At 41.5% G+C, this 492,500-nt stretch overlaps 26 protein-coding genes and 1 pseudogene across 49 annotated transcripts in view; 16 read left to right on the forward strand and 11 right to left on the reverse strand.

Annotated features, from left to right (window-relative positions):
* LOC133651933 (rho guanine nucleotide exchange factor 4-like) overlaps positions 1-51,609 on the forward strand; it is a 100,247-nt gene extending 48,638 nt beyond the window's left edge. For 2 of the 3 annotated variants that reach the window (XM_062050191.1, XM_062050209.1), the window contains 10 exons: positions 1,458-1,606; positions 18,645-18,824; positions 21,821-22,024; positions 24,197-24,376; positions 32,144-32,376; positions 34,030-34,159; positions 34,272-34,403; positions 43,154-43,397; positions 45,437-45,505; positions 48,744-51,609. In XM_062050191.1, coding sequence (XP_061906175.1) covers positions 1,458-1,606; positions 18,645-18,824; positions 21,821-22,024; positions 24,197-24,376; positions 32,144-32,376; positions 34,030-34,159; positions 34,272-34,403; positions 43,154-43,397; positions 45,437-45,505; positions 48,744-48,898 — 1,676 coding nt within the window. In that variant the 3' untranslated portion in view covers positions 48,899-51,609. Of the gene's footprint in view, positions 1-1,454; positions 1,607-18,644; positions 18,825-21,820; positions 22,025-24,196; positions 24,377-32,143; positions 32,377-34,029; positions 34,160-34,271; positions 34,404-43,153; positions 43,398-45,436; positions 45,506-48,743 lie in introns of all 3 variants that reach the window. The other variant, XM_062050199.1, reaches the window with a different exon arrangement.
* Positions 51,610-55,646: 4,037 nt separating this feature from the next.
* LOC133651945 (E3 ubiquitin-protein ligase makorin-2-like) lies at positions 55,647-75,627 on the reverse strand. The gene is made up of 10 exons (XM_062050222.1): positions 75,086-75,627; positions 66,537-66,665; positions 66,336-66,463; positions 66,091-66,267; positions 65,836-66,011; positions 62,055-62,120; positions 61,830-61,978; positions 61,638-61,748; positions 56,130-56,274; positions 55,647-56,050 (listed from the first exon to the last, which is right to left on the reverse strand). The coding sequence occupies exons 1-10, from the start codon at positions 75,109-75,111 to the stop codon at positions 55,883-55,885; spliced, it is 1,275 nt and encodes a 424-aa protein (XP_061906206.1). The 5' UTR covers positions 75,112-75,627; the 3' UTR covers positions 55,647-55,882.
* LOC133651951 (MKRN2 opposite strand protein-like) lies at positions 75,465-96,832 on the forward strand. Its single transcript, XM_062050231.1, has 5 exons — positions 75,465-75,752; positions 93,948-94,226; positions 96,187-96,236; positions 96,308-96,476; positions 96,557-96,832. Exons 2-5 carry the CDS (start codon positions 94,024-94,026, stop codon positions 96,777-96,779), a joined length of 645 nt encoding a protein of 214 aa, XP_061906215.1. The 5' UTR covers positions 75,465-75,752; positions 93,948-94,023; the 3' UTR covers positions 96,780-96,832.
* On the forward strand, positions 91,918-93,095 carry LOC133651958 (MKRN2 opposite strand protein-like). The gene is made up of 3 exons (XM_062050242.1): positions 91,918-92,271; positions 92,338-92,506; positions 92,579-93,095. Exons 1-3 carry the CDS (start codon positions 92,178-92,180, stop codon positions 92,823-92,825), a joined length of 510 nt encoding a protein of 169 aa, XP_061906226.1. The 5' UTR covers positions 91,918-92,177; the 3' UTR covers positions 92,826-93,095.
* A 3,278-nt stretch (positions 96,833-100,110) lies between the features above and the next one.
* Positions 100,111-113,394, forward strand: LOC133663954 (tRNA-splicing endonuclease subunit Sen2-like). The gene is made up of 12 exons (XM_062068708.1): positions 100,111-100,596; positions 100,698-100,764; positions 100,849-100,888; positions 109,773-110,009; positions 110,077-110,221; positions 110,295-110,369; positions 111,622-111,672; positions 111,741-111,885; positions 112,393-112,429; positions 112,489-112,600; positions 112,703-112,792; positions 112,925-113,394. The coding sequence occupies exons 1-12, from the start codon at positions 100,426-100,428 to the stop codon at positions 112,982-112,984; spliced, it is 1,230 nt and encodes a 409-aa protein (XP_061924692.1). The 5' UTR covers positions 100,111-100,425; the 3' UTR covers positions 112,985-113,394.
* An 8,107-nt stretch (positions 113,395-121,501) lies between these two features.
* Positions 121,502-146,536, forward strand: LOC133651975 (RNA-binding protein 39-like). Of its 5 annotated transcripts, none has more exons than XM_062050288.1 (16): positions 121,596-121,676; positions 122,128-122,188; positions 139,729-139,896; positions 139,998-140,044; positions 140,137-140,304; positions 140,396-140,455; positions 141,830-141,947; positions 142,027-142,179; positions 142,317-142,463; positions 142,544-142,609; positions 143,587-143,791; positions 143,852-143,938; positions 144,009-144,120; positions 145,906-146,011; positions 146,081-146,159; positions 146,228-146,535. In XM_062050288.1, exons 4-16 carry the CDS (start codon positions 140,007-140,009, stop codon positions 146,329-146,331), a joined length of 1,443 nt encoding a protein of 480 aa, XP_061906272.1. In that variant the 5' UTR covers positions 121,596-121,676; positions 122,128-122,188; positions 139,729-139,896; positions 139,998-140,006; the 3' UTR covers positions 146,332-146,535. The 5 variants fall into 5 exon arrangements, with proteins under 5 accessions (XP_061906247.1, XP_061906255.1, XP_061906272.1 ...); XM_062050296.1 differs by having other exon boundaries at positions 121,658-121,676; positions 122,131-122,188; XM_062050280.1 differs by lacking the exon at positions 121,596-121,676 and adding an exon at positions 138,993-139,057 and having other exon boundaries at positions 122,131-122,188.
* Positions 146,298-148,954, reverse strand: LOC133652001 (pyruvate dehydrogenase [acetyl-transferring]-phosphatase 1, mitochondrial-like; annotated as a pseudogene).
* Positions 148,955-150,673: 1,719 nt separating this feature from the next.
* Positions 150,674-157,621, forward strand: LOC133664101 (pre-mRNA-splicing factor ISY1 homolog). The gene is made up of 11 exons (XM_062068719.1): positions 150,674-150,847; positions 151,348-151,370; positions 154,362-154,413; positions 154,497-154,562; positions 154,650-154,692; positions 154,768-154,880; positions 154,938-155,055; positions 155,129-155,251; positions 156,959-157,062; positions 157,152-157,244; positions 157,463-157,621. Exons 1-11 carry the CDS (start codon positions 150,845-150,847, stop codon positions 157,568-157,570), a joined length of 846 nt encoding a protein of 281 aa, XP_061924703.1. The 5' UTR covers positions 150,674-150,844; the 3' UTR covers positions 157,571-157,621.
* A 5,678-nt stretch (positions 157,622-163,299) lies between these two features.
* Positions 163,300-182,619, forward strand: LOC133656970 (haloacid dehalogenase-like hydrolase domain-containing 5). Its single transcript, XM_062058235.1, has 11 exons — positions 163,300-163,483; positions 163,913-164,063; positions 164,145-164,250; positions 179,198-179,392; positions 179,493-179,605; positions 179,672-179,765; positions 181,400-181,433; positions 181,510-181,684; positions 181,773-181,949; positions 182,036-182,210; positions 182,274-182,619. The coding sequence occupies exons 1-11, from the start codon at positions 163,300-163,302 to the stop codon at positions 182,472-182,474; spliced, it is 1,605 nt and encodes a 534-aa protein (XP_061914219.1). The 3' UTR covers positions 182,475-182,619.
* Positions 182,620-182,920: 301 nt separating this feature from the next.
* On the forward strand, positions 182,921-218,159 carry LOC133652010 (mRNA (2'-O-methyladenosine-N(6)-)-methyltransferase-like). 4 transcript variants are annotated; one of them, XM_062050340.1, is made up of 16 exons: positions 182,921-183,048; positions 184,424-184,575; positions 184,651-184,775; positions 184,850-184,975; positions 185,057-185,190; positions 185,269-185,423; positions 200,483-200,630; positions 200,700-200,783; positions 200,855-200,954; positions 201,044-201,203; positions 209,845-210,014; positions 210,117-210,203; positions 210,267-210,451; positions 210,522-210,615; positions 215,642-215,817; positions 215,898-218,152. In XM_062050340.1, the coding sequence occupies exons 2-16, from the start codon at positions 184,452-184,454 to the stop codon at positions 216,214-216,216; spliced, it is 2,187 nt and encodes a 728-aa protein (XP_061906324.1). In that variant the 5' UTR covers positions 182,921-183,048; positions 184,424-184,451; the 3' UTR covers positions 216,217-218,152. The 4 variants fall into 4 exon arrangements, with proteins under 4 accessions (XP_061906324.1, XP_061906302.1, XP_061906317.1 ...); XM_062050318.1 differs by having other exon boundaries at positions 184,850-185,190; positions 215,898-218,158; XM_062050333.1 differs by having other exon boundaries at positions 182,959-183,048; positions 184,410-184,575; positions 184,850-185,190; positions 215,898-218,159.
* Positions 218,160-218,860: 701 nt separating this feature from the next.
* Positions 218,861-225,770, forward strand: LOC133652040 (deoxynucleotidyltransferase terminal-interacting protein 1-like). Of its 2 annotated transcripts, none has more exons than XM_062050364.1 (13): positions 218,861-219,150; positions 219,220-219,290; positions 221,114-221,210; positions 221,273-221,371; positions 221,483-221,542; positions 221,616-221,666; positions 221,724-221,782; positions 221,854-221,896; positions 221,965-222,023; positions 225,135-225,195; positions 225,311-225,382; positions 225,458-225,513; positions 225,573-225,770. In XM_062050364.1, the coding sequence occupies exons 1-13, from the start codon at positions 219,085-219,087 to the stop codon at positions 225,670-225,672; spliced, it is 894 nt and encodes a 297-aa protein (XP_061906348.1). In that variant the 5' UTR covers positions 218,861-219,084; the 3' UTR covers positions 225,673-225,770. The 2 variants fall into 2 exon arrangements, with proteins under 2 accessions (XP_061906348.1, XP_061906357.1); XM_062050373.1 differs by having other exon boundaries at positions 221,483-221,530.
* A 1,220-nt stretch (positions 225,771-226,990) lies between these two features.
* LOC133652031 (uncharacterized) lies at positions 226,991-231,672 on the reverse strand. The gene is made up of 2 exons (XM_062050352.1): positions 229,756-231,672; positions 226,991-227,785 (listed from the first exon to the last, which is right to left on the reverse strand). Exons 1-2 carry the CDS (start codon positions 231,613-231,615, stop codon positions 227,783-227,785), a joined length of 1,863 nt encoding a protein of 620 aa, XP_061906336.1. The 5' UTR covers positions 231,616-231,672; the 3' UTR covers positions 226,991-227,782.
* Positions 231,673-232,010: 338 nt separating this feature from the next.
* On the reverse strand, positions 232,011-234,761 carry LOC133652058 (DNA-directed RNA polymerase II subunit RPB11-a). The gene is made up of 3 exons (XM_062050397.1): positions 234,518-234,761; positions 232,228-232,336; positions 232,011-232,166 (listed from the first exon to the last, which is right to left on the reverse strand). The coding sequence occupies exons 1-3, from the start codon at positions 234,658-234,660 to the stop codon at positions 232,065-232,067; spliced, it is 354 nt and encodes a 117-aa protein (XP_061906381.1). The 5' UTR covers positions 234,661-234,761; the 3' UTR covers positions 232,011-232,064.
* A 275-nt stretch (positions 234,762-235,036) lies between these two features.
* LOC133652051 (ubiquitin-conjugating enzyme E2 C-like) lies at positions 235,037-239,615 on the forward strand. Its single transcript, XM_062050385.1, has 7 exons — positions 235,037-235,181; positions 235,941-236,058; positions 236,332-236,359; positions 238,892-238,978; positions 239,061-239,265; positions 239,339-239,398; positions 239,468-239,615. Exons 2-7 carry the CDS (start codon positions 235,958-235,960, stop codon positions 239,503-239,505), a joined length of 519 nt encoding a protein of 172 aa, XP_061906369.1. The 5' UTR covers positions 235,037-235,181; positions 235,941-235,957; the 3' UTR covers positions 239,506-239,615.
* A 3,812-nt stretch (positions 239,616-243,427) lies between these two features.
* On the reverse strand, positions 243,428-246,805 carry LOC133664248 (regulator of G-protein signaling 9-binding protein-like). The gene is made up of 4 exons (XM_062068784.1): positions 246,666-246,805; positions 246,309-246,528; positions 246,040-246,243; positions 243,428-245,908 (listed from the first exon to the last, which is right to left on the reverse strand). The coding sequence occupies exons 1-4, from the start codon at positions 246,708-246,710 to the stop codon at positions 245,589-245,591; spliced, it is 789 nt and encodes a 262-aa protein (XP_061924768.1). The 5' UTR covers positions 246,711-246,805; the 3' UTR covers positions 243,428-245,588.
* An 8,022-nt stretch (positions 246,806-254,827) lies between these two features.
* On the reverse strand, positions 254,828-257,246 carry LOC133664329 (E3 ubiquitin-protein ligase RNF182-like). Its single transcript, XM_062068885.1, has 7 exons — positions 256,967-257,246; positions 256,363-256,551; positions 256,142-256,295; positions 256,010-256,077; positions 255,818-255,926; positions 255,531-255,748; positions 254,828-255,460 (listed from the first exon to the last, which is right to left on the reverse strand). The coding sequence occupies exons 2-7, from the start codon at positions 256,408-256,410 to the stop codon at positions 255,278-255,280; spliced, it is 780 nt and encodes a 259-aa protein (XP_061924869.1). The 5' UTR covers positions 256,411-256,551; positions 256,967-257,246; the 3' UTR covers positions 254,828-255,277.
* Positions 257,247-257,591: 345 nt separating this feature from the next.
* On the forward strand, positions 257,592-259,477 carry LOC133664393 (small nuclear ribonucleoprotein-associated protein B'). The gene is made up of 7 exons (XM_062069018.1): positions 257,592-257,731; positions 258,247-258,398; positions 258,485-258,596; positions 258,676-258,828; positions 258,897-259,026; positions 259,106-259,231; positions 259,311-259,477. Exons 1-7 carry the CDS (start codon positions 257,729-257,731, stop codon positions 259,349-259,351), a joined length of 717 nt encoding a protein of 238 aa, XP_061925002.1. The 5' UTR covers positions 257,592-257,728; the 3' UTR covers positions 259,352-259,477.
* Positions 259,478-261,543: 2,066 nt separating this feature from the next.
* Positions 261,544-278,612, forward strand: LOC133652064 (lysosomal protective protein-like). 3 transcript variants are annotated; one of them, XM_062050421.1, is made up of 15 exons: positions 261,546-261,763; positions 261,901-262,088; positions 271,086-271,249; positions 271,317-271,428; positions 271,500-271,550; positions 271,617-271,703; positions 271,796-271,951; positions 276,564-276,740; positions 276,826-276,917; positions 277,543-277,621; positions 277,704-277,852; positions 277,938-278,013; positions 278,085-278,174; positions 278,231-278,332; positions 278,405-278,612. In XM_062050421.1, the coding sequence occupies exons 3-15, from the start codon at positions 271,086-271,088 to the stop codon at positions 278,486-278,488; spliced, it is 1,419 nt and encodes a 472-aa protein (XP_061906405.1). In that variant the 5' UTR covers positions 261,546-261,763; positions 261,901-262,088; the 3' UTR covers positions 278,489-278,612. The 3 variants fall into 3 exon arrangements, with proteins under 3 accessions (XP_061906412.1, XP_061906405.1, XP_061906396.1); XM_062050428.1 differs by lacking the exon at positions 261,901-262,088 and having other exon boundaries at positions 261,544-261,763; XM_062050412.1 differs by lacking the exons at positions 261,546-261,763; positions 261,901-262,088 and having other exon boundaries at positions 271,062-271,249.
* A 1,010-nt stretch (positions 278,613-279,622) lies between these two features.
* Positions 279,623-291,761, forward strand: LOC133652101 (ketohexokinase-like). 7 transcript variants are annotated; one of them, XM_062050485.1, is made up of 9 exons: positions 279,623-279,864; positions 289,460-289,576; positions 289,724-289,858; positions 290,038-290,172; positions 290,813-290,885; positions 290,964-291,110; positions 291,175-291,263; positions 291,327-291,484; positions 291,555-291,761. In XM_062050485.1, exons 1-9 carry the CDS (start codon positions 279,752-279,754, stop codon positions 291,653-291,655), a joined length of 1,068 nt encoding a protein of 355 aa, XP_061906469.1. In that variant the 5' UTR covers positions 279,623-279,751; the 3' UTR covers positions 291,656-291,761. The 7 variants fall into 7 exon arrangements, with proteins under 7 accessions (XP_061906469.1, XP_061906479.1, XP_061906501.1 ...); XM_062050510.1 differs by having other exon boundaries at positions 279,726-279,864; positions 289,746-289,858; XM_062050495.1 differs by lacking the exon at positions 290,038-290,172 and having other exon boundaries at positions 279,637-279,864; positions 291,555-291,760.
* On the reverse strand, positions 291,655-308,567 carry LOC133652094 (phospholipid transfer protein-like). The gene is made up of 15 exons (XM_062050473.1): positions 308,340-308,567; positions 306,052-306,184; positions 305,801-305,900; positions 305,604-305,732; positions 305,365-305,520; positions 293,606-293,669; positions 293,384-293,539; positions 293,135-293,311; positions 293,008-293,067; positions 292,776-292,940; positions 292,638-292,705; positions 292,531-292,573; positions 292,376-292,439; positions 292,230-292,306; positions 291,655-292,139 (listed from the first exon to the last, which is right to left on the reverse strand). Exons 2-15 carry the CDS (start codon positions 306,161-306,163, stop codon positions 292,065-292,067), a joined length of 1,446 nt encoding a protein of 481 aa, XP_061906457.1. The 5' UTR covers positions 306,164-306,184; positions 308,340-308,567; the 3' UTR covers positions 291,655-292,064.
* Positions 308,568-312,897: 4,330 nt separating this feature from the next.
* On the forward strand, positions 312,898-322,927 carry LOC133652085 (probable ATP-dependent RNA helicase DDX27). The gene is made up of 21 exons (XM_062050463.1): positions 312,898-313,113; positions 314,657-314,812; positions 314,891-314,950; positions 315,093-315,279; positions 315,354-315,412; positions 315,512-315,595; positions 315,779-315,884; positions 315,956-316,129; positions 316,196-316,346; positions 316,403-316,502; positions 316,589-316,730; positions 316,796-316,949; positions 318,007-318,088; positions 318,157-318,334; positions 318,411-318,517; positions 318,593-318,686; positions 321,848-321,939; positions 322,034-322,154; positions 322,240-322,333; positions 322,660-322,719; positions 322,801-322,927. Exons 1-21 carry the CDS (start codon positions 313,030-313,032, stop codon positions 322,814-322,816), a joined length of 2,301 nt encoding a protein of 766 aa, XP_061906447.1. The 5' UTR covers positions 312,898-313,029; the 3' UTR covers positions 322,817-322,927.
* On the reverse strand, positions 321,993-333,105 carry LOC133652076 (potassium voltage-gated channel subfamily KQT member 2-like). Of its 2 annotated transcripts, XM_062050441.1 has the most exons (19): positions 332,874-333,105; positions 331,722-331,869; positions 331,487-331,577; positions 331,291-331,417; positions 331,041-331,216; positions 330,190-330,315; positions 329,965-330,075; positions 329,793-329,888; positions 329,622-329,716; positions 329,483-329,551; positions 329,374-329,403; positions 329,230-329,309; positions 328,953-329,156; positions 328,707-328,754; positions 328,532-328,640; positions 326,900-327,031; positions 326,708-326,828; positions 326,467-326,642; positions 321,993-326,391 (listed from the first exon to the last, which is right to left on the reverse strand). In XM_062050441.1, the coding sequence occupies exons 1-19, from the start codon at positions 333,004-333,006 to the stop codon at positions 325,758-325,760; spliced, it is 2,706 nt and encodes a 901-aa protein (XP_061906425.1). In that variant the 5' UTR covers positions 333,007-333,105; the 3' UTR covers positions 321,993-325,757. The 2 variants fall into 2 exon arrangements, with proteins under 2 accessions (XP_061906425.1, XP_061906436.1); XM_062050452.1 differs by lacking the exons at positions 321,993-326,391; positions 326,467-326,642; positions 326,708-326,828; positions 326,900-327,031 and adding exons at positions 327,038-328,391; positions 328,843-328,869.
* A 316-nt stretch (positions 333,106-333,421) lies between these two features.
* LOC133657577 (ral GTPase-activating protein subunit beta-like) lies at positions 333,422-365,322 on the reverse strand. Its single transcript, XM_062059460.1, has 32 exons — positions 365,201-365,322; positions 364,809-364,970; positions 360,133-360,335; positions 359,902-360,068; positions 359,645-359,828; positions 359,444-359,575; positions 359,275-359,387; positions 359,172-359,213; positions 349,496-349,540; positions 349,377-349,424; positions 348,967-349,311; positions 348,796-348,895; positions 348,433-348,600; positions 348,230-348,344; positions 345,083-345,197; positions 344,953-345,014; positions 344,842-344,887; positions 344,633-344,754; positions 344,372-344,554; positions 344,168-344,316; positions 343,922-344,091; positions 338,193-338,302; positions 337,985-338,143; positions 337,738-337,920; positions 337,515-337,673; positions 336,157-336,256; positions 335,924-336,049; positions 335,805-335,845; positions 335,655-335,736; positions 335,528-335,582; positions 333,754-333,893; positions 333,422-333,677 (listed from the first exon to the last, which is right to left on the reverse strand). Exons 1-32 carry the CDS (start codon positions 365,216-365,218, stop codon positions 333,505-333,507), a joined length of 4,017 nt encoding a protein of 1,338 aa, XP_061915444.1. The 5' UTR covers positions 365,219-365,322; the 3' UTR covers positions 333,422-333,504.
* A 7,049-nt stretch (positions 365,323-372,371) lies between these two features.
* On the reverse strand, positions 372,372-403,258 carry LOC133652152 (recombining binding protein suppressor of hairless-like protein). Of its 2 annotated transcripts, none has more exons than XM_062050591.1 (12): positions 403,184-403,258; positions 399,063-399,147; positions 386,379-386,486; positions 386,202-386,272; positions 385,992-386,086; positions 382,474-382,651; positions 382,269-382,406; positions 379,950-380,062; positions 377,430-377,570; positions 377,126-377,281; positions 376,947-377,050; positions 372,372-373,125 (listed from the first exon to the last, which is right to left on the reverse strand). In XM_062050591.1, exons 1-12 carry the CDS (start codon positions 403,239-403,241, stop codon positions 372,828-372,830), a joined length of 1,545 nt encoding a protein of 514 aa, XP_061906575.1. In that variant the 5' UTR covers positions 403,242-403,258; the 3' UTR covers positions 372,372-372,827. The 2 variants fall into 2 exon arrangements, with proteins under 2 accessions (XP_061906575.1, XP_061906566.1); XM_062050582.1 differs by having other exon boundaries at positions 385,992-386,089.
* Positions 375,758-414,727, forward strand: LOC133652131 (matrilin-4-like). 4 transcript variants are annotated; one of them, XM_062050564.1, is made up of 22 exons: positions 375,758-375,863; positions 376,880-376,990; positions 377,132-377,192; positions 379,432-379,532; positions 399,040-399,167; positions 405,983-406,028; positions 406,131-406,226; positions 406,650-406,825; positions 406,897-407,055; positions 407,230-407,461; positions 407,624-407,746; positions 407,905-408,027; positions 408,948-409,070; positions 409,147-409,269; positions 411,951-412,073; positions 412,461-412,583; positions 412,662-412,759; positions 412,888-413,019; positions 413,106-413,289; positions 413,385-413,537; positions 413,611-413,713; positions 414,168-414,727. In XM_062050564.1, the coding sequence occupies exons 7-22, from the start codon at positions 406,145-406,147 to the stop codon at positions 414,226-414,228; spliced, it is 2,118 nt and encodes a 705-aa protein (XP_061906548.1). In that variant the 5' UTR covers positions 375,758-375,863; positions 376,880-376,990; positions 377,132-377,192; positions 379,432-379,532; positions 399,040-399,167; positions 405,983-406,028; positions 406,131-406,144; the 3' UTR covers positions 414,229-414,727. The 4 variants fall into 4 exon arrangements, with proteins under 4 accessions (XP_061906548.1, XP_061906538.1, XP_061906529.1 ...); XM_062050554.1 differs by lacking the exons at positions 375,758-375,863; positions 376,880-376,990; positions 377,132-377,192; positions 379,432-379,532 and adding an exon at positions 405,738-405,852 and having other exon boundaries at positions 398,915-399,091; XM_062050545.1 differs by lacking the exons at positions 375,758-375,863; positions 376,880-376,990; positions 377,132-377,192; positions 379,432-379,532 and having other exon boundaries at positions 398,915-399,091.
* A 40,563-nt stretch (positions 414,728-455,290) lies between these two features.
* LOC133658272 (odorant receptor 131-2-like) lies at positions 455,291-456,301 on the forward strand. The gene is made up of 2 exons (XM_062060545.1): positions 455,291-455,440; positions 455,540-456,301. Exons 1-2 carry the CDS (start codon positions 455,291-455,293, stop codon positions 456,299-456,301), a joined length of 912 nt encoding a protein of 303 aa, XP_061916529.1.
* A 22,109-nt stretch (positions 456,302-478,410) lies between these two features.
* LOC133664457 (uncharacterized) lies at positions 478,411-482,414 on the reverse strand. The gene is made up of 2 exons (XM_062069134.1): positions 479,657-482,414; positions 478,411-478,920 (listed from the first exon to the last, which is right to left on the reverse strand). Exon 1 carries the CDS (start codon positions 482,225-482,227, stop codon positions 480,086-480,088), a length of 2,142 nt encoding a protein of 713 aa, XP_061925118.1. The 5' UTR covers positions 482,228-482,414; the 3' UTR covers positions 478,411-478,920; positions 479,657-480,085.
* Positions 482,415-492,500: the final 10,086 nt, after the last annotated feature.

A 492,500-nucleotide genomic window follows, 5' to 3' on the forward strand; every position in this document is an offset into this window, starting at 1 on the left:
TTATTATTATAATCAAATGACAGCAGTCATTTCCATGAGATTATTTTCTAATATAAGTGTTTAGGCCCACTTACAATGACAATAACAAAAAATATTGTTTTTCATGAACTGTGTACTTGTATTGTTTGTCTGGGTGGAGGTCCTGCTTTGGAAATAATTTGTACCCCTTTCAGACATTGCATTTAGTTACCATTAAAACATTCACATGTTGCACAATGAGATGTAAGCAGGGGATCATGTGTACATTCCTGCAACTTCCTGTTTGTAAAAAATATATTTTTATTAGTATTTATTTAATATACTAACAGCATTTCATGATTAATATTTATCAATTAAGATTCCTAATAAATGACACTAGAATAAGCACACATTTGATTGGTAACTCATAGTGTAACGACCTGGAATTACACTTTATGTGTAGTGTTGGAGTTGTCCGACTTTTTGTGTGGCTGTAAACGCATCACTGGCTAAGTGCCATTTGTGCATGTGTTGGCGCAAGTGAGAAAGAGCGAGCGGCTGCAGTTGATATAACAAAGTTGCTTTTGGTCTGGTTTGTACTCCAGAAAATGACCAGTTTTGATAGATATCATTTTTTTTACTAATGTTTTGGTGATGTTTTTATGGCCGACAATAAAGAGTTTTGCTCAGTAAAGTGATGGATGGAATTCATGTCCTCAAAGCGTCTCAACAGACGTTACAATATTTGAACAATGATGACGAAAACTGTTTTCTCTGTCATGTCCGTGTCGTGTCGAAAATTGTTATGCGCTTGAGCAGTGCGCAATTGCACAGGCGCGCACCTTAGAGGGAACGTTGCTTACAATGATGCTTGTAGGATCTTCTGGGCTACCAGTGAGTACTGTAATCTACAGTAGAACACACTCAACGCTACTAGATTGGGTGATACAAGTGTAGAGGTGACTATATGGCTGTTATTTCATTTTCAGGCTTCTATAATTATGTAAAAAAAACTTGTTATGGTTGCATTATATTTATTCATATTAATTCTACTTTGCTGAAATTTGTTTACCACGGTGAGGCTCAGGCCTGTAAACCCGTTGAGGGACGACTCTATAAGGATTTGAAATTACATACACAGATTGGTGAAACAATTTATAGTTTAGTATTGTTTAGTGTTACATTAAGTAGATTTTCACCGAGTTCAAAAGCAATGCCCTGGTTAAACATTAGATACAAGACTGTGTTAGAACAAACAGCAGTATGTTGTACTGCTGTTTTCCGTAAGCATATCTTTGTGCGGCTTTGCAACTAGTCCACACGCGAACAAAGAAACTAAGGAAAATGTATTAATTATTATATTTTAGAACTCTGCTGACTGACAAAGAATCCAAACCTGCATTGTGTTCAAATACATTCTCAGACTGGAAATACAAAAAAACCTGATATGTCGCATGAACCTAAACGTTTTTCTTTTTTCTCTAATTTTGACTCAGCAGTGATTCTTCCGGATGGGCTCTCAAAGAAACTGGGCTCTGGACAAGATCTGGGCAGTGAGGAAGATTTGTTGTATGAAGAATTCTGCAGTTCTGTTCACTGTTTTGGACATCCAGGAGGAGGTGGAGGAGAACAGCTGGCTATCAATGAGGTATATTACAATAGATATTTTTCATTTTATTATTTGTTATTATTTGTACCTTTCTGTACGGACTGGGTTTAGCAGTATAGGGAGTTTTTAAGAGGGAGGACAGGTCGGACGGTCGATTTTTCCCACTCCCTCAATGCCCCCTGGCCGAGCCAGTCAGCAGGCGGACGAACAGCTGGACACGGTGCCACTAGGGGAAAGACAGCACGCACGGAAGGGGCAGTTTGTCATATTTATATGTGGGAAAACACATAACAGTGAAGCATGGCCGAAGGCTGTTGGGCTTCAGGACGGCAGCTTTTCAGGCGGTGCTCCTGGGCTATCACTGTGTCTATGATTTTCCTCCCGGCAATTGCGTGGTGGACCACGGCCTTTGGACTCAAAGAAGGAGTTCCACTGTGCCCACTGTGGTCAATCCCAGTCAGGCTGGACATGCTGTCGCAAGGTCAAGGGCAGCTCCGACACCAGAACCTGAGGATTTACAGGCTGCATGTCTGGCCCCTAGACAGGGCCCGCACTGCAGCTTGAATCCTGCTGTTATGGCTAACCAGCCGGCAGCCAGAGCTCCCTCTACCAGGGCGATTTTTGCTTGTAGATAGAAACGGTTTTGCCAGTAGTGTGCAGGAAAGGGCTGGGACACAGAGGGTCCTCTTTTTTCTTACAGACACTGCTGGAGTAAGGGTGGAGAGAATCCACCTTAAGGGCTGCATGACGGTCAAGCCTAACCATCACAACCCTACTGAGGGATGGATCATGGGCTCACAGCCTCTTGTTAGACAGTTTTTGAAAATATACGGCCACCAAGGTCTCACATGGTCCCATCATGGGATTTGCAATTGATGCTGTGAGCTCTGTCGGAGCCTCCTTTTTAGCCTTTGGCTAAATTGGGGCTAGAACCTTTCCTCAAAACAGCCTTTCTACTTGCCATGGCTTCAGCGAAGCGGGTCTCTGAACTGCATGCCCTGTCTGTGCATCTGTTTTGTCTAAGATTAGGGGGAGAACGATCTACCATTTTTTACAAAAGGTGTTCACTTTTGTGTTGGTGCACTTGGTTCTGGAGCCATTTCATCCTCCTCCTCATTAATCTGCTGAAGCAGTCCAGTTGCACTTAAGTCTGTCCAGTCAGGTCCCTGATGGTGTACATTTGACCGCGCACAGACCGATCAGCTCTTTGTGTGTTTTTGGGAAGCTAAGCTGGGCCAAGCCCTGTCAAAGTAGCTTTTGGCCCGCTTGGTGGTTGAGGCCATAGCGCTGGCCTATGATGGTGCTGGGGTCCTCTTGGGCGGTCTTCAAGAATGTTCCTTTGGGGGTCATTTGTCCAGCGGCCGGTTGGGCCTCTCCTAAAACCTTCGCAAGGTTTTACAGGAAATGTTTCTTCATCAAAAGGTCATTGCCATTCTTGAATCAGGCAAAGTGAATAGTGCTGTCCCTGCCATGCTGGATCATGGCTTCAGGCCAGAGAAGAATTTAGGTTGGTATTAACCCAGTGGTTGTATTTCATTGATTAAGGAGGTTCTGTTTACGGGGACCTTTCTTTCGGTATTTTCACATACTTTGCAGATTGTAAATACAATTGGATATGGTTTAATAGATACAGTGAAACACAATTAAGCAGATAATGTCAACTTGTTTTTTCACTAGGCTAGTCCTTTATTGCCACAACATAATATTAGAAAATAAGACAAATACTGCACTTTAATACATACAGTTTAAGTGATGAACAATTTTGGCCTTTACAATCCCAATCAGATTTCGAGTCCAGATTTGATACTTTGACAATATGTTATATAAGTGAAAATGTTTTATAACAAGTATAGTATAATAACACATTTGTATAAAGATTATCTTATTACATTTAGATTTTGTAAGGATAGCAGTTTAGCAACATAAAGTGACTAGTGAGTGAAGTGAATTATATAGCGCTTTTTCTCTAGTGACTCAAAGCGCTTTACATAGAGAAACCCAATTTCTAAGTTACATTTAAACCAGTGTGGGTGGCACTTGGAGCAGGTGGGTAAAGTGTCTTGCCCAAGGACACAACGGCAGTGACTAGGATGGCGGAAGCGGGGATCGAACCTGGAACCCTCAAGTTGCTGGCACGGCTGCTCTACCAACCGAGCTATACCACCCCACATAGTGCACATTAACAAAACAACATCTACTATTGGCTCCCATTTAAATCTATTGGGTTTTGACGTCAAAGTCTTCCTGTATCCAGAGACTTACTGACTTTGTAAACAATAACAAAAATCACCCAAAAAAAGGATTTTGTATAAATAAGAACACAGAAAATATTGATCGAATCAGTGTGATATTGTTAATATACACATACTGTATAGGGACGGCGTGGCGAAGTTGGTAGAGTGGCTCTGCCAGCAATCGGAGTGTTGCTGGTTACTGGGGTTCAATTCCCACCTTCTACCTTCCTAGTCACGTCCGTTGTGTCCTTGGGCAAGACACTTCACCCTTGCTCCTGATGGCTGCTGGTTAGCGCCTTGCATGGCAGCTCTCGCCATCAGTGTGTGAATGTGTGTGTGAATGGGTAAATGTGGAAATACTGTCAAAGCGCTTTGAGTATCTTGAAGGTAGAAAAGCGCTATACAAGTATAACCCATTTATCATTTATTTATCATTTACTGTACTTGGCATTGATAGTAGCAACATCTGAATCGATCACACCTACTTTACTTTACTTTGCTGTGTGAGTGTGTGTGTGTGTGTGTGTGTACCATGCTTAGCCATTCATTTTCCTCTAGTCCTCCAGTGATAATAATACTTGGGAAAAATGTGATTTATTTTCCACCATGGTAGTGAGGATTAGTATCTTAGAAGTGCTTTCGCTTTGTGGATTCATTGCAACATAGTCTCAAATTCGAGACTCACACCCACCTGGAATTCATACACACACCTTCTGCATGTTTGTCACAAGGAATACAGAAGTGCAATTGTGTTTCCCTGAGCATGCATCCCTTTGAAAGGATTCTTTCCCTTACAATATTTAGCTTGTAAACACTAGGACACAGCTGTATTGAAGATTGGCTGGGCTCTGCAGCTGATCAGCTGATCGCCGATCAGTTAAAAAAGGCAACAATCGCCCCCGATCCGATCACAGGATTGGGATCAGGACATGTCTAGACTAAGCTTACAAAAATACCTGCAATGTCGTCAAAGCGCACTATTTGAAGCGGAGTCCAGCGGTAATTTTACAACCAATAACAACGTGCGCATGCACACAAACGTACATTTCATTTTCCAGCTTCCTTTTCCTCTCCTCATATTTCTACGGCTCTCCGCCTAACAACCCACCCCCACTACTTCCTCGCCTGCTCAGGGTTGCTATGGCTCAGCCTCCATTGCTCTGGTATCCAGCGCACGCTGACATGCTCTGTAACCTGATTGGCTGCTGCATCTGCAAGGCAGGGCGCAGAACAAGAAAAGGACAGGAAGACATTAAAAAAAGGGGGGAACAGGCGATGGTGGAGCGCTGAGGCAGAGCATCTCCAGTAAGAGCAGGGGAACAGTGACTCAAGGATTGGCAGGACAGCAGGAAAACAAGTCTCGGATTGGTTTTTAGTTATTTATTTTTTTGGAATATGATTGTGAAAAATGATGGGAGGAGAAACACCACACGAGAAGGCAAGATGACATAATGATGGAAAATAGGAAGAGGTATCTAAATGCTGATATTTGGAGCCATCGAGTGAAAAGGAGCACACGGCAGAAAGAAGAAAGAAGAGCGAAGGAAGAGGAACACTTTGGTATGTAACGCCACAAAAATCCATAAATAACTCCACCGCGAGATTTTTCTCACAAAGCCTCCACGAGCAGGCCGGGGCTCCAGTCGACGTTGGCAAAGTGGCAGGAGAAGACGACCAGGCGTTGGCCACGACAGAGGGGCGGGAGAGATCCACAAGGAGAAGGACGAGGGAACACGACGCCGTGTGGAGGCTTGGCGCTGAAAGAAAGGAAAGCGGGGAGGTGGGCTGGACCGCGACGGGAGCGATGGCTCGGGGCAGCGGCTCCGGGAGGTGGAGCAGGCAGAAGATGGGTTTGGTCAACACCATGCTCCGCTGCAACCTCCCACCAGAGACACAGAAGGTGGTGGTGTTCATCATCATGATGCTGCTCATTGTCATTAACGTGGTGCTCATGTTCCTGCTGGCATTCCAGTAGGACGTCGACACGCTTTCACACACATGAAAAGCAGGAAAAAGAAAAAGAAAAGGACAGCCGCCTTGTTAAGAAGCTGAGCTCTTTTGGACAAAACAATTACTTGTCAAAAGAGAGGACAGACTCTTAGGTTTGTTATCATGTGTGAATGTCAGCACATGAACGGCAACCTGACCTACTTTCTGCTTCTGCATGTTTCATCCACATGGCTGCTAAATGCTAACAGCTAACACCTTCGAATGATGGACTTTAAAATACTTGCACAGTTGATATAGTATTTGCAATTGTACCAACTTCCTGTCCCAAATTTGAAAATGATTTCCACTCTCCCAAACACCTTTTGAATGTTTTGTCATTGATGTCCTTCTACTCTGCTTTTGTGACCAATGTGACCAATCATACTCGACGTATCTAACCTGGAATATATCACACTGAACTCAAGCCTCCAAGTTTTATGTTTTGCTAGATCTTGCATTACATTTTTTCATTGCAGAAAAAGAAAACCTGTATTTTTATGGTAAAAAAAAAAATGTCACTCAGTCACCAGAAATGTATCATCAAATTGACATTGTTTTTTACTGTAAATTTAAAAAAGATACCATTTAAAATTCTGCGACTGAGCTGCCAGTTTTTTGACAGGAAAAATCGACAGTCGTTCTTACAGTGCACTACTGTAATTGGAAAAATAGTACTATTGTTATTTCTACTGTAAAAATCTGACGATTGAGCTGACAGTTTTTACTGTAAAATCTATGATGATTTTTAAAGTGCATTATTATAAATGGAAAATTTGTACTGTTGTTATTTTTATAGTTAAATTATGGCAACTGAGCTGCCAGTTTTTTAACCATAAAATCTACAGTTATTGCTTTTACAATGCATTCTTTACTGTAAATGGAAAAAAAGGTACTATAGTTATTTTTACTGTAAAAATCTGGCGACTGAGCTGCCTGTTTTCTTTACCATATAACCTACTGCCTTTACAGTGCATTTCTGTAAATGGAAAAATGGTACCTCTTTTATCTTTACGTAAAATTCTGGCAACTGAGCCGACAAATTTAGGTTAATTTTTAGAGTGCATTACTATGACTGGAAAATGGTACCACTTTTTTGTGATTTTTTTTTTTGTCATTTTGACGACAGAGCTGAGTTTTTTAACTGTAAAATCTACAGTTGTTGTTTTTACAGTAAATGGAAAAACGGTACCAATGTTTTTTTTACAATAAAATTCTGGCAACTGAGCTGCCAGTTTTTTACTGTAAAATCTACTGACTTTTTTTTACAGTGAACGCAGTAAACACAGAACAATTACGACAAAGTAAACACAGCGTGCATTCACAGTTCTCGTTTTTGTCCGGTTCAAAGCAACTATTTTCTGTTTTGCTCTGATGGCACGGTTCATTTGGTCAAGTGGGAACGCAGTCCGCCAAGGATTGAACTTGAGGGTTGCAGGTTCGATCCCCGCTTCCGCCATCCTAGTCACTGCCGTTGTGTCTTTGGGCAAGACACTTTACCCACCTGCTCCCAGTGCCACCCACACTGGTTTAAATGTAGCTTAGATATTAGGTTTCACAATGTAAAGAGCTTTGAGTCACTTGAGAAAAAGCGCTATATAAATATAATTCACTTCACTTCACTGCATTGAGAGACGAGTCTCAGTCCTGAATCCTGATGGAGGCAAGTGTGATTGACCAAAGTAACCGGATATGATGTCAGCCAATGCATCAATGTTTTCCAGGCCAAGGACCCCCAAATTGATGGAAAGATGGACCTCTACTCATATATCCAGTAAAAATAGAGTTTTAAGTTCGACTGGTTCTAAAGGTACCTTGTTATTGTGCAATACTAAGATATTCAAAGAATACAGTATAGCGCCGCTAATTGCTAGCTGGTGTTGGCGGAGGACTACCAAAGACCTCGGCTCTGTCCCACTTCGCTGCATGTTTGTTATTTAATCAGAGGAAAATTAAAGTTACCAGACACGTATTTCAATGCTCTATCGTTACATTTATTTGCATCAACAATATAAATACACTTACAGAGGCACTCTGGACTGTTGGCAATACGATCACCAAGCTCGTTGGATTACGATAAGGCAAGAGTCCCGTTACTCAAAATCATTCTCTTTTCAAGCTCAAACGAGAGGAAGTCCCTTGGGGAGCAGAGCAGCCGTGTTCTTTCCTCTTGCACTTTGATAGAATAGAACAGGACTTGTTGTTCACACTTCTGCAAAAAACAGCAAGTCATGAGGTTCAGTGATGCACAGTACATTTCACTCTGATCTATGTGAAGCATTAGTGTTCAAATAAGCATCATCATACAAAAGGTGTTCTCACGATCTAATGTTAAGCATGAATATTAATAAGCATTATAAGCTCATCTTTATGTGTAAATAGTTTATGAGCTGCTCAAGAGGCACAAGCTATTTTAAGAGTATAGTGAATCAATAATGGGGTAAATTGTAACATCTAAAATGGTCCAAATTACAACACTGTTGTAATTTAAAATTATTATAATTACTGTCAACTTATCACTACCTTTCTTAAAGGGTCTGTTTTCAGGCTTTATGTGGATACCTCAAGGGTGCTAACTTTCACATTATATCCAGCCCTCTTACGGCATTTAGTACGTAATGACGTAAACTACGCCTGTATGTAACGCGTGCTTTAGCTTTTTGAGTTTGCCAATGATTGTGATGACAACAACAACATGACTGCAGATGTTAGTTGCTTCTCTTTGGCTGCTTTTGTATGTGCACGCGCTCCCTGCGTGTATGTGTGGAGGAGACAGCGGTGAGTGACATGCATGAATGCCAGACCACTGTGATTCTTCGGACCGATGAAAAATGTTTTTTAATTTAATTAGAAATTGGAAAAAAATATAGATGCTTAAAAAAAATACATGTTCTGCTAAACCACTAATGGTAACATAAGCTGGTCAGTGGTGTTATTGTTGTATTTGTGGTTAAAAAAAATGTATTCTGCGTATGTTGCAAACAGCCCCGTAAATGTGAACATTAATATAATAATATCAACATGTATGCATGTTCTACTTTTAAAGCGGCAAGGTACAATGAGTATGTTGGCCATGCCCTTGCTAGTTCTAAACTACACTACTGTGATTTGGTTCAATGTGCATTTCAAGATATTTAAATTTGTGGCACAATTATGGCGGGAATATGCAAAAAAATATATACAGTCTAATCAACCAAAATTGACCATGACTGCAGTACCACTGTGGACCCTCTGTTGAAGACCTGTGACCTAATGCGGGTAAAATCATTCAATGGTTAGCAAAACTCAACATAAATCTGGGTGAAAAGGCTAAAACAAAATAGGATTCAAATGTAAATCCTAGAGGTCAAACCGACTTAAATCTTTTCAACACAGATGTCATTCTGATTATGATCAAAAAATTCCACAATAGACAAAAGTGATACAATCGAAGGAAATGACCTGTTTGGTACATGCCTAAATGCATGTTATTGGTCCCTTTACAAAAATACATGAACTTATATGAATACAATATATGAACGCTAACTTAACCGCACTAAAGTGACCCCAAAGTATCTTTCTACAATGTTTGTTGTGGACCACAGTACCAAGTGTGGAGAAAGACTACAGAGATGTGCTGCTTACTGACTGGACTTGGGCTGTATGTGTTCATACACTGAACAAAAATATAAACACAACACTTTTGTTTTTGCTCCCATTTTTCATGAGTTGATCTAAAAGATCTAGAACTTTTATTGTATACACAAAATACCTATTCCTCTCAAATATTGTTCACAAATCGGTCTAAATCTGTGTTCGTGAGCATTTCTTCTTTGCCAAGATAATCCATCTCACCTCACAGCTGTAGCATATCAAGATGCTGATTAAACAGCATGATTATTGTACAGGTGTGCTGTGCAATAAAAGGCTGCCCTCAATAAAAGGCCTCTCTAAAATGTGCAGTTTTGCTTTATTGGGAGTCTGAGGGGGTCAGAAAAGCAGTCAGTATCTGGTGTGACCACCATTTGCTTCACGCAGTGCAAAATATCTTCGCATAGAGTTAATCAGGTTGTTGATTGTGTCCTGTGGAATGTTGGTCCACTCCTCTTCAATAGCTGTGCCAAGTTGCTGGATATTGGCAAGAACTGCAACACGCTGTCTTATACGCCGATCCATAGCATCCCAAACATGCTCAATGGGTGACATGTCCGATGAGTATGCTGGCCATGCAAGAACTGGGATGTTTTCAGCCTCTAGGAATTGTGTATAGATCATTGCAACATGGGGCCGTGCATTGTCATGCTACAACATGAGATGATGGTCTCGGGTGAATGATACAACAATGGACTCACGATCTCGTCACAGTATCTCAGTGCATTCAAAATTTGCTTTAATAAAATGCACTTGCGTTTGTTGTCCATAACATATACGCCTGCCCATACCATAACCCCACCCCCACCATGGGCCACTCGATTCACAACATTGACATCAGTAAACCGCTCTCCCACACAACGTCACACACGCTGTCTGCCATCTGCCCTGAACAGTGAAAATTGGGATTCATCCGTGAAGAGAACACCTCTACAACGTGCCAGATGCCATTAAATGTGAGCATTTGCCCACTCCGTAGCTTTAAAATTACTAGCACTAGCTGATTAGCCTGTAGCATTCTCTTCTTCTACTGTATTTACATCTAGCATAGCTAAACAAACTGATATGACCACAATCGCACCCTAGTGTACGAGAGGCGCATTGCGTATGGCCAGCAGTCACATTAGAGATAAGATCATAAACACAAGAACTTCACATGTAGGTGTGAAAATAGAAGCAACTGAACTATTTGACAAATCAGAACAAGTAATACATAGAAACACACTGACTGTAAAACGTGACACAACGTCAGACAAGGCAGCACAAATCTTCAATGATTACTTTCAAACTAGTAAAAAGAACATTCATATCATGTGCTGTCATCTGTGTCAGTAGAAATGTTCACATTTCAGCCTACTGGAATTTCACTTACAACTAGAGAAATCATTGTGCAATAAATTGGATATGATTTTTATATTTTACACACACACACATGCACGCACATACACACCAACTCCAATTGTTGTCAAATTACCATTAAAAAATAGCTCCTAAATAATTATAGCCATCTCTGACCACTCACAAGTCATCATGGAGGTTTGGCTCCAGAACAATGTAGCCAAAAGGCGCAAGTCAGTGTTGGTCAGCTTACCTTAAAAAAGTAATTAGTTATAGTTACAAATTACTTCTCCCAAAAAGTAATCAAGTTAGTAACTCTGTTACCTCATTGTAAGAGTAATTAGTTACTCAACAAAGTAACGGAGACGTTATTTTTAATTTCGTTATTTTATACGCTATTACGTTTGATAACATCTTAAATGTCAAAGCTGTTAATATTAACTGATTGAAGAATAAAAATATTTCATACAGTATTTTGGAACATTTGGCATTTATCTGAACTCAATAAATTGCAGTGTGCCATATGATACGCATAGCAATACAAATTTATAGAAAATATTCCGAAAAGTAACAGCATTAAATATTTAATGTAAACTTAAGTAAAAAGACACAAAAGAGCTTTTGACCTTTAAGTAGTGCAATAATCAATCAATCAATCAATCAATGTTTACTTATATAGCCCTAAATCACGGGTGTCTCAAAGGGCTGCACAAGCCACAACGACATCCTCGGCTCAGATCCCACATCAGGGCAAGAAAAAACTCAACCCAATGGGATAACAATGAGAAACCTTGGAGGGGACCGCAGATGTGGACACCCCCTGCTCTGGGCGACCGGTGCAATAGACGTCGAGTGGATCTAGTATAATATTGTGAGAGTCCAGTCCATAGTGGATCTAGCATAATATTTTGAGAGTCCAGTCCATAGTGGATCTAACATAATAGTGAGAGTCCAGTCCATAGTGGGACCAGCAGGAGATCATCTTGAGCGGAGACAGGTCAGCAGCGCAGAGATGTCCCCAACTGATGCACAGATGAGTGGTCCACCCTGGGTCCGGACTTTGGATAGCTAGCGCTTCATCTGTGGTCACCGATTCTGTGCCCCCCCTCCACGAAGGAGAGGGGGGCAGAGCAGAAAAGAAACGGCAGATCAACTGGTCTTAAAAGGGTGTCTATTTAAAGGCTAGAGTATACAAATTAGTTTTAAGATGGGAATTAAATGCTTCTACTGAGGTAGCATCTCTAACTGTTACCGGGAGGGCATTCCATAGTACTGGAGCCCGAATAGAAAACGCTCTATAGCCCGCAGACTTTTTTTGGGCTCTGTGAATCACTAATAAGCCGGAGTTCTTTGAACGCAGATTTCTTGTCGGGACATATGGTACAATACAATCAGCAAGATAGGGTGGAGTTAGACCGTGTAGTATTTTATACATAAGTAGTAAAACCTTAAAGTCACATCTTAAATGCACAGGAAGCCAGTGCAGGTGAGCCAGTATAGGCGTAATATGATCAAACTTTCTTGTTCTTGTCAAAAGTCTAGCAGCCGCATTTTGTATATAAAAAATACAAGTAAAATAAATAAGATAAAGTATTCTTCATCCACATTTTATCAACCATCACAACATTTATCTTAATTTGATGGCCTAAATCTTAAATTGAATTTAACCTTAAGTAGGACTTCACACACAATAGCCAGTTTTTACAAAACTGAAAAGTAGTAGTCTTATGAATAATACAAAAAAATAAATTCTCAAACTAGTTTATCAAGGATTATCATCAGGTCAGCTGCATCGTGTCTCAAAGTTTCTGTATCCTCCACTTATTCACACAAAGAAACTTAAAAACTATTTTTATGCTACGCTTTTTGCTAAGCAGGCATGCGGAGTTACGATGCATGCCTTCATCATTTGTTTATGAGTGCGGTAGAAGCAGCAAATAGCTCACATACAGTCTGTAGATGTCACCATGACTCGCCGGCTGATGGCTTCAAAATATAAAAGGTGCCCTCTTTACTCTTCACATTTTACGGAGTGGAAAAAATCCACACATTTTTGTGTGCGCTGCTGGAGAGAATTTCAACTTCCTAATCAAGGAAGGAAAAGTATCTGATTGGGTCTACATCGTTGCTAACCCCCAGTCCCCCAGTCCTCATATTTGACGCTATTAAGGAGCTCTGATTAGATATATTCTATATTTGTCCCACCCATCAACAAGATTAAATTAAATATGATTGGATTTCATGTATGTCAACATTTTCGTCGACACTGCTTTACTAAGGGCTTAGATTTTTACAACAATGTTCTGCAAGAAAAGTGATATTATATCAGATTGTAGGTGGGGTATTTTTACCCTTCGCATTCATATCGCTGTGTTTATTGCATTTTTGTTGCGTTTCGCTTGATTCGTAGGGGGCGTGACGTTCAGAAGTTGTCAATATTCAGTGTTTTATCGTTCATAGTTAATATTTTAAATCCCACATTCTTTATTTTCATGTACAGTACATTCAGTAAAAAAATAAAAATTCCATTCCGTTTTTTTAAGGCAGTCTGTCATAACGTTTTTAGCTTTCAATCAGACATTATTGTGAGGTTTTGTATTAGTGTTCCTAAAAATAGATATACCCCAGACACATTTTTTTTCTCTAAATTTGGCTCCTGAGTCAAAATAATTGCCCAGGCCTGGCTTAGGGGGAGGGTGGGGTCTCGTGTCACAGAGCCTGACACTGACAGCGGAGGGACAGAGATGAGGGAAGATGATACGAGTGTGTTTTTTTCAGCGGATTTCTCCCCCACTGCAGATCATTTTATCATCCCCGCCCTTGCTCTGTGTAAGTAGAGAATGTGTGCCGAAACCAGACACTTTGTACTTCATTCAACCAAACTGTTGTAAGGCGCCACTTCACATTCTCAGTAACGGCAATGGCGTTGCTACGATGCCAACAGTAATTAATTAGATTACTCGTTAGTGAAAGAAATAACACCGTTATACTCTAACGGCGTTATTACCAACACTGGGCGCAATTGGTGTTTCATCCTTTTAGAGCAGTGGTTCTTAACCTTGTTGGAGGTACCGAACCCCACCAGTTTCATATGCGCATTCACCGAACCCTTCTTTAGTGAAAAAAAAACTTCTTTTTTTTTTCAATTTCAAGACAAAGTTACTGGTGCACAAAATGAACCATGCATGAACATCACCTTGTTCAAAGAACAAAACCAACACAGAGCATGAACTCACAACAAATTACACACCTGCAAATCAGTGTGACTTCTGCGGTTGCCGTATACATAATACGCCGATAGGGAGAAGTTTTTATTTACACGATGAGTCGGATGTGTCTTGATCTCCGCGGCGGAGGCTCCGCCGAACCCCTGAGGCCAACTCAGTGAACCCCTAGGGTTCGATCGAACCCAGGTTAAGAACCACTGTTTTAGAGGGAAAGGACTTTGTGGACTTGACTTCGGCTCACACTGACTTTTTCCTAAAAACTAACCAGCTGCCAGATACCAATAAATTTACCACACGGGAAATACTAAAAGTATACTTAAGGGGTCTGATGATCGAATACACATCTCGACGGAACAAAAGCAGGTCGAAACGCTTTACAGAAATAACCACGCTTATTCATGACGTTGATCAGCAACTCTCTGACTCTCCATCGACAGACCTCTGCAAGAGTTTGATCTTCTTATTGCTTCTAAACAGGCTGAAGAGATTTAAAAAAAAAAATCAAGACAGAGCCACTACGAACATGAAGAACGTTTAAGTAGGCTGCTTTCTCATCAGTTATGTACATTTTCGGCTTCCAACTATATCACAGAAATACAAGCCACTGATGTCACCATCAAATCAGACCCAAAAGAAGTTTAACTTGTTTTACTCCTCCCTGTGTAGTTCAGATAGTTGTCCTGCTTAACATTTTGTAGAAAGTCTGGCGCTGCCTACACTAAGTGACAAGGGTACATAGGTACAGCCTATAAAAGCCAATGTCTGATGCTGAAATTGGCTAAGAAATTAAATGAATGAAAAATAGAAAAGCACCAGGCCTAGATGGTTACCCCGTTGAATTTTTTAAGACTTTTACTAGTAAATTGACACCATTCCTACACTGTGTCTACACAGAATCGCTTAAACAAAAAAAGCGTCCTGCATCTATGACCAAGGCTTCGATCTCTGTTCTACTAAAAAAGATAAAGACTCAATCAAATGAGGATCATACCAACCAATTAGCCTACTTACATGTGACTACAAAATAGTTACAAAAATCTTTGCCCTACAATTAGAATCGGTTTTACCAACTATTGTTCACCCTGACCAAACAGGTTTTATAAAGGGCAGGCAGTTATATCACATACCCTGCGCCGCCTCTTTAATATAGTATATTCTAAACACTCGAACCAATTTCCTGAAATTGTATTTTCATTGGACGCACACAAAGCTTTTGACCGAGTCGAATATGGACACCCTTTTAAATAATTAAGCAAATTTGGATTTGGCCCAACTTTTACTTCTTGGATTCAAACTCTGTACTCAAAGCCACAGGCATCTCTTAGGACAAATAATATTGATTCTGAGGTATTTCACCCTCCATAGGGGAGCAAAAAAAAAGCTGTCCGCTGTCCCCTCTCCTATTTAATCTTGCAATCGAGTTATTAGCTATAGCCCTGCGACAAAACAACGAAATATTGGGAATTTACAGGGGTGGGGGAAAGTCCATAAAGTATGCAAATTAACTTTTACTATTCATATCAGACATAACAAAACTATGGCCTCAGGCTATAAAATCAATATAACAAATAATGTATTATTCCCCATTAATAGAAAAGCATTGATTCATGCAAAGTCACAACTGGCCCCCTAACATACTTTTCAAGATCCAAGATTCAAGATGCTTTATTATTGTCCATTCTTTAACATGTACAAGACACTGAAATTTCATTTTCGGCACAGTCCCACTAAGAGCAGACATACGTTACAAGGGAACAAGACGGGACCGCCAACAGATCAGCCACTTACAGCGCTCCTTTAAAAAGGTGGGAAAAAGGTGACATTGGGAAAGGGGGAAGAGTAAAAAAAGTATCAGTCTAAGGCTGGACCCTCGGGAGGGGCCCAGACTGAGTCCAAGGAAAAAACCTCATATAGCATAGCACACATAAACATGATACATGTAATCACAACAACTCGCAACAGGGGGGGGATTTGGGGTCCTGGAAGCCGGCTGCCGCTATAAAGCGCTACTCAGCCGTCCACAACCCCGAAGAGGAATTAAGCAGTGGTGAAGGCGTTGATTGGGGGAGGGGCGGGTGCGTGTATGTATGCCCAATTAACTTGGGTGAGATGTTGAAATGTTTTTGTGGACTGGGGCCGATCTCAAAGTTCGACACCAGGTGTTATTCTTCTGAGTCAAGGTACTATGCCGCTATAAAGACTTTCTCAAACTGAACTTTAGACGACCTATAGATCAAGCTCGGAAGGATAGCAATCGCTGGTCAACCCTTCCATTATCTCTGGCCGGTCGCTTTAACTCAGTTAAGATGGTTATTCTATCAAACTGTCTATACTTATTCCAGGCGGTTCCCATTTTCTGGCCAAAATCATATTTTAAAGAACGAGATAAATGTATGAACACATTCATTTGAAATAAGATATGCCATGCGTACGCAAATCTGTCCTGGAGAAATGCTAAACAAATAGTGGCATAGCGCTGCCAAACTTTTTATGTTATTATTGGGCAGCCAGTATTTATAAAGTGACTATCTGGTACAATACTTTTGTAAGGGGGAAAGTCCAAACTGATCTATCATGGAACAACAGGTATGTTCACCAGTCTCCTTAGCATCTATGCTGTGTGGCCCATTACCATTAGCGGTGGGGGCGTGGCGAAGTTAGTAGAGTGGCTGTGCCAGCAATCGGAGTGTTGCTGGTTACTGGGGTTCAATTCCCACCTTCTACCTTCCTAGTCACGTCCGTTGTGTCCTTGGGCAAGACACTTCACCCTTTGCCTCTGATGGCTGCTGGTTTGCGCCTTGCATGGCAGCTCCCGCCATCAGTGTGTGAATGTGTGTGTGAATGGGTAAATGTGGAAATACTGTCAAAGCGCTTTGAGTACCTTGAAGGTAGAAAAGCGCTATACAAGTACAACCCATTTATCATTTATACGGATAATCCAATTGTGTGAGGCACTTTACGTATATGGACCCAATTCCGTAAACACTTTGGCTTTACGTAAGCTTTGGTGTCAATACTCTTTATCGCCAATCCCCTTTTTAGACCCTCTTTGTTAGGTGAAGCTTTTCAGACTGGTTTGGGAAGGGGCTTTATTGTGTAGGGGACCTATTCATTAATAGACTGTTTGGCTCTTTTGACCACTTTGTAAAGGAATACAACCTACCAAAGTCCCACTTCTTCAGGTACCTTGAAATACGCAATTTCACGTGTACGTATTTTCCATCATTCCCGCACAAACCCCCAGCCTGCCCACTTGATGAATGTCTGGAGCTTAAGCCACACATACCAGGTTGTTTCAGTTATATAGTATTTTACAGGACTTGGAAGGTAATTCTCTCCACCGTCTGAAGGAGTGTTGAGGTGAAGACTTGAGCATGGAGCTTTCTGAGAAAACCTGACAAGGAGCTTTCAAAAGAGTATATTCATCCTCAATTTGTGTTAGGCAAGGATTGGTTCAGTTTAAGAAACTGCCTGCAACTTTGCGGAGTCAGACTAGCTCAGATATATTGGCTTAGATCCAAACTGCAGCAGATGGCATCAGGCCCCTGCCACTCTGGGAGACATGTTTTCGGCATACATTGTCAGAAATGTTCAATACATTCTCTTATATTTATAAAAAAAAGAAAAAGAATTGAGCCAGATCCAGTTATTTCAATATTTAGGTTTACCCCTAGTAACTAGACCTGCTCAGTGGCCTTGTGGTTAGAGTGTTCGCCCTGAGACTGGAAGGTTGTGAGTTCAAACCCCGGCCGAGTCATACCAAAGACTATAAAATCTGGACCCATTGCCTCCCTGCTTGGCACTCAGCATCAAGGGTTGGAATTGGGGGTTAAATCACCAAAATGATTCCCGAGCACTGCTCCCCTCACCTCCCAGGGGGTGAACATGGGGCTGGGTCAAATGCAGAGGATAATTTCATCACACCTACTGTGTGTGTGTGACTATCGTTTGGACTTTAACTTTAACTTTTATCCAAACACCACTCAGACTTCATAGCGTTCTCAGTATTACTAGCTTGCCGACTTATCCTTTTTGGCTGGATATAGACCACACCACCATCCTATTCACGCTGAGTTTGTGATGTGATGGTGTTTCTTAAGCTAGAAAAAAACTCAGACGCACAATTAAGGGCTCTGTAAATAGATTTAAAAAATGGTGTGCCTTTTTGGAATATTTTACAAGTGAGTTTGAATCAACCACTTAGATCTTCTACCCATCCCCTCCCCACTCTTTCTTTTCCTTATTTCTCTTCTTGTTTTTTTTCTTGTTCTCTATTTTATATTATTTGTGTATGTATCTGTACATGGGTTGACTATTGAAAATGTAACAATTGGAAGCAAAAAAAAACTGTCTATGAAGTATGAATGTATGTGAATTATATAAGGCGCACACTGGAGTTGGGATCCATGTATGGCATCCATGCAACTGTGCATACTTGCTCCCTGTCAGTTTCAACTGTCTTATTTTGTTTTCTCTCACTATAGTTTTCTGAAAACTCCATAAAAACAATTTAAAATAAATAACCCTGCAGTGAATGGAGGTAGCTATTATGAACACAATTTGTATTAGTTGTTTCTCTGCATTGGAAATCTGAAACTAGAATGTTGGGTGAAATATGTGTTTCCAGTACCCTTCATAAAATGTTGTATTTCTTTCCTGCAGCTTATCAGCGACGGAAATGTTGTGTATGCTGAGGCGCTCTGGGATCACGTCACCATGGACGACCAAGAGCTCGCTTTCAAGGCTGCTGACGTCATCCAAGTGGTCGATGCCACCAACAAGGAGTGGTGGTGGGGTCGCAACGTGGACAGAGAAGGATGGTTTCCTTCCAGCTTTGTTCGGGTGAGGAACATGGCTGGAAAAAAATGTTTTATTATTGAACTTTTAAATATTGCACGAAAGTCAGTGCAACCTATCGAAGACGAGATTCTCAAATGTCTTACTTGTGTCCACAATACTGCTTTGTCAACAAAAATAATTTTCATTCAACAGGTTTTGTATTTTTATCGAGAAAGTGCTTTGTGTACTCAAGAAACAAATTCTTAATAGTCCCTCCAGGAATTACCGATTCACACAAATTCAACCATTTCTATTTGTCTCTAAGCGGCGCTCAAACACACACATCAACTGTCTAATCAAACGTGTAGACGAAGCAGTGACAACAACATGTAACAATGTATCAACTCTTTTTTGCTCAAACAGCACAATTGTCGTCCTCCGCATAGCTAAGCCTTCTGGGTAATGTAGTACATTAACATTTACTTCCTAGTTTACATGTATTTTTATATTTAAAATTTATTTATCCAGAGTAAGACAATAAAGGACATATTTTAATTTGCAATGCTGACCTAGCAAAGAGGCAGCATTTACATGTTAGAGATGTTGATGTGTAATGATAATCTCTCATCTGCTCTCATTTGTCAACAACAATTAGCGCTATAGCTTGATTTCAACAGTTCACAAATGCTCTTAACATGTGGGGGTAAATGTGTTGGAACATAACCGAATGTTTAAGATGGATAAACACTTTGCAGGCGTAAAATATACCCTGAGAATGTCTGCAACTTGTGGACAACAGCAGACAATAAGGAAACCTTTGGTTGAGTTTCTTTTGGTAAATATAATCAGTTATTACTATTATTAGCAGTGCTGGGACTAACGCGTTACAAGTAACGCGTTACTGTAACGCCGTTACTTTCGGCGGTAAATAGTAATCTAACGCGTTATTTTTTATATTTAGTAACTCAGTTACCGTTACTACATGATGCGTTACTGCGTTATTTTACGTTATTTGTTATGTAGTATCGGCTAGAAACTGAGAAGCTCTGAGTGTATTTTATTGGAGCGCTGCAGAGGAGGCGCGCTCTGTGTATGTGTGTGTGTGTATGTGTGTGTGTGTGTGTGTGGGAGGGGGCGTGTCTGTGTTTACTAACAAGAGGTCATGGCGAAGCCCGAAGCCGAGTTTCTTAACATGGAGATATTCTTACTACTTTTCTTTTGTCGACCACAAATAAAAGAACATTTTAGTTAAATGTAAGTTGTGTCTTGGATCAAAGATCCTATCCTAGCAATTCAAATCTGCTGAAACAGCTATAAACGCAACATGCTTCGACGAAGCCAGAGACACACACTTCACCTCACCTCCTAAGCAACAGCGGCTGGATTTTAACGAGGCACTGCTAGCCAGGACAACATTGATAGAGCCATTGCAGCGTATGTGCTAGAAGACATGCAGGGTATTTCTACAGTGGAGTCACCCGCTTTCAGGCAGCTAATTAGCATGATACCGGGCGTCAAATGGCACCTGGACAGTGAGTACATAAAAATGGAAAGCGAGCTAAAGAAGACACTCCAAACTCTGCCTCTGCTCATCATTCAGCACTGAAGGTACACACACTCTGTCAATTCTTTTATACAGTATACTTGTTTTTTGGGGGTTTTTTTGTTTTTTTTTCATAAAGAAATACAATCATGTGTGCTTACGGACTGTATCCCTGCAGACTGTATTGATCTATATTGATATATAATGTATATATTGTGTTTTTTATGTTGATTTAATTTTTTTTTTTAAATAATAATAATTTATTGTGCGGCCCGGTACCAATCGGTCCGCGAACCGGTACCGGGCCACGAACCGGTACCGGGCCACGGCCCGGTGGTTGGGGATCACTGGTCTACATAACATGTAATGGTGGTTATTTGGTCAAAATGTTGCATAGATTAATTATGTTTTACAGACCATTTTTAAAACCTATCAGTAGGAAAGGTTTGTTTTTAAAACATTGATAACAACTTAATCAAACCACAAAATTATTAAAAGTCCTTTAAAACAATTAAGCCTCAGACATTGCAACTATTGCCGCAACTTTTAGAAATTTCAATGAAATCACAAAAAAAGCCTATCAAATACTTAAGGAGATAGTAAAGTAAAGTAAAAACACTGGAATACGTGTAACAAGCTTTAGCTTCTGCCTATTCCATTTCAGACAACATGTATTAAACATGTCCTCTCTTTATCTGTCAAATGTTTAAATGTCTGAATAAATTAAACCTGGAACCTGTAAAGTACACTGTTGTCCTAACAGAAAGCAACATAAACAATACAATTTTGTTGTAGTGTCTTTTTCACAATAACAATAAACCTATACAATCTCTAATCTACTCCAATTACAATACATAATTGCTTCAATTAACTTCACCTCTATCTAATATCTATTTAACTTTCCTGAGGGAACTCTCTTGAAGGAATCAATAAATTACTATCTATTTACTATTCTACTGCTTTGATTTTATTATCAAGTAAACCCGTTATTTTTCTTCCACACAACCCTCTCATGTAAAGCAATCATTTAATTATACCTTGTCAAGGGACTATATTACACCAATTAAACTTTGATATTCAGCTCGTTTTGCATTATAGATAGTAGTATCCACTGAAAACGGGTCATCACGCTGCCTTTGTTGTTGACACAAGGGAATACACTTCATAGTAAACATGTTTAAATTGTGTTTGCTGTGAATATTTAGTGCGATCTTGACTGTCTTGATACTTGCATTGCCAGCTATTAGATCACAATATTGGCAGTGGAGAGTAAATCTGTACTGCTATACAAGCTGTGCACTGCCTACTTTAAAGTATATCCAAGTTTACTTTCTGTAGTGTTGTCCATTAAAAATGGTTGCTTAAATATGAGGGTTGTACTCACAGCAGCATGGAAGACTTGATCAAATATGTTAATTTGCACATAAACCTAAAACTGAGAAACTCCGACAATTACAATTTTTGTTAAATAAACATTGATGATTTGAAACAATGGACTTCTTTCCTTCTATGTCAGTTGCGTGTGAACCAAGATGAACCCTCAGAGGACTTTCCAACCCACCTGGAAGGTGACCAGTCTGCAGGACAACAACAACAACCGGGTTTTGGATTGATTTTGGGACCTGGATTACCCAGCAAGGAGCAGATGAGAGCTAACGTCATCAATGAGATTATGTGCACAGAGAGGGACTACATCAAGCACTTGGAAGACATCTGTGAGGTCTGATTCAGCTCTTGGGAAACTAAACAAAAAAAAACTGTTTACTATTTTTGAGAATGTATTTTGTTTCAACTTCTTAATACTTACAGCAGTGATCAGGGAAAATAGAAACCATCAGGGGATGGTTGTATCTTTCAGCACGAGCCTTATGCATTCCGCTTAAAATTCAACATAATCCTCAGGTAAAGAATCTTTCCGCGTCAACCCAGCGATTCGGTCGGGTCTAAGTTACGAGCCACTGCTTTATAGTTGGTATCGTGTGGAATTCCTCATCTTATTTCCACAGCCTTCCTCTATGCACGTGCGAGGCATGTTTGATAATCTAACATTAACTTTTCCTAACTCAAAGGTGATTCAGCAGTAGCTCCAACAGCTAGCATTAGCCTACCTCTTTTAATAGTGATATGAGACACAGTAAGTGTTAGTATGCCAGAAAAGTAGTTCCTCTGTGTTAGCTCCTACAATAGCAATGTCGCTATAGCTTGGTTAATATTCAAGTCACTGCATGTACACTACCGTTCAAAAGTTTGGGGTCACATTGAAATGTCCTTATTTTTTAAGGAAAAGCACTGTACTTTTCAATGAAGATAACTTTAAACTAGTCTTAACTTTAAAGAAATACACTCTATACATTGCTAATGTGGTAAATGACTATTCTAGCTGCAAATGTCTGGTTTTTGGTGCAATATCTACATAGGTGTATAGAGGCCCATTTCCAGCAACTATCGCTCCAGTGTTCTAATGGTACAATGTGTTTTCTCATTGGCTCAGAAGGCTAAGTGATGATTAGAAAACCCTTGTGCAATCATGTTCACACATCTGAAAACAGTTTAGCTCGTTACAGAAGCTACAAAACTGACCTTCCTTTGAGCAGATTGAGTTTCTGGAGCATCACATTTGTGGGGTCAATTAAACGCTCAAAATGGCCAGAAAAAGAGAACTTTCATCTGAAACTCGACAGTCTATTCTTGTTCTTAGAAATGAAGGCTATTCCACAAAATTGTTTGGGTGACCCCAAACTTTTGAACGGTAGTGTAAATGTAGCGTTGTTGTCGGTTTTTGGATTGTTTTTATGTTTTTACAGTGGAACCTTAATTTACAAACTTAATTGGTTGTTGAACAGGGTTGTTAAATATAAATGTTTGTATATTGAAGCAAATTTCTCCATAAGAACCAATGTAAACATGAATAATGGTTACCAGCCTTGCCAAAAGTCCAGATTTTTGTAAAAAGTTGTACACTTTATAAAGCACTACATACTATATGTCAAAACAAAGGAGGTGATGTATCAACAATAACAGTTTAACCGTTCCTCTTGCAGCCGCCCGACACACACACACACACATACACACACACATATTCCCACTCTATGTCACTAGCCCTGTAGTGCACTTACAGTTTGAAATCACAAAACTCCTCAACTTTAACAGCCAGGTCGCTACAATGATGAGGAATAAAAAATAAAATCCATGTCGGTTAACTTTTTTAATGTTCAGCCGAAGAAAGTGGGCGGTAGGAGGCAGTGCCGACTACACTGTGAATATTTCCTTATTGGTTCAAACCCCACATGGCTTGCCTATTGCTTTCCTTGGACTCATATTGAGCCACCAAAACTAGAAAAATGCTTAAAAAGAAAAACCTTAAAAAAGTAACGACAGCACTGCTCTGCTGGCAGAAATGGATAAGCCCGCCCACAATGGAAGTGATGCAGGCAAAAAATGGCTTCCCTGTTGGTATACATTGGGCGGATGAAACTGAGATAAGGTTCGTACAACAAAGCATATGTCTAGTCAGTCTGTGGTTCGAAAATCCAAAAGTTTATATAATGAGGAGTTTATAAATGGAGGTTCCACTATATAGGAAAAATAGTAGATCCCCAATAGTTGCATTGTTAGCCGCCTTCTGCTAGCAGTTTTTTACGATCTTGAATGAACAGAAAGGGAAAAACCAAAGTTGTCTCAAATAAGGATTGTGAATGATGGGCAAAATTCCTAACCTTATTTACTTTGACTAATTTACTTGTACAGTTGGGCTCTATAGCTTTATTCTTTACATAGTCTAATTTTAAAATGTGTCTTGAAAACTAAGCAAAATATGTAAGAGTTGGCACATTTCATCCCAGAGGTGGATAATTTAGTTATAAATCATCCCTGAATTGTTGCTTTTCCTTAGGGTTACATCAGACAATGCCGCAAGAGGACCGACATGTTCACAGAAGAGCAGCTTCAAACCATCTTTGGGAATGTTGAAGAGGTCTACAAGTTCCAGAAAACATTTCTAACTATCCTCGAGAAGAAGTTGAACAAGGAACAGCCACATTTGAGTGAACTTGGCTGCTGCTTCCTTGAACATGTAAGCGCACTATAGCAGTGTTTTTCAACCGAGTAGTGTGCCGTGAGATAGTCTAGTGTGCCTTGGGAAAGTATTTAATTTCACCTAATTGGGTTAAAAACATTTTTTGCAAACCAGTAATTATAATCCACAAATAATGTGCCGTTATTGAATGTCTGTGCTGTCTAGAGCTCGGCAGAGTAACTGTGTAATACTCTTCCATATCAGTAGGTGGCAGCAGGCAGCTAATTGGTTTGTCGTGATCACAATATGCAGACAACAGCGGGAGGCAGCGTGCAAGTAAAAAGGTATCTAACGCTTAAACCAAAAATAAACAAAAGGCGAGTGCCGCTAAGTAAAGGCATTGAAGCTTAGGGACGGCTATGCAAAACAAAACTAAAACTGAACTTGCTGCAAAATAAACAAAAACAGAATGCTGGATGACTGCAAAGACTTACAGTGTGTGGAGCAGCAGATGGCGTCCACAAAGTACATCCGTACATGACATGACAATCAACAATGTCCCCACAAAGAAAGATAGCGTCCGCACAACTTAAATATTCTTGATTGCAAAAACAAAGCAGGTGCAGGGAATAGCGTTCAAGGAAGACATGAAACTGCTACAGGAAAATACCAACAAAACAGGAAAAGCCACCGAAATAGGAGCGCAAGACAAGAAGTAAAACACTACACACAGGAAAACACCAAAAACCTCAAAATAAGTCACAGCGTGATGTGGCAGGCCGTGACAGTACACCTACTATAAGACAAGAGCTATAGTGGTGCATGGTTGGTTATGGTTTGAATTCATATCCAACAATTGCGAGAACGACTTTTTATTGTCAATATCGGCTGCTGAGTTAAAATGTTTTATGTTTTCTGCTGGTGGTGCGCCTCTGCATTTTTTCATTGAAAAAAATGTGCCTTGGCTCAGAAAAGGTTGAAAAACACTGCCCTATAGGGATGGAACGGTTTGTGTACAGAATCTGAATCGATTGTTTGACCTGACAAAGTTCAGAGTGCGAGTGTTGTTCGGATCATGTAAATTCTTTGTTATTTGGGTTACTTCTCAGTTTAGATGGTAGGGCCCTATTATTTCCGCATCAACAGAATCACGGAATTGGCCAATAAAAATGGAATCTACTATTAAACGCGGAAAGTTGTAGAAAACTTGTCCTAGGCCGATTATCAATAAGTCAAATAATCGAACGATAAAGTGAAAATTATCTAGATAACATTGCTGGGATCGATAAATTGCTATGTTCATTTGTTTGTTTTCTTCGTCCTGCTTTCAAACAGGGTGAAAAAGGGTTCACTCTGTGCAACGCTCACCCCTAAACGCACTCTTTCAATAGAAGAATCAAATGAACGGCGTGAACCTTCTTGTCACCTCATCCAGGGGCGCCGCTAGGGATTTTGGGCCCCATGAAAAGAATCTTTACAGGGCCCCCTGTATTATAATTTCATCATCATTAGGGGCCTCTCTGGGCCCCCTTCCATCATGGGCCCCTAGAATCCGTCTCCTTTACCCCCCCTTTTCGGCGCCCCTGACCTCATCCACAATCTGTGTCTCTAAAGGTGGAGGCGGAACTGCTAGCTTCCGAAAGCGACTTATCCTCGCGAGGCAGTAGTGTCCAGAATTTTTTTTCAGAGGGGGCAACTAGCTTGTTACTTCCTATCCAGATTCCAAACAGACCGCAACTCTCTAAAGTCCACATTTCCAATAGAATTTCGGCGGTTTATTTGTTGTCGAATCTCCTCGCAAAAACCGAACCGCTCCTGAAGTGGTCATGTTATACAGTCGGGCAGCGAGGCTTCTGACGTCATAATTTTCAGCTCCTCCCCTCCATGAAGCAAGCCTCGACACACGCGTCGCGGAAGCGCCCCCTCCATTACTGGACACACAACTAGAAGGCTCGACACATGTTGTGACATCACATCACCAGATTATGCACACAGGATATGTGTGCAGCTGTCCTACGACGTCGGTATATGCTTCAAATCGTTCCCCCTCTGAGTGGAGTGGCATCTATTGGATTCTTGAGATGGCACGTGCCAACCCAGGCCACCCAAAACGTTGAAAGAGCTGTATTGGACCAAAAATACAAAAAACAAATCTGTCTGGAGCCGCAAAAAATGAAAAGCCGTATATAAGTGTTATAATGAAGGCAACACATGATGTAAGTGTCTATATTAGTTACAATAGCCTACTATCAAAATGACTTTAAAAGTCTTATACAAGTGTTAAAATGAAGGCAACACATGACTTAAGTGTCTATATTAGCTATGATAGCCTACTATCTAAATGTGTCGCAGGCTGAAGCAAAATCTTTGTTGACAGAAATGTTGAAATTTAATATTTATTATTACACATTACACATTTTTACAACATTGGAAAACATTAGTAAATCAGAGGCTACTCAGAAGGTGAGATAACTCCTGGAAATTAGTGGCTTTTAATGGCCAAAGGTATAAATGCATGTGTCCAAGTTAAGGCTGTCTTCTTTAAATAGATTTATTACAATCTTTGGCAAGCTGGGTAATGTTTGCTGTGGTCTGGAACAACATGGCACACAAACAGCAGCCAATATTACATACAGATAATGTGTCATGAGACATGCGAAACTAAATTATATACAAAGAGAATAAAACTAAAGGATATTAAATTAGCTCAAATATACCTACAAATTAGGCATAATGATGCAATACGGTATGTACATACAGCTAGCCTAAATAGCATGTTAGCATTGATCAGCTTGCAGTCATGCACTGACCAAATATGCCTGATTAGCACTCCAACAAGTCAATAACATCAACAAAGCTCACCTTTGTGCATTCACGCACAGCATAAAACATTTGGTGGACAAAATGAGACAAAGAAGGAGTGGAGGATTCTACATGTAAACAAACCGTTACGTCACAGTCCACTTTATGGTGAGTTCAACAACCGCCGAAATTAGTAGGACAAAACGATGTTCACCAAATACTCTCATCAGTGAAGCATACACACAAACATATTAAACAGTGGGCTTTCCAACAATTGGGAAGGTTTGTGTCATGTTTGTCCTTAAACAAAAAACATACTAAAACAAAAAAAATGTTTTCCCCCCATCTTTTTCCATTTTCAATCCTTTTTTAAAAATGTTCCAGGGAGCCACTAGGCGGCACTAAAGAGCCGCATATGGCTCAAGAGCCGCGGGTTGCTGACCCCCACTCTAGACATACCTCTACTGTGAGGTAACATCATTTAGGATGAAAGAAGGTGATTGCAAATGGTGGAAATATTTGGGCTTTAAACCGAATGAGCAAGATTAACCTATCTTTTTTGCCAACAGGGGCAAAAAAGAAAATCACTCTACCCAGTTTTCCCAAATGGGTAAAAATCTGCACTGTAAAATGTTTATTTATTGAAATTAAATTTTTGCTAAAACAGATTGAGAGTCAATTTTATTTGTATTTATTTATTTTGGATAATCAAAAGTTATTTCAATTAAAATGGTAAAAAAAATACTAATGAGAAGTCAAAGTTTATTGCATCAGAATAGAATACTTGCATTATTGTTATTATTATATATTATGATTAAATTAGTGTTTATTGGTCTAAAAAATTATGCTGACAATAATATCATTTATCAGCAATAATTTGTGGGACAATAACATGTGTTATCGGCCCAGGCATACTTGACGTAATGTGAGTGAAATGCTGTCATCGTGAGAAGGAACAATTGTCTGCAGAAATCCTGTTTTGGGGGACATGTGCACTTCCTCACAAACACTCAGGCCCCGTTCACACTAAGCCGGATTAGGTCATCCAGGGTAAATCACACCTAACCTTATCCGTATCCACACACAACAATGTCACCGTTTAAGACCCCGCCCCCTCCGTCCACCAGCTAACTATTGGATTATTTAGCTGGAAGCTAACTAATCCGGGCTGTTAATAGAAATATTTATATTTCTAGCTATAAATAACATCCACGAGAAATTCCAATCTTGTTTCAAAACATCTCACAGCACTGAAACGGCACTCCTGAGAGTGCAAAACGATCTGCTTCTGGCCGCTGACTCTGGTAGTCCTGTGATCCTGATGCTCCTGGACCTCACAGCTGCCTTCGACACGGTGGATCACAGGATCCTACTGTCACGACTGAAGCAGTACGTGGGCATCTCAGGTGTGGCCCTAAGCTGGTTTCAGTCCTACCTAACTGACCGGAGTTTCTCCGTGCAGCTAGGAGACTTTCTCTCCTCGGTGGCCACCCTTACCTGTGGTGTTCCTCAAGGGTCAATCCTAGGTCCCATACTCTTCCTACTGTATATACTACCTTTAGGTGAAATCCTGGTCAAGCACAATGTCTCATTCCATTGTTATGCCGATGATGTTCAGATCTACTTACCTCTTAAGGCCACAGGACAGGCCGCACTTCAGCCACTGCTTGACTGTCTGACTGACATTAAAGCATGGATGAGTGCTAACTTCCTCAACCTTAATGAGAGCAAGACCGAGATCATCATCTTCGGCGAAACATCTCCAGTCTCGTTTGTCAGTGCTCTAGGTCCCTTGGGTGAAAACATCCGGTCCTCCGTGAGAAATCTCGGAGTGATCTTCGATAGTGCCTTCAAATTCACCAAACAGGTCAGCTCAGTGGTTAGTACCAGCTTTTACCATCTCAGAACCCTAGCAAAGACCAAGGCCTATCTCTCCCAGAGCGACCTGGAGACTGCTATCCACGCCTTCATCACACACCGGCTAGACAACAACAACAACTCACTGTACACTGGCATTGATCAGGCATCACTCCGCCGTTTGCAGCTTGTGCAAAACGCGGCTGTCCGTCTCCTCACCAGCACCAAAAAACGCGAGCACACCACCCCAGTCCTGGCCTCACTCCACTGGCTCCCTGTCCATCACCGCATTGATTTTAAATTACTTTTAATTGTTTTTAAATCCCTAAATGGTCTGGCCCCAAATACCTGACCGAGCTTCTGCATCATCATACCTCGTCTAGAGCCCTAAGGTCAGCTGACCAAATGCTGTTGGCGGTCCCCAGATCCAGGCTAAAGACCAGAGGGGACAGAGCCTTTTCCGTTGCCGCCCCTAAGCTCTGGAACAGCCTTCCCCTCCACATTAGGTCAGCCCAGAGCCTGGGGGTCTTCAAAACCCTTCTTAAGACCTACCTCTTCTCGCTGGCCTTTGACCTGAGCTGAGTCCGCCCATTAGGCCACCATTTCTAGTCCCCCCCAACCCCTTCGCTTTAGTTTTATTTTTCAATTTGTCGCACTTGTATTATTTTTATTTAGCAAATGTTTACTTTTTATTCGACCCCTTTTACCATATCTTATTCAGCTCATTCATTGTTTATGTTCGTTTGTTTTTTGTTTTTGTTTGTTTTTTTTTGCTCTATGCTTTTTTAACCTGTAAAGCACTTTGGTTCAATTTAAAAGTTGTCGTAAACGTGCTATATAAATAAAGTTGACTTGACTTGACTTGACTAGTACGCATGCGCGGAAAATGCGCAATCATAGTCACCTCCAGTGTTGCTTTGTGTGCAAGTTCTTAAATGTAACTTATCTGAACAATATCCAGTGTTGTGGTATTTCCATTAACTGGAATCCAGTGTGCTGTGGGGCCCTATTGTAGTGAATCACACCTGAGACATCATAAATTAATAACATTTTATTAGACACGTAAACAATGTGACAAAGAACATTTTACGTCAATCAAACTAGGGATCTAGATATCTGGTCAGGACACACCTCACTCTCTTGCCTCCACCTTCATTGTCCATTCGTTTTTGGTGACTTTATATACTCTGGACCTAGACGTTGAGTCCGCGACATACATGGCGGATAGTAACTGATACAGTCTGCTTTGCCAGTCCAAATGCATTCGCCGTTTTCCGTAGTTAGTCTTCCCTCGACGGCCAGGTAATACAAAGCACACTTTTTTTATCACATCCACGGGAGCTTGCATTCTCGTTGACTCTCCTTTGACAAATGGACAAAGTTTTTCGCTAAGTAGAAACACAGCTGACTTGGCCGGACATTGGAAAGTTCTCTTGTCGTCTGAGAAGTGTTGTATCCCAAATAGCTACAATAACTTTCTCTTAAGGTATTCATGTGTGATTTCCACAAGCGTCTGCACATGTAGAAGAAGGAGAAACACGGGCATGTCTGGATGACTCGCCTCCATATTTCCAGTGGTTAGCTCCGAGCTTTATTACGAAGCTGGCTATGGCACGTTCTTTCTGATGTCACTTTCTGTGTGGGGCGCGGTCTTTCTGGCGTCACTTCCTCTCCGAACTCACTTTGTAAACGATCAATGAGTCCATACAAAGCTTAGTGCCGGAGAATCAAGAATTACACGGCTGACTTACCCGTGTAAAAATTTGTCCGAGGAGGGGGACCTTAAACGCTGGTTTAGTGTGGCTGAAACGGGGCTTAGGCTAAATAATTATCCGTTTAAGGGGTTAAACTACTTAGTGTAGACATGGCGTAATGAAGATTTGTGAGGGATGTGAATCTTACAACTCACAATTCAATTAAATTCAAATTCTCGGGGTGACAATTCGGTTCAGAATCGATTCTTGATTCAACGAGATTTTCTATTCAAACCGATTGTTGCAATATATTATTTGGTGTATAAATGATAATGAAACATTTTCAAAACAGGTTACAAAAGCTCTTCTTGGCTGCTGACGTATATGCGCGGATAAAAATAGATTCTTAAAATTCAGAATCGAGATTCAGATGTGAATCTATATTTTCCAGCACCTCTACTAGTTGTCGTCCAAAAGCCACGTAAAAAGCACATAAAAAAAACTGTGCTAATGCCAATGTTAGCTAGCTGTTGATGTTGACGCTACCACCAAAGCCGGAGATTGTAGGGACCCCATGAGTTCATAAAAATGGGGTCCCACTTTTTTGTAACCGTTTTTAAAACAAATGATAAAAGTATGCATTATCCTGTTATATCTCACATTCTATATTGTGTTTTGAAAAAAGGTTGTCATAAAAGTTATTTAATTCATTAAAAAAAAACACAAAAAAAACACATTTTTATGCATGTGTAAATATATTCAATTATAAACATTCATTCACTTTCTTCTTTCCTTCATGGATCTAAACTTTACCACTGCCGGTATTTTTTTCTATATTTTTATTGTAATGTTTTCAGAATGTGTTTGTTCTGTTTTTGGCCAAAGTAAGACAAAGAAAACAACCTGAAGTTGTCTTTATTTTTTACTTTTAATGCCATGGTTTTAATAGTCCGGCCCGTGTGTACACCGATTTTCCTCCATGCGGCCTCTGAGCTAAAATTAGTTTGACACCCCTGGTATAGTTGGACGCCAGTGTTGGAATAATAACTGAAGCATCCTTGTTTGTGCTTTCAAGTATGTAAACTTAAAGCACATATTCTTACATTATTATTTTACTTTATTATTATAATTGGGCAAAATTGACCAATGATGCATCAACAGATGTAAGGATTTTTGCATTTCATTCAAGGGTCAGTACTTCCGGACCCATTTTTCAGTTCTGTTTTATTTTATAAGATACTTTCTTAAGAACCACAACAAAAATGGTATTGGTGGATTATTAAAATGTTTGGTATGCCGGGCTGTTAAAAACAACAATGTACACTGAACCGAACTGAAAATCTTAATAGAATCCGAACTGTGGATTCTGTGAACCGTTCCACCCCAAAGCACACACAATTCAGAGTAGTTGAAGTCTCCAAACACAGCATTGTGTTACTTCTAACTCCTCCTGCTTCTGTTTTGCATGCAGAAAACCCACTTCCAGATTTACTCGGAGTACTGCAACAATCATCCCAACGCCTGCATTCAGCTCTCTCTGCTCTTGAAGGCCAACAAGTATGTGTTCTTCTTTGAGGCCTGTCGACTTCTCCAGAAGATGATTGACATTTCTTTGGATGGATTTTTGCTGACACCTGTTCAGAAAATCTGCAAGTATCCTCTGCAGCTGGCTGAGCTGCTCAAATATACCAACCCGCAGCACAGGTACAGTAACTGTCCAAGTCTCCACATTCAGAACACCACATCATAGTTTGGATGGGACAGAAATTGCTTTAAACTCATAAAACTGGTTATACTTGTATAGCGCTTTTCTACCTTGAAGGTACTCAAAGCACTTTGACACTATTTCTACATTCACCCATTCACACACACATTCACACACTGATGGCGGGAGCTGCCATGCAAGGCCCTAACCACGACCCATCAGGAGCAAGAGTGAAGTGTCTTGCTCAAGGACACAACAGACGTGACTAGGTTGGCAGAAGATGGGGATCGAACCAGGAACCCTAAGGTTGCTGGCACGGCCACTCTACCGTTAAACTCATGCATGCACACTTGAACTACTCGATGATCTTCATTTTTTATTAAATTGAACAAAAATGTATATGATGTAATTCTCTTCTGGTAAATGCATGGAAGCACAGATTTAAGGAACACAGAGATTTTGTCGGTGCAGAGTGGAAAAATATTTTTGACCTTTCACGACTTCGGAAAATTTCATATCACTGTTTTTGTGATTAAAATTATTCTAGTTAATGCATTTTTAATATTTAGATCGTTTTATTTGCATTTGATGTCGACAATAAATGGTCAATCTAAATGTTAAATCAACATATTGAATCTAAATGTTCAATCTCAAAAAGTAAATGTTGAATCTGAATATAGATATTAAATGTGAATATAAATATTACATCTGAATATAAATGTTAAATCTAAATAACAAATCTAAATGTTAAATCTAAATCAAAATTTTAAATATTGTAAAATATAAATGTTGAATTAAATATAAATTGTTGAATCTAAATATTACATCTAAATGTTAATTGTAAATGTAAATGTTGCATCTATTGTTGAATCTAAATATTAAATCCAGCTGTTAAATATATATATAATTGTTAAAAATTACATCTAAATGTTAAATATAAATGTTAAACCTACATATAAAGTTAAAGTCACACACACTAGGTGTGGTGAAATTACCCTCTGCATTTGACCCATCCCCATGTTCACCCCCTGGGAGGTGAGGGGAGCAGTGAGCAGCAACGGTGGCCACGCTCGGGAATCATTTGGTGATTTAATTTCCAATTCCAACCCTTGATGCTGAGTGCCAAGCAGGGAGGTAATGTGTCCCATTTTTATAGTCTTTGGTATGACTCAGCCACGGTTTGAACTCACGACCTTCCAGTCTCGGGGCGGACACTCTAACCCCAAGGCCACTGAGCAGGTTGAGGCCATATATAAATGTTGAATCTAAATATTGAATCTATGGGATACATGTAAATGTTATTTATAAATGTTAAATCTAATTGTGAAATCTAAATGTTACATTTAGATTCAACATTCAGATTCACAAATTAAATTATATATGTGGGCTAAATAATAAAAATGTATCAGCTAGAAAATATGTTTTTGTCATCTACACTTATTTATACTTATGTGTATTTAAGCATCCCATTGCTTTGGATATGCTACCAAATATCCTTTTGCTCAGTTTCTTACTTTCCAAGTCACAATGAACATTACCTGATTTGTTTGATTACAATAATACGCACTGATTGTTTCATGAAATATTTCAGCTTCCAGTTAGATGTACGACAATCTACAGACACTAACTGTGTGCTGCTGTTTGATCATCAGGGAGTATAAAGATGTGGAGGCCGCCCTAAATGCCATGAAGAATGTGGCGAGTCTCATCAATGAGAGGAAACGGCGCCTTGAGAACATTGAGAAGATTGCCCAATGGCAGAGCTCCATAGAGGGTTGGCAGGTATGGACTTGAGGATGGCTTTCTTCAAATAGTATTAATATAGTATTAAATAGTATTATTTACAGTAATGAAGAGTAGCCCTTGTTTTATGTATTTGTGTGCATCTGTGCAGGGTGCAGATGTTCTAAGCAGGAGCTCTGATCTCATCTTCTCTGGAGAGTTGACTAAACTGTCTCATCCTCATGGCAGGAGCCAACAAAGGATTTTTTTCCTCTTTGACCATCAGATGGTGTATTGCAAAAAGGTTAGAGAAATTAACATTTAACACAAGTGTGTTTCATACGCTTGGACGGCGGGATGGCGTAATGTACTGTATTTTTCGGACTATAAGTCGCTCCGGAGTATAAGTCGCACCGGCCAAAAATGCACAATAATGAAGGAAAAAACATGATCGCACTGGAGTATAAGTCAAATTTTTTGGGGAAATTTATTTGATAAAACCCAACACCAAGAATAGACATTTGAAAGGCAATTTAAAATAAATAAAGAATAGTGAACAGGCTGAATAAGTGTACGTTATATGACGCATATATAACCAACTGAGAATGTGCCTGGTATGTTAAAGGCCTACTGAAATGATTTTTTTTAATTTAAACGGGGATAGCAGATCCATTCTATGTGTCATACTTGATAATTTCGCGATATTGCCATATTTTTGCTGAAAGGATTTAGTAGAGAACATCGACGATAAAGTTCGCAACTTTTGGTCGCTGATAAAAAAAAGCCTTGCCTGTACCGGAAGTAGCATGACGTCACAAGTTGAAAGGCTCCTCACATTTCCCCATTGTTTACACCAGCAGCTAGAGCGATTCGGACCGAGAAAGCGACGATTACCCCATTAATTTGAGCTAGGATGAAAGATTTGTGGATGAGGAACGTGAGAGTGAAGGACTAGAGTGCAATGCAGGACGCATCTTTTTTCACTCTGACCGTAACTTAGGTACAAGCTGGCTCATTGGATTCCACACTCTCTCCTTTTTCTATTGTGGATCACGGATTTGTATTTTAAACCACCTCGGATACTATATCCTCTTGAAAATGAGAGTCGAGAACGCGAAATGGACATTCACAGTGACTTTTATCTCCACGACAATACATTGGCAAAGCTCTTTAGCTACGGCGCTAACGTGATAGCATCGTGCTTAAATGCAGATAGAAACAGAAGATATAAACCCCTGACTGAAAGGATAGACAGAAAATCAACAATACTATTAAACCATGGACCTGTAAATACACGGTTAATGCTTTCCAGCTTGGCGAAGCTTAACAATGCTGTTGCTAACGACGCCATTGAAGCTAACTTAGCAACGGGACCTCACTGAGCTATGATAAAAACATTAGCTCTCCACCTACGCCAGCCAGCCCTCATCTGCTCATCAACACCCGTGCTCACCTGCGTTCCAGCGATCGATGGAAGGACGAAGGACTTCACCCGATCATCCGTGCGGTCGGCGGCTAGCGTCGGCGGCTAGCTTCGGATAGCGCGTCTGCTATCCAAGTCAAACTCCTCCTGGTTGGGTTGCTACAGCCAGCCGCTAATACACCGATCCCACCTACAACTTTCTTCTTTGCAGTCTTCATTGTTCATTAAACAAATTGCAAAAGATTCACCAACACAGATGTCCAGAATACTGTGGAATTTTGAGATGAAAACAGAGCTTTTTTGTATTGGATTTAATGGTGTCCGAATACTTCCGTTTAACTATTGACGTCACGCGCATACGTCATCATACATAGACGTTTTCAACCAGAAGTTTAGCAGGAAAATTAAAATTGCACTTTATAAGTTAACCCGCCGTATTGGCATGTGTTGCAATGTTAAGATTTCATCATTGATATATAAACTATCAGACTGCGTGGTCGGTAGTAGTGGGTTTCAGTAGGCCTTTAACGTAACATATTATGGTAAGAGTCATTCAAATAACTATAACATATAGAACATGCTATACGTTTACCAAACAATCTGTTACGTACGTGAGGGTTGGAAGGAGACAACACCACGAAGAGCTTAAGGTTACCAGGTTTATTGTAACCTTTGGTGATTGTGTGGGATGTGTATGCTACTCTAAGTGTTGGTTGCAGGATTAAGTGTAGAATTAACCATGTAAATAATGCAAGAGGATGTTGTACATGCGTGATGGATGAAAAGTTCGTCTGACCAAGAGGGTAGGCACAAGGGAGATCCAGGGACAGGCAGGTGGTCGAAGGCAGGCGGCAAGCAACAATGTCCAAGTCCAAAACGAGTGATCGAGGATTGAGGGAGGCAACTGCAAGGAGAACAAGGGACATCAGTCAACAAGACAAAAAGGGGCAAAAGACAAAAGCAAGGCGAGGACAACGAGAGGGAAGCCAGAGACGTAATGCTTACTACAAGAGTTAACGACGTTCCGGCGTAGGATCAGAGGAGTGACTGGATCTTATGCTGTCCTCTTGATTGCTGCCAGGTGCGCAGATGAAAGACAGCCTGCAGCTGCGGCGAAGTGTGGGCGCGGTGCATGCTGCCAGATAGAGTGTGGGAACCTGCTGCGGAAGAATCTTGGGTTCGCATCCGCGCCGTGACACAATCTGTCAATCCTAATCGCTAAATCCGATGAAATCTTATACGTCTAGTCTCTTACGTGAATGAGCTAAATAATATTATTTGATATTTTACGGTAATGTGTTAATAATTTCACACATAAGTCGCTTCTGAGTATAAATCATACCCCCGGCCAAACGATGAAAAAAACTGTGGTTTATAGTCTAAAAAATACGGTAGTTTGTTTTGACACCATTGAGCCATTATATTTCTCAGTCCCGCCAATTATCAATTCACAGATAAATTACTTTTTATAAGGAAATGTATGACATTGAAATTATATAATAATGTGGCAATAATGATTATTGGACCCCCAGCTGATGTTATGAGGTCACCCCTTACAAACAGTCCATATTTTTTGGTAGTTAAGGGTTTGTTTTAGTGAAAGAGACATTATGTCAGTTTAAGAATACAGTAAAAAAAAAAAAAAAGTCATAAATTAATGAGTATTTCATTCAGTGAAATAGTATCCATCCATCCATCCATTTCTACCGCTTATCCCTTTTCGGGATTTCAGGGGGTTCTGGAGCCTATCTCAGCTGCATTCGGGCGGACGGCGGGGTAAATAGTATGTCCACTGAAAAAGAAAGTTTATCCTGTAAAAACTAACAGTGCAACCATTTTCCTAATTTACAGTAAAGCCCTGTAAAAACAGCGACCATAGATTTAACGGGATAAAACAGCTCATTTTGGCCTATCAGTGTCATTTTCGCCAATGGTATTTGTCTCTAAGGAAGCTCAAACACAACAATAATGCAACTCTTTATTGCTTGAATGGCACGATCCTCCCACGCACCTTAGCGTCAGCCTTCTGGGTAATGTATATAAACATTTAATTTCTATGAGGTGGTTCGGGCATCTGGTCAGGATGCCACCCGAACTTCTCCCTAGGGAGGTGTTTCGGGCACGTCCGACCGGTAGGAGGCCACGGGGAAGACCCAGGACACGTTGGGAAGACTATGTCTCCCGGCTGGCCTGGGAACGCCTCGGGATCCCCTGGGAGGAGCTGGACAAAGTGGCTGGGGAGAGGGAAGTCTGGGCTTCACTGCTTAGGCTGCTGCCCCCGCGACCCGACCTCGGATAACCGGAAGAAGATGGATGGATGTATTTATTTATATATTTATTCAACATTTATTTATCCAGGCTAAGACAATTTAGAACAGATTTACATTTGCAATGTGCTGACCGAGCAAAAAGGCAGCATTTACATGTTAGAGATGTTGAAGTGTAATGATAATCTCTTCTCGGTCCTCATTTACCAACATAAATTAGCACTATAGATTGCTCTAAATCAGGGGTGTCGAACTCATTTTAGCTCAGGGGCCGCAGGGAAGAAAATCTGTGCACACTCGGGACAGAATATTAAAATCATGACACTTGTGATTTAGGACTATATAAGTAAACATTGATTGATTGATTGATTGATTGATTGATTGATGGCATTAAAACAAAAAAATAAAGACAACTTCAGATTTTTTTATTTGTCTTATTTTGGCCAAAAAGAGAACAAACACATTCTGAAAATATTACAATAAAAATATAGAAAAAAATACCGGCAGCGATGAAGTTTAGATCCATGAAGGAAGGAAGAAAGTGAATGAATGTTTACAACTGAATACATTTACATATGCATAACAATTAGTTTTCTTTTGTATTATTTTTTTAATGAAGTATGACAACCTTTTTCCAAAACACAATATAGGATACAGGATAATGCATACATTTATCATTTGTTTTCAAAACGCTCACAAAAAAGTGGGACTCCAAAAATTTACTGTGGGACCCCATTTTAATGACTTGATGGGGTCCCTGAGACCCCATTTTGAAAATTCCTAGCGCCAACACTGATGGAGTATTGGTGCGTGCAAAACAGCAGCAGGCGGCTGTGGCCCGCGGGCCCGTTCTAATACTGATCAAATATCCTCCCGTGGGCCTTGACTTTGACACATAGGCTCTAAACCAGGGGTCACCAGGTCGCCCGTAAGGACCAGATGAGTCGCCCGCGGGCCTGTTCTAAAAAAAAAAAAAAAAAATTTAATCTACATAGAAAAAACACAAGATACACTTTCAATCAGTGCATCAACCCAAACAACCTCCCCCATGCACACTCATCCACACCCACTCACACAAAAGGGGTTATTTCTTTCTGCTACCAATATTCTGGTTCCCACAACATAGACAACACATCTGCAAGGGACACAGTCCCTGAAGCACACATGATTGTATAGGCTGCTGGTCCACTAACATTTTCATTAATTACTATTTTTTATGTAATTATTTTTATATTGTTTTACTTTCTTTTTTGTCAAAGAAAATGTTTTTAATTTATTTATCTTATTTTATTTCATTTTTTACAAAAAGGGCCTTATCTTCAACAGACCAGGTTGTCAATGAAATTAGATTTGTTTAAAGGGTTTTTTAAACCAGGCCCAGTCCAGATAATGTCCAAGTCGGACTCAGCAACACACACCTTCATTCATGTACACAGAAAAAAATTAGGGAACACAACAGATTGCATATAATTTATGAACAAAATTACATTTTCAAAATAAGCATTTATGTACAGTCCAGATTATGTCCAGGTCACTCAAATTAGAGAACACAACAACAGATATCATATAATCTATAAACATAATTATACTTTCAAAACAAGCCTTTGAGGACTTCTCATCTTTTTTTTAATGTTTTTTGGCATCATTATCGTTTTCAACCATGTAACTTTCTAAAGTTAGAAAATACTGAATAAATGTTTTAAAGAAAGTAATACTAAGTGAATATCTGTTTTTGGCCTTAAAAATAAACATTTTACAGAGTACTATAATTAAATTGACTAAATCATGATTGTCAATGAACTCTCCTAAAATAACAGAAACCACATTAAGCTTCATAAACAAACCAATCCTTAAACACATTTTTTCAACTTCCACCCAAAACAAAGACACAATATGACAATACCAAAACAAATGCAGGGTGGATTCAGGCTCCTGACAACAAAATCGGCAATCATCTGACTCTGTCATATTCCATAATTTTAACATTTTCCCTGTGGGTAAGAAGTTATAAATAATTTTAATTTGAAAATAACGATTTTGCACATCGATAGTGGTTTTATAGATTAGTTTGAATATGGCATCCCATGGCAACGGGCAGTCAAAAAAGTCCTCCCATTTTCCATTTGTGTTGTATGAGGCAGCCTTCAAAGATTTATTTATTAAATAAAAATTATATATTTTTCTATTTATTTTACTTCCTTTTTGCCAACTAGAATTTCTTATTAGAGGTTTACAAACTAATAATTTAGTAGTTCCATAATTAATTATTTGTTTCCATCTTTTCCCAATTACTCCAGTTAGTTGATAAAATGAAAAGCTTGAGCAAGCATCACCATACATAGCTCTAAATTCATCATACTTCATAATTTTACCATTCTCATTGATAATATCATTGACAAAAATGATTCCTCTTTCAAACATATTTTTCCAAAAGAAAGGCTTTCCATCTATTACAATATTAGAGTTCATCCATATTAACTGCTGCAAAATATCGTCTCTTTTTTCTGGCACATAAAATTGAAAACACCACCATGAGTGGATTGTTTCCTTTATGAACCCCGCCATGTTTCCCAGCAGACTCTCTGGGAGGGGATCACTTGTAAAAAAGGATACAATTTCTTTTGATACAGTACATGTTTTTTGTCCAACAGGACATTTGTGTACCACTCAATGTTTAAATACATCTTTGGAACAATTGATGCTTTTAAAGACAGACACATAGCTTCAAGGTTGAGAAGTTTCAGGCCCCCATATTCATACTCTTTGTACAAAACCTTTCTTTTAATCTTTTCTGGTTTGCCGTTCCAGACAAAATCGAAGACCCTCCGCTCATAAATCTTAAAAAAGTTTTGTGATGGAGCTGGTAATGACAAAACAAATAAATAAATTGAGGAATAATTAACGAGTTGGCAATAGACATTTTACCATACAATGTTAGGGATTTCCCTTTCCATAATTGCATAATTTTGTCCAGCTTTCTTAGTCGATTATCATAATTTACTGAGCCTAGATCTTCCAGATTTTCTGGGACAACAACACCAAGTATGTTAACTGGTCCATCTGTCCACAAAACAGACACTTTGCATTCCATTCGAAAGGACGTTCCCTTTAGATTTCCGATCCTTAACATTTTACATTTATCATAATTAAGCTTAAGGCCAGATTGCTGTGAAAATATGTCCAAAAGATTAAGAAGGTTCCGCAAACAATGAGGAAAAATCTTATCTTTGTGAATCAGCCTTTTCTGACATGAACTTCATCAAGAACAAACACAGAACACGCCTCACTGATGCACATCTGCAAGACTCACTCAGAGTTGCAGTGTCAAGTTACACACCAGAGTACAACACACTAGTTAACAGCATGCAATGCCAGGCTTCCCACTAACTGACAAAGAAACAGATAACAGATTTGATGTCCAGTTCAAAGTGTGACATGATTTAAAAATTTGAGAGTTTACTTTTGTATTTTACATGAGTTATTATTTGTACAAACATGGTGCAAAGTAATTCATGATTTGTTAAAAAATGTTAGTGGCTAGCTAGTTAAAATGGGATATTGTGATTTCACAAGACGGTCTTAGAAGTGATAATTTGAAAATGTTCAATTTGAAAAATGTGCACTTAGAGAAAATATAAAAATAAAGTGTTGCATATTGATATTTATCTGTTTCTATATATATTTATTGTGAGAAATCATTAAAATGATCAGTGTTTCCACAAAGATAAATATCATTAATTATTAATAATAACAGAGTTAAAGGTAAATTGAGCAAATTGGCTACTTCTGGCAATTTATTTAAGTGTGTATCTAACTGGTAGCCCTTCGCATTAATCAGTACCCAAGAAGTAGCCCTTGGTTTCAAAAAGGTTGGTGACCCCTGCTCTAAACAGTTCACAAATGCTCTTAATGACTGGGGGTAAATGTGTTGGAACATGGATGAATGTTTAAGATGGACAAACACTTTTCAAGTGTAAAACATACAAAGAGAATGTCAGTAACTGTGGAAGACAGAGCAGACAGAGTAAGCACTTTTACTGCCATTTAGTGTTTACTTTTAAGTCTGTGCGGTATAAAATGAGTAAAACGTCAATACAGCATTTTCCTTTTTTTAAAATAAAATCTTGTACTTTTGAGGTTAAGGCTCCAAGGAACACAAATGTATAAAATCACAAGCTGATTCAATGTATTTTATAGAAAGCTGCGGAAAATTCAGGTGAGCAGTCAAACGTGAAACAGGCAGCTTGAGTGGTTGTTGTCCACTTAATGCGAGTGCTTGACTCGTCTCCATTAAAAGTAGCAAGGAAAATGTCCTCCTCCTGCCTCAAGTTATGTCCCTGCATACATCCTCTGATCCCTACTACTAGTGCATGAGCTACATATTATTTTCATAATCTTCAATGCTTTACTGAAGTGTGTTCTCCATTCGCAATTTAAACGGAATGTTATCACTAGAGATGTCCGATAATGGCTTTTTTGCCGATATCCGATATTCCGATATTGTCCAACTCTTAATTACCGATTCCGATATCAACCGATACCGATATATACAGTCGTTGAATTAACACATTATTATGCCTAATTTTGTTGTGATGCCCCGCTGGATGCATTAAACAATGTAACAAGGTTTTCCAAAATAAATCAACTTAAGTTATGGAAAAAAAATGCCAACATGGCACTGCCATATTTATTATTGAAGTCAGATAGTGCATTCTTTTTTTTAACATGCCTCAAAACAGCAGCTTGGAATTTGGGACATGCTCTCCCTGAGAGAGCATGAGGAGGAGGTTGAGGTGGGCGGGGTTGGGGGGGCGGGGTTGAGGTGGGGGGGTAGCGGGGGGTGTATATTGTAACGTCCCGGAAGAGTTAGTGCTGCAAGGGATTCTGGGTATTTGTTCTGTTGTGTTTATGTTGTGTTACGGTGCGGATGTTCTCCCGAAATGTGTTTGTCATTCTTGTTTGGTGTGGGTTCACAGAGTGGCGCATATTTGTAACAGTGTTAAAGTTGTTTATACGGCCACCCTCAGTGTGACCTGTATGGCTGTTGACCAAGTATGCCTTGCATTCACTTGTGTGTGTGAAAAGCCGTAGATATTATGTGATTGGGCCGGCACGCAAAGGCAGTGCCTCTAAGGTTTATTGGCGCTCTGTACTTCTCCCTACATCCGTGTACACAGCGGCGTTTTAAAAAGTCATACATTTTACTTTTTGAAACCGATACCGATAATTTTGAAACCGATACCGATAATTTCCGATATTACATTTTAAAGCACTTATCGGCCGATAATTTCGGCAGTCCGATATTATCGGACATCTCTAGTTATTACAATCAGTGGAAACTCCATCAGTCTTTTACTTTTCCAGGATCTCCTGCGCAGGGACATGTTATATTACAAAGGTCGGATGGACATGGACCACATGGAGGTCATAGATGTGGCGGATGGAAAAGAGAAGAACTTCAGCATCAACGTCAGGAACACCTTGAAGTTGCGCTCACTGGCCGGCGATGAGGTTCATCTCCTGACGGCCAAGAAAGCCGAACAGAAACAACGCTGGCTCCGAGCTTTTGCAGATGAGAGGAGGCAGGTCCAGTCTGACCGAGAGACAGGTCTGGTGTACTATTTGTCCTCTTTGGGATGTCTTCTCATTTTAGGATGCACTGTGTTCATGCTGAGAGGAAAGAAGTAGTAACAGAATCAAAGCAGCTGAGAACTTGAGTCGAGTAAATTACTCACCTTGCGTCAATTGTTGAACAAAAACAAATTAAACCCCAATTAAGCAAGCCCTTTGGTGAAGTAGAACTTATGTAACTGGTGGTGTTTTCCTCCGCGTTGTGTGGATTTTATGGAACACGACCGACACCATGTGTTGCTGCTCAGATGCACTTTACTGACAATACAGAGAATACAAATGTTGTCAAAATTGTTCTGCCATCGTCAAGCCTTTCTCCCGTTATCGTGGACGAAAGGGCGTTACATAGAGCAACACAGTAAAAATAAAAACATACTTGACAATACAGTGAATACAAATGTCAAAATTGTTCTGCCATCGTCAAGCCCCTACACAAATACAATACAGAACAAGAAAGTGCACTTAAGTTCTTAACGAGACAAATGCACTTTTTCTGTCGTCGCGTGGACGCCTACCCCTCCCGTTATCGTGGACGAAAGGGACGTAGGAAGGCGTGTCCAACGCATATATAAAGACAGGTGTCACAGCAGTTATTGCAGTAGTAGGGACAACGAGATAATGGTTCCACACTGACAAAACATCAAACAACCTTCAGGTATTTACATGTAACTTACACATTTTGTGTAATTATAACAATAATAAAATACATTATTTACATTACATAATTGACCCTGTTACACTTACGTATGTCATAACAGGGCGTTGTGCGTATGTGCTGTTGACGTACTGTACGTGCAGGCTTGTTTTGGCAGAGGGGTGAGTAGGGATGTTGTAAAGTTTGAAGATTGTTTTTGTCATTTAAGTATGTCAGATTAAAAAAACTACCCATAAATATAAAGATAAAATACATGTTGCTGTGAAAGTTCAATAATAAAGTCACCTGAATCATTAAAAATGTCTAAGACTACAACCAAAAAAAGCAGAAATGTTCATTCCACATTAAGAGCGGCAAACTGAGCATAGAACGAACACTCATTGCACATAAATGTGATGCATTCAAGGACCTTCGATTACACTTTGAAACAAAGGTGTCACTAGTTTTTAGAGACAGGCAGATGCTTAACACTCATTAAATGTACTAATAATAATATGATCATAATAATAATGATATATCGTGATTTAATACAATCATAATAATAATGCGGGCTATTGTGTGCTTAGCTGTTGTGTAGCTGCGAGGTCCATGTAGCGTATAGCCTACCATGTTTACCTTTTGTAATTGACTTGACTAAAATACAAGAAAAGACCAACCTTGTGTGCTTATTGGAGGACGTTTAGATGTTAACTGGTTGTCCAGCTTTGCACAATTCAACACGCTGCAGGACTGCTTGTGTCGGAGCTTATATCGGAAACTAGAGGTGGGGGAAATAATTTATTTTTAGATGCATCGCAATTCCGACGGGGACGATTATAAAATGGATTGGTAAAGGTCAATAATCATTAATTGACTTATATATTGTAAATTAAGTCATCCAGACAGTTCTAAAATGTGCCACCTTAGCGAGAGATCCAATCAGCTTCTTTGTTATATTCTTGGGCACTTATGTTCCAGGTATGCACACATTTGCATTCATTAAATACATGTGATGGGAAATAATTTAACTGTTTATTATAAATGCACTGTTTTCTAAAAGTTGCAAATGAAAAACGCTTATTTTGTCAAACGAAAATAAATGTAAAACTGCATTAATATACATTAATTAAAAATCATCAATAATCCATTTCTAATCAAATCGTAGCTCCTGAATCATAATTGAATCGTGAGGTGCCCAAAAGATTCCCACCTCTATTGGAGACTTTAGATGCAAGCTGGTATCATCCAATAATTGTTTTTTTTCTGGTACCGGACCAATATCCGATATCCCTTACTTACAACTTTGCATGTTTATGCAGATTAAGACTGTAGATGCCAGGTCTCTAGGTACTTGACTTGTTGGTATCTTTCTCTTTCCAAAGGTTTCTCCCTCACTGAGGTCCAAAAAAACCAGGCCATTCTGAAAGCCCGCCCATCCGGGAAACCCAAAGGTATTCACAAAGGTTTTCATTGACAGTATAGTATTGTAGCTGGTCTGCTATTGTGTGGTTTCTGATTTCATTTAACATCACAAGACTAAAGAGCAGCACATTAAAAGACCTGCTACAAAGCTACCGAAATGTAAAATTATTACTTATTAATTCTGCCAATGCTGATTGATAGCTTCCCATAATTCATTGTCTGTTGTTGGTAAACACATTTGCTTCATTTTTGTTCTAGTCATAAATGGTTCCACACCAACTTTTCTTCACTCTTTTTTTAATTTTGGTATTATAACCGCTAAAAAACAAAATAAATTGAGTCCTTGACAAATGGTTGGGTTACGGGTGCCGGGATGTTCAATCCATGAAGACCACACCATTCCTAGAGGTATGATAATTAGACTTAGACTTAGACAAACTTTATTGATCCACAAGGGAAATTGTTCCACGCAGTAGCTCAGTTACAAAGGATGGAAAGGATAAGGATGGAAAGGATAATGCACACAAGAGCCCAAAAAGAGGGCAAAAACCAAAGGTATTAAGTAGACTAAAAATGTACCGTAGTAGCAATATAAAGTATGACATATATGTAATATTTACATATATTATTATACAGTATATAATATATACTGATATATTATATTCTTATATAATATATAACAAATCCCAATTAGAATGTACAATATTACAGTATATGTAGCAGCTGCAGCAAAAAAAAAGACAACATAAAATAGAGAGTAGATCCAGCAGAAAATATACATTATAAAGAAAGTTTTTAATGTAATTATCGTATTCTTACGATCATTTCTCCCTCTGTCTGAAGTGGGGCTGGGCGATTATATGAATGTGATACATTTCGAGTCAACTCGGGTGATCAGCTGTTGGCATATAATTAACTCGATTCAACATGGCGGAAATGTCCCTGACAACAGCCAATCAGAATCAACGTTTTACCGCTCCACTTCCAAAAGAAGTAATAACAATCATAGCTTCAGCAGAATGACCGAACTTGGAGCTAAATGCATCTGAGGGCATCGGAATAAATGTTAGCCGTAACTTGGAGTTATCCAGGGCTCTCAGCATAAAACCCTCGGAACCTGTTAGGCGACTATCCACAGAAAAAAGCAAATATAGTCGCTGAACGGGGGTGAAAACCTTTTCTTGCCGGACGCGCTGGCTTGTCCAAAACTAATTGCCTAAATCGGGGGTGCCCATTACGTCGATCGCGAGCTACCTGTCGATCGCGAGCTACCTGTCGATCGCGAGCTACCTGTCGGTCGCGGAGGGTGTGTCAGTCGATCGCCAGCCACGTATTAAAAAAATAGACCTACAAATTTGCGCCCATCAATCTTCACTCTGACGTCACTTTCGTCACTTGATTGACAGACTATGCACCCGAGCATCATGTGAGATGACGCTGGCTGCTGCAAACTCAGTATTAAAGGCCTACTGAAACCCACTACTACCGACCACGCAGTCTGATAGTTTATATATCAATGATGAAATCTTAACATTGCAACACATGCCAATACGGCCGGGTTAACTTGTAAAGTGCAATTTTACATTTCCTGCTAAACTTCCGGTTGAAAACGTCTATGTATGATGACGTATGCGCGTGTCACGTCAATCATTGAAATGGAAGTATGCGGACACATTGAATCCAATACAAAAAGCTCTGTTTTCATCTCAAAATTCCACAGTATTCTGGACATCTGTGTTGGTAAATCTTTTGCAATTTGTTTAATGAACAATGAAGATTGCAAAGAAGAAATTTGTAGGTGGGATCGGTGTATTAGCGGCTGGCTGCAGCAACACAACCAGGAGGACTTTGACTTGGATAGCAGACGTGCTATCCGCCGACCTCACCTTGACTTCCTCCGTCTCCGGGCCGCCGACCGCATCTATGATCGGGTGAAGTCCTTCGTCGCGCCGTCGATCGCTGGAACACAGGTGAGCACGGGTGTTGATGAGCAGATGAGGGCTGGCTGGCGTAGGTGGAGCGCTAATGTTTTTAGCATAGCTCTGTGAGGTCCGGTTGCTAAGTTAGCTTCAATGGCGTCGTTAGCAACAGCATTGTTAAGCTTCGCCAAGCTGGAAAGCATTAACCGTGTATTTACATGTCCATGGTTTAATAGTATTGTTGATCTTCTGTCTATCCTTCCAGTCAGGGGCTTATTTATTTTGTTTCTATATGCAGTTAAGCGCGATGCTATCACGTTAGCTCCATAGCTAAAGTGTTTCGCCGATGTGTTGTCGTGGAGATAAAAGTCACTGTGAATGTCCATTTCGCGTTCTCGACTCTCATTTTCAAGAGGATATAGTATCCGAGGTGGTTTAAAATACAAATCCGTGATCCACAATAGAAAAAGGAGATAGTGTGGAATCCAATGAGCCAGCTTGTACCTAAGTTACGGTCAGAGCGAAAAAAGATACGTCCTGCACTGCACTCTAGTCCTTCACTCTCGCGTCCCTCATCCACGAATCTTTCATCCTGGCTCAAATTAATGGGGTAATCGTCGCTTTCTTGGTCCGAATCGCTCTCGCTGCTGGTGTAAACAATGGGGAAAAGTGAGGAGCCTTTCAACCTGCGACGTCACGCTACTTCCGGTACAGGCAAGGCTTTTTTTATCAGCGACCAAAAGTTGCGAACTTTATCGTCGATGTTCTCTACTAAATCCTTTCAGCAAAAATATGGCAATATAGCGAAATGATCAAGTATGACACAGAATGGATCTGCTATCCCCGTTTAAACAAAAAAATTCATTTCAGTAGGCCTTTAAGGAAAAAAGGCCGGCAGGAAGGGGACAAAGACTTTTTAGTTCGTATGCAGAGTGTGTGCATGTGGGGCATACGGCATCAGGTTTAGTGTGGAGTGTGGGTCTTTTAGGAGTCTAATAATAATGATAATAAATAAGTAATAGTAAAGACCGAAATGGGGCCATAAACAAAATCGTGGTTAGAATTACCGCAAGGTATTGACCTGAGCCTGAAGGAGTCTTCGCTTAGGAGTAATTCAAAACCCCTCTAAGAGAGACCCCACCAAGGACAAGAAAGGATTATTTAACTACTTTTCTTTGAGGAGAACTATAGAACATGTTGGGGTCAAATATTCCAGAAAGAGAATGAGGATTCCTCAAACACAAAGTAAAGACTTATGAAGGCCTGGCAAATATAGGACAAAAAAACAAGTCTGAGCATCATGATGCCAACTGTAAATAAATAAATATGTTCTTCTCTGGTTCCTCAGTGGTGAGCAGACCTTGCTACGACTTCCTGCTGCGACAGAAACATCCCGTGGCGACGTCTTTAGCTCCACAGCACGTGTTCATGTTGGCTGAGCCCAAACGCAAAGCTTCAACCTTCTGGCACAACATCGGCAGACTGACACCCTTCAAAAAGTAACACAAGCAAGCAAGCAAACTCCAAATATATTTTTTGGTTGTGATGAAGGACTTTGGTTTTGTAAAAAACCTTTTAGGTAAAGAACCTGACCTGTAAAATCTAATGGAGGACCTATTGAACAAGTGCAACTGTGCTATTAGCTCAAATATTTGTTGATAGTGCCGGAAATGTGCTATTATTTATTCTCTGTCAATTTACAGAAAAGAGGACTATTGTAAGCAGGAACATCCTAATATAGTCTTGAAAATGTTCTCTGCTCAAAAAAAAGCTACTGACCTCAAAATGTTATGTTTGTATTATAAAGTATATGCACACACTAAAAAATGTTGGGTTAAAAAATAACCCAATTTTAACCCAACTGCAGATTCAGAAAAGGACAAACTCCATTTTGGGTAAATTTTTTCAACCCAACTTTTGCGTTGAATTATTTAACCAAAAAGTTGAGTTATGCTAACTCGGTGTCGGGTGATTGTAAATAATATTAATTATATTAATCCATAATAAAATTTCATAAAAATAACACCAAAATGTAACCCAACACTAGCAACTCATAAATTTGGTTATCAAAATAACCCAGTATTTTTTAGTGTGCAAGGACCTAGCTTAATTTGGGCCCCTAAACAGAATTTAATTTGTTATTACGGTACTTGTTTTATTATGTAATATTTATATCTATATGTATATCTATATATACAAACTAAATAATTGTATTTATGATAATATAAATATAATAATGCTCACTTACTTAGCTGCTGACATTTATATTAGTGCTGTCAAATGACTTATTTTTTAACAGGTTAATTACACTAAATGAGAATAATAATGATTATTCACAGTTCAGTCTTTTACTTACAGAATTCAGATTAACTGTTGAAAGAGTTGTATTGAGTTTGTGGACCCCAGAAAGACTAGTGGGTTGTTGTGGCAACCAGCTAATGGGGATCCTTAATAAAAATAAAAAATAAAAATCAAAGACCCCGTATTTTGACACAAATTTAGTTGTATTTTCAGAGTGTTATATTCAAACATTTTCGAAATGTTTTAATTAACTGCGGGTGATTGACTTCCTCAAAACTTGATGACAGTTTAGTAAGAATTAAGTTAAAGTTAAAAGTTAAATTACCACTGATAGTCACACACACACTAGGTGTGGTGAAATTACTCTATGTTTGACCCATCCCCTTGTTTCACCCCCTGGGAGGTGAGGGGAGCAGTGAGCAGCGAGCAGCAGCGGTGGTCGCGCTCGGGAATCAATAGTGCACATTTTGAAAGTCTTTGCAATAAATGGTGTGCGTGTCGGTGGGGGCCTCCTCAGTCTTCATGACAGTCATGTGACTGTTTAGGGCGGCCCCTCGTATTCCACAATGGGTCGCAGCATTAAGGGTGTTGCCTCACATTTGGTCATTTCTGTGAAAAGTTTGATGGTTGAATTTACTTCATGTGAACTTTCCGGTGTGGTTTGCCTTTATTGGCAGGCAGCTAGATGCTGGCATTTAAGACCCGACATGCTCCGAGGATTACTCTGCTCACAGCGGCAGCGAATCCAGACAGTTTTGGGCTTGCTGGGAAATCCGAAATATTGTGGGGTTCTAACCTTGCCATTCAGCTTGCACTTTTATTTGTCCATTTCCGATCTGTGTTTGTTACGGCCTGTGACTGCAGTGCTGGTGCCTTTCAACACTACATTTAAAAAAAAAAAAACAGTGCCGTTCAAGCAAATTAGCATTAGCTTTTCAACTTTGACAGCCCTTTTTATAATGAGTTACCTCATGTGATTAATCACAAAAAAATGATCGAATGAATCATGTGTGTAAGCAGATTAGTCACGCAGAGAAACTACCTTTAAGCTACATTTATTTGAGCAAACAAGTATTAACCTGTGGTTAATCGCGATTAATCCAAACTCAATAGTGTGATTAATCTGATTTTTAAAAACCATCATTTGACAGCACTAAGAGATACATAACAATGATATAGTTTGGTCAAGTCAAAGCATGTTATTTTGTGTTATGGTGAAGACTATATTTTTGTGCTATGTGACTAAACTAGATTACGATTAGAGGTTGGAAATAGGAACAGAGTTTGGGTTAAGAGTTAGATTCAGAGTTAGGAAACTTCCTGCCGGACGACAAACTGGCATCATTTGCATACTGTGTCCTTTTTCTTTCTGCTCTTCTGCTCTTTGCTGTTCTACCTTCAAGTGAAGTTGCTGTGAAGACAAGTCTATGATGTCATATCGTTCGTGGTATAATGCTGCACGCTTCTGCCTTTCATGGAATCATTTCATGCATTTGACGCGCTGTGGCGACCCCTTACCCCTGACAGGGAAAATAGGAAAGTGTAATAAATGACATGTTGTGCATTGTTCTCATGCACTACAACAATGCTGAAAAATCTCCACTCCAGTTTATAAATGTATACTTTGAATAATGACGTACAATAGGCAGAATGTGCATCCTAAAATATGCTCCTGATATGTAAAAAAAATAGATTAGAACACGGCCTAGTGGTTTATAAATGTAACAACTTCCCGGGTTTTCTGCACAACAATGGAATATTGATGTAACTGTTTGTATTACGTCATTATTGCAGATAATGCTGTAAATATGTATAGTTAATGGCAACTATACACATTTTCATACATATTTATGTACTTGTGTGTACGTGTACATTCTATATTTTTTCTGTACAGAAAAACATCTTGAATAAATTGTACTACTATAGAAGTTGCAGTGGTTCTCTGGGTTGATCAAATATGGCAGCATTTACACTGTAAAAAAAGGAGACTTTTTTACAGCGGGCCCAAGCTCATCTAAGATGGACTGATGCAAAGTGAAAAAGTGTTCTGTGGTCTGACGAGTCCACATTTCAAATTGTTTTTGAAAACTGTGGACGTCGTGTCCTGCTGAAAGGTACATACAGGTTTTGGAGCAACATTCCAAGCATTGTAATCATGGACGCCCCTGCTTATTTCAGCAAGACAATGCCAAGTCACGTGTTACAACAGCGTGGCTTCATAGTAAAAGAGTGCGGGTACTAGACTGGCCTGCCTCTAGTCCGGACCTGTCTCCCATTGAAAATGTGTGGCGCAATATGAAGCCTAAAATACCACAACGGAGACCCCGGACTGTTGAACAACTTAAGCTGTACATCAAGCAAGAATGGGAAAGAATTCCACCTGAAAAGCTTAAAAAATTGGTCTCCTCAGTTCCAAACGTTTACTGAGTGTTGTTAAAAGGAAAGGCCATGTAACACAGTGGTAAAAATGTCCCTGTGCCAACTTTTTTGAAACATGTTGCTGCCATTAAATTCTAAATTAATGATTATTTGCAAAAAAAAATGTAGTTTCTCAGTTCGAACATTAAATATCTTGTCTTTGCAGTCTATTCAATTGAATATAAGTTGAAAAGGATTTAAAAATCATTGTATTCTGTTTTTATTTACCATTTACACAACGTGCCAACTTCACTGGTTTTGGGTTTTGCATATTGGCCAATAAGCAGCGATGATTTAATAACAGAGCAAAACGATATATCAGAAAAAATATGTTGATACTCATTAATAATAACAAATATTACTTTTTAAATGCTTATATAACATTTTTATATGCATCATTGCAGATTATGCAAACTACAGTATATGATGATGCCATATTGACCAAGCCCCCACCGCCACAGATATAGTGACAATCTGTGGGAAACCCTTCCATCCATCCATTTTCTTCCGCTTATCCAAATTCAGGTTGCGGGGGCAGCAGCCTAAGCAGAGAAGCCCAGACTTCCCTCTCCCCAGCCACTTAGTCCAACTCCTCCAGAGGGATCCCGAGTCGTTCCCAGGCCAGCCGGGAGACAAAGTCTCCCCAACATGTCCTGTGTCTTCCCCGTGGCCTCCTACTCATCGGACATGCCCTAAATACCCACCCAGAGAGGTGTCCGGGAAGCATCCTGACCAGATGCCCGAACCACCTCATCTGGCTTCTCCCGATGTGGAGGAGCAGCAGCTTTACTTTGAGATCCTACAGAATGATATAGCTTCTCATCCTATCTCTAAGGGAGAGAGCCCGGCCACCCAACGGAGGAAACTCATTTCGATCTTGTCGTTTCGGTCATAACCCAAAGTTCATGACCACAGGTGAGGATGGGAACGTAAATCGACCGGTAAATTGAGAGCTTTGCCTTCTGGCTCAGCTCCTTCTTCACCAAAACAGATCGATACAGGGTCCGCATCACTGCAGACCTGTACGCGAACATAGTTGTACACATCGACTCCAATGACACTAGGATGAGATTACAAAGAGGAACATAGCTCTGCATCAAGGACTGGTCTCGGGCCCCCTGCCTGCGAGAGGTATAGCAGATTAGTCTATCTAGTAACTTAGACTACTGGTTGAGTCACACTTGACTAAATACGCTAGAGCAAGCTCGGAACACAGGCAATTACAGTGTCCGTTAGTCCGGGTAAGGAGTCAGTTAGATAGAACTAACCAGCGCTAGGCTGGAAATTTCCTGCACACATGTGGCTTGTGCAGCCCTTTGAGACACTTGTGATTTAGGGCTACATAAATAAACATTGATTGATTGATTGATTGATAGCATTTCTCGTAGAATAATACATGACCTACATAATGATTTTTCTGTAGTGACTGTGCCAGAGGTGAACATACATTCTACTGAGGTGGCAAATTATGCAGCGTTATATCTATCGCAGCACCAAGCAAACAATCTCAACATCCCCACCATATCAATTCATAAATGTGATTAAAAAAAATTATTTAAGGCGCACCATGCAAAATAAGCGTAACTTTATTAATATCAGTACTACAGATACCATTACCAAAAATGCCTCAAAACAGCACACTACCTATAATATGGGCTTTTTAAACATCAGCTCATTGCCTCCCGCAGCACTATTAGTTAATGAGGTCATTAGTGACAACAATCTTAACATCATTGATCTCAGTGACACTTGGCTAAAACCAGATAATTGTTTCCACTTAAGGAGGCATCTCCTCTTAACTATATGAGTGCACATATTGCTCGTCCCCTTAAAAGGGGCGTAGGGGTCGCACTAATATCCAATGAAAACCTTAACCTTAGCCCTAACCTAAATAAAAGTATAAATCATTTAAGGTGCTTACGATGAGGTCTGTCACACCGCTGCCTCTCTACTTGGCTGTTATCTATCGCACTCCTGGGACCTATTCAGAATTTATCAGTGAATTTTCAGAGTTTGTCGCTGATCTTGTGACGCACGCTGATAATATAATTATAATGAGGGATTTTAATATCCATATGAATACCCCATCAGACCCTCCGTGCGTGAGGCTCCAGACTATAATTGATAGCTGTGGTCTGACACAAATAATAAATGAACCCACGCATTGCAACAGTAATACGATAGATCTAGTCCTTTTCCGGGGTGTCACCACCTCCAAAGTTATGGTACTCCCGTACAATAAAGTAATGTCCGATCACTACCTTATAAAATTTGAAGGTCTGACTCATTGTCAACAAACTACTAATAACCAATACTTTAGCAGCCGCTACATTATTGCTGTCACAACTACGACTCTTGCTGGCCTACTGCCTTCGATAATGGCACCATTCCCAATTTATGTGGGCTCTATCGATAACCTCATTAACAACTTTAACGATGCCCTGCACAATGCCATTGATAGTACAGCACCGCTAAAGCTTAAAAAGGCCCCTAAAAGGCGTACCCTCTGGTTCACAGAAGAAACCAGAGCTCTTAAACTCATGTAGAAAGCTGGAACGCAAATGGCGTGTGACTAAACTTGAGGTTTTCCATCAAGCATGGAGTAATAGTCTAATAACTTATAAACACGCTCTTACCACAGCTAAAACTAATTACTACTCCAATCTCATCCGCCTCAGTAAAAACAATCCTCAATATTTAATACAGCAGAGATGCTACCTCAGTAGAAGCATTTAAGTCCCATCTTAAAACTAATTTGTATACTCCAGCCTTTAAATAGACCCATTTTTAAACCAGTTGATCTGCTGTCTCTCTTTTCTGCTCTGCTCCCCTCTCCTGCGTGGAGAGGTTATCAGTTGACCACAGATCAGTTTCCACTGAGGAGGCACTAGCTGTTCAAAGTCGGGACCCGGGGTGGACAACTCCTCTTTGCATCCGTTGGTGACGTCTCTGCGCTTAGTTACTTTAACAAGCAACTCATTAATGGTGACTATGTTCCAGGGTGTACCCCGCCTTCTTAGGTCAGGCTGATTACACAAATAAATATTAATTAAATATACTGCAAAAGAAGAGACTCATAAAAACTGATGAAAAATAAAATTTACATACAATTAAGCAGTGCTTAAAATAAATTTTAACTACTGGTAATTTAAATATAATACAACATTTAACTAAACTGCCAATACAATTTAAATAGAAATGAAAATACAGCTTTACCATTAGCCATAATTTTTGTGCTTAAACTTCATTTTTTTCGTTGGAGATGAATAAAGTTTCTTCTCTATGACTTTGTTCCAGACTTCTGCTCTTTGATATTGTCCTTACGACAAGGAGTGGTGGAAAAGTGTATTACAACTGAGAACCAGATCTTTTTTGGCAACCCTGGAGGAAGCACTGGCCACCCAACAATTGGCCCCAGCCCTATAGTTGAGAAACACTGCTGTAGAGTACAATGGCGTGGCTGCTATCTGCCCCCTGGTGGCCTCAGTTGGACAATGCACTCGCCTGTCTGAGAACAAAGCAATGAATAGCGTACAGTTCTACACAACAGCTTTTATTAGCTTGATGACATCAAGAATAAAACACAGCTCAGAGTCATGTAAAGCAACCACTGGACTGTTGTGACCTCCTATAAATACATGAATTCATTTACAAGCTGGCAGGAAAGAAGTGTTGCTGTGTGGACGCCGACTTTACTTCTACACACAAGAAAACTCACTTTCTAACTCGTCACATTGTTTGCGCGGGAACGCTGTCTTTATCTGGTCGCTACTGCTCTGGATCGGGCGGAGCATCGGGTCCGTCCTGGCTCGGCGCCGACAGCTGCATGAAGAGCTCCCTCAGCTCTGTGATGTCATCGTCGAGGGAGGGCAAAGGTCGGCCAGGGTGCTGCTCGCGCTCTTCAATGAAGTCCCACAGCCGGACGTTGTTCATGAACTGACGTGAAGACACAGCAGAGGTCGTTAAGTCGCGAGCGCTACACCCGTCAATCGACATGGCGGTCGCAGGCACTGACCCGGATGTTTCCCTCGGCGCTCAGCTGTTTCCGCGGCTTTTCGGGTTCTGCTCGGGTTCCGTCCGGGTAGGCGTGGAGATACAAACACTTACCCCCAAAGGGGCACATGCCACGACCCTGGTCAAAGTACCTGCAGGCTTTCTTGCTGCAAACACACACACATGTACATATATACAACCACTGTAAATACTCTCGCAAATGAAATTATTCTTTGATAAACCTCAATTAGTATACTTTGCACTCTATTTACCACAGATGTCCAATAATGGCTTTTTTGCCGATATCCCGATATTGTCCAACTCTTAATTACAGATTCCGATATCAACCGATACCGATATATACAGCCGTGGAATTAACACATTAATATGCCTAATTTTGTTGTGATGCCCCGCTGGATGCATTAAACAATGTTTTCCAAAATAAATCAACTCAAGTTATGGAAAAAAATGCCAACATGGCACTGCCATATTTATTATTGAAGTCACAAAGTGCATTATTTTTTTTAACATGCCTCAAAACAGTAGCTTGGAATTTGGGACATGCTCTCCCTGAGAGGAGGTTGAGGTGGGCGGGGGTTGGGGGGGCGGGGTTGAGGTGAGGGGGGGGGGGTGTAGGGGGTAGCGGGGGGTGTATATTGTAGCGTCCCGGAAGAGTTAGTGCTGCAAGGGGTTCTGGGTATTTGTTCTGTGTTTATGTTGTGTTACGGTGCGGATGTTCTCCCGAAATGTGTTTGTCATTCTTGTTTGGTGTGGGTTCACAGAGTGGCGCATATTTGTAACAGTGTTAAAGTTGTTTATACGGTCACCCTCAGTGTGACCTGTATGGCTGTTGACCAAGTATTGCTTGCATTCACTTGTGTGTGTGAAAAGCCATAGATATTATGTGACTGGGCCGGCGCGCAAAGACAGTGCCTCTAAGGTTTATTGGCGCTCTGTACTTCTCCCTACGTCCGTGTACACAGCAGCGTTTTAGAAAGTAATACATTTTACTTTTTGAAACCGATACCGATAATTTTGAAACCGATACCGATAATTTCCCATATTACATTTTAAAGCATTTATCGGCCGATAATATCGGCAGTCCGATATTAACGGACATCCTTACTATTTACCGTTTACTACTAGTGTGTGAATTTTGAGTTTAGTGCAGGAGTGTCCAAATGTTTTCCACTGAGGACTGAACACTGACAAATTAAAGCATGCGGAGCCATTTTGATATTTTTCATTTTCAAAACTAATACAATATTTATTGTAACCTTTCGGGCTATCCTCAATTCTAGTAAATGTTAAAGGTCCCGGTGACTCAAAATGCGGGCCACCTCACCGAGAGATCCGCTTCTTTATTATAAGGCACTTATGTTCAAGTTTTTTTACACATTTCTATAAATAAAATAATGGGAATACATTTAACAGTTTCTTATTGAAAATGCAATGTTTTAAAAGTTGCAAGTGATAAACGCTTATTTAGCAGGCATGTGATTTGAAATTAATGAAAAAGACTGAAAATTAGCCTGGGGTCTGGGGGCCGCAGGTCCCCAGCCAAGTCCAGGGCGGTGCCCTGGTGGAGGGACAAGGGGGGAAATAATATTCCCTCTTCTCTTCTCCGACTCTCTCGTCGTCATTTGGGATGTGCGTGTCTGTTGTGATTTCCCTTCCTTGTTCGATGACCCGCCCTATCTGACCTCTGATTGGCCTGTCCCTAATGTTTTGGCCTAATCTTAACCAATCGTGACTCATCATAGTAAACCAACCAATCACGGACGTTCTAATACGTAACCCAACCAATCATCATTGATTATTCTCGTATATTTTGTCCCCTGCCCGTGGAGTTGCACTCGTCCCTTTATCTCTCCCTTGTATTTTGTAGCTTAGCTAACCGCTAAATAAATTAAAGGTGCATCAATAATCAATGTTTAATTGATTCGTAGCTCCTGAATCATAATCGTAATCGAATCGTGAGGTGCCCAAATATACCCACCTTTACTGAATCCTTTTTTTTTAGGTTAACATTTACTAAATGACACATTCAAATTTTATTTAGATTTTTTTTTATTCTTTAATTAGTTGCATACATCAGTGCTTCTCACCAGCGGTTTGGCAAAGGGAAAGCGGTGACCCCGATTTTGGAGTTTTTTTAAAACTCAAATTCTTATTTTTATAATTAATGAAAATACATTAAAGTGCAGTTTGAATTTGAGGTACAGTAGAATAATGTGTACCAACACACAAAACATGTTTAATGATTATTTCAAGAACAAAATTATTTTATCCACAAACTCAAAAATGATTTGAACAAATCTTGTCTGCAGAGTTTTTTAGTACATTTTATAACAATTGAATCAGAGAAAACACAGATACAAAAATTCTCATTCAAAAATATTTAGAGATAAAATGTATTTTTCCTGATTGAATTAGTAGGTGTGTTTGTTCTCCCAGTCAGAACCAATAGACGGAGACATTCTGTGCCTGCCTGCGAGACCGCATTCAGGGCAGGATCACACCACCACGACATGAGCTCAAGCAGTCAGTGAGAGTACAGTCTTCCACTGAAGCTGCTGCTCCTTTTAAAGGGGAACTGCACTTTTTGGGGAATTTTGCCCATCGTTTTCAAATATAATGAGAGACAATAACACATGTCTTTTTTTTTAGGATTCCGAAGATGATAAAAAACGTTGGCCAGATGTGGCCAATGGGAGTCACCATTGTAGCCTTCAAAGCCATCTGAAACAACTTCAAAACCCTCCATCAACATTTTAGATACAGACTGAAAGTATATATACACACACACACACACACACAGGTATGTAATGTAATAACAGACATGTTCATAACAATATATAATATGTAATATTTTTGTCATTTTATGCATTTCCAGAACTTATATTCTCAGTGCATTTATTTCCATTCCTATAGCAACGTTCTTCAGACTTCAGGCAACAAACGCTAGTGTTCTAATAATGGAAGACTTGGTAACAGACAACAAAGATGACTATTTTTGGACCGATGAGGATTCACAACCTTATTTTTTTTAACCTGAATATACGGAGGATGGACTGCTGCTTATAGGAGCCAGCACAAACAGTGGGTGAAACGTTGGAGCAGACAAGACGACGAGAGAGTGAGGTCGGCGTGGCTTACCCAAAATAAACCGGAAAAAAAACGTTCCCGGCCAGCTGGACCAAATGCACAATTTTCCATCAAGTGAGTCACTATAATATTGATTATGATACATGCAGCACATCATGCTTGTTATTACAACTACATACACTGTCGAGTTAGCTGTGTACATACAAAACATGAAATTGGGGCTAATACTTTACAGATACTGCAATATGATTGTTCATGTTTTTCAGTTAATACAGATTGGTGTCCTATCGTATTATGTTTTGAGTTACAAACTCAAAAGCTTACCTCGTGCCGGCGCTAGCTTACGGCTAATACCGTAACATGCCATCGCTAGACGATGTGTTACGACGTTAGAATAAGAGTTCCTCAGTGTTCGCTCTTACAATAACAATGTCGCTACAGCTTGTTTACTATACAGGTTACGGAACATAAATTAAGTATTGTTGGCGGTTTTTGGATGCATTTTTAAAGGGATTTAGAGGCAGAATGGAATGCTCCCATTAACTGTATTGCTAGCCACCTAGAACGGGCCAATTATAACAAATTAGAATGCAAAAAAAAAAAAAAAAAAAATTGTCTTCTTGTTCCTAATAAAGATTGTGACTGATCGGCAAAATTCCAACTAAAGTGCAGTTCCCCTTTAAATGTTGTGTTTGAACTTCTATGCCATGTTGGCCATATTTCTATATTTTGTTCTTCTGGGCTACACTTCCAGCTGTGTAAGGTGGAAGAGACACAACGCTGATTGAGCATTAATTACGTCGTGACAAGCCTGACGTTCGCGACGGTGAACAGGGATTGTTGCGCACACCCTCCGACACAATCACATTCACACAAACACATGCACACGTCCACAGACACGCACAGGACAACGGTCAATAAAGTCGGATTGTCCCGTGCAGGATTATTCCAAGCACCATTGCTTCCCTACCTTGGTAGATATTTCTGCCATGTTTGATCGAGGTAGTTATGGTAACAACTGATCACTGTGATCGAACTGAAACTAATCACGACAATCGATCACGATCATATAATCGCCCAGTCCTAGTTGTTAGTGTCGATATTGCAACATTTTCTCGTTACATTACACCCGATTGCTCTTTTATTCCACATTTTATGTTTTCATGACAGCAACACACACCCCAGAGCAGACCTGGGCATTCTGCGGCCCGCGGGCCGCATCCGGCCCTTTGTGCATCCCTGTCCGGCCCGCGTGAGGCCAATTATAAGTTACAAAATAAATTTTAAAAAGTATCTATGTCGAGTGTGCAATACAACGGTGCTGCTTTTGTTTTGAAAATCGTTATTTGTATTACTTCCGTGTGGACGTATGCGTGTGCGTGATTGTAAATGAATGTGAACAGCTGCAATCACAAATTACAAAATAAGGTTGAAAAAACATCTATGTCGTGCGCGCAATACAACTGTGCTGCTTTTATTTTGAAAAGTATTATTTACGGGCGTGTGGCCGTGTGTAACCTGCGAGTGAAGGTGCACATGCAGCGACAAGTGATGCACGGTTTACACCCGAGACGCTAAAAAGAGAAAAGTTGATGAGGAATGGCGTGTTTTCAACAAGACATGGACTGCCAAGCAACGTTCCCTCTAAGGTGCGTGCCTGCGCAATTGCGCACTGCTCAAGCGTCCGCTGTGCACAGCAAATATATGCCGCGCACCAAATCAAATCCCATCTGAATTCTAAACAAAATAAACATATTATTCTATGTAATTTTGCAATGCAACTTTGAGTGACCGTGACAACAAGCGGCCCTAACGGTGTTCGTCAACACCGCTCAATTGAACACCGTTCAATTATTGTAACGTCTATCGAGATGCTTCGAGGAAAAGAATTATATCGATCACTTTATTGAGCAAAACTGTTTATATTCGGACATAACCACACCAAAAACATGAGTAAAACACTTCTATCTCGAAAAACTAGTCATTTTCTGCCGTACAAACCAGGCCAAAACCAACTTGTCATCTGTCACCAACACGCATACCACTAAACCACTGGTGCGTTTATGGCCACACAAAAAGTCGGACAACTCAAACACCACACAAAGTTACACTATGACTCCTCAGTCATACGTGTGCTTATTTTACTGTCATTTATTATTAATGTTAATTTATTTATATTAGTCATGGAATGCTGTTACACACACTATGTTGAAGTATTACTATTATTAATTATTATTATTATTATTATTATTATTATTATTATTATTTATCTTACTGTATATATCAAAAATAATATTGAGCAAAATTTAATTGAAATATTGTCGATGTGGCCCTCCAGCAGTGCTCGGGTTGCTCATGCGGCCCCCGGTAAAAATTAATTGCCCACCCCTGCCCCAGAGGATGCTAAGGACAATTTACTCACCTCACTCCCGACTTGAACAGCTCTATCAGGTGGTCCTTGTCGTCCTGGTCTTCTACCCAGTACACTGAGGGTATGACGAACTCGGAAATGACGCGACACTCCGGACATGACCTGAGACAAGAGCGGACATTAACGTAGGCACGGACGTAGGCACGGACGTAGACATGCGGCGGCGTTATAAGACCCTCATACTTGATGATCTTGTTGCTGAAGTTGCGAGTGCAGCGCCACTGTCGGATGCAGGCCAGACAAAAGATATGCGAGCAGGAAGACAGAATCCCAAACCTGCGCTCCGAATGGTTCACCTTCTGCACCACCACCTCCATGCAGATGGAACACACCTGAACCAACAAGCGGTTTAGCTAGTAACAATATCATCATCATCATCATCATCATATGACTACTAAGTAATCCCACCTTGTCTTGGCTGAGCTGGGCAGCAAACGCCTTCTCCATGTCACTCTCGAAGGCCAGCAGGCACATCTGCGGACCACATGACCATCTAGTTTACAGGAAGTCATTGAAAGTAGGGATCTTTATATCAAGTTTTTATGCTGCCGATTCCGATACCGATCATCCGTGACAAAATGACACTATGGATGTTCCCGTGGAATATTCTATGAACATTTAATTCATTCTTAGCAACTATGACTGTCCCACTTACACATCTGATGTCATCTCTCACATCTGATTCAACTTTGACTGTCAGCAGTCTCACCACCCAGGAAGAGGCAATATCTGATCCACTAAAGACTGTAGGATGACAGAAAGCTAATGAGTTCATTCCAAATACTGTAAAACTTGGATCGTTTTACATTCTTGTAAAAACCATGGCAAGTCCATTAAACAAGTTGGTTATGTTTAGCCCATGTTTTGTGTTGTATCTTTCAATGTGGATTATACTTGTAAAGCTCTTTTCCAGGACCCATCAGGAGCAAGTGTGAAGTGTCTTGCCCAAGGATACAACAGACGTGACTAGAATGGCAGAAGCTGGAATCGAACTTGGAACCCTCAAGTTGCTGGCACGGCCGCTTTACCATCTGCGCCACGCTGCCTCCCAACATGGCCACTAAACAGAAATAGTCACCTGACTCTCTTGCCAACATGGCCAGCAAACAACTAGTGACATGGCACTCCTGCCAATTTGATGGCCAGTTGCATCAAATGTGAAAGATGACATTAGATGTGTAAGTGGGACAGTCAGAGTTGCCAAGAATTAAAGGTTCATAGAAGATTTCATAGGAACTGCTTAGTGTCGCTTTTGACCCTACTTGTGGAAGAGTGGGGTAGTGATACAAAAACTAAAAATACATGAACATGCAAATTACATCATGTCACAAACATATTTTCAGAGGAAAACCTGGAATATAAATATAGTATATATATATATTTTGAAGCTAAATATACGAAGGATGAACTAATGTTTCTAAAAGCCAGCACAAGGAAGGGTGAGACGGAGCAGACAGAAGCCGAGAGTGTGAGGTCGGCTTGACTCAAAGCTGCAAATGTGGAACTTGAAGCCAAGCTATTTCGAAATAAATGTAGTGCTTACCCACATAAACTGGAAAAAAGTCCCCTGCCGGCTGGACCAAACGCACAACTGTCCATTGTCACATTTTAAATATTGATCATGATACACGCAGCACATCATGTGTGTTATTACAACTACAGTACATACGCTGTCTAGCTAGCTGTGTACAAACAAAACATGAAATATGGGCTAATATTTTACAGATACTGTAATATGATTGTTCATGTTTTTAGAGTCAGTACAAATTGGGGTCCTATCGCGTTGTGTTGTGCATTACGAACTCAAACGTGTTTCGTGCTGATGTAGAAGCTATCTTGTCTTTTTCCGTAGCTACCTTTGACGGCGAATACTGAAGCATGCCGACGTGTTACGACAGTAAATAAATGATAAATGATAAATGGGTTATACTTGTATAGCGCTTTTCTACCTTTCAAGGTACTCAAAGCACTTTGACAGTATTTCCACATTCACCCATTCACACACACATTCACACACTGATGGCGGGAGCTGCCATGCAAGGCGCTAACCAGCAGCCATCAGGAGCAAAGGTGAAGTGTCTTGCCCAGGGACACAACGGACGTGACTAGGATGGTAGAAGGTGGGGATTGAACCCCAGTAACCAGCAACACTCCGATTGCTGGCACAGCCACTCTACCAACTTCGCCACGCCGTCCCACAGTAGAAAAGGAGTTCCTCAGTGTTCACTCTTAGAATAACAATGGTCCTACAGATAGATAGATACTACTTTATTGGTTGTTATACAGGTTACGGAATATAAATTAAGTATTGTTGACAGTTTTTGAATGTAATTTTAAAGCGATTTAGAGGTAGAATTGATGGCTCCAATTATGCATTGCTAGCCACTAAGAATGAGACGATTTTTCAAAGTTGGAATGCAAAAAAAAAACGAACTTTTGTTTTCTTGTCTCTCATGATTGCGAACGATGGGCAAAATTCCCCCAAAAAGTGCAGATCCTCTTTAAGAGCCATTTACTTTGACACACTTTCGTTTTTTCCCCCTGATATTACCTTTATGAACGACTTCTTTCAGGACTCCATGAAAGTTCTTCCCTATCTCTCTATTTGAACGATCGTACAAACCAAGAACAGAACAGCAATACAGCATTTTCTGCTCAAACTCCACCCACACCCTCACTTGTTTTAATGCTACGCTCAAGCTTGTTGACCATCATGTGAATTAAGGCCATGTCCACACGAACACAGATACTTAATAAACGCCCACTTATCTCTGCGTTTAGGCCCCTGGTCCACACGCAAACGCATACTTTTGTCTTTAAAAACGCAGACTTTTGCAAACACTGGCCAAAGTGTAGAGTTCCAAAACTCTCCGCTCAGTGTATGAGTGTACACGGCACAAACGGAGACTTGTACTACTCTAATGACGTCATGGTTGTGCGCTGTCATTTCCAAAGCTCAGCAACACTGCCTTGCTGCCTTTAAACACACTATAAGAGGATTTACTGTAAGTTTGAACGTAAATATGCTTCTATTTTCACTCGACATTGACAAAAAACCATGGGCTTTGCGACACTCCCGCCAGCGACAATGACAGTCAGCTGTTTTGGATACGATCGCTGTCGAACCTCCAGCTCATGGAACAACTTTGACAAGCAAGACGTTTTGCTTTGTGTCATAAGAAAGTTGCAACAATATCTCATGTTTTTAATTCTTTGTTTAACGACAGATCATGAAGTTAACTTATGTGTGTTGCTTCCATTTGTGTAGAAAGAGTCGGGCGCGCCCGTGCACGTGCATGTAACGCGCCCGAACGACTAAAGAAAACATGATGTATCCTTCCTTCTTGTTAATGTTAAAGACAATGTACACTTCATTGCACATGTATCTTTATATTGATCATTAAATGCGTTATAGTTCCATGAGAGTTTTGCAGTGGCATACGCACGTCCGTGCGCTTATAGGCACTTAAACATGCAAAAGGGCTTCCTTGGCTCGTTAGTGCGTGCTAACTTTAGAAATAATGTACACTTCACTCCACATGTAATACATCACCTTGTTGACTAAATGCTAATTAAACATGTAATAATTCCAGCTTTCAGCAGCACAGGCGTTCATGCGAGCTTTAAACACCAAAAAAAAGATGCATAAAGTTCCCAGGGCTCTGTGGAGGTGCAGGCTGGTTTTAAAAATAATGTACACGTCATTGTACGTCTAGTATATCAAAATAAACATTGTAACAGAGGTGTAATGCCACCAAGTCAGCTGTATCTACTTTTCCAGGCTTCTGATTGGACAACATGTGGAAGACAGCAAGTGTATGCGTTTGTGTGTAGACAGACAGCTTTGAAAATACACTTGTGTGGATGGAGATCATTTTAACCCTAAATATGCGTTTTTGAAACTCTCCGTGTTCATGTGGACATGGCCTAAGCCGCAAAGAAAAAAAACGGATGTGGCGTCATATGCAACCCAGCAATTAGCATGCCTGCTCCTGGCTTGCTCTCAATGTGTAACAGGTTAGTGATAATGCTACTTGAAAATGATACTTAAAATACTAAAAAATGCAGTTTATTTTCCGTAAAGGAAGTGCTTATTAGCTTACGAAAGAAGCTTCACACTGTATGCAGATACATAATTAGCTGCTAGCCGCTTGTCAGCCGGAGAATTGAAAATAAATAGTGTCAGTACCTTTTCGTGAGCTCTCCTTTGCTCAGGGTCATGTGGGTGTAGCACCTGTAGCCTGCACACCTCACACTGGTCACCATGGAGATAGGGGCAGTTGTCCTCATAGTAACAGCGACCGGCAGCGGCATAAGGACACAGCTGGGAAAAGTCTTGAAAGGCCCCGCCCATCGGAGAAGGCGCTATGGCAACAGAGACCACGTTCAATCGGGCAACGGATGCAAGATGTCGAGCAACAGCAACCAGTGTTTTGTGTCCCACCTTGTTCTGGAGCCGAAGCTTCCAAACCCGTTCTGATGGCGTCCACATATGACTGGGGTGCTGCAGCTGTGACCTCTGAGCCCAGGCCGCCTGCTTGACCCCCAAACATGCTGTCGACCTGGCCCACTGACAGACTTTTGTCCATCAAGTCTGTTTGTAGGCAGGAAGTGAAATCGGCTGAGGACAAAGTGACATGTTACTATGTTAACTGTGTCCTTTTCATCCTTATAAACGTGAGGAGTCACCTCTCTCTCTCAGGACCATCGTCTTCCTGGGTTCAGATCTGACTGAAGCTCCGCCTTCTGAGCCTCCTCCCGCCTTGTTGTCTGAAAGCCCGGCCCCTACTCTGTACGCCGGTTTTACGTGGTCATACCTGCAAACACACACATGAACCCTATAAAAAAGGTACAACTCACCTGCCAAGTATAATTTAGTTGACAACTTACCTGCATCGTTCTCCGTAGGCACACACTCCTCTCTGGTAGAACTTGCAGATGGTGGAGGGCTTACTGTTGGAGGGGTCATGAGAGAACATGCAGCGGCTGCCCTCCCTGCACACTCCATGCAGAAAGTACCTGCCGCAGACAACACAACACCATTCTGACATCTTTTTTCTAGCACTTATCCTAGAGGTCTCAAAGTCAGGGCCCGCAGGCTCATATTTTGTTGCCCTCTACTTACAGTCATGTGAGTACGGAAAATATTTAGATCCCTTTAAATGTTTCACGCTTTGTTTTATTGCAGCTATTTGCTAAAGGCAAAAAGTTAATTTTATTTATCATGAATGTACACTCAGCACTAAGGCTGAAACGACGCGTCGACGTAGTCGACGTCATCGGTTACGTAAATACGTCAACGCCGTTTTTGTGCGTCGACGCGTCGCATAATGACGTCACATTACCGTCATGGCGAAGCGCAAAGCAGACGATCAAAGAAGACGATGCGAGCGGTGCGAGCGAGGGGGGAAAAGCATGCCAAAAGTGGTCAAAAGTGTGGGAGTATTTCAATAAACGGACTAATAATGTTGTTGTATGCACACTGTGTCGAGCGGAAATGGCCTATCATAGCAGCACAACGGCTATGAACGAACATTTGAAAAGAAAACCATCAACTAGTCAATCGTCCGCGCGAGCATACGTTGTCATCATTACACAAAAACATGAATGTGTCATTTGTATCTGCTAGGGGTGTAACGGTACGTGTTTTGTATTGAACCGTTTCGGTACGGGGCTTTCGGTTCGGTACGGGGGTGTACCGAACGAGTTTCTAAGCTAAAGTCTTAACAAGCTGCTTTGCTCCGTCTGCCTCTGTCTCAGCACGCAGCATTGTCCCACCCACACAACCATCTGATTGGTACACACGCAGCATTGTCCCACCCACACAACCATCTGATTGGTACACATGAAGCATTATCAGCCAATCAGCAGTGCGTATTCAGAGCGCATGTAGTCAGCGCTTCAGGGTGGAGCAGATAGGTGTTTAGCAGGTGAGCATCAGGCAGCGGACTCTCCCCAAATGATAATAAACACCTCCCAGTCAACTACTAGTAACATCACTATGAGCCCGTTGACCTTCTAGAAACTTAAACTGCAGCTCAGCTCACTCGCAATCCTGGCTTGAGGTGAAGGCTAATTAGCTCTCAGTTCCAGCCACATCGACCCCTTCTGAGCGCCTATTTTCAGCTGCTGGGAATATTGTAAACAAGAAAAGAACCAAAGCATGTAGACATGCTAACCTTTCTTCATTACAACTGTTAGTCACTCACTGGAATGAGTAGAATTGGTTATTGTGTACTGTGTTGGACTGGATGTTTATTTTGCACATTTTAAAAGCAATACTTAATGTTTACAGTGCTCCAGAATATTTATATTGGCACTTTTTTGTATTGGATGTTTATCTTTATTTTTGCACATTTTAGCAAATAAGCAATACTTTCACTTTTGTTGAAATGTTTACACTGTTACAGAATATTCGTTTTGCACTTTTTTGTATTGGATGTTTATCTTTATTTTTGCACATTTTAAAGCAAAATAAGCAATACTTTTACTTTTGAAATGCTTATACTATTGCAGAATATTAAGATTTGCACTGGATGTTGACTTTTATATTTGCACATTAAAAAGCAAATAAGCTACTTTTAATTTTTTTAAATGTTAAAAGTTTTAAATGTTTACATTGTTACAGAATATTTAGTCATGTTGTTGTCAATGTTGACTGAGTGGCCATACTTCTTTTTTTTTGTAAATAAAAGCCATGCCTTTTGAAAAAACGGGCCTACATTTATTTTTTCATCATTTTGAATAAAAAAATAATCGGTAAAAGGAAAAATAATCTATAGATTAATCGAAAAAAATAATCTATAGATTAACCGATTAATCGAAAAAATAATCTATAGATTAATCGATAGAAAAATAATCGTTAGCTGCAGCCTTACTCAGCACCCCATCTTGACAGAAAAAAACAAAAATGTAGAAATGTTTGCAAATTTATTAAAAATAAAACTGAAATATCACATGGCCATAAGTATTCAGACCCTTTGCTCAGTATTAAGTAGAAGCACCCTTTTGAGCTAGTACAGCCATGAGTCTTCTTGGGAATGATGCAACCATTTTTCACACCTGGATTTTGGGATTCTCTGCCATTCTTCCTTGCAGATCCTCTCCAGTTCTGTCAGGTTGGATGGTGAACATTGGTGGACAGCAATTTCCGAGTCTCTCCAGAGATGCTCAAATGGGTTTAGGTCAGGGCTTTGGCTGGGCCAGTCAAGAAGGGTCACAGAGTTGTTCCGAAGCCACTCCATTGTTATTTTAGCTTTGACTTGTTGGAAGGTTAACCTTTGGCCTAGTCTGAGTTCTTGAGCACTCTGGAAGATGTTTTCTTCCAGGATATCTCTGCACTTGGCCGCATTCATATTTCCTTCAATTGCAAACAGTCCTGTCCCTGCAACTGAAAAACACCCCCATAGCATGATGCTGCCACTACCATGTTTTACTGTTAGGATTGTGTATTGGACAGCTGATGAACAGTGCTTGGTTTTCTCCACACATCGCTTAAAATTAACACTAAAATCTTGGTCTCATCATACCAAAGAATCTTATTTCTTATTGTCTATGAGTCCTTCATGTGTTTTTTGGCAAACCCTATGCAGGCTTTCATATGTCTTGCACTGAGGAGAGGTCCGTCTCTGTTTCACTCTGCCATAAAGCCCCGACTGGTGGATTGCTGCAGGGATAGTTGACTTTGTGGACTTTTCTCCCATCTACCTACTGCATCTCTGGAGCTCAGTCACATTAATCTTTGGGTTCTTCTACCACCATTGCTCAGTTTGGCTGGACGGCCAGGTCTAGGAAGAGTTGTGGTCGTCCCAAACTTCTTCCATTTTAAAGGGAACTGCACTTTTTTTGGAATTGTGTTTATCGTTCACAATCATTATGACATACATGACAGATTAATTTTTTTACTGCATCCTAACTCGTAAATAAACGTAAATAAAAGTCTGCTGGGACAATAGGAGGTCCTCTATTCCGCCCATAAAACCCAATAAAAAAACATCCGAAATGTGGCACCAATACTCCATTTATATTTTGTGACTTGAATATTAACCAAGTACTAGCGATATTGTTATTATAAGCGGTAACGCAGACAAAATATTTATAGCGACTCCGAGATCACGAGCTTGTGTGCCAATGTTGACATGATTGACTTATCAGCTGCTTCCTCGTTTCCTTGCTCGTCAAATTGGTACACTTTGACAGCCAATGGCAAGAATGAATCCACCCCCGCATTCTTTGAGAGGGTTATGAGTCATTCTTCATCTAAACGGGAATATATGAACATCCTAGCAGTCAGCAGACATTGTACGGTAAGTTTTGTTTTATTACCGTATTTGTGTTGGCTCTCAAAGTCTGCATTGAGTAGTGATCAGTGATGGAGTTGTAAAAAAAAAAAGCAAACGTGATCGGTTTTTTTTAAATTAATGCGCCGCGTATGACTTAAATGATCAAAATATGTAAATATTAAATGTTATAAATGTGCCTGTTACTACATTACATATATACTTACATCATGAATATAAAACCTTAATGGAGGTGTTTGGATGTTTTTAAGGGTGTTATAGGTAGAATAGAGTGGCTCCCTTAGGCTTCATTATAAGCAGACTTATGATTGCATTTATTTACAATTTAGAATAAATACAAAAATATACATCCGTCGTCTTTCATAATGAGTGTGATCGATAGAAAAAATTCCAAAAACAGTGCAGTGTCACCATTAAGGATTATGGAGGCCACTGTGCTCTTCGGAACCTTGAGTGCTTTTGTAACCAGATCTGTGCCTTGCCACAACTCTGTCTCGAAGTTCCTTGGGCAGTTCTTTCGACCTCATGATTTGCATTTGCTTTGACATGCACTGTGAGCTTTAAGGTCTAATATAGACAGGTGTGTGCCTTTCCAAAACAAGTCCAATCAGTTTAATTCCACAAAGCTGGACACCACTGAAGAAGCAGAACCATCTCAAGGTGGATCAGAAGAAATGAACAGCATGGGTGTGACACCAAAAGGTCTGAATACTTGTCACCGTGAGGTATTTCAGTTTTTCTTTTTTAATAAATTTGCAAAAATTTCTACATTTCTGTTTTTTTCTATCAAGATCGGGTGTGCTGAGTGCACATTAACGAGAAATAAAATAAACTTTTTAGATTTTAGCAAATGGCTGCAATGAAACAAAGAGTGAACATTTTAAAAGGGTCTAAATACTTTCCGTACCCACTGTAACTTCATAGCTTAGTCTAAATTTGGCTGGCACACCCTGGGCGGCTAATACTTAAATATATTTTGGCAAACTTAAAAACCATGCGTAAGAACACTGACTAGGGATGTCTTGATCAACATTTTTAGCCTCCAATATGATTTCGAGTCCTGATCCTATACTTCAACAATAGATTGTAGAACAATAACACATTTTTATAAAGCGTATCTCATTAAAAGACAGATACACTTTTTGGAATTTTGCTCAGGGTCGATAAAGCTGCTGAAAGAAGTAAATAACAAATTTGGTCACAATATATGCAGTGTTCTAGGTGCGAGGCGAGCCTCACTCAAAGACCAGGGGTGTCAAACGTACGGCCAGATCAGGCCTGCGAACAGGTTTTCTCCGGCCCGCGGGATGAGTTTGCTAACTATAAAAATGAGCCAAAATTTTTTGAATGAAAGAAACAGCTGTTTTAAATGTGTCCACTAGATTTCGCAATAGCAATTCTTTGTATCTTTGTAGATGATGCTACATATGTAAAAAAAATAAATAAACCACATGATGTTAGTGCACCAGTCGAGGACAATGATCAAACTACATAAATAACATCCTGTCATTTGATTTTGATATTATTTTTTTATCTCGATAGATTGAAAATGAACACCAATGAGTTGACTGATGAACATTATCACATAATTTATTCAGAAAGTATGAACAACGACAAATAAAGATAGAATACTATTAACCGCAACATGCAAGTGTAAAAAAAAAAAAAAACATTATGATTTGTACATTTTCAGAATGTGTTTGTTCTATTTTTAAACAAAGAAAACAATCTGAAGTTGTCTTTGTTTTTAAGTTATCGTGCCGTGACTTTACCGGTCCGGCCCACTTGGGAGTAGATTTTTCTCCATGTGGCCCCCTTTCTAAAATGAGTTTGACACCCCTGCTCAAGACTATAGAGTCCGCTGGCAAGGAGACTGAGACCCGTCTTTCAGACAGTCTGTTGGTTGGTCGGGTCCTGTTTGGACCTAGACTGTGTCCACTTTAGACCAAACGAACCGTACTAGCAGAGCAAACGCACTTGGATTTATTTTAACTTGACCAAATATGACAAAAGCGTGTATGCAAACCCCCAACGCTGGCTGCATGGAAGTCAGCCCAGTGAACCACTACTACACTATCAGTGACAGCCCAGTGAATTCATTGTTGAGTTTAGTTTAGTCTTTATTTGAAGGGACAATGCACAGAGACATTAAGCTCAAAGACAGATACACTATATTGTCAAAAGCATTTGGCCCCCCATCCAAATGATCAGAATCAGGTGTCCTTAGGTTTGCAAAATTCCGGGAAAATTCAAAGTTGGAAACTTTCCATGGGAATTAACGAGAATATATGGGAATTAACGGGAATTAATAGGAAATTAATGGGAATAAACGTTGTATGCAACATGCTAGATCTTGCAGCATGATTATTAGCTAAAACAACCTGATTTAATGCAAATTCAGTTGAATTTCAACCCTGCACTGTGCATTCCTCCATCACATGTGCAGTGCATTCTTCCATCACATACACAGATAATTCCCAGCATGCTACACACTACAGCAGGGCTATTGAGGCCACACTAGTATTTGAGCCCAAGGACTTCATCCAGTCAGGTAAGTTTTGATGATAGTACTGGGGTAAATATATTTGATCTATGGTATTTAAGTTTAATATAGGTGTAATTGCTTGTTACTGTATGACTGGAGGATACTCCAGCAGACTTCCACTCAAGCTAGCTAGCTGTTCCTGTACTTGTTAAATGATTTTGGGGCAAATATCTCTAGCTAGCTAGGTTTATGTACCACCACAGTCTCATAGTGAACCGAAAATATTTCTCTGTGAGCCGTGATGCTAATTTTCTATATGTTAAATCCCATTCATTTATGCTAACAATGTTAGCGATCCAAATGTACCTTTTTTGTGATCTGTAAAGTTCAACTAGCAAATACTAAATCAAAACGTGTAGTTTCCTCTGCCTTCTGTTTTGCTAGCCATTCTGTTGTCATACAAGAATGTAGGATCAGCATGCTAAATCAAACTATTTATAGTTTGATTTAGCATGCTGATTGAGTGTTCATTTATTCATCTAGCCTATTTATATTAATTTGTCCATCAGTAAAATATTTTTAAAGACTACTCCAATTGTTTAGCTGACTATTTATATCTGTGTGTGGCATTGCATTAGTGTTTTACAAGAATAAATACATACAAACAGAATAATGCCACGTACACCATCTGATGTGTGGAGACATTTCACCCCAACCAATGTAGGCGGAAAGGCTGTTTACATTTGCAAATACTGTGCAAAGAGCTACGTCAAAAATGCCACAAAGATGCAGCAGCATATAGACAAGTGCCCAATAATATATAATTATTGTAATTCCCCATTTATTCCCATATATTCCCATTAATTCCCATGGACGGTGTCCAACTTTGAATAATCAAAAAATTGTCAATATTTCCAAACTTCCTGAGCTTAACTTCCCGTGATAAATTTCCGGAATGTTTCCGGAAATTTACCGGAAACTTTCCACCGCTTTGCAACCCTAGGTTTCCTAATCACTTAGCCTAAATATTTGTGAAAAAATGGGCCGCTCTCAGGAGCTCAGTGATTTCCAGCTTGGAACTGTCATAGGATGCTACATGTGCAACAAATCCAGTCGTGAAATTTCCTCGCTCCTAAATATTCCAAAGTAGCTGTCTGCTTTATTATAAGAATATGGAAGAGTTTGGGAACAACAGCAACTCAGCCACGAAGTGGTAGGCCACGTAAGCTGACAGAGGGGGTCAGCGGATGCTGAAGCGCATAGTGCAAAGAGGTCGCCGACTTTCTGCACAGTCAGTTGCTAGAGAGCTCCAAATTTCATGTGACCTTCCAATTAGCCCACGTACAGTACGCAGAGAGCTTCATGGAATGGGTTTTTCATGGCCGATCAGCTGCATCTAAGCCATAAATCACCAAGTCCAATGCAAAGCGTGGGATGCAGTGGTGTAAAGCACGTCGCCACTGGACTCTAGAGCAGTGGAGACGCCTTCTCTGAATCACGCTTTTCCATCTGGCAATCTGATGGACGAGTCTGGGTTTGGAGGTTGCCAGGATAACGGTACATTTTGGACTACATTGTGCCGAGTGTGAAATTTGGTGGAGGAGGAATTATGGTGTGGGGTTGTTTTTCTGGAGTTGGGCTTGGCCCCTTAGTTCCAGTGAAAGGAACTTTGAATACTCCAGGATACCAAAACATTTTGGACAATTCCGAGCAAGGTCCATAAAAACATGGATGACAGAGTCTGGTGTGGATGAACTTGACTGGCCTGCACAGAGTCCTGACCTGAACCCAATAGAACACCTTTGGGATGAATTAGAACGGAGACCGAGAGCCATTCCTTCTCGACCAACATCAGTGTGTGACCTCACCAATGCGCTTTTGGAAGAATGGTCGAAAATTCCTATAAACACACTCCGCAACCTTGTGGACAGCCTTCCCAGAAGAGTTGAAGCTGTAATAGCTTCAAAATGTGGACGACATCATATTGAACCCTATGGGTTAGGAATGCGATGGCATTTCAAGTTCATATGTGAGTCGAGGCAGGTGGCCAAATACTTTTGGCAATATAGTGTATGTTCTGCACCAGATTATAGCTAATGCAATAAAATTATAACATTAAAATTATACTATGTAATCAAATTAAGAAAAGTCATACAATATTGTTAATCAGGTGGGACAAAAACGAGACAAAGGTCATGTTAGATCAACTTTCCTATGGATTAACGAGCACCGTAGACGTTAAACGGAGGCCAAAATAAGTAAATATAACGCCAAGCAGCCTAATGATATTGCTAAAATAACAACAGTGACACGCTGTGGGTATCACTACACTGGTGGTGTCAGGTCATCGGGACAGAATGGCTTAAGTGTTTCAAGTGCTACTACAAAAAAATTAAAACCCCAAAAGCGGTTTAGCCACGCAATAGCCTGATACGAAAATGAGCGGTTAAGTATAAGTGTGGATACAGTTTGCCTGTGTGGATGGTTTTGTCTGCACCAGACTAACTGCTCGGCTAATGTGAGGACGCGGACCGACTGGCAACAAACAGGCTGCGTGTATGCTAACAACAAGGGTCACGCAAGAAACAACCTAAAAACATTAGCCCGAGGTTAACATTCCCCGATATTATGAAGAGACGGACAGACTGACTCACCTGCAGGTCACCTGTTTGGTGCTCATCTTCCTAGCACCAAAATATTGTTAGCTTCCGAGTTGTGACCGTCTTGACAGCGGCGTCTCACACAAACACGTCCGGAAAGCAACGTCTGTCTTATCAAATACAGGTTCCGAACATCTCATAAACGTCTTTAAGTTAAAAAAAATAAAAATAAACTTCTCTGGTTAAAAAAAACAATGCACACAGTCGGTGTATTTCTACTTGAATTATTGTATTTCCTTTATGCAATCTTTAAAAGACGACGCTAAAGTGGGAACATATTTTGTCATCGTTGTCAAAAAAAAAAAGTATTTTGTATTACAAATATTTTTAAATATGTTCCATGGAGCAGTTTTTGAAATATATGTATCCAGGTGTTGTATTTCTAAAACGCGAACAAAGCGTTGGTCTCCGCCCCCACTTCCGGTCCAGTTGTCAGTCCACAGTCCTTCATGGAGCTCGGAGATCTGCTGCGATTCACACACTGCGGGAAGACTGTGTTCACACTGGCAGACGCAGCGGGTCTGTGGTGCCCTGTGTGTGGACAGAAAGTACGGTTCGCCCTGTCTGATGCCCCGGTCCGAATCCGAAGTCCAATTAGAGACGGGCACCACGCGAGCTGCTGCTTCCTTGTGACGTCACAGGGAGGTACAGCCAGCCTCAGGTAAATTGTTGGCAAACACGACTGAATGTTTTGTTGTTTTTATGTCATGTTGTCCCTATATAGCTGTACAGTGCATCCGGAAAGTATTTACAGCGCTTCACTTTTTCCACATTTTTGTAATGCCCTTCCACCCATTTTCTACCGCTTGTCCCTTTCGGGGTGGAGGGGGATGCTGGAGCCTATCCCAGCTGTTACAGCCTCATTCCATAAAGGAATACATACCTTTTTTGTCTTTACATTTCTACACAAAATACCCCATAATGACAATGTGAAAAAAAATGTTTAGTATTTTTTGCAAATGTATCAACATTTTAAACATTTAAAAACACTTGTGCATAGGTATTCACATAGCCTTTGCTCAATACTTTGTTGATTTATCTTTGTAAGCAATTACAGCATCAAATATATTTGAATACGATGCCACATGCTTGGCACACCTATCTTTGGGCAGTTTTGCCCTTTCCTCTTTGCAGCACCTCTCAAGCTCCATCAGATTGTGTGGGAAACATTGGTTTTCAGCCAGGATTTCTCTGTACATTGCTGCATTCATCTTAGTCTAAGTCAGGGAGGTGACCAAGTCTGATGGTCTCTCTGTCAGGCTACGGCATTTCTCTGTGAAGAGAAGAGAACCTTCCAGAAGGATGACCATCTGTGCAGCAATCCACTAATCAGGCCTGTATGTTAAGAGTGGCCGGACAGAAGTTATTTCTTAGTAAAACGTTTGCCAACATGGACCTGAAATGTACTCTCAGACCACAGTGTTTCCCATAAACTGCCAAGATACCTGTGGCGGTGGGGGCGTGGCTATGGGCGTGGTCACCATGACATCATCGAGTAATTTGCATAATTTACTACAATGATATGATTTTCTCTAAAAAGGCTCAAAAAATTTATACTTACTAATTAATAATAACAGTTTTGTTTTAAACATCCATTCATCCATTTTACAATATAATTACAACACTTTATGTATGTAACAGTCAGCGTTCTGCGTTGTGTATTTTCTTAGTGAGGCACACACACCGGAGTTGAATCACGGGGATTTATTCACCTTTTTTTGGAAAAAACAAAAACAGGGCGTCACACACAGTCCACGGCAAACGGAATCTCTCTCCACAGCTCCGAGCGTCAGTGCTCACTCAATTCAATTATACATGTTTAAATGTGGAAATGGAAATAATAATAATAAAGGTAAAAAAAAGCATAATAGTCTCAAATAAATTAATTAAATAAAACACAGTATATAAAATATATACTTCAGCAAATAACAATATATATTATTATTATTATGGCGGCGCATGGCGATGGCGATGCTGCGGCTCTGCTAACGCTCTTGGGAGTGTAGAGCGATTTGGCAAAAAACACCCGTCATTTCTGTCAATTTCATGGCTGGCTCAAAGCGTGAACACTCTGTGATCACATACGACCGACAGACAATTCTGGATGTGGATGGATCGGGTCGTTATAGACTGAAAGATGCATGTACGGTGGACCTCCTCGCTAGCATGGGAATACTTCGTGGGCTACATCGAGCGGCCTTTGTAGCAGCGGAGTCAAGTGCTAGCGGTGACCGCCAATGGAGACGACATAGGCGGTGCGAGCGGAAGCAGAAGCGGGGATGCCGAGCTGGGCTAACAACAAAGAGAAAAGCTAACCAAAGAAACGTGGAGTCTCCGGGTAAGAAGCCATTTAAACTAGAACTAGCCGGCGTCAGGCTGGATAATCCCTGCACACATAGCAATTCTCTTAGAATAAAACACAACTCACATAATGTTTTTTCTTTTGTGACCGTGTCAGAGGCAGACATACATTGTACTGAGGTAGCTAACTATGATGCGTTCAGTTTATCGCAACATCAAGCAAACAATCTGAATATCCCCGTCGTATCAATTCCTAGATATGGTCGAAACTATTTAAAGTGCAATACGCATAATAAACGCAACATTATTAATATTGCTACTTCGGATCATTTCAACAAACAATCCTCAAAACAGCCCACTACCTATAATATGGGCTTTTTAAACATAAGATCATTATCTTCCAAAACGTTATTAGTTAATGAAGTCATTAGAGACAACAAACTTGACGTCGTTGGTCTCGCCGAGACCTGGCTCAAGCCAGACGATTTTTTTGCGCTAAATGAAGCATCTCCTCCTGGCTATACCAATACACATGTTGCCAGACCTCTTAAAAGGGGAGGGGGTGTCACACTAATATACAATGAAAACTATAATCTTACACCTAACCTAAATAATAAATATAACTCGTTTGAGGTGCTCACTTTGAGGTTTGTCACACCGCTGCCTCTCCACCTGGCTGTTATCTACCGCCCCCCTGGGCCCTATTCGGACTTCATCAGTGAATTCTCAGAGTTTGTTGCCGATCTAGTGACGCACGCCGACAATATAATCATAATGGGGGACTTTAATATCCATATGAATACCCCATCGGACCCTCCATGCGTGGCGCTCCAGACTATAATTGATAGCTGTGGTCTTACACAAATAATAAATGAACCCACGCATCGCAACGGTAATACGATAGATCTAGTGCTTGTCAGGGGTGTCACCACCTCTAAAGTTACGATACTCCCGTACACTAAAGTAATGTCCGACCATTACCTTATAAAATTCGAAGTTCTGACTCATTGTCAACAAACTAATAATAATAATAATAACTACTATAGCACCCGCAACATTAATGCTGCCACAACGACGACTCTTACTGACCTACTGCCTTCGGTAATGGCACCATTCCCAAATTATGTGGGCTCTATTGATAACCTCACTAACAACTTTAATGACGCCCTGCGCGACACCATTGATATTGTAGCACCGCTAAAGCTAAAAAAGGCCCCTAAAAGGCGTACCCCATGGTTTACAGAAGAAACTAAAGCCCAGAAATTATCATGTAGAAAGCTGGAACGCAAATGGCGTGCGACTAAACTTGAGGTTTTCCATCAAGCATGGTGTGATAGTTTAATAACTTATAAACGCATGCTTACCTCAGCTAAAGCTAAATATTACTCAAATCTCATCCACCTCAACAAAAATGATCCTAAATTTCTGTTTAGTACGGTAGCATCGCTAACCCAACAAGGGACTTCTCCCAGTAGCTCCACCCACTCAGCAGATGACTTTATGAATTTCTTTACTAAGAAAATTGAAGTCATTAGAAAAGAGATTAAAGACAATGCATCTCAGCTACAACCGGGTTCTATTAACACAAATACGACTGTATATACGACAGACACTGCCCTCCAAAATAGTTTCTCTCTCTTTGATGAAATAACATTGGAGGAATTGTCAAAATGTGTAAATGGGACAAAACAAACAACATGTTTACTTGACCCAATTCCTGGGAAACTTATTAAGGAGCTTTTTGTATTATTAGGTCCATCAGTATTAAATATTATAAATTTATCACTTTCCTCTGGCACTGTTCCCCTAGCATTCAAAAAAGCGGTTATTCACCCTCTACTCAAAAGACCTAACCTCGATCCTGATCTCCTGGTAAACTACCGGCCGGTGTCCCACCTTCCGTTTATCTCGAAAATCCTCGAAAAAATTGTAGCACAGCAGCTAAATGAACACTTAGCGTCTAACAATCTCTGTGAACCTTTTCAATCCGGTTTCAGGGCAAATCACTCTACGGAGACAGCCCTCGCAAAAATGACTAATGATCTATTGCTAACGATGGATTCTGATGCTTCATCTATGTTGCTGCTTCTTGATCTTAGCGCCGCTTTCGATACTGTTGATCATAATATTTTATTAGAGCGTATCAAAACGTGTATTGGGATGACAGACTTAGCCTTGTCTTGGTTTAACTCTTATCTTACTGACAGGATGCAGTGTGTCTCCCATAACAATGTGACCTCGGACTATGTTAAGGTAACGTGCGGAGTTCCCCAGGGTTCGGTTCTTGGCCCTGCACTCTTTAGTATTTACATGCTGCCGCTAGGTGACATCATACGCAAATATGGTGTTAGCTTTCACTGTTATGCTGATGACACCCAACTCTACATGCCCCTAAAGCTGACCAACACGCCGGATTGTAGTCAGCTGGAGGCCTGTCTTAATGAAATTAAACAATGGATGTCCGCTAACTTTTTGCAACTCAACGCTAAGAAAACGGAAATGCTGATTATCGGTCCTGCTCAACACCGACACCTATTTAAAAATACCACCTTAACATTTGACAACCAAACAATTAAACAAGGTGACTCTGTAAAGAATCTGGGTATTATCTTCGACCCAACTCTCTCGTTTGAGTCGCACATTAAAAGTGTTACTAAAACGGCCTTCTTTCATCTCCGTAATATCGCTAAAATTCGTCCCATTTTGTCCACAAGCGATGCTGAGATCATTATCCATGCGTTCGTTACATCTCGTCTCGATTACTGTAACGTTTTATTTTCGGGCCTCCCTATGTCTAGCATTAAAAGATTACAGATGGTACAAAATGCGGCTGCTAGACTTTTGACAAAAACAAGAAAGTTTGATCATATTACGCCTATACTGGCTCACTTGCACTGGCTTCCTGTGCACCTAAGATGCGACTTTAAGGTTTTACTACTTACGTATAAAATACTACACGGTCAAGCTCCTGCCTATCTTGCCGATTGTATTGTACCATATGTACAAGAAATCTGCGTTCAAAGAACTCCGGCTTATTAGTGATTCCCAGAGCCCAAAAAAAGTCTGCGGGCTATAGAGCGTTTTCTATTCGGGCTCCAATACTATGGAATGCCCTCCCGGTAAAAGTTAGAGATGCTACCTCAGTAGAAGCATTTAAGTCTCATCTTAAAACTCATTTGTATACTCTAGCCTTTAAATAGACTCCCTGTTTAGACCAGTTGATCTGCCGTTTCTTTTCTTTTCTTTTCTACTCTGCTCCAAACCCGGGGTGGACCGCTAGCCTGTTCATCAGATGGGGACATCTCTACGCTGCTGACCCGTCTCCACTCGGGATGGTTCCTGCTTGCCCCACTATGGACCGGACTCTCGCTGATGTGTTAGACTTTCACAATATTATGTCAGACCCACTCGACATCCATTGCTTTCGGTCTCCCCTAGAGGGGGGGGGTTACCCACATATGCGGTCCTCTCCAAGGTTTCTCATAGTCATTCACATTGACGTCCCACTGGGGTGAGTTTTCCTTGCCCGTATGTGGGCTCTGTACCGAGGATGTCGTTGTGGCTTGTACAGCCCTTTGAGACACTTGTGATTTAGGGCTATATAAATAAACATTGATTGATTGATTGATTGATTGATTAAGAAAAAGGATCCTTAAATGTGCAGCAATACACCTCATTTTGCTACCCACATCAATTATTTTTATATTTTTTATACAATAAACTAAGCCAAAAAAACTCATAACAGACATACCTTTTTTTGGAAAAAACAAAAACAGGGCGTCACACAGTCCACGGCAAACGGAATCTCTCTCCACTAAAGAATAAAGAAAAAAATACACACTCATATAAATGCTACAGCGGCACACAAGATGTCCACACAGACACACAGCAGAGCCCCTGACCCGTGCACAAACTCATGAGACAGGAGACCCCACAACAACTGCAGCTAGCAGTAAGCTAACCAAGCTAATCCACACATCCTTTAGCATACAAAAGTTCGTTTTTTTTTCAACAATTCAACAGCCATTCGGGAATTCAACACACGTGCACACCAACAAGTCACAAAACAGTGTGCATTCCCACAAAACACTTTTAAAAACGACAACCAAAAAGTTTATAAAAAAACAAAAGGAGAGAGACATAAACGTGACTTACCAGCTCCGAGCGTCAGTGCTCACTGAAGCTGGTCACAAAGGTGCCATGCCAAATCACCCCCCAGGGAAACAAAAAGGTATGTAACGGAAAATAATAGAGTGGAACTTATTTACAATGAGAAACACTTTTGGGGAAGTTCACAACAAAAAATGTTGTGAATAATTGACCAAAATTAAAATAAAATAAAATAAAATTTAGCTCGGCTACATACTCCCCTCTGAACTTCACCAAAATACTTCAAGACTTAGCACAGTACTCCAATACATTCACGTTATGCAACTTATTAGTTACTCATATCATTGAGAAAATGACCAAGGAGGGCTGCGCAATCCTCCTGGATACACTTGCAAAAAGAGGTGCCTTTTACACCACCTTACACTTTACTTTACAAAGGTAATAAAAAAATATACCTTTAACAAGACAATGAGTACCTAATATTTATCATTGCTACTGTAATACAAGTTCAACCCAAACATTGGATTAAACAACTACTTGATGGTTTACAAAGGTTTGTAACTCAAACAGATATTTTCTTCTGGGTCATGTTCTGAATTAGCCTATCTACAGGTTTCACCAGCCTACCCACCCTCGTTCTTATACGGGAGACAACACTGATTGCTGTGCTTGGGGGGTCGTCGCTATGGCCTGTCCTATCAACCACATTTGACACACTCCTTGGCCTCTGGCTGGCACTTTCATCCAGATCAGGGTCTTCAAGCTCCTCATCAGCATCCAGACATTCTGATGGCGAATTGGCAGAAGCACTGTCCAGAATCCAACTGGCTGTTCGGTCTTCTGTGACATCTCCCGTCACCACATCCGAAACCCGACTTTGTGTCTCAACATGACTTGACTCAGATGATTCAGTGAATGATGATTCAACATACTCTTCATTCTCCAAATTAAGTGGAAGAAAGTTGACACACAGGAGGCGGTTGCGATGGACAACCCTTTCGTGACCACTGCAAGTGTTCCTTATCCGGTAGGTATGACACATTGGGTCTCTTGAGACAACCACATACGGTACAGCCTCCCATTTGTCCGACAACTTCTTGCGTGCCCTTTCACATTTGTTTGACAAGAGTACTTGGTCTCCCTCAGCGATATCATGACCTTTGGTCCTTTGGTTGTACAGTTCAGTTTGATGACGCTGACTGGTGACAGCATTGGCCTGGGCAGATGATAATGCTTCTTTTAGCTCCTCCCTCAGTTTGAGGACATATTTATCATAGTCAGCAATGTCACAGTCCCTCTCCACATTGTGGAACATTACATCAACTGGGAGTCTGGGAATTCTCCCGTACATTAGATAAAACGGGGCATAGCCCGTCGACTCATGGGCGGTGCAGTTGTAGGCGAAAGTCAATGTCTGCAACATTTGGGGCCATTTTTGTTTGGCTCTTGGAGGGAGAGCTCTGATCATGCTTCCCAATGTCCGGTTAAAGCGTTCGACCACACCGTTTCCCATGGGATGATAAGCTGTTGTCATCGACTTCTTTACCCCAGAGATCAGCAGCAACTCTCGGATCAACTGGCTCTCAAAGTTGGCTCCTTGGTCGGAGTGAATTCTCTCTGGAAAGCCGTAGACACAGAAGTATCGATCCCAGAGTTGACGAGCAACCTGCTTTGCTGACTGATCATGACATGGGAAGGCGTGAGCCATTTTTGTGAAATGGTCAGTGACGACCAGGACATCCACAGTATTTCCATTTGGGATTTCAGCTGACCAAAAGTCAATGCAGACCATCTCGAGAGGGCTTGTTGTTTTGATGCTCTCGAGAGGCGCTCTCCCTTCGGGTTCGGGTGTCTTGCTCACCACACAGCGCTTGCACGACTTGACATATTCACGGACTTCTCGTTCCATGTCAATCCAAAAGAACCTCTGCCTCGCCAGGTATAGAGTCCTATGCTGTCCTTGATGCCCAGCCTCGTCATGGACACCCTGCAGAGCCTGCTTGGCCAGTGATGCAGCCACAACATACTGGTACCGCCTTCTCCCAGTTAGTGAATCTTTGCTCACTCTATATAGGATGCCATCCAACATCTTGAGCTTCTCCCACTGCTTTAGAGTCTTCTGGACTTTGAGAGGCTCTTTAACTCTTTCTCTCCTCGATGGCCTCCTGCCACGTGCCACATAGTGAATGACTCTTGCCAGTATAGTGTCTTCCTGTTGCTTGTCTTGAAGCTCTTTAAGGGAGAAGACGGGTAAGGCACTTTCTCCTGGTGGAACAATCTTATGTACATCATTTACCAGCCAAGAGATCACTCTCCCTTTGGGTCCCTCACCCCACTCAATCTGACCATCCAGGACTGCCGTCAGTTCTTCACTGCTCATTGAACTGCATGCCATTTCAGATCCGCCCAGTTTTACCTCTTGGCTGTTGGTACTCAGCCGAAACACATCCTGTATCCTGCCATCCCGAATATGTTTCGCTTCCTCGAGCAGAGCCTCATATGGTTCTGCTATAAGTCTCTTGCTGACCCGTGGCTTGATGAAGGGTTGCCTGCTCAAGGCATCTGCAACGATGTTCTTACTGCCTGGGATATATTGGATACTGAAGTCATATGGAGCCAACTTCGACACCCACCGCTGTTCACAAGCGTCCAACTTTGGCTTTGTGAGGATGTAGGTTAGCGGGTTATTATCAGTCCAAACAGTGAAGGAGTGTCCCTTCAGCCAATGGCTGAATTTGTCGCACACTGACCACTTGAGAGCGAGGAACTCCAAATGATGGGCTGGATACTTGGTTTGTGAGCGACTCAGGGCTTTGCTTGCGAAGGCTATGGGACGTTCTTTGCTCCCTCCTTCAGGGACTTGAGAGAGGACAGCGCCCAATCCATCCAATGAAGCGTCGGTTGAGAGGATGAAAGGGCGACCAAAGTCCGGATGGGCCAACACAACTGAGTTCAACAGAGCAGCCTTTAGTTGGTTGAATGCGTCACTCTGTTCTTGAGCCCAATCCCCTGGGCTGAGCCTTTTAAAGTGAGAAGCCCGTTTTGCGTTGGCCTTTCCAGTCGCAGCAGCGGTCAGAGAGAACAGGGGCTTCGCCATACTGGAACAGTTTTGTATGAATCTCTGGTAATACATTACCATACCGAGAAAAGACTTAATCTTTTTTGCTGAAGGTGTGACTCCATCCTCCATCATCAAGTCCGCTTCACTTATGTCTGTAATGACTTGTATCTTTTCAGAATCAGTGGAAACCCCATTCTCATCAATGATGTGGCCCAAGAACTTGACACTTCGCCAGAGGAAATGACACTTCTTCGGAGCCAACTTAAGCCCATGTCCTTTCAACCGCTTAAAGACCATTTCGAGTCTTTTGAGGGCTTCCTCTTCATTTGAGGCAAAGACCAAAACATCGTCGAGGTAGCACAGCAGGGTCAAAAAGTTTTGGTCTCCGAAGACACTCATCATGAGGCGCATGAAACTTGCCGGGCTGTTGCACAGGCCTTGGGGTAGTCGGTTGAACTCATGGAGGCCTACTGGTGTAGTGAAGGCAGTAAACTTCTTGTCCTGTTCGTGCATGGGGACATTGTAGAACCCCGATGTCAAGTCCATGGCGCTAAATATGGCATTTCCCCCTAGCGCAGCCAAACAGTCAGCTTGGTGAGGTACTGGATGGGCATCCTTCACGGTGCGTGCATTAAGCCACCGGTAGTCCATACAAATGCGTAGTTCCCCACTCTTTTTCCAAACCAGTACTAATGGCGAGGCCCACTCACTTGACGACTTGCGTATGATGTTCTTCTCCTCCATCTCAGAAAGGACCTCTCTTAGTTTCTGGTATTGACTTGGTGGGACACGGCGGTATGCTAGTCGGAAGGGGCGCTCATCAGTCAGATGGATCCTGTGGACGAAGTCTTTGGCTAGGCCACAGTCCAGCTTGTCCTTGGAGAACACCTGATCATGCCTCTGTATGAGTTCCACAAGTTGACTCTTCCAATAAGGGGACACTTCACATGAGTGGATGTCTATGTCGTCCAATCCAAGATCAGCAAGCTTATCCTGAAGGGCGAGACTTACAGAGGTGTCAGGGACATGGTCAGTGTCTACTCTTACGCTTTGGCCTTGTGCTTTTAGCTCCGTGCTGGCGACATAGTCCACTCCAAGCTCAAAGTCTTCAAGTGCCACATATGGTGAAACATCAGCTAACTTCATGTTCCTCCTCAGTGTCACAGGCTTGTCACTCGGGTTCACAACCTTCACAGGAACCCACCTGTCTCCGCTCATTGACGCCACAGTTCTCCCTACCATGACGCTCTTCTGGTTGGAGTGTGATTTGGCTGGTTCCACCACTTCCCTCTGAGATAGGAGCCTTTCCAGGAAGCTTTCCCCACACTATGTGCTCCTGTTTTGGTACCAGTGTCACGGCATTAGTAAGCTTCACAGTTCCAATGATGTCTGGGATAATGTCACCTTTCCATCTTGTTATGCCCGAGAGCATGCTCAAGAACTGCTCGATGCCTGGTTCACCAGTAGAGTCAGCTTTACTCATCACGCGCCAATAGCTGGGATCTTGCTTGAATTGGCGTAGCAAGTGTTTCAGCAAATTGGTGCCTACTATCATTTGGTCACGCTGGCCTGGCACGACTAGTGTGGGCACGATTGCTTCTTGTCCGTAGATTTTCAACTTTAACTGGTGAATGCACTTGGGTCGCACATGCACACCACCACAACCCACCAGAAAAATGTCTTTGGTGGACTGGGCACCCTCTGTCAGCAACCCTGCCTCCTCTTCTGCTTCTTCACTCATCGTACAAGCCATTGAACCAGTGTCTAGCATAGCATACAGTGCAACTTGGTCATTCACCAGCACATCAGTGTAGAATAGATCATCTGCCTTCTCAAGTTTGTGTATATTCTGGAAAATCATGACACTACCATTCGGTGCAGTCTTACAGCTCTCTTCATATATTGCATGTATGTCTTCTTCAGTTTTGAGGGTCTGACATGACGCACTCACACTTTGCCCTCCACAATGTGAGCGACTCAGTTTCCCTGGTTGGGTGTGTGGTTCTCTGCTTGGGTTTGGCGTGGAGCGGCCCGTGGGCAATCTCTCCTTGTGTGGCCAGGTTCCAGACACCCAAAGCACCTCTTCTCTTTCATGCAGTGTTCACGTGTAATGTGAGTTTTGTCACCACATACACGGCAAGAAGTGGGGCGTGTCCACTGGGTTGGCTGTTGGACAGGGGAGGCTGCTCTGGCCAAAATGCCTTCTAGCATGCTTAAAGGCCTACTGAAATGAATTTTTTTTATTTAAACGGGGATAGCAGATCTATTCTATGTGTCATACTTGATCATTTCGCGATATTGCCATATTTTTGCTGAAAGGATTTAGTATAGAACAACAACGATAAAGATTGCAACTTTTGGTATCTGATAAAAAAAAGGCTTGCCCCTACCGGAAGTAGCGTGACGTAGTCAGTTGAACATATACGCAAAGTTCCCTATTGTTTACAATGATGGCCGCATGAAGTGAGAGAGATTCGGACCGAGAAAGCGACAATTTCCCCATTAATTTGAGCGAGGATGAAAGATTTGTGGATGAGTAAAGTGCAAGTGAAGGACTAGTGGGGAGTTGAAGCTATTCAGATAGGGAAGATGCTGTGAGACCCGGGGGTGACCTGATATTCAGCTGGGAATGACTACAACAGTAAATAAACACAAGACATATATATACTCTATTAGCCACAACACAACCAGGCTTATATTTAATATGCCACAAATTAATCCTGCATAAAAACACCTGCGTGTTTGTTATGCTAGCTCCTAGCTCCTCTGCTAGCTCCTAGCTCCATAGAACACGCCAATACAATTCAAACACCTGATCAACACACACAATCACTCAGCCCAAAAGACCGTTTACCTAACCCAAGGTTCATAAAGCTTATATATTTTTAAAAAGTTACGTACGTGACGCGCACATACGGTCAAGTTATCGAATGTTTAGCAGCCAAGGCTGCATACTCACGGTACCTGATATTCAGCTGGGAATGACTACAACAGTAAATAAACACAAGACATATATATACTCTATTAGCCACAACACAACCAGGCTTATATTTAATATGCCACAAATTAATCCTGCATAATAACACCTGCGTGTTTGTTATGCTAGCTCCTAGCTCCTCTGCTAGCTCCTAGCTCCATAGAACACGCCAATACAATTCAAACACTTGATCAACACACACAATCACTCAGCCCAAAAGACCGTTCACCTAACCCAAGGTTCATAAAGCTTATATATTTTTAAAAAGTTACGTACGTGACGCGCACTTACGGTACGGTACGTGTTATGCTAGCTCCTAGCTCCTCTGCTAGCTCCTAGCTCCATAGAACACGCCAATACAATTCAAACACATGATCAACACACACAATCACTCAGCCCAAAAGACCGTTCACCTAACCCAAGGTTCATAAAGCTTATATATTTTAAAAAAGTTACGTACATACGCAAAAAAAAGCCAAAGCTGCATACTCACAGTAGCACGTCTGCGTCTTTGTCATCCAAATCAAAGTAATCCTGGTAAGAGTCTGTGTTGTCCCAGTTCCCTACAGGCGTCTGTGTATCCAAATCAAAAGTCCTCCTGGTTAGAGTCTCTGTTATCCGAGTTCTTCCATCTTGACTGCATCTTTCGGGAATGTAAACAAAGAAGCGCCGGCTGTGTACTGTTGTGGCTGACTACGTTCGAAAAATACGTCCATTTCGCACCGACAACTTTCTTCTTTGCTTGCTTGGCTTCCTTCTCCATAATGCAATGAACATGATTGAAACAGATTCACGAACACAGATGTCCAGAATACTGTGGAATTATGAAATGAAAACAGAGCTTTTTCATATCGGCTTCAATGTGGAAGGCATACCCGTGTTCGCCGGGCTACGTCACACGCATACGTCATCCTCAGAGGCGTTTCGAACCGGAAGTTTAGCGGCAAATTTAAAATGTCACTTTATAAGTTAACCCGGCCGTATTGGCATGTGTTATAATGTTAAGATTTCATCATTGATATATAAACTATCAGACTGCGTGGTCGGTAGTAGTGGGTTTCAGTAGGCCTTTAGTACTCGTTCTAAAGCCCCTGCTTCTGAAGTGGTGACCGCTCTCACCTTTGTCTGTGTGGAAGGTTCTTGAACACCCGCTCTCGTTGCAGTCAGCTCCTCAACTACAGGTTGACAGGTAGTGGTAGCTGCTGTCACCATTTTGAACTTCTCTGTTCTATTGGCCCTCTTCCTTGCCTGATGCTCCCTCTGGTGCTCATCGATAGCTTCTTGAACCTCCACGGCTGACCATTTGCTGATAGGCTTGCATCGGAACACACTGGAGAGTTCGGGGTTGGGGCAGTTCCTGATGAACATCATAGCAATTTGCGCTGACATGTTCTCCATCTTCTCTCCACTTTTCAGCAGATGCTGGTCAGCGTGCTCAGCTGCTGTATTGAGCCGAACCCAGTAATCCACTGGGTTGTCATTTGCGTCAGGCTGTGTAGAATAGAAATCAGCCATCGGTAAGCCAGACATGGGAGAGTCACTGAAGTATCTTCTGAGTATGTCGTATACCACTTCAGGGTGTGTGTTGATATCAGCACTACTCTTCAGCCCCACTTTAACGATACTCTTAGCTCGTCCCAAAAGATGACTGAGGATTTCATCCGTCTGCGCTGTAGTCGGACAATTCTTTTTATGCAGGTAAGCGTCCATCATATCTATCCACTCCTGTACGGTGTATTTGTCTGAGCCATCCCCCCTAAACATCGATGGTTCCTTGACAGCTGCATTTACCGTGATGTTCAGTCGAGACAAATCAACTGGGGAGGGCATGGGCTCGAGCGGGGGTGGAGTCATGGGGTGTGGGCAACTTAGTGTGGGGAAAGGTGTTTGGTTGGCTAATATGCGGCTAACAACAGTGTCACCAATGTGGGTTCCCAACTCCCCTAAAATGTCACGCAATTGTGCCAGGGTGTCATTATTAGCAACGGTGGGAGTGGAAAACATTTGCCTTGCTACAGGGGTACCATCAGGGCTGCTACAGCCTGGCTGCCTAGCTTGCTCTGCATTCCCTGCTTGCATCCACCCTCTACCCCTCCCAAATGGTGTAAAGTCCATTATATTTCAAACACAATGAATATAACAATGGAAATATGACGTTAAAATAAAATGTAACTATACAGAGACACGTTGTATAGAGACACTGTACGTGAGGAAACGTAATGAGAAATTGTTGAAAAACACAGCCACAGTAAAACAAAATCACTTTTTATTAAAAGTCTCAACGATCAACGGATCCTTTCTGATTGCTGTATGATACGCTTACTTGCTCACAGCATAACCTCGGCGATCTGCAGCAGCTGATCTGAAGAATCCGGGTCACGGCACCATTTTGTAACAGTTAGCGTTCTGCGTTGTGTATTTTCTTAGTGAGGCACACACACCGGAGTTGAATCACGGGGATTTATTCACCTTTTTTTGGAAAAAACAAAAACAGGGCGTCACACACAGTCCACGGCAAACGGAATCTCTCTCCACAGCTCCGAGCGTCAGTGCTCACTCAATTCAATTATACATGTTTAAATGTGGAAATGGAAATAATAATAATAAAGGTAAAAAAAAGCATAATAGTCTCAAATAAATTAATTAAATAAAACACAGTATATAAAATATATACTTCAGCAAATAACAATATATATTAAGAAAAAGGATCCTTAAATGTGCAGCAATACACCTCATCTTTCCCACCCACATCAATTATTTTTATATTTTTTATACAATAAACTAAGCCAAAAAAACTCATAACAGACATACCTTTTTTTGGAAAAAACAAAAACAGGGCGTCACACACAGTCCACGGCAAACGGAATCTCTCTCCACTAAAGAATAAAGAAAAAAATACACACTCATATAAATGCTACAGCGGCACACAAGATGTCCACACAGACACACAGCAGAGCCCCTGACCCGTGCACAAACTCATGAGACAGGAGACCCCACAACAACGGCAGCTAGCAGTAAGCTAACCAAGCTAATCCACACATCCTTTAGCATACAAAAGTTCGTTTTTTTTTCAACAATTCAACAGCCATTCGGGAATTCAACACACATGCACACCAACAAGTCATAAAACAGTGTGCATTCCCACAAAACACTTTTAAAAACGACAACCAAAAAGTTTATAAAAAAACAAAAGGAGAGAGACATAAACGTGACTTACCAGCTCCGAGCGTCAGTGCTCACTGAAGCTGGTCACAAAGGTGCGACGCCAAATCACCCCCCAGGGAAACAAAAAGGTATGTAACGGAAAATAATAGAGTGGAACTTATTTACAATGAGAAACACTTTTGGGGAAGTTCACAACAAAAAATGTTGTGAATAATTGACCAAAATTAAAATAAAATAAAATAAAATTTAGCTCGGCTACATGTACATATTTATATACAGATTTGAACAATAAGTTCTTCACTAAAATATATTTATTAATTGTGGTTCTTACAAAAAATATATCTTATAAAATATAAAAGCTAAAATGTCTCATAAAGCTCTGCCCCTTTAATCAGTGCATACTAAATAATTTAACTTTAGCCTACTACTACAACCATATTATTTACCAGTAACATAAAGTCAAACAGAGGCAGAGGTGTCCTGCCACAGTCAGTAACAAATAAACAGAAAACAGTAGAGGTGGTAGATAGACACAGAGCTTCATCAAACATCTGATCCACTGAACAAGCTCCAAAAATCTTTAACTTTAGACTGCCATCAGTTTTACTCCCTACACTTAACCATGTGTTTCCTACTGCCTGCAGACTTTGCACCCTTTGTTATATACACATGTTGTGTTTCTAATATAAATACATTTAATAAAGTCAAATACAAATAAGGCAACAAGAGAAGTATCCTACACTTCTCTTTTGTAAAGTAAATCTGAACAGCCGATATCAACTATATGATTTGCCTGAGAAGTTGGAGAGGACAAAAATGAATAAAATTTAAAAATAAAAATAAATAAAAAATCTATTTGTGGCGGACGTAATTCTTTCGTGGCGGGCCGCCACAAATAAATGAATGTGTGGGAAACACTGGACCACGAGGAACAACATTCTCTGGTCTGATGAGACCAAGATTGAACTCTTTGGCGTGAATGCCAGGCATCATGTTTGGAGTAAGGCACCGCTCATCACCAGGCCAATACCATCACTACAGTGAAGCATGGTGGTGGCAGCATCATGCTGTGGGGATGGTTTTCAGCGACAGGAACTGGGAGACAAGTCAGGATAAAGGGAAAGATGAATGCAGCAATGTACAGAAATATCTTGAATGAAAAACTAAGGCTTCCCATCCAACCTGATGGAGCTTGAGAGGCGCTGCAAAGATGAATGGGCGAAACTGCCCAAAGATAAGTGTGTCAAGCTTGTGGCATTGTATTCAAAAATACTTGAGGCTGTAATTGCTGCCAAAGGTTAATTAACAAAGTATTGAACTAAGGATGTGAATACTTATGAACATGTGATTTATTTATTTTTAGTTTAAAAAAAATTAAATAACTATTTGCAAATTTAAAAAATCACATTGTCATTATTGCTTACTACCTGTAGAATTCTGAGGACAAAAATGAGTTTATTCCATTTTGCAATATGTCTGGATGCACTGTTGCTGTTTTTCTGACATGTTGTGTCTGCAGTGAAGAGAAAGATTCAGAGCTCCATGTTGGCATCTCCAGCTCTGATGGTAATGTCAGACTTGGTGCTCAGTAGTTCTTTGAAAGACACGTCCTCAGTAGAATTTCTGTCGCAGGACTGGTGTTCAGTTATACAGAGTTTGGCGTTCAGCGTCAGGTGCAGGGCTGGGAACAGAGCATCATCATCCCTCTGGTCGCCCCCGGCAACCACATCTCAGACTTTAAAAGAAAGTGGGACACACAACTAGGGGAGTTTGCCGCCCTGGACATCTGGACGCCAGACAGGTTCTTGCCCCAACTCGAACCGTCTCACCTGTGTTGCAGTCTGTGATCACATAACTCACTCTCCGCCCCCAGGTTTCAGGAGGAGAGGGAGTTTGGCTCGTGTTGCTATGGTTTCGCTCTGGGCTTCATTAACCGGGTGATGACGTTGCAGGGAAAGCAGTCAATCAGCAGAGAGTGTTTCACCTCTCACTACGTGCTCCCCAGGATTGAGAGCGCCTCTCGATACCTGTCAGTGTTCCATCACGTCCGTCGCCATGGATACTGTGGTGCTGAAGGGAACCTTGAACAACTTTCAGACTGGAACGCTTTTGTCTCCTAGGTTCTTTGAACTTACCGCCAGCTTGGACTAGACCAGAAGGTCTGTTTCCATGGCGACGGCTTCACACGTGACGTGCAAAGAGTGTCAGTTTGTGCTCGGCTCACACGTCGGTCAGGTCACGTTTTGACAGACGACATGGATTTACAAGCTGCATCCGTGGAAGATGATAATCCTACTGTCCAAACATTACAATAATTACAGTAATAACATTGATGTAACACTTTCCTGACTTATATTTTTTTTGACAACATTAAAAGTAGAACCAGAGGAAGGCAAAGTACTTGTCAGCTTTTTTCTTCAAATACAAAAAGGTGACGCTTAAACACATGACGTAAACAAACTTTAAATGGCAAAAAGCAAGCAAACAAAAAAATATGGTAAGTGTCAACATGTTTTAATTTTCAGTAATAGGAGAATCAGGGAATTATAGTGTCCCTCCCTACCCTATACGCATATGTGGGGGGGTCCGTTTTGTGTGAAGAAGAGCATGTAAATGTTCAGTGAATGACAGGGCACTTAATATGAAATGTATATTCGCTGATGAGAATATAATGGCAAATTTCCCTGAATATTTACACATTTTGCAAAAGAATAAAAAATGGGGTCAATTTCCCATCAATTTGTTTTAGTACAAAGCATGCATTAAATTTAATTTGAGTTTCATTAATAAAAAGTGTTTTGCATAATTAAAGAGGGCGGGCCACCATATAAAATTCTACTCGGGGCCCAATTTGAGAAGTGGTAGGATGTGATGTTCCTTAATGTAAAGCATATCTTAAAATAATTAAACTACACATTAAAAAAAAGTAGATTTTATGATGAAATACTGTTAGCTCAGTGGCCAGAATTTTACTGTAAAAATAAGTGGTACCATTTTTCCATTTACACTAATAGACTGTAAAAACAACACAAATGCTGGCAATTGAGCTGCTAATTTCTTACTGTAAAATCTACAGATTTGTTTACAGTGCACCATACCAAATAATGACCTTTGACCTGTGCATGTGGGACATGGTGTAAGCTTTTTTTTACTCTGGCAGACTAGGAATAAGAACAAAATTGAGTGAAATTTGAAGCGTTGCGTGTACCTGAACCATCTAAATGGGCCGTGCAACCCGATAGGCGGGAGGCTGACGTTGCGTGACGGCAGCTGCACTGTAAGCCGGCACTCCGGCGATTAAGAAGCGAAGCTGCGGCCATGGAGCGCAGCGTCATCCGTCTGAGCCACTGCCACAAGGACATCTTCTGCTTCTCACTACCGGAGGAGTGTCCTGCCTGTGGGGAACGACTGAAGGGAGGCAGGCTTCAGGAGGCGCCAGTCAGCCTGCCCTCCCCGCTGGCTGACGGACACAAGAGCTCCTGCTGCCTCCTCATCACACCCACTGATGACAACATGCGCAGGTAGACTGATGTCCCTCTCTTACTGCTAACTCCATTCCAGCAAAAATATCAGCTGTTCTCCAAAATACATCAATGGGTTCACTCTGAGCGTGTTTAGCTTTTTATATTGGTACACTTCTACCCAAACAAGGGTTGTTGAAAGGATAAGGTTGAAGTTACAGGAAACTTACTCAAATTCAAAGCAGTACGACTTAAGCGTCACCTTATGTATCATCCTCACTTTCCCTATACAAGAAATGCTTCACTTCTTTTTACACTTTTGTGACACTGAAGACACAGTTCATATTATACACTTAGAGGTGGGTAGAGTAGCCAAAACATTGTACTCAAGTACCAATACTTTAGAGCAGTGATTCTCAAACTGTGGTACATGTACCACTAGTGGTATAGGCTCCATCCAGTGATACACCAACGATTTGATTCATTATTTAAGTACAGTGTTTCTATTTTCATATAGTCAAACCCAGTTTTACTGTTCAAACTGGGTCTAATGTTACAGTGTCGAAAATATTAAATTTACTTGTTAAATAAAACCTCTGCCTTGTGTTTAATGAATACGTAGGCCTACTACGCTACTGTATTTGAATATTGGTCATTATGGTGGTAGTTGGAGAGCCAATTGTCTTCTGAGGTGGTACTTTGTGAAAAAAGTTCGACAACCACTGCTTTAGAATAATATAACTTAAGTAAAAAAATGGTCATCTAAATAGTTTATTATAAGTAGGTATTCAGTGAAAAAAACACCTAATACTGAACTTATGAGTAACTTCTGATTTATTTAGTAAATTGTTAAAATTATTTCAATTGCACAACCCTGTGTGTTTGTGTGTGTTTTCATGTGAGAGACTGAGAGACCCCAAAAGGCCACCCATGTCTAAATTGGGGCCCTAAATTTGTAATTTTATTTTGAGGCAAAAAAAAAATCACCCTTTTTTTATCCAGTGATTTATTTAAAATGTTTATGCTTCTTTATTCAAACTTGAATTTATCTTGATGCATGTTTTGTACTGAAACTAATTTGTGGTAAACAAATTGTTCTATAATATTTTTTTGTGTGTGCAAAATTAAAAATTTAACATGAAACAGCATATCTCCCTGATACATTACCTAGCTGGGATTTGATCTCCGTACAACTATTTACCATCCCATTACTAAAGCTTGACGACACTGGGGACAATAAGAAGCAATAAGGAAAATTGCCAATATATTAGCAGGAAGGTTGTAGGAACCATTTGCACAGCGTTTGATATAGGCAGGAGGGCGGGCCCAGGCAGAAAAAAATGTACTACAAAAGATGATGGAATTGTTCTTTTTCATAGTCCCATCCATCCATCCATTTTATACCGCTTGTCCCTTTGTGAGTAAACATTGAAGAGTTATGACGTCATGTCACTTTTTACAGTGTGTAGTTTGAGTGCAGTCATGTGGCTGCCAGGCTGTGTTTGATTGTTGAGATGGAGTCAAAGGGTCACTGGTGCTTACGTTGGATTGGTGAAACAGATCCATGTGACAGAAGTCTCTCTTATGAGCCAAGTGAATACGGCTTAGCAAGCAGTATTATGAATAAGCATAATGATGATATAAAGAAATGTAGCGAAGTAAAAATAGCATTTCTTCTTCACAAAAATACTCAAGTAAGAGTGAAAAGTATGTCACATTAAAACTACTCTGACAAGTACAATTTATCCAAAAAGTTACTTTAGTAAATGTATATAAATACATATAAACCGTTAATAACATACTTTTTCCAAGCACCAAGGGCCACATACTGAACACTCAAAGCCATTTTGGTAAGATTCATTTTGTAAAAAGACTCAAACCAACTCATGTATGTGCTGAGATGTTATATACTGTATACAATATACATACTGTATGTATGTATATTGTATACATACATGCATATTTATTTATGCTTAAAAAAATCCTGTTTTTGAAATTCACACACTGTTTCTTTCTACAGAGACTTTGAAGGAACATCAGATCTGCACACTGGCATCTCCAGCACTTCAGGTGAGGGCTGGGTTCAAAGGTCAGGAAGGGGAACGCCACTTGACTGTGTGTGTGTGTGTGCGTGCGTGTAGGAGTTGTGTACAACTACACTGAGAGAGGAGTAAGCAGAGATGTGAGTGGCTGGCAACACTGCGTCAGCATCCCTCTGGTCAGACCTGACAGGTTCCACCTCCTGGCTCAATGGGATCAGTACCTGGACCGCTTCTCAGACGTACCCTTGTGGGACCCTACCTGGCACAGGTATACCCACAGCAGGACACACACTTTCTTCACTCATTCTTTATTGTCTTTATTCATGTCTTCTTTCACTTGTGTGTCAGCTTCGACGAAGACAACCACAACTGCTTCAGTTTTTGTCTCCAGTTCATCAACAGCGTGTTGTCGGTGGAGGGACGACCTCCTCTGACCAGAGAAACGTTCACCCGCACTTTCATCCTGCCGAGAATGGCGAGGGTCTCCAAGTACATGATGCTGTGCAGACATATCGAGAAAGAATACTTCTATGTGGTGGACAGACAGGCCGAGGGCCAAGACGAAGCCTGAGTAGGATGCTAATGTACAAGACTTATATAATTTTTTTCAGTTTCAACTTTTTATCCGTGTTAATTGTTGTATGTTTTACCAATAAAGCAGTTGTCAGATGTGTCTATATATTTATAATTATAATCTGATTAAAACTGAGATAGGCTCCAGCACCCCCCCGCGACCCCGAAAGGAACACGTGGTAGAAAATGGATGTGATGGATGGATAAAACACAGGACGGATAAACAAAAAAATATTTGAATCTACAAAACCCAAAACCAATGAAGTTGGCACGTTGTGTAAATCGTAAATAAAAACAGAATACAATGATTTGCAAATCCTTTTCAACTTATATTCAATTGAATAGACTGCAAAGACAAGATATTTAATGTTTGAACTGAGAAACTTCCTTTTTTTTTTTGTGCAAATAATCATTAACTTAGAATTTAATGGCAGCAACACATTGCAAAAAAGTTGGCACAGGGGCATTTTTACCACTGTGTTAATAACACTCAGTAAACGTTTAGGAACTGAGGAGACCAATGTTTGGCGTTTCTTGGTGTTGTTGATAAATGGCTCTGGCTTTGCATAGTAGAGATTTAACTTGCACTTACAGATGTAGCGACAAACTGTAGTTACTGACAGTGGTTTTATGAAGTGTTCCTGAGCCCATGTGGTGATATCCTTTACACACTGATGTCGCTTTTTGATGCAGTACCGCCTGAGGGATCGAAGGTCACTGGCATTCATTGTTAATTTTCGGTCATGCCGTGTTTTTTCCAGATTCTCTGAACCTTTTGATGATATTACGGACCGTAGATGGTGAAATCCCTAAATTCCTTGCGATAGCTCGTTGAGAAATGTTGTTCTTAAACTGTTGGACCATTTGGTCACGCATTTGTTCACAAAGTGGTGGTCCTCGCCCCATCCTTGTTTGTGAATGACTGAGCATTTCATGGAAGCTGCTTTTAAACCCAATCATGGCACCCACCTGTTCTCAATTAGCCTGTTCACCTTTTGGATGTTTCAAATAAGTGTTTGATGAGCATTCCTGAACTTTCTCAGTCTTTTTTGCCACTTGTGCCAGCTTTTTTGAAACATGTTGCAGGCATCAAATTCCAAATTAGCTAGTATTTGCAAAAAATAACAAAGTTGACTAGTTCCAACGTTAAGTATCCTGTCTTTGCAGTCTATTCAATTGAATATAGGTTGAAAAGTATTTGCAAATCATTGTATTCTGTTTTTATTTACCATTTACACAACATGCCAACTTTATTGGTTTTGGGTTTTGTACACAGAACTTGAAAGTATAAAAACACACCAATATAATTCAATGTACAGTATTTTTTTTTTTTAAATACAAATATTCCCTTTTACTATATTCAAATTGTTTGAGCAAGATAAAATCAAAAGTGGACATTAATGAGTTTGTAAACACTATAACAAATGATATGACGTTATAGTAACTGCCGGGGCGGCATGGCGTAGTGGGTAGAGCGCCCGTGTCAGAAACCTGAGGGTTGCAGGTTTGCTCCCCGCCTCATACCATGCCGTTGGGTCCTTGGCCAGGACACTTCACCCTTGCCCCCGGTGCCGCTCACACCGGTGAATGAATGTTGAATGAATGATAGATGGTGGTCGGAGGGGCCGTAGGCGCAAAATTGGCAGCCACGCTTCCATCAGTCTACCCCAGGGCAGCTGTGGCTACGAAAGTAGCTTACCACCACCAAGTGTGAATGAATGATGGGTTTTTAACATGTAAAGCGACTTTGGGTACTTAGAAAAGCGCTATATAAATAAATAAATGATAAAAGGGTTATACTTGTATAGCGCTTTTCTACCTTCAAGGTACTCAAAGCGCTTTGACAATATTTCCACATTTACCCATTCACACACACATTCACACACTGATGGCGGGAGCTGCCATGCAAGGCGCTAACCAGCAGCCATCAGAGGCAAAGGGTGAAGTGTCTTGCCCAAGGACACAACGGACGTGACTAGGAAGGTAGAAGGTGGGAATTGAATCCCAGGTATTATTATTATTATTTTTATGACAGTAAATTTAACAATGTCAATAACACAACAAGAAAAAACTCATGTTTGAAACAAAGTTCATACAAGAGAACTGGACAAAATATGTGTCTAATCATGCTCGTATCGATCTGATAGAATTTGTGAATAATTTATCACTCTGTTGGATAAATAATTTAAAAACCCTCATAATGTGAGTCAACTATTACAGTTTTTTCCCATTGCTAAATGTTTCATTTTCACACAGTTAACAAAGTGTACACACAGTTAGCAAAACCACTGTGCAGATTTGCGTAATATTAGGCATAGACTCTACTTCACAGTTTTTGCGAACTATTACACACAATGCTTTACACACACTTTCTCATCTTGCACCTGTGATGTGGATGAGATACTATGGCCTGATCCAGCTAGACGGGCAGGTGATGATTAGAATCAGTAATTGAGGCTTTTGAGATACGTTCTTTCATAGAGTTGCTGTTGCCTAAGTCTGCACATGTAGCCTATACTCTATGCTGGGTTTTTTTATTTATCTCCAGATTTTTTTTCAAACCTTTTTATTTGTCTCAGATTTTAATTTGTACTGCATGTCATTGTTGACTACTGTGATATGTTACTTTATCTGTGTGGTCAAAATAAATATTTTCAGTTTGCAGCATCATTGTTGAGCAGTTCTTGAAAAGATTACAGGATTATTTTACTTTCTCTTTAGGTCCTTACGTATAGGCCCACTTCAAAGTAAACAATGACGATTGGTATGGATTTGCCAATATATTTTGTCAAGTTACAGTAATCATTCATCAAATATGCTAAAAAGGTCGGGCCAAATGTCCCAAAAATTTGATTTCTTATAATAAAATATTTGTTTTTTTTACAAATGTTTTTGGATTTATCACTGTTCTGGGTAACTCACTCCAATAGTGTCTTATCATGTGAAGTATGCGTGAGTGAGATGAAAATAAAACTGCATTTTTACAAATGCTTGCTTTATTTTGATGAATGGGCATATGTTTTGACCGAAGTGTGTCATTTTGCAAATAATCTAGGAATTAGGAAAATTGAATGTGGTGTTTGGAAAAGTGTGTACTGTATATCATTTGAAAAAAGACACACAGTTAGTAAAATTGTGTGTAAGCAAATGGAAAAAAACTATATTGGCAATAGGCTCCAGCACCCCCCGCGACCCCGAAAGGGACAAGCGGTAGAAAATGGATGGATGGATATTGGCAAACACAAACAGGATACATCCTGCACGACACTGGATGGTGTGTGTTGCCCTCCGTGCCAGCTGGGGACGCTGTGGCAGTTTTTTTTCTAACGGTTCTTAGTTGATTTAAACTTGTGAAACTGCAATAATAGCAATATATTATCTGATCCGTGGTAATGTTTACTTCAGAAAATATAAATATGTGCAACCAGTTTTACTTAAAATACGATCATTTTTAACTTCTGTTACAAAAATGTGTAATATCACATCTGGCAATGCTGATTTCCAGCCGGACACTAATTTGGTAACACTCACTTTCACGCTGCTTGTAAGATAGCAGGCTAAACATGCTAAAGCTAAACAACAATGAAGGAGTTTATTGGAAAAGTTAATGCAGCTCACCGTTTGGTCTGGGCATATTCGGGAGCATGCAGGCGGAATTTCGTGCTCCCCGGCGACGCTGCCGGGTTTATGAGGAGTACGAAGCTCCGTTCCCTGTGAGCCGCAGCCCGGAGGAGAGGAGCTCTTTCCGGGCGGAGCTCGTCAACCAACACGTTCTGGTTTGCGTACCAGACCACATCCACAAGATTTACAAACAGGTCTTTATCTTTTACGTCTTAATTATTCATTATGCAATTGACTTTCTTGTTTAATCTCAATCATGTAAACCACGCAAATGACACAAGTTGTGTTTTTTCAGGGGTACTTTGGTAAAGGTGTCCTCTCAAGAGCCAGACCGGACCACAGTGTTTCAGACCAGTGGGACAGTAAGTTTGCACAGCATAGTCCATATGATGTACATATATTGACTACAAGCACTGGAGTCAACTGTTTTTTTGGTTCTTTTGTAGAACATGAAGGTTTGCTACTTCCTGTCCTCACACAGTCCAGGTCAGTGACGTTTTGATTGATTGATTGATTGAAACTTTTATTAGTAGATTGCACAGTACAGTACATATTCCGTACAATTGACCACTAAATGGTAACACCCAAATAAGTTTTTCAACTTGTTTAAGTCGGGGTCCACGTTAATCAATTCATGGTAAATTAAATTCACGTCACTACATGTCTGTCAAAAATCACAGTAAACCGCACTGTGATGACTGATTCGACCAGGGGTCGGCAACTCAAAATGTTGAGAAAGCCATATTGGACCAAAAATACAAAAAACTAATCTGTCTGGAGATGCAAAAAATTAAACACCTTAAAGGCCTACTGAAACCCACTACTACCGACCACGCAGTCTGATAGTTTATATATCAATGATGAAATCTTAACATTATAACACATGCCAATACGGCCGGGTTAACTTATAAAGTGACATTTTAAATTTGCTGCTAAACTTCCGGTTCGAAACGCCTCTGAGGATGACGTATGCGCGTGACGTAGCCCGGCGAACCACGTTGAAGCCAATACGAAAAAGCTCTGTTTTCATTTCATAATTCCACAGTATTCTGGACATCTGTGTTCGTGAATCTGTTGCAATCATGTTCATTGCATTATGGAGAAGGAAGCTGAGCAAGCAAAGAAGAAAGTTGTCGGTGCGAAATGGACGTATTTTTCGAACGTAGTCAGCAACAACAGTACACAGCCGGCGCTTCTTTGTTTACATTCCCGAAAGATGCAGTCAAGATGGAAGAACTCGGATAACAGAGACTCTAACCAGGAGGACTTTTGACTTCGATACACAGACGCCTGTAGAGAACTGGGACAACAACTCTTACCAGGATTACTTTGATTTGGATGACAAAGACGCAGACGTGCTACTGTGAGTATGCAGCTTTGGCTTCTAAACATTTGATCGCTTGACCGTATGTGCGCAACTTTTTTTTGCGTATGTACGTAACTTTTTTAAAATATATAAGCTTTATGAACCTTGGGTTAGGTGAACGGTCTTTTGGGCTGAGTGATTGTGTGTGTTCATCAGGTGTTTGAATTGTATTGGTGTGTTCTATGGAGCTAGGACCTAGCATAGGAGCTAGCATAACAAACACGCAGGTGTTTTTATGCAGGATTAATTTGTGGCATATTAAATATAAGCCTGGTTGTGTTGTGGCTAATAGAGTATATATATGTCTTGTGTTTATTTACTGTTGTAGTCATTCCCAGCTGAATATCAGGTACCGTGAGTATGCAGCCTTGGCTGCTAAACATTTGATAGCTTGACCGTATGTGCGCGTCACGTACGTAACTTTTTAAAAATATATAAGCTTTATGAACCTTGGGTTAGGTGAACGGTCTTTTGGGCTGAGTGATTGTGTGTGTTGATCAGGTGTTTGAATTGTATTGGCGTGTTCTATGGAGCTAGGAGCTAGCAGAGGAGCTAGGAGCTAGCGTAACAAACACGCAGGTGTTTTTATGCAGGATTAATTTGTGGCATATTAAATATAAGCCTGGTTGTGTTTGTGGCTAATAGAGTATATATATGTCTTGTGTTTATTTACTGTTGTAGTCATTCCCAGCTGAATATCAGGTACCGTGAGTATGCAGCCTTGGCTGCTAAACATTTGATAGCTTGACCGTATGTGCGCGTCACGTACGTAACTTTTTAAAAATATATAAGCTTTATGAACCTTGGGTTAGGTGAACGGTCTTTTGGGCTGAGTGATTGTGTGTGTTGATCAGGTGTTTGAATTGTATTGGCGTGTTCTATGGAGCTAGGAGCTAGCAGAGGAGCTAGGAGCTAGCGTAACAAACACGCAGGTGTTTTTATGCAGGATTAATTTGTAGCATATTAAATATAAGCCTGGTTGTGTTGTGGCTAATAGAGTATATATATGTCTTGTGTTTATTTACTGTTGTAGTCATTCCCAGCTGAATATCAGGTCACCCCCGGCTCTCACAGCATCTTCCCTATCTGAATAGCTTCAACTCCCCACTAGTCCTTCACTTGCACTTTACTCATCCACAAATCTTTCATCCTCGCTCAAATTAATGGGGAAATTGTCGCTTTCTCGGTCCGAATCTCTCTCACTTCATGCGGCCATCATTGTAAACAATAGGGAACTTTGCGTATATGTTCAACTGACTACGTCACGCTACTTCCGGTAGGGGCAAGCCTTTTTTTTATCAGATACCAAAAGTTGCAATCTTTATCGTCGTTGTTCTATACTAAATCCTTTCAGCAAAAATATGGCAATATCGCGAAATGATCAAGTATGACACATAGAATAGATCTGCTATCCCCGTTTAAATAAAAAAAATTCATTTCAGTAGGCCTTTAAACACTTATATAAATAAGTCTTATAATGAAGGCAACACATGATGTAAATGTCTATATTAGCTATATAAGCCTATTATCAAAATGACTGTGTCGCAGGCTGGCGCAAATCTTCGTTGATAGAAATGTTGAATTGTAATATTTATTACACACGTTATTACAATATTGGAAAACATTAGTAAAACGGAGGTTTCTTAGCGGGTGAGATAACTCCTGGAAATTACTGGCTTAGTGGTCAAAGGTATGGATGTGTGTGTCCAAGTTAAAAGGAAAGGCTGTCTTCTTCTAAGGGATTTATTACAATCTTTGCAAGCTGTGTAATGTTTGCTGTGGCCTGGAACAACATGGCAACACAAAAAAACTGTCAAAAATGCAGTGGCCTGGAACAACATGGCAACACAAAAAACTATCAAAAATGCAGCCAATATTACATATAGATAATGTGTCTTGAGACATGCAAATATAAATTAAATACACAGAGGACATCCATCCATCCATCCATCCATTCTTTTTCTACCACGTATCCCTCTCGGGGTAGCAGGGGTGCTGGAGCCTATCCTAGCAGCACTCGGGCGGAAGGCGGGGTACACCCTTGACAAGTCGCCAATACAGATAGTAGTGATGGGTTGATGAGGCGTCATGAAGCGTTTCGACACATTGCAAAACTGTATTGATACTGTGTCGATACTGTGTCACTAAATACTGACATCTGCTGGAAATTAAAAATCCATACAGGCAACCTATGGACCGACTCAACTGACACTGATTTTATGACCTAGTATATATAATAATACAAACCAAGTCATTGTATTTCATTTAGGATTATTTCATATCTTCATTTAGATAAAAATATATTTTAATCTTTTTTAGATACAGTCAATAAAAAATGTGAACATGTATCATAACATGGAAATCTAAGAGAACGTGTTGTGAATGAGGATGCTTGTGGACTGGGAATATTTTTAATTAATTTTTTACACATTTTTATTTAAAAAAACAGTTTTTCCAACGTATTCAATTTTAGACGATTTCTTTCATTGATTGATTAATACTTTTATTAGTAGATTGCACAGTGAAGTACATATTCCGTACAATTGCCCACTAAATAGTAACACCCGAATAAGTTTTTCAACTTGTTTAAGTCGGGGTCCACTTAAATTGATTCATGATACAGATATATACTATCATCATAATACAGTCATCACACAAGTTAATCATCAGAGTATATACATTAAAATATTTACATTATTTACAATCCCGGGTGTGGGATATAGAGGGGGGGGGGGGGGTTTAGGTTTGGTTGTTATCAACACTTTAGTCGTCTCTTCTTAGTTATTATTTCTCCGGCTGTAGAAAAGACCCGCTCAAAGGGCACAGAGGAGGCGGGAGTGCGACACAGTTCGCGTATCGGTCACGTGACCAAAACAGCTCATGATCGGTCACGTGACTTTCTAAAAGCGGTACGCGCACCGACACAGTGTATTGCTCTATGAGCTCGACGCATGCGCCGATGCATCGGTGTTGCCGGACCCATCACTAACAGATAGACAATTAAAGGAAATTAAATGATCTCAAATATACCTACAAACGAGGCATAATGATGCAATATGTACATAACGGCTAGCCTAAATAGCATGTTAGCATCGATTAGCTTGCAGTTATGCACTTGATCAAACATGCCTGATTAACAAAGCTCACCTTTGTGCATACATGCACATCATAAAACATTTGTGGACAAAATGAAACAAAGAAGGAGTGTCTTTCTGTGGCAGCGTCAGAGAAAGTTGTACATGTAAACAAACTGTTGCATCACAGTTCACACAACTACGGTGAGTTCAAGGACCACCAAAATTAATAGGAGAAAACAAGAGAAACATCCTCTCATCAGTGAAGCATAAATACAAACATATTAAACAGTGGGATTTCTAACAATTAGGGAGGTTTATGTAATGTGTGTCCTCCTACAGAAACCATATTAAAACAAAAAATATATTTTTCCCCCATCTTTTTCCATTTTCATACATTTTTGAAAATGCTCCAGGGAGTCACTAGGGCGGCACTAAAGATTCTGCGGCTCCAGACCCGCGATTTGCCGATCGCTGGGTTAGACATTAGAACGCCAGATTGCTGAGCTCCACGCAAGGATCTGGGACTTCTCAATAGGATATGTATTTCAGAAGGCGGGGCCTTGTAAAAATAAAAAAAAATAATTGTATGTGATTGGATAAACCACTTGTCCGTTATTTTGAATGACGTGCTACTTCAACACATCGAAATCAACCCGTGACGCTGATGGGAGTGACGCTGGGAAATCCATAACAGAACAGCCGACATATCGGATAACGACAGAGCGAAAAGTTAGAGAACTTTTACTGAAACAACACAGGAATGTCACTAGACGATAGATGTCGCAAAACAGTTGCAATAGCAGAATCAATGTCAGCACACGACTCCTCGCTGCATGCCGCCATTGTTGTTTGAATCAAGCAGTCGCTTCGGCGCTACGTCACATCTATTAAATCCCGCCCGGCGATCCTGATTGGTTCATTATTTTTTGCTATCTTGAAGGAGTTTGCATTGCCGTCGAGCCCAGATCCTTGTGTGGAGCTCAGCGAACTACAAGGATCTGGCGAGAGTCAGGTTATTAGAATGTTGCTGCTGGTCCAGGAACATCTAAATCTGACCATTTTACTTAATGACCAAGTAGGATTGCCAACTGCCTGAAAAAAAATTAAGGGACACTTTGTGGGGCTGATTGACCTGATTTTTTACCCTTTTTTTATTTGTGTGAAATGAGTTTATTATTATCTGCACAAGCCGAATGGAGGCAACAGGACTCTTTTCAGAAGAGTCCATTTGTATCGATTAAACCTTTTTGGATTATATGACCTGATGACTGACAATCTCCACACACATATTTGTATACTATTTGACTTCAACCAGAATTTCAAGTAGATGTGCATGTTTTGGATTTATACAAATACGTTGAAGGGTAATTATATATATTGTAATGTTTTTGTGCAAACAACAAAATGAACAAAATACAATTATATTTTCTTCCTAAATATAATTATTTTCTGGTTAACCTAACAGAATAAAAATAAACATGTTTTTTGGACAGACATCTCACCTGCATAACAGCTTTATGATAGAGAAGGGGTCTTCATCTTTCATCGGTATTGGAATTACTTTGACATAAAGGAAGGAGAGGTGAGATATGTCTTTTATTTATATGGCAGGCTACATTTAAATTAAATCACCTGTGGCCATGGTCTTTACTCTATATTTTGATCATTTGTCATTAAATAAAAGCCTAATGTCACAATGTAACAATTATAAAACTACTATATACTATATTTGACCCTTTGGTAAATCACTGTATCCTCAGCTAATTGTTGGAGACCCCGGTAGTGTCACTATCACAAAGTATAGTGTGACTGTCATGAAGTGTAGTGTGACTATCATAAAGTGTAGTGTGACTATCATAAAGTGTAGTGTGACTATCATAAATTGTGGTGTGACTCATGAAGTGTAGTGTCACTTCCATAAAGTGTAGTGTGGCTGTCATGAAGTGTAGTGTGGCTGTCATAATGTGTAGTGTGACTATCATAATGTTTAGTGTGACTACCATAATGTGTAGTGTGACTACTATAAAGTGTAGTTTGGCTATTATAAAATGTAGTGTGACTATCATACATTGTAGTGTCGCTATCATAAAGTTTGGTGTGACTCTCATGAAGTGGCATTACTATCATGAAGTGGAGTGTGACTATCATGAAGTGGAGTGTGACTATCATGAAGTGGAAGGTGACTATCATAAAGTGGAGTGTGACTATCATAAATTGTGGTGTGACTCTCATGAAGTGTAGTGTCACTTCCATAAAGTGTAGGGTGGCTGTCATGAAGTGTAGTGTGGCTGTCATGAAGTGTAGTGTGGCTATCATGAAGTGTAGTGTGGCTATCATAATGTGTAGTGTGACTATCATAATGTGTAGTGTGACTACCATAAAGTGTAGTTTGGCTATTATAAAATGTAGTGTGACTATCATACATTGTAGTGTCGCTATCATAAAGTTTGGTGTGACTCTCATGAAGTGGCATTACTATCATGAAGTGTAGTGTGACTATCATGAAGTGTAGTGTGACTATCATGAGGTGTAGTGTGACTATCATGATGTGGAGTGTGACTATCATGAAGTGGAGTGTAACTATCATGAAGTGTAGTGTGACTATCATAAAGTTTAGTGTTCCTATCATAAAATGTAGAGTCAATATAATAAAGTGTAGTGTGACTATCATAAAGCTGGACACACTATGTTCAACAATTTAGATACACAACTAGTGTTTTTGGGGACAAGACATTATTTTAACGAGAGCAGAGTTGCTAAATGACACTTAGAAAAAATGAGCTAGCAATACTAATAAGTTAGCACCTAGATGTGATAGCCACATGTAGTGCAAAAAAAAAAGATCTCCGAATTTCCCAATTTGCTCCTTTTTTTTTACAGAAAAATGTAATTGCGGTAAAATGTCATATTTGTAGTCCGATTTCCAGACGCTCTGCAGATCATTCTAGCTAGCTGCCGTCACACTGAGGCTGCGTGAGAGCAAACAAGACAGGACAAACAAATGCCGAAAAACTAATCAACGGGTTTAACCTTAGCCAGCGGCAACCTGTTGTTAAAGCTCTATTTGTTGGAATCCATTGATATTTTACAGACTGTTTTGTATTCTTACGGTAATAAAAATACGGGACAAAGTGCGTCCCATGACAGTCAATACGGAACGAGTACTTTTGTCTAAAAAGAAAAAAGATTAGGTATCCAAAGAAATGTCGTCTCGATGCTGTTTTTTTTTTTTTCTTACACATTTTTTATTTACATTTTGTTGTGTTGTTTGTTTTGTTGGTTGTTTCACTGTAAAATGTGTTGGGGAGAAAAAGTCAAATTTAAAAATGTGAGAAGTTCAATAGTTACCGTATTTTTCGGAGTATAAGTCGCTCCGGAGTATAAGTCGCACCGGCCGAAAATCCATAATAAAGAAGGAAGAAAACATATATAAGTCGCACTAGAGTATAAGTCGCATTTTTTAAGGAAATTTATTTCATAAAACCCAACACCAAGAATAGACATTTGAAAGGCAATTTAAAATAAATAAAGAATAGTGAACAACAGGCTGAATAAGTGTATGTTACAGTGTTTCCCATAAACTGCCAAGATACCTGTGGCGGTGGGGGCGTGGCTATGGGCGTGGTCACCATGACATCATCGAGTCATTTGCATAATTTACTACAATGATATGATTTTCTCTAACAAGGCTCAAAAAATGTATACTTACTAATTAATAATAACAGTTTTGTTTTAAACGTCCATCCATCCATCCATCCATTTTACATTATGAATACACAAAAGATAACTACTACAGTATCAAATTAGTATTAGTATCTGAAGCACCTTCTCCACGTGTGTTTATTGACAACAGGTTTATAACCTGGACACGTTAGCTCGTCGGTATGGTAACAGGTGACTGTTACTGCGTGCGTCTGCCCCGGCCCCCGAGTCAAACAGCGGTTAATGAAGCAGCGTCAGGCTGCTCACCGTCAGTGAAACGCTCGGTGAAATTGCGGATTAACGTTAAATATATGACGAGCCGCGAGCGATGCAGCTATAACCTATCTCACCTGGTAGAGCACCCGCTGCGGCGACCCAGTTCGATCCCACCTGACAGTCGCTCTGCTCCGCATCAATCCCCCCTCTCACCCTCTCTCCCCCTTCCCCAGTCTCTCTCCAGCAGTCCTTTCAAGATAAATGCATTCAAATCCCGAAAATAAAAATTAAGAAAATCCGAGTCGTGGCGGACCTATTTCTTTCGTGGCGGGCCGCCACAAATAAATGAATGTGTGGGAAACACTGCATTATATGACGCATAAATAACCAACTGAGAACGTGTCTGGTATGTTAATGTAACATGTTATGGTAAGAGTCATTCAAATAACTATAACATATAGAACATGCTATACGTTTACCAAACAATCTGTCACTCCTAATCGCTAAATCCGATGAAATCTTATACGTCTAGTCTCTTACGTGAATGAGCTAAATAATATTATTAGATATTTTACGGTAATGTGTTAATAATTTCACACATAAGTCGCTCCTGAGTATAAGTCGCACAACTATGAAAAAAACTGCGAATTATAGTCCGAAAAATACGGTAAGTTTATTTTTCAATGTTATAACTATTTGTAGCAGCATGTAGAGTTAATAAAGGCACATTTATACAATATAGTATTCAGAAACATGCTTGTTATTTATATTCATAATTAATTTAGCTCATCATTTCACAATATTTTCGGTAATAAATTTGATTAAAGCAACAAAAAAAACAAAAGAGCGGTTTGTGAGCCCATAGAGTCCACTCCTTTTAGTGAGCCGAGCCAAAAAATCCGGCTCTCTAAAAAGAGACGAAGATCCCATCAATAAATGGTGTCTGTGATACTGCCCCATATTTACTTGGTATCGAATCTCAACCAAAATTTGCATTATCTTCCTGCAGGTATGACCAGCTGCTCGGATGGGCGGAGTCTGCACTCTTGGCTCAGGGGCTGATTAAAGAGGCTGTCAGTCAGATCCTGCAACCGCTGTCTCTGCCTGTAGGGATTGAGGATGTGAGGCGGGAAACAGGAAGCAGAGAGAATGGCGAGGGGTCAGGGGAAGACAGTCAAGCACCCCCCAATGCCAAGAGGCTGCGGCTGATGTCAGGAGTCACGTTGGAGGCAGGAACAAGCTGCTGGTACATGGCACAGGTCACCTGACTTCCACCAGTCCTGAATGCTCTTGACTCTGGTCTTGCATTTCAGGTCGGAAGACACACAAGACTCCAGTCTTAGTCCTGACCAGCTTTGTGAACGTAGCCCTGATCTGGACTCTGACCAGGACTCTGATTTAGATCCTGAATCACTTGTTCCAGGTCCAGGTTTTGTCCTTGTGGTCTCTGACGCTGATGTGAGTCACAGGAATGCGTTGTTTGCACACACAAACCTTTTTTCATTCTTGATGGCGGTGTTGTGTGTCTTAGGGCGATGCCGCGACCAGGCAGGTCCGACGTAATCCTTTCTGTCTAACAGAATATTTACAACTCAGCCTGGAGGAGGTAAGGGGTTTATTAAGTTTGTGCATGTACAGTCATGCTCATAAGTTTATATGCCCTGGGAAAATGTATGATTTCGTGGCCATTCTTCAGAGAATATGAATGACAACACAAAAACCTTTCTTCCACTCATGCTTAATGGTTGTGTGAAGCTATTTATTGGCAAACAACTGTGTTTACTATTTTTAAATCAAAATGACAACAGAAAGTACCCAAATGACCCTGATCAAAAGGTTACATACCCCATTGACTTTGATCTGATAACATGCACAAAAGTTGACACAAACAGGTTTGAATGGCTAATCAAGGTTCCAATCCTCACCTGTGACCTGTTTGTTTGTAATTATTAATTGTTTGCTGTTTCAAGATGCACAATACATTACGCCAAACAGCACAGAGACAAGCCTCAAAACTTCTCGAACAAAGTAATTTGGAGTGACTGCTTTCTTCTGGTGACTCGACCATGCAGCCCATTTTTCTTCAAGAGCCTCCTTATTATGCATCTTGAAACAGCCACACCACAATTTTTCAGAGAGTCCTGTATTTCAGCTGAAGTTATTTGTGGATTTTTCTTTGCATCTCGAACAATTTTCCTGGCAGTTGTGGCTGAAATCTTTGCCGGTCTACCTGAATCCCTCATTTTCCACTTCTTAATCAGCGTTTGAACACTGCTGATTGGCATTCTCAATTCCTTGGATAACTTTTTGTACCCCTGTCCTGTTTTATGCAGTTCAATTACCTTTTCTCGCAGATCCTTTGACAATTATTTTGCCTTCCCCACGACTCAGAATCCAGAAACATCTGTGCAGCACTGGATGAAAGATGCAATGGTCTGTCAGAAGTCCAGAAACTCACTGACCTTTTATACACACACATTAATTACAAACAAACAAACAGGTCACAGGTGAGGATTGGAACCTTGATTAGCAATTCAAACCTTTTTGTGTAAACTTTTGTGCATGTTATCAGATCAAAGTCACTGGGGTATATAAACTATTGATCAGGGTCATTTGGGTACTTTCTTTTGTCATTTTGACTTAAAAATAGTAAACACAGTTGTTTGCCAATAAATAGCTTCACACAACCATTAAGCATGAGTGGAAGAAAGGTTTTGGTGTTATCATTCATATTCTCTGAAGAATGGCCAAGAAATCATAAATTCTCCCAGGTTATGTAAACTTAGAGCACAACTGTATTTCTAGTCCAAACTGCAATGACCATGATGATTTGTTTGTGTGTGTGTGTGTGCCTTCAGGCTTTCTTCCTTGTGTACAGCCTGGGCTGTCTGTCTGTCCACATGCAAAAGGTAACTGTGCTATTGGACACACATGTCTTAGTATGATATCAACGTGTCCTCTTCCGTGATTTTGTCAGGAGCCCCTGTCAATCATCCAGCTGTGGAAGAAATTACGGTCGCTGCGACCTGATTTTATCAGCTCCTACGCAGCCTATCATCACTTTCGCAGCAGGGGGTGGGTCCCCAAAGAAGGAAGTGGCGCCAAGTATGGCGTTGATCTCTGTAAGAAACTCACCTTTGTCACCTTGTTTCCCATGCTGTCTCTCAAATGGAATTCTTCCGTTAGTACACTTTAATAAGTATTTTGTATACACTGTGTACTTAGTTTCGGAGTGTGTAAATAATGAAAGTGTGCTGTCTCAAATCAATTAGTATTGCAATACTTACTTTTTGATTGTAACCACTCAACGAAACCATGTTGCTGACATTGAGCTCAACCAACCTAGTGTCATCCAGCTTTTCCCTCCCATTTCTCAATTGTAGAGGTAAAAAAATAATATTATTAGTATAGGTATCAAATTGGCAATACTAGCCCTGTATTTATTTGGTATAAAATCAATACCAAAATTCTCTGTATCGTCCAACCTAACTGGGTAGTGTCAATGCATTGCATTTTGCTCTATATGTCTGTGTGAACATTTTTAAAAGGCAGTTAAAAAAAAAATGAAAACGTGGTTTTCAGTAATATTCCAATGTATTTATTTTATTGTATATATTTTGTTTTTTCAGTGTTGTACAGAAAAGGCCCCCCTTTCTACCACGCCAGGTAAGGCACTCCACGCCATAATGCCGAAATGAGAAAACCGATCCAAAATTGTCTTCCAGTTATTCCGTGGTGGTAGAAAAGGTGAATGATAGTTTCAGCGGCTCGGCACTACGGCCGTTTTCATGGCGGTCTCTGGCAGCTCTCGGCCGCATCACTGCTAACGTCTCCAAGGTAACAACCAAGCTTCACAGTTCCTCCAGTAGCGTGTGTTTCTAGTTTCCTTTTAAATATTTATCATTTGTGTAGTGTGTAAAAGACTTTCCCCACTCACAGGAGCTCATGTTGTGTTACATCGTCTACCCAGTTGACCTATCAGAGGCCGAGCTAGACTCACCTGCGTGTCTGGGCAAACTGAAGGTTCAGGTAAACACAAATCAACATGAAGTAGCACAGTGTTGGTAGTCCATTTATAGAATAGATTTATATTCTGAGCAGTTAATAGATACAAGTAATCTTTCTCTAATGTCAATGTGAAGTTTCCATTCGTCCTTGCAGGAGGTTATTGTCAGCAGGTGGGTTTCCTCCAAAGAACGAGCCGAGCAGGAAGACATCTGATTGGCTGAGGGCGCATGTCGTTATTGAAACTTTTATTACAGAAGTGCCTCGGTTTACAAGCTTCACAGATTTTGGAATACAATCTGTCCTATACCCTACGTTGTCCTCATACTGTTTCAATTCAATTGTTTTGCTTTAGTCCAGCCCCCCGCAATCCTCAGTGGGACACACGGTAGAAAATTAATGAATAGTTTGCAAGCAAGATTTCGGGTTACGGGCCTCCCCACTGCTAGTTAGCGTAGCAAATGTCACAGTTAACCCGAGCAATACTTTCGGCTTTTCACTTGTTAGCTTAATAGCTAGCAAGGTATACCTTTTGTTTTTCCAACCATGGCAGCAAAGAACATGAGTGTGATGAGAAGAAGAAGGGGATGATATTTGTTGAATTTAAATAAATAAATAATCTAAAAACATGACCAGGCGTACAATTGTTTTTTTTAGCGGCAAACATTTATTCATGAAAATATGTAGGAGCTTTTGATGGTGTGTTTGACAGAAGAGCAGCTTGCCAGAGATACCGTAGAAGTCCACTCTCCAAGATAAATGCTGTACATCAGAGGTCTTCAACAAGAGGTCTGCAAAACCTCTAGGGGATCTTTAGTAGTACTGCAGGGGGGTTGTGAGATTTTAGGTTTGTTACACTTCTTTTTGATATATATTTTCATATTCTCCCCACAATATTTGCAGAAATGTAACATTGATCCAACACATTGTAGTGTAGTTTATAATTGGCATTGGAAAGGCCAGCCTACTCACTGTACCTTGCAGGTTTAAAATAAAACATGAATAATTATATTCATACTAGCATTTATTTGGTTGATTTCAGTTTATTTCGAACATGACAATCTAAGCAACATATATTTCCAGTTGTTTCATTGCAGCACCTCCGAAAAAGAGTAGGAAGAAGCAGAGCTTGTTTAATCCTACTTCTTTTCATATCATAGCAGTTTTATCTTTTATCTAGTTTTTCTTTGTTCTCTGTTTCTAACAGTACAATGAATAAAAAAATTAGTACATAAATTAATATACAATAAGTAAGTAAACAAATATTAAATACATAAATATTAGACATATGATCTTGGTCGAATCTCTTTCATCTCCTCGTTCCAAGGAGATGAATGATCTTTTTTTTTTTTAAAGGTTCAAGATGTTTCTTACTTTCTTTCTTTCTTTCTTTCTTTAATTTATTTCGAACATGAACACACTTACAGTATAATACATCGCACAGTTTCATATCATTTCACTTTACATCTTGTCCGAAAAGGAGTAGGAAGAAGCAAAGCTTATTTAATCCTACCCCTTTCCCACTTCAGAGCGTTTACAAATATATATAATCATTTACTGACCTTTTTATAATAAAATAACATCTGTGAATTAGTATACACAACAGTTTTGTAATATGTAATTAATTAATTCAGTCATTAACATACTGATATGAAGAATATCTTATTTTCAATAAGGTTGAAAGTAGAGATGTCCGATATCGCCATAAATGCTTTAAAATGTAATATCGGAAATTATCGGTATCGTTTTTTATTTTTTTATTAAATCAACATAAAAAACACAAGATACACTTACAATTAGTGCACCAACCCAAAAAACCTCCCTCCCCCATCATTATTCTTCTTTGTAAGTTGTGAACACTTGTACAAACCCCGTTTCCATATGAGTTAGGAAATTGTGATAAATGTAAATATAAACGGAATACAATGATTTGCAAATCCTTTTCAACCCATATTCAATTGAAAGCACTACAGGGACAAGATATTTGATGTTCAAACTCATAAACTTTATTTTTATTTTGCAAATAATAATTAACTTAGAATTTCATGGCTGCAACACGTGCCAAAGTAGTTGGGAAAGGGCATGTTCCCCACTGTGTTACATGGCCTTTCCTTTTAACAACACTCAGTAAACGTTTGGGAATTGAAGAGACACATTTTTTAAGCTTCTCAGGTGGAATTCTTTCCCATTCTTGCTTGATGTACAGCTTAAGTTGTTCAACAGTCCGGGGGTCTCCGTTGTGGTATTTTAGGCTTCATAATGCGCCACACATTTCAATGGGAGACAGGTCTGGACTACAGGCGGGCCAGTCTAGTACCCGCACTCTTTTACTATGAAGCCACGTTGATGTAACACGTGGCTTGGCATTGTCTTGCTGAAATAAGCGGGGGCGTCTATGGTAACGTTGCTTGGATGGCAACATATGTTGCTCCAAAACCTGTATGTACCTTTCAGCATTAATGGAGCCTTCACAGATGTGTAAGTTACCCATGTCTTTGGCACTAATACACCCCCATACCATCACAGATGCTGGCTTTTCAACTTTGCGCCTATAACAATCCGGATGGTTCTTTTCCTCTTTGGTCCGGAGGACACGACGTCCACAGTTTCCAAAAACAATTTGAAATGTGGACTCGTCAGACCACAGAACACTTTTCCACTTTGTATCAGTCCATCTTAGATGAGCTCAGGCTCAGCGAAGCCGACGGCGTTTCTGGGTGTTGTTGATAAACGGGTTTCGCCTTGCATAGGAGAGTTTTAACTTGCACTTACAGATGTAGCGACCAACTGTAGTTACTGACAGTGGGTTTCTGAAGTGTTCCTGAGCCCATGTGGTGATATCCTTTACACCAGTGGTCCCCAACCTTTTTGTAGCTGGGGACCGGTCAACGCTTGAAAATTTGTCCCACGGACCGGGGGGGGGATTTTTTTTTTTTTTTTTTTTTTTCATAAAGAAATACAATTATGTGTGCTTACGGACTGTATACCTGCAGACTGTATTGATCTATATTGACATACACATACACAATATGTATATATAGTGTTTTTATGTTGATTTAATTAAAAAAAAAAAAAATAATTATTATTTTATTTTATTTTATTTATTTATTTATTTTAATTTCTTGCGCGGCCCGGTACCAATCGGTCCACGGGCCGGTACCGGGCTGCGGCCCAGTGGTTGGGGACCACTGCTTTACACACTGATGTCGCTTGTTGATGCAGTACAGCCTGAGGGATCGAAGGTCACAGGCTTAGCTGCTTACGTGCAGTGATTTCTCCAGATTCTCTGGACCATTTATTGATATTACGGACCGTAGATGGTGAAATCCCTAAATTCCTTGCAATAGCTGGTTGAGAAAGATTTTTCTTAAACTGTTCAACAATTTGCGCACGCATTTGTTGACAAAGTGGTGACCCTCGCCTCATCCTTGTTTGTGAATGACTGAGCATTTCATGGAATCTACTTTTATACCCAATCATGGCACCCACCTGTTCCCAATTTGCCTGTTCACCTGTGGGATGTTCCAAATAAGTGTTTGATGAGCATTCCTCAACTTTATCAGTCTTTATTGACACATTTCCCAACTTCTTTGTCACATGTTGCTGGCATGAAATTCTAAAGTTAATGATTATTTGCAAAAAAAAAAAAGTTTATCAGTTTGAACATCAAATATGTTGTCTTTGTAGCATATTCAACTGAATATGGGTTGAAAATGATTTGCAAATCATTGTATTCCGTTTATATTTACATCTAACACAATTTCCTAACTCATATGGAAACGGGGTTTGTAGTTTGAACTCGCTTTCCTTTCCTTGCTCAATCTATTTCATAATTTTAATCCACGTACTGATATTCTAAAGGTCTTAAGTGTTGTATGTGCATACAAATGTTTTACATTCGATTTTGCTTGGAGGTTATATTTCTTCTCTTTAGTTGAGAAGAATTGTTGTACATTCTTGAGTAGGAGGTTATAGTTTGCTTTGTACATAATTTTAGCTGTTTCCAAATAAATCAAGTTGTTGTATTTCAATGTGTTTGCTTCAATAAATTAAAGGCCTACTGAAATGACATTTTTTTATTTAAACGGGGATAGCAGATCTATTCTATGTGTCATACTTGATCATTTCGCGATATTGCCATATTTTTGCTGAAAGGATTTAGTATAGAACAACGACGATAAAGATCGCAACTTTTGGTATTTGATAAAAAAAAGGCTTGCCCCTACCGGAAGTAGCGTGACGTAGTCAATTGAACATATACGCAAAGTTCCCTATTGTTTACAATGATGGCCGCATGAAGTGAGAGAGATTCGGACCGAGAAAGCGATGATTTCCCCATTACTTTGAGCGAGGATGAAAGATTTGTGGATGAGTAAAGTGCAAGTGAAGGACTAGTGGGGAGTTGAAGCTATTCAGATAGGGAAGATGCTGTGAGAGCCGGGGGTGACCTGATATTCAGCTGGGAATGACTAAAACAGTAAATAAACAGAAGACATATATATACTCTATTAGCCACAACACAACCAGTCTTATATTTAATATGCCACAAATTAATCCCACATAAAAACACCTAGGTGTTTGTTATGCTAGCTCCTAGCTACTAGCTCGAGCTAGTTATAGCTCGAGCGGGTAATATGGACGGGATCCCGTATATATAACCCGCCAATACAATTCAAACACCTGATCAACACACACACTCACTCAGCCCAAAGAACCGTTCACCTAACCCAAGGTTCATAAAGCTTATATATTTAACCAAAGTTACGTACATGACACGCACGTACGGGCAAGCAATCAAATGTTTGGAAGCGCGCAGGTGAGACCTGATATTCAGCTGGGAATGACTACAACAGTAAATAAACACAAGACATATATATACTCTATTAGCCACAACACAACCAGGCTTATATTTTATATGCCACAAATTAATCCCGCATAACAAACACCTAGGTGTTTGTTATGCTATCTCCTAGCTACTAGCTCGAGCTAGTTATAGCAAGCGATCAAAGCGTACTCACGGTATCGCGTCTGCGTCTGTTAACGAAGTCAAAGTCCTCCTGGTAAGAGTTTCTGTTGTCCGAGTTCTTCGATCTTGACTGCATCTTTCGGGAATGTAAACAATGAAACACCGACTGTGTTGTGTTGCTGACTTCCCTCGCAAAATACTCCGCTTCGCACCGACTTTCTTCTTTGCTTGCTCAGCTTCTTTCTCCATAATGCAATGAACAAATTGCAACAGATTCACCAACACAGATGACCAGAATACTGTGGAATTATGAAATGAAAACAGAGCTATTTCGTATTGGCTTCAATGGGGAAGCCATACCTCTGTTAAATTGGCTATGTCACGCGCATACGTCATCCACCAAAGGCGTTTTGAACCGGAAGTTTAGCGGGAAATTTAAAATTGCACTTTATAAGTTAACCCGGCCGTATTGGCATGTGTTGCAATGTTAAGATTTCATCATTGATATATAAACTATCAGACTGCGTGGTCGGTAGTAGTGGGTTTCAGTAGGCTTTTAAGGGTTTGAGTGTTCTCTATATCCAACATTATGTATTATTTTAATTGCTCTTTTTTGGAACACCATTAGTGAATGAAGTGCACATTTGTAGTTGTTTCCCCATATTTCTTCACAGCAACTCAATTCGCGGCACAATAAAATAATATCTCAATATTGCACAACAATAACAAGTTACCTTTTGGACCAGTTTGATTTAACAATTTTATACAGGACATAGAAGTAGGGCTTTTATGAGTAGGGGTCCCCCACCTTTATCTTTTTATCAGTTTGGGGGTCTAAAAATATTTAAGACCCCTACTGCACAATATCACAAAACAATTTTTGGTTCTACGCTATTATATTGTTTTTGATACAATATTTGTTGGTAAAAGCATGTTAATTTTTAAATTGTGGTGTTTTGGGGGGCCAAGCACAGATTAAATTGATTACAATGGATAATAGTGATTTGGGATATAGTATTTTGGGCTATGAGCGCTGTCACAGAACGAATTATACTCATAAGTCATGGTACCACAAGGTGGCTTCTTCCATACATTATGTAAGTGTGAATGATTGTCAATCAGTGTTGGCCTTGCGATAAGGTGTCGACTTTTCCAGGTTGGACCCTGTAAAGCTGTAGGCTTCAGCCCCCCGCGATCCCGATAGGGACAAGTGTTAGGAAATCAATCAATCAATCAATCAATGTTTATCAATCAATGGATGGATGTTGCAATAAACAAAAAATGCAAACATCGACTTTCACACATTAAGAGTGTTACTAAAACGGCCTTCTTTCATCTCCGTAATATCGCTAAAATTTGTTCCATTTTGTCCACTAGCGACGCTGAGATCATTATTCATGCGTTCGTTACGTGTCGTCTCGATTACTGTAAAATATTATTTTCGGGTCTCCCTATGTCTAGCATTAAAAGATTACAGTTGGTACAAAATGCGGCTGCTAGACTTTTGACAAGAACAAGAAAGTTTGATCATATTACGCCTATACTGGCTCACCCGCACTGGCTTCCTGTGCACTTAAGATGGGACTTTAAGGTTTTACTACTTAAGTATAAAATACTACACAGTCTAGTTTCATTCTATCTTGCCGATTGTATTGTACCATATGTCTCGGCAAGAAATCTGCATTCAAAGAACTCCGGCTTATTAGTGATACCCAGAGCCCAAAAAAAGTCTGCGGGCTATAGAGCGTTTTCTATTCGGGCTCCAGTACTATGGAATGCCCTCCCGGTAACAGTCAGAGATGCTACCTCAGTAGAAGCATTGAAGTCCCATCTTAAAACTCATTCGTATACTGTAGCCTTTAAATAGACCCCCTATTTAGACCAGTTGATCTGCAGTTTCTTTTCTTTTCTCCTCTGCCCCCCTCTCCCTTGTGGAGGGGGGGGGGGGGGGACACAGGTCCGGTGGACTTGGATGAAGTGCTGACTGTCCAGAGTCGGGACCCGGGGTGGACCGCTTGCCTGTGCATCGGTTGGGGACATCTCTGCGCTGCTGACCCGTCTCCGCTCGGGATGGTCTCCTGCTGGCCCCACTATGGACTGGACTCTCACTATTATGTTAGATCTACTATGGACTGGACTTTCACAATATTATGTCAGACCCACTCGACGTCCATTGCATCCGGTCTCCCCTAGAGGGGGGGGGGGGGTTTACCCACATATGCGGTCCTCTCCAAGGTTTCTCATAGTCATTCACGTCTACATCCCATTGGGGTTGTGAGTTTTTCCTTGCCCTTATGTGGGCTCTGTACCGCGGATGTCGTTGTGGCTTGTGCAGCCCTTTGAGACACTTGGGATTTAGGGCTATATAAATAAACATTGATTGATTGATTGATTGAAGCACAGTTTTCCATCCATCCATCCATTTTCAGCCGCTTGTCCCTTTTGGGGTCACAGGGGGGTCGCTGGAGCCTATCTCAGCTACAATCGGGCAGAAGGCGGGGTTTTGTCCTACTAATTTCAGCGATCCTTGAATTCATCGTAGTTTGTTTACATGTACAACTTTCTCAGATGCTGCCACAGAAAGACGTGTTTTATGCCACTCCTTCTTTGTCTAATTTTGTCCACTAAACGCTTTATGCTGTGCTTGAATGCAGAAAGGTGAGCTTTGTTAATTTGCTGGAGTGCTTATCAGGCATATTTGGTCAATCCATGATTGCAAGCTAATCGATCCTAACATGCTATTTAGGCTAGCTGTATGTACATATTGCATCATCGTGCCTCGTTTGTAGGTAAATTTGAGCTCATTGAATTTCCTTTATTTTATGTCCTCTGTTTATTTAATTTATATTTGCTTGCCTCATGACACATTATCTGTATACTGGCTGCATTTCTCATAGTTGTTTGTGCACCATGTTGTTCCAGACCACAGCAAACGTTACCCAGCTTGCAAAAATTTTAATAAATCCATTAGATTAAACTTGAACACACACATCTATACCTTTGGCCATTCTGAGAGAGTTTTTTTCAGAAGTTATCTCATCCTGTGAGAAGCCTCCATTTTACTAATGATTTCCAGTATTGCAAAAATGTTTAGAATAAAAATAGAAAATACAACATTTCTGTCAACGAAGATTTGCATCAGCCTTTGAGAGTAGGCTAATATAGTTAATATAGACACTTACATCATCCATCCATCCATTTTCTACCGCTTGTCCAGTTCGGAGTTGCAGGGGGTGCTGGAGCCTATCTCGGCGGGGTACACCTTTGAACTCCAACCATTCTACATAAATGTCGATTTATGAAAGTAAGGCCTACATTTTCTAATTGGCTTAATGGTTTACAATTATCGATCAAATCTTGGAGAACGATTAAGAGTACAGAAGCCCTTAAATTGATATCTTTGTTAAAAACATTTAAAGTGATTTAGGTAGCCCTTTTTTTGTCATTTATTTTTTATTTTGTAATATTATTACTCTCTTTATTTGCTTTGGCTTTCTTTCCTTGACTTTTGTGTGAATTATAAATGTATGTTTGTTGTTCAATAAAAAAATACAAAATACAAAAAATACAAAAATAAACAAAATTAAAAACATTTTGGGTTGCCAACCCCTGCCGTAGCCTAAATCATGTTAAGTTGAATAATATTGGCATGAGCAATGGTGAAAATAGAATAAGCCATTCGGCACGATGAATATATAATACAAACGTATGTTCATAAATGTTTTTAACGTTGAAACGTCTTTGAAGCTGATCAACGCTGTCAATTTGCACGTGGGCCCGTTCTCGCGCTTGTGAGATGGTCTCGCGAGAGTTCCCCCTCTGTTTCCGCCATTCCAAGACGAAGTTACGTCGCGCGGACGGTCGAGGGAACGAAGTTAACCAGGGCGACACTTGTATCTTTTATTTGACTTGCTACCGACCAACGAGGAATTTGGCATCGAGGTAAACCTCTCGTCTGTTCACCAGTGTTGCGGCTTTAAAGGCAGGAATTGGCGGTTAAGGCGGCTGGCCTTGCTAGTAGCTAGCATCATGAGCTAACAGCTAGCAACGCGCCGAAGGAGGCCTCGTGCACCTTGAGCTTTGAGCAATACCTGAGCCGAGCCTGCTGAGCCGTCCTAGTACGTGGACCAGTACTCTAAACATAACCTCTTCCTCCCGAGAACCCCAAATGTTTGTCTCTACCCGAACTTTGCGTTAGTCTCAACTGTTATCTTCATACCTTTTAACTTCGTTTTCAGTAAAAGAAAAAAAGTCACGATTAGCACGGCAGTTGACGAGCTGCAACTTCTCTTCCAATAAAGTTCACGATGTCAATGTATTATTCTTATAATCAACCGTGTAAATAATTGATGTCCCAGTAATCCTTGTTAATACAATGTTTGTGTGTGCACAGCAGAAACAACATGGCCGATGATCTGGACATTGAGGCGATGCTGGAGGCTCCTTACAGAAAGGTGAGCGTCTCTTGCTGTTGCCGTGCCACACTCAGCCGGACCATACTGCTCCACTCACTAAAAAAATAAGTCATGACCAAGCAAATGTACACCTTACTGGCCACATGTTCAGTTACCCTGGACAGCCTGATGAGCTCCACAGCAATGGGTCTTTCAGGGGAACGTTACATTTTGAGATGTGTAATAGTGTGCCTACTACTTAGATATTCAAAGCATCAAAATCTATTTAATTTTATATTTAATCTATATTCCTAACTTATTAGGAAATTTACAGTAACTTTTTTCACAAGACGCTGTTACTTCCTATTATATCATTAAAAGTTTTGAAAATCAATGCATTTTATTTATCCAAACTCATTGACATTTTAACACTTGTAAATTCCAGCATTTAAAAAGTACTACAACCTTTATTTTATCTTGACTTTATAATATTCAACATAATTGATTACAGACCAGAATAGAAATATGAAAACAATTTTAAGTGAAAAATGATGTATCTCTGCCAGAAAGTTACATAATAATTTACAATGTATGTCAGTTAGCAACGTAACGCAAAGTAATGTGCGAATCTTCACAGAACTGTCAAGAAATGTCCGAAATGGAATAACAGGTTAGATTTTGGCCCTGATCAGTATCATTCCTACTGTTATGTGCCTATGTTTACAATAAGACCCTCAACTTCTGAGTGTGTGTGTGCGCGCGCTAGCAGTCCTGCCTCCACTCGTAGAGGCAAAGAGAGTGGATGACTGGCAAATGCTTCACTCCCATTTCTTTCTGCTATAGATTGCTCAAAAAAGTTAAGGGCGGAGTTTAGGGCTGGGCGATATGGCTTTTTATTAATATCTTGATATTTGTAGGCCATGTCACGATACACGATATATATCTTGATATTTTGCCTTAGCCTTGAATTAACACTTAATGCATATAATAACACCAGTATGATGATTCTATGATGTCTACATCAAAACATTCTTGTTCATACTGCATTAATATATGCTAATTTTAAACTTTCATGCAGAGAGGGAAATCACAACTAAGTCAATTTACCAAAACTGTATTTATTAAACAGTTATTAAGCAGTGGCACAAACTTTCATGTACAAACCCCGTTTCCATATGAGTTGGGAAATTGTGTTAGATGTAAATATAAACGGAATACAATTATTTGCAAATCCGTTTTCAAGATATTTGATGTTCAAACTCATAAACTTTTTTTTTTGCAAATAATAATTAACTAAGAATTTCATGGCTGCAACACGTGCCAAAGTACCGTAATTTCCGGACTATAAGCCGCACCTGACTATAAGCCGCACCAGATAAATTTAGGGGAAAATACAGATTGCTCCATATATAAGCCGCACCCGACTATAAGCCGCAGGGTTTTGATGTGTAATTAGCGTAGTATATAGGGGTTCCTGCTACCACGGAGGGGATTGTCGGGACAGAGATGACTGTTTGGGAACGCAAAGCGTCCCATTTATTAACAATAAATCTTTCAATCAGTCAATCAAACTTTCACATCTTTGACATGGCGAACAGCATTCGTGCAGAGTACAAATAATACAACGATGCAAAGTAATACAAAGTGCTCGCCTGTACGTTATCAAAATAACCAGCCTACCGGTATATGGAAAGTCAGTCTTTAATCATTGTGTCATCGTCTTCCTCCTGCGTACTAAAACCACCGGAATCCTCTTCGTCGGTGTCGGAGAAGAACAGGCCGTAAATAAGCCGCACCGTTGTATACGCCGCAGGGACCAGAACGAGGGGAAAAAGTAGCGGCTTATAGTCCGGAAATTACGGTAGTTGGGAAAGGGCATGTTCACCACTGTGTTACATCACCTTTTCTTTTAACAACACTCAATAAACGATTGGGAACTGAGGAAACTAATTGTTGAAGCTTTGAAAGTGGAATTGTTTCCCATTCTTGTTTTACGTAGCGCTTCAGTCGTTCAACAGTACGGGGTCTCCGCTGTCGTATTTTACGCTTCATAATGCGCCACACATTTTCGATGGGAGACAGGTCTGGACTGCAGGCGGGCCAGGAAAGTACCCGCATTTTTTTACGAAGCCACGCTATTGTAACACGTGCTGAATGTGGCTTGGCATTGTCTTGCTGAAATAAGCAGGGGCGTCCATGAAAAAGACGGCGCTTAGATGGCAGCATATGTTGTTCCAAAACCTGTATGTACCTTTCAGTATTAATGGTGCCTTCACAGATGTGTAAGTTACCATGCCTTGGGCACTAATACACCCCCATACCATCATAGATACTGGCTTTTGAACTTTGCGTCGATAACAGTCTGGAAGGTTCGCTTCCCCTTTGGTCCGGATGACACGATGTCGAATATTTCCAAAAACAATTTGAAATGTGGACTCGTCAGACCACAGAACACTTTTCCACTTTGCATGAGTCCATCTTAGATGATCTCGAGCCCAGAGAAGCCGGCTGTGTTTCTGGATGTTGTTGATAAATTGCTTTCGCTTTTCATAGTAGATCTTTAACTTGCACTTACAGTTGTAGCGACAAACTGTATTTAGTGACAGTGGTTTTCTGAAGTGTTCCTGAGCCCATGTGGTGATATCCTTTAGAGATTGATGTTGGTTTTTGATACAGTGCCGTCTGAGGGATCGAAGGTAACGGTCTTTCAATGTTGGTTTCCGGCCATGCCGCTTACGTGGAGTGATTTCTCCAGATTCTCTGAACCTTTTGATGATATTATGGACCGTAGATGTTGAAATCCCTAAATTTCTTGCAATTTCACTTTGAGAAACATTCTTAAACTGTTTGACTATTTGCTCACACAGTTGTGGACAAAGGGGTGTACCTCGCCCCATCCTTTCTTGTGAAAGACTGAGCATTTTTTGGGAAGCTGTTTTTATACCCAATCATGGCACCCACCTGTTCCCAATTAGCCTTCACACCTGTGGGATGTTGTAAATAGGTGTTTGATGAGCATTCCTCAACTTTATCAGTATTTATTGCCACCTTTCCCAACTTCTTTGTCACGTGTTGCTGGCATCAAATTCTAAAGTTAATGATTATTTGCAAAAAAAAAAAAAGTTTATCAGTTTGAACATCAAATATGTTGTCTTTGTAGCATATTCAACTGAATCTGGGTTGAAAATGATTTGCAAATCATTGTATTCCGTTTATATTTACATCTAACACAATTTCCCAACTCATATGGAAACGGGGTTTGTAAATTCCAAAACAGAACGTGCAAGATTGTCAGAGACATTTTAAAACAAGCTATTTGTGCACTTTTGTGCATGATGTCACCAAGATTACATATCAAAACACTAAATTAAAGTGCACTTTTTGTACAGAACGCCACTACAATAGTTTAAAACAAATAAAGTGCACTTTTGTGCATGATGTCACACAAAATATTTCAATAACTGTCACATAAAAATGAGCTGCATATCAAATAGTATATGTCCCACGGTGTTGATGTGGAAATAGTTGCTTTGGCATTTTGTGGGTGTGGCACCGAACGGAGATGTTGACATGCAAAATTTCAAGTACTCTTCATTCTCTTGCGGGTGACTTTTCAAATGATGCTACATATTAGCAGTGCTGCTACTTTTTGTAGCAACGCTTTTGCCTCATAAATGTTCAACATATTCCCGCTTGAAGCCAAACCACCGCCAGACGATGGATCCCGTGCTGTTTTTCTTGGGAATTATTTCTTCCTCCATTTGTTACCAGATTCGCACCTTCTCTCCCACCCGCACCACTCCGTTAGCATCACAGCTAACGTTACCATGTCGCTACCTCTCTGCACCCCGGGAGCGTGTGACGTTGCACACGTGATGTGTGTAAGAAGGTGCGCTTGTTTTGGTCTCTGTGAGAAGGAGAGACAAGGAAGAGTGGGAAACGCATGCAGTTTAATGCCCGCAGCTAAAAGCAACTGCATGAGAACGTATACTTGAATATCACGATATAGTCATTTTCTATATCGCACATAGACAAACCCGCGATATATCGAGTATATCGATATATCGCCCAGCCCTACTTCACTCCCATTTCTTTCTTTCTGTTATAGATTGCTCAAAAAAGTTAAGGGCGGAGTTTAACTCAGCTTTCAGAAAATGTCTGAATGTGACGAGGAACAAGTCATTAAATTTGGGGGCTGATTCGGATCATTTCTACCAGGTCACTTTACGTTTACTTTATGAGCCTCAACATCTGTGTGTTTGCGTGCACGTGTGTGCTGCGCCCACAAAAACGATTGTGGATGACTGGCAAGGGGCTTTACTCGGTTTCTTTCATTCTGCCATAGATAGCTGAAAATGTTAAGGGCAGATTTGGATTACATTTTCAGAAAATGTCAGAAATGGTGTGACGAACAAGTGATCTAGATTGAGGACTTTTTTACTAATGGGATGAAGGCCCTGGCAGAGGTGCTCTTTGAGGCATCTGAAAATGCGGAAATTAAAATTTTAAACAATTGTCGAGTCAAAATATAAATTCTTAGTTTTTTAATGCAATATTAATAAAAATACGATCTAAACAAAATTTGTTCAACCCCTTGCCTCAGCTACTCGCTGTTCCTCTTGACTTACTGTAATGCTGCACTGAGTTGCAGGAAAGGGGAGACGTCCGAAACACTGAAACAAGCTGGCTAGTTAGCTTAACCATCTAGCTAGCTTACTTGTTGTCGCCTCCGTTCGCTCTCCGAGCCACAACATTGACAGCTGTCTATTATACTGCTAATTATGTTTGGATGATTACAATCCAAACACTGGTAGTTCCAAACCAGTTGTAATTCTAGAGTATTTATTAGTAACCAGCAAGATTGTATATTTTTGAGGTGACGGATGTAAACAGAGAGAGGTCACAACATCAGAAGTCTATTACCCGAGGGGGCGTTGCTGAATTGAGAAATGTTTTCTGAGTTCTTTTCATGCATGGTGTAGAATTTAACATTTACATTTTCTATGATAATATTGTTAATTATCTATTGAAAAACAAAAACATGTGGTACATTAAGTGGTACATATGTCAAAAAGACAATTTAAAATAGGTTGGTAGATGAGAATAAATATAAAAGTAATATATAGTGTTGAAATGCACCCAATTGCAGGAAATTTAGTTTTGATTTTCAACATCTTATTTTGAGGTTTGTGTGGCAGCACTTTGTGCTTTTTTTTTTTCCTCAAAGGGTGCTCACATTCCTGAGTTATAAGAACCTGACCAGTGAACAAATACATTTTTGCATAATATAAAATAACATTAAACCCTTATTTAATTTGAACAGAAAAAATAAACATGATTAAATTGGTTCCTCAGATGATTAATTACTGTCCAGAATGGACATGGAAATGATTAAAAAAAAAATGTACTTATACATATTTCAATTAAAAGTTATCATAATCTATCATAATTACAACATATATTAAATTACGCAAATTTCGGTTCAAAAACCTATTTCGTATGGTCATATTCACGTAAGTAAACGTCCTGGGTACATTCACATCTGATGTTGCGATCCTTCAGTTTGAACTTGTGCTTCACTGTCTTTGTCCACTTAAATTTGCTATGACTTAAGTCTCCCTGTAAGTCGGATGCCAACTTGAACAGGACGGTTGAATAAAGATGATAATCCAATTAAAGAAAAAAATACAGCCAGCGATGAAACCTCATTTTCGGGGGAAATCCCCAGTGCTCTCGTGTACAGAAATGCACACAGAGTAACAGGTTTTTACCGCCATGCAATGCGGGGATTGTGAAGTACCTAGATCTAAGAGTGCTGATGTGACTCTTACCAAGCATCAACACAAGAAATACAGTTTTTTTGTATTTGGTGGTTGCAAAGCTAGTTAGCAGGATATTTGTAGCGGGTAAGAACAAGCTGTTGGGTGCAAATTAGGGTTACGCGTTATAAACTATATCAATTTGGACGATGGAGCTTTTAATACTATCGTCATATCGTGATGACGCATGTTGGTGACACATTCTAGCTGTGTCTTGCAAATTTGACCTGTTCCAAGCAAACAAAATGCGTCCAATGCAATCTGGCGTCCTCAACGCAATGTAGCGTCCTCAACGCAATGTAGCAGAGGTGTGGACTCGAGTCACATGACTTGGACTCGAGTCAGACTCGAGTCATGAATTTGATGACTTTAGACTCAACTTGACAAAATGTAAAGAGACTTGCAACTCGACTTAGACTTTAACATCAATGACTTGTGACTTCACTTGGACTTGAGGCTTTTGACTTGACATGACTTGCTACTTTCCCCAAAACCCAAAGATTAAAAAGTTATTTGGGAGCGCTCCGTATCTTTCATTTTCTACGTCTGTGTCTATAAGCGTGTGTGCTGCTAGTCAGCTGGTGTGCTGTCAGTACAATAGCCAATCAAATTAGATCTACGTTGTTTTCATCCCACAGCTCTCATCCAATCAAATTGCAGGACAACCACCGAACATGAGTTGTCAAACAACGCGGCAGTGAGAAACAATTATGCCAAAGTTGGTTTCGTTCGGGTATAAAAACTACGACTTGGTCAACAAAAAACGAATTGCCGTATGCAAATCACGCAGTTCGAATATTACAGACGGAGACGCAACAACTTCCAACTTCGTTCGACATTTGAAGTTCCACAAAGAAGGGTAAGTTTTGAATGTAAGTTTATTGGCTAAGTAACATGACTTTTATTTGCTGTGTAGTTAAATCAGTGAGGCTGTAAACTCACTGCTAACGTTATAACCATAGACATCTTATAAGGGTGCGCAGCATTGAGCGCTACTGCCTATTGGCACAGACGAGACGCGGCGCCGCCATCTTGGAGTGGTGATCCGCTCCACTCAGTGCAATTCATTTGGCAGGAGCAATGAACTGTCAGCGAATTTAATTCATCTTACCTCACTGAATACCACTGATTTTCACGCACTTTTTTTGTCAAACGTGTAGCTATGATAACGGACACATGCTTTGGCGTTTTTATTATTCATAGTTTGCTTAACAATAATATAATATTCTTATACGCTATAAATGGCCAGACGTCCGAGATCAAAACTGGGAATATAATCCCACAGAAGGGGGAAAAAAACGGTCAGCTATTTTTAAGTTGAAGAAACAATATGATTAGGTTATATATACATGCGTATATCCTACATAAACAATGTATGAATACATTAGATATCTATAAATCTTAGGGACCTATAGACTGCAGCAGCAGAGAGTTTATTCTGTCTTGACACTTTGTATTGATATTTTCTATTACATTCTTCCCTTAAATGATAATGTTTACAGTGATTGTTTTATATGTATTTTTTATGTATGTCGCTTTGAATAAAAGCGTCTGCCAAATACTTAAACATAAACATATATAAACACCTGAAAGTCTTTATATCAGCTAAAACCACCAATCTGTTTCACTGGATTCAGAATAAAACCAAATGCTGTCTTACCCAACAATGTTAGTATTTCAATATTGTTACTTGAAGACTTATTCCTGGTTACAATTACACTGTTAAGAAAGTATTGTCGTATATTTTGCCTAAAATGAGAATGCATCATAATCAGTGGCGGCTGGTGAATTTTGTTTTAGGTGGGGCTGAAAGTTTGTAAACCAAACCCCTGTAGGGGGGTCATCTCCCCCGGAAGATTTCTTTGTGATTTTCACATACAAATATTGAAGATCTTTGCTCCTTCTCAACTCTGTGGTTATATTATTTTCATAAAATACAACCAATAGTATGTTAATGTTTGTTTTTGCAAATGTGTTTATTCTGTAAAGGAATGAGTTAAATGTTTAAAATTGTTTAAACTATTAAAATTACTGGTTAATAGTGCTATTATGAATTGCAATATCAGCACTATTTTTTTCCCTGCAATTTCAAATGCACTTGTTTTAATAAATAAATACAGCGTTTTAAAAGCATACACAATCTGTGTAAAAATATTAGTCTGTGGTTAAAAGGACTTGAAAAGACTCAAAACTCAAAATGCAGGACTTGGGACTTGACTTGAGACTTTCTAGTCTTGACTTTGGACTTGACTCGGGACTTGCCTGTCTTGACTCGGGACTTGACTCGAGACTTGAGGGCAAAGACTTGAGACTTACTTGTGACTTGCAAAGCAATGACTTGGTCCCACCTCTGCAATGTAGCGTCCTTGCTCACGGCTAATGTCCCTCCACAGTGCAAGCCACTTCTAAATTAGCAATCCTCGCCTCCATTAGGGAAAATAAACTTTCTTGCAAGTAGCATTATTGGAGAACAGGGAATTGGTAAACATGCTACACTACACACCATAGGGCTTGAAACTGTAACGTAGTAAACGCAATGTATTGTGGGTCTAGCTGGCCTATGAATAGCTTATTTACATTGCTGAATGCAGGACTCTGCTAAAGTTGTTATCTTTTAAATCAGGGGTCACCAACGCGGTGCCCGCGGGCACCAGGTCGCCCGTAAGGACCAGATGAGTCGCCCGTGGGCCTGTTCTAAAAATAAAAAAAATAAAAATAAAAAAAATAAAAAAAGTATATATATATATATATATATATATATATATATATATATATATATATATATATATATATATATATATATATATATATATATATATATATATATTTTTTTTTTAAATTAAATCTACATAGAAAAAACACAAGATACACTTTCAATCAGTGCATCAACCCAAAAAACCTCCCCCATGCACACTCATCCACACCCACTCACACAAAAGGGGTTATTTCTTTCTGCTACCAATATTCTGGTTCCCACAACATAGACAACACATCTGCAAGGGACACAGTCCCTGAAGCACACATGATTGTATAGGCTGCTGGTCCACTAACATTTTCATTAATTACTATTTTTTTATGTAATTATTTTTATATTGTTTTACTTTCTTTTTTATCCAAGAAAATGTTTTTTATTTATTTATCTTATTTTATTTTATTTTTAAAAAAAGGGCCTTATCTTCAACAGACCAGGTTGTCAATGAAATTAGATTTGTTTAAAGGGTTTTTTAAACCAGGCCCAGTCCAGATAATGTCCAAGTCGGACTCAGCAACACACACCTTCATTCATGTACACAGAAAAAAATTAGGGAACACAACAGATTGCATATAATTTATAAACAAAATTTCATTTTCAAAATAAGCATTTATGTACAGTCCAGATTATGTCCAGGTCACTCAAATTAGGGAACACAACAAAAGATATCATATAATCTATAAACATAATTATACTTTCAAAATAAGCCTTTGAGGACTTGTCATTATTTTTTAAATGTTTTTTGGCATCATCATTTTCAACCATGTAACTTTCTAAAGTTAGAAAATACTGAATAAATGTTTTAAAGAAAGTAATACTAAGTGAATATCTGTTTTTGGCCTTAAAAATAAACATTTTACCGAGTACTATAATTAAATTGACTAAATCATGATTGTCAATGAACTCTCCTAAAATAACAGAAACCACATTAAGCTTCATAAACAAACCAATCCTTAAACACATTTTTTCAACTTCCACCCAAAACAAAGACACAATATGACAATACCAAAACAAATGCAGGGTGGATTCAGGCTCCTGACAACAAAATTGGCAATCATCTGACTCTGTCATATTCCATAATTTTAACATTTTCCCTGTGGGTAAGAAGTTATAAATAATTTTAATTTGAAAATAACGATTTTGCACATCGATAGTGGTTTTATAGATTAGTTTGAATATGGCATCCCATGGCAACGGGCAGTCAAAAAAGTCCTCCCATTTTCCATTTGTTGTATGAGGCAGCCTTCAAAGATTTCTTTATTAAATAAAAATTATACATTTTTCTATTTATTTTAGTTCCTTTTTGCCAACTAGAATTTCTTATTAGAGGTTTACAAACTAATAATTTAGTAGTTCCATAATTAATTATTTGTTTCCATCTTTTCCCAATTACTCCAGTTAGTTGATAAAATGAAAAGCTTGAGCAAGCATCACCATACATAGCTCTAAATTCATCATACTTCATAATTTTACCATTCTCATTGATATCATTGACAAAAATGATTCCTCTTTCAAACATATTTTTCCAAAAGAAAGGCTTTCCATCTATTACAATATTAGAGTTCATCCATATTAACTGCTGCAAAATATTGTCTCTTTTTTCTGGCACATAAAATTGAAAACACCACTATGAGTGGATTGTTTCCTTATGAACCCCGCCATGTTTCCCAGCAGACTCTCTGGGAGGGGATCACTTGTAAAAAAGGATACAATTTCTTTTGATACAGTACATGTTTTTTGTCCAACAGGACATTTGTGTACCACTCAATGTTTAAATACATCTTTGGAACAATTGATGCTTTTAAAGACAGACACATAGCTTCAAGGTTGAGAAGTTTCAGGCCCCCATATTCATACTCTTTGTACAAAACCTTTCTTTTAATCTTTTCTGGTTTGCCGTTCCAGACAAAATCGAAGACCCTCTGCTCATAAATCTTAAAAAAGTTTTGTGATGGAGCTGGTAATGACAAAAACAAATAAATAAATTGAGGAATAATTAACGAGTTGGCAATAGACATTTTACCATACAAGGTTAGGGATTTCCCTTTCCATAATTGCATAATTTTGTCCAGCTTTCTTAGTCGATTATCATAATTTACTGAGCCTAGATCTTCCAGATTTTCTGGGACAACAACACCAAGTATGTTAACTGGTCCATCTGTCCACAAAACAGGCACTTTGCATTCCATTCGAAAGGACGTTCCCTTTAGATTTCCGATCCTTAACATTTTACATTTATCATAATTAAGCTTAAGGCCAGATTGCTGTGAAAATATGTCCAAAAGATTAAGAAGGTTCCGCAAACAATGAGGAAAAATCTTATCTTTGTGAATCAGCCTTTTCTGACATGAACTTCATCAAGAACAAACACAGAACACGCCTCACTGATGGACATCTGCAAGACTCACTCAGAGTTGCAGTGTCAAGTTACACACCAGAGTACAACACACTAGTTAACAGCATGCAATGCCAGGCTTCCCACTAACTGACAAAGAAACAGATAACAGATTTGGTGTCCAGTTCAAAGTGTGACATTATTTAAAAATTTGAGAGTTTACTTTTGTATTTTACATGAGTTATTATTTGTACAAACATGGTGCAAAGTAATTCATGATTTGTTAAAAAATGTTAGTGGCTAGCTAGTTAAAATGGGATATTTTGATTTCACAAGACTGTCTTAGAAGTGATCATTTGAAAATGTTCAATTTGAAAAATGTGCACTTAGAGAAAATATAAAAATAAAGTGTTGCATATTGATATTTATCTGTTTCTATATATATTTATTGTGAGAAATCATTAAGATGATCAGTGTTTCCACAAAGATAAATATAATTAATTATTAATAATAACAGAGTTAAAGGTAAATTGAGCAAATTGGCTACTTCTGGCAATTTATTTAAGTGTGTATCTAACTGGTAGCCCTTCGCATTAATTAGTACCCAAGAAGTAGCCCTTGGTTTCAAAAAGGTTGGTGACCCCTGTTTTAAATAGTTCAAAACATAGCGCGAACGTGTGGCATCATTACCTGCCACAATCATTGTGGTCATCGCTTCAGGGGGCAAAAAAAAGATTGGGTTGATATTCTCATTTCCAGCATGAAAGCAAAGCCGAGAAATTCGGGTTACTGAGCTAATAAAGAGAAGACGAATAGCCTGGAGAGCAGCTCTGAGACAATCCAACATCCCTTCGCATGGCATAGTTACATGTTAGTGTGTTCAGAACATTTTCAGACTGGTAAGATTGAATCAATGCATGTTTTATTCTGTTTTACACGTACCATTTAGTAGGCTGTTGGCGTTAGCCAAGCTCGCTGCGGCCTACAAACCCCTTCCGTACACGTAAAAAGGCTTGTCTGTTTATTTTTAGTCACGGTTCCATCCATCCATTTTCTACCGCTTATTCCCTTCGGGGTCGCGGGGGGCGCTGGAGCCTATCTCCGCTACAATCGGGCGAAAGGCAGTGTACACCCTGGACAAGTCGCCACCTCATCGCAGGGCCAACACAGATAGACAGACAACATTCACACTCACATTCACACACTAGGGACCATTTAGTGTTGCCAATCAACCTATCCCCAGGTGCATGTCTTTGGAGGTGGGAGGAAGCCGGAGTACCCGGAGGGAACCCACGCAGTCACGGGGAGAACATGCAAACTCAACACAGAAAGATCCCGAGGCCTGGATTTAACTCACGACTACTCAGGACCTTCGTATTGTGAGGCAGACGCACTAACCCCTCTTCCACCGTGCTGCCTTAGTCACGGTTAAGCACAAAAATAAATTTGTATTATCTAAGTAGCGCAGTGATCAAAGTATTTAAAAGTAATAATGGGCTTGTGTTTATCAGGGAAACCTGCTTATGAAATGAGGCTGAGCCCCCTCACTCCATCGCGGACACTTAAGAGATAAAGACATAGGTTATGCGCACAATCTGACTCTAGTGAAAAAATATAGACAAGTCTGGCTAGACGAGGGCGGCGGCTTCCTAAAATCTCTTGTTTCTATTGGACGTGTTCATATGGATCAATTCCAGCAGTTTTACTTATTTTTTTCGAGTTAACAAGCCTTTTTCAGTTTGTCTAGGTACGGTGCCCTGATTTTTTATTTTGTACGATCCACTTTACAGCCATGGAAACAAAAGCTTTGGCCAACAAAAATGGCTACTGTGGCCCCACAATGCATTGCGAAATCACGTGCCTATTCGAGCCCTATAGGAGGATATGCTAACAACTAAGCTAGAGTGCTTGAATATTAAGAGCCGTTGGTGGATAGATACAAACCTCGACAGTAACGATGCCATGTACATCAGTATATGGTCGATACTACAGTAGTTAGAATTTTTATTTTTTCAAATAATATTTATTTATTTATTTATTGTTTACAAACTCCGGAAATAAGGGCCTGGAGACAGAGGGCTTTAAAGTACCAGTAAAGTGGAAAACCAGTTGACGTTATATACATAATTGTGTTTCATTGTGGTATGGTATCATTTTATTTTGAACATGCATACATTTACATGTGATACATCAATAACTTGCAGATTCTCATTTTTCTTTACATGTCCAAAAAGAAGTAGGAAGAAGCAAGGCTTATTTAACCTTACTCTTTTTCACTTCATATCAATTTCTAACATGTATGTTCACTTCCTGTTGTGTTATACATTCTATTGTGAATGTCCAATTCAGCAATTCTCTTTACATGTCTTCAAATCAATTCCGATTCTCGTAATGAGATGAATTATATACAATTTTCAATAAAGTTCAAGATATTAACATTTTGCTTCTTTGTACCTGGTAACCACTTGTAGTTTGGATATACGACCGACGGTTAGTTTGCATGTTTATTAGCACCTGACAATTCTGTTGATGTTTTAGTGTTACAGTAAAGCTGCATCCGTTAGGCACTCGGCTTCAAAAACTTACTCATCATCCTTCTTGTGTTCGGGCTCCAAAATATAAGGTTTTGGATCATAATTTTTCCCCAAAGTACTAGCTGCTGGCTCTCACAAAGTCTGCTTGATTGGCGTTGTTTATGATTGATAAGAGATTTGTGGTTGCTACTTCTACGTCATGGATCATGTGACTGCTTTCTCATTAAAGGCCTACTGAAATGAAATGTTTTTATTTAAACGGGGATAGCAGATTTATTCTATGTGTCATACTTGATCATTTCGCGATATTGCCATATTTTTGCTGAAAGGATTTAGTATAGAACGACGACGATAAAGTTCGCAACTTTTGGTCTCTGATGAAAAAAAAAGCTTTCCCCTACCGAAAGTAGCGTGACGACACCGGAGGAAGGACTGCTCATATTTTCCTATTGTTTACACCAGCAGCGAGAGAGATTCGGACCGAGAAAGCGACGATTACCCCATTAATTTGAGCGAGGATGAAAGATTCGTGGATGAGGAACACTAGAGTGAAGGACTAGAATGCAGTGCAAGACATATCTTTTTTCGCTCTGACCGCAACTTAGGTACAAGCTGGCTCATTGGATTCCACACTCTCCTTTTTCTATTGTGGATCACGGATTTGTATTTTAAACCACCTCAGATACTATATCCTCTTGAAAATGAGAGTCGAGAATGCGAAATGGACATTCACAGTGACTTATCTCCACGACAATACATCGACGAAACACTTTAGCTACGGAGCTAACGTGATAGCATCGTGCTTAACTGCATATAGAAACAAAATAAATAAATCCCTGACTGGAAGGATAGACAGAAGATCAACAATACTATTAAACCAGGGACATGTAAATACACGGTTAATGCTTTCCAGCTTGGCGAAGCTTAAAAATGCTGTTGCTAACGACGCCATTGAAGCTAACTTAGCTACGGAGCTAACGTGATAGCATCGTGCTTAACGGCATATAGAAACAAAATAAATAAATCCCTGACTGGAAAGAGACAGAAGATCAACAATACTATTAAACCAGGGACATGTAAATACACAGTTAATGCTTTCCAGCTTGGCGAAGCTTAAAAATTCTGTTGCTAATGAAGCCATTGAAGCTAACTTAGTAACGGGACCTCACAGAGCTATGATAAAAACATTAGCACTCCACCTACGCCAGCCAGCCCTCATCTGCTCATCAACACCCGTGTTCACCTGCGTTCCAGCGATCGACGGAAGGACGAAGGACTTCACCACGATCATCCGTGCGGTCGGTGGCTAGCGTCGGCTAGCGCGTCTGCTATCCGAGTCAAAGTCTTCCTGGTTGTGTTGCTGTAGTCCGCCGCTAATACACCGATCCCACCTACAACTTTCTTCTTTGCAATCTTCATTGTTCATTAAACAAATTGCAAAAGATTCACCAACACAGATGTCCAGAATACTGTGGAATTATGAGATGAAAACAGAGCTATTTTGTATTGTATTCAATGGGGTACCGATACTTCTGTTTCACTGGTTACGTCACGTGCATACGTCATCAGCGAAAGACTTTTTTTAACCGGAAGTTTAGCGGGAAATTTAAAATTGCACTTTACAAGTTAACCCGGCCGTATTGGCATGTGTTGCAATGTTAAGATTTCATCATTGATATATAAACTATCAGACTGCGTGGTCGGTAGTAGTGGGTTTCAGTAGGCCTTTAACTCTCAAAATAGCTTGGAAATCTCTTGAGATTGATACTATTTTGGTCATATGTAGAGGTGGGAATCTTTAGCCAACTCACGATTCAATTGCGATTCAGGAGCTACAATTCCATAAAAAAATCGATTATTGATGCATCTTTAATTTATGTACATTGATGCAGTTTTACATTTCTTTTCATTTCACTAAATAAGTGTTTATCACTTGGTACTTTTAAAAGTGGCCCATTTGTAAAAAGAAATCCCCATCATGTTTATTAAGTTCATGGAAATGTGTGCAAACCTTGAACAGAGGTCCCCTTTAATAAAGGAACTGGTCAGATCTCACAGGGAAGTGGCTCGCTGCAGACAGCCAAACTGTCTGCATTACATTACTTTATTTACAGTAAATAGATGATTATTGTTTATTTCCCCCATCTCTAGTCATGTCTATTTATTCACAAACTTTGGAAGTCTTTTGGTGTCATAAATCAGATCCGTCCATCCATTTTCTACTGCTTGTCCCTTTTGGGGTTGCAGGGGGTGCTGGAGCCTATCTCAGCTGCAAGATATATATGATAATAGATTTAATACAGAGGCAACTTGTTTTTCCATTCTACTGGTATATTAAGGACAAAAACAAAATGTTTAAATCAGAACCAGTTGTAGGAAATAATTTAAATATTTAATTGCTACAATTACACCGCCATCCTGTTTTTGTCTGATTATAATTGCGATCAAAAATTGAATCATTCACAGATCTTGAAATTTTGAAGCGTCAATACCAGCATTGATATGACCAATACTGACTGCCCCTGTAACTACATGGTATTGGGTTGATACAGAAATTTGTAGTATTGCCCAAAACTAATGTAAAGTATCCAAACAGAATCAGTGCTTATTACTTTTTAATAAAAGTGTAGATAGAACCAATGTCACAACGGAAAGTAACCAGATATTAATAGTAGAACTTTGTTTATAATGGTTTATAAAGTCCATTTGACACACCTGGGTGATCTCTGTGGATGACCTGAGATGTTGGATGTGTTACCGGGAGCGAAAGGTGCCATCCCGCATTTACGGGGAGAGTAAGCATAGCAAGCACACTCTCCATGGCCCCAAAGAAGGCAAGATCCAGGCAGGGCATGCTGTAAAACCTTCATCCCTAGTCTTTCTAAGCCACTCACAGCATATTGCCTTGAAGGAAATGCGCCAGGCAGGGGCCAGCCGCCACTACGTGTTGCAGTCACGGTTTCATCCACTACTGTCTTACCGCTGTCATCGTAGCTTACACTAAATCTATTTTCCGCTTGCAATGTATCCAACTTTCAAAACAAGCGCCTGCACAACTCTACTGCTACATGCTCCAAACCAATTTGTAACACAAAGAAAAAACATGATCAGAACTTGTTTTCGCTTGTTCAAATCTGTTTATAAACCTTTCCAGCCCTAGTTTGTGCCTAATATTGAGGCTGTTCATCCAATGTACTGTGCCAACAACAGATTACTTATAATTGGTGTGTATTTGTTTAGGCATAGTCAGTCAAAAATCTGTTTGTACTCACTTCTAATGTTGAAATATGATACGATCGAGATGTGTGTAAAGCAAAAGTGCTGACCTTCCTGCGACAAAGAGCAGTACAGTCCTTCTGAGCATGATGAAAGTGATATTATGATCAACTGTCTTGAATAAATGCACATCTATCTTTCTTTGTAGACTTGCCTAACGATTTCTCACCTCTACTCCCCTGAATGCCAGTGTGATCTATCACAGACATGAAGGTAGTAAAAAGCCCCATCATGCATTGCTCTACCATGGTCCCCATAGTAGACTGGCCCAAACCCCCTGATGATGAACAGTCGAGGATGGGACGAGATCTTCCTCATAGACATGATGGCACCCTCATCCCGAGAGCATCATGGGATGGCAAAGCATTGTATTTGTTAGCTTGGTGTTTGGTGCGAGCTTCTTCGTGTAAGGACAACCTTGTTAAAGCTTTAGCTTCTCGTCACTGAAGGCCAAAGGGATGACGCTGCTACAAGAAGTGTGGCCTTGTGTTTGTTGAAGTCGGAATGGCCTAAGAAGTTACTGTCCACCAAGAAGGCTGTGGAACGGAAGCAAGGTTGCCACGACCTTGTGTGTGTTTGTCGTTCAAAGCTGCCTGGCTTGTTTGTGCTGATTCAGAGTAAGAAAGAAAGCTTGTTAAAACTCTGACTGGGACTTGGTTAGGTTGTGAAGTAGTCAGAGCAGTGGTGTAGGACATGATTGGCTGGATACAGGTGTCCGTAGTTGCCAGTACTAGATCAGATGATATGTTTGCTATCTATCATAAGGTGTGGACGGTAGTGTCAAACTGGTGGTTCTGGTTCCGGGTAGTTGCGGCAATGAGGGCTAGTGTAGAGGGCTTGGTTCTGGTTCTTAGTTGAGTGACTGAGACTCCTGTCTGCTCCAGGGCCCTTCAGAGGAGTCCCATCAACCCAAAATCAGCCCAACATCCACTGAGGAAGAAGAGTCCGAGTTGGACTGTGGCGTGTCTGTCTGCTGCCGGATCTCCAGCCGGCTGCCCGACTGACCTGACCTCTGACCCCCTCCCCCAGCACACAAAGCAGTCTGTTTTAATGTAACTCATTCACCTGTTTATATTCTCTCTTGCCCCACCCCTCCCTGACCTCGATTGTTGCATCTGCCTCTTCATGCTGTTCTCTGTCGAACCCCGCTTAGGACGACAAGATGGGCAGCCCCGATGGCGGGGAGGAACATTCCAAGAGGTACCAACACCATTCTGTCTGCTCCAGCATGTTACCTGTCTTTATGCCTGTCTGATTTATGCTGTCGTGTTTGTGATTGGATGCTACTACAGCAGGAAGAAGCGCAGCCGCAGTCGTGACCGGAGGCGCAGCAAGAGTCGAGAACGAAAGAGAAGTCGCAGCCGCGAGCAAAAACGCAGCAAGGAAAGACGGCGGAGTCGTAGCAGAGAGCGCCGCCGCAGTCGCGAGAGGGGAGGGCGCTACAGAGATTATAACAAATCGTAAGTATGAGCTTGCAGTCGCTGACCACATAAACAAATTCAATACAAGCAGAAAGAGGACTTTGTGAAACGGGTTTGTGTCTGTGTCCAGGCAAGGGAGGAAGCGGTCAAAGAGCAGAAGTCCCATCAGGAGGGAAAGGAGTCCAAACAGGTGAGACTTTATTAAAATGTGTAAAATAAACAAACTTTTGTGAAGTTTTTGTTTTGTGAGCATGTTTAACCAACATGGAACAATACGTGAAGCTAGGCGAACACACATCTACTATGCTAAATGTGTCCTGTGTTGCACCCCAGGGATCAATACTAGAACCAGAATTGTTCAATCTTTATATTAAATGGCATTTGTTAAGTTGTAAAAGATTTAAAGTTAGTATTATTTGCGGATGATACAACAGCGTTTTGTTCAAAGAGAGAACACACAGAAAGCTAATACAAATAATAACCGAAGGAATTAACAAATTAAAAAGATGGAGTGACAAAAACAGACTATCCTTAAGCCTCAGTAAAATTAAAATAATGCTATTCGGTAACAGTAGAAGGGAAAGTCAAACACAAATAGACGGAATAGAAATTGAAGGAGTAAATGAAACCAAATTTCTAGGTATAATGATTGATGATAAAATTAACTGTAAATCTCATATAAAAAATATACAACATAAGGGGGCAAGAAACACATCAATAATGAATAGAGCTAAACATGCATTAGACCGAAAATCACTCCATATTCTCTACTGCTCGCTAGTGTTACCATATCTTAGTTATTGTGCAGAAATATGGGGAAATAACTACAAAAGTACACTTCATTCATTAACCGTGTTACAAGAAAGATCAGTTAGAATAATACATAATGTTAGATATAGAGAACATTGAAACCCTTTATTCATTGAATCGGAAATACTGAAATTCTACGACAGTAAATTTGCAAACCTCTAAAATTATGCACAAAGCAAACTATTATCTGCTACCCAAGAATATGCACCAGTTCTTAACAAAAGAGAATAAATATAATCTTACAGAAAAATGAAATTTGAAACATTTGTATGCACGTACAACACCTAAGACCTTTAGTACATCAATGTGTGGAATTAAATTTTGGAATATATTAAGCAAATAAATCAATGTACTATGATCCAATTCAAGAAACTCTTCAAACTTAAAGTGTTTACAAAGTACAAAGAAGAAGAACCATGATAAACGTGCTGAGTTTATCAGAATTTATCCATTCATTTTCTAGATAATTGTATTTATCTCACCATATGAAATATAACTTCACTAATTATTTATTTTAAATGTTTTAATGTTAATACTTGCTTATATTGTGAATACATTGAGAACAGGAAAAGAACAAAAGTGTTAGCAACTGCTATGTAGAGGAAAAAGGGCTAGGATTAAATAAGATCGGTTTCTTCCTACTCCTTTTTGAACATGTTGAATAGAGAAACTGGAAATTGTGATGTATCATGTTGTATGTGATGTATCATGTTGTATGCATGCATTTTTTAAATAAACCCAAACTCGAACTCAGGTTGCCAACCGACAACTTGACTCCAGAAGAGCGAGATGCCAGGACTGTGTTCTGCATGCAGCTGGCAGCCCGCATTCGACCTCGAGACCTGGAAGACTTTTTCTCTGCTGTAGGCAAGGTAAGAAGCTCACACCAACAGGAAGCAGGCGTTGCCTTTGGGTGTTACTCTGCAGGACATAACCTCCTATGTTCTGCAGGTCCGAGACGTCAGGATGATTTCAGACAGGAACTCGCGCAGGTCAAAGGGTATTGCTTACATCGAGTTTGTGGAAGCCAGTTCTGTTCCTCTGGCCATTGGTCTGACTGGGCAAAGGCTGCTGGGAGTTCCTATCATTGTGCAGGCCTCACAGGTGCGGAACAAGATATGTTTTTTAACTTCATCTGCTACTTTTAAACTATGTGCATACTATTAGTAAAGTAGCATAGCAATTTATTTTTGGTTACCAGCTGGCATTAGCTTTACAGCTTTAAAAACTTGTGTATCTAGGCTGAGAAGAACAGAGCGGCCGCTGCAGCCGCAGCAGCCAACAACCTGCAGAAAGGATCGTCAGGACCGATGAGGCTTTACATTGGTTCGCTGCACTTCAACATCACAGAGGAGATGCTGAGAGGAATCTTTGAGCCGTTTGGCAGGGTGAGCTAAACCTGGCTTGAACATGTAAAAGTCCAAAGTTCCCTTCAGAATAGTTACTAAGATGGTCATTGTGTTGGCAGATTGAAGGAATCCAGCTGATGATGGACACAGAGACGGGACGTTCCAAAGGATATGGCTTCATCACAGTGAGTTGTGTTTTGTCCTAGTTCTAAGCCTGGGCTGATAGCAAATTTTGTTTGACGATATATTGACTTTCAAATTATTGTCAATAAACAATATTATTGCCATTATATTTTTGAGACCAAATTAACCACTGATGTAATGACAATACATAAAAATAATGGTAAATAATATATTTTAACATTGCAATTGAATTGTAAACTTTTAAATACCAAGTTAAATAAAACTAAAATATATACTTTGTCTGTAAGCAAAATTTTGAACTTAAACAAAAAATCACAACCAAAATCAATAAAATAAGTTCTCTCTGTTTAAGAAGGCGCTAGGGTACCCTCAATTATACACAACCAAAACAATAAACAAAATGGCTAAATAAAGTAATGTTGACCAAAATGATCACGGTTATCCTTATCGTGGTATTGTTTAATGTGCTCAAAAAGAACTTATACACATACTAAAATATTTTTAACCGAGTTGTATTTTCCTTATAACTAAAGTAGACGCAAAGTGTATCAAAGTGCAGTTATGAATGACGGTTCTTGGATCATGTTAATTTAATACGGTAATATTAACCGTTGGGAGTTTTAAAAAGGTTATCATTACTAACTTTTATTTGTAGTACAATCGCCCGCAGCCGCAGAAACCAATGCAAAAGAGTGACCGCTCTTGCAGACCGTCTCGCTCGCCATACACGCACATTAATTAAACAAAACACAAACTTTGCATCACTAAGAGTCAAATCACTTGATGAAGGACAAGAGAATTCACCCCTTATTTTCATTCCGCTGGTGCACAAACGTGCGCAGCTACTTAAACCGATAAAAAGCGTCAATGCTCTGGAAACTTGCATATGTCGATTTATCGACGCTGGAAAACTTACCGACTTAATTTTCATTTATAGCTGGTTAATTGACTTATCGAAAATCGGCCTAGGCCAACCTAGTTTTGACAAACCCTGAGGCTGACCACTTGTCAAACTCAGTTTGCAGACGCAGAGTGCGCTAAGAAAGCGCTGGAGCAGCTCAATGGCTTCGAACTAGCAGGTCGACCCATGAAGTTGGGGCACGTGACAGAGAGGAGCGATGGCTCTAGCGCTGCCTCGTTTCTTGACAACGACGAGCTGGATCGCAGCGGCATCGACCTCGGAACAACCGGACGCTTGCAGCTCATGGCCCGCCTGGCAGAGGGTTAGCCTGCACAATTGCTACAGTTTTGTAGTTCTGGTTCTGACTGTTTGTTTGGTATAGGTACGGGCCTGCAGATCCCTCCTGCTGCCCAGCAGGCACTGCAGATGAGTGGAGCCATTGCTATAGGAGCAATGGCAGCCGTCTCAGGTACACCGACATTAATTAGTTTGCTTTTAGCTGGTCGAAGGTCATGTGAATAAAGATTTGTGTCTCCCAGCTGCCATGAATCCAGGTCTCAACCTCAACATGAACCCCCCGGCTCTGAGCCTTCCTTCTCAGCCTTTGGCCACACACTGCTTCCAGTTGTCCAACATGTTCAACCCCAACAGGTACGCACATTTACACACCTAATGGTGAAAATGGTCCATACCAAAGCCAACGTTTATGCTTCTGCATAGCCATCATTGGGTCTCTTCCAGCACTTTTATGAACATTTTTAAAGTTCAGCAATGGGGGTTGTGTGTTCTACACAATAGTTCACGCGAGTAAACTCACTGAACCGTGACTACTATTTTGCTTTTTAGCTTTCTCTTTTGCTTTCCCCTGTGTTAGTTAAAAATGGCAAATCTTTACAGCTGTAGAAGATATTTTGCTTGAAAAATACACTTAATGGTTTTAAAAAGAGACTTTGTTACACTCACATTGAAAGCTGAACCATTTTCAAAAACATTGACATGGAATTCTCATTACTGAATCTGATGAAAATTACAGACATTTTTAATTGTCTCCAGCTTCAAACTTACCGTACTTACAACCTTAATTTATTAACTTAATTGGATCTTGAACAGGGTTTATGAAATAAAGCTTGTATATTAAAGTACATGTTCTATCAGAAACAATGTAAAAATGAGTAATGGGTTCCAGGCTTAACAAGTTGAGAATTTAGTAAGTTTGTACACTTTACAGTGTAAAGCTCTATACAGTAGTGATGCTCAAAAAAATTATTCACATCCAAATCACAATTTATATTTCACTTTTAAATCGACCCTTAATGTTTGCGAATCTTTTTTTTTTTTTTTGCACTTTCAAGAACCAATTTTTGGATTAAAAACTATATTATTATTGATACTGTTGCATTAAGTTTTGATTTTCCTTTTTGTTGTATTGTATTTGTCTTTGTTGCTTTGTAAATGTATCCTAAGTATTGTAAAGCTGGGTTTGAGCTGGAGTTGGGGTAGCTCGATTTTTTTATTTAACATAATGTCAATTTAGCAAATTAAAATAAATTGTAAAAAAAAAAAAAAGTGTTTTTTATAGGCCAATACCGGGCGTATAAGTCGTATGTCAACAGCTTTTGTAATTTTTTTGGAAAGGTTTTGTTATGAGAATCTATTCTGAATTGATTCGTCACCCAAAGAATCGAAATCAAATCGTGAAGAATTCCACTTCCAATATACAGTACTGTACATCAAACATACCAAGGGGGTGATGGATTAACTTTCTTTTTACTAACAGCCAAAACAACTAGCTGAACTGTCCTCATTTGATAACACACACACAATCACTAGCCCTCTGGTGAACTCAGTTTAAAATCACCAAACTTTTTAACTTGTAACAGCCAGATCGTTACAATGATTGGAATAATCCATTTACCGTGTCGGTTAATTCCCTTGGCGTGCAGCGGAATGGACTGCGGCATCCTGGAGGGATGCAGTGCCGACAAGTGCGGTGGATACTTCCTGAATGTTTCAAATCGCACATCTCTTTGCCATTGCATTCTTTTGACTCATAATGAGCTAGCGTAACAAGAAAAAAGCTGTAAAAAGGCCAAAATAAAAACACTAAAAAGGTTCAAAAATTAGGACAATGAGAAGTTTGTAAATCAAGGTTGTACTGTACATAGCGGTGGAAAGTGTGTAATATTGTGGTTTCTGCCTTTTTGGCAATGGATTTTAGACAAACTGGGACATGCAGTCACCTGGGGAGAAAAAGCTATGAAAGCTCCTAGGGCAAAAGATGTGCTGTTGCAAGAGGAGAAACATAGATTTTTAAATCACCTACAACAACAAACAAAACATAAAAATATTTTGTAAGGAATGAGCTGGTGTCCTAAGTGGTGCCACCTTGACACCAAAGTATGAACCAAACTTAACACATTGTTCCATGTTTGTCAGTGAGGAACATCCTGGTTGGGAAGTTGACATCCAGCATGATGTCATAGAGGAGTGTAACAAACACGGTGGAGTCGTGCACATCTACGTCGACAGGAAATCATTGGAGGTACATTTCACCCCTGATCTTTAAAAGTACACATGGAGTTGTCCCTATTGACAATGATCTCGTCTCCAGGGAAACGTGTACGTAAAGTGTCCATCCCTCCCCGCCGCCATGGCGGCTGTCAGTGCTCTTCATGGACGATACTTTGCAGGTAGGTTTGTCACATAACAGCCATCTTCTTACAGTGATAGCACCTAATGACCTGCCTCTTTTTTCTAGGCAAGATGATCACTGCGGCGTATGTCCCTCTGCCAACCTACCACAACCTGTTTCCAGAGGCCGCCACGGCCACACAGTTGCTAGCCCCACCCCCACGCCGATGACTGGACATGTTTTAGTGTGTTCGGATACACAGTAAGCTACTTCCTGTTTGCGTTTGGTTCAAATGCTGTGGGTGTGGCCTCCATCGAGCTCCACCTGTACAGTCCAATGAGTGAGCTCTGTGAGCTGTGAGGAGGCAGTTTTCTAGTCATGTTGATTTTGTAAAACCCTTGATTAAACTTTATTTTCAAGTCACAAAGAGACATTCTTTTTTACGATCCTTAAATTTATCATTAAAATTTAGTTTCTAGTGTCTTCAAAGTCTCAACTGTGTAGGCCTCTTTTCAAAGCTACTGTGTGCTCCCCTAACAAACGCATGTATACAAAGACAATTTGCTATATGTAATGTCCCTTATTTGTCCACTGATGGTTCCAATCCGCTATAATGTACACTTGTTTTGTAAGAACAGTATATTGTCAAAGTTTAACATTGTTCCTTGTAGCTATTGACAGTTTTTTGTCACCATCTTGTTGGCTTAGGGTGTGGCTGCAGTTTTCAATGCTGTCTTAGGCCACTCGCCAATGCCACCCCTTAGAATCACACCTCCCCTTCAGTGTCCTTTTCTTTGTGTTGCTAGTAGTAACATGTCGTTCAAGTCAAAGGTCAGGCTCGTTCAGGTGGATGACCGTAATGGTGATGTCATCGCGGTACCTCCTAGCAAGCTCTACTGGGAGACTCAGCATCTTGGTGAGCCGGTTCGGCGCCACTGCTCCGTAGCCGTCATCACCCAGGGCATGGCGAAGCAAGTGGGTTGCGGCATTCTGGTCTTCCAGCACTGACTGGACTCGCCCCTTCCTCTCCAAAAGGAGGCGCTGCAGGTCAGCCAGGGTCATGCCCACAGTGGGAGTTATGGGTTTCTGCTGCTGAAGGCCTGAGTGATGACAAGGTTTAGCGACACAAAAATGTACCCACAAATCTCTACTGCGGTCTGACCTTTGATGTGTTGGCCAACCAGTTGGACCACTGTCTGTCGGTGCATCAACTCCCAGAGTCCATCGCTTGCCAACACTACAAATTTGTCCGAGGGTGTGATGAGGTGCTGGGTGACCTCCGGTTCGGCGCTCAGGTAAGGCGGGGTCAAGTAGTGTGGCGGCAGCGTTCGGGCTCCCTCGCCGACCACAGACAGGACATCTGCGCGAGTCTCGTACATCCGACTCAGCGTCTCAGCGCTCCATTTAAAGCGGATGTCGCCAAAAGCCCTGAAAGGCAGTAGCAATCCCAGCAGGCGCTCGTGGCGGACCACCGTCCTCCACTCTGACCCTGGGTGTTCCCCCTGAATTCTTTGGACCTCGTCCGGGTTCTGCGCGTTGTGGTCATTGGTGAGGCTGACTGCAGACCAGCATCCATCTGCTTCCTGGACACCCAACACAGCCCTGCTGTCCCCCAAGTTGGCCACGTGTAAGACGCCTTTGGACACGTGCGCGATGCAAGCTGTGCATCCCGACAGTGCCACCCGAAGGGGGGAGGAGAGAGACAGCCTTCTGAAGACAGAGGCGAAGTAGTGACTTACAGTAATGCATGACACAGTGATAGCAAGGCCAGAATGAGAACCTGTGAGAGCACGTGGACATGTGCACCTGAGCCTCCACCGTCAGGTCATAGTCTAGTCGACGGAAAGCATTGACCAGCGCTGAACTGACGTCCTGCAACTAATCAGATAGGACTCCTTTACATGAGGCTGCTTGGGGTGATGACTATGTGGCGCTTACCTCGTCGTCGTCCTCGTCCCCGTCCAGCCTCTCCTGCCAGTACGTGCGCAGGCTATGGAAGGAGGTGGCGCCTCCATCAGGGCAGCGGTGATCTCGGCGGTGTTTCAACCACTCCAGCAACGGCGGGACGGCCCGCTCCTCCTCCACCGCCCGTTCCAGCTCCGCCAGCGTCTTTAGCGGCAGCATTGCCACGGTGATGTAGTAGAAAAGCCTCTGACTGACAGCGTGGGCACAGGCCGGTCCTCCGTGGCCGTCGAATACCCCAAACAGCACACCCCCACCGTCCGACAGGCAGGTGGCGCTGCTGCGATAGTCTTCGCCCGGGTGATTGGATGGCAACATGTTGCTATGGAATCCAAGGACCCCGTGGGAGGCGGGGCCCCTGGGTAGGATGTGGCTGTATTCGTTGGCCTGACAACACAAGACAAAGATGACGCTGAAGAACATGAACTCATTCCTGTGTCTCACCTTTAGGATTTGTTGGATCTGAGCAGAGTTCATTTGCGACACTTCCTGGTGCGTCCTGGTCTTCCTGCTGCCTGCTGGGAAATGTAGTGTAAGGATTTCAGCTGGAGCAGAAGACCACTGCTGGAGGCCCAACCTGCAACATCGCCTGAACGTTCTTCTTCTTCCCAACATGACTGACTGATGCAGCAGCAGGAAGATAAACTATTCAGATAAAACGGAACACATTTTACTGTACATTTATATTACCTGTGTCACACTTACAAACATTTGCTGACAAAAAAAACTAAAAGCTTACAGTTGTCTGAACTTCCTGGTTGTGAACTCACCTAGTGTGTTGACGAGCGTCTCCCTTTGAACAATTTCACTTGTGGATCAATAAAGTTTGTCTAAGTCTAAGTCCCTGTTCTATTAGAGCTCGAGCTCAGTAGTGCACAGGTGTGTTGTCTGAGACCTTTGGCAGCTTTCAAAGGTTAATCAGTCAATGATAAACCCACCCACCAACATGTCACCTGCTCCAAACGAATCATCAACTTCCAGCAGAGCATACAATGAGGTTTCTTGAAGTGCAACTTTCAACCTAGAGGCTCACCTTTGGACCCAGGTACCCGGAAGCAAAAAATAAATACATATACAGTATATATATATATATATATATATATATATATACACACAGTCGTGGTCAAAAGTTTACATACACTTGTAAAGAACATAATGTCATGGCTGTCTTGAGTTTCCAAGAATTTCTACAACTCTTATTTTTTTGTGATAGAGTGATTGGAGCACATACTTGTTGGTCACAAAAAACATTCATGAAGTTTGGTTCTTTTATGAATTAATTATGGGTCTACTGAAAATGTGACCAAATCTGCTGGGTCAAAAGTATACATACAGCAATGTTAATATTTGGTTACATGCTCCTTGGCAAGTTTCACTGCAATAGGGTGCTTTTGGTAGCCACCCACAAGCTTCTGGCAAGCTTCTGTTTTAATTTTTGACCACTGCTCTTGACAAAATTGGTGCAGTTCAGCTGAATTTGTTGGTTTTCTGACATGGACTTGTTTTTTCAGCATTGTCCACACGTTTAAGTCAGATCTTTGGGAAGTCCATTCTAAAACCTTAATTCTAGCCTGATTTAGCCATTCCTTTACCACTTTTGATGTGTGTTTGGAGTCATTGTCCTGTTGGAACACCCAACTGTGCCCAAGACCCAACCTCCAGGCTGATGATTTTAGGTTGGAGGGGAAAAGGTGAGGCCTTTAATCCAGTACACCATTCCTACCGTCAAGCATGGTGGTAGTAGTATTATGCTCTGGGCCTGCCAATGGAACTGGTGCTTTTCAGAGAGTAAATGGGACAATGTAAAAGGAGGATTACCTCTAAATTCTTCAGGACAACCTAAAATCATGACAGCGGAGGTTGGGTCTTGGGCGCAGTTGGGTGTTCCAACAGGACAATGACCCCAAACACACGTCAAAAGTGGCAAAGGAATGGCTAAATCAGGCTAGAGTGAATGTTTTAGAATGGTCTTCCCAAAGTTCTGACTTATACATGTGGACAATGCTGAAGAAACAAGTCCATGTCAGAAAACCAACACATTTAGCTGAACTGCACCAATTTTGTCAAGAGGAGTGGTCAAAAACTCAACCAGAAGCTTGTGGATGGCTACCAAAAGCGCCTAATTGCAGTGAAACTTGCCAAGGGATATGTCACCAAATATTAACATTGCTGTATGTATACTTTTGACCCAGCAGATTTGGTCACATTTTATTTCCGGTCCTAGAACAAACAATCGGTATTTCTTCGAAATCTGCAAGAACTGTATCTATATCTTCACATATTACACAAATAGCTGAGTGTTTTTTACAACAATGCCTGGAACTGTGTTTGTTTGTGTCACGAAGGAAAAAAAAGAAAAACAAAACACTTTGGCTGCAAGCACCTGTCCCAGCATTTCTCTACGGTGGCCGAGATAGGCCAAAACGCAACAATTGTTTTCCACAATGTAATATGTCATAGCGGTAGAAAAATTGGTGGATAAATGGACATCATACGTCTTAAAGATATAGGATTACATAATAGAAAATAACAATTTTGTTTATGTTTTTTAATTAGTCGTATCATATTTAAAGCACGTCAAGTATAGGGTGCCCAAGCTACATACTCCGATACAGTAGGTGGCGGTATGTCCCTTTTCTTGTCAAAGCCTCAACCGGAAGTGAAGTTATTAGCACGGAAGTACCTCTGTTGTGGTCCGTGGCTTGTGTAGAACGTAGCACTGCCGCACAACATTCATTTTGTAGATCTTCTCTTGACAAGGTCTAAAAGTCCTCTGCAGCCATGGTGAGTGAAGACGTTTTTAGTTTGTTTTTTTTAAATTTTTGATTTATATCCCCTCTGCACACAGATAACCTAGCACACCTTTAGCTTCCGAAGAAAAACACTGATTGATTTGATTGATTGATTGAGACTTTTATTAGTAGATTGCACAGTGAAGTACATATTCCGTACATTTGACCACTAAATGGTAACACCTGAATACGTTTTTCGACTTGTTTAAGTCGGGGTCCACGTTAATCAATTCACGGTATATTGAGTGTGTGAATATCTCGTTAGAATCTTCATCAAATATGTAACCTTCTAGTGGAATCAAGCAATATTCGAGTCTGATTGTGTGAGGCAGTGGTTATAAGTTGTCTTAAGTAACACAAAAAAACATAGCTCATGAATAACATTTTAAAGCCTGTAGCTTTTGTACAAGATTGAAAGCAAATGATTGCTTAACTGAAAACTCAGACAGACTATGTCATGATGATTTAACAATTTATTGTGTGTTTCCACAGGCACGAAATGCTGAAAAGGCCATGTGAGTACTAAAACATGTCTTGTTCAGAATATTTTAAAACACACACACACACACAGGGGGTTATGTAGTCATTTAGGGGCTCAAGGCAAATCTAGTCACTTAATTGTAACTTGTAATTTGTTGTTAGAAACTACCTGTAGCGGTAAAGTCCTAAACTAGGCTGACCATATTCTGAAACCCCAAAAAGAGGACACATATATGCGTGCCAAGGCGGGCAGCACGCCAAGGCCGGGACTAGGTGAACATTTGCCAATGATACTCTAACTTGCTTCATAAATAATATATTTATTTAAATAAAGCATTTTTTCTCCTCTGTTGAAAGCAGTGTTGGCGCTATGAATTTTCAAAATGGGGTCCAAGGGACCCCATCAAGTTATAAAAATGGGGTGCCACAATACTTTTTTGGGGTACCACTTTTTTGTAAGCGTTTTGAAAATAAATGACAAATGTATGCATTATCCGGTTATATCTCACATTCTATATTGTGTTTTGGAAAAAGGTTGTCATAAACGTTACTTAATTTATTAAAAATAATAATACAAAAGAAAACAAATGTGTATACATATGTAAATGTATTCAGTTATAAACATTCATTCACTTTCTTCTTTCCTTCATGGATCTAAACTTAACCACTGCTGCTAGTTTTTTCTATGTTTTTATTGAATAAGTTGTAGGTGTATTTATTTCAGTATAAAAGTGTAAAAAGTGTTTTGCTTCCGTCATGAAATGATGATAATGGTGTGCCAGGGCATACATACATTTTATATTTAACACTTAAATCTCTGGAGTCTACATCAACTTCACATCTATTCCTCATTTCAAAATGTTTTAGTTTTTTTATGTTGTAATTTTTGTTTGTTTGTTTTCCGCCCTTTTTTGTCAAACAAAACTATGTTTTTTATGGCAAACACACAAAATATGCAAAATCTTCCACCAAAAATATTTTTCTTAGTGGAATATTTGATGTGAAGTAATCGGAACCTTTGATAGGTCAATAATTCATAATAACGTTGATTATGATTATTATTATTATGTTTTGAGCAACGACAGTTTGAAAGAAAAAAAAACTTTTTTGTTTCAACATTGCAACTTTTTCTAAATTACATTTCACCTGTAAGCTTTTTTATTTCACTTTTGTTATGTTTTTGTTTATTTTAATAGTATTTTTAGAATGTGCCGTGGGCCTTTAAAACATTATGCTGTGGGCCGCAAATGGTAAAATAAAAAAAATCTGCGTCCTTTCTGATTTCAATGCGTTAAAAAGACACAAAAAGTGTGTTAACGCCAACACTGCTACATTGAAAATACACGCAACCCTAACTCAAAATGCCGGACATTTGAGGCATTTCAGAAACCCCGCCCGGACACCCCCGCAAAAGAGGACATGTCCGGGGAAAAGAGGACGTATGGTCAGCCTACCTAAACTCTTACTGCCACTGGTTGCGGAATATAAATTGAAGCTAGTTTAGACGTGTGCAGCCGGCTAATAATCGATGTCTAGAATTGTGTCCATGTTTACACGTAAATAAAACTCACTTTGTAACAAAACGGAAAATAAACGGGCGCAAACAAATACTAGCCTGGCACAGTCAAAAACTGTTGCGCCTCCACTCATCAACACCTGAGCAAGAGCCCAGCCCCTCCCCAAGTAGACTGGCACTTGGCCTTGAGCCAACCCCTTAGTGACGTCATGAACTTGACAGACAGAAAGAGTATATGGCTCTCACACTACCATTAAAGCTTGCTGATCTCAACGTTGTTGCTGTAATTGATAGGAACCTTAATCAACATTTAATAAAGTGTAATACTCCAACAGGCTCCTTCAGCTTTGTTCCCACAGTGTTCGATTCAAGAACTCCTTCATTCCGCACTCCATCCAGCTGTATAATCACTCGCCATACAGCAATAGATTTTTGTCTCTTACCTGACCGCTTCTATATTAGCTACCTCTCTTTGTTTATAATGTATATTTTCTGCTGCATCTACTCTTTATTTTATGCTGCCCTTTTTTTTGCTGCAGCTGTTACATATACTGTAATATTTGTACATGGTAATTGGGATTTGCTATATATTTTATATATTATTTAAAAAATATAATATAATACAATAATATAACATATCAGTATATATTATATACTGTATATATAATATGTAAATGTCACATATATGTTATATTTTATATTGCTACTGCGGTACATTTTTAGTCTACTTTATACCTGCATTATCCTTTCCATCCTTTGTAACTGAGCTACTGTGTGGAACAATTCCCCTTGTGGATCAATAAAGTTTGTCTAAGTCTAAGTAAGCCATTTTCCGGAGACCCTTTTTTTGTACAGTACAGTTGGACTAAATGTAGCGCTATTATTGTTATAGTCAGAAATGGGTGACTGGTGGGAAAAAGACAGCTCTTGACGGTGGCCGTGTTGGGACGAGCAGAGACTGTTGACAATAATACTTTTCTCTCAAGTTTATTTTTCTTACCAGACCATCGATAACAATAGTTCACCATTTTGAGCGCTTTGATGCTCACATAATTAAGATGAAAAGTGTCACTCTTCTCTTCTGGTGTTGCACTTGCTGTTACTCAGAAACACTTTGACACCATAGGTCATTTTCAATTAAAAACGTTTTCTTTGCACCTTCTCTTCTTCTCCGTTCCAAACCGCGCCATTAAGTTTGCTTTGTAACATCTACCTGGATCAAGTGTGCACATGCGCAGCAACATGGAAAGGAGGGGGGAGCTGTCAAAATGATGATTTTTAAGCACACAAATTAAGACAAAAATGAATAAATACTTGTTTCAAAGAGAAGAAAACTTTATTAATTGTTTTTAATTAGATGTTTGGGGGGGGTCGGGCAACTGCCTGTGTTTGCCTAATGGTAGGGCCACCCCTGCACACACACATACACACACACGCACACACATCCGTCCAAGGTGATCAAGAGTGTGACGGTTGATCCACAAGTAATACTGTATCCCTGCTGCCTCAGGACCGCCCTGGCGCGCTTCAGACAGGCTCAGCTGGAGGAGGGAAAATTCAAGGTCGGATGTTATGTTTATGCTCTTAGGTTTGGCAGAGCACAGAAACTGTTCAACGTTGTCTCATGTTTGTTAATGACTCGCAGGAAAGGAGACCCTACCTGGCGTCTGAGTGCAACGATCTTCATAAAGCGGAGAAATGGAGGAGACAGGTTGGTTGTGTCACCGTGCAAACGCTACGCTGACTGGTGTGTGTTGATGTGCACTGAAATAAGTGTGTGTGTGTGTGTGTGTTTCAGATCATCAGCGAGATCTCCAAAAAAGTGTCTCAAATCCAAAATGGTGAGTACAAACCGTGCGGCCGTCTCCTACCCGTGTGCGAATCTGACCCCATCTGTCTTCCTGCCTGCCTTACAGCCGGTCTGGGCGAGTTCAAGATTCGGGATCTGAACGACGAAATTAACAAGCTGCTGAGAGAAAAAGGTCACTGGCAATATCGGATTCGAGAGCTCGGAGGATTCGACTATAAGGTAAGTTGCCATCAGGAACGTTAATGATCCGCATTGTAATGTGTGTCTGTTTCGCAGCACTACGGGCCCAGAATGTTGGACCAAGAGGGGAGGGAGGTTCCAGGGAATCGAGGCTATAAATACTTCGGGGCGGCCAGAGATTTACCGGGCGTCCGAGATCTGTTTGAGAAAGAGCGTACGTACTTTGTTTGCTTCCACTTTGTGTCCGCCGCCCACTCGTCACTTTGTGTCATCCATGTCACCCTCAGCCGCCCCGGATCTCCGCAAGACCAGAGGAGAGCTGATGAAGGAGGTGGACGCCGAGTATTACGGCTACAGAGATGAAGACGACGGCGTCCTGCTTCCTCTTGAGATGCAGTACGAGAAGCAAGGTTTGGTTTTTCTACTTTAAAATTAGAGTTGGAGGTACTAGGCCAGCTACTCAGTGGCCAAGTGGTTAGAGTGTCCACCCTGAGATTGGTAGGTTGTGAGTTCAAACCGCGGCCGAGTCATACCAAAGACTATAAAAATGGGACCCATTACCTCCCTGCTTGGCACTCAGCATCAAGGGTTGGAATTTGGGGTTAAATCACCAAAAATGATTCCCGGGCGCGGCACCGCTGCTGCCCAATGCTCCCCACTGCTCCCCTCACCTCCCAGGGGGTGAACAAGGGGATGGGTCAAATGCAGAGGACAAATTTCACCACACCTAGTGTGTGTGTGACAATCATTGGTACCTTAATTTTTAACTTTAATTTTAATTGAGCAACAGGCTTCCGTAGCTAGTCAATACAAAGCAGCAGACTGGCCAAGTCATACAAATTGAGCATCGATATTGGTTTCCATACAGTTTGGTAAATATACAGTCGTGGTCAAAAGTTTACATACACTTGTAAAGAACATAAGTAATGGCTGTCTTGAGTTTCCAATAATTCCTACAACTCTTATTTTTTTGTGATTAAACATTAAAGACAATGACCCCAAACACATATCAAAAGTGGTAAAGGAATGGCTAAATCAGGCTACAATTAAGGTTTTGGACTGGCCTTCCCCAAAGTCCTGACTTAAACGACGTGTGGACAATGCTGAAGAAACAAGTTCATGTCAGAAAACCAACAAATTTAGCTGAGCTGCACTAATTTTGTCAAGAGGAGTGGTCAAAAATTCAAGCAGAAGCTTGTGGGTGGCTACCAAAAGCGCCTTACTGCAGTGAAACTTGCCAAGGGACATGTAAGCATATATTAACATTGCTGTATGTATACTTTTGACCCAGCAGATTTGGTCACATTTTCAGTAGAGCCATAATAAATTCATAAAAGAACCAAACTTCATGAATGTTTTCTGTGACCAACAAGTATGTGCTCCAATCACTCTATCACAAAAAAATAAGAGTTGTAGAAATTATTGGAAACTCAAGACAGCCATGACATTACGTTCTTTACAAGTGTATGTAAACTTTTGACCACGACTGCATGTGTAAGTAGAAATTTATTTGTTGTTTAATGTCAATGTGTTCCAATGAAAGCTAATTTTTTAAATGTTTGTAGAATTTTAAAACGATTGGAATGCTAATTTTCTTTAGCCTGTCAATAGGGTTATCCTTTGTATGTTAGCATTCAGGTAGCGGCATTAGTGCTAACTGTTATCCTGTATATTGCATTTTTTAAATTTATATCAAACTGTATTGTCAATTTAACATGATTTCTACATGTATGTGGACTTCATGTGTAAATTAACATACTTTCCTGAAAGACTGTTCACCTATCTGCAAATAATGCAAGGGTGTACAAAGTGCAGTACATTGTCGTCATAAAATAAGCAATTGAAAAACACAGCAAAACTATATAATGTAACAAGAAAAAAATATATAAGATATTTATAAATAAAGTTGGTATAGTAAAAAATATATGTTGATACTAATAACTTTTAACATGGATTTGTCTTTAAATATACGTACACACTTTATTAGCCTTTAAAAAAAAAAAAAAAAAGTGTCCTAGCCAATAATGCAAATAAAATATTGATATAATTTTAACACTGCCCCCCCACGTCCTGGTCACGCCACAAATGGATTATTGTTTGTGTGTGTGTGTATGTAGCCGTGTCGGAGGCAGTACAGAAGTGGAGAACAGACTACAGTAATTCGGGAGACAACCATCAAGAGGAAGAAGAGGAGAGCATCTATCGTGTCCAAAACGACGAGGTGACGCCGCCCGACTCGTTTGGCCTTACTGTGTGGTCATGTGACCTTCAATTGACCGCTGCTCGTGGTGTGTGCGTGTGTTCTCACAGCCCGAGGAGGATGAGCGACAGCCGGAGGAGATGGACGACGAGGAAGGAGGCGTAGCCTTTTTTGCACACGTGCCTGTTCCATCGCAGAAAGAGGTCACACACACTTCTATTGTGAGTCTTGTCCATCTTGAGCAAGCTTTAACGGAAAGTGTGTGTGTGTGTGTGTGTGTGTGTGTGTGTGTGTGTGTGTGTGTGTGTGTGTGTGTGTGTGTGTGTGTGTGTGTGTGTGTGTGTGTGTGTGTGTGTGTGTGTGTGTGTGTGTGTGTGTGTGTGTGTGTGTGTGTGTGTGTGTGTGTGTGTGTGTGTGTCAGGTGGAGGAGGCTCTGGTGAGGAGGAAGAAGATGGAGTTGTTGCAGCGTTACGCCAGTGAAACTCTGCAAGCTCAGAGTCAAGAAGCGCGAACTCTGCTGGGACTCTAAACTGTGTCTGTTGTCTGTCTTGATGTTCTTTTTTTAAAGTTTTTCCAATAAAAGCGTCTGAAATCCTCATCGGGTCATGTGATTGGAAATGAAACGTAAAATGTCATTTATCCATGTGATAAGACGTAACAATAATATAGGGGCTGTTTTCACCGTTATACCCCAGTTATACTTCCAGTTTTTAAATGGTAAAATGGTAAATGGGTTGTACTTGTATAGCGCTTTTTCCACCTTTTTTTAAGGAACTCAAAGCGCTTTGACATTATTTCCACATTCACCCATTCACACACACATTCACACACTGATGGCGGGAGCTGCCATGCAAGGCGCTAACCAGGACCCATCAGGAGCAAGGGTGAAGTGTCTTGCTCAAGGACACAACGGACGTGACTAGGATGGTAGAAGGTGGGGATTGAACCAGTAACCTCAGATTGCTGGCACGTCCACTCTCCCAACTTCGCCACGCCGTCGTCCGCCGTTTAGCACGTAATGACAGAAATTACACCTGTACGTAACACATACGTTAGCTTTGTGTGTGGTCAGCTCATTGTGATTTAGCAAAGTTTAGCTGCTAATGTGATCTTTTATTGAATGTATATTTTAATCCTAACAACAACATGACTGTCAATTGTTAGTTGCTTCTCTTGGGCTGTTTTTGTGTTTGTGTACGCCTGACAAACTACTCAGCGACAAGCAATTTTTTCCATCCATCCATTTACTACCGTTTGTCCCTCTTGTGGTTGTGGGGAGGCTGCAGCCTATCCCATGTGGACTCAGGCGGAAGGCGGGGTACACCCTGGACAATGCGCCACCTCTTTGCAGGGCCAACACAAATAGATAGACAACATTCACACACTAGGGCCAATTTAGTGTTGCCAATCAACCTATCAATCAATCAATCAATGTTTATTTATATAGCCCTAAATCACAAGTGTCTCAAAGGGCTGTACAAGCCACAACGACATCCTCGGTACAGAGCCCACATACGGGCAAGGAAAAACTCACCCCAGTGGGACGTCGGTGAATGACTATGAGAAACCTTGGAGAGGACCGCATATGTGGGTAACCCCCCCCCCTCTAGGGGAGACCGAAAGCAACGGATGTCGAGTGGGTCTGACATAACATTGTGAAAGTCCAGTCCACAGTGGATCCAACACATCAGCGGGGGTCCAGTCCACAGCGGGGCCAACAGGAAACCATCCCGAGCGGAGACGGGTCAGCAGCGCAGAGATGTCCCCAACCGATGCACAGGCTAGTGGTCCACCCGGGGTCCCGGCTCTGGACAGCCAGCACTTCATCCATGGCCACCGGACCTATGCAACTCCCCCTCGCAAGGGACAGGGGAGAAGAGGAGAGAAGAAAAGAAACGGCAGATCAACTGGTCTAAAAAAGGGGGGGTCTATTTAAAGGCTAGATTATACAAATGAGTTTTAAGATGGGACTTAAATGCTTCTACTGAGGTAGCATCTCTAACTGTTACCGGGAGGGCATTCCAGAGTACTGGAGCCCGAATAGAAAACGCTCTATAGCCCGCAGACTTTTTTTTGGCTCTGGGAATCACTAATAAGCCGGAGTTCTTTGAACGCAGATTTCTTGTCGGGACATATGGTACAATACAATCGGCGAGATAGGCTGGAGCTAAACCGTGTAGTATTTTATACGTAAGTAGTAAAACCTTAAAGTCGCATCTTAAGTGCACAGGAAGCCAGTGCAAGTGAGCCAGTATAGGCGTAATATGATCAAACTTTCTTGTTTTTGTCAAAAGCCTTGCAGCCGCATTTTGTACCAACTGTAATCTTTTAATGCTAGACATAGGGAGGCCCGAAAATAATACGTTACAGTAATCGAGACGAGACGTAACGAACGCATGAATAATGATCTCAGCGTCGCTAGTGGACAAGATGGAACGAATTTTAGCGATATTACGGAGATGAAAGAAGGCCGTTTTAGTAACACTCTTAATGTGTGACACAAACGAGAGAGTTGGGTCGAAGATAATACCCAGATTCTTTACCGAGTCTCCTTGTTTAATTGTTTGGTTGTCAAATGTTAAGGTGGTATTATTAAATAGATGTTGGTGTCTAGCAGGACCGATAATCAGCATTTCCGTTTTCTTAGCGTTGAGTTGCAAAAAGTTAGCGGACATCCATTGTTTAATTTCATTAAGACACGCCTCCAGCTGACTACAGTCCGGCGTGTTGGTCAGCTTTAGGGGCATGTAGAGTTGGGTGTCATCAGCATAACAGTGAAAGCTAACACCGTACTTGCGTATGATGTCACCCAGCGGCAGCATGTAAATACTAAAGAGTGCAGGGCCAAGAACCGAACCCTGGGGAACTCCGCACGTTACCTTGGGTTCCCCAGGTGCATGTCTTTTTTGTTTAAGGTAATTGTGAAAAAAAAATAATATATAGTGTATATAAAATATATATGTATATGTTCTGTTAAACCATTAGTGCTAACAAAATCGGGCTATAAATCTTTGGACACCACACAATTCGATACGATTCTTGGGGGTAACAATTAGATCTCGATTTAAAAAATCTATACTTTTCAATAGCATTGTGCGCCAGTTCTATGATTAATCACATTTGTCCATAAAATAGACAAACAGCTCTGATAAATGTCTATATTACTTAAAAGAAAACTGGTTTTGTTTGACGCAATTCTACCCAAACATTCAATAAAGTCAAAGAGAAATAAGGCAACAAGAGAAGTATCCAACATTTCTTTTCTAAAGTAAATCTGTACAGCAAATATGGGCATCTACATCAACAATATGATTTGCCTGAGTGGCTGGACAGGACAGATAAAAAAAAAAGAAGATTTTTAGATTATTTTTTTTCACCGACAAAGAATTGTTAATAATAAGAATCGCGATTCATTTGAAAATAAAACATGTTGACACCCCTAGTATATACGTATACAGTGTATACGTATGTATGTATACACACTGTATACATACAGTGTGTGAGTGCTCGCGCACAGGGTGCGTGTGATGCGTCAGTGCGTTAGATTTGTGGCAGAAATGCTTGTAGTTAGTGCATGCTGCATGCTGCCCCTGCTTGCTACTCTCTGCTTACAGCTATCGCCGCCAGCTAGCCCCTGGGTGGGTGAAAAGAGGAGCCGAGTGCGTAAGTCTCCTCCTGCTGGTACAAAGCCTCTCCACCACCAAGACCCCTGGGGTGCCTCCTCGTGGCCACACACGGTAAACTGCGTCTTTGCGGACACAGGCTAAACTGTAGGGGATCTCGGAGCAGCAGTGGGCCCCAGAGGCGAGGCGTGCAGGCCCACCAGTGTGTGGACACGCCCTGGCGTCCGCCAACCACTGCCCCATCTATGGGTTAAATAGATATAAGACCTCAACGGTGGAAGTGGCGGAGGATGACACTGCATGTCACAACGGCACTGAAGGCGGATGAAGGCTGCAACAGAGAGTGGTCTCTAGTCGTCATGGATCCATGCCACTGGATCAAGGCCCCTCTCTGCCAAGGACCGTGTGGTGGCTGCAGGCGCATCAGTCTCCCCACGCTAAAAGACGTCACGCACAGGCGTCCTCCCGAATGGGAACCCATCCATTTTACATCCCGGATACTTCAAAGTCCTTTGGCGACCGGGAAGTGGTAACGGGGGCAGGACAGTGAAGTCTGGCAGTCCCTAGCCACAACCTGGCACACAGGCGGTGGGTGTTAGATTCAGTCGTTAAGCTCATGGACTGAGGCAGAAGAGCTTCTCGGCAGCTGCACCCATGACTGAGCAGCCCTACTCAGGATCCGCTCTGCTCACCCCAGTAGGGGAGAGGGTTAGAAAAGGTACCCTAAAAATAGCCTGCCTCGCAATATCCTGTCTGGAATACCGCATCCAGAGGGATCACCACCACGCGGTCAAAAACAAAGAAAACAAAAACTACACATTGGTGCCTGGAACGTGCGAACCCTCACGGACAACCAAGCCAGCGATCGACCTGAAAGGCGAACTGCCATCATCTCCAGAGAGCTAAGGAAGTTCCAGATCGACATCGCAGCATTCTCCGAGACCCGACTGGCCGACGAAGGGCAGCTGAAGGAAGAAAAAGGCGGATATACTTTCTTCTGGAAAGGAAAGCCTGCAAATGAGCCACGAATCCACGGTGTGGGTTTTGCTATTAAGAACTGCCTCATCAACCACCTCCATGAACTCCCTGTGGGCATCAACGAGCGCCTAATGACCTTACGCCTTATGCTTGCTAGCAGTCATATGGCCACGGTCGTTAGTGCCTATGCACCAACCCTTGATGCACAGGATGAAGTTAAGGAGGCCTTTTATGCTGACCTGGACAAAGTTCTATCTGAAGTCCCCAAGGAGGACAAGTTAATCCTGCTCGGAGACTTCAACGCCAGAGTGGGACGAAACCACCACCTATGGAGGGGTACGCTGGGGAGAGAAGGGGTCGGAAATACAAACTCTAATGGCACACTACTGCTAACTAAGTGCTCGGAGCACAACCTGGTCATCACCAACACACTTTTCCGTCAGAAAACCAAGTTCAAAACATCATGGATGCACCCTCGCTCCAAACTGTGGCATCTCATTGACTATGTCATTGTCCGCTCTAAAGACCGTTGCGACGTCCTAAACACCAGAGCAATGACCAGTGCAGACGACTGCTGGACCGACCACCGCCTCATTCGCTCCATCATGTCCATCCGCTTAATGCGGAAAAGACGGATGCAGAAAAGACAGTGCCAGCCAAGAATTAACATCGAGCTGTTGAGTGACACCACCTACCAACAACAGCTGCAGGAGGCCTTTAGCGCAGCGTTGCCCACACAGTACCCAGAGGATACGGAAACACACTGGAGCACACTTTCGACTGCTATAATGAAATCCTGCAAAAATATCCTTGGTCTCAAAAAGCGGAGACATCAAGACTGGTTTGATGAGAACGACACTGAGATCCAGCAACTAATTGACAACAAGCGGCAAGCTTTCATCACTTGGCAAAACGACATCCACTGCAAAGTGAAAAGAGTAGCCCACGCCAAAGCGAAGGCAGCTGTCCAAACACAGGTTAGGAAACTGAAGAACCAGTGGTGAACAAAGAAGGCTCTGGAGATCGAGCAGCTTGCTGACTCTGGAGACACGAGAGGCTTCTTCGATGCCACAAGAGTGGTGTATGGTCCCAGCCACCGCTGCCTAACCCCCCTTCGCTCAAAGGATGGTCTGCTGCTGCTGAAGGACAAGGACGCAATTTCAAACAGGTGGAAAGAACACTATGAGGACCTCTTAAACAGGGACACTATACCTGAGATGGAGGCTCTTGACCAACTCCCACAACAACCCACAGATGAAAGCATGGGAGAACCACCTACCTTGGATGAGCTGCAGGATGCCATTGGGAAGATGAGGAACAACAAGGCTGCTGGGCCCGACGGCATTCCAGCAGAGGTCCTGAAGAAAGGCGGACCCGATCTTACCAAGCACATCCATATCCTGCTTCTCAAAATATGGGAAGAAGAGGAAATCCCTGCACAGACAAGGCAGACTGTGGGAATTACCGTGGCATCTCTCTCCTGTCCACCATAGGGAAAGCCCTCGCTCGGGTTTTGGCCAACAGACTCACCCCCCTGTCAGAAAGCGTGCTTCCTGAGTCTCAGAGTGGATTTCGCCCAAGCAGAGGCACCACAGACATGATTTTCATCGCACGACAACTGCAAGAAAAATGCCGGGAACAAAACCAATCATTATACATGGCCTTCATAGACCTCACCAAAGCCTTCGACTCGGTTAACCGTCAGGCCCTTTGGCTGGATCTGTCCAAGATTGGCTGCCCAGACAAATACATCCGGGTAGTGAGACTACTGCATGATAACATGTCAGCCACAGTGCTCAGTGGCAGTGGAGATGAAACGGAACCCTTTAGGGTAGACACAGGTGTAAAACAGGGATGTGTCATCGCTCCAACACTATTTTCCATCTTTGTTGCTGCTATCCTCCATCTCACAAACATACATCTGCCCCAGGGAGTCAAAATAATGTACAGAACCGACGGTCAACTCCTCAACATCAACCGTTTCAGGGCTAAAGGTCAAACCACCACCATATCCATCATGGAGCTGCAGTATGCAGACGATAATGCCCTCGTAGCCCTCTCAGAAGAGGACCTACAGTGCACTCTGTCTGCTTTTGCGAAGGCATACAAACAGCTTGGTCTTGCCATCAATATAAAGAAAACCCAAATCCTCCACCAATCACCACCAAACAGTAGTGCGCCTGTCCTGCCCCCAAACCTCTCAATTGACAAAATCCGACTGGAAAATGTGGACCACTTCCAATATCTCGGGAGCCTCCTGTCATCTAAAGCTGTCATTGACGATGAAATTCACCACCGCCTCAGCTGTGCCAGTGGGGCCTTCTCAAGGCTGAGGAAGCGAGTCTTCGAGAACCGTGACCTCCAAGCAAAGACCAAAATCCTGGTCTACAAAGCAGTCGTGCTCCCCACCCGTCTGTATCGGTCAGAAGCCTGGACCACCTACAGCAGGCACTTAAAGGCACTCGAGACCTACCATCATAGATGTCTCAGAAAAATCCTCAGGATCAGCTGGGAGGACCGACGCACCAACACCAGCGTCCTGGAGGAGGCTGGCTTGCCCACCATCACTGCCACGATTGCCCAAAACCAACTTAGATGGACTGGCCATGTAGTCCGCATGCCTGACTCTCGCCTCCCAAAACAAGTTCTTTATTCACAGCTTGTTGAAGGGAAACGGGCCCCGGGAGGTCAAAAGAAGAGATTTAAGGATAACATCAAGGCAAACCTGACAAAGTGTCGCATAGACCTTAAGTCTTGGGAAATCAAGGCAACAGACAGAACGATGTGGAGAAACCTTGTCCGTGAGGGTGCCGCGCAATATAATGACGACCTCCGCCATGCTGCACAAGACAAGCGCAGACTAAAAAAGGAGAGAGCATCCATCAAGCAGGCCCAACCCAAACCCACCACCACTACATTCCCTTGTCCGCATTTCCCCAGAATAATCGGGTCCAGAATCGGCCTCCACGCCCACCTGAAGACCCACAAGGACCAGGAAGGAGGACAGTCATACTCGACCACGAGTGACCGCCGATGATGATACGTATACAGTACACACATACATTGACCTACATTCTGTTTATTTACTGTCATCTATTATCAATGATTCTATTACAGAAATCTTCTGGATATAACCTATGAATATGATTCCATCCATCCATCAGCTTATTCCCTTCGGGGTCGCGGGGGGCGCTGGAGCCTATCTCAGCTACAATCGGGATTCTAAATATGTTAAATAGATGTACATGTGCTGGTTTCAATTTTTTCCTTTATCCTTATGCCAAGCATATTTTCTATTTGTACATTCCCTTTAAAAGGGCCCTATTGTGAAAAATCCACTTTTCTTACCTATTAGTACTGTAGAAATCAGTGACACACACACGCGGCTGTCCACTTCAAGGCCTACTGAAATGAAATGTTTTTATTTAAACGGGGATAGCAGATCCATTCTATGTGTCATACTTGATCATTTCGCGATATTGCCATATTTTTGCTGAAAGGATTTAGTAGAGAACATCGACGATAAAGTTGCAACTTTTGGTTGCTGATAAAAAAAGCCTTGCCTGTACCGGAAGTAGCGTGATGTCAACAGTTGAAAGGCTCCTCACATTTCCCCATTGTTTTCAATGCAGCTAGAGCGATTCGGACCGAGAAAGCGACGATTACCCCATTAATTTGAGCAAGGATGAAAGATTTGTGGATGAGGAACGTTAGAGTGACGGACTAGAATGCAGTGCAAGACATATCTTTTTTCGCTCTGACCGTAACTTAGGTACAAGCTGGCTCATTGGATTCCACACTCTCTCCTTTTTCTATTGTGGATCACGGATTTGTATATATATATATATTTGTAAGAACCACAATTAATAAATATATTTCAGTGAATAACTTATTGTTCAAATCTGTATATAAATATGTACATAAAGTGTTGTAATTATATTGTAAAATGGATGGATGGATGGATGGACGTTTAAAACAAAACTGTTATTATTAATTAGTAAGTATACATTTTTTTAGCCTTTTTAGAGAAAATCAAATCATTGTAGTAAATTATGCAAATTACTCGATGATGCCACGGTTACCACGCCCATAGCCACGCCCCCACCGCCACAGGTATCTTGGCAGTTTATGGGAAACACTGTATACAGTATATATATATATATATATATATATATATATATATATATATATATATATATATATATATATATATATATATATATATATATATATATATATATATATATATATATATACACACATACATATATATATACATATATATATATATATATATATATATATATATATATATATATATATATATATATATATATATATATATATATATATACACACATACATATATATGTATATATATATGTATATATATATATATATATATATATATATATATATATATATATATATATATATATATATATATATATATATATATATATATATATATATATATATATATATATATACAATGGATATATAATTAATATAATTGGATATTAAGAGTATGTGAAAGTTCGACTCCTACCTTGTTTACTTCTGTGACAATTTTCTTAAAGTTTTGTAATCAATCAGAAATATCAAGCATCTTAAATGTGCCAAACTTGGATAAGTGTGGAGAGAGTGTTTCCCATTTTCCCCATTATGCACTCGAATGGATTTAAAAAGGTGTAGACCATTTTTTAATGGTTTTTCATAATATATACAAAGTTCAGTGATCAGGTTGTGTTATGTGTGACAGTGTGTATTGACCTTTATGTTAGTTGCATTTTTAATTTTTTTATTTTTGGTACCATGACTAGGGAAGGTTGTTTGGATTGTGTCATATAAATAAATGCTGTGCTATTGTTCCAAAATACGTTCAAGGGTCATTGATCTGATTTTCTCCCATTCTCTACAACAGGGGTCACCAACGCGGTGCCCGCGGGTCACCCGTAAGGACCAGATGAGTCGCCCGTGGGCCTGTTCTAAAAAAAAAATTTTTTTTTAAAAATTAAAAAAAAAAAAAAAAAAAAAAAAAAACATTTATTTTTTATTTTTAAAAAAAAATTAAATCTACATAGAAAAGACATAAGATACACTTTCAATCAGTGCATCAACCCAAACAACCTCCCCCATGCACACTCATCCACACCCACTCACACAAAAGGGGTTATTTCTTTCTGCTACCAATATTCTGGTTCCCACAACATAGACAACACATCTGCAAGGGACACAGTCCCTGAAGCACACATGATTGTATAGGCTGCTGGTCCACTAACATTTTCATTAATTACTATTTTTTATGTAATTATTTTTATATTGTTTTACTTTCTTTTTTATCCAAGAATTTTTTTTAAATTTATTTATCTTATTTTATTTTATTTTTTAAAAAAGGGCCTTATCTTCAACAGACCAGGTTGTCAATGAAATTAGATTTGTTTAAAGGGTTTTTTAAACCAGGCCCAGTCCAGATAATGTCCAAGTCGGACTCAGCAACACACACCTTCATTCATGTACACAGAAAAAAATTAGGGAACACAACAGATTGCATATAATTTATAAACAAAATTACATTTTCAAAATAAGCATTTATGTACATTCCAGATTATGTCCAGGTCACTCAAATTAGGGAACACAACAACAGATATCATATAATCTATAAACATAATTATACTTTCAAAATAAGCCTTTGAGGACTTCTCATCTTTTTTTAAATGTTTTTTGGCATCATTATCGTTTTCAACCATGTAACTTTCTAAAGTTAGAAAATACTGAATAAATGTTTTAAAGAAAGTAATACTAAGTGAATATCTGTTTTTGGCCTTAAAAATAAACATTTTACCGAGTACTATAATTAAATTGACTAAATCATGATTGTCAATTAACTCTCCTAAAATAACAGAAACCACATTAAGCTTCATAAACAAACCAATCCTTAAACACATTTTTTCAACTTCCACCCAAAACAAAGACACAATATGACAATACCAAAACAAATGCAGGGTGGATTCAGGCTCCTGACAACAAAATTGGCAATCATCTGACTCTGTCATATTTCATAATTTTAACATTTTCCCTGTGGGTAAGAAGTTATAAATAATTTTAATTTGAAAATAACGATTTTGCACATCGATAGTGGTTTTATAGATTAGTTTGAATATGGCATCCCATGGCAACGGGCAGTCAAAAAAGTCCTCCCATTTTCCATTTGTGTTGTATGAGGCAGCCTTCAAAGATTTCTTTATTAAATAAAAATTATATATTTTTCTATTTATTTTAGTTCCTTTTTGCCAACTAGAATTTCTTATTAGAGGTTTAGGGATTTCCCTTTCCATAATTGCATAATTTTGTCCAGCTTTCTTAGTCGATTATCATAATTTACTGAGCCTAGATCTTCCAGATTTTCTGGGACAACAACACCAAGTATGTTAACTGGTCCATCTGTCCACAAAACAGGCATTTTGCATTCCATTCGAAAGGACGTTCCCTTTAGATTTCCGATCCTTAACATTTTACATTTATCATAATTAAGCTTAAGGCCAGATTGCTGTGAAAATATGTCCAAAAGATTAAGAAGGTTCCGCAAAAAATGAGGAAAAATCTTATCTTTGTGAATCAGACTTTTCTGACATGAACTTCATCAAGAACAAACACAGAACACGCCTCACTGATGCACATCTGCAAAACTCACTCAGAGTTGCAGTGTCAAGTTACACACCAGAGTACAACACACTAGTTAACAGCATGCAATGCCAGGCTTCCCACTAACTGACAAAGAAACAGATAACAGATTTGGTGTCCAGTTCAAAGTGTGACATGATAAAAATTTGAGAGTTTACTTTTGTATTTTACATGAGTTATTATTTGTACAAACATGGTGCAAAGTAATTCATGATTTGTTAAAAAATGTTAGTGGCTAGCTAGTTAAAATGGGATATTGTGATTTCACAAGACTGTCTTAGAAGTGATCATTTGAAAATGTTCAATTTGAAAAATGAGGCACTTAGAGAAAATATAAAAATAAAGTGTTGCATATTGATATTTATCTGTTTCTATATATATTTATTGTGAGAAATCATTAAGATGATCAGTGTTTCCACAAAGATAAATATAATTAATTATTAATAATAACAGAGTTAAAGGTCAATTGAGCAAATTGGCTACTTCTGGCAATTTATTTAAGTGTGTATCTAACTGGTAGCCCTTCGCATTAATCAGTACCCAAGAAGTAGCCCTTGGTTTCAAAAAGGTTGGTGACCCCTGCTCTACAAGATGGCAACAAATCTGCAGCATTCAGAAACCGCCTCGTATTTAGGATTTGAAAGCACACCCATGCAATGCTTAATTGAACTCATGACGTCTCGTGGGTCAAATTGAAGACGCTGACGAGCCACACTTGGTCCGTGGGCCGTGGTTTGGACACCACTGATATATGCAATTAGAGTCTTTGTAATCTCCACACAGCTTTCTCACACACAAACACTTATGCCCTCTTAAACAGGGCCGCCCCTCCTTATCCGCAGATTATGCGCTGTGAGAAAGTGCATGTTCAATGTTTGACAGGGCGCTTTATGTAAAATCTTACAGCAAACGTAACCAGCGTGAGTGCTGGTCCTACTATGTTTGATTCCTGGTCGGAGACATGTCAGGAAGGTTTGCAAATTTATGTTTTAATTACGTTGCATCGGCTATTTTGCTCTAAACAAAAATTATAATTGATTGAACAATTTTCCACAAAAGTTTTAAAGCACAATTCATATATCAAATCAATTGCAAGTTAGATTTTAAAAAACGTGAAGCATTTTGTAATTTTATCATGAAAAATGTACTTAATGGAAAGTGGCGAGGTAAATTTGTATTTATTCAGTGGCTTATTACCATTTTTGCAAAATGTTACATCAGGTTTTCCATGGCAATTCCAGCGCTAAAAGCCAGGTACAGTCCTCCGTCGTTTATCCCTGTTAATTAATTCCAGGCCTGACCGATGTGACCACATTTCCCCAAAGTAGGAATCATTCATTAGAAATCAAATATTTTCAAAGCTATAGCTTAAAAACCTGTTTTTCTAAATACATTTCTAACATTGTGAGGGCCCTCTACACATTAAATAATACACTTTAGTCAACTTTACATGCCTTTAATCCAATATAGAAATGCTGCCTGCGGCTGAGCCAACCAATGGCCACGATACTGAACAGCACATTCTAATTGGTTTGATTTCATCTAGTTGCTAGTACTACTACTTTCCCATAACAATGTGACCTCGGAGTATGTTAAGGTAACGTGTGGAATTCCCCAGGGTTCGGTTCTTGGCCCTGCACTCTTCAGCATCTACATGCTGCCGCTAAGTGACATCATACACAAATATGGTGTTAGCTTTCACTGTTCTGCTGATGACAACCAACTCTACATGCCCCTAAAGCTGACCAACACGCCAGATTGTATCACCTGGAGGAGTGTCTAAATGAAATTAAACAAAGGATGTCCAGCAACTTTTTGCAACTCAACGCTAAGAAAACGTAAATGCTGATTATCAGTCCTGTTAGACACCAGCACCAATTTAATAAAACCACCTTAACATTTGACAACCAAACAATTACACCAAGCGACTCGGTAAAGAATCTGGGTATTATCTTCGACCCAGCTCTCTCATTTGAGTCACATTAAGATTAAGATTAAAGTACCAATGATTGTCACACACACACTAGATGTGGTGAAATTTGTCCTCTGCATTTGACCCATCCCCTTGGGGAGCAGTGGGCAGCAGCGGCGCCGCGCCCGGGATATTAAGAGTGTTACTAAAACGCCTTCTGTCATCTCCGTAATATCGCTAAAATGTGTTGCATTTTGTCCACCACCGACACTGAGATCATTATTCATGCATTCGTTACGTCTCGTCTCGATTACTGTCAAGTATTAATTTCGGGCCTCCCTATGTTTAGCATTAAAAGATTACAGTTGGTACAAAATGTGGCTGCTAGACTTTTGACAAGAACAAGAAAGTTTGATCATATTATGCCTATATTGGCTCACCTGCACTGGCTTCCTGTGCACTTAAGATGCGACTTTAAGGTTTTACTACTTACGTATAAAATTTTACACGGTCTAGCTCCATCCTATCTTGCTGATTGTATTGTACCATACCGGCTAGAAATCTGCGTTCAAAGAACTCCGGCTTATTAATGATTCCCAGAGCCCAAAAAAAGTCTGCAGGCTTTAGGGCGTTTTCTATTTAGGCACCAGTACTCTGGAATGCCCTCCCGGTAACAGTTAGAGATGCTACCTCAGTAGAAGCATTTAAAGGCCTACTGAAACCCACTACTACCGACCATGCAGTCGGATAGTTTATATATCAATGATGAAATCTTAACATTGCAACAAATGCCAATACGGCCGGGTTAACTTATAAAGTGCAATTTTAAATTTCCCGGGAAACTTCCGGTTGAAAACGTCTATGTATGATGACGTTTGCGCGTGACGTCGATGGTTGAAACGGAAGTATTCGGACACATTGTATCCCAATACAAACAGCTCTGTTTTCATCGCAAAATTCCACAGTATTCTGGACATCTGTGTTGGTGAATCTTTTGCAATTTGTTTAATGAACAATGGAGACTGCAAAGAAGAAAGCTGTAGGTGGGATCGGTGTATTAGCGGCTGGCTGCAGCAACACAACCAGGAGGACTTTGACTTGGATAGCAGACGCGCTATCCGACGCTAGCCACCGACCGCATCGATGATCGGGTGAAGTCCTTAGTCGCGCCGTCGATCGCTGGAAAGCAGGTGAGCATGGGTGTTGATGAGCAGATGAGGTCTGGCGTAGGTGGAGCGCTAATGTTTTTAGCATAGCTCTGATGAGGTCCCGTAGCTAAGTTAGCTTCAATGGCGTCGTTAGCAACAGCATTGCTAGGCTTCGACAGGCGGCACAGCATTAACCGTGTAGTTACAGGTCCAGTGTTTGGTTCGGTGTATCCTGATAGTAGTATTGTTGATCTTCTGTCTATCCTTCCAGTCAGGGGCTTATTTATTTTGTTACTATCTGCATTTAAGCACGATGCTATCCCGTTAGCTCCGTAGCTAAAGTGCTTCACCGATGTATTGTCGTGGAGATAAAAGTCACTGTGAATGTCCATTTCGCGTTCTCGACTCTCATTTTCAAGAGGATATAGTATCCGAGGTGGTTTAAAATACAAATACGTGATCCACAATAGAAAAAGGAGAAAGTGTGGAATCCAATGAGCCCTTTTACCTAAGTTACGGTCATAGCGAAAAAAGATACGTCCTGCACTGCACTCTAGTCCTTCACTCTCACGTTCCTCATCCACGAATCTTTCATCCTCGCTCAAATTAATGGGGTAATCGTCGCTTTCTCGGTCCGAATCGCTCTCGCTGCTGGTGTAAACAATGGGAAAATGTGAGGAGCCTTTCAACCTGCGACGTCACGCTACTTCCGGTACAGGCAAGGCTTTTTTTATCAGCGACCAAAAGTTGCGAACTTTATCGTCGATGTTCTCTACTAAATCCTTTCAGCAAAAATATGGCAATATCGCGAAATGATCAAGTATGACATATAGAATGGATCTGCTATCCCTGTTTAAATAAAAACATTTCATTTCAGTAGGCCTTTAAGTCCCATCTTAAAACTCATTTGTATACCCAGCCTTTAAATAGACCCACATTTTAGACCAGTTGATCTGCCGTCTCTTTTCTGCTCTGCCCCCCCGCCCCTCCCAATCCTGCGTGGAGAGGTTATTAGGTGACCATGAATTGATTAACGTGGACTTAAACAAGTTGAAAAACTTATTCGGGTGTTACCATTTAGTGGTCAATTGTACGGAATATGTACTGTACTGTGCAATCTACTAATAAAAGTTCCAATCAATCAAAAAAATAAATACACAGATGAGGCGAAACAAATACATCATAGAGTAATGCTGCAGTCTTCAGAGCGTGATGTAAAGTATACAAAATGTAGTCTCAATATACAAACATCATGGGGTTTGTATGAACATACAAACAATGAGCAACCTGTCATTATTCACTCAAATATGATTTTACACACGTCAAGTTTCCTTTTGATAGTTGATTTGTGTCAAATTAACTAAAAAGCTTTGAGATTTGACCGAAAGGAAAAGATGACGGGTAAAGGCGGCCCCTCCATCGGGCGGCGGGGCTCTCCCTTAGAGATAGGGTGGGAAGCTCTGTCATTCCACAGGAGCTCAGCTGCTCTTCCACATTGAGAGGAGCCAGGTGAGGTGGTTCGGGCATTTGATCAGGATGCCCACCGGACGCCTCACCGGAGAGGTGTTTGGGGCTTGTCCGGCCGGTAGGAGGCTATGGGGAAGACCCAGGACACGTTTGGTGGACTATGTGTTCCAGCTGGCCTGAGAACGCCTCAGGATCCCCCGGGAAGAGCTAAACGAGGTGGCTGGGGAGAGGGAAGTCTGGGCTTCAGTGCTTTGGCTTCTGCCCCCGTGAACCGACCTCAAATAAGCAGAAGAAGATGGATGGATGGAATTAACTAAACATCTAAACAAGTACTTACATTATTAGTATGTGCAAGGCTAATAAATAATAGTGCAGTGGTGAATAGAGCAAAGAGGAAAAGAACAAATCATCAGTGGATAATAATAATCATAATAACACATCAATATTCTAACTATTATGATTATTTTGTTTTAGTGCATCTACTGGCAGATAGGTCTCACAATCTTTAAAAACTAGTTACGCCTGTATTTTGAACTTTATCAAGGGTTCTTGAATACACCACAATTATTGTGCAATTAGACACAAAAGTGAAACTTAATGGGGAACTGCACTTTTTTGGAATTTTGCCAATTATTCACGATCTTTATGAAAGATGACGACGCATGGATTTTTAAAAAATGCATTTTTCTAATGCCTTCTAAATATTAAATAAACAAAACTAAGGGTCTGCTTACAGCGGAGCCAATGAGAGGTCCTCTATTCCGCTCATAAAATCTAATAAATAACCATTCAAAAAACGGCAACAAGACACTATTTACATTTCGTGACTTGTATGTTAATCAATTATTACTGATATTGTTATTATAAACGCTAATGCAGACGATCTATTTATAACAGCGACGTGATCACTACAGTGTGTGCCTATGTTTACATCATCGAGTGGGCTGCTGCTTCCTCGCTTCCCTGCTCCTTGGAAGTTTTTTGTAGATCATAAATCCTGCATCTCACCTGAAAAATAGATGGCTGAGGATATAACCTGACAAGTTGGTACACTTTGACAGCCGTTAAGGACATGGAACTGGCGAGAACGACACTAAAGAGACGCTTGGGTCACCCACCACACCCCGCCCTGTTTATTCACGAGGATTATGAGACATTTTTCATCTAAATGGGAATATATGAACATCCTAGCAGTCGGCGTCCTAATGACAGCAGACATTGTACATTAAGTGATGTTTTATCATGTTTGTTGGCTCTCATAAAGTCTGTAGTGAGTAGACATCAGTGATGAAGAAAAAAAAAAAGCAAAGGTTGTGATGCGTTTTTTAAATTAATGCACCCTGTATGCTTAAAATGATCAAAATACGTAAATATTAAATGTTATTATATATGTGCCCGTTACTACCTTACATATATACTTACATCATATATAAAACCCTAATGGAAGTGTTTGAATTTTTTTGGGGGGGCTTTATAGACAGAATTGAATGGTTCCCATAGGCTCTATTGTAAGTGGACTTTTGATCGCATTTAATTATTTTTGGAATACAGAAAAAAACCCATCAATTGTCATGTCTCTCAAAATGATTGTGAAAGATAGGCAAAATTCCAAAAAAGTGCAGTTTCCCTTTAAACATAACTTTCTCCGATGCTGCCACAAATAGATTTATCATATTTTTACCTTTCTGCTATCCCCTCATCCTGGTGCCCAAATGTTGGCGCTGTGTGTGAAAGCATCAATGTGAGCTTTGATGACCTTCTAACGTCTGTGTCGAGTGAACAGTGATGGGAGTTTCTTACCGAAGGAACCATTTTGCATTTTTGCAAAGGTGTGCATGTGCATTCCTAGTTTGATTCATAATTGATTTTATCTTAACTTTTATGACGTCATGTTTTGTAACTGATGAATTTAAATTGAAAAAAATAATCTTCAGGTGGTTTTGGCCTTAGAGTAATTATGCTACAGGCCGGCCCCGGGGAACCATCTTAGGACTTACACCATATGTTCTCCTTCACATATGATCTAGGCCGCCATATCCCATAATTCCTTGTGTGCTTCACTAATACACTCCATTGCTAAAAGTATTTGGCCACCCATCCAAATGATCAGAATCCGGTGTCCTAATCACTTGGCCTGTACAAAATCAAACACTTAGGCATGGAGACTGGTTCTACAAACATTTGTGAAAGAATGGGCTGCTCTCAGGCGCTCAGTGATTTTGTGCCGTGTATGAAATTTAGTGGAGGAGGAATTATGGTGTGGGGTTGTTTTTCAGGAGTTGGGCTTTGCCCCTTAGTTCCAGTAAAAGGAACTTTGAATGCTCCAGGACAGTGGTCCCCAACCACCGGGCTGCGGCCCGGTACCGGTCCGTGGATCGATTGGTACCGGGCCGCACAAGAAATAAAAAAAATTTAAAAATTAAAATATATATATATCCATCCATCCATTTTCTACCGCTTATTCCCTTCGGGGTCGCGGGGGGCGCTGGAGCCTATCTCAGCTACAATCGGGCGGAAGGCGGGGTACACCCTGGACAAGTCGCCACCTCATCGCAGGGCCAGCACAGATAGACAGACAACATTCACACTCACATTCACACACTAGGGCCAATTTAGTGTTGCCAATCAACCTATCCCCAGGTGCATGTCTTTGGAGGTGGGAGGAAGCCGGAGTACCCGGAGGGAACCCACGCAGTCACGGGGAGAACATGCAAACTCCACACAGAAAGATCCCGAGGCGATTGATAAATAAAAATTAAAAAATTTAAAAAATAAAAATAAAAAAATAAAAAAAATAATATATATATATATATATATATATTATTTATTTTTTTATTTAAAAAAAAAAATTAAATCAGCATAAAAAACACAAGATACACTTACAATTAGTGCACCAACCCAAAAAAACTCCCTCCCCCATTTACGCTCATTCACACTCATTCGCACAAAAGGGTTGTTTCTTTCTGTTATTAATATTTCTGGTTCCTACATTATATATCAATATAGATCAATACAGTCAGCAGGGATACAGTCCGTAAGCACACATGATTGTATTTTTTAATGACAAAAATAAATAAATAAATAAAAAGAGTCTGGTGTGGATGAACTTGATTGGCCTGCACAGAGTTCTGACCTGAACCTGATAGCAACACCTTTGGGATAAATTAGAACGGAGACTGAGAGCCAGGCCTTCTCGACCAACATCAGTGTGTGACCTCACTAATGCGCTTTTGGAAGAATGGTGGAAAATTCCTATAAACACACTCTGCAACCTTGTGGACAGCCTTCTCAGAAGAGTTGAAGCTGTAATAACTGCAAAAGGTGGACCGACATCATATTGAACCCTGTGGGTTAGGAATGGGATCGATCTTCAAGTACATATGTGAGTCAAGGCGGGTGGCCAAATACTTTTGGCAATATAGGGTATCACACATGCAAATGTGGTTACCACAGGGATGGGGAGACATGGCGTAGTTTCAGTGTTAGTAAGCACAGAGCAGCCAGGCATCGTTCTGTGTGGTTTTGGGTCCACGCTAAAGTTCTTTGCTGTGCATGTGCATCATGTGTCTTCAATGTGGGAGCTGATTGGTTGATTGTTTGCAGCAGTCTGCAGCATGTGACGAGTGGCCGAACGCCGCATGTGACCTCATGTGAGCGCAAAGTGCCCTCAGCCGTATTTAATCAGCACACAAGTGTGTGTCTGTGTGATGCGCCGCTAAGAATGTCAGGCAGCACACTTTGGAAACACGGTGGCCGCATTGTTAGTCCGGTTTGGACTTTACGTTGTGTTTCCGTTAGCTCGTGTTAGCCGATGGCCAGAATGAAAAACAGTTATTCATGACTGCAAGTTGTGTCTAAGTCGGGATAGCATGTTGCTAACTGGCATGGCCTCACTGACCTGCAGACGGAAACACACCTGTCATTGGGCAGGACCTATCCCTTGATAGTTTGCCAGTGGCTATTGCTCGCCACTCGCTAATTGGCCGGGAACGTCAACATACCAACGTCTTCCATGCGTCCGTGTACCGGTCAAGCGCTCAAAGCTCCGCCCACAAATGTTGTCACACTCCAGCTGTCATAAGAGCAGCACGCAGCCATTGTGACAGCCAGATGTCATGTGGTGTGCACGTCTGCAGCAGGGGCTCAGGTCCTCATCTCGCTGTGCCGCCAGCAGACAGGTCAGTGTTTGTCATGTTGGTTGTACTTTCATCTTTTTATCTCATGGATGTTAACGCACTAATTAGACTTAGACTTAGACTTAGACAAACTTTAATGATCCACAAGGGAAATGGTTCCACACAGTAGCTCAGTTACTAAGGATGGAAAGTGTAAGGATGGAAAGGATTATGCAGGTATAAAGTAGACTAAAAATGTACCGTAGTAGCAATATAAAATATAACATATATGTAATATTTACATATTATATATACAGTATACGATATATTGATATATTATATGATATTATATTTTTATATAATATATACATATATAATGAGTCCTGAAAGGTTGAATTTTAAGACAAGTGGTTCTGGATGTCTTGGGGCCCTAAGCAGCATTTAACCTGGGGGCCTCTTGGGGGCCCTCACATGTAAACAAATAGCTCATGTCAGTGTTTGAGGCGCCTTTAGTGGGATTTAAAGCCGCTGCTCGAGGTCGCGTATAGGGAGAAACACTTCTTACTAGATGGGTATGCTGAAAGCATCATTCCATGTGCATCATATTCTCCACTTAATTTTTCTAATTAAAAATGTTATTTAAAGACAAAAGACGGGTCTGCTGGCATTCTTGTGATTTTCATGTCGATCTTTTTCCTTCATGTTGTCATTAGTTGAGCATTTTTTTTTAGATAAAACGTTTGATTTGAAGACAGAAGCCGACTAGATGGGTCTGCTGCAAGTGACATCCATGCTCATCTTTTTCTACCCATCATGTTTTCAGGAGATGAGCTTTTTTAAATGAAAGGTATAATTTGGAGACCAAAGCAGAATAAACAGGTCTGCTATAAGGATGCATCTGACTTCAATGTTAATCCTCACCCTTCATGTTTCCAAGAGATGAGCATTTTCTTCAAATGAAAAGTTTGATTGGAAGACAGAAGCCAACTCTGACTAGACGGGTCTGCTGGGATGATTGTGACTTTCATGTCCATCCCTGTCCTTTATGTTATTAGTTGAGCATTTTTCAAATTACAAATTTGATTAAAAGACAGAAGCTGAGACGGAAAGGATGCTTGTAATTTTCATGTCCATCCTTTACTCCTCTTCATGTTTTTTATGAGATCAGCATTTATTTATTTTTTTATGAAAAGTTTGATTTGAAGACAGAAGCCAACTGGGCAGGTCTGCTGTAAGGCTGCTTGTAACTTCCAAGTGCATATTTTTGTACACTTCATGATTAATGAATAATGTTCACTGTCTGGTGCTCATCATGTCCTCACTCTACAACACATGTGTCAAACTCAAGGCCCGGGGGCCAGATCTGGCCCGCGACATAATTTTATCTGGCCCGCAAACACCTGGAAGTGTGTCAATAAAGTACTTAATATTTTCTCACTAAATGTAATGGATTGTTTTCATTTTGACAGACAAAATATATGTACTGCTTGAAAGTGCATACCTTTTAAACTTTAATAGTATCCAATATTGCAACAAATATTACAGTATATTATCATACTTTACAAACATGTTTTTGTCTAAATAAAAATACTTAACTTTACAGCAAACTACCCATCCAATTAATACAAATGACAATAAATTTTACGTTGTTCTTTAGAGCATATTACTGTAAATTGAAAACAACTACTACTGTTTTTTGCATAAAAATGTTGTTGACTGAGCTGCCAATTTTTGACTGTAAAATCTACGATTGTTGTTTTTAACGGTGTATTACCGTAAATGGGAAGACGGTACATTTGTTTTTACGGTAGAAAAACTGGCAGCTAAATTGCCAGAATAAAAAAAGAACTTGTACTGTTTTGCCATTAACAATATAATGTTGTAAAAACCAATGTAAATTTAACACAAAAATTCTGGCAACTAATCTGCCAGATTTTTCCGTGACACCCCCCCCAAAAAACAGTGGTACTATTTTTCCATTTACCGTAAAATGTTGTAAAAAATGGAGAAAAAAACCACTATATTTTACAGTAAAATTTTGTAAATGTAAAGTTTTTACTGTAAAATCGACAGTTTACTTAAAACAATTTAGATACAGTAGTTAAAAGCAAAATCCAGAGGCAAATTCGTACATTATTCGCTGTTACAAACGGCCCTCTGATGGCAGCCATAACTGCGATGTGGCCCTCAATGAAAACGAGTTTGACATCCCTGCTCTACAATGTCCAGCGGGCGGGACTCCTCTTTGATGTGGATGGCGTTTTGGTCCGTGGAGGTTCTCTCATCCCCGCAGCGAGACGGGCCTTCAGGAAACTTCTGGACCAGAACAACAACTTCCTGTTTCCCGTAGTGTTCGTCACCAATGCAGGAAGCTGTCAGAGACAACACAAGGCGCAGCAGCTGTCTCGCCTGCTGGACGTTCAGGTGGGACACTTAGACTAGGATTCATTGGATGACTGTTTTTTCTGGTTCGTGATTGGACAAAGAGTGACACCATGTGACCACTCTCTATGTCTCTCTTTAGATTGCCCCAGAACAGGTAGTTCTGTCCTACAGTCCCTTGGAAATGTTGAGGAGCTTCCATGATAAATGTGTCCTGGTCTCGGGACAAGGACCTGTTGTAGACATCGCCAGCACGTATCCTTAATGTTTGACTTGTTGAAGGTGTTATACGTTGGTGTTTTTGTCCTGACCTAAGCTCAGTTTGGGTTTCAAGAAGGTCATCAGCATTGAGCAGCTTAGAGAACATCACCCCCTGTTGGACATGGTGGACCACAACCGGAGACCCACACCCTCCGTATGTCTGCTCCATAGCTTTAACTGCATGTGCAACAAACTTTAAACTGTAATTAAATGTGAAAGAAAGGCACTGAGTACAAGCTATAAACATGGTCGCTGTAGATACAGTGGGGAACATATTAGTATTAGAATCTATAAGTATATAGTCCTTGATATGGTGGCCTTTTTGAAGCAGGGCAGGACCGGCCCCACAAACTTATTCCAAGCCCATTCCTGCGCGGTCACTGATAACCCCATTTTGGTATTGTCCACAGAGGCACCCTGGGTTACCAGTACTGGGCTTGTAATCAGTCGTACATACATTTTACAAAAAAAAATATGATTTGATTGTTACATTTGTTATTTTGCGCTAAAGTGTTGTATTAGTTCATTTTAGTACAAAACACGCATCTAATTCAAGTTGAATAAAGTACTAAACTCTCTATAAAGCCCGGATTTAGCCAGCACTATTTATTAATGTTACTTTGTATACACTCAGTCTCTCTCTGTTACAATGAAGCGGGGGTCAGTAACCCGCGGCTCTAGAGCCGCATCTTTAGCGCCGCCCTAGTGGCTCCCTGGACCTCTTCCAGAGATGTGTGAAAATGGAAAAAGATTAAAAGATATATATATTTTTTGTTTTAGTATATTTTCTGTAGGAAAACAAACAGGACACAAACATTCCTAATTGTTAGAAATCCCACTGTTTATATTAAACATGCTCACTGATGAGAGTATTTGGCAAGCACCGTTTTGTCCTACTAATTTCAGCGTTCCTTAAACTCATCGTAGTTTTTTTACATGTACAACTTTCTCCGATGCTGCGACAGAAAGACGTGTTTTATGCCACTCCTTCTTTGTCTCATTTTGTCCACCAAAAGTTTTATGCTGTGCGTGAATGCACAAAGGTGAGCTTTGTTGATTTTATTGATTTGCTGGAGTGCTAATCAGGCATATTTGGTCACTGCATGACTGCAAGCTAATCAATGCTAACATGCTATTAGGCTAGCTGTATGTACATATTGCGTCATTATGCCTCGTTTGTAGATATATTTGAGCTAATTCAATTTCCTTTACTTATGTCCACTGTGTATTTAATTTATATTTGCATGTCTCATGACACATCTGTATGTAATATTGCCTGCATTTCTGATAGTTGATAGTGTGCCATGTTGTTCCAGACCACAGCAAACGTTACCCAGCTTGCAAAGATTGTAATAAATCCATTAGAGGAAGACAGCCTGCCGTTTCCTTAAAAATGGACACACACATCTATACCTTTGGCCATTCTGAGCCAGTAATTTCCAGAAGTTATCATCTTGTGAGAAGCCTCCATTTTACTAATGATTTCAAATGTTGCAAAAATGTGTTGAATAAAAATGTAAATACATTTCTGTCAACGGAGAGTTGCGTCAGCCTTTGATAGTAGGCTAATACAGCTAATATAGACACTTACATCATGTGTTGCCTTTATTATAACACTTATTTAAGGCTTTTAATTTTTTGCGGCACCACAGATTTTATTTTTGTCTTTTTGGTCCAATTTGGCTCTTTCAACATTTTGGGTTGCAGACCCCTGCAATACAGAAAACATTAAGACTATGGACTGTTGTTTATATCTTTGCAAGAGAGTAAACTTGTTTTGCGTTTCAGGCCACTCCTCTGCAGAAGTTCCCTCAAATTGAAGGTAAAAAACACATTGATGATGTTTACATGTGGCCAATGAGGCGATAAATATGGAAACAAATCCTGTGGCTGTGCAGCCGTGGTCCTGTTTGGCGAGCCGGTCCGATGGGAGACCAACCTGCAGCTGCTAGTGGACGTCCTTCTGACCAATGGAAGTCCTGGTTTCGCTTACAAGACACAGCTGTCGACCCAGCTGCCGGTGCTTGCATGTAACATGGACCTGGTGTGGATGGCTGAGGCGCCATCTCCACGGTAATTAGTGTCATTGAGTAATACATGCCTGTCCAGTTCCAGCTAATGTTATCATAATGGACCGCTTTGACTTCTTGTCTTGCCACAGGTTCGGTCACGGAATGTTCATGCTGTGTCTGGAGTCTGTCTACAAAAAGCTGACGGGACGAGAGCTGCAGTACCAGGCGCTTCTGGGTAAACCCGGTCTGCTAACATATCAGTACGCCGAGCACGTACTGAGACTGCAAAACCAGAACCACAAACTGGCCACCATTTACGCCATTGGGTAGGGTGTCATGACGCGTTGACAAAACGGGAACTGCAGTGAAACACAAAGTCCAACACATGTAGACTTGTCTGGGTGTCTTGCAGTGACAACCTAATGACAGACGTTTATGGCGCCAACCTTTACAATCGGTGCCTTGCTCAGCAGCACGCGGCCATGATGCCCCCCGCCAGGATGTTTGCTCAGAGCACAGGAAGTCAGATGACGACGGCCGTGGAGGAGGACCTAGCGCTCGCGGCTGCTCAGTGTCGCTCCATACTAGTAAGTGGAGACACGACATGTCCTTGTGACGGAATCAAGTGCTGACGAGGTTCTTGTCCACAGGTGTGCACAGGTGTCTATAGCCCAGCTCGGTCGTCTGCGCCCGGCCAGGAAAGGTACGATAATGGCCAGTCCAACTTTTACGGTCACAGGGACACCGTTATGGAAGCGGACCTAATGGAGCCGAGCTTCGTGGTGGAAGATGTGGAAGCTGCCGTCGACCTGGTGCTCCAGCAGCAGAGCTCTGCAACGTTTCACCTATAATCATTCAACCTCCTGACCTCATATCCTATTTTGGACTTTTTATACTAATTTCACTTATTTTTGAGAAAACATTTTAGAAATTAACAGTGTCACTAATCAACTAGTTTGTGTTAATTAGTTGACTTATTTGAAGTCTTTATTTATGTCAGCTATAAAAACTTAACGTTTACAAGCCGAATAGCTTTCATTGTAATAAATTAATGAAAATATGTAAATGTACTCTACTATCTGTCTGGAAATGCAAATATAAATGAATCATGCAAAATACTTGGTGCATTTTATATTTCAGTATATCTCAATAAAATTGACGAAATATACTATAGAAATAAACGATATAATTGTGGGTGCTGTGATTCTTAACGTATTAATTCTAAAGTCATCATCAAGTCCAGACCTGCCCAATATGGCGACGCCAACGTGACATATTAGAACAGGAAGTGGGTCAGACTTTGCGCCTGCGCAGTCGCTCTTTGCTAGCCCTGTAAAGATGTCTGCGCAGGCGGGGAGGGAGCGGAGCGGAGGACCCGAAACGAACAGGCAGAGCTCGCTACTCTCTGCATTTCAAACAGTCCAGGTAAGGGAAGGCGGACCAGTAGAACAGCTCTAACAGAACAGAAACGCGGCGGAAGGTTCCAGCTTTAAACTGAACCACACATATGGCTCGTGGGATGCCTGAGTTTGTCGCAAGGACTTGAAATCGTACGCGGGACGCACAGCGCTGTGGCAGGGGCGTGTCCGCCATCTTGTCTATGAAGTGGCGCCTAAAAAGCAGCTCCGGCCGTACAAGATGGCAGTTAATGACTGCACTTAAACGTTGCACGACTCCCACTTAGTGCTTTAAAGTCACGTTTGTCTCTTTCGGCTCTGCTGGGGGCTGGTTTCGACTGCCAATGATTCCGTCTCTCCCGGCAGAAATCGGGAGCTCCAGTCGCAGCCTTTTGTTGTCCTCCCCCCTTTCCCTCCTTCGCCTCCTCCTCCGTGTTTGTTTAGGGCTTCTGCCCTGCGCATGCGTGTAACCATGGCGCTCATTTCTGGAGCCGAGAAGGAAAACAAGCAAGATTGATCGAATGTATTCACTCGGCGTTTGAAATGACCACCTCTGAGCTTTCACGGAGCCATTGTGAGTGTTTGTCCACTGTGGATAGCGCTTGGAGCCGCTGTCCGCCGCTTGTTGTGACTGGCTTAGCGCAGATCTCAGTTTTACTGCCTTGATGAAGCCAACACACATAGCATTTCAACGTACGGTTACAATGGTCTATTCAATACACTATTATTACTGGTCTCTGACTATTTTTAGTCAATCGAATGCTAATTCAATAACATTGTTTGAACGCAGGTCTTCATTTACACTATTTGCCTATTCCTTCCATGCTGACAAGTCTACACAAAATGCTATGTACGTTTTTTGGAATTTGTTGATCTCACACTACACTCAGCTCACGATAAGTGTTTATGATTACTGGGCTAGTAGTTCACATATAAGTAGGTACCATCAAATCTTTGAATCATTCAATTGTCATTTGAGAAAACAAACACTAAAACGACTGCCAAAAGAACTGTAGACACCTTAATATTTATTACGTCCTATACTGTATATACTGTGTATACTGTTATACTATTTGACATTGCACTGGCACTGTATGTGACTACTGTACTTTTACTTGTACTGATACTTCTACCATAACTACTGGGACTTATTGTGCAACTTATTCTCTTGTAATTAATGTACATCAGAGCTATTCAAATTTTTGTATTTAGTGTATTAGATTCAGCAACTAGTGTTTGGAACACACTGTACGCAATATCTGAAGAGCATGGAAAAAAGCATTTCACTGTGGTGTACTCTGGATGTGACGAATAAAACCTTGAACCTTGACTTATTTTACATCTATCAATTTCAATAAACCCCTCGTTGATACAATGTTTTTACTGAAGTGTCTTCCTGGCAGATCCATGTCATTCTGACAAGCAGTTGAGATGTCCAATGACAGCCAAGGAACGGTGAAGGGGGAGGCGGCCATAGTGCATTCTCCCACTGTCTCCGCCTCCTCGCAAGGACCGCCCCTTTCACCCACCACCTCAAAACCACCTGAGCTGCCAGGTACATCTGTCTATCATCTTCCACCTCTCTGTCTTTCACCTATTTGTCTGAGTGTCCCACTTGTCTCACCTACAGATGAGCTCATTCAAGCTGGCTGGTCCAAGTGCTGGTCACGGCGGGAAAACCGACCATATTATTTCAACAGGTTTACCAATCAGAGCTTGTGGGAGGTGCCAGTGCTGGGTCAGCATGATGTCATTGTAAGTTGGAGAGGGGAAACCCTCTATTATATTTAACTGAAGATTGTCGCTTCTTATGGCTCGTGTGCTTGCAGTCTGACCCCTTAGGCCTGAATGCGGCGTCTGCAGAGGGCGGAGACAGTAACTTAGGTAATGGCCAGAGGAAGAGGCGGAGCTCCGATGAGCAGGCTGGGGCACCTAACAGTGTGAAACGGGCCAAGGTGAAAGATAAAAGAGGGGATGGTAAATTGAAATGGCATTGTGGGAATATGAGTCCTCTACAAATATGTTTGTTTTTACAGGTTGAGCCTACCACACCCATTTCTCCCAGCACCCCGGGAGTCAAACCCTGGAGCACCGCCCCTGATGATAAACAAACCCCATCGGCCACGTCGGCAACACCGAGCCCCGCCCCTGCTCCTTACAAGCCAGCGATGTAAGACATGATGCTGTTTTTTTACTTATACAGGTATGGGATTAATCCTCCCATCCCGGATTTGTTTTTATTGGACAGTATCTACTGGGATCTGGACATCCAGACCAACGCTGTGATCCGTGAGCATCCTCCTGCCAACCACTTGCCCCCCCACCCTGAGGTGGAACTTCAGAGAGCTCAGCTGGTCACCAAACTGAGACAGCACTATCACGAGCTGTGCCACCAGAGAGAAGGTACACTCACACGCACATACACAAAGTGTGTGCACTCACGGTGTTCAAATTTTTCCTTACGGATATTGGCGTCTATAAGTATTTTGAAAAGTTATACTCCTAACTTTACAATATGTAAATGATATTAATGTAACAATATCAAACGCTCACAGTATGATATCATCACAGTATTAAGGCCACGGAACAATGTTGTTGTGCTATTGTCAAAAAAGGCTTGGTAAAAATACCTTATTGTGTAAAATGACGTGGCAGGAATATTAAAGGGGAACTGCACTTTTTTTGGAATTTTGCTTATTGTTCGCAATCATTATGAAAGACATGACGACGGATGGATTTTTTTTTTAACGCGTTATAAATACTAAATACATTCGATCAAAAGTCTGCTATGGGAGCTGTTCAATTCTGCCCATAGAGCCCCTAAAAACATCCAAACTCCTTCATTAGGGTTTTATATACCGTACATGATGTAAGTATATATGTAATGTAGTAACGGGCACATTTATAATAACATTTAATATTTACCTATTTTGATCATTTTAAGGTTTGTTATTGACGTGGCAGATTGTAAACAGAGGTTACAACACCGGAAGTATATTACCCGCGGGGTTGTGGCTAAAGGATAGAGTTGCCAAATGGAAATCGTTTTCTGAGTTTTACATGCATGTTATAGAATTTTACATTACATTTTCAATGATAATAAAGTTAGTCAATTATCTACTGAAAACATTAAAAAAAATTGTGGTACATTACATGAGACTTGTGTCAAGAAGACAGCTAAAAGAGGTTGGTAGATGAGAATAAATCTAAAGGTAAAATATAGTGTAAAAATGCACCCAATTGCAGGAAATGTAGTCCTGGGGCCGTACTTATCAAGCTTCTTAGAGTGCCATTTTACACTTAAGTCCTGAGAATTTGCGAAATTTAGTCCTACTCTCAAACTTAAGAATAAAAGCTTTTTATCAACGTTCTTAAGTCTAAGAATCACTCCTACTCTCCACGATATTTAAGAGACCTTCAGAGGTGTCTTAAGTGGTTAGAAGTTGCCAGCAGGGGATGGCACTGAGGCGAGAGAGACGTGCGCGAACGTTCAGGGAACGGAACAATGTTGTTTTTTTTTTATGACGAGCAGCTGATCAAACGGTATCGTTTAGACAGAGCGGATATTATTTTTGTCACAGATTTAATACTTTTCGATTCCTTGTTGATTTCTGCATGTGTCTGCAGTGGGCTAGTATATATAGAGCCACCCACACCAGTTTCAAATTAGTTGCCTAATTAATGAATTGGAAAGAAAATGTTATGACAGTAGCGTATGTGTGTGGCCGTGAGGTGAGTGACGTCAGTGAGTGTGTGGGCGATAGAAGAGAGGGAGCGGTAGCGTGAGTGCCGGTGGGGACTAGTTTGTTTTGTATTATTTTGTAGTTTATTGTCAAAATATACACTCCCATTGTCCACTTAAATATTTCCAAGATATTTCTTTATTCTTAGACAACGGATTCCCTTCCGTGATTGGTCATTTCTATGGACACAGAAATGACGTCACCTTAAATTCCGTTTACGGCACATAGTAATGTCGTAATTCAGCTCTGAGTGTGACACTTAAGATTCAGTCCTACACTTCGCTGAAAGTGTGAGTAAGACGCTTGATAACTAACTTTTAAGTGCAGCTTTCAGCGAAGAATTTATTTACTCTTAAGTCAACTCTTAGCATACTTCTTAGGAGTAATTCTAAGAAGCTTGATAAGTACGGCCCCAGATTTTCAAAATGTTCTTTTGGGGTTTGTGTGGCAGCGCATCACGCTGTTAAAAATGTTTCTCTTTTTTTTCTCAATGCGTGGTCACATCCCTGATAGTTACAATACCGTTACATCCCTAGTAAATTATTTCCTGCAGGACTGCAATCTTATCTGTGGCGGTGTCAGATAAAACTACTTTTGTCGATAAATTACATCAATCTGCATGATTGACAATGACACATGTGCATGTAATTTTTATGGACGCTGTGTGCTTGGGCTGTGCGATTTTGAGGAAAGAAATTCCAGATTCTCTAACCCCCTCTGAAAAAACTTAAATTTTTGGGCTAAAAAGTACGAAGAGACAACAAGGGTTTTATTGCTGATGTCATCATATAGTTTGTAATGTAATAGGCCAACATAAAGGCTAAAGAAGCATCATATTTACAGACGATACTTTGTGTCATTATTGGAGATTAGTTATGAGTAGGGATGTAACCATATGAAAATTTCATATCACAGTTATTGTGACTAAAATTACCATGGTTGTTATTATTATCAAAGTATTGCTTGTATTTTACTGACGTCACGTCCGGCTCAAGTCCAGCCAATTAAATATGAGTGGTGATCAAGGTAGCTCTGTTCTCAATAGGTACTAAGCGCCAGTTAGCCTTTCTGTAGGAAAAAATGCCCTATGCTTGTTTTGTTTTCGGCTGTACAAATCGTTCATATCCTCTTGAGGTAATCAAAAAGGGCGGAATACTGCAAGCATTTACCAAACAACGACCATAAAAGCAGAACACACTCCAGTCCAATGGAGCAGAGTTGAAGAATGCCTGAGTTTGCTGTGATTACTTCATTAAAGGTTTGTTTGATATACTTTTAACAGTTATTTCTCATTTAAGTATTATCTTGATATTATTTGTATTTCTTTAACACGTTCGCTACGAGTGTTTCGAAAAGCATCAACTCGGCAAGTCTAAATAAAAGAAATACAATTTGAGCAAATCCTAAAATAGTTAAGGTTTTACCAAAGGCAACAATCATAAATATAAGCTTTCAGCCCATACACAATGTTGACATTTAGTTATATTTTGATAAAGACGGGGGAAAAGACGCTACTCATTAACTGCGCCTGCAACAGCAGTAAACATGGCGAAGATCCGAAGTTAAATGCAACCTTGCCCGAGCAAAAACGATGCATATTTATCCAGAAAAGTCTTGATACCAATTTCCTTGACCCAGCCACACACAAAAAAGTTGTAGACGTCCATGAGTTTCCAAATTTCTATCTGTTTTGTCGTGTAGAATGACATCTGGAGCACAATAGTTCGATATTCTGGGAACACGACTGACGTCTAATCCTTTATCACCTGACAAATCGTTTTTTGATAAAAGTATAGAGATCTATTCAATTGCATAGTTTGATTTTTTGCTCGTATCTTCTTTTCGCAGGAAGATTTAAGCCTCTTGTACTGAGATCATTTGTGCTGCATCTTTGCTTGTTTGACCACCACTGGTTTTCACTTCCGGGAAGAATTCACGTGACAGAATACAAACAATTTTTGAATCTGCTCAAAAAGTACTTATCCACAAATTCTGAAATATTTGAACCATGTTTTATTTAAAACAAACTATAAAATAGATTGACACACAATATACGTTCATTGGCAGAATAAATAATAAATATTGCTGTGGCTTCTTAAGAGCCACTTATTTGATAATTTAAATATCTTAATCTTCTTCCATTTTAATTTGTAAAGGTTAGAGAGTGCTTTTTTAATGATAAACAGATTTTGTGTGCGTCCCCTCCGGTTTATTTAACTTCCCGCTAGTTAACTTCCTATTGTCATTATTCCTTAAAGTATAGTTGATCACTCTGTTCTAAGAGAGCACAGTTTGTATGTTCAATGTACACAACTAATATCCGACAGTAGGAGTGTAACAATTCATTTGAACAATTCAATATTTGTGATTGACAATACAATTCAGGGACAATCTTAATTTTTTTAGAACGATAATAATCCGAAACGATTCAGTAAAATCAACCAGTGTGACTGTTGGGAAAAAAATACTATACATTGGACACTATAGGTGAAGTTTCCCATATTCCTGTTATTTCTTGGAAGTACCGTATTTTTCGGACTGTAGAGTGCACCGGTATACAATCCACTACATTTTATAAGAAAAAATATTTTCCCAATATTAGCCGCACCGGATTATAAGACACAGATATATACGTTGTGAAATGAGTTATTTACACAGATTTACATACCGGTACCTTAATTGTTTCCAAAATGTGCCTGTAACACGGCAGCAAAACAGCTTATCAAACAAAACAGGAGTCATCCTCATGGACCTACTAGCTGCAGAAGCTAGCTCTCCAATCAGTTAAACAGACTCAACTCCACAGTGACATTATTGTAAGTTAATTATACTAACACAGACACTTGTAAATTTGTTAGTATATCAGCTAATGCTAACAACGTTAGCTTCATTAAATTAGGATAGCACGTAGAAATATGCATGAACACACTCCTACAGACATCACACATGGGACGGTTTAGTAAGGAAGAATTATTTTAGTTAAATTGTTCAACTTACAAACATTGATTGTAGTTATGAATGAAGAATCCTATTGAGCAGAAACGCTATGGACCGTTTTACGTCTGGTTCAAGGCATTAAAACAGGAAGTACATTTTCAAGCCAGACTACTTGTAGTGACCAAAATCCTCCAAAAGTTTTCGCGATAGTACAAACAATAACACATTTCAGTGTCTGCTTGGGTTTATTAAACACATAACATGGCCGTTAGCGAAGAAAAATCCATAAATTAGCCACATGGTTTTATAAGCCGCAGGGTTGAAAGCATAGGAAAAAGGTAGTGGTTTATAGTCTGGAATTTGTTATGTTAAATGAATTATGGATACAAACAAGCATGTATACAATTAATGGCCAATATATTTACCGTATTTTTGGGAGTATAAGTCGCACCTGCCGAAAATGCATAATAAAGAAGGAAAAAAACATATACGTCGTTGCATTTTTGGGGGTAATTTATTAGATAAAATCCAACAGCAAGAATACACATTTGAAAGGCAATTTAAAATAAATAAAGAATAGTGAACAACAGGCTGAATAAGTGTACGTTTATATGACACATAAATAACTAACTGAGAACATGCCTGGTATGTTAACATAACATATTATGGTAAGAGTCATTCAAATAACTATAACATATAGAACATGCTATACGTTTACCAAACAATCTGTCACTCCTGATCGCTAAATCTCATGAAATCTTCTTCCTCTGTGTCGCTTCTAAATAACTCTGCAAACTCCAAAGGTAGACAATGCGCCACTTTCTCTTTTATCGGTACGTCGCTCACGTCAGAGTCATCGTCAGTTGCAGTTCCAATTATTCCAGCCTTTTTGAATCTGGACAGAATGGTTTCGGTTGTCACTGAAGCCATGCTTTGTCGATCCATCCAATGACATCCAGAAAAGTTGCATGGCGCATTCTCCCGGTTGCCGTGAAGCTGTGCTTGTGAACTTGCGGAAACTGTCTACCTTGGTTTGGAAGTCTGCTGGCAGTTTTTGGCACATGGTTGTCCTTGCTCTGGTAGAGAGGCGATTGCGTTGCATGAAGCGGTAACACCAAGAAGGTCCTCCCGCAAAGTCATTTATATTAATCTCCTTGGCGTGGAGACGCAACTGTACGGTTGAACAAGCCTCTCCCGGCAGCACGTTGTTCAAGCACCCATTTGTGAATTTGTTCCTCGAGCTGTGGCCACCTAGCTTTTAGCCCGCGATTAGCTTTTTTAGTTTTCTTCATTTCAGTAATAGTAGCCTCCGCTTTTCGCCAGTCCCTTACAAGTTTCTCGTTTACTCCAAACTTTCTTTCTGCTGCTCGATTGCCGTTTCCTGCTGCATATTTCACTACTTCCAGCTTGTAACCTGCAGTATATGATTTCCTTTTCGGTGCCCTTTTTGTTCAGCCCTTTGTTTTTATAAGTTACCGGCTATGTTGAAATGGTGGAAGTAGTACCGTACCAGGTAGCATCTTCTTTTCCCACACTGCACTTCTGCCATGACCCGCCTGCGCCGAATTTTCATTGGTTGACGTGTGTGTGATGTGTGCTGATATCCGGCTATTCTCTTACGTGAATGAGATAAATAATATTATTGGATATTTTACGGTAATGTGTTAATAATTTCACACATAAGTCGCTCCGGAGTATACGTCGCACCCCAAACTATAAAAAAAACTGCAACTTATAGTCCGAAAAATACGGTACATCTTATTTGAATAAAGTGCAACCAACACTTTAGGTTGAATTAACAAGAGGAAACCTTTGCTGTTGTGTTGCATCTTTGTCATTGTGTTGTGTCGTTTGTATTTGTTGTAACATTTGTAATTGTGCTGTAGCTGAAAGTTATGATCTTGTAATGCCCCGCAATGGAGAAGGAGAGACACAGTAAGGCAATGTGTTACTACGCTAGCAAAACCGTTCCTCGGTGTTGATCTTAAAATAACAATGCTATAGCTATAACTTGGTTATAATACAGGTTATGGAACATAAATGAAGTCTTGCTGGCGGTTTTTGGAGGCATTTTCAAAGTGATTTAGAGGCAGAATGGATTAATCCCATTAGCTGCATTGCTAACCACCTGGAACAAGCCGATTATTACAAGTTAGAACACAAAAACAAATCAGTTTGTCTTCTTGATTCTCATAAGGATTGTAAAAGGCAAAATTCCCCCCAAAAAGTATAGTTGCCCTTTAAAGCTCGCTAATGAGCTAAGGCTGGCATGCTTCTCCAGCAAATTAGTAGTATCACCGGTCCGTGACTTAAAGTGTTATCAATCACGGTTTCGCGATAATTTGAATTTAAAAACGGTAATACTAACTTTCGGGAGTTGTACCACGGTTTAGCATTTTACTGTTTATCATTACATTCCTAGTTATGAATAAGATTTTATATTTTTCCTGTTACAGAAATAAATTCATATACGGGAAACACTGACGTCTGTGTGGAGCTCGCCATATGTAGGGTTGGGCGATATGGACGAAAAAGTACATACATCTCGATATATTTTTACTTAAACTCCATATTCGATATACATCTCAATATATTTTCCGGTGAAAGTATACATATAAAGATATTCATTTTTGAGCGAGATTCACTGAAATTGAAGTGAATGACAACTGTACTGTAAACCGTCTGTGGCACTTTTATTAACCCAGTTAGTCAAGATGGGTATTGACAGCACAGAAAATAAACTGTTTCAGTAGCACAGAATTACATAACCTAAATAAAATAGAAAAATATTATTTCTACGTAAAATAAATAACGTCGCTGTGCAAATAATACAAAATGTATTAAATTCAGATAAAAAATATATTTGCAGGCACTTTTTAATTCCCAGCCGACGATGTAATGGACTGTCACACACGTATGGTTCTGGTCAGCGCCAAGTAAGTGACTTGACTTAATTGTGCGGCTATGATCTTCTTCACTTCGCCATACATTTTTGGCAGCATTTTTCATGCGAAATATGCCCGGCTTGGTAACTCGAGAACGGTTTTGATTTGGGCTTACATGGAAAACAATTCAAATTAATGTTTTATCCAGACGCATACATTTATCCAAATGTGGCCAAGTATACGCATTGTGGGTTTCCTGGACGTCGTCTACATCGTTAAAAGAAAAATCTAAAGAAGAGAATCCCTCTGCCATCTTCCACTAGTTTTTTAAATATATAAATCGACCGCTTGAATATTCCCTCTTCTCTTCTACGGCTCTCTCGTCGTCATCTGGGATGTCTGTTGGGATTTCCCTTCCTGGTTCGATGACCTGCCCTATCTTGCCTCTGACTGGCCTGTCCCTAATGTTTTGCCGTGACTCATCATAGTAAACAACCAACCAACCATGGATGTTCTTATACGTGCAAGCACGTCTTGAAAGGAGGAAAGGGAGGGGTTAAGTAGCCTATGGAGTGTTGAAAGGGAGTGGGAAGCGGGGGAGAACCAAAGAACACAACAAATAAGCAGTGTTTGGTCATTTTAATGTGAAATAAATTATATCATATTAAGATATTTTCTTAATTCATATATTGTTTGAAAATATATCGATATATCTTACGAACTCAATATATCGCCCAGCACTAGTCATATGTCTATGGAGAATATTCTCGCAGGAATGAGGAGCCGAGCTTGAAGACGTGATACTTAAAGGCCTACTGAAACCCACTACTACCGACCACGCAGTCTGATAGTTTATATATCAATGATGAAATCTTAACATTATAACACATGCCAATACGGCCGGGTTAACTTATAAAGTGACATTTTAAATTTGCCGCTAAACTTCCGGTTCGAAACGCCTCTGAGGATGACGTATGCGCGTGACGTAGACCGGCGAACACGGGTATGCCTTCCACATTGAAGCCAATACGAAAAAGCTCTGTTTTCATTTCATAATTCCACAGTATTCTGGACATCTGTGTTCGTGAATCTGTTTCAATCATGTTCATTGCATTATGGAGAAGGAAGCTGAACAAGCAAAGAAGAAAGTTGTCGGTGCGAAATGGACGTATTTTTCGAACGTAGTCAGCCACAACAGTACACAGCCGGCGCTTCTTTGTTTACATTCCCGAAAGATGCACTCGGATAACAGAGACTCTAACCAGGAGGACTTTTGACTTCGATACACAGACGCCTGTAGAGAACTGGGACAACACAGACTCTTACCAGGATTACTTTGATTTGGATGACAAAGACGCAGACGTGCTACTGTGAGTATGCAGCTTTGGCTTCTAAACATTTGATCGCTTGACCGTATGTGCGCAACTTTTTTTTGCGTATGTACGTAACTTTTTTAAAATATATAAGCTTTATGAACCTTGGGTTAGGTGAACGGTCTTTTGGGCTGAGTGATTGTGTGTGTTGATCAGGTGTTTGAATTGTATTGGCGTGTTCTATGGAGCTAGGAGCCAGCATAGGAGCTAGGAGATAGCATAACACGTACCATACCGTACGTGCGCGTCACGTACGTAACTTTTTAAAAATATATAAGCTTTATGAACCTTGGGTTAGGTGAACGGTCTTTTGGGCTGAGTGATTGTGTGTGTTGATCAGGTGTTTGAATTGTATTGGCGTGTTCTATGGAGCTAGGAGCTAGCATAGGAGCTAGGAGCTAGCATAACACGTACCGTACCGTACGTGCGCGTCACGTACGTAACTTTTAAAAAATATATAAGCTTTATGAACCTTGGGTTAGGTGAACGGTCTTTTGGGCTGAGTGATTGTGTGTGTTGATCAGGTGTTTGAATTGTATTGGCGTGTTCTATGGAGCTAGGAGCTAGCATAAGAGCTAGGAGCTAGCATAACACGTACCGTACGTGCGCGTCACGTACGTAACTTTTTAAAAATATATAAGCTTTATGAACCTTGGGTTAGGTGAACGGTCTTTTGGGCTGAGTGATTGTGTGTGTTGATCAGGTGTTTGAATTGTATTGGCGTGTTCTATGGAGCTAGGAGCCAGCATAGGAGCTAGGAGATAGCATAACACGTACCGTACCGTACGTGCGCGTCACGTACGTAACTTTTTAAAAATATATAAGCTTTATGAACCTTGGGTTAGGTGAACGGTCTTTTGGGCTGAGTGATTGTGTGTGTTGATCAGGTGTTTGAATTGTATTGGCGTGTTCTATGGAGCTAGGAGCTAGCATAGGAGCTAGCATAACACGTACCGTACCGTACGTGCGCGTCACGTACGTAACTTTTTAAAAAATATATAAGCTTTATGAACCTTGGGTTAGGTGAACGGTCTTTTGGGCTGAGTGATTGTGTGTGTTGATCAGGTGTTTGAATTGTATTGGCGTGTTCTATGGAGCTAGGAGCTAGCATAGGAGCTAGGAGCTAGCATAACACGTACCGTACCGTACGTGCGCGTCACGTACGTAACTTTTTAAAAATATATACCGGTAAGCTTTATGAACCTTGGGTTAGGTGAACGGTCTTTTGGGCTGAGTGATTGTGTGTGTTGATCAGGTGTTTGAATTGTATTGGCGTGTTCTATGGAGCTAGGAGCTAGCAGAGGAGCTAGGAGCTAGCATAACAAACACGCAGGTGTTTTTATGCAGGATTAATTGGTGGCATATTAAATATAAGCCTGGTTGTGTTGTGGCTAATAGAGTATATATATGTCTTGTGTTTATTTACTGTTGTAGTCATTCCCAGCTGAATATCAGGTCACCCCCGGCTCTCACAGCATCTTCCCTATCTGAATAGCTTCAACTCCCCACTAGTCCTTCACTTGCACTTTACTCATCCACAAATCTTTCATCCTCGCTCAAATTAATGGGGAAATTGTCGCTTTCTCGGTCCGAATCTCTCTCACTTCATGCGGCCATCATTGTAAACAATAGGGAACTTTGCGTATATGTTCAACTGACTACGTCACGCTACTTCCGGTAGGGGCAAGCCTTTTTTTTATCAGATACCAAAAGTTGCAATCTTTATCGTCGTTGTTCTATACTAAATCCTTTCAGCAAAAATATGGCAATATCGCGAAATGATCAAGTATGACACATAGAATAGATCTGCTATCCCCGTTTAAATAAAAAAAAATCATTTCAGTAGGCCTTTAAGCAAAACTGGAGACAGAAAGTGACATTTTGTGTCACACAAGTCTTAAAAGACTTAAAAGATTTTTTGTCTAATTTTCCATACATGCAAAACCTAAAAATCAAGATACTGCATTGATGTGCATGAACATGGAGGATTCTTAACAGGTAGCACCAAAATGTATTCGTATTGGGGAGCCCCATTATATGTAAGTATGAGAAACACTGACTTAGTAAAATGTCTTCCTGTTGTGCCAACTTACTTTGCAATTAATTTAAACAGTCTTTTGTTTGGACACCTGTATAGCTTGCAAGCAAGTTTATACATGTAATAACTTTGCATAGTTAAACACTAGTTGTACCATCTGACATGAAAATTAGGGGTGTAACGATAAAGATTCAAGAATATTGATCTGTGCTCGGCTAGTTGCTGTGCCGTAAGATATTATCGATCTAACATAGTTTTAAAAGGTAATTAATCTATTTTATCGATACTAGAAAAGAAAACATTGGCTTTTCGAACGACAGGCTTTATATAAAGTTGTTTTTATCAGTTTTAAATAAATAAACATGTTAAACATTATGCAAAATATCCATGATGGCACTCCCCAGAGGGCGACGTTGCGGAGGTCCACGGGTCGACCTTGTGCTTTTACGTCTTTTCCTCAACGTCTTGTGCGGAGCTCGAAGGACATACTCTGAAAAGGTGATGATCGGGCGACCTCAATAAAGCTGAGAGAGCGCAGCAATTTCTGACTTTTTGACCCAGCTATGCTCGAGTCTATGTTAACCAGACGCTCGGACAGCTGCAGACCGGGGAAAACGGACAACGACAAGCTGAAACGAACGTGCGGCAGGGGTGGGGGGCTCACCATAGACTCTGGCACATGGTTGGCAAAGGAAGCCTAACTCTTTTGGTTATATTACTGGAACATTTTCAGTGTCTGGTAAATAAGATGGACAAACTTCAACTTCAGCGGCAAAACTTAAGGAGAAGGAACGACTGCCCTCATTAAACAAGCATTGTGCACCATCCGTAAGATGATTTTAAACTCCTGCTCTAAAAGTGTGAACAATCTGATTTTTAGAACTGCAATGCATTATTGCGCGTATCTTGTACATTCCCCCCTTCCGCTACGAAGCTGCACTGAAGGAAATACATGACATGACCACTGGGCATGAAAATATGTATCCAGATTCCACTGTAATTAACTTGGGTAATTTTAACAACTGTAATCTACTGTAATTCACTTACAAGAAATAACAGGAATGTACAAAACTTTACATACAGTATTCAGAATGTATTTCAGTGACACTGGTAGAATTTTGGTTAAAAAGTTACTAAATTGATATCAACTCACTGATTCATTTCGGATCGTATCGTTCTAAATCAACTAATATCATCCCTGAATCGTATTGGCAACCTTAAATTATGAATCAAAACATTGTTAAAATGAATCGTTACACCCCTAATGAAAAGTGTACAATGTGCATATAACATATAATATGCCCTTTTTATCCTTAGTTGAAAGAGATCTAAAAACATTGTCACTCTGTCATAAAAGCCAGTTATGGTCTTAAAGATCAGGGGTTCTTAATGTTTTTGACCTCAGGGCCCAACTTTTCCACTACAGAGGGGCCCTGGGCCCACTTAAATATTAACACTTAATTAATAATCGTACCCTAGATTTTAAACTTATTCAATAATTATATCTAACCTATATAGATTTGGTGCTACTTGGTAGATAATGGCAGACTTTTCCTCTAGGGTCCAAGATACCTGTGGCAGTGGGGGCGTGGTCAATATGACGTCACCACATTATATGCTATGCTGTAGGGCTGCAGCTATCGAATATTTTAGTAATCGAGTATTCTATCGAATATCTCGATCGATTGAGTAATCGAATAAATCATTTTTGCTTAATTTTTAATTTAATTTTTTGTCCTGTCCAGCTTCTCAGGCAAATCATATTGTTGATGTAGATGCCCATATCGGCTATGCAAATTTACTCTACAAAAGAGAAGTGTGGGATACTTCTCTTGTTGCCTTATTTGTATTTTGACTTTATTAAATGGATTTATATTATTATTTGGTGCAGCCGGGCCGGAGCAATATTTTTGCTTAATCAAGGTTTAATTATATATGCTAAGATGTGCCCTCAATTATTGCGTTTGGCCTAATTGTCTTATTTCCTAAACGCCTGTTTTCATTATTGAAGGCTGACACGCACAGCTGAAATGCGTCCGTGGTTGATTGTGCCAATTTGTGTGTGCTAATAAAAACAGGTGCGCTCACAGCCCTGTGTGGTGTGACCGCATAAACGAAGTTCTTGTCTGTCGTGCGTTTTTGATGATTATTGCATGGTGCCGTTTAAATGGTGGTCTCTCCACGCAAATCCGCTGAGCTGTTTTCAACCTGCCAACAATACATAAACAATATAAAAAGACAAACCACTTAATAATGACAACAACCGTTTTAAATTTTAAGAATGCATTACAATTCATTGCATTCTTTGCATGCAAAATAGTAATCAATGTTCATTTTGCCATCATAACATGTTTGAGATGAAAACACATATATATAAAATTAGTTCAAAATTAATAATCCCTGAGAAAGTTAAAATAAAACTATATTCTTAGTATCAAAAATAAAACAATAAGAACAGTTTTCATTATATCAAACATAAAAAGTGGATTATGTAGTGCCTTTAATACTGCATTTGAAATGTGCAACCAGTGGTGAGTCACCACCAAGCAAAAACCAAAAAAAATGTACTGCCCGTCCGAGCGCCCACTGGCAGAAATGTAGATTGGCGCCTATGCTATAGAGACTATAGTGTGTGCAAGCTATCCAAGTAGCATGTGGCTGCATGACTTGAATAACCCGAATAACTTTGCACGACTACTTTCGCGTGGTTACTAATGAAAGGCTAATTGAAGACGACAGCGCAGTTGTCAACACCTTTTGGCGGCATTTGATGACTTTGCGGGAGTGAAAGAACACATCATGGTTATCATAATGAATAACATTTATTTTACTAACACAACTTTTGCGTTTACATTTGATAATAGATGACTTACCTCGCCTCTAGACGTCCCTCAATCAGATACTTTCTCGACAGATGCTGCAGCATCGAACTTGTGCTATTGTGGTATGCGAGCTACACTTAGCAATGTTTGCATATGACTGCGATTTCCTTCGATTTTAGTGTGAAGTGTTCCCACACCTTAGACAACTTTTGTCGCTTCTTAATTCCCTCGTTTTGCTATGGCTCTTGTCCACTGCTTTCTGCGGCGTCTGCCATTGCGAGTTATGTCGGCGAAAAAGTTTACTAAACACAAGCATATTTAAAGGAGCGGTGTTGTGCAGTGCAGGGGGCGTATGATCTGACGTAAACACGCTGTGCAATACCTAAACAGTCCGTGCGAAACGTGAGTTTTGACTACTAAACGAGGCAAAATGCCGTAAAAAACAAACAAAAACTTGACGCCTCGAGGCAGCAAAAATTCCTCGAATATATTTTGTAATCGAATTACTCGAGTTACCCGAGGAATCGTTTCAGCTCTACTATGATGCATATATTTTCTTTAAAAAGGCAAACCAAATGTATATATATACATTTAAAACAATTACTGATTATAGTATTAACATATCTTTTCCTAAATATAATGTTGCTCTATTTTTCCATTGTTTCTGCTTATTTTAAAATGTATTTTTATTTAGAGATTTCTCCAATCTTTTTTTGTCACTCTTTCCATATTAAAATGACTGGAAACATATCTAGCATCTATTTCTAATGTTATTGTAGACTGTACTTATGTTTAGAGACTCTTTACTTCTGTCGCTTCATGTCTGCGACGAAAGCGAGCTGCAGAGAGCCTGACGTCACACTTACCTCACGCTGCTAAGAACATTCCTCTCCTTAAAAGCCGCCAGTGTCATCTCCGATCCAGACAACCCTGTGCGTATGGCTTACGTCATCTCAACAACCGGTTTCGGCAGCACTCTTATGGTGATAAATGTACGTCAATATAGTAGTGCGCAACCTGCCGGTGTTAATGTGTATGTTTGTGTGTCATGATGTTCATTTTCCCATGGTCTGTGAACACACAGTGTTGGCGAAGAATGAGAAAGTGTTAAGGGTCTAGGAGTGAAACACTGAGGCGGACATGTGTGCACAGAGGGAATACTTGTTGGAATTAAGCCTGTTGTTAGCACTAAATTGGCAATAAAAGCTAAAAATACCGTCAGACTGTTTGTTTGCTTCTGGATGCTAAAATACGTTGTATATCTTTATTTTGTTTTGACGTACAAAACCCTCATTTTTAAAGTGGGGCATCTAATATGTTGCAGTGGTGCACCGCCACAATCAAATACATAAATACATCAAGGGTAAACACTGGATGCATCTTTATTCTTAACACAGCTCATATGCAGCTAGTCTGTCAGAAAATAACAGTACATGGCAGGAGGGGTCAGTGTTTCCAATTCAGCAACACACAATTAGTTTTTAAATATGTGTTTTTATCCTTTTTACAAAAATTACATACACATGCGCCATGGACAATTATGCAGTTTAGACAATGACTGCATCCAAATCTCAAAATGTTGTTGACTCACTTGCTGCATACCTGACATTAATTGGTTTTCCAAATGTTGGTGAAAGGGAAAGTCACGTCTGTGTCTGTGACAGGTATTGATCCGCCCCGAGAGTCGTTTAACCGTTGGCTGCTGGAGAGAAAAGTAATTGATAAAGGTCTTGACCCCTTGTTGCCGAGTGACTGTGAACCCATCATATCTCCGTCCATGTTCAGAGAGGTCATGAACGACATTCCTATCAGGTATGTGTATCATAGTATGTGATTATGATAATAATGGTGATGATAGTGATGATTTCTTGTGTCTGGCAGGTTGTCTCGTATCAAGTACAAGGAAGAGGCAAGGAAGCTGTTGTTTAAATACGCTGAAGCTGCCAAGAAGATGATCGACTCCAGGTAGGCCGCTGTGAGTCAATCAGCCACTGGAGCTGACAGGAGGCTAACAATTTGATATTTGACCTTCATAGGAACGCCAGCCCAGAGAGCAGAAAGGTGGTGAAGTGGAACGCAGAAGACACCATGAGTTGGCTGCGCCGGGATCACTCTGCCAGCAAAGAGGACTACATGGTAAACTTTGACCCTCTACACTTTCTGCTAAGGTCCCTGTTGCTTTAGTGACTTCCACACCTGACTTGTGGTCATGTGACTGTGCACAGGACCGCCTGGAGCACCTGAGGCAACAGTGTGGTCCTCATGTAACCGCTGTCGCCAAAGACTCAGTGGAGGGTATCTGCTCCAAAATCTACCAGTTGTCCTCAGAGTACAGTCGTCGCCTGAGACACACACACCTGAGTCTGCTGCCGGACCCACCCACAGGTAGACACTCACACACATTAATAGAGTATACTTATGTAATGACTGAGGGCATACTTGCACTACTAGGCACATCAAATTATTTAAAAGCTGCACATAAAAATGATTAAAATCTTTGAAATTAATATAAAAATAGTAAAGGTATAATCTTTAATATTCCTTAAAACAAACCTTTAGCTATGCTCAAATCCTCAGCTAGTAACAATAACACAAAATATACAATCAAGTCCCTGGATTGCTAGTTTGCATCAAAACAGTTGTTTTTCTCACTACAATAGGGCACAACCATCCTTGCCCAGGCACACCCTCCTGGTTTTTGGAGTATAAATATTTGGGGTTTTGGCATCAGCCACCGGACTAGATCTGAACAATCTAAGTCAATGAGTACAAACTAATGAAGCCTACTCGTATGAGCAGCGAAACGTCTTCTAAAACAAAACAAACAGTCCAGTTGCAATTGATTGAATGCCCTGAGATGACAATGCCATGGATAAATGAGAACATTCATATACATCTTTCTAAACATTTTGGGTTGGATACCCTAAATAGTGCGGGAATACAAAAGTTTGGCGTGTAAGGTTGCAGACTACCGCAACCACCTCAGGTTTAACCTGAGATGTAGACAAAATGGCCTCATGCCCACAAGCCTACGCCTTTTTTCTACCATTAAAGGCCACAGGACAGACACAATCCTGTTGAAAGCGCAAAAACAACTCTTGAATGAGAGAGTAAGACAAGTCAATTTTACAATTGAAAGCCTCAGAGTAAAATCTGATGAATTCCTACTCAAATTGCAAAATATCTTGCCTGAAGAGGTCTGGGAAAAGGTGACACATTTCACAATCAAAGCCCAACTTGGACAACTCAACAGAACCAAAGCAAGACAAACAATTAATGTAAAAAATTACAACTTAGTAAGAACACCTCCACACTGCAAGCACTCATTTGTAGGCAAAACACTGGTAACTCAACTGATAATGAATCACACAATAGATGGGTAAAGAATTTCTCCAGCAGAAATCTTACCCAATCAGAAAAAGCTGTATTGGCGAAAGGGTTGAACTTTGCCATCACTCCACATCAGGTTCCAACAGTTGGTTTTCTCCATTCTCAACTGCATCCATTTCTCGCACGTTGTTAATTTAATAGAATCACGTAAATTGCAACTCGCCACGGTGCTGTCATGAACGTGTGTTGCGCCAAGTGATGCAGAGGCTTGAGTCAAACAGACCAGATTGCTGGCGACAATCCTCCTGACGCAAGACGCCGGGAAAGGAGGACAAAATTTGTGATTTCCCTGCAAAAACAGTAAGATTAACAGATATGCTTCACACACTCCTCGTGCTGGAATTTGTGTGAGCGCGGCTCCTACCCCTCCTCACTCTGTACGTAGAGGAGGAGGCAGGGAAGCACCAAGCGCAGACAGAATGAGCAGAGACTTCTGCGTCAACACATTAAGGATTACATACATCAATGTGTCAGTATTGTGTCAAATACAAACCTTTTTCTAGGCTTGGGAGATATGGCCTATAAATAAAATCTCAGATTTTTTTCACAAAAAATGTGATTTACGATATTTTTTTTCAATTTTTTTATTTTTTTTTCTCCCTGCCTTTTAAGGAAACCAATGAATACAATTTACAGAGGTAATTCGAAATATGTTTTGCTTTTAATAGATCAAAAAGTAGTCATTTGTAATGTCACTGCATCTTACTTGTAGCAAAATTCAAATTGGTAATATGTTATTTTTAGACCAGATATAAATGCAATACTTTTCAAATAACTACATTAAGAGCTTCAGGCAATGCTTCTGCTTGAGTAAAATACTTCTGTAAACAAAAATGCAGCATTTGTACATTGCAGGCAAATAAATAATATACAATATTGAAATTAATAGTGTAAACTTAAAGCTTCTTTACACATTGCATGCAAATAAAACAACTCCAGTAAATCAATAAAGATACCAATAATCATTAAATAGTAATGAAAATCAATCAGATCTATAAAGTGCAAACTGTTTTAAATAAAATACTACTGTAAATAAAAAAATAGTATTGTACATTGTATGCAAATAAATAATCAAGGAAAACATTGAGATGACGCTGTTGTTCTAGTAAGTAAAAACACTGAAGTATCATGGGTTCTTTGTTAGTGTGTATTGATGTTAGACAATGTTCACTTCATTGCACATGATATATATTGCTATACTGACGATTAAATGCGTTAGAATTCCACCAGAGTTTTGCAGCAGCACACACGTGTGCGTACAAGCTGTCTGGTTTGGATGTGCAGTGCGACTGCTCTAGTGATTGCTCTGTGCATGTTTCTCTTTAATCAAACTGTACATGGTACCCTGTGTAAATTATATCACCAAAGTGTGCTGCTGCTTAGGTTGAGTTGTTACTACGGTCTTGTTCGCCTTGTAAAGATTTGCATTTCCCCCACTCGGCTCGATGCTGTTTCAGACGCTGGAATAAGTTTGTTGTGCTGCTGCCTTTTTTAAAGAAACTCTGCAGCATGCAGTCATTTGTTCCACACCTGTTGCCGAAATTCTAAAGCAGTGAAAACACTTCTCGTTTCTTTGGAACAAGCGTCTCGCTCTCATTAGCATTAGCCATGTTTTGCTAGGCTTTTGGATTTCCGCTAAGGATGTAAGGGGCCTCATGGGGGGCCAAAAAAATATGCCGGCGCAAGAGGAGGAAAAACATAGATATTTTATTTTTTAAATTGTCTGTAACAAAAAACTTGAATTTATTGATAAAATCGATATAACGCCTACCTCTTCTAAAATATACTGCTATAATTTGCAAAACCGGTTTACCGCCCAGTCCTAATTATTATAGGCGTACACAAATTTAGTGGCTCTAATTTAGCCATGGACTTTCAAACTCAGCTTGAAATAATTTTAGGCATATACTTACTAACAAAAAGATGACTAATTAATTCATAAATAATTGTTTACACTGTAACTATGCCGCTCATTCGGCTGCTACAAAAATGAATGTAGCTATTAAACTTTTTTCTATTTAAAAGCAAGGACAGGCAAAGGGCTGTAAACAAATTATATTATTAATGTAAAAATCAGACAGTTAAAATAGCAGCAATAACAACAAACACCTAAACTATCTAACTTGTTAAAAAAAGAAACAATAATTTTAGGATAATGTGTTTAAAAAGCTGCCCATTGGTATATTATTGATTATTAACTATTGGCATTTTAGTAATCTAATAGACTCAATGTATAGAATTATGTAATTGATTAATTCTTATCAATTTAGCTATGTGATAGACAACGTTCCCTCTAAGGTGCGTGCCTGCGCAATTGCGCACTGCTCACGCGTCCTCTGCGCACAGCAAATTAATGCCGTGCAGAAAATCAAAAATCCCATCTGAACTCTAAACGAAATAAACACATCACAATTTATTCTGTATGATTTTGCAATGAGACTCTGTGAGTGACAGGTGACAAAAAGAGTGGCCTCAATGAATAAAACGATCTTTGTCAACACAGTTCAATTATCGTCTGTCGAGACACTTTACGGACAGGAATTCCATCAATCACTTTATTGAGCAAAAACCACACCAAAAACATGAGTAAAAAAACTTTTATCTAGAAAAACTGGTACTTTTCTGCCATACAAACCAGGCTTAAAGGCCTACTGAAACCCACTACTACCGACCACGCAGTCTGATAGTTTATATATCAATGATGAAATCTTAACATTGAAACACATGCCAATACGGCCGGGTTAACTTATAAAGTGCAATTTTAAAATTCCCGCCACACTTCCGGTTGAAAAACTCCTTTGGATATGATTTATGCGCGTGACGTCACAAAATCCACGGAAGTGGTTGGACCCCATCGAACCCGATACAGAAACCTCTTGTTTTCTTCGACAAATTTCCACAGTATTCTGGACATCTGTGTTGGTGAATCTTTTGCAATTTGTTTAATGAACAATAGAGGCTGCAAAGAAGAACGTTGTATTAGCGGCTAAGTACAATACTTACAGCAACACAACAAGGACTACTTACTACGCCTAGCCGATGCTTGCCGCCAAACCCACGGATGAAGTCCTTCGTCGCGCCGTCGATCGCTGGAACGCAGGTGAGCACGGCTGTTGATGGGAAGATGAGGGCTGGCTGGCGTAGGTGGAGCGCTAATGTTTTTATCATAGTTCTGTGAGGTCCGGTTGCTAAGTTGCTAAATTAGCCTTAGCGTCGTTAGCAACAGCATTGTTAAGCCTTACCAGGCTGAGAATTTTTAACCGTGTAGTTACATGTACGTGGTTTAATAGTATTGTTGATCTTCTGTCTATCCTTCCAGTCAGGGGTTTATTTCTTTTGTTTCTATCTTCATTTGAGAACGATGCTATCACGTTAGCTCATTAGCTAAGTGTGTCACCGATGTATTGTCGTGGAGATAAAAGTCACTTTAAATGTCCATTTCGCGTTCTCGACTCTCATTTTCAAGAGGATATAGTATCCGAGGTGGTTTAAAATACAAATCCGTGATCTACAATAGAAAAAGGTGAGAGTGTGGAATCCAATGAGCCAGCTTGTACCTAAGTTACGGTCAGAGCGAAAAAAGATACGTCCATCACTGCCTCTCCAGTCCTTCACTGTAACGTTCCTCATCTACGAATCTCTCATCCTCGCTCAAATTAATGGGGTAATCGTCGCTTTGTCGCTCCGAATCTCTCGCTCCATTGTAAACAACGGGGAATTGTGAGGAATACTAGCTCCTGTGACGCCACGCTACTTCCGGTACAGGCAAGGCTTTTTTTTATCAGTGAGCAAAAGTTGCGAACTTTATCGTCGATTTTCTCTACTAAATCCTTTCAGCAAAAATATGGCAATATCGCGAAATGATCAAGTATGACACATAGAATGGATCTGCTATTCCCGTTTAAATAAAAAAAATTCATTTCAGTAGGCCTTTAAACCAACTTAATTGGTTTAACTTAATCCGTCATATCAACAGAAGCCGCTTGCTCTGTCTCACCTGCACCAACACACACACTCATGGCACTTAGCCAGTGCTGCGTTTATGGCCACACAAAAAGTCGGACTACCCCAACGCAACACAATGTGTAAATGCCAGGTTGTAACACTCGGACTCCTCAATCAGATGTGTGCTTATTTTACTGCCATTTATTAAGGATGTTAATCTAAGGGTATTATTCATGAAATGTTGTCACTAGATTTCATAAATGCTAATAAAAAGATGTATTTTACAGACAGAAAGTTACAGGAACTAAATGTAATCTCTGAAAGGGGTAACATTTCTTTTAAAGGCAGGACCCACAGCCAGACATACAATACTAGCACATAGGTCATGAAAAACATGTTTTTTTTGTTATTGTCATTGTAAAGGGGCAAAATCACTTATATCAGAAAATAATTTTAATAAAACATTTAAATTGTTATGATGTCAGGTTTGGGACAGGTGTGAGGCTGGTGTGGCCACAGTGTGCAAGTCTGATGTTGCTCACATGTGCTCCACTGTATGCTCAGGGAGTTTGTGCGTTTGCTCACACACATGAAAAATTAGAGGGAACATTGGTGATAGATTGTATGTGTAATCTTAATTGGCGCATTGTTGCTCTGTGTTCGTGTGATTGATTGTTAGTGCCTTTTTCTATTGCACTGCAAATTAATATTGCTTAAAAACATACTTGAATTGATTTCAACAAAGTTTAGCTGGGGGACTTTGGCTAAAATGATAGTTAAAAAATGTTCTCACACAACTACGCCTGATATTCGTTAGCGAGCTAGCAAGGTAACAAGCTAAGTATCTTACCAAGTTGAGATCGCATCCTCCAGATGTCCGACATTCTTCTGCTTTAAATGCTCCCGTATCAAAGTTGTAGTGTTTTAAAAACAGGACCTGCTTTGCAAAATTAGCTAGGTATTCATATTTTTGACATAAGAGGAAATGTTCCCACGCTTAACATGTTTTCACCCGCAATTTTGTTTGATTAGCTGCTCTGACTCACGTCCTTCTGGATTAACACAAGTAATGATGTCACCGACTATTGTCAACAAATTAATTTATCAGCGACATATTTTATTCTGGACAATGTCGACGAATCGTTGCACCCCTATTCTACTTGTTATTTTACTCTTAATACAGTAGCTGATTTTCTGCTATAACATGTTTCTATCTACACTTCTAGTAAAAGGTTCTGTTGTTTGGATTACATTAGTCTTGGGTTATACTACAAATGTGGGTATAGATCCAATACCAAGTAGTTACAGGGTACTTATTTGTCATACCTATTCTGATACTGATGTTTCAAGTTTTCAACATCATTGAATGATTACACTTTTAATCACAATTATAATACGACAAAATCACTGGATGGCGTTGTAACATTATCAGGGTTTCCTGTTGATGTAACTCAATGTGGCGCACCACCACAGTAAATTCATAGCTGCCACACCATGAAAATATAATTTTTTTTTTAATGTGAAAACATCCATCCATCCATTTTATAACGCCTTTCCCTCTCGGGGTTGTGGGGGAGCCTTGGGCCTATCCCAGCTGCATTCGGGCAGAAGGCGGTGTATACCCTGGACCAGTCGCCACCTCATCGCAGGGCCAACACAGATAGACAGACAATATCCACACTCAAATTCACACACTAGGCCCATTTTAGTGTTGCCAAACAACCTATCCCCAGGTGCATGTCTTTGGAGGTAGGAGGAAGCCAACATGCCCGGAAGGAACCCACGCAGTCACGGGGAGAACATGCATACTCCACACAGAACGACCCTGAGCCTGGGCTTGAACCCAGGACCTTATGTGAAAACAAATTAAAGTAATATAATGTATTGTAGCCTCCAGAAGAAGTCACACAAAGTCTAACGCTATTTTTAACTTTTGACAATTTTATGAAAACAACCAGCCCATATCCGACAGGTTTTACCTCCCGTCCAAACACTTTCCCTCATTCTCCACCAATACACTTTTAAGCACGGATCAAATCAAAACCACACGAACATAAAATATTATCACCAGCAGGTCATTACAGTATAAGTGGCTATATATAGCCTACTATGTGTGCACTATTGACAGGTGATGCAATGAAAACTCGGCCACTGAATAAAGACTTTGACCACCGGAACAGTGCTGCCGAAACCGGATGTACGGTAAACAAGACGCATGCGATTAGAGCGTAGTCAAACTTCTCAACAATGTACATTATACAATAAGCAGCAACAATTGAAAATATAGCAAAATTATATAAAAATACAAGTTAATACTGATTAATAATTACATTTTGGTTTTTAGATGTATGTATACATTTTTTAGCGTTTTTAAAGAAAATCGTATCATCATAGCAAATGATGCGATTGTGTCATCGCCACAGGTATCTTGGCAAAGGGCAAAACTGCTCAAAGATTGTGTTTAGCTCGTGGCATCATATTTAAAAAGACTTGGGGCTGTAATTGCTGCCAAATATGCATCAACAAAGTATTGAGCAAAGGCTTTGAATACTTATGTACATGTGATTTCTTAGTTATTTATTTTTAATAAATTTGCAAACATTTCTAAAACAAAACAAAAAACTTTTTTTTGAGGACAAATTTATTTTTTCAATTTTGGAATAAGGCTGCAACGTAACATAACAAAATGTGGAAAAAGTGAACCTCTCCTTAATATTAAAAGCTCTATTGTTGGTTAAATGTATATAATATATCGTCAACATTGCGCAAACTTAGTCCACAATGAAGTATTGCAGGTTATTAATAATCCATCCATTTTCTACCGCCTGTCCCTTTCGGGATCGCGGGGGTGCTGGAGCCTATCCCAGCTGCATTTGGGCGGGAAACGGGATACACCCTGGACAAGTCGCCACATTCAAAATAGAAATAAAAAGCCAAAGACTCAAACTTAATCCAAGAATCAAACCCACAGCACGCTTGCTCACCCGCCTGACTAAATGTGTGTGTGTGTGTGTGTGTGTGTGTGTGTGTGTGTGTGTGTGTGTGTGTGTGTGTGTGTGTGTGTGTGTGTGTGTGTGTGTGTGTGTGTGTGTGTGTGTGTGTGTGTGTGTGTGTGTGTGTGTGTGTGTGTGTGTGTGTGTGTGTGTGTGTGTGTGTGTGTGTGTGTGTGTGTGTGTGTGTGTGTGTGTGTGTGTGTGTGTGTGTAATAAAGGCACGTCATTAAATTATTGCGATCTTAGCTCTTGGAAGTGTAATTAAAGACAGCAGCCACCTTGCCCAAAATAATTAAAATGACCTAAAATAAGGAAATCCACAGTTAGGGATCAGTAATAGAACAGACTACTTAGGTTTACACAAGCAAAACAGGCTGTAATATGAATGCTCAGGGTAAGAGCAAGCTAGCAGCGGCCATGAGAAGGAGGAATCGTGCCCATGGCCGAGTGAGAGTACGTCCTGAATCAACACCACCTTCTGCTGCTCTCTGCCAAGTACTCACTTTTGCCTCCATTGCTTCAGGTTGTCACCGACTACGCCACATACCCTTGTCCATATGTATTATATTTTGACTAACAACTAGCTAATTGGTATTGATCCTCATTAACACACACACACCTACCAGAGGCTGCTGCGAGATCCTCCCTCAAGTCCCAAAATAGCTTACACCCTTCTGTCATGTCATATGTGTATTCAGAAGCTTGCCCATCACCGCCACAGTCCCGCTTGGTCTACTGTTACCCGCTACGCCTGGCGCTGCCGTCTCCACCGCTGCCACGCGTGGAACTTCATTTCGAGAATGACGTGGCCTGCCTGCGCTTCAAAGGAGAGATGGTCAAAGTGAACCGGGGTCATTTTAGCAAACTGGTCAGTAGTGATGTCATGACTGTTCACATTAGATGCAGCACATGTTTAGATTTCAGGCTTGATAAGACATGTCTATGTTAACCACTACATTGCTTTGTTTAGGAGTTGTTGTACAGGTACAGCTGCATTGATGACTCTCGCTTTGAGAAGTTCCTGTCCAGAGTGTGGTGCCTCCTCAAGAGATACCAGGTCAGCTGACTCTTTGCCAGCCAAATCTGTGATATCTCATGACTTGTTTGTGTCCGTGTGTAGGTGATGTTTGGCAGCACCACTAATGAGGGCACAGGCCTGCAGGGGGCACTGCCAGTGCCTGTCTTTGAGGCCTTGAATAGACAGTTTGGGGTGTCCTTTGAGTGTTTCGCCTCGCCGCTCAACTGCTACTTTAAGCAGTTCTGCTCCGCCTTCTCCGACAGCGACTGCTACTTTGGATCACGAGGGTGAGGTGCACCCGCCTGTGTGTAGTGACGGTGTATTGTGTGTTTGTAATATCGAGGTGTTTGTTTGCAGGCCTTTCTTGTCTTTCTGTCCTGTCAGTGGCTCATTTGAAGCCAACCCGCCCTTCTGTGAAGAGATGATGGATGCCATGGTGACACACTTTGAGGTGAGGCTCAAAGACCTTCACCTTTAGATAGAAACATTAAAGCTCACAGTTGGGGGGTTGCCCAAAGGGAGCTCATGTTCGAATGAGCTCCAAAACCCGCTCTCGTTCAGATAAGCAATTAAAGGCCTACTGAAATGATTTTTTTTTATTTAAACGGGAATAGCAGATCCATTCTATGTGTCATACTTGATCATTTCGCGATATTGCCATATTTTTGCTGAAAGGATTTAGTAGAGAAAATCGACGATAAAGTTCGCAACTTTTGCTCGCTGATAAAAAAAAAGCCTTGCCTGTACCGGAAGTAGCGTGACGTCACAGGAGTTAGTATTCCTCACAATTCCCCATTGTTTACAATGGAGCAAGAGAGATTCGGACCGAGAGAGTGATGATTACCCCATTAATTTGAGCGAGGATGAAAGTTTTGTAGATGAGGAACGTTACAGTGAAGGACTTGAGAGACAGTGATGGATGTATCTTTTTTCGCTCTGACCGTAACTTAGGTACAAGCTGGCTCATTGGATTCCACACTCTCCTTTTTTTTTTGTGGATCACGGATTTGTATTTTAAACCACCTCGGATACTATATCCTCTTGAAAATGAGAGTCGAGAACGCGAAATGGACATTCAGTGCCTTTTATCTCCACGACAATACATCGGCGAAATGCTTTAGCTACGAGCTAACGTGATAGCATCGTGCTTTAACTGCATATAGAAACAAAAAAATAAACCCCTGACTGGAAGGATAGATAGAAAATCAACAATACTATTAAACCGTGGACATGTAAATACACGGTTAATGCTTTCCAGGCTGGCGAAGGTTAACAATGCTGTGCTAACGACGCCATTGAAGCTAACTTAGCAACGGGACCTCACAGAGCTATGCTAAAAACATTAGCTCTCCACCTACGCCAGCCAGCCCTCATCTACTCATCAACACCCGTGCTCACCTGCGTTCCAGCGATCGGCAGAAGGACGAAGGACTTCACCCGATGCGTTTGGCGGCCCGGAGACGTAGGAAGTCAAGGTGAGGTCGGCGGCTAGCGCGGCTAGCGCTCCAACAAAGTCCTCCTGGTTGTGTTGCTGTAGTCCGCTGCTAATACACGGATCCCACCTACAACTGTCTTCTTTGCAGCCTTCATTGTTCATTAAACAAATTGCAAAAGATGTCCAGAATAGTGTGGAATTATGAAATGAAAACAGCTTTTTGTATAGGATTCTACGGGTACCATAACTTCCGTTACTCTGACTTCGTCACGCGCATATGTCATACCGCGACGTTTCAGCCGGATATTTCCCGGGAAGTTTTAAATGTCACTTTATAAGTTAACCCGGCCGTATTGGCATGTGTTGCAATGTTAAGATTTCATCATTGATATATAAACTATCAGACTGCGTGGTCGGTAGTAGTGGGTTTCAGTAGGCCTTTAATCAAATGAAAATTTATTTGATAACTTAAATAAATTGCCATATTTGTGTCTGTTTTCTTTTTCTCGCTTTCAAACCGAGTGCAAGATGGGTCACTCAGCGTCGCTCTCAGCACCTGTGCGCCTTTATTCATTAGTAAAATGAAATTAACAGAGTGAACTAGAGCTGTACAATTATGGTTAAAAAATAATCACTATTATTTTGATTGATATTTAAATCACAATATTGGTCAATTTGAAAACACAATTATTTATTGTACCACCAAAACTCAACTTTAAATATAGTTTTAAAAGAACAACCGGATATAAATTACTAACAAATAAACAAGTAAAATGATAATAATAGTAACAACAATAAATTAAAATAACAATAGTAATATGACAAAACAATAAAATTCTGTTTTCCCGTTAAAAAGTTTTTTGAAGTTCTTTATTTACTTTTTTACCTTTTACACTCATTTTACCACCAAGTGTGTTTTTTGTGTCATAAGTATTTTTTATAAAATCTTCATTAAATACAGAAATCCTCACAATTATTGGTGCAATACATATTAGGGCAATTTTGACCAGTAATTTAGTTCAGAGCATAATAATTTTGTAAATGTATCAATAAGTGCTTAAAGTACATTACGCCTGGCATACAATCCCCGTCAAACAAAAAGTAGAAACCATTTGGTGAGATCACAAACTTCTAGTAGATGTGCTCTTTTTTTCACTAAAATGCTCACTCATCCATTTCACCGTTACAAGCCCAGGAATTGTATTCCATGTTGCGCTGCACATTAATAATTTTTGCAGTTATAATATTTTTGTGATCGTGATAAGCTGAAATCGAGATAAAAATTGGTTTAATTGTCCAGCCCAAGACTGAACCCGCTTGTCAGCCATTTACAATCTTTATCTCAGTGGACAGAGTATGGCGCTAAATTAGGGCCAAATTGTTGATGTTGAATTTTGAAAATCCGTAAGTGTATTCAAAATAAAATTAAGTGCACACATTTTTTTAGGTTGAAAATAATTATGATTAACTCTAGTAATTATTTCGATGAAAATCTTTATTTTATTTTTTCCACTTTCGTTTAGTTTGATATTTTAGTTTTTTTGTTTTTTTTTTCTAATTTTAGTTTGAATATTTTTTTAGATTAAGATCTTTCCTTTTCAGATTTAAATTTAAAAAATTCAGATTCAGATTTTTGGCCTGAGTCTCGCTTGTGTGTCATTGTGACTGACAGCTTAGAAAAAAGGATAGGGGTTCCCTTATCACGTTGCCTTCAGAGAGTGTAGGAAATAAATCAATGTAACTCCACACTTTATGTAGGCTACACCAGTGGTCCCCAACCACCGGACTACGGCCGCAATTCATTTATTGTAAAAAATAATATAGTGTTAGAGAGCACACAGTTTTTGCATGTTTGTCGTTTTGTTTTATTGTGATACGCCGACTGTTCCCTTTTCCACTTTATTTAGCTGTCCTTGAACGCACCATAGTTGTGTAGATGAGACTACACAACTATGGTGCTACTTTTTTAATGTGCCTACACCTCGACTCCTTTTTTACCCTTGGCCCGTTCTGTAGCGTAATGGTGTCCAATTACTGTGGAGCCACAAGCGGGGCAAATAGTGATCAGAAATGCACAAAGAAAGCGTGACATTATAGAAGTCTCATGTCCAAAGTTCTAAGGACAAGACAATTTTATCTTCAATCGCCATGAGACATCATTGGAACAAATGCTGCTGGCGAGCTTTGCTGCTTGCAAAGAGAACTTTACACATTACAGTTAATTGTAGATTCTTACTCGAACTGCTTTAGTACAATGGAATAAAAGCTCAGCAGAAAAAGACTTTAGAGAGGAAGTCTAAAGTGACTTTAATCAGAGACTTTCATCAAAATATATATTCTTATACCCATCACACACGTCCGGCTTCAAAATAATAGCGCTGCGCTACACATCTGGTCTAACCAACAAAACTACAAAAAAGTAGTTTATCATGCTTTGTCAAAGATATTTTGTAATGTTATTCTGTGATATTTCTGCCTAAATAATTTTTTTCTGGTAGATTGAAATAAAGTATATTGTAATAGCGGCGGCGATATGATGACGGTAGATTGTCTTTGATCAAGTCAGCCTTTTATTTATGTTCTCAAATAGCACTGTCAAACTCAATAAGCAGAAGCGTGACACGCGCACACGCACACGCACACGCACACGCTCCTGGAAAACGTTCTCTTCTTTTTCGCTCCCACTATGACAATGTCTAATACTGCAGACATACCTGCTACTGCCCTCTGCAGCCTACATCGGGTAATTACAGTTCACTACACAGTATAACCATAGCTATGTTATATTCTTTTATAACCTGTTCTAATTGATAGTCTGCAATTACAGAATGTTTAACAGGCTGAATATTAAATTCTATTGATAGTCTGCAATTACAGAATGTTTAACAGGCTGAATATTAAATTCTATTGATAGTCTGCAATTACAGAATGTTTAACAGGCTGAATATTAAATTCTATTAATAAATACAGAAGGTTAAATTGTCATGCAGCAAAACAAATATGATTATCTTGTACATGTAACATACAGAATATCAAAATTATTTATTCCATTAGAAATATCACATTTTACATTACCAAACATCTTTGACTATCAAAGCATGAGCGTAACAATCCACATTTTGTCTTACCAATGTGTAAAACTTCTATCTAATTAGAGTGTTGCTCCTCTTAATGCAGTGTTTCTAAGGAGGAATACAAATTATGTGTTTCTACAAAATACAAAATCTGGCAAGACACCAACGCACTGCAGGTATATTTTTTTAGTTCTCTTTGAAAGGGTGTTTGTCCTTTTTGTGCTGAGCTGTGTAAAAAAGCATAATGTTTAAAATTATAATTAAAGCAAATTAATTGTCCATTCATGGTATTAAAACTTGAAAGTGATCTGTCTAGGGTACACTTATTAATGCTGAAAAATTATATTTATCTGCGATTAATTATGGACAAACTGCGATTCATCACGATTAAACATTTGAATTGACAGTCCTAAATTAATAAGTACTGTATTTGTATGTTTTCTTAATTGCTTTGTACATTTCTATGTTTAGTATTGTAAAGCTGTGATTGGGTAAGAGTTGGAGTTGCTCTATTTTCTTTTATCAGATTGATTAACATTGGGTTTTTTTTGTAAATATAATTTTATAAATTTTTAAAAGTACTTAAGTGATAACTGATTTCATTATGGAAATGTTGACGTTGGACTACGAGCGATTTATCGTCGTTGAAGATACTGTCTTATGTGTCAGGACAAATCTACATACACTTTCTTACATTCACCTTAGTTTGACTCTTTCTTACCTCCAAGTGTGCATAAAACACTTCAATCTGCATTTAGAAAAATTATGCATATGAATAAGTTATTATTGGCATCAGTTTTGAGACGGAGGAAGTTATGGGAATTGGATTGAAAAAAAAGGGCATTCTTTAAATAGTATACCCACATGTCAGAAAGGCTATTCAAACTTTTGGTTTGCATGTGTAATGACATGCTCATCTATGTTTTTTTGCTGCTCTGTGAACGTCATATAAATCTTGTCATACTCAGGAGCTTTTGGACAAGTCCACTGAGCCTCTGTCCTTCATAGTCTTTGTTCCTGAATGGCGCGACCCTGTCACCCCGGCCCTGAGCCGCATGGAGGGAAGTCGATTCCTTCGTCATCAGATGAACGTCCCGGCCTATGAGCACGAGTATCGCTCTGGGAGTCAACACATCTGCAAGAGGTTCTAGCGACTGTTGTGCCACTACTGTACTATTGTATGCTACTATTTTTTGACAGTAATGTTCATCTGTGTTCTTGCAGGGAGGAGATGTACTACAGGGCGGTCCATGGTACTGCAGTTCTCTTCCTGCAGAACGATGCCGGCTTCACTAAGTGGGGTCCGACGCCAGAGCGTCTAGCCGAGCTGCTGGCCGCATACCGCCCCTCTTCCTTACGTACGTCCTCCTCTTTGTCCTCTCCTGGCCCCGCCCACACAGCTGCGGGCGATAGAGACTCTGCCCCCAAACCTGCTGACAGGATGCAGAGCACGGTGATCTCACCAGGTAGCCATGACAACAACAACAACAACAACAGCAGCAGCAGCAGCAGCAGTCCGCAAGACAAGATAGCCACTGTATAAAGGAGGTGTGACTTTCTTTGTGACTCCATCCTTTCACTTTTTCCCTCACCAGCATCTGTAGCACCCTCCGCCTTTGTCACTTACCCATATCATACCCTTGTGTTGTGATTGGTCGAAGCTCTGACATCAGCACGTTTGGACCGTTCTGTTGCAGCAATAATAAACATCCCACTTGTGACGTCACAGGAGGACCTCTCATTGGTCCCCTCACAGACGCCGCTTGGGGATTGGTCGACAAGGCAGCTATCTTCTTTGTTTGTCACCCTTTTGGACTCGCAGAAACGGTGGCTTCAGTTCCCGCCTCCTGTTCAATTAAGCGTTAGAAATCGGCATGAGGAGGAGTCAGAAACACGCTTTGACATCACAGACAACTGTTGGAGCAGCAGGAGCTGCTTCTCTGTGTGGACTTCATAAAATTGTTTGACATGGAATTTAGCTGAATACAGAACAGTTTGTGTTTTATATTCATATGTGATGTCACACAACAAGATCGATAATGTCTTTACCCCAGAAAGATCTTGTGACCTGTTTTCAATTAGTGGGACAGGCTCCTCCCAATCTACGCCTCTGGTGTTCTTTGCTGTGATTGGTCCAATCAGGCGCCTGCTGGCCGCTGTGTAGATAATGTACAGTGAAACTGATCTCAAGTCTGTTGATGTCCTTTCAACTTCCCATCCACGCTTTTTGTTTGATTTAAATTTAACATTTTTAAAGAGACATGTTTTCTGCATTGTACTGTTTACAATAGTTTCTTCTAAACTAAACCAAAGTGTTATTAAAAAAAAGTATATATATATGTATGTGCAAGTAGAAGTGTGTCTGCCTTTACACTAATGCTGAAGTCAATCCAGCACCTTTTTTTTTGTTTATTTCATACTACGTGTGTCATGTTTGCTTCTTAGTGCATGAAATGTTTTTCTTAAATATTTTCCTGCTTGAATCTTGAGCAGAAAACTCCATGTTTTCATTTCCGATGAGTAGAGCTGAACAATATGCAAAACACTATATTGCCATTATTTGAACAGATGGTTGATTGAGTGTCTGTTTTATTTTAGGTTGACTCCTGCTTCTGTGATTAGTTGGGTTGTTTTCTTTCTTTGGAGCTTTGCTGGCTTTCAATGTTTGTGTTAAGTTTAAGTTTTGCTAAAACAAAACAAATCAACTGACCGTTTCCAACCACATTTGTAAAAGTGTCTTTTTGATGAATGAAAACATGAGACTATTACCTTAACGTGTAAATGAAGTTTGGATTTGCAGGCTGTGTAAAGGGAAACATGACTCATAAAACATTTAAAATGCTTATCGTTTTGAGGAGATATCAGCTATTTAAATGTTATGGAATACAGATGATTGTTTTAAATTATAGTTCTGTAAGAGTCTGTTTATTGTGATTTTTAATACCAACACAAAAATTGCAGCTGCAATCAGCAGCTTTTTTTTCTTTCTTTGTTCAAATTATCCTTGCAATTGTGAATTCTAGCAAGCAGAACTTTTGTAAATATGAGCGAACGCAGGCTGGAGAATGTACATATGCTCTGTTTTACGTCTTGCCGACAGACAAAATGCAGTTTCACGCCCAGTAAAGATATATTCAACATTCATGCCTGTTATCTTTTGGCTGAATTTTGAAAGTTGTTTTGGAAGAACTTGCACCACATGCAGTATCAACACAAGAGTGCTTGCAAGGTACTCCAAACTCATGATAAATGGACTAAATATTGATTAAAAGAAGAAACATCAGAGTTGTTGACTTGTGTTGTCTCCAATGTAAGTGCTCTGTATAGACTCCAATACATATTTTTTTCAATTCACTGTACTAATTCATGGGTGTCCAAACTTTTTTACACTGCGTATTGAAAAATTAAAGGTTGCGGCACTTTGAATAATTGTTGAATATTTTTAAGCTATTCATTTACATTGTGCCTTTTTTCTTACATTTTCTTTTTCTTTTTTTTTACTTTTGATTCTACAATTGGCCATGGCTCAATAAAAAAAGCGAGCCACGGGCTGCAAATGGGTCAGTGTATGTTTTGGTCATTGAATTTTCTTTTCATCAACGGTATTTGAAAAAAAACCCAGTGGTTTAGTTCAATTAGACATTGAAAAACAAAAACATACATTGATTAATTTATTTGTATTTTATTTCATATAACAAACATTTTAATCACCATTCAGTAGAAACAAAACAATTGTACAAAATAATAATACAACTGTATCCTGGTTTTTTTTGTAAAAGGTTTTACATATAAACGCAGGATATAACAATAGGTCGTTTCGCGGTTTTGTCTATAAATACCAACTTCCGTTTCCGGTGTCAATATATGGAAAAACATCGTTTTATGTCAGGTTTTTTTGTTTCTGCTGACTGCTAATTTTAACGTTTGTTATATGAAATAAAAATGTAACTCCAGTATTTGCTCTTTAACACTGAAAATGAAGACATTTTTTGTCTTTCAATTTTATTTTTGTGTTTCAAAATAAAATTCAAATAAACCAATGGTTTTTGTTAGTCAATTCCCATCCTTAAAATTAAAATTCAATAACCAACGCATACACTGACTTAAATGGCACAATTCTATGTTATACCAAAATCTTTGTAAATGTGGATAGTCCGGAAGTCACTAGTTTCAAAACAATAGGCTTTTAATCTGAAGTGACCGGAAACCGGAATAATTCGACAAAATCTGAACCTGTCTCACGTAAAAAAGTGAGTCATTAAATGTTTTGTTTAGCTTTAGCTTCAACCTGACCGCCCTTATTTACACGATTAATACCGCGTTTCGGGTTCGTTGGACACGTTATATGGTGACATTTGAGACTACTTTAGCTTGTTGAGCTGTTGTTAGCTTAGCTGCGCTAGTTGGTTCGATGGGAGCCCACCGTGGAGAGGGAGACCGGGACTGGATGCAGCAGGACGGCCGGGAACACAACCCGGTAACGAATGGAGACGTAGTTTTTTTAAATCGTGTTAGCTGGTTTCTAGCTGTCTGTGTGTTTTCCTAGAACCCATGGAACCTGATGATCAAACACAGACACATTCACAGGAGGGGAAGACGATCACAAATGACAGTCAGGTGAGAACTGATTTGAGTTGACATTCTACTGCCTCCATTGGCTTCTCCTACACTTAGTGTGTTCTCTTGTATTCCTACCCTTCTTGACACATCAACAAGGAAAAGTACCTTCTATATGAGGACCGGTGAACAAGTTAGGACCGGAATCATGGTCCCTATACGGAAAACCATTGCATCTAATACAGAGCCAAATACTAGAGTCCGTGAACATTGCTCCAAAGGAAGGATTTGTTGTTGATTTAATGTTTAAAGATTAAAATACCAATGATTGTCACACACACACTAGATGTGGTGAAATTTGTCCTCTGCATTTGTCCCATCCCCTTGGGGAGCACGTGGGCAGCAGCGGCGCCGCGCCCGGGAATCATTTTGGTGATTTAACCCCCAACTCCAACCCTTTGTTACTGAGTGCCAAGCAGGGAGGTTATGGGTCCCATTTTTATAGTCTTTGGTATGACTCGGCGCATACAAAAGTAAGCATTGACAGGTGCAAAGGCAGCAATATATGATAAAACCAGGTGGCAGCTAAAGAAGGACTACCCTATTCATCCCCGAAAAAACCCGCCAGGTGAACAGTTGAGTTTACGACTTCTGGTGCTGACGTAAGACAACCCGTGTCCCATATGTGACCATAGGATGGACAAATACACTACGGTACTAAGACTATAGGCCATTAACAGTTAGCTTCTACAGCTGAGTTGCCCAAAGTGCGGCACAGGGGCCATCTGTGGTCCATGACTCGTTTCTCATTGGCCTTAAGTACATTACAAAAAATAGAGATCTCATTTGCACTCCTAGCTTCTCCTACACTTTGTGTGTTCTCTTGTATTCCTACCCTTCTTGAGACATCAACAAGGAAAAGTACCTTCCATATGAGGACCGGTGAACAAGTTAGGACCGGAATCATGGTCCCAATACGGAAAACCATTGCATCTAATAGAGAGCCAAATACTAGAGTCCGTGAACATTGCTCCAAAGTCAGGATTTTTTTTTGTTGATTTAATGTGCATACAAAAGTAAACATTGACAGGTGCAAAGGTAGCAATATATGATAAAACAAGACGGCAGCTAAAGAAGGACTTCCCTATTCATCCCCGAAAAAACCTGCCAGGTGAACAGCTGAGTTTACGACTTCCGGTGCTGACGTAAGACAACCCGCATCCCATATGTGACCGTAGGATGGACAAATACACTACGGCACTAAGACTATAACAGTTAGCTTCTACAGCTGGGTTGCCTAAAGTGAAGAACAGGGGGCATCTGTGGTCCGTGACTCGTTTGTCATCGGCCTTAAGCACATTACAAAAACAAAAAATACAGATCTCATTTGCACCCCTAGTGGTGAAATCTATCAAAATTAGGGTGGTCCCAAAAAGGAAGGATTTTTCAAATTGACCGTGGGTCGGTTTTAAAAGTGCTCCCCCTCTGGTCAACATATGAAATAACAAGTGTGTGTAAAAATTTGAAGTGCTCCCCCTCAGGCCAATATATGTAATAACAAGTGTGTGTAAGAAATTGAAATGCGCCCCCTTTGGCAAAAAATTATGAAAAAATAAAAAAATAAACATGTTTATAGAGACATACTGTAATAACTTGAGGTAAATAATGATTAAAAACCAATTACAAACAAAAAATTTACTAAAAGCTTCCTTTTTTTATATTTGCGTAGTATGTATATATTATTAATGTTGTAAAATAAATCTTTATATATCTAGAAAGGGTGGTCCTAAAGAGGGAGGCATTTTTCGGAGGTCTCAAGAAGGTAACAAATACAAGAATGTGTGTGTGTGTGTGTGTGTGTGTGTGTGTGTGTGTGTGTGTAGTTACACAGACCCTCAGGTGTCCATGGACCTTCTGAGGGCGGTCCTACAGCCCAGCTTCAATGATGACATCATGGCTGTGTTCAGGAAATACCAAAAGGTCAGCGGTTTTTGCATGTGTGCGCGTGTGCGTGGTTTTTACTAGGGTTCTACTGCTTCTAGTTCTTTGAGAAGGCTGCGGAAAACGTCAAGGAGAATGTTGGAGAGGAGGTCCAGACTGATCAGCTGATAAAGGAGGCCTGTAGGAACGTTCTGGAACACGTAGGAGCAATGCCGCGACACCGCCAAATATCCCAGAACGCTTTTGAACCTGTTCTTGTCGTTGTGTTGTTCTCTCTGGGGTTGCCATGGTGATCCGCAATGCCGTCGCAGGCCAAACTGTTGTTTCCGGAAAGTGACGTGAAGAAGTCCGGCTCAGAGGTGGGCATCAAGGTAGGACATCGCGTGCGCGCTCGTAGCTCTTCTGGACGCGTCTGACGTGCGATTGGTGTTCCCGCTCTGCCAGAGGTCCAGAGAAGACGCCTTCAGCCAGAGAGGAAGCCCCGTACCCAAAAAGGTAAGCGGCCCTTCATGTAGTCCGTGGACCACTCGGCTCAGCTTGTTGTCTCCTCAGAGGAAAAACCGAATCGGTGGTGCAGCCGCGTCAGATCGTTCTTTGACCGTTTCCAGTCAGTGAGTATCGCTGCTGAAGAGCTTTTGTCCCGTGGTGCTAGGAAGGACCTGACACTCTTTTATGTCCTCAGCAACAAGGTCAAGTCTGAAGCCATCAAGAAAGAAGGACCTAAGGTGAGTCTTCGACAAGGAGGAGGAGCTAATATGCTAGCGCACCTCGGCTTATTGATTGTTTCACTCAGTGGGACCCGTCCAGGCTGATTGAAGGCAGCACGTTCGTTCTGGGCTCCAGAGCCAACAAGTGAGTCACATCAACATCACATGGTGTCACATGACATGATTGACGGAAGGTAGGGAACGCTATCAAAAACTCACGTTTGTTTGCCCAGGCAAAAAATGTATACCCGTAGCAAATCAAGGAAATAGAAATGTTCGAGGGACAAGTCGCGGTCGTCATAAATGGTTTATTAAGTGTACATGTCATTTTAAAGTCACATTATAACATTCGGGTGGCACAGGGGTTAGTGCATGTGCCTCCTGAGTAGTCCTGAGTTCAATCCCGGGCTCGGGATCTTTCTGTGTGGAGTTTGCATGTTCTCCCCGTGACTGCGTGGGTTCCCTCCGGGTACTCCGGCTTCCTCCCACCTCCAAAGACATGCACCTGGGGATAGGTTGATTGACAACACTAAATTGGCCCTAGTGTGTGAATGTGAGTGTGAATGTTGTCTGTCTATCTGTGTTGGCCCTGCGATAAGGTGGTGACTTGTCCTGGGTGTACCCCGCCTTCCGCCCGAATGCAGCTGAGATAGGCTCCAGCAACCCCCGCGACCCCGAAAAGGGACAAACGGTAGAAAATGGATGGATGGATTTTAACATTCTTAGGTGTCATACAAGAGTAAAAAGAAATGAACCAATGTATAATCGTTAAACATAACATAAATGAATGGAAACAATGTGTTCCAGGGTCAAGCTGCGGTCATTTAAAACTTTAAGTCGACATCTCATTTCTGAGTCACGTTTTATGAGTCTTAACGTGTCATACAAATGTAAAAAGAAGTGGAGCCGTGTATAATAGTAAAACATAACAAAACTGATGAATACAAATAATCTGTTTCAGTGTCAAACTATGGTCATGTAAAGCTTTAAAATGGGAACTGCACTAATGGGGAATTTTATTTATTGTTCATAATTATAAAAGACAACAACACAAATATCTTTTAGTTTTTTAGGATCCTAAAGATGATTAAAAAATGCTTGCAAAATGCGGCTAATGGGAGTCACCTTGTAGCCTTTAAAGCCCTCTAAAACAACTTCAAAACCCTCCATCAACATTTTATACACACTGTAAGTATTTATATAATGTAGTAACAGACACGTTCATAACAATATGTAATGTGTTCAATATTTACCGTGTTTTCATCCTTCTATGCATTACTGGAACTTCTTTCCTCGGCGCATTTATTTCCGTTTCAATAGCAGCGCACTTCCAACTTCCGGCAACAAATGTGTGTCCCTACTTCTGGAAACCAACGCAAGTGTGTTCTAATCATGGCAGACTTGGTAACAGACAACAAAGACGACTATTTTGGACAAATGAGGATCCACAACCTTATCTTTTTGAAGCTGAATACCTGTATATGGAGGATGAACTGCTGCTTATAGAAGCGAGCACAAACAGGGTGAAACGTTGGAGCAGACGGAAGCTGAGAGAGTGAGATCGGCCTGACTTGCGGCTATAATTGTGGAACTTGGAGCTCAGCTATGCTGACATAAAGGGTGTGCTTACCCAAAGTCAACTTGAAAAAAACTTCCCTGGCCAGCTGGACCAAACTGTCCATTAAGTGAGTCACTATGATATTAATCATGACACATGCAGCACATCGTGTCTATTATTACAACTGCAGTACATACCTTGTCGACCTAACTGTGTACAAACAAAACATGAAATGTGAGCTAATACTTTACAGATTCTGTAATATGATTGTTCATGTTTTTCAGTTAGTACAGATATGGGGTCCTATCGCATTGTGTTGGGCATACAACCTCAAAAGCGATTCAGCTGCTGACGCAGAGGCTAGTTTACGGCTAATACCATGATTGATTGATTGAAACTTTTAATAGTAGATTACACAGTACAGTACATATTCCGTACAATTGACCACTAAATGGTAACACCTGAATAAGTTTTTCAACTTGTTTAAGTCGGGGTCCACGTTAATCAATTCATATAGCATGGCGATATGTTAATATGCTAGAAAAACAGTTCCTCAGTGTTTGCTCCTACAATAACAATGTAGCTACAGCTTGGTTTATATGGGTTACGGAATGTATATGAAGTATTGTTGGCGTTTTTTGGATGCATTTTTGAAAGTGATTTAAAGGCAGAATGGATTGCTGCCATTGGCTGCATTACTAGCCACCAAGAACAAGCCAATTTTTACATGTTAGACTGCAAAAACAAAAACCTTTTGTCTTATTGTCTCTCATGATTGTGAATAGGCAAAATTCCCCCAAAGAGTGCAGTTTTCCCTTAAGTGTACATGTAATTTTTGAGTCACATTCTATGATTCTTAATGTGTCACACAAGTGTGAAGAGAAGTGAAGCAGTGTATAATAGTTAAACATAACAACCAAACATAGTGTAAATAAAATAGTCTGTTCCATGGTCAAACTGTGACCATCATAAAAGCTAAGTGTACAGGTTGTCACATTTGAACATTTTCAAGTGTCACACAAGTGTAAAAAGAAGTGAAGCTGTCTACAGTAGTTAAACATAACTAAACATGGTTTGAATATAAATAGTCCGTTCCAGGGTCAAACTTTGCCCATCACAAAAGCTTTAAGCATACATGTGATTTTTAAGGTGTCACACAAATGTAAAAAGAAGTGAAGCAGTGTATAAAATGTAAACATAATAAACTAAATTTTTGTAAATACAAAATCATAAAAGCTTTAAGTGTACAGGTTGTCACATTTTAACATTTAAGTGTCACACAAGTGTAAAAAGAAGTTAAGCAGTGTATAATAGTTAAACATAAGAATAAAACATGTTAATAGAAATCCTTAAGTGTACATGTCGTTTTTAAGTCACATTTTAATATTGTCATACAAAAGTAAAAAGAAATGAACCGAAGTATAATCGTTAAACATAACAAAACATGTGAATGGAAATAATCAGTTCCATGGTCTACTGTGGCTATTGTAAAAGCTTTATCAAGTGTACATGTCCTTTTTTCAAGTCTTATTTTAACATTCTTAAGTGTCGTACAAGTGTAAAAAGAAGTGTAGTCTCAATAGTAAAGCATGACAACTAACCATATGAATAGAAATAGTCTGTTCCAGGGTCAAGTTGTGGCCATCATTAAAGCGTTATCAAGTGTGTAACTTTACATGTAGTGGTGTTACTGTGCAGGGCACTCGGGATGGGCGGGACCAGAGGACGGATTTATATCAAACACGCTGACCTGTTTAAGGTAAACACACACCGTGACCTCAGCTGCCACAATGGCTACATAGTTGTTTTCATGGTAACACGTGTTGAGAATGAGTAGTTCTTACGCATGACCATAGTGTGTGTGTGTGTGCCAGTATGCAGCGGACACAAAGGACAAGCAGTGGCTGGCCGAGCGTCACCATATGAGGGCGACAGGAGGGAAGATGGTGAGATTAAGCTCTTGTTACCATGACGACAGTCAGAATGGTTGAAGATCATACAATATGTGATTGATTGGTCAGGCCTACCTGCTGATTGAGGAGGACATCCAGGATCTGTCTCGCAGTGACGAGTACAAGTGAGTCTTGACGTCGCTATGGTAACCTGCATGCGCTGAGTGTGTGCGTGTGTTTGCAGGGACTGTCCAGACGTCAAGATGGACGAGATGAAGCCCTTCACCGTGCCTCCGTGGATGGTGGAGAAGATGCAGAGAGCTATGGAAGCTGACAGAGACTGACCTCTGCAACCGCCCCCCCCCCCTCCATAACTGATCATGTGACCAGCAGCAGGCTGTGATTGTAATTTTAATGTCGGTTTTAAAAGAAACAAAACGTTTGATCGATTGAGACTTTTATTAGTAGATTGCACAGTACAGTACATATTCCGTACAATTGACCACTAAATGGTAACACCTGAACAAGTTTTTCAACTTGTTTAAGTCAAGGTCCACTTAAATCAATTCATGGTAAGTGGTAAATGGTACGTGTCATGTGAAGATTTATTCGACTACATCAGGGGGATCTGAAGTGCGGCAAACTGAAATGATGGTTTAGTGCTAGTAGTGAAGAACTATTTTAAGAGGGTTCCATTGATAAAAAGATACATTGACTCTCAGCAGACTTCCAGCAAGGCCTGAAATGTTTTCCCTTCTATCCCTCAAGCAACATGTGGCGCGTTCAGACATTTTTCTTCTACCCAGTAGCGTTTGAACAGCCATTTAAAAAAAAAAAAAAAAACCTGTATAACATGATGGTAGAAACCATTTGTGTACATCAGTGGTTGTCAAACTTACCACCTCAGAAAATACTTGGCTCTCCAAGTACCACAATAACGACCAACATTAAAACCTAGTAGCATAGTAGACCTTAGTATTCATTAAAAACAAGGCAGAGGTTTTATTTAACAAGTACATTTAATATTTTAGGCCGCATTACACACAGTTTGAACAGTAACAATGTTGGAAAATAGAAAAATAAAACATTGTACTTCAATCAAGTGATTCTTTGGCGTACCACTAGATGGGTACCTCAGTTTGAGAATCACTGGATTATGACACAGCGATGCTTGTCACTACCCCGGAGACTTACATCACTGCCTTTCTAGCAATCTTTTGCGACGTCACATGTGATAGTTGAATGTTTTGATTTGAATAAAAATAACTTATCTTGTAACAAAGAACAAGAATAAAAAAACGAACAAGGGGAAGATTTAACAAAAATCGCTGCTCTTTCACTCTTCTATCGTTACAATGAATGGGTACGGACTCCCATCGAGTAATTTCTTTTTCAAATGATGGACTTAAATCTACACCTGCAGACCTACCAAAATGTACACTTATCAGTTTTAGAAATTATGTAGGTAATGAAAAAGACCAATTTCTTTGTAGTTTAACGCTGCTAAGCACATCGTTCGGGTTTCTGTACAGATCTGTATGGTTTCAAAATACTGTATTCTTAAAGAACGTTTATTTTGCACGTTATCTTTTACATGAACTTGGTGTTGATATAGACTTAGTAGACACAACGTATATTAAGTATATTGAGTTTTATTCAGACACTGAGGCAGCCAACATGTCAACATAGTTCCCTCCATTTTGTGCCATATCCCAGCAGCCCCCACTGCCCCGCCTCCAGCATGAATAGCCGTAAAGGGGAACATAAAACTGTCGTAAAGTGTTCATTGGAGAACAACACACGTTAACAATCTCCCTCTTCTTTCTTTAAAATAAGAAAAACAAAAGCCAAGTGCAACAAGGGAAAAGGCAATTGAAAAACATTCAAGAAAAATAACAAAATACAATCAGCATTCTCGCCTGTGTTTTTTTTTTTTTTTTTTTTTTTTTTTAAACAACAATTAGGGTGAATTCCAATTAGGGTGGATTCCACAGTCCTTCACATAGTGCTTTCAAGAGCACTAGGGATGATGCCCCCTTTTTCGTCAGACAGTCAGCTAGTTGGGCTTTTGTCACTGACCAGAGCACCTTTTTGATTGTTTTACTCTGAATGAGCTCCTTGATCCCGCTTATATCCAACCGAAGTCTCTTCTCTGTGACCTGTTTAGTGGACTTAAGGGCATCATAAAGAGAGTGATTGTCAGTCACACAGACCAACGTGGGAGCATTTAATTTGGTGGTCCCAGTAGTGAGCTCCGAAAAAAGAGTAGAAAGGAAAATAGCATTGTCTATTCCATCCGACATAGCGAGTGTCTCTCCCGCAAGGGTGCTCCGCACCACACGCCTGATCCTCTTAGATTGCCAACAGAGAGGAGAAAACTTCCCGTTTTCCCCCATGAGAGTGATCAATGTCCCTCCTTGAGTACCTCCATCAGGCAAGTTTCCCAGCGAGGCATCACTGAAAACAGTCAAGTTCAAAGCATCACTATTACCCAAATGTTGAAATTTCAGAGTAACCTTTCCTGCTTTAAGTTTACGAATCACCTTATTTGCATCATGAATGGACTGCACAGTAGCATTTTTCAGAATAGATGCCAAAATACAAGCGTCAAACATAACATCAGGTCTAGTTTGTTTTGCAACCCAAAGAATTTGTCCTATTTTTGATCTCAGCTGCTCTCTTTCCGTTTCACTAAGAGCTGAATCTCTCTGTATAGCACGTGCTGGCTGCATGTTTATGGGTTGCATGTTGTCAATATAGTCCTGCTGATTCATCTCAATTACACCATTTACAGTGGCAATGTCCATTCCTACATAGCAGAAATTATCATGTTCCTCACGTCCCACACGGAACGCACACTTCAGTCGAGGAATCACATCAGTTACAAAGTTTTGTGAACCTGCCCAGAGAAAATCATCCACATGACATGCAAGTACCCCTTTAACTTTGCATTGTTCATCCAACCAATAAAAGACTGCAGGATCCACTTGTGACACTTTACCACTTGTGCTCAGCATTATTTCTTTCACTCTATTATACCAATAAAGTGATGCATCAGCAAGACCATATACACATTTCTTAAGTTTCCATAGCACTCCTTTACTGTTTGCTTCTGGGGGGGGTTGAACATGAATGTCCCTTGATAACTCCATGCCTTGCAAAAAGGCAGATTTAATGTCCATAGAATGGACCTTCCACTGATTTTGGCTAATCACTGCTAGCAATAACCTCAGGGATTCAGAAGCACAGGTTGGTGAATCTTTTTGCAACTGTTGGATATTGAACTCTTCAAAACCCCTGGCTACAAGTCTAGCTTTAGGCACAATACCGTTCTCAGTTTCTTTTAGACTACAGACCCAACGGGTGGAAACACATCTTTGGCCTGTATCTTCAACTTCTTCAAAAACATTATTATTGTTCCAGTTTTCAATCTCTATTTGTTTAGCTTCATCAAATGATATGTCTTTTGTTATAAGTACATCAGCATCCATGACTTCTGAATCGGACTCAATGCTGAGACTATTCACACGTGACAGATCAACAGCTTCTTTTTGACCATGACTCCCATCATTTTCAATAAATTGCAGGTTATACCAATTTTTATACCCTCCTGTGGCTTTGCCTGCTCTACCTAGGACTTTTGCTTTACATAGAACACTTTCATCACTTTTCATAAAGGTTACAGTATGTCCCGCTTTTACCTTGACACTGGACACAGGAATAACAGGGTTATCATTATAGACATTGTGCTCCATTTGAGTTTGAATTACATCATTATGAGTCACTAACGAATGAGTTCCCTCTCCTGCATTGGACTCTCTGTCACTTTCCTGTTCGTTATCAGCATCTGTGTTTTGTGTACTGAATGAGCCACCTGTGGCTCTGTTCACTACATCTGTGTTTTCACTGTCTGCTGCTTGATTCTGTACAATTATCTCACTGTTTGTGTCATCGAGAACCTCACTTTGAGCAGTTGTGTGTAACTTATTAAGCCTCAAGTGATGTACTCTAACAAGGATACCACCATGTCTTACAAATACAACAGCCCCATCCTGACCAATAACTACCCCTGGTCCCTTCCACTCTGTACTGTCAGCTCGTTTGTAATAGACCTTGTCTCCTGTCTCATATTTTTCATCTGTGGATCTGAGCTGCTTACGTAACGCTCTCCTTATTCTCTCTGAACATTCAGCTTCAGTGAAAGCCTTCCTAGAAGCATGCAACACTGATATGTGTTGTCCTACCCTTGCACTAACAGTAGTGCCTTCGAGTGCAGGTAGTTTATCAATTAATACAGAGGGAAGGTTAGGGTTTTGACCAAATACCAGTTGATGTGGGCTATAACCATGAACACTGTGCATACAGTTCTTAGCCATAAGAGCCCAGTCTAGGGCAGTGTGCCAGTCACATCCATTTTCCCGTTTCACCTTCAGTAGGATGTCGGTGAGAGTCTGATTGTGTCTCTCCAACAGCCCGTTGCTCCAGGGACTGTATCCTGCTGTTGTCCTCGTCTCGATGTTGAAGTTTTCGGCCATGTCACGAAACTCTTCATTATTGAACTCTCCACCGTTGTCGCTGTACAAAATACGAGGAGGGCCGTGAACACTTATCCATGTGTGGATGAGGGCGTTGACCATTTCAGAGGCCTTCTTTGTCTTCACAATGCTTCCTGCACTGAACCGGGTGAATTGGTCGATCACATGTAGATACCACACTCCTGGCTCCAACTCATGCAGGTCCACCGCCACCGTCTCATTATATTCGGTAGCTAGAGGCAGACCAACAGCTGGCCTCGGCTTCGCTTTGCTGTATCTCTGACATATGTCACAATCATGCACTATTTGTTGCAAAATAGTGAGGCAGTCCTTGTCTTTATTACCCGAGCTTTGAATTAGCCTCTGCAGCCTGTCTGCAGATGCGTGGCCAAACTGTTTGTGTAGCTTGAGAAGGATTTTGCGCTTTTCGGCTGAAGACATGTTTTCTGTCACTGTCAGGACTTCATCTTCAGCTGTCGCTGCAAGTATCACGTCATCTTTCATTTGCTGTGTTGTGCTGTTTTTGTCTCTTATGTCCACACAGTAGTGTCCTGAGCTGGTGAACTCAAGAGGAATCTGCTGTTTAAACATCACTGCTCTGTCATTCTCCATATCTAAAACAGTTCCTGCCTTCTTCAGTGAGGACTTACTCAGCAGCAGTGGAATGTCAGCGTTGACCACTTCTGTCTCAATGTGACATTTTGTTTGTCCTATTTTGGCAGGTAGTTTCACTTTTCTGGTGGAATATACTAAGTTGCCATCTCCAAAACGAAATGGTCTTGAACTGGTGTTTTCTGTCCTCATCATTTTGTCTGTCTGCTCTTGACTGAGACAACTAACATAACTGTCAAGCCATTTCTCCCCACATACTGTACGAGTGCATGCCGTGTCTATGATGGCTGATCCCAGGGATTCAGTTATGAAAATCTCAGCGTCAGACATAGGGTCATTTGTCAACAACGTTATGTTAACTTCTTCTACATTTTCGTCTTCTGTTAGTCTTACTTGTTCGTTCTTCTTGTAAGGACAGTCCTTGGCCCAATGAAATGTGCTTTGACAAACGGCACATCTTGAACGCTTACCGAACTTATCCAATGGGTTGGTGCCCGGCAACGGTGTCCTTTCACTCTTCTGTTGAAACGTGTTCCGTCTTCCCTGTCCTTGTCGTTGTCGTTGTTCAGTGAAGAAAGCTGCATCTTGGTTTAGTTGAATCCCGTGCGACAAACCTGGCGCCGTTTTCGCTCCAAAAATCCGCTTGAGTGCCGACTTCATGGACGCAAACTTTAGGTCGGGGCACGCCGTTAGTGCAAGTTGTCTGTTTTTCTCATCGAGGCAGGCCGTGTCCAACAACTTGAAGGCTAACACAGCATCTGGAAGCGCCATGTCGTACTTTTTAATTCGGTTGTATCGCTGCTCAAAGTCAATTATGTAGTCTGCCATTGAAACGGAACTGTCTTTCATTAAACGATCAAACTGGTAATACGCTTCGTACGCGCGGTCCTTTTCTTCTTGCTGAAACACACCGTCCAGTTTTGCTAGTAATGTCGCCATACCAGTGTCTTTGTCCAAGTCGTCTGCTGGTATCTCCATAGCGATATCCTTGGCTCGTCCTTCCAGACCCAAAGCCACAGCAAGCGCCTGCTTCTTCTTGTCGAGTTCGGTAACTCGTGCCCATATGTTAACTTCATTTTTCCAACATTCATACGGCCTGGTTTCGTCAAACTTCGGCGGTACTCTGTAGTTCGCAGCCATCTTCAAACCATCCTCTGCTACCAATGTTGATATAGACTTAGTAGACACAACGTATATTAAGTATATTGAGTTTTATTCAGACACTGAGGCAGCCAACATGTCAACATAGTTCCCTCCATTTTGTGCCATATCCCAGCAGCCCCCACTGCCCCGCCTCCAGCATGAATAGCCGTAAAGGGGAACATAAAACTGTCGTAAAGTGTTCATTGGAGAACAACACACGTTAACACTTGGTACTGAAATAAAGATGACAAAAAAGAAAACCATGGTACGACCATAACTGCCGTAAAACAAGTAGACCGGAAGTGGCGTGGTCTTCCGGTACTGATCGGGTAGTGACAATGCTCAATGCTAAACAAAGTTGGCATCATACACATTTTGAAGGACATTAAAGACAATGTGAAAGTCTTTATTTACAATAAGAAAACATTGTAGGTGAAGGAGTGACGTCACTCAATGCCTTCTTGTTTGTCCTTGATGGCCACTCTGAAGCGCTCCTCCAGCAGGGACAACTCACTGATGAGGTCAGTGATGGCATTTGTGAAGGCTTCCTGTCAAAATAAAAAGTCTGATTGCAGCATGTTTGTGCGGGTGTGTGTGTTCCACTGTTACCTGTGGACTGTAGTCCGGTGTTGTCTGCACTCGGATGACAATCTTGTGTTCCAGAGGATGAGGAACTTTATAACCAGCAAAGAGAACCTGAGGATCTTTCAGCAGCTGTCTGTTCAAATCACACAGAAAATTATACAATTAGGGATGTAAACAATAGGAACAGTTCATATCAGTTATTAACGTGATAATGTGGAATGTGCTCAGAAAATACTTACACACACACTGAAATATTTTAACGAAGTGTTTTTTTTTTAAATACTAAAATAAACAATATACTTTCTTAGGAAAAGAAACATTTGCGCCGCGCGGTTTATGCAAGTTGGCTGGCATGCATGACGTTAGCGGTCTTAATCCCACCCGACGTCCCGACCCGCCATCAAAACGTTTGGGAAGATGGGAGCATGTGTAAGGAGGTTATGACACTTATCATTTTTCAACACAAGGGGTCTGGAAATTTTTGACCCTCGGTCCGTTCCGTAGTTTGGGGAAATGTGTAATGGCGTTCAGATACTGTTGAGCCACAGGCTCCAAAATGCTATCAGAACTGCACAAAGAAAGGGGGACCTGATGAAAATCTCAGATCCAAAGCCATGGCAAGTCGTTCTCTGGACAAGACAATTTTACCCTCAATCGCCGTGAGACAACATTATTGGAGCGAACGCTGCTGGTGCACATTGCTGCTTGGAGTGAGGAGAAGCTTCACGTCCGTGTTTAGATTACAGTTAAGTGCATTAATAACATGAACAAATGTATATTGATACTCAAACTGCTTTAGAAGGATGAAATACAAGCTGAGCAGAAACAAAGGCGGTAGAGAAGAAATCTAAAGTCACTTATGTGAGATTTTCTTCAAAACTTGTCAAGTCTTTTCTCATACCAATCACACACGCCCGGTTGGCGGCCTCACAATAATAGTGCTACGCTTCACACCCGGTCCAACCGACAAAACAACGAAAAATCGTCTTACAATACGATCATGCTGTTTATAAATGTCATACATTTTTGACTTTTGTCGAGGCTGGAACTAAATTATTCATGTTTAGATTGATTCTTATGGGAAACCCTGTTTCACTATACAAAGTCTTGGGTTGGCGAACCATGATGAAGAACCAATTAAGTTCGTAAATCGAGGTTACACTGTTGTATAACATTCATTGACCATCACACTAATAAAAAGTTCAAGTTAAATTACCACTGATAGTCACACACACACACACTAGGTGTGGTGGAATTACCCTCTGCATTTGACCCATCCCCGTGTTCCACCCCCTGGGAGGTGAGGGGAGCAGTGAGCAGCAGCGGTGGCCGCGCTCGAGAATCATTTTGGTGATTTAACCCCCAATTCCAACCCTTGAGGTTGAGTGCCAAGCAGTGAGGTAATGGGTCCCATTTTTAAAGTCTTTGGTATGACTCGGCCGGGTTTTGAACTCACGACCTACCGATCTCAGGGCGGACACTAACCACAAGGCCACTGAGCAGGCAATTAAGTTATAGCGTATTCATTTTTCCCAACACATTCCCTTCTTTCAAACAGCAAGTGAACTTAATGTAAACATGTACAAGTTATGGTGTGAATTAACTATCAGTAAAAGGCATGGATAAGAGGTAGTGTTAAATATAAGCTTTACTTCTGCCTACTGCTTTTCAGATATGTTGAAATGTGGCAATCAAACCACATAATGATAATGCTTCTTCATGTATATCGTTAAACAGCTGAGATAGGCTACCGCACCCCCAGCGACCCCGAAAGGGACAAGCGGTAGACAATGGATGGATTGATGTCTGAAGCCTCCTCAGTGTCGGTAGGTAGGTTGTGAGTTCAAACCCCGGCCGAGTCATACCAAAGACTATGAAAATGGGACCCATTACTTCCCTGCTTGGCACTCAGCATCAAGGGTTGGAATTGGGGGTTAAATCACCAAAATGATTCCCGAGCGCGGCCACCACTGCTTTTGCTCACTGCTCCCCTCACCTCCCAGGGGGTGGAACAAGGGGATGGGTCAAATGCAGAGGGTAACTTCACCACACCTAGTGTGTGTGTGACTATCAGTGGTACTTTTACTTTAAATCACCAAAATAATTCCAGAGCGCGGCCACCGCTGCTGCTCACTGCTTCCCTCACCTCCCGGGGGGGTTGAACAAGGCGGTGGGTCAAATGCAGATAGTAATTTCACCACACCTAGCGTGTGTGTGTGTGACTATCAGTGGTACTTTAAATTTAACTGAAACAAATGAATCATAACCCTGACGACCAGATGGTAGTTATCTTGTTAGGTTAGCCTCTACTTACGCGCGGATGATGTTGCCCAATGTGTGGTCCTCCTTGTTCAGCGTGAATAGACACGAGTTGGGGACTTTGGTGTCTTTTGTGATTGTGATCTTCTTCTCCCCCTCAAACAACAGAAATGACTCAAAAGCTGGAGGAGCATTCATCTTTGTGGAGCGTGCTGGACACAACAAACCGAAGAGGAAGCGCGCCGACTACTACCGGTCATCTTTATTTCCGCCTCGCGTCCTCGTCGTCATCGCATGCGTGATTAGCGCCGTGCTGCGGGTCGGGGCGGTAGTGCATCAAACATGATCTTCGCTAGAATGGAAATATTTAAACATGTTTGTCGTTTTTCTACGGGTTTCACTTTTTCAGTCCGAAACAATGGTCCATTTTGAAGAATTACGAATATATTGGTCCTGGACAGAAAAGTAATTACGTCATAACATCGAAGCGTTCGGGGTTTTGTTACCCTAGTTCCGGGATAATGCTCCAGTCCAATCACAACACACGGCCCTCGTTAAAGAGGCTTGTTATTGGCTATCAGCGAAGGTTTGTATTTAAAAGTCAGTCGCTGATTGGCTCAAATTTTGAGTATCGGTCCGTTTAAACTGGGGGCGGCAGTAGGCTGATTTCAAATCAAGGACATAACATATTTTTCTTGTCTTATCTTTTGTGTCAGAGGGTGAGTATAGCAACACATTTTATTCGGTCTAAACGTACATTGCGTCTACTTTACCCGACACCAGGAGCTTTTAATGTTTTTTTATGTATTGCGGCATTCTTGCCAGAACCAACACGCTAATACTTGTTAGCCGCCAGAGCTAAAGGAGTAACAACACGATGGAATGTCAAATTATTGAGGATTTGATCCTACAAATATCAGATTAAACTTTGAAGTAATGGTCTGTAAGTTATTAATGTGTGTAGAGTTGTTTAGTGTAACATTCACAGTCAGTAGTGATTGAATTTCCGCTACTAAAATGGCTCTTTTAGATTTTGTGTTGCATAAACTGATTGATTACCAAAATACGTGTAAAGTAATTTTATGAAGTACAAATATGACGTTTTTTATTGTTGTATTAATGTGCTCAACATAGAGCAGACTGCTACAAAATATATAAAATAAAACTAAAAAACATCAACAAAGACCCATCTCATGCAAAAGGATGTTATTGTGTGTGCTTGTACATTTCCCTCTATTTACAGGGAAACTGATTTTGTTTCCTGCAAATTTGTGTAGCAACCTGATCATGTGCGGCTTTAACAAAAAAAACAGACATGAAAAGAAGAAAAAAATGACCTATTCACTTTAAAGAGCGCGCTACTGTCTTTCACTTCAAAGAAATAACCATAACAACCCATCACTACCAGCCAGTATTAGTACAGTACAAGTACTGTAGTGAAACGGTCTCTAACGACACCGGTTTTCTTTATTACAAAGGCCTACTTGGAACAGTGATGGCATCCCAGAATGTGGACCCGGCCGCTGGAGCATCTGCGGCGGCGCTGAAGGGAAGCGAGGGCGGCATCACCCTCGCCAAAGGCTCGGTGACAAAACGGTGAGAAGCAAAACATGGACACAGTTGGTGGCCAAGTCTGTTTTAGTCATCGAAGATGCACCCTGTGATGTCAAGAGTCCCCTCATGTCCGTCCCTGCCAGTTCAGAGGTCGTAGGTCATGTGTCATTATTAACACTCTCCTGTTTGAGGGGGAGCCCATTTTATGTGTTTTTATTAGGGAAGGAACATATTGAGGTTAATAGTAATACTCTCTTTAACATCTGGACTGATTGTTGTGTATTTCATTTTAAAATGTGTTTTTGTTGTGTGCAGGCTGCAAAAGGAGCTGATGACTCTGATGGTGAGCGATTTTGATTGCATCTTTATCAAAAGGATATAATGTTCTTAAGCTAACCATTCCATTCTGTGTTTACTTATTGTGCTTGAAAGGATCCACACCAAAGTTTAGAACATGTAACAATATATATTGCGGTTTCAAAATCTTCTCAATAATGCTGCGACGCGTTACGATATCAAGCGAAAACTTGGTGAGTAGTCTGTTTCCTGGCACTTTTGGTTTGGCAAGTTTGAAAAAATCAATTTCATCGCCCAGAATACTCTGCACAGCATGGGACTGCAATGTGGGGGGGGTTGAGTGCCATAAAGGAGGGTGAAAGAAGAAGCAGGGGATGAATTGTATACCACTTTGTAGTACAGTACATAAGAAAGAATTGTTTCTTTTCAAAATCCTAATAATAACTGTTGCCAACAAACAAACCCTGGCAAAAACATAACCTCTCTGTCTCGAGCATTCCAATCCAAAACTGACTCGGTGAAGGTGCACCGTGCCAAGGGAAAGTATTTGCTGCACACCGAAGCTACTAGGAACGTAACAAAATCTCATATTATTATCACGGTATTAAGGCCACGGTACGATGTTATTGTGGCATATGTTTACGCCCCCACTTCCCCACTTAAATAAAAAAAAAACACTCACAAATAAATGACTTAAACATTCCATAATATGTAAAACGAAGTGGCAGGAATGTTTAGAGTAATTGAGCACAAACATAATGCTAAAATGTTCTAATCATTTAGTACTACAAACAAGTATTTTTAGTGCACAGTATTGTGCGGTACCATCCTCTGTGTCTCTCAATTTTTACTTTCCGAGAAGTTAGTCTCAATGGACTTTTTTTTTAAACGGTTTTGAAAATCAAGCAATCGATCAATCAAAGTTTATTTATATATCCCTTAATCACAAGTGTCTCAAAGGGCTGCACAAGCCACAACGACATCCTCAGCTCAGATCCCACATCAGGTCAAGAAGAAACTCAAACCCAGTGGGATACATTGAGAGACCTTGGAGGGTACCGCAGATGTGGGGACCCCGGCCCTGGTCGACCGGTGCAATGGACGTCAAGTGGATCTAGTTAAAAGTGTGAGAGTCCAGTCCATAGTGGGGCCAGCAGGGGATCGTCTTGAGTGGAGACAAGTCAGCAGCGCATAGACGTCCCCAACTGATGCACAGAGGAGTAGTCCATCCCGGGTCCCAACGTTGAAGAGCTAGCGCCTCATATGTGGTCACCTGATAACCTCTCCACGCAGAAGAGGAGGGCAGCTCAGAAAAGAGACGGCAGATCAACTGGTCTAAAAGGGGGTCTATTTAAAGGCTAGAGTATACAAATGTGTTTTAAGATGGGACTTAATTAAATGCTTCTACTGAGGTAGCATCTCTAACTGTTACCGGGAGGGCATTCCAGAGTACTGGAGCCCAAATAGAAAACGCTTTATAGCCCGCAGACTTTTTTGGGGGGCTCTGGGAATCACTAATAAGCCGGAGTTCTAAGAATGCAGATTTCTGGCCAGGACATATGGTACAATACAATCAGCAAGATAGGATGGAGCTAGACCGTTTAGTATTTTATACATAAGTAGTAAAACCTTAGTCACATCTTAAGTGCACAGGAGGCCAGTGCAGGTGAGCCAGTATAGGCGTAATATGATCAAACTTTCTTGTTCTTGTCAAAAGTCTAGCAGCCACATTTTGTACCAACTGCAATCTTTTAATGCTAGACATAGGGAGGCCCGAAAATACATAATGGAAAATACAGTTTCTCTGAAAAGTTAACTCACATTTGAACTTTTAATAATGTAAATGCCTCACAAATTGTCGTCTAATTTTGCTGGCTTCATCTTTTCTGGGTGATGGTAGCTTATTAAGTAGCTTCGGTGTGCAACAAGTGCTTTTGACTTGGAACACTTGACGAACACAGCGCGCTTTATTACCGCCGCCACAGAGGTTAGGTTTTCGCCAGGGTTTGTTTCTTTGTCAGCAACATAACTTAAAAAGTTATGAATGGATTTTGAAAAAAACAATTCCTCTTATCCACTATGAAGTAGAACACACTTCACTTCCTACTTTCTCCTTCGCCCTACGTCTCAGGCCCCCCCCCCCTCGTTGCGGACCGCTGTAGTGCACAATCTCTTGGATTCTGAGAGATGTATGTTATTTTCAGAACCGTCAAAGTAAAAGAGCCAGAAAAAAACTACACACCAAGTTTTGGTGTGATGCGTCACGGCATTAAAAATATTTTGAAATACCACAGTAAAATCGTCCCGTGGCCTTAATACCGTGATAATATCATACTGTGAGATTTTGATATCGTTACATCCCGAGTAACAAGCGTTATTACACAGACTGTAGTTACTAAGGGTGGACTGAGCTACAGTATTTGAATATTCATACCAAAGGTAGTAACATGTCCAAATACTGAATACAGTTGCCAAGTAAAGTTAAACAATTAGTTTTTGTTAGTGTATAGTGCAAGAAGACATTTTAATGACTATGTCGCTATTTGTAATTGTGAAGTCACCTGTGCTAATAATGCAGATGGCTGGTGATAAGGGGATCACGGCGTTTCCCGAATCGGAAAACCTCTTCAAATGGATCGCAACTATCAACGGCGCTGAGGGGACGGTACGAGACCTCTTTCTGGATTGCCTCTGTGTCCGTCAGGAGAAGCTGTCTACGCTCACGCTTGTGTGTGCGTGTGTCTCAGGTGTACGAGGGTCTGTGGTACAAGTTGTCTCTGGAGTTCCCAGCCGGCTATCCCTACCAGGCTCCTCAAGTCCGCTTCTTGTCTACGTGTTTTCACCCCAACGTAAACGAGCAGGGCTACATCTGCCTGGACATCCTTAAGGACAAATGGTCGGCGCTCCTGGACGTCCGCTCAGTCCTGCTGTCCATCCAGAGCTTGCTCGGAGGTACCCGCTCGCTGAACAAGTTCCCAACGCTTTGTTTGGTCGGCCTGATGCAAGTTTTGTTTGGTCCTTTCAGAACCCAACACAGAAAGTCCGTTGAACACGACTGCTGCTGAGCTTTGGTCAAATCAAGAAGGTGAGAATCTGTTAGAAGATGCTGATGGGAGTTGTGCCTCTTAACATCTTTTTCATATTTATTTTCCAGCCTACAAAGCTCATTTACGCTCAACCTTCCAGAAGTGAACTTGCCCCACTTTTTTTATTATTTGTATGTCTTCTGTTTGTACAATATATTTGTTTGTTTGTTTGCCTTTGCCGTTTCAATAAAGTTCCTAATTCAAAAACACACAAAATCACATGCCTTGTTGTACCATAAGAGTTCAAACACTGTCATTCAAGAGAACTAAAAGGGCACCTTCAGTTCAGTTTCAGTTTATTTCGAACTTGCATACAGTACAATGTAATTCATCACATATTTCCAGTTGTCTCATTACAGCACGTCCGAAAAGGAGTAGGAAGAAGCTGAGCTTACTTAATCCTACTCCTTTACATACCATAGCAATTTTATCCTATTTTCTTGTTCTCTGTAACATAAGAGTGAACAAATAAATAATATACCATAGTAAGTAAACAAATATTAAATGCATAAATTATCTTAGTCCAAATAATAAAAAAAAGGGTTCAAGATGTTCATAATTCTTGTTCTGTGTACTTTGTGAACACTTGTAGTTTGGACAGTCTCTTAAACTGAATCATATTGCTGCTTTGATTTCTTTGGTTAATCCATTCCATAATTCCACATACTGATATGCTAAAGGTTTTAAGTGTTGTACGTGCATACAAATATTTTAAATTAGATTTTCCTCTAAGATTATATTTCTCTTTTGTTGAGAAGAATTGTTGTACATTCTTGGGTAGCAGGTTATAGTTTGCTTTGTACATAATTTTAGCTGTTTGCAAATGCACCAAATCGTTGAGTTTCAATATTTGTGATTTAATAAATAAAGGGTTTGTATGTTCTATATCCAACATTATGTGTTATTCTCATTGATCTTTTTTGCAACACCGTTAGTGAATGAAGCGCACATTTGTAGTTATTTCCCCATATTTCTACACAAAAACTCTGATATGGTAACACTAGTGAGCACTAAAGAATATGAAAGGATTTTTGGTCCAGAACATGTTTTGCTTTGTTCATTATTGACGTGTGTCTTGCTACTTTATGTTGTATATTTTTTACATGAGATTTCCAATTGATTTTATCATCAACCTTGGAGTTTTACCAACAGCCTCTCATTTGCTTCAAGTGATTCCAGAGGTAATACAGTACTGACTGTTACTTTAGAGCGGGGGTCGGCAACCTGCGGTTCTAGCGCCGTCCTAGTGGCTCCCTGGAGCTTTTTCCAAAATTCATGAAAAAGGAAAAAGATGGGGTGGGATATATATCCATCCATTTTCTACCGCTTGTCCCTTTTGGGGTTGCGGGGTGTGCTATTTAAAAATAAAAAAAAGATTTCTGTAGAACAAACATGACACAAACCTTCCTAATTGCTAGAAAGCCCACTTTTTAATGTTTATGCTTCACTGATGAGAGTATTTGGCGAGGGCCGTTTTGTCCTATTTTCGGCGGCCTGTGAACGCACCATAGTTGAGTGGCCTGTGACGCTGCAGTTTGTTTACATCAGGGGTGTCCGTTAGAATGATGGCGAGCTACCGGGCGATTGGGGAGGAGTAGACTTAAAAATCACTGATCATTAATCTACACGACGTCACTCGGTTGACATTCAAGAGAGAATCTTATGAGGTGACGCTGGCTGCTGTGAGCTTAGTATGAAGAAGAAAAAAAACGACCGTCAGGAAGGAAAGAGGCACTCTTTATTTCAACAGACTCTCTCCGTACTGACCGCGCAGTCCCTGTTTTCACAATAAAAGTGCTGCTCCATCCTGCATGCGTTAAAAAAAAAAAAGGCTCAGTAAACTAGCTCATACAAGCTAGCGAGCTACGGAGTTAACCCCAATGTACCGCTGGTAAAGTGTATAAAAACGAGTATGGCAGTTGGACAGATAAAAAGCTAAAATCAATCACTTTCATGTGGTGTTGGAAATATGACTTTTTCCCCCCTCCACAATTCAAAGTTGTGTATCTTAACAACTACTGTGAATCCTGTCTGATTCCAATCAATGCAAGTCATCAGAATAAGGTAATACACCAATTTATATTCTTGTCTTCATGAAAGAAGGGAATATGCACGTGTTAAACATGTTTGTATTTTTATCAAACACCTTTAACATGTGAACAAAAACATCTATATATATACTGTATATATGTGTATATATATATATATTTTCTATATATATATATATATACATACATGTGTATACATACATATACAGTATATGTACATATATACACGTATATGTACATATATATACGTATACATATATGTACATACACATATATGTATGTATATGTATATTTACATATATATGTATGTATATACACATATACTGTATGTATGTATATATATATATATATATACTGTATATGTATATACATATACAGTATATACAGGTATCTCATTTTGTCCACCAAAAGTTTAATTTCTCAACGAGCTATTGCAAGGAATTTAGGGATTTCACCATCTAATATCATCAAAAGGTTCAGAGAATCTGGAGAAATCACTGAACGTAAGCAATGATATTACGGACCTTCAATCCCTCGGGCGGTACTGCATTAAAAAGTGACATCAGTGTGTAAAGGATATCACCACATGGGCTCAAGAACACTTCAGAAAACCACTGTCAGTAACTAAAGTTTGTCGCTAGATCTGTAAGTGCAAGTTATAACTCTTACTATGCAAAGCAAAAGCCATTTATCAACAACACCCAGAAACGCCGCCGGCTTCGCTGGGCCCGAGCTCATCTAAGATGGACTGATGCAAAGTGTAAAAAATGTTTTGTGGTCTGATGAGTCCATATTTCAAATTGTTTTTGGAAACTGTGGACATCGCGTCCTCCGGAACAAAGAGGAAAAGAACCATCCGGATTCTTATAGGCGCAAGGTTCAAAAGCCAGCATCTGTGATGGTATGGGGGTGTATTAGTGCCCAAGACATGGGTAACTTACACATCTGTGAAGGCACCATTAATGCTGAAAGGTACATACAGGTTTTGGAGCAACATATGTTGCCATCCAAGCAACGTTATCATGGACGCCCCTGCTTATTTCAGCCAGACAATGCAAAGCCATGTGTTACAACAGCGTGGCTTCATAGTAAAAAAGTGCGGGTACTAGACTGGCCTGCCTGTAGTCCAGACCTGTCTCCCATTGAAAATGTGTGGCGCTTTATGAAGCCTAAAATACCACAACTGTTGAACAACTTAAGCTGTAAATCAAGCAAGAATGGGAAAAATTCCACCTGAAAAGCTTCAAAAATTGGTCTCCTCAGTTCCCAAATTTTTTACTGAGTGTTGTTAAAAGGAAAGGCCATGTAACACAGTTGTAAAAATGCCCCTGTGCCAACTTTTTTGCAATGTGTTGCTGCCATTAAATTCAAAGTTAATGATTATTTGCAAAAAAAAATGTCGTTTCTCAGTTCGAACATTAAATATCTTGTCTTTGCAGTCTATTCAATTGAATATAAGTTGAACATTATTTGCAAATCATTGTGTTCTGTTTTCATATACCATTTACACAACGTGCCAACTTCACTGGTTTTGGGTTTTGTATTACTGTGTTTAAGTGTGGTCGTATGACTGCTAAGCTCTGTTTGGTTGGTTAGAAAGCAGTCGAAGGTCACTGATGCTTAAGTTAGATTGGTGAAACCAATTCGCGAATGTTTTTGCAAGCAGTGGTCATTAGGTTATAAATACATATGATGATATGAATAAGTAGCGATCAGGTTGAAACTCAGACCATGTCCACATGAACATGTATCATTTCAAAAACGCATATCCAGTGTTAAAACGATCTCCATCCACTCAGATGTATTTTTCAAAACTGTCTCTGTTTACATACGAACGCACACACCTGTTGTCATGCACATTTTGTCCAATCATAATCTGGAAAAGCAACCACAGCTGACTTGGCACTACAACCTCTGTTATGTTTATTTTGATATACTGTACCAGACATACAATATATCTTTACTGCACTTACACGTAGCCCTGGGAACATTATGAACACTTGTGGAATTACAACATGTTTTATCAGAAACATTGTGATAAATTAAATGTGATAAATTAATGTTGAGGGAGTGGAAATAGCAGCATGTTTGCATTCAAACACACAGTCAGTGTTGCCAACTCCTCATAAGGAAAGTAGTTATAGAGGGACTCTTTTTTTTTTTACATTTCCCACAATGCATCGCCGATATCCATATTGAAGGGCGGAAGTTAGTGAAACGCTAATTGTCGCCAATAATTTATCCAAAAATATTCATATTCATAAGGCCGACGACGTGTGCCATTGTCAACTGCCACAATCAAGGTTGGAGAGATATTCCTAGCTTGTATAGAATTTCTAAGCGTGTTTCTGGACACACGGCAAAAAAAAAAATAAGTTAACGGCGAAGGCGAGCATGGATTGTTACAATCAACCGAGATGTGACGTGCTGACGACCTCGTGTTTGTTCGGATCATTTCCGATAAAACATTTTTGAGGTAAAAAAGAATCTAAAATAAATAACAGCCCCACACAGACCACAACAAGGTACTTCGTCTTCCAGCCGACTTTGGAAAGTGAACGCTTTCTTTTCATCATCTTTTTTAATGCAGGACTTTACTGCAGGTAAAGACAAAGATGATGATGATGATTATTATTGTTATATGATATACAAACCCCAAAAGCAGTGAGGTTGGCACGTTGTGTAAACCTGAAATAAAAACAGAATACAATGATTTGCACATCCTTTTCAACCTATATTCAATTGAATAGATTGCAAAGACAAGATATTTAACTTTGGAACTGGAAAACTTTGTTATTTTTTGCAAATATTAGCTCATTTGGAATTTAATGCCTGCAACATGTTTCAAAAAAGCTGGCACAAGTGGCAGAAAAGACTGAGAAAGTTGAGGAATGCTCATCAAACACTTATTTGGAACATCACACAGGTGAACAGGCTAATTGGGAACAGGTGGGTGCCATGATTGGGTACAAAAGCAGCTTCCGTGATATGCTCAGTCATTCACAAACAAGGATGGGGCGAGGGTCACCACTTTGTGAACAAATGCGTGACCAAATTGTCAAACAGTTTAAGAACAACATTTCTCAACGAGTTATCATCAAAAGGTTCAGAGAATCTGGAGAAATCACTGCAGGTAAATGATGATATTACAGACCTTCGATCCCTCAGGCGGTACTGCATCAAAAAGCGACATCAGTGTGTAAAGGATATCACCACATGGGCTCAGGAACACTTCAGAAAACCACTGTTAGTAACTACAGTTGGTCTAGTTTATTCTTGCCATTTATCAACAACACCCAGAAACTTTGCTGGGCCCGAGCTCATCTAAGATGGACTGATGCAAAGTGGTCTGACGAGTCCACATTTCAAATTGTTTTTGGAAACTGTGGACGTCGTGTCCTCGTGACCAAAGAGGAAAAGAACCATCCCGATTGTTCTAGGCGCAAGGTTGAAAAGCCAGCATCTGTGATGGTATGGGGGTGTATTAGTGCCCAAGGCATGGTTAACTTACACATCTGTGAAGGCACCATTAATGCTGAAAGGTACATACAGGTTTTGGAGCAACATATGTTGCCATCCAAGCAACGTTATCATGGACGCCCCTGCTTATTTCAACAAGACAATGCCAAGCCACGTGTTACAACAGCGTGGCTTCATAGTAAAAGAGTGTGGGTACTAGACTGGCCTGCCTGTAGTCCAGACCTGTCTCCCGTTAAAAATGTGTGGCGCATTATGAAGCCTAAAATACCACAACGGAGACCCCCGGACTGTTGAACAACTTAAGCTGTACATCAAGCAAGAATGGGAAAAAATTCCACCTGAAAAGCTTCAAAAATTGGTCTCCTTAGTTCCCAAAAGTTTACTGAGTGTTGTTAAAAGGAAAGGCCATGTAACACAGTGGTAAAAATGCCCCTGTGCCAACTTTTTTGCAATGTGTTGCTGCCATTCAATTTTAAGTTAAAGATTATTTGCAAAAAAAAATGTTGTTTTTCAGTTGGAACATTAAATATCTTGTCCTTGCAGTCTATTCAATTGAATATAAGTTGAAAAGGATTGGCAAATCATTGTATTCTGTTTTCATTTATGAATTACAATACGTGCCAACTTCACTGGTTTTGGGTTTTGTATATTATTATGCCTCTTAGCCAACACAGCTCAGTCCAAAGCACGGCGGCTGACAGCAGCCAGCCATCTTGTCGCTGGGGACCACCTCAACCTTCATCAGGTCCTCCAAGCTGTCGTCGGGCTCAACGGGTTCCTCTCCACCTTCCACCCACGCCGGCTGGGTGGCCTCCACGGACCAGAACAGCACCGGCACCTTCAGCTGCATGTCGCTCAGCATCACCTCCAAGCCGTCAATGTGCTGATCCAAACCAGGACTTGGCTCCTCCTCCAAGCTGGGCCAGGGGGTCTGGACGGAGGCCGCCCGGGCCGCCACTCCCACCACGCCGTCAAAACATCCTGCAAGGTAAAGACACACACTAACACTCTTGTCACAACATGGACAGAACTTGAGTGAGGAGCTGGATAAGATTGTGGGCGGGGCAAGAGACACAGACTGCCAATCACAGCAGACATGGGTGAAAGCTTACCTGTTTTGACCAATGAGCGCCTGTCGTTGCGCTGTGTCAGCGGGAAGTGTCCAATCAAGAAGCTGGCCTTGCGTAGGTCGGACAGGAAGTTCTCTAGTGCGGACAGGAAGTGAACCCACAGCCGCTCCAATGCCTGCCTGTCCTCTGGCCCGGGGCGGGCAGAGTCATCTTCTGAAAGAAGCGCCGTGAGACGTCGGGAAAGCCCTGCAAAGAGCGAAGACATCAGTAGCTGTTGGTGAGCTCTTTGCTCGCTCATGTTTTGCTGTTACCTCTGCACATTCCGTGTGTGAGACACCTCGTCTCGCCCAGCTCCTCTCGCAGGAAGCTGCAGTCGGCCGAGCTGCCCAGCGACGCCACCAGTTGCTGGAAGCAGGAGGTCGCCTTGACCAGCGCATCCTGAGCGCGCTCGCACTCCCCGCGGTGACGCCGCCGCGCCGCCGCCATCTGGTCCAAGGAACGCCGCCACTGACTCATGACGTCTTCGGCCACCTGCTCGCAGGGTTATAAGGTCAGTCATCAGATGAACCTCGGTGGAGCCTGAACATCTTCTACACACCATCAGAATTTGGCGCGCCATGTCTCTTCTAACAAGCGAGCGTAGGAAGTATGAAATAAATAAGTTGTACCTGCGGGCGACGTCTCCAGGCAGCTTCTTGTTCTTCTGGTGTCATGGCGGATGTGCAGCATCAGGTTTCTGTCAACTTCTTTCGTCTCATCCCTGGGGGCCACCATTTCTTTTAATTAGCAGATGAGCCCAGCTGAGCTCCCCCCCGCCTCCCCCCCTTCACCTGACATGTTTACCCTGAGCTCCGCCTTGCAGGCTAAGCAGTCATTAACACATGCTATTTGAGTCAGTAGTGAGCATGTCGACGTATCAATAACAAAGTGAGTATTGGATCGATACTAGCGTGATGAGATTGGTACTTAAATGACTCCAATTTTCCTCACAGAGTTCATGCGAGGGCAACACACCTTTCTCTCTCTCTCTCTGCTCACTCAGGGACACCTACCCCTCCCTCAAATATTCAGCCAGTTGAAAAAAATCCCAAATGTTTTACTGGAACACAAAAATATCCACTTATACCTTTAACCTGAAATATGAATATGGCTGAATAAAATAACCTAACCTTTTTTGCACCAGGGACCGGTTTAGGCATTATATTTATGGACCAGCCTTCCACGTATGGCAGATAAATATAGTCATGTTAAGACAGAAAAAAAACTCACCAAAACGTTGACTTAGTGCAGGGGTGTCCAAAGTGCGGCCCGGGGGCCATTTGCGGCCCGCAGCTAATTGTTTACTGGCCCGCCACACATTCTGGAAATGCCATTGCAAAAAATAAAAATGAACATTAAAAAAAAGTGGAATGAGGTGAAATCTAACAAGAAAAAGTTGCAATGTTGACACAAAGCTGCCATGCAGGCTGTTTTTTTTTCTTTTGTCTTTCTTTCTTTTTCTTTTTTTGCCACTGCTCAAAAAAAATAATAATGACAAAAAATCCATGTTATAATTAATTATTTTCAAAGCTCCAATTAGTTCAAATATTTCACTTTAAAATGTTTTATGTGGTAAATATTGCATATATTGTGTAGTTGCCATATAAAAACAAAGTTTTCTTTGACAAAAGAGCATAAAACAAACAAAATAATAGTTATAACGTAAAATCGACAGATATAACTGAAGTTGATCTCGTAACTTAAGTGTTGAAAGTTAAAAAAAAAAGAAAAAAGTATCACTTTATGAGTGGGGCACCTTTTGGATCCCAAATATATTTAGTGGTATTTTATTTATGTTTTCACTGATTACTCAAAAATATTAAAGAATTAAAATCAATGGTGTCCTGCATTATTGATATTTTAGGGCTCTAATTACTAAATACTGCATATTTCAGTTTTACTATAAAAAAAACTAAGTTGTTTTTGACAGAAAAGCCATAAAACCTTTTTTTTTAAAAAAGTTGATATAGAGATTTACTGTAAGCGTTAAATAAAAAATAATAATACAAATTAGACTTATTTTTAACATTTTAATAACTGAGACACTTTATGGTCCCCGGGACCCCTAAAGGTAAAATAAAATAAAAAAAATCCATATATTTTGTTATGGTTTGAAAATGAAAAATATCAAAATGGCCCCCACATGCTTTAATTTTTCCGTTTGCGGCCCTCAGTGGAAAAACTTTGGACACCCCTGACTTAGTGGGAGGCCCTGGCCTTTTCCCTTTGCAAAAAATGTCTCCATAAACTTTTGTTTTTTACTCATTTTTGCTTTCTCACCGGCACTCATCGAGGGTGGACGCTCCCCTTTCCTCTCCCTTATCTCTCCTGCTTGCTTCTTTGTTTTGCCTTGTCTCTCCAAATCTAAACATTGGAACTAATTAACTGGCCTCAACGAAATGTACAAGATTTGGGGTTTTCAGGGAACCTGCCTGTCTTGACGGAGCGGTTGTTGCTGGACACACGACGGACTCTTGGGAGAAGAAGGAGTGTCGCGTGCCTGGCGACCCTTTCAGTCGAGGACGTGAAGATATCCACCTATTCACAATTATGACAACTGGACATCTGCTGATTGGAGTAAGCGTTGCTCTGGTTTGTCGACAAATTGGACGTTTCTGGCAGTCTTCAAAGTACCCCAAAGCTGCCACAAATAATTGGAGGGTGCGGGCAGAACTGTGGACACTCTTGTGATTTGGATAACATCGGACCGTCTGCCCTGCAGGATAAATTTGAAGACCAGTCATAGACAATTTAGAGTGAAAAGTAAATTGTATTTTCACTCGCATGCAAAACATTCTAACTTGGATTGTTTCCCTGGCTTCGAGACTCTCCTGAAGGACAGTGTGGCTAGGACACAACAAACTCCCTTCTTGTCTCTCATGGACACACACCTGTTGTTGTTGACTTTGGACTGACTGGCGGCTGCAACAACACCAGATACACGCGGCAGCCATACACACACACATGCATCCACAAAAAATATACGCCACACACACATACCCCACACCCCCATCCAACGCCCTTGACGCGAATCCCTTAGGGGTGATGGACAAGTGGTCAGCGCCTGAAGAGCTGCAGCCTGCCTCCGTAGCCCCCACTCCCTCCCCTCTGTTGCAAGTCTCGAGTTGTATGTTGTAATATGTATATGGGCTTTACTATGGAGTTTTTTTCCCACTCCAGACTGGGCCCCCTTAGGAGCCCAGTCTAGATTGTATTTATTTACTCATCCTCCCCCAGCGTTTACCTTTTCCCCATCTTTTACGGGGCGCCTTGTGGCGACCCATCAGCGTTCCTGTTCTGTAACCCTGTACACTGTTTGTTTGTCTAATCTTGAACGGGTTTGTGCTGAAAACAAAGTTTCGTTGTACTTGTGCAATGACAATAAAGACCTACCCAGTAGTAGGCTCTTTTTTTGGCTTCAGTACCTGATGAGTTATAGGTGATTTATCACATTCAAGGACAAAAGCTTGTACAGTATATACTGTATAATTAAGTGAGAAATACTTGCCATTAGTTCCAAAAGATTTCTGTGGATTTCTATTTCCATTCTAAAAGTTATGTATTCATATTTTGTGCAATATTTCATACGTAGATACACTAATGTTAGCTTTTTTTGGTTTAATTTTCCATTCGTAAATACATCTGTTTTGCTAACTACTTGTGTAATAGGACTATGTGCAAAAATACCAGTTTAACTTACGAGGTCAAAGGAGATGTGTATTTTCTTCCTTCAGCACAATCATTATATGCAACAATTAAGCACTTCTCTGTTTGCCTTATGCACTTTACCTACTATGGTCACTTTGTTCCTGATCTTAGGTCATCAACCTTTTGGCTACGATTTGGCACCTTTAAATGGTAAATGGGTTATACTTGTATAGCGCTTTTCTACCTTCAAGGTACTCATAGCGCTTTGACACCATTTCCACATTCACACACTGATGGCGGGAGCTGCCATGCAAGGCCCAACCACGACTCATCAGGAGCAAGGGTGAAGTGTCTTGCTGAAGGACACAACGGACGTGACTTGGATGGCGGAAGAAAAAATACAGCAAATGGTGACTTCCTATCAGGAGTTTTATAATAAATCTATGAACAAGCTTATTGGTGTGTCCGGTGGGACTGGCGAAAGTTAAGTAGAAGAAAATGCAATCGATTATAAATTATTTAATGTCTCTGTGCGGCCAGGTAGCAAATTCATCACGGACCGGTGCCGGTCCCTGGGGACCACTGAGATAACCCATTTTGTTAATTGTTCATGCGGATTACAGACTTATTGCTAGTGTCATTAATAACATTACTACCATTTTATTAATAGACTTACTTTATTTTTCAATTGTGTGTAGTAAAATGAAATAAGGGAATCATTGTATTTTTTGTAAATGCACCACTTGTTCAGGGGTCCGTCAAGGATGACGTCACACGCAGTAGGCGTGCCCTAAACTGGATTTTAAACCGGAAGTAGGTATACATCATATCCGGCCGCCATTTTTTTTTTTTTTTGTAGTTTTCTCAACTTTCTAAGTCTTTTTTGCCACTTGTGCCAGCTTTTTTTTAAACATGTTGCAGGCATCAAATTCCAAATTAGCTAATATTTGCAAAAAATAACAATGTTTTCCAGTTCGAACGTTAAGTATCTTGTCTTTGCAGTCTATTCAATTGAATATAGGTTGAAAAGGATTTGCAAATTGTTGTATTCTGTTTTTATTTACGATTTACACAACGTGCCAACTTCACTGGTTTAGATTTTTGTACTACCTCAGATCGATATCAAAATTCCTGGTACCGCCCACCTCTAATTTAAGTACAATGTCTCATCAATAACATGTAGTATTTTACTGTTTGTGTCAGGACTAACTTTTACCTTCAGAAAAAAGGCTATTTTTTACTTTGCTGCATTTTCAACAAGCTTTGTCACCACTCTGTACTTTTCGTATTGTTTAGCCAATGGCTGCCAGAAGTATTGTGATGTTGCGCGTCCGTCAAGCTATAGAAAAACAAGATGTATGATTGGTTAGTTGTGTGTGGCGCCAATTCAAACAGGAAGTAATGCTGCGTTTCAATTACCTCGGAGGTTGTCACGGGCTCCTTCAGCATTAGACTGTTACATGTTACATCCACAGTGCAAGAAAGGCCTACTGAAATGAATTTTTTTTATTTAAACGGGGATAGCAGATCCATTCTATGTGTCATACTTGATCATTTCGCGATATTGCCATATTTTTGCTGAAAGGATTTAGTAGAGAAGAACGACGATAAAGGTCGCAACTTTTGGTCGCTGATAAAAGAAAGCCTTGCCTATACCGGAAGTAGCGTGACGTCACCGGAGGAAGGACTCCTCACATTTTACCATTGTTTACAATGGCAGCAAGAGAGATTCGGACCGAGAAAGCGACGATTACCCCATTAATTTGAGCGAGGATGAAAGATTTGTGGATGAGGAAAGTGAGAGTGAAGGACTACAGTGCAGTTCAGGACGTATCTTTTTTCGCTCTGACCGTAACTTAGGTACAAGGGTTCATTGGATTCCACACTTTCTCCTTTTTCTATTGTGGATCACGGATTTGTATTTTAAACCACCTCGGATACTATATCCTCTTGAAAATGAGAGTCGCGAACGCGAAATGGACATTCACAGTAACTTTTATCTCCACGACAATACATCGGCGAAGCTCTTTAGCTACTGAGCTAACGTGATAGCATCAGGCTCAAATGCAGATAGAAACAAAATAAATAAATCCCTGACTGGAAGGATAGACAGAAGATCAACAATACTATTAAACCATGGACATGTAACTACATGGTTAATAATTCCCAGCTTGGCGAAGCTTAACAATGCTGTTGCTAACGACGCCATTGAAGCTAACTTAGCAACGGGACCTCACAGAGCTATGATAAAAACATTAGCGCTCCACCTACGCCAGCCAGCCCTCATCTGCTCATCAACACCCGTGCTCACCTGCGTTCCAGCGATCGACGGAAGGACGAAGGACTTCACCCGATCATCCGTGCGGTCGGCGGCTAGCGTCGGCTAGCGTGTCTGCTATCCAAGTCAAAGTCCTCCTGGTTGTGTTGCTACAGCCAGCCGCTAATACACCGATCCCACCTACAACTTTCTTCTTTGCAGTCTTCATTGTTCATTAAACAAATTGCAAAAGATTCACCAACACAGATGTCCAGAATACTGTGGAATTTTGAGATGAAAACAGAGCTTTTTTGTATTGGATTCAATGGGGTACCAATACTTCCGTTTCAACGATTGACGTCACGTGCATACGTCATCATATATAGACGTTTTCAACCGGAAGTTTAGCGGGAAATTTATAATTGCACTTTATAAGTTAACCCGGCCGTATTGGCATGTGTTGCAATGTTAAGATTTCATCATTGATATATAAACTATCAGACTGCATGGTCGGTAGTAGTGGGTTTCAGTGGAGCACTACAGCAGGTCCTTTCTACCCAAAACCATAAGACTTTACAACGCACTTACGTGATTACTGTGATGATTTTTTCGGTGGTGTGCAACACGGATGTTAGTGGTTTTTTGTTGTATTTTGTCTTCTATCTATACATAGTGAAGTAGTATTTAGTACTATTTTTGTTTGTTTTTATCATTCTTTACTTTGGTTCCTGTAGGTAAAAATCTGCACTGAAACCTTGTAATTTCCCTATTGTGGGATGAATAAAAGTCTATCCAATCCTAGTTAAACCTTACTCCCTGACAACTTCAAAGAGTGTGCTAGCTACTTGATTTGCAGCTTGGGCTTTCAGCCTAGTGGCTGGCACACTAACCTCTACTATGGCGGTGTCAGTAAGGGAAGACCAGAAACACAGTGCAGGTCCAATAGACTTGGAATTACGTCCCAGCCAAGTTACGGTGTCGAAAATCATGATGGCCACATCCACGAAAGCAATTTTGCGCCTGCCTTGTCTGAATATAAACAACTTGTGGGAAAAATCCACTCTTTCCGCAACCTTTAAATACGATGGATGATAAGGAAACACAGACGCTATTGCTTGCGATGTACAGCGTATTTACCACATGATATAAACGTAATTTACACTACCGTGACGTTAGCACAGTGGTTCTTAACCTGGGTTCGATCGAACCCTAGGGGTTCGGTGAGTCGGCCTCAGGGTTTCGGCAGAGCCTCCGCCGCGGAGGTCAAGACACACCCGACTCATTGTGTAAACAAAAACTTCTCCCTGTCGGCGTATCATGGATACCCCCAAACAATGTTCCCTCTAATTTTCCATATGCGTGAGCAAACGCAAAAACTCCTCGAGCATTCATGTAGAGCACATGTGGAACACATGTGAGCGACGTCAGACCTGCAGCACACTTGTCCCAAACCTGACTAAATAACAAGTTCAATGTTTTATTATTATAATCAAATGACAGCAGTCATTTCCATGAGATTATTTTCTAATATAAGTGTTTTGGCCCACTTACAATGACTATAACATATTGTTTTTCATGAGCTGTGTACTAGTATTATATGTCTGGGTCGGGGTCCTGCTTTGGAAATAATGTGTACCCCTTTCAGATATCTCATTTAGTTCCCACTAAAACATTCACATGTTGCACAATGAGATGTAAACATGGGATCATGTGTACATTCCTGTAACTTTCTGTTTGTAAAATATATCTTCATTATTATTTCTTTAATATAATAAATCATTTTATGATTGCGGTTCGGGTTTGGTGAATGCGCATATGAAACTGGTGGGGTTTGGTACCTCCAACAAGGTTAAGAACCACTGTTAGCATATACAACGTACAACAAAAGATTGTATCTGGCTGATTTAGTGTGACAAAAACAAATCAGACGTGCTAATAACTGATATTGTAGCAGCGGATATCATTGTTTACATCCAGAGCAGCCATCTTTGAAACAAACTCGGTGTCACGGCCCGGGCGCACTCCAGTACGCATTCATCTGTGTGCTGCGCTGCGTGCGCCTGCACACGCCACTCCGGCTGCAGCAGGCGGCTGCATTCAATCGCCAGTCAGTCAGCACTGGGCTTCTTAAGCCATCTCAAACATGCGTTCCGGGCCAGAACGTAGCGACCTGTTCCAGTACAGTAAGTCGAATATCTCTAGCTCTGTGCACTCTCTCTCTCTCTCTGTGTTTCTCCCCCTCCGTGTTCATTTGTCTCGTGTCCCTTGTCGTCTTCCAGCATCATTCCTCCGTTCCCGCGTCACGAGCTGTGTGTCTTGTCTCCCCCTATTCCCTCTGGTTCCCTGGCTGCCTCTTGGATCTCGACCTTCCGCCTGGACACGGACTCTGATGCCTCGCCGCGCCCCTGCCCTGGACCTCCGCGCTTGCCTTGCCCCCTTGGAGTTCCGCACCTCGCTCAACACTTCCGGTAACACTCATCAGATAATCGCTACACATAGTCACACACCATTTTGGATTTGTTTCACATTCCATACTTTTGTAAATATAATAAATAGAGCTAAAACTATGTCCCTGCATTCTGTGCCGTCTTCTTCCCCCGCTGTACCGTAACACTCGGGGTTGGTGAGAATGCTCCGACTTTCCGAGTCGGAAGTCCGACCTTGAGGGGCGTTCCAGTAGAAATTTCGACTAGGAACTCTGATATTCCGACTTCCCAGTACAAATGGAAGGCACAAATACAACCTGCGGCTCCCAGGACCTCCGGGTTCTTTTGCACCACAGGCAACAACCAAAGTTATTTTCCTGTGAGATATCTTTACTTTGACTTAGGTTGGCTTTTGACTACTTTATACAGGAACGAACTGCCCTCGTTTTTTTACTAGATAAAAAATAAATTCCAACTCAATATAAATGTTATTATTTCGTTTTATTCTATTTATATTGCACATAAACAAGCAGTGAATTGTTGCAGGTGAAGATCCACTGTTTAGCTTAGCTTAGCACAAAGGTTAGCAGCTAGCGCTCTTGTTTAATACTGAAGTGTACACTGCTAGCGTTACCTCCTGAGCTGATACTGCTAAGTTTCCTATGTAAACATACGACGTGTCAATCACATCGCCAAGCTAACTTCCTGTCTTTATGCTAAGCTAAGCTAGCAGTCTTCTTGCAACACTTCTGCTAAGTTAGCGACAACGAATGAAGTTTAACGATTGATGGCTCAGACACATTTTGGAATGAATGACAGTCTGCTTCCCGTTGTCCTGAAGGCATCTTCTCTGATTGGCTGGCAGCATCATGAAGTTGCCAAGTTGGCGGCGGCGCATTGTTTGTCAACGTCACGGCAGCGTGCCTCTGCGTGCGGTGAGCGCCTCCGTGACCTCTTGGCAGAGACACTGGCAGAAGCCGTAGAGGACAAGCAGCAGCAGCGTGGACGGAACCAGGCTGACTAGGACCACGCCCAACCACATGTGGCCGATCATCAGCAGGTAGATGCCCAGAGGTAACGAGCTGAAGTAAACCTGCGCCGCAAACAACAACGTCCGTCAACGCTCTGGCACCGCCTGCTTCCGTATGTACAACAGCACTGACCAGACACAGCGCCCCCAGCAGGCAGCGGGGGAAACTGTGAGACGTCCAGGCGCGACACTTTTGAGCAGGCAGGTTGCAGGGCAGCGAGTCCAGGCTGGAGGGGCGGTACAGACCCACCACGTTGAGCACGCTCAGTGAGTCCGATGACGGCGAGTCGTCAGGCAGCTCCATGATGGTGATGACGAGGCAGTCCGAGGAGCGATGCGCCGAGTCGGCACCTGGTGAGACGCGGTTTTAACTTGACGCTAACTCGGAGAGATAATCAGAGCAAGATGGCGGCTTGTCACCTGTCAGCCCGCTGGGACTCAGCACAACCTCGCCGTGACCCCCCCGACGTGCTCGGTCCTGACACGACAGGACCGCCAGGATGTGTCGGTCGTCCTCTATCAGCCACACCTGAAGACGACAGGAAGTCGGCAGGAATAAGGGGGAACATTAGCGACCATCAACACGGCGAAGGAAACAAACAACAACGGCACCTCTTCATCTGGGACGCGGGTCTCGTGGCGGCAGAAAGGGCAGCTGATGATGGATGGGGAGGACTCGCCTGCACAACAAGACATGGCCGTGACGACGATGATGGCGGTTGTGCTTGATGGAGGTGGACTCACCCATGTCCACCATCCTCTTCAGACACTTGGCGCAGACTCGGTGCAGACACGCTAGCAGTTTGGGTTTACGGCTGCGAGTGTCATAGCGGTTGTAACAGATTTTACACTCCAGCTCCTCCAGCGTGTAAACCAGCGACTGAGCCCACGTCTGCACCTGCACATGTCCCACAGCGTCTACGTTACGGCGCAGTCACATTTGGAGGACCGCGTGGACGTCTCACCTTGCCTTCCATCTCCTGACTTGGCACCGCCTTCTTTGCTTGGCTCATCCTATTGGCTGTCGGAAGCAGGAAGCGGCGACGGCGGGGATTGTGACGTCACTTCCTGTGACGACGACACGGGACCGCTTTTCACTGAGGTGGTCCTGGGTGACAGGACGTCCAGCGTCCAACACGGAGACACGCGTCCATCTGCAGGCACACTTGGGTCAGCGAGCTTCCTGATTGGTCCTCATCACAGCGATACAATGTAAACAACAGCACTGCATCACACACACAATTCCGTGTCAAGGACATTTTTTTCCTCTTTTCATTACACAGTCGTACACAGCAATACACATACACACTTTATTTATAGACACAGGCTGCAGCTCTTACGTAACAGACTGGAGTTGCTATGGCAACAGCTTCACTTGAATGGCTGATCACTCAATGTGATGATGTCATGTCGCTGGCTATCGCGCATATAGGGTCTGGACAGACACGCGTGTGCGTGGCTAACTAGAGAGCTCGACAGATATGACACGCATGCAAACGGGTGTACCTAATAAAGTGGGCGCGTGTTGACTCGGGCGTGTCACGTGACTATACGCAGCATGTCGCTCACCTGATGCGCGTGCAAGGACGGCTCGTTCGGCAGCTGTCACTCACTCGACGTCGCCCATGTTCGACTGCACGGTCAGTTCGGGTGACGTGACGTCATCTTCATAGTCCGCTCGTGACTCACTGCAGCGCGGTGCACGCGGCCAGCCAAGTGGCCACCGGGGGGTGTGGGGGTCGGGGGGTTATCCTGGGTTACCATGGCAACTGGTCCCCGGAGAGATCAAACAAGTGGATCATGATTGCGTTCTGATCGCTCTTGGGTACGTCATGTGTTTGTCCTCCGTGGTCACGTGACTGCTTGATGACGTCGCCTGCATGCAGGAGATCGCAAATTTCTTCCAGCGTGAGATAATTATTATGCAGAGACAAATAACAAATAAAATATTAAAAGACTGTCTTGGGATCAATTGCATGCGTACATAAAATACAATACATTTTTAACATGAATTTACTCAACCTTTTCTACTTAAAAAAACCCGAAAAAACATTTTCCTTAAAAATAAATAAATTGTACGTTAGAGTGTGAAATGTGTTTTAGCTCTACGTGCTTGACTGGGTGAAATCTGACAACGAGTTTATTGATGTCGCAGGGTAGGAACAAATGTTTGTTCGTTTCTGGGGCAAGCTTTTCATGTAGCACCACCGGTCGCTACGTTACTTCCGGTGAAGGTCGAATATAGAAGGGGCTGGCGGGACAACCGCGGTTCAATTTTTTGGGTTTTGTGAGGTGAATCCGGCGGTAATCGGAGCCATCAGAACCGCAAACATGGTTAGTATCTTCACAAGTTAGAGCTGATGTGTTCACCACCTCGATGCGGCTACTATTGGCTTTATTTTGCAACATTTTTGGGGATGAATGAACGCCACTGTGTTGTCTGAAAGCAGGAGTCGAATGCTAATGCAATCACCGAACCATAAACCTCAACATTCAACGTACATACTCCTTTGCTGTATTTGTTGCTAAAAGTCATGTGTGATTTAAAACATTTTATTTTTGTGGTAATAAGTTTTTTTAATTCCGGGCTAGCATAACCGCTAGCTAGCTAGCACTACGACGTTGTGGTAACATAAGTTGAGGGGCACAATGTTAACCATTTTTGCCCCTCGTATTATAGTATTATTAGGAACGGTTATGAATGTATTATTTCTAATTAAGCAGAAGTTGCCTTGTACTGTGATTATTTAGTAAGTAAACAATATGTAAAGTGATCAGAAGTCTCGCTATGCTCTTAGAAGTACGTCTTATGAGGTCATAATCATGGCGGCGTGTGGGTTTGCCCTCAGACGGTGGGCAAGAGCAGTAAAATGTTGCAGCACATCGACTTCAGGATGAGGTGCATCCTGCAAGACGGTCGCATCTTCATCGGCACCTTCAAGGCATTTGACAAACATATGAACCTGATCCTGTGTGACTGTGACGAGTTCAGGAAGATCAAGTATGCACAGGGACACTCCTTAAGAAACTTCCCAGCCGTAGTGGTCTGTGTCAAAGCGCACGAGCAATGTTGTCTTTCTGACGCAGGCCCAAGAACTCTAAGCAGCCAGAGCGAGAGGAGAAGAGAGTTCTGGGACTGGTCCTGCTGAGGGGAGAGAATCTGGTGTCCATGACTGTGGAGGGACCACCCCCTAAAGACGTAAGAATGCGCATACACACATATTCACTGTTTCTTGCAAAGTAAAGTTCTAATAAATGGTGATATCTTGTCCCTTCAGACCGGCATCGCTCGTGTTCCTTTGGCAGGTGTGGCAGGCGGTCCAGGTGTGGGTCGGGCGGCAGGTCGTGGCATTCCGGCTGGTGCACCGATGCCTCAGGCTCCTGCTGGACTGGCGGGGCCTGTGAGGGGTGTGGGCGGACCGTCGCAGCAGGTAACCATGGCGATCACACCTGCCATGTCAAGTCTCCACAGTTGCTGAAAGTAGAGTGCATCTCCTAGGTGATGACCCCGCAAGGCAGAGGCACCGTCGCCGCAGCCGCTGCTGGCGCAAGCATTGCTGGAGCGCCCACGCAGTATCCACCTGGACGAGGAGTCCCGCCCCCAATGGGCCGTGGCGCCCCGCCTCCTGGTAGGGTTTAAACTGATGTTCCCGTCATGTCTGTTGGAAATGATGGATACTAATTGACTGGGTCCTTGTCCTTCCGCAGGAATGATGGGACCACCCCCTGGAATGCGGCCTCCCATGGGACCTCCAATGGGTATGCCTCCTGGCAGAGGAGCACCAATGGGGATGCCCCCTCCAGGCATGAGGCCGCCTCCCCCTGGCATGAGAGGTAAGCACTTCCCTTGATGAAAACATGAAGTGGATTAAATGAATGTTTGCTCACCTGTAATCTCCTTTTATTGTTGCAGGACCACCACCTCCTGGCTTGAGACCACCTCCCCGTCCTTAAAAAGGAAGCGCATCCACTGTATAGATTTTTTTTTTTTTTTACAATTTTTTCAAATAAAGTTACCGGTTTTCTTCATGCTGGGCTGATTGTCACCGTGGTAACGGGTTCAATAAATGTGTCTAAAAAAAGCCAATCAGTTGTGAATGTTTGTGTCAAATGAGCATATAAAACTTCATTTATAGCTTGACTAAACACTTGACTGTTGCTGTAAATTTAAACAATATTTACTGTCAATGTTTGTAAACATACAGTAAGGTCTAGGAGTCAAGGACCGTTGACAAGTTCTTTACAATTTTGCCTTTATCATATGCGATAGATTTGAAATAAGTCAATGAAATCTGCATGTGTTGAAGGAAGACTTTCATCTTTGAACAACTTTAACAAATACAAACCCCGTTTCCATATGAGTTGGGAAATTGTGTTAGATGTAAATATACACAGAATACGATGATTTGCAAATCCTTTTCATCTTATATTCAATTGAATGCACTACAAAGACAAGATATTTGATGTTCAAACTCAAACTTTTTTTTTTTTTTTTTTGCAAATAATTAACTTAGAATTTCATGGCTGCAACACGTGCCAAAGTAGTTGGGAAAGGGCATGTTCACCACTGTGTTACATGGCCTTTCCTTTTAACAACACTCAGTAAACGTTTGGGAACTGAGGAGACACATTTTTTAAGCTTCTCAGGTGGAATTCTTTCCCATTCTTGCTTGATGTACAGCTTAAGTTGTTCAACAGTCCGGGGGTCTCCATTGTGGTGTTTTAGGCTTCATAATGCGCCAAACATTTTCAATGGGAGACGGGTCTGGACTACAGGCAGGCCAGTCTAGTACCCGCACTCTTTTACTATGAAGCCACGTTGATGTAACACGTGGCTTGGCATTGTCTTGCTGAAATAAGCAGGGTCGTCCATGGTAACGTTGCTTGGATGGCAACATATGTTGCTCCAAAACCTGTATGTACCTTTCAGCATTAATGGCCCCTTCACAGATGTGTAAGTTACCCACGTCTTGGGCACTAATACACCCCCATACCACCACAGATGCTGGCTTTTCAACTTTGCGCCTATAACAATCCGGATGGTTCTTTTCCTCTTTGGTCCGGAGGACATGACGTCCACAGTTTCCAAAAACAATTTGAAATGTGGACTCGTCAGACCACAGAACACTTTTCCACTTTGTATCAGTCCATCTTAGATGAGCTCAGGCCCAGCGAAGCCGACGGCGTTTCTGGGTGTTGTTGATAAACGGTTTTCGCCTTGCATAGGAGAGTTTTAACTTGTACTTACAGATGTAGCGACTAACTGTAGTTACTGACAGTGTGTTTCTGAAGTGTTCCTGAGCCCACGTGGTGATATCCTTTACACACTGATGTCGCTTGTTGATGCAGTACTACAGCCTGAGGGATCGAAGGTCACGGGCTTAGCTGCTTACGTGCAGTGATTTCTCCAGATTCTCTGAACCCTTTGATGATATTACGGACCGGAGATGGTGAAATCCCTAAATTCCTTGCAATAGCTGGTTTTTCTTAAACTGTTCAACAATTTGCTCACGCATTTGTTGACAAAGTGGTGGCCATAGCCTCATCCTTGTTTGCGCATGACTGAGCATTTCATGGAATATACTTTTATACCCAATCATGGCACCCACCTGTTCCCAATTTGCCTGTTCACCTGTGGGATGTTCCAAATAAGTGTTTGATGAGCATTCCTCAACTTTATCAGTATTTATTGCCAACTTTCCCAACTTCTTTGTCACGTGTTGCTGGCATCAAATTCTAAAGTTAATGATTATTTGCCCACAAAAAAAAACATTTATCAGTTTGAACATTAAATATGTTGTCTTTGTTGCATATTCAACTGAATATGGGTTGAAAAGGATTTGCAAATCATTGTATTCCGTTTATATTTACATCAAACACAATTTCCCAACTCATATGGAAACGGGGTTTAGAATTTGCCACATAGGAATTACAGCTATGTGGGTAATTGTTTTATTTTCAGTGGCTTAACTGACAATTGTGAATATATTGACATGTTTTCTCTGACTACAAAGTGTTCACAACATGTGTTTGGAAACACTTGTTATGAGATTAGCCTATATGTGTGTGGCCCTTTAACTGCTGCGAGGTGAGTGACGTCAGTGAGAGTGTGGGCGAGAGAGAAGAGAGGGAGCGGTAGCGTGAGTGTGGGCGAAAACTAGTTGTTGTGGTGGATTGGCTGTGTGTAGACATTAATAAAGTTACGAGTTGCCACTAATCGCCGGACTCATTATTCACCCTGGAGTCCGGAGCTAAGGAGACCCACTGCCGGGTAGAGTGAAGGGTGTTGCCCCCGAGATACATCGGCCCTGGAGGAGTCTCCCCTGCGCCCCTCGACTACGGTCTGGGGAGCCGGAAGCAGGAAAGGTGCAACACACTCAATAATGCTCACTGATATACAATAGATGTGTCCAAGCTTTCGACTGGTACTATAGTTACTGAAAGCTATTTATAGCTATGTCTTCAATAAAACCAAGCATGTTTTTTCTCCGTTTTTAAAATAGAAATGGGTATTGAATCTAAAACGAACGACAGGGAGGAAATGAAAGCCACTGAAAGTTTCCCAACAAAGTCATGTGACCCCATCAAGTGACGCACCAGGTCACGTGACAAAGCATTTTCAGTAGCTGCGAAGCTCCGGTGCAAGTGTCCCCACACCAGTGACACCGTGAGACGTCCACGCAAAGAGAAGGTGAGAGGACACTTGACACCTAACAAAGTAACTCGAGACATTGAATTCCCTTTTTTGTTGTGTTATTTTGGCAGGATGCGCGCTGTCGTTAGTGATTAGCTTGTGCTGCTCGCTAGCCACTCATTACGTCACTTGATTGTTAAAAGTAAACATATCTATTTGATGTATTTTTATACTGCTGTGACGTATGAACCACTAAATGGCTGTCCTAACCAAGCTGTTAACGCTGATAATTCACGCTTCCTCTTTTTAAAAACGTCTAAAAGTTGTCATTGGAGAAACATGTTTGGTAATGACAACCTTTTTGGAGGTTCCTTTTCCTCTTTCAACTTCTGTGCTTAACAATGTGGTTGCTTTTACATAAAATGCTATGGTTTTGTTACTTTGTAAGACATTTTACCTGAACGCCACATGAGTAGTTAAGTGGCCGCCTGCTGGTCATTGGGTGATACTGCAACGCCGCGTTGCCAGATGGCAAATGACAAATTATCGCACCAGAAGCTTACAATCACTGTATCTTATTTTGAAGAAAACTATCATACATGCAACTGTAAAACTTTGCCTCAGCTGTGTGTCTGGAAATGAGTAGGAAAAAGGAAAGTTTTTGTTGTACAACCTTTTTCTCCATGTTTATTACTGTGATAATGTAGTCACACCACAAGCTTTACAAAGTTGACATAACATGTTGTTCACTTCCTACATAGGGAAGGTGTTTTAATAAATAAAGTATCAATAAACAAATGTCTATCTCACAACACCCAAAAGGGACAAGCGGTAGAAAATGGATGGATGGATAAACAAATGTCTTTAAAAAATGGAGTAAAAGTGTAACAAAAATAAGGATGTCATTAAAGTAAAGTTGGACTACTTTAAGAAATAGGTTAATAGGAATAAGTGGAACCATTTAGGACAAGTAAATCAAAGAGAATAAAAAAAACTATGGACATACTTGAGTATCATTTTGGCTTAATTAGAAGTCATTTTTGGATATAAAGTATGTAATGGTTTATTGGGAATGATCAATGAATGACATGATTGCTTAAAATGGTGAAATTTGGCATAGTCTTCATGATCCGTTGTTTTAGTAGAGTTATTGTTGATTGTTGATGACTTCAAGCTGGTCTTTGGGATTTTTGTCTTTTCATCTCCTTCCTCGAGTCCTGTATTTAATTTGATGCAGATTTTGCAGTGGGTGCTTAAGGTGTGTTGAATTTTCTCCTGTTTCTTTATTTTTCTTATTTATCTTTATATTTTATTGTGCAATTTCTTTGCAATGTCAGCGTTTCCTTTTGTCAGACGGTCATTCATATAAAAGTGTGCAGTATAGCTTATAATGCCGAATGTGTGATAAGGTGGGTAGTAATATTTACTGAGGTCACTTTTTAGAGCGATTGTACATGTCAGAGTAGTTTTAATGTGACATACTTTTCCCTTTTGCGTCAGTATTTTTGTAAAACACCATTTTACTTCATTACATTGAGTTTCAATTTGATTGCTGCATTTATTCATATCATTGTATTTAACTATAATCTATTGATTTCTGCTTGCAAAGGTGTATTTATATGGCTCATTAGGGACTTCTGTCACATGACTGTTTTGAACAATCCAACTAAGTACAGTGACCTTTGACTCCATTTCTCCAATCAAACAGAGCCTTGAAGTCACATCACCGCACTCGAAGTACGCACTGTAAAAAGTGACATGACGTCATAACTCTTCAATGTTTACTTACAAACTAGGAAAAATAACATTATATCATCATCTGTGTCAGCAGAAATGGTCACATTTCAGGCTACAAGAATTCCACTTCCAACTAACTGATGTGCTAATAATTTTCTGGCCTTATAGCCATGTTCAAAGAACTTTGATCTTGAGCGGGCCATTTTTTCAGTGGCACGGTCTGTTGTAACAACATTCAGTTGTGCCTGCCGAGAGAATATTTCCTTGTAAACATCTGGGTTTTGAGAGACAGCATAAAAGTTGTCTAGTGAGGATATGCATAGTCAGCTTAGTCAATTTATTCTTCCTGAGTCTTTTCTCATGACTTGTATAAGAGATTATCACCCCGCTAATGTGCACCATCAGCGTCTCCGAGAGCACAGAGGTCGACACTCTGGGGGTCTTGTTCAAGAGTATATAGAAATCTATTTGACTCGAAATAAAATCAACAAAGTCCTTATTTAAAAGTAATCGTGTTTAAGACGCCACGGCGCATGTGTGGTTGTTAGGTTTTTAAAGCGTATAGCCATTAAAATTGGTGCATGATCCGAGATAACCATTGCATCGTATTTACATGTAGGTAGGGATGAAAGTAAATTTTTATCAACTAAATAGTAATCAATACGGATAAAGGTCTGATGGGTGTGAGAAAAGCATGAACATTGCCTTTTAATAGGATTCATAAAGCGCTAGACATCTGAGACTTAGACAAACTTTATTGATCCACAAGGGAAATTGTTCCACACAGTAGCTCAGTTACAAAGGATAAAGACTGAGACAGAAAATTTCTCCATAAAAGACTGGATTACTTAGCCGATTTTGATGGTTTTGGGTGATGAGTGATCAAGCTGGGGGTAAAGCCAACAGTTAACGTCTCCTCCTACTGTTCTGTAGTACATTGATTAATCAGGAAAATTCAGAAAAAGGTGTCATCATCATAGTTGGGAGCGTAAACATTTACGAGGGCTACTGGGGTGTTTGAAATCCGACCAGTGACGATAACATACCCTCCATTGGGGTCAGAAATGTTGTTTGAGAGTATAAAAAGAACAGATTATGGAGCAGAATAGTGGCACCCCTCGATTTACCCAAAAATGAAGAATGAAAGATCTGTCCTACCCGTCCTCGTCAGCAGGTTTAAAATGAGTCTCCTGCAGAAAGATGACATGAGCGCCCATATGCGAAGATGGTGTGGCACCTTACTTCACTTTATAGGATTATTATGGAGCCAGAACACTGCCAGTAAGATTTGGTATCGGAAAAAAGTTGACATTGTACCAAAACTTATATTGGCAACAAATAAATACAAACATTAAAAAATACTATTTTTGGAGGATTGGATGGATATTCATATTTTAGTTGACTTTTTTTTTTAAATTTTTGTGTATCTTTTGTATTTCAAAGGTTTTATGATTGCTTATCTTTTTTACGTTTTTGTTTCTTTTTTTTTTGGTTTCGCTTTATTTTATTTACGGTATCTAAATAATGGCAGTGTTTTAGAATGAGGGGCGGGCTTATAACAAGTTAACCAGGAAGCAGTTTTACTGGACTGTAAAAACACAGTAGAAGAAAAAAGGAGGAGAGATGGTGTCTAAATCAAGTGTAAAAGTTACAATATATTTGTGTTAACTGAGCCATACCTTGAGGATGTAGTATAAGCGGTACAGAAATTGATTTGTGTTTTTAAATTATCCATGTTTGTCTCAATATAGCTGTGTTATTTGGGGAAATTCCGTATAGAACAATACTTTGTTACATTTCCACGTGGAGAGAGATAAGAGTGACTTTTAAAATGTAAGATTAGCTGTATTTATTCATTTAAAACATTTAACACCAGACATGTAAAGCGTGGTGTGACATGAGTAACCAATTTGTGTTAAAATACGAGTGTTTGACTGTCATAATGTTGAATGACCTCCGGCGGTTCTTCCTCTTGTTCCCCCGGGAGGTAGTGGATCATATCCAGGCTGTGGAGACAACTTCATGCATGCAACTTTTTTCAGCGTTTGGAAGTAAGGGGTTAGTGCGTCTGCCTCACAATACGAAGGTCCTGAGTAGTCCTGGGTTCAATCCCGGGCTCGGGATCTTTCTGTGTGGAGTTTGCATGTTCTCCCCGTGACTGCGTGGGTTCCCTCCGGGTACTCCGGCTTCCTCCCACCTCCAAAGACATGCACCTGGGGATAGGTTGATTGGCAACACTAAATTGGCCCTAGTGTGTGAATGTGAGTGTGAATGTTGTCTGTCTATCTGTGTTGGCCCTGTGATGAGGTGGCGACTTGTCCAGGGTGTACCCCGCCTTCCGCCCGGTTGTAGCTGAGATAGGCTCCAGCGCCCCACGCGACCTCAAAGGGAATAAGCGGTAGAAAATGGATAGATGGATGGAAGGAAGGAAGGAAGTAAAACCTTACATCTGATCTGTCTTTTTCTTTCTATGTTCAGTTCAGTTCAGTTTCAGTTTATTTCGAACATGCATACGATACAATGTAATGCATCACCTATTTGCAGTTGTTTCATTACAGCACGTCCGAAAAGGAGTAGGAAGAAGCTGAGCTTATTTAATCCTACCTCTTTTCATACCATAGCAATTTTATTTTATTCCCTTGTTCTCTGTAACAGAACAGTGAATAAATAAATGATAAATAAATAATATACCATAAGTAAACAAATACATCAATAATCATTATCTGATAAAAAAAAAAAAAAAGGGTTCAAAATGTTCATCATAATTGTTCTTTGTACTTTGTGAACACTTGCAGTTTTAACAGTCTCTTAAACGGAATCATATTGGTGCTTTGTTTAATTTCTTTGGTTAATCCATTCCATAACTTAATTCCACATACGGATTTGCTAAAGGTTTTAAGTGTTGTACGCGCATACAAATGTTTTAAATGAGAGTTTCCTCTATAAAGTTACATTTCTCCTCTTTTGTTGAGAAGAATTGTTGTACATTCTTGGGTAGCAGGTTATAGTTTGCTTTGTACATAATTTTAGCTGTTTGCAAATGCACTAATTAATTGAATTTCAATATTTGTGATTCAATAAATAAAGGGTTTGTATGTTCTCTGTATCCAAAATTATGTATTATTCGAATTTATCTTTTTTGTAATGCTGTTAATGAATGAAGCGCCCATTTGTAGTTGTTTCTCCATATTTCTACACAATAACTCAGATATGGTAACACTAGTGATCAGTAGAGAATATGATGTGATATTTGGTCCGGAACATATTTTCAGATATGGTAACACTAGTGATCAGTAGAGAATATGATGTGATATTTGGTCCGGAACATATTTTGCTTTATTCATTTTTGATGTGTTTCTTGCTACTTTATGTATTTTTTACACAAGAGGTTTCCAGTTCATTTTATCATCTATTATTTACACCTAAATAGGTGGACTCATGTCTTATAATAAGTATTATTCTGACTTGTATAAGCAATGTGCTGAAACTACAGCTATTGTGATTAGTTCCCTGCCTTAATTGCAAATAATACAAAGTAGGGGAATGCAATGAAGATATCCTAAAGGATATTCCACATATTTACATGTACATTCAAAAGCACAACGTACAAATTTTTAAAACATCAACTGCTATAATGTAGAGCTGAGAATTATTTAAAATTAATTAAAAAAAATAGACTGGACTTTTAGAGGAGACATTTCTATTGTCCTTCAGCTAGACACTTCACCCTTGCTCTTGATGGGTTGTGGTTAGGGCCTTGCATGGCACCTCCCGCCATCAGTGTGTGAATGTGGAAAAAGTGATGAAGCGTTTTGAGTACCTTGAAGGTAGAAATACGCTATACCTATACTAAGTATAACCCATTTACCATATTAACAGTTACATTAAAACATCTTTAAGATAATATCTGAGTAGTACTGTGGGATGTTGGTGTATGTAATTCAACAAGAAAGACAAATAAGATGTCCCCCTTTGTGGGACATCTGGACTTCCTACACAAGCGTGTTTCTGAGAGGACATCCAACATACAGTGCATCATTATCAAGTGAGCGATCATAAAACCTTTGAAACCCACAAAAACAAAAGTGTACAAACATATGAATATTGGCATCGAAAACATCCACCAAAAATGTAGTATTTTTTTCAATGCTTATTTATTTGTTACTAAAACTTGTTTCGGTGCCAATACAACTTTTTTTACAATGTCCTTTTTTTTCCGATACCAAATCTTACTGGCAGTCTTGTGGTTCCATAGATTGTTAAATCCCAGAGTTAAAACTAGTGAACCTGATGCCACACCCACCGGATGTTGTTGTTGGATTAGTGTCATAAAACAGAACACAAGAATGCAAATTTGTGGTAGAATTTGAAAAGAATAAATAAAATAAATAAATCGATAACAAGATCAACTTTACTGATGTAAACAAAAGGAAAACACACAAACAACCCCTACACCAACCCCAAAACACCTGCAGAAGCAGGGTGCACACACCCTCTCCTCCCCACAAGAAAAACCCTCATGCCTTACTGCAGTGGTTCTCAAATGGCGGTACGCGTACCCCTGGGGGTACTTGAAGGTATGCCAAGGGGTACGTGAGATTTTTTTTAAATATTCTAAAAATAGCAACAATTCAAAAATCCTTTATAAATATATTTATTGAATAATACTTCAACAAAATATGAATGTAAGTTCATAAACTGAACATCAAATCAAGTAGGCTATTCCATTAATTACAATGCAACAATGCAATATTCAGTGTTGACGGCTAGATTTTTTGTGGACATGTTCCATAAATATTGATGTTAAAGATTGCTTTTTTTGTGAAGAAATGTTTAGAATTAAGTTCATCAATCCAGATGGATCTCTATTACAATCCCCAAAGAGGGCACTTTAAGTTGATGATGATTACTTCTATGTGTAGAAATCTTTATTTGTAATAAAATCACTTGTTTATTTTTCAACAAGTTTTTAGTTATTTTTATATCTTTTTTTCCAAATAGTTCAAGAAAGACCACTACAAATGAGCAATATTTTGCACTTTTATACAATTTAATAAATCAGAAACTGATGACATAGTGCTGTATTTTACTTCTTTATCTCTTTTTTTCAACCAAAAATGCTTTGCTCTGATTAGGGGGTACTTGAATTAAAAAAATGTTCACAGGGGATACATCACTGAAAAAAGGTTGAGAACCACTGCCTTACTGCACTAAGCAGCTGTGAAAAAACAAACTGCACGAAGGGAAATCGAAATGTGACATGTCGTCAACAAGTTAAGTGTACTGAGGTAAATGTTCAAACAAAAAAAGAGAGAAAAAAGGCCATATAGTTACAGCTTAATATCAGCAAAGAGCTCTTATATACACACTCGAATAGTAGTCGTTTTGACAAAACCGACAAGGAGTAACCATACAAACAATACTGTCTGAGTGAGGCAGAAAAAAATCAATAAGCAAGGCAAGACTTTTACAAACTCAAATAGTAGTCATGTTAAAAAAAATTACCCAGAGCAAACTCAGTAGCAACACTATCCGAGTGAGGAGAAACAAGTCCCAACAAGTATCCAGATAATTTATCTTGCGCTTCAAGGATTTGCAGTCCTTAAGGCCTTAACAGCAGCAAACAGCAAGCATGTTAGCGTGACTCTTGGACGGAGTCTGGTGCAACTCCCATTTTTAAATGATTTTCTACAAAGTCTGCTGCTTGTACTGGGTCCTCAAATCTGTGAGTCTGGCTGTTGGATAAAGTGATCCGCAGCGTCGCTGGAAAGAGAACGTCTCTTCACGTTGGGACATGAATGCAACTTTTTCTTCACCGAAGCAAAGTCTGCTCGTTTCCGAGTTACGGCCGGAGTAAAGTCGGGAATAATAGAAACCCTCTTGCCCATATGGCCGAGAAGCCTCACACGCTGTTGTAGAATCTGGTTCCGGACTTGAAATAAATTCACTCGTACAACGAGCAGCCGAGGAGGTTCGCCATATTTAGGCCTAGAGCAAGCACGATCCAACATGGGCTTGTCGTCGAGCTTCACCACATCCTGCAAGAACTGAGCGGTGAACTCAGTCGGACGGGGGCCCTCACAGCCCAACACTAGGATATTATTTCACCTCAAGCAGCCCTCCATCACATATTTTAGAGAGGAGATCCACAGTTGCAGTTAGCTTGTTGACACAAGCACAGAGATGGGTTAGCTTGTTTGCATTAGCATTAGCAGTGAGTTCAAGGCGAGCGATGGCCCCGCCATGGGACGAGAAATTGCTCTCGAATGGTTCCATTCCAATTTCTCCTGACAATGAATTTAAGATTGTCGAGGATGTCTGCTCGCACTTCATCCCTCTTCCGACTTATGCTCCTAAAAAGGACCAAGTCGACGATCGACTCCTCCATGATATCTGGATCCGGAGACGCACAAGGCTTGGAGCGGCCTGGCTTGTTGGATTTCCCTCGGCCAGACATTGCATAATACACAGGTGCGATGACCGGAAAAAAAGGCTTCACATGACTGGTTCGTAAAAGTATTGTAAAGTTGACAGCTGGAGTTGACAAAAGTGCCAATAAAACAAAAAAGGTCCCATTTCTACAGAGCCCCTGCTAAGCACGCCCTACAGCGTGTATGCTCCATACTGTTTTTACCTTTTAATGAACTAACCGCACAGCTGGGGATAAAAAGCTGTCACTGGCACAACAATGCCCCCCACCTGGCTATAAAAAGGGCATGTGGGAGAATGGGTTATACTTGTATAGCGCTTTTCTACCTTTTAAGGCACTCAAAGCGCTTTGACACTATTTCCACATTCACACACTGATGGCGGGAGCTTCCATGCAAGGTGCTAACCAGGACCCATCAGGAGCAAGAGTGAAGTGTCTTGCTCAAGGACACAACGGACGTGACTAGGATGGTAGAAGGTGGGGATTGAACCAGGAACCCTAAGGTTGCTGGCACGGCCACTCTCCCAACAGCGCCACGCCGAATGCACAAAATCAGACGCAGTGCAGGATGTATCCTGTTTGCTAATAGCCATGTATTGAAGGGGTCAACTTATCCTGCATAGTGAGATTTTTGGAATTATCGATCGCACACCGAGTGAAATTAAATGATAAATATCGTCTGTCCAGCAACATAGCTGCAATCTGTGTTCTTTACTTAATCAATAATTATAGATATATGTGATTGAGAGCTGTTTAGAATGGTCTATGAGAGGTTAAAACTATGATTAATTTAAAAAGTTGTCCGTAGGATGCTGTATAATTGTATAAGCCCATCAAATGTGCTAAATATTTCCTGTCCAATGATGTCAGTTCCTGTGTGCTTGCAGATGCTGCGGCTGTGGTCGGGCTACATCCTGTTCTGGCTGGTAAGCGTCAAGGCGGCGCCGGCGGACCACGAGGTGGTCACGCTGCCCGGCCTCCACAAACAGCCTGGTTTTAAACATTACTCGGGTTATCTGAGTGTGCCGGACGGAAAGCACCTGCACTACTGGTCAGAACCAGAATTGCCATGTTCGCTGTGTCCCTCTTTGCTAATTTACTCTCTCACCCGCTTGCAGGTTTGTGGAGTCCCAGAATTTGCCCTCATCCGACCCAGTGGTTTTGTGGTTGAACGGCGGTCCCGGGTGCAGCTCTCTGGACGGACTACTGACCGAACATGGACCCTTTCTGGTACACCACTCCCCGCATTTTCATTCCAGTCTTCCGTCACCAAACGTGCTGAATTTTGACCTGTGCTTCAGATTCAGGATGATGGCTTTACGCTGCTGGAGAACCCATACTCTTGGAACAAGGTGACTGCTTTGCACTCCCTGACCTGTCTTGTGACCCGTCACGTAACCTTTCCCCTTTTTGAGCAGGTGGCGAACATGTTGTACCTGGAGTCTCCAGTAGGGGTGGGCTTCTCGTACTCCGACGACAAGAGATACGTTACCAATGACACAGAGGTCCGCAGCACGCCCCAGCCAGCTCAGCTCTTGATTGTTCTCCTCAAGGTTGGCTGTTTAAAAAAAAATAAAACATAAATTCCTCCTCACAGGTGTCCATGGTCAACTACTTGGCTCTGAAGGAGTTCTTCAGTCTCTTCCCCGAGTTGAGTAAGAACGAGCTTTTCCTGACCGGAGAAAGCTACGCAGGAATCTACATTCCCACGCTGGCTGAGAGAGTGATGGAAGACGACAGCCTCAACCTGAAGGTTCTGCTTTATGGCCGCACTTTCTTACCTTGTTTACCGTTACATCCCTAGTCAATTAACAAGTAAAAAGTCAAGGGCGGTCACGGCATGTTCTTGCCTCGGATGTTGGTAAAATTTTTAGGGCATTACGGCAAATGACGAGGGCTGTGTGTGTGCGTGTGTGCGTGTGTGTGTGTGTGATTTTGCTCGACGATATATATCGACCTACAAATTATTTCCCATAAACGATATTGACATTTCTTTTAGACCAAATTAACCACTGAAGTAATGACAATACATAATAATTTCAAATGCATTATTTTCAACATTGTAATTGATATGTAAACATTTACATCTCAAGTTAAATAAAACAAACAAATAATAAACTAAGTATACTCTGTTTGTAAGCAAAACTTTGCACTTATATTAAAATTACAACCAAAAGCAATGAAATAGGTTCTGTCTTTGTTAAGGAGGGTGTTATGGACCCTTAAATATAAATAACCAAAACAATAATCAAAATGGCTAAATAAAGTAACCAAAATGATCACGGTTATTATTATTACCGTGGTATTGTTGAATGTGCTCAAAAAGTACTTGTACACACACTAAAATATTTTAACCAAGTTGTATTTTTTAAATAACTAAAATAAATAACCACACCATACTTTATTGGCAGAGAAAACCTGAAATATTAGTCTGGCTTCATAAGAGCCATATAATTTTTTATTTGTGTGTTTAAATGTTTATCTTCTTCCATTTTAAATTGTAAAGGTTGATCACTTGTTTCACTTCCCGTTTGTGACATCACGCAAGTTCACTTCCTGTTGAAAAGACGTTTCAACTCAAAACTGTCAAGTTTATTGATAACTTCAATCAGCACAAAACATGTTCAATGTGAATACTGTAGCTCACTTGTTTAAACAGCAATGGGTACAAGTTTAATTAGGGGAATGATGTTTCGAAATGGGAAAAGACCTTTAAAAGCCTACTGAAACCCACTACTACCAACCACGCAGTCTGATAGTTTATATATCAATGATGAAATCTTAACATTGCAACACATGCCAATACGGCCGGGTTAACTTATAAAGTGCAATTTTAAAATTCCCGCCACACTTCCGGTTGAAAAACTCCTTTGGATATGATTTATGCGCGTGACGTCACAAAAGCAACGGAAGTGGTTGGACCCCATCGGACCCGATAGAAAAGCCTCTTGTTTTCTTCGACAAAATTCCACAGTATTCTGGACATCTGTGTTGGTGAATCTTTTGCAATTTGTTTAATGAACAATGGAGGCCGCAAAGAAGAACGTTGTAGGTGGGATCGATCGCTGTCTTAGCGGCTAAGTACAATACTTACAGCAACACAACAAGGACTACTTACCCTGATAGCAGACGCCTAGCCGATGCTTGCCGCCAAACCCACGGATGAAGTCCTTCGTCGCGCCGTTGATCGCTGGAATGCAGGTGAGCACGGCTGTTGATGGGAAGATGAGGGCTGGCTGGCGTAGGTGGAGCGCTAATGTTTTATCATAGTTCTGTGAGCTTTAGCCTTAGCGTCGTTAGCAACAGCATTTTTAAGCCTTACCAGGATGAGAATTTTTAACCGTGTAGTTACATGTACATGGTTTAATAGTATTGTTGGTCTTCTGTCTATCCTTCCAGTCAGGGGTTTATTTATTTTGTTTCTATCTTCATTTGAGAACGATGCTATCACGTTAGCTCGGTAGCTAAGTGTGTCACCGATGTATTGTCTTGGAGATAAAAGTCACTTTAAATGTCCATTTCGCGTGCTCGACTCTCATTTTCAAGAGGATATAGTATCCGAGGTGGTTTAAAATACAAATCCGTGATCCACAATAGAAAAAGGAGAGAGTACATAGTTCTGTGAGATCCGGTTGCTAAGTTGCTAAATTAGCCTTAGCGTCGTTAGCAACAGCATAGTTAAGCCTTACCAGGCTGAAAATTTTTAACCGTGTAGTTACATGTACATGGTTCAATAGTATTGTTGGTCTTCTGTCTATCCTTCCAGTCAGGGGTTTATTTATTTTGTTTCTATCTTCATTTGAGAACGATGCTATCACGTTAGCTCAGTAGCTAAGTGTGTCACCGATGTATTGTCTTGGAGATAAAAGTCACTTTAAATGTCCATTTCGCGTGCTCGACTCTCATTTTCAAGAGGATATAGTATCCGAGGTGGTTTAAAATACAAATCCGTGATCCACAATAGAAAAAGGAGAGTGTGGAATCCAATGAGCCAGCTTGTACCTAAGTTACGGTCAGAGCGAAAAAAGATACGTCCATCACTGCCTCTCAAGTCTTTCACTGTAACGTTCCTCATCTACGAATCTTTCATCCTCGCTCAAATTAATGGGGTAATCGTCACTTTCTCGGTCCGAATCTCTCTCGCTCCATTGTAAACAATGGGGAATTGTGAGGAATACTAGCTCCTGTGACGTCACGCTACTTCCGGTACAGGCAAGGCTTTTTTTTTATCAGCGAGCAAAAGTTGCAAACTTTATTGTCGATTTTCTCTACTAAATCCTTTCAGCAAAAATATGGCAATATCGCGAAATGATCAAGTATGACACATAGAATGGATCTGCTATTCCCGTTTAAATAAAAAAAAATCATTTCAGTAGGCCTTCAATGTCGGTCATTTACATGTTGGCATTTAAGCTAGCTAGCAAGCTAGCGCCAGTCCGTTGACCCGTACCAAAGTGCGGTCATGAATGAAGTTTTTTTGACCCATTTAATTTAATACAGTAATACTAACCGTCGGGAGTTTTACAGCGGTTATCTACCGTTTATTTGTAGTTCAAACGCCCACAGCCGAACACGCACATTTAAAAAACACAAAAGACAAACTTTGATATGAATGTAAGAGCTGCATGAAACTGGGCAAAGAGCCGCGGTTTGGTCAGACCTGCACTATGTTATGCTAACGGGCCAGCAGCATCGCTTCGCCGCACAAACAGTTTAAAGACACTTAATGAAGGACAAACGATTCACGCCCTTCTTTTAATTCCGCTGGTGCACAAATGCGCGCAGCTGCTGAAACCGATGAAAAGCGTGAAGCAATTTATCGGCGCTGGAAAACTTACCCACTTAATTTTAAGGACTTCATTTGACATATCAAATATCGGCCCTGGGATGGTTACCGTATTTTCCGCACCATAAGCCGCCCCGTGTTATAAGCCGCACCTTCAATGAATGGCATATTTAAAAACTTTGTTTACCTATTAGCCGCCCGTGTTATTAGCCGCACCTACGCTACGCTAAAGGGAATGTCAAAAAAAACAGTCAGATAGGTCAGTCAAACTTTAATAATATATTACAAACCAGCGTTCTAACAACTCTGTTCACTCCCAAAATGTAATGTGCAAAATTGCAATCACAAAAATAGTAACACTCAAAATAGTGCAGAGCAATAGCAACATCAATAACTCAACGTTGCTCATACGTTAATGTCACACAACACACAAAATAAACATTTAAAGCTCACTTTCTGAAGTTATTACTCATCCACAAATCCCTCGAATTATTCTTCTTCGGTGTGCTTCACTTGTTTTTTGACACCATCTGTGATGTGGACGCGCATGGACTCGTAGATCAACAGGGACGGAGCTGCGTGAAAAAAGTCACCCGGTCTCTTCGCTCATTTTTTCTTCATCCATCCATCCCTTCGAGTTAGCTTTTATGATGACGCCGGCTGGAAAGTTCTCTTTTGGCAAGGTCTTCCTTTTGAATATCACCGTGGGTGGAAGTTTCTGGCCGCTAGCATGGCAAGCTAGAACCACAGTGAAGGACGACTTCTCATTCCCTGTGGTGCGAATATTCACCGTACGTGCTCCCGTTGTATCCACAGTGCGGTTCACATGAATATCAAAAGTCAGTGGAACCTTGTACGCGTGTCTCTTAGTAGGAGCCATTTTGTGGTCTTTACAGAAACACACAAATGAAATGAAACGTAATATCCGCGCGCTTCTTCTACGGGGGCGGGTGCTCACCTTGGCGGTTGCTTACAGTAGAAGAAGAAGCGCTTCCTCTTCTATGGGGCGGTTGCTCACCGTAGAAGAAGAAGCGCTTCCTCTTCTACGGGGAAAAAAGATGGCGGCTGTTTACCATAGTTGCGAGACCTAAACTGTATGAAAATAAATATTAATATTAATCCATATATAAGGCTCACCGGGTTATTAGCCGCACTGTCAGCTTTTGAGAAAAATTTTGGTTTTTAGGTGCGGCTTATGGTGCGGAAAATACGGTAACTGGCTCTCCAGCTTTGCAAATAAACATGCTGCAGGACTGCTTGTATCTTGCATTACATCACACATTTTAGATGCAAGCCGATATCCTTCGATACTTGTTTTTTTTCGCTGATATCGGACCAATTTCAATATCAGACGGGAAACTCCTAGTGCCAAAACAGGTAGTGAGTGTGCCACACACTCACTGCTCCTGACTCATGGTGTTGCTTTTTGCCCCTGGAGGCAAAAAGTGTGGGCATCCCTGATCTAGTCCAAGAGGGTCAAAGACTTTCCATGATACTCTTTGATATTTACATTTTATTTCACTAAACACGCCAGAATCATTCCAATAATTTAAAAAAAAATTAAGTCATGTGTCTGCAGGGCATGGCGGTTGGGAACGGGATGTCGAGCTACGAGATGAACGACAACTCTCTGGTCTACTTCGCTTACTACCACGGCTTGCTGGGACATAGCTTGTGGAGCCAACTGAAGGCGTTCTGCTGCAGCGAGCAGAAGTGCAACTTCCATAACAACCAAGACGTCAAATGCTCTAACAGTGTGAGTGTCACCGTTTCTTTCCTTTTTTTTTTCCTGCTGACTTCCAAGGTCCTTCAGGTGTTTGACGTTCGCTCCTCTTCCTTAGCTGGCGGAGGTTCAGGACATCATCTACAGTTCTGGACTCAACATGTACAACCTTTACGCCCCCTGTCCAGGTGGCGCCCCCCAGAGGTTCAGGTGAGTTGAAGTGGCCGAGCGGGTTGAGACCTCAGAAGCAAGCCTCTGTTATAAGGGTGAACTTGTCACGACCATAGGCGATCTACATTTCTGCCAGTGGGTGCTTAGTGTGTGTGTATTAAAAAAAAATAGAAAAAGACGTTCAGCGAAGTTAATATCCCATATGATTTGTGGCTTTATTATTTTGTAAAACGGACCAAACTCGCCACAAAATTAACTACAACAAGATTGATTTTTCAAAAATTATTTTAAAGATTGAAAGTGGGTGCTCTGCATTGTCCGTGGATGCTCGGGCCCCGAAGCACCCACGGGATCGACGCCTATGGTCACGACAACAGAATTTCAGATACTTCTGATACAGTACTTATTCGATACTGCAATCAAAAAAAGGAACCTCTGTACTTCTAAATTCTAAACATATATATATAGCTAAATAAATGTTAAATAAGTACATTTATGGAAATACTGGATATTTTTTAAGACTGCAGCATTCTTCTTTGGGGGCTGACTTATTGCTCACATGCCGAGAATAGATAAAGTCTTGTACCCACGATACCGGGGGAAAAAACAGGTATCGATGTATTTTTTGCACGTTGGTATCAATACTGCGCATTTCTGTTCGCAGTGTTGAGCGAGGCCAGCTGGTCATCAGAGATTTCGGACACTTCTTTATTCATCATGAGTGGAGTCAGCTGTGGAAGCAGGTCTGGACAACCCACCTCAGGACATGTGTACCTGGGGCTCTCTCTCAATGTGTGTTTGTGTGTATGTGTGTTCGCTTTTCAGAAGCTCCGAGGTCTGGCGTCGCTTCATCGATCCTTGCGGCTGGAGCCTCCCTGCACTAACTCCACCCCTGCGACGCGCTTCCTGAATGACCCATACGTGCTAAGTGCCTTGCACATCAGCCCCAAGGCATTGGCCTGGACTATCTGCAGGTACAACACACAGGAAGTTGTAGTGTTTACCACTTCCTATGAAAAAAAGAACATAAAAACACTTGCTATGACCTTTTTTTGATAGCTCCGAGGTGAATCTGAACTACGGTCATCGTTTCATGGACGTCAGAAAGCAGTACCTCAAACTACTGGCTGCTCTGGTCTGACAACTTCCTTCACGTCCACACTTCCCGTTGATTTTCAACTTAAAGGTTGGTGTTTGGTTTTGTAGAAGTACCGTGTCCTGGTGTACAACGGCGACGTGGACATGGCATGTAACTTCATGGGGGACGAGTGGTTCGTGGAGTCGTTGAACCAGCAGGTAAGGCGATGTCCTCGAGTGATGGACATACCGGTTGCTAACACGGCGTCTCTCAGGTTGAGGTGAGTCGGCGTACGTGGCTTTACGAGGATCAAGGCGGACGACAGGTGGGAGGCTTTGTCAAAGAGTTTGACAACATAGCCTTCCTCACTGTGAAGGTAAATGCTAAGCGAGACGGTGTTGTGTTTGACCACTGAGTCGCTGACCTTTGGTGTCTTGTCTGCCCGCAGGGTTCGGGTCACATGGTACCGACAGACAAACCGCTGGCGGCGTTCACAGTCTTCTCCAGATTCATCAAGAGGCAACCGTTCTAACCTCAGCTGCCAGTCTTCTAGCATTTGCTCTCCCGGTTACCATGGTAACAAGCACTGCCCAGAGCTTTTTTTATGTTGCTGCTGTTTATTTTTAAATAATAAACTTTGACCTTCAATCAATCAATCAATCAATGTTTATTTATATAGCCCTAAATCACAAGTGTCTCAAAGGGCTGCACAAGCCACAACGACATCCTCGGTACAGAGCCTACATACGGGCAAGGAAAAACTCACCCCAGTGGGACGTCGATGTGAATGACTATGAGAAACCTTGGAGAGGACCGCATATGTGGGTAAACCCCCCCCCCCCTCCCCCCCTCCTCTAGGGGAGACCGAAAGCAATGGATGTTGAGTGGGTCTGACATAATATTGTGAAAGTCCAGTCCACAGTGGATCCAACATATCAGCGAAAGTCCAGTCCATAGTGGGGCCAGCAGGAAACCGTCCCGAGACGGGTCAGCAGCGTAGAGATGTCCCCAACCGATGCACAGGCTAGCGGTCCACCCCGGGTCCTGACTCTGGACAGCCAGCACTTCATCCATGGCCACCGGACCTGTGTAACTCCCCTTCCACAAGGGAGAGGGGAGCAGAGGAGAAAAGAAAAGAAACGACAGATCAACTGGTCTAAAAAGGGGGGCTATTTAAAGGCTAGAGTATACAAATGAGTTTTAAGATGGGACTTAAATGCTTCTACTGAGGTAGCATCTCTAACTGTTACCTTGACCTTTTTGCATCTTGATTATTATATTCCATCCATCCATTTAATACCGCTTGTCCCGTTCGGGGTCACGGGGGTGCTGGAGCCTATCTCAGCTGCATTCAGGCAGAAGGCGGGGTACACCCTGGACAAGTCGCCACCTCATCGCAGGGCCAACACAGATAGACAGACAACATTCACACTCACATTCACACACTAGGGACCATTTAGCGTTGCCAATCAACCTATCCCCAGGTGCATGTCTTTGGCGGTGGTAGGAAGCCGGAGTACCCTGAGGGAACCCACGCAGTGAGTGATATAAATTATGATATAATAGATGAGAGTTCATAAATGTCGTTAATTTCCTACGAAAGGAAAGATGGAGTCTATCCCAGTTTACTTCGAATGAGGCGCATTCTTTTTGATGGCGTTCTGTCAGTTCCTATCTCAACCACAAAGTGGCGGGCAAAGCCCAGTTGGTCGGACGCCAATAAATACATTGAAAGGGGTTAATTGTGACGTTTACCTACCAAAGTCCACACAAGTTGTAACAACGCGTCGGGAAGATGAGCGTTCGCAGCATGGAGCATAAAGACAAGAAGGTCCTTTGCATCGGTCTTGTGTGCCTCGACATCATCAGCGTGGTGGATAAATATCCAGAAGAAGACACTGACAGCAGGTTGGCATGCAGGCCAGAGCTAGCGCTGCTAAAAACATTAACTAGCCTAGCATAGACAATGGAGAAGATAAACTAGAGGTACTGCAACATAACTGAACTCATCAGACATAGATATCAATCAATCAATCAATTCCTTTATTGTCATTGTCATAATAACACTTAAGTCATACATGTCAACGAGATTTTGTTTGAGCTTTGTCCAGCGGCATAGAAACTGCATTAAAGTGCAGGTTGACCATATAGTTCACAGTTTAGCATTGTCAGGAAGATGGCGAATAAAGGGGATGGGAACAGTCAGATGTCTGATGGGTGTTACGTTGATGTTGCAGTAATGCAGTGTCCAGAGCACAATTATTGAGGTGGTGAAGAGTGAGGTAATGAGATGGTCCGGGGCAGCAAAGGGGCAGGCTGTTCATTTAGCAGTCTCACAGCCTGGGGATACAGACTGTGAGACATTCTGGTGGTCCTGGCGCGAATCGATCTATACCTTCTTCCAGAGGGTAGCAGGTTGAAGAGGCCATGTGCTGGGTGGTATCTGTCCTTCAGGATGTTGTGTACTCGCTTTAGGCAGCGAGTTGTGTACATGGCACTCATCTCTGGGAGTATCGTCCTTGTAATTTTCCCCGCCGCTTTACCACTCGCTGGAGGGCCCGTTGGTTCGCTTTAGTGCAGCTAGCAAACCACACTAAAAAGCCGTAAGTGAGGACACTGCTGATGGCACAGTTGTAAAAGTTAACCATTGATTTCTGCGGAATGTTTGCGCATTTTAGTTTCCTCAAAAAAAAAAGACGTTGTTGGGCCTTTCCGACTGTAGAAGCAGTGTTAATGTCCCAGCATAGATCTTCTGTTATGTTCACCCCTAAGAATTTGAAATGCTTGACCCTTTCTACTAGATTGTTATTAATTAAAAGTGGAGGGTGTTTGCTCTGCCCTTTCCTGCGGAAGTCTACAATTAGTTCTTTGGTTTTGTTAGTGTTAAGAACCAAGTTGTTGTTAGCACACCATGAAGCCAGCTGTTGGACCTCTGCATTGTATGCTGTCTCATCATTATTGCTGATGAGCCCAAGTACTGTGGTGTCGTCGGCATATTTGACAGTGAGATTGGATGTTGAAGAGGCTATACAGTCATGTGTGAAGAGGGTGAAGAGCACAGGGCTTACACAACCCTGTGGAGCGCCGGTGTTGATGGTGAGCGTGGCAGAAATGTGCTCGCCTATTTTCACATACTGTGTGCGATTTGTTAAAAAGTCCAAAATCCAGTTGCAGAGGAAGGTGTTGAGACCAAGGTTGTGAAGCTTAGATCTGAGTCTGTTTGGCCTTATTGTGTTAAATGCTGAGCTGAAATCGACAAAGAGCAGTCTTGCATAAGTGTCCTTAAGCTCAATATGTTCCAAGAGTCTATGGATTACAATAGCGATGGTGTCTTCGGTTGATCGGTTTTTCCGGTACGCAAACTGATATGGAAGTAAACGTCCTGTTTTCATTCATTACAGTCGCTTTTCAAGCTAATGGACAATGCTTTGCTAAAGAACTCCTGTGTTTGTGTGTTGTGTTCAGGTGTGTGTGGCACAGCAATGTATTTATGTGTTGTGTTCAGATGTGTGTCTTAATGTCTTGGCACTCACCATCAAGGGTTGGAATTGGGAGTTAATAGAGCTGCAGCTATCGAATATTTTAGTAATTGAGTATTCTATCGAATATCCCGATCGATTAATCGAGTAATCTAATAAATCATTTTTATTTAATTTATAAAAATTTTTTTTTCCTGTCCAGCTTATTAGGCAAATCATATTGTTGATGTGGATGCCCATATTGGCTGTACAAATTTACACGCACAGCTGAAATGCGTCCGCGGTTGATTGTGCCAATTTGTGTAAAAACAGGTGTTGTAAATCATGTACAATTTATTTCAACATGATTTCTCTAGTTAGAAAATGGGTTCTTGTAGGCTGAAATGGGAACACTTATACTGACACAGATGACAGCAAATAGTGATGGGTTGATGAGGCGTCATGAAGCGTTTCGACACATTGCAAAACTGTATTGATACTGTGTCGATACTGTGTCACTAAATACTGACATCTGCTGGACATTTAAAATCCCTACAGGCAAAGACCCGCTCACAGGGCACAGAGGAGGCGTCAGTGCGACACAGTTCGCGTATCGGTCACGTGACCGAAACAGCTCAAGATCGGTCACGTGACTTTCTAAAAGCGGTACACAGGGTTTTGCTCTATGAGCTCGACGCATGCGCCGATGCATCTGTGTTGCCGGACCCATCACTAACAGCAAATTATATGGATGTTCTTTTTACTAGTTTGAAAGTAATCATTGAAGATTACTGTATGTGTGTGTATATATGTGTGTATATATATATATATATATATATATATATATATATATATATATATATATATATATATATATATATATATATATATATATGTGTGTGGGAAAAATCACAAGACTATTTCATCTCTACAGGCCTGTTGCATGAGGGGTTTCCTCAATCATCAGGAGATTTCTGATGATTGAGGAAACCCCTCATGAAACAGGCCTGTAGAGATGAAATAGTCTTGTGATTTTTCCCACACATACATATTACGCTCTACCACGGTATCGAGCACTATTTTTTTGGATAATCTAATTAAGACATATATATATATATATATATATATATATATATATATATATATATATATATATATATATATATATATATATATATATATATATATATATATATATATATATATATATATATATTTTTAAGACAAAGCTTTGTGTCGTTATTGGCTGATGTCAACATTTGGGGTTTTTCTCATTGTGTTTCTTGCTGTTTTCCAAATTTTTGCCGGTGTTTTTTTTTTTGTAATGTGCTCAGGGACAATGACAATCAAGTCACTGCACGGTCCACATATGGCCCCTGTGCCGCACTTTGGGCATCCCTGCTGTAAAAGCTAACTGCTTATGGCCACTATAGTCTTTGTACAGTAGTATATTTGTTCTGGTCACATATGGGATGCGAGTCACATGTTTTTTACGTCAGCACCGGAATGAGTAAAATCAGCTGTTCAACTGGCGGTTTTTCCTGTGTGATAAAAGAGGGGATAAATGCGGAAGTCCTTCTTTAGCTGCCGCCTTATTACTGTCTTTGCACATGTCAATGTTTAGTTTTGTATTCACAATAAATCAACACAAAATCCATACTTGTGCTTCCCGTCGCAGGTGAGCGATAAGGGTCAGGGGTTCAAATGCGTGCCTGTTTGCGGGTCTGTTGGTCATTCTCCGGGCGGGGGTTTCACTGATGTTATATTAATACTTTTTTTCCCTAATATTTTTGCAAAAGGGCGGTAGGGTTCCAAAGAGCAACTGGTCGATCGCTATGAAGGGGTTGGTGACCCCTGCTCTAATGTGACTGATGGCCGTACGCAGTGTGCCACTCGTACGCTAAGGGGCAATTGTGGTCATTTCAGCTTGTTTAGCTCTGTGTAAATGTAAATAAAGTAGAAGAAGGGTTGCTACATGCTAATAAGTTAGCGCTGGTAGCTTTCTCGCTCCGGATTTAACAGATAAGTACTTTTCACTGCTAATTGGTGTTGTTGGTAATGTTTTAATGTGTTTAAATGAGACTTGTGGTTATTAGGATCATCGGAGACGTACAAAAAATATCGCTGTCATGACACATAATTACATTGCGAGCTGATATAATTGTTAAACAAGTAGGTTTCTAATTTACAATATCACCGGCAATTAAGTGTTAATTTTGACAGCAGTTTTAATGTAGTTTTAGTCATAGTCTTTTGACGAAAATGTATTTCAGTTTTGGTCGTATTTTAGTCATGTAAATTAATTTAGTTTTAATCCAGTTTTAGTCGACTTTTACATTTATCAACATTTTAGTTGACTAAACTATAAAGTATAACAGACCACCCACATTTGAAGTTGTCTTGAAAGCACTTTTATTAATTATTTACCATTGCAGAGCATCTCAAAAACTAAATTCACAACAAGACCTGTACTCCATGTATATTTCAATAAGCACATTTCACACTAACTTTACTGTGTTATTGTTTAGCTGAAATTAAGCATTTGTTTTTCAAATGTTGAATAATATATAACTAAAATAGTCAAAGTAGTTTTATTTTAGATTGGAGGGCAAGCTCGCCTATGGGTACTACAAAAGTAGTGGTTGAGTAAGCAGTCTTGCTCCTTCTTTACTGTCTTTAATAATAACAGTAATTCAGTACAGTATGAGTCATTTAGAAATATTAGTTTAGGTCTACTTACTATTGTGTAGATGTCCTGATGATTAGCCTGTAGATGGCTCTTCGAGTTGGTTGTATTTTTACCGGAGAAAATTTAAGCCACAGGGTTTACAATGTGTCTTGTTGTCTACCGTTGAAAAGGTAAAATGTCGCCATATGTCTTCTTTTTCTTCCGGTTGTAGAAGACATTATGAAATGATGTGTGTAAAAAAATAAGAAGTAGGGATCATGTAACAATATAATAATTTCATATAACAGTTATTCTGACCCAAATTATCACCGTAATCATTATTATCGCAGTATTGTGTAATGTGCTCAAAAAGATGTCTATGAATGTTCTCATTCATCCAGGTCATTGTCATCTCAGGGCATTCAATCGATCGCAACTGGACTGTTTGGTTTGTCTTAGAAGACGTTTTACCTCTCATCCAAGTAGGCGTCATCAGTTCGTGCTCATAGACTTAGATTGGTCAAATGCAGTCTAGCGGCTGGTGCCAAAACCCCAAATGTTTATTCTCCAAAAAGCTTCAAAAGCTTTTTAAACATAACTAAAATAAATAAACACACTGTTAGAAAAGCCACTACTGTGCATGTTTTGTGTTTCTATATGCTTGACTGAAGTGTCTTAGTGTTGTATATTTTATTAGCTAACCTTTTATTGTTTTACTGTAAATATTGGTTTCTACTGTAGCACTTTAAGATGTATTTAAATGAAAAGTGCGAAAAAAAACAAAAACATATTCTAATTATTAGAGATGTCCGATAATATCGGACTGCCGATATTATCGGCCGATAAATGCTTTAAAATGTAATATCGGAAATTATCGGTATCGGTTTCAAAAAGTAAAATTTTTAAAACGCCGCTGTGTACACGGACGTAGGGAGAAGTACAGAGCGCCAATAAACCTTAAAGGCACTGCCTTTGCGTGCCGGCCCAATCACATAATATTTACGGCTTTTCACACACACAAGAGAATGCAGCCATACTTGGTCAACAGCCATACAGGTCACACTGAGGGTAGCCGTATAAACAACTTTAACACTGTTACAAATATGCGCCACACTGTGAACCCACACCAAACAAGAATGACAAACACATTTCGGGAGAACATCCGCACTGTAACACAACATAAACACAACAGAACAAATACCCAGAACCCCTTGCAGCACTAACTCTTCCGGGATGCTAATACACCCCCCGCTACTCCCCCCCACCTCAACCCCCCACCCCCCAACCCCGGCCACCTCAACCTCCTCATGCGAGCATGTCCCAAATTCCAAGCTGCTGTTTTGAGGCATGTTAAAAAAAATAATGCACTTCGTGACTTCAATAATAAATATGGCAGTGCCATGTTGGCATTTTTTTCCATAAATTGAGTTGATTTATTTTGGAAAACCTTGTTACATTGATTAATGCATCCAGCGGGGCATTACAACAAAATTAGGCATAATAATGTGTTAATTCCATGACTGTATATATTGGTATCGGTTGATATCGGAATCGGTAATTAAGAGTTGGACAATATCGGAATATCGGATATCTGCAAAAAAGCCTACTAATTATATATCACTTCTGGCGGGCCTTGTGTCTGTCCTATTCTGTTCAGCGGTTCTTGAACGCACCTTAGAACACCTCCGTCTCTTTTCCACTGAGGAAAGTCAGATCATCATAATTCCGTGCTAAGAGAGCACAGCTTGTAAGTTCAATGTGCACAACTGAACAGCTTAGTTGCTCAGACAGTAATGTGTTTATATAAGTTTAGATAGGGGTATGTTTTTTTTTAACGGGGAAAGACATATGTCTCTTGTTTTCATGTTAGCGTTTAAGTTAGTGAGCTGGCAACAGTCAGTCCCCCGTGAGTTTGTCAAAGTGCGGTTGTCAATCTCAGTTTCTTAGGTCATTTTAATTTAAAAGGTAACACTAACCATAGGGAGTTTTTCCGCCGTGATCATTATTACCGTTTATCGTTACATCTAGTGATGGTCCGATTGAAGCCTCATGAGGCATTGAACCACTTCAGCCAATTGGTTCGAGAACTTTTTCGAAGCTTCGGCACAAGACTCTATCTGCTGGTCAAATGTATGATTACAAACAGCTGCATCCATCCATCCATCCATCCATTTTCTACCGCTTATTCCCTTCGAGGTCGCGGGGGCGCTGGAGCCTATCTCAGCTACAATCGGGCGGAAGGCAGGGTACACCCTGGACAAGTCGCTACCTCATCGCAGGGCCAACACAGATAGACAGACAACATTCACACTCACATTCACACACTAGGGCCAATTTAGTGTTGCCAATCAGCCTATCCCCAGGTGCATGTCTTTGGAGGTGGGAGGAAGCCGGAGTACCCGGAGGGAACCCACGCAGTCACGGGGAGAACATGCAAACTCCACACAGAAAGATCCCAAGCCCGGGATTGAACTCACGACTACTCACGACCTTCGTATTGTGAGGCAGACGCACTAACCCCTCTGCCACATAATGTGTGATGCATTGAAATGTGGCGTCTATTATGCCTCTTGGAAATGTCAATGAATCACCAATGTTTGACAAAATGCTTTTGCTAGGTAAATCAACAAGGTATAATAAAATATATTTTATGTGTTATATTTGTACATATATTGTGTTTGTATTTTGCCAACATGGTACAATCATATTAATAGGGCAGGTTGTATTATGTTTTTCTGTCACATTGAGGAAATGGCGTAAAGAGGAAGATGACAATATAATGTAACTTGGACATTGATGAAGAACAGAGGAGATTTAGTAAATTTTTAGTTTTAGTTTTATGGGATTCTTTTTTCTTTTTTTTTGACAAAACCTCAACATTATCCAGCTATTGATTTCTGGTAGCTGGTTAAAAATAATAAATACAGAATGCTTTACTTTAACAAATGTAATGTTTACAGTGATAAACACATTTGAGATCTGACGCTGCCAAGAATCGAACCCACGTCTTGTAGAATAGAAGGTGAAAGTGCATACCATTGAGCTACCAAAGTTCTGATGACGTCACCGATCCAAGGGGGAAAATGTTATGTTAATTAAATGGACATCAAGTTTGTCGTTTGGATTCAGTTTGTCGTCCTTCTTTGATCCTAGCAGCATTTAAAAAAACTATTTTTATTCTCTACCTATAATTCCAAACCGACCACAAGTCTCAAAAGTTCACATTTTCAATGGAGCTCGGGCAACTTTATGAGTTGTCGAATCTCCCGGCAAATCTGAACCGCGTCCCGAAACAGTCACGTGGTACAAGAAAGCAGCGAGGCTGAACCGCATCCCGAAGCGGCCACGTAGTACAACTTGGCGCAGAGGCTTCACACGTCATCATTTCCGGCTCTTCCCCTAAATGAAGCATGCCTCGATACGCGCTTCGCGGAAACGCCCCCTCCATTACTCGACACGCCTCGAAGCCTCGGCACATTTGGTCCCATCACTAGTTACATCTCTACGATATAGTCTTGTTTCTCGGTGAAAAATCCAAACACCGTGTCTTAGTCATACTTGCCAACCTTGAGACCTCCGAATTCGGGAGATTCGGCGGGGTTTGGTGGTAGCGGGGTGTATGTTGTAGCGTCCCGGAAGAGTTAGTCCTGCAAGGGGTTCTGGGTATTTGTTCTGTTGTGTTACGGTGCGGATGTTTTTCTTTCGAAATGTGTTTGTCATTTTTGTTTGGTGTGGCTTCACAGGCTGGCGCATATTTGTAACAGTGTTAAAGTTGTTTATACACTCAGTGTGACCTGCATGGCCGTTGATCAAGTATGCATTCACTTACAGTATGTGTGTGTTTAAGCCACATACATAATGTGACTGGGCTGGCACGCTGTTTGTATGGAGGAAAAGCGGACATGATGCCAGGTTGTAGATGACGCTAAAGGCAGTGCCTTTAAGGCACGCCCCCAACATTGTTGTTCGGGAGAAATTCGGGAGAATGGTTGCCCCGGGAGATTTTCGGGAGGGGCACTGAAATTCAGGAGTCGCCCGGGAAAATCGGGACGGTTAGCAAGTATGGCATACTTGCCAACCTTGAGACCTCCAAATGGGGGAGGAGTTTATTTATAGCTAGAATTCACTGAAATTCAAGTATTTCTTATATATATATATATATATATATATATATATATATATATATATATATATATATATATATATATATATATATATATAAAATAAATACTTGAATGTCAGTGTTAATTTTTTTACACGTATACACACATAACACTCCTCAACTCATTGTTGTATTTGAAAGTGCAATGCTTTGCAGCCAGTAGCACAGCCTTTGAAGGAGCATAGGTATGGGCAGTGTAATATTCTGGGTTGGAGTCAATAACCAGGCGAGGTGACAAAGTTACGTCTCTTTACTTCATACTTCAGAACCGACTCCCCCACTTGCCGTCAGGGTGCGCAATACAACGTAAACCGTTGGCCAACCAAAAAGTAACCACAGAACAATATAACGGTATAGTGTTCAATGGTTACTTTTTGGTTGGCCAAGCGGACGTGACGACAGGCTGTCCTCACTCAGGTCCGCACGGACCTGGAGGGGGCGTGCCTTAAGTCCGGCTGGAAATCGGGAGAAATTCGGGAGAATGGTTGTCCCGGGAGATTTTCGGGAGAGGCACTGAAATTCGTGAGTCTCCCGGAAAATTCGGGAGGGTGGCAAGTATGTATGTGTGTATATGTGTAAATAAATGAACACTGAAATTCAAGTATTTATTTTATTTATATGTATATATATATATAATAAAAACATAAAAAATAAAATACAATAATATATATATATATATATATATATATATATATATATATATATATATATATATATATATATATATATATATATATATATATATATATATATATATATATAGCTAGAATTCACTGAAAGTCAAGTATTTATTATATATATATATATATATATATATATATATATATATATATATATATATAAAGAAATACTTGACTTTCAGTGAATTCTAGCTATAAATATACTCCCCCCCCCCCCCCCCCCCCCCCAAAAAAAAAAAATCTCCCGAATTTGGAGGTCTCAAGGTTGGCAAGTATATAGTAATCTGTTGTGTTTAAGTGCGTGTCCCAATAATGTGTTGTGTTTAGGTGCATGTCACAGTAATGTGTTGTGCTTAAGTGTATGTCCTAGTAATCTGTTGTGTTTAGGTGTGCGTCACAGTAATGTGTTGCATTTAAGTGCATGTCACAGTAATATGTTGTGTTTAAGTGCCTGTCCCAGTAATGTGTTGTTTAAGTGTATGTCCCAGTAATGTGTTACATTTAAGTGCCTGTCACAGTAATGTGTTGTGTTTAGGTGTGTGTCACAGCGATGGCAGCGAGGCGGCAATGCTTCCAATTCCTGTACGGTGCTTTCACTGCTGGGCTCCTCCTGCGCCTTCATGGGCTCTCTGTGTGCTGGACCTGTGGCCAGGTGAGGTTTCCACCACACTTCAGGTGTGCTGACACACACACACGTCTTACCGTCATGTATTTTAACTTGTTCATCTTTGATAACATCACCTGCACTATTTTTTACACTGGAGGGTGGAGGAGGTGTGAAACAGTTTCCTGTTTATAGTTTTATTTTGGAGGACTTTCAGAAGTTGAACATCGACATGTCTCTGGTGTCTGAGCACGCTCAGTGTGTCACGCCAACATCTTTGGTCATCAGCAGCAGCAGCACAGGAAGTCGCACAATCCTGCACATCAACAGGTGTGTGTGTTTGTTTGTGTGTGTGTCTGTCCGTGTGTGTGTCAATAACACTTTCTGCTTCAGGGTCACCATCGCTGTCGTCCTGGACGCTGTGTTCACCGGAGTTCCGCGGTGTCAGGTTCCCTGTGCTTTTATTTTAAAGGCCTGGCCAAACCATTTCCTGTGTCTGTCTCCATCAGTTTCATCGTGGACGACTTCTCGCAGCATGCCATTGATATTTCAGCTGTGGCCTGGCAGGTCAAAGGCCAAACGCCCAGTGCGTGTTGTGTAGTGTGTCCGGCCAGCGGCTCTCGCACTGTCGTTCTGTCCGACATGTAAGACGACTCGACGACCCGCGCGGCGTTCATGACATGCCAGAGGGTTTTTAATTCGGCCCGCCAGCAGGACACAAACAAGATGTTCAATCAAACCTCCTTAAGCTCCGCCCCTGTGGCGCTGCAGTAACTTAAATCAAAACGCTCCATGGCTGTTTGTGAACGCTCCTTCTGCTCTGACACATACATCTGATCCTGATCCTGATCATGGTCTAATGGCAGGTCACGTGACCCACTGCAGTGCAAGGCGCCCGTGTGGCTGCATGTCAGGAAGTGACGTCACAGCCTCAAGCTTCTCCCACTGATGGCTGACAGGAGGTTACGAACTACTTAGTGCAGTTAATAAAGATAAAACAAATAAAATAAAAGTATAATTATTGTGAGAGAACAAATTAGGAAGAGGCTTAGCTTAGCTTGGTTTGCTGAGTGTAGCTAATTTTAGTTTAGTTTAGTTTATCTTAGTTTTGTTTAGCGTAGTTTAGCTAATAGTCATCTGCAGTGGTTTGGGTTTAATTTGGTGCTTTTAAATCGATTGTCATGTTTAATTAGTAATTATGATAGTATTAATAAATCATCTGCAGAAAATAGAATACTAATTATTGATTAATAATCCTTGTCATATTAATCTCCCTTTTGAAAGGAACGTCCCTGATGTGACGGCAGAAGACTTCTCCAAAGTGGACCTGCGTCACTTCAAGTGGATCCACTGGGAGGTGAGTGCCGCCCAAACAAACCGTCTCGTGTAAAATGGACCAACCGGGACGTGCTGTGCTTCCCTGTGTGTCCCGAAGGGGCGCAATGTCGACGAGCAACTGAAGATGATCCAGCAGGTGGCACGCCACAATGCCGCGTTGCCGTTGCAACAGCGAATCACCATCTCTGTGGAAATTGAAAAGCCTAGAGAGCCGCTGTACCAGCTGTTTGCGTACGGCGACGTGGTGAGTGTGTCAAACCACCCACACGTCCCGTTCGCGGCTTGACCCCCTCGCCTTTCCTGCTCAGGTGTTCGTCAGCAAAGACGTGGCTTGCCACCTCGGCTTCCAGACGCCGCAAAGTGCTCTGGAAGGACTCCGCTGCCGTGTCAAAGCTGGGTGAGTGAATCAAAGGTCGACAGCCGTGGCGTCTCACCCATTGTCTTTTCTTGATGCCCGCAGGGCGGTCCTCATCTGTGCGTGGGCCGAAAAAGGGGCGGACGCGCTGGCTCCTGATGGCTTGCTCATCCATTCGGACGCTTTCCCTCCGGAACGTCTCGTGGACACGCTTGGAGCGGGGGACACGTTCAACGCTGCCGTAATCCACAAACTATCCAACGGTGAATTTTTCAAATCCCACTTTTTGGCATCTCTCGTGTCCTTCTGCCATCCTGACTTCTGTGTCCACAGGTGCCCGTTTAGAGGAGGCGCTGACCTTTGGCTGCAGAGTGGCAGGTGGGAAGTGCGGTTTCCATGGTTACGGCGGCATTGCAGACATGGTGACCGGCTAAGAGTGACTCTTGTTTAAAGACTGGTATCACGATTTATTGTCATATCACTTTATAAGGACACTATGGATAAATAAAGTATGCTGGCAAACAAGTCACAGTACGTCATTAAACTTAGCTTGTTGATGCTACGTTAGCTTCTGTGTCGTTGCCATGGTGACCGCCAAGCAAACACTCGGTCGACATTTGCATTTGAAAATTAGGGACATTTACCAGAAAAATCCTTGCAGCCGTCACAATTGCTCACCGCCCAGGTGTTGCCCTTTTGTTCTCGCAAATTTTTGTGGCTCAAGTGTGGATATTGGTATTATGCAGCTTTTGTTTAAAAAAATGGAGGACTATTGGAAAGAAGGGCAAAATATGGTAGTGTCTTGTGGAAAACAAAGGGGTTGACGGGATGGTGCCTTTGTTTCTACTGGGCGCTGCCAGCCACCATCGCGCTCAGGCCTTTGCTGAAGTAAAGGTTGGCTCCGATGACGATGAAACCCTGCATGGAGAACACGGTGCTGCTGTGAGACAACTGAATTTTTGACCTATGTCCTCAACGTCACCAGCAGGACAGGGTAAACAAACGTACGTTATGATATTCCACCACTTCCTCAATGAAGTCTATCCCATCCGCCAGAGGAATCCGAACGCCTTGCTTTGTCCAATCTGAACACACACACACTGAAATACACACTGACCTCACCGGTGTTTGATTTAGTGATCATATCGTCTTACTGTTGATCAAAGGAACCACAGACATTTGCAGCATGGTCTTCAGAGGAGCCTGCAGAGGAATCAGCTGAGGAGAGGACATACATGACATGGACAGAGCAAAGCTGTCAGAGGACCGATGGGACACGAAAAAATAGACACAGTGAAGCAGGTCTTACTGCCAGAGATTCCAGTGCTGATTGATTGGAGAAGATTTTGAACCTGAAACAAGTCAAAGATGAGTCAGAGGTAAAAGACATGGATATTGTTGAGGACATGTCCTGACTTGCGTAGGTCAGCGTGGACGGCCAGAAGCTTTCCCCTCATTGAAACTTTGGCGTTAAACTTTGTTTCCTGCAGAAGGACAACAGCATCTCTCAGCATGTGTGCGTGCGAGCGAGTGTGCGTGCATGTGTGCGAGTACCATGGTCATGCTGCTGAGCTGGACCGGAGCTTGACCTGCTGGCCACAGCATCACCTTGACGATGGCTGTCATGGCAACTGTCGCCCCGGATGTCTTGATGGTGGTTTTAGGAGGCGAGTTGACAGCCAGTTGGAGAGACACGGGAGAGTCCATAAGCGCAGGATTCTAATAACAACAACAACAGTAAGTGTGTGTTGTGTTTGTGCGCTTGTTGTGTCATTGTGTTACTCGCCATCATCATGATGGTTCCAAAGTAGGTAGTCCTCAGCAGCATCTCCAGATCTTTTGGCATCTTACAAATCAGACAAAGGTCCTTCAGCATGTACTGCTGACCCGCTACGCCGCAAGGGAGCGCTCACCTTCTCGTTTATGATGTGCATCTGGAAGATTCCTGCCTTGTAGTAAGAGAACAAGCCGCTGTCGAAGAAGAACTCTGACAGAGCCAAGTAGACCATCCTGTCGTACTCTCTGATCAGAGGCTCTGCTGCGTAGTTCACCAATGTGTCGTTCTCCTCGGCCAGGTTGTAAAACATTCCCTACACACGCACACACGATAGTGACAAAACACAAACAAAATGACACAGTAATAGTGTGCGAGTCTGCCTTACTCGGAAGTTCATGTCCAGGCTGCGAGAGGTCACCACGGGATCATCCATGAGGGAATAATCGATCCCAATGTAGTTGTCTACATTTGTCCTCACCGGTATTGTCGCCAGCATAGAGTTGATGTGGACCAGAGCTGCGTGGTTCAGAGCTGGACAGATCTGACAAGCCAGAGACACACAGACATGTCAGAGAGAGAGAGACAGGTCATTGAGACAAATAAATACCTTTTGGTTAAGGAGGATGCGCAGGCCGGTTGTGAGGAACTTGGCAAAGAAGTCATAAACTCTCCTACGGTCAAGAAAAGAGGAAGTGACACATTGGTGAGAGTTCAATCAATCAATCAATCAAAGTTTACTTATATAGCCCTTAATCACAAATGTCTCAAAGGGCTGCACAAGCCACTACGACATCCTCGGCACTGATCCCACATCAGGGCAAGAAAAAACTCAACCCAATGAGAACAACGAGAAACCTTGGAAGGGACCGCAGATGTGGGGACCCAACCCCCCCTGGGTGACCGGTGCAATAGATGCCGAGTGGATACAGTTAATAATGTGATATTTCAGTCCATAGTGGGGTCAGAGGGGTTCCTCTTGCATGTAGACAGGTCGGGGCGCAGAGACGTCACCGACTGATGCATAGGGAGTGGTTACCCCGGGTCCTGACTTCATGTGCAAGTCCAGTCCATTGGGAGACTAGCAGGGGATCATCTTGAATGGAGACAAGTCAGCAGTGCAGAGACGTCACCAACTGATGCAAAGGGGAGTGGCCCATCCTGGGTCCCGACTTTGAACAGCTAGCGCATCATCCTTCGAGGCTGATCCGTGGTCATCTGATAACCTCTCCATGCAGGAGAGGGGGTCAGAGCAGAAAAGAGCAGATCAACTGGTCTAAAAGGGGTCTATTTAAAGGCCTACTGAAATAATTTTTTAAAATTTAAACGGGGATAGCAGATCCATTCTATGTGTCATACTTGATCATTTGGCGATATTGCCATATTTTTGATGAAAGGATTTAGTAGAAAACAACGACGATAAAGGTCGCAACTTTTGGTCGCTGATAAAAAAAGCCTTGCCCATACTGGAAGTAGTGTGACTTCACCGGAGGACTCCTCACATTTTACCATTGTTTACAATGCAGCGAGAGAGATTCGGACCGAGGAAGCGACGATTACCCCATTAATTTGAGCGAGGATGAAAGATTTGTGGATGAGGAAAGTGAGAGTGAAGGACTAGAGAGGCAGTGCAGGACGTATCTTTTTTCGCTCTGACCGTAACTTAGGTACAAGGGTTCATTGGATTCCACACTTTCTCCTTTTTCTATTGTGGATCACGGATTTGTATTTTAAACCACCTCGGATACTATATCCTCTTGAAAATGAGAGTCGAGAACGCGAAATGGACATTCACAGTGACTTTTATCTCCACGACAATACATCGGCGAAGCTCTTTAGCTACTGAGCTAACGTGATAGCATCGGGCTCAAATGCAGATAGAAACAAAATAAATAAATCCCTGACTGGAAGGATAGACAGAAGATCAACAATACTATTAAACCATGTACATGTAACTACACGGTTAATAATTCCCAGCCTGGCAAAGCTTAACAATGCTGTTGCTAATGACGCCATTGAAGCTAACTTAGCAACGGGACCTCACAGAGCTATGATAAAAACATTAGCGCTCCACCTACGCCAGCCCTCATCTGCTCATCAACACCCGTGCTCACCTGCGTTCTAGCGATCGACGGAAGGACGAAGGACTTCACCCGATCATCCGTGCGATTGGCGCCTAGCGTCGGCTAGCGCGTCTGCTATCCAAGTAAGTCCTCCTGGTTGTGTTGCTACAGCCAGCCGCTAATACACTGATCCCACCTACAACTTTCTTCTTTGCAGTCTTCATTGTTCATTAAACAAATTGCAAAAGATTCACCAACACAGATGTCCAGAATACTGTGGAATTTTGAGATGAAAACAGAGCTTTTTTGTATTGGATTCAATGGGGTACCAATACTTACGGTTCAACGAGTGACGTCACGCGCATACGTCATCATATATAGACGTTTTCAACCGGAAGTTTAGCGGGAAATTTAAAATTGCACTTTATAAGTTAACCCGGCCGTACTGGCATGTGTTGCAATGTTAATATTTCATCATTGATATATAAACTATCAGACTGCGTGGTCGGTAGTAGTGGGTTTCAGTAGGCCTTTAAAGGCTAGAGTATACAAATACATTTTAAGATGGGACTGAAATGCTTTTACTGTAGCATCTCTAACTGTTACCGGTAGGGCATTGCGGAGTACTCGAGCCCGAATAGAAAACGCTCTAAAGCCTGCAGACTTTTTTGGGGCTCTGGTAATCACCAATAACATTTGGTACAATACAATCAGCAAGATAGGATGGAGCTAGACCTTTTAGTATTTTATACGTAGGTAGTAAAACCTTAAAGTCACATCTTAAGTGTACAGGAAGCCAGTGCAGGTGAGCCAGTATAGGCGTAATATGATCAAACTTTCTTGCTCTTGTCAAAAGTCTTGCAGCAGTATTTTGTACCAACTGTAATTTTTTAATGCTAGATGTAGGGAGACCCAAAAGTAATACGTTACAGCAATCGAATGCATGAATAATGATTTCAGTGCGGTGGTGGACAAAGTGGGAAAGATTTTAGCGATATTACAGAGATGAAAGAAGGCTGTTTTAGTAACACTCTTAATGTGTGACTCAAATGAAAGAGTTGGGTCGAATATAATACAAAATTATTTACCGAGTCGCTTTGTGTAATTGTTTGGTTGTCAAATAGGAAGGTGGTAATATTAAATAAGTGCTGGTGTCTAGCAGGACCGATAATCAGCATTTCCCTTTTCTTAGCGTTAAGATGCAAAAAGTTGCTGGACATCTATTGTTTAATTTCATTTAGACACGCCTCCACGTGACTACAATCTGCCTTGTTGGTCAGTTTTAGGGGCATCTAGACTTGGGTGTCATCAGCATAACAGTGAAGGCTAACACCGTATTTTCGTACGATGTCACCAACCGGCAGCGTGTAGATGCTGAAGAGTGCAGGGCCAGGACCCGAACCCTGTGGAACTCCGCATGTTACCTTAACATACTCCAGGGTCACAATGTTATGGGAGACGCACTGCATCCTGTCAGTAAGATAGGAGTTAAACAAAGAAAAGGCTAAGTCTGACATACTGTTGGAAGCATATCCATATTTAAGTGTTACTTCTTTCTAAAAACTCCTATAGTCATATTTACATCAGCTAATGTCTCGTGTGGTACAAAGTGCTTGGATTCGAGTGTCCTTGGTTAGAGTCAGAGCGCTGTCTTTGTTGAGACTGCCATTACATTCCTTAGATAAGGTGCACAGCTAGACTGGGGAAACAGCAGGTGGGGGGGACAGGAGAAGGAGGAAGTAGACAGGAGTTCCGGGGTTTTGGTAGACCGATCTGGACCGGGCTAGGGAACGCTTGGGTGCTGGGTTGGTCTCAGGTTTGTCCTCTAAGCTTTGAGAATAAACTACAAAATACCAACTATTGCCTGGAGATTGAATATAAACATCAGCGTATTGCCATAAAAAGAATCTGGGAGAGACCAGCAATTTGAATTCCCCATTGGAGGAATGCTGGTCGACGCAACAATTTGGGGGCTTCGTCCGAGATGGCACGCTGTTGATTGATGACTTCTTGCAATCTTCTGGACAGACTCAATTGGCCAATTCAAGGTAAGCAGAACCTTTCTTTTTAGATAAAATCTGCGTTAGGAGTCTGTCCTGAAGTCTGTAAGTCAACACTGTTTTTTAATCCCAGGCACAGATTGGTGATTTTGATAGATTGATTGCATTTTTGCCGAGCCTGCCATTGCATTAAAATTGTAAATAAGTGGTCAACTCAGGCCATTGTGTCTCGATTACCGTGACGGGCAGTTTCATTGACGAGTGAACTAATAGTTGGGTGTAGCTTACCCTGGGAATTTGGTCGTCCCTTAATGAGTACGGGTTGCAAGATCCCAGTGACGATAATAGGGCACTGAAACGTACGGAAAAGGCTGGAGGCCATTTGTAAAAGGTACAATAAAGACTCCCGGGTTGGAAGATCCCAGTGCGATAAGGGCACTAGAATTAAGAAAATATAGACACATGGCCTTGGAGTGTGAAAAACAGAAATGTGATGGCAGCGGGGGAGGAATGTGATTAATCATTACTGTGTAATGATCAATTGAATGGACGGTTGTCGACAATGGAACTAGCAGGTAGAGAAAAAGAAAAAAGGACAACGTTCCTTGAAAGGGTTAAGAGGGAGTTTACAATACTCGAAAAGTCGTGAACTCAAACGTCTGGTAAAATAAAATAAAAAATAAATAAAGTAACTGGAAGTTTTATGGTAAAGTGAAACGCAGAGAGTGTGCTGCTGAGTGTGAGTGTGTGTGAGCGGGAGTGCTTACGCGTGCTCGTGTGTGTGTGTGCTGCTGAGTGTGTGGGTGTGTGTGTGCGGGAGTGCTTACGCGTGCTCGTGTGTGTGTGTGCTGCTGGGTGTGTGTGTGTGTGTGTGTGTGTGTGTGTGTGTGTGTGTGTGTGTGTGTGTGTGTGTGTGTGTGCGTGTGCGTGCTGGTGAAAATGGAACACTCAGGGAGAGAATTTAAGAGTTTGGCGTATGATAAAAGTAAACGGGGATTACGTGGAAAAACGAAATGCAGCAAAAGAAACGATGATTAATGACAGAATGAACTGATTGGTTTTTTGTCTGCCGCGCATGCGCAAGACAATTCAAACGACCCGCCCAGACTTTGACTAAGTCACTGCCCCCTACTCCAGTGACAAGAGAAGGAGGTATTAACACGCCCCCTCTAAGATTAATTCTGCCTCCGAAAATTAACCCCTTGTACACGTCTGACCATTTTCTCCGGCAGACATTTTTGACACATGACATTAACACTTTGGACATACTACAATATAAGTTTCTTGCCGATGCATACATGCAAGCCATTGTTGACCTTGCTTTCCCACCTGTACCTCCGGGAGGGAACCTTTGGCCAAACACTTTGGACAAAGTTAACCCTGATATACAAGGTGCCAAAAACAATATATGGCAGGACATTTTATTTATCCCATGCAAAATAGGGCTAATGACAGAGCAACAAGGAAACGACTACTTAATTACAGATCGCTGAAGATAAAAGGTTAAAAGAACCAAAAGGTCAAAGATCAGCTAGGGTATATTCAGCAGTGGGTGACCTTGCTTTTGAGTTCCAACAGGTGGAGGAACGGTTGGACTCGGGTGGTGGACAACACGATGCTTCAAAGCCGGTCTGGGGTAGACACTGTTTCGGCTGTGACCAGCCGGGTCACTGGAGTCGTGACAGTCCGAACATTTCCGAACAGGAAAGGTTCCGTCGTGCCAACAAACGAACATGAAGGCGTGTAAGAGGACGCCCACATCAGGAGCCGCAGCAGGAAGTACCGACAGGACCCCTGCTGGACATGAGTGTCAACGGACAATTTTATCAGCCACCCATTCGATTCTGAATGCAGAGGTACCAAAAAAACTGTGTGCTTCCTCTTTAAAGGTCGAAGGCTTCGCTGGGCTCACAAGAAGGTTACCTGTCACCAAACCACTTCCGGTTCAGATTGCTAGACCTCCTTTACAGACTGTACCCTGACATTCAAATCGCAAAGAAGGAACATTCCTGGTGTTACCTGACGGCTGAACCACCCAGCTGCGACACCACTACCAAGACTACTCCATGAGCTCATACCACAGCCTGAAACAACAGGAATGGCTGACATCCAACTGCTCTAACGGTGAAAACCCTGACTGGCTGAGATGCTTCCGTGTGTTCTGCCACCCAAGTCGCCATATGTTATGATTATTTATATATGTTGGAACTCAAGGTGTGGCTGCTCATGTTGACCTATCTTTGCAACAGCTAGCATGGTATAAGATGGACACAATAGTGTCCCACATTGTTCCCTTGCTCTCTGTCTCGCCTACAAAACCAAAGAACTTAGGTCCAATGATAAGACACGACGTAGCTGCCAAACATTACACCGACACCCAAATACCACATTTTCAAAAGATTAGGTTTAGCCCATAGTGATGTTAAACACATTACTATGGGCTGCACTTTAGACACCTGTAGGCTACGAGGAGCTAGCAGCTACACAACAGCTGAGCTAAAACGACACATTACACATTTAAGCATATCAAATAATTATAGTTGCTCATTACATACACATAGTCGTCAAGACAGAAGTCTGATAGAAAGTATTCAGTAACAAACGTGTCTGCATCATTCAACTTTCTACAACATGAGCTTGACTTAATGAATTATTGGGGCCACCAGGTGTGGTAAAATTTCAAAATACTATTGCTAAAGAATTCGCCACAAAGGTAGTATTTTTCTAGTATTGGTGACAATATAAATATAAGCATATTTGTTACTTTCACCATATTGAATAAGTTACATAAAAGCTAGGGTTTAGTTGAGTTTGAGTTAATTGTGATATTGCTAAGGGGTCCCCTACCCTAACAACACCCCCCAGTAGACCATAGAGGCTAAAGAGACAATCATTGACCTCAAACATAACCTATCCTCCGCTACTTGACTATTAGCTGACCTTTTTCTTAGATCTTTCTGAAAGTGATAGTATGACTAACACAGTCCTTTTTTCAGAAACAGAAGGGGGTGAGTGAGGGTGGATACAGACTCCTTGGAACAAAATCGACAATCATCCGACTCTGACACATTCCATAGTTTTAACATTTTTACCGTGGATAAGAAGTTAGAACTAATTTTAATTTGAAAATAACGATTTTACACATCGATAGTAGTTTAATAGATCAAATTTAGAATATGGAGGAGGTGAGGGTGAACCATGTATAGTCTTTGATTTCACTGATATGATCAATACGGTACAGGGGAAAAGGTACGTACTGACTTGTGTTGACAATCACAGTGGTTGGCCGGAAGCAACAACAACCTCAAAAGAGGATGCAATATCAGTAATTAAATGACTTGTGAATGACCTAGTACCCCGACATGGTTTCCCCAAAAAGATTAGGTCAGACAACGGCAACCATTAAAAAAAAACAACTCACTTAGCCTTGGTCGAAAAGGCTTTCGGACTAGAACACAGGTTTGGGGTACCATCCTGAGTCCCAAGGTAAGGTTGAAAGGATGGACCAGAACATTAAAAACTAATTGGCTAAAATCTGTGCACAGACCAAATTTAATTGAATTGACATGTTGCAATTAGTGTTAATGATCATTCGAAGGTCCGTGAATAAAACTGTTTTACCGCCCTTTGAGTTTTTCACCCTATGAGCTGCATACAGGTCAGCCATTCACAGGACCAGCAGCCCCCCATGGAAGGAGAACTCAGCGTAAAACCAAAATGGTATTTTACACAAAAAATTGCAGAATTTGTGTGCCAGTTCTTCTGTACAGATTCCCTTCCGCCCGCTGAGAGGGTCAAGATCAAGGTCATCAAACGCAAGTGGACGGAGCCCAGGTGGACTGGTCCCTTCTAGGTCGTAGAACGGACGTCCCACGCCCTTCGACTGGCTGGTGGAGGGGACACCTGGTACCACCTCTCCCTCTGCACTACGGCTGAAGAACCTGACAGATAACCAGCGGATGTCATTGCTGACATCGCCACATCATCTTCCCCACAGCCCAGGAGACGAAAGAGATTTTCTACCTACATTACTCTTTTCAACTTCTATATTGTATATCCTTGTGTGAGACCAATCCAGTATGCTAAATGTTTCTTAGTTTTTCTTGCTTGTTTTCAGCATAACTGTATGGGTCGTTACATTAAGTGAAAAGTTTGATTTTATCCCCGTTTTGTTACCTAAATTACTCTGATATTGATAGACGAAAGGCAGGATGTTACACTTGGTAGTGTTACCTGACGGACTGGTGTTTGGGCGTGTTCTATTGTCTTTGTGTCTCAGTTCATCCTTCCTGACGACAGTGACTGACAAGTATCTAAGAACATACAGCGGACTTTAAATAGACTGGGTCAAAGGGGATAGCAAGACTTATTTTTGACCTGTGCAGTGTGATTAATTACGGGGGACACAATAGCTATTACCGTGGTAATAACCTCTATATTTGTTACGACCCAACTCTGAACCGTTGGTGTCGGATGCAGACAACATACTCTGGTAAGTTGTGCCCATCGTCCCTTTTATGTTGTTTTGGGGCTTGACCTGACTGATACAGACGCTAAAGGAATTATTAAAATTAATGTCCTTGAGAGGGCGTTAACTACCTCTACACCCTCTGTAGCACCTAAAGTACCACCCCACCTCGGTGGTGTTTCAAAGGCTCACATCCGTGCGTGCTAATGACATCACCACCGAAGGCCTGGTAACTTTGACCTTTGACTTTAGGAGCGGGTGCAGACAACCTGTGGCTCAGGTGGATACCAAAACCTGGGTGACTGTGTTGCTTCTTCCGCCGGACGTCCTTTTTCCCACACTTACCCCGCCCCTTTTAAGTTGACTGACATGTGTAAATAAATAAATGATAAATGGGTTGTACTTGTATAGCGCTTTTCTACCTTCAAGGTACTCAAAGCGCTTTGACAGTATTTCCACATTTACCCATTCACACACACTGATGGCGGGAGCTGCCATGCAAGGCGCTAACCAGCAGCCATCAGAGGCAAAGGGTGAAGTGTCTTGCCCAAGGACACAACGGACGTGACTAGGAAGGTAGAAGGTGGGAATTGAACCCCAGTAACCAGCAACACTCCGATTGCTGGCACAGCCACTCTACCAACTTCGCCACGCCGTCCCTACCCTTCTGTTGACAATGCCACCCGACTTCTTCCCTTTGTGGCCCAAAAGCTGAATTACACGCGTTTTCAAATTACAGGACCCTCTTCGTCCCCCAACAAATTGGGTGACATCAACCGTTACTGGTGCACCACACTGATAGATGGCTCTAGGATAGGCCCTTAGGTACGAGCTGACTTATTCTGGTGTTGTGGGAAGCACAGATTGTACATTAGAATCCCGACGTCAGCCGTTGGGCTTTGTGCTATGGTTAGACTGGTGACCCCACTCACCAAATTAACACCCCTTGGAACTCCTGTTTCAGCGGCCTCTCTAACTCCCCGCCGCCGTTGAGACTAACCAACCTGACTCGTGACGCCGTTGAGGGACTTGCTGAACAACTTGCCCCGACCTCCCTCAGGGCCGTTCTTATCCGCATAGCCCTTGACCGCATCCTAGCCAAGGAAGAAGGAGTGTATGCAATGTTTGGTGACCAATGCTGTACCTTCATTCCTAACAACACTACCCCCGATGGCTCAGTTCAGAGGGCCTTAAAGGGCCTCCAGGCCCGGTCTAGGGACACATTAGGCAGGTGGACTGACCTAATTAAGTCTGTCTTGGTCTCCATTCGGAGTTTTTTTGGCCATCATAGCCTCATGCGGTTGCTTTATCGCCCCTTGGGCTAAGTGTCACTAAAGGGGGTCTAGCAAAGTGGTAACTTTAAGACTTTCGAGAATTGTTGGTTTACTTCCCTGACCATGACGACATTGACGTGGACTCCTTCCATCTATCTCCCATGTAAATAAGCTGTTGTTTTATTGCTAGCTTGCTTAAAGAAAAAAAACAGCACTTACTTTAATGTGGGGCGTGCTTTATAAGTTTTGTACAAGTAATAAAGATCTTATTAGAAGATCTTAAAGGGGGACTTGTTGGAAGCATATCCATATTTAAGTGTTACTTCTTTCTAAAAACTCCTATAGTCATATTTACATCAGCTAATGTCTCGTGTGGTACAAAGTGCTTGGATTCGAGTGTCCTTGGTTAGAGTCAGAGCGCTGTCTTTGTTTAGACTGCCATTACATTCCCAAGATAAGGTGCACAGCTAGACTGGGGAAACAGCAGGTGGTGGGGACAGGAGAAGGAGGAAGTAGACAGGAGTTCCGGGGTTTTGGTAGACCGATCTGGACCGGGCTAGGGAACGCTTGGGTGCTGGGTTGGTCTCAGGTTTGTCCTCTAAGCTTTGAGAATAAACTACAAAATACCAACTATTGCCTGGAGATTGAATATAAACATCAGCGTATTGCCATAAAAAGAATCTGGGAGAGACCAGCAATTTGAATTCCCCATTGGAGGAATGCTGGTCGACGCAACAATACGTGTTTTGATATGTTCTAATAAAATGTTATGATCGACGGTATCGAAAGCAGCGCTAAGATCAAGTAGAAGCAACACGGATGATGCATCAGCATCCATAGTTAGCAATAGGTCATTAGTAATTTTGGCGAGGGCAGTCTCCGTAGAGCGATTTGCCCTGCAACCGGACTGAAAGGGTTCACAGAGATTGTTAGATGCTAATTGTCCATTTAGCTGCTGCGCAACAATTTTTTAGAAAATTTTCGAGATTAAGGGAAGGTGGGACAGTTTACCATGAGGTCAGGATTAAGGTTAGGTCTTTTGAGCAGAGAATGAATAACCTCTTTTTTTAAAGCTTGGGGAAAAGTGCCAGAGGAAAGTGATAAGTTAATAATATTTAGCACTGATGGTCCTAATATTACAAACAGCTCCTTGATAAGCTTCCCAGGAAGTGAGTCAAGTAAACATGTTGTTTGTTTTGTCCCATTTACAAGTCACAGGAGTTCCTCTAATATGAAATCTTCAAAAAGAGAAGAGACTGTTTTGGGGGGCAATATCCAGCGTACAGACATTCGTATCTGTGTTTATAGAACCCGGTTGGAGCTGGCACGCGTTATCTTTATTCTCTTTTCTAATGAGTTCAATTTTCTTATTAAAGAAATTCATTAAGTCATCAGCCGAGTGGGTGGAGCTACTGGGGGGAGTCCCTTGTTGGGTTAGCGATGCTACTGTACTATACAAATATTTACGATCGTTTTTATTGAGGCGGATGAGATTGAAATAGTAATTTGTTTTAGCTAAGGTAAGCGTGTGTTTATAAGTTATTAAACAATTACTCCATGCTTGATGGAAAACCTCAAGTTTATTTGCTTGTCATTTGCGTTCCAGCTTTCTACATGATAGTTTAAGAGCTCTGGTTTCTTCTGTAAACCAGGGGGTACGCCTTTTAGGGGCCTTTTTTTAATGCTTTAGCGGTGCTATACCATTAATGGCGTTGCGCAGGGCATCGTTAAAGTTGTTAGTGAGGTTATCAATAGAGCCCACATAATTTTGGAATGGTGCCATTACCGAAGGCAGTAGGCCAGCAAGAGTTGTAGTTGGACAGCAATGATGTTGCAGCTGCTAAAGCAGTGGTTATTAGTAGCTTGTTGAAAATGAGTCAGAACTTCAAATTGTATAAGGTAATGATCGGACATTACTTTAGTGTACGGGAGTACCATAACTTTGGATGTGGTGACACCCCGGACAAGGACTAGGTCTATCGTATTACCGTTGCGATGCGCGGATTCATTTATTATTTGTGTAAGACCACAACTATCAATTATAGTCTGGAGCGCCACGCACGGAGGGTCTGACGGCGTATTCATATGGATATTAAAATCCCACATTATAATTATATTATCTGCGTGTATCACTAGATTAGCGACATACTCTGAAAATTCACTGATAAAGTCAGAATAAGTCCTAGGGTTCAATAGATATCAGCCAGATGGAGAGGTAGGGGTAAGGTTAAGGCTTTCATCGGATATTAGTGCGACCCCTCCACCCCTTTTAAGGGAACGGGCAACATGTGCACTCATAAATTTAAAAGGAGTTGCTTCGTTAAGTGGGAAAAGTTAATCTGGTTTTAGCCAGGTTTCGCTGAGACCAATGACGTTAAGATTGTTGTCTCTAATGACCTCATTACCTAATAACGTTTTGGGTGGGAGACAATGATCTGATGTTTAAAAAGCCCATATTATACGTAGTGGGCTGTTTTAAGAATTTTTTTTAATGGTATTCGTAGTACTGATGTTAACGTTTCGTTAGTTAATGTCATCCATGATGATAATGGCGATGATGTTACCCAAGCGTGCCGCTGAATTTTGCCCTCATCTTATTGATTTTGGCTTCGCAGGTGATGTTGCTGATCTGCAGTCGGCCATCTTGGTCTCGTACCAGCTTGAGCGCCGTGTTGATGTTGACGTCGTCAGCGGAAGCGTTGATGTATCCTGTGTCGTAACTATGACAACAACACCAACATGTCGTCAGTGGTGACGCCCTTCGCCAACTGAGGTTCTAAACAGGTTCTGCGTGGGAACTGACAAGAACCAGTAGAGCAGCTGCCTGTGGAAGCTCAGCGTGATGGACGAGTTCTGGACATCAAAAAGCAGGCCCACCTCGGGCAGGAAGCTGAGATCAGCGTTGTTCAGGTTCAGCTCCGATACTTTCACACTGGAGGAGACACAACACGTTGAAGACGCCACCCGGACAATTTCTGAAGTGTGAGCTACAGTCTGTACTCAGTGATGTTGTAATGGAAGCGTCCCTCGGTGCCCGTCATCTCTGGCATGGTGATGGTACTCAGCTCCTCCTCCACAAACTTCTGAGTCTCAAATTTCACTGGAAAAACAAACATGACTCATTGTTAGTCACGGCAGGTGGACCATGTGACATCTATGCATGCTAGTTTAGCACCAGGGACAGTGCCATCTTTTGATGGACACGCTCTGCGCCCAATGATGGCTGTAGCGGTCGGATTCCCTGAGCTTACGCATGTTCAGTCCTTTGTCTGTGATGCGGATTTTGCAACCGGACGGTTCTGTGGCTGCCATGATGGAGGACGCCAAGAGGAGGAAGAGACGGGACAACAGGGAAGAAGTCATCCTGGTCCAAAAAGCCCGAGCCTGAGAGACACAAGCAGAAGACAGTGACAACACAGCATGGCGTCCAAAGGAATTGAACATTTGAACCACTGACATTTACTGATGTTTACTGAAAAATGCATGTGGTTGTGTTTTTTTTTTTTCAAAGCCAAAATGTTCTCAGAGGTGTCAGCTGTTGTCGTTCCGGGGTCAAACATCTTTTGTGTGTCCAAATGTTTCTTGTTTGGCTTCAGTTTGAACAACAGTAGCCTCACTTTCACAATCCCGCCTTCTCCTGTTGCTGCCCCAATTCTTCTTGTTAGTGCAGTGCCTCCCCCTCCTGTTGCTGCCCCGCCCCCTGCTTTTATTGCCCCGCCTCCTCCTGTTACTGCCCGCCCTCTTCTATTTACATCCCCACCTCCCCTTCCCTATGCTCCTCTTGACTTTCTTTGCCTTAAATTAAGTCACTTTTGTCACTTTTTTCTCTTGAATTCCTTTTTCTGTATGCAGCAACAAAATCACAAACAAATAAGACAAAGGCATGTTTGTGGTCTAAAGGAATCGTAGCGTTAAGTAGTTCTAAAGTTTGATGATTAACACAACGAACACACACACAGACACACACACAGACACACACACACACACACACACACACACACACACACACACACACACACACACACACACACACACACACACACACACACACACACACACACACACACACACACGTAATCATCCTGTAATCTGTCTTAATGACAGCTCAGTGGACCACATGTGGACATCTGGCTAACCGCTAAGTGCTAACCCCCGATGAAAAAGCTTTGCTTCAAAGAGACAACTTTCGGCTTCCGCCCATCGACCTTTAACCTCTGCAGCCTCCGCAAAGTCTCTCTTTTGAGAGGACAGGTTTAAATGTCCAACCCGAGTCATGATATTAGTATTACGGAGTTTGCTCTTATCCAGAAATAACAGCTTCATGTTGATGCTTCACTAGCTTGTAAAGAAAAAATAGCAAGTGTCGTTGTCACGGTAACCTCGCTGCATAAAATTGCCTGGGAACCCCATGTTAGCATCACTCACACAACTTCATACATGACGAACTCAACCAGCTTGTAAGTGACTCTTTACGCCTCTTATTTTGTATATTCCAGAGAACCAGCGTCCTCGACTGTCAACATCTGATTTTGGTCTATTTATTTTGTCAGAGTTACAGGTGACGCTCTGTGGTTTTTAAGGACCTTCTGCAAAAATAGTGGGTCAAAGATCCTCTCGATGACGGCACGCTAGTGTTTTTTCAGAATCTGCTGCAAAAGTGTTTTTTTACTGAACGTAGCAGTTGAATAGCCCAAATGATCAACGAGAGAGGACCTAAAATGGAACCTTGAGGAACACCACTAGTATAACTAAAGACATTGAACCAATGCCTACTGACTGCATCTGAAGTAAACAAGCTACAGCAATACCTTGGTTACATAGATCACATTTTGAGAAAAGGTAACTACCAAAAAGGAGAGGGCTTAAAGGGGCGCCTAAAGGAACGCCTCAGTTATGTAAATCCTAAATTTGGACCCCATTGCTAGCAAGGTTGAATGTCATTGCAAGGATCTGCCTATGTGTTTACAGTGGTCCAAGTTCCTCCACACAACAGGAACACTGTACTTGTTTTTTAGGACTTTGTTGAAAAAATCTTGAACCTAATTCGAGGGCCAGTATGTTGTCATTACCGGTACGGATTTGGTCCCCGGGCCGCCTGTTGAATATATGTGCTTTAGAGCTTTCACATATTTTATGTTTGCATCACTAGCTAGTTTAACTGACACAAGAGTTTAAATCACAACATTGATTAAAACAACTTTAACTTTTTTTTAACTTTCCGTCCAAGCAAATACCCAACCCTCAGTGGTCACTATGTGCGTGCGTGTGAGTGTGTGTGTATGTGTGTGTGTGTGTGTGTGTGTGTGTGTGTGTGTGTGTGTGTGTGTGTGTGTGTGTGTGTGTGAGAGAGAACAGCCAATAAATAAATAAATAAAACAACATATAAGAAAAACGTTGGAGACAAACTCACCTGTCCATCATGTCTGTGTGTTTGTGTCCAGTCTGAACAGTGTGTGTGTGTGTGTGTGTGTGTGCGTGTGTGTGTTTCTGTTTAAGAGGTCAACTTGGAATGTGTCAAAGTGAAAATAAAGAAACTCACTGGTCAGCAGCCGGAGAGAAGACGCACAAAGTTGAGTTGGTTCTGTGGTTGATGTGTTCTTCTCTTCCTCTCAGCAGACTTTTTATCCCCTGGGACTAACTCCTCCCCCCAGCTCCCCTGCGGTGAGGGACACTGTGGTGTAATGTGTGTGTGTGTGTGTGTGTCTTTTTAAAGGACTTTATTTTTGAAGAACACATTAATTAGATGTTTTTTAGTGTCTCCCAGAGGCTTTGTTTTCATTTTCTGGTCGGCGGCTCTGTAAGGTCAATGGTGGGTTGTCTCTGAGAAGACCAAAGCTTTCCGAGAATTATTGCTGTTTAAACGAGTGTGGGTGTGTGGGTGTGGGTGTGTGTGTGTGTGTGTGTGTGTGTTACAGCTGTTTGCCCTCACACTGAATCCTAACACAAACACAGATGAGTCGGGGCGGGCGAATCAATACAGATATCAGTACTGTATCACCAAGGGTGTTATCTGCATCAGATCTACTGGCATGATGAGATGGATATTTCTCAGGTTTTTTTTAAATGTTTATTTTCCCAAACTGCCTGTTTGGGTTTTTTTTTTGTTCTTCATAATGTTATAGATAAAAACTCAACTCAAGGGAACAAACAGTTTTTGCTTTTGTTTAGTTATTTTGCACTATTGACTTTATTTTGCTGGAGCACTTGTATGTCATAAAGGGAAATAAGGAAACATTTCCATATTTTGTTGTATTGTTTGACCTGCATTGTTGTATTGTTGAATTGGCCACAAATAAGTTTGTTGATAACAATATGTCTTGTTTGTCTGAAATATTTGTCTGATAATAATCATGAATTATGAATAAACACAATTATTCAATGAGCTTGAAAAGTTTTGGTATCTTTATTTGCAATACCATTGTTGTGCCAAAAAGTGATTCCCTCCACGGGATCACGCACCACTTGTTAAAGCTGCACTGCTGGGACTTCATCTCCGCAACTGATTACTACTTGTAAGACAAACACTTATATTTGTGATGGTTATTGTAACAATATGTGTTTGAAATTATATAAGTCTTTGTTGTGTCCAAAAATTGAAGAGTTTGCCATTTCTATGGAATATATGAGCTTGTAAAGGACTGTTATTGATCTGATATTGATGTGCTAAAACATGTTTATTGTTTATTAGCCACATGCAATAGTAACTGTTCTTTGTTCATGCACATAATAAATATTAATAGTGTTTTGTTGTATTCCTTAAATCAATTATACATATATAACAATACATATTCTTGGGTGCCAAAAAGTGATTTAAAGGAGCCACATGTAGGATTCTGGCCAGAAATGGTACTGCAATCATGGTCAAAACTCAGTAGTCCCCTACCCCTCTCCCTGACTGAGGTTGCCAGATACGCAGCCAAATCCAGCCGGATCGACGGGGCTACTCCAAGGAACTTCAAATGGCAAGCGAAGAGGACTGACATATGGCTATTGTCATCACTATCAGAAAACAAAGACTAAAACGAACTACAACCAATACTAGCAATGGTTATACTGGTGAAAACAAGTAGAGCATGCTTAGCAGCCTAATGTACGCCCAAAACTAAAGAGACATTTTACCAAGGTATGCCTGAAGGCTACTGTTTCAAACGTTCCAGATTACCATATAACTTGGTAAATATATTGCACAATATGCAAACATGAATGAGGAATCATTTTATCATGTTTGGCTGTCTCCATACGTTTCACATTGCCATTACAGCTGTGCTGATGTTGGAACCCATTTCCTCAGCGTACCAGCTGACGCTACCCATATCCACATAGGTTTTATTTGTCGAAAATATATTTTGCCCTGTCAGTTGGATGACACATCCACATACAGGCTAACGGACATATATTTCCCCCGTTAGCCTATATGTCGATGTGTCATTGACCGGGCTAGCATGCTAAACATTTGTTGCACCAACATACTAGCTTTCTTAGACAAGATCATAGACTGTATTGGACAATATAGTTTACATACAAAGTGTCCATTTCCATTTATTACAAGTTATAAGAAAACGTAAATGCCTTAGTTAACTATCAAGGAGGAAATTAGCAAGTTTGGCTTCAGATGAAAAAATCTTATTCGCCTTCAATCGTCTCTATTTTCCAAAGGCATCCCCGATACAAATCCTTGTTTTGTTCCTGGCTTGGTCATCAATAAGTTGAGAATTGTAATGACGCCTTTTAGATTCACTAAGGTCTGATATGTTTAGTAACTTTACCAGTGGCAGTAGCTCGACGAAGATGGCGGTGCGTAAATGGCAACCTGGATGTGACACACTCACGGACTTTCTAATTGGTTAAAACGGTAGAGGGCGGGACATCAAAATTAATACAAAAGCAAGATTTCGGGGCTGTAAATCTAATTTTGAAATGAGCATATCCCAGCTGAACTACTGTTATCAGTTATAAAGGTATTCGAAAAGAGCATGAGTGTGAATGTTGTCTGTCTATCTGTGTTGGCCCTGCGATGAGGTGGCGACTTGTCCAGGGTGTACCCCGCCTTCCGCCCAAATGCAGCTGAGATAGGCTCCAGCACCCCCCGTTACCCCGAAAGGGACAAGCGGTAGAAATAGGATGGATGGAAGATTTATTAATAACTTTTGATATATCAGGGCCATTAAATGATGACCTGACATGAAATTCTTACATATGGCTCCTTTAAAGTAATATTTGTATATTGACACATTTCAACTGTGCATAAATTACTAGAATACTCTTAGGATAGTTACATACAATGTTCCCTGATGTGAGCAACATCAGATGTGCACACTGTGGCTACACCAGCAGCACACCTGTCCCAAACCTGACCAAATAACAAGTTCCATCTCCATCCATCCATCCATTTTCTACCGCTTGTCCCTTTCGGGGTCGCGGGGGGTGCTGGAGCCTATCTCAGCTGCATTCGGGCGGAAGGTGGCGTACACCCTGGACAAGTCGCCACCTCATCGCAGGGCCAACACAGATAGACAGACAACATTCTCTTATTATTATAATCAAATGACAGCAGTCATTTCCGTGAGGTTATTTTCTAATATAAGTGTTTAGGCCCACTTACAATGACAATAACAAAAAATATTGTTTTTCATGAACTGTGTACTTGTATTGTTTGTCTGGGTGGAGGTCCTGCTTTGGAAATAATTTGTACCCCTTTCAGACATTGCATTTAGTTCCCATTAAAACATTCACATGTTGCACAATGAGATGTAAGCAGGGGATCATGTGTACATTCCTGCAACTTCCTGTTTGTAAAAAATATATATTATTTTATTAGTATTTATTTAATATACTAACGCATTTCATGATTAATGTTTATAAATTAAGATTCCTAAGAAATGACACTAAAATAAGCACACATTTGATTGGTAAATCATAGTGTAACGACCTAGAATGACAGTTTATGTGTGATGTTGGAGTTGTCCGACTTTTTGTGTGGCTGTAAACGCATCACTGGCTAAGTGCCATTTGTGCATGTGTTGGCGCAAGTGAGAAAGAGCGAGTGGCTGCTGTTGATATAACAAAGTGGCTTTTGGTCTGGTTGGTACTGCAGAAAATGACCACTTTTGCTAGATATCATTTTTTTTAAACTAATGTTTTGGTGATGTGTTTATGGCTGTGTCACGCCAAATTTCTTCCCCCCTACAAAAATCTTCCCCCCATTTACTTCCGGGGCTGCGTCCAATAAAATCACAAAGTTGCCGGGGGTCCTTAACCGGCACGCGACTGTCCTGTTTCGCGCCTGTACAAAAAAAAAATAATCGATTTCTTCAGATTCCAGCAGCTGTCAAAGACGAAGTATCCTTCCAGCGACGGGCAGTCAAAGCCGAAGTGCTATCGGTCGCTGTCAATGACGTAAGAGGAAACATGAACACGGAATTAAATGGGGGGGGGGGGGGTTTGTAGGGGGAAGAAATTTGGCGTGACAGCCGACAATATCAGTATCAGTAAAGTGATGGATGGAATTCATGTCCTCAAAGCGTCTCGACAGACGTTACAATATTTGAACAATGATGACGAAAACTGTTTTCTCTGTCGTGTCCGTGTGTCGAAAATTGTTATGCGCTTATTTTTTAATTTGATTTTGTGCATGGCATAGATTTGCCGTGCGCAGAGGACGCTTGAGCAGTGTGCAATTGCACAGGCGCGCACCTTAGAGGGAAAGTTGGTTAGGTTACATATATAACAATAAAGTACATACTGTCCTGTTTTCCTGGTTTTCAATTCTATTTATCTAAAATATATATATTTCTATGTCTTTTTTTTTTTTTTTTTTAGCTTAAAGGCGTCTCAACTGGCAGGTATGCTTGATTTGTACCTCATGTGTCCCCGCTACACAAAAACGAGGTTGACGTTATTGACGTTACATATGCCCGCTCGCTCTGATTTCGCAGGTAACCAAACCAATCGTTAATTGCAGTCACGTGACTAAAAATACAATGCTTATATTTAATTTATACATTGTGTACTATTTATTTGTATTTAATGTTAATTCGAATTGGTAACGTACATTTTCAAACTGTAACTAATGAGTAGAAAAAAATAGCGTATGGAACTTGCACCGGAAGCAGACTGTTTGAACTTCCGGGTTTGAGTCCGGACACGTGTGTGTGTGTGTTTTGTGGGCAGATAAACCTGAACTTTTTAGGAATAAACCAGTCTACATTCGTGTATTGATACCATCCGTCATGTTGGAGCAGCTCGGTCTCATCGGGACCATCACGGACGGGGAGAAGAGTCCGGAAGAATCCGACACCGAGTCGGACCAGGAGGTAAGGAACACCGACCACCACAGCAGTGTTCTCCCCGAAGAAGTACACTTGCAGGCAGCTAAACGAACCACGAGTAGCGCTTCTGTGCGGAGGTGCACACCAAGTCGTAAAAACGTTATTTCACACCATAATAGGACAGTGACTAATATCAACACAACACATGGGTGTTGTTCATTGTTGAACAGATTAAGATGGTATTTATTTCCGCTGCTCATTCGAATAGATTTAAAAAAAAAAAGGTCTTGTTGATCTACTGTCAGTGTTCCTACAGGTCGCCTAAACAAATACATACTAACAAACTCATAACAGTATTTAGGTTCTTAGGTTTAGCCATGTTTCAAAATGAATTTAGACTAACTTTATTGATCCACAAGGGAAATTGTTCCACACAGTAGCTCAATTACAAAGGATGGAAATGATAATGCAGGTATAAAGTAGACTAAAAATGTACCATCGTAGCAATATAAAATATAACATACCGTATTCTCCGCACTATAAGGCGCACCGGATTATAAGGCGCACCTTCAATGAGTGGCATATTTCAAAACTTTGTTCATATATAAGGCGCACCTATGCATCCATTAGATGGAGCTGCGCTAAAGGTATTGTCAACAAAACAGTCAGATGGGACAGTCAAACTTTATTAATAGATTACAAACCAGCGTTCTGACAACTCTGTTCACTCCCAAAAGGAATAAACAGCTGTTTTTATTATTTTCCCCAGGTAAAGTCAGTTACGTGGTGTTTTGTTTATCTTTTAACAACAGCAAGGTATAACATGTAGTGCAACATTTACATCACATAGTGGAGGGGAACTTTTCCCTGATTCAATAAACATGTAAAAAACAGTGATACTGTTACGGTAAATCAAACGTTAGTGCAATCACAATATAGTAACACCCGAAATAGTGCAGAGCATTAACAATATATCAATAACTCAACGTTGCTCAAACTTTAATGTCACACAACACAACACACAAAATAAACATGTAAAGCTCACTTTATGAAGTTATTCCTCATCCACAAATCCCTCAAATTCTTCTTCTTCAGTGTCCGAATTAAACACCATTGATTCGTTTATGTTAAATTCTCTCGCTGCTGCTCTATTCCCGTGTTCTACTGCGTGACTGATCGTCTTAAGTTTAAACTCTGCGTCGTAAGCGTGTCTCTTAATAAGAGCCATTTTTGGGTTAGAAGCGCTTCTTCTTCTACGGGGGAAAATGAAGTCGGCGGCTGCTCACCGTAGAAAAAGAAGCGCTTCTTCTAAGGGGGAAAATGAAGTCGGCGGCTGCTTACCATAGAAGAAGAAGCGCTTCTTCTTCTTCTACGGGAAAAAGAAGAAGTTTAGGTTTGTTGTGGCTCAATATTGGTCCATATATAGGGCGCACCGGATTATAAGGCGCACTGTCAGCTTTTGATAAAATTGGAGGTTTTTAGGTGCGCCTTATAGTGCGGAAAATACGGTATATGTAATATTAGCGTTTCGAATTCCATGGTAGTTCTTGTCCTACTACTCATGATTTGTAATTATTTTGTGTTCCAGGATGAGCCGATCGTTCTGAACAGGAAAAAGAAGTTTGGGAGTCAGAGTCGCGGGGCGAGAGACTTTAACACTGACTTTGTGTTTGGAGAGAGAGACGGGCTGGCCCAAAATGACGAGTGGATCATGGCTGATGTCATGAAGCAGCTCAAGAAGAAGGTAGAACCCAACGGAACATACTCAGTTCTGTTGTGCTTTTGTTTTCTGATCGTTTCCTGGTGTTTGTTTGTGGGGCAGAAAACTCTCACCACTCTGGACCAAAAAATTGAGAAAATCCGAAAGAAGAGGAAAGCTGAGGTATGTCCACTTTGTACTTCTAATATCCAATGCTCTTGTGTTGTTTATTGTGTTGATTATTCACATGCTTTGTGTGTTATACTTTGTTACTGTGTACATGTCTATATAAAGGCTCAAGTTCTACTTCCTGTCTGCTCTGCAGGAGAAATTATCCCAAAGTGATGCAGCCGCATCTTCTGCAGAAAAAACAGAAGACAAAGATGAAGAGGATGAGGGGGAAGAGAAAATGGAAATTAAGACAGATGATGATGAAGAGGCGAAGGAGGAAGAAGATGATGATGATGATGATGAATTTAATTCGGACGATGAGCAGATCTTGACCAAAGCCGGTGAGTCGAACCAACGATGGGGATTTTATTTTGAATTTTTGAGGGAAGCTGTTATAACTGTTGGCTGCTTGCAGACACGCTGAGAGACAAGAAACAACGAGGGAAGAAAAGGAAGGTGGAAGAGGAGGAGGAGGTGAAAATTAGCTAATGGTTGCCTTTGTTCATGGAGGCTTGTGTTTTGTCACAATAATAACAGACCTGTGTGTGTGTGTGCGCACACATGTGTTTTCAGGCTCAGTCGTTCCATGAAGACGCGTCAGAGTTCGATGACACGCTGACCTTTGACAACATGAATCTGTCCAGACCCATCCTGAAGGTAATGCGTCTCTGTAGCGTGATCAACTGATGTTATTGTCAAACCTATACTATGCTATGCTACATGAACTTTGTTTCGTGCTCATCGAGCTACGTTTAGATAAACAAAGGTCAGGCAGGATTAGCCTTCTGTTCTCCATGTGGTGCCAGTTTTGGTTTGTTTGAGTTATCTGGTTCCCTTCAGGCCATCACAGTGTTGGGCTTCAAGCTGCCCACCCCCATCCAGAAGGCCTGTGTCCCCGTTGGACTGTTGGGCCGAGACCTGTGCGCCTGCGCCGCTACCGGGACAGGTATCTTCCTCACAAGGTCCAACATAAATCTGCCGTACCAGATGCTATTGTCAGATTGTTACACTCCTCAGGAAAGACTGCGGCATTCATGTTGCCCGTGTTGGAGCGGTTGGTGTACAAGCCCAAGACGTCCCAAGTGACCCGAGTGTTGGTTCTGGTTCCTACCAGGGAGTTGGGCATTCAGGTTCACTCTGTGGCCCGTCAGCTGGCCCAGTTCACCTCCATCACCACCTGCTTGACCGTCGGTACGACTCTTCACAGGCGTTCACACTGTTGTTGCGAACTTCAGCTCACCTTTCGTCTCTCTGCAGGCGGCTTGGACCTTAAGTCTCAGGAGGCGGCGTTGAGGGCGGGGCCAGACGTCCTTATCGCCACGCCCGGCCGACTCATCGATCACCTTCACAACACGCCCAGCTTTGAGCTGACCCACATTGAGATCCTTATATTGGACGAGGCCGACAGGTAGCGCGAAAGTCAACCGCCCAAAATTATGTAAAATGTTATTTTGTGCTCGTCAGGATGTTGGACGAGTACTTTGAGGAGCAGATGAAGGAGATCATCAAGCTGTGTTCCTACAACAGACAGACAATGTTGTTCTCTGCCACCATGACCGAAGAGGTACTCACACATGACCTCTTACCTGGCGTCAGTGTCATGTGACCTGCGTCTCCACCGCATGAGTATCATGTGATCTCTATTTCTAGGTGAAGGACCTGGCAGCTGTCTCACTGAAGCAGCCCGTCAGGATCTTTGTCAACAGCAACACTGACGTGGCTCCGTACCTGCGACAGGAGTTTGTTCGGATCCGAGCAAACCGCGAGGGAGACCGAGAGGCGGTGGTGGCAGGTAACGTCACCTCTGATTGTAATGGTTGTCTGGTGACATGATGTCCTGATTCATGTATGTGTTAGCTCTGCTGACGAGAACCTTCCAGGATCACGTGATGGTCTTTACGCAAACCAGAAAGCAAGCGCACAGACTGCACATCCTGCTGGGTCTCATGGGGCTCAAGGTCGGGGAACTGCACGGAGAACTGAGCCAGAACCAAAGACTGGAGAACCTCAGGTACACTATATATACCGCTATATAGACAATATAATTTGTATAAATTTGACCGACGGTAGAGTTTTTACTACTATAGTAATATTGGGATAATGCATGTTGACAAGTTCTAGCTATGTTCCACTAATTTGACAGCGACAAGAGAAAACACACTGAAGCGTCTTCGATAGCGAGCTAGTGGTTAGCAAGCATTCCTGCACAGTGCAAAGCTACTTTGAAGTCAGCAATCCTCACCTCCGTAGCGACAAATCGACTAAGTTTTTTTACAAGTACCATAATCACTGGAGAACGAGGAAGAGCTAAACACGCTACACCACACACTTTAGAAGACAATAATCCATGTTAACTGCTAAGCGCAAGTTCTTGAACGTTGGCAAAGGTGGGCGGATCGATACAACTATTGACCGCAACGATAGTATAGTATCAGTATATGGTCAATACTACAGTGATTAGATCTTTTTTTATTATCAAAAAATATTTTGTTGTTTTTGTTATTGTTTACGAACTCAGGAAATAAGTCCCTGGCCACAGGAGGTCTTTAACGCGCCATTCGCTAGCTGGCAACTGACGCGCCAATCGCTAGCTGACATCTAGCACGCCAACTGCTAGTTGACAACTAACGCGCCAATCGCTAGCTGACATCTAGCACGCCAACTGCTAGTTGACAACTAACGTGCCAATTGCTAGCTGACAACTAACACGGCAATCGTTAGCTGACAACTGGTGCGCTAATCGCTAGCTGACAACCGGCTATCTTATTGCTAGCTGACAACTAACACGCCAATCCCTAGGTATCTTAAATGCAAACATGAATACAACAATATATTTAGTCATGATATGTTACTATTTATTGCAGTGTGTTGGCTCAATCTTCATATCTATTTAAAGACATTCACATTTGTGGAAAAATTGCGGGGGGAAATATAAAAAACTAAAAACAATCACCTACAGATTTCACGGCTCCCCTGCGGTACATTTGCAAACCCCCTGTTGAAGACCTGTGGTTTAGAGAGGCAATGGTGATGAAACACAAGACGCCATGGTGTTCATGTGTCTGCAGGCGCTTTAAAGACGACCAGATCGACATCTTGGTGGCCACTGACGTAGCTGCAAGAGGTCTGGACATAAACGGAGTGAAAACGGTGAGAGGCTGCAGGTGGACTTGACAAACAGGCCTGTTGACTGAGGGCGCGTGCTTCTCCTGTGTCAGGTGATCAACTTCACCATGCCGTCCACCGTGAAGCACTATGTGCACCGAGTGGGTCGGACGGCCAGAGCCGGTCGCTCAGGTCGCTCTGTGTCGCTGGTGGGAGAGTCGGAGAGGAAGACGCTGAAGGAAGTGGTCAAGTCGGCCAAGACTGCAGTGAAGGCTCGAGTGCTGCCTGCAGGTCTGCAAAACATTCTCTGCTGGACATCTGCTTCACATTTTCTGGCATTGAAACTCTTTTTGTGTGTCTGACACAGACGTCGTCCTGAAGTTCAGAGACCTCATCGGCAAGCTGGAGAAAGACGTGGAAGCTGTTGTGAAGCTGGAGAGGGAAGAAAGGGAGCTGGCTGCCTCCGAGGCCAAGGTACTGTTTGAGCCAACTGGTGACACGTGTCACGTTAGCAACCATGGAATACAACATGTTGTGTTTTGTGTGTAGTTAAGCGTGGCACAGAAGCGCCTGGATGGCTCCGCCCCCAGTGATACTCCGAGAGTTTGGTTCCAAACGCCACAGGAAAGAAAACAGTGCCGCAGTGAGTAGGAAAATCATACACTAGGAAGGTCCGTTTCAAACGTTCTATATGCTTTAGTTCTTTATTCTAGCTCTTTACACTCATTTTATACACCAATCATTAATGGTGAGTAATGCTGACGACCGATATTTGCAGCCAATATAAATTTACAGTAAAAGTGACACATTGGCGGCAAAATTTAGAATAATACTATTACAAACTCCAACACTTAACATTGTTTAAATGTCTGAAGCATGTTTATTTAAAAAACTAAAAGTTCAGGGAGTTTCCTGGCACAATATCATCTCCTGTAAATTTATAAATACAAATCTTAATAAATATATAGCTCCTTAAAATGTTGTGTCCCTGAAATAATATTTATCCCTTAATAACGTCAACTGTGACTGATGAAATGATTCCAAATTCACAAGTGTTGATATTTACAGACAGTTATCAGACTGATCACCTAGCAATATTACACTTATGGAAAACGTTTTTTAAGACATCATACAGCGATATAAAGTACAAAATACAGATCATCAGAAGCATTATTTAGGCAGAAATATCGCAGGTTACATTAACGTTAACATAACGGTTAGAGCCGACCATCAATGAAGATGTGTGACGTTTTGACAAGCATTTTAAAGCTGTTACTCCTAATTATTAGTTAATGATGGATTTATTTTTATGCTTGTGAATGGTTGTTGCAGTGGGGCATGTACCTTTTTAAAAGCACACAGACAATCCAGAAGGTAGTAAGGTTCATACAGCAACACCACACAATCTTATTTAGCAGTTACTTTATTAATAAGTGATTCCCAATTGATGTACTAATCTTGTCAAATTGTTTGTATTATAGCCAGTAACAGTAAATATTGGGATAGCTTAATATAATTATTATCATATAATTATTTGCAATGAAGGCAGAGGAAATTAATCACAGCAACTGCAGCACATGAGTTTATTCATTTTATACAAGTTACAAAAATACTTTGTTTTTAAATGATCCTCCAAACTGGTATATACGTTTTTGTGACATTGATTTTTGCACTGTTGTGGTCCAAGTCCTCCTTGATTATTCTGCACAGCAAAAAAAACAAACAGAAAAGTTAAACACAAGATTACAACAATTATTAATAGAATAAACATTTTCAAATAACATGCAAATGTACACAAAAAAGAGCAATAACTAATATTGGTACAATGATGCACACATTTACAATACTTCACTATTCCGACCACACAATAATAGAACATAATTAAGTCAACTTATCACGGTCTAAAAAAGTTAATTAAAAGATTTTAGGCTTTTTTTTCCAACGTTGAAAATAGCTACAGGCACGAAGCCATCTGTGCCCGGATATATGGCTCTCCCTCGGGGTAAAGACAGGAACAAAGAGCACGGAGGTCGCTCAACATTGTGACAGTCGAGATCTCGTATTTGAACACAAATGTATATCACTACTGTCACCCCAGCTTGTCATGTCTGCTTTTAGAAGTTTTAAATGAATAAATAAAGCTCTTACATTTTAATGTCTCTCTTTCTGCTCCGCACAGCATTGTCATGTGGAAAATAATTTTCAGAGTTGAGTGCGCAAAGAATTTCGGGATATGAAAGGACGCGAGTGTCCACAAATGCAACCTGTCTGCTAATGGAAGAAAAGAACACATTTGTCAGCCAGATTCGAAAGACACTTGGAACTTTTTTGAATTGGAACAGCCTTCGTGCACTGCGATGATGTCGGCACCCTACAAATGCGCGGTGCGAAGGATGCAGCCGCCGAATTGAGACAGCGCACATGTAGTCAAACTTTATAACAAGCTGTAGTTCTATACCTTATTTACCCTCGGTCTTGTATACAATCTAGCTATTCACTAGCTCTACAAACCCTAATTCTATGCACTTTAGCTCTATGTACTAGGCCTGAACAATCTAGTCCTCTATACTGTAGCTCTAGCTGGTATGATAAAGTTCCTTCAATCCTAAACTCCAATTCTTTATACCCTAGTTCAGGAGTTGGCAACCCAAAATGTTGAAAGAGCCATATTGGACCAAAAATACAAAAAAAAATCCTTCTGGAGCCGCAAAAATTTAAAAGCCTTATATAAGTCTTATGATGAAGGCGACACAAGGTGTAAGTGTTTATATTAGCTAATAACTATCAGAATGACTGTTTCGCAGGCTGACGCAAATCTTTGTTGATAGAAATGTTTAAATGTAATATTTATTCTACCAATTTTTATAACATTGGAAAACATTAGTAAAACAGGCTTCTCAGAGGGTGAGATAACTCCTGGAAATTACTGGTTTATAATGGCCAAAGGTATAGAGATGTGTGTGTCTAAATTAAAGGAAACTGCAGGCTGTCTTCTTTTAATGGATTTATTACAATCTTTGGCAAGCTCGGTAACGTTTGCTGTGGTCTATAACGACATGTCACACAAACAACGATCAGACATACAGCCAATATTGCATACAGATAATGTGTCATGAGACATGCAAATATAAAATAAATACACAGAGGACATAAGTAAAGGAAAGTAAATAAGCTCAAATATACCTACAAACAAGGCATAATGATGCAATATGTACATACAGCATGTTAGCATTGATTAGCTTGCAGTCATGCCGTGACCAAATATGCCTGATTAGCACTCCACACAAGTCAATACCATCAACAAAGCTCACGTTTGTGCATTCACACACAGCATGAAACATTTGGTGGACAAAATGAGACAAACAAGGACTGGCATAAAACACGTCTTACTGTGGCAGCGTCTGAGAAAGTTGTGCATGTAAAACTACTGTGCGTTCAAGGACCGCCGATATTAGTAGTACAAAACGGCGCTTGTCATATCTTCTCATCAGTGAGGCATGTTTAATATAAACAGGAGTGATTTCTAACAATTAGGAAGGTTTGTGTCATGTTTGCTCTCTTACAGGAACAATATTAAAACAAAAATGTTTTTTTTCCACCATCATTTCCATTTTCATACAATTTTTAAAAAGCTACAGGAAGCCACTAGGGCGGCGCTAAGAGCTGCATGCGGCTCAAGAGCTGCAGGTTGCTGAGCCCCGCCCTAGTTCTATACACTAGCTACGTGTTCTTTACATAACATGTAGCTCACACACTTTAGCACTAGAAATTGTAGTTCTAAGATGGTATTAAATTTGTCATCAGTGTCGAAGGCGCTGCAAGAGTTCGACTTGGCTCTGCGAGGGAAAAAGAAGCGGGCCAAGTTTCTAAAGGACGGCAGGAAGAAAGAAATGACGGTGAGTTTCTGCTTCTCTTTTTGTGACCTCTGTCTCTCCCATTTCACCTGAAGGCAGCACTGTGTGTTTGTGTGTGTGTGTGTGTGTGTGTCAGTCTGAGGACCGCGCTCAGTTCGAGATCCTGAAGGCTCAGATGTTCGCAGAGCGAGCCGCCAAGAGGGAGCGACGGCCGAAGAGAGCGAGAGTGTTGGCTGAGGAGGAGGCGCCCTCTAAAGGTTAGAATACAAACATCACTATAGCAGACCAATGTGCTTCCAACACATAGCCTGAACTTTGCCACGCCCCTCATGTCTTGAACAGCAAATCAGAAAGCAAGAAAAGGAGGGCGCAAGTCAGCGTTTGACAAAGAGCTCACAAATGTCAGCAACAAAGCTCTCAAACATTACAGAGCTGGGTAAGTGTCACATTTATCACTTTTTGTGTATTTTCGGTACATTTGAAAGTTTTCGCTCATCTTTTATATATTCATGAATGAATGAATTTCTTCATTAACTAATCTATTAATTATATTATGGTCATATGTTAATTTAAAGAAATAGTTATTTTATTACATTTCTACTTTAATCATGTTATTTTATTATATTGTTTATTTTACTGTAATCCAGTGTTGATTTTTCTTAATGTATAACTCCATAACATAGCTTTTTCTATTAATTTTATACACCATTTATTTAATGGCTAACTTGAGTCAAATAAAAATAACATTTGTGTGCTATTCAGGCCGTCCTTCGCAGACAGGAAGCGCCTGGGTTTGAACAAGAAGCGTTCCGGCGGATCTAGGTACTTTTTTTTTCTTCTTAAAAGGGCTTTAGGGGTCTTGTTGACATGAGTTATCCTCAAAGCTCTCTTGTGATTTTGCAGGTTCAAGAGGAAATGAGTCGGGTCCAAAATGGCGGCGGTGGGAATTGGCTGTGTATTGTAAATCCTCCTTGTTCTTCAAAGTTTTAAATAAAGGTTAAACTAATGTTACAAAGCTTGGTTTGTCAAACTGACATGTTACATAGAAAATAATCAAAATGTAAAACAAATAAAGCGTGGTTGTTAATGAGCAATGAAGAAGAAACAATGCAACTTTTAATGTGAATACAGGTGAGTACAATTGGTCACACGTGGAAGCCACTGTAAATAAAACACTGCTACAATAACATTGACTGGACGTGACGACGCCCCCTGCTGGCCAGGTGTTGAAGTGCAGTGCTGGTGACAATCTAATTCCATTCCTAAGTAGTGCAAATTAACTTAATGGCTGACATGCTGCATGTATTGTATATCATTAGGATTATGATGACGTAATACCATGGATATTGCTATGTTGTAGTTCAGGGGTGTCCAAAATGTGTCCAAAAACCGGGCAATTGTTTACCGGCCCACCACACATTCTGGAAATACTATTGTAAAAAAAAAAAAGAACATTAAAAAAAGTGGAATGAGGTGCAATCTAACGAGAAAAAGTTGCAATGTTGACACAAAAGCTGCCATGCAGGCTGTTTTTTTTCTTTTGTCTTCATTTTCTTTTTTTGCCATTGCTCAAAAAAAAAAAAAAAAGACAAAAAATCCATGTTATAATGAAGTATTTTCAGGGCTCCAATTACTTCAAATATTTCACTTTAAAATGTTTTATGTGGTAAATATTGCATATATTGTGTAGTAGCCATATAAAAACATCAAAGTTTTCTTTGACAAAAGCGCATAAAACAAAGAAAATAATAGTTCCAGCATAAAATTGACAGATATATCTGAAGTTGATCTCGTAACTTAAGTGTTGAAAGTAAAAGAAAAACCTAATAAAAATGTATCACTTTATGAGTGGGGCACCTTTTGGATCCCAAATATATTTAGTGATTTTTTATTTATCTTTTCACTGTGATTACTCAAAAATATGAAATAATTAAAATCAATGGTGTCCTGCATGATTGATCTTTTAGGGCTCTAATTACTAAATACTGCATATTTCAGTTTTACTATAAAAAAACTAAGTTGTTTTTGACAGAAAAGCCATAAAACATTTTTTTTCAATTTGTATTACTTTATATCAACTTGAAGTTGATATAGAGATTTACTGTAAGCGTTAAATAATAATTTAAAAAAAATCTGACTTATTTTTAACATTTCAATGACTTAGACCCTTTATGGTCCCCGGGACCCCTAAAGGTAAAATAAATAAAAAATGCATATATTTTGTTATGGTTTGAAAATGAAAAATATCAAAATGGCCCCCACATGCTTTAATTTTTCCGTGTGCGGCCCTCAGTGGAAAAACTTTGGACACCCCTGTGTTTGTCAGTCGCTGGTTTCACGTGACCTCATACACGAGTATTGTTAGCATTAGCTTTTAAAAACATTTCTCCATTTTACACTAGTACTTGTCAATATATAACATTTGGAATTAGGGTGTGGAACTTGTTAGCATTAGCGCCACTCTTTAATATATAAAGCCATGCTAAATTAGCATAATATGAGATTATAATAGCCTTTAGAATTGGTTTTAGTTCATTTTAGTGCTGCTAGCGTTAGCGGGAATCCGCGACATCGGCAGAAGGTTAGACTGATTGAAAAAGTTTCTATCACGGTTTTTAAAATGTTTAGATAGGAGTTTGTTCTGTGTATTGTTGCCACCTTCAGGCCCGTGTGACATGACACCGACACAGTTAATGGCGACAAGCTTGTCTTTGTGTGACAGTACGTGTAGATAATTACAAAATGTATTTCATGTGGAGACACCAGTGTCAACCAATCAGGAGTGAGTGTATCCCTGCTGTGAATTAATCGGGAGTGAGTGTATCCTGTCAGTGCAGTCTGCCTGTAAGCGAGACAATACAACTATATTGCCAAAAGTATTTTGCCACCTGCCTTGACTCACATATTAATTTTAAGTGCCACCCCATTCCTATCCTGGAGCATTCAAATTTCCTTTCACTGGAACTAAGGGGCCAAGCTGGTCTCCTGAAAAACAACCCCACACCATAATTCCTGCTCTACCAAATTTCCACCTTGGCACAATGCAGTCTGAAACGTACCGTTCTCCAGGCAACCTCCAAACCCAGACTCGTCCATCAGATTGCCAGATGGAAAAGCGTGATTCATCACTCCAGAGAAGGCGTCTCCACTGTTCTAGAGTCCAGTGGCGATGTGCTTTACACCACTGCACCCTATGATTTGCATTGGACTTGGTGAAGTATGGCTTAGAAGCAGCTGCTCGGCCATGGAAACCAATTCCATGAAGCTCTCTGCATACTGTACGTGGGCTAATTGGAAGGTCACATGAAGTTTGGAGCTCTGTAGCAACTGACTGTGCAGAAAGTCGGCGACCTCTTTGCACTATGCGCTTCAGCATCCTCTGACCCCTCTTTGTCAGTTTACGTGGCCTACCACTTTGTGGCTGAATTGCTGTTGTTCCCAAACTCTTCCATTTTCTTATATTAAAGCCAACAGTTGACTTTGGAATATTTAGGAGCGATGAAATTTCATGACTGGATTTGTTGCACAGGTGGCATCCTATGACAGTTCCACGCTGGAAATTACTGAGCTCCCGAGAGCGGCCCATTCTTTCACAAATGTTTGTAGAAAGAGTCTCCATGCCTAAGTGCTTGATTTTATACACCTATGGCCGGGCCAAGTGATTAGGACACCTGATTCTGCTCATTTGGATGGGTGGCCAAATACTTTTGGCAATATAGTGTAGTTGACATGAAACCAGCTGTGCGTTTTTGCCTCACTTCCGCCAGCTGGTGTTTTTGTCATTCACATTTCTATTATTATTATTGTTATTATTGTTGTTGTTATTACAGTTCTGCTGGTTCTTCCCACTTTACACTACCCTATTTGTTTCCGGTCCAGGCCCGATCTGAGTGTGGGGACGGGGCACAGAGCTCCGAGTCTGAGTCCGACTCGGCCTGTGCTATGTATGGTCGAATGGTAGTGCAGCAGGAAGCCCCGCCCACCCCACGATGGTCCCCCTGGTTAGCGGCAGCTGAGTAGAAGCCGTTGTTGAGGAAGTCCAGGTTCTCTCTGGACTGCGAGATGGAGAAGCCGCTAAAGGAGTGTTCCAGCTCGTCGTGGTCTACGGACGGAATGGATGCAGAGGCGTCGCTGTCCAACTTCTCCTCCTCTTGTCTACCTTCTCCATCGGCGCACTCTGCCCCTCTCTCGGGCCTCTCAGCCGCCCCGCGCTCTGCAGCGTTGTGGCGGTGGGAACGGTTCCCGCCGTGTCGTTCTCCTGCTGGAGGCGGCGGAAGTCGAACAAGCGAGGCGTCCCCCTTCGGGCTTGGTGTGTTACCATGGCTGCGCTGAGGAGAGTGAGGGGCCTGCTGGTGAAGGTGGGAGCTGATTGGCTGCCATGAGGTGGAGGGGGTGCAGGTGGCAGTGTTGTAGTTCCTGTGTCCCATAGAACTGCTGGAGCGGACTATCTTCGTCCCAAAATGACTCTTGTCCGTACTGTCGCCTGGCAACACCCTAAGAAAACAAAACATTTTATTCCAGTTATGCAAATTTCTGCTGTGGTGTTATGGTGCAGCAGCAGGTACTGACTGGAGGATCTTGTGACTGGACTGGCTCTTCTCAAGCTGCTCCACTGGACTGTGGTAGGGCGGCGCCGGTTCAGGCTCCTTGGATCCAAAGTAGGCGTCTGTCTCTGCCTGAGGGATTCCCATTCGCTGAATGTAGATGTTGACCAAGAAGTCCAGCTTTCTCTCCATGGACAGGACCTGAGGGACACAAAGACAAATGAGAAGTGAAGGTCTGTCACCAGCACAACTTCGAGCAGTCTCACCTGCTTCTCCACCTTCCCCAGTCGTCCCATCATGCTTGGGTCCTCGGGTAGTTCTTCCCCTGCTGCCTTGGGTCGGTCCTTTTCTGTGATTGGTGTTCCTCTGCCCACGATCTGGTCCACTCTGAAACCACGAGAAAAGAAATTCAGACGACCACACGTTGAATAGACGTCGGAAGTCTCGCAAAAGTCTACCTGGACTGAAGGTTCTTGATGCGTGCTAGCATGTCCAGGTGTCCCGCCGAATACTGCTCAATTACATCCATGACGTCATAGGGACGAAGACTCTCTTTAAACTTCCTCTTGGACACCATAAAGCGCATGATACTAGGACAAACAGGAAGTAGGGAGTCAACACTGAGGATGGACTGCTCTCTCTGGACCACACCTGAGTCTTAGATGAACATGCTCAAAAGATTCTACACTTCATTGACATCTTTGATTCTCCTGCATTCTAGATTAAGTCGTATGTGAACTGGCACCTGATGATGATTGTGGATTGGTGTTGTGTTCAACAGCTGTCACTCGAAGACTTGTGTCCAAACGATAAACTGTAGGCTAGAAAGTGTTTGTGGACCGTTTGTCCAGAATTAACTTGTGTTTATAGTCAGTTTGTCGAGAACTGACCGTTTTTGTGACCTGATGGTCAACATTGGACCTAGTTCTAAGTCTGCTTTCTGGGCAGATATGAAAATGATCTGACTCCTTAGTGAATGGGCAACTTTTGGTGGACTGAATGGTGTCTTGTCTTCTGCTGAGAAGGTCCAGCCCCCCTGTCAAACCAGGAACAGTGCTGTCATAAGCAAAAGTATTAAGACAGCTACAGAAAGTGAAAAGTAAATATGATGTGGAGTCTGTGCTTCTTGAACACCTTCCATTCTTCTGGTAGGACTTAGTAAAATATATATGTCAAAATTCACAAAAGTCTTTCACTTAAAACCTCTTTATTCATGCCTTTATGGACACTGCTTTGTGCACTGGAAAAATAAGAGTGTCTTCCTCAAATTGTTCTCAACAAAATGCCCTGTTTATAAAGACCTACGTATGATTCAGGAACAACCTCTGATTGATTACATACACATGTAAAGACTGGCGGAGGTCCAGAGGATGTCTACTAAAGGATAAAGCTGGAAGTGACGTGGCAGCAAACATGGGGCTAAAACTACTACAAAGAAGACATGACAGAGATGGGAAATAGGAAACAACAACATGGATGCTAGCTAGGACGCTGTGTCTCAATTGGCACACTTGAGTCTTTTGAGTGCATAAGTGCGTCCGCATTGAAAATGCAGTGCACTGTCACTATCCAGATGTTGAACGCAAGTCAAAATGGTGTGTGTGCCCTGCTGGACACTTACAACTCTCAAAAGTTGCCATTTTGGCTATGTTGCGAATGGGGTGGGACTAACAAACAAGTAATTATGCCGCCTCATTTGAAGCATGTGGGTACAGACAAGCAAGGAAAAAGTCATAATCATTTGTAATTATTTTACAATTGAAAAGCGGTGCAAAAATATTGTAGATATTTAAGCAGAGGAAAAGGAAGAGGAGCAACAATATGGACACTACACTGTCAAAATGTGCACACTTAGGAGTAAGTATATACTTATACAAGTGTACGGAAGATGTCTTCCATTGAGACACAGAATGTCTGCTCTTACCCAACAGCTGATGGTGACCTTTGACCCTGGGTGAGCAAAATAAATGAAAGCAAAAATAAATGAAAAAGAATAAAAAGTAAACTGACTTCAGTGCAGCAAATAAACAGCAAGCAAAGCGATGATGAAGTGAATAAAATGGACGTGAACGTTCTAGACGAGTCCATACCAAATGGCTCTGATGGTGACCTTTATGCCTGGCGTCAGGTCCTGCGAGACGAACTCGCAGTGACAGCTCTTGTTGTCGTCGGCCAAGTCTTCTCCTGGTAGACTGGCATCTGCAACAGCAACAAGTCACTAGCTATCATGCACATGCGTGTATGCGTGGGTGCATGCACGCTAACCTGGTGAGCTCTTCTGTCTGAACTCTTCATCCTGCATCTCTATGAGAACTGACAAGACAAAAATAACCTCAGCACCATCACAACAACAACAAGATGAATCATTACACTTGTCCAATGAGAAACAAAGCATCCTCACTTCCTGCCTCCTTTTCTTGTCTCCTACCTTCATTTGTGGAGGTTGAAATGGATCAAAGACTGAATAAGACTAGTAAGGACAAATGACGTAATGAGCTCTGACACACTTACCTTCAGAGTTCTGACGGGAAGCGGCTCCTCGGATCCTGAAGGCCTGTCTGGTTCTGCTGCGTTCTCCAAAGCTCCAGCTCTTAGGGACCTTACTGGGACTGTCCTCCAGACTGGGATCTATGCTTGGGGATCGTCGTAAGGCCTGAACACCCCCAGGGACACCAGGAACTCCAGGAGCAACTCCTGGTCCAACCACTGGGACCACTGGAAAAAATAAGTAATTGGTTGATCCACTTCCTATCATCCGAAAGACTACCACTTTGTGGACATCACTTACCGTTTTGTGGAGAATTTTTTCCTTTGGTTCCTGAACTGCGTGGAGATGAGAAAACCCTCTCCTTCAGACTTACCTTCTGACTGTGGGGACAGGTCTATGGTCAAAGAGTGCTTGTTTTACTTTCAAACTACTTTTGGACTTTACCTAGGAGACTGTTCTGGTTGGACGTCCTTCCTGCAGGTGGACAAAGCAGACACACAATTAAGTACAAAGTCCTCTGTGCTTCACATAGACAATACCAAAAACATCCAACCTGAATGAAAGTCCTGACTTGTTCTTCAGGTTCCTCAGAAGGTCCAGCTGATTGAGGGGAGGAATTAACCTGCACAGACACACGATGACACCTCCTGCTACCACGACCTGATCTTTGTCTCCAGGGGGATTGCACTCACCTGTACATGGGGACAGACACAGTCCTCTCGTAATAGTCCCACGTTGACGTCAGGTCGGAGCGACTCAAATTTGTGGCGTACACCCTCCACGCCGCCTGGGCAAGGAGACATGGAAGGTTAGTTCTGCTGTGATGTCATACCTTAAAAAGTCCAAATGCGATAATGTCGTACCTGAATGAGTCCAGCTGCTGGGTTACGTCTCTTCTCAAAGTGTTTCTGTCTGTGCTGCTCCTGAACCTTTAGAGCAAAACCAGAACCCAGGATGCCCTGACAAAGAACAAAATAAACAAGCAGGAGAGCAGGTCCGTCACTTGGCTAACTCAGGACACTCACACACACTTACAGCTGGAAGGGCAAAGAAGGACACTCCAATGAGAGTGAAGGTTGCTGCCAGCAGGCGTCCATTCCAGGTGATCGGGAACTTGTCTCCATAACCGATGGTTGTCAAAGTAATCTGACGGAGACAAAGAGCAATCAGATGTCCTCTTTGTGGAGGATGACACAAAACGACTAGTTTGTTGACATGTTTAACTTTCATATTTGAGGACAAGGTTCGTTTGACTCTCACCAATCCCCACCAGAGGGCGTCTGCGTAAGTCTCAAACTGCTCATTGTCTTCTTTCTCTGCCAAATAAACCAGGAAACTGGCCAGAATGAGACACAGAAAGCCGATGTACCAGGCAGTGATCAGCTCCTACACACACACACACACACACACACACACACACACACACACACACACACACACACACACACACACACACACACACACACACACACACACACACACACACACACACACACACACACACACACACACACACACACACACAAAGTCATTTATACATCTAGTTTCCTCCCCAGAGACATCATCATCATTAAGCAACCATCAATATTGTCCACAATCGATGCAGTCCAACTCGCTGTGAGGGATAGCCGCATGCTGCTGTCCTGTGTCTCGATGAAAATTAGTATGCCAAAATTTAAATGTGACCGTCAAATGTAATTATATTTTTGTGAGGCAACCACGTAGCATCACAACGACACTTAGTAACGTGGAGTACAAACTTTTCCTAAGTGGCTGCGTCTTAAATGGACTACATCGTGTACTTAGTTCTGGAGTGTGCACATTTCGATTACACATTTTGTAATGTGTACTTTCCGGAAATCATTATTTCAGTATTTACCTGGTTGTTCCCCTTCCCTCTTTCCGGGTGATTGTAACCAATTGTTTTAGCTCATGGCCAAGGTGGCACCTTTTGAGGGTTGTAAATGTCCAGCACTGCAGTTTTAAGTGTGACATCCGGGGTTTGCCCTAATTTTGAGTGTGAACACACTTATGCACTCAAAAGACTAAGTGTGCACCAATTGAAAGCCATGGTGTAACCTGCCGTCCTGGCATCAAAGATCATGGATTACCTTGCTGTGGGCATACACCACGGAGCCCAGCAGCTTCCAGGTTCCTCCCCGTCGGTCCATTCGGATCATTCTGAGAATCTGAAGGAAACGCAGCGAGCGGATAGCCGAGGTGGCAAAGACGTTTCCCTGCGTCCCCGCGGCCAGCACCGATATGGACGCAATCAACACCATGATGTCTGCGGTCGGATGAAAGATCGGGTCAGTCGTCGCTGCCTTGGACCGTGGAGATCACGCGGGTGTCCACACTCACCGATGACACAGAACGGTTTCCGGGCAAATTTTAGTCGACCTCTCCAGCCTCTGTAGCGACAGCAGCACCCGGCAGCCCAGATGCGAACCATGTACTCCACCCCGAACACCACGATGGTCACCACTTCCTGTTGACGACAAGACAGCCATGCTCTGGGTCAGAGTAATGACCAATTGATGGCTCTGACAGACGTTACCAGGATGTAGAGAGCGTCCTCTGAGCTCTTCTCGTATTCTCGGATGGTGGAGAAGACGGACAGAACCAGACAGGAGAGGACCAAGAGGAACCTATAAGAAAAGAACACTTTAAGGACCAAGAGGAACCTATAAGAAAAGAACACTTTAAGACAGGAAGCGTCTTGTCTTTCTGAAAGTGATCAGCGTTTCCGGTGACAGATGTGAAATATAAGGACTTATTGATCCAAGACTCACACGTAGGCGTGATAGATGAAGGCCCAGCCTCGCGGTCTCTCCAGGACATTGTACAGAAAGTTCTGCAGCCGCCTGTAAAGGGCGTTTCTTTTGGGGGGCTTCCTGACTCCTGAGACGCTGCTGCGCTGCCGGCGAGGACCTTCATCAGCTCCGCAAAACAATCATTTGTGTTGTCAAACAACAGAGATAGGGTGGCATTCACAGCTAGTCTGATACTCTGGTCCAGACCAAAATATAGCAAAAGACACTTGATGGTCAACTTGGTGCAGTTCGGTTATCGTTCCTTGTCACCTACGATTGTATAGGAACTTTTTTTACATTCTGGAATTTTTTACCAGCTGAGATGTAGCAAAGAGGATATTGATAACTTCAAGACGTCCTGGAGAGTGTGAGAGTTTCAGACGTCTTCATCGAACTGTAATCATCAACAAAGGCACTAAAAAGAGCCATACTGTATTTATTAGGGGTGTTCAATGATTTTTAAAATGAAGCATGAATATTCAATAGCAACCGGCTGGAAATTAAACCCCCAATAAATACAATTCTTGAATAGAAAATATACTCCAAAATGTAATCAGTGCAGAAAGCCCACGGACAAATACTAAAAGGAAATAAAAGACACAACTGGACTTGATGCAGCCGAAGTAATAACAATTGTACATTGTTAAATAATACATAACATTAATTGACTATCATCAATTATGTATATCTAGGGATGACTTATGAAGTGTACAATTAAGTCAGAACGTTCTGGCCAGCATGTACTGTATATTTAGTCTCAATTTGCTTATTAAAAAAAAATAAAACAATTATTTATGATATTATTTTTTAACACCTTCCTTGCTTTTACACAGAAAGTGAACTGAATTGAAACATGCGAAAGATATGTTGTGAATGAATTATCAGATTGATAAGCAATTGCTACCTCTTTTCAGTTTGTGCGAATCATTTCTTATTTTCACAGTGCAGTGCCTCTGACTTAGCAACGTTAGAATACAATTCCCTGAAAAAAATGTGCGATAAATTATAATCAGTACGGTCCGGACCAGGCTGGTCCAAATACTCTCCCGCTTTGTTGACTCGCGGTATTATCTCCTGACGTGACGTCAATGCACGAAACAAGCGGTAGGAAATGGATGGATGGATGTATACCTGCAATGAGTAGAGCTCCATCCCTGCTGGACTCGGTCCCCCCGGCCTCCAGACCCACGAAACCGACCTTCAGCTTCTTCTGGTCGGCCTGGGCTCCTGGAAACACGCCGCCGTTCCGCGACTTTTGCACCATGACGGAAGGGAGACGAGCCCGATGTTTACTGACTTCCGGCAGACACTCCCCTGACGGCGGCCCAGTCCGATTGGAGCATCGCGCAAGGATGGATGCAGAGTTGGGATGCTGAGGAGACAAAGGCTGCTGATCAGCAGATTATGTTGTCTCCGCCTCAGCGACTTCCCGCGCAGACAGGAAGCGAAATGACGTCACTTGTGGTCGCTTGTATTGACATAAAAAAACCTCCATCTCATATTTGATCAACGAAACAGCACGCAGACCACGTGCACCGTGATTAATGTCATACCTTTGGTCACCATGCCAACGCCCCTTGGTTACCTTGACAACCTGCACCGAAGGAACAGATAGGAGATTGTATAAGAGGAAGACCATGTGAATTTGTCATTAATGGAGAGAGCCAGTCAGTACGTTTAGGTTATTTTTATTGATGGTGTTACTGATGATTACATCCAAAAGCAACAGCGACTGTTGCCATGGCGAAGCAGGTAGGTGGGGTCAGGGGTCATGGAAAAGGGCGCTGTAGAAAGCGGGCTCAGAGTGGCGGCAGCGGTAACGAAAGATCATGTCACTGATCATGTGCTTCCTTTTGATGTGTGGCGGGGGGGCGGAGTCACTCCACAGCTGTCGCCGATGGCAACAGTTGATCGCCATCTCTCTGACCGACGTGCCTGAGGACAGAGAGACATGAGGACAGGAGGACGCAGCACAGAAAGACGAGTGGGACAGACAGACGGATGGACAAACCCAAACTCCATTTGCTGAGCACGCTACCGCTGACCAGTGGAAGTACCAAATTGAATTTGCCGGTGGACTTTTCTCGGACCGTGATGTGGAAAAGTCCACTATTTAGGCGACGGATGAAGACAATCTGGACATGGGAGAGACTGACAGGCAGACAGAGACAACGTCAACAAGTTAGCACATTGTCATTCTGTAACCAGCGCTTGCATTGGTCAGTGACTGTAATTCCAGTATTATCCACAAGGTGGTGTGTTTCCTCTCGAACAGTTTCTGCTCACTGTCACCCCATGAGGAGCACTGTGGTACTGCAAAGGACACCGATCTCCAACGTGCGGCCTATTGGCTTATCAGCGCACAGTTCCTTTATCGGCCCTCGGCATAATGAAAAAATAACATCTTTATTAATCATTTATTGGAATACAACTTTGTTTTATCGCCTTTAAAAAAATATAAGCTTTTGTTTTATTTTAGATATCTTAGCATTCATTGACCTATAATTCATTAATTTTAGCTAGGCGTTTCTCGATTCACACAGCAACAGCAGCAATGACCAAATTAAGCAAAATATGGAAAAGCAACATCAACTTCAAGACAAAGTTCAAACTTTACAAATCTCTAATAACATCAATATTGCTGTATGGATGCGAGACCTGGACACTCCTGGTAGAATCAGAACGAAAAATACAAGCCTTTGAAAACAAATGCCTCAGAAGAATACTCAAGATAACATACCACGAACACAAAACCAATGAGTATGTGCGAGGTGAAGTCGAAAGACTTGTTGGTCACCAAGAACCCCTGCTCGCAACAGTTAAAAGAAGGAAATTTGCTTGGTTCGGCCACATATGCTGCCACGACACCCTGTGCAAGACCATCATGCAGGGCACACTAGAGGGTGGAAGGAAACGAGGAAGACCACGGAAATCCTGGACAGACAACATCAAGACATGGACGGACCTGTCGACCCCAGAGCTATTGACGGCCACTAAGGACCGTGGGAACTGGCGCAGACTGGCTGCTTCTTCATCGCAGTTTCCCCCCCGACGACTTGACAGTCATGGGAAAGAGTGAGAGTGAGTTCTATATATAATATCAGACCGATATCGGTCTGATATTAGCAAAAACATGAGTATTGGATTATATCGGCTTGCATGTAAAATCTCCGATACATGCAGTCATGCATTGTGTTTACTTGTGCAAAGCAGACTGGAGCCAGTTAACATCTAAATGTCGTCCAATAAGCACACAGGGTTGGTCTTTTCATTATTTTAGTCTAATCATTTACAAAATGGTAACATGCTAGGCTATATGGGGTACTAGGAGAAGCACACAATAGCACACAAGCTAGACATATGTAATAAGTGTCCTTCATTGAACAATTTGCAGTCTAAAACAGCACATTTGTCAATATAAAATATTAAAAATAGTTGCATATTACTTAAACATACAACATCTCCAATGCAGAAACGTTTTAGAAAGTATATCCGCATCGTTCAACTTTGTGAATTTTTGTGGTGTTATCAAAAACACAATTACCACTCCAATTCAAATTAAAGACATCATACATCCATTACAGACTGTTAATGATAAAAAAAGAGTGATTTTCATACCTACCATTGTTCTCTGTTTGACTAATTTCACTTGATTAAACCGTTTCGAACATTCCACACTACAACATAATACAAGTATGTATAATTCCTGCTGATATCCTTTCAGAAGTGAAAAAGTTGTATCGCGACACTTATAGTTTTAGCTTATTTTATATTTCAGGTTTTACCTGTTCACAGTTTCTGCTTCATTGAGCGACAGCAGCTGGCAAACAGGAAACGTCTCTGAAACCCAAACATCACATCATGGCTTCCTTAGAATGACTTATTTTTGTAGACAAGCTGTTTTGTGCGTACCAATGTCCTCCAAGTCTTCCAGCCAAACAATGAGCAATGATGATACAACATGAGGACATTTAACGTTTTCGGCAGTGGACGTCTGGACAAACAGAGGAGTTATAAATTTAAAAAATCTACTATATTTTTTAAAGTGTAGGTTGGGCTGACCGCTGAATGCCCCGCCTCCTTCCAGCGCATTGACCAATTAACTGGAAGCAGAGAAATATTAACATCACAGTCAATTACATAATTTTTTTCTTTTTTTCATGCACATACAAAGATATGACCTCGTGTTGATGATGATGATGAGGGGACAATGAAGGTGATGTCCGTCAGAGCGTCAGCGTACTTCAGCACAAACCTGTCCCCATCAAACACACCCCCTCCACTGTCTCCGAGCATGGCATGGAATTCTGGGAAATGGCCCGACACAAATGACCTCAGGTAATCTTTAGCGTCTGAAGTTGTCATGTGGTCACACGCCGCTAACGCTAACCCAAAGTGCAGGTGCTGGTCGCACCGTCTTGACCATGTCCAGTCCTCGCCGGCCAGCCCAGATTTGAAAGAAAGTCCAGGAAGTGAGACGAGACGTTGCTGACAGACTCAACGTTCCTCAGAATCTGTGAAGGGAAAATTGGTTTGAGTCACGGTACTGAGCCAAACTCAGCCCCTCCAGGAGTTGCAAACTTTTTTTGTAATAATAGCGGCCTAAAATGTCTAAATATACAGGAGTTTTATCAAAATTGCGGCAAAAGCTGCGATGTTTTAAGACAAGGGTCCCCAAACTTTTTGACTTGGGGGCCGCATTGGGTTAAAAAATTTGGCCGGGGGCCGGGCTCTGTGTGTGTGTGTGTGTATGTATGTATATATATATATATATATATATATATATATACATATATATATATATATATATATATATATATATATATATTCTGAGTGCGAAGATGTCACGTTATTGATGGGAAAATGCACTTTGATTTGCCTGAGCAGCTAGGAGACACCGAGAGTAACAAGCGGTAGAAAATGGATTTGAAAATAAAAATAAAAAAACCCCCAATAATTAAAAAAAAATACAATAAAGAAATAATTTTTTTTTTGTTTTTACTTGGGACGTTCCGCAGGCCGGATTTTGGACGCTGGCGGGCCGGATCCAAATGAATTTGTGATTTTAGGAATTTTTTTGTCAATGTGTCAAGTGTTCTTTGTAACCTCAAAAAGCACAGGGTTTCAACAAATACCGTATTGATGTTTTGCTCATTATATACCACGCTGACTTAAAAGTGGACACTAGAGGGCAGTAAACGCACTTACTAGAACTCATTGCTGCGCAATTACTCTGTTTTAAATAATTATATAATTAACAATAATAATCATTCATTATGTTAAGAGCATTGGTGAACTGTTGAGAGCGATCTATTGCGCAAATAGCATTTGGTAAATGAGAGATTTTGATCTCACTTCAACATCTCTAACATGTAAATGTTGTCTCTTTGCTCGGTCAGCATTGAAAATGAAAAACTGCTCTTAATTGTCTTACCCTGGAAAAATAAATGTTAAATACGGTAAATCAATAAATACATGACAACTAGGAAGTAAATGTGTATTTACTACGTTACCCAGAAGGCTTAGCACTGTAGAAAGGAACAGGAAGTAGGTCCGAGCAACACAAGTTGTTGTTAATTTGTCGACACAAGAAACAAACATAAGTTTTGAATATGGCGAAAGTGACGCTGATTGGCTAAAATTTGCGGGTAAGTTGCGGTCTTTGGATAAAATTGCAATGCTGCGCAAAATTCGCGGGGTTTGGAGGAATTTGCGAGAACTGTCGCAAATAGAAATTCCTGGAGGGGCTGCAAACTGACAGATGGGGTAAACCTCGGCAGCAGTCTTCTGTCCTGCCCTGACATAGAAGACAAAGACACTGTCACAGCTCCTGGACGGAATCTGGTCCAAACGTCTCAGGTCCTCGTAGAAGCCCGGCAGAGACGGATCCAGAGATGTTAACTGAGCAGGCGTCCCCACTGTACCTGGATCCTTCAGACGGATGAGACGTACAGGTGAGACAGACACATTTAAGTCTTTAGTCCCTAAAGTCTACCTGCAGGGTCTCAGGGGTCAACAGGCCCATGTGGGACAGGAACAGTCTCGCCGTCTGGAAGTGGGCGGTAGAAGGCGGTGGCGGAAAACGAGTCGTCATGGCAACCGTCCGGCTGCTCACCTGCGGCTGATCCTCCAGCTGCTCCTGTCGCCGCAAGGCGGCTCGAAGACGTTCCAACTGTGCCTAACAGACGCAGATATCAGTTCCGGGAAGTTCTGCATTCACCTAGCATGTACCAGCGTATCACCTGGTCAGTCACGCTCTCCCACTGGTCCGGAATGCTCAGGTCGGCTTGAACACGGAAAACTTTGCTGATGTTGTCAGGAAGTGGCTCAGGTATGACACATGATGTTACATGGGCGTCTCCCCGGCCTTTACCGTGACGCTCCGGCCCGCCTGGAAGAGTCTGTGAAAAATTATCAGAAATTATTTTCCTCTCTTGAGTCACTGCTCACCTTTGTGCTTGTTCTTCCCTCTCTGGGCTGAAGGTGGTGCTGTAGAGTCCAAGCATGACGTGACCACGGTCCTCGGATCAGTGCGGTGAGTGACGGACATGACACAGACTCTGCAGGTCAAATCAAAAGGTTCTGGTTAGTTTTTCATTACTGGAAATAAGCATGGGCGATACGGCCTAAGATCTATATTGCGATATATACTGTAGCCTCTTGCAATAATGATATAACTCACGATATATGGTTATAAATGATAACAATAACATCTTTTTTGACAGTATGTTTTTCAAAACTATTATTCATCTACTTGCTAATTTACTGTTAATATCTGGGTACTTTCTGTTGTAACATGTTCTATCTACACTTCTGTTAAAATGTAATATTCACTTATTCTTCTATTTGGATACTTGACATTAGTTTTGGTCGATACTACAAATTTCGGTATCAATCGAATACCAAGTAGTTGCAGGGGCAGCATTGATCATATCAGTGCTGATACTGATACTTCAAATTTTCATTATCATTGAATGATAGCATTTTTGATGACAACTTAAATCCGACAAACACATTAATAACAATATCAATATTTAAATTATTTCCTTGTTCCCGTTTCCTATTTAAACATAAGCAGAAACTGCTATTGGCTCTAATTTAAGTCCTTTGGTTTTTGTCTTTAAAGTCCTCTAATGTCCGCGGACGTATTTCCTGAGTTTGCATACAAAAAAAAAATGACACAAAAAATCACTTTGGTGATAATAAAAAGTATAAATCTAATCACTGTAGTATCGACCATATAATGATACTACACTTGTCATCGCTACTGTCAATGATTGTATCGATCCGCCTGCCCCTGCTTACATTTAAGAGCTCTAGCTTAGTGGTTGGCATGGCTTATAGGCATTTAAACTAGGGTTGCCCATGTATGCAGTACTCCTGCCACCCTACAGGGTGAAACAGGGAGGCATATGTGTCACAATGAAGCAGCAGTGGGGTGAGTAGAAGAAGACTACTCATTCAACCCCGGGAAAAAAATCCAAATAAATTGCGAAAATCTGACTTTTAGCAATGACTGGAAAACAAAGTATGAATTTTCTTCCCCGAGCTAGTGCTCGAGTCATTGTTTTCAGGTGGATCTTTTAAGCGGCGGACAAATTTTTCTAGACAAGCAGCAATGGTAGAAATATGCAAATCATGAAATTTGATCAAATCTTTGTAAATAGATATTGTGCACAAATATATTTAGTTTGTTTTGTATTGAAATTGCTGACTGTGTGATGTCTTTTGTATTTGTGGTCGTGTTGTTTTTTGTCTGGGAGTAACTCTGGGTGATCAGAGCTCATATAATACATGTTTTTGACCAGTATAAGGTAATAACGCTACACCTTAGGTTTAATTGTGATGAGTCGAGGCGAGGATGTCGTTGTGGCTTGTGCAGCCCTTTGAGACACATTTAGGACTATATAAATAAACTTTGATTGATTAATTGATTGGTTGAGTCACATTCATGTTTGATGTAAATGTTTTTTATTTTCGATATACGTAAACATACTATTGTGTGAATGTATTAACACTAAACCCTCTATTTTATTCATGTAAAATAAACAGTGGACATTATTTATGTAAATTACACAATAGGCGCTATGCCTTTGTAATGTTTATTTAATTTTCAGTCTTACAATCCTAAATGAATGAAGAAATGCGAAGAAATAAAATTGAGGAAGGAAAATTATTTAAAAGAAGGAACAGTAATCCCCAACAAAACCTCTGGAGCTTCTGGTTGTTCCTACTATTAACTAGCTGTACACGCTGGAAACTAGTAGCGATGGCAGAATAAAGAATTTATAGACAGTGCAGTGTGAAAGCCGATGTGTTTACTTTGCAATGAAGTAAACTAAGCCTCAAAGGAATATAACCTGCATTGGCACTTTCTAACAAAACAACCACATTTTGATGTCTGGCCCCGGAGCCCTCGGACTCTTGAAATTGCATACCTCTTCATTATGTAGTTGAATAGCCCTGTCCTACAGTGTGTATTGTAACATCTTTAGCAAGTCCTCAACCTCCCGTGTAAGAAATAAATCTATCAATCATCAACCAAAGTTGACTTCCATCCATCCATCTTCTTCCGCTTATCCGAGGTTGAGTCGCGGGGGCAGCAGCCGAAGCAGGGAAGCCCAGACTTCCCTCTCCCCAGCCACTTCGTCCAGCTTTTCCCGGGGGATCCTGAGGCGTTCCCAGGCCAGCTGGGAGACATAGTCTTCCCAACGTGTCCTGGGTCTTCCCCGTGGCCTCCTACCGGTCAGACGTGCCCTAAACACCTCCCTAGGGAGGCATTCGGGTGGCATCCAGACCAGATGCCCGAACCACCTCATCTGGATCCTCTCGATGTAGAGGAGCAGCGGCTTTACTTTGAGCTCCCTCCGGATGGCAGAGCTTCTCACCTTGTCTCTAAGGGAGAGCCCTGCCACCCGGCGGAGGAAACTCATTTCGGCCGCTTGTACCCGTAATCTTGTCCTTTCAGTCATAACCCAAAGCTCATGACCATAGGTGAGGATGGGAACATAGATCGACCGGTAAATTGAGAGCTTTGCCTTCCGGCTCAGCTCCTTCTTCACCACTACGGATCGATACAGCGTCCGCATTACTGAAGACGCCGCAGTAATCCGCTTGTCGATCTCACGATCCACTCTTCCCTCACTCGTGAACAAGACTCCCAGGTACTTGAACTCCTCTACCCGGGGCAGGGTCTCCTCCCCAACCTGGAGATGGCACTCCACCCTTTTCCGGGCGAGAACCATGGACTCGGAATTGGAGGTGCTGATTCTCATCCCAGTCGCTTCACACTCGGCTGCGAACCGATCCAGTGAGAGCTGAAGATCCTGGCCAGATGAAGCCATCAGGACCACATCATCTGCAAAAAGCAGAGACCTAAACCTGCAGCTACCAAACCGGATCCCCTCAACGCCCTGACTGCGCCTAGAAATTATGTCCATAAAAGTTATGAACAGAATCAGTGACATAAGGCAGCCTTGGCGGAGTCCAACCCTCACTGGAAACGTTATCGACTTACCGCCGGCAATGCGGACCAAGCTCTGACACTGATCGTACAGGGAGCGGACCGCCACAATCAGACAGTCCGTTACCCCATACTCTCTGAGCACTCCCCACAGGACTTCCCGAGGGACACGGTCGAATGCCTTCTCCAAGTCCACAAAGCACATATAGACCGGTTGGGCAAACTCCCATGCACCCTCAAGACCCCTGTTGGTCCACAGTTCCACAACCAGGACGAAAACCACACTGCTCCTCCTGAATCCGAGGTTTGTATATCCGGCGTAGCCTCCTCTCCAGTACACCTGAATAGATCTTACCGGGAAGGCTGAGGAGTGTGATCCCACGATAGTTGGAACACACCCTCCGGTTCCCCTTCTTAAAGAGAGGAACCACCACCCCGGTCTGCCAATCCAGAGGTACTTCCCCCGATGTCCACGCGATGCTGCAGAGTCTTGTCAACCAAGACAGCCCCACAGCATCCAGAGCCTTAAGAAACTCCGGGCGGATCTCTTCCACCCCCGGGGCCTTGTCACCGAGGAGCTTTTTAACTACCTCAGCAACTTCAGCCCCAGAAATAGGGGAGCCCACCACAGATTCCCCAGGTACTGCTTCTTCATAGGAATACGTGTTGGTGGGATTGAGGAGGTAGTATTCTCTCCACCGATCCACAACATCCGCAGTCGAGGTCAGCGAAACACCATCCTCACCATACACGGTGTTGACAGTGCACTGATTCCCCTTCCTGAGGCAGCGGATGGTGGTCCAGAATTGCTTTGAAGCCATACGGAAGTCGTTTTCCATGGCTTCCTCCCATGTCCGAGTTTTTGCCTCCGTGACCGCTGAAGCCGCACATTGCTTGGCCTGTCGGTACCTGTCCGCTCCCTCCGAAGTCCTATGAGCCAAAAGAACCCGATAGGACTCTTTCTTCAGCTTGACGGCATCCCCCACCGCTGGTGTCCACCAACGGGTTCTAGGATTACCGCCACGACAGGCACCAACTACCTTGCGGCCACAGCTCCAATCAGCCGCCTCGACAATAGAGGTGCGGAACATGGTCTACTCAGACTCAATGTCCAGCACCTCCCTTGTGACATGTTCAAAGTTCTTCCGGAGGTGGGAATTGAAACTCTCTCTGACAGGAGACTCTGCTAGACGTTCCAAGCAGACCCTCACAATGCGTTTGGGTCTGCCATGTCTGTCCGGCATCCCCCCCCACCATCGCAGCCAACTCACCACCAGGTGGTGATCGGTAGAAAGCTCCGCCCCTCTCTCCACCCGAGTGTCCAAAACATGAGGCCGCAAATCTGGTGACACAACTACAAAGTCGATCATGGAACTGCGGCCTAGGGTGTCCTGGTGCCAAGAGCACCAGGACACCCTTATGTTTGAACATGGTGTTTGTTATGGACAATCTGTGACAAGCACAAAAGTCCAATAACAAAACACCACTCGGGTTCAGATCCGGGCGGCCATTCTTCCCAATCATGCCTCTCCAGGTTTCACTGTCGTTGCCAACATGAGCGTTGAAGTCCCCAAGGGAATCACCCGGGGGAGCACTTTCCAGTACTCCCTCGAGTGCATCCAAAAAGGGTGGGTACTCTGAGCTGCTGTTTGGTGCGTAAGCAGAAACAGTCAGGACCCGTCCCCCTACCCGAAGGCGGAGGGAAGCTACCCTATCGTCCACTGGGTTGAACTCCAACGTGCAGGCTTTGAGCCGGGGGGCTAAGAATTGCTACCCCAGCCTGTCGCCTCTCACTGTGTGCAACGCCAGTGTGGAAGAGAGTCCAGCCCCTCTGGAGAGAACTGTTTCCAGAGCCCTTGCTGTGTGTCAAAGTGAGTCCGACTATATCCAGCCGGAACTTCTCCACCTCGCGCACTAGCTCAGGCTCCTTTCCCCCAACAAAGTGACATTCCACGTCCCAAGAGCTAGCTTATGTAGCCGAGGATCGGACCGCTAAGTGCCCTGCCTTCGGCTACCGCCCAGCTCACAACGCACCCAACCTCTATGGCCCCTCCCATGAGTGGTGAGCCCATTGGAGGGGGGACCCACATTGCCTCTTTGGGCTGTGCCCGGCCGGGCCCCATGGGGACAGGCCCGGCCACCAGGCGCTCGCCATCGTGTCCCATCGTGGCTCCAGAGGGGGGTCCGGTGACCCACGTCCGGGCGAGGGAAATCGGAGTCTCGGTTTTTGTAATCCCATAGAAGTCTTTGAGCTGCTGTTTGTCTGATCCTTCACCTAGGACCTGCTTGTCTTGGGAGACCCTAACAGTGGGCATGGAAGCCCCTGGACAACATAGCTCCTAGGATCATTGGGACACTCAAACTCCTCTACCACGATAAGGTGGAAGCAGAGGAGACAAAGTTGATTTATATAGCCCTTAATCACAAATTTCTCAAAGGGTTGCACAAGCCACAACGACATCCTCGGCTCAGATCCCACATCAGGGCAAGAAAAAACCCAATGGGAACAACGTACTCCTAGAGGTGAGGATTAGCAAGGACGCTACATTACGTTGAGAATGTTAGTTGTTGGCTTGTTGCTATCAAATTAGCGGGACATGATATTCAGATAGAACTAAAAACTATCGTTGGCCAAGTTGATAACATTAATATTGTGTATACCACGCAACCCTAATCTGGAGCAGACTTTCAACTAAGTCAGGATTCCACAACGCACCTTTTTCAGGTGCCTGCGCTTTTTCCAGAATCCCCAGGATCACAGAAACATTGACCGCAAAATATCTCAGCTTGTGCAGGTTTGTGACTCGTGGACTGGAGACGCCCATCAGAGCGTCCTCATCCGGTGGGCCTCCGGATGGTGGGAAGGCTCCTGACACCTGCATGATGCTAATACAGGCGCACAAGATGAGGCGTGGAAGACCAGAGAAAGGTTTTGAGGCCAGGGTGTTTTTGTTTTTCTCACCAGTTGAGCGTGACCTCAGCCGCCTCCTTCACCCTCAAAGACACTGGGTTCAGTTCCTTCTTCTCTTTGCATAGCACTTCTTCTTCCTGTCTGGACTTGCTGCCTGAAATGCCCAGTTCCACCGTCTCCAGAACCTCCAGCAAACAGTCCTGGATGCACACGTTGTTCAGTTAGTTAGTCACCTGGCGATGAGTCTGCGGCTACCTGTTGATCCAAGATGGTGGGGTGCTGAGTCAGCCAGGTGCTGAGGCAGTAAAACGCAGCCACAATAATAGAGTGAAGGTCTCTGGAGTGGAGCGGAGGAGGACGGCCGCACTGGAACTCAATGTGGCGGCAGACCGCAGTGACCGCTCTCTTCTTTTCCGCCTCAGCCACGCCCACCTTCACCTGCGGGACAGGTGGCAGCGCAAGTGAAGCGGGACATTTCCCGTGGTTGTTGGCATATTCTGCAGGTGGTCATGTGACCTTGGCCAGTCCTTCCAGAACCTCCATCACCGCCAGACAAACTGCCGAGTCATTCCTCCATTGCGACGTCAGGTGCTGTGTTAGCAGATGCACAAACTGAACCCACAGGACCCCTGCTGTGGCTGTTTGGTTGCCATGGAAACACACAAACAAACATTATAGTAGCATAAGGACAGATGAAAACAATTGAAAATAACTCAAGGTCTTACTGGATACTTCAATCCGTTTAGTTCTACTGGTTTCGGCCTGCTGCTGCTGGAAAATGTGGAACGTAAACATGCTGCGGGCTGCCAGGATGGGGTCAAGGAACAAGAACTCACCCGCTGAGTTTGTCCTGCAACCTCGAGCTGAGCCGAGTCCTGAACCAGAATCAACATGGCCGCTGCCAAAGCAACGACAGCTGAATGAAATCGCATGAAAAAAAAAATCAAAAGCTCTGATCGAACTTACCCAGAATCATCTGCGTGTTGGTACTGTCAGTCTCTGTCTGCAGGGAGCCAATTAGCACGCTGAGGAGGCGGGGCTTTAGAGACAGGAAACTTTCATCATCATCACCACCACCGAGCTGCACCGGAAGACACGCACCTGAATGTTGGAGGTTAACTTCTAGAAAGGTTTTCTATCCAGAGGTGGGTCGTACCAAACTACATTTACTTAAGTAACGTTTTGGGTAAATTGTACTTGTGAGACTAGTTTAAAGGCAACATAAGTATTTTTGCGTTGAATAAACACTACTTTTACTTTGTTACCTTGAGTTTCAGTCTAATTGCTACTATTTATTGATATTTGTAATCTATTGATTACTGCTCGCGAAGGCGTTTTTACTTGGCTCTTTAGAAAGACTTTTGTCACATGACTGCTTTACCAATCCAACGTAAGCACTAGTGACCTTTCACTCTATTTCCAAAATTTAACGACGCCTGGCAGTCAAATGATCACAGTCAAACTACACACTGTAAAAAGTGACATAATGTCATGACTCTTCGATGTTTACTTACAAAATATGAAATATAACATTTATTTCATCTGTGTCAGCAGAAAGATTAACATTTCAGCCTACCAGTGGCGGGCCGTGCGTTTCCCACCTAGGCCTTCAGTGATGTCCAACTTCAATGATTACCTCTCAAAATACCATAATTTATGTCACCACATGACCATTGCTGGAGAAATACTATACAGAAACACATTTATGCACTAATGGGCATGGTACAAAACGGGTTATTTGCTGGCGCATTTAAAAATCAATAAACCAGCATCAGCAATTAAAACATGTCTTATGTGGTACTGTCAACATTTAAATTGCAAAAAACATATTAAACATGTAAAAAAAAAGAAATAAAATATCTGAACTCACATTTCATCGCCGGGTCAGCTGAGCTAGCTTCCGGGGTTGGCCGACATCGTCTCACAAGATGTAGTTTCTCTTTAAATATCCTTCTTGAAAATGACCTTGCGAATATATTTGTTGTCTTGTCTAATCATAAAAGATGCAGACGAGGCGTGTTGGCTGAGTTCTTAAAGTATACTCCACAGCGTGCTCGTCGATAACATCAAGCTGCCGGCATGGCTCCATTCAACAACCTAAACGGGGCTATTATGCATGCTCTTCACTACTGTGGCATGCTGGGTAATGGAGTTATTATGTTACCTAGCTCATATATATATATATGAGCTATATATATATAGTATATATATATATATATAGAGTATATATATATATATGAGCACAATATATATGAGCACAATATATATATCTGCCTTAGGCCAGCGAGAAGGCCTTACTGACAACAACTTGTGATCTGATTGGCTATTGCAACCGTCTGTCAAATGTTTGTGTCCGTTCACTTACAGTGCACGGACGCCCGCATTGTTGATTCTGAAGGCCTTGGCAGATTTCGTACAGCATGGCAACATAAGCTAGCTGAATTCTGATTGGATAAAAACTCTATAACCTAAAAACAACAGCGCTGGAAGGAGCATAATATGACATGAAGAGAATATGAATACTTTTAGATATTTAGGGGAAGTAAATAAAAAAGTACTTTTATCTTTAATTATGATCATGATTTCTGGTTATGTTAGGCCAGCAGAGAAGGCCTTGCTGGCCCTAACGGCACACCCCTGCAGCCTACAATAATTCCACTCCCAACTAGAGAAAACATGTTGCAATAAGTTGTAGATGTTTTCTTTTTTTTTTTATGTTCTAGCTGTGCATAAGCTAACAGTCCTGTTATAACGTCATAAATAACTGTAAAAAAATGCAACTTTTGTGGGCTGACCCTCCCTAAATTGGGGCCCTAAGCAGGATTTTATTTGAGGCCCCCATTACAAAATGTTTTTTTTTTTTTACACTTTTTTAGTTGTATGTAATATTTTTTACACTTTTTGAATTTCAGTTAAATTTGATGCATGTTTGTATTAAACAGATTAATGGGAAAGAAATGAACTTTTTAGTGAAAAATAACAAATTTAACATTATTAATACATACAGTACATTTACACAACTTCTTGACGCTTCACCAGTCGGAACTTGATCCTGGTACAACTGTTTCCCAGTCGAGCACTAAGGCTGCACGCCACCGGAGACAATAAAACTTAAGGAAACATTTTCCATTGTCAGCGACTGAGCAGGAAGGGGCTAGGAACACGTTTGTGATCAGATCTAGTTTCATTAATTGACATTTCACGAAAAACAGGGCCACCCACATATCGCAGGACCCTGCGCACAGTCAAAAGTTACTCACCAGTTACTCAGTACTCGAGTAGTTTTTTTTCACAGAATACTTTTGGATAACTACTTTTTACTTTTACTGGAGACATATTACTAGAAAGTAACAGTACTCTTATTGTGACGATCTGTCACTTCACTTCTGGTGGTGGTTCCTTGTTTGGTGTTTGTTTCCTGTCGGCGCTCTTATTTTTGTTCCCCTTCCTGCTTTTCTCCCTGGGCGCTTGTTTTCCTCACCTGTCCCTGATTGGCAGCCCGGCACACTTGGTTGGAGTTGCCAATCAGGCTGCTATATATGCCTGCCTTGCCTGTTCCTCAGGGCTCGAAGATTAATGACTATGTTAAGAACCTTACTTGCCAACTGCTTCCTTCTCTGTTTTGAGTATTAAGAGACTCTTACCTGATCATCATTCTCCTGGTTCCTGCATCTTGGGGTCACTAACTACCACTGCAGCCATGCAGGTTCTCAACATAGTCATTAATCCTGGAGCCCTGAGGAACAGGCGAGGCAGGCATATATATAGCAGCCTGATTGGCAACTGCAACCAGGTGTGCCGGGCTGCCAATCAGGGACAGGTGAGGAAAACGAGCGCTCAGGGAAAAAATCAGGAAGGGGAAAGAAAATAAGAGCGCCGACAGGAAACAAACACCAAACAAGGAACCACCACCAAGAGTGAAGTGACAGATCGTCACACTTATTTAAGTAAAACTATTGGCTTTTACTCACCTCTGGTTTTATCCTCCTGATAAGCATTGATAAATATTTATTTTCGCTCTTTTTCTTTTACAATTTTCGGAATAAAAACAGTTCAATACGTAAATGTCCACTGCATAGAATGCTGGTTCTCAGAAGGATAAGACAAAGTTACCTCCAAGTGGACACGTCCAAACTGCTGAGGGAGGGGCAACAGTGACATCAATGTCAGGATGCAACCTCGCCTCAAGTCCACCAGACTCACTAAAGTTTTGAAGCTCAACAGTTCCCTGCCAGAGGAACATGGTGGTAGTCTACTGTAATACTACTAGTACTAATGTAGTAGTACTCTTGTTAACAGTGTAGTGTTTGTGCTACCTGTCAATCAGCACTGTTTCCAGAGCGCAGACGAAGGAGGGGAGCAGCAGGTTGACTCCTGGTAGGTCGCAACAGAACAAGGAGGAGGAGTTGAGGAGGATGGAGGCCAGAACCGGAGGACTCTTCTTCTCTGCCACCTGAAGACCTTGCAGGAGAACCGCATAGAACCTGAAAGAAGGCAACATATCCCTATGAAGGTTCTCATTCATCCAGGTCGTTCAATCGAATGAGCGGCCAAACGTCTTCCGAGACAAACTGAGCAGTCCACTTGCAAACGATTGAATGCCCTGAGATGGCAACATATCATCTAATAAAGTATGAAGACAATTTGAATGAAGTAATGGAGGCTAAGCTGCTACACACCTGGACAGGTGGACAGGAAGGATGTCTTCTGTATTTTTCTTGCAGCTGAAAATCCTACAAAGTGTCCCGCAGGCCTCAGCTCGACCATCAGCCCACCTCTCTGACATCACACCGACTGTTTACTCTTTGTTGTGTAGTACAGGATCAGCTCGCTGTAGTACACATACTCACCAGCAGGAGCAGAGTCTCTGTCAAGGACAGCGGCATCAAACAGGAAGGAGCCGAAGAGACTGAGGAGCGAGTTCACCTTACCCCTGAGGGGGGAGGGGCGAAGCGGAGGACGAGAGGAAGACCTCCAGCGATGGAGGGAGGGGGACGTCTGAGGGGAGAAGACAAGCGCTGAAGGTTGGTGACACGGACGTGTTAGGACATGTGGACATGGAAAGACCTGTGAGGACATCGCCTTGGAAACGGTCGATATTTTCAGCCGACCGTGCAAGAGAGGGGGGGAGTTACTACTGGGTGAGACGTTCATTGGGGTGGGTGGGGCACTTCCAGAACGAGGCCGCGAGATACCTGAAGGGACGAGAAAAAAGTTTGTTTGGTATCGACCAATGAAAGGCGGGTTTGGCAAATCTTACCGTAGGAGGGCAGGCGGTCTCTGAAAGGACTTCGAGTCACTGCAACACCTGCTTGGAGCACCAACTCCTTCATGAGGAGTTAGTCAACACCTCCATGCTTTGACTGGTCAAGGTCTTACCGACAGAAGGCAGCCGGTCTCTGAAATGGATCCTTGCTGCGAGTCCTGCAAGAAGACAACAAGAAAAGCTAGAAAAAGCAGTTTCAGTAGAAATTGCGTGTGAATGCTGAAAAGCTCAACTCAAATGCTAACGGTTAGCATGCTAGCCAAATAGCGTGAAGTAAAACAAAAATATGACTCTTAAATGTATAGCCTACCTAGCGGTTAGCATGTAGTCAGTAGATGTGGGTTGGAAACTACGTTTGGGCATCTCTGTGTGGAGATCGCATGCATGTTACCCCATGCGTCCGTGGGTTTTCTCAGGGTACTCCGGCTTCCTCTCACATTCCAAAAATATACATGTTAGACTCTAAATTGTCCATATGAATGTGAGTGTGAACGGTCTCTGTGGGGTTGGCTGGCGACCAGATTGTACCTGGTCTCTTGCCCGACTTCAGCTGGGACAGGCTACAGTTTACCCGTGACCCGAGTGAAGAAGTGGTACAGAGAATAGATGGATAGCATTTTGACTTTGGAATGGTTTGAATCGGTTAAGAAATGTAGAAAATGTGGACATTTGACAAATAGTTCTTTCATTTCGAATGGGAAGAAAATGTGGAAATTTTTTTGAAAATATAAAATGGTGGCACATGTGCAACTGTCACAGAAAACATCATGTAAAATTTAGGCTCAATCCCAATACACCTCCCCACTCACTACCACTAGCCCTCACCCACTACCACTACACCCTCGAAGTGAAGTAAAAAGGGGTAGAGCTTTGTAATCTTCCCTAAGAATTGGGACACCACTTGCTACGTCACAGCATAGTTTATGTTCGGGCACGTAAGCGACTACGTAGTTACGTTTGCACATACGTCCCACCTAGAGTTGTACCGACACTAATATTTTGGTACCAAAATGTATATCGTTATGTATTTCAATACTTTTTGATACTCAATCAGGCATGTGATTTTTTCATCTATAGTCGGAAATCCATATTTTTTATCTCTGTAAAAATATATTTTTTAAATTTCCGTTTTTCTTAGTTTTTTCCAACCTACAATGTGTATGAAAATCTTGATCCGTCTCTTTGCCATATCTGCCAACAACTACGGTTTTCCCATAATGAGTACGGTTTCTGATAATCCATTACGATTTACGGCTGCAGTGTTAAAAACTACGGTTTTCCATTAAAATGATTAACTTCCAAATCGAAAATGTAGCTTAACTACATTTCCCAGTAGCTTAGCTACTTTTTAAACAAGTATGGAGTTCTGTAGCTTAGCTATTTTTAGACCCATGTAGTGGTTAGCTAAGCTACATGCCACAAAAGGAGAGAGAGGGAGAAGAGAAAGAGAGAACTGGACTAGTGCAACTCCATGGGCAGGGGACAACATATACGGGAAACATCAATGATGATTGGTTGGTTTACGTATAAGAATATCCATGATTGGTTGGTTGGTTTACTATGATGAGTCACGATTGGTTAAGATTAAGGCAAAACATTACGGACAGGCCAATCAGAGGCAAGATAGGGCGGGTCATCAAACCAGGAAGGGAAATCACTTCATACGCGCACGTCCCAAATGAGAGATTCGTAGAAGAGAAGAGGGAATATTCAAGCGGGCGATTTATATATTAAAATAACTAGTGGAAGATGGCAAAGAGATTCTCTTCTTGGACATGCCAGTACAGAGTGTACTCGGTATAAAGTGGAATGTGGAGGATGATGTGTTTTCTTTTAGTGTGGTTCTCAAAGAAAAGCCTGCCACACAAAGAGGAATCCTAGTGACAGTCGCTAGTGTGTACGATCCGTTACGGTTTCTCTCCCTCTACATTTTGACTGGTAAAAAAGCGCTGCAAGAAATGTGCAAGCGCGGTGTTGGATGGGATGATCCTGTTCCGTCTTCAGTCAAGACTAAGTGGAAAATATGGCTCCATAACCTGGAAAACTTTCAAATAATTCAAATACCAAGATGTCCCATTCCTGAAGACTTTAGTTCAGTCCAAAAAATTGAGCTGCATCATTTTTTGGATGCTAGCAGCTGTGGTTATAGACAATGTTCCTACATCAGGATTGTAACAGAATAAAAAGGTTCATTGTACGCTGGTCATGGGGAAGGCCCGAGTAGCACCCTTGAACGTTGTCACCATCCTACGCCTGGAGCTTACAGCTGCTGTTTCTGCTGGAATAAGTAACTTCCTCAGATCAGAGCTCGAGTTGAAAATCGATAAAGAATTTTTCTGGACAGATTCGCAAGTTGTGCTAGGCTATATTAAGAATGAAGCTCGCTCTTTTCATGTTTTTGTTGCAAACCTTTGTCTAGAACAGACCTGGGCATTCTGCGGCCCGCGGGCCGCATCCGGCCCTTTGTGCGTCCCTGTCCGGCCCGTGTGAGGCCAATTATAAATTACAAAATACATTTTAAAAAGTATCTATGTCGAGTGTGCAATACAACGGTGCTGCTTTTGTTTTGAAAATCGTTATTTGTATTACTTCCGTGTGGACGTATGCGTGTGCGTGATTGTGAGTGAATGTGAACAGCTGCAATCATTAATTACAAAATAAAGTTGAAAAAACATCTATGTCGTGCGCGCAATACAACTGTGCTGCTTTTATTTTGAAAATTATTATTTATGGGCGTGTGTCAGTGTGTAACCTGCGAGTGAAGGTGCACATGCAGCGACAAGTGATGCATGGTTTACACCCGAGACGCTAAAAAGAGAAAAGTTGATGAAGAATGGCGTGTTTCCAACAAGACATGGACTGCCATGCAACGTTCCCTCTAAGGTGCGTGCCTGCGCAATTGCGCACTGCTCAAGCGTCTGCTGCGCGCAGCAAATATATGCCGCGCACCAAATCAAATCCCATCTGAATTCTAAACAAAATAAACATATTTATTCTATGTAATTTTGCAATGCAACTCTGAGTGACAGTGACAACAAGCGGCCCTAACGGTGTTCGTCAACACCGTTCAATTGAACACCGTTCAATTGAGATGCTTCGAGGCCAGGAATTATATCGATCACTTTATTGAGCAAAACTGTTTATATTCGGCCATAACCACACCAAAAACATAAGTAAAACACTTCTATCTCGAAAAACTAGTCATTTTCTGCCGTACAAACCAGGCCAAAACCAACTTGTCATCTGTCACCAACACGCATAGCACTAAACCACTGGTGCGTTTATGGCCACACAAAAAGTCGGACAACTCAAACATCACACAAAGTTACACTATGACTCCTCAGTCATACGTGTGCTTATTTTACTGTCATTTATTATTAATGTTAATTTATTTATATTAGTCATGGAATGCTGTTACATACACTATGTTGAAGTATTACTATTATTATTAATTATTATTATTATTATTATTATTTATCTTATGGTATATATCAAAAATAATATTGAGCAAAATTTAATTGAAATATTGTCGATGTGGCCCTCCAGCAGTGCTCGGGTTGCTCATGCGGCCCCCGTAAAAATTAATTGCCCACCCCTGGTCTAGAAAATAAGAGACACTACAGGTCCAAAGCAATGGTTCTACATCAAAACTGATCAAAATCCAGCTGACCGTGCTTCTAGAAATTTCAAGGTGGCAGAACTGATGGAATCAAACTGGTTGGAGCTGATGGAAACATAGACACACCTCTACACGCCCCCGAACTTGTCGTTGGTGATCCAGAGGTAAAGGTTTTGAAGACAAATGCCCTTGGCAAGGTTCTCAAGATTTCCAGAGTGGAATACAGCTGTCAATGTTGTTGCCAGGATTAAAAGACTAGCAAAGAGACAAAGTTCTGAAGCAATAAGTGTGGAGGAAATAAAAATGGCTGATCTTGCACTGATGCAAGCAGCACAAAGAGAAGCCTTTGGAGAAGAGCTGAAATTGTTCAGCCGAAATTCAGCAAAGCTGTCAAAATGTCATAAAATGTACCAGCTTGACTCGATCCTTATAAACAACTTGCTAAGGGTCGGAGGGCGGTCACATAAGTCCTCTTCAACATTTGAGCTGAAACATTCAGTAATCTTACCCAAGGAAGGTATTGCTACACAACTGATACTTGACCACTGTCACAAGAAAACGCAACACCAGGGCTATGGCCAAACACTAAATTAACTCAGAGCCAGGGGATATTGAAAAATAGGTGCCAGCAAAGTAGTAGCTAAGCATATCAAGTGCTGTGTCATTTGCAGAAAGGTGCGGTGACCCGTCAAAAACAGCTAATAGTGGGCTTACCAGTCGACCGTGTAGATCCATCACCTCCTTTCGCCTACACTGGACTAGACTGTTTTGGCCCCTTTTATACAAAACAGGGTCGAAAAGAATACAAACGATATGGCTTGTTGTTCACATGTTTGAGCTCCACATTGAAATTGAAATGACCACTGATGCATTCATAAATCTTTTGAGATGTTTCATAGCAATAAGGGGATCAGTGAGGCAAATACGATCCGTAGGTACAAACTTTGAAGGGGCAAAGAGTGAGATGGACAGGGGTTTGATGGAGATGGAAAAAGAAAGGATTTCTACCTACCTGCCTCAATACTAATGTAACTTCCAAATTAAGGTTCCGGAAGCATGCCACAGAGGCGGTGTTTGGGAACGCCAAATACGGACAGTCAGGAGTGTAATGAGTTCTGTCTTGACACGAGTCAATGGAAGACTTAATGACACCTCTTTGAGAAAATTTTTCTACGAAGCAATGGCGATTATCAATAATCGACCACTCACTACAAATACCATTCGTGATCCAAAGAGTTTTGAGCCCCTGACACCTGACCCTTTGTTCCCTCTGAAGACATCCCTGCCCCTTCCTCCTCCTGGCAATTTTGTTGCAGAAGATTTTTATGCATGGAAAAGGTGGCGAAGGTTTCAGAATCTGACTGAAAATATTTGACGAACATTAGTCTAGGACAGTGGTTCTTAACCTTGTTGGAGGTACCGAACCCCACCAGTTTCATATGATACTTTTGGCGGGAGAGGACGCTGGCGTCTCGCTTGTTCGCCGCTTCTCCTTCCTTAGCCTTAGTTTTAGTTTTTATGCGACTTAGTATCTTTTTTGTTTGTTTGTTTGTTTTGTTTTGTTTTGTTTTATATACTAAGTGTGTTTAACTTTTAAGTGTGTAGTTTTCTACTTATCAACTTTTACCCACTTCGTCACCTGGCATCAGCTTGGATTATTTTGTGACAGATGACAGTTGTTTCACTCACCCGCTGGCTCCACTGATTCTCCTGGCATCGCCCAGCAACAACCTGCCACTACGAGCTGTTTCCCGGACTGTTATCCCGGATTGCACCGCGGATAGCCCTCCTGGCTACCCGCCGACTGTCTGGTTAGCTCTCTGCTAACTAGCCACCGCTCCGCAGCTGGTGGCTAACAGCTAGCCAGCCTCCAGCTACCCTGCCCTAGCAGCAACAACACGTAGCCGGCGCGGGTCCTTCCACCAACTCCTCTCTCCTCTCCTCTGTCATGCTGTGGATCGTCGCGTTGTGCCTGTCTCTCCATCTCTGGCCAACAAGTGTGCGGCTGTCGGCCAACGATCCCAGGCTAACATCCACCACTGCCAGCATGCGACTCAAATACTCCGCTCTGCAACTCCTCAAACTCAGCAACCACGTCACCACACCTCCAGACATCACAGCAGCCATCAAAACACACGGACTGTTTCCCCGACCCAGATACATCCATAGAAGCTCCCGCAGAAAGTTTATTTACTCCCGGACTGAACAACACTGCATCCCATCACTCTGGTCACGCAACCGACCCACCCCCAGTGACGTCACACGTCATCACAATAACAAACCACACGTGCGCTCTGCCTACCTGCAACCGTTAACCAAAGCACCCCCACCCATCCAACTTCACCCATCCCTTAAATTTGCTCTGCTCAATACCCGCTCACTCAATAAAAAAGGACCAATACTCAGTGAATTCATAACTGACAACAACATAGACTTTTTCAGCATAACCGAAACCTGGCAAAAACCACTGGAATACATTCACCTCAACAGAGTTACACCCCCAGGATACACCTACATGGATAAACCACGTGACGGTCGTGCTGGCGGTATAGCTACAATATACCGCCAACACTTGAAACCCACTGTTGTAACCATCACAACCCCCTCCTCCTTTGAGCACCAGTCATTCAAGCTGGCTGGCCCCAAACCCCTGGTCACTGCAATCATCTACCGCCCCCCCAAACCCAACCCTGCATTCCTTTCCGATCTTTCTGAATTTCTCACCCAACTCTGTGCCATTTCACCTTCAGTCATCCTACTGGGTGATTTCAACATTCATGTCGATTCCACCACCTGTAAAACTGCCACTGAATTTCTGGACATTCTCGACTCATTTAATATCACTCAACACGTTGACTTCCCCACCCACAAAAAAGGACACACCCTGGACTTAATTTGCACCACTGGACTCTCCATCAGCAACCTCACCAGCTTCAACCTCACAGACATCCTCTCAGACCACCTGGCCCTCACCCTGGACATAGACATCCCCACCCCCCTTATCAAGCAGCAACGCTCCATATCATACCGGAACATGAAATCAATCCACCCCCCCTCTCTTTCCGCCCTACTGATTGACACCACCTCCGATCATACCCTCACTTTGAGCGCCTCCCCCACTGAACTGGTTAACAGATACAACAGCGCACTCTCCTCCTGTCTCAATCAACTCGCCCCCATAAAAACCAAAACTGTCTCCTACACCCACACTGCCCCCTGGTACACTGACCACCTCCGTCACCTTAAAGCCAAGGGCCGGCAGCTTGAACGGCTCTCAAAGAAAACCGGTCTCACTGTTCACCTGGACATCTACACACTACACCAACAGGAATACAGAGATGCCCTCAACAATGCACGCACTTCCCACTACTCCTCCGTTATACAATCCGGCAGCAACAACCCCAAGATACTCTTCTCTACCGTAACCCAACTCCTCAAACCCATGGACACCACCACCACCTCATTCACCACCAGCAAATGTGAAGAATTTTTATCATTTTTTCAATCAAAAATCAACACCATCCACTCTGAACTGGCCGCTTCCTCTCCCACCTCCTCCCCTACCCCCGATCATGCCCCCCCTTTACTCTCCAACCACCCACTCAACTTCTTCTCCGAAATCACCACAACTGACCTATCCTCCATAACTTCTGGTATGAAAGCCTCCACCTGCATCCTCGACCCAATCCCATCCACTTTAGTTATAGCCTGCCTTCCCTCACTCTCACCTCTCATCACCACTATAATTAACTCCTCCCTATCCACTGGCTCTGTCCCTCCTGCCCTCAAGCTGGCTGCCATCACCCCCATCCTCAAGAAATCCGGTCTCGACCCCAACTTCCCCAACAACTACAGGCCCATCTCCAACCTCCCCTTCCTCTCTAAAATTCTCGAACGTGCAGTTGCCTCCCAAATCAAATCCCACCTTCTCCACAATAACCTATACGAAACGTTCCAATCCGGCTTCCGCTCACTCCACAGCACAGAAACTGCCCTCCTCAAGGTCACCAACGACATCCTCCTCTCCGCCGACTCTGGTTCCCTCTCCATCCTCATTCTCCTCGACCTCAGTGCTGCCTTCGACACCATCAACCACTCCATCCTCCTATCACGCCTCCACTCCTCCCTTGGTTTATCCGGCACAGCCCTCTCCTGGATGAAATCCTACCTCTCTGACCGTCAGCAATTCATCTCAATCAACAACTGCACCTCCTCCACTGCCCCAGTCACCCACGGCGTCCCCCAAGGCTCAGTACTTGGCCCCCTACTCTTCACCATCTACCTCCTGCCCCTCGGTCAGATCCTCCGCCACCACGGCCTTCAATTTCACTGCTATGCCGACGACACACAACTATACCTTTCCACCACGACCATCACCCCAGCCACCCACTCCACCCTTACCACCTGCCTCACAGACATAAAAACCTGGATGCAAAAAAACTTTCTAAAACTCAACTGCAACAAATCTGAAATAATTATAATTGGCCCCGACTCCCTCACTCGCTCCACTCAGGACTTTTCATTAAACATCGACGGCTCCCTTGTCACTACCTCCACCCACATCCGCAATCTAGGTGTAATCTTCGACCCTACCCTCTCATTCCTCCCCCATGTAAACCACATCACCAAAACTGCATTCTTCCACCTCAGAAACATTGCCCGTCTCCGGCCCTCCCTCACACCCTCTGCTGCCGAAACCCTCATCCACGCCTTCATCTCATCCCGGCTAGACTATTGCAACAGCATCCTCTATGGCATCACTTCCAAAACCCTCAATAAACTGCAATATGTCCAGAACTCCGCTGCCCGCCTGCTCACCGGAACCCGCTCCAGAGAGCACATCACACCTGTCCTTCATGACCTCCACTGGCTGCCTGTCAAATACAGAATCCCCTTTAAAATACTCCTCACCACCTACAAGGCACTCCATAACCTGGCTCCACCCTACCTCTCTGACCTCCTCCAGCCACACGTTCCGTCCCGTTCCCTCAGGTCTAGTGATGCTGGCCTCCTGGAGGTCCCCAAGACCAGGCGCCGAACCTGGGGCGACAGGGCCTTCTCCGTGGCTGCCCCCTCTCTCTGGAACACTCTCCCCAGGCACATCAGAGAAGCCCCCTCCCTCCCTACCTTCAAAACCACCCTATAAACTCACCTCTTCACATTAGCCTTTCCAAACTGACCCTGCCCTTGGTGTTTCTTTATTATTATTTTTTTCTTTTTTCTTTTCTTAGTTTCTTTTCCTAATAAAGTTGTTTTAATCCCCCCCCCCCCCCACACGTGTAAAGCGACTTTGGGTATTTAGAAAAGCGCTATATAAATCCCAGGTATTATTATTATATGCGCATTCACCGAACCCTTCTTTAGTGAAAAATAAAATGTTGTTTTTTTTCAAATTCAAGAAAAGGTTATGTTTTTTTACTGGTGCACAAAATGAACCGTGCATGAACATCACCTTGTTCAAAGAACAAAACCAACACAGTGCATGAACTCACAACAAATTTAGTGGTCAATTGTACGGAACATGTACTGTACTGTGTAAACTGTACTGTTTCAAATAATATATTCTCTTCCTTTGCAATGTACTAGTAAAAGTTTCAATCAATCAAAAAACCTGCAAATCAGATGGAAAATTAGAGGGAACATTGTTTGGGGGTATCCATAATACGCCGATAGGGAGAAGTTTTTATTTACACGATAAGCCGGATGTGTCTTTACCTCCGTGGCGGAGAATCCGCCGAACCCCTGAGGCCGACTCACCGAACCACTAGGGTTCGATCGAACCCAGGTTAAGAACCCATGGTCTAAGACAACAGTGGCACACTCCTAAAAGAAACGTTGAAGTGGTGATAAATTGTGGTGATTGTGAAAGAGGATAACATTCCCAGGAATGAGTGGACATTGGCCAGAGTAGTTCAAACAAGTAAGGATGAGGATGGTGTTGTGCGAAAGGTTAGGATACAGGTAGGACAAAGAGCCACAGGAAAGAAAGATGAAAATGTACAGCAACCAACTTTTCTTGAGTGGCCAATTCAGAAACTAGTGGTACTAGCCGAAAACCAAAAAATGACGTCAAAATTGAATGAAAAATGAGGTAGAAGAGGTCAAACCTTTCAGCATTCCCACAACAAGGAGAACATGACCTAGTCAATGCTACAGGTGGTGTTGACTACCTGAGTTTATCTGCTGGTCTTCTGAGCATGTCTCAAACAGACCTGCAACAACAACACTTTCATCATGCATCGTGTCACACAAATGTACAATTTGGTCCAGTACCCAGAAAGGCGTTGACCATCTTGCTCACTGCTGTCATGGCTGTAAGGAACACGTCCTCCTGGGCCGGGGAAGCTGAACCATCATCCGGCGCACACCTCAGCTCAGCAGGATTGCTGAGAGATAGGAACTATGTCACTGTAAAGGGCATGTCAGTTGAAGGTAGCAGTACCTGAGCACATGCAGGAAGCGGAACCAGGTCTGGAGTGTGCGCTGGCGGCCCAAGTCAGCAGGGATCAGAGCAGCGTCTTCAACCGGGATCTTGAAGGACGGAAAAGCTGGACCGAAGGTCAGCGGCAGCAACCTGTGGCCATGAAGCACGTGAAAGCCACAAGTCCACGGATGGAGGTAGAAGTATTCGCTGGACGCTGACCTGGAGGTTAAAGCTGAGACCACGCGGGTCCACAGGTCTACTGTGGCAGGCTGGTACCTCCAGCTTTTCATCATTTGTCTCCACGTGAGCCACAAAGACTGAGACGGGAAACAGCGAGAGCAAGACAGAAGCCACACCTGGAAGAGGACGTCCATGGACAGGTGGGAGAGCTGCTGGGACATAGCTGCAGCGGACACACAATACGCAGGCAGTGAGACACAAAACTCAAGACAAAAAGGGTGTGGTCTTTTGCTTACGTGCAGAGGTTGGTGGGGCTAGCACTGACTGGTTGGCGCAAAGCAGGAAGTGAAGAAGTGTCTCCCAGGTGTCTTGACTCATCATAGTGCTCTCACTGGCCAGACGTTGAACTGCACTTAGCACCTGTTGACAGAGGGCCTGGTGCACCACGCTGGACTGGTCCCTTCTGAAAAAGACAGCAGTTCTTGAAATATTCAGCAAGTCTCTAAGGTGACTGCTAACTTGTCTACCTGGACAAGAAGAGTGTGCGCAGATGTCTCAAGATCTTCTGAACGTAGATGTTGGGCTCCTTGACGATTGGTGGAGGAATGGAGTCTCGCGGGGACACGAGGACCAGCAGCCAGTTGGTGTAGATGTCCACGCAGAGTTTGACCGTGTCACAGTCCAGCGGCAGGGACAAGGCGTGGCACAACACCTCCATTGTCCATTTCACCTGAAGACAGAGGACCAACGAGAATGTTTTATGGTTTTATAAGCCTCGTTTACAGGCAACACAAAAATTTGACTCAAAGTCCCACAATGTCGCGCCAAATCACGCAAATTCAACCAATCCCTGTAAATAATCATCTCAGAGTGGCGCGTTTTAGGCCCCCTGGGCCCTATTCTGACTTTATCAGTGAATTTTCAGAGTTTGTCGCTGATCTAGTGACGCAGGCAGATAATATAATTATAATGTGGGATTTCAATATCCATATGAATACCCTGCTCCAGACTATAATTGATAGCTGTGGTCTTACACAAATAATAAATGAACCCGCACATCACAACGGTAATACGATAGACCGAGTTCTTGTCCGGGGTTTTACCACCTCCAAAATTAAGGTACTACCGTACACTAAAGTAATGTCTGATCACTACCTTATAAAATTTGAAGTTCTGACTATCATGTAGAAAGCTGGAACGCAAATGGCGTGCGACTAAACTTGAGGTTCTCCATCAAGCATGGAGTGATAGTTTAATAACTTATAAACACGCTCTTACCTTAGCTAAAACAAATTACTACTCCAATCTCTTCTGCCTTAATAAAAACGATGCTACATGTTTGTTCAATACAGTAGATTTGCTTACCCAACCATGGACTCCTCCCAGTAGCTCCACCCACAAGAAAATTGAACTCAGAGAGGAGATTAAACATAATGCGTCCCAGCTCCAACTGGGACGCATTGCCCTCCAAAATAAACTCTCTCTTTTTGAAGAAATAACAGAGGAACTGGGAAACTTATCAAGGAACTGTTTGTAATATTAGGACCATCAGTTCTGTATATTAACGTATCACTTTCCTCTGGTACTGTTCCCCTAGCATTGAAAAAAACAGCTATTCATCCTCTGATCAAAAGACCTAACCTCGATCCTGGCCTCATGGTAAACTACCGGCCGGTATCCCACCTTACCTTTATCTCGAAAATCTTCAAAAAACTTGTTGTACAGCAGCTAAATAAACACTTGGCGTCTAACAATCTTTGTGACTCCTTTCAGTCTGAAACCAGACTGAAAGGAGTCACAGAGATAGATAGATAGATAGATAGATACATACATACATACATACATACATACATCTTAAGGTTGTCCATCGTATCCGATGACGACAATCCATCTCTATGTTTTGTGAGTCCTCATGTGGCTGAATAGTCCAATCCGTGATCCACATGATCTGCCGCAAACAGAGCAGGTGAAGGCACTGACTGGGGGTGCAGGTGTGGCAATGGCTTCATGCCTTCTTTGACGCTTCCTGGCTCGTTGACCACTTCGGTCCTCCTCAAGCTTATGAACTCCTTGTTGGAGGAGCTGCCGCCAGGTGGAACGTTGGACTGCAGTGTCCTCCAGCTGGGTCGGGTTCAGGCCGCATTTCTTCATGACAGTCTTCATTTGATCTTTATAACGCTTTTTTGGGCCTCCTGCCAAGCGGTGACCAAGATGAAGCTGACCATAAAGCACCTTGCGTGGTAAGCGTTCTTCTGGCATCCTGATAACGTGGCCTAGCCAGCGAAGTTGGTGCTGGGTGACTGTAGCCTCCACACTGGTGCAGTTGGTCTTGCAGAGTATTTCAGTGTGGGGGACTCTGTCCTTCCAGGATATCCCCAGGATGCATTGTAAGCACCTGATGTGGAAGGCCTCCAGCATCCTGAGGTGGCGGCTGTACAGGGTCCACGCTTCACAGCTGTAGAGGAGGGTCGTCATGACCACAGCTAAATAGACCGCTACCTTGGTATGTAGCTTAAGGTCTTTGTTCTGGAAGACCCTTCCCCTGAGTCTGCCAAAAGATGCTGACGCCTGCTTGATCCGGTTTTGAACCTCCCTGTCGATACTGCAATCGTCAGAGAGAAAGCTGCCAAGGTATTTGAAAGAGTCCACTACTGCTAGTGGTTTACTGTTGATGGTGAAGGTTGGTGGATGAAGTGGAGGAGTGGATGCCCACTGGCATATTACCTCGGTTTTTGCCACGTTGACAGAGAGGCCCAGTCTGCCATAAGCACTTGCAGCGGCTGAGAGGGTAGCTTGCAGCGCTTCCGGTGTGTGGGCCACAACTGCGCAGTCATCTGCGTATTGGAGTTCGATGACTTGCACTGGTGTGACTTTTGTGACTGCTTGGAGCCTCCGGATGTTAAACAGGTTCCCGTCAAGTCGGAAGTCGACGGTAACGCCACTGCCCTTCTTGATCCTCTCATGAAGCAGCAGTGTCACACACAGGAGGAAGATATTAAACAAGACTGGAGCAAGAACACATCCCTGGCGTACACCGGTGCACACCTTAAAGGGTTCTGATTCCTGGCCGCCAATAGTCACATGTGACATCATCCCTTCATGGAATTGCCTTAGGATGTTGACAAACTTCTGTGGGCAGCCGAACTTCAGGAGGATATTCCAGAGAAGCTCCCTGTTGACAGTGTCAAAAGCCTTCGACAGATCAATGAAAGCAACAAAGAGGTCCTGGTGCTGCTCCCTACATTTCTCCTGAAGCTGCCGTGTTGTGAACACCATGTCCACAGTGCTCCTGTTCTTCCTGAAACCACATTGTGACTCCGGCAACAGGTCTTCCGTGATGTTGTTCACCAGCCTGTGTAGCATGACTTTAGCCAAGACTTTACCAGCAACAGCCAGAAGTGATAAACTCTCTCTTTTTGAAGAAATAACAGAGGAACTGGGAAACTTATCAAGGAACTGTTTGTAATGTTAGGACCATCAGTTCTGTATATTAACGTATCACTTTCCTCTGGTACTGTTCCCCTAGCATTGAAAAAAACAGCTATTCATCCTCTGATCAAAAGACCTAACCTCGATCCTGGCCTCATGGTAAACTACCGGCCGGTATCCCACCTTACCTTTATCTCGAAAATCTTCAAAAAAATTGTTGTACAGCAGCTAAATAAACACTTGGCGTCTAACAATCTTTGTGACTCCTTTCAGTCTGAAACCAGACTGAAAGGAGTCACAGAGATAGATAGATAGATAGATACATACATACATACATACATACATACATACATACATACATACATACATACATACATACATACATATATATATGTACAGCCCTTACCTTTGGGCTGGTACCGAGGGCGACTGTGTTGACCAGTTTGACGCGTGTAAATGATAGAATGTCCAGTACTGTAGAACTGTGTTTGGATATGACAACCCGTTTATTCCAGCTATCTAAATTAAATCAAATGTAGGTTAAATAACAAAGTATGCTGACCTTGAATGGCACATTATCACGGCATTGTCACGGCACGATACAACACGATACCACATGACACGTCACGACACAAACACGGTCGAAAACTGTTTGTCCTCCAATCGCCCTCCCGTACTCACACCTGAACCTAATTTATGGAGGCCACCATGGTAACCGCACCATAGCAACAGTCCCCTCCCCCGTCAATACTTCCTGGTTCTTAACAGGAAGTGAGTGGAGCAATCTGCCGAAAAGGAAATTAAACATGCTGAACCCAACAATCAATTAGAGAAAATAAAAATAAAAACAATATAAACAAATAAGGAATTTTGGCTCCAACAATATATATATATATATGTATATATATATATATATATATATATATATATATATATATATATATATATATATATATATATATATATATATATATATACTACCGTTCAAAAGTTTGGGGTCACCCAAACAATTTTGTGGAATAGCCTTCATTTCTAAGAACAAGAATAGACTGTCGAGTTTCAGATGAAAGTTCTCTTTTTCTGGCCATTTTGAGCGTTTAATTGACCCCACAAATGTGATGCTCCAGAAACTCAATCTTCTCAAAGGAAGGTCAGTTTTGTAGCTTCTGTAACGAGCTAAACTGTTTTCAGATGTGTGAACATGATTGCACAAGGGTTTTCTAATCATCAATTAGCCTTCTGAGCCAATGAGCAAACACATTGTACCATTAGAACACTGGAGTGATAGTTGCTGGAAATGGGCCTCTATACACCTATGTAGATATTGCACCAAAAACCAGACATTTGCAGCTAGAATAGTCATATATCACATTAGCAATGTATAGAGTGTATTTCTTTAAAGTTAAGACTAGTTTAAAGTTATCTTCATTGAAAAGTACAGTGCTTTTCCTTCAAAAATAAGGACATTTCAATGTGACCCCAAACTTTTGAACGGTAGTGTATATATATATATATATATATATATATATATATATATATATATATATACATACATGTATATAAACACATTAGAAGTCCAAAGCATGGACAAAACATTAGCAACCCACAGATGAATCGGACTTGAATGTCCTGTGTGGGTTGTTAATGTTTTGTCCATGCTTTGGACTTCTCGTCACACACACACGAGCGATTGCCCGCGCACGCACGCACACACACACACACACACACACACACACACACACACACACACACACACACACACACACACACACACCTGTGCCTCTGTGCGCAGAAGGCTGCGGCTGTTGGGGCTTCCCAGGCTGACGCCAAGGGGCGTCACCACGGCAACAGCCACATCTCTGGCGACAGTGGGCGGGAAGCAAGTAAGCACGCTGGCATGACTCCTCCCACTTCGGGCTGATTGGTCCATGAGTGGCTGTCAAGTAGGAGACCAGAAATTATTTGCAAAAAACAGCAAAAGTCACTGAATGTTGAACAAGGTAACATATTAACAGTCCCAAATTCCTCCTTCACCATGACGTCATCTGGTCACGCCACTGAAACATCTTGCAGACTGGAGCAGAGTTATCAATAATGAGGATGTTTAAACATATCATCATGAGCAACTGCAAGCATTGCATATGTGCGCAAGCAAGGGAATCAAACCTGTGACTTTTTGGACATCAAGCACGCCGGTCCTGCGTCTGGGTCAAAGGTCAAACGTGCACAGGTGAGTCCAGGTGAACTAGCACTTGCTGACAAGTCCAAAAAATGCCACAAGAGTCCAAAGTCAGTCGAAAGTGCTGCTGCCTTCAGGGTTGGCTGGGGAAGGCCACGCCTCCATCAACCTGTCACATGACCACAGTGGCTTTCAGCTGTTTAGTGTAAACACACCTGCATGTCATCAAAACACACATTTGGAATTGTCAACATAGCAAAAGAAAAACTAACTTGACATTTTACTGCCTATGTTGTCATTGGATATGTAGTGGAGACTTTAGTAAAGGTTTTATGCATTATTTTAATGTTAATAGTTGTGGAAACTACTTGAAATGTTAGTTTTAAAAGTCTCTGAAATGGTTTAAAAAAAAAAGATGTTTTTGCTTCGGGTGACCAGCAGGGAGCAGCATGAGGAAGGTCATTGAAAAAGATGTTTCTATTGTTTACATCCATGAGTCAAAATATTAAAAACAGTATTTTACAGGAACTATGATATACATAATGTTCATTGTTAGGTAAAAGTCAACATTCTTATGTTTGCGAAGGATAAATGTTTGGATTTTGGAAAGTGGTAAAGGTGGTACCCTCCACACAGGCACCTCCTGGCAGTCCTTAAGACCCCCACCAGCAACACCACCACTACTACTGCTCAGCCCCGCCCACTTTGGTCCAGGAACATTCTGGACTGCCTTTAACTGTTTTAATTGGTTTTACCCTTTAAGATCGTTTTTAATCATATTTATTTTTTATATTGTTTTTGTATTGGTTTTCTATTCATTTATTCTTTGTTTTTATTCAGTCATTGGTGTAGCATAATATTGTTTTTAATATTGTTTTTAACATGGCTGTGCAGCACTTTGGAAACATTCTTGTTGTGTAAATGTGCTATATAAATAAAGTGGATTGGATTAACCCTAATGTCTGCAAAAATATTGTACTCATTTACAGGTTTATTGAGCACAAAAGTACACTTAAGCAAATATAGGAAATAAAAAAATAAACCCAAAGCTCAAACTCTCATTTTTTTCAGGTTGTATGGAGGAACCCTCCCACAAACTCATAAGTGGTTCCGGCAGGACCCAAAATTGGTAATTTAAAGAAATTACTGCCATTTTTGATGCCAACAATTTTGGGGCTGTTGGAACCAAAACGACCACTAAAACTAACTCCAACCACAACTCTAAACTTAGCCCTAACTCTGGCTCCGAAACCAATCCAAACCCAAAGGATAACCATAGCCATAACCATAACCCCAACTCTAAACCTGTCCCAACCCGAACCTCAAACATTACCCCAATCTTAACCATAACTCCAATCACAAACCTAAACCCAATCCCAACCCAAATGATAACCATAACCCAACCCCAATTACAGTATAAACCCAACCATGACTCTTAAACCTGTCCTAACCCTAGCATATTCCACTACCCCAATCCTAACCCCACCTTCAAATTTAACCCTAACCCCAACTCCAACCCTAAACACAGTCGCAATCAGAATAACCACAACTTCAACCCAAACCCTAAACTGCAACCTTAACTCTAAACCTGTCTCATCCCTAACCACAACCTTAACTCTAAGCTTGTCCCTACGCTAACGTCAAACCCTACCCTATCACCTACCCCAATCCTAACCATGATTCCAATCCCAAACCCAACCTGAATGATAACCATAACCTAACCACAATTGTAAACCCAAACCTAACTATAAACCTGTCCGTACAAATAAGGTCAAACCCTAACCTTTTCCACTACCCCAACCTAACCCTCAAGCCAATCCCATGCCTGCCTATAACCACAACCCCAACCCCAACCCCAACCTACCCAAACTTGACCCCAAGTAATGGAGGCTTGCAATTAACCCATACTTGCCAACCCTCCCGTTTTTAGCGGGAGAATCCCGTTATTCAGCACCTCTCCCGACAACCTCCCGGCAGAGATTTTCTCCCGACAAACTCCCGGTATTCAGCCAGAGCTGGAGGCCACGCCCCCTCCAGCTCAATGCGGACCTGAGATTGAGTGGGGACAGCCTATTCTCACGTCCGCTTTCCCACAATATAAATACGCTTGCAAGTTCCAAAACGAATGGAAACAAGAATTTCAGTTCATCCAGGACAGTTCGAAGGGGAAGGTGTATGTTGCCTGTAAATATGTAGAACAGACTTCTCCATTGAACACGGTGGCCGAAATGATTTCTCAGTCATGAACAGAGAAGTTAAACAGGACAATACTGCCATCTAATGGATAGATAATTCAAGTATTTCTTTTATGTAAATAAAATAAATATATATATATATATAGCTAGAATTCACTGAAAGTCAAGTATTTCATACATATATATATATATATATATATATATATATATATATATATATATATATATATATATATATATATATATATATATATATATATATATATATATATATGAAATACTCGAGTTGGTGAATTCTAGCGGTAAATATCCACGCCCCCAACCCTCCCTACCCCCCACCTCCCGATATTGGAGGTCTCAAGGTTGGCAAGTATGAATTAACCTAAAAAAGGGAATTTTGTGACAAGTCAGAACATCCATCCATCCAGTGATGGCACAGAATCCATGGGGGTCTTGTTGGACAGCTGATTTCAGAGTTCATTGACGGGGAAGCTAAGAGGGCACAAAATCAACATTTTTTGTCTTTTTCACTTCACTATTAGAATTAGCATTCCTAGCATGCTTTGTTAGCCTCCGACAATTAGCACCGTGTTGACTGACAGTTGATCGGACTTCTTCTAGTTCTTAGCAAGCTATTAGCTTCTCTCGTTTTATCTGCGTTAGCCATCACTCACATGGACAGATGACAGAATAATGGCAAGGGCTACGTTCACACTGCAGGGTAGGATGTCCAATTCCGATCTTTTTATGTAGTTGTTCACATGACAAAAAATGAGATGCCTATTGAGAACGCAAACTGACCCACATGCAGACATGACGTCATGATGTCACATGTGCTGCTGTGTTCACGGAAATTAACCAATAGTTAGTGTATGTTTGGTCCTTTAATTCTATTTTTATAAATGGAAATAAAAAAACAAAAAAATGACTGGTTTATTTGAATTTCATTTGAAAATGCAGCTGAGATAGGCTCCAGCACCCCCCGCTACCCCAGAAAGGGACAAGTGGTAGAAAATGGATGGATGGAATACAAAAAAGCAAATGGAAAAACAAAGCGTTTTTCTTTTTTGGTGTTTAAAAGCAATAACAAAATACAAAAAACGGTTTGATTTTCATTTTATATTTCAAAAAAGACAAATGATAATCCTCAGTAAACAAGAATGGAAAAACAGACCAAATCACATGTTTTATCATTTGCAGACACCAGAAGTTTTATTTTCAATGTCAAGGCGGGATTAATTACTACAGTACCCTTTAGCCTGTGACCCCGGCTAAAATGTCTTTGGAGTCCTACACAGAAAATATTTTAGACATGACACGAGGACTGACATCGACAGAAATATCGACGAACATATCAACAGAAACCTAAACTGGAAAACAGACCAAAACGGATTTGCTTTCAAATTCCAACACCATACTCTGATGTAGCGATTTTACAGACAGGACCATGGACTGGCCTGTGAGAGAATCTGTACTATGGTGCGTCATCAGGTTCTTTTTGCCTCCACTTTCGTGTGATATGTGTGTATAGATATCTGTAGATAGTCCTGGTGGGCCATGTCTAAAATTATTTCTGTGTAGGACTCCAAATGTATTTTAGCCAGACACACAGATACTGTATTATCTCCACTTTTACTTTGAAAATCCAAACTTCCGGTGTCAGATTGTGACAAAAATCTCAATTTTGGTCGTTTTTTCCATTTCTGTTCATTATGGATCTTTATTTTTCTATAATGAAATATCAAATGGGCAGCACTGTGGAAGAGGGGTTAGTGCATGTGCCTCACAATACGAAGGTCCTGAGTAGTCCTGAGTTCAATCCAGGGCTCGGGGAGTTTGCATGTTCTCCCCGTGACTGTGTGGGTTCCCTCCGGGTACTCCGGCTTCCTCCCACCTCCAAAGACATGCACCTGGGGATAGGTTGATTGGCAACACTATAAAGTGTGTGAATGTGAGTGTGAATGTTGTCTGTCTATCTGTGTTGGCCCTGTGATGAGGTGGCGACTTGTCCAGGGTGTACCCCGCCTTCCGCCCGAATGCAGCTGAGATAGGTTCCAGCACCCCCCGCGACCCCAAAAGGGACAAGTGGTAGAAAATGGATGGATGGATGGAAATATCAAATGAAAATCAAACTTTTTTTAAAATTGTGTTACTGCTTTTCAACACCAAACATTTTATTTTTTTTAAATTTCTTTTTTGCATTTAAAAAAAAAAATTCAAATAAACCAGTTGTTTTTTGTATTTTAATTTCCATTTATGAAAAGAAAATTAAATGACCAAAACATACACTGACCTCCAATTCTGGTGCAATCAAAGTCAACATTTTCTCAACCAAATTATAGCGTGTAGAGAATTAAGCAGGAAGAGGGTCCGTGTACCTTCCGTTCATTCTATTTCCTATTCTTAAATGCGAATTAAAAAAACACATTTGGGGCAATTTTTTCTATTTTCATTTCTGAAACAAAAGTTGGACAACTATTTAATGACACTTTTTTAAAACGACAGTAGGACTCCTGCTAAATAAAAATGTTACCGTTATGCTAAACACAAAGGAAAAGCTAAAGTACTGCTTCCAGTTCAATTCGTCATCACACAGATAACCACGATTTTTTGCATTCTGGATGAACATATATTCGATTTTTGTGTTTATCTGGAAAAAAAAATCCATAAAAGGAAAACAGCACAACATCCAATTTTATGGAAATATTTTAATGAAAATCAATAGTTTTTTGTTTGTTTTAACACCTGCCATATTTAATAAAAATCAAAAAACGGCCCTAATTTTGTTTTTTGATGTGTGTTTCAGAATTGGAAATAGAATGAACGGAAGGTACACAGACCAAAGAGGACAAGCATTTTGGCTTTCGCAGTTTGTGGGACATTTACTGCGACGTCTGCCCTGAAGAGCGTGTGGGCGAGCAGTCGGAGACACAGACAATTAGCTGAACATTGACGTGAGTTCCCACAACGTTATTTTCGCCTGTTTTCTGCCCGTTTGTCCACTATTTATTATGACGCTTATCGCTTTTTGATGACGTGCTGCTTGGATGAATGCGACCAGCGCGTTCAAACTATAGTCGCATCGCAAATCAGTGGTTAGAGTGTCCGCCCTGAGATCGGTAGGTCGTGAGTTCAAACCCCGGCCGAGTCATACCAAAGACTATAAACATGTGACCCATTACCTCCCTGCTTGGCACTCAGCATCAAAGGTTGGAATTGGGGGTTATACAACCCAAAAATGATTCCCGAGCGCAGCCACCGCTGCTGCTCACTGCTCCCCTCACCTCCCAGGGGGTGGAACAAGGGAATGGTTCAAATGCAGAGAGTAATTTCACCACAGTGTGTGTGTGACTATCAGTGGTACTCTAACTTTAACTTGAAAATATCTGATTTATACGAAGAGGCCTGGGTCAAATTTTAAAAAATCGTAATTGTACTTCTCACATTGACATGAAAAAACCTGATACAGGTCACATATGCGCAAAAAAAATCAAAAATGACCTGTAGTGTGAACAAGGCCCTGGACCCTCCTTCACCTGCAAGCATAAACCCTACTGAAAGCTTAAAGCAGGGGTGTCCAAAATGCGGCCCGGGGGCCATTTGCGGCCCGCAGCTAATTGTTTACCGGCCACACACTCTGCAAAAATTGCAAAATTGATAATATTGCAAAAATGTAAAAAAATATTCAAAAAAAGTGGAATGAGGTGAAATCTAACAAGAAAAAGTTGCAATGTTGACACAAAGCTGCCATGTAGGCTGTTTTTTTTCTTTTGTCTTTGTTTCTTTTTCTTTTTTTTGCCATTGCTAAAAAAAAAAAAAAGACTAAAAATCTGTGTTATAATGAATTATTACTTAAAAAATATCACTTTAAAATGTTTATGTGGAAAAAATATTGCATATATTGTGGGGTGGCCATAAAAAAACATCAAAGTTTTATTTGACAAAAGAGCATAATACAAACAAAATAATTGTTCAAACGTAAAATCGACAGATATATCTGAAGTTGATCTCGTAATTTAAGTGTTAAAAGTAAAAAAAAGCTAATAAAAATGTATCACTTTATGAGTGGGAGATCTTTTGGATCCCAAATATATTTAGTAGGATTTTATTTAACTTTTCACTGTGATTACTCAAAAATATTAAAGAATTAAAATCAATGGTGTCCTGCATTATTGATCCTTTAGGGCTCTAATTACTAAATACTGCATATTTCAGTTTTACTATAAAAAACTAAGATGTCTTTGACAGAAAAGGCATAAAACCTTTTTTTTTTTTTTTTACTTTATATCAACCTGAAGTTGATATAGAGATTTACTGTAAGCGTTAAATAAAACATAATAATAATAATTTGACTTATTTTTTACATTTTAATGACTGACACCCTTTATGGTCACCGGGAGCCCTAAAGGTTAACAAAAAAAAATCCATATATTTTGTTAAGGTTTGAAAATGAAAAATATCAAAATGGCCCCCGCATGCTTAAAGTTTTCCGTGTACGGCCCTCAGTGGAAAACGTTTGGACACCCCTGTCTTAAAGGGACACTTATGGCTTATGGTCCATTCACCCTTTCATCTTCAGAGTGTAGAAGCATCAACAATCAACAATGTTTACAAACACCTGAGACGAGACACAAGAACACAATGAATGTCTCTTTGTCTCCTGAACGCTCTGCTGACCATCACAGTTCTGAGGAGGTGATGATTGACAGCCAGGAGGTTAGACACTGAATTCCTTTATGGCACTGGGGCCCAACACACACACACACGCACATTTTTTTCTCTTTGCGTATCCTATGTGGACATGTCAAATAAAACATTGCTAGCAAAGACGATCAAAGTTAAACATTTAGTTTATTGAAGAGCTTTACTGCCCCCTGCTGAGGAAATGCATGAAGCTCGTGTGAAGAGCATCAAGGGTCTTTTCTCTGAAGATTCTTTCATAATTAGACATGACCTTCGATATTCTTGCAAAACATTTTTTTAGGAAGAGGAATAGGAGGAGAAAAAGGGGAGCTGGGGTAGTGTGTGTGTGTGTGTGTGTGTGTGTGGGGGGGGGGGGGGGGTACTGATGGAGGATGGAGGTGTGTTGGTGGAGAAGGTTTAGAATGGACTCTTTCATGGAACAGGCGATCACGTTTCTCCCCCATGACCAAGATTGGGAGTCTGTGTCTCCTCCATGTTTGTCCTGCCAATGAGGACGAGGAGCTGCAGCCGCCAGTCAGGAAGTCAGACACGCGGCGCTCTGTTGGCCACGTATATTAGGGGGTGCGCCTTAGTAAGATGGAGGGATATTGGGTATTAGTGTGCATCGTCAGGACAGTAGGACATTGATGATGTTCATGGCAGAAAAGAGGATTTGTCATTCATATTGCCCCCTGTGGTCAAAAGGAGTTGTGTGACGTGGTGGGACTAAGGACATCTACGTCTGCATGAAGAGGTGAAAGTTGGCTCTGGTGAACTCTTGATGGATGCTCTCCAGCAGGACGTCCTCCTCCTGCTCCGCCTCGCCCACGCGGTCCCTCGTGATGCCGGCCGTCCTGAGCGCAGCTGGGGGCGCTTGGAGCTCGGGCGTGTACGTGAAGGTGAAGGACGTGCGATAGAGGACGCCGTCCACGCGGAGGAGGGACACGGGCACGGTGAGCATGCTGCACCGTCGCTGCCAGCCCACGCTGAAGGCTGAGATGTCTGGAACCACGCACAGCAGGGACTTGGGACATCTGGCAAGAGACGGAGGACGCCATCATAGAGAGACACACACGAGTCACAGGCGTCGTTCTAAGAGTCTTTAAGGGACATGATTTGTTCTTTCTTGTGTCCCCTTCAAGTAACAATCCCAGTTCTGATCGAGAACAGAATCCTTGACACAACGTGCAAACTAACTAGTTGGTTGGTTTAATTTATTTCAAACATGCACACAAGCAAGGCCGCCTTAATGCGCGGGCTTCCCTCGGCTGACGCCCAGGGACCCCATCCAATCAGAGGCCCCCGATTTTGACATGATTTTGAATGCAATGATTGGTCTTCATAGCTGTCAATCACAGACGTGTGTAGGGATTGTGTACTCTCTAGTGTTGTCCCGATACCAATATTTTGGTACCGGTACCGGTATCAAAATGTAATTAAATATTTTTCGGTACTTTTCTAAATAAAGGGGAACACACAAAAATGGCATTATTGGCTTTATTTAAAACATTTTTTTTACTGTACATCAAACATATGTTTCTTATTGCAAGTTTGTCCTTAAATAAAATAGTGAACATACGAGACAACTTGTCTTTTAGTAGTAAGTAAGCAAACAAAGGCTCCTAGTTTAGCTGCTGACATATGCAGTAACATATTGTGTCATTTATCATTCTATCATTTATCATTCTATTATTTTGTCAACATTATTAAGGACAAGAGGTAGAAAATTAATTATTAATCTACTTGTTCATTTACTGTTAATATCTGCTTAATTTCTCTTTTAACATGTTCTATCTACACTTCTGTTAAAATGTAATAATCACTTATTCTTCTGTTGTTTGATACTTTACATTAGTTTTGGATGATACCACAAATTTGCGTATCAATCTGATACCAAGTAGTATCATACATTGGTCATATTCAAAGTCCTCATGTGTCCAGGGACATATTTCCTGAGTTTTTAAGCCTAACCTAAGCGAAAGCCAATTATCAACAACACCCAGAAACGCCGCCGGCTGCTGGGCCCGAGCTCATCTAAGATGGACTGATGCAAAGTGGAAAAGTGTTCTGTGGTCTGACGAGTCCACATTTCAAATTGTTTTCGGTGTTTTTGTGGACGTTGTGTCCTCCAGAACAAAGAGGAAAAGTACCATTTGGATTGTTCAAGGTGCAAAGTTCAAAAGCCAGCATCTGTGATGGTATGGGGGTGTATTAGTGCCCAAGGCATGGGTAACTTACACATCTGTGAAGGCACCATTAATGCTGAAAGGTATATACAGGTTTTGGAGCAACATATGTTGCCATCCAAGCAACGTTATCATGGACGCCCCTGCTTATTTCAGCGTGGCTTCATAGTAAAAGAGTGTGGGTACTACACTGGCCTGCCTGTAGTCCAGACCTGTGTCCCATTGAAAATGTGTGGCGCATTATAAGCCTAAAATACCACAACACAGCTGCACATCAAGCAAGAATGGGAAAGAATTCCACCTGAAAAGGTTCAAAAATTGGTCTCCTCAGTTCCCAAACATTTACTGAGTGTTGTTAAAAGGAAAGGCCATGTAACACAGTGGGTAAAAATGCCCCTGTGCCAACTTTTTTGCAATGTGTTGCTGCCATTAAATTCTAAGTTAATGATTATTTGCAAAAAAAATTCAGTTTCTCAGTTCGAACATTAAATATCTTGTCTTTGCAGTCAATTCAATTGAATATAAGTTGAAAAGGATTTGCATATCATTGTATTCTGTTTTTATTAACAAATTACACAACGTGCCAACTTCACTGGTTTTGGGTTTTGTACATTGGAAAGTTGACGCCGTCCTTTTATCTTTACATTACGTCTTTTTGCTCTTTTCTCTTACATTTTGGACACACCTGTTTTACGCTTACATAAATAACTAAATGGATTATTTCGACAGCGTTCAAGGTGAAGACACACCAATTAGACATACCGCAGTTTGTCTCAGTCTGCACGTCTGCAGTATTTTGTAGAAATTCCGCAATAAAGTCAAATGGAATGTAGCTCGGATAATTGAAGCCCGGCTTAAACCTGCTTGCTGACTCTTTTTAAAAAGGAAACACTCCAGACTGGTATTTGATATAGAGGCCAACTTTTACGGTGGTCTACTAAAACCAGAAATACTTTGGTGTTTGTGTGTGTGTGTGTTTGTGTGTGTGTGTGTGTGTGCGTGCGTGTGTGTGTGCGTGTGTGTGTGTTAAAGTAGCAGGCTGATGGAAGAAAGACTAATAAAACAGGATGACGACTGTCAGTGATAAGAGTAGAAGTCTTCATTCGGTAAACGTCCCCGTGACAACAATGCGCCTTTGTGTCGTCTCGACATGTCTTCAACGCAGTGGCGGGCCGTGCGTTTCCCACCTAGGCCAGGGGTCGGCAACCCGCGGCTCTAGAGCCGCATGCGGCTCTTTAGCGCCGCCCTAGTGGCTCTCTGAAGCTTTTTCAAAAATGTATGAAAAATGGAAAAAGATGACATGGAAAAAAATAATATTTTTTGTTTTAATATGGTTTCTGTAGGAAGACAAACATGACACTAATTGTTATAAAGTACACTGTTTGTATTAAACATGCTTCACTGATTCGAGTATTTGGCGAGCGCCGTTTTGTCCTACTAATTTTGGCGGTCCTTGAACTCACCTTAGTTTGTTTCCATGTATAACTTTCTCGGACTTTCTAGGACGTGTTTTCACTTTTATGCCACTTATTTTTCTGTCTCATTTTGTCCACCAAACTTTTAACGTTGTGCGTGAATACACAAAGGTGAGTTTTGTTGATGTTATTGACTTGTGTGGAGTGCTAATCAAACATATTTGGTCACTGCATGACTGCAAGCTAATCGATGCTAACATGCTATTTAGGCTAGCTATATGTACATATTGCATCATTATGCCTCATTTGTAGCTATATTTGAGCTCATTTAGTTTCCTTTAAGTCCTCTTAATTCAATTTATATCTCATGACACACTATCTGTATGTAATATGGCTTCTAATTTGTTGCGGCTCCAGACAGATTTGTTTTTGTATTTTTGGTCCAATATGGCTCTTTCAACATTTTGGGTTGCCGACCCCTGACCTAGGCCTTCAGTGATGTCCGACTTCAAAGATTACCTCTCAAAATACCATAATTGATGTCACCACATGACCATAGCTGGAGAAATACTATACAGAAACACATTTACGCACTACTGGACATTGAAACACATCAACAGTGTACAAAACGTGTTATTTTCTGGCGCATTTAAAAATCAATTAAAACGCATCAGCAATTAAAACATCTTATGTTGTACTGTCAAAATTTAAAATTGCAAAAAACATTTAAAGTGAAAAAATTAAATATTGGAACTCACAATTTATAGCACCTATTCGACGCCGTATAAACCAGTGGTAACCCTTGTCATTCATCCGCTAACGGTCCCGATGAATATCCAATCACAGGACGCGTAAACGTCACGTTCAACGTGAGGCCATTTAGAAGGCCTTACTGACAACAACTCGTGATCTGATTGGCTATCGCAACTGTCTATCAACTGTATGTCCCCGATCGCTTACAGTGCACGGACGCCTGCATTGTTGATTCTGAAGGCCTCTGGCAGATTTGGTACAGGATGGCAACATAAGCTAGCTGAATTCTGATTGGATACAAACTAAAACTAAAAACAACAGCACTGGAAGGAGCATAATATGACACGAAGATAATATGAATACTTTTAGATATTTAGGGTGAATAAAAAAATAATGTTATCTTTAATTATGATCATGATTTCTGGTTATGTTAGGCCAGCAGAGAAGGCCGTGCTGGCCCTGACGGCACACCACTGCTTCAACGGTGTGTGGTGGACTCACTTGAACATGGTCTCGGCCTCAATGTTTCCAAAGCACACTTTGAGGTGAGGGCCGAAGTTTTCTCCGACGAGTTCCAACATGGCGACGTGACCTCCACCGTTGATCTGTGGCAGCAGATGAGTCGGACGGGTTTGAGAGGGCACGCACTATATGACGTCGCTGATGTTCACGTTGCTCACTTCCAGGCTGCTCACCACCGGGAAAGGACTGACGGGGGTCTGAACACTGGCTGCCTCCTGGTTGAAGGTGAAGTCCACCACTTCTACTCCGATGATGGTCCAACAGGCACCGTCATTCAGGACCACCCTGTTGGGGTCTCTGACACCGGAGGTGGCCTGGTAGTGGCGGAACATTCAAATAACATAAAATGTTTATAATGAAAATATAAATAAGGCAAAGACCAGCAACCCACGGAAAAACAACCACTAGTTAAGAATCACTGGCCTAAGGAGTTATAGCGCCACCTGTTGCTGAGGCACTCACCTGATGCACCACAATGGCGTCGTTGGACAAACACAAGTAGGCTTGAGGCTTGTCTCTGAACTCGAAGGCGCACTTGTGCAGCTGAGACACGGGCTCGTCCACCTCCAGGATGGCGTGCTGCTTGTTGACCTTCCGGATCACCTGGTGGCACCAACAAGACAGAACCTTCTTAAAAGCTCCAAAGAAGGCCAGGCTGGTTCCACGGCAGCAGGTGGCGCTAGTGTGTGGTCGAGGGGAAAAAAACAAAAACACAGACGACAAAAGAGGACACAAGAGCTTCCCCGGAAAAACTAAAAGAGCTGTGTGATGTTATTAAATCATTTCTCAGGACATCTCTGGAAAGTTCTAACTTGGTGAACTGCCTTAAACACCAGCATTAAAAGTTGAAAATCAACTTTAAAATGGACTAGAAGCCATATAACTCATTATGTATTTAAAACTACATATGATGATAGAACACACACTTTGGGCCTGCGCTACAAAAGGTTTGCGTGTATTAAAACAAGGGCAAACTTGATAACACACGCAAAGTTAAACTACTAAACTCGCGAGCAGAGGATTGCGTCTCCTAAGTGAGCAGAATAAGGAGCTAGCGATGGAAATGTATAAAATTTTTACGGTTCGAATTCCACTTTCGCTTCTGTTTAACAATTTGCTTCCTTATCGGCTCTCCTATTGAGTTTGAGTTTATTTCGAACATGCATGCATACAACATGATACATCACAATTTCCAGTTTCTCTATTCAACATGTTCGAAAAGGAGTAGGAGGAAGCATTGATCCTTATATGGGGAAAAAAAGAAAAGGAAAAAGGTAGATTAGCATACATTTTTTGTTTTGTTTAGAGGGCTGCATCAATTGAATTCGTTTGAACAAGTCCTTAAATCCTCCAAGACTATACAACAATTCTTCTCAAAAAAAGAGGAGAAATATAATCTTAGAGAAAAATGTAATTTAAAACATCTGTATGCACCTTCAATATATCTTTATGTGGAATTGAATTATGGAATGGATTAAGCAAAGCAATCAAACAATGTACTAATATGATCCACTTCAAGAAACTCTTCAAACTTAAAGTGTTTACAAAGTACAAAGAAGAAAAACCATGATAAACACTCTGAATTTATTTTATCCATCCATCCGTTCATTTTCAAAATAATCTTACTCATCTCACCATATGAAATATGACTTACTTCACTAATTATTATTTATTTATTTATTTTTATTGTTATTACTTATGGAGTATTATGTGAATAAATTGAGAACTGGAAGTGAACACAAGTTTTAGCAACTGTTATGTAAAAGAAAAGGGGTAGGATTAAATAAGCTCTGTTTCTTCCTACTACTTTTCGAACATGTTGAATAGAGAAACTCGAAATTGTGATGTATCATGTTGTATGCATGCATGTTCCAAACAAACTCAAACTCAACTCAACTCAACTCAACTCAACTCTAGCAGCTATAAAATTATAAAATGATGTTGCTAAATAGACAATATGTCTAATATTTTTGATGTCTCACCGTCCCAAATGTTGACACACACATGTAGGACGGAGGATTCTCATCCGTCCATCGTCTGTGCATCGTGAGCACTGATTCCTGCAGCTGTGTGTGGAACTGTCAATTTTCACATCCTTCTGACACGTGCTAAATAAAACGCACAATAGTGTTCACAAAACGGTGGTAATTGTTGATTTGTGTACTAAATAATTATATTTGCATCGTTTCCTCCCGGTATTGTGGGCGTTTTGATGACCAGCATATAGTTTGCATATTAAAGAAGACAGAGACGCAATATGGATGGACGCCTTATTCTGCTTACTTAACAGACGCAATCCACTTTGCACACGTTTATTAGATCGGCTTTGTGTGTGCGATCAGGTTTGCACGTGTTTTAGTACATGCAAAACTTTAATAAATCAGTCTCCATGTGTGTGTTCTATCATCTGTGTGTAGTTTTTGCTGACCACACACTTTCCTCTCTGCTCCCACTGTTGTCATAGCAACCCGATGCCACCTCCGCCTTCAACTACGTGCGCACGTTTGTGTTTTGCTTCTGAGGTTTCCCTGCTGAGTCGTCACGGCGGCGGACATCTGCCTGCAGGTGAGGGTTTGCCGATCAAGTGAACTTTTGGAGGAGAATGATTCCTTTTGAAATAAGTGTGTTTTACTTCTTATTTGGCTTTTTTGCCACCAAAAGAAGGAAGATCGTCAAAAAGGGTCGTTTAAGAACAGGAAGTCACATGACTAATTCATAATATTAACATTGCTCCACTTTTATACGGAGGTCAAAAATGACCCTAAAACATTTCTTGTACACTTTAAATTGGCCACAGTTTGACCCTGGAACAGACTATTTATATTAGAATTATTTGAAGTGTTTCCAAATGCTTAAACATATTCATCCTAGAACCTCTACTGGTTTCCTTTCACAGACTCATGCTGATAGTGTCCCAGGTATGAGTCAGGGCCCAAAGATACAGCGTAAATGTGTGTGTGTGCACATGTGTGTGTGTGTTACCATTGGGGGCAGAGTGATTCCAGACTCGGTGCACACAAGTTGGACCACAGAACCGTAACAGACGAATCCTTCACTCAGCGCAAAGTGGCCTCGGTCAGAACGGGGCTCCTCCACTACACACACACACACACACACACACACACACACACACACACACACACACACACACACACACACACACACACACACACACACACACACACACACACACACACACACACACACACATGTTATCATTTGGAACGGGGAGCAAGTTTTTGATCATCACTTGTGGGGACCACCCTTTCTACAGGTTGTGGAGGCATGAAAAAAATGAGGTAAAATGGCCACTGCCCAGTTAGCTCATACACGTCTTTAAATCTCTGGATTGATGAAGTAATGTGCTGATCCTTCTTACTGGGGACCCTGGGGAAAAAGAGTTAATATGGTTCATGGGGACCAAATTTAAATAATTTTGCATAATTCACACAAATTTGTATGTGACTACTGAGGACCATTTAAAAAGAAAAAAAGTTCAAATTAAATATGACATGATCCTCAGAATACAGCACTACAGCTGTCCTCTTATAGGAAGTTTCACCACTCAAATGTTAAAGGAAATCTCACACTCAAACTAACCAGTAAACATGTTTTATGGGCCAAAGCTTAAAAATCACTTAGGCATCTTCAGAATGGATCTGACTATCATTTAATAAGGTTTCCCTTTAGGCAGGGGTGTCCAAACTTTTTCCACTGAGGGCCGCACACGGAAAATTTAAAGCATGTGGGGGCCATTTTGATATTTTTCATTTTCAAACCATAACAAAATATATGCATTTTTTATTTATTTTACCTTTAGGGGTCCCGGGGACCATAAAGGGTCTCAGTCATTAAAATGTTAAAAATAAGTCAGATTATTATTATTTTTTAATTATTTAACGCTTACAGTAAATCTCTATATTAACTTCAAGTTGATATAAATTAATACAAATTAAAAAAAATGTTTTATGGCTTTTCTGTCAAAAACAACTTAGTTTTTTTTATAGTATAACTGAAATATGCAGTATTTAGTAATTAGAGCCCTAAAAGATCAATAATGCAGGACACCATTGATTTTAATTATTTCATATTTTTGAGTAATCACAGTGAAAAGATAAATAAAAAATCACTAAATATATTTGGGATCCAAAAGGTGCCCCACTCATAAAGTGATACATTTTTATTAGGTTTTTCTTTTACTTTCAACACTTAAGTTACGAGATCAACTTCAGATATATCTGTCGATTTTATGCTGGAACCATTATTTTGTTTGTTTTATGCGCTTTTGTCAAATAAAAATTTGATGTTTTTATATGGCTACTACCCAATATATGCAATATTTACCACATAAAACATTTTAAAGTGAAATATTTGAAGTAATTGGAGCCCTGAAAATAATTCATTATAACATGGATTTTTTGTCATTATTATTTTTTTTTTGAGCAATGGCAAAAAAATAAAAATTAAGAAAGACAAAAGAAAAAAAAACAGCCTGCATGGCAGCTTTTGTGTCAACATTGCAACTTTTTCTCGTTAGCATTCACCTCATTCCACTTTTTTTAATGTTCTTTTTTATTTTTACAATAGTATTTCCAGAATGTGTGGCGGGCCGGTAAACAATTAGCTGCGGGCCGCAAATGGCCCCAGGTCGCACTTTGGACACCCCTGCCTTTAGGGGACCTGTTTTTTTGTCCCCATATCGTCAGAGGTCCACTAAAGGTGACTGTGTAAACAGAGCGATGTCCCCATTAAGTAAGCATTTCCAGAAAACACATGCACATGCACGCGCACACACACGCACACACACACACACACACACACACACACACACACACACACACACACACACACACACACACACACACACACACACACACACACACACACACACACACACACACACACACACACATTTATCTCCCCATTTACAAAAAGCAGGTGTGTGTCATTTTTAGAACATTTTCTGTGGATTTTGCTTAGTCGCATTGTGGAAATGTGCACGTGCCGGCAAAGGAAGGGATGGTGGGGCTGACAGAGGAGTTCTGGTGCTGGGAGGTCCAAGCTTAGAGTTAAACAAACACACACATGCACACACACACTTCTTTTCCACACGTGTGTGTTGGCAGTCCGCTCACACAGGCTAGCATTTAGGCTGGGTGGTCGAGGGACGGGGGGAGGGTGGGTGTATGGGCGATATCAAGAAATGCGGATGCTGAGAAAGGTGTTCCCAGAATGCATTGCAGAAGACATGTTATGTTTATACTGCCTGAACCTCTCCTGGACAACAGTGTGTGTGCGTACCCAGTGTGATGGTGAAGGCCGTCCACTGTCTGGCGCTGGCGATGAAGGCTCCGCCCTCCACGGCAAGGTATCGCGTGCTGACTGTCTGTGAGCGAAGGCGGTTGAACAAAGCCACTCGCGAGCAGGCTGAGATACACACTGAAACACACACACAAGATGAGGACGGTGATAGGATGAACATGAGAGAATTAGAATGGGGACTCACAGTCTGCGTTCTTCATGGACTGTCTCTTCTGGGACGGTTTGGAGATGACTTTGATCAGGCGGCTGTGGAAGGAGCCCACTTCCTGTCTGCTGGCCATGAAGATCTGCAGCAGCAGGCGGAAGTGCTTCCTCTTGTCCTGGTCCGAGATGAACAGCGACTTGGCGCAGGCGAACATCCTCTGCAGACGCACAGACATCCTTTCATGTTTTTCACCCTCTCATTCTCCTCGCACGCTAACGAGCTTGTCACGAACCAGGTCAAAGGCCGTGTGATGTCATGTGACACATCTACACTTTAAGAGAGGCCATTGTGCAGACTGTGTCAACAGTCACGCAGGTCAAAGGCCAACGGTTTAGACTGGTGCTCAAATGTAATACTTCCATCAGTGCACTTCATTAAGTGTGTACTTAGTTCCTGAGTGCACAAGGTTTGACAGTGTAGCGTTGTCCTAAATCCATTATTGTTGTTACTTGCCAGAAATGATCTCCTTTTTTGACTTATTCTTCTTCTCTCCTTCATAATGATGAATTACAACCTCAAGTTAGTCCCTCCCCTTCTGCGACCTCGCCAAGATGGCGACTAGTGAGCGACCAGCAATGCACTCCTAGTAGGGCTGTGAATCTTTGGGTGTCACACGATTCGATTCAATATCGATTCTTGGGGTCACGATTCGATTCAAAATCGATTAATTTTTTTCAATTCAACACGATTCTCGATTCAAAAACGATTTTTTCCCGATTCAAAACGATTCTCTATTCATTCAAAACATAGGATTTCAGCAGGATCTACCCCAGTCTGCTGACATGCAAGCAGAGTAGTAGATTTAAAAAAACCCTGATTGAAATAATGTAAATTTGTTTTAACTATTAAATGAACCAAAAATATGACTTATTTTATCTTTGCGAAAATATTGGACACAGTGTGTCAAGCTTATGAGATGCGATGCAAGTGTAAGCCAATGTGACACTATTGTTCTTTTTTTTATTATTTTTTTATAAATGTCTAATGATAATGTCAATGAGGGATTTTTAATCACTGCTATGTTGAAATTGTAACTAATATTAATACTGTTGTTGATAATATTCATTTTTGTTTCACTACTTTTGGTTTGTTCTGTGTCGTGTTTGTGTGTCCTCTCAATTGCTCTGTTTATTGCAGTTCTGAGTGTTGCTGGGTCGGGTTTGGTTTTGGAATTGGATTGCATTGTTATGGTATTGCTGTGTATTGTTTTGGTGGATTGATTAATTAAAACAATACAAATAAAAAAACGAAACTTTTTTTTTTTAAATAAATACATTTAAAAAAATAATAATCTATTTTTTAAAAATGAGAATCGATTCTGAATTGCAAAACGTGAGAATCGCGATTCGAATTCGAATCGATTTTTTCCCACACCCCTATCTCCTAGTATTTATTCTATTTTAATTCACTGCATTTTGCTGTACTTCTCAGTGTGAACGGACTTAAAAGACTTCAGGCCTGATCTACTAAAGGTTTGCAAACTTGATAGAACAGGCAAAGCTGATCTACTAAGCTTGTGAGCAGAGGATTGTGTCTATTTAATGAGCAAAATAAGGAGCGCAATCCATTCAGCGTGTCTGTCTTTATGACTGTGCAGACTATATGCTGATCATTGAAAGGCTCAAAGCTGAAAGGAGGAAATGCAAATATATTCATTTGGTATTCGCGATGTGATTTATCAATGCTGAATATGTTATGCTGTCGTGATATTTAGCACGTCTGGAATGTATGTGCAAACTGTCACAGTTGCGCACAAATGTCTGCGAGGAAATGGATGATCCAAAGACAGACGACGGACAGAGAGAAAATACTCCACATAGTTGGACTGTCATAAATAAAATTAAAATATCAGACATATTGTCGATTCAGCAATATCATTTTATGATTTTATAGCTGCTGGATGACAAAAGGGGCTGATTTAAACAAATCAATTGATGCGTTTTGGTGTCTGCTGGTCTTTTCATTATTAATACATCGCCAGAAGACATATTATTGATGTAATCATTGTATGAAAATACTTCTTGCAATTTGCATTTTCTTGTGGTAATGGGTCTGGAAAGATTCAGACCCACCATCACAACATCGACGCCCCCCCCCCCCCCCCCCAGAGCGCACCTGCACCATGCTAAAAATAGGTTCTGTTGTGTAGATCCCAATTCTATATATCGCCCAGAAAAGGTGGTTCATATTAAGTTTGTCTGCTGCATGAAACAGCACAGTTTGGACCAGCGGAGCATATGGTGACCTGAATGGGGAGTAAATAAGTGTATTCATAGGCACATAATGCCAGTATTACACACACAATCTTCATTGTGGTCTGCACCACTTTTGCACATGGTATCAATGGTACATGCATTCTGATCTACCAAGACTGTGTGTACAATTTAAAAATAGTGCAGACTGCCATTTAAATGAGGAATTTGTGTGCACTACCAGAATTATGTAACAATGGAAACACTCACTTACTGCATGTTATTATGCTCCTACCTGTGTGGTTTTGTAGTGTTGAAGAAATTGCACACATCTACAATCTGTAACACATTTTCTGCTATATAGAATCGCAATCTAGACAACAGAAATAATTTTTAGCAGCCTTACCATGCGCTGTGCAGGGAAGCGGTGGGCCATCACAACTCCACAGCGCATTCATGATCCAAATGCAAAAAAATGCATATTGCAAGAAGTTTTTTTCATACAGAAGATATATTATAGCAATATATTTCGGAAATGAAAAAAACTAACGCCATTAAAAAACACACCAGCAGACACCAGAACGCATCAATTGAATTTGTTTTATTCAGCACCTTAAGTCATCCAGTCACTGTAAAATCCTAAAATGATATCGCTAAATATCATATGTATGACGTTTTTATTTCTGACAGTCCATGTATGTTGACAAGCATACATAGGACGGAGCTAGAGCTGCAGCTCACTCGCCTCTTTTTTCACAGATATTTCTGCGCAACTGCCAGTTTGCACATCTTTTCGAGACGTACTCAATAAAGATGCAAAACAACTCCAGCAGAACAGTTTCAGTCATGACAAATCACACTACATAATTTTATTTGGATTTCCCCCTCCCAATCCTGTGCGTGTTCTGATGATCAACATACAGTATATGCTGCATATTTATGAAGACAGACACGCTAAATGGATTGCACTCCTTATTTTGTTCACTTAAGAGACGCAATCCTCTGCTCACAAGTTTAGTAGATCAGCTCTGTGTACAATCAATTAATTTTTTTTTACACACAAACCTTTAGTAGATCAGGTACTAAGTGTAAGTACTGAAATGCATCAAATAAGGCACAGCAAGTGAGAACAAGTCACACTCATTTTGTTCTGTCTAAGGTCAATGCGCCACCAGAAGATCATAGCACTTTCTAAGCGTCCAATCAGACTGCTACGGTGTCATTACTGCACTGTTCTAAGCCATTTTTAGGGTAGCTGGGGATTGATATAAAATGCTGTGATGTATCGAGCAGACGAGTCCTCACCCTGTCGGTCAGCAGGTCAAAGGTGAGTTTGAAGGCGTCGCCGTGGGTCTGAGCGGAGGTGTCCACACACATGTAGCCGCACAGGCCGCCGCTCCCTGCTGGTCACATGATGAAGTCAGAGACAAAGGCAGTCATCGCTTCGGAGGGCGGCCGTCCGCCTCGATCAGGGGGCAGAAAGTGTCGCCACCTAGCGGCAGCAAGTCTTCTCACCTGTCAGGCAGTCCTGCATGAGCCTCCAAGCGTGGCCGCTGATGTAAACACACGGAGGCGGGCAGAAGAACCTGAAGCAGAGCGCATCTCAGAACTTTTTAATTCAGGTCGGCATTTGACCGACCCGCCTAAACCCACACCATGTGTCCGCCTCCGGAAGGTTCTGTGCGTGCAAACCTCTTTTCGTTGCCGTAGGACTTTTGGGCAACTTTGGCGTGCAGGATGACAACGCACTGCTCGCTTTCTCTGCTCGCCCCCAATGATGGACAGGCCGACTGGGCTCTCCTGATTGGATGAGAGGGACATCAGCCATACACCGGATTACTGGAAGACTTTCTATTTGTGAGGTCAGCAGTCCCTGATGTTAGACATACAAGGTGATCTTCTGCAACAAACTCCTCCAAGCATGGCTTTATTGTTCAGAAAAGGGCCTTCTTTGTAAATTTAGCCCATTTTGGACATGTCGAGGTTGGACAATGTTGAATGTGGGAATGTACAATTGGCCAGCTTAACTCTATCAGAAGCACCGACCTCATTTTACATCCTAAATTCTGGTATTTGTTTCATGAAATTGTATGAAGTTATTCTGTTATCGGTTGATTATCTTAATTTCGTAGCAAGTTTCTTGGCTGCACTTCTCCAGCACGAGTATGTGTAGGTTTTTTTTTGTCCAATCAGATTTCAGCTTCTTTGTGCTGCCATGTCAATGGATACGTGTAGATGGGCAAAATGTATTTAATCTGCTCGTAGTGCGGATTAGAATGTTACTGTGTACATCAGGGGTGGGCAATTAATTTTTACCGGGGGCCGCATGAGCAACCCGAGCACTGCTGGAGGGCCACATCGACAATATTTCAATTAAATTTTGCTCAATATTTTTTTTGATATATACGTAAGATAAATAATAATAATAATAATAATTAATAATAATAGTAATACTTCAACATAGTGTGTGTAACAGCATTCCATGACTAATATAAATAAATTAACATTAATAATAAATGACAGTAAAATAAGCACACGTATGACTGAGGAGTCATAGTGTAACTTTGTGTGGTGTTTGAGTTGTCCGACTTTTTGTGTGGCCATAAACGCACCAGTGGTTTAGTGCTATGCGTGTTGGTGACAGATGACAAGTTGGTTTTGGCCTGGTTTGTACGGCAGAAAATTACTAGTTTTTCGAGATAGAAGTGTTTTACTCATGTTTTTGGTGTGGTTATGTCCGAATATAAACAGTTTTGCTCAATAAAGTGATCGATATAATTCCTGTCCTCGAAGCATCTCGATAGACGTTACAATAATTGAACGGTGTTCAATTGAACGGTGTTGACGAACACCGTTAGGGCCGCTTGTTGTCACTGTCACTCAGAGTTGCATTGCAAAATTACATAGAATAAATTTGTTTATTTTGTTTAGAATTCAGATGGGATTTGATTTGGTGCGCGGCATATATTTGCTGCGCGCAGCAGACGCTTGAGCAGTGCGCAATTGCGCAGGCACGCACCTTAGAGGGAACGTTGCTTTGCAGTCCATGTCTTGTTGGAAACACTCCATTCTTCATCAACTTTTCTCTTTTTAGCGTCTCGGGTGTAAACCGTGCATCACTTGTCGCTGCATGTGCACCTTCACTCGCAGGTTACACACGGACACACGCCCATAAATAATACTTTTCAAAATAAAAGCAGCACAGTTGTATTGCGCGCACGACATAGATGTTTTTTCAACTTTATTTTGTAATTAATGATTGCAGCTGTTCACATTCACTCACAATCACGCACACGCATACGTCCACACGGAAGTAATACAAATAACGATTTTCAAAACAAAAGCAGCACCGTTGTATTGCACACTCGACATAGATACTTTTTAAAATTTATTTTGTAATTTATAATTGGCCTCACGCGGGCCGGACAGGGACGCACAAAGGGCCGGATGCGGCCCGTGGGCCGCAGAATGCCCAGGTCTGGTGTACATGTACCCTGAAAAAAATGATCCGATTATGACGTGCATTTTCATGCACCACACCTTAAATTGGAATACTTAAACGGATGTAGAAGAAGAAGCAGTGAATTTCGCTGTAAATGAATACGGCTCTGTGCATTTCTGCTTGTCTGATGTCACGTTATTTATTATACATTTTTCCTTCTATTAGCTACTTTTGTTTTATCTGTCTTTTTGAAATGGAGCTGTTCTGTGCCCTCTTCATGTTACAACATTCGGTGTACATGCCTGATGCTTGCAGTTAACACTGTAGCTGTAAGGTCATGAATAAAACAGCCCGTTAAGACGACAACTGGATCCCTCCCTTTATTGTTACATCGACACAAGACACTCCAGACCATACTTTTTTTTTGCTAGTCTCAGTTTTAGAGCAACAGTACATAACGCTACTTCCGCATATGTTGAATGGGGGGAGACAGCAGCAAGACAATGGCTTCGTTCCGAGATTGTTAAATTTAGTCCCCCCTCCAGTATAGCTGATGTCACTGACATGCGCAGTAAGGATAAGAAGTGTTTTCATGCGCTCCAATCTGAATGACTATCGGCATAAACCACCTGTTTTGATCGGAATAAAATTTTGATCCGAACGTGTAAATCGGGTCAGAGTATTGCGAATGGTGTGTTTACATGAAACATTTTTATTCCGGTTAGGCTTTTAATTCGATTAAGTGTGTCCATGTGCACATAGCTAGTGTAATATGCCCAGGACATTTAAAATGACAATTTCTTGACCATGTCACTTTGTTACTCAATTTAATTGGTCTTATGGTAACTCAAAACACTCAAATCAATATTAAATCTCAAATTAATGTTGCCTATTGAAATGAATTAAAATTTAAATAATCTGTGCTTGCGCAATTTTAAAATCTAACACGCTTTTTAAAAAGAAAATCCAACTTGAGATAATATATACTGTATTGTATACAAAACAATACAATAGAATGTAGTACAAACAAGTACAGTAGTTTTATGAATTAATGTAATATTAATGTACAGCAGTGGTGTCAAACTCAAATACAGAGTGGGCCAAAATTTAAAACTGAACAAAGCCGTGGGCCAAGGTTGAACAAATTAACCTTTTAATAGGGACCCAAACAAGTTTTGCATTGAATATTGAACAAGCAAGGCTTATATAACTTTATAGTGACATGCAAAATCGAGTTTCAAATAATAATAATAATAATTAAAAAATATCAATGGCATATCAAATACAATTTAAATAAAAATTGAATGCCTCTTTTCTATTTGCAGCCTTCTGAGGTAAATATCAACATTAACTTTTTCCACAGGCTAATACATTTGAAAATAAAATAACAATGAATAAACCAACCATTCAGGACTTTAAACTGCTCAGTTTGCAACACACTGATCTAATCTGATGTGCCCAAGCCAGATACCTGGCATCTTTTCTTGGATGCGAGTTCATTAATGTCAGGGCTCAACCTTTGAGCTGAGGCAACCTTCATTATCAAACAAAGGTGTTCATCAGTCATTATATCTTGTAGTCCACCCGGACCACAGTTTTGGGGGCGTGCCTTAAAGGCACTGCCTTTCACGTCCTCTACGAGCTGTCGTTACGTCCGCTACAAAATGCACCCCCCGCTACCACCAAACACACACACACACACACACACACACACATTTGTAGCGTCCCGGAAGAGTTAGTGCTGCAAAGGATTCTGGGTATTTGGTCTGTTGTGTTTATGTTGTGTTACGGTGCGGATGTTCTCCCGAAATGTGTTTGTCATTCTTGTCTGGTGTGGGTTCACAGTGTGGCGTATATTTCTAACAGTGTTAAAGTTGTTTATACGACCATCCTCAGTGTAACCTGTATCGCTATTGATCAAGTATGTGTTGCATTCACTTGTGTGTGCGTGCAGAAGCTGAACATATTATGTGACTGGGCCAGCACTCGTTGGACTGGATGAAAAGCGGACGTGATGATTTTCAGGAGGGGCACTGAAATTTGGGAGTCTCCCGGGAGTGTTGGCAAGTATGAGAATTAGCGGTGAATGCGGTGTTACCGCGGCACCGCCGCTGTATATAATTGGCGGGCCAGTTCTAGTGTTAATTTGATATCGCCTCGAGGGCCAAGTAAAATTACACGGCTGGCCAATTTTGGCCCGCGGGCCAAAGTTTGACACCCATGGTGTACAGCATTGGAGAGTAGACTTCCACAGTATCTTCGTTAGAGCTGCTTCTCTGTCAAACACATCCGCAGCAGCTTCTCCATTATTTCATGGATAAATGTCCGCCGTTTTGATATTATTTTAACGTCCTTGACTGGCGTTATCGACTCATTCTGCTTCAGTATGGTGCAGACAAGCACTACGCTCCAACTAGTGTAGTCCCGATACCAATATTTTGGTACCGGTACCAAAATAATTTCGATAATTTTCGGTACTTTTCTAAATAAAGGGGACCACAAAAAATTGCATTACTGGCTTTATTTTAACAAACAATCTTAGGGTACATTAAACATATGTTTCTTATTGCAAGTTTGTCCTTAAATAAAATAGTGAACATACAAGACAACTTGTCTTTTATTAGTAAGTAAGCAAACAAAGGCTGCCAATTTAGCTGCTGACGTATGCAGTAACATATTGTGTAATTTTCCATTCTATTATTTTGTCAAAATTATTAAGGACAAGTGGTAGAAAATTAATTATTAATCTATTTGTTCATTTACTGTTAATATCTGCTTACTTTCTCTTTTAACATATTCTATCTACACTTCTGTTAAAATGTAATAATCACTTATTCTTCTGTTGTTTGATACTTTACATTAGTTTTAGATGATACCACAAATTTGGGTGTCAATCCGTTACAGGATCATACATTGGTCATATTAAAAGTCCTCATGTGTCCAGGGACATCTTTCTTGAGTTTATAAACATAATACAAAAAAATATTGACGTAATCATAGTAGTATCGACTAGATACGTTACTGTACTTTGTATCATTACAGTGGATGTCAGGTGTAGATCCACCAATGGCGTTTGTTTACATTTTGACGCCGGTGTGTAGTGAAACATGTTTAGTTATCCCTCGTCCTGCAGGGATGATACTTGTAAGAAACATACTTTATTTGTCGCCATGGAGGCGAGGATTAGTGATTTAGAAGTACAAACGTTTGTAGCTAAAACACTGCCGACTGTGGCTGGACTTTAGCCGCTAGCTAGTTAGCCATGTCTTAATGCGGTGGGCGTTTCAGTGTTATAACTTTAACTTTATCGTTAGTTTTTAAGCCAAAACGCGTCCGTTCTCCCTTTTCTGTCTACACACTGTGTCTGCTTGTAAGTACTCCGTGATTGTGCGCTGCGGAACATGCTCGTCTTCTCGTAAACCAGCAATGACACGACGTGACGACGACGGGGGCGCGGCGGACCGGTACTTTTCAGAGACGGTATAGTACCGAATATGATTCATTAGTATCGCGGTACTATGCTAATACCGGTATACCGTACAACCCTAGCGCCAACTGCTTTGCCATGTTGGCATGATGTTTCGATAGCTACAAGCTAATACTAGCGAGTAACTTAAGTGTTTTAGGCGGATCTTATGGGGTTCACTGTGGCATTCGCTACGCTAATTAGCAGCAGAGAGGCACATAATATAACATTTTTGTTTGCAAATCAGAACATAACAGAAGCCAACACACATTTTGTAGCTCAAAGTTGGGTCACAAATAAGTGGAGGTACCACTATGTTAGCAAAAGGGCTGTTTCTTTAACCAATAAGATTTTAGATTTGCCTCACAGGGCCTTCAAGCAGGCGTACAATTACATCAGCATTTTATTGTTCTCTGATTGGTTAAATACAATAAAACAAACTCAAGTTCGAAAAGTTGAAAATCTGTAGCCATCTGCACATAATAACGCCTACAATAACTGTTGGAGGAGGAGAAATTTAATTAAAAATCAATTTTCAAGGCAAATTTTTTTTTTTTGGTGTATGGATGATGTGCACTACATATTATTCACAAGTAATCATTGGCAGCACTAGATTTAGCTATTAGCTAATTTCCTTCTGTAGTCCTTAAAACACACCTGACATATTTGGGAGGGAAAATAAACAATAGATAAATAATAAAATGACCCTTATTCAAGGACATATACTCGTATAAAAATCAGAACAACAAATAACGGTAATATATACAATAAAACAAGTAGTACACACATCCCAAATGATCTCATAATTACTTGTTTAAAAGGACACCGATCATATTTGTATATATTGTATTTGCTGATGTAGTTCTATTTTGTTATCTCCAGCGGCGTCACTAGGTTTGAAGGACAGGGGGAGCTTAGGCCCCAGTAGGCCCCTGTGATAATTTTTTGCCCTTGTAAGATTTTTTTCACTCACAACTTTTTGGCACTGTATTAGAATTACAAAACAAACACTGAATACATCTAAATGGTTGAAAGTGGAAGTGCAAGAAAGCTTCAGTCATCTTTAGTAAGCATGAGATGGCCCAAACACATAAGGACAGTGTTGTTGCATGGAAAAGCTAGCAGGCAACTTGCAAACATTGAAACATTGCACAGATGATAGCAGTGTAAACTAACTTGCACAGCACTATAGAGTTGACCTGAAAACAGAGGCGGTTCTGGTGAAAAAAACAGGGGCTGGATGTTCATCCAAAGATAGGTTGTCTGTGCATAACCTCTTTGATTTAGAGTTTTTGCACTTGCAAGATTTATTTGCTTACAACTTGTTGTTACTGTATTAGAATTACTTAGCAAATACTTACGAAATGGAGATGGTTGAAAAGCAATATTGTTAGTTTCCTGTTATTACTGTAATGGTAATTAAAGGCAATTAGACCACAGGTGTCAAATTCAAGGCCCACAGGCTACACCAGGCCGAATCAATTATCATTATATGGACTATCACAGTAACCTGCCATTCATGGTGAAAACGCTACAAGGGAAGATAAAAAACACCCATAGAACTCCACCTTTTTGTCTATGAGTCTATCAGTGCATCCAGTCGTCAGAGCCCCCAAAACACCACTCTGAAATAACAGTAAGGCTATTAAATTACATCAATAAGGTTTAAGTAGCACAGCTGTACTGCAAAGCTGTAGTAGTGTGATTTGCCTTTCATGAGGTATGGAAGTTTTCTGTCAGCAATGCTATAGACATTATTATTATGAGTTTTATACTACAAATCATTCAGAGATGTGTAAACGTCTTAGTCCACCAATGGATTAGTTTTTTTTATTTCAATAAAAGATATGTTTGCAACATTAACAACAAGAAAAAAAAGAAAATTGCTCACATACTGTTACAGTACTGTATTAATATACTCAACAAGAGCCCACATGTATTGTATGTAAAACTGTATGCAAAAATAAGATCACTGTGTTGTCACAAATTACATCATTTTGAACATGACTGCAATCGCCAGTTACTTGGTGGGTGGAAGCATCAAATAATGACATCTGTTTATAAGGGTGGCAAATCGGTCAATCACTTTGTTGTGACTGATGCAGAAGGGTGTCCTTTTCAACGGACATGACTGTAAGACTGTGGCGTCTTCTCTGATCCATGATGACGCGTATGATAAGCATCATCATTATTCAGCAAAATAGACGGATACAAAATAAATTACCGTATTTTTCGGATTACAAGGCGCACTTAAAATCCTTTCATTTTCTCAAAAATCAACAGTGCGCCTTATAACCCGGTGCGTCTAATGTACGGAATAATTTTGGGTGTGCTTACCGACCTTGAAGCTATTTTATTTGGTACATGGTGAAATGATAAGTGTGACCAGTAAATGGCAGTCACATATAAGAGATACGTGTAGACTGCAATATGATGGCAGTCACACATAAGAGATACATGTACACTGCAAAATGACTCAAGTAAACAACACCAAAATTGTATATGTTCCATTGAAAATATAGAAAATTACACACGGCGCTCAAAAATCTATCAAAATGTTTTAGTATGACTTTGGTAAGCTATGAAGCCTCACCGCTTGATGGATTGTACTGTGTATTATTATGGTGTGTGTATAAGATAAGACATATTATCTGGCGTTTTGTTTCGCAATATTATGCAAAAGCAGCTTTTCTTACCTTCTGGTACTTGTTGATGTGTATTTGGGAACTGCATAAGTCCTGAAAATTTGCACGCGTTCACCATGGTAGTCCGTGGCGACATCGTAGTCGATAAGCTTCTTCTTTTTCTCTATCTTCTTGTTATGGGACATTCATCCTCCACTGTTGCCATTTCTAATATAAAGTAGTGTAAAGTTCTTACTTATATCTGTCAGTAAACTCGCCATGAAAGCGCAAAAACATACCGGTGTAGTGAGTTCACATAATTTACCCAAGGAACTTTAGTTATTAGAGAGTTCCAGTCTGACGTTTTTTCACGGGACACATTTCCAGCATTGTTATTGCATTAGGGATGCTGCTTTGTTATTGAGTTAAGTAAAGTCTGAATGTCATTAAAACAGTTAGCTCCATCTTTTGACACTTCTTCCACTCCCGTCCTTGCACGCTACACCGCTACAACAAAGATGACGGAGAAAAAGACGCTGCCGAAGGTGAGCCACGTAAATAAGACCGCCCACAAAACAACGCATTCTGAAGCGACTGTCAGAAAGCGGCTTGAAGATGATCTGTAAAACATAATCTGTGCCACATTTTGGCCGAAGAACCACCATTACATGTTATGTAGACCACAAGGAAGTGTTTTCCATTTAGAAAAAAAATAAAATAATATGACACCTTTAATGCGCCCTATAATCCGGTGCGCTTTTTGTATGAAAATAGACCTGACTAGACCCGCTAATCGGCAGTGCGCCTTATAATCAAGTGCGCCCTATGGTCGGGAAAATACGGTAGTTGACAAATTAGCAGAAACAGACAAAAATAATGTTTTAGGAACTTAAGTCAATCAATGTTTTGCCACTGATCGCCCAACACCCTCTTCAGAGCAGACATCGAGGCAGGAGACATCTTATTTTATAATCTTCTCCGCGGTTCAGAAAATGTTGACTGTGATGGCAAAGAATCTTTGAAATTGCAACAAAAGCGCCAGTACTGAGATGACTAGAATTGAAGCATGTTTACTTTCGGGTTTACTTACGTAAACTCTGCAGGACGTGCAACATAAGGCCGAAGTTTGATGATTTATAATCATAATGAGTAATGACAGGTTATATATATTTTTTTTTTAAACTCATATTCCTGCATAATTATGTTGAATTTGTCTGCATTTCTTTGTAAAAAACAAAACAAAAACATCACACCAAATTATTAAAAAGGGCTTAAGAATATTTTTAAATTAAATAGGCCTAATAACGCCATTGGTCGTCTCTCTGTCTTGGCCCCCAGTTTTACCCCTCTGTCTTGTTTTTTTCTTCTTTCTATCCCCTCCTGCTCTGGTCAGGATGCATCAAACACTAAATATATCCATTTAATAAAGTCACATTCAAATAATAATTGTAAAGTAAATCTGTACAGCAGATATGGGCATCTGCATCAACAATACAATTTGCCTGAGTGGCTGGACAGGACACATAACAAAAATGATACTTTTTTTTTTTTTTTAAAGGTTACTGATACAACAATGTAAAAATACAAAAATATGCAATATTTTATTCATAAAATTCCTGTGCAAAGAGGCTTACAGTTAAAAGTGCCAATGAAGTACAAAATAACTACATTAAAATGATTTCAGACGACTCCACAATACACAGCTGTGAGGTATGGTTGATGAAGTGCATGTGAAAAATGTATCAATTTTACTAACACTCTGGAGCGGGAATAGATTAATAGTCCAACCTACAATACACAGTTAGAAATGTCTTATTGTTAACCTACTTTTTATGCTGTGTACTGTATATCATATCAAAGTACTAGTTTACCAGAAGGGGTAAACATCGTAAACTGTGCATCGATGGATTTTGTCCTCAAACAATCATCATCTTTGGTGCGTACTGTAAGATGTCTTTATTCTACTTTTTGGTGTTTTTGTCATCTTATTAGACATTGACGCTTGTTACATTCAGCCAAACACAAAATTTACAGTTATATACTGTAAAGATAAAGGGTTTCTTAATTAAAAATAATGATTATTACCCCCAATAGACAACATATTTCTTTCTGTAATGCCACATCTTGTTAGATTGTGTTTTTTTGTAAATTATTGATACTTTGTATAATCGTGACGCGACAGCCGTGCTATTAAAGGCCTACTGAAATTAATTTTTTTTATTTAAACGGGAATAGCAGATCCATTCTATGTATCATACTTGATCATTTCGCGATATTGCCATATTTTTTCTGAAAGGATTTAGTAGAGAACAACGACGATAAAGATCGCAACTTTTGGTATCTGATAAAAAAAAGCCTTGCCCCTACCGGAAGTAGCGTGACGTAGTCAATTGAAAGGCTCCTCACATTTTCCTATTGTTTTCAACGCAGCTAGAGCGATTCGGACCGAGAAAGCGACGATTACCCCATTAATTTGAGCCAGGATGAAAGATTCGTGGATGAGGTACGTTCGAGTGAAGTACTGGAATGCAGTGCAAGACATATCTTTTTTCGCTCTGACCGTAACTTAGGTACAAGCTGGCTCATTGGATTCCACACTCTCTCCTTTTTCTATTGTGGATCACGGATTTGTATTTTAAACCACCTCGGATACTATATCCTCCTGAAAATGAGAGTCGAGAACGCGAAATGGACATTCACAGTGACTTTTATCTCCACGACAATACATCGACGAAACACTTTAGCTATGGAGCTAACGTGATAGCATCGTGCTTAACTGCATATAGAAACAAAATAAATAGATCCCTGACTGGAAGGATAGACAGAAGATCAACAATACTATTAAACCAGGGACATGTAAATACACGGTTAATGCTTTCCAGGCTGGCGAAGGTTAACAATGCTGTTGCTAACGACGCCATTGAAGCTAACTTAGCAACCGGACATCACATAAAAACATTAGCTATCCACCTACGCCAGCCAGCCCTCATCTGCTCATCAACACCCGTGCTCACCTGCGTTCCAGCGATCGACGGTGCGACGAAGGACTTCACCCGATCACAGATGCGGTCGGCGAGACGGAGGAAGTTAAGGTGAGTGCTATCCATCTCTGTCTTCCTGGTTGTATTGCTGTAGTTCGCCGCTAATACACCGATCCCACCTACAGCTTTCTTCTTTGCAATCTCCATTGTTCATTAAACAAATTGCAAAAGATTCACCAACACAGATGTCCAGAATACTGTGGAATTTTGAAATGAAAACAGAGCTATTTTGTATTGGATTCAATGGGTTACCGATACTTCTGTTTCACTGGTTACGTCACGCGCATACGTCATCATCCAAAGACGTTTTCAACCGGAAGTTTAGCGGGAAATTTAAAATTGCACTTTATAAGATAACCCGGCCGTATTGGCATGTGTTGCAATGTTAAGATTTCATCATTGATATATAAACTATCAGACTGCGTGGTCGGTAGTAGTGGGTTTCAGTAGGCCTTTAAGAGGTGGATTAAGTCGTTGAAATCTCCACTGAAGGCCCAGGTACCAAATGCCACACACACGTTGTGTTAAGTCTCGACAACACACATGCGCACACGCACTCGCGCACACAGGCATTGTGTTAAGTCTTTCACTCACTCACACATACATGCGCACACACATTCTGGTAAAGTCACAGTGTTTCTTTGAAGACACTAAAAGTTCACTTTGGCTCATGAGAACATTCCTGAACACACACACACACACACACACACACACACACACACACACACACACACACACACACACACACACACACACACACACACACACACACACACACACACACAAACATACACACACACACACACACACACACACACACACACACACACACACACACACACACACACACACACACACACACACACATCACACACACAAGTGCACACATAAAGAAAGTGTTAAGTCTTTCTCAGAAACACACACACTCCTAGCTAACCTTTGGCCTTGTGCACTCGTACTTGATGGGACACTTGTTTTTAAGTGCGTGAGAGCCTAGGTCACCATGAGTGTCAGCAGTCGTCCAAATTAGACCTCTCCCTGCTGAAAGGTCAGAGGTCATAGTGAGCTTGTGATGTTTCACAGTGAATACCTACTTGAATCCCCCCCGCACCCCCACCGATGCTGTACTGTACATTCTCTGACTTTTGACCACTAAAACTACTGCTGGTTTTGGCCTGCAAGGATTTAACAAGTTTGAACTTTCTTACAGCCAACATGTGAAAGTATGGACCACCTTAAGTGTTGGGGGGGGGGTCAGGCTCCAGGGCACCAAGGACCAGAAAAGAAAAAGAGGCGGGGCAAAGCACAAATATAAGCGACTAGTTTGGTAAATAAATGAAGTTGTTGTTGTTGTTATGTTATTGTTGTTGTGTCGTTTCTACTCATGACTTTCTTTGGCGTTCTGATTGGCTAATATGGTCTCACTTCTGGCGCAAAAGTTATTTAAAAAAAAGTATTGCAGTCATTTTTGTAACTCACCTGGAAGACAAAAGAGAACTTCACGTCACAATTTCAAACTTTAGTAGTCGGCTGTTTTTTCTTCTTCTGTGTGTGTGTGCCTGCATGTGAGTGCGTGTGTGTCTGTGCCTGTGTGTGTGTATGTGTGTGGGGGGGTGGTTTAGGGAGTGTGGGCTGTTATAGCCTCCTGCCCCCCCTCCACTGCCTCATTCCAGCACAAAGAAGCATCGAGCACACAAGCTGAGCAGCTTGGATACATCCAACCATCCTCACTGAGAACCTGTGTGCCTGTGTGTGTGTGCGTGTGTGTGTGTGCGTGTAGCAGGACATTTCCCAGCGTCTCACCTGTCCCACTCGACGTGTCCATCCAGCAGGTGAGTGATTGGGCCAGTAGAACCGGGCTGGAAGCAAGCGACCTGCTGCCTGGAAGCTTTTGGAAAGACACATTTAGTGAGCACGTTAATATTTCTTGATGATTTTCTGAGCTCATGATCTCATGAAGATGTTCCATAAATACAAGAATTCTCATTCATCTTAGTCCAACTTTCATCACTTTACTGCATGTGCATTTAATGGCTAAACTTAGACTGTTGGGTTCACAAGGTCACATGGAGGTGCCCGCCTCTGTCCAACACAAAAGATGCGGAACTGATCACCAAGTGGACCTTTAATGTCCTCCAGCTGTGTGCGGTCACAGAAATGTAAAAAACGAATAACGTAAAATAAATATTTATATTTGTTCATTGAACTGTTATAAATGTTTTTGTATGATTACAATCATTTTGAACATTTCTTTTAAATATGCTGAATTTGCATATTGAGGCTGCTGTGAATCATTTCTCTATGCTTGGTGCGTGAGTGAAAAAACCTTCCAAGCACACTGCGCTTGGCGATAAGTGCACTCGTTAGAAACCTCCGATGAGGCTGCGGGGAGCTGTTCCTTTCTGATTAGTGGTTGTTTCTGTCAGAATGTCACCAATATAATGTTAAGTGTGCAGAAACATTAACAATATGACCTTGTACAATCTTTTTTATTGTATTTAAGACGGGTTAATGACGCGTCAGTGAGTGTACGGCACACTCACTAGCTGTATTGACACGGATACTGTGTTAGTGTGTCATAATGGTCATCCGGCATCTGATGGATTAAAGAAGTCACTTCATTTGACCTGCAAACAAAATTAATAGTTAGCAACTATTTTTATTTTTCCTAACACATATTTTCCCAGAAAATAATACAAAAAGCACAACACATATAGCAAACCAGACAATAAAAATTTGGCACTATAAGATCAAAATGATTCCACACTTGGCAATTCTTTTTCTTTTTCTTAGTTCCATTTATCTTAAATGATTTAGTCCCCTGACGTTATTTAGTACAGGCTGTCACTCGTGAGCAAAGGAAGAAGCTTCCTGATAAACACAGTTGTATTGGTCACCTATCTTAAAGTGACACACACATCGAGGCTTCGAGGGACGCAGTATGACTCCTTGTGTTTTAAAAGGCATCGATGTTTCAGTATCAGCCATCACTAGTATTTATTGTAAGTGTGACATCTTATTCTTGCTAATCGGACAATAAAATCTAGACAAATCATTTGGAGAGGAGCGCAGTGCCACTGTGAAAATGCAGGGGTGTACGAGATCCGGCAGGAGCTTGTCGCTGCCATCTTTCTGCAACGAAGCACAGCTACGGTGAGCGGGAACTTAGTGCAAAACAATATCAATGTCAATATCAATTCACACAAAACTAGAATAAAATAAGGAGGATTTTTACAAAGTAACAGGGGCTTCCTGGAGAAGGATAGGTGCATGGACTTATAAACAAAGGTAAGGGCCCAAATGGTTTTCAGTTTTATCCCCACAAAATTAAATGGGTTCAAAAGGTATTTACAGACATAACGGTATTGGTTCGATTCTATTTCTATTGTTGTTACTACACGGTTTAGCTCCAGCCTATCTCGCCGATTGTATTGTACCATATGTCCCGACAAGAAATCTGCGTTCAAAGAACTCCGGCTTATTAGTGATTCCCAGAGACAAAAAAAAGTCTGCGGGCTATAGAGCGTTTTCTATTCGGGCTCCAGTACTCTGGAAGGCCCTCCCGGTAACAGTTAGAGATGCTACCTCAGTAGAAGCATTTAAGTCCCATCTTAAAAGTCATTTGTATAATCTAGCCTTTAAATAGACCCCCCTTTTTTAGACCAGTTGATCTGCCGTTTCTTTTCTTCTCTCCTCTTCTCCCCTGTCCCTTGCGAGGGGGAGTTGCATAGGTCCGGTGGCCATGGATGAAGTGCTGGCTGTCCAGAGTCGGGACCCCGGGTGGACCACTAGCCTGTGCATCGGTTGGGGACATCTCTGCGCTGCTGACCCGTCTCCGCTCGGGATGGTTTCCTGCTGGCCCCGCTGTGGACTGGACTCTCGCTGATGTGTTGGATCCACTGTGGACTGGACTTTCACAATGTTATGTCAGACCCACTCGACATCCATTGCTTTCGGTCTCCCCTGGAGGGGGGGGGGGTTACCCACATATGCGGTCCTCTCCAAGGTTTCTCATAGTCATTCACTGACGTCCCACTGGGGTGAGTTTTTCCTTGCCCGTATGTGGGCTCTGTACCGAGGATGTCGTTGTGGCTTGTACAGCCCTTTGAGACACTTGTGATTTAGGGCTATATAAATAAACATTGATTGATTGATTGATTGATTGACTGTTATCCTCGTAATGAACATCCTGTATGGGTCGAGCACAAGAAGGTAAAGTGTGAACAAGTGTCAGCGCCTCAGTAGGTATGCACCTTGCCAGACGTCAATCATGTCCTCTGGCAGTGAGACAGGTAGACATGAGGCAAGATAGTGTGAGACATGAGAGACAGAGCCTCAGTGAAGGCTCACTTCCTGTGTTTGAAGTAGCAGACAGACATCTGGTTTCACTCACTGTCGAGCCTAACAAGTGTGTCTTTGTCTTAAGGTGTAGCTGTCATTCAAACGGCAAAACGAAACGAAACGTCCTTTGCTACGGTTTTCTGCGTCTTGTCTGTAATGACGTCTTTTGCTTCGGATTGTGTTTGTCCCCCAGATAATGCATATACCGTATTTTTTGGACTATAAGGCGCACATTAAAATCCTTTCATTTTCTCAAAACTTGACAGTGCGCCTTATGACCCGGTGCGCCTAATGTACGGAATAATTTTGGTTGTGCTTACCAATCTAGAAGCTATTTTATTTGGTACATGGTGAAATGATAAGTGTGACCAGTAGATGGCAGTCACACATAAGAGATACGTGTACACGGCACTATGATGGCAGTCACACATAAGAGATACATGTGGACTGCAATATGACTCAAGTAAACAACACCAAAATTGTATATGTTCCATTGAAAATATAGAACTTTACACACGTCGTTCAAAAATCTAACAAAATGTTTTAGTACGATTTTGGTAAGCTATGAAGCCGCACCGCTTGATGGATTGTACTGTACTTTAACATATGAGTATTATTATGGTGTGTGTATAAGGTAAGACATATTATCTGGCGTTTTGTTTCGCAATATTATGCAAAAGCAACTTTTCTTACCTTCTGGTACCTGTTGATGTGTATTTGGGATCTGGATAAATCCTGAAAATTTGCGTGCGTCCGTTTTTGTAGTCCGTGCCGACACCGTAGTCGATAAGCTTCTTCTTTTTCTCTATCTTCTTGTTATGGGACATTCATCCTCTGCTGTTGCCATTTCTAATATAAAGTAGTGTAAAGTTCTTACTTATATCTGTCAGCAAACTCGCCATGAAAGCGCTAATTTTTTTTACATTATTCACCTAAGGAACTTTAGTTATTAGAGAATTCCGGTCGGACAGTTTTTCACGGGACACATTTCTGGCGTTGTTATTGCACTAGTGAGCCACGGATGAGGAGATGCTGCTCCGTTATTGATTTAAGTCAAGTCTGAATGTCATTAAAACAGTTAGCTCCATAATATATTTCACTTCTTCCACTCCCGTCCTTGCACGCTACGCCGCTACAACAAAGATGACGGAGAAAAGACGCTGCCAAAGGTGAGCCACGTAAATAAGACCGCACACAAAACGGCGCATCCTGAAGCGACTGTCAGAAAGCGGCTTGAAGATGATCTGTAAAACATAATCTATGCAACATTTTGACCAAAGAACCACCATTACATGTTATGTACACCACAATGAAGTGTTTTCAATTTAGAAAAAAAGAATAATAATATGACCCCTTTAATGCGCCCTATAATCCGGTGCACCCTACGGTCCGGAAAATACGGTACGTTAGCCAGCCCGCTGTTTCCTCCCCTGTCACATGGGGGGCATAATTGTTGCTGACCAGCGGTTATGACAGGTGATTAGCTTTGTTGTCCCAATGCGTGGAGTCATGACTATAAGAGGTCAGAGGTCAGATGTCGTGGGGAGTGAGGGGGGTGCAGAAAGCTCTGGTCCTGATCCTACCTCTGTGTCCGTCCTCAACGACGTCCAGCTCGTCCATCATGGTGCGCACACTCTGCATAAATTAGTACGTCTGGTTGAGCGGGTCGAAAATCAGCGGCCACATGATGACTGACTGCAGCGCAGGACCAGAATCAGAACCTGCAGATTCCCGCTGTGGATCTGCCAGCTGTAAGAACGCGTCCTGCTGCTTGCTGTCAAGATGGTCCGCTTCTTCTCAGCCTTGTTTGCCGTGTGCACGTGACGCTCGGCCCGACTGTCAGGGTGGGTTAGTTCTGGTCTAACAGTCGTTCATTAACTTGGCCCATGGCAAGTGTGTGTGTGCAGCCAGAGCAAACAGAGATAATCACCTGTTACTTTCTCACGACGTTCCGTCTCCTCAAACTCAACCCAGACCAGTGAGAAGCAGTGCCAATAGTCTTTGAGCTGCGGTTAGTAGTCATGTTTACTTGAGAAAACTTTTTGACATCGTTGATCGTCCAACATGCCACAATAGTCTGCGCCATCGGGATGCAGGGACTTCTTTGCGTTGCGTTGCTGGGGTCCTCGTCAACAAAGTGGTAATTAATACTAAACAAGTTGGCCTGTTGGAGGAAAGCAGGAAATGAGCTCTTGGGGGGCGTTGTCATGGTTACGGTCATAAGATCACCAACCAAAACAAACAGGAACAAAGACGTAACAGCAGGCTGGAATCGAACAACGGCAATCAATGTGAAGCCATGCAGAAAGGTCGACTTCATTACGCATTATTATTAGTGCACCATGTTGCGTTTTTACTTACTCACCAGTGCATCTCTAGAAACAAAGTGAGATTACAAGACATTCATCATTGACTTTAGTGCTTTGTGTTACTTTCGACAAGTGCACTTATGGTGCACTTAAAACTGTCAAAATGGTGAGTGCACAGTACTAGATACATTTATCAATCAATCAATCTAAATGTATTTATATAGCCATTAATACCAAGTGTCCCAAAGGCCTTAACCAACTCACAATGACATCCCCTGGTCTAAACCAACATTCGGGCAAGGAAAAACTCAAAAGACCCCAAACATGGAAAAAGAAGAACCCTTGAGAAGGGACCACAGATGTGGGCAGATCGGCCGCAGTGGATGTAAAGTGGGTATTGAAATGTTAAATTCATAGATAATGTGAGAGTCCAGTCCATCATGAAGCAAACAGATAGTAATAGCTCCAGTTGTGCATGGAAGAGTGGTATAGCCACCAATTGGATCAGCTAGCAAGCACCTCATCCAGACTGGTACCGCTCCAGAAATGATCCGGAGGGGACAGAGCAGAAAAGTGTTAGCCGTAAACGGTGTCTATATAAGTTCTAAGGCGGGACTTCGGGGTAGCACCTCCAACTGTTTCTATACCATTACTTACCAGCCTTAATCCTTGCCATCTCAACTACGTAGCGAAAGGAGAGAGACTCACTGGAGTGGTTGCAACACACCAATAAAAAGGAGGGTAAAAAAAGCATATAAATATAAAGATGATCATAAATAGAGTAGAATCCAACTTGCCGTCGGCGGTGATGTGTCCTGCAGACGCTGCGGGGGTCACGTCACGTTCATTTCAGCTTGTCTGTAGAAGGAGTTAGCGTGTGCTTCCCCGTGCTCTCTGCCAGACATTCCTGCTTCCTGTTCTCCCGCGTGGGAGCCACGCCGCTTCGTTTTGTCGCGCGCTCCGTCAGGTAGAAAGTCAAGAGGAGCTGTTACCGTGGCGACGGTAAGGATGAATGCTAAGGTTTGTTTGTAGCGCCCGGATGTGAAACAGACGCTGTCTCGTTTCGCACTTGTGCCAATGTCAACAAACCCTTCTGACCTCTGACCTCTGTTTAAGCTTTTGGCTTTTTATGAAATTGCTTTTTTTTTTTTTTTTCAATTTCATGCTGCAGTCAACTTTAAGTTAAAAGATTTGTGTGCTAATTATAAATGACCCATTATTTACATTAGTCTCCTTTCCAAGCAGCCAATCACAAGAGACCACCTGAAAGCTTCTCTTTGTGGATAACTGTACCACTGTGTGTGTGTGTGTGTGTGTGTGTGTGTGTGTGTGTGTGTGTGCTCAGCAGGATGGTAGCACATTGGCGAGGGGGGACGACAGGAAAGGGGTTTTAAGGGAGAAAGGAGGTGGGGGGCGTTCTAAGGCCTCTTTGTGCTTCACACACTCATGCTAGTCCTTGAAATAATCTCAATAGAAATGGGATCTCAGAGCCAGCAGGTAACCTCTGACCTCACAAAAGGTACACCCTCCAATAATCCAGTAGAAGCTGTTTTAGCAGACTTTGCTTCACCTCACTTATCGCATCCTGTAGCTGTCCCAATACTTTTGTCTGTCTGACTGACTGTACACATGAAAATAACTTCACAGAATTCTGATGTTGATGGTCTTCGAACTAGGACTGTTATGTTGTCATGAATTGGGTCTAGTTTCAAATTGAAGACATGATCTACTTAATGTCCCATCCGGACTCTAGATTCTGTGCTGGTCGTCAGCATTGAGCAGAATCAGTTTGCCAGAATCTCGTTTGACAGTCTGAATGGCCCGGCAGGAAATAGAAGGCAAGGGACCATCAGACCAGATCATGACCTCAGGTTCTATGCACTCAAAAGCCAACGCAGATGGAGACCTCCTACTAGCAGGATCCATTCTGCATCGTCTTCCAGGTGTTTTGGGACTTTTTTACTACTGGGCGGGGCTGGAATGCCCCTCTAGAACACTTTGCCATCGCTGTTATTATAACCTGACAAACATGCTGGAATTCACCCACGGCCTCTAATCTCTCCTTCGCAACAGCACATTGGTTCTGATCCAGACTCGGAGAACATTTTTCCGACAACAAGTGAGTACAAAGTGTACCATCAAATGACGACTGTATACTAACACAAGGTAGTGTTAATAAATTATGAACGTTTTGTCTTCCAACATTAGTCTTGTCACCCAGGTTTATTGTGAGCGATGAAGACCACACGTCTAGGGGGAGCGCTCGCCTTCGTGCTGCTCAACATGGCCACCCTCGCCGCCGCCAGGCCCAAAGCAGGTCAGTCTACGGACACAACAGACATCCCAGGGACTTTAGCATATAGCTTGCTTATTGTTTGCATTAAAAAGAAAAAATTTCTTCACACCTGGTGTACATTCCTGGTAGTTTGGCTCAATTCCAGAGGCCACAAAAAGGCTGCAATGATCTTTCACTATGGCATCCTTGAAAGACCTCATAAAGGCTGAAGAGAAAAGCAGGTGCCTTATTGGAGTCCAGGAGAAAAATTTGAATGTTTTCCCAGCAAAGGCAGCATTTTTTGTTCTGGGAAAAACTTCCAAATGAAGTTCCAGAATCCTCTGAACACTCTCCAATTCACATGCAGGATACTTCCTGTTTGGCTCTGTGACACAGTCCTCCGGAGGACCTCAGTGTAAGCACTAGGGGGCGCTGTGGCTGCATTCAAACACATATCTTTGGCAGGTCTGGAGCAGAAGTGCAAGTCTGGCCCGGTGGACCTGGTCTTCCTCATCGACAGCTCCCGAAGCGTCCGCCCGCATGAGTTCGAGACCATGAGGAAGTTCATGATTGACATCTTGAACACTCTGGAAATCGGTCCAAATGCCACCAGAGTGGGAGTGGTCCAGTATTCCAGTCAGGTACCGGCAGCTCCTCCAAGATTGTTCCTGGACTTTTGAAGACATAAACAAGAACATCTTTGTCTTTTCAGGTCCGCAGTGAGTTCTCCTTGAACAGCCATAGCACACTGGCCAACATGGTGGATGCCATCAATGGGATCGTCCCGCTCGCCCAAGGCACTATGACAGGCCTTGCCATCCGTTACATCATGAACAACGCATTCATCGCTCAGGAGGGAGACAGGCCCAAGGTAGATTAATGAAGATAAAACAAACAAATAAACTCATTTTCTCTTAGGATTGTAAACATATAGTTTCCCTCGGAGATGTGATGCTATTTACTTCCCCCTGAGGAGAACAAGTCCTTCTTGGTGGAGACTTAACAGATCACAGACGAGCCTCCTCACTCCCACATGTTTCTACAGGTCGCCAATGTGGCCGTTATCGTGACAGACGGCCGTCCACAGGACCGCGTGGCTGAGGTGGCGGCGGAGGCCAGACAGAAAGGCATCGAGATATATGCAGTGGGTGTGGCCAGAGCCGACATGGCCTCCCTGCGGGCGATGGCGTCACCGCCCTTTGAGGACCACGTCTTCCTGGTGGAGTCCTTTGACCTAATCCATCAGTTTGGACTTCAGTTTCAGGATAAACTGTGCGGTGAGACCACCAAAAAACAAATATGTTCCAGTGTGCTGATCAGTCACTTTGCTGCAAATTTCAAGCGCTGAATGTCGCAAATTGAATGACTCAATTTGTTATCACTATTAAGTGGGATTCAAAGACATCCTCAGCTGACATTTTACAATTGTTGTGGTGCAGGTTTAGATCTCTGCGTGGAGTCAGAGCACGGATGCGAGCACATCTGTGAAAGTTCTCCTGGTTCGTACCACTGCCTTTGTCTGCCCGGATACACACTTAACAACGATGGGAAGATGTGCACAGGTGAGGATGGGGTGAAGCTCAAGAGAGAAGAACAATAATTATCTGTGTCTTCAATTAGTTTCTGAGAAATTAAGGCTCTCTGGGCTTAAACAGTGTTTATTTACGTGTGTGTGGTGTGTGTGTGTGTGTGTATGTGTGTGTGTGTGTGTGTTGTTCAGCCATGGACCTCTGTGCTGAGGACAAACACGACTGTGAGCAGATCTGCGTCAGCTCGCCAGGTGTCTTCACGTGCGACTGTAACGAAGGCTTCACGCTCAACGATGACAAGAAGACGTGCACATGTGAGTCTCACAGGCATTCACAGACACACACACGCGCACATGCACACGCACGCGCACAAACATTCTTGTATTTAATACTTTCTTGAGACCTCCGAAAAATGGCTACCTATTTAGGATCACCCTTTCTAGATATATAAAGATTTGTATTTACAACATTAATAATATATACATACTATGCAAATATAAAAATGGTAAGCTTTTAGTTAATTATAATTTTTTGTTTGTAATTGGATTTTAATCTTCATTATTTACTTCAAGTTATTACAGTATGTCTCTATATACATTTTATTTATTTAAAAAAAATTAATTTTGGCCTAAGGTGGTGCATTTCAATTTCTTACACACATTCGTTATTACATATGTTGGCCATAGGGGGAGCACTTCAAATTTTTACACACACTGGTTATTTCATATGTTGACCAGAGGGGGAGCACTTTTAAAACCGACACACAGTCAATTTGAAAAATCCCTCTTTTTTGGGACCAAATGGGATACAATTGTTATGGTATGAAAAGGGGTAGGATTAAATAAACTCAGCTTCTCCCTACTCCTTTTCAGACGTGCTGTAATGAAACAACTGGAAATATGTGATGCATTACATTGTATTGTATGCATGTTCGAAATAAACTGAAACTGAACTGAACCCTAATTTTGATAGATTTCACCACCAGGGGTGCAAATTAGACATTCTCTATTAGATGCAATGGTTTTCCGTATTGGGATCATGATTTTGGTCCTAACTTGTTCACCGGTCCTCATATGGAAGGTATTTTTCCTTGTTGATGTAGAAACACAACCCCCCCCCCCCCCCCCCCCCCCCCCCCCCCACACACACACACTTCTTACTAAAGTATTGTCCAGCAATGTGTTTATTGTCAGTGTGTGATTGTTATTAGTGATGTCAACTCTGGTGCCCACAGTGATCAACTACTGCTCGTTTGGGAATCACACGTGTGATCATGAGTGTGTGAGCGTGCTCAAAGGCTTCCAGTGTCGCTGCAATGATGGCTACAAGCTGCTGGATGATGGCAGAACCTGCCGGGGTGAGCACACACGAGCACACGTATACGCGCACACACACACCCCTGACCTTGATGTGTGTGTGTGTGTGTTGTGCAGCCACAGACCTATGCGCTGAAGGCAAACACGACTGTGAGCAGATCTGCGTCAGCTCGCCTGGCGTATTCACGTGCAACTGTAACGATGGCTTCACGCTCAACAAAGACAAGAAGACATGCACACGTCAGTCAAGCACACGCTAAAAAAGACAGAGAAAGACACGCAAAAAGACGCTGGCTTAAATATTTGTCACAGTGTTTGCCTCGCAGTCAGAATGGTCTAGCTTTAAATGTTGGCTCGTCTTCTCTGAATCTACTTGAAATGTTCTCTTTTTGCTTTCTCTTTCCTCCTATAATTCAAAAACATGTACGACAGCTTCAAGGGATTAGAGACTCTAAATCCATCCATCCATCCATTTTCTACCGCTTGTCCCTTTCGGGGTCGCGGGGTGTGCTGGAGCCTATCTCAGCTGCATTCGGGCGCACCCTCTAAATCAGGAGTTGTTAATATTTTTTACCTCAGGGCCCAACTTTTCAACTACAGAAGTGCCCGGGGCCCACTCAAATATTAACACTGAATTAGTAATCTTATTCTTGATTTTAATCATATTCAATAAAAATATATAACCTATTTATTAGGGCTGCGAATCTTTGGGTGTCTCACGATTCGATTCAATATCGATTCTTGGGGTCACGATTCGATTATAAATCGATTTTTTCGATTCAACACGATTCTTGATTCAAAAACGATATTTTTCCGATTCAAAACAAGTCTCTATTCATTCAATACATAGGATTTCAGCAGGATCTACCCCAGTCTGCTGACATGCAAGCAGAGTAGTAGATTTTTGTAAAAAGCTTTTATAATTGTAAAGGACAATATTTTATCAACTGATTGCAATAATGTAAATTTGTTTGAACTATTAAATGAACCAAAAATATGACTTACTTTATCTTTGTGAAAATATTGGACACAGTGTGTGGTCAAACTTATGAGATGGGATGCAAGTGTAAGCCACTGTGACACTATTGTTCTTTTTTTTTATTTTTTATTTTTATAAATGTCTAATGATAATGTCAATGAGGGATTTTTAATCAATTGTTACTAATATTGATACTGTTGTTTATAATATTCATTTTTGTTTCACTAGTTTTGGTTTGTTCTGTGTCGTGTTTGCGTCTCCTCTCAATTGCTCTGTTTATTGCTGTTCTGAGTGTTGCTGGGTCGGGTTTGGTTTTGGAATTGGATTGCATTGTTATGGTATTGCTTTGTATTATTTTGTTGGATTGATTAATAAAAATAAATAAATAAATAAATAAATAAATATAAATAAAAATAGATTTTTGAAAAATGAAAATCGATACTGAATCGTACAACGTGAGAATCGCGATTTGAATTCGGATCGATTTTTTCCCACACCCCTACTATTTATAGTTTACAACATTGTCGAACGAGATGAAACCATGTGGAGATTATTTATTTAACATATAAACATTAGAATAAGGTCAGGCTGATTAGAAAAATAAATACCAACCAAAATATTGCATAAGAAGGGACTCATAAATAACTGACCAAAAAATAAATTCACATACAGTTATATTGTGTTAAAATAAATAAACTAAGTTGATAATGAATATTTTTCTTAACTGAACTGTCAATAAAATTAAAGTGCGAATGAAAATACAGCTTCACCACTTTAGTCATATTTTTTGCACTTAAGGAACTTCTCTATGACTTTAGCTCCAGACGAGACCTGGGCAAATTTAGGCCCGGGGGCCACATGCGGCCCGTTGAGCTTTTCAATCTGGCCCGCGGGACATTCCCAAATAATTTTTTTAGATGTAGCTGCCATTATGATGTGCAGTGATGTTTTCTAATAACCGTAAGTCTTCAACTATACAAAGTATTTCAATGGTTGGAATCTGCGCTTATGGATAATATGCCAGTTACTATAGTAATCTAATTAGTTACTATGGTCATCTAATTAGTTACTATGGTCATCTAATTAGTTACTATGGTCATCTACGTCACAGCAGCTCAGACGAGGCACCAAGCAGTGTGGGCGGGAAGCGTTTCCACAGACGCGGAAGGAGATTTTCACAACAAAGTTCTAAAGCTTAGTGATGTATAGAATAGAATAGAATAGAATAGAATAGAATAGAATAGAAAGTACTTTATTGATCCCTGGGGGAAATTCAGCAAATATCAGATATATCAGATTGTAGGTGGCTTTATTTTGTACCCTTCGTGTTCATCTTTCACTGTTTGTCGCATTTTTGTTGCATTTCACTTGATTGTAAAATATGTCGATCGAAAGGGGGTGTGACATTCATATGTTGTCAATATTCAGTGTTTTATCGTTCATAGAAACATTTAAAATTCCATTACGTTTTTTAAGGGGGTCTGTCATAACGTTTTTGAGCATTCAATCAGACATTATTGTGAGGTTTTGTATTAGTGTTCCTAAAAATAGATATACCGGGCCCAGACACATTTTTTTCTCTAAATGTGGCCCCCGAGTCAAGATAATTGCCCAGGCCTGCTCCAGAATGTCATTACTGCCACAAGTGGTGGAAAAGTGTAAGACAACTGAGTATTGCTGCAGCCCATATGGACCACAGCTGAGAAACAAATATTTTTTTGGCGGCCCTCTCTAAGGGGGTTGTCATGGCCCAATAATGGTTAAGAAATGCGGCTCCAAATGGTGCATAGATTGTGTCAGCACAATCATATGGAGGGATCATATGTAGCCCATCACTCACCCTTACACACTTTTAATGATACAGTGTGTGCATGTGTGTGTGTGTGTGTGTGTGTGTGTGTGTGTGTGTGTGTGTGTGTGTGTGTGTGTGTGTGTTGTGCAGCCATCGACCTGTGCGCTGAGGGCAAACATGACTGTGAGCAGATCTGCATCAGCTCGCCTGGCGTCTTCACGTGCGACTGTAACGAAGGCTTCGTGCTCAACAAGGACAAAAAGACTTGCAAACGTCAGTCAACTGAAAATATTTAGTCTTTTTTTCTACTATTTTCTGCACCAAGATGTACAGTTCACTTTGGGACATTTTTAACATGACCATGATCAAAAGTTGAAAAAAATCAGCACTTCTTGGCACCCTTCTGTTGGGTAGCTAACTAAAGGGGCAGAGCAAGACACAGTACAGTGTGTTGATTGGTGGTCAAAGAATAATAATTTCCTGAGTGGGGAGAATGCATAAACCAGGTAGAAAAATAACTGATTGGTGCCGTGTGATGATGGCACTATGATGTTTATGGAACTGACATACACACATCTGGATTTACACTGTCTTAATGGACTTAATGGTCCATTGGTGTGAACTTAAAGGTGATCTTTAATCATAAGTGTGTGTTTGCAGACTTGGACATGTGTAACATCCTGGACCACGGCTGTGAGCACCGGTGTGTTAGCACCCCAGGGTCGTACTACTGTTTGTGTCCTGAAGGTCAACTTCTGAAGGAGGACGGGAAGACATGTGGCAGTGAGTTGGACTTGTTAGTTTCACTTTGGATTGAAAACAGGAGACAAACATGGCTGTTGTTCTTGTTGTGTCCTCCAGCCTGTAAGACAGCCAACATCGACCTGGTTCTTCTGATTGATGGATCCAAGAGTGTTCGCCCACAGAACTTTGAGCTTGTCAAAAAGTTTGTCAACCAGGTGAGTTTGAGGTCACGTTGTCGCAAAGACTTAGTGTCTTGTGGGAACTTGACGGCTTAAAGTGTGAAAAAACCTTTAGACTACTGGAATCTTTGGTGATCTAACGCAGTACCTCTGCTGTCCTCTAGGTTGTGGACACTTTGGACGTGTCCGCTCATGGTACCAGGGTTGGTCTGATCCAGTATTCGAGTCGCGTCAGGACAGAGTTCCCCCTTAACATGTACCACACGGCAGATGAGATCAAAGCTGCCGTTATGAAGGTAACCAGGATGCCCAAACTTTTACTTTGGAAACCCCCGGAAGGAATTCAGAAGGCTTTCATTTTGGAAGGCTTGCCTGCCAACAGGTTGAATACATGGAGAAAGGGACCATGACGGGCCTGGCGCTAAAACACATGCTGGAGAACAGCTTCTCTGAGGTGGAGGGTGCTCGTCCCGCTGTCCGCAGCATTCCCCGAATTGGACTGGTCTTCACTGATGGACGTTCCCAGGATGATATCACCGAATATGCCAAACAGGTCAAAGAAGCCGGTGAGCCACTCGAAAATAAAATGTTACAGTTCACCTATGGATCAGTAAAATATCCCGGTTTCATCGTGAAACGTGTCCGCAATGCTGCCCGGCAGGAATTACTATGTATGCTGTGGGCGTGGGCAAAGCTGTGGAAGACGAGCTTCGAGAAATCGCTTCAGAGCCTGTGGAGAAACATTTCTATTATACCACTGACTTCAGCGCCATCAGCACCATCGCAGAGAACCTAAAACTCAACGTGTGCCCAGGTACAACATTTGGTTCACAAAGACCGTCTGAGAACGGACTTTTATGCTCACTCATTTCCTCATTGTCCTGCAGAGGAGAGTCAGGGGGAGATCGAGGTGAAAGACCCGTGTGCCTGCGAAAATCTGGTAGAGTTCCAGCAGGCCACCATGAGCAACCTGGAGCAGCTCACACAAAAACATATCCTTACAGTATCTCACTACAATCACATCTTTTATTCTCAGTAGATGAACTAAATTATCCCAAAAAGCTTTAAATACAATCGCTCGTCTGTTGGACCCAGAAAAGACATCTCGAATGCTCGCTAAGACGATGAATGCTAACTAAGGAGTCGGACTCTAGTCCGAGTCCATAATCCTCCTCTCCCAAACACTACCAGTTGTTCAAATGCAGTCAGGCATATAAAGTTCTTTGGAATGTTACAAATCCAAACTGACCAACTCAGGTCCACATAGTTTTCCAGTGCAGTAGGGGGCACCGACATGCCGTGACCTCCTCAACACTTCCACTTAATTCTACTCAGACTTGATGTTGGAACATTTATGAGGTAAAACACGTCTTCATATTTCAGGTGATCTTTTCTTTCCAGTGTTTGTACAAGTGCAAAGAGTTTCTTCCTTAATGGATCATCCACTGACAGCAATGAGCTCCCGTCTGGAGCAGCTGGAGAACCAGCTCCTGACCAGGAAGTGATGCGGTTGTCATTGCGACCCAGAGATGGAGCAGCAGAAGACAAAGCAGGAAGACGCCACAACCTTCAACGTGTGCCAGAGGGCGATTGTAGAAACGGGCTGCTGTGACACAGACCACGCCCACTTTAGTCCCGCCATGGCGCCAAGCAGACACCACAGAACGAACAGCCCGAGAGTATCAAGAGATCAAGTTTAGATGACACCTCCTCAACCTATTTATACTTTTGTAGCAGAGGTCTTATTATTACCACTTAATGAAATGTTGAAAATGTTCTTCTATCCTAAAAGGAAAGTCAAGATTGAAGCTGTCCATGAACAAAGTAATTATCAAAAGACTTCTTTGTATTTTTTCTATGGGAAAAAAATATCTCAATTTCAAATGTATTCCTTTTTGTTTGTTTTTGGTATATTTTTTAATAGTTTGACTCTTTGTATGTTATTGATGGATGCTTGTATGCACAGGAGGCAAATAAACTCCAACATGTTCCATCAATATTTTAAGGGATTCTTTCGTATAAAAGATTCATACAAATGTTGGCTCAACTTCCTGTTGTGGAGAAAGTTTAGCGTAGAAACAATAAACTTAATTTGGGAGCAGGCTAATGATCTCTAAAGGAGATTTAAAGAGCAGCTCCGCAGGGATTGTTGCTGCAAGAAACACGGAAGAAACATGGTTTATCCAGCAGGGAGTGCAAGTTGGAGGTCCTGTGAGAGGACGACACAAGAGACCTTTGCACACAAACAATGAAATGACCTTTAACAAAATGTCACCTTTAGTACAACTAACACAACTTGTTGTTCAGGATCGACAAAGGAAGTTGCATCATTGAAAGACACTTTACAGCAGGCATGTTTTACACTTGATATTGCCATAAGAGCTGAAGTGTACCAAGCACGATGAAGGGTACCTAAAGGGACAGTGTGTTGCCTAGTGCACAGGGAATGGTCACTTCCAGAATCGGAAGAAGAAATAAATAAAAATATTATTTATTGACTGTCTGTTCATATTGATGTAAAGTTTGCGAACAAATCAAATCTTTTGAACAGCTCTTTTAAGTAAACGATGAGAACCAAAGCGCAGTTTAGAGCCATTCGTTTGGGTGCCATCTTTTTTTTTTGGCTGTTCTTTAAGCACATACAGTGGCACTCGACTGGCAACTCGACTAGAAAATGGGTCAAAGTCAGAAGAATTGTAGCAGCATATGGATACACTTTTTCAAAAACTATCTTTATTTCTAATTGTTTTTATTTGTATTTTATTTATTTGTATTAACTTTTCTGGTTCATTGTTTTGAAGTAGATCAAGCGTACAAACACTAGGGGCCTGCTTTACTAAGATCCAAATACCACTCGCTAAACAGCGTGTGCGTTGTTATATATTTATTGTGAGAAATCATTAATATGATCAGTGTTTCCACAAAAATAGATATCATTAATTATTAATAATAACATAAAGTTAAAGGTAAATTGAGCAAATTGGCTATTTCTGGCAATTTATTTAAGTGTGTATCAAACTGGTAGCCCTTCGCATTAATCAGTACCCAAGAAGTAGCTCTTGGTTTCAAAAAGGTTGGTGACCCCTGGTGTATACTATAAGTGGGCATGTTGCGTGTCATCTACTAACACTGCATGTACAATTGAAAAGTGGTGCAGACAGCTTCATTTAAACAAGCTTTGTGCGTGTACTATATGGGGCATCACCATGGAGGCACTTGATCATTTACTACATATTCATGTTATGCTTACCTTACTACCTGTGGCGTTTTGCTATGTTTACAAACAAGTAGGAGACATGTCTGCAAAGGTCGTGTTTCCAAGATGCTGGAGGAAACGACAGGAGGCAGCTTATCGGTAAGAATGACAATTTATTCTAAAATAAAAAAGGAACAAAACAAACTTAAAGGCCTACTGAAACCCACTACTACCGACCACGCAGTCTGATAGTTTATATATCAATGATGAAATCTTAACATTGCAACACATGCCAATACGGCCGGGTTAACTTATAAAGTGCAATTTTAAATTTCCCGCCACACTTCCAGTTGAAAACGTCTAGATATGATGACGTATGCGTGTTACGTAAACGGTTGATACGGAAGTATTGGTACCCCATTGAATACAATACAAAAAAGCTCTGTTTTCATTTAAAAATTCCACAGTATTCTGGACATCTGTGTTGGTGAATCTTTTGCAATTTGTTTAATGAACAATGGAGACTGCAAAGAAGAAGATGTAGGTGGGATCGGTGTATTAGCGGCGGACTACAGCAACACAGCCAGGAGGACAGAGATGGATAGCAGACGCGCTAGCCGCCAAACTCACCTTAACTTCCTCCGTCTCGTCGACCGCATCTGTGATCGGGTGAAGTCCTTCGTCGCACCGTCGATCGCTGGAACGCAGGTGAGCACGGGTGTTGATGAGCAGATGAGGGCTGGCTGGCGTAGGTGGATAGCTAATGCTTTTAGCATAGCTCTGTGAGGTCCTGTTGCTAAGTTAGCTTCAATGGCGTCGTTAGCAACAGCATTGTTAACCTTCGCCAGGCTGGAAAGCATTAACCGTGTATTTACATGTCCCTGGTTTAATAGTATTGTTGATCTTCTGTCCTTCCAGTCAGGGATTTATTTATTTTGTTTCTATCTGCATTTGAGCCCGATGCTATCACGTTAGCTCAGTAGCTAAAGAGCTTCGCAATTGTATTGTCGTGGAGATAAAAGTCACTGTGAATGTCCATTTCACGTTCTCGACTCTCATTTTCAAGAGGATATAGTATCCGAGGTGGTTTAAAATACAAATCCGTGATCCACAATAGAAAAAGGAGAGAGTGTGGAATCCAATGAGCCAGCTTGTACCTAAGTTACGGTCAGAGCGTAAAAAGATATGTCTTGCACTGCATTCTAGTCCTTCACTCTAACGTTCCTCATACACGAATCTTTCATCCTCGCTCAAATTAATGGGGTAATCGTCGCTTTCTTGGTCCGAATCACTCTAGCTGCATTGAAAACAATAGGAAAATGTGAGGAGCCTTTCAACTGACTACGTCACGGTACTTCCGGTAGGGGCAAGGCTTTTTTTTATCAGATACCAAAAGTTGCGATCTTTATCGTCGTTGTTCTCTACTAAATCCTTTCAGCAAAAATATGGCAATAGAGCGAAATGATCAAGTATGACACATAGAATGGATCTGCTATCCTCGTTTAAATTTTAAAAAATCATTTCAGTAGGCCTTTAAGAAGTAGCATAACGGCAAATGTCAGAGAGCGCAAATAATACTGCCTGACTGAGTAGCAAACTAAGCAGGTATAAATAGCTCTCTGATTAGTGATCAGGAGATGGTGAGCGTCAAGACCACTAATCAAAGGCAGGTGAAAAAAAATCAGTGCTCATGGAAACTATGGAAGAAGCTAAAGTGGGCACTGAAACAGAAATAAACACTCAACTAAAAATACTAATCAAAACACAATATATGACCTGACATGACATGTCAAAACATTTTTTTTGCGCTGTGATGTTGCGCTTATGCATGGGAGAGAGGCTGCATTTATGCATACTTCAAGATTGTTTTTAAATATGGGAGATATGTTAATAATATATGTTCTATGTGAAAAAACGAACACCATTAAATAACACTAAGGACATCAAAACACATCTATAGATTTTGGTTTAATCAGCCCCTATAGGGAAACTGCACTTTTTTGGGAATTTTGCCTATCGTTCACAATCATAATGAGAGACAAGAACATACGTTTTTTTTTAGGATTCTAAAGATGATGAAAAAAATGCATGCAAATGCGACTAATGGGATGTTGTACCCTTCAAAGCCCTCTAAAACAACCTCAACACCCTCCATCAACGTTTTATAAACACACTGCAAGTCTATATACAATATAAATAACAGACATATTCATAATAATATGTATTATGTTCAATATTTACCATATTTTGGTCATTTTATGCATTACCGGAACTTATTTCCTCAGTGCATTAATTTCCGTTCCCATATCAGCGCACTTCCAAATTCTGCCAACAAATGTGTGATCCTACTTCCGGAAACCAACACAAGTGTGTTCTAATCATGGCAGACTTGGTAACAGACGAATAAAACTATTTTTGGACAAATTAGGATTCACAACCTTATCTTTTTGAAGCTGAATATACGGAGGATGAACTGCTGCTTATAGAAGAGAGGCTGAAACGTTGGAGCAGAAGAAAGCCAAAAGAGTGAGGACCAGCGTGACTTGACGCTGCAAAATCAACTGGAAAAAAAAAACGTCCCAGGCCAGCTAGACCAACCAGACAACTGTCCTATCGAGTGAGTCACTATAATATTGATCATGATACATGCAGCAATCCAATCCAATCCAATCCACTTTATTTATATAGCACATTTAAACAACAAAATGATTCCAAAGTGCTGCACAACAATATTAAAAACAGTATTCAAATATTATCCCTAGCGCCACCAATGACTGAATAAAAACAAAAAATAAATACATATAAAACAAAACAATATAAAATAAATATGATTAAAAATTATTTTAAAGGGTAAAACCAATTAAAACAGTAAATAGAAATCAAAATTTTAAAAACACAGAGGACAACAGAGGACCACACAACTCACGTAGTGTTAAAAGCCAAAGAATAAAGTGGGTCTTAAGACGAGACTTAAAACACTCCACTGTGGAAGCAGTTCGAACATGGAGGGGCAGAGTGTTCCTGAGCTTAGGGCCGACCACAGCGAAGGCCCTGTCTCCCCTGGTTTTAAGTCTGGTCTTGGGCACCACGAGCTGGAGCTGGCTCTTGGACCTCAGAGCGCGCGCAGGATTGTAAATTTGGATGAGGTCCGAGATATATTGAGGTGCCAGTCCATGTAAAGCAGGGGTCCCCAAACTTTTTGACTCGGGGGCCGCATTGGGTTAAAAAAATTTGGCCGGGGGCCAGGCTGTGTATATATATATATATATATATATATATATATATATATATATATATATATATATATATATATATATATATATATATATATATATATACATATATACATTGTCTTTATAATCCGTTTTGTCATTTAACATCAATTAACATTGATGTTCATCAACATTTAACATTGTCACGTTATCGATGGGAAAATTCATTTTTAGACAATATGATTTGCCTGAGCGACTAGGAGACACCAAGAGTAACAAGCGGTAGAAAATGGATTAGAAAGGAAAGATTAAAAAAATAAAATAAATAAATAATTTTTATTTTTTATTTTTTTTTTTAAACTTGGGACTTCCTGTGAGCCGGATTTTGGATGCTGGGGGGCCGGATCCGGCCCGCGGGCCGTAGTTTGGGGACCCCTGATGTAAAGCTTTAAAAACAAACAGCAAGGTTTTAAAATCAATTCTAAGATGAACAGGGAGCCAGTGCAAACTTTGAAGAATTGGGGTTATATGCTGGCGTCTCCTGGCCCCTGTTGAAAGTCGTGCTGCCGCATTCTGGACTACTGGTAACTGCAACCGGGAGAGAACTTTTTGGCTAATGCCAGCATAAAGTGCATTGCAGTAGTCCAGGCGACTTGAAATAAAAGCATGCACGACTTGTTCAAAAAGGTTAAAAGATAAAAACGGTTTTACCTTTGCTAAAAGACGAAGATGATAAAAACACGATTTTAAAACGCCATTGACTTGTTTGCCAAGTTTGCATCATGCTTGTCATGCAACTACATATACTGTCGAGGTAGCTGTTTACAAACAAAACATGAAATGTGGGCTAATACTTGACAGATACTGTAATATGATTGTTTATGTTTTTCAGTCAGTACAGATTGTTGTCATCGCATTGTGTTATGTAATACAAACTCAAAAGCGATTCAGGTGTTGAAGCAAAAATTAGCTTAGGGCTTGAACCGTAGCATGTCGTCGCAAGTCGATCTGTTAATATGCTATAAAGAGAGTTTCTCGGTGTTAGCTCTTACAATAACAATGTCGCTACAGCTTGGTTACTATACAGGTTACGGAACGTACTGTAAATCAAGTATTTTTTATTTAAAAGTGATTTAGAGGCAGAAAGGGTTGTTTCCATTAGCTGTATTGCCAGTCACCAAGAATGAGCTGATTATTATAGATTAGAAAGCAAAAAAAATCTACTTCTGTCTTCATGTCCCTAATAAGTCACCCATCGTATGTGGGCTCTGTACCGAGGATGTCGTTGTGGCTTGTACAGCCCTTTGAGACACTTGTGATTTAGGGCTATATAAATAAACATTGATTGATTGATTGATTGATCATGCAATATATAATTATAAAAGAAATGCTGAATAGACGATATGTGTGATATTTTTATTTATGTCAGTCAAAATATGTTAGACACACACATATGATAGAGGATTCTTGTCTGTGTTTGCAGCGGCAGCAGTAATCTTGCAGCCGTGCGTGTCACCGTCAGTTTACACATACTTTTCAGATGTGCTAAATAAAGACCCTAATTTAGGTGCTGCAATCACTCTCTAGTTTAGTTAATCAGGCTGTGTGTGCCAAATAATTATATTTATATTTTCTCCTCCCAGTATTGTGGCCGTTCTGACGATCAGCATATATTTTGCATATTAATGAAGACAGACGCAAACTGGATTGCATGCCTTATTCTGCTCATTTAACAGACGTTAGCACTGAGCACACGTTTGGTAGATCAGCTTTGTTTTAGAACATGCACACCTTTAGAAAATCAGGCCCTGGATAGGCTAGTACAGTTTTGTGTATGCATTTTTATTGTGTCCGAATTTTTATTGTAGTTTTATTCTCTTTATATACATATAACATTTTTTTTCTCACCTTTTACTTATGTATTTTTTTCTGTATTGTTAAAATGCTCTCGTGCTACATATTTTTTTTCAGTAAGTGAAAATTCTAAATGGTTATACCACGATCAAAGCACTGGAATATGGCACAATTTTAAGGAAATTTTACAATAAAGACACAACAAAAATAAAATTATAGTCAATATTTCAGAATAATTTTCACTTATTGACTAAAATGAATTATGTACATTTAAATTATTGTGATCCACATTATCTTATCACTACTACCAGTAATTGTTTATTTGATGAAAAAAATAACGAGCCATTCTTTTGAACGGCTCTTTGAAAGGAACGGGTCCTCAAGATCCGGCTCAATAAATCCCACCCCTAGTCCACACAAGTCAGATCAACGTTTACACTTCTGCCATTGATTTCAAACCCAAGTTAGATGATCAAGTTGAAGTTCCAAATGTTATTGTTTGAAACTACAGTAGATCTATGGCAGCAACAATGCACTAGACCCCAAAGGAGTGCAGATCAAATGTCATGTTTTCAGTTGTAAGTTCTTCCTCCGCGAGCCCACTAATGACCTACGTGCTTTGTCTTCCAGGGAGTAGACGGTCCTCTTGAGGGACCGGCTGACATTTCACTAAACCGCAGAGGAGACACAAAGGGAGCGGGTTTGTCCCTAGTCCCTATTAAGCACTAAAGGTCGTGCTCATCATGCGACCCCTAGTGCCAACAAGGACATCTGTGGGACTTATTAGAGTCCTTGAGATGAACTTGATTCTCCTCACAAACAAACATGTCAGCCCGAAGGAGAAAAGTCTTCACCAAACTTTGACTTCAACATCTACTGTACGTACTGCATGGACAAAAGTATATGGACACGTCTCGTTCACCTCAGCATTGAATGAATGAATCCATTCATCATCTCTGCAATATATATATTTTTTACCATCGACTTCTTCCAACTTTATGGGAAGACTTGGAGGAAGATCTGTTTGTGTTCTCAGTGCGCAAAGTAAGGCCCATCATAATTGGAGGGGGATACAGTAGATTAGAAGAACTTGGCAGGAACAACTCCAAATGTTTACTAAGGCCATGTCTACACTAAGTCGTCTAACCCCTTAAACGAATAATTATTTAGCCTAAGCCCCGTTTCAGCCACACTAAACCATCGTTTAAGGTCCCCCTCTTCGGACAAATTTTTACACGGGTAAGTCAGCCGTGTAATTCTTGAATCTCCGGCACTTACCTTTGTATGGACTCATTGATCGTTTACAAAGTGAGTTCGGAGAGGAAGTGACGCCAGAAAGACCACACCCACACAGGAAGTGACGCCAGAAAGCCCGCACTCCACACAGGAAAAGACATCAGAAAGAACGCGCCACAGGCAGCTTCATAAAAAAGATGGCGGCGGATCATCCAGACGTGCGGAGTTTCTCCTTCTTGTACAGGCGCTTTTGGAAATCACAAATCAATACCTTAAGAGAAGGCAACGGGCGATTGCAGCTATTTCGGATACAACACTTCTCAGACGGCAAGAGAACTTTCAAATATCCGGGTCAGCTGTGAGTCTATTTACCGAAAAACTTTGTCCCTTCCTCCTGTGGATGTGATCGTGATAGCCAGTGTGTGACTACAAATATTGCTTTATGGATGTGACAGTGAATGGCCAGGCAGTGTGCATGATGCCCGCATCTTCGCTAACTTCGCCATTAGCGGGCAGCTGAAAGATGAAACCATCTCCTCGTGTCCCAAACAACTGCTGGAAGATGAAGATACGCTCCCTGTTTTTATTTTTGGTGACCCAGCTTATCCCCCGACGCCATTTCTCACGAAAGAATACCCCAACGGCAGAGTCAACCCACAACAACAATACTTTGGGTATTCTCTGTCTCTATTAATTGTTGTAAAATGTTTGTAGTGGATTGTACGAGGCTTAAACAGCAACAAAAGTGAGTTTAGTACAAAAGGTTTATTTACCCATAGTCAAAAAGTACAAAGTTGGATTGAGTTGCCCATGCAGACAGACAAACGTCCTCCGGAGGACTCAAGAATCAAGCAATCACACATAGCCCTTGTCACTTGGCCATTTTATCTGTTTCCCCATGCCTCAAGGTCCTGTTGTTTTCGACCTGTTTGTTCCGCAACATACTTGAGTCCCTCAGTCATAATAGACAATCAAAACATTTTGTAGAATGGTCAGAGCGACTCCATATTCATCTTTTACCTACATCTGGTCCTTCAATGGTTTAGAATAGAAAAGAATGAAACGAGCAGACATTCTTGACAGACACGAAATATAGTTCAAAGGTCAGAAATTCCACTACATATCCCTCTTCCAGGGTTCTAGAACCCTGGCCCATACCAATTTCTGACAGAGGCCACTTACTTAAAATCTCTACCACAGATAGAGGCAAAAACCTCAATGTTTTTATACGAGGCGAAATTCCTCCAAGACCCTTCTACGGAGCGTTCGCTGTTACCAGCCTGCAGTAAAACCACATCACAGAACACAATTAGTGGCCTACCCTTTCATTTAGTATAGGAATAACAGAATACTTTGATCATGAACATCATTGAACATAATTAGATGAATATATATATATATATATATATGCTTATTCAGATGTATTTCACATTAATGATCAAACAAACAAATTTGTTTTAAAATGTATATAGACTTATGACTGTAAGGCATTTGCAATGAATGTAGTTACCAATATTGTTGATTACCAATTAAATTTGAACACAACACTGAATTTCGTATGAGTGCATGCTCGATTAGTGCTCGTGTAGATGGCTCGGTGGTGCCTCAGGCTGGTGGCCTGCCGACACCTCGTTGGGCTTTTGGCTGCCTTGGTTAAGAAGGAGATCCACTCAAACAGTCTGGCTCTGTCTCTCCTTGGGGTGTGGCTCAGTCCATTGGGCAGACTGTGCAATGGCATGTGTGTGCTGGCCGCTCTGGGGAAAGCTGAGGTAGAGTTGGAGCTGTTGGGGCTTTGGGGAAAGCTGAGGTAGAGTTGGGGCTGTTGGGGCTTTGGTCCACGCCCTCTGCTTGCTTCAAGGCCTCCTCGCCGCTTCGGCACTCCCGACCCCTCCTTCCACAGCTGCTGGAGGTCCGACGGACACATCGTGGCTGGCAACCTTGGTCGTTCTCGTCATCGCTGGCAAGGTGTTGTCTCTCCTCTCGGTTCCTTCCAGTCAGGTATCAGGTGTTGGTCTGGGATCCGACTTTGACCGTGCCCCTCTCGGCGGGTGGAAGGGAATCTGGAGTGGCGGCTGTCATCCTCGAATCTGCACAGAGGAACTGGCACACAAATTCTGCATTTTGTAAACATACCATTTTGGTCTCATGATCTTTTCGCCTTCATAGGAAGCTGCTGGTCCTGGGAAGGGCTGATCTGTATGCAGTTCATAGGGTGAAAAATTCAAAGGCCGTAAAAACAGTTTTATTCAGGGACATTCGAATGATCATTAACACTAATGGCAACATGTCAATCAAATTCAATTTGGTCTGTGCACAGATTTTAGCCAATTTGTTTTGATTTTCTGGTTCATCCTTTCAACCTTACCTTGTGACTGAAGATAATAGCCTGTTTTCTTAAAATGAGTGCCATTGTTTGACCTAATCTTTTCGGGGAAACCATGTCGGGGTAACAGATCATTCACAAAACATTTAATTACCGAATTGGCATCCTCCTTAGAGGTTGGGGTTGCTTCCGCCAACCACTGTGATTGTCAACCCAAATCATTACGTACCTTTATCCTTGTACCGGATTTATCATTTTAATTAAATAAAAACCTCGACACGCTCAAACTTGACACAATCCAAACTCACCTCCCCCCTCTGTCCCTGAAAAAAGGGACAGTGTTAGTCATAGTAGTAGTAGTAGTAGTACTAGTTTCAGAAACATCCAAGAAAAAGAATAGGCAGCTAATAGTCAAGCGCAGCAAGAACAGAGGCGGAGGACAGGTCATGTTTGAGGTCAATGTTTGCTTTTTTCTGTGGATCACTGGAGGGTGGCATTAGGGTAGGGAAACCCTTAGTGATATCGACCCTACATTTTATGCATATTAATCAATATGGCGAAAGCCACAAATATGTTTATATACATATATATTGTCACAATATTAGGAAATACTAACCTTATGGCGGATGCTTTTGCAATAGTAGTTTGATATTTTACAACACCTAGTGAATTATTGTGGCCACTAATCCGTCCGTTAAATTGAATTATTGTGGCCACAATAATTCACTAAGTAGTTTATTTAATTTAGTCTATATATGATAGGACAATGCACAGAAACATTAAGTTCAAAGACAGATATGTTCTGTACCAGATTATATCTAAATAGCTACTTTCCATCTGCAGTCCCTGGCTACCTAAATTAAAGGGATACAAAAATCAAGCAATAAAATTATGACAATAATATCATACTATAGCATGTAATCAAATTAAGGAAAGTCGTAAGATGCCCTTTCACTGACACATACTTAATATACAATACAACCAATGTTCCCTCTAATTTTGCATATGTGTGAGCAAACGCACAAACTCCCTGAGCATTCAGTGGAGCACATGTGAGCGACATCAGACGTGCACACTGTGGCCACACCAGCGTCACACCTGTCCCAAACCTGACATCATAACAATTTCAATGTTTTATTAAAATAATTTTCTGATATAAGTGATTTTGCCCTCTTACAATGACAATAACAAAAAAACATGTTTTTCATGACCTATGTGCTAGTATTGTATGTCTGGCTGCGGGTCCTGCCTTTAAAAGAAATGTTACCCCTTTCAGAGATTACATTTAGTACCTGTAACGTTCTGTCTGTAAAATACATCTTTTTATTAGCATTTATGAAATCTAGTGACAATATTTTAAGAATAATATCCTTGGATTAACATTCTTAATAAATGGCAGTAAAATAAGCACACATCTGATTGAGGAGTCAGAGTGTTACAACCTGGCATTTACACCTTGTGTGGCGTTGGGGTTGTCCGACTTTTTGTGTGGCCTTATACGCAGCACTGGCTAAGTGCCATGAGTGCGTGTGTTGGTGCAGGTGAGCGAGCGAGCGGCTTCTGTTGATATGATGGATGACAAAGTTGGTTTAAGCCTGGTTTGTATGGCAGAAAATTACCAGTTTTTATAGATAAAAGTTTTTTTTACTCATGTTTTTGGTGTGGTTACAAACAGTTTTGCTCAATAAAGTGATTGATGGAATTCCTGTCCGTAAAGTGTCTCTACAGACGATAACTGAACAGTGTTGACAAAGATTGTTTTTTTCATTGGGGCCACGCTTGTTTGAGTTTGAGTTTATTTCGAACATGCAAGCATACAACATGTTGTCACCTGTCACTCAGAGTTGCATTGCAAAATCATACAGAATAAATTGTAATGTGTTTATTTTGTTTAAAGTTCAGATGGGATTTTTGATTTCCTGCGCGGCATTGATTTGTTGTGCGCTGAGGACGCGTGAGCCGTGCGCAATTGCGCAGGCGCGCACCTTAGAGGGAACGTTGAATACAACCACACCTCATTTACATCATCACACAAAGACAATACATGCTCCTGTTCACATCTGTCATCATTTGTAAAAACAACCATGATTTTTACAGCCATACCTCACAATTTACAACAAAAATGCTCTCATGGATAAATATAACACACATTAGGTTGATGTGTCAACATAATGCCCCTCTTAGTGACAGTGTGAGCATCTTTGATTGCTCCAAAGCTGTTGTGTTTACTAAGGGGAGGTGACGGCAAACAGACACTAGATGGCAGTATGTACAATTATTTATTATATATATAGTAACATACATATATATATAATAATAACAATTAACAATACTAATACACTAGAATGGAGTGTGACAAAATCCAAGAGTGTATGAGAGTGACTATGTGTGTAGATTAACTGAAGTGTGTGTTACCAAGTGTTGCACGAGAGAAGAGGAAGTTCATGGGCAGGCAGGTGATCCGGGGAGATAGAGAGGCGTCAGAATCCAGGGACGAGCAAGGAGTCGGGGCACGAAGGAGGCAGTCAGGGAAGCAGGGGAACGATGAGGAATGACGAGTCACACAGCAACGTCAAACACGGGAACGGAGGTCTGCAGTAGGATGACACGACAATGAGACACGGAAGGGAAAACAGACAGAGAGAGCAGGATTGCATCAAGCAGGATGATCGCTTACTATATGCCAATTGAAGACTATATTCCGGCGGCGGCAAGCCAGGTTGTCCACGCTTATGAAGGCAGCTACTTCATTAACGGCAGGTGTACTGATAGATGATTGCCGCCAGCTGTGGAGGTGCGTGGCCGCGGTCTGCGCGGCGCGTGTGGGGGCGTGTCCTGCGGTGCTTGCAGTGCGCAAGGATGAGGGCGAATTCCAATGCGCCCAGGCCGTGACAGTATCCCCCTCCTTATGGACAGCACCCAGATGTCCTCTAGCTGGAACCAACAGAAACACGGGAACAAAAGTCAAGGGAGGGCGAGGGGCGAATTGGAGGTGGGTCGCCGGCCCAAGTGTCCCCGAATCCACCGGGGACGAGTCTGGTGGCGGCGGCGAGAAGAACGCCGCTGAGGCGGACGACCAAGGAACGGCCACCCTCTTGGCCGTCGGGAAGGCAGACGCAAGTGGTGCCATGATGAGTCTCGCCGGAGACGAGGAGGTGACATCGGAGGCAAAGAGGATGACGTCATCGGCGGCGTGGAAGCGACAGACATCGGCGACGTGGAAGCGGCAGACGTCATCGGCGGGGCAGGCGAGGAAGACGTCATCGGCAATGCAGGCATGGAAGCAGCAGGCGTTGTCGGCGCCGGAGATGAGGACGGCTGAGGATCAGGCCGAGGTGCTGAGGTCGACGCTGCAGGCCGAGGGGCAGAGGTCGAGGCCAGCCTGGAAGCTGGCGGAGACGCAGGAGTCAGCCTGGAAGCTGGTGCTAGCTCGGAGGCTAGTTCGGGGACAGGTGCTAGCTCGGAGGCTAGTTCGGGGACAGGTGCTAGCTCGGACGCTAGTTCGGGGACAGGTGCTAGCTCGGACGCTAGTTCGGGGACAGATGCTAGCTCTGACGCTAGTTCGGGGACAGGTGCTAGCTCGGACGCTAGTTCGGGGACAGGTGCTAGCTCGGACGCTAGTTCGGGGTCAGGTGCTAGCTCGGACGCTAGCTCGGGGTCAGGTGCTAGCTCGGACGCTAGCTCGGGGTCAGGTGCTAGCTCGTACGCTAGCTCGGGGTCAGGTGCTAGCTCGGACGCTAGCTCGGGGTCAGGTGCTAGTTCGGACGCTAGCTCGGGTCAGGTGCTAGCTCGGACGCTAGCTCGGGGTCAGGTGCTAGCTCGGACGCTAGCTCCAGGTGCTAGCTCGGACGCTAGCTCGGGGACAGGTGTTAGCTCGGACGCTAGCTCGGGGACAGGTGCTAGCTCGGTGACTGGTGGCTGCGGCTGAGAAAAGCAGAAGACAGGGGGTATTTGTCTAGCAGGTGGTAGCCTGTCTGGGTGCAGCTGTGCTACCACATCAGCACAGCCACCAGTGCTAAAATGGAAGAGACTAGTACTACCCCCCCCCCCCCCCCCCCTCCGAACGCAGATGCCAGACGCTTCCAGCTGACTGAGGGACAGTCACTAAGGGTGGGAGATGGGTGGCCAGGCGGCGGGTAAATTCTTCTATCCCTACAGCACTGCTAAACAGTCCAAGATTTTGCTGAGGTGGGCTACAAAAATTGTCCAGGGTGGATTGAAAAGAAAAAGACATAATGAGAGGGGCAAAAAGAAAGGAGGAAGAAAAAAAATGTCACTGGGGCGGAGCTAAAGTCACTGGGGGGCGGGGCTAAAGTCACTGGGGGCGGGGCTAAGGAAGTGTGCCGTCAGGTCCCTAATCAATTGGCCGGAATATACTGTTGTGTTTACTAAGGGGAGGTGACGGCAAACAGGCAGTATGTACAATTATTTATTATATATATAGTAATATACATATATATATAATAATAATAATTAACAATACTAATAAACTAGAATGGAGTGTGACAAAATCCAAGAGTGTATGAGAGTGACTATGTGTGTAGATTAACTGAAGTGTGTGTTACCAAGTGTTGCACGAGAGAAGAGGAAGTCCATGGGCAGGCAGGTGATCCGGGGAGATAGAGAGGCGTCAGAATCCAGGGACGAGCAAGGAGTCGGGGCACGAAGGAGGCAGTCAGGGAAGTAGGGGAACGATGAGGAATGACGAGTCACACAGCAACGTCAAACACGGGAACGGAGGTCTGCAGTAGGATGACACGACAATGAGACACGGAAGGGAAAACAGACAGAGAGAGCAGGATTGCATCAAGCAGGATGATCGCTTACTATATGCCAATTGAAGACTATATTCCGGCGGCGGAAAGCCAGGTTGTCCACGCTTATGAAGGTAGCTACTTCATTAACGGCAGGTGTGCTGATAGATGATTGCCGCCAGCTGTGGAGGTGCGTGGCCGCGGTCTGCGCGGCGCGTGTGGGGGCGTGTCCTGCGGTGCTTGCAGTGCGCAAGGATGAGGGCGAATTCCAATGCGCCCAGGCCGTGACAAAAGCCACTTTTTAACTTCAAATTTTCTATTCCTTTGGATATAACGGGGAAAAGGCTAATTGGTCTGTAAATGTTGATGTCTTGTTTATTTCCTGCTTTATGGATTGGGATGATAGTAGCAGCCTTCAACGTGGTGACTCCCGATTTTTCATTAGAATCCAAATTGTTTCATCAATCCAAGGTATTTTTTATTTTAGCACTTTTCTTTCTGGGTTTTGTATTAGTGTATTTACAGATGATCTCTTTGATTTTTGTCATCCATTTTAATAGGGCTGCTTATCATTTGTGTCATGTAGAAGTCGTTTATAATATCCTTAAGTTTCTTTCTACGCAACTTATTTAACCAGTCCAGATTAACGTCCCCCTTGACGTTCAATTCTTTCATACTGTGCTGTTTAAGGATGTCTGAAAATGAATCGAGAAAAATGTCTTTAGCTGTGGTCGGTTGGTATGCTACAATTACCTTGAAATACATTTCTGAGGAAAATGTGATTTTAATTCCAACACACTCAAGATGATCTACTGGAAGGGTTATTTGTTCAGTTTTAATGTTTTCCCTTACATAAATCATAACTCCTCCCCCCTTTGTCACTTGATCTGTTTTTTTCTGTAATCTTGTACCCCGGGGCATCAATTTTAATAAAAGGTGTTGTGGGTTTTAACCATGTCTCCGATAGACAAAGGTACCCCAGATTAGAGTCTGACAGTAACTGCTGGATTTGTTCAGTATGGTTCCTGTTGTAGAACGTTTAATGATGCGGACACATTTGTTACTGAATACTTTCTACAGACTTCTGTCTCTAAGCGACTTTGTGTATGTAATAAGCAACTAAAATTAATTGATATGCTTAAATGTGTTGTTTTAGCTCAGCTGTTGTGTAGCTGCTAGCTCCTCGTTGCCTACAGCAGGAGTGTCCAAATTGCAGCCAATAGCTGTGTTTTTAACAGACAACCGAAACAATTAAAATGTGGTATTTGCGTATTGGTTCACTCAGCGGCAGCTACACCCTGTTTTATCATTCGACCTAAGTCTTTGGTTTCATAGGTGGGACAGAGGGCAAGGGAACAATGTGGGATAGCTAACTGAAAGCTGTTGATTTTTGGTGTGCCTCCTTTATTTATTCTATATTATGCAATTATCCTATCTTAGCTAACCTCCCAGATGCATGGTGTAATGCTATGTCTAAATAAAAATGAAACACTCCAAACTAAAATGTTAGACTACACTTTAAAGTTAAACGACTTAAAACTTACTTTAATTATATTCATTTCCAAACTCACCTCCACCACAGCAGACATCTTCCTCAATCCTATTCCAATACCCCCATAAATTGGATAGGTGTTTCACAACAGTGGTTAAGTAGTTATTTAAGTAATAGATTTCAATATGTGGAAATTAATAAGACTAAATCACAGCCAGAAAGAGTAACTTGTGGGGTTCCACAAGCCTCGTTATTGGGACCTAACTTATTTATACTTTATTTAAATGATATTTGTTCAGTATCTAATAAATTTAAATGTATTATGTTTGCAGATGATACAAATGTATATTGTTCAGGAGAAGACTTGAAGAAAGTGTTGAAGAAAATCGAAGTTGAGTTGATTCAGCTAAAAAATGGTTTGATATTAATAAGTTATCACTAAATGATAACAAAACTAAATTTGTGTTTTTTAGTGGTGCAAAGACAAATTGTGAAACAAAATTAAAATTGAATCAAGTGGAAATTGACAGAGTATATGAACTAAATTCTTGGGAATAATAATTGATCATAATTATGTTGGAAACCGCATATTGAATATATTAAGGAAAAATATCCAAATCCATTGCTATTCTGTATAGAGTAAGACACATGCTAGATAAGAAATGTCTGCATATGTTATATTATTCTTTTATTTTTCCATATTTAACATATTGTTTTGAAGTTTGGGGAAATGTTTATGGAACAAATATAGACCCAATAATTAAACTTAAAAACAAATCATTAGAATAATACACAAAGCGTGCTACTATGAACATACCAATCCATTATTTATAAGTTACAATGTGTTAAAATATTCAGATAATCTATTTTTAAAACAATGGCAATTATGTTTTGAGTAAAGAACAACAGCCTTCCAGCTTGTATTCTTAGCTTATTTACATTATGAGGAGAAAACTATAATTTACGGGGGATATTGATTTTTGAAATAGGTCAAGTAAAATAAAAAATACAAATGTATTTCAGTTTAAGGAGTTAAATGGTGGACCAAACTCAGTGATGAGCTGAACACATGTATTTTTTTGTGCCGTTTTTTGTGCCCTCTTAACGATTATTCCTCCTTCATAACCTGAATTTTAGAATTTTAAACTTTAGATATGATTTAGACTATCAAAACTCCTTCGTCCCACACGCCATTAAACTGTACAACTCCTCTCTGGGGGGGAGGGGTGACAGGGGATTTATTTTTTGAACATCAAGATGGCGGCGCTTGACGGTGGCAGCTTCTTGCAGGCGCTCTTGGAAGTGTAGACCGATTTGGCAAAAATACCCGTCAATTCAGTCAATTTCATGGCTGGCTCACAGCGTGTTCACTCCGTGATTACTTACGACCGACATACGATTCTGGATGTGGAGAGATCGGGCCATTTTGGGCTGAAAGATGCGTGTACGGTGGACCTCCTCGCTAGCTTGGGAATTCTTCGCGAGCTACATCCAGCAGTGGCCTTTGAAGCAGCGGGGTCCACTACCAGCGGGGACCGTCAACGAAAGAGACGTAAGCGGTGTGTTCGGAAGCAGAAGCGGGGATGCCGGGCGGGGCTAACAACAAAGCTAAAGGCTAATCCTCAAAGAAGCGCTAATAAGGAGTCCGTTAAACTAGAAATAGCCAGCGCCAGGCCGGATAATCCCTGCACACATAGCAATTCTCTTAGAATAATATACAACTCACATAATGTTTTTTCTGCAGAGGTGGACATGCATTCTTCTGAGGTGGCAAACTATGATGCGTTCAGTTTATCGCAGCAACAAGCAAACAATCTGAAAATTCCTGTCATATCAATTCCTAGATATGGTCGAAACTATTTAAAGTGCACTACGCATAATAAACGCAACATTATTAATATTGCTACTACGGATAATTTCAACAAAAACTCCTCAAAACATCCCACTACCTATAATATGGGCTTTTTAAACATAAGATCATTATCTTCCAAAACGTTATTAGTTAATGAGGTCATTAGAGACAACAATCTTGACGTCGTTGGTCTAGCCGAGACCTGGCTTAAACCAGACGAGTTTTTCGCGCTGGGTGAGGCGTCTCCTCCTGGCTATGCGGGAACGCATATTGCCCGTCCCATTAAAAGGGGTGGGGGAGTCGCACTAACATACAACAAAAATGTTAACCTTACCTCGAACCCAAATAATAAATATAACTCGTTTGAGATGCTTACTATGAGGTTTGTCACACCGCTGCCTCTCCACCTGGCTGTTATCTACCGCCCCCCAGGGCCCTATTCGGACTTTATCAGTGAATTCTCAGAGTTCGTTGCTGATCTAGTGACGCACGCCGACAATATAATCATAATGGGAGACTTTAACATCCATATGAATACCCCCTCGGACCCTCCGTGCATGGCGCTCCAGACTATAATTGATAGCTGTGGTCTTACACAAATAATAAATGAACCCACGCATCGCAACGGTAATACGATAGATCTAGTGCTTGTCAGCGGTGTCACCACCTCTAAAGTTACGATACTCCCGTACACTAAAGTAATGTCCGATCATTACCTTATAAAATTCGAAGTTCTGACCCATTGTCAACAAACTAATAATAATAATAATAACTACTATAGCAGCCGCAACATTAATGCTGCCACAACGATGACTCTTGCTGACCTACTGCCTTCGGTAATGGCACCATTCCCAAATTATGTGGGCTCTATTGATAACCTCACTAACAACTTTAACGACGCCCTACGCGACACCATTGATAGTATAGCACCGCTAAAGCTAAAAAGGGCCCCCAAAAGGCGTACCCCATGGTTTACAGAAGAAACCAAAGCCCATAAATTATCATGTAGAAAGCTGGAACGCAAATGGCGCGCGACTAAACTTGAGGTTTTCCATCAAGCATGGTGTGATAGTTTAATAACTTATAAACGCATGCTTACCTCAGCTAAAGCTAAATATTACTCAAATCTCATCCACCTCAACAAAAATGATCCTAAATTTTTGTTTAGTACAGTAGCATCGCTAACCCAACAAGGGACTCCTCCCAGTAGCTCCACCCACTCGGCAGATGACTTTATGAATTTCTTTAATAAGAAAATTGAACTCATTAGAAAAGAGATTAAAGACAACGCATCCCAGCCACAACTGGGTTCTATTAACACAGATACGACTGTATATACGAAGGACACTGCCCTCCAAAATAGTTTCTCTCTCTTTGATGAAATAACATTGGAGGAATTGTTAAAATGTGCAAATGGGACAAAACAAACAACATGTTTACTTGACCCAATTCCTGGGAAACTTATCAAGGAGCTTTTTGTATTATTAGGTCCATCAGTGTTAAATATTATAAACTTATCACTTTCCTCTGGCACTGTTCCACTAGCATTCAAAAAAGCGGTTATTCATCCTCTACTCAAAAGACCTAACCTCGATCCTGATCTCTTGGTAAACTACCGGCCGGTGTCCCACCTTCCGTTTATCTCGAAAATCCTCGAAAAAATTGTTGCACAGCAGCTAAATGAACACTTAGCGTCTAACAATCTCTGTGAACCTTTTCAATCCGGTTTCAGGGCAAATCACTCTACGGAGACAGCCCTCGCAAGAATGACTAATGATCTATTGCTAACGATAGATTCTGATGCGTCATCTATGTTGCTGCTTCTTGATCTTAGCGCGGCTTTCGATACTGTTGATCATAATATTTTATTAGAGCGTATCAAAACACGTATTGGGATGTCAGACTTAGCCTTGTCTTGGTTTAACTCTTATCTTACTGACAGGATGCAGTGTGTCTCCCATAACAATGTGACCTCGGACTATGTTAAGGTAACGTGCGGAGTTCCCCAGGGTTCGGTTCTTGGCCCTGCACTCTTTAGTATTTACATGCTGCCGCTAGGTGACATCATACGCAAATACGGTGTTAGCTTTCACTGTTATGCTGATGACACCCAACTCTACATGCCCCTAAAGCTGACCAACACGCCGGATTGTAGTCAGCTGGAGGCGTGTCTTAATGAAATTAAACAATGGATATCCGTTAACTTTTTGCAACTCAACGCTAAGAAAACGGAAATGCTGATTATCGGTCCTGCTCAACACCGACATCTATTTAATAATACCACCTTAACATTTGACAACCAAACAATTACACAAGGTGACTCGGTAAAGAATCTGGGTATTATCTTCGACCCAACTCTCTCGTTTGAGTCACACATTAAGAGTGTTACTAAAACGGCCTTCTTTCATCTCCGTAATATCGCTAAAATTCGTTCCATTTTGTCCAAAAGCGACGCTGAGATCATTATTCATGCGTTCGTTACATCTCGTCTCGATTACTGTAACGTATTATTTTCGGGTCTCCCTATGTTTAGCATTAAAAGATTACAGTTGGTACAAAATGCGGCTGCTAGACTTTTGACAAAAACAAGAAAGTTTGATCATATTACGCCTATACTGGCTCACTTGCACTGGCTTCCTGTGCACCTAAGATGCGATTTTAAAGTTTTACTACTTACGTATAAAATACTACACGGTCTAGCTCCTGCCTATCTTGCCGATTGTATTGTACCATATGTCCCGGCAAGAAATCTGCGTTCAAAGAACTCCGGCTTATTAGTAATTCCCAGAGACCAAAAAAAGTCTGCGGGCTATAGAGCGTTTTCTATTCGGGCTCCAATACTATGGAATGCCCTCCCGGTAAAAGTTAGAGATGCTACCTCAGTAGAAGCATTTAAGTCCCATCTTAAAACTCATTTGTATACTCTAGCCTTTAAATAGACTCCCTTTTTTAGACCAGTTGATCTGCCGTTTCTTTTCTTTTCTTTTCTTTTCTTTTCTCCTCTGCTCCCCTCTCCCTTATGGAGGGGGAGGACACAGGTCCGGTGGCCACGGATGAAGGGCTGGCTGTCCAGAGTCGGGACCCGAGGTGGACCGCTAGCCTGTGCATCGGTTGGGGACATCTCTACACTGCTGACCCGTCTCCACTCGGGATGGTTTCCTGCTGGTCCCGCTATGGACTGGACTTTCGCTGATGTGTTGGATTCACTGTGGACTGGACTTTCACAATATTATGTCAGACCCACTCGACATCCATTGCTTTCGGTCTCCCCTAGAGTGTGGGGGGGGCGGGGGGGGGGGGTTACCCACATATGCGGTCCTCTCCAAGGTTTCTCATAGTCATTCACATTGACGTCCCACTGGGGTGAGTTTTTCCTTGCCCATATGTGGGCTCTGTACCGAGGATGTCGTTGTGGCTTGTGCAGCCCTTTGAGACACTTGGGATTTAGGGCTATATACATAAACATTGATTGATTGATTGATTGATTGATTGATTTTTATTCTATTGTAATATTTTTCTATTTTGTTTCCATTTATACCCCCATTAGTTACTTTTTACTTTTTACTTTTTAAACTCAATCTCAATTTTGTACACTGTTGCTGGAATTTAAATTTTTCTCTGAGGGAACTCTCCTGAAGGAATCAATAGAGTGCTATCTATCTATCTATCTATTGCTAATGCGAGCACAGTTCATGACGTCTCGTCCTTGTAAACACTGGACAGACTTCTTATCTTGCAGACATTTATTTCCATTTAGTTTTATTCTCTACATGTAATTCTACATGCTTCAGTGTCACATAGAAATTTGCTTTCTTTGTTATTTATTTCAATTATTATTTCTGGTTTACTTGCTGTCTGTTTACTTAAGTTTTCATAACTTAGTATGTCCTCTGATTAGAATTTGTTTTAACGCTGCTCTACGTTTTGTTATGACCGGAGCCATGAGTGTGGCGACTTTTGTCTGTACTTCTTCAGACTCCATGATTCACACAGGGGTGACTCTAACGTTTACAATTTATGAGTAATACCAGTTGCACAGATAAAAATTAAAAATGTTTTAGAATATACATTTAAATTTTATTTTATCGTGATTATTCTTGAATAATTAAAATATCAATATATTTAAATAATCAATTTACCTTTATCAAATTAAATTCAATTTTATTGAATTTACTTTTTTAACTTTATTTAATGTATTTCATATATAAATATTAATTCAAAGCTACAATGTTTTCTAATCTATGATGTGTGTGCATGTGTGTGTTTGCCTTAAAGGCCTACTGAAACCCACTACTACCGACCACGCAGTCTGATAGTTTATATATCAATGATGAACTCTTAACATTGCAACACATGCCAATACGGCCGGGTTAACTTATAAAGTGACATTTAAAACTTCCCGGGAAATATCCGGCTGAAACGTCGCGGTATGATGACGTATGCGCGTGACGAAGTCAGAGTAACGGAAGTTATGGTACCCGTAGAATCCTATACAAAAAGCTCTGTTTTCATTTCACAATTCCACAGTATTCTGGACATCTTTTGCAATTTGTTTAATGAACAATGAAGGCTGCAAAGAAGACAGTTGTAGGTGGGATCGGTGTATTAGCAGCGGACTACAGCAACACAACCAGGAGGACTTTGTTGGAGCGCTGGCCGCGCTAGCTGCAGACCTCACCTTGACTTCCTACGTCTCCGGGCCGCCAAACGCATCGGGTGAAGTCCTTCGTCCTTCTGCCGATCGCTGGAACGCAGGTGAGCACGGGTGTTGATGAGTAGATGAGGGCTGGCTGGCATAGGTGGAGAGCTAATGTTTTTAGCATAGCTCTGTGAGGTCCCGTTGCTAAGTTGCTAAGTTAGCTTCAATGGCGTCGTTAGCACAGCATTGTTAACCTTCGCCAGCCTGGAAAGCATTAACCGTGTATTTACATGTCCACGGTTTAATAGTATTGTTGATTTTCTATCTATCCTTCCAGTCAGGGGTTTATTTTTTTGTTTCTATATGCAGTTAAAGCATGATGCTATCACGTTAGCTCGTAGCTAAAGCATTTCGCCGATGTATTGTCGTGGAGATAAAAGGCACTGAATGTCCATTTCGCGTTCTCGACTCCCATTTTCAAGAGGATATAGTATCCGAGGTGGTTTAAAGGACAAATCCGTGATCCACAATAAAAAAAGGAGAGTGTGGAATCCAATGAGCCAGCTTGTACCTAAGTTACGGTCAGAGCGAAAAAAGATACGTCCATCACTGTCTCTCAAGTCCTTCACTGTAACGTTCCTCATCTACGAATCTTTCATCCTCGCTCAAATTAATGGGTTAATCATCACTTTCTCGGTCCGAATCTCTCTCGCTCCATTGTGAACAATGGGGAATTGTGAGGAATACTAGCTCCTGTGACGTCACGCTACTTCCGGTACAGGCAAGGCTTTTTTTTATCAGCGAGCAAAAGTTGCGAACTTTATCGTCGATCTTCTCTACTAAATCCTTTCAGCAAAAATATGGCAATATCGCAAAATGATCAAGTATGACACATAGAATGGATCTGCTATTCCCGTTTAAATAAAAAAAAATCATTTCAGTAGGCCTTTAATTCCCACACAGGAACTGTATGGAACTGCAGAGCATCAAGGCTGTACAAAACAGTATACTTAACACATACAAAATAATGAATAATGAATCAAACAATGCTTCAATGTCCCACAATCCAAATGTATTTATTGATATTTAAATGTTTATTTATTCATATATCTGTTATTTTACTTATTATCAAGACCAACCTGTCAGCACTCTCTTCCGATTGAGTACAGCTGTCCACTCATATTTTTTAATGCCAAGCTAAATGCTAACCTAGCCTCACTAGACCTCAGTAAGCTAATTTTTGCTAACCTCGCTCAATGCTAACCTAGCTCAATGCTATGCTAACAGTGACACATCTCTCCGGCCCACGTCCAACTTGCAGCACACCCTCGTCACGACACATCTCTTATCTCAAAATGTCTCCCAGCAGAGCCTCCTTTTTTTTTTTTTTTTTTTTTACTGCGACACACACACACACACACACACACCCACACACACACACACCCACACACACACACACACACACACACACACACACACACACACACACACACACACACACACACACACACACACACACACACACACACACACACACACACACACACTCACACACACACACACACACACACACACAAAATCACCAAAGAGCGAGAGCCTTTTTCCGTAATCAAAATCTCAGAGCCTTCTTACAAATTATAATATCGCACAGTCACAATCACCAGCATAGTTAAAAAACAACCTCAACAGTCAACTATTTTTCTCATCCAGAAGCACAGCTGTATTATATCAGAACATTCATAGTAATAAACAACATTTATCATTCACTTTGAACCAAACAAAATGGCTCGGGAGAGGGAATTCTGGGCTTCCCTGCTTAGGCTGCTGCCTCCGCGATCCGACCTCCGATAAGCGGAAGAAGATAATTAGATGGATGGATCATTCACTCATATGATTACTGTACATAAACTTTGTCTATCTTCTCACAAACATTTTGGACAATTTTCCAACTTTTATAGATTAGCGGGGGTGTGAAAAAAGCGTGAAGGGAGGTTGCGTGAGGGTGGGAGTAGTGCTTGCCTTTCAAGGGAGAGAAATAAAACAGATAAGACCTGCTGGTGCTACACAAATGTTATTAAAATATGCATATATATAAATGTACCAAACAAAAACTGAATCACTCCACACACACACACTTCTCAACATTCATCATTATACACACACATTTTCAAATCACAAATACCACCCCTAGGTCCGGACCAATATAAACAACTATGCATGCGTGCTTTTTATGGAATCGGCCGTCTTATAACACGAACGTAGGTCCCTTACCTTTAAACGGAGATTAACCCGTTCAGCCCAGTTATCCCTACGTTCCCACCCTGACCAACACGGAAAACCGGCCTAAGGCGCCGTAGAATCACTGGGAATCACCCAACAATCCTACAGACATCGTGTCTGGTCAGTTCCATATAGTTTCACCAAGTTTCACCAAGGCTCTACCATATGGAGCCCGATCTACACCTGTCTATACTGCAGCAAATTAAACAGAACGTCGTGACAAATATCAGCTCAGTTGATCTCCTTTACCGGAGTCACTGAACGGTCACCTAATATGAGGCTTTTTTCCCGGCCATGCAGCTTCCACATAGACAGATGTGTCGCACTTTCACAAACATAACAATTTTATATAGTCAAATGTACCACCAGTTTAGTTAAACCTGCCTTAAATTTAGCTGTATCCAACTTTTGCTAATCTGATGTACTTGCAGAAGAAGCCCCCTCTGCCAACAACGACAGAGGAGGGAGCGGTTAAGAGAATGTATTTGCCTCGAATCAATTGTGCTTCAAACACTCCAAACCACCAAAATTCTATTAACAATCCCCTTATTGTTAAAACAAGAAATCACACGTTTTCAAACAAACACACGGACAAATAATCACATATAAACAACTCAATCCAACCATAATTTACCCCATTCCAGGTTGTTTTTGGAGAACCTGGCTAGGCCTATCTTTTATCAAAAACAGGTTCAGCAATTAGTCTTACCGATCCCGTTCTCTCCAGACAAATTTTACACATTAAGCAAAATTGCTTACCTTTTAGATGCGCACATGCAACCTTTGTCTGCCTGAGAGAGAGAGACCGGGAGCGGATGTCGACTTGCAGCGTTCTGGACCATCCTGTTCGTGACGCCAATTTTGTGTAGTGGATTGTCCGAAGCTTAAACAGCAACAAAAGTGAGATTAGTACAAAAGGTTTATTTACCCATAGTCAAAAAGTACAACGTTGGATTGAGTTGCCCATGCAGACAGACAAACGTCCTCCGGAGGACTCAAGGATCAAGCAATCACACATAGCCCTTGTCACTTGGCCATTTTATCTGTTTCCCCATGCCTCAAGGTCCTGTTGTTTTCGACCTGTTTGTTCCGCAACATCCTTGAGTCCCTTAGTCATAATAGACAATCAAAACATTTTGTAGAATGGTCAGAGCGACTCCATATTCATCTTTTACCTACATCTGGTCCTTCAATGGTTTAGAATAGAAAATAATGAAACGAGCAGACATTCTTGACAGACACGAAATATAGAATAGAAATTCCACTACATGTTCTTTATCGCAATGTGTACTTTCTCATGTCGATTAAAGATTTGATTAATTTATGATGTCTCAGGTGTGATTCACCATAATAGGGCCCCACAGCACACTGGATTCTAGTTAATTGAAATACCACAACACTGGATATTGTTCAAAGGAGATACCTTTTAATTCAAAAACTTGCACACAAAACACAGCAAACAAATGTAAAATGCACAGCAAACTATTTACACTATAGCTCTTTTAAATAACTTCACAGTGAAGTAAAGTTATCTACGGGAGAGCAGATGGACACTTTTTTTCCCCGCGCTTGCGTACTAGGTCGCTTTGCGCCGGCGGACGGAGGGGGGCGGGGGTCTTAAACGGTGGCCTTAAACGGTGGCATTGTTGTGTGTGGACACGGATAAGGTTAGGTGTGATTTACCCTGGATAACCTAAGCCGACTTAGTGTAAACGGGGCCTAAGAGTGTAGCTGAGTCTTGCTCATCTCGATGGGGCAAATGTTCTGGTTCGACTCTCAACTACTTTCAACTTTTCCAAGAGCTTTGCTTATTTGAGCTAAGGCTACTTTGAGTTTCCTGATCCAAGGGCTGCTGCTTGTTGGTGATATAGCATACAGTACAGGCCAAAAGTTTGGACACACCTAATTAAATGCGTTTTCTTTATTTTCATGACTATTTACATAGTAGATTGTCACTGAAGGCATCAAAACTATGAATGAACACATGTGGAATTATGTACTTAAAAAAAAAAGGTGAAATAACTGAAAACATGTTTTATATTCTATTTTCTTCAAAATAGCCACCCTTTGGTCTGACTACTGCTTTGCACACTCTCAATGAGCTTCAAGAGGTACTCACCTGAAATGGTTTTCACTTCACAGGTGTGCTTGAAGCTCAACAAGAGAATGCCAAGAGTGTGCAAAGCGGTAATCAGAGCAAAGGGAGGCTATTTTGAAGAAACTAGAATATAAAACACGTTTTCAGTTATTTCACCTTTTTTTGTTAAGTACATAACTCCACATGTGTTCATTCATAGTTTTGATGCCTTCAGTGACAATCTACAATGTTAATTAATAGTCATGAAAATTAAGAAAACGCATTGAATGAGGAGAAGGTGTGTCCAAACTTTTGGCCTGTACTCTAGGTCTAGCTCTGCTCTTTGGCTGCTCTAACACCTCCTTTGATAATGGAAAAGAGGAATCAAATAATAATAATGTGAATAATCATCAGAATTAGAATCAAAATTTAGATTTATTGATCAAGTATGTGTAACACACAACGAATTTGACTTAATAGACTGTGCTCTCTTTGTCCATCACAAAAACAGAAAGAAAAAGGCAACAACTACGAGAGAGCTCAGTACCGTGGCGGCCATCTGCGGCGCCGTCTTGGTATCATAATATTAGTCATTTGAAAAGCACTTCGAGAGCACAGACCTCCTCCAGGTTTTACCTATCCCAATAATAAGAATTAGTTCTTAAGTGAGATCCGGATCAGCCCCAAAATGCAATCACTTGTTCTTCATCCATTTTCGGACATTACCTGAAATTGGATGAAATCCGCCCATAACTTTTGAGCTATCTAGAGCAGAATGAAAAAAAACAAGCCTCTTGTCAGTCATCCACTGTCTTTGTCTCTGTGGGTGGAGGTGGGGTCGCTACCACACACACCCACACGCACACACACACAGAAGCGTAAATGTAAAGTAACATAATAGACATTATTTGAATCAGGCCCAAAATTTGATAACTTGTTCCATACCTCATTTTTGTCATTTCCCGAGAGTTTAATGAAAATACGGCAACAACTCTTTCAGTTATTATGCTAACTGACAGACAGGCGCACTAAGTAACGGCAAGTGTTACAGAACTTCCAGGCAAAGGTAAATTAAGAGTGTAACAGTGTATGTATTTATAATCTGCACATAACGAGATAGTGTGCCCAAAAGTGGAAGAAAAAACAGTACAGGACAGGAGTCATCTGCCAAGGAGAAGCCTTGGCAGAGTCAAATATTTCACTATGCATCCATTATACTACTTTCATTTATTTTCACGTAAAAAAACACAAATTTTTAAGGTGTTGCGACCAACGTTCCCTCTAAGGTGCGCGCCTGTGCAATTGCGCACTGCTCAAGCGTCCTCTGCGCACGGCAAATCTATGCCACGCACAAAATCAAATAAAAAAATAAGCGCATAACAATTTTTGACACAAGGACACGACAGAGAAAACAGTTTTCGTCATCATTGTTCAAATATTGTAACGTCTGTCGAGACGCTTTGAGGACATGAATTCCATCCATCACTTTACTGAGCAAAACTCTTTATTGTCGGCCATAAACACATCACCAAAACATTAGTAAAAAAAATTATATCTAGCAAAACTGGTAATTTTCTGCAGTACAAACCAGACCAAAAGCAACTTTGTTAAATCAACAGCAGCCGCTCGCTCTTTCTCACTTGCGCCAACACATGCACATATGGCACTTAGCCAGTGATGCGTTTACAGCCACACAAAAAGTCGGACAACTCCAACACCACACATAAAGTGTCATTCCAGGTCGTTACACTATGATTTACCAATCAAATGTGTGCTTATTCTAGTGTCATTTATTAGGAATCTTAATTTATAAATCTTAATCATGAAATGCTGTTGGTATATTAAATAAATACTAATAAAAATATATTTTTTACAAACAGAAAGTTGCAGGAATGTACACATGATCCCCTGCTTACATCTCATTGTGCAACATGTGAATGTTTTAATGGGAACTAAATGCAATGTCTGAAAGGGGTACATATTATTTCCAAAGCAGGACCTCCACCCAGACAAACAATACAAGTACACAGTTCATGAAAAACAATATTTTTTGTTATTGTCATTGTAAGTGGGCTTAAACACTTATATTAGAAATGGAAATGACTGCTGTCATTTGATTATAATAATAAGAGAATGTTGTCTGTCTATCTGTGTTGGCCCTGCGATGAGGTTGGGACTTGTCCAGGGTGTACCCCGCCTTCCGCCCGAATGCAGCTGGGATAAGCTCCAGCACCCCCGCGACCCCGAAAGGGACAAGCAGTAGAAAATGGATGGATGGATGGAGATTGAACTTGTTTTTTAGTCAGGTTTGGGACAGGTGTGCTGCTGGTGTAGCCACAGTGTGCATGTCTGATGTTGCTCACATGGGCTCCACTGAATGCTCAGGGAGTTTTTGCGTTTGCTCACACATGAAAAATTAGAGGGAACATTGGTTGCGACTTTTATTTTATTTTGTAGCAGTAGAGACTTCCTCCCAGTCAACTTCCTTTGCTTTCACTTTATCGAAGTGCGCATGCAAATGACTTTGAGGCCACATTGGGGCCACATTGGGGCCTGTGCGCGTTTACACTGGAATCTGGTAAAAATCACATTTTACTTGCAGTGTAAACAGTCAGCTGGAATTAGATCTAAAACAAATCTGATTTGGGCCACTTTGGCCTGCAGTGTAAACGGAGTCCAAGACAGCGTTAAAAGCACAGCAACTTCAATATATTTATATGAAATATATTTTTACTAGTGAAAGCAACAACCAGTACCACACTAAATTCAACTTAATATCAAATAAATGAGGCAACATCACACAGCAAACAACACACAACATATAAAAACACGCACACATTCACACACTACTACTGCGAAGGAATAATGAACAACAAATCAATGAACGAGGTAACAAGCTTGCAATCCTACAATATCGTGTTTGTGGACAATGAGACTACAGCCTTCAAAGCACATCTTTTTATTAACCACATCTAACACAATCCAGCGAAAAGATTCAACAGAGCTTGCGTCACTGTAGGCATCTGTCAAGGAGAAGCCAGAGCTCGAGAACACTCTTATGTTGTTAAAGTCTATGATTGGGAATACTTGGCCTTCGTGGTGAAATACGTAAAAAGACAAAGTGGATAATACGAAAGCTGTGTGCGTTCAGTCGAGATGACGAATGGGTCTACGAGTTCTAAACTATCAATGCCGGACTTCAGCCAGTAAGGTACGGTACATTCATTTACTGATATTTTCTTTTATAATTCATCATGTTCAAACAATTACTTTTGCACTACTTTTTCCTAAAAAGAAACACTGTAAACCAGGCTTGTCCAAAGCCATTTTTCACCCACAACTTATTTTTTTTAGATCATTAATGTTTAATTAATTCATTACTATTGACATACAGTATATAATTCGATTTTTACTCATTTGCTTTGTCACTCATAACACGTAGCATGTACAGTATATTCACATGCATTGGAATGCTTTTAGAGTCCTAAATGCACAAAATGTTTTAAAATGACCGCCAGCATCCTTTACCATTGAGATGTTTCTATATTTAATTTTTCTTACTCGAGAATGTTTTTTATTGAAGAATTACCTGCAAGCGGTTTACCCTTTTAATCATTAAAGCTGTTCACACAAAAGTTAAGCAGTTTTACATTTAATAAAGCGAACTGTGACCTTAAAAGCAAGGTATGTACTCAATCAACAATATGATGTTCAGTAATAGTAATAATAATTATCAATCATTAAATGTATTTTGTTAAGTAGGTGAAGCTCACTTTTCAAAGTTCATCTATTTAACTCCCTACATCAGGGGTGCCCATTATGTCGATTGCGAGCTACCGGTCGATCATAGCAGGTGTGTCAGTCGATCGCCAGCCAGGCAATAAAAAAACAGACCTAAAAATGAACGATTGATTGATTGATTGAGACTTTTATTAGTAGGTTGCACAGTTCAGTACATATTCCGTACAATTGACCACTAAATGGTAACACCCGAATAAGTTTTTCAACTTGTTTAAGTCGGGGTCCACTTAAATTGATTCATGATACAGATATATACTATCAAATATATACTATCACCATAATACATATCATCAATCTTCACTATGACGTCTCTTTCGTCACTTGATTGACATTCACGGCACCTGAGGGTCTTGTGAGATGACACTGATTGCAGCGAGATCATTATTAAGAAAAAATGACAGAGAAGAGGGTGAGAAACACTTTTTATTTCAATAGACTCTTGCGCCGTACCTGCTGTCAAAACCCTAAAGGCCGACTGCACAGTTCCTTTCTTCACAATAAAAGTGCTGCTTCAAGGATGAAGCAGCAGGAGCCTGCGCTAACAAAATAAGAGTCTCAGGAAGCCAGAGCGCACACAAGCTAGCAAGCTACAGAGTTTGCCATCAATGTATTTCTTGTAAAGTGTATAAAAACGAGTATGGAAGCTGGACAAATAAGATGCCAAAAACCAACCACTTTCATGTAGTATTAGACAGAAAGGAGGGCTTTATTTCTCCTCCATTTGAAAATGAGGACGTTATCAGCACTACTGTCTGATTCCAATCGATGCAAGTCATAAGGATCAGGTAATACACCAACTTATATTCTTGTCTTCATGAAAGAAAGGAATCTATATGTGTTAAACATGATTTTATTATCATTAAACACCTTTAACTTGTTAACAAAAACGTCTCTTTTATAAATAAATCAATATAAATTATATATATGAATGAGGTAGATCCCCTCGACTTGGTCAATTGAAAAGTAGCTCGCCTGCAGAAAAAGTGTGGGCACCCCTGCCCTACATGGTTGCCATCCTGTGACGCACACACAGGCACAGATGCAGCATAAAAGGTGGCCTCTCAGCTCGTGGTCGTCATAAGAAGGGAGCGAGACTCAGATGAGTTGGACATCTTCACTTTTTTATTGTCTTTACTAGACGTTTAGTCTCCTTCGAGCCGGGGTCTCCAACTTCTATCATAGGAGAGCCACTTAGACAGAAACCAAGGAGAGGTGAGCTATTTGTGTTTTATTAGTATGACTGGTAACATTTCAATTGTACTTGATTTACTAAGCAGATCTCCACTCAAAGGGTGATTTTGTGTTGTGGTTACACAGGAGCATTATGTCGAAACTGAACAGTTGTACTCAAAGTTGAAGCAAATATGGAGACCTCTGCTCTAGATGGTATGAAGATGGAGCACTGATGTTCTTCTGTTCTCTTCCTGACTGACATTGAGACCTGCTGCCTCTGCTGTGTTGTGACACACTTGCTACTAATTGTAAGTGTAGGACATACACATTTATATTGCAGTAACTATTTAGTATTTTCTTTGTTTGTCTTGTTCAATTTTACTGTGCTTACTTTTGATGGACATTCGCCTTTTGCCTCGTGCATGTCTGCTGTGTGACTCACAAGCTAACGTAGTAAAAGGCGTGTAACACAACTTATGGTTTTAAGTGAGGCTGCAGTTATCGATTATTTTGGTAATCGTGGAATCTATCGATTAATTTGTTTAAATAATTGTGTAATTGAATACGGCCTCAATTCAAAACTAAACAAAAAGGCTTCCTCATAATGGATGATAATTAAAAACCAATGTTTTTTATTCTATTTGACACTTGACAGTAAGAAAATACATTATAATATAACCATAATATATACCAGTGGCGTGCGGTGAGGTTAATGTCTGGTGAGGCACGACTGCATCATCACAGTCAGATTTACAAACATATGAACCTGCAGTGCAGGTGTATCTAATGGTGTGTCCCTGCGGTCGTTCGCGGCTCCTGCAGCGCGAGCATTGTTGTTTTTGCACTTTTTGGCTTCTTGTTAAGTTACTTTTTTTGGGTGGATTCGGTCTTGCACGTGGAGGGTTTGGGTGTGGGCTTTGGTTGGTGTGGCGCTCCCGTCGGGCGGTGCATTATGCGGCGGAGGTGCTTGGCACCAGGAGGCGGGGTTATGAGACGAGCCTCTCACAGTGCGTCTTCGCAGCAGATTTATGAATGCTCAGCACTAAAAATACGTTACACACATACAGTTGTTGACAAAATACACTGTACATTATATACCTCAGCTAACTAAACTATGGAAATGTATAATATAATTCATATAGCAATACTGTCTCACTGCACAGCAGGCCAGCAGTTAGCCGAGTCCGCAATCCATGGTGAGGCACAAGTGCCTCAACTGGCTGCTGATCACCGCACCGTCTCTTCTCAGTATTTGAACGGCAAATGTGAAAATAAAAATAAAAATAATCTAAAACTGGTGAAGTTAAATGGAAAATAACTTTAGTATAATCACTGGATACATATAACAAATTAATTTTTTTTTTTTTCTTTTTACTTTTTTTTTCTTTCCATGATGGCAGGTGAGGCCCCGCCTCCCCTGCCTCTAGTGACTGCACGCCACTGATATATACATATTCCATAATACATTTAACAATTTAACACATACACATTTGAAAAAGTATAAAATGGAGGAAGAGTGTTTATTATTTGGACAGACAACTGGTTAGCATCAACATACAAACTGTAGATGCCAACATGTCCTCGTAATCAAACATATAAGATGGTGTTTTCTGCCAAAATGGACTTTGACCTTGTTCCTGCAGTTAGATATGCAGGACACTTTCTTTTAATGTGCTGCATCATTAATACAGTGCTATTGTGAAATGTTGGCTCCTTCTGACAGTGCAAATATTCCCCCACAAAGCCTGTCTTTTTCACTCCCTGGGGCGGTATAGCTCGGTTGGTAGAGCGGCCGTGCCAGCAACTTGAGGGTTGCAGGTTCAATCCCCGCTTCCGCCATCCTAGTCACTGCCGTTGTGTCCTTGGGCAAGACACTTTACCCACCTGCTCCCAGTGCCACCCACACTGGTTTGAATGTAACTTAGATATTGGGTTTCACTATGTAAAGCGCTTTGAGTCACTTGAGAAAAAGCGCTATATAAATGTAATTCACTTCACTTTTTAAATGATCGCATAACTTTTGATACCTTTTTTCTAACAAAATAATCGATTTAATTGATTATTCTTTGCAACCCTATTTTATTATTACTTCAAATTACACTTTATTTTCATTAGATATAACCTAATTAAGTTAAAAAAATGTTTCAATTTGGGTTGCTTACCGTTAAGGAGCGATAGTGTGTCCTGTAATTACTGATGAGAATCACTGGTGTATACAATTGTCAAGGAATAAAAGGCAAATTACCATTTGGAAGTGTAGTTTAGTAACTGTTAACTTTTAAGAAAACTCTGCAGTTTTTGCTGACAAGCAAAATAAAGACAGGTTTGAGAGGAAAAAAAGTTTTTTCTCTTTAAACACTAAAAACGTACAGAAAATGAACCAAAATCACGACCAAAAAACCAAGGTACTGTACCGTACTGTAGGTCACCTGTACCGTTGTACCCCGAATAGACATGTGATGCAAAACACGCTTCCTGTCCCTCAATGTGCACCGTGTGGGGAATTGTTATGCCTCTGTACCCAACCGAAAATTCCCTCCCGAGAAAAATATGATTCAAAGTACATACTACAGACCAAATATGTATAGAGGTGGAAATTGTGTTGCTTTAAGGACACAGGTTCAAGACCCACTGTGTGTTTTGGAATGTTTCCTATTCAATAAAGAAATGTCCAGAGAAAACAAAGGTATTTTATTATTTAGTATTTATTTGAGATCTCAACAAACATCAGGTTACGAAGAAGCAAGTCTACGCTGCCAGCAGAAAAGAAAAGAGAGAGCGAGACAAAGAAAACTTCCAGATTTTTAAAGCTACATTGGGAATAGGAGAGAGAAGGAGGAGTTGGGGTGAAGTGGCTCGTTTTTGGGAAGGAGGAAGGATGATGAGCAAAAGACAAACTAGCGGATGGTGATATTAGCAAAAACAGGAATGGTTTGGTCACACCTTGGAAAAGGCAGCAATACAGCATCAGTCACAAAATAAACCCATTTGGAGAGTAACCTTTGACCAAAAGACAATTATACTATTAATTAGTGATCACAGCCATCAAGCAAAAATTAAGAAAGAAATTTGAGAGGAAAAAAAGTATTTTTCTATAAACCCAAAAACGTACAGAAAATGAATAAAAATAGCAGCCAAAAAAACCTTATCGTACAGTAGGTTACCCGTAATCAATGCGTCGCGAATAGGGTTGGGTATCGTTTGAATTTGAACGATTCCGATTCCGATTCTTTGTTTCGGTTCCTGCCGATTCTCGATTCCGATTTTTTGTTTCGGTTCCGATTCCTGCCGATTCCCGATTCCGATTCTTCTTGTACCATGCCGGGATCAATTTGTTTGACAGGTAGTCCCTGGAAGGTGGTATGTATTTTGGGTTGAGAGTTTTCACCATATCCCTGCAAACATAAACAAACATGTAATGTTGCTGTTACTGTTTAGCCCAGTATCAATTAGCTTAGCTCTAACGTTATTGCTTAACTAACCTAAATGTTGGAGATTCCACCTCTGAAAAGGGATGCAGTCTTTTGACTATGTGTGCAGTGACCTTTCTGTGGCACTCTTTCGTCTGTGGCACCGACATCTTCCCCATTGCTGCTACGGTGAACGGAGTACGCTGAGCACATCGCGGAGCCTGGCTAGCAGGTTGTAAATTGTCTATGAAAATATACGTGGGCTAATTTGTTAGCTGCCTCAACGTTGGCGCAAAACACATTATTTATTGCATATATATTGTTTTACTTACCGGATTCGGACTGCAGTGCAGTCACCGAGGTGCCAGGCTGGGCGTCGGAGGAAAAGGCGTTGGAGGACGGTCGGCGCAGCGCGTTGAAGACGGGACACGCATTTTGTACTCCATGAACTCGGAGGTGCTTCATCATGTTCGACGTGCACCCTCCTAAGCACGAAACAGTCCTGTCGCGCGTGTTACATTTCGCCGATATTACATTTTTTTTAGTAAAATAAAGCCACACTTTCGACCGCCGACGCCCGCTATCCATGCTTGACTGACTCGCTCGGCTACATAGGCTCGGCTATGCTAACACTTCCGGCGGTGGGCGCTTCTTCGTTGGTGTTCAGCGGCTTCTTCTTCCGGTCGGCAGACTTATTCTTTTTTTCCGGTCGGCGGACTGGGTATCGCAACTAGGAATCGAAACTTAAACTTTTGAACGATTCCGGGAGAATCGGAAAGTTAGTCCCGGTTCCAATCGATACTCGATACTCGATACCCAACCCTAGTCGCGAATAGATGTGTGACGCAAAGCACACTTCCTGTGCCTTATTGTGCACTGTGTGGGGACTCGTTGTGTCTTTGTAGTCTGGAGCCAACTGAAATTTCTCTCCTGAAAAATCTGATTCTGAATACATGCTACAGCCCAGATGTCAAATAACACCAGGTTGGCTGCGAATCTTTGGGTGTCCACGATTCGATTTAATATTGATTCTTGGGGTCACGATTCGATTATAAATCGATTTTTTTTTCCCATTCAACGCGATTCTTGATTCAAAAACGATATTTTTCCGATTCAAAACGATTCTCTATTCATTCAATACATAGGATTTCAACAGGATCTACCCCAGTCTGCTGACATGCAAGCAGAGTACCGTATTTTCTGCACCATAAGGCGTGTTGTAAGCCGCACGTTCAATGAACGGCATATTTATGATAAATAAATGATAAATGGGTTATACTTGTATAGCGCTTTTCTACCTTCAAGGTACTCAAAGCGCTTTGACAGTATTTCCACATTTACCCATTCACACACACATTCACACACTGATGGCGGGAGCTGCCATGCAAGGCGCTAACCAGCAGCCATCAGAGGCAAAGGGTGAAGTGTCTTGCCCAAGGACACAACGGACGTGACTAGGAAGGTAGAAGGTGGGAATTGAATCCCAGTAACCAGCAACACTCCGATTGCTGGCACAGCCACTCTACCAACTTCGCCACGCCGTCCCAAAACTTTGTTTACCTATTAGCCGCCCCGTGCTATTAGCCGCACCTACGCTACGCTAAAGGGAATGTCAACAAAACAGTCAGATAGGTCGGTCAAACTTTAATAATATATTACAAACCAGCGTTCTAACAACTCTGTTCACTCCCAAAATGTAATGTGCAAAATTGCAATCACAAAAATAGTAACACTCAAAATAGTGCAGAGCAATAGCAACATCAATAACTCAACGTTGCTCGAACGTTAATGTCACACAACACACAAAATAAACATTTAAAGCTCACTTTCTGAAGTTATTACTCATCCACAAATCCATCAAATTATTCTTCTTCGATGTGCTTCACTTGTTTTTTGACACCATCTGTGAAGTGGACGCGCATGCAGTCGTAGATCAACAGGGACGGAGCTGCGTGAAAAAAGTCACCCGGTGTCTTCGCTCATCTTTTCTTCATCCATCCATCCCTTCGAGTTAGCTTTTATGATGACGCCGGCTGGAAAGTTCTCTTTTGGCAAGGTCTTCCTTTTGAATATCACCATGGGTGGAAGTTTCTGGCCGTTAGCATGGCAAGCTAGAACCACAGTAGGACGACTTCTCATTCCCTGTGGTGCGAATATTCACCGTACGTGCTCCCGTTGTATCCACAGTGCGGTTCACAGGAATATCAAAAGTCAGTGGAACCTTGTACGCGTGTCTCTTGGTAGGAGACATTTTGTGGTCTTTACAGAAACACACAAATGAAATGAAACGTAATATCCGCGAGCTTCTTCTTCTACGGGGGCGGGTGCGGTTGCTTACAGTAGAAGAAGAAGCGCTTCGTCTTCTATGGGGCGGTTGCTTACCGTAGAAGAAGAAGCGCTTCCTCTTCTACGGGGAAAAAAGATGGCGGCTGTTTACCGTAGTTGCGAGACCTAAACTTTATGAAAATAAATATTAATATTAATCCATATATAAGGCGCACCGGGTTATTAGCCGCACTGTCAGCTTTTGAGAAAAATTGTGGTTTTTAGGTGCGGCTTATGGTGCGGAAAATACGGTAGTAGATTTTTGTAAAAAGCTTTTATAATTGTAAAGGACAATGTTTTATCAACTGATTGCAATAATGTAAGTTTGTTTCAACTATTAAATTAACCAAAAATATGACTTATTTTACCTTTGTGAAAATATTGTCACGCTTGAGATGAAATGCGATGCAAGCGTAAGCCACTGTGACACTATTGTTCTTTTTTTTTTTTTTTTAATTTTTTTTTTATAAATGTGTAATGATAATGTCAATGAGGGATCTTTAATAACTACTATGTTGAAATTTTAACTAATATTGATACTGTTGTTGATAATATTCATTTTTGTTTCACTACTTTGGGATTGTTCTGTGTCGTGTTTGTCTCCTCTCAATTGCTCTGTTTATTGCTGTTCTGAGTGTTGCTGGGCCGGGTTTGGTTTTGGAATTGGATTGCATTGTTATGGTATTGCTGTGTATTGTTTTGTTGGATTGATTAATAAAAAAAAAAATTATAATAATAAAAAAATAATAAAAATAAAAAAACAAAAAATAAAAAAAATAAAAGATAGATTTTTGAAAAATGAGAATCGATACTGAATCGCACAATGTGAGAATCGCGATTTGAATTAGAATCGATTTTTTCCCACACCCCTAATAGCTACTGATATTTGTGCATGGTGCTGTCTGCCAAAAATAAAGAAAAAGAAGCAGGGTGGGGAGTAAAATGGCAAATAAAAGAGAGGGGAAACAAACTCAACGTGTAAGTTTCCCCCATTTTGCCAAAAGTTTTAACTTGAACAAAATAGTTTTTATACTTGTGAATTGGTTTTTACTTGCAGAAAATTGCTTTTATACTTGCAAATCTTTTTTTTTTACTTGCAGATTCATTTTTTTGTTTAACTTGCGAATCGTGTTTTAAATTGAACTATTTAGGTTTTTTTTCCTAGTGAATCGTTGGGGGTAAGTAAAAACATTTTTGTGTTTTTTTGGCGTTTTGGCAGTATTTTCACTCCACAGATATAAACTTGTCTTATCTTTTAAACATAAAACCAGCCCAGGCATTAAAGGCCTACTGAAACCCACTACTACCGACCACGCAGTCTGATAGTTTATATATCAATGATGAAATCTTAACATTGCAACACATGCCAATACGCCCGGGTTAACTTATAAAGTGCAATTTTAAATTTCCCACTAAACTTCCGGTTGGAAACGTCTATATATGATGACGTATGCGCGTGACGTCACGACGGCAACGGAAGTATTCGTACCCAATGTGTCACCATACAAACTGCTCTGTTTTTATCGAACAATTCCACAGTATTCTGGACATCTGTGTTGGTGAATCTTTTGCAATTTGTTTAATGGACAATGGAGACTGCAAATAAAAAAGTTGTAGGTGTGATCGGTGTATTAGCGGCTGGCTACAGCAACACAATCAGGAGGTTGTGTTGTGTTTGAGCTGTATAGCAGACGCACTACCGTGAGTACAGCTTTGGCTTCCAAACATTTGATCGCTTGCAACATGCACGTGCGTGTCGCTATGTGCATGTCACGTACGTAACTTTGGGGACATATATGTTTCTTGCCGACTCTACCTGGGGCCAACTAATCTCCTGGTTGGCGTGCAGGCAGTAGTTTCAAAGTAAAGTTAAGTTAAGTACCAATGATAGTCACACACACACTAGGTGTGGTGAAATTTGTCCTCTGCATTTGACCCACCCCCTTGACCACCCCCTGGGAGGTGAGGGGAGCAGTGGGCAGCAGCGGTGCCGCGCCCCGGAATATATTTTGGTGATTTAACCCCCAATTCCAACCCTGAGTGCCAAGCAGAGAGGTAATGGGTCCCATTTTTATAGTTTTTGGTATGACTCGGCCGGGGTTTGAACTCACAACCTACAGATCTCAGACACTCTAACCACTTGGCCACTGAGTAGGTAGCCACATAGAACCACAGAGTAAAAGTTTTACCGGTCTTTTGCTGTTTCTTCTCTCTCTTGTTCTTTTCCACTTCCACTTCTGGCTTCCTGAAAGGTGAATTTGTTTCATTTTTTAACCATATATTGACATCCAGTCAGCAAAAGTTTAAATTACGTCACTACGAGTGGCCGTGCACACTCTTCCAAGACTATGGTGGCTGCTTTAGGGCCCCTTTGAAGGGGGTTCCGACAGTGCCATTGACACTCTGCTATAGTGTCATTACCATTAATTAGTTGTTATTTGTCAGTGTCATTGTGCATATGAGACTTGTGGCTGCTAGGAGGGGCATCTTAAGGGGGAGTCCAACAGTGTTTTGACATTATTCTGATATTATCACATAATTTTCCAGTAATAGAATCACAAATTGTTGTTTTTGTGGAATTTAAATAAATGACTAGTCGATGTCAGGGGACCCCATCTCAGCCGGGGGCCACAGGCAACTGCCTAGTTTGCCTACCCGGTTGCGAAGGGCCTGAGTACACATGGAACTTATTATAGTAAGTGGTCAGTAAAAAAAATATGATGACTTCAATTGTGTTCACTCTAGAAGACAATTATTTTTTGTCACTTTAATTCCTACCAGTACCATGTTCTTTCTGAATCAAAGTCTTGTGGTTTTGCTGCACTGTAAGGAAGATCAGAACATCATTGGATTAGGTTTGCTACTCCAAAGTCCAACAAGGATACTCTTGACATTAATTACACACCACGGTCTTGTCATCATTAGTGTTTGCTCTGCTTCAACATGAAGGCGCAGTCGCCCAATGTGACTGTGGTTGTGGGGTACCGAGACCCGTTTTTCAACGTGGTCATCAAAAATGTTTTAATGCTTGTCCTCTGCCTGCTCATCAACTATATCAACATCAGCCTCATGCACACCTTCTGCAAGCACCAGGTAAGACATGGTGGGACACGGTGAGACATGGCAAGACTTGGTTAGGAACTTTGAAAAGAACATACAACAAACTGTGACACAGTTCTCCTTTGTGGTCAGATGTTCTACACCAACCCTCGCTACATCCTCTTCTTCCACCTGGTGCTAAACAACGTGATCCAAGTGAACGTGACCCTGGTGCTCTTCTTTGTCAGCTACATCCTCTCCACGATCAACACGGCCGTGTGTGCCACTTTGATCCTGCTGGCCGCCTTCACCACTCAGAACGCTCCGCTCAATCTGGCGTGCATGTCGGCCGAGTGCTACATCACCGTGTGCCTGCCGCTGCAGCATGCCCGCCTCTGCACCGTCAACAGAACTCTCATCATTATCGTTTTGATCTGGACCAACAGCTTGATCTTGGGTCTGCCTGACCTCTTCATCACCTTAGCTACTGAGCCGCTCGACTTCTTCTCTTCCAGAGTGTTCTGTATGCGAGAGAACGCCTTCCCTAATCCTCTAATAGCCACGAAGCGGGACAGCACCGACGTCGTCTACCTGATCCTGGTCTGGTTTGTCCTCTTTTACACATACTTTATGATTTTCTGCACTGCCCAAAAGGCCAGCAAGGACGGCAAGAAGGCCCGGATGACCATCCTGCTACACAGCGTCCAGGTCCTCCTATGCATGACCACGTATGCCGCGCCGATGGTCAAAACCTCTATAAAGACCTTGTTCCCCAAGAACCACATCGACTCTGTCTTCGCTTTCTACATCATCGTACAGATTCTACCTCGTGCCATCAATCCTGTCATCTATGGCGTTCGAGACAAATTTTTGAGTAAGTTCTTCATGCGCCAAGTGAGCTGCAAGAGCGTTTAGCACCCAGACCCCGGACTCCTTTCTTCCTTTTGAATTCTCAAGTCTCAACTCTATCATTTCTACACCACAATGATGTAAATCTCTGTTGTTTTACAGTTCTCTTATGTATTTTAAAATGTATGTCTTAATGTATTTATTTTGAAACTGCTCTGTGACATGTGCTGTTGACCTCTTGGCCAGGTCACCCTTGTGAAAGAGATCTTGATCTCAATGGGTTTTCTTATCTGGTTAAATAAAGGTTCTACAACAACCAACTTGTTTAGGAGAGAGCTTCAAATGGTCAAATGTTAGTTCACTTGCTTACCAATACGAGATGAACACAGAGTATATAGATAGCATTACAGCTAACAGGGAAAAAGACAATTGGTAATGGAAAACACCTTTTGTTACTTACGTATTTACTTACTGTACACCTATGACAGCAACGTTCATCAGTACAGGTGTTCCTAACATTTTTGACCCGAGGCACACTTAAATTTGAACACTGAATTAGTCGTCTTACTGCAGATTTTAATCATATTCAATAATTTTATCGAACCTACTTACAGTTTCCAACTTATCAAACGCTAAGAAACTATTTATTAATCACAAAGATGATTATTTATTTAACACAAACCTTAAGCTTAGGTCAGGCTGACTAGAAAAATAAGCACCGACTCTCCTTAGTACGATAGTTAGTTTGTTAGCTAGCTAGCTAAAAACAGAGCGACGGAGTTGTGGGAAAAATAGACTTTAGACTTAACCTTTGTATACAGTATTTACCGTTGTGCATCTTCCTAAACACATCATTATCACAAAATAAATTTTTTTGGTGGAAGCTAAATAGATTTGGTGTTGTTTTGCTTGATTTTATTGTCCTTTGTTTATATAAAATTTGATAATTGGTTGTATTTGGTTCTTTGCCTGTCCTTGCTTCAACATGGACTAAAGTTTAGTAGAAAAATTATATTTGCAACGGACTAATGACCAGCACACTAACAGTATGAATAAATATTTCTGAATGAATTAGTCATATTTGTTGTTAGCACATGGCTAAATTAGAGGCACTGAATATGCTCAATAATCAGATGAATTGACTAATCATTAAAATAATCAATGACTAGTAGTAGTCTAGAGCAGTGTTTTTTAACCACAGACCCTAGATTTTATAGGGCCTCCAAAAGATATCTGTTTTTAGCTGTGGTCTGTACGGGCTTCAGCAGTAGTGAGTTCTAATACACTCATCTACTACTTACGGCAGTAATGGCAAACAAATAGAAAAAGTCTGGAGCTGAAATCAGAGGGAAGTCTCTTAAAAGGGAACTGCAATTTTTTTTTTTTTTTGGCCGATCGTTCACAATTATTATGGAAGTCATGACGACAAATGGATTTTTGGGACAAGCGCTTTTCGTGTCGTTCTCGCCAGTACCAGGTCCTAAATTGGCTGTCAAAGTGTCCCAACATGACATTACCTACTCAGACGTCTCATGTCCAGGTGAGAGACATGATTTATGATATACAATAAACTTATAGGAAGCGAGGAAACAGCAGATCACTCGATGATGTAAACACAGTGAAACACAGAAGTGATTATGTCGCCGCTATAAATTGTTTCTCTGCGTTAGCGCTTATAATAACAATATCACTGATACATAGTTAATATTCAAGTCACAACATGTAAATGGAGTATTGTTGGTGCTTTTTTGCTTATTTATAGGATGTTATGGGCGGAATAGTGGCGCTCCCATTGACTTTTATTAACGTTTATTTAATATTTAGAATGCATTTAATAAATCTGTCATCATGTCTTTCATAATGATTGTAGAAAAGAAGTGCAGTTCCCCTTTCAATGCAAAAATGATAACTATTGACCTTATATTTAAAAAGCATATATATCATTATTTATTATTAAATCAACAAGAATGTATTTATTTTAGTATTGCATATTTGTATGTACATTTTTTTCATCAGTTTTTGAGTCCCTTCTTTTGCAGTAGATTTGATTAGTCTTTATTTTTGTAATCAGTTTGACCTAAGCCTTGATAAAACCCAGTAAGTAGGTTAGATATAATTATTGAACACGACTAAAATCAAGAGTAAGATTATTAATTCAGCGTATATATAGTGAAATGCACCGAGATCTCGCACGCACGCACGCACGCACGCACGCACGCACGCACGCGCACACACACACGCACGCACGCACGCACGCACGCACACACACACACACACGTAAAATCAGGCCCAAAATCTAATAATTTGTTCCTTATCCAATTTCTGACATTTCCTGAAAGTTTAATGAAAATCCGCCAACAACTTTTTGAGGTATTTTGCTACCTTACAGACAGCCAGAGTAAGCAACGATTGCATAACTTCCAATTACGGACGGGTACCTTTCACATTTGAACCGATACGGTATTTAACGATACCAATTTCTGGTACTTTTGATAGTGTTAATAAATAGTAATTGTTTTTCAAAATAAAATCTATTATTTATTGGAAGATTTAAGAATAAAGTTAAAGTTGAAGTCCCAACGATAGTCACACACACACTAGGTGTGGTGAAATTATCCTCTGCATTATTATTATCCCCATGTTCACCCCCTGGGAGGTGAGGGGAGCAGTGAGCAGCAGCGGTGGCTGCGCTCGAGAATCATTTGGTGATTTAACCCCCAATTCCAACCATTAATGCTGAGTGCCAAGCAGGGAGGCAATGGGTCCCATTTTTATAGTCTTTGGTATGACTCGGCCGGAGTTTGAACTCACAATCTTCCAGTCTCAGAGCGGACACTCTAGCCACAAGGCTACTGAGCAGATAATTAATTGATTATGATAACTGCTGTCCACTTGTTATATCTTGCTTTTTTTAATCAATCAATCAAGTTTATTTATAATAATATAAATACATTTAATAAAGTCAAATACAAATAAGGTAACAAGAGAAGTATCCTACACTTCTCTTTTGTAAAGTAAATCTGAACAGCCGATATGGGCATCTACATCAACTATATGATTTGCCTGAGAAGCTGGACAAGACAAAAAAAAAAAAAAGTTTTTTTATAAAACCCTAAATCACGAGTGTCTCGAAGGGCTGCACAAACCACAAGTTTATGATTCAATTTCTGAGTCAATAGCTTTGTGGGGATTGAAAATTGCAACATTATCGAGAGGCAGTTCGGCTGAGTCCGCTCTCAGTGCTGCTGGAGTGATGGCCAAGTGTTAGTGTTACAGATGTAACAATATGAAAATTTTACTTCACGGTTAGTGTAACCAAAATTAGTACCGTTATTATAAGCCCAATATTGTTGAATGTGCTCAAAAAGCACTTATACACACACTGAAATCCTTAGATTAAAAAAAATTCTATAAAATAAATACAAATTTAAAAAAAAAAGCTACTACTTTCTATGTTTTGTGGATCTTATGCTTCAGTGATGGTCTTTTAGTCTTAGTATTTTATCTGTTGTATTGGCTTAACTTTTATTGTTTCAAATATTAGTTTGTACTTAAAGGGGAACTGCACTTTTTTAGGGAATTTAGCCCATTGTTCACAATCCTTATTAGAGACAAAAAGACAAAAGTTTAATTTTTTTGCAATATAAGTTTTAAAAACCGGCTCGTTCTTGGTGGCTGGCAATGCAGCCAATGGGAGCTGTCCATTCGCTTCGAAATCACTTTAAAAATGCATCCAAAAACCGCCAACAATACTTAATTTGCGTTCGGTAACCGGTATAATAACCAAGCTGTAGCGACATTGTTTTAGTAAAGTAAGAGTGAACACTGAGGAACTCTTTTTCTAGCGTAGTAACAGATCGTCTTGCGACGGCATGCTACTGGCATTAGCCCTTTTGCGTCAGCAGCTGAATCGTTTTTGGATTTGTAATGCACAACACAATGCGATAGGACACCTGTAGATCATTTGGTAAAATGACTGTTTTGTTGTTGTAGTTTTCCAATATACAACCAGGGTGTGCCCAATAGGGAATCAGTTGTTATCACTCTCTCATGCAGTGCGTATGTACAATTGCTGTCCTCCTTCCATCCATCCATTTTCTACCGCTTATTCCCTTCGGGGTCGCTGGAGCCTATCTCAGCTACAATCGGGCGGAAGGCGGGGTACACCCTGGACAAGTCGCCACCTCATCGCAGTGCTGTCCTCCTGAAGTATTAATTAAAGCCAAGTTCTTCATGCAGCTCGGCATGATTCTTCCTACGGGTAACCACAAACAACAAGATGGTGTCAGAGTAGTGGACAAAGTTCTTGCCTGTGAGTACTTTTTGTACTAAAATTTGCCGCCAGAGATTTTTTTTTCCTGCCGTGCGGTGGACACGCCAATCCCATAATGGTGGAGGGGTTTTGTCGTCCCGACCCAGTCGTCTTCAACGACAATGTCACGGAGAACTGGCGCATTTTTTTAGCAAGAATATGATATTTTCATTGCTGCTGCTCACTCGGACAAACCCGCGAAGACCCGTGCATACATCCTATTAAACCTCGCTGGTCCAGAAGCGATCGAGAGGGAGCGCTCGTTTGTGTACGCGGCAGAGGTTCAGAGAAATGTGCAATCCACAAATTAACAAAACAATGGAAAGGCACAAGTTCCATTCGAGAATTCAAAAGCATGGGGAGAGCATGGAATCATTCATCATTGATTTGAAGATTAAAGCTTAAACATGTCAATTTGGGGATCTAACTGACAAACTCATATGTGACAAAATTGTGTGTGGCATCACAAACGACTCTCTGAGAAAGACATTACTGAGGAACAGTAAATTGACTCTTGCCAATTAGGCAATCTCAATCTGCCGTATACACGAAATGACAGAGGAAAATATGAAGACATTGCCTACACAAGCTACCAATGTTGATGAGATTAAATAAATGATAAATGATAAATGGGCTATACTTGTATAGCGCTTTTCTACCTTCAAGGTACTCAAAGCGCTTTGACAGTATTTCCACATTCACCCATTCACACACACATTCACACACTGATGGCGGGAGCTGCCATGCAAGGCGCTAACCAGCAGCCATCAGAGGCAAAGGGTGAAGTGTCTTGCCCAAGGACACAACGGACATGACTAGGAAGGTAGAAGGTGGGAATTGAACCCCAGTAACCAGCAACACTCCGATTGCTGGCACAGCCACTCTACCAACTTCGCCACGCCGTCCCATAAAATACAAGCAATTTAAAGGCAAATTCCAGAAAATTGCCCAGACTATCACAAAGTGTAACAATTGTGGAGGGAGTCACACAGCAAAAAGGGGAAAGTGTCCAGAGTTTGGACAACAATGTCACAACTGCAAGAAACAAAATCATTACAAAAAATGCTGCAAGTCAAAGCCACAGAGCCAGTCCAAGTTTACCACAAACAAGCGCTATGGACAGTCTGTGCATGATGTGACAATGGATCAACACAGCCAAAGTGAAAATGACACATTCTATGTGGATGGTTTGGAAATTGAAAATTGCGTTGACACTGTAAATCCACAAAAAAGAGACCAAGATGAAGGATTTGTCACAGTGTGCATAAATGACGTGCCAACCGAAATGAAAGTGGATACAGGTGCTAAATGCAATGTAATGTCACTAAAAACTTTCATTAGAGTAAACAGCGGCGGGAAAATCGCCAAACAACACAAAAGCACAAATTTGGTTGCTTACGTAGGAGCCAAAATCGAGACACAAGGTGAAGCTACACTGACATGCTTTTTAAAGGGACAGCGCCACTTACAGCCATTTTTCATAGTGGATAAAAATGTGACATCACTGTTGGGCTTCCGTGCATGCCTGCGTATGGGGCTAGTCGAGTTGAGTACAGATGTGCACCATATGACCACAGAGAAAACTGGAGAGTTCAGTGCACGGATCCTCACACAAAACCAAGATATTTTCAGTGAAGAGCTCGGAGAGTTGTTTACACAATGACAGTGGACCCCAATGTGCCACCTGTTGTTAGGCCGGCCCATCCCATTCTTGTAGCGATGCAAGATTGTGTGAAAGCCGAACTTGAACGCATGGAACGCATAGGCGTTATTACTTCAGTCACCGAACCAACAGATTGGGTGTCATCCATTGTCGCTGCGCACAAGAAAGGCAAATCAGAAATCAGATTGTGCATCAACCCCAAAGATTTAAATGAAGCACTAAAACAGTCCCACCACCCCATGAGGAGTGTGGAGGAGGTAGCAGCACAGTTGTCTGGTGCGACAGTGTTTTCAGTGCTAGATGCAAAAAATTCATTCTGGCAGATCCGCCTGGACAAGAAGTCCTCAATGATGACAACATTCAGTACTCCTTTTGGACGTTACAGATTCCTTTGCATGCCTTTCGGCATTAACTCTGCAAGCGAAGTATTCCAGCGGACAATGGATCAGCTCTTTGCTGGCTATCCATGCTCAGTTATTGTCGATGACATCATCATCGGAGCCCGTGATGTGGCGGAGCACGACGCCAACCTAAAAAAAGTGCTTGAACGTGTGAAGCAAATAAACTTCAAACTCAACCCGCAGAAATGCAAGTTTCGACTTGACCAAGTACGCTACGTTGGTCATATCTTCACAAGTAAAGGTTTGAAAGCTGACCCCTCCAAAACTGCTGCTATCACAGACATGCCAGTCCCCACAGATGTCACTTCACTTCAACGTTTCCTGGGAATGGTTTGGCAAGTACATTCCAAACTTCAGTGATATCACAACGCCACTGAGGAAGCTGACTCACAAAGAGACCGCATGGTGCTGGTTTCAGCCACACCAAGATGCTTTCGACCGCCTGAAAGCATGTCTCTCCTTTCCACCAGTATTGGCCTACTACGATGTCAAAGAGCCAGTCACGCTGACCTGTGACGCATCATGCTTTGGACTAGGATCTGCTTGCATGAAAAATGGAAGGCCAGTAGCCTTTGCATCCCACACCTTTACAGAAACAGAAACTCGATACGCTCAAATTGAGAAGGAGCATCTAGCTGTTGTGTTTGCGTGCACCAAGTTCAGAAACTATGTGTTTGGCAAGCCCACCATAGTAGAAACTGACCACCAACAGTTGGTGACTATCTTGAAGAAACCAATTCACAATGCCCCTGCCCGTCTTCAGCGGATGCTGCTACGCCTGCAAAGCTATGACATAAGCTTAGTCTACAAAAAAGGAAAGCACATGTGTCACAATTCAATTAAATGGAAAACAGAGTAACCCAAGGATGCAGATGGATTGTGAGTAAAACAGTTCTTTACTTAAAGGCCTACTGAAATGATTTTTTTTTATTTAAACGGGGATAGCAGATCCATTGTATGTGTCATACTTGATCATTTCGCGATGTTGCCATATTTTTGCTGAAAGGATTTAGTATAGAACAACGACGATAAAGTTCGCAACTTTTGGTCGCTGATAAAAAAAAGCCTTGCCTATACCGGAAGTAGCGTGACGTCACAGGAGGAAGGATTCCTCACAATTCCCCGTTGTTTACAATGGAGCGAGAGAGATTCGGACCGAGAAAGCGACGATTACCCCATTAATTTGAGCGAGGATGAAAAATTCGTGGATGAGGAACGTTAGAGTGAAGGACTAGAGAGGCAGTGCAGGGTGTATCTTTTTTCGCTCTGACCGTAACTTAGGTACAAGGTCTCATTGGATTCCACACACTCTCCTTTTTCTATTGTAGATCACAGATTTGTATTTTAAACCACCTCGGATACTATATCCTCTTGAAAATGAGAGTCGAGAACGCGAAATGGACATTCACAGTGACTTTTATCTCCACGACAATACATCGTTGACGCACTTTAGCTACGGAGCTAACGTGATAGCATAGGGCTCAAATGCAGATAGAAACAACATTTTAAAAAACCCTGACTGGAAGGATAGAAAGAAGATCAACAATACTATTAAACCATGAACATGTAAATACACGGTTAATAATTTCCAGCTTGGCGAAGCTTAACAATTGAAGCTAACTTAGCTACGGAGCGGTGGCGGCGGCGGGATGACACCCCGGCCGCCATCAGAGTCGGCAGGGGGGGTGGGTCAAATGCAGAGGACAAATTTCACCACACCTAGTGTGTGTGTGACTATCATTGGTACTTTAACTTAACTTTACTTTGAAACTACTGCCTGCACGCCAACCAGGAGATTAGTTGGCCCCAGGTAGAGTCGGCAAGAAACATATATTTCCCCAAAGTTACGTACGTGACATGCACATAGCGACATGCACATAGCGACATGCACGTACGGGCAAGCGATCAAATGTTTGGAAGCCAAAGCTGTTCTCACGGTAGTGCGTCTGCTATCCAGCTCAAACACAACACAACCTCCTGATTGTGTTGCTGTAGTCCGCCGCTAATACACCGATCGCACCTACAACTTTCTTATTTGCAGTCTCCATTGTCCATTAAACAAATTGCAAAAGATTCACCAACACAGATGTCCAGAATACTGTGGAATTGTTCGATGAAAACAAAGCAGTTTGTATGGTGACACATTGGGTACGAATACTTCTGTTGCCGTCGTGACGTCACGCGCATACGTCATCATACATAGACGTTTCCAACCGGAAGTTTAGCAGGAAATTTAAAATTGCACTTTATAAGTTAACCCGGCCGTATTGGCATGTGTTGCAATGTTAAGATTTCATCATTGATATATAAACTATCAGACTGCGTGGTCGGTAGTAGTGGGTTTCAGTAGGCCTTTAATGAAAAAGGTACTCACAACAATGATCCAAAAACTAGGAGATAACAAAAAGCGACGGTGCGAAAAAGAGAACCCAAAATGAGCACCGTGAAAAAAAGAACAAAAGCTAATATACAAAACTAACTAAACTTGGGTCGGAGTTGCATGACGTGCAAACTACCATCGTACATACCAAGCTGGATGGCACTGGAAATAGCCAAGAAGGAAACAAGCAACAATTCAAGGAGCATAGGGGTCTTCGGACATGGAGAGTCAAAGAGTGGAATTGCCGAGTGCCATCCAGCTATCGAGGTGCTGCTTAAATAGTGTCGGGAAGATTGGACATAGCTGTGCACATCTCACAACTCCGCCCACAGGGAAACACAGGAACTCCAAGAAGAAGACAAACAATAAGAGCCAGGTCTGCTGCACCAACAAAGGCAAACTGAACACACAAACCACAAGATGGCAGCAGGCGGTGACAGTATCCCCCCCCCCCCCTAAGCAACGGACGCCTCCTGGCGGACCTCCTGGTTTTCCGGGAAATCTATGATAAAAATAAGAAATTAGTGATTTATCAATAATAAGGGAACGTGAAATCCAAGAACGATCCTCTGGCGGGTAACCCTTCCAGTCAATCAGAAATTGCACACCCCTGCCCCGCTTCCTGGCGTCCAGAATGATCTTGACAGTAAAGGTTGGATTACCCTCCACCTGCTGAGGAGCTGGGGGAGACACTGGTGGAGGGCTAAGGTCGCTTGACTCAACGGGCTTCAGGCGAGAGACATGGTGGACCGGATAAGACTTGAAAGACTTGGGTACCTTGAGTCGAGCTGTGACGGGAGTGATCATCTGCTTCACCTCGTATGGTCCGATGAATCTAGGTGCCAGTTTCTTAGACTCTCCCAGCAGTGTAATGTCTTTAGATGATAGCCAAACCTTCTGGCCGGGTTTGTAGTCGGGAGCTGGTCTGCAATGGCGATTTGCCATGATCTTGTTCCGACTGACAGTGAGAGACAAGGCGGCATGGGTATCACACCATGCACATGGCGCAGGAAGGCAGTCACGGAGGGGACAGTGGACTTGACTTCTTGAGAGAAGAAAATGGGAGGTTGGAAACCATGCACCACATGAAAAGGAGACAGGCCAGTAGATGAACAGATGAGGGTGTTACGGGTATACTCCAACCATGGGAGATAGGTGGACCTCAGTGATGGATGCTGGTGACAAACACATCTCAGGGCCGCCCCTAAGTCCTGGTTGGCTCATTCCGACTGTCCATTAGATTGTGGGTGGTACCCTGATGACATGCTGACAGTGGTCCCTAACAAGTTGCAGAAGGATCTCCATGTAGCGGATGAAAATTGAGGACCTCTGTCTGACACCACATCCATGGGGAGCCCGTGAAGTCGAACCACATGGGTGACCATAAGCTTGGCGGTCTCCAGGGAGGAGGGAAGTCTGCGAAGGGGGACAAAGTGTGTGAATTTAGAGAATCTGTCCACTATTGTGAGGATGACAGAAAACCCCCTGGAGATGGGTAGACCTGTGACAAAGTCCAGAGCGATGTGGGACCATGGACGAGAGGGGATGGGAAGGGGCTGCAGCAACCCTGCAGGAGCTTGATGGGAAGCCTTGCTCCTGGCGCACACAGGGCATGCAGCCACAAACCTCGGTGTGAATGGTAGGCCACCAGAAACACTGTGTGAGCAGGAGCTCCGTGCGTCTGGCACCTGGATGGCAGGCAATCTTGGAGGTGTGAGCCCACGACAAGACCTCTGGACGTAGAGTTCTTGGCACAAAAAGGCGGCCAGGAGGACAACCAGCAGCTGATGGGGAGTCCTTGATAGCCACTGACACACGTCTCTCCACCTCCCACTGTACCGCGCCAAAGATCCGGGACTGAGGAAGGATAGTCTCTGGGGGAGTGTCTTCTGTAGGAGGAGAGAACATCCTAGACAAGGCATCAGGCCTTCCATTGAGCGAGCCCGGGAAAAAAGTGATACAGAAGTCCAACCTTGTGAGGAAGAGGGACCACGGGCCTGGCGGGGATTGAGAGGTTGGGCAGAGCGGAGGTAGGCTAGGTTTCGATGATCCGTGTAAATGATGAAGGGGTGTTTGGCACCCTCCAGCCAGTGCCTCCATTCTTGAAGGGCGAGGATCACTGCCAGAAGCTCTCGGTTCCCGATATCATAGTTCCTCTCCTCAGGGGAAGGCGTTTGGAGAAGAAGGCGCAGGGGTGCAATTTCTGATCGGAACTGGAATGCTGGGACAAAACAGCCCCTACCCCGGTGTCCGATGCGTCCACCTCGACAAAAAAGGGGAAATCAGGATTAGCGTGGACTAACACAGGAGCAGAGGTAAAAAGGCATTTAAGGCGTCGAAAAGCGTGGTCAGCCTCTGAAGACCACACAAAAGGAACCTTAGCGGACGTTAATTTATTTAACGGTTGAGCTACTTTACTGAAGTCTCTAATAAAACGCCGGTAAAAATTAGCAAACCCCAAAAACCTCTGCAGCAGCTTCCTGGAGGATGGTGTTGGCCAGTCTACAACCACTCGGACCTTAGCCGGGTCTGGCTTAACCTGCCCCCTCTCAACAGTCAATCCCAAAAACCACACTGTGGGCGAATGAAAAGTGCATTTTTGGGGCTTGACAAATAAACAGTTCTCCAAAAGTCTCTGTAAGACCAAACGGACATGCTGATGGTGTAATTCAATGGAGCGTGAAAAAATAAGTATGTCATCCAAGTAGACTACCACAAAATGGCCTATCATGTCACGGAGTACATCATTAATTAAACATTGAAAAACACCAGGAGCATTTGTGAGGCCGAATGGCATGACGCAATATTCGAAATGGCCAAGCGGTGTGTTAAAAGCAGTCTTCCATTCATCGCCTTCATGAATGCGCACGAGGTGATACGCATTACGTAGGTCCAATTTCATAAATACTACTGCCCCGTGCAGGGGAGCAAATGAAGATTCTAGCAGTGGAAGAGTGTATTTATTCTTAATTGTAATCTTGTTAAGGGCTCGGTAGTCTATACACGGTCGCAACCCATCATCCTTCTTCTTAACAAAGAAAAACCCTGCCGCCACAGGAGCGGAAGAGGGACGAATGTGTCCGGCGGTGAGAGAAGAGGAGATGTATTCCTCCATAGCCTGCTGTTCGGGGCGCAAAATATTATACAGCCGCGAAGAAGGTAGTGGAGACCCTGGAAGGAGGTCAATGGCACAGTCATACAGGCGGTGGGGGGGTAGCGACGTAGCTCGGTCTTTACAAAAAACATCACTAAGGGAGTGATATTTGTCAGGAATCAATGAAAGATCAGGGGGCTGAAGACAGGGAAGAATGACAGGTTTAGTGGGAGACGAAGCGGAACGCAAACAGTGACTATGACAGAAAATACTCCAATTAGTAATCTTAAGTGTGGTCCAGTCTATACTGGGAATGTGACGTCGCAACCATGGAAGTCCAAGAACTACGGGTGCTGAACGAGAAGGCATTATCAGAAAATTAATCTCCTCACGGTGATTACCAGAAATAAGGTTTTTGATTGATTGATTGATTGATTGACTGATTGATTGATTGATTGATTGAGACTTTTATTAGTAGGTTGCACAGTGAAGTACATATTCCGTACAATTGACCACTAAATGGTAACACCCGAATAAGTTTTTCAACTTGTTTAAGTCGGGGTCCACTTAAATTGATTCATGATACAGATATATACTATCATCATAATACAGTCATCACACAAGATAATCACATTGAATTATTTACATTATTTACAATCAGGGGTGTGGAGGGGGGGGGGGGGTAGGATATGGACAGCAAGTAGTGGACATAGAGAGAGAGAGAGAGAGAGAGAGAGAGAGAGAGAGAGAGAGAGAGAGAGAGAGAGAGAGAGAGAGAGAGAGAGAGAGAGAGAGAGAGATCAGAAGGCATAAGAAAAAGTATCTGCATTTGATTGTTTACATTTGATTATTAGCAATCCGGGGAGGGTGTTAGTTTAGGATTGTAGCTGCCTGGAGGTAAACTTTTATTGCGGTTTTGAAGGAGGATGGAGATGCCCTTTCTTTTATACCTGTTGGGAGCGCATTCCACATTGATGTGGCATAGAAAGAGAATGAGTTAAGACCTTTGTTAGTTCGGAATCTGGGTTTAACGTGGTTAGTGGAGCTCCCCCTGGTGTTGTGGTTATGGCGGTCATTTACGTTAAGGAAGTAGTTTGACATGTACTTTGGTATCAGGGAGGTGTAGTGGATTTTATAGACTAGGCTCAGTGCAAGTTGTTTAACTCTGTCCTCCACCTTGAGCCAGCCCACTTTGGAGAAGTGGGTAGGAGTGAGGTGGGATCTGGGGTGGAGGTCTAGAAGTAACCTGACTATCTTGTTCTGAGATGTTTGGAGTTTAGATTTGAGGGTTTTGGAGGTGCTAGGGTACCAGGAGGTGCTATGTGAGCGTGTGTTTGATGAGTAATATTAGCCAGGTGACGCCCGTCAAGTGAGCTAACATTCTTAATACGTTCAATACACACAGAAGGAATATTTAAAGACTCCACAAGCCCACTGTCAATAATGTTCTCATCAGCCCCTGAGTCAATTAGTGCCTTAATAGGGCAAGAACCCCCCACCCATGACAGAGTACCTTCCACTTGAAGTCTTCCCACCGTAGAAGATGCAGACATCGCCACAGGAGCAGGCGGCGAAGGTGGCAAACTCCCCCATGGAAGATCTCCGGTGGAAGCGGAACGCCCCCCAGTGGGGCGCGCAGGACAGCGATCGACGACGTGGTCTGCAGCTCCGCAGTACAGGCACAGCTGCAACCTCAGCCGACGACTCCTCTCTGCTGATGACAGGCGGCTGCCTCCCAGCTGCATAGGTATGGCCCCCTTTGGCCCCTCCTCCGGGGCACTGCAGTCAGAAGGCGGAAGCGACCACACCTGAGGTTTGGACGTAGATTGTGTGGACCTGGTAGGTGACTGCCATCTGGTGGACGGAGGATCCCTCCCCTTCTGGGCGTGTCGCTCTCGTAGGCGGTTGTCCAATCGGATTGAGAGCGAGATGAGCTCCACGAGGGTCTGGGTCTCATCGCGGACAGCCTGCTCGTCTTGGATACGGGGGCTAAGACTAGCCAAAAATATTCCCCGTAATGCACTCTCCCTCCAGCCACTCTCCGCCGCCAGGATCCGGAAGGAGATTGAGTGGTCCGCTACAGAGGAGGACCCCTGGCGTGTAGCAAGGAGACGGCCGCCTGCCTCTCGTTCCCTCACTGGGTGATCAAAGACGCTGCGCAGCTCAGCAGAAAATAGGGGTAAACTGGAACGAAGTCCGGGTTTGCTCTCACACAGCTCCATAGCCCAGCGTGCTGCTCTTCCAGCCAGTAGACTGAGTACATATGCCACATGGGCGGAGTCTGTCGTATATGTGTGAGGCTGCTGTGCAAAAACTAAAGAGCATTGATATAAAAAAAAGTCTGCATTGTCCAAAGTCCCCCTCATACCTGGGTGGATGTGGTATGCTGGGCTCCCGGGTAGGAAAACCCGATGTCGAGGCGAACGAGTAAGAAGAGGTTCCAGCTGCAGGTTGAATAGCCTCTGAGCCTGGGAGCGGGTGAGGGACAAACAAGCGTGTATGCATCTCCTGCACAAGTGTTGTCAGGTTCGAAAAAGTCTGTTCATGATCACTTATTCATTGACCATGAGCCATGAGGGCCCGCTGGATCTGATTCTCATCTGCGGGTTCCATGTATGACTCTGCAAATCTGTCACAATTCAATTAAATGCAAAACAGAGGAACCCAAGGATGCAGATGGATTGTGAGTAAAACAGTTCTTTACTTAATGAAAAAGGTACTCACAACAATGATCCAAAAACTAGGAGATAACAGAAAGCGACGGTGCGAAAAAGAGAACACAAAATGAGCACCGTGAAAAAAGAACAAAAGCTAATATACAAAACTAACTAAACTTGGGTCAGAGTTGCAAGACGTGCAAACTACCATCGTACATACTAGTGATGGGTCCGGCAACACCGATGCATCGGCGCATGCGTCGAGCTCATAGAGCGATACCCTGTGTCGGTGCGCGTATCGCTTTTAGAAAGTCACGTGACCGAACACGAGCTGTTTTGGTCACGTGACCGCTCATGAACTGTATCGCACTGACGCCTGCGCGTCAAACTGTTTATTAGGAAGCGGCGCAATGCGTGTTGTTGACGAACACCGTTAGGGCCGCTTGTTGTCACTGTCACTCAAAGTTGCATTTCAAAATTACACAGAATAAATGTGTTTATTTTGTTTAGAATTCAGATGGGTTTGATTTGGTGCGCGGCATATATTGGCTGTGCGGCGCACGGTGTGCGCGGAGGACGCTTGAGCACTGCGCAATCGCGCAGGCGCGCACCTTAGAGGGAATGTTGCTCACAGGGCACAGAGGAGGCGTCAGTGCGATACAGTTCGCGTATCGGTCACGTGACCAAAGCAGCTCATGATCGGTCACGTGACTTTCTAAAAGCGGTACGCGCACCGACACAGGGTTTCGCTCTATGAGCTCGACGCATGCGCCGATGCATCTGTGTTGCAGGACCCATCACTACTGTTACTAGAGAAGGTACAGGAATGACGGCGTGGCGAAGTTGGTAGCGTGGCCGTGCCAGCAATCGGTTACTGGGGTTCAATCCCCACCTTCTACCATCCTAGTCATGATACATGTTCACATTATTTGACTGTATCTAAAAAAGATAAAAATATATTTTTATTTAAATGAAGATATGAAATAATCCTAAATGAAATACAATGACTTGGTTTATATTATTGTATATACTAGGTCATAAAATCAGTGTCAGTTGAGTCGGTCCATAGGTTGCCTGTAGGGATTTTTAATGTCCAGCAGATGTCAGTATTTAGTGACACAGTATCGACACAGTATCAATACAGTTTTGCAATGTGTCGAAACGCTTCATGAGGCCTCATCAACCCATCACTAGTACATACCAAGCTGGATGGCACTAGAAATAGCCAAGAAGGGAACAAGCAACAATTCAAGGAGCATAGGGGTCTTCGGACATGGAGAGTCAAGGAGTGGAATTGCAGAGTGCCATCCAGCTGTCGAGGTGCTGCTTAAATAGTGTCGGGAAGAGTGGACACAGCTGTGCACGTCTCACAACTCCGCCCACAGGGAAACACAGGAACTCTCGGAAGAAGACAAACAATAAGAGCCAGGTCTGCTGCACCAACAAAGGCAAACTGAACACACAAACCACAAGATGGCAGCAGGCGGTGACAACATGTACTTAGCTGACACTCTTTCAAGAGCCCCTAATGCAACAGCCAGTGAGAGCCCATCTAATAGTGGTTCTTTCAACGTTATGTCGGTGAGCTACATTTCTACAGCCCGCCTGGAAGAGCTCAAGAAACACACGGAGGTGGATGAAGTATTGCAGACTCTCAGTGCAGTTATCCAGCGTGGATGGCCGGCCAGACAGACTCAGCTGCAGCCTGCCATTGAAGTGTTCTTCCCCTACAGAGAGGAACTAACTGTGGAAGATGGAATTGTCATGAAAGGGCAGAAAGCAGTCATTCCATGGTCACTACAAAAAGAGTACATTAAGATTGTACACAAAGGTCACCCAGGCATTAAAGCGACCAAACGCAGAGCAAGAGGTATCATCTTTTGGCCATCAATGTCACGAGACATCACTGAAGAACTATTTTCCTGCACAGTGTACAACAGCACAAAACCACATCAGCAGAAAGAACCGCTGCCAGACCTTCCGTGGTCCACAGTTGCTACAGACATTTTTGAATGGCGTGGACAACACTACCAGGTGCTAGTGGATTCCTATTCTGGATGGTTTGAAATTGACCTTCTACGAAACATCACAGCAACAGCTGTAATTTCCAAAATGAAAATAAATTTTTCAGTGCATGGTACACCACACACACTTCTATCTGACAATGCAAGACAGTACAAGTGTGAGCAATTCAGGAAGTTTGCTGAGGAGTGGGACTTCATCCACACCACCAGCAGGCCAGAATTTCCCCAGTCGAATGAACTGATGGAGAAGAGAAATCCCACCGGGACACAACTGATGTCTTCCTAAACCTCCTTAACCTCGGAAACATTCCCCGAGATGCAGAACTTGGTTCCCCTGCCGAACGTTTAATGTCAAGACAAACACGTGCAGCTATCCCAGTGTGTACCAGACTACTACAGCCAACAGCAAAAGACTCAAGACAAGTACACGCTCGACTAGTCGACAAGAGAACTACGGTGAAACGTTACCACAACAAGTCAAGTCGCCCACTGAGTCCCTTGGCAGAAGGGCAAGTGATCCGTATGCAGACTCCTACTAGACATGTCCGACTTGGAATAGTGGAAAAGCCCTGCGAAGAGCCACGTTCCTACATCATCCAATCCGATGGGAGAAGATACAGGATGGTAGACATACCATAGTGGACTTAGTCCCTCCCACACTACTGAGAGAAGAGACAATGATTGGGCAAACGGAAAGTACATCACCAATTTGACCCAGATTCTTGACGCAGACTGACACAGCTTACACGACACGTGCAGGTCGAGTTTGTAGACCCAATCCAAAGTATGTGCAGTAAGAAAAGAAAAATGCACGTGTGATTTATTTAGAGAGAAATAGTATTTTTTCTAACTGTGCTGTGATGTGTTTAGATCAGGGGTGTCCAAAGTGCGGCCCGGGAGCCATTTGTGGCCCGCAGGTAATTTTTTAACGGCCCCACGGCACATTCTAAAAATACGATGAAAAAAAAATAAAAAACATAAAAAGTGGTATAAAAGAGCAAACAGGTGAAATGTAACAAGAACATGTTGCATTATTTACTCTAATAACACAAAGCTGCCATGCAGGCTGTTTCTTTCTTTAAAAAATAATAATGAATCAAACTCAATGTCATTATGAATTATTGACCTATTCAAGGCTCCATTTACTTCACATTAAATATTCCACTTTGAGATATTTTGGGGGGAAAATGTTGCATATTTTTTGGTTGCCATTTAAAAAACAAAGTTTTTTAAAGAAGGGCCTAAAAAGAACAAAAAAAAAACATAAACAACAATACAACTTATAATTGACGGATAGATCTGAAGTTGATCTTGAGACTATTGTGGTAAAAGTTTAAAAAAATGTTGGATTTATTTTTTTAAACTTTACTGAGCAGTACCCTTTTGGATCCCCAATAATTTTAGTGGGACTTTTTTTTTCAAGTGTCATTGTTCAAAAAAATAATGAATTAAAATCAATGTTGTTATGTGTTATTGACCTTTTTAAGACTCCAATTATTGTATAATCTCAAATATTCCACTTTAGAATTTTATAGAGGGAAAATATTGCATATTTTGTGTTTTTTTCCATAAAAAAACACGGTTTTCCTTGACAAAAATGGCATACAACTTAAATCTTTAAAAGCGTTATATTGACAGATAGACCTAATGTTGATCTAGAGATTTAAACCTTGAATGATAATAATAATAATTATACTAAATAATGACACATTTGTAATGTTTTTTTTGACCAAAACCTTTTGGGGTCCCCGGGATCAAGTCTGCGTGGAGGCCTGAATGTATCTTTTTTATACATATATTGTATTGGTTTTTAAAATAAAAAATATCAAAATGCTTGCTTTGATTTTTCAGTGTGCGGCCCTCAGTAGAAAAAGTTTGGACACCCCTGGTTTAGATATTTCATACAGATAGTGAATTGTTTGTACTCACCACACAGTTAAGAAATTTGATCTCAGTTACATATAGATATTCATTTCACTTATCTTCTTTTGTTTTTTAAGAAGGACTCTTAACTAAAAGGGAAGGTTGTAGATCATTCGGTAAAATTAATGTTTTGTTGTTGTAGTTTTTGAATACACCACCAGGGTGTGCCCAATAGGGAATCAGTTGTTACCACTCTCTCATGCAGTGCATATGTACAATTGCTGTCCTCCTGAAGTACAAATTGTATTAATTAAAGCCAAGTTCTTCATGCAGCTCGGCATGGTTATTCCTACGGGTACCCACAAACAAAAACAACACCAGTCTGTGCTGACTGAAAAACATTAAAAATCACATTACAGTATCTGGAAGGTATTAGCCCATATTTCATTACAGGCTTGCAGTGTGTATATAAAACGTTGATGGAGGGTGACTTCCCTTAGTCGCATTTTGCAGGCCTTTATCATCTTTAGAATCCTAAAAACAAAACAAATATATGTGTTCTTGTCTTACATAACGATTGTGAACGATAGGCAAAATTCCCCAAAAAGTAGTTCCCTTTCAAGCACATGTAAAGGAAACTCCACTTTTTTGGAATTTTGTCTATCGTTCACAATCATTATGTAAGACAAGAACACATACGTTTGTTTTTTGTATGAACTCTAACTCGTAAATAAAAATCAGCTAACAAAGGAACCAATGGGAGTCATTCTATTCCACCTGTAAAGCTCTCTAAAAAACTCCCAAAAACTTCCATCGTCGTTTTATATACATGCTGCTCAGTATATATGTAATGTAGTAGGGTTGTACGGTATACCGGTATTAGTATAGTACCGTGATACTAATGAATCATATTCGGTACTATACCGCCTCTAAAAAGTACCGGTCGCCTGCCCCCCAGTCATCGTCAAGTCGTGTCCCTGCTGGTTTACGAGCAGAGGAGCATGTTCGGCTGTGCACAATCACTGAGTACTTAAAAGCAGACACAGTGTGTAGACAGAAAAGTGAGAACGGACGTATTTTGGCCTAAAAAAATAACGATAAAGGGGAAGTTATAACACTGAAACGCCTTCAAGAAGAGGTGCTTTAAGACATGGCTAGCTAGCTAGTGGCTAAAGTCCAATCGGCAGTGTTTGAGCTACTTCTAAATCACTAATCTTGGTCTCTATGGCGACAAATTAAGTGAGTTTCTTACAAGTATCATCCCTGCAGGACGAGGAATAGCTAAACATGTTTCATTACATACCGTAGCTCACCCGCGTCACCGCTAATGATGCCGATCATGAATGTAAACAAATGCCATCGGTGGATCTACATCTAACATCCACTGTAATGATACCAAGTACGTATCTAGTAGTTACTACTATGATTACATCGATATTTTTTAGTATCACAAAATCTTTTTTAGTTTTTAAAAAAATGTATATTATGTTTATAAACTCAGGAAATACATCCCTGGACACATGAGGACTTTGAATATGACCAATGTATGATCCTATAACTACTTGGTATCGGATCGATACCTAAATTTGTGGTATCATCCAAAACTAATGTAAAGTATCAAACAACAGGAGAATAAGTGATTATTACATTTTAACAGAAGTGTAGATAGAATATGTTAAAAGAGAAAGTAAGCATATATTAACAGTAAATGAAGTAGATTAATAATTCATTCTCTACCACTTATCCTTCATAATTTCGACAAAATAACAGAATGATAAATGACACAATATGTTACTGCATACATCAGCAGACTAATTAGGAGCCATTGTTTGTTTACTTACTAAAACACAAGTTGTCTTGTATGCTCACTATTTTATTTAAGGACAAACTTGCAATAAGAAACATATTTTTAATGTACTGTACGATTTTTTTCTTGAAATAAAGCCAATAATGTAATTTTTTGTGGTCCCCTTTATTTAGAAAAGTACCGAAAAGTATCGAAATACATTTTGGTACAGGTACAAAAATATTGGTATCGGGACAACACTATAATGTAGTAACAGATACATTCATAATAACATGTAATATTTAGTATTTTGCTCAAGGAAAATAGAGCGCGGTGGTTAAGAAAAATAGCGAGGTGGTTAAGTGTCTTCCCCAGGACAGAACAGCAGTGACTAGGATGGCGGAAGCGGGAATCCAACCTGGAACCCTCAAGTTGCTGGCACGGCTGCTCTACCATTTGATTGTATGTAACAATCAACATTTTGTAACATTACTCGCACTAATAAGCAGCATAAATATTGTCCAAACACGGAAGTGTTGCCTCTATCGTAACGCAGCACATGCAGTAGCTCCGTCCCCTCTGAAGTCACGTGTGCTCCGGCAGCAGGATATACAAAATATTTCAGGGATACAGAATCTTGCATGACACCAGCTGAGTCTGCAACCCGACGTGACGTCATGTGCAACCCTGGTACCGAAACATTGCACCGTTGGATTTTACGTGAATTGGTGCCTGGTAGGACCGGCGGGATTCGGTCGCTGCCAAAAAAGTTCCTGATTCGGTGCCCATCCCTACTTTCAGGCGGAGTTAAATTAGGAGTGTGACAGTATATGTATTTATTATCTGCACAAAACCAGGAAGTGTGCCTAAAAGTGGGGGGAAAAAACAGTGCATTACAGCTGTCATCTGCCAAAGAGAAGCCAGAGCTTGAGAACACTCTTATGTTGTTAAAGTCTATGATTGGGGATACTTGTCCTTTGGGGTGAACTATGTAAATCGACAAAGTGGATAATACGAAAGCTGTGTGCGATCAGTCGAGATGAGGAATGAGGCTACGAGCTCTAAACTATCAATGCCTCACTTCAGCCAAAAAGGAACATTAATTTACAAAAAATGTATTAATAATTCATCATCTTCAAACAATGACTTTTGCATTTTTCTGCATTGTTGCACTTTGTTAAAAAGAAACACAGTAAAGAGATTTTTGGGCCACAACTTACTTTTGATCAGGCCTCGGCATGTTGTAAAGGTTCAATGAATTCATTACTAATGACATTTTTAATCAGGTTTCACTCATTTGCTTTGTCACCTATTACATGTAGCATCTATAGCGGGCCTGGGCAATTTTTTTGACTCGGGGGGGCCAAATTTTAAGAAAAAAATGTGTTTGGGGGCCGGAAAATCTGATTTTTAGGAACACTAAAACAAAACCTCACAATAATGTCTGATTGAAAGCTAAAAACGTTATGACAGACCACCTTAAAAAACAGAATAGAGTTTTACATTTTTTACTGAAAGAGACACACAGAATGTACATAAAAATAAAGACTGTGGGGTTTACAATATTAACTATGAACGATAAAACACTGAATATTGACAACATATGAACGTCACCCTCAATCGACATATTTTACAATCAAGCGAAACGCAACAAAAATGCAACAAAGATCAAAATATGAACGTAAAGGGTAAAAAAAATACCACCTACAATCTGATGTATCTGATACATCACTAAGCTTTAGAACTTTGTTGTAAAAATATCTTTCCGCGTCTGTCCCTGACACCCGCATTTCAGGCTGGCTGCTCTGGAAACACTTTGTGGAAACGCTCCCCAACCACACTGCTTGGTGCCTCGTCTGAGCTGTGACTTAGATTACCATAGTAAATAATTACATTAACATAGTAACTAGTATATCATGCAAAAGCCCAGATTCCAACTGTAGCACCCCTACTGTAGGATAGCAGGTTAGTACAACAATTAAGATTACTAGGTTCTTGGCTGTATAATTGAGAGACTCGCAATGAGACGTTACGTACTTAGTGGACCACAGAACAACTGCTGGCAAATTTATTGCACAATAATAAACAATAACACATGAACAGTGTGCTTTTTAAATTGTAAATACCCCCCAAAAATAAATAAAAATAGAGCTCTGTTGCAAAAATTCAAAAGTAGCAAAATAGAAGAAATGTCCTTTTTAAATTGTCCTTTCAAAAAATGAATTCTACCCAGGTAGAAATGAATTGAACACTGTCTATATTCCTTGGTTGGGAATCCTTAGTTCTATTGTAATCCGTTATTCCATACTGATTCGGTTCGATACTTGCGACTCTGATGGTGGATCAGTTCAGTTATAGGTCACTGCAGAGTGTGGAGACCGATGCAGCTGGCCACACCACATCCAAACGCTCCCTCTCCGCAGACTCTCACTCACTGGGACTGGCTCGCCATCATAACTCAAGTCCAGTTCGGAACCAGACTTCAGGATCATACAAAAAAACAATCTGCACATAGCAGTACAGAATGTAATCAGTTAGAATACTCTTTTTACTCTTAGTTCTCTTCCATATGGTACCATATTAACTTCAATTTTAAATCAATAAACACAGTTACTCATTTTAACCATTTAGTCATGGACATATGAATACTGGTCGGTTCACACTGTACTCCATATAAGTCTGTAAGACTTTAACAGCAGCATCAAATCATGAAAACTATAGTGGCTTCACCTCTTACTTAAGACTTCAATGAATGAAATGAGTTACATCCATTTAAGGATGTTTCACCTTTTTATCTTTAAATTATGAACTGTGAATTATCACTTTTTAAACCATCACAAAATAAAATAAATGATTATTTAAATGAAATCACATTTTGGTCATCATGTATTATAATGGTTATCATTTTAACTGTATCAATTTAATAAATGAAATGTATCAACAGTTCCCCTTTAAGCTTTTAGCAGCATTGGAATAAATGCAGCTCCTCTGCCCACTGCTAAGGCTGAACACAGTAACATTAAATAAACCTCTCTTTTACACAAAACGAAAATACAATAAAGTTATCCAACTGCAACATGCTAACATGTCACAAGGCATTCTCTCAAGACATCACAATTACTCCAATTGGTTTTGTAAATCTTAACTCTGTGTCTTGTTATCAGACTCCTCTCTTTAGCGCTAACAGGATGGCTAGGCTAACAGGCTTGCTAGTAGGCCTCACTCACAATGTAACACTTACTGGAGTTCTCAGCAGCACAAAACACAGCAACCCGGCTCCCACTGGAACCAGGCTATCTTATGCTGCTTTTCCAACACTCGGTTTGAGAAATGACAAGTATTTTAGCGTATAAACCTTGTCTTTGCAACACAACGATATGACTCGTGCCTTCACTTTTTGACGTTCAGTGAAGGAATGTCTGGAATGAGAAAGGTGCATGCGACCTCTACTGGCCAACATGTGAATAACGTGCTGCGTGCATGCTTCATTAATTTAACACTGTAGTGACCACATGACTTTGACACATCAAGTTTAACATTTTGTAAGTGACCAAAGTGACTTTGGCACACCATAGATTAGAAATGAATAATAGGATAATATATTAGTGACACTATATTTCCATATGGGTTACACACTCCCCCCTTAAGTCAGCATGAGTCCCTTCATGTGCTATAACATCTTGACTCCAATTGCTATAACCTCATGACTGTCGTAGTCACCTAAGGAAATGAGTGCGTGATTGAAACTGTCTAGAAGACTTTGAGCAAAAGAGATGAAGGGTTTACCCAACTGTGGGTAGTTCAATCGGTCTGGTGGCCGCCGTGACCTTACAGATCGGCGTACCATATTGCCTTCCTCACAGTCATCAGGTAAGTCGGTTCCCTCGCCTTGAGTATCTTGAGCTTCTGGAATTTCAGTGTCATTTCCCGGTTTTCCATTTTCATTACTCTCCAACTGGTGATCTCCAACCACTTCAGGAAATTCCTTTTCTTCTTCAACTGGCAACGCAGGCTCATTACCAGCAGAGGACTCCACTTGTGACTGGGTTTGTAGTGTCTCGCCCACTTCCTTTTCTGTGGGAGGATTGACAGCTACTACCAGCTGTTTCGGGATCTCATAGACCTTTGTAAACCTCTTCTCAGTGAGAGCTGAGGTTTCCTCGGGAAGGACTGTGTACTCCTCTTCAGACTCAGAACTTTCCTCTTCTTGTACCTGAGGAGAACTTTGTCTTGTCCTGGGACAACGAATTGGCCTTGGCTGATTGGGTTCCTCATCCTCGACTTCAACCAATTGCCCGCATGGCAGCAGAAGATCCCTGTGTAAAGTGCGGACTGGACCATCTTCATCTACTGGCTGTACCTTGTAAACAGGTAAGTCGCCCATCTGTTGTAAGACACTGTACACAGCGGACTCCCACTTGTCAGCGAGTTTGTGTTTGTTCCTCAGACGGACATTTCTCACCAGTACTCTATCTCCCACTTCAAGTGCAGACTCTCTGACTCGTTTATTCCACTGCTGCTTATTCCTCTCAGCAACCTTCTGGGAGTTTTCAATGGCTTTTTGATAACTCTCCTCCAGTCGAGACTTGAGATTTCGCACATATTGGGAGTGAGATACTGGTGTTTCTTCCCTTACGGGTAGGTTGAATGCAATATCGACTGGAAGCCTGGGTTGTCTCCCAAACATTAACTCATAGGGACTGACCTCGCTTCTGGTACAGTTGTAGGCATGTGTGAGTGGTTTAACGAAATCACGCCAGTGACTCTTCTCTTTTTCTTTCAGAGTACCCAACATGCCAAGAAGCGTGCGGTTGAACCGCTCAACCGGGTTTCCCCTCAGGTGATACGGACTTGTTCTCACTTTCTTGATACCAGCTATGGCACAAAGTTCTTTAATAGTGTGGGATTCGAAATCTCTTCCCTGATCACTGTGCAAGCGTTCAGGAAAGCCGTAGTGAACCAGGAACTGTTCCCACAGACACTTTGCAACAGTAGTAGCTTTTTTATCTTTCGTGGGTATGGCTACTGCGTATTTTGTAAAGTGGTCTGTGATGACCAGAATGTCCTTGGTATTGTGGGAATCAGGCTCCAGTGATAGGTAGTCCATGCAGACTAATTGCATTGGCCTATTTGTCTGGATACTGACCAGTGGTGCTGCTTTCTCAGGCGGAGTCTTCCTCCTAACACACCGGCCACAGGTTTTGAGCTTGTGCTCAACATCCGCAGCCATTCGTGGCCAGTAGAATCTTGACCGTACTAAGTCAATGGTACGGTCTATGCCCATGTGTCCCATGTCGTCATGGAGACACTTGAGTACAGTGACTCTGAGGGACTCTGGAAGAATGAGTTGATAGATCGTTTCCTCTTCACATTTCCGCTTCCTGTACAGGAGACCTTCTCTCATCTCAAGGCGCTTCCACTCCTTGAGCATCAGTTTGAGTTCAGGAGAATTAGGACCGATGTTCCGAGATACTGGGCCTCCAGATTCCAACAGATGAATAACATGTTTGATGGCAGGATCAGCTTCCTGTCGTTCTCGGAGGTCATCCTCACTGAAGATGGGTACCGTCACGTGACCTAATAATTCTTCATCACTGTAGATGTCTGGAACAGCATCGGCGTTGAGAGCTAGGGATTCAACTAACGTGATGGAAGGTAAGTTGTCGGTTTCTCTTATCAGGTGTCTGTGACATAGAGCTGTAACTGCATCTACAGGTAAGTTTAGATGGTCAGGTGACGATGATAGATGATGTGAGGTGAACCGCTTTATTCTCTCTCTTTCTTCCAGTGAAGCGTCATCCTCAACCAGCATTCCATGCGGTCGCCTGGAGAGACCATCTGCGTCTTTATTGCTCTTTCCAGCCCTGTACTTGATGTTGAAATTGAACGTAGAAAGGGCTGCTAGCCAGCGATAACTGGCAGAATCTAGCTTAGCTGAGGTGAGTATGTAAGTTAACGGATTGTTATCCGTTACCACAGTGAAGTTGTTACCATAGAGATAGTCCTGGAACTTCTCTAGGATTGCCCATTTTAAAGCTAGAAACTCCAGCTTGTGTGCTGGATATCTTGCCTCACTAAATGAAAGGCCCCTACTGGCATAGGCGATGACCCCTGATTGGCCATACTGCTCTTGGTATAAAGCAGCTCCTAAACCAGTAGCACTAGCATCCGTATGCAGTGTATAGGGGAGCTTTGCATCTGCGAACCCCAGGATGGGAGAAGATGTGAGCTTCTCTATGATGCATTCAAAAGCATCCTGACAAGCAGGTGTCCATCGTTCTGCGAACGGCTCTTTTGGATTTAAATATTTTCCTTTACATGTCGTCATCTTCTGGCCTTTTCTGAGAGGTGGATAGCTAGAAGTGAGACTGTTTAGTGGCTTCACTATTTTAGAATAGTCCTTGACGAAGCGGCGATAATAGCCGGCGAAGCCTAAAAAGGACTTCAATTATTTTAGGGTCTGTGGCTTTGGCCACGTTTTCAGTGCAATGACTTTCTCGGGATCAGTCTCGACACCATTTCTTGAGACGATGTGTCCAAGATAACGTACAGACGTTTGGAAGAATCTGCACTTCTCGGGAGAGAGCTTGAGACCATATTCTCTTAGCCGTTGAAGGACGTGCAGAAGCCTGGCCTCGTGTTCCTCCAGGGAGGCAGAGAACACAATGAGATCATCAAGAAAGACAAGTACCTCTTTCAGGTTAATGTCACCCATGCATTTCTCCATTAGGCGCCGAAATGTACTCGGCGCATTGGTTATCCCCTGGGGCATACGGTTGAACTCCCAAAACCCCAGGGGACAGACAAAAGCAGTCTTGGCTTTGTCACTCTCTTCCATACAAATTTGGTAATATCCGGACTTGAGGTAAATGATAAATAAAATCCATTACGGAAAACCACTGTGACCCGGTGAGGGCGGAGAATGCTTCTTCGAGGTTTGGTAATGCATAAGCATCCTTTATGGTTTGCATATTCAACTTACGGTAATCGACACAAAGTCGGACATCACCGTTCTTTTTCTTTACGACGACTATGGGTGACGAGTAGGGTGACTCGGACTCCCGTATCACACCAGCTTCTAGCAGTGTTTTAAGGTGTTTCCTCACAGCCTCATAGTCATTGGGATGTATGGGTCTTGAACGCTGTTTAAAAGGCATCTCGTCCTTGAGCTTGATACAATGCTTGACTTTGGTGGCATGACCACAATCAAGGTCATGATGTGCGAACACAGAGTAACCATTGAGTTTCTCTGTGACTCTGGTTTTCCATTCCTCTGGTAGAGGAGAATTTCCGAAGTCAAACGTCAGGGTGTTGTTTGTGGACTGATTTGGAGAAAAGGTTGCACTACAACAGTTCACAGTATCTGCATTCTTGTCAGGTAATGGACTTTTTTCAACAATCTTATCAGGAACATGTAGTTCTGCGACAACACAGTTTGTGGGTAGTGTTATGTCATGGTCTGTCTCGTTTCTCAGCCAAACAGCCAACTTGTGCTGAGGCTGCTGGGGCAAAGTGACGAGGCAAAATGCCACCAGGTAAGACAGACTTTCTTGGCTGCTCCAGAATTGCCAATTTCTCCGTATTTGCAGGATTGACTTTGACCTGCCCTTCCACAAGGACTTTATCATGTGCAGGAATAACTTGCTGCGGTTTCCCTTTGAGTGTCATTAGACCTATTTGCCCAGTGCTCTTTAGCATTTGTCTGAATTCAAGTGCACTGAGGATTTGTTTGTAGCCATGAACAGTTGAAGTGGTCTTTTGAGTGTTGTATTGGCACTCTTCATCGTATAATACATCAAGTAAGTTGGTCCCTATTAGAACAGGCAGGTCACTGTTGGAGCGTTGATCGGGGACAACTAATGCTAGAGTGTTCACTTCGGGTGCAGTGTCAATAAACTCCTTTGGCAACCTAATACTGACTTCTACATAGCCCAAATATGGGACGGACTGACCATTAGCACCTTCCACATCAAGAAGATTGAATGGCTGGATAGGCTGTTCTGACAGGTGCTCTTTGTAGAATGAGTTTGAAATTGTGGTCACCTGAGACCCTGTGTCAAGAAGGCAGTTACACTTTACACCTGACACAGTCACATCACTGATGCATTTGTTGCCAATTAAACCTTTTGGTATTTTAGATTGGTGCTTGGTTCTGTGAGAATAACTTGAAACATTTTGTTTGGAGCTGGTGTTAGTCTTTGTTCCTGTTTGCTCCTCAACAGGAACATGATTTATAAATCCTGTTTGCTTTGTTCGTCCCACAGCTTTTGTTTCTCTTTGAGTTCTTGGCGTTTAGCCTCAACAACCACTGGGTTGGACTCGTTGGGACAAGCTGGCGCTATATGTCCATCTTCGCCACAGTTAAAGCAATACCACGGTCATGGTTTCTTTTTGCCTCTTAGGACAGCCTCTGTCTTAGGCTCCTTTTCCTTGGGTTTCTTTGGCTTAGCTCCCTTGGAGGTAGCCTTTGTGGAAGATTCATCCACGGACGCTTTCAGGTTTGCCAACTGGGCTTGAAGTTGTGCAAGTTGTTTTTGTATTTTCTTTGTACTCTCATTATGGTTGTCCTTTACAGCAGCGGCTGCTATGTCCCTCTCATCTGTATCAGAGTTGTACACGTTCACATTATTAGACTGCACTTTAGCTTTGTGAAATCCAACGTGTTGCTTCATACGACGAGATCTGGCAGCCTGCTTATCTTCCTCCGTCCTCACTAAGAGCAACAACTCGGAGAACGAGGGTGGGGCATCCTTCTGCAGTTGGGACAGCTGAAGATGTGTGATTAAACTATTGTTGAAACATCCCCTGCAGAACTGTTTCAGCAGTTGCCGGTCTGCGTCCCTGGCAGGAATGCCATTCCTCTTGACTACTTTGCTCAGTATTGACTGTAGACGATGTAAATAAGCAGAAGCCTTTTCACCCGGCTCTGCGTCGGTGGTAAGGAATGCTGCAAATAGCTCATCAGCATCATCCACAGTACCGTAGGCTAAGTCAAGAACATGCAAACGTCACGTGGGCTCGACTGGGGCTCAACCCTTTTTCGATTACGCATGCACCTCCTGGTACCCTAGTACCTCCAAAACCCTCAAATCTAAACTCCAAACATCTCAGAACAAGCTAGTCAGGTTACTGCTAGAACTCCACCCCAGATCCCACCTCACTCCTACCCACTTCTCTAAAGTGGGCTGGCTCAAGGTGGAGGACAGAGTTAAACAACTTGCACTGAGCCTAGTCTATAAAATCCGCTACACCTCCCTGATACCGAAGTACATGTCAAACTACTTCCTTAACGTAAATGACCGCCATAACCACAACACCAGGGGGAGCTCCACTAACCACGTTAAACCCAGATTCCGAACTAACAAAGGTCTTAACTCATTCTCTTTCTATGTCACATCAATGTGGAATGCGCTCCCAACAGGTATAAAAGAAAGGCATCTACTATCCTCCTTCAAAACCGCAATAAAAGTTCACCTCCAGGCAGCTACAACCCTAAACTAACAACCCTTCCCGGATTGCTAATAATCAAATGTAAACAATCAAATGCAGATACTTTTTCTTATGCCTTCTGATCTCTCTCTCTCTCTCTATGTCAACTACTTGATGTCCATATCCTACCCCCCCCCCCCCCTCCTCCCTCCACACCCCTGATTGTAAATAATGTAAATAATTCATTGTGATTATCTTGTGTGATGACTGTATTATGATGATAGTATATATGATAGTATATATCTGTATCATTAATCAATTTAAGTGGACCCGACTTAAAGAAGTTGAAAAACTTATTCGGGTGTTACCATTTAGTGGTCAATTGTACGGAATATGTACTTCACTGTGCAACCTACTAATAAAAGTCTCAATCATCAATCAATCAAAAAAACGTACAGTATGAATTCGGAATCACAGCGCTCCTGGCTGCTCGCCAAGTGTGTAGCACCCCTACTGTAGGATAGCAGGTTAGTACAACAATTAAGATTACTAGGTTCTTGGCTGTATAATTGAGAGACTCGCAATGAGACGTTAAGTACTTAGTGGACCACAGAACAACTGCTGGCAAATGTATTGCACAATAATAAACAATAACACATGAACAGTGTGCTTTTTAAATTGTAAATACCCCCCAAAAATAAATAAAAATAGAGCTCTGTTGCAAAAATTCAAAAGTAGCAAAATAGAAGAAAAATCATTTTAAATTGTCCTTTCAAAAAATGAATTCTACCCGGGTAGAAATGAATTGAACACTGTCTATATTCCTTGGTTGGGAATCCTTAGTTCTATTGTAATCCGTTATTCCATACTGATTCGGTTCGATACTTGCGACTCTGATGGTGGATCAGTTCAGTTATAGGTCACTGCAGAGTGTGGAGACCGATGCAGCTGGCCACACCACATCCAAACGCTCCCTCTCCGCAGACTCTCACTCACTGGGACTGGCTCGCCATCATAACTCAAGTCCAGTTTGGAACCAGACTTCAGGATCATACAAAAAAACAATCTGCACATAGCAGTACAGAATGTAATCAGTAGAATACTCGTTTTACTCTTAGTTCTCTTCATATGGTACCATATTAACTTCAATTTTAAATCAATAAACACAGTTACTCATTTTAACCATTTAGTCATGGACATATGAATACTGGTCGGGTTCACACTGTACTCCATATAAGTCTGTAAGACTTAACAGCAGCATCAAATCATGAAACTATAGTGGCTTCACCTCTTACTTAAGACTTCAATGAATGAAATGGTTACATCCATTTAAGGATGTTTTACCTTTTTTATCTTTAAATTATGAACTGTGAATTATCACTTTTTAAACCATCACAAAATAAAATAAATGATTATTTAAATGAAATCACATTTTGGTCATCATGTATTATAATGGTTATCATTTTAACTGTATCGATTTAATAAAGGAAATGTATCAACAGTTCCCCTTTAAGCTTTTAGCAGCATTGGAATGAATGCAGCTCCTCTGCTCACATGCTAAGGGCTGAACACAGTAACATTAAATAAACCTCTCTTTTACACAAAACGAAAATACAATAAAGTTATCCAACTGCAACATGCTAACATGTCACAAGGCATTCTCTCAAGACATCATATTACTCCAATTGGTTTTGTAAATCTTAACTCTGTGTCTTGTTATCAGACTCCTCTCTTTAGCGCTAACAGGATGGCTAGGCTAACAGGCTTGCTAGTAGGCCTCACTCACAATGTAACACTTACTGGAGTTCTCAGCAGCACAAAACACAGCCTGGTTCCAGTGGGAGCCGGGTTGCATCTTATGCTGCTTTTCCAACACTCGGTTTGAGAAATGACAAGTATTTTAGCGTATAAACCTTGTCTTTGCAACACAACGATATGACTCGTGCCTTCACTTTTTGACGTTCAGTGAAGGAATGTCTGGAATGAGAAAAGGTGCATGCGACCTCTACTGGCCAACATGTGAATAACGTGCTGCGTGCATGCTTCATTAATTTAACCCTGTAGTGACCACATGACTTTGGCACATCAAGTTTAACATTTTTTAAGTGACCAAAGTGACTTTGTTACACCATAGAATAGAAATGAATAATAGGAGAATATATTACCCACACAGCAAAAACACTCCGCGGCGGATCCCCCGCAGAGCTATCGCGCTTTCCGGAACGGAACCGCGAAACGGAACCGCGAAACGGACCCGTATCGGCGTCCACTTACTCTCAGGAACAATAGTGACTTTGTTACACCATAGAATAGAAATGAATAATAGGAGAATATATTACCCCAACACAGCAAAAACACTCCGCGGCGGATCCCCCGCAGAGCTATCGCGCTTTCCGGAACGGAACCGCGAAAACGGAACCGCGAAACGGACCCGTATCGGCGCGCCGCATCCGCTCCGCATCCGCTCCGCATCCGTCCGCATCCATGATCAAAGCCTAACCTCCCGCCGCGGACCAGCAACGGACTCATAAAAACCCTGGCTCATCTGGCCGTTTTTGGACCTGTTTATCTTATTTTCAAAATCCCTTCTGTTCTTGCTGTTGTCACGACTTGGTCCTTGGCGTGGATTGTTTTTCCGAGGTGCAAAGCAACTTGACTGGACATGACGTGCAGGTGAGGACATGTTAATATTTAAACTCAAAAGGCTCAAAAGGGTATAAACAAAAAGCGCTCACAGCGGAGGTAAAAACTTGACTAGGAAAACAAAAGGCGCGCACAATGGCGGAGATTTATAAACATTAAACAAAAACTTACGTGACAAGGAACTGTGAACATGGCATGAAGAAGCGTGATCATAAAGGGTGCAGAGCATAAATGTGGAGCATGAATGTGAAGTCGCCAGGACGAACAACAGAAACACAATGGACTTAAATAACACAGACATGATTAACAACAGGTGCGTGACTCAAAACGTGAAACAGGTGCGTGACATGACAGGTGAAAACTAATGGGTGACCATGGAAACCAAACAAAACAAGGAAGTGAAACCAGGAACTAAAAAAAAAGTCCAAAAACCAAGCAAAACAAAAACATGATTAACACAGACATGACAGAGCCCCCCCCCCCCCCCCCCCCCCTTTACGGACAGATCTCAGATGTCCAAAAACAACCAACAAAAACAAGATCAAGAGTCATGGGAGGGCGGGAGGGGGACATGGCGGTGGGTCGCCAGACCCCGTGTCCCCGTATCCACCGGGGCAGAGTTAGGTGGCGGTGACGCGTAGAGCGCCGCTGTACCAGACGAGGTGGGCGACCTGGGAATGGCCACATTCGTGGCCGACGATGAAGTGGCCGCACTTGGCGTGGCGGACGACCAGGTAGCGGCCATATCCGTGGCCGACGAGAAGACAGGGACGGCGTCGTCGCCATGGCAGGCGTAGAAGCAGCAGATGAAGCAGGCGGCGAAGCTTGGCGTGGCGCGTCTTGGCGTGGCGAAGCTTGGCGTGGCGAAGCTTGTCGTGGCCATGGTTGGTCTTGGTCTTGGCATGGTTGGTCTTGGACTTGGTCTTGGCATGGTGTGTCTTGGACTTGGTCTTGGCATGGTGTGTCTTGGACTTGGTCTTGGCGTGGGGGGTCTTGGTCTTGGTCTAGGCTTGAGGGGTCTTGGTCTTGGCGTGGGGGGTCTTGGTCTAGGCTTGAGGGGTCTTGGTCTTGGCTTGAGGGGTCTTGGCGTGGAGCTGCGACTGGCGGCACTTGCCGTCGTGGAGCTGCGACTGGCGGCACTTGCCGTCGTGGAGCTGCGACTGGCGGCACTTGCCGTCGTGGAGCTGCGACTGGCGGCACTTGCCGTCGTGGAGCTGCGACTGGCGGGACTTGGCGTTGTGGAGCTGCGACTGGCGGCACTTGGCGTCGTGGAGCTGCGACTGGTGGCACTTGGCGTGGAGCTGCGACTGGTGGCACTTGGCGTGGAGCTGCTAGGCATGTTGGTAGCCTTGGAGCAGGGCGTGGAGCAGGTGGATGTGGCCTAGCTGGGGGTTGCGGCTTGGCAGGCCGAAAAACCGGTGGTGGTGGTCGTGCTGGAGGCTGTGGCTTGGCGTGACGAAAGACTGGTGGTGGTGGTCGTGCTGGAGGCTGTGGCTTGGCGTGACGAAGCTGACCCACCCAACCTGAACAATTCCCAGCCCTAGCCCCCCCCTCAAGGAGCGGATCCCAGACGCGCTCCCCGCGGTCTGGAACCGTCTTTTGGGGTGGGTGGAGGGAGGTCGGGAGGGGGGCAAAATTCTCCCCTCCAAACTGTCCAAAAAGTCTCTCTTTTTCTACCTGGGACTTTGTGAGTGAGAAAAATGTTTTTTGTGACATGGGCGTGACTTGAGTCCTGGGGGGCGGGGCATGAAAACTGGGTGACTGTGATTGACATGCTCTTATTTCTAAAAACATGTTTTGATAGTGCTCTATCTTGGACTTAGAGTCTTTTGCTGGGGGCGGGTGATCAAAAGAAAAAGAGTTCAGAAAAAAAAAATCCTGGTCTGTGATGTCATCCTGGGGAAGCCGGGCAGGCTGCGGCCCATTTCCGCCCGGAGGGGGAGGAGCTTGCAGGAGCGCCGCGTTCTGTCCGCTCACCTTCCCTGACGTCCTCGGTCTGGAGCGGCGCTTCCGGGACTGCGGTGACGCAGCGCCATCCTCGGACCAAATGGAGCTGATCGGAATTAGCTTGCCATTTGGCCCCCACATCAAATCTCGGTCCCCCATGGCACCTAGCGCTTCCCACCTTCCTTCCTCCATCCGCCAAGTTGCTCGCGGAAAAACGGATTGCTGGCGACATCTGTCACGACTTGGTCCTTGGCGTGGATTGTTTTTCCGAGGTGCAAAGCAACTTGACAGGACACGACGTGCAGGTGAGGACATGTTTAATATTTAAACTCAAAAGGCTCAAAAGGGTATAAACAAAAAGCGCTCACAGCGGAGGTAAAAAACTTGACTAGGAAAACAAAAGGCGCGCACAATGGCAGAGAACTATAAACATTAAACAAAAACTTACGTGACAAGGAACTGTGAACATGGCATGAAGAAGCGTGATCATAAAGGGTGCAGAGCATAAATGTGGAGCATGAATGTGATGTCGCCAGGACGAACAACAGAAATACAATGGACTTAAATAACACAGACATGATTAACAGGTGCGTGACTCAAAACGTGAAACAGGTGCGTGACATGACAGGTGAAAACTAATGGGTGACCGTGGAAACCAAACAAAACAAGGAAGTGAAACCAGGAACTAAAAAAAAAGTCCAAAAACCAAGCAAAACAAAAACATGATTAACACAGACATGACAGCTGTAGTATAAAATAGGAAACAAAAAAATTCACTAGGCCTTACTACAGCAATATAGGCTTACATATGCATTGCCTTGTATTTTTAAACTAACAATATTGTCAATAGGCAGAAACCGAAAATGGTCAATTCACTCTATAAAGTAAATATATAATATATAAATATATATATAAAAAGTGAATATACATATTTAATCTATTAGGCTACAACTTCAACGAAATGCTGCTCCATGCACAGCTAACATATCAGAAAATGAATAACTGGTGAATGACAAGAAGTTCAATAAAAGGTTGTTTATTTACACATATACATTTCTATTCCTCCTGAGGAGTTGGAGGCGTGACTCGTCTCCTCGTTGCCCGATCCCCCGCCAGGTTGAACCACCTGATCGCGTGTTTGGTGACCTCATCGTCCGTGGCTGACCTTGTCAACACATTTTTTCCTCACAGCACCTGTAATCAAACAAGATTACAAGACAGATATGTTTATGTTTATGGTATGTAGCATCCAAAGCCAAGTATGCTTACACAATACAAAATATGTGATAGGTATTAAGGAGATTACATTTGAAAAAGAAACATGACTTAAAGTTACTGGATGTGGTTAAAATAAGGTGCGTAAACTATGAATTTGTGATCAGGGTATAGGTGTGCAAGACATCCAAAATGTTCAAACAATATCGTTATTTGGTTCCTTGATCAGAGTACTTGTTTGGCTCTGTTGGATGACGGCGGCGGGGGGTTGGGAGTGGGGGGTGGGGGGGGGGGGCATAAATAAATATCCATAACCCAACTTTGGGAGGTTGACATTGTTTTCTTATTATATTTGTACTATCATTCTATGTTTGTATTCGTGTAGGCCAGGGGTGTCCAAAGTGCGGCCGGGGGGACATTTGCGGCCTGCAGGTCATTTAACGGCCCCACGGCACATTTTTAAAAAGTACGATTGAAATAAATTTAAAAAAATAAAAGTGGTATTTAAAGAGCAAACAAGTGAAATGTAACAAGAAAATGTAGCAATGTTTACTCTAATCACACAAAGCTGCCATGTATGCTGTTTCTTTTTTAAAAAAAAATTATGAATCAAAATCAATGTCATTATGAATTATTTACCTATTCAAGGCTCAATAAAGGAAGTCGACAAACATCAGTTGAAGCGTTACGTTAATCCAGGGGTCACCAACCTTTTTGAAACCAAGAGCTACTTCTTGAGTACTGATTAATGCGAAGGGCTACCAGTTTGATACACACTTAAATAAATTGCCAGAAATAGCCAATTTGCTCAATTCACCTTTAACTCTATGTTATTATTAATAATTAATGAT

This window comes from Entelurus aequoreus, linkage group LG01 (assembly GCF_033978785.1).
Source record: "Entelurus aequoreus isolate RoL-2023_Sb linkage group LG01, RoL_Eaeq_v1.1, whole genome shotgun sequence".
Classification (NCBI taxonomy): Eukaryota; Metazoa; Chordata; class Actinopteri; order Syngnathiformes; family Syngnathidae; genus Entelurus; species Entelurus aequoreus.

Excerpts from the sequence above, each read along its gene's own strand:
- LOC133658272 (XM_062060545.1), top strand. The coding sequence starts at position 455,291 with ATGAAGGCGCAGTCGCCCAATGTGACTGTGGTTGTGGGGTACCGAGAC. Across the intron at positions 455,441-455,539 it reads ACACCTTCTGCAAGCACCAG|ATGTTCTACACCAACCCTCG; the intron begins GTAAGACATGGT and ends CTTTGTGGTCAG.
- LOC133652064 (XM_062050412.1), top strand. The coding sequence starts at position 271,062 with ATGTCAGTTCCTGTGTGCTTGCAGATGCTGCGGCTGTGGTCGGGCTAC. Across the intron at positions 271,429-271,499 it reads CCGAACATGGACCCTTTCTG|ATTCAGGATGATGGCTTTAC; the intron begins GTACACCACTCC and ends CCTGTGCTTCAG. Across the intron at positions 277,622-277,703 it reads GGAGTCAGCTGTGGAAGCAG|AAGCTCCGAGGTCTGGCGTC; the intron begins GTCTGGACAACC and ends TTCGCTTTTCAG.
- LOC133652051 (XM_062050385.1), top strand. The coding sequence starts at position 235,958 with ATGGCATCCCAGAATGTGGACCCGGCCGCTGGAGCATCTGCGGCGGCG. Across the intron at positions 236,059-236,331 it reads AAAGGCTCGGTGACAAAACG|GCTGCAAAAGGAGCTGATGA; the intron begins GTGAGAAGCAAA and ends TGTTGTGTGCAG. Across the intron at positions 239,266-239,338 it reads CATCCAGAGCTTGCTCGGAG|AACCCAACACAGAAAGTCCG; the intron begins GTACCCGCTCGC and ends TGGTCCTTTCAG.
- LOC133652152 (XM_062050582.1), bottom strand. The coding sequence starts at position 403,241 with ATGCAGAGTGTGCGCACCATGATGGACGAGCTGGACGTCGTTGAGGAC. Across the intron at positions 377,571-379,949 it reads GAATCACTCTGCCCCCAATG|GTGATCCGGAAGGTCAACAA; the intron begins GTAACACACACA and ends TGGTGCCACCAG. Across the intron at positions 373,126-376,946 it reads GAGGCCGAGACCATGTTCAA|ATGTCCCAAGTCCCTGCTGT; the intron begins GTGAGTCCACCA and ends GTCTCTTGCCAG.
- LOC133652058 (XM_062050397.1), bottom strand. The coding sequence starts at position 234,660 with ATGAATGCTCCTCCAGCTTTTGAGTCATTTCTGTTGTTTGAGGGGGAG. Across the intron at positions 232,337-234,517 it reads TTGGGCAACATCATCCGCGC|ACAGCTGCTGAAAGATCCTC; the intron begins GTAAGTAGAGGC and ends TGATTTGAACAG. Across the intron at positions 232,167-232,227 it reads CACCGGACTACAGTCCACAG|GAAGCCTTCACAAATGCCAT; the intron begins GTAACAGTGGAA and ends TTATTTTGACAG.
- LOC133664393 (XM_062069018.1), top strand. Across the intron at positions 258,399-258,484 it reads GACGAGTTCAGGAAGATCAA|GCCCAAGAACTCTAAGCAGC; the intron begins GTATGCACAGGG and ends TTTCTGACGCAG. Across the intron at positions 258,597-258,675 it reads AGGGACCACCCCCTAAAGAC|ACCGGCATCGCTCGTGTTCC; the intron begins GTAAGAATGCGC and ends TTGTCCCTTCAG.
- LOC133656970 (XM_062058235.1), top strand. The coding sequence starts at position 163,300 with ATGGCCTTCATAGACCTCACCAAAGCCTTCGACTCGGTTAACCGTCAG. Across the intron at positions 163,484-163,912 it reads ACCCTTTAGGGTAGACACAG|CTGTCATTGACGATGAAATT; the intron begins GTGTAAAACAGG and ends TGTCATCTAAAG. Across the intron at positions 164,251-179,197 it reads AACTTAGATGGACTGGCCAT|CGGGCGGGACTCCTCTTTGA; the intron begins GTAGTCCGCATG and ends TACAATGTCCAG.
- LOC133663954 (XM_062068708.1), top strand. The coding sequence starts at position 100,426 with ATGCAGGCGGAATTTCGTGCTCCCCGGCGACGCTGCCGGGTTTATGAG. Across the intron at positions 100,597-100,697 it reads TCCACAAGATTTACAAACAG|GGGTACTTTGGTAAAGGTGT; the intron begins GTCTTTATCTTT and ends GTGTTTTTTCAG. Across the intron at positions 111,886-112,392 it reads CAAGTATGGCGTTGATCTCT|TGTTGTACAGAAAAGGCCCC; the intron begins GTAAGAAACTCA and ends TTGTTTTTTCAG.
- LOC133652131 (XM_062050564.1), top strand. The coding sequence starts at position 406,145 with ATGAAGACCACACGTCTAGGGGGAGCGCTCGCCTTCGTGCTGCTCAAC. Across the intron at positions 413,290-413,384 it reads CAAACAGGTCAAAGAAGCCG|GAATTACTATGTATGCTGTG; the intron begins GTGAGCCACTCG and ends GCTGCCCGGCAG. Across the intron at positions 413,538-413,610 it reads AAAACTCAACGTGTGCCCAG|AGGAGAGTCAGGGGGAGATC; the intron begins GTACAACATTTG and ends ATTGTCCTGCAG.
- LOC133664101 (XM_062068719.1), top strand. Across the intron at positions 151,371-154,361 it reads CGAAATGCTGAAAAGGCCAT|GACCGCCCTGGCGCGCTTCA; the intron begins GTGAGTACTAAA and ends CTGCTGCCTCAG. Across the intron at positions 157,063-157,151 it reads ATCGTGTCCAAAACGACGAG|CCCGAGGAGGATGAGCGACA; the intron begins GTGACGCCGCCC and ends GTGTTCTCACAG.
- LOC133652031 (XM_062050352.1), bottom strand. The coding sequence starts at position 231,615 with ATGGCTGCGAACTACAGAGTACCGCCGAAGTTTGACGAAACCAGGCCG.
- LOC133651958 (XM_062050242.1), top strand. The coding sequence starts at position 92,178 with ATGTCTGGATGCACTGTTGCTGTTTTTCTGACATGTTGTGTCTGCAGT. Across the intron at positions 92,272-92,337 it reads TGGCATCTCCAGCTCTGATG|GACTGGTGTTCAGTTATACA; the intron begins GTAATGTCAGAC and ends TTTCTGTCGCAG. Across the intron at positions 92,507-92,578 it reads GACATCTGGACGCCAGACAG|GTTTCAGGAGGAGAGGGAGT; the intron begins GTTCTTGCCCCA and ends CTCCGCCCCCAG.
- LOC133652101 (XM_062050485.1), top strand. The coding sequence starts at position 279,752 with ATGAGCGTTCGCAGCATGGAGCATAAAGACAAGAAGGTCCTTTGCATC. Across the intron at positions 290,886-290,963 it reads TCAAGTGGATCCACTGGGAG|GGGCGCAATGTCGACGAGCA; the intron begins GTGAGTGCCGCC and ends TGTGTCCCGAAG. Across the intron at positions 291,111-291,174 it reads TGTTTGCGTACGGCGACGTG|GTGTTCGTCAGCAAAGACGT; the intron begins GTGAGTGTGTCA and ends TTTCCTGCTCAG.
- LOC133664329 (XM_062068885.1), bottom strand. The coding sequence starts at position 256,410 with ATGAGCCAAGCAAAGAAGGCGGTGCCAAGTCAGGAGATGGAAGGCAAG. Across the intron at positions 256,078-256,141 it reads GAAGAGGATGGTGGACATGG|GCGAGTCCTCCCCATCCATC; the intron begins GTGAGTCCACCT and ends CTTGTTGTGCAG. Across the intron at positions 255,749-255,817 it reads GAGTCCCAGCGGGCTGACAG|GTGCCGACTCGGCGCATCGC; the intron begins GTGACAAGCCGC and ends GCGTCTCACCAG.
- LOC133652040 (XM_062050364.1), top strand. The coding sequence starts at position 219,085 with ATGGGAGCCCACCGTGGAGAGGGAGACCGGGACTGGATGCAGCAGGAC. Across the intron at positions 221,783-221,853 it reads TCTTTGACCGTTTCCAGTCA|CAACAAGGTCAAGTCTGAAG; the intron begins GTGAGTATCGCT and ends TTATGTCCTCAG. Across the intron at positions 225,383-225,457 it reads GGGCGACAGGAGGGAAGATG|GCCTACCTGCTGATTGAGGA; the intron begins GTGAGATTAAGC and ends TTGATTGGTCAG.
- LOC133652085 (XM_062050463.1), top strand. The coding sequence starts at position 313,030 with ATGTTGGAGCAGCTCGGTCTCATCGGGACCATCACGGACGGGGAGAAG. Across the intron at positions 315,280-315,353 it reads GCAGATCTTGACCAAAGCCG|ACACGCTGAGAGACAAGAAA; the intron begins GTGAGTCGAACC and ends GGCTGCTTGCAG. Across the intron at positions 316,503-316,588 it reads CTGCCACCATGACCGAAGAG|GTGAAGGACCTGGCAGCTGT; the intron begins GTACTCACACAT and ends CTCTATTTCTAG.
- LOC133651945 (XM_062050222.1), bottom strand. The coding sequence starts at position 75,111 with ATGAGCACCAAACAGGTGACCTGCAG. Across the intron at positions 66,666-75,085 it reads ACCAAACAGGTGACCTGCAG|GTACTTTCTGCATGGAGTGT; the intron begins GTGAGTCAGTCT and ends TGTCTGCGGCAG. Across the intron at positions 61,979-62,054 it reads CCCAGCTCAGCCAAGACAAG|GTGTGTTCCATCTGCATGGA; the intron begins GTGGGATTACTT and ends TTGTTGGTTCAG.
- LOC133652094 (XM_062050473.1), bottom strand. The coding sequence starts at position 306,163 with ATGACTTCTTCCCTGTTGTCCCGTCTCTTCCTCCTCTTGGCGTCCTCC. Across the intron at positions 305,901-306,051 it reads AGACAAAGGACTGAACATGC|TGAAATTTGAGACTCAGAAG; the intron begins GTAAGCTCAGGG and ends TTGTTTTTCCAG. Across the intron at positions 292,706-292,775 it reads AGCTCAGCAGCATGACCATG|GAAACAAAGTTTAACGCCAA; the intron begins GTACTCGCACAC and ends GTCCTTCTGCAG.
- LOC133664457 (XM_062069134.1), bottom strand. The coding sequence starts at position 482,227 with ATGCTGGTTGAGGATGACGCTTCACTGGAAGAAAGAGAGAGAATAAAG.
- LOC133657577 (XM_062059460.1), bottom strand. Across the intron at positions 349,425-349,495 it reads AGACCGGCTGCCTTCTGTCG|GTGTTGCAGTGACTCGAAGT; the intron begins GTAAGACCTTGA and ends TGCTCCAAGCAG. Across the intron at positions 344,888-344,952 it reads TTGCAGGACAAACTCAGCGG|CAGCAGCAGGCCGAAACCAG; the intron begins GTGAGTTCTTGT and ends CACATTTTCCAG.
- LOC133651951 (XM_062050231.1), top strand. The coding sequence starts at position 94,024 with ATGGAGCGCAGCGTCATCCGTCTGAGCCACTGCCACAAGGACATCTTC. Across the intron at positions 96,237-96,307 it reads TGGCATCTCCAGCACTTCAG|GAGTTGTGTACAACTACACT; the intron begins GTGAGGGCTGGG and ends GCGTGCGTGTAG. Across the intron at positions 96,477-96,556 it reads TGGGACCCTACCTGGCACAG|CTTCGACGAAGACAACCACA; the intron begins GTATACCCACAG and ends CTTGTGTGTCAG.
- LOC133664248 (XM_062068784.1), bottom strand. The coding sequence starts at position 246,710 with ATGACACCAGAAGAACAAGAAGCTGCCTGGAGACGTCGCCCGCAG. Across the intron at positions 246,529-246,665 it reads CCTGGAGACGTCGCCCGCAG|GTGGCCGAAGACGTCATGAG; the intron begins GTACAACTTATT and ends CCCTGCGAGCAG. Across the intron at positions 245,909-246,039 it reads GCGCTCATTGGTCAAAACAG|GATGTTTTGACGGCGTGGTG; the intron begins GTAAGCTTTCAC and ends TTTACCTTGCAG.
- LOC133652010 (XM_062050318.1), top strand. The coding sequence starts at position 184,452 with ATGTCCAATGACAGCCAAGGAACGGTGAAGGGGGAGGCGGCCATAGTG. Across the intron at positions 184,776-184,849 it reads TGGGTCAGCATGATGTCATT|TCTGACCCCTTAGGCCTGAA; the intron begins GTAAGTTGGAGA and ends GTGTGCTTGCAG. Across the intron at positions 200,955-201,043 it reads CCAGCAAAGAGGACTACATG|GACCGCCTGGAGCACCTGAG; the intron begins GTAAACTTTGAC and ends GACTGTGCACAG.
- LOC133651975 (XM_062050263.1), top strand. The coding sequence starts at position 121,531 with ATGGTCTCGCGAGAGTTCCCCCTCTGTTTCCGCCATTCCAAGACGAAG. Across the intron at positions 140,045-140,136 it reads GGGGAGGAACATTCCAAGAG|CAGGAAGAAGCGCAGCCGCA; the intron begins GTACCAACACCA and ends ATGCTACTACAG. Across the intron at positions 140,305-140,395 it reads TACAGAGATTATAACAAATC|GCAAGGGAGGAAGCGGTCAA; the intron begins GTAAGTATGAGC and ends GTCTGTGTCCAG.
- LOC133652076 (XM_062050441.1), bottom strand. The coding sequence starts at position 333,006 with ATGGTGCAAAAGTCGCGGAACGGCGGCGTGTTTCCAGGAGCCCAGGCC. Across the intron at positions 330,076-330,189 it reads ACGCCCTCTGGTGGGGATTG|ATTACTTTGACAACCATCGG; the intron begins GTGAGAGTCAAA and ends TGTCTCCGTCAG. Across the intron at positions 328,641-328,706 it reads CAGACAGAAGAGCTCACCAG|ATGCCAGTCTACCAGGAGAA; the intron begins GTTAGCGTGCAT and ends TTGCTGTTGCAG.